This window comes from Melozone crissalis, unplaced genomic scaffold (genome assembly GCF_028551555.1).
Source record: "Melozone crissalis strain CALT ecotype California unplaced genomic scaffold, PUWL_Pcris_2 ptg000019l_1, whole genome shotgun sequence".
Lineage (NCBI taxonomy): Eukaryota > Metazoa > Chordata > Aves > Passeriformes > Passerellidae > Melozone > Melozone crissalis.
In genome coordinates this window covers 14,757,034-15,313,634 of record NW_026535797.1, presented here as the reverse complement: position 1 = coordinate 15,313,634, position 556,601 = coordinate 14,757,034, and the positions used below count along the sequence as shown (strand labels likewise).

The 556,601-nt window shown below is 37.6% G+C and overlaps 7 protein-coding genes across 9 annotated transcripts; 1 reads left to right on the top strand and 6 right to left on the bottom strand.

Moving 5' to 3' along the window:
- Window positions 1-8,299: 8,299 nt before the first annotated feature.
- Window positions 8,300-10,015, bottom strand: LOC128937554 (endogenous retrovirus group K member 8 Gag polyprotein-like). The gene has a single exon (XM_054277302.1). The coding sequence runs from the start codon at window positions 10,013-10,015 to the stop codon at window positions 8,300-8,302; it is 1,716 nt and encodes a 571-aa protein (XP_054133277.1).
- A 42,732-nt stretch (window positions 10,016-52,747) lies between these two features.
- LOC128937553 (homeobox protein vex1-like) lies at window positions 52,748-54,166 on the top strand. Its single transcript, XM_054277301.1, has 2 exons — window positions 52,748-53,407; window positions 53,795-54,166. Exons 1-2 carry the CDS (start codon window positions 52,748-52,750, stop codon window positions 54,164-54,166), a joined length of 1,032 nt encoding a protein of 343 aa, XP_054133276.1.
- A 2,475-nt stretch (window positions 54,167-56,641) lies between these two features.
- LOC128937590 (homeobox protein vent1-like) lies at window positions 56,642-58,244 on the bottom strand. Its single transcript, XM_054277350.1, is given in 5 exon segments — window positions 56,642-57,001; window positions 57,507-57,745; window positions 57,907-58,165; window positions 58,168-58,217; window positions 58,220-58,244. Coding segments are annotated over 5 exon segments (933 nt in total).
- Window positions 58,245-66,416: 8,172 nt separating this feature from the next.
- LOC128937551 (homeobox protein vent1-like) lies at window positions 66,417-67,488 on the bottom strand. The gene is made up of 2 exons (XM_054277300.1): window positions 67,015-67,488; window positions 66,417-66,906 (listed from the first exon to the last, which is right to left on the bottom strand). The coding sequence occupies exons 1-2, from the start codon at window positions 67,486-67,488 to the stop codon at window positions 66,595-66,597; spliced, it is 786 nt and encodes a 261-aa protein (XP_054133275.1). The 3' UTR covers window positions 66,417-66,594.
- A 10,780-nt stretch (window positions 67,489-78,268) lies between these two features.
- On the bottom strand, window positions 78,269-135,145 carry KNDC1 (kinase non-catalytic C-lobe domain containing 1). 2 transcript variants are annotated; one of them, XM_054276686.1, is made up of 30 exons: window positions 134,941-135,145; window positions 130,501-130,699; window positions 127,162-127,220; window positions 112,679-112,825; window positions 110,498-110,615; window positions 109,124-110,145; window positions 101,669-101,783; window positions 98,818-98,889; window positions 98,654-98,715; window positions 96,304-96,462; window positions 95,898-95,975; window positions 95,182-95,272; window positions 94,849-95,011; window positions 93,907-94,751; window positions 93,657-93,801; window positions 92,052-92,143; window positions 90,233-90,630; window positions 88,300-88,393; window positions 88,091-88,188; window positions 87,603-87,814; window positions 86,196-86,309; window positions 85,645-85,792; window positions 85,221-85,400; window positions 83,961-84,176; window positions 83,566-83,648; window positions 82,146-82,296; window positions 81,633-81,755; window positions 81,469-81,528; window positions 80,704-80,861; window positions 78,269-80,446 (listed from the first exon to the last, which is right to left on the bottom strand). In XM_054276686.1, exons 1-30 carry the CDS (start codon window positions 135,043-135,045, stop codon window positions 80,215-80,217), a joined length of 5,739 nt encoding a protein of 1,912 aa, XP_054132661.1. In that variant the 5' UTR covers window positions 135,046-135,145; the 3' UTR covers window positions 78,269-80,214. The 2 variants fall into 2 exon arrangements, with proteins under 2 accessions (XP_054132661.1, XP_054132662.1); XM_054276687.1 differs by having other exon boundaries at window positions 78,269-79,611.
- A 49,106-nt stretch (window positions 135,146-184,251) lies between these two features.
- ADGRA1 (adhesion G protein-coupled receptor A1) lies at window positions 184,252-437,648 on the bottom strand. Of its 2 annotated transcripts, XM_054277071.1 has the most exons (19): window positions 437,428-437,648; window positions 396,258-396,329; window positions 343,002-343,073; window positions 339,158-339,229; window positions 332,717-332,788; window positions 331,796-331,959; window positions 315,861-316,074; window positions 305,114-305,278; window positions 301,461-301,659; window positions 300,059-300,208; window positions 297,342-297,503; window positions 294,837-295,052; window positions 233,737-233,944; window positions 232,604-232,812; window positions 224,081-224,208; window positions 223,086-223,209; window positions 216,623-216,768; window positions 191,922-192,017; window positions 184,252-188,781 (listed from the first exon to the last, which is right to left on the bottom strand). In XM_054277071.1, the coding sequence occupies exons 1-19, from the start codon at window positions 437,646-437,648 to the stop codon at window positions 187,560-187,562; spliced, it is 3,912 nt and encodes a 1,303-aa protein (XP_054133046.1). In that variant the 3' UTR covers window positions 184,252-187,559. The 2 variants fall into 2 exon arrangements, with proteins under 2 accessions (XP_054133046.1, XP_054133047.1); XM_054277072.1 differs by lacking the exons at window positions 294,837-295,052; window positions 297,342-297,503; window positions 300,059-300,208; ... (7 more) ...; window positions 396,258-396,329; window positions 437,428-437,648 and adding an exon at window positions 234,199-234,211.
- Window positions 437,649-491,186: 53,538 nt separating this feature from the next.
- On the bottom strand, window positions 491,187-528,394 carry LOC128937334 (gamma-aminobutyric acid receptor subunit pi-like). The gene is made up of 9 exons (XM_054276965.1): window positions 528,321-528,394; window positions 522,957-523,060; window positions 514,570-514,637; window positions 513,124-513,341; window positions 512,428-512,510; window positions 507,912-508,049; window positions 498,310-498,462; window positions 497,252-497,445; window positions 491,187-491,757 (listed from the first exon to the last, which is right to left on the bottom strand). Exons 1-9 carry the CDS (start codon window positions 528,374-528,376, stop codon window positions 491,443-491,445), a joined length of 1,329 nt encoding a protein of 442 aa, XP_054132940.1. The 5' UTR covers window positions 528,377-528,394; the 3' UTR covers window positions 491,187-491,442.
- Between the last annotated feature and the right edge of the window lie 28,207 nt (window positions 528,395-556,601).

The following is a 556,601-nucleotide window of genomic DNA, read 5'->3' as shown; positions in this document are numbered from 1 at the left end:
AATAACTTATGGAAAATCAGCAGCACTAAATGCAGCGGGTTTGTGGCTGATTTGACAACGACTGCCAGCCTAGAAAAATGCTGTGCAGCTGTCATGAGAAGATTGAGGATACCTTTTCTATACTTTGCCATGATACAAATCTACAATTCAAGACAAGTGATGCAGATGGAACTCTGCAAACTGTGGGAGGGCAGTGCTGCCTCAAGTAAAGATTAAGGGCTCATAAACAGCATATGCTGCAGTTACACACATGCATCACACACAGCTTACAAAATACAGAGTCTAAAACAAAAACAGGCACAAACTAGGCACTAAAATGATGCTGTTGAAGGCATACCAAGCCAGAGGTAACAGTTATATATGAGCTATCTGTAACTTTTTGTCATATTAACTATGTGTTTGCCAGACAACCAGTGTTTATGTGATTGTAGTTATTTGTCACGTGTAAATATGACATAATGAATGAAACATGTATAGATTAGCTGGGGAAAAACCAGAAAGTGGATCATATATGTAGGGCCCACTTATGCACAGGAAGCACATCAGACCACAGTTCAAGCAAACTGCCTTTCATACCTTTAAAAAACAAATTTCCTCTATGCTTTATTCCTCTATGCTTTAGTTTTTTTTAATTGTGTGTGTGTGTGTGTGTGTGTGTGTGTGTGTGTATAAAATCCTCCTCTACACTTTTTAATAACAAATGTGGAATTTTAAAATTCAAATGCATCCAAGAATTCGAAAATACTTTGGTTTCAGTGTCCTAAATAAGGTATTACCTTTCAAAAGTTACTACATCTTTAGCAGCATTACAGCACCATTAACTTCTCATTTAGTTCTGTTATGCCTCACACTGGCCCTCTCATCTCTCCCTTGAAAATATGATTTCATAGGAAATACCTTTTTTTGCCAGCTGATTTCAATTTTATATGGGTGTAGTTCAAAATATGCGTCACTTGCATTAAATATACAAAGATTAGGCATGGCAACAGCCAAGCTTTACACTTCCAGATGAGTGAGAAAAATGGCCAATGAAATATAACTATGGTCACATAAAATGGGCACCTGCTGAATCATTCTGAGCTGTGTGCCCCAGGCTGGAGAAAGCAGGGCTGCTTCAGCAGTCAAAGGTCTGCTTGCAACAGTTTTTGAGAGTTTGGGAAGAGTGGTTTCCCCCTCCCATCAAACAGAGGTTCAGGCTTCAATCTGAGAAAAATCTTTTTCTGGTTGGTAGAGTGCCTGTGTGGAAATGGGTGATCAGGTGCCTTTCTACCCCTCAAATCACCCACAAGACAGATTTTTGCCAAATTGCAGTATGTATTTCATTGGTAACAGCAAACTAAATTTGGAAGCCACTTTTTTTTTTCTTTTTTTAACTAGGTTCTCTATTATTTTTGTGCAAAGCACTGGTTTTCACAGATGGTAACTATGCTACATAAACAAAGCTACTCAAGTAAATATGAATAAAATATACTAATCTGGCTTCCTGTATCTACTGGATACAATGAGCCAGAAAATGCAGAATCTTGTTATCTGTCTTCTTTGAGTCCTTTGTCCATGATTCCTTTTTATCAAATAAGAATTGGGTACAGTTGTACATGCTTGTATGACTGCCTATCCTGATCATCTGTGTATTATGATCAAATTACCTCACTTTAATGCTAAAACCCTGAATATTTATTTCACATAAATGCAACTTTCCTTCCAGTCATCCACTATTTGAATTTCTCTAAATTCTGTGTTTGATTTTGTTGTTTTTGTTGGGGCATTTTTTCATTTATTAATGGATTCTGGCTTTTCTCTTTTATGGAATAAATAGTTTTGATATTAAATTGAGCTTTCCTGACCTGAAAACAGTAATTGCTGAGACATATACCCTATGGTTTGCAAAAATAAATATATGTTGTCTCTCTGCTGTTGTTACTATGTCAGGGAATCAGATTAAAAAATTGCAAGTGATTAAGACAAAATAACAAATCCTAACACATCTAGCATGCATAATTTTAGATATTTTGGGAGGATAGTTTTAAAAAATCACCTTCCATTTTAAAAAAGAAGTATTTATTTGGTATTTAACAGAAGCATTTGGATTCATGTGTTCCACTAATGTAAAGTGACACTGATGACAGTCTGCTACAGCGACTGCAGTAAAACTACTCTAATTTGTGTTAGGAATCCAGCCTGAAATTTATATACCTAGAGAATCCTACTTCAGTCTTACGCAGCTGATAAACCAAATTAAGTAGCTGTAATTTTGGAAATACAAATACTCTTATCACCTAATACACAAATTAAACACTTTATAGTCATACTAATACAGAAGCTGCTTCTCTACTAGTTTGATTTTTCTGTAGAAATTCTAGCCAGTGAGTTAGTCAATGACAAGCAATAAACTGCAAGGAGAGGAGGGGGGAGAATTCCTTTATTTGCATCGCTGGCCTCATTCTGTCAACATATCACCCAGATTGCTGGATACACACAGAGATACATTCTGGCAATGCTAGGAAGGGACCTGCATCTCCTGCTGTCTATTTCAACTTATTACTAATAGGATGATGCTTCTGGCACATCTAAAATAAATTAATATTGGATTAATTCACTTCAAAAAGGTGTTAAGAAAACATGTTGCAGATTCATTCATCACAAACTTGAGACTAATATGTTTTAAAAAAAACCATAGTAATTATATTTACATGTGTAATTGCCTAAAGCTGAGCCAAATGACAGAATATATTCTAACACTTCACAACATGCCCTCAATGCTGATTAAGCCACCAGTTCTTAAAATAAATACAGTAATTTCAATGCTAATGATAACAGAAATTATTTTAAACTGTTTTGTTTTACTTTAGAAAGTGTTTTATTTGAATTACTAAAATAATTTTTTATTGCAGTTGATTCAAAATTGTGTTCAGTTACTATTTCTTTACTCATCACTGATGGTATTTAGATATCTTCGAATATCAAGAAATACAGAGCAGCAGTGCTCTTGTAGTGATAATAAGACAGGCAAGGACAACTGTCAAACTTTACATTATTGCCTTAAATGAAGTATTGCTTGAAACATTTTACAAAACTATAGCCAACCAATTTATATATAGTATAATACAATGCCAAAAGTAAGAGCAATAGAAAAGTCAGAATAAATGTTTTAGCTTTTCCATTACCTCATTGATAGGAAGATTAAAATAAACAAAACAAATGGGAGCCTGATTCTGTGACTTTGGCTAGAAAAAAACCTGTTACAGACACAACACCTGAGCTGAAGTTACAGATCTGGACCTTTTATTTGGATGTGCCTGTATTCTGGTATTTTATTCACACTACCTGTGTCTTCAGTAGCAGTAGGTACAGTTATATTCTGCTCAAGTTAAGTAAACCTGTCAGAATTTCACTGGATGTGGGTGTGGCATATGATTGATGCATGGTCCCCACTTGTGGTATAACTAGAAAACATTTAGTAAAAGTGTACATAGCTTTTAATATTTTCACTATCAGATTAGAGTAACACGCTCCTGGATAGCCAATAGTATAACTGTTCATGCATCTGTTAACCAGTAACATAAGTTATTAAGCTCCTAATATCCACAACAACTTTTTTTCCTTAAAACAAGTGCTTGTATAAGACTTTTTTCTGCAAACTACCATGGTTCTGCTACCTGATATATTATAGAAACTTTGTTACATCTCTCCTGCCTTGACTGAATAGTACTTGTTCTTTTTATCCAAGCAGGCTTTGTTCTCTTATTGCTAAGCATTCTTTGTTTTCTTGTCCCACACCTCCCTCCCTTTTATTTACTAAGAATTGCAAAGTGAATACAGTGTATGTCTGCAGAAGCATTACCTGCTTTATGTTCTGATTGATAAGCTGTTAATACAAGAAAAGACACATGGCAAACATAACATAACAAAAAAAAAGTGCTGTTAAGTCCCATTATAGCTAAACCAGCCATGTCTTTAACCCAAGACCCAAAACTGAAACTTCCCAACCAGGAGAACAGGCTGAAAGGACCCCATCCCTGGTTTTGTTGCAGTTCTCCAGACAGTTTCTTCTGTTCCTGGATGCTTTTGTGAATGGATTCAGAGTGGTCACTCAGGGTTATGCAGGACATTCCATCGAAGTCTTCACATTGGTGTCCCTGGGCTCACAATAAAAGTCTATTGCTGCTCTATTTTGCAGCGTTGCATGATTTGCAGAGTTAACATCTGTTAATGATCCTGTTAAAAAAGCATTACTTTCGTTCACAAGCCAACAGCCTAGTTTATTAATTATGCTCAACGCACATGCAGTATCAACAGAGGCAATTAAAGAACTAAAAAATCTCTTTGCAGGATTCCAAGATTCAACCTCAGAGTTACAGTCAGGGCCAGATGACTTAGCATCATGTTTATTTCACCTATGTCATAGTGTCCAATTAGTTAGTGCTTCGAGACTGGAACGAAACTTGGTTAAACAACCAAAAGTACATGGACCTCCCACTGCTTTGCCTGGAATGCCTTGCCATGCTCTGTTGCCACATATTAAAAATATGTTATCAGGCAGGCTTATTGCATTGGTCCCTGATGTGACTTGTGAGGGAGTAGTAAGATTGCACCAGGCAAATGCATAATGGTAAATGCCAGTGCCACTTATATCAACTCCTGTGTTGTCTGTGCCTGGATTATTAGCATAATTAAGATAAAAACATACAGCAGTTTTATAGAGCCTAGTACATCCAGTTCTCGAAGCTGTAGTGAGAGAGCAGGGAAGTTACTTTTCTCATGCCTGTGTTAACATTGCCCAAACACCATCCCACAGACTGGCCAGCATTATTTTGCCAAGTTCCCAAACACCACCATGACAACCTGTGCTTACCTGGAGTTGTACAATCAGGTGTAACTCCCTGACTGCATAACTTGTTCCATTCATCCTTCATTAAAGGAATGCCAACCAGACATGTTTGTATATACATGACCACTTCTAGTAATCCATTTCAAAGTGTAGATTGATTAATTGCTTTGGCCAATGTGAGCCAAACATTGGTCTTTGGTTGTGGGACCCATGCTTCATTCGCAACCCTCGAGAATCCACTGAGGATGGCAAAAAAGGCTACATATGTTGTGGCTAAGGCCCATTGTAACTGATTGCCAAACTAAAATAGTGATGCCTTCAAGCCATCATTCCTTCTGCAGCAGGTTTGATGTTCTTTGCAGGTAACCAGTAAGGTCCTGTGGATAGATAAACACAGCCATATCCATGCCCCCATGTTAGCAAAGGCAGAGGGTCTGGCCATTGCCCACTCTGCTAATCTTTATAATAGACAGGTGGTTGAAAGTCAGTTAAAGTATTATAGGAAAACCTTCTTTCACTTGCTGTTTTTTTATCAAATCTGGAAATATTTTAAAAATTTAAAACAAATGTTATTTTGTCCAATTTTTCCTGAGGTGCTACACCAAGGGTATTCTCTGTTTTTTGATTAAGAAGCATATTCTTCTAAAGGGCATGTGTGCATTCCACAACAGTTTGACCTCTTGAGGAATGAGGTATGCCAGTTAAGTCACATGTACCCCAAGAGTGAAAGGTTTTCATTGATTGTGAGACATATGTTGAACCATTATCAGTTTTCACTACCTGAGGAACTCCTAAGGCAACAGTAGCTCACAGCATGTGCTTAATGACATCTCTTCCCTTTTCCCCTTTATGAGCAGAGGCAACAAAAAATTTGGAGTATGTGTCAACTGACACATGCACGTATTTTAAGGTACCAAAAGAAGAAATATGTGTAACATCCATCTGCCAGACTTTATCGACACATAATCCTCTTGGATTTGTACCTACTGTGGTAAGTAAAGGTGTTAAGCATGCACAATCAGAGAATGAACCATTTGTCTGTTTTTTGAGAAAAAGTAAGATTAAATTATTTACTCAAAGCTTTTGCATTCTGATTATAGAACTCATGTGACAACTTTGCCTCTGTAATTTGACTTGGAACTGTTGCAATTGTCATTAGAGTGTCTGTGACTGCATTACCTTCCAGCAGAGGTCCAGGCAAGATGAGTGAGACCTAAGATGCATAACATAAAAACAGTGAGATGGCATCAAACATAATCATACAGAGTAGACAACAGTGTAAAAAAATTCTTGTTGTCCACTTGCTTTGGAAAAGAATGTTCAACATGGTTTAAAATGCCAACTACATACAAGGAATCAGATATTAAGTTGAAAGTCTCATTTTGAAACAACTGAAAAGCCTCTACAGGCTGCTAATTCTCTTAGCTCTGTCAACCCTGGCTGAAAAGTCACAGAGTTTTCCCAATCCCCTGTGGAATTTTTCCAGGCAACAACTACTTTCTGAGTTTTCCCAGAGCCATCTATGAAGATTGTCTTTGCTCCGGGCAGGGGTTGTGACAATGTTAGAAAATGTGGCTGTAGAGAAAGATCTTTTAAACATTGCAAAACTATACTTTTTGGCAAAGAATTAACAATGTTTCCCAAAAAGTCTATCCTGGCAGCCTGTAAAGATAATGATGCCTGGAACATATCCTGAAAAGCATCTGCAGGCAAAGGAATGTGGATATAAGAAGGAAAAAAAAAAAACCAACTTGTAGTTTGGTATAATTTTTGTCCTCTGGAAGCAAGGTAAAAATACCCACTCTAGCATCCACAATTGTTATCATCACATCACTGTGCTATTAATGCTTATGGTTGGAATTCAGCTATGATAACAAAAAGTCTCAGTGGTAACTCTGCTTGTTGTTTGGATACAAAGGATGTCTGAATTTTATCTGTCACAATTTGCAATGCGTCACGGGCTTCTGGACTGAGTTCACAAGGAGATTGTAAATCTGTGTCTCCCTTAAGTAAATTAAATAAGGGTGACAAATCTTCAGTGTAGATACCAAGGGTAGGTCTGAGCCAATTAGTAGTTCCTAATAATTATTGCAAATCATGCACTGTTTTGATAGAGGTTGGCAGCACAATGGACCAAGGAACAATTTTCTGTTCAAATGATAGAAACCCTAGGTATTTCCAAGGCAGGACAGTTTGAACTTTGTCTGCTGCAATACAATGACCGAAAAAGACAAAACAGTTTTGCAATACAAAAGAGTCATCTGCTGCTAGCAGTATAACATCCATATAATGATACAATAGGACTGTTGAAAACTGCTGCTGCACTGCTTGTAAAGCACTTGTGGCCACAAGCTGGCATATTGTAGGACTTTTTCATCCTTTGCGGTAACACAGCCCAGTGATACCTTTGCATGGGTTCACTGTTGTTCAAGGATGGTAATGGAAAAGCAAAATGAGGTGCATCATCAGGGTGTAATGCAATTGTGAAAAAACAATCTTCTAAGTCAATAATTAACAATTTCCAAGTTTCAGGGATCATTGCTGGATTAGTATTCTGGGTTGCTGTGCACCCATTGGAGTTACTACTGCATTGATAGCTCTCAGATCTTGTAAGAGTCTCCATTTGCCAGTCTTTTTTGGAGTCACAAATACTAGGGTGTTCCATGGGCTAGTGGAAGTGACTGTATTTCCCATAGCCAATTGTTCTTTGACCAGCTTTTGTTCTTGTTGCAGCCATTCCCCTCTGAGGGGCCACTGATCAATCCACCCAGGAGTATGTGTTCCATGGGAGTTGAAGTCTCGCCTGCACATCAGTGACCACTTTTAAAGACTTGTTGTCAGTGTCAATTCCCACTGTGATCACAGATCTCACATATTTCTTCCCCACACTCTACATGGAATAGAAAGTACATACGGTTTGAGAGGCGCTTGTTCCCTTCTGGACCTGCACCACGAGTTCTTTAGCTGGCTGCCGTGGCATGTGCTGACCTCTGATGCCTGCAATGATCACTGCTGGAGTTGTTAAGGGCCATTCACATGGCCATTCACGTTTGCTGATGATGGTTATGTCTGCTCCAGTGTCTGATAATCCTGTAAAATACTTGCCATCTATTACACAGATTAGAAAAAGTTGTTGCACTGAAATGAGCTTGGACCAACAAATGTTGGGAGTACTGGTACTCCCAAAACCTCCAGTGCCCCCGTCAGCATTGACAGATGGTATCAATTGCATATCCGGCAAAAGAGGGTGTAGTATCAGCTGAACAATGCATGATCCTGCTGGGATAGTACAAAGTGGGTTAGGAGTCCAAACTATGATTTTTATTTCACCCCCAGAATCAGAGTTGATAATTCCTAGCAAAATAAAAAGTCAGCTTTTAGATGATGATGATTTCCAGAGCAGCAATGCATTACATTTAAAAGGAAGGGGTCCATTTAAGCCGATAGGTGTAAGGTGAACTGATGTGTCATTTATTGTGGTTGTGGTGGAAACTGCCAAGTCCAAGCTGGCACTGCCTGGGGTTCTCCTGACGTAACTTGAGCTGTGTGGGTTTGCTGTACCTGGATCCTGTTTTGTTGTGTGGCACCGTATTTCACTCCGCCCTTCAATTTTTGCCGTTGTGGCAGAGGTTTGCCATCTTTGTCATACTTAGAACGGCATTCATTACTCCAGTGGTAACCTTTCTTGCATCTGAAGCACAGTTTACTAGGTTTTTTCTTCCCTTGCTTATTCTTTGGGCACTGCTTTTTCACATGACCTTCCTCTCCACAGCCAAAGCATTTAATTGCTGCCTGAGCCACTTGTAACTGTTGAGCTAAGGCAGTTGCTAGTAAATCTGCTCTGTATTGTTCTGTACCAACATGTGCACAAGTTTTGACAAAGTCAGTTAAGGAAGTACCAGGTTTGGTTTTTATTTGATCAAGTGCCTTACGACAGTCAGTATTAGCATTTTCATAGGCTAAGGATTTCAATAAAACTTCCGCTGCAGCTGGTAAATCAATTTGCCTGTTCACAGCTGTTTGCAAGCGATCGATAAAATTAACGTAGGGTTCTTGGGGTCCTTGCCTTATGGTGGAGAAGCCACGTTCAGTTCTGTTAATGTCTGGCACTCTTTTCAGAGCTCTTATAGCCAGCCCCCTCACTTGGTTATATGTCTCTGGGGGCATTCTTAACTGATCTCTTATGGTTGTCTGAGCTCCAGTCCCTGCCAAATGATCCTTTGTTATTCCAGCATTACCAGTGTCCATGTTAGCCCCGGCTTGATTTTCACATAACTCTTCATACTCTGCACACCATATCGAATATTGTCTTGTTGTCATAATCAATTTAAATAAAGCTTTCCAGTCAGCAGGTAACATAACATAGTTTTTTGCTATAGCTTCTACAAGTCTCATCGTATAGGAAGACTGAAGACCATTTTCTTTCACAGATTTTCTTAATTCCTTAACCATTTCATAAGAAATTTGCTCATGATGAGGCTGATTACCTTGATAGACCGTGGGCATAGCATGGAGCAATTCAACATCCCCTTGATCTAATGCTTGTCTTCGGCAGGTGTCTAAAAAGCTTTTTGGCTCAGGGGACAGCGAAAGTTCATTATCAGTCACATGTCTTAAGGGAGACATGTCATAGGGTGGGAGACAAGACTGCTGTTTTAGCACCTTTGTGTCAGCAGATGGTGATGCAGCCATAGCTTTCAGTGGCTGTGGCTTTATAGAAGGATATAAATCACATTCCTGTCTTAGATCAATAGGTCTTGGATTCACGAGATCACCCTCCTGTTCCTCCCCATTAATTCCCTCCTCCACTTGCAAACCAACTGAATCAGGATGTGAAAGTGGAGCTGTGAGTGCACGGGAAGTGTCTGCAGACAAATTTACGGCTGGGTGTAATATTTCTTCCGAATCGCGAAAAGCTTGTAGTGCAGAATAAACAATCAGCCATGTAATGAATTCATCAGGATTAACCTCATGACTGTCTACCTGATGAGACTTTAGAGACTCCCCCACTCGCTTCCAGTGATCGAGGTCATAGGAGCCATCGGGGGGATACCAAGGACAGTAAGTTTTCACCCATATAAGGAGCTGTATAAGCTTTCTTTCTTGTATTTTATACCCTTGTTCCTTTGTAATATGCAGTAAACAGTCTTTATGGAGAGTTTCCAGTTTACTGATATTATTGCCCATTTTTATGGGGAACTTTTCCCGGCTGCTTGCAAGGCTAACCTGTTCCTTAGGCAGCGATGAAAGGCCGTCCTTGGCAATCCCTGCAGGTCACCATTGGTACAGCCAGGATATGCTGCAGGTCCAGGGTGGCCTGGGAGCTTGTGTTTCCCTGTTCAGGGAGCCATTTGTGGGGTAGGAATGATGCACAGTCCCCAGGCACAGTACAGCTAGAAAACATTTAACAAAAGTGTACACAGCTTTTATAATGTTTTCACTATCAGATTAGAGTAACACACACCTGGATAGCCAACAAATATAACTGTTCATGCGTCTGCTAACCAATAGATCTCATTCCTAGTGTTCACATCAGCTTTTTTTCCTTAAAACAAGTGCTTACATAAGATTTTTTTCCTGCAAACTATCATGGTTCTGCTACCTGTCACATTTTAGAAACTTTTTTTACATCTCTCCTGTCTTGACTGAACAGTCCTTGTTCTTAGCCGAGTCTCCTTTGCTCTCTGATTACTAAACGTTGTTTTCTTGCCCCACACCTGGGGATGAATTTGGATTTACTCCTCTAGTAGTTATGACAGGCATATGAAATACAGACAGAGTAATAAAGATACCTCTAGCAAAAGAGTCTCAGCATGCTTAGTAGGTGACCTTTGTGCATTTTACAAATGAAGAGCATAAAAATCTTATTTGTCTGAAGTACTTAATGTCTTATGATTTAAAATAAGCAATCATAAAAGCCTTTCATAGATTCTTTAAAGTACTGGAAAGTAAGCTGAAAATGTCAAATTAATAATATTTTATAACCAATGTCCAAGGCAAAGAGTGATGACTCTAATAAGACTAGGATATTCCCAGTCTTTCTTCCTTAGTCTGCTACTTTAAATCATAACTACTAACAGTTAAATAATTACAACTTATAGTATTGTCATGCAAAGCTTAGGTGGAAAGCATATTTTTAAATATACCAAATTTATCACACATTTGAGCTCTGGAGAGAAAATTCCACACAGCCAGTACTCCAGAGGAGAAGATACTGTATACTCTCAGCTGGCTCATTTCAGAAAGCCCTCAGGCCCCAAATCTCTCCCTCCTAACTATCAAGATTGAAATGGAATACAGGCATCAGAAGCTCAAAAATGCACTTGGGATGCAATCCTCTTGGGATTTTAAATATTAACACGAAAAATCTGAAACCTTGGGCTAGCAGGTGGCCAGCCAGCCAGCAAAACATTGTGAGGAGTCACAGTCCCTTCTGCTGATCTCTCCTTGCAACAATAACACAAAATCACACAGTGAACCAGCTGCAGGCAACAGATCATTTATGCAAGGTGCCCAATGTACCACATGTATTTCATTAATCTGTGTGCCATTTCACAAAGATATGCATGGTGATGCCAACAAGGGAATTCAAACACAGCATGGTCTCATTTCCATTGCGATGGGGTTACCAAGGGCACAGCCTCTGGTCAGTACCTGCACAGAGCCCACACAACCTGCAGCCTCAGGGACAGCACCTCCCCAGCATCCAGGGGAACAACGCCTTCTTCAGAGCTCCTGCCCAAACCCACCATGAAAAATTAAATCTGTGGGGGTTTGCCTTAGCTAGTCTCGCCTTTTGATCACAAGCTTCAGTCATATAGAGGGAAAGCAATTGCAAGTCTTGTTTAGTTACAGCTGGGTATAAATTATGCTAATGGGAACTCAGGCCATCTTCCTCTCAAACTCTTAATAAGTCAGATTGTGCTTTCAAATAAGTGCAGGAACCAAACCACACCTCTGTGAGACACAATGCAAAAATAGGCAAGAAAATAACTAGGTTCAGAAGTATTCTGGCTCCACTTGCCATCCCAGGTAGCTTAGGAAAATAAACCAGTCCCAAAGAAATGCAATGCTGAAAGAAAAATCATAGGTTTCTTTATGTTAGTCAGTTTGACACAACCCTCTATTGTTGAAGCCTTCAGGGTGTTCTAGTGTTGTATTTCCATGCTTTTCTCTCTACAACCAGATAACATAAACACATGCTGTAATTAAAAAAGAGTAAGGCAAGATACTTACACTAATATAGTCCCAATTTTCCAATACCTGGAAAAAAGAGCACTTGACACTCAAACTTCAAACATAGGAGCTGGCAAAGTAGGAGAGAGACTGATCACACTCTTCCTATTTCTAGTTTATCAGCTGGAGAATTTTCTGGATCTGCAGTATCAGAGAGAGATAATGCAAAAGGTGGTCAGGCAAACAGCTGTAAACCACAGGGGCCATCATCTACTCATGAGATCCTATTTTTTTTTATGTTATATGGCATAATTCAAAGTCAGATTCTTCTGCTACTTTAATCTGAATTTGGGTCATGGTAGGAATTTACAACATTTAGATCAAACTCTGTAAAGAGAAAATTTTTATTACCTGGGAAATATACTCTTTTGTTTATAATAATCAGTGATACATGCTCCTTAATTTATTTTCTTCTAATGAACCATATTATTCTTTAAGAAGATACCTTCAACACATTTAAACAAAAACTGCAGATTTTCAAACTCTGCCCTATAGAGCTCTTTAGATTATGCACATTTCATGTGGGTTTTGCTATTACTCAGTCATGAAGCTTTGTTATACATTTATGCAATAAAGGAGATAAACCAGATTAGGGTCGTATTAATGCTCCAATACTTTCAGGTTTTCTGCATACAGGAACAAAATATAAATTGCATAATTTAATACATGTTTTACTTGATAGCTGTCATGGGTGTGTTTTCTTGATGAATAATACCTAGAAGTTAGCAGTTCTATTATGGATGAGAATGACATTGAGTTTGCACTTATAAGCCCATCAACAAATGAGAGATCAATTATTTTAAAGAGCTAAGAAGCAAAAATTTCATTATAATTGTTTACTTTATCCTCAACCAAATATCTGTACTCTGACACTCAGTAAAACATGATAGTGTGAGATTTCCTTCTATTCTTTGGAAGTCAGCAGTGTTTGCTCATAGATACTAATCTCTCCTCCATCCAATTCTCCTATATTTCAGTTTGCCCTGACCTCAATCAATGCAACCAAATAACTGAAGAGAAACTGCTTTTTCTCCACCCAAACTTTTTGTAAGGAGGAAGGAGGGTTTTTCTCTCTAAAGCTCCATGCTTACCAGCCAGCTGTTAATTTACTGTGACTTCTTTCCATAATACTTAATTTGGATGCCTGTTTAACCAGGGAAAACATTGCAAAAAGCAAACCCAAGTATTGCTGGAACAATTTCTTTACACGATGCTACAGAATTTTAAATAAAAATAAAAAGCCACGCTTGTTTTGCAGGCAATGCCTCTATTGATGCGTGACCATTAGCACCCTTCACGTATGGAATTCTGCACCCACTGCTGCAGACAGCAGGACCCTAATTCCCCAAGCAGATCTCTGGACTGTGCAGGGAGAACAGCCACACTGTGCCAACCCCTCTGCTGTGGGCAAAGCCTCCCAGGGACAGGAAAGCTGTTCTCTGCACTGGTGCACCAGTGGTGGTTTATCAATCTGACCTCCTGCTGTCACACAACAAAGCAAAGCAGAACAGAAAATAAAGCCTCCTCCAAATTTCTCAAATGGGATGGATCCATATCTTTCGATACTGGGGAGGGAGGGGTAGAATGCCACACTACTGGGAACGTGTGAGAAAGGAGAGAGAAAATGTCTTGCATTTATTTATTCCAAAAGCAGACACTCAACAAAATTTCTGTACTGAGAGAAATTTCAAACCCCCACAGTGAAAGTCAGCATTTGAAGCATTCCTGTCATACACGGGGAATATAAAATGGTGCCTAAATTTCATGTAGAAAAGGCTAAAATTATGGAGATTTACTTTGATGCTAAATGTTAAATAGATCCTAATTTTAAAAGAGAAAAGAAATAATTACTTAAACAGTAAAGAAAAAAAATTACATCTTGTATAATGAGAACAATTGCTAGATTAAATTTAGTGGGGGACTGTTTCTCATGTATTTTATGTAAATATATTATTTGAATATTTTCAATCTCATCTATTATATTGTTGTTTGTAGATACAGCAGATGATTTTTACCTCTCAAGATTAATCAGTGTTTAAACACTCACTTTAACGTAATTACAATACTGATGGTTTTGGAAATATTCTGCATTATAGGAATTATCTCTCAAATAAATTTATTTTATAAAATATGTTTTAATGATAGAAAATGATAATATGAACATTAGCAACCAAATGTGCTGAATCAGATGCTGGGACATTAAGAACATTTTCCAGAAAAAATAAAGGCATGGTGGCTGTTCTTGGATTTTAAAGATACATCTTGGCTGTATAAGTTTCACCCAGTTAATTAGAATGACTAGCAGGCTGAACTGACAGCTACAATTACTTTTTCCTGACACAGCACAGTTTCTTTTTTTTCCTACATTGTTTCTTGTGTTTCTTTTGTGAAAGCAAAACAGAAAAAAGCACTACAGAATTGGTTTTCCTTGGAGAAATCCTACCTACAGGTTTCATTTTTACTAAAATGAAGTCTTAGTCATAAATACATATGTGTTTAAGTTTTTTGCGTTTTTTTCTCATCTTTCTGTGTATTATCTTTACTCATCGTTGTAAAACAGAACTGCAGGATTTTCTGTGTGGTCAAAAAGAATCTGGCACTAAATATGGATTTTTTTAGTGCATGCAAGTATGCAGAGCATATTTCTAAATAAGTACCATAGAATTTGTTATTCCCATGTAAGTGTAAGGAGAAGTGTAGAATTAGTAGATTTTTCAGATGTATCTATTTAAAATGCAAATATGTGCGTATGTGAGCATAAAGGTCCATGTCTATAAAAAGCCTTTTAAAAGCTCAAATTCCTTATTATTTTTTCAAAGATTCCTGGAGCTTCTTTCATTCAGATCACCTTTCAATTTTTAATTTACTTTATTAAAATCTCAGTAAGTCATCATATTTTGAACTTCTCTATCTGGAATTCATTAACATATCAGAAGATAATTTATCAACCACATCTCATATATTGCTTCTCATGCATCAATTTGTCATTCTCTGCTTTCATTCTCTTTTATGACTAAGAAATCTTATCTAATTTCAAATTTCTATTCATCCCAGACATATAAATTTTGACCATTTGAAGTCATCTAAATGCTAAAGTTAACTAAGTTTACACATGCCAACTTTTTGAACTTTTGTGCTTGACAGATGAACATCATGAGATATCAAATACTGTTTGAGGAAGCAGAGGTAAATTTTATAGAATTCAGTTAGGGTATGCAGAATATCATTAGATAAGAACCACATTAGATAATCCATGTGGATTAGCAGAAATTGGAAAGTCACAGAGACTTTACATCATTTAAACATACTATTGCCTTATTCTGAAAAACACAAAAAAGCCAAGTCTTGTGTATAACAGTCTTAGCAGGCCAAAAATGGTCCAATTTTAAAACTTCGTAATATAAACAGAGGAATGATTCCATACATATCTGATAAAAGGATAATAAAAAGTAAATTTTGTAATAGCACCTTCTCAGGAGGGAATATAAAATAATTTATGGAATGGAGACATCAAGTAGAAGAGACTGTAGATAATCTCTCTTAACATTTTGCAAAACTTCAACTATGAAATACAGTTGTGATAAACTGTGAGCCATGACTGATCTAACATTCATTCCACCTAAATTTTCATGTTTATATTGTAGCTACCTGCATGTAAGTATTGTCTGATATTTTTTTTCAATTAGAAGTAATATGCAGCAGGGGAGGAAATGATCGCTTATAGAACATAGTTCATCTGACCTATTTTAGACATATATGCAAAAGAAAAATTATGCCCTAAGGGGGTCTGTTGCCATTCACTGAAATATACATAATAGTTGACATTTGCAAATATATGCACTGAAAGTGTTTAAGTTCAAGCAGATGAATCTTACCCAAATTGTTATCAATGAGAAGAGCAAATGAAGGGTGTTTATATATAAACTTGGATGAAAAGAACCATATTGTCTCACTCTGGCAACGAAAAACATTGTTGTAGCCATAAATAATTGTGGAAATTCAAGTAGAATGCATTCTCTTTAATTCAAATACTGCCCAATTTTTTTATTTACCATTGTGCTCAGGGTCCTTGCTTTTAAACCTGTATCTGTTTTATTCATTTTGAAAACTACTCAAAGGAAAAAAAAATATTAATTGTTGTTAATGAACCCTTAAAAGCTGCTATGATCAGCTCCTGACTTGCCTCAATGATCTCCTGAAATAGTAAGTGCCAATGAATGATTAGTCTAAGAAAAAAAAATTCCTTTGGCCTTTAATTTCACTTTATCTCCTTGCTTCACACATTGAGATAGAGCTGAAAGGAAGACAGTAGTCACTTCTTGCTAATCTTCTCACTTCAATCAAATCCCTATTATTCACCTTATTCAGACTGAATTATCCTTGCTCTTTTCAATGACTCTTTGTTCCTATAGAAGTCTACTGTACCCTTAATCAACTTCTTTACACCTACCTGGATGCTTTCAGTCTCAGCTTTATCTTCCTGAGGCAGCTGCCAGTGCAGGCTCTGGGATCACAAACATGTACAGAATCTGGATAACATTTTCTCACACAGGGTTTCCCAGATTGCCAGCGAGCTCCTGCACTTGTTCATTTCTCCAGCCTGAAATACAAGTTGTTCTTCTGTCAGTCCATAGACTGTAAATAATCTTCTAGATTACACAATAGGCTGTAGAATGTGTGGAAGTTTCAAATGACAACACAAACTTGTAAACTCTTGTAAATAAAGTACAGTCACAATGAACAAAGGGGCAGTCTGTCAGCGCTCATGTTTTACAACTCCGGGGGAGTAGTGTGGGAAAATACAGTGAATTGTGTGATAGAAAATGCTGGCCAAGCAGGCACAGAGCTGAGCCAAAGCATAAAGATCACAAAGAGTTAAGAGGAAAGAACAAGTCAGAGGAAATTTTAAAAATAGCAAAAAATTAGCTGATCTATGGTACCTGCCTGGGTGGAAGGAGAAAGATACTGAGAGATCAGGGACATTTTATTCTGGTAAAAGTGTCCAAAAAAATTAATTCTGACAAAGCCCATATAAAATCTTGTTCTGAATCCTATGAAGTTATCTAAAGTTTATCTCTTCTGTCCTGTCCCTTTCTCACCAAAAACATGCACAATGATCAAATGGGATTTTTTGCCCCTTTAAATCAAGCTGGATGCTAAGAACAAAACATTAAAGAACAACTTTTCCTGGACAAAAAGATAACTCCCTTTATAAAATTATTGATGTTTTAAAAGAAAAGGACAGAAGTGCCATAACACAGCTGAATGATCTTGGAGGTAAAACCATCACTCAGAGCCTTGAAAGATTTTCTGTATATTTTTCAGATAACATCAATAGAGTATTTGGGCCAAATCAATCTACCTGTTCATAGCAACCTAAATACATGAGGGACAAGTGAGTCACATTTTCTGGAAAAATTAACAGATATCTAAAGTCTAAGAAAAAAGAAGATACTAAGCATTTTGTCATAAGGCTTCTTAAAAAGATTCTGCATGACTACAGGAAAAATAACACTAAATAAATTTTTAAGAAAAGAAAAGCTTAGCAGAAAACTGTTCACTAAAACAGTAATTCTCTGTGAATCAAAGGTTTTTAAACAAATTTTGTTGCACTAGGATGACATCAAGTGGCTACTCAAGCTAATTACTCTACACTTGCTGGAAACAGTCATTATGACATCTCTTTAATAAGGTATTCCTACTGTGTAAACATAATTGTATTACCAACTACTGCCTCTATTTTAAATTCAGACTTTGCATGTCTTCATTTCAAATCCTCTGTGCTTTCCTCAACTCATGGAATAAATTCCTTTTCTTGTAATACTTTTGAGTTCAGGGAATCATAAATTCAGACTTCTGTGGATTTTACAGATTAAACTTTATAGTAACTGGAATAATTAGACTTAGCTAATAATTCTTTAACTAGAGGGAAGAAATTAATCCTTGAAAGATCTTCGTGGTATGTAAAACACATAATTAATAACTGAAAGTAATCTCACATTTTAAGCCAGTGAGAACAATCAGCCACTAACTCACCTCACCAAAGACTTGGGAGAGCCTCCATCACTGGAGGTTTTCTAGATGTGGTGGGACAGGTTGGAAATTATCTCATCTCTGATCCCTTTCCTATGAAAGGCTGGACCAAATGACCTTTCAAAGTCATTTCTTGCATAGACTGTTCTGTCATTCTGCATTTCAGACAACAAACATCTGTGGATTCTATGAACTTGTATTAAGGTTAAAAAATATGATAATCAATATTGAACTAGTTAATGGATTAAAATTTCAAGCACCTTTTGACTTTATTAGTAATATGATTCACTACAGCTTCTATTTCTCAAAGTCCTATTTCAAGAAATTTCAATCTTCAAACATGGCAGTAAGGATTATAATCCAAATATTATATTTCCAAGTATTTAAAAGACAATCTCTTTGCAACATAAAGGATGTGATCTTACAAGTTTACGTTTCCTTCCTAGATGCTGCACAGAATGTAAGAAAACCTTCAAAGAAAAATAAATTGATCTATAAACAGCAGAAGTAATGAAACCCTCCTAAGAATTTTTATCCTTCACTCCCCTACAAAGCTTTACTCACCTCAAGAACTTCACTCTTATTCCAAAGAACAAAGTATCTTGTACCTGCTTTTCATTCAGTGTGACATTATTTTGAATAAATCTCCAGCATGTGAGTGACACAGATCTCATAGGAATTGAAGTATATTTCAAATTCGCTTGAAAATAGCTATAATTTCAGAAGTTTTTATGGGTGCAATGACCAGATGAAGAGAAGCAGGGACAGCATTGCCACATAAGTCCTGTCTCCTCAAGAAGGCAGCAAAAGCAAAACACACACCAAAAAAACCACCACAGCCACCACAAAACAAAACAAACCAAAACAGATCTCAAACCCTCCTCTATTGCCCTGAACAGATCTCAATTTGTAAGGGGTCTCCATTGTTTCTCTTGCTCTCCCAATGTCCTATATTAATTTATTGTAGGCTAAAAGCCTTCCTCATTGCTTTTTTCTTTCCTTTTCACCAGGTCTAAATGCACTGGAAAAGATTGGGGTACAGGTGTTGGTGCAAGGAAAGAGTTAAACAGAGAGCAGCAGCAGCAGCAGGGTGTCTCAGGACAGCTGTACCTGAGACAGAACTGGAGTTTCTGCTTCTACATCAGCACAGAACTGTTCACTCTGCACGCTCCTTTACCATGGCCTTGGAGAGAACAATGGAAAATGTCAAGAGGACAGATTTATGGTGGGACTGTGATTATGTCTGTAAGCTGCAACAAAATAAAGCTCTTAGGGGTAAAGATAACACACTGAGCACTTCTGAATAAACCTTAGATTCACTCTCTGCTGGTGGGTTTTGTCCCTTCATGTATGACAATTACCCGCTCTGAAGATGTCCTGCGGAATTTACCTACAGGAGATTTCTCCAAACCTTGTCTGGGCAGCACTTTCTGCTCTACTTGCACGTCAGGTGACATCTTCATTCAAATACTCAAATTACATCAAGCTGCCAGGTTCTGCCAAGAGTTCCTCTAAGTTATGTTGTCATGTTTTTATTTAAAATTTCTCATCGACTCTTGGAAGGATGTTTTTATCTGCTGTGAAGCCCACAGTAAGGAGATCCATGCTAACCCCCAGAATAACAGGCCTGAAAGAAACGACTTGTCCGGAAGAGCTAAGCTGCCCTTCAGAGTCTGATATTCACCCAAACACCCTCAGGGGCTTTTCTAACAAGACAGCCACCTTGTCTTTTCTGAGCTTTGGGGCTTCAGAGATAGACTTGATGAGGAATGACAGCTCTTAGTCATGGCAGATTCTGGAACTAACAAACTTCTTTTAGGTGACAGACAGAAAACTTGCTGCACTGAGTCCATGATTTTGTTGTACTGGGTATAAGACAGTTTTTCAAATGTATTTGCTTTCTAAATACCTGTGCAATTTTTTCCTTCAATCATTTATTCATATTGAAAGCAGTTTTAGAACAATAGAAGCATGAGGGTAGCATTGTCAGGATTAATTTAACCAGTATTAACCAGAAGAAACAAAAATGCTTAAATCTGTTTTCACTGAAATTCACAGCAAAATGCGTGAACTTTGACAAGAACACACCTGTGGTCCTAAAATTTTTAATACTTCAGGTTTGAATTTTTAATATATTTCCTTTAGTAGCACCCTGCAAGTTCAAGCATTTATTAAGTTTGGGCCATTATCCATTTGAAGACTTTATTACTAGCAGCTTAGTCTTACAGGTATTGGGCCACATATTTAAATGTTCAGATGGCTTTTTCTAGTGGTATTCCCATGTAATATCCACCCTTGGTAGCTCTACCATTTAATTTTCTTTCCTCTCTGCCAGATCAAAAGGACATTTGTTCATTACATCTTTGATTTTCTTTGTTCCAAATAATTTTGACCTTCAATTTTTAGGACAAATTAGAAGCGAGCTGTGATTTCCATGACACACAGATAAGAAACTATGCTCATATTTCAGTCACGAACTGAAATGAAGAATACAGAATTAAGTGCTAACCAACTAAGATCATTCAGTCATTGTCTTTACAACACTGTCAGAGAATGGAAGCATGGGGACTTGTCTAGAGCATTTTATGCACATTATCCCAAACAGCATTTGATAAATAGTATAAACATTGAATAGTCACATCACAAAACCTAAAAGATAGTCATGACATCTCATCTATCAATAAAGAACAGATATAATCACAGACCAGTTTGGGTTAGAAATGACCCAAAGATTGTCTAGTTCCAACCCCCCTGCCATGGGCAGGGACCCCTTCCCCTGAACCAGTCTGGCCCTGAGCACTCCCAGGGATGGAACAGCCACAGCTTCTCTGGGAAACCTGCAACAGCATCTCACCAAGCTCACAGTAAAGAACTTCTTCCTAATATCTAATCTAAACCTACTCTCTTTGAAGCTACTCCCCCTTCTCTCATCACTACACACCCTTGCCAAAGGTCCCTCTCCAGCTCTCTTTAGGCTGCCTGCAGGCAGTGCAAAACCTGGTGCTGGTGCTCTCCAGGGTGAGCAGCCCCAGTTCCCTCAGCCATCACAGGAAAGCTCCAGCCCCCAGATCACCAGTTAAGAAGCCTGTTATTGTTGTTGTCCAATGCACCTTTCAGTTTCCTTAATTTATTTTTCAAAGCTTTCAGGTTTTTTCTCTAATTAAGGCTAACAGTGAGTGTATCAGAGTGAGAGAGAGAGCATGAGCAAGCACAAAGACAGGGAGAGGGAGCAAACGTGTGCACAAAAACTGCTGAAAGTCATTTCCCACAGGCTTGAGCCCTAATGATGGAAACAATAAAAAACTGTAGCTGTTTTAAAAATATCTACTGGGGTTCTGTTTTAACAATAATTCAACATATTTGCCAATATGTTTCCATTACTGGAAAATTCAAGTATTTTCAAGTACAGGAGCAAAGGAACAAAGGAATGATAATACAGTTTTCATAAAGACAAAGAGGAATGCTTTCTTTCCAAATTCCAAGACAATTTTGCTTCTTCACCTTCTTTTAGGACAAAAAACTCTGAGAAAGTGGTCTGAGTACTAAAGAGGGTGTTTGCATAGCTTCTTTTTTAAGGAAGAGGAAGGACCTATAATAGTAGATAAGAGATTCAGATTGAATGCTGAGTACTTTGAAAAACTACTTTGTTTTGATTTAATTGTTTTAATGATAAAATATCTGAAAGTCAAAATAAAAATCTGTTAATGTATTATCCCTTAGCAACTTGAGGCTTGTTGTAGGTTTGTTTTCGTGAGGTTGACATCCTTACCTGATGAAAATGCACATAGTCCCACTGAGCTGGCTGTAACCTGATGAAGTTTTGTGAGCTATTGCCTAGAACCAACAGAAAACATGCAGCATTTATAACTGACAGCAATTGTTTTTTTCTCTGATGTAGAGCGTTATTATAACCTGAGGTATAATTAGTTGCAAAAAAGGACTAGGGAAAAGGAAAACTTTATAAATCCATTTCTGGTCCTACTGTCATAGGCAAACATGATATTGCAAATTAAAAGCAGATTAAAACCATTAGATAAAATAACTTGGTTCTCTTTGATTCATTAATGCAATCCTGCATTGTGAATCTAGCATGAATGCTTATGCTGTTGCTTTGACAACTGCAGGCAAATGAGAAATAACATAATGCAGGGCTGGACCCTTTCATCAGCAGACTTACAGTTTCCTTTTGTTACTGCTGTAGTGGTAGGATCAATTAAGGCTTCTCATTTTGTCCTTATCCAGTGTTAGCTCTATCTAAGCCTGGCTTTAGGGATCTCATCCCTAAGCCGTGCTTTTGTAGCATCTTTGGCACCTATTCTGGCTTCCTATCCGCCCTCTTGTTGCATTAAGAAGCCATTGCTGACTATTTAGAGTTGGCAATAGTCTGGTAGCAGGAAGCTTGTTGGGATACAGGTGTTGGTGTGAGGAAAGAGTTAAACACAGAGCACCAGCAGCACAGGAAACAGAACTGGAGTTTCTGCTTCTACATCAGCACAGAACTGTTCACTCTTCATGCTCCTTTAGCATGGCTTGGAGAGAACAATGGAAAATGTCAAGAAGACAGATTTATGGTGGGACTGTGATTATGTCTGTAAGCTGTAACCAAAAAAAAGCTCTTAGGAGTAGAGATAACACACTGAGCACTTCTGACTAAATCTCAGATTCACTCTCTGCTGGTGAATCTCGTCCCTTCATGTATCACAGGGGCTGGACTAGCTGACCCTCAAAGATTTTTTCCAGCCAGTATTTCCATGATTCTGTGAATGCTTTTTTCAATAGCTGTTGATTTCTAAAACAATATTGAAAGTTATATTAATAACAGTACATATACAATTTAGCATTTAGTGTGATTTACTCATCAGAACACAGTCAATATTAATTTTGGAAGACATAGAATACTGCTCCCTTTCAGTAATCAATGGTCATTATCTCAGAAAAAAAGCTATTTTCACAAAACCTTTGGTACTTTTATTGAACTGCCATTATTTAAATATAAATATTTTCTTTGAAGAACTAATACTTTCTTAATATCTTAAGAAAGACAACAATTACAGGTCCTAAATTATCGGTTGCTCTCTTCTGATGATACACATAGATGCATTATTAAAGACAGGTGAAAAAAACATTTCATCATGTCCACATCATGTGAAAGTAATCAGACAAAATCACTTTTAATTGCCACAAAGGGTTCAATTCCCAATTCCTTTAAATTTCATCACAATAATTTACAACTATTCAGAAGGTATGCAATCTGTTACCAAACTGGTTTGGCTTCATTTAACACCTGATTTCACTCTGCATATGTGCAAATTAATAGCTGAGGTGCAAAGCAGTGGAGAATTAGGATTCAAGGCAGAAAACTTTGTTTGGTGATTAGAATTTCATAATGCACTTATAGAATGGAAGGTCATCTGAGACAACTCCTAGAGTAAGACTAAGTATGCATAAAGTTATTTGAAACTCTCAGTTCTGTACCCTGGCAAGAGAGCAGAGGTTTGGGTTAGCCTGAGGATGGAAACAGACAGGAATTATTCACAGATGAGCATCCAGGAATAGCTGCTCCCAGCTGTCTCCAGCTCTGTACTGCTGGGGTGTCCCAGGCAAACCAGGCAGCAAAAGCAAAGTATAACAGAATTTTTAAACCCACATTTCCTTGTGGAATTTGACTCAAGATCTAAAGAAATTAAATAGTCACAGGCAAAACAGTCTTAACAATCAGGGAATTTACTTTAGCTTAATTTAAGTTATTACCAGTTAACACAAACTTACAATGACTGATTCAAATATTGGGTGTAAGAGCCTGAGACGAGAGAGGTGGGACTCCAGGCAGCTCTTCCAAATGCTGTTCATGGTATAGGAGATGTTACAGCAGTCTCGGGTCCTGGGTGACAGAGCCACTCCTACAGCAGTCAGCTGCAGCTTTTAGGCAAGCCTGGAGCCACTTTAGTTCTGGTCACAATACATTATAGATTTTTCTTTGCTGAGCATCTTAATACATAACAACCAATCAGCATCATATACAATACCTTGACTATTACCTATAGCTTATCGTAACTACAATCATCACCATATTATGGTCATTACTATCCAATCACATGAGTTAGTATGTCACAGTTGAAGCTTAAAGATGTTTTTCAGTTTTCTTGCAGTGGAAAATTCTTAGACCTCTTTTCTACTTGCCACATCAGCATGTTTGTTTGCCTGTGGTATCTTTCTGCTTTCTTAAGACTTATTTCTGCTTGGTAAAAACATGTTTTTATTTCTGGTCAATATATCCTTTGCTCTAGTCATAAAACCCCTTTCAACTCGATTTAACCTTTTCTTTCTTAGTTGTCCAGTAACAACTGGCTCAGCAATTGTCAATTTAGACATCTTTTGTTCTTCTATATCAAAACTTGCTTCCAATTCTGTCCTGTTCTCAGGTTGTACATTCAGAGAGCTTTCTGCCAAGCATACATATCTGTGAAACTTTCTTGTTAAACTTTCACCTTTTCCAACAATTGGGAAAAAAGAAATATAAGTAATTAAACAAACACTTACGGAAATAATCTTTCTTCCCCCTTGCTCAGGCCAAACCTTCCCCCACCTGAATGTTTCAGTTTCCTTTATTTCCCCCATGACTTCTGTTCTGCTCATCCTAATTTCCTAGTGAGGTGACAGACAATGCAAAAGTTTGGCATAGAGAATGTAAAGGTTTCTTTCTGCAGTCTGGGCCAGGAAAATGAGTTACACCAAAAACAAATGAAGATAACAGCAAAAAGAGATTTGAGAAGCAGGAACAGCCAGTCACCAATATTTGTGGGGAGTAAGGAAGCTTTCTCCTGGAAGACTAAATTGGCACAAGGCTTCTCAATATTTTTTGCCTTACTTAAAGTACTGAAAAAAATTACAAAGTCCCTGGGAAAAAGAGTTGTCATGCAAATTTGCTGCAAGAACAGTACAGCCCCAGCAGGCAGATTCCAAGGTAACAGGGTGATAAAGGACTTGACAGCAACTTTAAAGCTGGAAGGAAGAGCCTGCAAGAATGCTGAAGCAGAGCTGAGAGGCTGACCTTCAGTTAGATAGATTTAAAGGCATTTCAGCCTCAGAAAAAAGTGAAGGTCTTTCTATAAAGGGAAAGAACATTTTACATAGTCCAGAAGGCAGCTGTTTCTGTTTCTTCTGTAAAGAAACAGAACAGATGACAAATAGCTTGTGTGTGTAATCATCAGGCCAGGAAAAAGCTAAACAGATGCAAAATTAATTTCCAGGAATTATTATATGAACTAACAGGAGTTATTATATGAAGCACCTAATTTGGGTGCCTAAACTCAGAAGTTTCAATGCAGAAACAGAGAAGTTTCCAGGACTGTAACAACTAAGCATTCGTTTCCTCTGTGCTCCCCTGCCTTTGACCCTATCTCTAGTTCAAAAGGCATCCACACAACATCAATTTGTTCTTTCCCACTAACAAAATGAAACTGACACCTAGTGGCAACACCCTGACATAAAGGACCTCCAAGATTTTTGGTGTAGATTTCTTTGTTGCCAGGATTTCACTCATTCACGGCACAATAACCTGTAAACTGTCAGTTATTTAGACATCAGGGAGTCGTCTGACATGGAAGAATGCAAGATTATCCTGATATATCCATGCTAAATCAGGTGCCAAATGCAATAGTGATTAATTACTGCGTTGTTCTGCCTCCAGCAACTTACCTTGCTTTGTCAGCAAAGCAACCAAACTAAGAACACTCATCTTCTAAAACTCTTCTGCTTCTGAGATCTGAGCCACTCATGCACAGTTGATGGCAAAAATATTAATGAAAATATGCCATTACCTAATCTCTTCAACAGCTTCTTTGGAAATAATACACATCCAGACTAATAATTTCCACATAAGAGGCAATGCAAACTGGCTTCATCTTACTAATTATTGTGTGCAGGATAAGTTCTATGCCAGTGGAGAATTCTACAATTTAATTAATAGTACTAAACTCTTTATATCTTTGCTGCGGGAAAGCAACAGGCAGTGAAATGTGTAACTCAAATTCGAGCATTAAAATTAGAAACAGTCCATACGTCCTTAAGTAAAACTTTCAAAATTTATAACAAAGGTCATGGTGACAAGCAAAATAATATAAGACTCTATGGTGACAGATGTATGGCAAGTTTATATTATTTTAAGTTTGTAATATTTAAATGTGAACAAAATTTTCCTTTCCTCAAAGTAAGCTGCAATGTCAAAACAAAACATAATTGCAGTTCATGTTCTGGGGCTCAGACATCCAGTTTCTTGTGTAAACAGAGTTTTATTTATGCATTTTAAATCTCAAAAGCAAATTATCCTCTCTGTCTTGTCTGTTTTTTATTCTCATCTATCTCTTGCTGCTTTAATTTATAGGGACCTCAAGATAATTAAAACAATGAAAAAATAGAACAGATTTCAGTTAAATTCAGCATAATAATGGTAAAAGGAGTAGCAAAAAACCCATTCCAAGCAAACAAACCATGAGTTAGCTGAGCTGGCAGATCTTCCTGGGGTCTCACAGCTTTAATTTTAACACTGAAAGTCTAATCAAGTTGCAGTTTGAAACTGAAATGTTACTTTCTGCTGCTAGATTCAGTGCTGGTAATTACACACTGGGTTTTGTAGGGGGAAGGGAGAAATATCTGTGTAGATCCTCCTTATCTAGACTTGGCAGAATGCCTTCCTGCTTTTAAAAGTCCGCCTAACAACAGCTCATTGTGCTGCACTCTCAGTTTTGTTAACTTTTCTGAGAGCAGCTCCTTGGCTGAGTTCAGCTCTTCTCAAGAAGCTCAGCTGGGATCTGTGAATGTACATAAAGCAGAGATCTAACAACACAAGCATTTCTTAAAGATTAGCCTAATGTTCCAAAGATCCTACAATAAGCAGAAAACCTTTGCACACTAAAACATTAATGTAAAACATGTTTTGGAGCAAAATCTAAATAACTGTCTTCTGAGTAATAAATATTACAGTATTTGAATAGGACAGCTATTCATATGGACCAAATAAACTGATTTTTCTGTGTGTCAGGAAGCATGCATTCTTTGACTTTAATGTCCATAACGATTTTTAAATATGGACACTAAATACAAAAGACCTATCTGGTTTGATTACAAAATTCTCAGAATGAGAACAACTAAACTGATGAATGTAATTATAAACAGTAAATTTATTGAAAAGGAGAGAAACAGTAAAACAATCTGAAAATTAGTTTAATATCAGCATAACACCTTCCAGCAGAACTAGCTGGTGTGTATATATCTGACTTCTTCTAAGGGGGTGGGGGGAGAAGGGAAAAAAAATCTTTCTCAGCTCTGTATGTTGTTAATAGAAAACCCAGGGGAAAGCCCAGAATTTCTGCTGACTCCAGGTTTGCTTGGGACTGAATCTCAGGAGCTGTGTCCTGCTTGGCTCCCCTACAGCTCTCCCTTATCTGCCCGTGGTGCAGCCACCAGAGGCAGCAGAACAGCTGCTCTGAAATTCCAGGGCTGATCCCACTCCCTGTGCTCGGGCTGGCTGGTTCCTCTCCAGCTGCTCTGGTGGAAGAAAGCACAATTCAGATACAAGCAAGAGAGGCCAAAGCTAACTCTTTATCTTCAAATCTATTCAAGTACATATGGAAAGGATAGCAGCAATATTTCATCTCTCTCACACACAGATACTGCGCATAGAACCTGGGAAGAAAGGGTGCTCTGTCAGTGTTGAATCATTGTGAATAATACAAAAATTGAGATGCTGTGTGTGACTGAGCACTCAGAGGGTCTGCTCTATGGGAGACTAGAAATGAAGCATTTTTTAAATCAATTCTCCAGCCTGTAGTCTACACAATTAAAAATTCACTACAAATCAGGTTGTTGGTTTAGAGTCAGTGTCTTCTTGGCTGCCTGAGAACAGCCAAAATAATTTCAAAATCCTACAAATTGACACAATTTTAGATGTTTTTTATTTGCATATCTCCCAGTAAGGTTCTGGAACTCCATCTGCCTCCTGCTTACAATTCATACTCACTTGTTCATTTCCTGCCTTTTAGGCTCTCCGTGTTAATACCTCAGAAGCAGCCACTTTGAGGATTGGGTCCTGGGTACTTTTGTTGTTGTGTTTTTTTAAACACCAACAAAATGGAACAGTTTGGAGACTCTATTAGGACCCCCAAAGTTCTAGAAAGCATTGAAAATGGCTTTTTGTAGTATCTTATATCCTATTATTATAATGATCATAAATTATAATAATTTATGTCTGGCCTGGGTTTGGACACAGAACTATACCAAGGACTTATATTTAGAGTTGATACTAAGAAACTGAATTCAAAATAAAACCTTGAGATTCTTTGCATGGTTTCATTCCACTTGGCTATTACTGCCATCTAGCGATACAATTTACAATAGCGAAATCTTCCCATTTAGAATTTGTATTTCATCAAAAGTATTTGGAAATGTGCAGGGTATATTCTAAAAATCTATGCTTCATTTATTTGCTTATGTAATGCCCCATGCTGGCATGCAATTTTATACATATTCAGTATTGAAGGTTGATGGTTTTTCTGTCTTCCCTATAAGAATGCACTTGAAGACTTGCCCAAGAGGACTTTTTTGAACCATGGGAGTTTATAACGTATTCAACTTCTCTTTGAGCAAATTTCCCTTGAAATGGCCATGATCTTTATTACTGCATTGTTTGTTAATAAATTATTCATAACTATTTATATGTATATGAGTTACGAAAATCATTTGGGTCAAGTAAAGAGAGCTAACCTCTTCCCCTTTTCAAACACCAGAACGTGTCCCATCTCGTTTGAACAGTAATCACTTCCCAAACCTCCTACCTATCTAACTTGATTCCTTGGACATTACCAGAAGCTGAAGATCAAATGTAAATAGGACACACAGTCTTAATCATGAAGGTAAATTGCCTATTTTAAACACTTATTATTTGTCTGTGATTTGAGGTCTTTAAATCAGGGTTGATCTTTCTAAAGAATTCACTGGAGCTCAAATTGGCAGATGGGGTTTATGAGCATCAGGTTTTACTTCCTAAGTAGCAAATTACCTAGTGATTTTCTACAGCTATGTGCGCTTAATTTTTTTTTTTTTTTAGTTAGATTATATCACCTGAGTGGTCAGACAATTCATAGTGCTGCTGAGTTACACATAAAACAAAAAGATACTAACGTGTGACAATAGGATTGCCTTTGTGCTAAATTTTATTTTGTTCAGAGTGTTAAGTCTAAAATCAGAATTAAACATACATGTTTGTTTCAACACAGAGAATTGAAAATGCAGGAAGACATGTTTGGTGCTTGGAAATACTAAAAGAGTACAAAATCTGACACTTGGCACTATCACATCAATCATGCTCAAACTTGGTTTTGGTTGTTAATTGAACTGCAGGTGAAAAGTAGTCTCACACAATTCTACCCTAGGATAGCTCAGACTTTCTCCAAGCTCATTAGAGGTGTCTGGACCACAGACCAAGCACTGGGGGTTTAGGCACCGTGACCTCTATTTGGTTTTTCTTCACAGGTTGATGTTTCTCCAAGTACTTGAACAGGCCTCTAGGGAATGTTTTTATAATAATTTAAATATCTTTCCTTGGTATCTTCCCTGGCTTTGATATTCTAAAGAATGTTGACATTCTTTAAATTAAGTAATCCTTGAATCCTTTATTCTAGCAGAAAATTGTATTTAAAACACTTTGACTATATTCTCAGAGTCAGCTGGTGAATATTCTCTTTTAATATTTCCAAACACCAAATGTCTTCCTGCATTTTTCAATTGTCTGTGTTGAAACAAATACGTATGTCTAATTCTGATTTTGGACTTAACTCTCTGTACAAAATAAAACTGATAATTTAGCACAAAGGTAATCCTATTGTCACATGTAGCAGCAACCTCAGTTCTAGATTACTTAATTAAAATCATCTCCAAAATCCCAGAAAGCTTAATTCTTAGATTTTCAGCTTTTTGATACCTGGATAAATCTCATTGTAATACAAACAAGCAAATGCACCTCTGATAATTAACTGTGCAAATTGGAATGAAAATAGAACACGGTGTATTTTGTGCAGTGCATTTTCATTCTTCCTGGAATCTCTTCAGATTTAGATACTATTAATAAATATACACTCTGCCATATTACAGTGAGGTATTCAAAATACATATTTCTAATGACTTGAGTAAACTGAAAGAAAATGCTTCTTCTGAAATGAGAAGTGTCATAGCATTGTTAGTTAAATACACAGATTATTCTCTTTAGAAAATCTATGACTTCATGCATTCATGGATCATTGTTAAATTGGCTAAACTGATGGACTAATAACAATTCTAATTTCTACTATTTTATGAGTTACAACATGTCTAGTGCAAGACACAACTTCAAGTGATGGAAAAGCGTGCACTGCAAATTATCTTTTAAAGAAGCAATCTGCCAGGGTCAGAAATGCAAGTTGGGATAGAAAGCAGAAACCAAAGCAGCTCATACAGAGAATTCTGTCACTTGTCAGAGACAGTGAAATGGATCAGACCAGGGCCTTTAAATCAGTGTTATCCAGAACTAGTCCAGGGAATATGGACACTCAGCATTTAACTTTGAAACAAAATAAAGATAATAAATAACAATTCTTTTTTTTCTGAAAACAACTGTTGGGCTGTTGCGCAAAATAACAGCATGGGATGGTTTGATGTTAGGCCTTGAATTGAACCTATGAATTCACCATGACCAAAAGGGGGAGATCTTCCTCCTTCCTCCTCCTTCGGACTCTAAACTGCTCTTTCTCCATTCCCACTCTGCCTCTCCCACACATCGTGCCCTGAATTGAGCCAATTCAAGTCGTTGAAAGAAAAGAAAAGAAAACGAGCCTAACAAAGAAAGTTTGTCTGTGATTTAAACATGTGAAACAATTTGTCCAGTAGAGTTCTGGAGCTGGTGAGAAGGGGAAGGTGGGATCACGCAGGTGAGGAGTAATTTACCCATTCTCACAAGGATGAGCCATTACATTTCATCAGTCCTCAGTGCAGCTTCTTCCTCAAACTGTGCTTCCAAATCCTCCATCTCCATGTCACCTACACAGTGTTCCACCCTGCTGTATCTCGGTTCTGGTGCTTGTCCAAACAGAGTGCTGTCATGAACAAAAAACATTAATATTTTCATTGTCACTAATGTAATTTACAGGGTTACATTGCTTAAAATAGAAAAAAAGAAAAATAAGCAAGCCATGCTGAACCTGACCTAGTAAAGTGGAAGAGCTGTTTGATCAAGGCACTTCAAGCAGCCAGGCTAGTCAATCATTCTGGTTTAGCTGGCCACTAAATTGCAGTCTCCCTCAGACTTAGAAAAACCTGTTTTCCTCTCAGTATTCTCACTTTTCATTCCATTTCTTTCTTAATTTATGGACAGAATAATAGAACAGGGCAGCTGGAAGATAGAACTGGGTCATCATTTGGTTGAAGGACAACTAGAAGGTAAATGGGGAATATTAGTCCACCCTACTCCTAACCTTTCCTGCAACTGGGAAATTATCTGAGCCTCACAGCTTGAATTTTCCAATAGTAGACATCATCAGCATGTAGAACTATTTCATTCTAATGGTAATTGAAGAACCTAGGTGGAAAAGATTACCATATTGTGATTAATTGAAAAACCAAGGCTGAGTTAAATGTCAAGTTTAAAAATAATATAATCTCATTAAACTGAGTCATTATTTGCTGTAATAAAGGCAAATCTATTATAACTATGTCCCTATAAAAACAATAGGCAAGAAATTATAAAGTAACAGCATATGAAATTATAAACTTCAGCAATAACATACCAAATACAATCACTGTTTTTATAACATCTCATAAAAATGAATTAAACACAATAAATATTTTGCCTTATGACAGCTGGCTATGTATCTTCATACATTGAAAAAAAATCACATAAGATATATGGAAAATTTTTTGTTGTTATAAATATTATTTTTTTTAAAGCAAATATCTACATAGTGATTGCAGAAGGAAAAGGGATTAAATGTTTTGAGCTTGCAACAGCAGAGCTGCAGTTTGACTGTTCAGCCGCAGGGCTGAGGACATGCAGCAATCAGAGACTGAACCGGGCCAAACACTTCAGCTCTGCAGTGACCACCAGTTCATAACTCACTCTCCTCCAAACCCTCACCAGTTCTCATTGTGCACTGGAAAATGATTTAGCAAACTCAGCTGGGATCATTGTGATGGAACAATCTCGAGATAGGCCCTTTTATTCCTCCAGATGCAGTCCAGTGTTAATGCCATATCCATGAAATGCACCAAGCCCACTCCAACAAGGATCAGCTTCCAGGTGGAACAGAGGTAACCTGGTCTTTCTGCCCAAAGCAAGGTCAGATTTGGGGTCAGATGAAATTACCTGGAGTTTTGTCCTTTACTTATTGAAAAACGTCCAAGGACAGAGCCTGTCCAAGTTCTATGTGCAGCCTGCTCCAATGTTAATGCACACCTGTCCTGGAATAGGATGGCTAAACATTTCCTTTGTACAGCCAGACACTACTGGGCAGCACAAACCACTAAAGTGAGGAATTTTGGTGTAAAGAAGATTTTAAAGTCTGATTTCCAGCAAAAGCAAAAGTGAAAAAAATTAAACAGTTAATGTATGTTCAGCAGAGCTGCCTCCTCCTCCCTTGCTGTGGCCATAAGGGCTCCAACAAGACAAGCACTCCCCTATAAATACACCTTGAAAATCACCCAAAAAGCAGGAGCTTTTCCTTGTTTACTTTTTTTTTTCCTCTGACCTACTATTTCTTTGTGAGAGGTGAACTAAGACATTAAGAATTTCTGGACAGCTGCTAATTCAGCTAACATCCATAAAGGCACTTTTCTCTTAAAATTCAGATGGCTCTACACCAAAATGAAACAGGGCTGAAAACAGCAGGTAATAATTATTTCACTGAGCAAGGTCACCTGGCAAACTGCACCTGAAAAAAATAGAAAATGAACTGGCTGGATCAAAATCTCAGAAGATTACTCACCTGAATAATGAAATCACTACCTTTGTAATTAACCACACACAAACTGTCCTTCTCAACACTGGAAACCAGGTTAAGGACCAAATTAAAATCAAGACCAAAGCACTCAGAGAATATTCTATCTATATTTAAATAAGTTCCTATCTAAACTGTTTAAAAAGAGCTATACATTATCACCTTCCTTGAGTCCATTTTCCCCTCCTTGTCAGTAGTTAAAATAAATGAATATTCAGAATTAATACCTTAATAATTTCTGAATTCATAATTTCATTTCTATTCATTTCTAGAAAAATACATTACATAAGACAATGTCAGAAATAGACATTTAAACTTCTGACTACTGAAGTAAATATAAGTAATAAAAAACTGAAAATATAAGTAATAAAAAGTAAATATAAGTAATAAAAAACTGCAATCTTCATGTTTTCAATGAAAAGCAATCTACTGTGGAAAGAAAAAAAAACAAGTTTTATGCTTAAAAGTTTGAAAGTAAATACTGATAGTGGCTTGTATTTCAGCTTTGCAGCTACCAGAGACAAACAGAGTTTCTCCTGTTTTTGCTGTAACTCAGCTGTGGAGGAGCTGTTTGGGCTTCGGTCTCACAGAGAAATACAAAGTATCTGTCTGGGGAGAAAACACCAGATAGTAGAGAATTATCTCATTCCCATAACAAGAACCAACAGTGAGAAGTGGGAAAAGAAATGCAAGGAGATTTATCATGCTGGGGGAGAGGGACGAGGGATTACCAAGGAGAATAAGGGTCCCAGCTTTTGACATTTCAGTCAAAATGAGGTGATCTTTTGAAAGGCAGACTACAGTAAAACAAAATTAGCAGGCTCAACAGCAGAGGTAACGAGGTAAAATATAAGAGCCTGTTAAGTGATCACCTCCTATTAAACCTTCCAAAGCTGCTTGTTGCCTCCAGTTCCATGAATTCCTTGTCATTTACAGTGTTTTGTTTCAAAACAAATATCATACTTTATATGTTTCAGAACACTTTAAAATGTAGTCATAAATAGAGGAGAGGAAACTGTATTAAGCCAGATCTTAACTGAGGGAAAAAAAGCAAAATAATCCCAAGGGGTTTTTCCCTAAGGCTTCACATCTGCACAGAAAATTAATTCTAACAAGATACAAGTGTATTCCTTATATTTTCTGGTAATATGAATTTTCTGGCAAGATGAATTTTTCAGCTATAGATTGGAAAATGAAAATGTTAATAATCCAATTTAAATGAACAATTCTTAGTCAGTAATTCTGGTAATTTTTGTGTGGTCCTGAATTTCACCTGGTTTCAGAGCCTGATTTGATAAGTGTTTTGCAATTGCCAGGAGGGAAGGGCATAAAATAAATAGCTTTTGATATTCTTTATGTGAATATTTTCCATGTAAGAAGTCCTTTCTGAAAAAAAAAAAGAAAACTTTTCACCATAAAGAAAAAGTCAGTTATCAAAGTTCTGGTTTATATACAAGCTTCAAATTCTTGTTTCTATTAGTGTAATTTTTTAAGACACACACACTAAAAAATGAATGTCGTTTTCTGTGAATAAACCATTTTCAAAGTAAATTTGGTGAAAATATACACAAAAACTGTCTAAAAGGAAGATATAAAATATTGAAAGGCCTTTAAACCCTGCATAGACTGAAAAAATCCTATATTCAGGAAACCATTTTAATATTTTTTAATAGTTTCTCTGTCTTACTTTCACTAGCCAAAATAATGTTCAATGTTTTTCTGATATGTTTATGACACACTTGCATCACCTGACACACTTCAGAACTTGGCATTAATAGCTAAGATTTGAAAACACTTTTAAAGGGGGAATGCTTACTGCACAAAAGGAAAATATTTTTCATTTTGCTATTTATCAGTCTCTCTCAAAACAAAGTTGTTGCAGATGGTACAGAGGCTGCCTGGACACAATCTCAGCTAGAGATACTGCTAGACAGGGATTACATTTGCTCACAATCTGAAACAATTTTCTTATTTTCTTTCTTTGCTTTAGGAGCTCACAATTCTGCTACAAAGGCACAGAAGTCTGTTACAATTCATTTATTGATAGAAGAATAGATCATTGTGCAATCCTGCACTGGATGAATCTTTTGGGACAAATGGGCCATTATCCAGCAGTCCTTAGAGGAGTCACTCAAAGCAAAATTGAAAATTGTCTGTGTGTATAGCTACAGAAGTATCAGGAGGTGCTTAGGTTCCAGAGCAGGAAAGACAGTAAAATCAGAGCTGAACAAATCTCTTTGGATGCCTGTGGCAAAGTCTTGGCCTCATTAGATCCACTAGAAATGTTTTTGTTCTCCTTCAAGAGAGCCACAACCTTTTCCTGATGTCCATCCATTTCCATCTGTCCTTAGTACATAACTTTCTTTCACATGCCCTGTGTAAAGTGATCAAATTTACACATGTACAAAGCCAGCTTCCTGTCTTGTGAAAAGGGAAAGTTGTCATATTACTCTCTCATTAAGTGAGGAAAATCTTTAAATGGGAATATAGCTATCTATAAATTTTCAGCAAACCAAGACCAAATCTTGAAAGCCTAAATAAAGTAAATTTTTAACCTCATGCCACTCAAGGGGTTGTGCTGATACAAAAGGACAGAATATATGTCTCAAAGCATCAGGAAAATTAAAATCCTTATAAAATGCGTTTACTCACATGCAGTTATTAATAAAAATTTCCCTTTAACTTCACATCTTCAGTCCCCTTCATGACAATATAAAGTACCTTCTATTTAATCGAATACTCCCCTGGTTAAATATAAAATCCAGACATTTTCACTTTGCTTTATGTTTCCTTTTTTCTCTTTCTACTTGCCCACTCTTTACTATGATTCTTTGCTAGTAAAGGCTGTTTAAGTCATAGAACCACAGAGCAGTTTGAGCTGGAAGGGACCTTGTAAAGCCATCCTGTCCTCATCCCCTGCCATGAGCAGTGACACCTTCAGTCAGGGCAGGCTGCTCAGAGCCCCATCCTCCCTGACTGTGAATGCCACCAGGGATGGGCCACCTGCCACCTCCCTGAGCAACCTGGGACAGTGCTTTAACACCTTCATTGTTAAATGCTCATTTCTTGTGTCTGGTCTAAAATGACACCCCTTCAGTTTAAAACCATCACAACAGGTCCTGCTGAGAAGTTTGTCCTTATCTTTCTTGTAGGTGCCGCTTCAAGTACTGAAAGACTGCAAGATTTCCCCAGAACCTTCTCTTCTCCAGGCTGAACAATTCCAACTTTCTCACTCTTTCCTCTTAAGAGAGGTGTTCCAGAGAGGTGTTGCTCTCACCACCTTTGTGGCCTCCTCTGGGCTCCATCCAACAGATCCCTGCCCTCCCTGTGCTGGGATCAGAGCTGATGCAGCAGGTGAGGTTTCACCAGGGCAGAGCAGAATTCCCCCAGAGGGGCAGAATCCCCTCCCTGGCCCTGCTGCCCACACTCCTCTGGATGCAGCACAACCATTATTCCATGATACTGCATGTAAAAATTACTGCATAACCACATTTAAACCAAGATCTGAAAGCATATCATGATTGCACCAAAATTATGCCCTAGAGCATGCTTTTTCTGAAAGAACAGACATTAAAAAAATTAATGTTCTTAAAAAGCAGGCTAGAAAACTGTTTGTCACAACCACCAAGAAGTCTACAGCAAACATGTCCAAGTTCGTATTCCCTAATGACCTAAACATAATATTAACAAAATCTCACATCCTGAAATATAAATTCTAATCACCATAAACAGAATGTGTTTGATAGGTTTGCAGCAGGTTTCAGCTACATACAGGAGAAAAGGTCCTCAAATATATGGAACAGTTATGAATTTTATTATACTCCACTTAATTATTTTATTTTGCTGATTATCCAAAACTGAGCCTGAAGCAAGAATTGCCTAAGATTGGGATGCTGTATTTTTGAAATGTTCAAATTAAATGCTTTTAAAGGTGAACAATACAATAGTTGAACAAATCTATCAGACTACAGTAAATATGAATAAACTGTGTTTGTACTCAGACATTTTAGAACAAGCAGGTCTGCTGTAAACCACAGTAAATAAAATGTAGCTGCCCACAGTCAGTTAAGAACTGTTGACCTCTTCATATCCATAAATCCAACATTGTGTCATACTGTTTTCACAAGAATGCTCTCCAAACAGTTTTCAAGGTTAATTTTGCTGTTACTCCCTCTGGCAGGGTAAGCAGATAATTCTGTCTCCTCACTAATTTCTTTCCCAGCTTCTTTGATATCAGTAACTTGTACCCACGCTAAATGAAGTTTTCATATTTTGCCAAGGCCACTGTTTGAATTTGCCTGTTATATTTCTAACAGTAATATTGATACTTCAAAAGATGTAGAAAAAGCATTGTCTGTTTCTTGTTAGAGAGATTGCTGAGAATGTTGTATACTTTCAGTGGCAACATTGTAGGGAATTCTGCGCTATTGTCTCCATTTCTATTTCAGAGTAATTAAAATTGAAGAGGATTTGCTTAAACCTGATCAAAATTATTTCTTCCTGTGGCTGTATAACAGATTGGGGAAAAGTATAAATGTCTTGATCACAATGTAAAGCATTAAGATATAAATTAATTGTATAAATGTTAAAGTTTTATTTTTCAGATCATATCCTTCAAAAAGTGTTCTATTCTTTGTATTGCTCACATTAGTACTTCTACTGAAAGAAGACTATTCTTCTAAGTGTAAACATGTAAAATTGTTGAATTTAGGGCCTGTGAAACTTTTGGCTACAGTCACTTTAGTTGTTTACAAAACCAGTAGATTCAGATTTAAATTAAAGAACAAATTCCTAAATACTAAAATATGAACTTCTGTTCAATGAATAGCACAAAAACTTTAAGGCCTGCTGCTGTGAATCAACAAAATTTCACCCCACAAATCTTTACTCGCTCACATCAGCTGGGGATCAGTCTACAGGAGATGCAGGAGGTACTTTGCACTTGAGGCTAACAGATTGTTCAGAAGTGCTGCTGCCATTTGCTAATCAGCCAGGAAAATACTTGAAGTACTTGAAGTCTTATGAGCCAATACATGTATTTACAGGTGGAAAAAAAATCCTCACTTTTTATTAACATGTAAGTATTTTTCTGCATCTGAAATGCATTCTTTTTACAAAACTTTATCAACTTTAAATTAGAGACAAAAGCTGGTGTGTGGAAATGGCACACAGCAGTAACACCATTCTGAGATAAGGCACAGAAAAATTCCTGCAATTCTGGATTTTTATATTTTGAATGTGTGGTGCTGCAGACAGGCCAGCAAATCTTGCTTTCTTGCTTTTATGAAAATGGTGACTCTATTTCCACTTTTCTTTTTTTTTTTTTAAATTAATCCTCTACTGAAAACTAACTAGAGACTTGAACTGGGTTATGAAGAGGAACACCAAAAGCCAGAATCAGCACAGAATAAGGAACAGAGGCCTGTGGCTGGGACTCAGTGGAAAAGCAAAGAGGTAGCAAAGCTCTATTAAGATTTTCTCTGCTAATGTCAAGAAACAGAACCTTTAGAAAGATTCAGAACTCAATTAAGGATTTACATTCATTACCCTACCTTCTATCTATATCTTCCTCTGTGTTTCCACAAAGATGAGCAAGAGGTTTATCTTTGAACATGCTGGATTCCCAGAATTACACTGAATGCATCAGTGCTTCAATTAGTGTACTAATGAAGCACAATGAATGAAGACGGCGAGGTCACCTGCAAGCACTGACAAACCGAGAAAAATTTTAAAAGCTGCTCTCTACATGCTCCTTTCTAGTGAAAACCAAAGTGACAGCGGTTCAAATACTTCTATCAATGCTCAACTTTAAACATAACTTTTTTCCTTAAAGTCACTCTGTCTGCAGGGTGACTTTAAATACAAATTATTTTAGAGTATGCTACACTGCTGAATTAAGAATTAATTAGAGTGATCCACTCAGGCCATACAGGAATATGCAGTTTGGATATCAGAAGCCAGACATGCAAACCCATTTTCTGCAGCATTCATTAAACTCTACCTATCTGGCAGAGATTAAAAGGCTTGGGGCTGCTTAGTCCCCCCAGCCATAACATTGGTAAAAGCTCAAGAATCCTTTCCAAGGAGATGTGAAAGAGTTGTTTGTCCTGCTGAGGACAGGGAATTGTCAGCTACTCAGCTGTTCAGCTGTTTCCTCACAGGTACCCTGGGGAAGGAACCTCTGTGCAAAAGCATCTGGCAGCCTCTACCCCACACCCGAGACGGATCACAATAGATGCATCATGGAGCATCACATTTCAGTTCAGAAAGACTGCTTGGAAGGGAGAGAGTGGACAGCATCTGCACACCAGAAATTGTTCAAGTTTAGCCTGCCCTAGTGTGCAAAACAGAAACCAATTATTTTTGGTAGCCCAGAGTGATTTGTAGTTTAAGACAATTCGGTGCCACATCAGTGAAAAGTGTAACTCTGCATGTTTGAGTTCTACCAGGAGATCACCCTACAAGCACATAGCTAAACAGTACTTTGAAGGAAAAGAAAAAAAGAGTAAAAGGCACACTCACAGGGAAGAAAAAAATTGATCCCAAATCAAATATTGGAAAGAATAGGAGCTTTTCCTCCTTTAAAAGAACAGCAAGAGGCAATTGAAGGATAGGAAAATCTTTTTAGGGTAGTTTCAAGACACATTTGTGTTGGTTAACATATATCAAATGGAACTTAAATATTATCAACCAAACATTTTCAATCAAATATCTTCATTTAAAAAACAAATAATTCTACTAGTTGTGTTGGAATTCTGCTGCATCTGTACAGTTAAGAAGGGTTTCAGCTTTGATGTGTTAAAATAGTGGCACTTTGTATATCCTTCAGAACAAAAGGAGGAAAAACACCCCAAAGATTTTGAGGTTCCAGTGTTTTTGCTGGGAATCTATTGCTGACTTCAGCAGACACTGAATCAGGTCTCTGAATACGAATTTTTTTCCAGTTGATTTTCATAAGCTGCTTCGTGCAGTTTGCAAAAAACAACTGTGTTCACACGACTTAGCCCAGAAAAAACAATTTTGAAGGCCAACTACTGTATCTTGTGTTCCTTTAGCAGTTAAGATATTTGCCAGCTTCATTCTTTCAGACAAAATATGCAAGCTTTCTTTCCAACTGCTTTGAACATCACCATTCCTGACAGTTGCATTGTTTTTGTAATTTATGCCTCAGCTATCTGCTCACACTTAATGCATCTTCATTTTAAGGCAATTTAATTAAAAAATAAAGAAAATATAATAATGCATCTTGTTACAAAATCATATCTTGGCATTTGCAAACCAAAATGCTCATTCTCTTCTGCTTACATAATGTTCTATAAATGGATTTTGTGCAAATGGTCATTTTTTGCAAGGATGGCTCTCTGATGGTTTTATGCATTCACTACATTTTCCTGAAATTAATTTGCAGTGGTCATACTTTTAAGCTAAACATCAAAGACTTTGTGCACCAAACAGTGAAGTACTTTATATACACAAACTGAACTTGGGCAGAACATTATTATGTCAAACTTCCAAAGCATTATATATAAATATATATAGCTGCCACACAGTTCAGATGAACTGCATTCCAGCCTCTTCTCTTTCAAAGCTACAATTCAATTACAAATCATGCAGTGGATGGAAGATTAATCTAGAACTTTCATTCACATCTCTGTGTTACAGCCCAGTTTTCCCATCTGGCTGCATCTGCTCTGCAGCAATCCTTCATGAAAGGACAGCTTACAAATGTTTTAGAGGAGCAGTCTAAAATAGCTTTTAACATTCAAAAGGGGCTGTTCAAACAGAGCGCTCAAAATTTGCCAGCTACATGCAATTAAGAATGCTCTTTACTTAGACCACAAGATTGTAAATATCAGTTTTAAATTGCCAAACTCTCTCTCCCCACCAGGGCAGGAATCAGTAAATTAATAACAAGTGCACTGGGATGGTGAGAGTTGTGAGGGTGGCCTGAGTTGTTGGGTTTGTTTTTCTTTTCAAGAAAGCTTTGTTTTATCCTCTCTGGTCATGGTTCAAAATCAGTTTCATGAAGCTTTCATGAGTCTTTTTAGAGGAAGTGGTTGTTAAATATTTATGATATCAAATTACACATACAAGACATAAAATATTGGAAACATCCATTCTTGAATGCTTCAGGCTATTTATTTTACACTAGCTACCAACTTTATGTGGCTTTCAGAGGAGTGTCTGAATGGAGTAAATTTCAGAAAACATGCCTTGAGGTTAAAAGGATTAAGGAACTACTTTGTATTCAACAGCAAAGGCAAAAGACTGACTGGTGTGCTATTTTAAATTTTTTTCTAAAATTTCAAAGTTGCCTGCTCTATTTCTGAATATAACACAGTTTAATAAAGGTTTAATTCTGCAATCCAAATCCAAACCATCTTTAACTGTCTTCTAAAGAAAGACTGACACATTACAAATCAGCTGTAGCAGGTACTTTCCAAATCCACAAATAAATAATAGCAAATATAAGGCACAAAAAGCAAGAGGCTGCTCCTTCACACACAAGTGAACCATCTTATTACTCTCAGTGAGGATCCTGATCAGAGCCTTCAGACCCCACACCAGATTTCATTGTGGTTTTCTGTGCATAGAGCCCCTCACCTGAGCTTCACCCACCATCTAAAGGCATTAGATGGCCCACTTAGAACCCAGGACCAGAGATTACAGACCATCTATATTCCAGCTGCCAATCCAGAAATTTAGTGTTCAACCCCCCAGGAAAACAAACAAAAACCAAACAACCTTTTCTCTCTCCCTTAGAACACCACACAGCAAAACCAAAACTGACAATTCCCCTAGCACAGCGATTATGTCAAAAGCAGTTGAAACGTGTTCACAGAAAGTGTTCACAGCTCTGAACACTTTCTGGTTTTGTGCAATACAATTTTTCTCTTTCCAGGTGATGTGGCTGGCTGACTGAAGGCAGAAAGCCCAGCAGAACTGAAAATCACAAAACTAAAATCACAGTTGCTTCAGATCACAACTGGCATGGTTTCACAAGAACAGAACCTGAGGAAAAGCTTAAAGAATCAAGCTAGGGAAACATTCATCCTAAACTGAAAACCAGATTTCTTTAAATTTGAAGGTACTGTGCACAAATCAGAATGCAATACTGTTTCTTATGACAGAAAAGAACGAACTGAACCTGAGATCAGAAAAGGAAAACTAGGGAATTGAAGAAACTTTGAAACTTTCTGACAGTGAAAGAACACACAGTGCATTTCAGGAGTGTCCAAACTTATGAATAAACAACAGCATGTAACAATTACTATTGTGCCTGCTTGTGACACTGCTGGTCTCTGAATTAATTTGAGCCACTTTGAACAATTTTAGCTTGTAACTTCAGACTTATATTATATAAACCAGATTATAGGAGATGAAATGCAGTTTTATAGTGTAATAAATGACCTAAAAGAAAGACAGCAACTTGAAAGCAAATGGTTAATGAATTTTTTAGGAAATAGGATAAATATGGTGAAAGATGTTTCCCAGCCTTGGCATCCAGCACAGAGCCTCGCTGGTGCCTGGATAAGCAGAGGAAAGCCTTGTACACAGACCTTGCTATCTCCCCAGTAAAGTTGCATTTGCAGCTGAAGGACATTGATAGAGATTCTCAAAATAGTGTGCTGGGGAAAAGGGGGGTGAGTTAGACTGAAAACACAGCACAGGCTTTGAGAACAAAAGGTCCTCTCGCAGATTTACACTTTCCAAACACCATTGATGTATGTGAAAGAAAAACACAGACGATAAATTCTCATCCTCAGCGCACAATTCAAGACATCACTTTAATTATTCCTATCACTTCTGTTGTCTACTGCACTCCCCCAACTTAGGAGCAACACTTCCCATGTTTTCAGGAGCACTTTTTGTGTACCCAATGTGCAGGTGCAGCAAATACCTTGGCAAGGGGCAAAGCGATTATCACTTAAGAAAACAGTAACACTGTATAGTTCATTCTTCTTCAAGGTCTTGAGCAAAGCATAAATTCTCATGAAAACCAAGTCATTGCACTTCGGGCATCAGACAGCGAACCAGGTAAGTCTCATTGCTGCTTGTAGGGCTGATCTTACCATATTTTGTAATTTATAGACTTTTCTTTCTTTCTCTCCTGCATTTGTTCAATAATTCAAATAAGTATTTTTCAGGTCTTAAATATAAAAGCATCAAATTTTGTGCAATATACTGAAAAGGGGATATTGTTACTAACTTGTAATTAATTTTCAGGTCAAGTCTGCAGAGCTACACTTCATTATTTCTGAGAACTCTGCACTTCCTTGTACGTATTTCAGAAATATGCACCGATGAATTTTTAACATTCTAAATACTGTTGAATCCTATGCATTAATGTTGGTTATCTCATATTTCAACCTCTCTTTTAGTCTGCAGTACTTTTTAACAGCCTTATAGATCAAAAGAAATGGTAGTGTGTAACGAATAGAAACTATTTTTATTCTCCCTACCATATACTTTTATATTCCAGGTTTACTCTCGCCGCAAGCGGAGTGGATCACGATCTGGCTCGTTGTTCCTTTTTCCTATGCATATACTTCTTTGAGAATTGCTTCTAAAGAGGTATAGGGCATGGGAAAATGGGGCAATGAGGTACTTCACCCCTCATCTCAGGCAGCATCGCGAAGGCAGCCGCAGAAATGTTTAAAGAAAACAGACGGGCCAAGAAATAAAAGGTAAATTTATGAAACTCCCAATTTATCCTCAAAACGTGTGTAAAAAGATACTGCCACTATTTACTCCAATCTAACGTCTAAATCTTGGTTTCCTCTTAAAACCCGATTTATTACAAGAGTAATACTTTAAGCATTTCTCCAACTACATTATTTAATATGTCACTTGGTCTAATGTAAAAAACATGCATTGCTAAGGAGCTACTCCTATAGTCCTTATTGCCATAAGTCCAATTGAAAATAATGAAAATGTGCCAAAAATGCCTCCCTCTGTCCCTGTCTCACAGGTGCCGGGATCACTGTCACTGAATCCAGGTAATGCTGACTCACAGGCGTAAAGCCCAATCATGCAAATGCTGCCTAAGTGGGTTCTCTGTAATATACAATTATTCTTAGGATTTTATCCTTTAAGATCCTAAGTGCCTTTTACATGATTCATGCGTGTGCGGAATTGTGAAGTCTTCTCTTGTAAAACTCAGTTTATAGTAAAACAGATTAAAAACATACTGATATTTTTTTCTTTCTTTTACCCACAGGTGTCTGGGAAGTGGAAGTAGAAGCTCTCTTTGCTCATTTTATTTTGTAGAAAAACAAAATTTTAATGTTTCTGTTCAATTACTTTCATTTACTCTAAACAGCAATGTGTCACATCAACCCTGGGGGGGAAATTCTGCTGTTATGAAACAATGTAACTGTACATAATGCATGTCAAATAAATATCTAATGGTTCAGTCACAGATCAAAAGTTTGTGTTATGCTGCATCACAGTTTCTAACAAGTGTTTTAAAGCTGTGAGCTCAGAAAGAGCTAAAAACATTACATTACAAGTCATTTTACCCGGTGGTTATTGTTATGCTACACTATTCAATATTAAATGAATGTTTTAGAAGCTACTTTTCATCTAATATAATAGTGTCAAAGGACTATTCTATTTACGTATCACTGTTTTACTAAATTCAAAAGCAATTATAAAACTTACATCCACAACCACATCTTTATTCACCAGTTTAATATGAAAGCTTGTGGTAAAGAGAGCATGTAAGGGTTTTTTGAATATAAAAAAAACCCCAAAAAACCTATTAATAGTCATTAAAGTCAAAAGGAACTGCCAGAATCACTGCACAAGCTGCGGATAAAGACATACAAAACAAAAAAAAGTGTTACTAAACAAGAGACAAACCTCCCCATATAACTTAGTTTCTCATATTTCACAGAAATTCCACAGTAATATAAAATTTTAAAAGCAATTGCACTAGAAAAGTGTATATTTTACCTTTAATAAATCTCTTTTAAAACTTATAGCAAATCCAAGATTCCTATGTAACAGGACTGCAACTGATTCCTTTTTTTTTTCTCGTGGCACAGAATGCAGAGCTTCAATTAAAAGCTAATAGGAATAATAATGTCAGCTCAGCCATTACCAAAACCAGGAAATAAAGTGTTTGAATTAGGAGTGAAACCTATAACAATGGCAGGCCAAATATCAACCATAAAAATCACAGTAGCAGTGGAGCAAGCAGCAAGATCAAAGTGAACAGCATGAACTGATAAACAAACACCTCTTTTACATGATTTTGGGGTTTTGTATGATTTGGGGTTATTGGACTTTTTGGAATTTTCATAATGCTTGTAAAATCATTTAAGGAGAGCAAATCTAGGTCTCTCTCCTAACACCACTGGTTACTGATCCCACCTTCTGGGGCTAAAGTGAAAATTTGGCAGGCCATAACATAACCTCTAATGGTTCTTAAACGCCAAACATCTGTAATTGTCCATAAAGTGATGAAACAACAGGACATATAAATGATAAAACTCTCAATAGGTACCGGGACCTGAGCTACCAAATCTGGAGGAGAGGTGGGACAGCAATGGGACAGTGAAGCACAGATAATTTACAGGGGTTTTTACCTCTATCCAGCTCCTGCCTAATCTTTCAAACACAAACCACAATCCTGAACAAGGCTGAAAGGAGAGTAAAAAATGGTTAAAGGGGTTAAAGTGTGGTTAAAGTGTGAGTGGAGAGAGCTTCCCCCTTTTTCTTTGGCATAGTGCAAGATACACTCTAATCATCATAAAAAAATAATTATGTGGGAATTTATATTTAAGTGGGAACAATAAACCTAGGATGTAAGGACAGGATGATCCCATTCTGTAGTGTTTATAGAAAGAGAGAATTTTAGCTATAAATATCTTTTTCACCTCCTGAAAACATCCGGATAAGATGAACCTACAAATCAATGTGATGAGAATAACATAATGAGGTACGTGTCACAATATTGAATAGGAAATATTCAGTGGTGTAAAATGAAGGGCTGGAAAAATGCAAAAAACATTAAAATACAAAGGAAATCAGTATTAATGGTTGCACTGCAAATGCATCACAGTTTGTACACCGAGTTAAACGGGCAGTGAAAGCTTTAACGAAGCTCCTTTGCACAAACATACTCCTGCTGTTCCTTCTGTTTGTCACTGCTCATGTAACTGCTGGGAAACAGGAAAAATTGAACACAAGATTTTTTTTTGGAAATCATGCCCTCATATTTGGAAACATTGTGCATGCATGACTCATCCAGCAGTTCCCATGACTCCCTGTTCCTGCTTTTGCTTCACTGTATCTGGTCTTTAAACTAGATCAGAGAACTAACCCTGATCTAATTCCTTTTGCACCTGCACTAACAGGCACAGATATATCAGTATAACAAAAGAAATTAAATAAGAGAATCAGAAGTTGCTTCTGCTGGCAGGACAGTTAGGAACCTCTTTGGAACTGCAGTGTGAGGAAAAAATTTACCCTTCCCCTGCACCCAGTTTGCCTAATACAAAATACCCATGAGAGATTTGTCCTAGAGAAAAATTTTCATCTCTGCCTATTTCAAAGACTCACAAGACACTTGTAAATGTGATTAATCTCTAAATCCAACCTGTCAGCACTGCCATAAGTGACAATGAAAAAGCAATAAGCAATCATGGTCTGTATATCCAAACAGAGGGGTTTTGCTACAAAATCAACACAAATGGAAGCAACATAGTATACCATGAACACTTACATTCATTGGTTACTAAAACTGAAGCTAAATCTTCAAATACTATTCCCACATACACATGAAATTTTCTTCTTTTTTTCTATTTTATTTTGGATGCCAATAGGTCAGCTTCATTACTCTGTGTGAACGAGAGAGGTGCAGCTCTATATGAAAAACTGAGCAGATTAAACAGCTCACTGATGCTGAAAAGGAGCAGTCTGTCATACCATTCTCCTCCTGCTGATTACCTTGGACCAATTCAGGCTAATTTTCTGAGCCTCAATTAATTCTTACCAAAGACAGAAGGAGGAAAAAGAAAAATTTCTTGGCTTTGGGGTTAAACAAAAAGCAAACCAGAACCAGTGAAAAAAATCCATCAAAACAACTTTGTATATTAGTCCTTGCTAACTTCATGGGTTTTTTCACTAAAGAACTGCAATTTAACGATAATTTACGCACCATGCATGCCAGCATAAAGAGAGAAAGGAAAACATAAAGAGCCTGACTCAATATCTGGCTTCAAATACCTCAATGTGGGACTAACCCAGGGGTTCCTTGCTCTAGTAAATAAATGCTACATCAACTTAATTAATGAGATCTTATTCTTCCATCGGACAGACAGACGGATTTCCCCCAGCCCCCGAGAGGACGCGCCGGGGCTCCGAGAGCATCGCCCCGATCCTTTCCCGTTCCCCCTGCCGACCCCGCCGGGCACGGAGCGGCCAGCCCGGCACGCAGGGGCTGGGTGTTTGCGGAGTGTATTGGAATACAAGATCTATTGCTAGGATGGAAAAATCTGGGACCTTTAGGGTTTTTTTTTTTTTCCTGAGCTCTTCCCTTTCTGCAAGCCATTCATTTTAATACTATAACCCTCTTCAGAACTTGGGGTTACAATGGTTATTCCTGTCAGTAAAATGTAGCTTTTACCATTATTGATAGTCAGCTTTGATATGCATCCACGCTGTGGATTTATTTATTTATTTTTAAAAGCAATCTTTGTAACTATTATGCAAACTACCACGAGCTTAAAAGTAAAAACATACTAACATTACTCAAACTTAAATCTAGTACGTAGAAAATGCCTTACAATGTGGACTGGATTTTCAGTCCAGTAAACTATTACTTTTCCCCCCATACTTCTTCCCCATTCTGCAGGACCAAAGCCTCATAGCTATAGGTAAGAGAACCTGGAGATCAAGTGAAGCAAGGAAAAAAAGAAATAAATTTACAGTGAATAAAGCCTAGTGACACAGCAAACAGAGGCAGATTTTCCATTAGATGGGTCAAGGTTTTAAACAAAATCTCCTTGCCTTTTTTTTTCTCCATGCTGTATAATATGTAAGAGTAATAAGAGTAAGCAGTATTTGAATGTTAATTCTACAAAATAAGCATTGTTTTGCATTAAAGGGAGCGGGGGGGAGAAGATGATGTCCATTATGTGTGGCTAATTCAGGAAGAACGGCCCTTCCCGGCGCAGGGACCGCGGCTCTCCCGGCGGGCGGCGCTGCCCGAGCGGAGACCGAGCCCGGCCCGGCCCCTCGGGGCTGCAGCGGGACCGGGGCGGCCACCGAGCGACCCCGGCTGGAGCCGCGCTGGGATAGCACCGGAGCCACGCTGGGGCACGCGGCAAACTGCCAGAAAAGGCGGCAAAAAGGAAGCCCTGGAAGTAGAACTTGCATTCAAGAATCAGTATTTATTTACTAGTGAGTTACATCTCTATCTGCACATCATTCCAGTTCTGACCTTGTTCTACCTTAGTCTCTCCATCTGGAGAAAGTGAGGAATTATACTGATCCGCAGACTGTAGACACCTGCATTTGCTCATATAAAGCAACAAATCTACTCACTACTGAGTGAATCATCCTGGTTCTTCGTCTTCCCCCTTCTGCTTCAAGCATTGCCCTGTGCAAGTTAAAGAGCTCATCCAGCTTTTCAGTAAGTGGGTATATCTCCAAACTGTTAAAAAAAACAATTTTCTTTTCTTTTTCTCTTTCCCCCTTTTCCTGCTGGCTTAGAAACCCAAATGGACTCCCTGATAGATCAGAGGGCCACCTAAACTCAGAGCACATGAGGAAAAGCAGGGCCAGCAGACAGAAGCAGGAGTGAATTCCTCCCAACAACAGAGCTGGCAGTTCTATTCAACGTGTTTCATTTAGATAGGCATGTCCTTTGCATGAGATAGAAATTAATGTCTTTTGTAACTTTTTATCTGATTAATGTCTTTAATATTTATCAAAATAACTGAGTAACCTGTTTCCAGAGTTTTTCATTGCTAGCATACTGACAAATCCTACTACATCTATGCAGCAATATTTTCTGTGCTCAAACCAACACCAGAAGATTAATTGTTGCTTAGCCGGAAATTATCTTGACAATTGATGCAATGATTAAAACATTAGCAACTATGAACCACATCATAAAGTAATTTCAAACAGACACTTAAATAGGCAACAGAAAGCACAGCTGTAGGTGTCACCAGATGTTCACACTGAGGGCTCTGTCAAGAAAAACTGTCATTAAATCGCAGCAGTAAAATGTGGATCAGTGGCACCGCCACTACACTTACTTACAGCTTACCATTTAGATTCAAACTTTGAGTCATCATGGATTTTGTAGCCCACGTGTTCATAAATAGCGCTGATGATCAATGGAAAATGGGATAAATGTTTCATCACAGGTTCTGACGAATGTTAATTGCTAACCAGAAACACACGACAATTACCTTTTGACTTGTAATTGCTCTCAGGTGATGGTCGCTTATGACATCCAATCACTCCACCAAAGTCCTTTTAACGGGAGCTTGGCCTCAAGCCACGATCTGTATCTTATGTAAATCATCACAATAACACTCCGCGGCATCAACAGTAGCATACTGTAAAATAATATGTTTCAAGCATATTTTTGCTGGTGTTTATCACCTTCACAGCCACTGATACTTCTAGTTTTGTTGAGCTTCCTGTTTAGTTCTAACATCGCAGGTCAAATGACAATGGGCAAAAATAAAACTTGTTGTTATTTAGGATACTGCCTCCTCAAAATCAATCAATCACACACCACAACACCCCAAGGATCTAAATTTTAAATATCAACCAAAGGAAACATAATAGAAAGATCTTAGAGGGGAAAATAATCACACTAACAAGATCAAAACCCATTAAAAACACAATAAAATGCATATTGGTTTTCTAACATAATAGAACACTGTACATCTTCTTTAGTGCAGTCACATGTCAGCACAGGACAGTTTAGTCATTAGATCATCTATTTCTGTTTCTAATAAAAGAGACAATGTCTAAAACAGCCACCAGAGTCACTTTCATTGTATGTCTGTACAAGGTTTTCTGCATGAAACAAGAAGGAAGCCTCACAATCTAAAGCATAGTCTGAAAGACTGCTCTCCTTAGAGGTAAATAAAATATTGTATTAACTTCCTGAGTCTTTTGAAATTCGGGCTTTTCTCCTGAAATTGTACAATCGATTATTACAATATAGTCAGATAATAACATGATCGATTCATTGCAGGATTAAAACCAAAATACCCACAAATAAACAGGTTTCATTAACACTAAAATACAAATTTAAAAACTGCCATCATAGTGGCAAAAACTTTACTGTTTCAAGACATCTGTTCATCTATTAAAATACGCACAATAATAATCAACAACTAGAAACATTAATACGGCAAAGGAACCATATCTTGCTAATCCTTCTGGTTAGATGTTGTTACCTGTAACACTAAAATTACAATTATTCATTTCAGAGACTGTCTAGTACTTACTCATTTTTCCAGACCAAACTTTACTTTCTCCAGGATTAATTTGCAGGGTTATAGGACTAGGAAACAGGCTAATTAAAAAATAATGGTCCATTATTTGGAATGGTCCTTTTCAGAAAAATCGTCCTGAACATTGAATCATTTCCCAGTAATTTTTACTATAACCTTATGGAAACGAAGAGGGCGGTGGGGCAGTGGTGTTGGTGAGTTTGGATTGGTTTTTAGTAAAAAGAAAAGCTGTAACTTTCAACTTGCATCTTAATTGCTTTTTAGAGCAGCAAATTACCGTGGGCAGAATCAAAAGCACATGAAGACAATGCAACCACCGTCCCTGTTAGCTAAGTCAGAAGAGCTTTTCTCTAAAACATAAGTGTCAGGTCTGCCAAGTCATTGCTTTACCTGGAAGCCTATGTAGTCACCTACTGAAAGTGTCATGTTCATTAAAAAAAAAAAAACAAACAAGCATAAAAACAACAAAACCAAGCAAGACTGCTCAAGGTAGATATTCAAGAGATGGTGGGTTTTTTTTTTTCTTTTTACTACATGAAGAGTAAAAGACTTTATAAAAGCAGATGAATGTGTATATGAAGACTATTCAAAATCAGAGTCTAAAAATTTCTTACGTGTGTCATGCTTCAGCATAGTTAACAAAATTGCATTGTGTTTTAAGGGAGGAAATGATATTCCTGCCTGAGAAATATGGAAAACCTAAGAAGAGACAGAGCTGCGAGTGTAGCATTATCTCACTTATGCCATCTCACTATAAACGCATCACCCTTCGTAAAAGGTGACATGAATTTCTTTGAAGTTTAAGGATTAGCACGTTGTCTCAAACATGTTCCGCTCCGTGGAAGCCGCTTCATTATCTCTGACTGTATAAACTCCAGCAGCGGTGACTGTTTACTGAAACAACCTGTAAATGTGTTAGCCCTGTTTGCTGGGGATAAGGACTGTGCCATCGCAGGCCCACTTCAGACCGTAAAAGTGATTCTTTTCTCACCCTTATCTGAATCATCCTTGAACAGACTGCCTCTGAACAGAGTTTACACTCCTCTTCTTTGATCTACTTCATAAGAACATCAGAACTGTTTACTTTGAAATGCACACATTTCTTTCTTGGGATGCAGGGAAAGGAGATGGTGTTTTAAGACATGAACAGATAAATTCGAGTGAACTAGTAATTTTCTCAGTGTTTCCCATCCTGTCCAATGTCCTGACATATAACTGCTCATTCTTTAATCTTATTCTTAAATAAATTCATAAGCATGAACTGAAATTATTCAAAATTTCCCACTCTGTTTTCTGAAAATGACCTAACAAATTGCTATGCAAATATCTGTCTCCAGCTTCAACCATTCTCTCCCGGAAGACTGTTTAAAATCTCTGATTCTACATAAACTGAAGTCAACAAGTCTAAGACTTCAGAGGAAGGTGAGAGTCCTGACTGCAGCACTCTGCCTCGTGGACAGCACCAAAAATAGTTAACCCTGCACTTTCCAAGTAACTCCAACCTCTACCACTCAGACTTAGCATAGAGCACTGAGCTGCTCACAGGCATATTGATAAGATACTGTATCAGTGTTTCTTCTAGATTTCTTCAAGATTTCTATCTGAAGATGACTACTTACTTGTTCCTACCTCACGTCCCTACTTCTTTTGCTGATGATACGCAAGGGGGTTCTTTCAAGCCTTGCATCAAACAGGCCAGAGGGTGGCAAAATTTGGGTATAAGACTCATAAAAGGGGCTTCTCTCTGTCCTTCTTTGTTATCAGTCCCTTCTGAATCCTCGTCCTTCATAGCAGAAGATAGAGACTGGAAACCACGGGGGCCGAGGGCAGCAGTGGCAGCGTGAAGAAGCCCAGGCCGTGATGCAATTCCCAGCACCTACGTGGTGAGACGACTCCGCGCTGAACTTGGCGCCAGGTCAGGCAGCCTTGAGTTCTGCAAGCTGCTGCGCTCGGAGATTAGGCGGATGTAACAATCACCTGAAAGGGGAGATTAAAGCGCGTCTCAATGAGGTCCTTTGTCCCCGGCCTCATTTGATGCTTTGGGCCTTTTCAAACCACGCCGGGGACGGCGCTTTAAATGTTTGCTCCGGCGTCCGGGGCGGCTCCACCGGGCACCGAGGGCCGGCAGGGCTGGGGGCATGGACAAGGGGCCCTTCTCGGTGGAGTGGCTGGCGCAGAGCAGCCGCGGCGGAGCCCGGGAGCTGCCCGGTGAGTGCCGGCCGTGCCCCCCGGGTCCCCCCGCGGAGCCGCGGCGCTTTCGGTCCCTCCAAGGGTCCCCCGAAGGGTCCCCCCTTCTGACGCCCCCACCCGTCCCCGCAGAGTCGCCCCGGGAGCGGGAGGCCGCGGAGCGCCCCGGGCTCGCAGCGGGGCCGGCGGGAGCCGCGCCCGGGCGGCCCCGCACCAAGTTCTCGGCCGCGCAGCTGCGGGAGCTGGAGCGCAGCTTCTGCGAGCAGCGCTACATCGGCGCCGGCGAGAAGCGGCGCTTGGCCACCGTGCTGAACCTCTCCCAGAGCCAGGTGAGCGCCGCCTCGCCCTCCGCCCGAGCGGGACACGGGGCTGGGAGGCACCTCACGGTCACCGGGGGACGCGGCGCTGACAGTGACAGTGATGGGGACAGTGACAGTGACAGCTCCCGCAGGGGCGGCGGCCCGGGCCGCCCGCCAGCCTCGCCCCGCTGGCAGCAAACGGGGCTGGGGCAAACTGAGAGCCCAGGCTCAGCTCCGAGTGCCCCAGGGACAAGGGGCAAATGGAAAACTGTGAATGCAAGTTCTAAAGCTGAAATTTTACTGGGGGTAAAGGTACTTTTGTGACCTCCAGAACCTCAGTTTTCAGGTCAACTTTGTTATGGTTGTGTATCTACTTGGCAGGGGCATTGCAGGGTTTTTGAACAGAACCACCCCTACCCAGCCCTTTATCCCCACTGCACGAGTCTTGCATTACAGCCATGGTCCATATCTGAGTATTGGCTTGCCGTGCATCATGGAGTGTTCACTGCTCAATTCTTCATCATGCCAGCACAATTACTCTGCATTAAATATAGGCCAACGTTATTAGCCCTACACCTTTACTGTTAATGCATTCTGTTTTTTGACAGAATGACAATAAGTCAGTCTTTCCAATTTGACAATTACTATATGGAAAAGGGATAAGGGGTTTGGTTCTTGAATCTTTTTTCCTATCCTCAGATAAAAACCTGGTTTCAGAATCGCCGTATGAAGTTCAAACGCCAGACTCAAGATGCCAGGATCGAAGCTCTTTTCTCGGGCTTGTTTTTGCCCTGTCATTGTTACCCAGACACAGCTGCATCCAGCTATCCTCATGGGGCGGATGTCAATGTCCCTGCTACCTCTGCTGCTTCCCTTCACCCGGCGGTGCCAAACCCTGCCTTGCTGTTACCTTCTGTTCCAGCTCAGTCTCTTCAGCCAGTTTTGCCAAGTCCAGCTTTACTGTTGCCTCCCGGGCCAGGATTGTCTTGTTGCTCTTCTGTGTTTCCAGCAGTGACTCTAACTACTGAACATAAAAGACTGATGTTCCAACCAGATCTTCCCTCCTGTTAAAAATGTAAACGATTATCTGTAATCTCAAAAACGTGCCAAATATCTCTAAGAGTAACTATTTATTTTGTTATATTAGATAAAGATTCTTTGAATTATTTTCTTTACATAAAAAAGTTCAATTAGAGGACAAAATAATTTATTCATATTAGAGAAGTTATACTGAGAGTGGAAGCAGAGAACATGAAATCTTATTTCTACAGTAGTCGTCATGCTGTATAGAAATTTCTATATAAATTTTCTTATCTAAAAGTTTTCAGAAAATAACCTACAATCATGTGGGGATATCCACTCAAAAAGTGGAGTGCTGTATACACTGAAATTTATGTAGTAACTATGTTTTTTAATAGGCAATGGTGGTAAAAACATTGTCCATTCTACCTGAGTGGGGGTTTTTAAGAAAACATTTGTGAGCTACAGCCAAGTGCATTTAAATAAAAATGTTACCAAAGGTAAAAATGCTATGAACAAAACCGAACAAGTTGCCTAGTATTCTCTTTTATGTGTATATTCTGGACCATTCTTCAAGTGGTCTCACCTGTTTTTTGATGGACATGTTGCATTTATGCATTAAAAGAGAGATAACACTAAGGAATTATGAGGCAAGCATGCATGTTGATGCCAATGTCAAGCATACATGCAATTTAAATCTGATTATGAAAACGAATTGTTCACCAATTCAGGTCTCTTGGGACACTGAAAAAGAAAATATTTCACTTCTTACTTCCAAAAGTTGCAGCTGTAACTTGATAGCCTCCCTAATTTTTAAACTGCAGAATAAGTTAAGGCTTGATTTTAGGAACACTTAGGGATTTCCTAAAAGTCACAGAGCAAGTTTTATGGAAAGTACCAAAGCCAAGCCTTTATACAATGAGAAACCAGAGACCTTACATCAGCATGAAGCAGCTGCAGCAGGTCTGACTACATCTTCTTCCCCAATCCAGACCAATCTTAACTTGCTGTCTAGGTGATAGTTAGACTACTCTGCAGCTGTAAAGAGAGAAAAAACACAAAAAAACCCAAAAAAAAACCAAAAAAAACCCAAAAACACCACCACCAAGAAAGAAACCCAAACCCTCCCTCCCTCTGCTCACAAGGCAGAAAAAAAGGGGCCTGCCACAGTTTTGTGCGGTGCGTTCATGTCAGGCTTTGTGCCATGCATTCCCTCTCCCTTCTCCCGCCACCCTCCATGTCCGTGTACCCTCCCCCAGCGCCTCCCTCCATCGCGTTTGGCAGCCAAAAGGGAGGGGGGGAAGCTGGGAGGCACCCGAAGGAATTTCCCCCACCACACTCCTCCTCTGTGCCCCCCCAGGGCAGCGCCGGTCCTGACACAGCCAGGCAGCTGAAGGGACGGCCTGGCACTTCCAGGTCACTTGGAACACATTTCACAGAAAACTCCTTTTACCCCTTTCAAGCATTTTTTCACAGGTGAGAAGCCCCATGGCTGTTACATCGAAACTCATGATGACTCACTGAATTTGAGGGCGGAGGGTGGAAATTTTGACTACAGTGCAACAATCAAGTAATGTATTTAAAAGGCCTTACAGGTGAATTAACAAAACTTCTTTAAATCTAGATTAAGAAATAAGTGTTAAGAAAGCACTTTTAGGAGTGAACACCACTCCCAGGAAGAAGTAAAAAAACCCAACAACTTCCAGGACTACTAAAGCAAAATTTTCTAGGTTTAGAGGAAACAGGTCAAATTGCCTAAAGTGCAAATTGCCGAGTACGCAATTATAATTGTTTTCTAGCGGTGAGACAAAGGCCAAATTTTCAGGTTACAATCCCAGATGATATGGCTTTGAACCAGACACAATTATGCCCAAAATTTTTTGGCCTAGCATTTGTTTTGGCAGTTGTAAAACTTTAAAAATCCACAATGAAGGCCTGATCTGTTAATTCCTGTTTAAAGACATGCTGACCTAATAAATATCATTACCACTGCTGCCTTCACATGGAAGATGGGGCTGCACTTGCAACATTTGATTTATATCCAGAGGAGAAACTCACTGACAATTTACCCTTCCTCTGGAGGATGTACTTAGCTCACAGCACAGCGCAGAGCAACTGGGTGCAGTTGCCTCTGTCCAGGCTACCAAACACTCACCAACAGACAGACAATCTCGGTGGGACAGTAGGAAAGTCAGACAAAATGTGTTTAACCATTAAATCCATTTTCTTTACACAGGAGGACAAGTGACCACTGCAGTTTGCATTGCACAAGTGTAATCTATTTTATAGAGTTGACACATATAAACCTGTTCAAGTTTTATTAATATATATAAACACATTTATGAAAAAACTAGGGGGAACAATGAAAACCATTTACATAACATATTAGACTAGATTAATTAATATTTAATATTATCAAATATAAAAGTATTAATTCTCATATTTAACTTAATAAAGACATTCTTTCAAATCAGGCAAGAAATTCTGAGCATGAAATACATTACAGTATAAAACACTTCTCTATCACTATAATGCATATACTGGGTGGCATTGCCTGTCCATTTTGTTCTGAAGAACCGGATGGACAGAAGGATGAGGAAGCAGGTGCTGATGGTAGTAGGGCAGTTCATTTGCCATTAAGTGGTAGGTGCTTTGCGATGCGTCATATCTGGGAAAGGAGAAGCTGAACTGCACAGCAGGCATCGGGGTGAAAGGCAGGAGTCTCTGGTGCTGGGCAGCAAAGGGGTAGTGGAGACCATCCTGAAACAGAGCTGGGGAGGGCCCCGGGGCGTAGCTGTGGAACGGAACGGGGGACACGAGGCTGTGCTGGTGATCCTGGATCTGTCGCTTCAGTTTCATCCTCCGGTTCTGAAACCAGGTCTTAATCTAGGCAACAAAAAGAAGGGGGAGATGCAGGAGACAAATCAGGGACTTTGCCTAAGGATGATGTGCAAACTATAAACAACTGTATCTCAGCTGCTTTTGCCTTGTTGCTTCAGATGGAATTGACACAGAGGGACTGATGCTTTTGCCCTACTTAGCAAAAGGCAGAAGATCTGCGGGAAGTAGAGGAGAGAGTGGCTGAGTCCAGGGATTTTACAAACATCAATTAGAGTCTTTAAGACCAGTTTTGAGCTCTGCATGGTCTACACGCAGATCGCCGTATATCCAGGACAGTTTATCCCACTAAGAAATAAAAATACCTTGATGGCTTCCCTATAGAAAGTGCCGCAAATTTCCCGGAGTGATAACTCGTTAATCCCCGAGAGATCCCACAGCTCCTATTAAACTCAAAGGTCTGTACATCGCAGTAAAGACAGATGTGGAACCGCCGACCCTGGCTGCTCCTGCCAAGCGGGGCCGGGAAGGATCCGCTTCCTGCGGGACTCACCTGGATCTCCGAGAGCTGCAAGGCAGCCGCCAGCTTCCTGCGCTCCGAGGCTCCGAGGTACTTGTGTCTCTGGAAGGTTTTCTCCAGGCGGCAGACCTGCTCCGAGGTGAAGGCGGTGCGCGCCCGCCGCTGCCGCCCGCGGCCCCCGCCCGCCGCCGCGGCCCCGCCGCGCTCCGCGCCCGCGCTCTCGCTCTCGTAGCCCGAGGACTCGTCGGCGCTGAGCCAGCCGCCATCGGGGGCTGCAGGAGGAGGAGGAGCGGCGGTGAGGCCCCTGCCCGTCTGGACAGCGCCTCCGCCGCCCCTCAGCCCTGCCAGGCCGTGCCGCCGGCGAGATCCCGGCGTGTTCCCAGCCCGCTGCCCTTATCTCTCGGCCTCCCACCCACTCTCCCTCCTCACGCACCAGTGTCCGAAGGGCAGGGCTCGCTGCCATCCCGGGGGTGGTCCCGGCTCGGCTCGGCCTCGCAGGGCTCGCTGTCGGCGGGCTGGCCCGGCTCGGGGCCGCTCCGGCGGGGCTTGGCCCGGACCAGCAGCGTGGGGCTGCCCAGCGAGCTGGGGGCGCGGGGAGGGGGCGCACAGCAGATGTGGGGCCTGCCCCCATTGGGCTTGGTCTCTGCCGAAGGGACCTGGGCCTGATTCACCTGATCCATGGCTGAGTCGGGCTGGGTGACCCTCGGCCGGGTCCGCTCTTATATGGGCGCTCCGTGCCGGGAGGGGTCGTTTGTAAGTGCGAACACACATCAAAGTGGGAATCGGGCAGAGATAACAGCTACCAGCGAGGAGGAAAGTTCACACGTCTGGCAAATGTCTACAGCCCTTGGCTCCAGCGTGTCTGCGGGGCCGGGGAGACCCCCTTGAAGTGCAAAGTTGCCCCTCTCCCCCGGAGGGCAGGGCACGGGCAGCCCCAGCCCCGCAAACGCTCCTCCAAAAACACCGTGACTGCCGGTGCCAGCGCGGGTTCACCGCCCCCTTCTCAGCAGCGGGGTCCCACTCTGCGCAATGCCCGAAACAGCCCCGAGACCCCCACCCACGGGGCCGGGGCAGGGATGAGGGATAAGGAACCTCGGGTACAGCCTGCCAGTCCCGCCGTCCTTCTCCCTCCCTGGGAAAAGCCACGGGGTGCCAATGTCGAGAAGTCCCTATCCACGGGGCTCAGAGCCAGGCTGGGGGGGAGCAGAGCCTCAGGCCCTCTCAGCTCGAACTTGGCGCCGCCTGTCTAGCCAGAAAACGCAGCCCATCGCCCCAATCGTTTAGCGATCAAAGCGCTGGGTGAGCAGCGCAGCTCGCACCTCATCAGCTTCATGCTACCGCAATCCATGCCCCGCTTCCCGAGAAGGACGGTGCCCTTGTAATGCAGGGAGGACACCAAGACACCTCCCAGCACCGCTTGGTTGGGGGAAAAGGGCATCTCGGCAGCTCAGCCCGTCTCCAGGTTCTTCTTTTGTTCAGCTCCACCGGGTTTTTGGTCACGCCAGTAAAAAATACCACACCGAGCACGAGCACGCCGGCAGTAGCGATACTTCAATAACTCACATCCTAACCCTCACTTAAAGGAGAATGGAAGCGAGCGCTAGTCCCTCTAACTGGGTAAATGCGCTGACAGGACCTCAATTTCAATGACGATTCCAAAATCCTCAGAGTTCCTGCTCGGATGCATCACCGGAGGAAGTGGAGCCCATAAACCTGGGTCTAACAGGGAAGTAGTTTGTTTCTTTCTGAAACACAGCAATAATCTCGGTTCCCACACACACGGGCAATGTGAAAGGAAAAAAGAAGTCAACCAAACCCCAACTAAACCATCTCCCCCGTTTATTATGAAAATCATTTGGGAAAAAACCCTCATGTTCGTGCTATTAATTTTCACTGTCTCAGGCGTTCCCGTAACTCCGTGGCCGCGGGAATGTGTCCAGGGTCATCAACCCCTCCCCATCCCACAAAGTCGGCTTGTCCCTCCCCCACGCTGGCCCCGGGGGAGGGATAAAGCCCAGGCACCCGAGCAATGCGAACACCTCACCAAGCGCCGGATGCCTCCCGAAGCTTTGCTTGCAACACCATCCCCTCCGGGCAGGGATGGGGAAGGCTGTTGGTGCCTCAGCACAGCCCCGACCGAGAGATCCCCCTGCTCTTTGCGGGGTGCTGGGCACAGCCACTAAAGAGGTTTCACTTAGTGCTGGCACAAGACTGTCATTTTGACTGATATGCACAACCCAATGCAAATGTCCAAGCAGTTGAACACAGCTGGATCCCACCGTGGATCAGAACCGCACACCTGTGAGTGCCACTGACCCAAAACCACTCTAACATGAACCTTTAAATCCTAGACACATTGCAGTCAAGCAGGGATAGATTTTGTTCCCCAAATGAACTAAGAGCCTGCACATTAATAACTTCAGGATTTAATAACTATTCCTTAACTACTCCACTCGTGTTTGGTCCCTCTTTTTCTGAAGCAAACACATCACTATCTTATCTCCAATCTTTTTTCAGAGCAGCAATTTCTGAATAACCTCATATGTGGACAAATCCAAGCAGAAAAACTCATGTTCTGCCACATAGAAACTCATGCACAGCAAGTTGTCCTTGGTAAAGCAGTGAGTGCTATCTGCAGAGCCTGACTACCTCACCAGAAAGAAGTTTAGACACAATACATGAAAACCACTGGTATTCAGGTGCTCCCAAACAGAGCACACACTACCAGCAAGCAGCATGCACTCTGCCTCCAGCAGGGCAGCCTCTCCCACCGTTTCTCCAGCAGAAGAAACCTGTGCCAAGCCAGGCAGCCTCGGGTCCCCCACGCCCTGCAGGCCCCTCACCCACCCGAGCACACAGAAACACCCAGGGACCGCCCTGGAGGAGAGACACTTCATCCCCAGCTGCCAAAATTGAACCAGGCACGGGAGGGCCAAGCAGCGCTGTGCCCAAAAAGACCAACATTTGCAATGGTGCATTACGTGTGTCTTAGGCAACTGTTATTATTCCTGAAGAGCTGCTGCCATTTCCTCCCTCTCCTTTGGATGGGAATACAGGGAAGCAGCTGACCTGTCACACAGTCAAGAAAACTATTTTTGAATTGCCTATTTAGCGGGATATTTAAACCAAACACCAGGATCCCCCCAACACCAGATGAAAGTAGCTGCATCTGTGGACCACAAAACCCTGGAACAGATGGGGAAAGTGTGGAAGGTGTTATGTGGCTATTGTAGTTCCCATTAGAAAGAGGTGGCAGCTTGAGAAACTTGAAAACTTTAGCGACCCTGGGTGGACAGAGGTGCTACAGCTGCAGTTAAATCTTCCCCTCGCCTTGCAGTAGTATGGGACTCCTGTGAGACACAAATTTACTTCCATTCAATTCTTTCCCATAAAACGAAATTTTTACAACATTCAACTGATCTTATATATGAGCATGGTGAAAAAAAAAATCTAAATTCTCAGAGAAAATTATGTATTTTCCTAGAGAATTCTGTATATCAGAACTTCATCTATTGTATAATATTGAAAAATGGGTGGATTTTTCTTATGTGTGTTATATTAAGAACATGGTAGACCCGTTTCTCCAAATCACATTTCAAAATATTTATTCCTCTGCCTTTGTTTGCAAGCCTTACAACCATAAGAAACACACTTGCTGCTTCAAGAAATATACTGGAAGCTTATGCACTCTTGTAACTCGGTATGAAATCCTGAATGTCAGTGCAGAGATTCGTGCCAGGATGTGACAATTACAGATACGGCTGTCAGGACAGAGTGCTCTTCCCATGTGAGCTCCACAAGGCTTCTAAGGACAAATGGCAGATTTCTCTCACTGGCATGCCTGGGAATATTTCATCTGGGGCTTTATGCACATGTGGCATGTAAATCCATGGGAACAGGCAGGACTGCAGCAGCTCTACAACATGAAGATATTGCCTGAGGAAGATCCAGCCCATTGTTCAGGCTGCAAGACACTAGATACTCATCCTTTGCCAGATGCTGAAGCACTTTTGTTGCCCAGGAATGCTGTTGGTGTGCCAACAGCAGACCATCACATTGATTTTGTATGAAAACATAAAGAAAAAGGGGACATATTTTGCCAACAGAAAAATAGTCTTTCTCAAGGAGAAAAATTACTAGGATAGTTGGGCAAATCTTCAAGTTGCAAACTTTCTACCTGCTAGCCATGTCTGTAAGTAGACCATGGGGAAAATAAAAACCAAAAAACAGACCCAAACTAAATCCCCAAAACGATATACAGACCAAACTATCATAACATTTGTCATAGATTGAGAGTTGATATACTAGGCCACCAGATCTGGGACAGTGGCTCCATCATAGCCAGATCCTAATTATATTTATGTAAAGCACCGATTTTCCAAAGTATTATTGACAACACTGGAGGAGTGGAGACTATAGGGGGTGCAATGCCAACCACTCCACTATGAGAAAGCGAAAAACCCAACAAACCCAAACCAAAAAGACTCCAACACTGGAACATCACAAAACCCTCCATAGTTAGCTGCACAAATGGGCAGGAGGAGAGAGCCTGGGGAAGCGTAGTAGCCCTTCAGAGGCAAGTAAACTCTTTTTAAGGAACGGGGTTTTAACACGGCTAGAAGTGCAGGCAAGGCAGGACAGTCTGCTCTGCTCCAGAGGGGGCCCAGGGGCCGCAGGCAGCCGCAGGGCCCGGGCTGGGCTCCGGCCGGTGGGACAGCTGATGGCTGTTTGTACCCTCCGCTGCTCCCCTTTGGAAATGCTAACTCGGTTATTCAGCGTCTCCTTTGATGTCCTGATAGGTGCTATTAGATAGTCAATTAGGCATCAACGAGATCGATTGTTTGGGAATAGATGCTTTTCTGTTTGAAGTACCCGTGAACACTAACAGGGCCATCACCCCGCCGCTCCTTTGCCCACGGGAACAATGCGGGCTAACACACAATAAATGACAAATGCTACTGACTCAGCCCGCAGCGCTTCACCCTCTTCCCTCCCGGCTCACGCTGCAAGCCCAGATACCCCCATTCAGCCGCTGTGGGAGCAAACGCGCTTTGCATTAAAAACGATTTATCAGGGAAATATTTCTGCGTGCTTTGCAGAACTAATGGACAAAGCACCTAGATAAGTTAACAAGTTAGCTCGAAACAAACTAGCACTTGAATTTCTATGCGCCCCATCGCTCCAGTGCCTGTGACACCTCCTCAGTTGTTCAGAATTACCCAGACAGAATAACTAGGAGCTGAAATAAGAATTAAAGCACTTAGTCTACCTGAATACCGAAGAGACACTGGGATTAGCTCCTTACTAGGTACTATTAGAGGATAACACTAGGTCGAAGCCTAGGAGTTTAAGACACAAGTATAAAGGAAAAGTAGTAAAATCTACACAAGGAACATGTCGAGACCAAGTCCCTCTTTCTTCTCCCCCCCCACTACGGTGGGATTTATCCAGTTAATTGTCGTCTAATTGAGTATCAAAGAAAGAGATAATGGGCAGCAATTAGATGTAATGGCCTAACAGTGCGAGATCTCTCTCGATTAGCACACAACGCCGAATAACTTCACCCAGTTTGTACAGAGGTCCCTGGAGTGGCTCCACCATGTCTGGGAGCTGCAGGGGGGTGACACACCCCGGTCCCATTCCCAGTTCCCTGATGGCCGCTTTGGCCAAATTGGGACGGGCGTTCCGCGCGCGGCTGCCGGCGGCTCCCCCGCCCCGCGGTGTGAATTCAATCAGGTGTCGCCCCCTCCGCGCACGCACTGCAGGGGACAAGGCCTTTGAAGTCAGCGCTCTGGCAATTTTCCCCTCCCACCCCCTTTTCCTCCCCGGGGAGCCCAGTTTCCAGATTATACAGCCTCTTCCTCGAGAGCCGCCGGGCCGGGGGGTTCCGACAATTTCACCCCGCGAGCATTAAACTACTCCTCCCCAGCTAATCGACTCGCTTTTTCTTTCTTTCTTTTTTTTTTTTTTTTTTTTTTTTTTTTTTTTCTCTTCCCATTTGTAGCTCACTTGCCCACACCGCTTTGTGCTGCCGGAGAGCGTTCCGGGGCTGGGTTGTTGCGGTTATTGAGGACACAAAGGCGGCTGCTCCCCGCCGCGCTGCCCGGGGCTCGGCTGCGGGGCCGGAGCGCTCCCGTCTCCTGCGAGGGGCCGGTACCGTGCAGGTGTCACTGACGCTAGTGCCCCTTCACTGCTGACAGGGCTAAAACACAGTGAAGGGGAAATTCAAACAAGCAGGAAGAAAGCCTGAAGCCCGCGTTTCTTCTTCTCAGATCAAAGGAAAAAAAGTGCATTCATATTTTAATGCTAGAGTTGGACGGCTTTAGCAAAAATGAAATTACTTCACATAAAGCTTTCTAGACAAGTGGAAAGTAGTAGTTGCCTTCTAGAGAAAGCCGATTTTTGCAGGTGGGAGATAAATTATCATGTAGACATTTGGAGGAATCTCATACCATTAGGGACTCATCACCTCTCGCGTTCATTTCAGCAATTACCGGGAAACATAACAGTATTTGGAAGCTAGCCCTGCCATAACACTGGCAAGGTATTTCATGCGCTTGCTGAACATACCTGTGCCCAAGGAGTCATTATGTTAAGTGACCATTAGCACCTTTTCTAACAGAGATCGGCTTCTGTCTCGCCAGCCGCTCTGCAGCTCGTACGCCCGGAGCTGGGATGCCCCGTTAGTGCCGCTAATCAGCGCTTGGCCCTGGCACGAAACCCGCCAGCCCCGCCAGAGCTGGGGGAGCCGCACACCCGCCCGGGCCCGCTCGGCTCCATCCCCGAGACCGACCGGGGCTGGTGTCCCTCGGCCTCGCAGCCCCGCTTGTCCCCGCGCGGGCTTGAGTCACGGCAAGGACGGCAGCACTGTGTGCTGTGCCCGGCAGCACCGGCTGCCTCTGCCTGGCCCTAAACCTCTGCACGGAGGGGAGGGGAAGCTGCTGCCCCGCTCCGGACACCGCCGGAGCCGAGCTCGGGGGCGGGCAGGGCAGGGCAGGCTGGGACCGCGTTCGAGCCCGAGAGCAGGGAGGGCAGACCCAGGGGATGAGGGCTTATTCAGAGCCACCCCAGATCACTTCTTCCCGGAGACATAAGGGAGTGCTCCGCCTCTCCCTCTTTAGCATTGGTGTGACACCCTCATCCAACCCCGAGCACGAACTCCATCCCCGCAGCTCCCCTCCCAGGAAGCAGCTCCCCAGCGCAGGTGGGAGCGCTTTGTTCTCGCTCTCTCCACCCGAGCCTTTCCATCTGTCTCTCACTTTCCCCGGGCCCAGCTGCGGCGCTGCCCGTGCCCGCTTCCCTTCCACCTCCCCCGTTTGGCCCGGGGTGCGTGCGGCGCTCCCGGATCGCTGCGGGCAGTCCCGGGGCCCCCAGGGAGCGCTCCCTCCCTCCACCCCCAGCTTCCCGTACCGCCGCTCTGCCCTCTGAGAGCAGGAGGGGTTATTTCCATTATTCCTTTCCTACGAGCTGAGCAGAGCATTTGGAGAAGTGGTGGGACTCTCTTCTGTGGCCATACGAGATTATAAAGGGAACTCCTAACCCTTCAACCATTACTCCCTTGAAAACAGAATAGCCACATGGAGTCTAATGCTTTTTACGATAAGCTGTACATTTATTGGCCTTGTCTGCTTTGTTATTTTAAACACGACTGCTTTAGAGCAGAGGAAAATATTCACGATTGCAGCTCTTTGTGGAGACACCCCAGTTCCCCGATGATGTTTGAAAGTGTCAGAGAGATTTCTTCAAATCGATATTACCGTTTAATGATACCTGACTTCGAGAAATAAACCTCCATCAAATGGGAAATTCACTTATGTGTCAACAAACTTCCTTGAGACCTCATCAAGATTGATAGCACCTCAGCCCTTTTTAATTTAGCTGAAATTCTTGCATTTGAGACACACAACTTGTGCAATTGCAAACAGATACTATTCTCTCAAAAGACTAGAAAAATACAACATAGATTACAAAAAAATCAAGACTTGCAGAGGTGACTGCAAAGCCCAGTGCCCACAGCAGCTCATAATGTTGTTTTCACCAGGGAAGGGTACTCGAGTGGGAGATTGGCCTCTATATACAAAAGATATTCAAGGAGGGTGACAGAGAACCCTCAGACCATTCATTACAGGAGTTTAAATTACCAGTGTACCGGAAATATCCTGGTAACCCCCCAGATCACATCTAAAGTCATGGAAATTTTTATTGCTCTTTTCATGTTAGTTGACAATTGGCTTTGAAAGATTTATGTCAACTTACAGTCAAAGATAATTTCTCAGAGCCCTTTTTCGGGCCTGAAATCAAGCCATTTTGATCATCAGTTTACTAGCTCATTATCCAAATTTTAAAAGTGCATAGCACAGTAAGGAATTTTACTGCCTCTTACGGAAAACCAGCTTTGGAATGCTAAAATTCTTTTGATCATCACCCTGATAACTGCATGTAAGATGACCAGATACTGTTTTGTAGATAAGAAATTTCAAGATCCTTTCCAGGATCTGTTTAGGTAAGAAGGTCTTACTAATCTACTGAGGCAGCCCATAAAATTGTGAAAATATAACATCATGCTTATTTAGAAAGTAATTTTTTAAATATTTAGACTATCTGTTCTGCTACTATAGCAAGCCCAGTATTGAGTAACAGATGTATCCACATATTTGGCTAAAAGCACAGTTTCATGACAGGGTTGGATACCTGCTTTAGAAGACAGAGGGAAATTCACACTTTTTTACATTCAGTGGCAGAATAAATTGCAGATGGGGCAGAACAAATCTAGATAAGAAGGCGTCTATGCTTCTTTAAGTGAAGAGGAGCTTTCTTTCGGGGCAGGATGAATACCTCTACAATCCTTAACAAAGGAATTCACGTGAAAGCTGGAAAAAAAATCAAGTTTATTAAAAGATTCCATTTATATTATTGTTTGTCCTACCCCGTTTGTATTTTTCATTTTACAGTTGCCTATAAATGCAAGGGCCAGAAGTCCATGATTCAGATTGTCCGGCATCCCTTTGTAAATATTTACGTCGGTGCTGCATCATAACTCCACCAAGCAGTTATGGACGAGGGCAGCCCAGAGATCCGTGAGTAGTGCAAATCCTCTTTAGTCCTGGTTGGTGTCAGAGGGTCAGACACCGAGCAGGAAGGCCCTGGGGTCCCGGTACCCCACGAAGCAGGGCGCTGCCCACAAGCCGACCGGCTGCGCTCTGCAGGCGCTGCTGAGGTCCAGGGCGGGTGCGGGCAGGGCCGCCAAAGGGAAGCCCTCAGGTGCGGCCCCTTGCCGGGGCAGAGGCGGTGGCCGGGCCACGTACGTGAGCGGCAGGGGCAGCACGGCGCCCTGAGGTCCGTAAGGGAGAGCGGGGCTGCAGAAGGGCTCCGTCCTCAGCTCCTGCAGCTGCCGCTTGAGCTTCATCCGGCGGTTCTGAAACCACGTCTTGATCTGGTGGGGAAGGGCACAGGGGAAGGAGAAAAGACGAGGTTAGTTACAACGCCACCGAGGCTTGGTTATCTGGTTGTTTGGAGCCGTGCCGCGGCCATCCCCGCTCACCTGCACCTCGGAGAGGCGCATCCTGCCCGCCAGCTGCCGGCGCTCGGCCGCGCCCAGGTACTGCTGCCGCTGGAAGGAGCTCTCCAGGGTGCTGATCTGCTCCGCGCTGAACGCCGTGCGCAGCCGCCGCCCGCCGCGCCCGCACGGCTCCTCGGGGCCCGCGCTCTCGGGACCGTCCTCCGGCACCGCTCCCGACGGCCTCCCGCCTGCTGTTGTCCCGCCGGCTCCTGGGCACAGGGACAAAGAGGAGCAAAGGGTCAGCCCGGCCCGATCCATCCCAAACAAACTAGGAGGCGTATTAGTCCTAGCCGCCTCAATTCTCGTCCTATTTCTCACCCCACTACTACACACATCAAAACTACGATCAATAACCTTCCGTCCCCTGTCACAAATCCTATTCTGAACCCTAGTCGCCAACGTCCTCATCCTCACCTGAGTAGGCAGCCAGCCAGTAGAACGCCCTATCATCATCATCATCGGCCAACTAGCCTCATTCACGTACTTCACCGCCCCCTCCGCCCCCGAGCACCGGTGCCTTTCCGGGCAGGCCCGGGGGTGTCCCAGCCCCGCCGCCCCCGCCCGGGAGCCCCGGCGGCCCCGCGGTACCTGCGGCGGGAGTGGCCGCCCCGCTGTCCCGGCTCCGGCCGCCCGTCCCGTCCCCGTCCCGCGGGCCCGCCGGCTGCTCCGGGCTCCGCTCGCTCTGGCCGAGGCTGGAGCCGCAGCCGGGCCCGTGGTCCGCGGACGATGCTCGGTGTGGAGAGCCCTCGGTGGGGCTCTTGAGAGTTTGGCTGCTCTGGGACAACCATTCCACGGAGAAAGGGGCCTTAGTCATCGTGCCTCGCTTCAGAGATGCGGGGAAGGAGGCTCGGAGTACAGGCCTCTCCTTTATAGCGCAACTCCAGGAGGAAAACGTTGTTTGTGTAAATACACATCAAAGGGCCAGATAAGTATCATCTAATTGCTATCAGACCTCCCCCCCAACAAAAGATATCGTTCACACGTTGCCCCAGCTCGCGGAGGCTCGGCTCCGCCGTGTCTGCCCCTGAGGAGTTCACTCCGCCGTCAGTGATTTACAGCTCTTGTTACATCCTATCCCCATGCAAATGGCATTTATGGAGCTGAGCAGCCTCAAACGGCGCTGGGGAATGTACCCCCGGGGGAGCGCAGCATCCCCGGCCGCTGCAGGGAGAAGGGACGCTGCCACTTCCGATCTCCCTTCCCCTGGAGTTGCTCTTCCATTCCTTTTCAAGCACCAGACCCACTGTTCTTCTCCGGCCTGCTCCTCTCGGGGCTCAGCACCGCGTTCCCGAGACAGCCTAGGCCAGGCAAGCGGAGAAACTCACTCACTGGGTTCTCCGGGATTGCAGCACCAGGCACAGGCTGAGGAGTTTGGAGAAGGCTGTGAAACAGAAAAGGGTAAATGCCAAGGTCATTGGATTCTACAAATCGACAGGTTTCTGGTCGTTTATATAAAAGTATGGTTTCTGGACTACCGAGTCAGAAAATGACAATTATTGCCTTAGAATTCACATTCTGCTGAGAGCTCTGAAATTACAGAATTCATGTTGTATCTTCCTTCCCAGAACTCTTGCAGCTATGCAGGTCACCCAGATTTTTCTACTACCTTACCTTTTTTCTTTCTTTTTACTACCTTATGTGTGTCTTTCAGAAACGTTCCCGTTCATCTTTGGGTTTTGTGTGCCACAGGAACTCTTGGCTGCTGCAGCAAAGCCTCTGTAGTACATTGATAAAAGGCTCTTGGTCCTTTATGAGCAGTTTTTCACCACAGGGTAGCCATGAATTCCCTCCCCTTTTCACCCTCCTGTCCTGTGCAAGAACAGAGTGGGACTTGCACTGCATTGATAATTCCTATCACAGCCCTGCTTGGTATCAGTCTGCCTCCAGAGATCATGATCGCACATCTCATTTATCTGTCCTTGTTCTTGCCTGCTGCTCTACACTCACCCGCCACCTGCACACAAACCCAGCGCTCTGCTGTCTGTCTGCCCTGAGACTTGGCCAGCACACCTGGCTGCATTTCTCAGCCTTCACTTTCTCTGTGATAACAGTTGCTGTAACCACAGTTCCAGCTCTTTCTTGGACTGTTGGTGAGGCAGAGGTTTGAAGACTGAAAATCCTCCTACTTAGTTTACGTCTAAATCTTCAAGTGTAGTCAATTTTAATATTATACAGATACATATTTTTCTTCTATATTTTTCTTTCAGTAGAAATTTCATTAAAATTCTCTTTGTCAATCTTTTCCTAAACCAAATATTTCATCCCCTCCACTCCAAATACAGTTGCTATATCCATTCATCAAGAAATCCTACAGTTTTTTGTTCACCAGACAATTGTTTCATTGAACCATATTCAAGTTTGACTTGTGAACCCCTTTTAGGCGCTGACTATCATTGATTGTTCATTTTCATGGCATAGTGTGAGTCCTACTTTGCTCTACCAGTGATGACACTGTTCATGAGTTTTTCTCTAACCAAATAAAACCAGAAACAAAATTGTCACCTTTATGTAAATGTGTCTAATAACTGATTTAGAACCACAACCACACATGATCAGAGCCCTCCTGGAGCCCTTTGTTTCTGGCCTGTGTATGTAGGGACTGACATTGCAGCCTGAGCCCACCAAACAAGCTTCCCAGAGGAAAAATGGTAAAAATCTGTAAATAAACATTCAAGCATTAATGCCTCCCATACATCTACCTGAAGAAGTCCACAAACATTTCTAGCATGGACAAAGCCTGTTGGACCCACACTCACACAGACAAAGACACACACAGACACAGACACACACACATATATATATATTTGTGGGGTTTTTTCACCAAACAAATGTAATTGTTTGATATCTAAGTATTTGAATCCTTATCCATTTATCATTCCCAAGCATTTTCCAATTAACAGTGGAAAGTTTAGAAAGTTTGTTTGAGCAGACAGTACAAAAATGTTTTTAAATTTCCTGTTTTATAACACACACCCCCACCAATTCCCCTACCCCACCTTGAATATTTCAGGTTCTTAATTATTCTTTTCTTTGGGTAAATGTGAAGACTTCCCCCACCACAGACCTGAGGATAAATTTTAAAATCCCAGAACTTCTGAGCATTGGACAGTCCTGTTGTCAGCCTATCTCACAGAGCAGACCAAGCAGGCAGAAGATGGAGAGCAGACAGACAGGAATGTGCTCTGTTCCCTGAATTGCTGTAGGACAAGGCTCTTGACTCAGCTGCATTTAACACGTGGCCTGGCAGCAAGCTCTCCAGTCAGAACTGGGAATATCAGTGCCACTGGCAGCTTGCAGAGTCCTGCCAAGCCTCCCCTGCAGCCAGGCAAAATGCCATTCTCAAGGGCTAATTCTCATGAACGTCAGAAAAAGAAACTGTAACTTTTCTGCAGGCTTCCTTCTCAATCTAAGTATTTCTGATCACTGTAACAGCATTCTGCACCACAGATGGGGCACAATCCCATCCCAATGAGATAAATATGTGCTCAGAATTATTTCCAGTCTTAGTTCTTACAGAATATTATGTATTAGTATAATATATGCTACTTATTTTCTTCTATATAACATATATATCTCTACACAAATACTTCAAAAATATGAAATAGTCTATTTCTATGGCATTGCTTTTTCCAGCTTCATGTCAACAAATAAAGACACTTGGCAAGCTGTCATTAGGACAAAAAGAATACATGACCTATGATGGAGCTCTAAAAATAGAAAATATTGAGTTTTATCATCCACTGATACATCTGCCTTTACTGATTTGAATACTTTTTACCATTCTGAGCTGCAAATGACATCTTTATACACTGCTGGTTTATTAATTGCATTGCATTGAAGCAAATGGCACTGCAGAAAGATGGTGTCAAATGCTGAGCTCCCAGAGACACAAATTGATCATGGTGTGACAGGATTAAACCAAATCTCATTTCCATTACACATAAAATGTGTAAGTCTCCTGGACAGGTAGCAGATGACTTCTGAATGTAATGACTGCTACAATATTTAACAGCTGCTAGTTTAATTTTATCTAAAAATTCTTAAGCTGCCTTCTTTCTGTTTCTATCTATTATTCATTAAATGCTTGGTTGAAAATCTCCTGCTAAACTGATTCAGAAATACCACGTTTGAAATCAAGTGATATTACCAATGGGATGCAAACTTGCTCATGCTAATGAAATTTGTCAGAGTAGGGCAGGGACAGGGACAGACAGCAGCTTTTACTGGCAAAGAGCTCAGACATACCAACACGATTGCCACTAGCAGGAGTCTGGAGATCCATTACCATAGATAATGGCAATACTCTATGCAGATGTTTGCAGAATACACAGCTGCCTTCTCTGGGGAGGCAGCACCTTCCCCTTCAGCTTTGCAGAAATCTTCACACACAACACTGGTCTCATGTTGAGGAGGTTCTGCAGAACTTCCTACTTGGCTGCCTACAAGAGAGTTGATAATATTTAGAAATATTGGATAATGGATAATAAATAGAAATACTTTGGGATTACATCTCAGCCTTTGAGAATTAATTGCAGCCCAAAGCTCAGCTGTGCCCCAGTAAGCCAGCTCAGAGCCCTGCAGGGGGGCAGGATTGTGCTGAGATGTCCCCTCTCTATTGGAGCTGTGGAGGGGCAGGATTGTGCTGAGATGTCCCCTCGCTGTTGGAGCTGTGGAGGGGCAGGATTGTGCTGAGATGTCCCCTCGCTGTTGGAGCTGTGGAGGGGCAGGATTGTGCTGTGATGTCCCCTCTCTTGGAGCTTGGAGGACCTGAAGGGAGCAGCTGAGGGTGTGACTGCCTCGGTTCCCCTCGGGGATCAGGGAGAGCCATCAACACTTGGCCTTGCTGCTGTGGGTACACAAGGGCTCAGGAAGGGACTGTCATCTTGTACCAGCACAGGACCCTTCCCATGGGAGGGTCCTGTGAGACCCAAGCAGAGGGAATTTGTGGTTCTTAGGAGTAGCTAGGAGGTGATGCAACTCAAAGAGTAAAAGCCAGGCTGTTCATGCCACACAGGGGCCATGTGCTCACCTGTGCACATGCAGATTTCCTATGAAGGTCTGCCCAGGCAAACAGGGCTGCCGGCATCTGCATTGCAATTTACACAGTCTTTGCCCCGTGTGCTTATCCAAACATTCCATTTCTGAGTAATCACTATTTAGGACTTAAAAGCATTACAAATGGCCTCCAACCAATCGCTTAATTATCAATTATTATCATTCTCTTTCCTCTTTGACAAAATAAGAGCTACTTTTCCATGAGGCATTTAAAGACCATATGTGCATAAATACCACGAGGGCCTGGTATAAACATAGCGACAATGCACAGGTGAAAATTTAATGTCTCATCATGTTTTGAATTGATCTAAATCAACATAGCACTCAAAATGCCAAGAGCTCCCATTGCTCTTTAACACAAGGCTGCCACCAGCAGCTAAAAAGAATCAGTGAAATATTTTAAAATTATATATATTCTGCAGAGAGATGCTGCAAATATTAATAGAGAAAACACTTGTTTTAGTGGCTCCTTACCCAAATTTAAGCTTATTAAAAACAAGTCAAATTCAGTATGAAGTAGGACCACATTTAGAACACGTACTGCTCTTGTTACAGAAGCAGAGTATTTTGTTTATTTATTATTAGACAAACTATTCTAGCTGGAAAACCATCCAAGTTTCAGGAATGTAAATCCTACTTCAGCATTCATTGCCATCATATTGCCAGAGGGAGATCTCTATGGACACTGCACAAATGAAACTGCTCAGAAATCTGTAGTTGGTTTAATTATCTTTAGACTAGAAATTAGACTTTAAAAACAATTAGACACACTTAGACATCTTGCAATCTTTTCAAAACTAACAGAGAGGCTAACTCTCTAAATAAGAAATTTGGAAAGAAATGAAAGAAATTATACTGACCAAAGCATTTATTATTCTTGAAAGTAACTTTTCAATTTCAGCTATTAAAGAATGAATCATTTCCCCCTTTGATTCCAGAGTTAGCATTTGAGCATGATGAGTCAGCCGGCAGGAGAATGAGCTGGCAGCCCTGGGACATCTATCAGCTCTGTGCCCATCGTGGTCTGTGCCATACAATGCTGCTTTGAAATGCATTGGTCTCAGCAGTGTAAATGTTTTACTGTCTCTTCCTTCCCCTCTAACTTACACTTAAAATAAATCAAGTCCTTGTATTGCTCTAAAACCAGTCTGTTCAAATTAAATGGAAATAACCTTTACCTTTTTTTTTTTTTTTTACTGACTTCAAGGCTCTTCTCCGTTTCACATTTTTAGTTATTTCTCCCCTTCATCTGTATTCCCCACTATACACCATTTCTTCCAATTTCCCTTATTCCAGTCACTTCCATCAAGTATCCTGCAAACATTACTATTTCCTGAAGAAGAGAAGAATTTTGGCAGGATATGTAACTGTAGCAACAGAGCATAAATGACACTGTACGTCTGCCTTCACTTATCCCAAACAGGGAGCACACATATCCTGACATTCCCTTGCTTTACTGATAAGGGGAAAGCTGGGCTCAGTGGCTGAGGACAGGAATGTAGTTAGGTTAAGATACTTTACACTGCCCTGTAACCTGCAATTCGATGTCTACGTTTCCTCCAGACAGTGCAGTGTAATTCTTGTGCCAGGTTTTACAGAAATGAGTGTATTACACATGGATAGAAGGTAAACAGCATTTAAGACTACGACGATGTGTGTGCAGGTTCTCTAAAATATTAAAGGGAACAGCTGAACGCTGACTATGAATACATGTTCATTTTACAAATGGAATATTAAAAAAACCCGGCAATTTCGCGTTTGCATGTTTCTAATGGGCAAGGTTTGGGCAGACATCTGGACAGCCGATCGTTTTTCAGTCTCCCTTTGCTCCCGGTGCAGCAGCAACACCTAAAACGCTGCCGAGGGCCTCGTGTGCCATCTCCTGGTTATGGAGAGACCTCGCAGCCGGAAAGCTGCTACAGAAAGGAAAGGGAAGCGCTGCAAGTTCAGCTGAGGCAGTGATAGAATCAGAGAATCTTCCAGGTTGGAGAAAACCTCTAAGACCAGCGAGTCCAGCCCTTAATCCAAGTTCAGCACTGAAGCATGTCCCTGAGTGCCACATGTACCCAGGAGCTCTCCCGGGGTGGTCACTCAGGTCCTCACCCTGCACACGGACAGTGCACGGCAGGCTCGGCCTCTGCTGCCCTTGCTGCTGCTTTTAGCATCAAGTCCCTTTCCCACTGCATTAGCATAGGTATAGAAAGGAAATTCCGCATCCCTCTAGAACATCTCTGACATCAGTTCTAGCAACTCATCCCACAGCAACACCTACTTTTGGTATGTATCAGTGGAAGAATGCAAATAAGCCCCTGAAAATTGAACTGACTGGAATACAATTATATTAATAATAAAATTAATATAATTCCCTGATTGCAGGTAAGTATTTGAATTAGTGCCCAATTTACTTTACTGAAGATCCCTACTGAGTCCCTTCCTTCACAGGAACAAGAAGGTCTGGGCACTTATGACAGAGTTTTATCTCACTTGTTCTTAAAAATTCACAGGAAAGCAGATCTCACAGGTGTGTTACAGATGAGTAACCAATTCCAGTGCTTCATAGGAAGCTTTCCTATGTAAAAACTGAAACAAAATCAGCCGTGTTTCAAAATCAAGTGCTAAGCTTCACAGAACACAAAAAAAGCACCTCAAAAATCCCTGCAGCTACTAAAATTTTTTACAGCAACATTTCACATTCATAGGTCTGCTCAATCCAATATTGTCTATCTAAGTCAAATTCTTTCGGCCTTTCTCAGTCTATGACTCTAAATACACACTTATCATGGTCCTCTAGTCTCTCTCATTTTGGCTGTATGTATCCTAGCTGCAGTGCCCAAATTCCTGCTGATGCTTCTCTATTGCCAAACAGAGCAAAATAATTACCTTCTGTCATGTGCAGCTCTTGTGCAGTACACCTCTGGTCTTCTCCCCCCACCTTCTCCTTTTCTTTTCACAAACTGTACACATGGATTCATGTTCAGCTTGTGATGTGTTACGGTCCCCAGAGATTTTTACTGAAGCTCTGTAGTTATTTTTCATTTAATATTTATCCTTCAAAACCATAAGACTTGAAGCTGAAATTTAAGCTGTTATCACATGATAACAGTTCTTGTGAGTTCTAAGCTTGCATGTTGTATAAGTGTGCTTTCCATCCCACCTTATATTTGAGCAGTAAAATTCACAGACATTCCTACACGTTCCATACAGTGTAGGCTGGGAGAAGACTGCCTTATGGTAATCCTGGACAGTTTGCCTCCCTCATCAGAGTATGCAGAGCCCCAAGCAGGGCTTCTCTTGTTACTGTGACAGTTCCCTTCTCACCACCTGGGTGTGCTGTGCACCGAGCTTGTTTTACCTCATTACTGTAAGGCAGAATAGTTTGCTTCCCCCCATCTGCAGGGGTGCCAGGGTGAAGGCCAGCTGCAGATCTTGGAATTCAAACAGCAGCACCTGCATTACATGGGGCAGCTAATGAGCAAAACAGGACATTGCACATGTATGAAATGTTTATTAGCACAGATTTCTTTACTCACCCCACAGCACTTTCCCTGGAGCTTCACTCCTGAGCAGGGCTCCAGTGCCTTGGGTCCTGGTTTGATTGCTGCTCCAGGATTCCCACTGTGGGAATGCTACACTTTTGATAGAGCCAATGCTCTCACTTATTTTGTGTCTTGTCCCCGAGGGATCTGCACCTGCTTTTCACTCATAACATCTGCATAGTCCTAATCCCAGTCAATTCACTTTCACAATTCAACAAGCATGTTAATTACCCTTTAAAATGATGTATTAATCATTTGTGTATTCACCTTAGAGGCCCATCATCTGAATCTGAGCAACGAAATATATAATCAGGCCAGGAGGAGCTGCTGTCAAAGCATTCATTGACTTCAATGTACAACATGCTGTTTTTATCTCTTGGGACAGTTACCTTGACCATTAAGTCATTTAAAAGTTACTTCATAGACAAAAACATGTCAGCCTTTTCAATTAGTCTCTATATTTGCAGATTTTCAGACAGCTTTTTCAGTAACTCTTCTAGTGTCAAAGTTTTCCTGGCTGATTTTCTGTCATTTTCTTTACCTTGCCTTTCCACTCATGCCTGTGGTCTTGCCCATTTTTAAAAAGTAGTATTATTTTCTGGTTCTCTGGGAACTCACTTATTCTTCCTCAACCAAAAATACCATAATTCCAAGATTATTTCAATTTTCCTTATTATTATTATTATTATAGAATAGCTTTTATCAGAAATTAATGTCATGATACATCTAATTAGCTTGATAGCCTCTGACCTGCATTCCTGGTTAACTTTGATTATGACAGGCATTGTTTAGAGTGGAGGCAGTGGAACAGCAAGCACTCCAGGCTTTTGTACCATCTGATACTTATCTCTTCTGGTAAGCAGAGAGCTCTTATTGTATAATAGAAAGATATTTAAAAATCCATTTTTACTGTTTTGCTTTTCACTTGCTGATAAAATTTTTTTTCTGTCTAGCTTTGTTCCTAACCTGCTGTGCTGGTCTTTCATATTTGTTCTTGATAATGTAGCTGTCTTGTTTCTATTTTTTTCCCCAGTATTCTTTTTCTATTTTTTTTTCATGTAATTGATGAGCCCCTAATGCAGCCACAGTGCTCTCTGAGTTTTCTTTCCTTTGCATTTGGATAGACTGTTGTCATACTTAAATACAGCCTTAGAAATGCTTCTTAGAAACTCTTCTTAGAAACTCTCAGCTCTCTTGAACTTTTCTTTGTGCTTTAACTCCTTCCCCAGGATCTCAATTCAATTCCTTGAATTTGTTGAAGTTTGCTTTTTTGAAGTCTAGTGTTATTATTCTGCTTCTTTCATCTCTTTGTGTCCTTTGAATCATGAACTCTGTTGTTCCATGGTCACTTTCATCTTGATTGTTTTCCACATGCAGATTTTTAACAGTTTATCTAGAAAACACTGTAAAATCTTAAACAGTAAGAATACTCCCTATGGTTTCAGCACTAGCTTGTATACACAAAGCTGTATCTGAAGTGTGCTCATGCTGGGTCAGAGCAGCTCATATCCAGGCTGTCATCAGAGAGATAAGAAGGTGGTGTGGGCAGGGATGTGAGCACAGTGTACTTCAACACATCCCCTGGTCTGGAGAAACAATAAATGAGAGACCATAGGTGACATTTCCAAAGACATCATCCTCACAATTTTCAGATGCAGCCTAGGATATTCAGTATTTCATCAGCTTAGTTGATTAACATCAAAACACATTTGTTTGGCACTCTAGTGTGTTCTTCACATCTTTCTCTAGGTTTCAGTCCATTATTTTTTATTTAAATGAACTAATTTTGGGGGATTTTTTAATCCCAACAATGGTCTTTAACAGAATTATCCAACCTTTGACCTGTAGTTTACCCTCATGGAGAAAAGTTACTCTGCTCATGTCTGTGGATCTGTACATCTGTACTCTCATCTCAGGAACCATCTGCTTTTTTCCACCTTGTATTTTCAAGTCCTTTGCCCTTTCACTTCTTTGCATCAAGAAAATGAGAACTAGGAGATATCTTGAAGACAACTTCTTCCCCAGAAAAACTTCTTCCCCAGAAAACCCAAACTTCTTCCCTTTCCCCCAGAAAACCCAACAATCCTACTCTCTGACTGTGCAGTTGATTATCCTGTAATTTTGCTACTTAGGTGAATAATTGACTACTGTTACTGTTTATGAACTTTATCACATATGATAGCATATGAGCACCCATTTTGCAGAGTTGTTGTCATTCATTGATGGATTAAAACCAGCCACATTAAAAGTTTCTTCAAACTTGCTTGCTACAGGAATTTTTAAGTAGGAATTCAAAATGTGAAGTTTTTTCATTAGCTATTAATATTTGTTGCTGCTGTTGTTGTTGTGGGGTGGTACCTAAACACAAAATCTGAAATGCCTGATTGGTGGAAACACCCCAAAGTAGTACCATAACTCAATACTATGCATTAATACCAATATAAAGTTTGATATGCTGAAGTACTTACAGAAGACATGAGCTGATTTTTAAAAACTTGTGTAGCACCAGTTATTGTCATAGAATAAACAATATTTTCTAGATGTAGTAACACAGAGCTAAAAAATACATGAGCTAATTCTCATGAGTGCAAAATATAAATGATAAGAAAATTCACAAAAGCAATTTCAAAAGTCTGACTGGTAACTGTATAAAATGAATTTATTAAGATCATGTGATTAGCAAGTCTTGTGGAGTATTTTACATTAGTAAAACTTATGCTACTCAAAATTTTACTGTTGTTCAAAGGCAAGGTGTGGGTTTAAGTGAATGGTAATTTTTAATTGACAAAACCTCAAATAACTACTGACAAAACCAGTTATTTAAAATAAATGCATACAGATAAAATATGTGAAATATATGTCTGAAGATAATGCTAGTATTAACATTCTTAAATCATAAAGGTAGGAGGTAAATATGAAATGTTTTCACATTTGACAATCTTTAGAGGAATAGCAACTTGATTTACTTCCCTAAGGACAAGTCAGAATACTATAATTAATGACATGTTAAACCTACATATAGTAAATAAAATAAATCATATTAAAAGTAGGACAAAGGCAAGAAAACCTTGTTAAGGACTGAGTTCTTCAGTGTTTAAACCAGTAAGAGCCCAAAGTTAGTAGTACTGTATCAGTAAGAAAAAGTAACTGAGTATTTAAAGGAAAGTATTGGCACACCATATTTTTACTGAGGAAGATGAGAGAGGGTTGAGATGTAATATTGCTGTTACTGACAAAGAAAAGGAGAAGCCTTCCTCTTATACATTGAGAAAGCTACAGTTTAGCATGTGCACATGCATTTCTGTCAAACACAACAGTACAACTGCAAAACACCAGACATGTACATGCTCCCATTTCTTACATCATTATCCTTCTCCATCACTAACACTTGATGAGATACTGACTTCATATCTGCCCTTCACTTCTCTCAAAACATTTTCTTTATAATTTTTTTAACACAGTTCTAAGCAAATCAGTTTCAGAACAGTACTTAAGTGTTTCTTACCCTTCCCTACTTCTCATTCAATACTACCACTGCTCCCTCTGGTAGAAATACTTGTATTTTTAACTAATTTTTAGCCTTAACATTCTGGCCCTGCATAAACCTGGGTAGCTCAACAAATTTTCTAGCAATAGCAATGCATTTCATGGCCATTTAGAAGGTCTTGTAAGTATAAACTCTATGAATAGGTTAGCACCACAGTTTTACAAGTTGCAGATCCAAATTTCACATGGTTATCTTCTATTGGACGCTGCTGGAGCACTGTGATCTACAAAAACAACCTCAGGAGCAAAAGCCATACTCAAATGTGCAGACAGACATAAATTGGCAAAGTGACTCATGCCAAATACAGATGAAAAAAGCAATTTCACATTTACTGTCTTCACAATGCCAGGAGTGCAGAAGCAGAGCAACAAATTGGTAATACTTACATTCAGATCTTATTTTCATTTGGAAACATTTTAGTCTGATGACTTTAAAATCAAACTAAAAAAAAAGTTGAATGATAGCATTCCTCTCCTTCCTTGGTAGGAGAAATAGACAGCCAATTATTTATGTCAGTTACAGTTTTTATAATACACAACATAAAAGCAAGACACACCAACAGTTAATGAATAGCAGAGGATCTGTCTTTCTGAATTATATGCACAATGTGACAGGATATAAGTGTACTGTGTTTATATAAAAATAGATTCAACATTTAATGAACTATATTTTGAACTCTCCTAGGCCAACTTGGCAACAGAAGCTGGAATTTTAACTTTTTTCCACAGTATTTTTTAGATATTGGTTTTCAGGCTAATTAATTATTTATGCTAAAGAAGAGTAACAAAATTAATAAGCCTTTTCATCTATACTCTCTTTATCTCTCTTTTTATTCTTTTGATCTGCCATTCAGTTGCCAGTGATTCAAACTTCATTAGTCAGCATTTTATAATTCCATGTTATGAAATACAATAATTTCAACTTGAGAAAGTATCTTATGTCGCTTCACTTAAGTATTTTCTTGGAAGTAGGTCCAGTAGATGAAGCCAAATTAATCCAGTTTTACAGTCTAGACCCAGAATAGAACAGGTGAAACATAAATAATTACTGAAATGTTGCTTTCATCCTGCGCAGGGTGTCCTGAATTTTTCGAGAATGTTTTTCTGCTGGTATCTGATGGAAGTTGGCACAGTTGTCAGCTGCCAAGGCAGAAATGTCTGCATCTTTAAAACGAGTTATTCTTTGTCTGAGGTAAGACTGCAGCTTGAAATCTGGTGCGTATGTATAAGGATTCTCTTGAAAGGCATGAACTTGGCTCACAACTTTTGCAATATTTCTTGTAAAAGAATATGGTAAAAAAGATTAGTTTGTTTTGCTGATGATAAAAACAAAAGCATAAACCAAAAAACAAACCTTAAAGGAAATTCAAAGGCATCCAGCACTTTATTCTATTGTATATATACCTCTAGTTACATGTCTAAACAAATGAAACTATTTGAACTGTTAATTGTGAAATGCTGCATTAGCTCTCATTATCTCATTAGACAATAATAAAAAACATGGGTGATATATGCACATAATTAAAATAATTACCTAAGTTTAGTCCACTTGTGAGCTCCATTTGTCATTGTGAATCCTCCAGTTTCAAGTTGCTGGACATGCATAGCCAAAACATGGGCTGATGGAATTGTTGGAAGAGTTTTGAACCTGTCTCCTTCCATCAGACATAAGCTGTCACTTTTTAAAAACACCTAGTTAAAAAATGCACACAGATTAATCTCACATTAAGTCTTGGGGAAGGTTTTACAAATTCTCCATGTACTTAACACTATCTATTTATTTGCCATGAATATTAATTTCTGGTACTGAAGTTGAAGACAACACTATGAATTCATCTGGTGGCAAACTTTTTAAAGTACACAAATAAAGTAACTTTTATCAAAAGTATTTCATACATAATTTCCATTGTTCTAAATCACAGGCAAAACTGCATTTTAAAATCTCACTATGTTTCAAAATTGTACAGAGCAATAAAAGAATGCCTATAATAAAATAGGCACTTCAGATTTTCCAAAACACATTACAGCTGCAAAGTTTCTGCAGAAATCTTCTAATGCAGTGTAGCCTATCTAATGTTTTAAAATTTGAAATTTTGATTTGTCACACAGGACAAATGTTAAAGAAATACAAAGATTAAAATTTATGTAAACTCTTGGATTAAGAGTAAAAAATCTTCAATCAAATTAAACTCACAATTAAAAGTAATAATTATGGTTTCCACCCTGCAGAGACACTCATTTAAGCAGATCTTGCACCTTCCCCAACCCCAAAGATGTAATTAAGAACTTTATACTATACCTCAACAGCCTTGAGCTCCTCCATTATCTCAGCTACTTTTGCAGGTAGAATTTTCCAGGCCTTACAATAAAACAGAATATATGTATATATTTTTTCACATTAATGTCTATATTGGAACAAGATTATATTAAACAAAATGGTGAGAGAACAGAGTCCCAACTTACTGGCAACTGTCGTACAATAAGATTTTCCAAGCCTGCTAGGATTTGCATTGCAGTAGCAAAATTTCTTTGTTCATAGCAGCATTTTGCTATAAGAAGAAATTTTGATAACAAGCTCACCTGCCGCTGGAAAAAAATTAAGATATAGATAATATACATAGTAAATCTACATAATGAAATTAAATGAAAAGGAAGAAGAGGTATTTCCTTTTCAATTTGTTATCAGAATTGCTGACTGTAATAACATTTCCCTTCACACAGTTTATCCCTTCCTGTCACTCAGGTGTCCTTGAAGAAAGTTTGACCTGTACTCCCTTCAGACAACCCATTTCTTACATTCTGTTAGATTTTGACACCTGCTACTAAAAAGCATCCAAGAGCCTCCTTGTGACAACAAACCAAATTGTTAACTGCCCACTCACAGGTGCATTTCTGGCTATTTCATGCAGGTTTGCTACATAACAAGTCAAATACGTAACTGTTTTGTAGTTAATAGTACGATAAACAATGACAAACCTTAGTTGTGTGACATGTTACAATCTCAGCAGCAACCCAGGTGCTGATACTGTCTGCATTTTTCAACAACTGCAGAAGGTACTGGTCTTGTATGCACTTCGACAGAAAGAGATTACAGACTTTAAGGGAAACTGTCTCAGCAGAAACTGCCCTAAGGAAAATACAGAAAAAAAGGGGCAAAAATAATTCTGACTGATACTGGATTTTTAAAGAAAACCTTGATTGTGAAGATGTCAACTTCTAACCATTTAATATAATTTTGCATTGCTTGGCATCTTGATTTTATACTTCATGACATATGTAGCGAGCCTTGCTACTTTTTCTTCCTTATAATTACAAGGTAAGTACATCTGATACAAAAAAGCATATACAGAATACATTTCTGTACATAAAAACACTTTCGCCACTTTCATTAGTGCATAATAAAACCTCAGCCAATCTGACACAAAATAACAGCCAGAAACCCAAACTCAAGAACTGCAGCCACATAAGAAATTCAACCTGGTATCAAGTGGCACCACACATGTTGATTTCCATGACTGAACCCCAAAATCTGTATAAACCAGGTGATCTAATCTTGGCCATTGAACAACCTGAGTTGCTTTAGATGTTCATTCCCTATCCTTAGAAGCAAAAATCTACCACAGGTAGTGCAATTAACAACTACTAATTAGAAGCAAACTGAATCCACTGAGTATGTAAGAAGCAGACCATCATAAAAATAATTAGGTCTGTGTAGTTGGATGAAAACAATTACTGATGAGCAAATAATTTAAGTAGGTTGGTAATCACTCCAGTAACTATAGGAAAATTCCTGTGTATCTATCTCTGAATACCAATAATTCATCTCCCTAACATACAGAAGGAGCATTGTACAGAGAAGCTGTGGAGTCTCCATCCACCTTCAAAACCCAACTGCACACAACCCTGGGCAACCTGGTCCAGCTGACCTTGCCCTCAGCAGGGTGGTTGGATTACATATCTTGAGAGGTCCCTTCCAACCTCAGCTATTCTGTAAGACTGTAAATGTCTTTGAGATGTTATATACATACACACATTCATGACCACAGATCTATGTCAGAACCCGCAACACTTTTTCCTTGCCAAAAATGAAACTTTCAAGCAACCTCCAATGCAAATTCTTAGCAATAAGAACTTTTAGCCTCAACTCACTTCAGATTTCAAAGAAATCACCTGGGAAATGCGGCCTTCCACATAAATGCCTGTGCATAGGTACATACCTGTATCCACATATGAAATCTCCTGCAATTAAATAACCCATATAAAAAGGCTACCTAGTCTGGAAAAAAAATTATTAAGTATTTAAATTGTTTCTCTGTTTCTGGCTGTATTAAAAGTGCAACACTCTTAGTTATTGTGCATCAACATAATAGAAGTGTAGTTAAAACAAGGAACTTACTTTGGCACAGCAACACATTTGTCTTTAACACCAAGTGCTCTAGAATTAAGGAAGTGTACTGGATGACATTTATTAAATACTTCCTAAACAAAAAAAACCAAGATATATCTGCTGTTAGTTCTAACAGTTCTTTAAAAATGCTTGGGAATAAAAATGACAGAGTATGGTCCTCCTCCCCCACCACCTGCATGAATTATGAGAGGGATCAGAGCCTAAGAATAGCATTAGATATTCTAAATTTCACTGTAGAGGTTTAAGAGAAAAGTTTTAATTCAAAGTCTTATAAAATAGTATGAAATAAGCTTGAAACAAGGTTGGGAAATGATAAAGAAAGAAGAGAAGGAGTAAGAAGATAGATATTATTTGTACCTCCAAATAAGCCTAGACCTTTGTACCTGCTGCAGTAGTGTCAGCTGCCAACAAAGCTGCTGGGCACTGCACTCAATCAAGAGAACTGGTCCCACTTCATCAGCTCTGGCTAAGGAGACTGAGGATTCTTCTGTGAAACCGCTGCAGCAGGGCTTTGGCAAAACTGCTGAACCTGTGTGCAGTTGCTCTCTCTGATACTGTGAAATTGGTCCCATCCCTTTGGATAGCTTCCAGTAGAAGTTCTGTAGAAAAAATAAACTTCTCTAAAACAAACACTAAGTCTCCCCTTGATGTAACTTTCAAGAAAGTGTTAAGAGAAACACCTTTGTGCATGCAAAACTCTTCAACTAACCTTCAAGGTTAGCCCAGAACAAATTGGTTTACTCAACACTGCTATTTTAAGCTAATATAATATGCACAATGGATGAGTCTAAGCAGGAGGCTGCCAGATCTCAATCAACAATCAGTATTTAAAACAAACCTCTGTGTATTCAAGCTTGCTGCCATAAAATATTTTCCTTCTTTTTGCTTAGAATCAAACATCACTTTCCAAGAAACACTTGTTTTTTTCATTCTTTTCCCTTCTTCCATTGTCCATTATCATTATTGTGCAGTGACAGTCAAAAAAGTCCATGCTCCTCTACTCTGTTTGCCCTTTCTTGGCTGAATTACCAGTATACCCATGGAATTGTGCACCTTTATCATGAGGCTGATGTTTAATTCAGCTTGCAAATCATTGATACATTTGACTTCCACATGTTATTTCGGTCACTCTGTAAAGAGATCTGTTTTTGGGAAAAGCCTGCAGTATGTTCTGGTTTCTGGGGCTGTAGAACACAATAAAATAGCAAATACAGACAAAAGTTCAGACAAGTTCTTGCTACAAGCTTTGAAGTTCTAGCAGGGAACCTTGTAGCTCCTGCTGTTTTCTTGTATTTATAGTCTTAAAAAGATGCCTAATAAAAAGCATTAATAGTTGACAAGGGGGCAAAGGTTTCCTAATAACTATGAGTCACATGCTAGTGTCAAGAATGAAGATTTCTATTCTCAAAATTTTGATTATCTGATCTGTGATTACTGAAACAGCTGTCAAGAGTTAAAACTTAAGATTATTGTCATGGTTACAGAACCGTCTGAATCTTACATACTTTCAAAAGAAAATTTAAAATGCAGGTACATAATTCTTACTAAGTAGTTCTGGACTCTAAGTTGCACACTTCTGTTTTTGTCAAAACATAATATATGGAAATGTGTTCCATACACTGCAGTCTGAAGAAAAGACACACCTTTCTGGAAACATCTTCTGAGAGCTTTTTACATAGGGAATGTAATGTTTTTCTTCCTTCCTCACTTTCCTCTTTACATTTGTCCACACCAGAGCACAGATGAGCACTGCCACTTTTCCTGGCAGAGGCGTCCTCGAGCAGTGACAACAAGCGCTCCCCATAGCCATTCAATGAAGCAACCTGGGAATGGAAAATAGGCTAACAGAACACAGAATTCAATTGCCCAGAAATTATAAGCAAGTTGCAATACAGTTGTAAGATTCTTACCTGTCCAAAACCAGACATACTGATCATAGCTGTTAAATACAGCACTATTTTCTTTTATTTAACTGTACTTAGGGCAGCTTTTTGTAATAACTATGTTACATATCCCATAACTGACTTCATTTTTTTTCTTAAAGGATCTACTGAAATTCTGAATTACCTTGGAAGAAATAAATTCTTTTAGGGTATCCAGAAGATCAGTATTTGTTGCAAAGTCTACACTGTAACAGTCTTCAATCCATGCCTGCAGGATGTAGAAACTGCGGTTACATATTTTGGTAAGGGACGTGGAAGGATCCAGGCTTGAACTGGTGAGAAGAAAAAGAAACTTATTGCACTAAAATTGATATCCAATTCCAATTGAAAAATAAGCACTGACAAAACCCACAAGTTTTATTTGGTATTTAATGCAGTATCTTAAATTCTTAATTTTCATGTCTCTAGAATCCATGGCTCTATGGAAACAAAGCTGAGGTTGTAATTACAAGCCATTAGTGGATCACTGGTAAAAATGAGAAGCAGAACTGAGAAGTAAGCACATTGTCAGATGCAGCTCTTGCTCCCATTTTGCTCTCACTTTTTAAGAGAATCTTACAAAAACAAATTTAAAAATTAATTTTAATTAAGTAGGACTGTGGAGGAACAGCTATTTGTTATTGGGAGGAAACTCAATTGGGCTTTGATAATGTTGTTTGTGAGAATTTACTGTACCTGGATAAAGTGCTGCTGATTCTATCAAGAAGAAACTGCAAAAATTCTTCTTGTGTGCAGAAATAGCGAAATGTGTAAAGAAACTGCTGTACATAACCTTCTAAAAAAGCATTTCTGTAAAGCACAAGAAAAACTTCAGACAAGCCAGAACACATCTTCAACTTGCATTCAAGTACAGCAACAGCAAAAAAATCCTCAAAATATCAAGAATAGGCATTTTAAATTCTCAAGCTCTTCATAAAAACTTGGTTCTTTTAAAAATTATTTTTACACATCAACTACTGTGATTGCCAACCCTGAAAGCATAATTTGTTTTATAAAGAGTTTCTCTACTTTCAATCTTGTGAATAACCACTTTGACATTTCTATTATTAAGGCAAGTTGCAATCTAAATAGTATGGAAGAACATATTACTTTTTTTTTTTCTATCATCTAACTTGATGTTGCTTTAAAGCATTTTTATTATAATAAGTGCATAAGTAGATACATTAAGCAAGAAAATATTCCCTGTAGCTCTAATTAGAGGAGTAGTTACTTTAACAGCAGAATACACTTATTATACACATTAAAAACAAGGGCATTTTATTTTTTTATACACACACACTCTCAAGGTCTTTAACACAGGTTAATTCTCTTTTCTCCCTATTGGCTTACAGCTGACCATGGAAATTTGGTTTGATGAATGTGGAGAGTCCAATTCTAAAACATTTCCTTCACTTTGTGCAAAATACTCACTACCAGGAAAAGTAGCACTCAATGTAACTGGGTCTCGAGAGTCAGGATGAACTGGGAGAAGTAGCTGGGAGGACGTTGCTCCCTCTAGAGTGGCACAAGTCTGATGGAGCCTCTGGCAATTTCCATCTTTCACACTATTACAGCTTAGGTACCTTAAAACAACACTGCCCTCACCAGAGCTGAAGGACATCTCTGTCCCCATTTAAACCCTGAGATAAGCCTGCATCTTGATCAGTGCCAAGGACTGGTTATTGGGGCAATAATCTGTAGAAATGAACCTAAACATTTTCATATCCAGACCTTATTAATAAGAATTACCAAATTATATGATTATATGATTATCTGAAGAATTGCTGTACTGCTGGCAGTAACTTAAAGTCTTGATTCCATAGCAACTATCAGAGCAAGTCTCAAGTAAGTCAAAGATTACAAAGTTTAAAATTGCTAGTTTTTTATTTATTATCAAATACTTTTAATGAAAGCCAGCTGATCTTTTGACATTTTCATCTCCATTTCTGTAAATGACTGTTCACAGAAACAACACAAACTTGATAGAAGAGAGGAGAATTTATTAAATGTTGAGTAACTAGGATTCAGCACAGAAACAAGTTTTTCCTGATTTAGCAACTATGCTTCAACCCACTCCCAATTTATGTGTAAAATATATTATACCTAGAATATAAATAAGCCATTAAACCAAGTGGTGTACCGGCCTGCAGAACTCTCACTCCATTTTGATTGTTACACTGGTGTTTCTCTGTGTTATAGTAAAGCAGCAATGATGATTCATCCATGGGTGCCATGTCCACGGTGTCAGCTTTCCCATTGTGAATGACTGTAGGCAGCACATAGGATTCCACACCCCACTGCTCTGCATACATCATCTGCTCAAAGAAGCAAGGCCATGATAAAACAAGAAGTTAGCGAGGTAAAGTCACACAAAATCCAATCAATTTAAAGACAAATTGCATTTCATACAAATAATTTTTTTTCTTTTTAAGCAACACTAGTAGAAATTACCTTTAATAATTCTTTTGGGTCTTAATTTGGCAGTTTGACACAAACCATTTCAAATTTCATACAGTGATCTGAGCAGCCAGTTACATGGACGCAGTAATGAAATGACAAATGAAGCACAAGTGAAATAAAGTCTGACTTGCCTGCACATATTTCTTTACCAGTTCAAGAAACTGCACTTTTGATTTCATCTCCTGTAGCTGTCCTCTCAGTTTGGGTAACATAGATTTAGTTTCAGGACCTTTAGATTTAAAATACATGGCATAAGAACATCAATGATTCAGATTTACAGAGCAGGTCCTTAAAAGCATCATGCAGCCATTTTATTACTGGCAAGTTGCTGTAATCTTACTTTTGCTTCTTCTTTCTTTCTGCAATAGTTTCTGGTAAAACTTTATGGTCTTCCTGTAATTTTTTGTCTCCATCATTAGTAATTGTTCTAGTTCCTATTTAAAAAGAAATAGGATTCTATTCAGAATTTAAAGCAGAAGGCAGTTCCGGTAAGAAAGTAAAGTTTTAGAAGAGAATTATTTTGTATGAGGAAAAAGAATATCCAAAGAGACAAGAATATTTTATTAACAAGGAATAACTACCTTTCACATCTGTGTTTACAGGCAAGATACAGGAGTTACCTGTTCCCAGAAAAGAATTAGTGATGTCACAGTTTTACAAGTTAAGAACTGGAGCACGTTTGTGTATGATCAGACTGTGTGGAAGTTTGTTTGAATTTGTTCACATAAATATGCCTTTAGTTATAATTGCACTTATCTTGTTGTTTTCAAGAGTATTTTTAAAACCTAAAATCAGAAGTAATCCAGAATTAAAATTTGTTTGTTCTGAATTTAGTGCAGACCCTAGAAACACTTTAAACAGCTGACCTATATTTGTAGCAAGAACTGAAAGTCTGACTGAAATCAATGGCTTTTAAAGAAGTATAATTACATTATATTATACAACCAGGTCAGAAGGCAGACAAGAGAGATGCTCTAGAAATAAAGGACATATAAATTTCAAAGTACAACTTTCATATTTTCTATTTATGTATTTCACAAAATTGAAAAAAATGAAACTAAATATCTATAGAATTATGTAACTTAAGCAATGAGTAGAAATTAAAGTATGTCAGGCCCCTCAAAATATACACATTTAAAAGCAAACATTTGCATTTATAATTGTTTGCATATCAAAGGTTTCATTAAATTACCAGCCAGTAAAAATGGGCCATCCACTTTGAGTTCAGCTTCTCATTTATTATGAAAAAACAAACATGATGTATGTTGTGCTTTATAAAAGAGGTGACTTTTGCACTTGGGTCCTAAGTTAACTACCAGTGACCCAGTTACATGAAATAGCATTTTAAATGCAGTAAGTTCACGGAATGCAGGAGACAACTCCCACAAGCAGAGTGATCAGAAAACACACAGCTCAGAGCTAACATATCAAACAACAGATTGGTAAATAGGTTAGCTTTAATGGGATGGACTTGCTAGAAATTAATTTGAGCTTAAGAAAAATCTGTCACTGTTTTTCAGAAAAGCTCAAAAGGTTTAACAACACAGTTCATTAGCACAGAGTCATAAAAGCCCCTTGGATTTTTAAAGAGGTACTCCTACAGAGGCATTGCTTAGAGAACAGGGGAAGCACAGGAAAGCTGTTACCCAGATTCTAATTGGAAGCTGCTTGCTTTTACTTCAAGGTCTGCTTTTGCTTCAACAATTAAAACAAAATCAAGGTGATTAAGAGACTATGTAAACAGAAAGGAAATCAGAAGGAATGACCATTTGGAATCTGGGGACAAAGTAGTTCGTCCCCTAAAAAATCTGGGGATTTGCAAGAGTAGCAATGGTGAGTAGCAATGAAATCAGAGGCAAATTCCCTGTCTATTTCACAACATTTTCCAATTAACATAGATCTAGAGTATAAAAACTTTTTATAAAGCTCTATGCCTGTGATGTGCTGCAGTCACAGTCATTCTTGGCTCTTTCCTACAGTATCACCATCATGGGGTTGGTGCAAAGGGCAGACAGTGCTTTTCCAGTCAACTTTAAGAGCAGAAAATGGGTTGTAGATTGGTGATTGCACATTTGTGTCAGCGTGCTTTATTTTGGAATACTACACCTCTCCTGTGGTTTATCACCAAGATATGAGAAATCCTGAGAATTTTAAACTGCTGAAGAGTCAATATTAGAAATGAAATGGTGTTTTGATTCACTATAACAGAACACATTTTATCACACTTTTAACCAGCAAGATGTAACTTAAGGATTTAAAATCAATGTACTCACCACTTTTTTAGCATCTATATTTTGTGACTCACTTGATTTCTGCTTTCCAAGGTTTTTCAAGTAACTATGAACTTCTGAATCAAAACATTCAGCTCCATAAAATGCACTGCTCCAACCAGGACTACAGCCACAAAAGTCAGGTAGATTGGGAGATGCCAGGTAGGTGTTTCCAGCTGTCTTTATCATGGCCTGCTCCTCTGAACTTATATTTTCTTCCGCAAAGCCTGGACCACAGCCATTGCTTTGCAAATATTGTTGCTCTTTTGCTATGGGGATTGTACTCTGCAGAATCAATTCTTTTTTGATATCATCCAAAGGTGACTCATCAAAATCCTTTTCAACTAATGATGTTTTTACCACAGGCTCAGCCTTCACATCGAAGTCTGCTTCCCCTTTTCCTAAAGAAGGTGTATAGGGGAAAATAAATAATGGTCATGTGCTGTAATGCGTGCTTTATTGAGCTTAAACATGACACATACAAAACACTATTATGAGACTACGTAGTGGGTTTAGATGCTTATTGTGACTTTTCATTTTTCTCTCAACTACAGATTGTGAAATGATAAAGGTTAAAAACATTTCAGAACTATCAAGCAATAGTTTAACAATAAATTTCTGAAAAGCACAAAATATTTTCCATGCATGTGCAAGAAGCATTTAAACAACACCGAGAAACTTTAAACCAGAAGTTAAATATGTCAGACCTAAGCACACATTAGTAAAATGTTTAGCTTTTGAGGTTTTTTGCATCTGTAAGCCTTGAAGCTTTTATTCCATACAGAAAGGGCAAGAATACTTGATATAGCCAATACATGTTAAACTTTCTACTCCTACAGGACTCAATCCATTGAGTTATCATGGGACATTTTTTCAGTTGTAGCATCTACTACCAGCCTTCAGGGACTGAGGTGACAGTCAAAGGTCGGTATAATGTTGACAGGAGCATTTACACCTGCCAGAAGTCTCCCTTTTCACTTGAGTAACCCTCCAGGGCTTAGATTTGCCACCTTGGAGTCAAACAAAGCTTATTTCCTGGTGCAAGGAAATCACACACTCCATGGTAAAGTCTGGCTCTACATTTGCAATCATTCTGAGATAAAATGCAAAACTGTAATATTGAACAATAGCAGCCAAGTGAAAAATTGCAAATTTATGTTTTGCAATAAAAATGAACAATACAAGTGTATAAGCCCTTCTGTAAAGTACAGCTATTTTCACTTTGCTCAAAACAGAGAAGTAACCAAGTTCAAATGCTGAAATTTGGATGAACTATCTTGAAAAAAACCTCACACTGGTAAAACAGCAACCAAATAGAAGCTGTCCATCAATGCACTATGCCTAGAAAGGGTAATAGTTTTGTTATATTAGGATTCACCAGTCCCAGCTCAGTTTGAGTTCAGTTACTGAAAGATAGATATTTTGTAAACTTTCAATCACAAAGTGCGTCAGGAGAAATGTAAAACCCAAACTTAAGAAGTATAAATAAACAATCCACTTATACAGTAGACACTAAAATATCTACTCAAACACAAGAAAACCACACACAGCAGTTACCATCCTTAGGGTTTTCAACAGAGACATCTGTTTAAATGAAAGTAAGTTAATGACATCCCACAAAATAACATTGGGTCATATGTAAGCTTTATATAAAAGATACTTATGTTCTTAAGGCATTGATAATGTTCAGATTCAGTGAAAATGTCAGTAACTGTCATAGCAGAGTGCTTTCCTGAGGACACAAGCAAAGTGTCTCAAAGCTTCTGACACTGATAGATTCCCAGCACTGACAAAGATCTACAAACATGAAGTCCCTTCTCACCCTCTGTCTGATCACTGCTTGCCAAACAGCTTTCAGATTTCTTCACATCTTGGAACATATTGTTGCATTTTGCTTCATCTGCCTCAGTTATGCTGAAAATACAAGGAGACTAGGAAAAATTAATATTTCCTATACTTTTATATTTACATCAGTAAAATGAGATCTTACAAGTGACTCTATCATGCACATAAAAAGTTTCATAGCATTTATCTAATTCCTAAAGTTTTCATGTTCAGCTGCAGTTGTTATGAGAAAAAAATGTTCAAATGGCTATTCAAGCACAGTAAGATAGAGGTTTTCCTGTACAGCATTTGGCAAAACTTCAACAGAAGGATCAGAGCACACACAGACAGAAGGCATAACTACAGGCTGCAGGTAGTGGGTTTTTCACTCAGGATTCAACCTCTGGATAAAACTGACTCTAAGTCATCCCTAGTTAGAATCATAATCTTAAATCAAAGAAGCTAACACTGAAAAACTGCTGTAGTATTTGTCAAACTAATGTTCAGTAAGCAGTGTCGAGAGATATTTTAAGACAGGCCCTGCATGTGATGTGAAAGCTAGACCTGCATTTTTCTCTGGATAATAAATTATGATCTCTCACTGTCAAAAGCTACTTTGTAACAGAAGTTCATATACAGGATAACCCTTCATACATCTCAGTAATTCAGCTGCAACAGCTCAGGTGTCTCCTACCATATCTGACCTTTGGGGAACTAAGGGCCTAACTTCCAACCAATTTTCAATATCTCCTTAAAAATCCCAACTCAAATGGGAAGTAGGCCAGTATACCAAGGTTGGGTATTTGGAGGTCATAATCTATTATCCCTGAAATTCGCTATAAGGATTACACATCTTTCAACAGTGAAGTTTTTCTAAACTGTATCTACGAAGCTTCTTTGTCAAAACTTGAAATTTCTAGTTTCAAAAACCCCCAAATTAACTTTGACATAAATTGGTTACATTTTTCAACAGTCTTCAGCAAGACACTTTTACAAAAGTGTGCAACATTCGGAGGCTGCAGTAAAACAAGAATTTAAAAATTCTTTTTCAGGTAGATACATATGTCATTGAAAATTAATAAGACGAATAAGAAATAAATTTAGCTGGGTTTTGTCACTAATCAGGGTACTTATAAAACACTGAGTCAAATTAAACCAGTTAAACAAAATATTTCTAGAAAAGCTAAATTAATTTCCTCTTTCTTGGGTGTGATTAGAACACATGATGTATAAAGAACTAATACCAAACAGAATAAACAAACTGGACAGTAAGAACAATATATTTCTGATTAAACAGTCTCCTTCTAACAGGACTATGAAGCTCTCCATCAATGGCTATAATTGATCAAAATTGGGTTTCCGTGACTCAGATATCCTAAGATGGAGTTACAGAAAAGGGTGGTAGAAACTATTTTTAACTGAACCATTAAGCATTATTTGCCATGGAGAAAGCTTTGAAAACCCTCAAACTGTGAAATGAACAGTGTACAGGAGACCAGCACACACACCTGAAGAAAAAACGTATATTCTTTCCTGCTTCTATGAAGTAGGGATAAAAGCATTAAATTCAAATGTAAGCAGGTCAAAGTTGAAAAACACCTACCATAAATGTGAAGATCTTCTTCCATTTACTACCTGATAGAGATTCTCCAGTAACTTTTCATCCCAGTAGAGGTCACAAAACTTCTCACAAATTCTATCAGAGAACATACCAAACTTAATTCCCTTTAAGTTTAAAATGAAGTTACCTTGTTTAAAATAAAAAGAACAGAAACAAACAAAAGAGGAAAAAAAATTAATAGCAATGTTCTTACAAATCAATGATAATAACATACAGAAGAAAACGCACATACCCATATCAAAAACTTCAGCTCCATTCTCTAAATAACCATCAAATGCAAACTCCTCTTGTATAAGATGAATCACTTCCTGGAGTAAAGTGTCATTTGTTGTGTTCTGATGGGGCAGGACTTCATCATCAAAGAAATTACAGCTGTCTTTGCTCACTGAAGTACATGATGTGTCTTCTTGTTCAGTGAAAAAACTGTCTATGCTGGTAGCACACTCAGTTTCTTGGCAGTTGGTTTGAATAACTGGGCTACTTTTATCAAAGTGGTTCTCTGTATTAGCAGTCTCATGACTTTGCACATTGCAAAGGGAGGCATCATTTTCTGCTTGCATGCTCATTTTATAACTTGCAATAGTACTTGAAAGTAGCACTGGCAAACTGTGATAGCAATCATAAGCAATTCTTGAGCGAAGAGGCTTATTTGGTATTTGCTCTGATACAGCCAAATGTACTGGGACAAATGTCAGAACTCTTTTCTCTGAGTCCTGTTTGAGAATGATGTTATTTATGTGAAGAAAATTAGGAGATGTAGGAAAAGCCGAAGAGCTGGAGGGATCTTCGGATAAAAAGCTCTTCTCTTGTAGAGCATGTGAGCAATCAGATGGTGATGGTAATGTAACTGTAGAAGCAAACGTATTGTCTGAGTTTTGCTCTTCTGAAGACATCTGGAATGAGTGGCTTGGAACTTGTAAGTCACACTCAGGTGTTTCAGGAACAGTTTCAACTACACCTGTATCCTCAATATCACAGCTTTTGGAGTCGTCTATGTACCCTGATTTGTTGTTGTTCATATGTTTTTCTTTCCTTGTCTCTTTCTTGAATTGGTCAAAAACTGGTGTTGGAACATCTCTGAAAAAAAAAACCCAAAGAATTTTTAAAGGAAAATTCAAATAGATTTAGCAATGACATTTAATCTTTAACTTATTCTGCTTTAGGATATACTAACTTTGTTATATTTGCATCTTGTTGCAAAATAATAGGCTTAAAGTGAGTTGCAGGAGAGGTGAATGCAACAGGTAATGTTGCTTTCTCACAATTTAGTGAAATCTGGCATGGTACTGGTCCTTTAACTGCCACAAGTTTACTTTCACTGGTAAAAGGCACAAATCCTAAAAGCAAAAACACAGAAAGATGATCAATATGTAAAATATAAATGTAAAGTAAGTAACAATTAATTTACATAGAAAAACAATTGCATATTGGACTGAGAAAATCTTACAAGAAGAACTGAACTAGAGAGTATTCACCAGAGTAAACATGTCAGAGCCTGACTGCTTACCTGGACTTGACTCTGAAGGGTCCATTTCATGTTTCTCATTTTTAAATTCAAAAGTGCTGTGATCTTGAGACAAGACTTCTTCCTCAACAGCCTAACAATAAACATTGAAGCCCAAATTGATGTTATTAGCATTTTCTTTTTACAAATTCTGCTCAGCACATTATTTAAAAAAACCCAATCCTCATACACACCTTGAATATTGCAACAACCTAGTCATGCCAGGGTGAGGAATTAAAAAAAAATTACATACAGAAGTCTAAGGACTAGTAGAACTGTTTAGAAATCTTGATAACTTGGTACTCAAAGTTTATTCAAAACTCAGTTCCATGGATTGACTGAATCTTGTGTGCATTATAGAAACACATTTGAAACACAAACAGAACCCAACAATTATATATTAATTTTTTCTGTGGGGTGGTAAATAAAAAGAGAGATTATGAAATTAGTTACTTGTTCTTCACCCATACAGACTGTGGAGTCAGAGCATCACAATCTGCAAAGGAATCACTCTAACAGCAAGAACTAGGAAAAGGCAATACTTACAGACTACTTGAAAATACATTAAAAAAAACCCAAACCAAAACAACCAAAAAAATCACACCAACAAAACCAAACCCAAAATCTAGCTGCACTTGCAGGCAACAAAATCTTACTGGAATACGTTTACAGAATTAATTGAGAAAACATACAAAATTAAAGAAAGGTGGCACTCTTACCTTAAAGATGGGTTTACCCAATAATGTCAAAATACTTTTACTGTTTACACCTTGTTCAAGTAAATAATGATTGCATGTCTAAAAAAAAAAAATTGCAATTTTCAGTCAGTAAATAAGTTTTCAATCAAGTGAGGTATTCTTGGACAAGGACAAAGTCAAGATAGTCAATTAGAAGTAATCTAAGTTCAGGAAGTCTTATGAAGCTTCTCCAAGTTCAAGTACCTTGATAATTTCAATATAAATTAAAAACACGCCCCTCTGTGTCCCTAAGGAGGTAACTTTAAAAACAAAACCCAAAGTGACTGGTTATGATTTAATTAGATATCAGTATATTACAAGTATTAAGCTATTATTTTGCTTTTAAAAATACTAAAATGAGACTTTAGACACAACTAAATCTAGTAACCTTAATTGCAGCAGTTAGAGAAGGCCTTTCTTCAGGGTTTTTTCTTGCCATATCCAGAAGCAGTTTTTTAAATTTTCTTGGCAATACTACTTTGTGACTCAGTGGAACACTGTATTTTGCCGCCATCCACAGAACTGCAGCAACACCATAAACACAGACCTATTGGTATAACATAAGAGACAAGAAAGATTTGAACAGACTAAAAAAAGCCTCCACTTCAAAAACAATTCCAGCAAATTATCCAAACATTTCCCCTATTTCCTGCCAAAAAGAAAAAAACTTACTAGAGTTTTTAAGTACAGATTACATTTGGCTTTTGAGGGTGCTGATGAAAATCCCAGCCCACTTTAAATTCTAGTTGTTTTGCATGCAGGGCCAAAAAACAGCAGCTATTTTTCTACTGTTGGAGTAACAGACATTAATTGTCTTATTCTTTACCTAAGAAAAATGTATTTTAGAACCATTTTGAAGAATTCCTTTCTCATGTAAAAAGATTGCTGCAAGCTTCAGAGTTCTACCATAAAATGTGGCCAGCTGCAATTTACTTAAAAAAGGTCATGATAATTCAGCAAGTAAGTGGCACACAGTAATTACACACTAGCTAGCACAAGTCATATTTTATAGAGAAGATTACACCTGTCAGAAGAATGAGGCACTGCATATTTATTTTAGCAATTATTGTGCTACCTGCAGCTAGACCAATTGAAGTTGCTCCAACGAGGGACCTTGAAAAGGACTTGGTCTTTACCAGCTTTCTTGTTTCGTTTGAAGAATTACAATTTTCAGAGTCAGATTTAGTCCACTTAATGCTTAGTTTCCATATGTTAGCATGTACTACAAATGCAATTTTAAGAAATTTAAAGTACCACACTATACATTGCCTCTGAAAGATATTACAAAAGCTGAATGGACAGAACCATAAGCACAGTAGAAAACAATGTGTTCTCATTAAACAATGTTTTCTGGCACTCTTTTGAGCAAAGTGAACAGCAATGAACAAAACATAACAAGTAAGCTCACTACAGACAAAATAGTTCAATTTTTTTAATAGTTCCATTTGAACCATTGAACAAAAGCTACTAATAGGTACAAAATCACCTGGAATGGAGAAAGCAACTCAATCAAAACAAAAATAATTTTCTTCCCCTTAGGTTTAGAACTCCAAGATTACCCTAAATTTATTTAGGAAAGACATGCCATCCAAGCCATCAGAACCTTCAAAGAAAGTTCTTTTTACTGTTTTTGTGACTGACACTACACAGATTCACTCCCATACCATAAATTGAACTGAATGTTTATAACTAGAAAGTTATACAGCCATCAGGAAAAAGGCAAAAAACCCCATCAGCTTATTCTATATGTAATAGAATAATTGTTGTAGAAAAACAAGGAAACAGATTACTTTTGATATTCTAAAGAAAACAAGTCACAAAGACTTTAGGATTATTAATTTCTACTGTCTGGTGAAACTGCTGTATTATATTTCAGGGTTAGTTTAAGCTTCTGAAGCCTTTGAAAAACCTGCACATTGGATCAAAGCAGTTTAAGAAATCAAGCAAAGATATAAAAATATTTTCTAGTTACAGATAGTTTTACAGAAAATTGAATGTTTTTAGTAGATTTTTATGAGCTTTTATTTTCTGATTCATGATTACTATGCCTAATTCCACAGAACTCATGTGATACAAGGCACATATCAATTAACCTTTTTTCTTGCTACAAAACAGAAAGGTACTGTAAATTCTCTTCCCCTGATTTTTAAGATCACCGTGGTACAGTTTGCAATTCAAAAGTAGTTGCAGTGGAGACACATTCACCTGCTATTTGACATTTTTATTATCTTTGTTCTAAAAGCTCCTTATCTATGGTTTTTATCTATAGGGAAAAGCTCTAAAAAAACTATATTGGAAAAAGACATCATTCATAATATTTCCAAAGTAAAAACATACTGATAATGATATTTTTATCCAGTCTTCTAAGTGTGAATAATGCTTGGGCTTTTGCCCAGATAGTCTAAGTTAATGATCTTACTGTGACCTTCAGAATGTGAAAAAATGACTTAAAAGACTTTAGCAGTCTGTCTTACTGCTAAAAAACTGAAAATAATTAAGTCTCATGGAAAACCATCAAATAGAAGATTTTTGGCAGTTATTCCAAGAATCCTGGAAGGAAAAATTATAGAAGCAACTGATTTCATGAGAGATCAATATATCGAAAAAAGCCTCACAGAAAACATTGGGAGAAATATTAACACAATCTTAGAAGAGTTTAGCTTTCTTCTCCAACTAGCAGAGGGATAAAATTGTCCTTTGATAAAGTACAAAGCAATCTACATAACCTACCACATTACCTTCTCAGTATCCACATCCTCTTCTTCAATTTCAGGAGCTAAATAAAATACATCACAAGATTCTAAACGAGAAAAGAAATCAGAAACAAAAGGTAAGATGCTTGCTTTCTTCTCCACTTCCCCTGAAAAGAAATAAAAGCTGAACTTGCAATCTCTTATTTTACCTCCAGCTTTTGGAGCAGCAAAGAGGATCCTTCCATGGCAGTCAATCAGCACAGAGTCCAAACATAAGACCACTGCAAAAAAACCCCAAAAACCACAAAAGGGCAAGGCATAATAAGTATCTGTTCTTGTAGCTATTTAGCACTAAAAAAAGTAAATAATTGTATCAAAGAATTTACAGTGTCAGAAATTACCCTAAAATAAATGATGCTTTAAATAACATTTATGCTAGAACAGACATAAGCCAATAAAAAGACAAAAGAGACAATAGCTGGGTAATTACCCAAGGCAATTTCTGCAGAACAAAGACAAGAAGTGGAAAAAAACCCTGGAAATTTATTCTCTTTATATCCAGCATTGAAAAGGAAGGACAAGAAAGAAACAAAACCAAACAAAAATATAAATACAATAGGAAGATATACTCTAGACTTCTCACAAGGTACCAATAAAAGATAGTCAATTTATCTAAGAATTTAAGTCTCCTCTTCTCCTCCTTCAATCCCACAAAAATAGAGGGTCACCATCTGGAGAAAGCTGACACACAAGTGGCCAGATCCAAAACTCCTCTAGGTGCAACAGGATATAACACCCAGTTTTTCACAAATAGTTATAATCACACTTTCTCAGTGAAGAAATGTTACATAGGCCAGTATTTTCAAGGCCATAAAATTTTCCATTGTTAAAAACGAAATAATGGACTACTAAAACTATTTTAAATCTGAGGTCTTCAGGAACTTAACATTAGGAGAAGGAGATAATTTCCTATAAATTTGGTGTTGAAAATCTTGTGACAAAACTGTGACTATCTGTTTGTTAACTTCAAAGGACATTTTAATTAAACATGTTTTAATATATTAAGCCAACTAGCCAGTAAGTAGTTCTCTTGCAGACCAACTGTAGTCCTCTATTTCTAGACTAACATTTAATGAACTGTTTTCTTATTAAAAACAAAATACTGGAAGAATAGATTCTTAAATTGAATAAGAGATTAAAACATTAAATGTATTAATTATGAAATAAAATATTAAAGATGTCTAAGAGACACACAAATATTAATTTATTAATAATTAATTGAAGTGGTCTAAGAGGAAAAAAAAGAAAGTAAGAAAAAAGGCAGTAATACTTTTCCTTTTTTTAATTATCTGTACAAACCACATCTAAAATGAAATTATTCACTATGCTTAACATAAAGGCTTGTCTACTACTTTCAATAATATTTAAGTTGGACCTGAAGTATATGTCTTGAAAAGCAAAGCTTTCCCAAATGAGAACCTTTATTGGTTCTCTCTGCAGAGGCAGCTTCATGCTCACTTGTCTTTGTTTGTCAGCAGTAAATGCCCGTGGCCCTGCTCACACAAACCAGATATCAGCTTGTTCAGTACAACACAAGAATCCTCACCTGGGCTCCCCGAATCACCCACGAGCAACATGTAAGCAACATCCTCTGATAAGAGGAGAGGAATTAAGTCCCAATGGAGGTTACAAACAACTTCTGTAGCAGAGTTGAATTAACAAATACGTGATTAAGAGCCTAGCTTTGGGATATGTTTTCTTAGCCAGGTAATTCCTGGTTAGGATAATGAAAAAAGTGTAATCAAGGAAGGATTTGGAGAAAAAGGCTGTCTATGTGAATAAATAAAAAATAATCCAGATTCATATATTTAACCATGGCTCATCAGCCACCAGTCACACTACTATTGTCAAGACAAAGGATTTTTTTACAAGATGTATTCAAAATATGTATCAGCTTCACCTTTAGTAAGTATTATTCAAAAGGAACTTTGAGAGAACTTCATGCATTTTTAAGAGAGCAGTAACAAAGGCTGGCTAAGCATATTACATTAGAATCTCAGCCATTATGTGCAGTTATCTGAAACCTTCAGAAACATAAGGAACATGCTATGAGGCTGAAATAATCCTTCTGTACAAGGTATATTAAATACTTAGTTTTATGGGTTACACTTCTTAAAGTGTTCAGAATCTTCATTTATGGCTTATTTCCTTTTAAGCAGTTTTATATAATAGAAATAAAATAACTGAAGTTGAAATCCAAAGAGATGCAGTAAGTTTTCTGTACATTACTATCCTGTTGTTTATATTCACTTAAAGGCTTCAAACTCATTCCTGCCCATACTCTTAAAAGCAAGTTTTTTTAAATTAAGGAAAAGAAAGGGTGGTGGTGGTGGAAACCTCTGCTCTGTTTATCAGAACTGCTATAGGTTTATCATTAGTATAAGCTAAACCACCATTCAGAATGTCCATGGAAATCTAAGATGGTCTTCTGAGTTGTACACAACATATTCTAATTTTGTCAAAGGACAGTTCCCTCTTCCTCTCTCAGAAGTTTATTTCTGATAATTTGTCCATAAATTGAAGCATAGAGGATGTGAAAGGACTAATTCCATGACAAGATCCTGGGTACTTTAAAATGACAAAGCCCTGTACTGTAGAAAATAGGTCAGGAATTATTTGTCACGAAGAAATCCAGGTAAAAGAGGAAGTTTTTCGTTTACACACACACACATATATATATATGTAAAACTTATTTCCTCCCACTTGATACGTCACAAGTGTTTATCTTAAAAGTTTCACTGCTTGACGCCAAAGATTAATTTCTGCTGCAAAAGCCATCAAGATTCAGAATAAAAAAAAAAACACCTATATATGAGACATTCACCTATATATGGAAAACAACTCCAAATTGAGTTTTTTTTTTAATTTAAGGGAATCAAAATAGAAATATCTGCACACAAAATGAAAGTCATCATCCTTTCAATCAACAGAATAAAGGAAATATTAATACAGTGAACATAAACAACTAGGCAAAATACTTCATGATAATTAAGACTATACCTGGATAATCTATGCAAGTCTGCAGAGTACATAAACACTCATGACATAATGCCCAGAGTTCATAGTCTTTCAGAGGCCTACCATACCAGGACAACAGGAGTTTTAGAGAGATCCACTGAAAAAAAACAGTGAGGATGCAGAAAGTTATAAAAATTATTACAAATTAAAAATATTTACTAATGCAATAGAAAAGTAAATCCTAATATAAAAATCTCAACTTAAAAAGTAACAAGAAAATGTATTTATTGCACTTACCAGTAATGAATTAATACTATTCATTAAAAAAGCATGGCACTAACTGTATAAATTAATGAATTGTTTCTTAATTCCTTCAGGAAATGTGAGCTGTCTGGAAGGTCTTTCTTACCATACTAAGAAAAGACTCTTAGAATGCCCTTTGTATAATAGACATATTTTATGATGAAACATAATTGCATAATTATAGGGACAACACCTAGACTGAAAAACATAAAAACTCAAATGATTGCCATCAACAAAACAGTCCCACATTCAAAACCTGATTTACCCTGACAGTTGCATTACATGTCTTACCTTAAAGATTTCATCAACATCTCTTGTTCTTCTGTGAAAGACGTTAACAATATTGACAGAATTAATGACAGGTTTATTCAAAATCCCAGCACGTTGTTTTGCTTTTAATCACTGGCTGCTCAATTTGTAGTAACAGCATTTGTTTTTCTGACTACCAGTTTAGGTTTTGATATCTGGCATAATATCTCAATGTGACAAAGATACTGCTCCATGGAAACTTACTGTTCTTCAGAGACACACTTTACATTTTGTGATTTTTTTCTTTTTGGGGGGTGGTGTGTGTTTGTGTCAATCTAAGAATTGGAGATTTATAGTAGGGCACACACACCTTCCTGATCAAATTGGGCTAATGGAAAAGCTCATCTCTAGTAGAGGCTCTTGACATCGGCTGCACTTCATGATCTCCGTTCATCTACCAAAGGAACACTAAAAAGTTCATTGTAGGCAGAAGCTCCTGAGTGAGAGCAGAACCAAAGAACTCTTTTAAAAAAGAGTACAGCACATTTTCTCTTACATATGCAGTCCTGAATGAGTCAATTTCAGGCCATGTTAGGGAAAAGAATTACCACAAGTAATTCAGGATTAACTCTGGGAAAAAACCCATTTCAACCTCAAAAAACCCCCCAAAGAAACAAAAATCAATCAAATAAAAACGGAACCAAACCAATCCAAAAAAACCCTAAACAACAAAATTGAAGCACAGGAGACAAACAAAAAAATCTTCTGAACTGTTTTGCTGCTTTTACCGACAACTTTCTATCCCAATCAGTATTTGTAAAAACTGCATTGCCTAAAGGTCTTTCCCACATACAATTGCACTACATCATTAACTTTGACAAATCATCCTCTGCACTGTCATTTACTAAAGTAAATTTTTCATCCTTTTACTGAGATGCTCTTTGGATTTTATCATGAGATATGTAATGAGCTGACAATTGCACTGAATTTCATAAAGCTCAACAAACAGCAATAGCTTCAGTGCAATCTATGGAGAAAAGAAGGACATTAATTTCTGTAGCTGAAACTTTGCTAATAATTTGAATCAGAAGACCTTCTCAAAGAACACAATACTTTAGGCTCATATTGTTTAAATATTCTTTGAAGGTGAACCAGATAAACTACATTTTTTTAAACAAAATATGTCAGGAAACACACCTTTTGATTTACTGAAAATGTTTCATATTCTGCCTACCTCCAACAGATAAAAATGAACTGGGTGCTATTCTTCTATCCTATATTGGCAAAAATTACTAACTTCAGCATAGACAGATTTGAAGCCAGGTGATAAGATTCAGTTTCATTCTCCAATTTTGCTATCACCAGCACCCTGGAGTGCAAAATTCTTTCATCCATGTGCTCTTTTCCTGTATCTAGAAAAGTAAGCTCTTGAACAGTCTGATAAAAAGCCATCAATCACACAGCAGGAAGGAAAAGGACAGATAATCAAAAGAATGAATCAGTCTAGAAAGCATATAGGATAGAGCTTCATACTGTTGATAGATTCCTATCCCTGAGCAGCAGTGCTTCCCCCTCCAGAGCACTGTGGTTCTCATGTGCCTCAAGTGTCTTTGCTCACAGGCACTTTACAAAGAAAGGAGCACCCAAATCTTCAAATTAACCCTGCACAGCTGACATGAGTGAAGAGAAACCATAAGAGAAATTTCAGACTGACTAAAACATTAACAAGGCTTTGGAAAATAGGAATTTTCTTCTAGTAAGTACACACAAGTGCCACATGTTTCTCTGTAAGAGAATCCCTCCTCTTGAAGTTTATGTCTTTAGAGGCTCTAAAAGCTGCAGCAAAGAAAGATGGACTTCCTTTATTGCATATACAAATCACCTTTCACTTCAGGAGAAGGTGATGAATGGCTAGCCAGGGGAAGAAGAATCTCTCAGTGAACTGGAGACTGAAGTTTGTTGTACTGCAGAAAGCTGCAAAGTATTTCTCATCACCTCTGGGATATCCAAACTCTTTAGTGTGAGAAAGAAATGACAGAAAGAAATTCAGGCGTGGCAGGAGAGTAGGAATAAATCCTAAGAGCAGCAGCAAAAGTTTATGATAAGACAGAAGTGTCAATGATAGATTAGAAAACAGAGAATGAAGAGACACCGGAAAAACTCTATTTTGGAAGAAAAAGGTATGTAGGGGAAGCAAAGCTTAGCATAAATGGGAATTACTGCCATCTGTGGCATAGCCAAAACAAACTGAGTCAGGAAAAAGAAGGATGGAGTCTGGTTACAGTTTGGTGAACTTTATTTAAATGTATATAGTCATTGTTTCTCTGGCAATCATTCTAAAGAAATAAGAAACCTCAAATATAATATTGTTAGCTGGTATTTGTGTGCTAGTTGGTTTTCTGCCATGCTAATAAATATCTGCACTGCTATTGTCTCTTACTGTAATTCATGTCTCTCCTCACCTTGACCATATCAATTTTACTCCTGAAAGAAACACCTGAGAAGGTCATTCTTCTAGTGTCCTAGAATTATTCCAAATTCCCACTTTCCTCCAACAGAAAGAGAAATGTGGGAGACTTCAGATGAAAACTGAGGGTTCAGACCTGCCGGGGACTTCTAACACCTTGCAGAAGTTACCCCATGTACTGAAGGTACATGACAAGACATGTTTCATCACATATTTGCATTTGAGGTGAAAAATGCATGCAGTCTGGTTCAAACAGTTTTCAAAGGAAAAAGAATATACTTCTCAGCCTATGGTTATGAGGCAACTTTTATTTAAGCCTCAATCCTTAAACAAAGGTAAAACAAAGGTATTTAATGCAATGCTCCTGGTACCTCACCTCGGAGGTATTGTAACACGATGCACGTTCTAACTCTCCTGAACCTTGTTTTAGTAAACGTGTAAGTGTACAGCTCCTTAATTAGGCATGTCTCAGGTGTGGCTGTTTTGGTTTTTAACATGCAAGTCTCTGATTCATGGCTATTACTATTTCCTAAAACTTAAAAATAAAATCCCCACACAAACACCAAGAAAAAAAAATCTGAAGTACTGGAAAATGTATGATTAAATGCTTTTAGTCAAACCATCTGTAGCAGGCATTGTTACTTATCTACCAAGAAATTTTAGCAAAGCAAGCTCAAGACAACTCTTCAGCATTTTTAAGTCCACTTCACTTAAACCATTAACATTATTTTAATAATGCTATTAAACATTCATGAATATATTATCATCAGTGTACCAAAGAGGAAACAAAATTATAATCTAATGTATCTTTCTAAATTTTTTAAATGTTCTAAACCAGACCTTTTGATAATAGAAATTATATTACCAATTTTTTAAAGTAAGAAAATGCTTTCACAGCATTGAAATTTTGTCAGAAAATATAAAAAAGCCAAATGAGTCATTATTGTCTATATCGACATCCTGGTGCCATTTTGGTTTATGCTCAAAGATTGTATTTTAAACCTTACTTGTTGGAAAATCGATTGGTTTTTTGCAGTGCTGCGAAGACTATTTAACAGATCTGCTTAATTGTTGGTACCAGAATTGTAACCCCAAAATTTAGAAAAGCATTCCAACTATGCAAACATAATCTATTTTATGAACATAATGCTAGCATGTTTTAAATAGCCAAAGCATGATTTTCATCATTCTTTTCTTAGCAAGTATTATTCTAGGAATTGACAACTTTTCTTTCCTTCATGTTATTTCCCCAGTGTTAAAGTGTCAGCCTCTAGCTACATGGCTTTTCACTTCCCTCATGCTTGACAGGGTATGAATGACCAACAGAAAACAAACTTGCATTTGCCAGGTTTTCATTAACCCTTCCCAAGTAAAGGCCATAGCATTTAAATCACAGAAAAACATTTAAAAGGATTAGAGATGAGACACACCTGATTGGAATGAAACTGGTTAGAGAAATAAAAGATCCCCACTCAAACTTGAAGTGAAAAATATTTATTTATGGCATGCAAAACTATAAAAATTACTAGGAAAACCCTCACAAGATACATTGCAGTAGCCAGACAAAAGCAAGCAAGTATTTTTAGTAATGCTTACTAGCAGTAAAGCACACAACAATAAGAAGCAGTGTTTGAGTATTAGAAAAATATTGTCCACTGGAGAAGTACTGACAGGCAAGAAAAACTGTCTGTTCTCCAGAGTAGACAAGGTTGATCTTCAACCGGATGGGGCTGGTATTGCACCTTCTCTAAACAACATGAAATATTGAAAGGAATGCTGGAGATACCATTCTAAAAGCTCTACTTGCTGCAATCATGCCAATCTGTAATAGAGAACTCGGGAAGGAGCAGCACTGCAAATCCTCTGAGGTGTTTTCTATTTACCCCACAAGGCAGAAATCACATTAGCTGGGTCCTCACACTTCTTGTGCTTTTACAGTAAGTGAACAAACTCAGACTCCGGCTTTCTTTAAAAAAAAGTATTTGGTAAAATTTTGGCTAATGGGAACTTGAGAAAGAGACAGCAATTGTGTTTCTGTCACGTAAGGAATAGCACAGTGTGACTTTTTTTCAGTTGTCAGGAGGTAACACAGAGTCAAAAACTGCTATATTTTGGAAGCCTGAGGAATAAAATCACTTTTCCCAAAGAAAAAAACAAGCTGAAAACATTAACCCACTGCATTTCTCTAAGAAGATTCACAAAAAAGTCTGCTATACAGTTCAACAACTACTAACGATGAATGACCCTCCTTCAGAAAACAAAGGACTATGAGGCTAGAAATTCAGCATTTCAGGAAGCCATTTCAGAAGCCTAGGTGTTAATATGCTTAACCCTAGAGCAGTTAAATAATCAAATAACATTTTATTATATTTGCATTTTTGTTTAAGACCAAAAAGATTTTTCTAAATAGCACATTTTTCTGTGGCAGTACCTGAACATTTGCTGGAATAATTTACTCAAAAAGAGAATGTAGAGCATGAGTCTATCAAGCATTTCTTCTATTGAAAAGACAGCTATAAACCTCTGATATAATAAAGAACCACTACCCTGCTGTTTTCATTTCAGATGCTATGTAATACAACACTGCTTATTAGGGTACCTGGAATAAGAGTTACTGTTTCCAATTCACAGTGACTGTCCTGTGAGTTCAGTGGGAGCAGGATAACATCACTGTTAATAAGAGCCTACTTGTTTGCAAGAATGAAATTCTGTTTAGGCTGAAAGGACACTTTATTTAAATTGATGATGAAATATTTGAAGAAAAAGAAGACTTTAGAAGAATGGCAGAATAAGATGAAAATATGTTTCGGTTTACTTTTCTGTGTGTCAGTCTCAAGTGCTGCTGCAAAAAAGCAAATAAGATTTGTTACAACTTTTAATTTCATGGAAGAATTTTGGAAAACTATAATTCAGGGGAAGATTATTTTCTTAAAACTGCCTTCATGCATATAGACTTAAACTTTTGCCCTGGTAATCTGGTAAGGACAGAATATTTTTCCTCCTTAAAAAAGAACCCCTATCACTACATTCAACTTATGTCCACAAGTGATGGCCGAAGTAGAAAAAAAAAAAGGATGCATGCACAATAAATGGACTATTTCTCAGATTCTGAAGAGTGCACTTGCAGAGTTTAAAACCTAAATAAAGGATTCAATATGCATACAGTGAATAACCCCCTCAGAAGGCAAAACCATGCTATGTGGTACTTATCCACATTTATCATCCTCCTGAACTATGAATTTAATAAGCACACCTGTTGAGGGAGAAGAGACAGGAAAGGGAAAAAGGGACAGATTCTTGTATTTGCTCTAGTTTTTGAGCTATGATGAACCAAAGGCTTGTTTCACACCTGGCAATTCGAGGTTAGTGCTCCAAAGGAGGTGTTTGGGCAAGGTGAAAAGAGGGAGGGACAGAGACTGAACACAGCCCTAAGTGCCACTGTATGGGAGGGCTGGAAGATGGGCTGCTAGGCAAGGAGAACAAGGCTGACTTGCCAGTAGACAAGCAAGGAAAAAGCCCAACATCTTCACCTAAGAATAATTTCTGAAAACAAAATGCGTGAAGTTTGTGCTGCTCATTTTTATCCTGCTGTAACAAAGCTGGAGAAGGACAAACAACCCTGCAGTTTTAGCCAGCAGCTCTCCTACCACATGGATTATTTACACCTCTGAGTATGGCACAAAAGAAAACCATCTAGTCAGAGACCAAACTTGTCTACCCAGAGATATGTAATTTGAGCAGAGAAGAGACCATATTACAATTATCTATCAACAAACTCTGGTAGATTCTCCCTCTGTTATTTGTCTATTTATAAAGACTTGATGCATGAGACAACATACCCATCATATTGTGCACATATTTAAATTCTATAGTGAAACATACATAACAAACAGAGACAGCAATTTAAGAACACAGAACAAATATAGCATATGTACAATTTCCAAAAACTTAAATGTACATGGAAGATTAAAAAAAAATGCAGACTCTATCCTCCTGAAGCTGATGGGATATTGCCATTGATTTCAGTGAGGTCAGGTTTACAGTCAGGAATTCTGCAATTTTCTTAAGCACCTGGGAGGCTCACTGCAAGGTAGTGAAATTTATGCATTGACAGGAACACAAAGAGTTAAAAATACATGTATGCTTTGGTTGTTCTCTTACAAATGCAATCAGCTATTAAGGAATGCTGCTCTAACACACGAGCAAGTAGACTCCATTTGTTAAAAAAACATAATTTAAAGTGGAAGTTGATTCTGCAACAGCATAAATTTCACTGTAGCACTTTACTTTTTAATTTAGGAAGAAAAAGGGATCACCATGTTTCCAATATTAACTCTTAAAGTGTGCAGACTAGCAAAATGCCATTTTCTGGGATGCTGAAGTGGACAAGGGCGAAAGAAATCACACAGTATTTAAGCCATCTCATCTCCACATAAGTGACTACAGCAACTATATAACGAAGACTTTATTTTTACTACCTGCTCATTACTTTTGATTTCTGAACCTCTGCCTCCACAAAGATTATCTTCATTATTGTTTGCACTCATCACACCGTTGCTTAATTCTGGTGGCCTAATTAGGTTTGATCCATGTCTGTTCCCACTGGGTTTTGTTGTTAATACTGAATCCATCTTGTTAAAATGCGGTACATAATTCTCATTTGACCCTTGAAAAGTTTCAGAACAGTCTTCCAACACCATGTAGTTGTCTAGCATTTTTGCTCCAGCAATTGACTGATTTGGGCCTTTTAGCATATCAGCTGGTTTTAGCACTTCAGAGGTAGCACCAGAAGAGTCTTCTTTGTGACCAGAAGAAGAAAAACCTATCTTTTTACCATTGATAAGTGACATATGTTCTTCTAGATTCAAGCCAGACACTTGTGTGCATACACATGGTGCTTCTAAATGATGATCATCAACTTGGCGATTGTTTGATTCTGTTTCTGGTGGACTACTGACAGCAAATGAATTGAGATTTCCCTTTGAAAAAGCAACCTCATTATTATTGTCTAGAGGTAGTGACTCTTGTGTTACAAAGTGATTTTTCCTATCTAGTGGTCCACTGTTGGTTACAGAAGTAAAAAAGTTATTTGTATCTGCAAGTTCGAGTGGTAGCTTTGGAAAGGTTTTCATTTTTCTCAAAGAACCTTTCTTAAAAAGGCAATCTCTCTCCAGGTCAATAACACATGATTTTATATCCAAAGCAACACTAGCGAAACTGTCAGTATACACTGCGTGTTTGTCCTCTTCTTTGCTCTTTTCAGTTTGAGTTGCAAGTTGTGAATGTTGAGTTTTCTCATTATCCTGATCAATTTGCATTTCCTTTAAACCACTCTCTCTGCCAGTCACCATGGTAACTACCGAAGAGTTGTTATGACAGGCAGTAGTCACATCTTCCACTGCAGACGAATCACCTGCAATGTTGTTTTTCTCATTTGCATATAATTTAGATCCCAAACTCCTCTGACACATTCTTCCCTTCCACATGTTATCACAGACATCTAGATACAAAAACAGATGCTTATATTAAATGTGTATTAAACCTCATGATCTCTCTTTGTAAATCTTTACATTACTTTTTCTGCCATTGCTGTTACATATCTTTAGTATGTTACACAAATTCTCAATTTCTGAACAAATCACTTTGAATCATAAGGGACACTTCAAACATTTTATGTTAATTAAGAGTTGTGTGTCCCTGTTTCCCCATCACCAATCTACAAATATTAAACAATGATTTGTTGTAATCTAGAAAGGAACGTATAACAGGAGATCACACAAACACAGTCTTTGAAAAATCATTAGATATGTCAGGCAATCTGAAGTTTTGGACTAAATACATTTTACTGTTACCTTGAGAAGCACCAAAAGATTCAATTGAAAGAACTCTTCTTCCAACAGCAGACAAGCTTCGACAAATATTACTTGATGAAGCAATCTTCATTTTTTCTTCACATAATGACAAAATGCTCTGGAGAAAAAGAATGTTAAATACTTATTTAATAATGAATAGATTTGTGAATTTCAACTAATATGAATGATGTTAACTCCCACAGTACATCTGAATTTATATGATGCTACATTGGAGGTCTTTCTTCTCCAATTTCTTATACCGTTTCTATTCTTTATAATGTTTCTATTATGTGGTTGAATTAATTTCTTGTTTTTACCATGGGCTATTATGAAGTCATTTAATACAATTCAAGTTTTAGCCTACAGTTAGAACATCAAGAACAACTGATAAAAATTATCTTAAATGTTATCCTTTATGAATAACATAGGCAAAATGCAAAAAGCTAGAGTGCTGATTACTTTTTTAAACAGCCAATTCTTCACTTGAATTCAGTGACACAGGCAGGATGATGAATGTTTTTATTACTGAAATTACATGAAAATTAAATGCTGAATCTTTTAAAAACTGTGAAATACAATTATCTAAAAAGCAATATTCCCAGTTAAAAAAAGCAATCATTATCAGATCACAAAAAGTAACCGTAGTTCATATCTCTAAATTGCAGCTTGGGCACCATTGATGGCATTAGCACTGGTCTCACACATAATTAACTACAGATTCACACATTTAAAAACCTGCCCCTTTGGGCAGGATGTAGGAGAGAGCTGCCTTACCAAATACATCCCACCATTTCCTCAGCAACTATTCCTAGATAAACACTGGTGAGACCTCATACAGCCCTCAGGAGATGCTCTCACTTCCCCATTCAGCAGCTCCCACCCAACTGCTCCTCGGCTGTTGTGCATGGAAGGAAGAAATTTGCCCTGTTGGTTCGCATATGGGGTTGAGGAAGGGCAGAAAAAAGGGAGACAGGTGTGTGAAGTCTAGCAAAATACCTAGAAAAGTTTAGGGGCTTTCCCTCCAAATAGCTCCCACAACTCTGTTCACCCAAGAAAGTGTCCAGTGGAAAAGGAACAGAAAGAACCCACAAAGTGACCCTTATATATATTACCTAAGACCAATTATTTTTGGGATGATTTCAATAGTCAGCAACAGCTTTCAGGGTCTACAGACCACTCAGAAATGAGAGAGTGCTATACAATCCCTCCTCTGACAACTTAACAGTAAATGAACAGAAATACAGCAGCTGACCAAGCAGGCTCCATATTGGGTATGGTCTCCTGCCCGGGCAGTCCTCAGTCAGGTAGCCAATATTTTTTACTTTCTAAAAATGAATCTGTTAATTCTTCTGTTGCAGCAATCTTTCTGCAAAGTATTGATCATAGGCGCTATACCATTTAGAATATACACTATCAGTTCAGGAAAATGAAACACCCATGACCTCCCCCCCCCGCTTCCCCCAAAATGACATCCTCATAGTCTGCAAAAACATTAAACTTCTGCACATTATTGTCAAATAACTCTATCAGGTAACCAACATTTAGAATGTAAATTCTTTGAAAACATCAGCATGAAAAATCCTATACAGCTTCAAATTCTTTCTAATGGCTAAAGGTAAAATAAGAGGCTAAATGGAATAAAATACAAAATTCAATAAAGATTTCTGAGCCTTTATGTATTTACAGAAAAGCTAGTTAGTAGTAATGCTTTGAACAACACTGCTTTGAACATGCCAAGGAACAGAGGCTTTCTAGGGCAGGGTCCCTACTTCCCCTTCTTAAATGCAATCCCATTATCACACAGATTTCACAATATAATGCCTGTGCTTTTATTTCTAATGACAATCTGTCTCTCTGCAAACCAAATACTAAATGGGAAGAAAACAGTTACTGAGAAAATTTAGATACATCAGTGTATTCACACAATCTTCTTAAAAATCCAAGCACTGTCAAACATCTACATCTACTTTCAGGTTGTATATCCAGCAGAGTGGGAAAAAGGAAGAATTTCTGTAGAGTCAGAGAAGACCTCAGCTTTCTTGCAAAACCCGAGCATACTGCTTATCAAGACAATCTTGATAATTACAGAGATTAATGAGATAAATAGGGATTAATGAGCACACATACAGAAGTATTAGTATCAACTTTTTTAAAACAAAAAATTATGTAGGGCTGTTTTACCTCAATATCTGGTCTATTTTCAGGATTCTCTTCTTGCATTTGTTCCAGTAGAGTGTGGAGATCTTGTCCAAATTCTGATTCTGTCTCAGGTTCTACAATATACTCTATTGCTGCTTTCAGTGTTGCACCCAAAGAATAGATGTGTGCCTGCAAAAATTTTTAAAAAAGACATTAAATATGTTACCAATTCTTTCTGTCCTGCCACAAAAGCTTCAAGATCACACAAGCATACACTATTTTCAAATTTAATGTAACAGTTTACTGGAAAGGTGGTTTAACTTAAACATGATGAACAAAACCAGCTTCAGACCTGCTTTGGGGGATATACTTGCTGCAAACAAAAGGAAATCTTGTGGGGTCCAACTAGAACTCTTTTTTCCCCTCATCAATAACCAGTATTACAAGTATTATACCAGGCTACAAATAAATATAAAACGGAGAACCCTGTGTTTGTGTAAGTATTGTTTAAGTTAAAAGCATGCTAAAAAGTTTGATTGAAGGGAGATTGAAGTGGCATCCCTCTTAGTAGGGAAACAAAATATTTATTTGAAAAAAAACCCTTTTCTATATAGCAATATTTTATGAGTGCTATCAAGCATAAAAAAGCAAAGAAAATACAGCATAATACCACTTGTCACTGAAGACACTTATGAAAGAGTTATTAAAAATACTCCATGTTTTCCACCTCTGCTTCTCTCAAAGCCCACATCCTCGTGATGGGTTAGGATTAGGTGAACCAGCAACTTTTTAAAATCTAGTGCTAATGCAGTAGATTTCCCACACAAAACAGCTACATCTTAATTTTAGAAGTATCTTGCTTCTTGGGGAAAAAAACAAAAAAGAAAAAATATTTTAAAATAGTTTTTCAGATCTACTTAAGCAATGGTATTTTATCTGTGATGGCCTGTATTTTATATTCCATTAATAGAACAGATGTATAAAATGTGTAAAATTTATAAGCAAATATAAGTGCAAGTTTGGATAAACATTTCAATGGTGATGCAGCATAGCCAGGAATTCAAATGTACTGAACACTGCCCTCTGAGGTTTACAGATACATACATAAGTAAAATAACGACTGCACTTGTACATTAAATTGGTTTTAATGCCTTTGCTACACACTTGACCATTTCTTATCTTAGAAAGAAGACTGACTTGAAGGTCAAAAGTAATTTATTTCCTCCACCCACCCCTAACTTTATCATTAAGGTGTGTTTTTGTCTCTAAATTGTATGAATTGTACTTTTTCCACAGGTATGCTTTTAGATTTACTTTTTAGTGAGGCAGGACACCTCCATGAAGGGACGTGTAACACCACCTATTCAGGAAGAGCTGTGTATGTGAGACTGAACAATTCCCCTCTTCCCCTCTCCCCTCCATGCCATCCCCAAATCAAGAACACATAAACCAGTGCTGGCTGCTGGCTCAGAAGCTTTGATTCATGTTTGGGACACATCAAGATTAGGACAAGTGTCAGAAAAGCAGACTACATGCCATCTGATCTAGACAGAAAATATTTTTTTTTTTTCCAACGCAATAATTTCAGTCTCAAGTTTTCCACTGTTATACAACTTCATCATTAAGCAGAAGACATAGCTGAAGAGTTTTGAGAATATCAGAGGAACTAAAACAGGAACTGTTATGATTTTTATTTTGATTTAGCAGAAGAATGAAGGCCATTCATATATTCCAAAAGTAAGGGTTACTTTTCCCCGGCCCCGCTCCCTGTGCCACTCAGTGGCAGCAGCCCTACTGAACCACACCCTTGACAGACCAGAATGATTTTATTTTTTTGGTAAGATGAAAGAGACCACGTTGGTAAAAGGACACAAAACTATGAAGCCTGAGCAAATAGTCCACTAACAAGGTGATGGGAAAAAAACTGAAGATTTTTTTTTTCCCCAACACACTGAAAGTTGCTCTGTTAAGGTACTTCATTTCCTCTGACAGGCAGGAAAACTAGTTTTGCAGATGGCCATTTTAAGCATCATAGCTTGTAACTAATTTCTATGTTAAAACATTTATGGGGAATATGGACAACTTTTTCAACTTGAAACTTTCTTTCATGTAAATCCCTCTTCTCCCTGCCCCTCTTCTACCTCCCCAAACACCACCACCATCAGCCCACAAGTAAAAGGGGAAAGAAAACGCAGCTATTTAATCAATTTCCTGAGCTGGCAGTAAACATGGGTAATATTTAAGGTAATTCAACGTAACCTTGTGTCCTAGTGGAGCAATGAGAAAATTACAATCATCCACTAGGTGGGGCATCCCCCAAGTTAATGCATCAAACAGCTTCTACCTAACTGCACAGCTGGGCTTAGGAAGAAAATTTCACTTCCTGGGAAAGAAGAGCAAGATGGGTATATGCAATAAATAAAGCAAATTCCTGAGTATAAAATACCTAATGCTTACTAGAAGTGACTGCTCTCAATGAAAACAGTCTCACAAACAAGCTAAAAACTTTTCAGCCTGTTCTATAGAGAGTAACAAATAAGAAAGGGTGGCAAAAAACTTTTCTTCTGAGACTGAATTGGCTGTTAGGAATTTTATTAAATAATTAAGAGGTCTTTTTTCCTTAATTTCTGAAAAAAACCCAAACAAAACCACTACCACAAAAAGAAACAAAACCAAAATCCAACAAAACACTCCCCCTCAAGAAAACCCCTCACACCCACTTGTTTTAAATGTAGATAAGGAGGAAAGCTGTTTGAATTATGGGCATTTTTCATTACAGGGTAATAGTTTAATAGCTGATAAATAGCATGACTGTCAGAGGAGAGGTCCAAAAGAAAAACCAAACAAACCCAAAGCAATCTCTTCAAAATTGCTAAGGAGGTTCAGGAGTTAAAGACTAAATGTCACTTGTTACAAAAATATACAGACCATGCCAGCAAGACTGCACCACAGTGTCAGCTTCAGAAAGGATGGGAGAAAAGGGGGGAAGTCACATTAAGAAACCAGCTCTCCAGATTTGGTCCTAGAGAATGCATATCCTCTTAGCCCAAAGCCAGCAAACACAACAAGAATTGTAGGTAAACCATTATGGTATGCTTTACACACACACACACACACACAAGAAGAAAAAAAAAAAAGTTTGAAGATAGTAATTATTTGAGGTAATAGAAGTCCTTTCAGCAACATGCTGAAACAAGGGAACTCAGATGTTCCAGAGAAAATTTTGAAGGTCATGATCATACAAGTAGCTTCAAATCAAAATAACATTAAATACTAGAGTGGTTTCCAAGACACAAAGGCTTAAGAAGACAAAAAATTCCAAAAAGGTAATTCAAAAGGTGAAGATACTACCTTTTTTTTAAATGATCAGGCTAAGTACTGGAAGCACTTACCAAGGGCAAGGAAAGATTCTGCCATCATGTTATAATTCTATATAATGATTGGAATACATTCCAAAAGGCTTCTGCAAGTTCTACTTAAAAGTTACTTGCCTTGCTGCATGTCATTTAATAATCATTTAACACTAGAGGAAGTGAAATCAGAGAACAATAATGATCTGCTCTAGTTTTAAAATCTGCCAATCAAAAGATCAGGAGAGGAAGTAAAAGCTCCAAGTCTACACAGAGAGTGTGACAGAGGCGTTGTTGTATTACTGCTTGACAGAGCTAAAGAACTGAAGTTCTCCAGAAACTCCCATTTGCAGACAAACACTACAGGAAAAAGCTGACAAAAGAGCTTTTGAATAGTGACTGCACAAGCATGTAGCAATTATGAATAATGGCCATTTATATTCTGTATTGAGATTGCACTAAGTTCAGAATTGTAGGTCTTCCAAAGAACTGAAAAAGACAGACCATAATACAACTAATTCTTCCTGAAAAATATTTCTGACTAAATGATAAGTTATAGAAATTGTGTAATTGGTTTTGACATTCTTACTTGACCCTTATTTTACTTTGTGTATTTTTCTCTTTTTTTACTAAGATTGCACAGATATAACTACTTCCACCCTTTCACAATTGAAAGTATTTAAGGGTTCCATAAAAAAAAGCTTCAGTGTGATATTAAGCCTCAAAGTTTTATAAAGAAATTCAAGGTAATGCTTGAGAAAATTACTACTGAGAGAAAACATTTAATATTTACCTATGTAATTTTTCTATGCAGTCACTCTAAAATGCACTATTTTTATGCAGAAGAAAGTCAGTAATATTCCTTAGTGAGAAAATTAAAGGGAAATAGGTCCATTATTTTCAATACTCTCCTTCACTACAAATGGACTAAATGCCTTTCTGCATAATTGTAATTACTGGAAGGTGTTGTATTAAAAATTAGCTTTATGTTCATTTGGCACTCTGGATACCTTCATAATTAGTCTGCAGAGTGTGCTAGAAGTGCTCAGCAACTGTAGACTATTCACAAAACATACAGTCCAGCTTGAAGTGGTTAACAAATACTGGAATGTGCACTTTGTCCCTTCTAACTACAGTTAACCTTGCCTGAAAAAAACTTGGTCCCCAAAAGACTTTTAAAAAAATGGGGCCCAAAAAGTATCTACAGGTCAGATTTTCTCACAACCAAAGTCTGCAGGTATTTTAACTCTCAAATTTTCTTTTAACTAACCTAACAAAAGTAAGTGAAAGCTTTCAAGTTTGTATATGTTGTTAGGCAAACGTCAGGTCATCAATTTATATTACAAGGCACAAGCAAGGCTTTGTTACCTAGTCCCTGCATTTTACTGGTTCTGGCTTCTGGGGACCTCTATCTGTATCATCCAGTTTGAACTGAGAAACACTACTTGGGAAATTAACCTAATCTTAGTTTACAGTTGCAGCCTTCTTGCTTGTAACAGTTCATGTCAACAGTTTATTTCCATTAATTTGTCTAAGTGTTAGCCACATGCAACCTTTTTGCATCTATGTTTTGCAGCAAGAATTTCCACATTTTACAGCATAAAAAGGGAGTATTTTGTTTGAATCCACCCATGTACATCTCATTGTTGCCACCCACTTCTTCACTTCTGAGAGCTGACGCTCACTCCATGGCTGCTGCTACAGCACACCTCATAGATTTCTAGCAGAGCTTCTCCCTCAGGGCGTTGTCTTCCAGCTAAAGAATATTAAATGAAGTAACTGTTTCTTTTACGAATGCTGTTTCACCATCTGCTCCTGGAAATTTATGTTATTGCTAATTTTGTCAGGTTGGTCACTAGTCTATTTTGACACTCTTAATTGAGTCAAATTTTTGATAATTCTCCATAAAGAAGACTTGCAATTATGAAGCTATTGAAGGTCCTACAAGATTAAAACATGTTCAAAAAAATAACATAGCTTTTTGGCTGTAGCTTTCTTTGAAAAACTCTTTTGTATCTTATTCATTTGCAAACATCGCAGACTTCGGGTAGCATTTCTGTGTTTTGAGAGATTTGAAAAACATCAGGTTTTCATTTGTTTTCATTTGTTTTCATTTGTTTTCATTTGTAAGTTTTTTTTCATACTTTTTGACTAACCTCAGGGGTTTCTTTTCAGGTCTTCTTTGACAAAAGATTTTTTTTTTTTTTTAATAAATCATAAGATACATTTACAACAGTCTCTGTGCACCTGCGAACATTATTTTAACAGCCACAGATTTGGCTTTCCATATGGCTCTGTTGATTGTTGTCCATAGAGAAATTTGCCAGCATCTATAGTAGTAATCACTTTGTAAAGGAATACTGTCAATTCAAAGCTATACCCACAAATGAAGAAAAAAAATACAAATTTTTAAAATGGACCTCAATACAGTTTCAAAAAGCTGCTAAAGACAGATCTATCTTAAGCCATTGACTGTTCTCTCAGTAAAGATTCATTTTCTTCTTGGAAGTCACATGAAGATGAACATGCCCAGAATCTTGAGCAAATTTAAACCATGCTATTTGCAGGAAATTACTCATGTATTTGCAGAGTGAAGAAACAAATTAAGAACAGGTTTCTTACACTTCCATCCCACTTTTAGGTTCCCTTAATCACAAAGATCAGGCACCCCAACACGGATGAGTAGCACACCAATTGACTCTTCTCCTGCATGACTGAATAAGTATAATTATGACAGGTAAGGAAGAATACTGAAAAAAAACAAAACCTGCTGAAGACCTCAGAGGTTTAGATAGCAGAAATTACTCACATTTATCTTTAAAGCTTCTTGAACAATGGTTTTTTTAAAAAACTCCCTTTGAAACGGAGTTTCATGTGTCACAGCTCTCCTTATGATTTATCAGCCATTAACCTCCTTACTTTTAAGTTACTTGCCGTAGGTAATTAATTTATCACTTAATTAAGGTAACACAACTTATTCCCTGTAGGCATAGAAACAAGGAAGCCTGAAAACAGTTATCTGCATGCTGAGCAGACTGGCTCTGTCTTCCCTCAACTGTGTAGGATTTTTTTTTTTTTTATTTTATAGCAAATACAATATTAGTCATAGTACTGAAGTATGTTATTAAAAAAAACCCTACTCTTAAACCTTAGAGACGGTGCCTACTGGTAAAGTCTGTCACTCTGAGTAATGCATTCACATCATTCTGTATTGAGGGATACTTATTACAGATTTTGGAACTAAAAACCTGAATTGCAGCACTTTCATATAAGAACACTACGGGCGAATACACTAGAATAGCATTCCAGTTCTTTTACCATGACATGAATCAATGACATCCAGACTCTGACACATAAAATTTTCATTACTGTACAATAACCAGTTAACTCTTCCTTAAAAAAATAATCTATGTAGATTTCTATTTTTTCCCTATCAGGATCATATATAAGATGAACTGCAAAATGTAAAAAGCTGGTCAGACACTTCTATATTTACCTCTCTGCATAATCTCTTATTATGACAACATTCAAACCACCAATTTTCACAGAACAGCTGGAGGTGACAGAAGCAGCCAAGGTAGGTAGCTCTCATTGTATATTACAGGAACATAAACATTTGGTGAGGGAGGGTTGGGGGCTGATTTCAGACTGGTTATGTTTTTAGTTTGATTGTTTCACAGGGGAATGTTTTCTGCAGAAGTAAACCTTGCTCCTTCTCTACTTAAGCATAGAAGCAGTATTACAGTCAAGAGAAAGAAGAAATTTGGTTGGGGTTTTTGGTTGTTTTGTAGGGCTTTTTTTGTTTTAGGGTGTTTGTTTGTTGGCTTGTGGGTTTCATGGTTTTTTTCTTTGTTTGGGTGGGTTCTTTCCCTGTTTTTGTTTGTTTTATTTTTAAACTTGGTGAAAGGGCTGAAAAGTTCAAGAATCCTGGAGCATGCATATATAAAGAGATTAATTCACAACATGTTGCAAGGTTATCTAAGAAAACTTAAGTCACACTAAATACATTTCCCAAGAGACACTATCCTCAGCTTCAAAAGCATGTTCACAATTATTCTGCTAAGGTTTCCTGAAATGCTGTAACTAAGGACAGTGACATGTGAGTGACAACCATTTTGTCACAATCCTGAAGGCTCTGTTGACTAAATCTCAACAACCTAATCCTCTACAACCATCTAATTCACAAGGGAAACTGAACTAGTCTTGAAACTTTATCTGGAGATTAAGAAGGCCTCTTCCATCTACTTCTAAGTCAACCATTTCCTGAACCTTTCAGAAATAGTGGTATTTTATAAATGTTCTCATACGCTGGTGAAATGGCTTTATTTTCAGTTTGTGCAAATGATAAAAATTAATTGCCATTGTTTCAGGGAGTATAAATTATCCCAATCCAGAGTAGCAATGATCTTTCAGTGACCTGAATATCCACATAAAACAAACATAAAATTAATGAAAGAGGAGTCTTCTGATAAAAATTAATGATAAGGCATAATTCCATGGTGCTGTTAAGGGTTTGGGATTACATTTCAACAGCATTGTTAACCATTCTAAGGAGTAAATGATGGAAATAAGTGGAAAGGACCAGCTCTGCAACTAAGACCAGTATGATGATGGATCCATCAAAGAAATGAGTTTGGGCAGCACCAGAAACTGACAGATGACACGAGGACTAAAGAAGACAATTTAATCCATAGCTGAGAAAGTATCAGCACCAATGAGTTTACATGGAAGAGGTTGGAGACAAACAACTAATCCAAAACATCTGTGCATCTTTAGCATTAAGAAGCCCAGAGATTTAGGGCACTGGGCATGTGTAACAGGAGAAAACAACCTCTTCTCTTTGCCATAGTTTTTTGCCCATGATGGAAGCTATCCACAAATTTATCCAACAAAACCCTTCAGGCTTCAAAAAAAGTAAATTCCAACAACAAAACCCATCTGTTTTAAGAGAGAACACAAAGGTCTGTCTTCACTCTCAATCTTTTCCACACAAAAATTCTTAAATTAGATAATTATAAATTCTTTTATACATCAGGGCAGAATCTTCAGAAATCTTAGGGGAAAAATTATATATCTTAACTTTAATAGTGCCAAGACCAATATGACAACTTTGCAACTCCAACTTCAGGACTAAGCAACAAGCTGTAGGTTTTTGAGGTAATCAAATTATAAACTTTAAGATAGACTATGCATTAAAACGAAAAAAAAAAAAACCCAAAACGACTGACGTAAAAAAATTCCATTGGCCTCATTCTTCCTTTTGTTAACTTTGTGCAATGCATCTAAAGGGTGTTTGCTCAGTCCTAAGTTCCTGAAAGGGACCTCAACTGGGATGGTGATGTAAAAGCAAGAACAGGAAGATTCCATTTTCTCTTCTATAGCACAGTAGAGGCAGACGTCACGAATGAAAGTAATTATTTTTGTCACTGAAGGAAAAGACAGGTTTAAATAATGCTCAGGAGATCGAATGGTTTAGACCACAGGAAGAGATAAGTTACCATTTGCTGATGACAAGCCTTACTGCTGTTAGATAGAATTAGTCTCAAGGGGAGGCTACATGAAACTAAGGGAAACAGAATTGAAGAAAAAAGGCACTAGGTGGTTCAAAAGATTTGCTTCCCCCATCAGATAAACACAAAACCAAAAACCCATCTAGGAGAACATATAAAAGTTTTCTTTTTTCATCCTGCATTGAGAGCAAAAGACAAATAGAACAATAGAGATAATATCACAGTATTCAAAGCTACTGCTTTAAAAGACTAGCAAAGTCACAAAGACAAGACTTCCTTTATACTGTCTGCTGTTTGGATTTGGGAGAAAGATGAAGGCTTTCACATTTAGAGAAGGACCAACAGCTGAGACATGAGCACTCAGTCAGTAATGATCAGGTACTGAAAAATACTGCAGCATGAAACTGTCTGCTGAGTTCTCTTCAGTAGGCCTGACATATATATATACACACATACAAACACACACACACCCCCTGAACCTTTCTTTATCTATTCTGCAGGACACAATGTTTCATTTGAAACTTCAACCCATGCATTTATATGTACATAAAATATTCACATGTATACTGCATTTATCACTCCAACTGCCTTGTCACATTTCTTAGGAAAAAGCTATATGAATCTTAATAATTTAGTATTCAAAAACAATGTAATAACATTTTATTTTGTATCTTTTCTACTTGCAGCATTTCTACCACTTCATGTACATTTGTTTCTTTTCAAGGTTGGTGAAATGCTTGGACTTATTTTAAAATATAATATAAATCAACTACAGCCCACTGCAAGTTGACAGTCATGACATTCTAACAAAGATAGTGACAGCATTCAGCCTCTTTCAGCTGTGATTCTCTCACAGGTGAGGTATCAGCACACCCTACTCCTGTCTTGATAGACAAAAGCAAGAACAAGCTCTAGATGAGAAAAAGACGCAATGTGAACTTCACTTTCTTCCCCATCACTAACCCATCCTTCTCTTCAAGGTAGTACTTAACTCTGTATCACTTTTTCAGTTCTTTTAATTTCTGAAGGTTTTCATCCTGCTGCACACTGAGGCTTCTAAATTACTGCATCTTATCACCTCCAAATACTGAAATAAGTTATTAACAGAAGTACTATCCAATCTTCCTTAGATTAAAAAAAAATAGACATGAGTGAAAATTCACTGATTTCTATTACAAAGATTCACTAGAACAAGCAAAACTGAATAGCCACATTATTAAACTATTACAAATGCAAGCTCATACATGGTGGACATCAGTCCTTCATCTCACTGAAAGCTCATATCTTAGAAATGTGGTGTTCCACATCAATGAACCTCTGTGTGAGACTCAATGGCAGTTTTGTGATGCAGACAAATAGCTATTTGAAACTGGTTTGAGACAGCCAATGTTTTTAACCTGAGGCAATCTTGTATTGTAGTGATAGAAGTAAGGCTATTAATGAACTCAACAATATTTAACTATTCATGTTGAGCCTCCCATTGGTCAAATTTCACAAGTCTAACACTGTACTGCTCAGGGCAAGAAAATGAAATAGGAACCATTTTCATCAGGAAAAAGGCTGAAGTTCTTCCTATTTAGAAGGCAAAATCAGGGCAAATTTTAGAAGAAGTCTCAATTATGTATTTCTGCATCTCAGCCTCTTCCTGTCTTTGAAGAACAGAAAAATTCACATTCTTTGTTGTTCTCTACAGTATGATGAGTAGAAAATGATAAAATTAGACACTAGTATTTATAATCCAGATGTCTCTAATGGACTTCTAGCTCAAGATTCATTGAGAACAAAGACATGGTCAATACTTGCAATAGCAAATTAAGGCACAACTTCCAGCTTAGAGGAAAAGGAGAAACTGAGATATTTCCATCAATGCAGGCAAGTGACAGCTTCAGTCATCTGAAAACTTACAGAGCACAGTTATATCACATGCCTGCATCTGCATTAAGAAAAGAAGTGCAAATTATACTAAGTGTACTGTACAGAAATTCACCTTTTTTGGCAGTTAAAGTATGGATCATAACTCTAAAGTGTAACTCCTATTCTCTCTCTCCTTTCAGCATCAGTTCTTAACAGTACATTTACTAGAGCACAATGGTACTGGAAGTCTGTAAGGAGATAGCACAGTTAGAGGAAAAAAATACCATGAACAGATAGACAGGAGATTCTCTGTTTTAATTCAGTACTGTCCTAGAGCCCAGCAGTACCTGCTTGGCTGCCTTTCTGTCCTTGTACAGCAACTACGCAAACACCTGGAAGCGGAGAACATTCCAGAACTACCCTACTCAATGCCACTCCAACTACTTAGCAACACAGTGATTTCAAGGTCTCTTCAGTTGCTCAGAAACTGCAATCCTTCCTCCAAGCCCAGAGGATGGAACTGTGGCAGCACTAAAGTCACCATGGAAAGTTCAGCTGCACTTCACTGTCACTACCACAAGCCCCTTTCACAGCTAATTCCTTCTTACCCATGTTTCTCTCTAAAAAGTCTATTTTACACCTGATACTGAAACTGAAGTGCTAATTTTCACCTTCCAACTTTCAGCAGTAACTGAAGCTGGTGCTATTATTCCTACTTAACAAATGGAGAGCAGGTCAAGAAAGAAGGCACAAGTCTAAAACCAACCACATGAAATCAATTAATTTTCAGTCTTGTGCATTGTCATTTGGACAAAGCTTTAGATCTCTAGTTATTTGAAATTCCAACTAGAAACTGACATCTTTAATAGTGTTGTTTCAGACACCAGGACAGTAATGCATTTCAATTTGTTTCCTGTGTCTATTACCCTTGTGTGCTTGTGAGTGCCAGTTAAGTTTAGCAACTAATTAGGCTGGAGTCACAATACCATTAGAGGTCTGGATCAGTAATTCACCAAGCAGGAAACAAAACATCTCTTGTTGAAATAACTGTAGCTTTAATTGAAGGATTTTTAAAAGAAGAGTTCAAGGGGAAGAAGTCATCCAGTAGCCATACAGATCTCATTGTGTGCATCCATTTTAGAAGCCACAAAATAGGTTGCACTCAAATCAAGCAAAACCTCTGGCTGACATAACTATTTTAAAGGAGCCAAGCTTTGACACTAGAGCAACAGCTATCAAAGATCATCCTGAACATAATTAGTAGTTCCAAAACCAATTTTTTTCTCTTTATATTGAAATCAGACCGTTTCAATACAAACATTAATTGCCATTGTTCTAAACAAAGCAGACCAAGCAGCTGAAAAACTCCAACAAAGAAGAACCAAGTCAGGTCATCACCAAGGAAGGAGCAAGCACTTAATTCAAGACACTTGACACCCCTGTATAAAGGGCAGCTTATTGTAATCAAAGAAATTCATAACACTGAGAAAACACAACAGGCCAGGAGATGTATACAAAGCACTACTATTCTGCTACTGCAATAGCAAAAGGTTATAATAGGGGTGAGGGGATAGAAAAAAGTCTCAATACTTTTGGAAAAGAGAAGAACTTGAAGTATCAACACCAAGAAGGAAATGGTCAACTTGGAAAGATTACAGTATTATAAAACCCTTGAAACAAGTACATAAGCATTAACCTATTGGAGGTCTTGGAATCTGCAAAAGTAAAAACAAGCAGAGATCACCATGGAATCCTTGGCAGAAGTTGGTCTGGTACTAAAGCAGTAAAATTGAATTAAAAATTCAACCAAACTCTACACATGGTAAGAAGTAAAGCTTTGAAAGTTTCACAAATAGTCTGAATCCCATAAATGGCTGACCAAATGCACATAAATCCCAGAGTAAAACAATACATTTCTGCCTTAATGCAGGGGAAAGCCCTTGCTTTTCTGCCTTGTGTATTGCTCTAGGATGGTCAGGGAAAAACAGCTGTGGCAACAGGACACTGTCATAGCCCTGCTGTCCCTGCTTTGGAAGGCCTCCCAACTTGCTAAATGAAGAGACAGCAGCAACTTACAGAAATCAGTGCACTCAGCCCATGTCACAAGAGACAAGGCAGAGCATGTCAACACATTCTTCACACAAATGTGTACCTTCATGTATCTTCACTGACCTTTGCAAAAGGAATAAAAGGGTCAATGTTCAGAGCCACTCCTGACTCAAACAGCTTTCACTGAATGTTTAATTGATTGTGCTGTGCTTGGGTTTGGGATTCACTGGGGTTTAACAGGCCTGTACATGCTGAAAGAGAAGAGTTAAACAACAGATCTATACACAGATGTTTTATCCAAATGGAATACAATGGCTTTGTCTATCAGATGGAATTAAAATTTCAGGTCACTTAGTATTACCACAGTCTTCCCAAATTCCTATTTCACCTTGTTCCATCTCCTTAGTCTTTGAAACTCTTTCAGTGTATCTATTTACTTTATGCAGACAAGTTCAGCAACTACTAGGCAAGGAAAAAGGGTTGGGGGAAATCAGTTGGCCAAAGGAGCAAATAATTCTGCAAACCTTGTAAGCATTTTTGTGTCAAGTCTTGGAAATTTGTTAAGGGATGAAGAACATATTTATGTAAAATCCTTAGCACAGCTTCAGAAGCACAACAAAAAGAAAGAAACAAAAACCAGTCACCTTTGGGTCTTGTTTTCCTCAACCACATCTAAATATAAAGGCTTCTACAGTCGCCAAGTTTGCAGGGAATGCAGGCCACCTCTTAACAATCCTTGTCCTCAAAGAAAGACATCCCAAAAACCATCATGGGGATGAGGAGGAGAATGAGCACAAAAAGCACTAGATCTCTGCTGGCATATGTACATACATTAATAAAGCATAGCAACAACTGAATTTCTGAATTTTTGCCTCTTTAACCTTCAGAGACTGCACTATTTCAGATTCTATTCTGCCACCCTTCCTGCCTTATCATTCTCATTTAACATGTGGTACTTCACACTTCCAAGGTTCACTTTTCCTCCTCCTCCTTCCCACCTCCCCCCATCAAGAAACAGAGAACTATAAACATGACTATGAAGGCTATGACTCTGAAAAGCAAAAGATATTTGTTTCAAAATATAAAGAACCAGATTTTTTAAATATACCTTGAATTAAATGCATTGCTGGTTAAAGCATTTGAATTATCTAAGAATACATGCCATAAAAAATATTGTTTTAAGAAAACAGATATTAAGCAAGCAAGTGCTCCTTTAGCAGGCAATGAGATGGTTGACTTGGGAGGCTAATGAATTAGTATAAACAATTTAAATCTAATTTAATTTAACAATGTAGAGCATTTGGGCATTGCAAAGCAACAGACAGTAATCTGTTTCTTCATTAAATCAAAGATAAAATTGCTGATTACCCTTCCCTGAATTATTTTATTGAAGAGGATAGCAAACAAATTTTATATTTAGACATAAAAGTTCATGGCTAGTCCCCAAACAAGTCAATGTAACCAGTGAAGGGTACCAGTGAACATAATATAGGCCAGCTGTGGTTTAGTGTAGCACATTATTCAGCCAAAATAGATTCTCACATTTTAACAGTTAGTGAACAAATGTTTATGCCAAAAATTAATATGGCATTTAAAGTTTACTTTTTATTTTCACAAAACATATCTAAATAGCACCATTTACTACTCACAATCTTTATAAATTCTAAAATTATATACTGAGAATGCTGAGCATTTGGTATTGCCAGAGGCACTAAAAGTATTAACCTCTCCCTCTATTTTACAGATAAATTTATGAACTTGCCTCAAAAGTGTTACCGGTGATATCAAATTCTGGTGGAACAAAGGCACCTTCTGGATCATCTTTGAAAACAAAAAGAAACATGCCAGATTAGAAATTAGTCTTGTTTACAAAAACCACAAACCAACTTGATGATACAAGTGTAATGACACGCTCCTATCTAATACAAAAGGAACATTGTATAGCAGTATTTTGGTTCACTCCAATCCACTGTACAAAGAACTTGTTATCCATGTTTATAGTGCTGGAAGTAAAATAAAGTATGGTTTTCAAGCTCTCTCTAAAGAGGTATCATAACTTCCCTACTAAGAAACAAACCAGATTAAACACTCACAAAGAAATACATTTAACATGTCTACCACTTCTTACCTTCAGGCATTTATGTTTGGACCCAGTTATCACCAAAGCTGGTGCAGCTCAGCTGTGGCTTAGAGGTTTGATTTGATTAACTGGACAGTTCTACTCACTATTTTCCATTACAGACCTGGGAGATAAGGGTTCAAGCAGCAAAGCCAGCCTGAACAGCTAATGGCTTGTTCATCTATAGGCCAGCTTAGAAGTCTGACCTTTTTGCTTAGTTTGTTTTACTTATGATAAAAGAGTAGAGGAAGTAAAGAGCCCATGCGTGTGCTGCTGAGCAGAGAACTGAGCTACTGCAGCAGCCAATTCTGAGTGAGGAGGTGGAAAGAAGAAAAGAACACTTTATGAGAGTCTGATGCTGTTTCTGTATCCAAGCAGGTATACAGTATCACACTGCACTTACGTCACATGAACCCAGTAAAAAACATCAAGGAATGCAACAGGAGCACAACAAAAAAGCCTACTCTCCACATACATATCCAACTCACCTAGTCTATCCTTCTGGGAAGTCAAGATGATTGACATGCAAAAAGCGTGTTTCCTTTCTCAACAAGAAGAAAAAAATAGTATGTTCAGAGGCACAGCATAACCATCATAACTTTAGCTTTAATTCTAAATCATCATAACTTTAGCTTTTGTGCCTGTACTTTAGCGTGAAATGCAAAGTTTTTATTAAAACCAGTTTTGTAGCAGAGACTACTAGAGAGGACTTCTTAAACATATTCATACGTTGTAGCTAGGTGGCATGGATGACTAGAAACAGTAACTGATTTACAGCTCTTCGGGACATTCTCAAACGTACTTTCCTACTGAAAAAGAGGGCTATGCAACCAATTTTGCATTTCTTACCCACCACCAAATTTTTTCCTGATTTTGGGGGTGGGCAGAGGATGCTGAAGGGGAGGGGAACTAACAGAGAGATGTTTTGTTCTCCCCTTCCCCAACCTGCAGGCTACTTCTCCTTTTTATCTCCCCACTACCTTTTCCTTTTCTTTCCACAGAACACTTTAAAGGCTGTAAAAGTATTTAACTTATCACTGGTACAGCTCACTATATTCTTTTAATATAATGTTTACAATGGGAATGTGTGTGATCTGAAGAGACAAGAAGGTATCAGAGCCCTTGGCAGAATATCCTATTGAATGGTTGTCACTTTAGCACCACGGAACTTGCAGGAAGCAGAACTTGCTGCTAAAGCAGAGATGACAGCCTGTTCACTTTCTCTCACTGGAAAGCAAATCCAGAGGTTATAATTTTCTTCTGGAAGAATAAATCCATAGGCAACAACTGCAGGGAAGCAAAAAGGACAACCTCCTCAAGTGCCTCCAACACACTATCTTTTAACCAAACAGTAACAGAATCTGAGAGAAAGAGCCAAAGACACAGTGAAGCCTGAGAGAAATAGAACACAGGTGTCACTTTTTCGCATTCCTACGGAAAACATATCTTTCTTTAAAGAGAACTAATGAAAAGTTTTTTCCTTAGAGACTAACATGACTTCAGGGAACTAAATCTTCGTACATTTGCTTTGCACAGGAATTTGTTCTCCCACATTTTAAGTACATGAATACAGCATTCCTGGATCAATTGTTTGCCAGCTATTCAATTGGACTAGAACATTTAAGAAGGAATTGATTTTTCTCTTCCCCAGCTACAAGCAAAGATCTTAGTTGAGGGGCATTTTTCATCCACTAGATTTATGCTCTTCAACAAGTCTTTCATACACCCTTGGCTTATACAAAGCCAGCTTCTTTTTATTTTTTAATTTCAAGGTATGACAAGCTCCTTAAAATAAAAGAAATTGATTCCACATTACCCTATTAATATGTAACTAAAAGTTGTCTCATGTCTATTCAAGGAATTTAATTTAAAAAACATCACAACAATTATGAAGGTATATTTTAATCTTTATTAATTATATTTTATGATGTTTCATTTATATGAAAGACTAATTGTAAAAAGGCAAAAAATCTTCATTTGTTGCAATGGTATCTTATCTCATTTTGTTCTAGTATTTTTTCTAAGTACTGTGATCTAGATTTTGTGTGAAAGCATAAACATCCTGACAGAGGTTTAAAAATAAATTAGGCTAAAGAAATCACAACAAAAACTCAACTGGTGTGCATCTGGACTAGTATGGTTCTCCTAGTTATGAGCCAACATAATTTTAGAAGTACCATAGAGGAAGAGCTGTCTGGTTTTCTTACTCTTCTTCTGTAAAATCATTAAGAGACTGAAGACCTATCATCTTGAGATGCATCACATGAGAAAGGAACAGCAACCATAACATGCTTTTTTTGTCCAAGCTGAAACAAGAAGTTTTTTAAAGTCAAGCATCTCCCTGTTCATCTGCTATGATACCTGAACATCTTCCATGCTACTACATACTGGTTTTTTAACATATTAAAATTCATTTCTCAATCAGTCCCAATACTTGGCAAGTCTGAAAATCATTACTTAATAAGTAATAATTTTTTATTCAAGAGAGAGCATAAAAAACACAAGGCCTTTATTTGAGAGAACTTTCCTTTTTAATAGCAAATATGCAATAGAATTGCTCCATTTTTATGGCCACAGTCGCCAAGATACACTGACTATCAGACTTCTCTAGAAACAGAATATATCCGTGACATCAGAAGATCTATAAGAGGTGAAGGACATGCTTTAGAAAGGTAGAGACTTGCACACACAAGTACATAATCTGTGTGTTTAAAATGGAAATAAAGAAGACCTATCACCTGGATAAGTCTTAAAATAACTAGGAGGAATTTTCTAAGCAAATTCAGAACAGCCTTTGTTCATCAAATATAAAACTGAACATGTAGTTTCACATGAAAATATACACAACCCTTCCCAAATAAGTTTTATTTTATCTTTATTTTAATTGGAAGTCTTAAAAATAGAATGTAATATTTTACTGCAGTTTCTCGCCATGAGTTTGCACAGTTCTAAAACAAACAGCCTGGGAACATAAATACTCACCACTGAGCTGTTCCATGAAGCATACATTGCCATTGGTGTTAAAAGCCAAAGTGTCAGGAGTGATGCAGAGTGTCTGGAAGATTGCAGAATGGGCAATGCTCTTCAAAGAATGGCAACACTCCAGGCAAATTGCCCAAATATCTTGCTCAGTAAGACAGCTATCCCGCAGTGACAAAATATCAGCAAGGGACACATTCTCCTGCCAAGATATGAATTAATAAATTACCCTGGATTTCATGACACTACTTTCTGTATCATAGATTATATTTGACACAATTGGCTACAAGTAATGTTTCCAGCAAGTTCTCAGACTTTCTAGGACACTGATTAACACCCCAAGAAACACCAAGTGCATGACTTTGCTCGTAACACAGAGATGTTTTAAGAAACACGGTTAACCTGAACAAAGATATCGCAGTATGCCAACATAAAAAAAAACACTATGGGAGATATGTAAGTTACATAAACACTACATCAAAGGAAACAGACCACTTGGAGGTAAAAGCAGAGAGACTAAATGAAAACATTTTGTTTCATCCGTGCCTTTCAAGCTTTCCCAGGTGTCTTTATATAAACTACTTTAAAATTCTCTTCACAGCAATTCTCCCTACCATTTGTGAACTGGGAAAAAGTACCTCTTACATTGGCCTGTCTTAAAAATGATGCTGTTGGGAAGTTTAGTGGTATAGACCATTTAATAAACTTTGAAAAGCCAAACATGCCATAGAAGAAGTGTTTTTATATTTTGACTTAAAACCAAACACTTGGGTTGTCCTAGGCCTTCCCATTATATCCAAAGCTTTTAGTGATCAAAACAGCTCATGGGCTTAAGTTTCTAAGTTGCTGCCCTAAACTGCAGTCAACTTGTATTGACCCTATTATCACAGTAAGGCTATGAGTCCATTCCCAAACAAATGTGTTTCTAATGTGGCTTTCCTGGTCAAGATGTCAAGATGTTCCGAAACATTGCTTGGCCCAAAGCACCAGACTCTCTATGGATATTTTTGGAAAACAAACCCAATACATTACCCATAGCTACAGAAGTCTTCATGAACTTAAAGGAACAAGGAGAAAAAAAAAACAAACCTAAACAAACAAAACATCAACTCCATCTATAAGGAAAAGTAAGGTAACAAAAATGGAAGGTTATCTACAGAAGTTACTTTGTATCAGAGCTATAACTACTATTAACTACGCAGTAGTATTAAATATATCCTTAATGGAAGATGCAGATATACATTGCTTAGCAGAGAGAAAAAATAAATTATGTCATAATCAGCAAAAGAGGATGTGAACTATCTTACAGCTCAGAAAATTGCAGTAGTTTAAACTTTTAATCCCTTGGAGAACAGTTAAAAATTTCTTTACCTACTCCAGCACTGGACAACATCAATGATATTTGGATTAATACATACAGAAGGGGTTAACAGTTCATTAATCTGTCTTTCAGAGAATTCAGCAGTGCTTTCATAATATCCTTCAAATAAGAAACAAACCTCAGTCCACAAGTGTATTGTGCTTTTTAGTCTAAAGTATAATGCTTAATAAATAAGTATGAGGTAAGAAATAAAGCACACTCATTGCTGTTTGGCAAACTTAACTTCTCAATGATCCTATTTTTTATAGACATGGCCTAGACGTTGTTTGATTTACTAATGGCAGCATTATTTCAGTGCCTTCTAGCACTAATCATGGATCCTGGTCTCATCAAATTCAGTCCTACATAATAATGAGCAGCAAAAGATCTCAGCACAAAATCTTATTTTCTGTGTGCTATGCTCAGTACAATTGTGTAATGCTGCCATTACACAATTGTACTGAGCATATCCACCCTCAATGCTGTGAGGGTGGATAAGGAGGCTTTGCAAATTTCCACAGGGAAGCTGTTCCAAGCATGAAGAGCAGCAGAGAGGTTCCTCTATCTGCACACAAAAACACACAGCAAGAAGCTCTCCTACAAACATTAGACTTTGAAACTGACCAAACTGAGCAGTGGGATAAGGATAGGCTTGGAAAGAGGCAATCCACTTCTTATTTTATGGCCAGCAAAAAAGTAAAAAATAGAAACTCTATGATCAAAGCAATGAATGAGCAATTATTTTTAACTCTCCTAGAATCCTCCAGGTAGGTGACACGATGGCATTTGCCACAACAGAGAAATAAAAGAATGATTCATTAATCAAGATGCAAAACTAAGTTTGATCTATGCATATGGACATAAGAGGCTCAATTTAGAGTGCATATGAAAAAAATTAAACCTGCAATCTTTAAGACAGCCTCAGCGTCACATTCCAGTCACAATAAGGACTTGAGAGAACTTCTAAGTTAAGCTTTGAGGCTGAACTCCACTGCAGATAATAATTACCAGCAATGATATCTACAGCACAAACCTACAAAACATCTTTGTCTTGTGGTTATTTGGGAAGTAAACAAAAGGTAATGCTCAAATGTCAGATAAGCTTAGTTTATCTTCCTTCCCAGGGATGAGAAAAAGTTACGTCATACAGAAAAAGAAAAAAAAAAAAAAAGAAAAAAGGAAAAAAAGTCCTATGAATGTTCCATGGTTTCCATCAGCAGTTGATGGCTAGGTGAAAACAAAACTAACATAAAAAAAAGCTAAAGTAAAACACCACCACCATATTGCAGGCCTTTCTATTTCCAGTGCTCCAGGGCAGCAAGTTACCTACTTCAGAGAAACCACAAATTTCCCAAATGATCACTCTTCCTTGACCTTAGTTATTAAAGCTGCTGCTGCAGCTGAGCAAGGCCTTTGTAGAGAAGGAAGCATTGAAAACACTGAGACTTGCATTTGGCTGCATTTTGCTTGTATCTCCAAAGCAACACAGACCAAGAGGTACCACTGTGGAAAAAACCATCCTTTTAACACTCAAACACAGGAGGTTCTGGCAAGCTGAAACTTCTGGTGAGCAGCTGCTTCAGCACTTCGGACCACTGGAAGCTGCTTCATTCAAATGGTAAATATCAGAGACGCTGAAGCCTCTTTTGTCTCTTTCAGCAAAAGACACTTGTGTCTGGCTTTAATATGAAAGTGTCTGGTTTTAACACTAAGAACTACAAAAAGTAAACCTGTTGGGCAACCACACTTAACTGCTCACCTTAGTTTTCAGCTTTCTCTCAGATTTTCTTCAACAAGTACAAAACTGTTCAGTAGCATACAATTAAGCAGAGATAATTAAGACAGTAGGAATAAAAAAACTAATTGGCCACATACCATTTCTAAAACTTTTGAAATCAAATATTAAGGAGTATGAAATGAATAAAGTTCTAGTAAAGAGAGGAAATGGAAACACACCCTCATCCTTAGCATTTTCTACTCTTCAGCTCAGGCAGATTTCTGCTTCACATATTGGCAAAAAACCACCTGCATCAGACAACAACATCATTCTTTATCCTTGGTACAATGACAAGAAGAGCAGACTCCACTAAATGACTAAGCAGCTCAGAGTTCAGTACAACAGCACTCACAGCCTTCTGACACCTTTTTGCCACGATAATTCACACAAACTTCAAAACATTCTATTCCAGAATAGAATCCACCTTCCCCCAAGATTTTGCATGGGCCAGTCTCAGAGGGCCTACAGCACTGAGCACTACAGACAGTGGAAGAGCCAAACTGCCAAGCCAATGGGTGACGCAGGAAAGCTGAAAGGGGCTTTGCATTTCCAAACTCACATTAAACTCCTGATTCAGCATGGATTCTTGACATGGCAAGTTAGAAAGTTTGCAAGATTTGGTTCGGGGAATGGGCAGCTCACATACAGTTCACCAAGCCTTTACTTATAAAAGCAAAGCATCTCCAAACATTTTGCCCCAACATTCATGAGGGAGTAAGAAACACACTTCATGTGAAAAGATATAAAGATGAGCAAGAGCAACAAAAAGCAAGGGCAAAACCAATAACAGAACCAGACAAATGCAATGACAAGAACTGGTTTTAGCTACAGGTTTTCAGCATAACAACTGAAGAAACAGATTTAACAGTTTGATATTTTTGATTTTTATTTCCCAGTGTCAAAGGCCTTTTAGCACAGGGCAGCAATATACGGCAGTACAAAAGAAGTGGCTGGCAGCTTCGGGAAATTATTCTGCCCATGTAAATTTCCCTTGATCGGGTGCGACAAGGACACGTACTTGCCGACTGCAGCATTAACCCACGGCTACGACAGCAGTGACGAGACATCCCGCACTCGAGGACCGTGACTTTGCTGTTGTGTGGAGAAGGTGCACGGCAATGGGCTAAGCCCAGGCTGGCGGCAGGGACCGCGGGGCAGGAGCACACACGGAAAGCGAGCGGCGCTGAGCCGCGGCCTGGCCGCTCCCGGGGGCCGCTGCGCCCCCGGCCCGGCCGCCTCCCCGAGGCCGCCACACTTCAGGTGAGCGCAAGGGCGGCGGCTCCATCCCCGCACCTGCCGCACTCACCTCATCCTCCAGCAGCGTCGGCAGAGGCTCAAAGTCGTAGCAGTTCACTACTTCCTCCTCCTCCTCCTCATAAAACACGTCCTCTGCAGCGCCAAGAGTCTCCATCCCGCTCGGCGAGGGAGCAGAGGCTTCACCTCCGCAGCCTCCCTGTGCGCTCGGAGCACGGCCCTCGGCCCCCGCCGCGGCTCATCCTCACCCCGCCTGCGGGCTGCCCCCGGCAGCGACCCCCGCGGCGCCGCCCGCCCGCTTTAACCCCCTCCCCTCCCCTGCCGGGCCCGGCCCGGGGCGCCCCCGCCCCTCCGCTCAGGCCCCGGCCCGGGGCAGCGCTGCCATGGCAACGGCCGCCGCCGCCTCGCCCGCGCGGCCTCACTGCGGCGGCTCCCGCCCTCCTGCGGCGCCGCCCGCCCCCGCCGCGCCCCGGGCAGGCCTGGCAGTCGCCGGGGTACGGCCGCGCACCGCGCTGGGTGCCCGCGGCCCCCGCCCCCCCCGCCGCCCTGGGATGGCGGTGCCGTGGCCCTCCGCCCTGAGGGGCGCGCCCGCCGCAGTGCGAGCTGCGGCCGCCGGGGCCCCGCGGGAGCCGGGGCCGGTCCCTCCCGGCTGCGCTCTGCGGGCGAACGGCAGCGGCGGGGAGGGAGGGCTGGTGTCGGGCGAGGGTGCCTGGTGCCCGCGGTGGCACCGGCGCTGCTGCCGCCTCCGATGATCCGCGCTCTGCCTGCCTCAGCCCTCGGGCTCGCGTTACCGCCACCGGCTCTCCGAACCGCTGTGTTTGCTGCATTAAGCAGTGTTTACAATTAAGACAGGTGGCCAAGTATTTGCACGCCCGTGGCATAAGCCTTGACGCAGATCGAGCCATAACAACCACAAGCAAAACCAAGGCTCTGTCACCTGCTTGATGTTCATTAGTCCCGGCCCATTTTTGCTATCCACAGGGCTTAGAGTGCCTCAAGGAACTTCACTGAGACTCCCCTTTGAAATCGACGGTTCACAATCAAGGATTCCTTCAAAACCACCACCCGCATAAGCCAGTTTTTAATTCCAGTAAACCCCATCGGAAAGCTCAGGTTGTTTTGAGTAAACAGGCTGTAGCCTGGGAATGGGAATCGGCATTTGGTAATGGACAAGTAACCCCATACCAGGTGTCTCCTGATATAACTTTAAGCCACATAACAATCTTTTATCTTTATTGTAAAAACATGGTGGATGGAGAGAACGCTTTTCTCCTGTAATTAAATTTTAGAGCTACTGGAAAATAATGGTGCCAATTTCATTATTCTGTTTTCCTTTATATCTATAATTCTTTGTCAAAATGAAGTATGTTAATTAATTAATCTGCGCATTGTACAATCAAGCAAAGCAAGAGTTTTTTTTTTTTTTTAGTATGTGGTGTTCTATGGAAAAGATTAATACTCTATTAAAATAAACATTAACAAACACTGTGAAGCAAACAAAGGTACGTTGATTAACTGCCCCATAAAAGTCATCCTGCAGTTGTAAGATTTCTCCCAATTGAATGTTATTTGGATATATTCCACAGTCATGGCATGCTACTGAGAAAAAAAGCCAAACTCGGACAGATTGCAGCCTTTCATATATATGCTGTCTTCTTACTAACATTTTTGAACTGAATTGATATGAACAATAGATATACTTACAATCTGTAACTCAGGCTTTTGTGAACAAGTGTTGAAGCATGGAAAACAATGCCTGGTACTTCTGAAAAAAAAAAAAAGAAGGCCAACATGACAGCAACAGTAATTATAAAATATAAAAGTTTTCTAAACTGTATTTTACCACCATTTTGGCAAAATATTTTCCTCAGGCAGCACAATCTACCCAGAAGAACCCATGAATTCTGGAATTTTGTGGGCATTATTAAAAAAGAAAAGAGACAGAGAGAAAACAGGAAAAGTTTCTCTGGTGCCTAAATCAGGCCTAATATCTACACTCACCCATCAATACATCTTAGATGGCACTCCATTGCAATCACTGCTTGAGCATTCACAAATTCTTCTGAAAAGAGATTGTTTAAGGTAAACCTGTGGAAGCTGCACAGAAATTCACATGCTACTTTTGAAAGCATCAATGTTTTTTGTTGACTGAGGAATTCCCTTTCTAGTAATTGGGTGATAGGGCATTTCCTTGTGAGGTTAGCAGGCTCAGGTTCACACATCTACCCTACATTATTTGGACCTGCATTATTTATTTATTGAATCTAGGCTCAGGTAGATTTTATCAGAGTAAGTGCCTGACTTACTGTCTCCAAGTGATCCAGGATGCTTCAGACCTATCTCATAGTTGCTCTGGTTAACTTATTTGCTCTACTGAAGAGCTATTTCTATGAAGAAAACAAAATGAAACAATCACAACATTATTCTGTAAACAAAAACTTGTAGTGGACTTAGACTTATTACAAGTGTCTGGGCAGGACAGAACGGTCCCTGGAACTGACATGGTTTGGTATATTTTTTTCCAGAAAAATTGCTATGCTAAGCCTTTGCTCTCATCAACAATAGTGTTGTTTTGTTTTCCTCACAGCTGAGGCAGCTGTCAGAAAAAGCATTGCAACTTGTTTGATACATTCACGTGGCAATTCTCAGGCTAGAATATTCATTCTTATTAACTTCTGCAATTAGTCATGGCTCACGGGGATTGTTGGAGGACGTGCAACACTACACAGTTCAGCATTATGAAAAACCCACATGTAAATGAAGCTGTCAGTTTGTCTGCAGTCATATTTTCCATTCTTTTTTTCCACAATATTGCTTAGGGAAGTGTAAGTTCCTAGGAGGTCTTTATTGGTAGGCATTTTTTGAAAAGCATTTCGATGGATGTATGTCTGTGGAAATTTATTTCTGAGTCTGAGGTTGACTGAATATGCAGGTGAGTATCGTATTAAACACAAATATATAGAAGACAAATCAGATTCTCATACGTGAGAGTTCTCAAAAGGTAGAAATAAAAACATTACTTTGTACTAATAATAGTCTACAGGTGGAAAAAAAGGAAGAAATTTTAGCATTGATTAAATGAATATACTGTGATTAAAATTGTTTTATTAAAGGATAATTGGGACAGGCTTTACTATGAAAGTACCAGAGAAAGGTTTCACTTACCTGTGATCAGGTTTTGAATATGAACTGAGATCTCTTTAGCAATAATTACACCAAGAATCACAATTACTAGAGATTTTTACTTTTTAATACTTGATTAGAGATGGAAAGCTAAGCAAAGACAAACTCCAAATATAGCGTAGATATTATACATGAGAAAATTCTTGACCAAAAAGTCACTAAATCACATGGAGCTTTGTGGTTTAGACTGTATGATCACAGACAATGCAGAGGGAATGGATCAAATACACCTGATTTTAGTCCTCCCAGTTTTCACATGTTCCCCTTGATGCCTTAAGTTTTAGCTTTCATATTTTCCAGATTCTGTATATATTCTGCTATAGTATATAGCTCTGTTCAAGTTCCCTTCACAGTTTAGTTAGACAAAGCTATCCTTTTTCAGCCAGAAAACCAAGGTCACCATTGCAGCTTCAGGCCCAAAAAGTGTAAACAACAGCAAATTGAGGAGAGCAAGCTGGGAGGATGGGACTTCATAACCTGGAGCTGTAATTGGACAATTAACCCCAATATGTAAATGGACCAAAGCTTATGAAAGTGTGGAAACTTGTGACCACTCACCCATCTTGGGTCCATCTTGGGTAGAGCCATGGCTGAGCTCTTGTACTGCCCAAGGTGTATCCTTTGAAGGCTTTTTTAATAAATACCTATTTTATTCATTCAACACTGTCTAGCCTCTGTTCCAGGTAGCCTCTCTAGGCATCACCCTTAAGCTGTATCAAATTTAGAGGAAATGAATTTGAGTTAGGGAAGTTTGTAATTTTCACACAAGGAGCATTTGCAGTGAAGCAGCTGACTTGATTTCTGTGTCTGACAGCAGCTGATAGCACATGTCTAGGGAAGAGTGCAGGAACAAGGTAATAATGTACAATGTTCCCAGAGTGTCACAGTTCAGATAGTCCCTAAGGCAGTTGTGGTGTCTACTGGTTCAAGAGACGCTTGAATGTTTTTTCTTTAATGAATTTGTTCATTCACTTTTTAAGTCTGAATGGGTTTACTATCTACCATATCCTATTACAAAATTCCTCCACTGACCCACACATATAGTAAATTCTTTGTTTCATTTGTGCCCCCTAATTTCTTGTATTTGAAAAGGTGGTGGATAAATTCTTTATGTGTCATATTTCTGTCATTCATGATACTGTAAAGTTTTCCTGTCTCCCCTAGTTTCATCTTTTCAAGTTGAAAGGCCATGCTCTAGATGCTAATTTGTAGAATTGAAACTGTTCCATAACTTTGAGCATGCTTTAAAATGTCACAGTATTTTTTCCAATTGTGTCATTATTTAATTAAAAAATGGGGAGGGAGGGAGGGAGGGAGGGAGGGAGGGAGGAAGGAAGGAAGGAAGGAAGGAAGGAAGGAAGGAAGGAAGGAAGGAAGGAAGGATGTTTTGCGATTATATGAATGACCTGCAAAATAAAAGGAAGTATTTCTTTTAACTGTGATTTATTGATATTGCAGTTATGAGCTGCATGACTTTTACTTCCAGGTAGCTACATTCATGGGGCATCATAGAAAATAATTCAGTGGGCACTGGGCATAAAGAATGCATTCCTGAGAATTCAGGAAGTGACTGCCAGCACCCCTTCTCTGCAACATAGTCTAAATATAGGCTACATGAGAAAGGAAATTGTATAGGGTATTACTGTTATGCCACTTTGAGCCACTGGAAATGTCTTTCATGTTCTTTTGTAGGTTTTTACTTTTCATTATAGCACTTTGGTTATTCTTTTTAATAGATTATATAATCATAATTGACTATTATAATTTGGAGTACCAGCCTTGTAGATGAAAGGTACACATTTGTTACACTATAATTAGATTGTACTTTCTCCTTTTAAGAGTTTTCATTTAATGGCAATTTGCCTGAAGGTTCTCATTTTAATTTAGTTTGGGTGAAACTGAGGGAACTGAGGGATTGCTTTATAAAGAATTGGGGGTTTTGTGTGTGTGACTTGTATCCTTTTCAATTGTTTGGGTTTTGTTAATCAGAGATCTCTTTATTGCCATGGGTTTTAATACTTTCACAGTCTGTGAAACTACCATTCTTCCTTTAGCAGTTATTTGGATTTCAAGACAGAGACAAGCTTTCTGCCAGTTGCCAACTGCTGCTGCCTTTGTGGCAGCAGTGAGAAAGCATTACAATAAAAAGCAAATTGTGTTACTGCTACTGAAAAGCCTGAAAGAATTCAAAGGTAAGGAACTACAATTTTTAAACTGGTCCCATTACTGCTATGACTCATAGAGGAGCCTAACTCTGCTTGCCTGAAGTGGTAGGTTAGTTTGTATTCCAGATACAGAATCTTACAAAGGCAATAGGGGTGAGTTAGCCATGCATTCATGAAGAATATCAGCAAATTACATGCACAGACTGCTTACTGTATGGGGAAACTCATATAGAGGCCTACTCTTTGCATGGGGTTGAATGGTAGAAGAATTAACTTCAGAGTTATGAAGCACAGTCTGCAGTCATTATAGACACCTGTCACATCATTCTTTTCAAAGAAATAATCAAACTCCACCTGCTCCTAAAAGTTAGGAACTTTTTGATTTCCAGACTTTACTTACATTCGTTCACTTTTGCCCCAACATTGTCTTTTATTTTGGAATCTCAGTTCTAATTATTTACCAATCACCACTTTATGTATACATCTGTTCTGTTGCCTTTTACTTTGTTTTTATACTTTCCTAACAGTGCATTTTCTTAAATCCCCATTCTAGTAATGATTGCTTTTCTACTACACTACACTTTTGTTGTATTTATAATACTGATAAAACTTGATTCCATCATTTCCTTAGCTGCTTAGGAGATCTGATCTTTTCCTCTTGTATCTCTCCTCTTGATGTATTTCTTTACGCATGTGCTTTTCTTCATCTTCATAATTTCTCACATGTCCACTGTCTAAAGACTTTGATTTCACTACATCTTTGAATAGTACTTTCATTTGTTTTCATATGAAAGATGATAAAAGGATTCTTGACCCTTCTCCTCCTCAGGACATCTTTCAGCCATCTAATACATTTTCAAATGAATTGCAGCAGCCTCTCCAATTCCTGTATTCTTTTCACATGAACTCTACTAGGTGGCACTCCAGGCATGGATAGCTCCCATCAGGAGCTACTTTGGAATAATGTGCTTTGCATTAAGGCATCTCCACTTTGTCATTCTTTAAATATCTTATGCTGTTGCAGTTTCTCTACCAGCTGAAATAGAGATAGACAACAGAAGTAAAGAACATAATTTGGCCCAAATTGAAGTAAAAGCAAAACTGTCATGGCATAATTTCCTTTGAAGAGAACTCACTGATATGCAAGATCAAAGACTGGAATTGTTTTTGTTTGTATGCAAACGGGCAAAAAACCTAGTAATCATCTGATATGCAAACAGACCTGTTGTTTTCACCACTGGAAAATTAGGACTAGAGGAGGTATGTGTCCAAAGTGAATCTGGTGCTAAATCTGGTATTTGGGAATTTCCTAGATGTTGTCTCATTAATTCAATAAGATTATTAGGTTTTTCATAGGCAGTATCTATCCAGAAACATACATGTATGTAAACACACATTCTTCCAATTGATATCACTCTGGAGTGTTATATGACTTCCTTTATCTCAATTGCTTGTATTGCAATGGAGTCCACTTTGCTTGTTTCACATGGTAAAGTGAGGCATCATGAAAATAACTTCCAGCATTACTCAGGAGTCTCATACCAAATGGAAATTTAAGCCATAAACCTAGAAAGCCAAATTTATACAATAATTGCAAAAATATTCTGCAATTGATTCTGAACTGTTTCAGTTTTTACGTTATAATATTGTCTTCATAACACAATATTGTCTTTGAACCACCTATTGGTCCCTTTGCTCTTTTAATTCATTTTAGTAGTGTTCATTTGAAAACACAAGAAGAAGTTGCACAGAAGATAAATTTAAAAGAAATTGTTCATAATAAAATCTAATATGGTGCCTGTGGCAATTTCACATGGGAAAATAAGATGTAGCATAGTACCAACCATCCTTCAGAGAAACATCTCATAATGATTAACTAAGACTTAAATTCATATGAAAAAACCATAAAAATTAGCTAAGTGCATGCCACATTCTAACCCTGAGACGGCTTTTATTTTTGACATTTGGCTATTTCCTTAAGCTTCCCTCTAGAGATTTATGAGATCATTATCAACTGCTCATAAGGAAAAGGAGAACATTAACAGGACAAAGTAGTCTTCCATCTATGGGTCAGTGAATCAAACTGAATTGCTTAAATTCTTCTTGAAGTCAATAAGCCAGCAGGAAAAGCCCATCCTGAAGATCTAAGGTCTCCAAAACAATCCCTTGGTGTCCCAAACAGCTGATACAAAATCCACGAGTGTCTGTGTTCTGCTCCTTTCTCCAAAGACATGACCATGGCTGTTCTGGGAATCTTTCTCAATAAAACAGAAAGACAAACTAGAACATAGATAACACTTTCTACTAGAGACAGAGGTAATAGACAATATTTACAATTTAATCTTTTTGATTTGCTGTGACTACTTGTCTCCCATGAGGATTTAGCTACTGTGTTTCACACTTGGGTCAATGCAGTTCGTTCTTTCTGACACTGAACTGGAAAAGCATTAAGAAATTCCACCTGTGCAAGTCACACCACCACAAATCTCCTGGGAGCATACCAGGTGCTGTCCTCCATGTTCCTTACAGACCCTCCAAAAGAAAAGCATTGCTAATCCAGCAACCTGCTCTCCATTCTTACCCTAGGAAAAGAACTGCTCTCCATGGAAGCCCAGACACTGCAGTGCTTCACTGTGAAGCACTCAGGAGCTGAGATCAGACTGTTCTTGGCAGAGAGCCCTATGCTATGTTACTTTGTGCCAGAGCTGATTAGAATGAGTCTGATCCCAATCAATTTCAGATCACAATGCTGAACGTGATCCTTTTGCTGAGCCCTTCAATAGGTAACAAAGATAGTCAGAGAAACTTTCAAAGGTACAGATCATCCAATAAAGTCACTTGACCTCAGAAGAGCAGAGGTTTTTTACATACAAACTGAGGCAAATCTCATACAGGGTACCAGAAAATGTTTGGTGAAGAACACAACAGGAGGCATACTGATGCTATTAAAAATGTAAATTTAATTTCCAAAATAGTTCCAGGGAGACTTTTATTTTTCACATAGCCACAACTGAAGAGGAAAAGGGCATTTGCTAAGGGTGACCTCTGCTATGATAGCTTTCAAATGCTGTGAGTAGGGTGTGCTCCTGGCAGATGGAAGAAGTTGTCCTTTATGCAGGCCTGCTTTGGGTTTGAACCCTGATGCCACACACAGCTGAATGCCTTTTTTGCATTCTGAGAAAAAAACCCCAACACTTCTATTTCCAGTCACCCTAAATTAAGATTCTTTTCTAACTTCTCAACTTAGCTCCTATTGTGAAAAAAAATCAATTACTTTTACTACCAAATCTCAATTTTGTGACTACTGCCTAGATAATTTGCTGATGGATACATTAGGAATGCGTTGTCCCACTGGGGACTTCTTTATAATGGCAAATGCTCCTCTGAGGAGAAGTTGATACCCAGAATCTAGCCATAACATTTATAAATACAACCCGAAAATGTAGTTGAGACTGAATTTTGTACATTGCACATGCAGATTAGCAGGAGGAGAGAAGATTTTACCAGAAGAGCTTCTCTTACCAAGAGATCTTATCAAGAGAAAGGAGAAAATATCCCCCAACCTTCAAATTATACAGGCCCTGAAGGATTGATGTGCACTCTGTTTTAAATTATTGTAGATTTTTAGGCTTTTTAAGAACTAATTCCAGGGCAGAGGTGACTGATTTGCAAATACTCTTGAAGACACGATCATTAGCTGTATATTATTGGAGCTCAAAATAGAGTTTAATGAGCCAGGAAGAAAGATAAATTGCTGATTTCAGCTAAAAGACTATAGCAGCTACAGCAAGCATGTGTTTGAAACATTCGTCATTAATTAGGTATTGTCAGTTACCTTCTGGATGAAGGCAAAGCCATCTTGGGCATCATAAAATCCATGAACTGCAGTCTGTGTCTCCAGAATTTGATAATCCAAATTAATCAACTGGGCAAAACTCTCTTCCAAACCATTAGAGCTATTGATTCATCTGAATCTATAACGTGTTATTAAATTTTCATTTTTAGTAAAGATTGTTGATTTATATTAAGGAGAAAAAAAAGGGAAAGATAGTGTATAGCAAGCAGTTAGGTTAGAAGAATATCCAATAAAGAAAGTCTCTCAGCACACAGGGAGAAGCAGAAAGCATACAAGGTAGTGATTCCATCCAGTATTGCATAGGATTTCATTGATTTCATGAAGCATTTGGTCTCTGCATTGGTGTCTGCATGAACACACCTTTCAAGAGGGAGAAAAGAGACAATACACCATTTCTATCTGCCTCACAAGGACAGGTAAATTATTTAAATTCAACTTCCTGAAATAAATCCCTATTACTTGTAGGAGCATAGCCTGGAAAAATGGTTAAAACAAAAAAAAAAAAGGTCAGCTGCATGCAACCTTCCCTAGTTAGACTTCCCTAATTCTGTTCACTCTTCACTACTGCATGGAATAAAGGGAAAACTTGTCTCACCGTGACTTCTCTCTGAATATCTCTTAAGACTTCTTCCATTTGGGACCTAAAAATGCAAAACTAGAATCACATATTCAATATAACACATTCCAGTTGTCCTGATACACCGAATGTCTTCTAGGTCCCCCAGACATCAGTAGTTGTTAGAGTGGCACATGACCAGTGGAATGGCTGATTTTTTTACCTTGTGCAAAAGGCTGACTGCTCCTGACCAGAGCATGGGGCCTCCAGGAATGTTCTGTTGAAGTCAGAATTTCTGTGGGGCTGCTCTGACCAGTGTGAAGCCAAAGGACTGGACGTTTTGTTTGGTGTGAAGGAGAGCCTTCAGGTGGTACAGAACCAACACAGGAACATCCAAGCCATCAAGTGTTCCTGAGGCTCATTCTGTCCTAGGCTTGGGGTGGAACAGGGCAAAACCTAGCAGCAGGCTGGTGTGCCAGTTCTTGGCTGTGCCAGACATACCTCAGCTGCAGCTGACAACCTGGCACAGGGGCTCAATTAATCAAGAGAGGTTATGTAACAAGCACAGAATTCCAGGCAGAAAAATTCAAACCTATCTGCACATGAAACCCTCATTGTCCAGTCCAGTCACCTCTGCTCTGCACCAGCTGCTCCTGTGAACAGTTTTTCAGCTTATCCTCAAATGTATCTGTCCTTGATCATTTAATCAGTCTTTAAAGCTCTGTGATGTTATTGATCCCACTCATGCCTCCAACATGTGTTTCCAATGGAAAATCCAGCAGAGAGGAAAAGTGCAGAGTATCTTTTCATCATCTGCAAGAAGAAAAAGATGCATTTTTCTCCTTTCTGATTTTATAGTTTGTTGTATAATAGCAATAATCTCTTTTGCTTTCATATACTTGCAATAAATGGCTTTTGAGATCGATGAAATGTCTGAGCTTCACTTTGGCTATTAATCATTCTTAGGAGCATTTTATTGCTTCATATATTACAAATAATTGAAATTATTCCTTAAACCTACCCAGATAGCTGAGGACTGCAAATTTCAAACCTAACTCTGAGAGACAGATTCACTGTTGGCAATCCCTGTGCTGTCTTTTATAAGAGTAAGTAATAACAACAGCACTATGCTTTCCACCTGCAGGTTTCAACCCCCACTATACAATGCATTAAGGAAAAATGAACCTTGCTTCTCTGTTTGAAAGAGGGGACAAAGTGAGTTTGTGGGTAAGAAATACCCGTGAAGACCTCTCGCCATTTTTTTTCTCATTATCTGAGAAAGCAGCATTTGTAACCTGGCAGAATTTGTAATACCTGCTCTTGGTGCCATCCTGCTAACAAAGCTCCTTGGGAGCCAACCCTCTGGCTGCAGGTATGGGAACACTGCCCTGCAAGAGCAGCAGTGTGGCTGTTCCCCATCAACATCAGCAAACCTGGAGTGGAACAAATACTCACTCAACAAACTTGCTCCACATATTGCTTAATTTGACCAGTTTTCAGTTTCTCCTTCTGCCTAGGGTCTAATCATGGCTTTTTGGGTATTCATGAATTAAAATGGGCAGTGACATCAAAGGAATGAAATTCCCTAAGAGTTCAGTTTGAGAAAATATGTTCCAGCCCTGAGAACAATAGTACTTGCCTTTCACAAAGAAAGAATTACCATGAACTGGAGCACAGTGTGCTATTCTCTGCTATTAGAATCTTCTGCATTGACATATATCTGCATCTTGGATGCCTCTGCTTTGATCATCTATCATCCTTTATTGCAATAAAAATACAGAACCTATTTCTCAGTTCAGTGAAATTCCATATTTGTTTACTCAGGTGATTACATCAGTGTAATTTCTTTGTGTCCACATGAGATTTACCAAATCTAGTAAGAACCCATCATTGTGACTCCCGTGGCAATGCCCTCTCTTGGGGCATCGTGAGCAGTCGGTTGCTGAAAAGCAACCAGAGCATTCTCACAGCATGGCACAGAACACCTCACTATTGCCACAGGCTGTGTGTGAATCCTGGCTGTCTGGAAGGATTCTGTGTGTGAATCCTGCTGTTGGGAGCTCAGAGAAAGAACTCAAGGCACCTTGTTTTCCCCCATGCACTGCATTAGGGTAAGGGCAGATGGCCAATAGACCCGAATGCCAGGTCCACCAGCAGCACTGACAGTGAGAACACACTGGGTGTGCCCTCTGCTCTCAATTTGACAGCGCTGCAGATACAGACCTCCAAGTTCTAAAGACTTGCAGTGAAATAATAAGAAAATGGGATGTTCACTCACCTACTTTTATGCAAGTTACAGAAAGTCAAAAAGAAAGTGGGCTGGGATATCACAAGTCCTTTGTTTGGGCCTCTGCCAGCATGGGAAAAAAACAGGGGAAAAGCAGCTTTAATTGATATGACAGCATTTTCATGACAGTCTCGGTGACTGGCCAGGGATTTTGTTTGTTTGTTTGATAACTAAAGGACAGACTTCAGTTTCTTCTGCCATGTCTACTCTGGACACTCTACTTTTCAGTGTTACATCGTCTTCAACATTGCATCATGCTTCTAAAACTTTATCCAAGTTAGCTACCTCAATACCCAGAGTTTATTTTAATGTTTTCTGCAATTTAACAATGATCCATCCTGCTGAGCCTAATTCTGCAGGCAAAATAGGTCCATACTATTAATGACAGCAATTTTATGTTATTGTATTACACAGTTGCAACAGGCAGTGTGTGAAAAGAACACTTGAAAAAGTCTACTTCAAAACTTCCCTGCTTTTCAACAAATCCCTTGTTGTATTGCATTTCCACTAGCCTTACATGACACATTCTGCCACCCTCTAAACTACCTGTGTCTTAACATTGCCTTTGTATTCTATGGATTACTTCCCTTTGAGTATTAGGAACCATATTTTAATAAGGGAAGCAGAGATGATTTGCTTTTTATTCTCTGTCTTGACAGAAGAGAATCAGAAAGGAAGAACTGGTTTCTGTTCCTTATGCATCACTAGCCAAATTGTTTCCACATTTCCAGTCTAATCTAAATTACACTTGTGTGATTCCAGACCATGAGAGAAGAGATGCAAGACTCAAATTGAGAGACCTTTTGTAGCTTGCTCTTGAAAGTTTCAAAAAGTAATATTGAACTCCTCCAGGCTCCCTTCTCTCCTACCCTCTTTTCCCAAAGACATTTGTTAGGGATGTAGGAGGTGGTTGTTCATGCAGCTCAACAAGGTCTTGCCAGACCTCCTCAGAACTGGGTTAAGTGCAGATCCTCCCTATAACCAATGAATGCATATTAATCATATTAATGAAATAATATTTTACCTTCACCTGTTTGAGGAAGAATATGAGGTCTCTTGCCTAATTATAAAAACTGATGACCATCTCAAATCAGAGATCCAGTTAGTTCAGTTATTCTGTCTCTGCCACTGGTCAATGGTATAGGCTTAAACAAGAATATACAGCATGTACAGCAAGAACACAGCATGTACAGAGTGATCCCTCCTCACTTTTAGAAATCAGCATTTTACTGTGATTACAAAAAGACCCTTGTTAACTAGTGAAGAGAGAACAGGAGTCTGCAAAGATGAGTTCTCTAAATGACTCTTCCCTTGAATTGCTTTGTGCCCTCAGGCAATTCTCAAAGGCTGTGACTCATTTACCAAGCCAGTATGAAAATATTCGTCAGACTTTGCAAGTTGCTAGGGTCTCAGTGCCCTTCTGAAGCTGTGTCACTGCAGCAAAGCTTGTGAGACAACAGCTGCAAAGTCTGCTATGGCCAGTAAGGGGAAATGTGCCTTAGAAATGCCCTCACATCTTGAAAACCAAATAGACAAATGAGGTTGTAAGCTTAGATCCAGGGGAACTTTGCACGGAGTAGAAATGACAAATTAGAGCTATGTAGTAATATTAAAGTAACTTCTTTTGTTTATATTTAAAAAAATATAACAGAAGAGATAGTGGGCAGAGAACAATAGAATAAGTACCTCTCAAACAAATGTTTAACAAAAATTAGCAGTCCCATGACATAGACAAAGAAACTAGTTTCACTTTATTTGAAACACTAAGGTTTTGGACTTGTTATGTCCAAAAGTCTTTACAGCATTTTTAAGGAGTATGCTATAAATTCTTTCTTAGTAAATTTACAAGATTTATGAGTTTTTCTTTATTTAAAAATTGATTTCAGAAACCTCTAAGGTATACTACAGTTAGGCTTTGGGAACATTATTTATCATTTTTCTATTTTGAAGATGCTGTTGTGAATCCATCAGTATGCCCTCTTGTTTCACAGTAGTTTCCTGAGATATTTTTTAAAGAGTTTTACAAAATTAGAAAAGAGTAATATAGTCCTACAGAAAAGAACTGTACCTTATGGTATCTCTCTTAATTTCTATTTATTCTTCCATCTACAGGAAAAATAATAAAAACAAAGAAAGCTAATTTACACAGAGAATTGCACATATAAGTGGAAAAAATATGTATGTTTTCTTACTATATTCCAACAAATTGCCTATTATCCATCAATAATATTATCCAGTCATGTGGAATATTAAATAATAGGTTGGTTGCCTTCCATAAATTTCATCGAATTTTCCTTTTGTACTTAAAAAAGTTTTACAGCTTCAGTGAGAAAAAGGTCAATCAGAAAAGTCAAATAATTTTCTTCACTATGTTAGAGATTTTACATATGTATATCTTACATAATGGAGTTCTGTCTTGCTTGATTTGATAGGCTCTCCTCTTCTGCTTTGTCTGCTACTTAATATGGTGATATATTTTCCTCTAAAACCTTCCAAGCATCTTTCAAATTATGAAAAATACATATTGTTCATTATAAAAATGTAATTTATCCAGTAATAAATTGTCACACAACTCTTAATACATGTGTAGACCAGTATGTTTCCCTTGTTGTTTAGAGTATCATGATCAAAGCTTATAGCCACTGCATTCGGTTTTGCTCAGAAAGGTTCCCCTTCAATATCGCCTGACATATAAAGTAAATGCAAGGTTTTTTTGCAAACCATTGCTTGATCAGCAAATTGCTTCCTATCAAAACCAGTGTTACTATATGGCAACAATCTCATCAGATGGGTTTGCTTGTACAGAAAAGTTGACCAGAAATGTTATTTTCCAAAATATATTTTTTCTAAAAAAGCTATTTTCCAAAGTAATAGTTTGCTTTTTGAGTGCAGTGTAAGAGGGAATGCATTCCAAACAATTTTGTTGTATACATTTCTCTGTGAAAAACAGGACATGAAATCTGGTCTTTCCCTCAATCTTTTGAGAGCAGCATGAAAGTCCCTAAATGAAATGGCTGGGATCACAAGCAGCTGTGGCACATGAGCTGCCTCCAGCCACAGTAAATGATCAAGTCACCATATTGCAGAGTCATAACGTATACTTCCCAGAATATTATTTCTTGGCTCAATAGACTCATATACTTTGGTTATCTATTAGAAACTAGGGAATTCCACCTGCAAATCCATCCTCTAAGTGTAATTTCATTAGTAGTTTCATTTTAGTCTGCTATAGTTTCACTATAGTTTGTGCAAGGGGCACAGTAACAGCCAAGTTAAAGAGAATGTTCTTATGGTTGTCAGGAAAGTGGTGCAGACCACGAGTCACCAAACCCAGAAAGTAAATTCTGCTATGTCAGGCAATCTGCTTTATTACTAGGTCTCTAAAAGCACAAAAACAATACAGTAGAAGAATGCTCTAACACAACATCAGTATAATTGGTAAAAATCTAGAAGGGTACAACAAGAATGCCTGACATACTATAGCTGCACAAACTCAGTTCAGTTGCCAGCTCTTTCATGCCAACATCTGTACTAATAGTGGACTATCAATACCATTCTTTCTTTTTAATTAAAAAAAACAAACTCCAAAAAACCCAAACTAACAAAAAACCAACAAAGCCAATTCTAGATTAATTTCTTATATTTGCTTCACATACTCAAGCCTGTCTTCCCAAAGTATGAATTTACTTAGAGTAAGAACACACCTAGGCAAACCAGAGAGTTTGACAGAGACACTTTTCTAACGTATGCTTATGCCAAAAACTATCCCTCTTTCTTCCAGTCTGTGGTAAGGGATTAAGGATGCCTACTCATGGTTTCTACAGCACTCTGAGAAGTAGAAAAGCCAGATAAATCTTACATTTAATTTTGAATAATGTTCCAAAAGTAATTCTTGTTTTATTGTGCACATGCCTGCTCACCTGCAGAGGTCTGTGTATCTGGGAATGAAACTGAAAGTTTGGTTGGACTTGATGATCTCAAAGCTCTTTTCCAGCCTAGTCAACTCTGTGATTCAGTGATTACAGGAGACAAGTGTTCTTTGGTTGAATTATATCATTACATTATATATTACATTTCTTCATACTATGGCAAATGGCAAGCAGCATTGAAACACAGCTTTCATTAATGTCCAACTAAATTAATTGCAATGGGTGCTGTGCTCTGCTGTCATGAGTTATGTAACCATAATGGAGTCAGCGACACTAACTTGAGTGATTCATCAGAAAATGACGGCTACCAGCCTCCTTAGGTACCCAGTGGGTAACTTAGTGTCAGAGTTGAGTGTCCTGGTACTGTTCAGGTGATAGGTGTGACTTGAACACTGTAGTGTTTCCATCAAAGAGCAGGTTAGGGTTCAGAAAACCACAAAGCCCAGAGCTCTAGGCACACTGCAGCTGCAAAAGGCATGCCAAGGGGAACAGAGCAGAGCATCAGCAACTCACCTGAGCAGAAATGCTCCAGCTTAATTCCTTCACTTCAGGGGAAGGAGCTTTCCCACTCCAGGCTCTCTCCCTCCCAGGGCAGCCCAGCGCCAGAGCATTATCTCCTGCAATAAAGGACACCATTTCACACATCATCACCTCCCTGGCCAAGGTGGTAAGGCAGCCCCACTTCCATCAAGCCTCGGTTGTTCCCCAAATACAGAAGAGGGGGTGCATTATAAAGTGGATGAAGTGCCATGCATGCCAAGGATGACAAATTACCGTGACACAATGAAGTAATATCAACCACCACAATAATAAAAGGATCAAATAGAATTTGTTTGTTAAAGGGGTGTGAGTGTATTGTTTCACCTGAGTTTTGTTGTGCACAAGCACCCTGAAACTCCGATCCTGCTCTTCCTGCTGGCATTTATCTGCTCACCACAGCCGCAACCTGTGATAATAAGCAAATTGCCACCCAATCCTCATCAAATCTCTAAGTTCAGCCATCTGTATGTTCTGAACCCAGAATGCATGGCTGGGCTCTGAATTTCCTAGAACTTAATCAGAGGATTCTGAGTAAAAGTGAGACACAGACACATGGAAATGTAAGGGGAAAATGCATTTATAAAGGTTGTTAAATGATTTATGTCACGTTAGTTGTTTTAATGCTTAACTTAGTGCATCTAGGGAACTATTTAATTAAGTTTTCTCTGAAAGAGCCCAACTATTAGCATGTTATAAGAGGACTGGGAAATGTAACTATATTCTCAGTTGAGGCTTTAATATAAATATGTAATATTGACCTGCCTGCCTCCAAGTAAGACACTAAGGAATGAATTTATAATTGTCTTTTAAAAAATCAGCATAAAAATTCTGGAGAAACAGAAATTAAAATTTGTTGAACTAATATTCCTCATGGTCCACTTTTGAACCCGTCAGTCATTTTTTGGAACCTTCATATAAATTTAATTGGGAAACATCAATCAAATTATTCCTTAGTACTATCATGCTTATTTATTAATAACAGTGAAAAAGCCATGTTTCCTAGAACGGGACAGTAATTAAGTTACACCAAAATTTGGTATTCTCATCCAATTCTGAGATGCTTTCTGGCAGCACCAAAGGTTCTGTGTCCTCAATTTTCTTTAAAGTCTTGTTATGTGAACATTTTCTACTTTATCATGGATTATTTTATGCTTTATCTTTGCTTCCCTTCCTGTTCAGAAAGATGTTGCTCAAACAAAATAACAGGCAGACCTCATGTTCTTAGGCCAAACTTGCCATGAAATACCATGGTATTGCTTACTTCTACTGTTTTATGTAAAAACCACAACACACATTTAGGTGCAAGGAATGGTGCAAATGAACTGACATAAAATGATGTACAGCTGCATACATTTCACTCAAACTACATCACCATTAGATTATTCGCATTTATTAAACTCAAATCAGATTTGTGAATAAGAGCTGGTAGATATTTTTGTGCTATTTTTGCAATGATAAATTTTAAAGAGACCACAGACCTTATGAAATCCTTGCAGTTCTGAGCTGGGCAGCATTTAGGCTTTGGCCAGCAAGACAGCAAACTCTCTTCATTGCCTTAACATCCAGGCTTGTCTTGCAGAAATCTTTACTATTCATGGTAAATATGACAATCTTCTCAGTCTGTCTGGAGAAGCTAAAGGAAGAGGCTTTTTCCATCCTGAAAGCTGAAAAAAGATATCCAAGAGGTTGAAAAGAACAAAATTATTCCATTAGTATATATCCCTTATCACCCTTGACCTTGACTTCAGCCAACTTATATTACCCATGTAGCAGTTGTCCATCTATATTTATATAAAACCACAATTGCTGGGAGTAAAAAGATAGAAATAATCTATTCATACACTCACACAAAGTTATAAATACTCTTATTGGTAATTTAAATGGACTAGGTTTTACATGTTATCCCCTAGGTCAGTTCTGAAGTCTGAATTTGATTTTTTCCATTGACAGAGAATGTGTGTCTCATGCCTGTGGCTATTTCAGCCCTTGGAAATGATTCCAGTCAGGTAATCACTTGGGAAAGGTGTGATTTACCAGAGGACTGTTTTTGTGTTAGTTCAAAAGTCTATTAGCAAATACACAGGAAAATTGCAGCTTTGGAGGGACAATAATATAGAGGATTATAAAATGCTGCAATTTAAGGCACACAACTCCTTGAAGACCTGAAGTGTTCCTTTTCTAAGTACCATTAGCAGAATTAGAGTAATAAAATGGCCTTATTTTAGAATCTGGTCCATCTGGCCCACCTTTGATAATTAGTAAGAATGTTACTAAATAAATAAAACTCCCATTTTCCTTCAAGAAAGAGCTTGCTAAGATCTGAAAATCATGATTTAACAGGTTTCATTATGGTTATGACATATCAGAGAGATACAAGCGATAAAACACATCTGATACATCAATTGCATCCCATCTCTGTAGGCCAGACATGGGATACAAATTTCTAGAGGTGTGAGTGGGATGTTGAAGGATCTCTCATTAGTGGCATTTGTGTGAAAAATATAAAGTGGTTTTCTGGGGAAAAGAAAAAGATAAAACCCACAGCTTTGCATGAAAAACAATCTAATTGAAACCTTTTATTCAGAAAATCTCACAGAAGCTGCAGGTAGAATTTCTTGAATTGCTAGAATTCCTGCTTCTGAAGGGCTCGTGTCTCAGAAATATGGAAGGTTGCCTCCCTGCTTTTACAAAAGACACAGCTGTGTGTTTCACTGCAAAGTGCATTAAGGCACAAGAGAAATATCTTTCCTTTAGTCTTGCAATGTGTTAAGCATACCCCAGGTATGTAACAAATAATAAATAAAATAACAGTGTAAGTGTGGCTGGGATTAGAATACTGTTACCATTCTCTGGAGTCTCTGTCATGCTCTTTCATCTCATTCTCGACAGCTCACTTGCCAGTTCACATCATAGTTCGAGAAAGATCTGCCAGAACATCAGCTACACATGAGAACAAGAAACCCAGGATCTATTTTTTATTACCTTGCTCTTTGCATTGGTGAATCTCAACAAGACCTTTGAATACAGCTTGTGAGTACTGACCAGTGCAGAAATGGAGTTCAGTGTCTAACATTCCTTTCCCATGAATTCTTAATCTGTCTTCTGAAGGAACTGGCAAAATACATATTCTCAAATTTTTCCTGCCCTTTATCTGCTTTAATCCTTGCTTGTGTATGACTATACTGCATATTTTAGAGAAGCCTGGAGAGGAGGTCTGCTTCTAACCACACTTATCTAGGATGCAGCAATTTGGCACATACAGGAAGATGAATGCAAACTGTATAATAAATCCTGGGACTCACCTGGCGTGGCACTGATGGAGTTAAACACAGTCCCAAGCACTGTGATTGCTCCACCTTTATATTTTATCTGACAGTTCTCTTTCTCTCCCTGGATTGTCATGTAGCCCTTTTGCTCTGTCTGTTCACATTACACAGTAACTCCTCTGGTGTCTCTTTCAATTTCTTCCATGCAAATGCATTCCCTGTCACACATTGAAATTTGTGCACAGAAGATTTCCTTAGGCTCACTGATGCTTTGGAACACCTACCTTTATTAAGAAATACATAATAATAAAAAATGCCGATTAAAAAATATCTAGCCAAAATATGGGGAGCATCTACAAAAGTAGATTTTCATCATATAGGTCTTAAGACACTGCTAGCATAACATTTCCCTATGGAGAGCCCCTGAATTCTTCCATGGCTGAACTGGTTTCAGAGTTTGTATCAGCAAGCAGAGGAACCTCCAGCAACATAAAGTGATGGTGACAAAGGCTTTGCTGAGGAAATAGATTCAGATTTGTGAGAAAAGACCATACCTGTCCTGAGGCAGGGCCAGACGAAGAAAACATTACCTCGAGTACTACAGCTTATATTGCTACATCCAGAGAGACTTGGTGGCTCTCTTAATCTCCAAGGAGAATTGGCAAGTAAGGTTTGATATGAGGACATTCAAGTGTTGAGACTGAGAAGTTAAGATATCCCTGAATAAGTCTTTAGTGCTCCTCCTCTTTCCCCAGATGACTTTGGATGTGATTGGAGCTGACACCCACAGTTGTGTGTTTGAACAGCTCTATTCAGTGCTAGGTTACAGTTTACACATCAGCTTCCCAGGCCTAAAAATCATGAAACTCATGATTATGTTTGTCAGCCCATCCTGAGTTTTTACTTCATTCTGAAATTTATTGAAAAAGAAATATTGAGCACTTCTTTCCCCCTTTCAGATCTCTTACATGTACAGAAAAACTTACTGAATAATATACATTCCTCCCAGAGGGTTTGTATCTCTGTATCAGCAATAGCTCATTAAACAGAAAAGCTTATTTTAAGAACTTTGCACAACTAAGTTCTTGCTTGTTAATATATGGTTTTGTCCTCTTTGATTTTAAAACACATAAAGGCAACATAAATAAAAACACATATAAAAGAACTCCATGATCCAAATACTTTCCACAGAAAATTTAAACATTTAAAATGAATGAATTCTGAAAGAAACAGCTTTGAGTGTTATTGACTGAAAAAGCAGATGGTGCAAGGATACATTAGTGTCACAGAGCATTACCTTCATCCTTAGGAGCAGAGATGGCATCGCAATGATGAACTGGGCTTTTTTCAATGCTTTCTAGGTGGTTCAAGTCATAAAACATAAACTCCCCTGTTTCTTACTGAAGTTGTGTACCAAAGAAATTAATGTATGATTTAATATATGATGTTTGCATATAGATTACTTCTCTAAGGGGAAAATTCAGCTTAAAGCTGATAAGTCATTTAAATCTCACCTAAAACCTTAAAATAGGGTGTAAGTATGACTTAAAGAATGCATGAACCTTAAGCTAGCCTTTGCAGAAGGGTAAATTCAGTTTCTTTAATCCTAACACACTAGAAATGTTTTTAATTATAGGGATGATAAAGGTTTGGCATATGAAGATACCTATTTGTTTCTTTCAATTTACTGTCTTTCTAGAAGCCTGAGTATTTTTCTATTGCATAGCCATGTGAAATATGCTAATAAAAATAATTATTGAGTATTTTAAAACAATGTTTATAATTATCCAAATGTAATGTGCAAATCTGTGCCAGCTCCAGATTGCATTCTGTGAAAATGTGGTGCAATTAGAGAATCTGGTGCTTTTGAGATCTTATCTACAGCTCCCTGAAGGGGAGGTTGTAGCAAGAGCACTTCTGGCAGGTTACAAGTGGCAGGAGAAGAGGAAATGGCCTCCAGTTGCACCAGAGGAGGTTGAGATTAGAGATTGGGAAATATTTCTTCACTGAAAGGGTGGCCAGGCATTGGAGCAGGGAAGGGGTGGAATCAGCATTGCTGGAAGTGTTGATAAAATGTGTGCACTTGAGGAATGGTTTGGTGGTAATATAGTGGTGCTGGGTTAAGAGCTGGGCTTGATGATCTTGGAGGTCTTTTCCGGGCTTAAGACTCTGTTTCTCTAAGGTTTACAGTGTCTTACCCTAGGCTCTACCATTCCCCAATCCAGAAGGCAGCAGCAGCCAGGATGAGGCAGGGAGGAAGCTCCCCCTTCTCTCCCATCCAGGCAAAATTTTCACAAGAAAAACAAACTAGGAAAAAAACCCCACGTGAACAAACCAATTAAAGGAATCCTATTCATCACAGAAATACATTTCATGAAAATAAAATTATTTTTATTCAGCACATTATTCTGAGTTTACTTTACAGCAGTCTTAAGATATTTTGCTAGACAGACTGCAGGAATATTAAATACCTTTTTCTGGCTTCAGTCTCAGGTCACCCTTGCCTCTTACACCATTTCCCATCTTCTCAACCTCACAGGAATGGACAAGCCTGTGTCACTGTGTGACTGTGATGGAACCAGGAAGTGTTCCCACTCCAGTATGACACTTGAATCTTCATTAACTTTCACCTACTTTAAAATAAACTCCTCAGGACAAAATTCAGCACTCCAAGTGTGTGTGAGCATTCCCCAGGGCTTGCAGTGCAGCCAGACACTGAACGTGTGTCTGGATGGCTCCGCACGGAGAGCAGCTGTGTGCCAGCAGGATGGAGGAGCTGGGTGACCATGAGAGTCTGTCTGCTGCCTCCTGATCAAGGTTAAAATCATTTATACTAAACTGCCATCTGAGACTGGGCCCTGATCCAAGCATGTACACCAGCCTGCAGTGTCCTTCTGCTAAAGAAGATGCTGAGAGCGCAGGGCCTTGCCCTCAGCACAGGGAAATGTCCATGTGCCTGTGTCTAAATTTCTCGTGTGTTTCAGAAGAGAAGGTGGCATGAAGACAAGCCCATGGCAGCACAGTTGCCTTTGGAACTGGGGTGTCCCTGCTGCCTCCAGGAACCCACTAATCACACCTCAAAGACAAACAGCGCAGCTATTCCTTAGAAATAAACAAGGGAGATTCTGGGGATCTCTCCAGACTGTCCAGCCTTCCTCTGCCTTGCACCATTTACCTTGTGGTAATTTTGAACTATTCATATAAGGACTTCCATGAAACCATGGAGAAAAATCACTTGTTCCTGTATGTCTGTCACCCTCTCTTTTATATCACAACTGGAGGAACATACAGGAGCAATAGGGAACTTTATTGTGGGATGCTATAAAAAAAAAAGAAAGAATTAATTTGCTTTAGTTCCTGAAGTGTTTTCTATTACTAATCTATTATTAAAAAAACCCCAACAGATTAACATTATTTTTAAATGACAATCAAAGTTCAATAAAACTGGTGAGAAACAGTAAACTGAAATTAGCCACAAGAGAACTCATTTTGTTCAAAATGGACACTGGAATAATTTACTTTGACAAAAATACTAAATAAGTATGAAAGTTTACAGACTTCAACTATGCTGTTGTTTATGTACTACTATGCATTTACAGGAAGATGGCAAAAGATGATTTGCCTTTAAATGTTTAAGTTGATAACAGAGCAAAAAGTTAGCAAATGAGAAAATGTTCCTACAATACCTTAACTAGTGGGTGCAAGATGATTCTCACTTGACATGAAGGGTCCATGTGACCCAATGTGACTGCAGCAATGCATATGGATAAAGGCATTACAGGCCCCCACAGTGAGCACATTTGGATTCTCATCTCAATACTGTTCTGATGAACAGAACCAAAACAATCCCCTTCCAAAACATGCCTGCTTTGAATAATCCATTCAGCCCAGTCAAACTGCAGATGAGCTTTTGGAGTCTGTGAAGACAAGCTGAAAAAAGGAGCTTCTTGCTTATTTATTTAATATTGAAATGAGAAGAGACAAGCTCAAATGAGGTCACAAACACCCATTTTTAATGGGTCTGGTTATGACTCAAACTGTGATTTGCCAGTAAAAGAGGGACGAGCCAGAGAAATGCCTTTTGAATAAACTCTTGGAGTATCTGATAAGCAGGGGTGGCACCAGGCAGGTACTACCTGGGTAAAGGTGGCATTTGTCTCACCTACTTCAGCCACCTGGAAGTCAGGCATCTGGTAGAGCCATTTGCTAGGGTGTGTTTAGATAGTGGAGACAACAAGGTTTTCAAAGAAGGTGATAAGTCTTGCCTGTCTCAGGAATGGACAAATTTTAGATTAAAATCTTTTGCCTGTAAGGTCAGTTGTTGTCTCTCTGTGATAAGCTAGATTTAGATACCTAACATTTAAATAGCTGTAATTAGTAAAGATTAGTACTTTAAATGCTCCAACTGCTTAATGAAATACAGACTCCTTCTCTTCTAAAAGCCTGGCCTGTCAGTGAAAGTAGGTCGTACAGATTTCAGCTGATGGTGAAAAAAGGTCAACATCCAACCTGCCTGTTCAATGTGAGACTCAGTTTAGGCACAAGGGGATGTTGGGCTCCAAAATATTGGTAAATGGTGGCATCCTGACTCCTCCTCTCAATAGTTCTGGAGATAACATGGGACTTCCTTGTGACACATCCTTATGTATCAAAAGAAAAAAAAAGAAGCATGTCACATTGAATATTTATAAACCTAATGTTTCAGGCTCAATTTTTTTTTCTTGTGACAGCTTAGACAAGTGGAAATAGGCTGGTTACTTGAGCAGAAATTAAATGAAACACAGTGAGAAGTGGCAGGTTTCCTTTTCTGTGTAGGTTAATGAGACCCTCTAGGACAGCAAGAAGGTGGTTTTAGCTGTTCTGATTAGCTTGACCTAAAAGCCACTTCATGATTCACACACAGAAAATGTAATTTAAAATGATCAAATTGATGTTCAAATAAAGACTATTTAACAATAGAATTTTTGAAATACCCTCTTCCCAGCATCTTCTTCTTCTTCCAACCCCATGCCAGGTTTTATTGAATATAATGCTCTGGGCTGTGAACAGCTCCCACCAGAAATCGTGGATGTTTTAACACACAGGAGAATTGTTCAGCACTCTTGCAAGTCACATCTTCAAATGCACTGCCTCTAAATTCAGGATGACCACACCTCACCCTTTCTTATGTCTCCCTGCTGAGCTCCTCAGCAGTTTGTTTGAGGGGCCCCTGTGCTTGGCTTGCTGGTGCAATCTGTCTGGGAAGGAGCTTGCCAGAAGCCTGCACTGCATGGGAATGATCTGCTGAATGCCTGCTTTGGGGAAGCTGGCCTGGAAACCCACTGGGAATTCTCTTGTTAGAGCTGAACACTGTCCCTGCCAGGTTTTCTCCTACTGCTAGCTATTTTCATTGGTGGTGCAACTTCTGTTCTCTAACTACTGGCATTTTTATCAGGGTCATTTCATTCTAATCTGACTGCTGGTGAAAAGGCAAAAAAGGATGCATTTGATCCATCCTTCTAGCAAGGCAGAATTTTTCTTGTTGAATACTACAGAGCCAGAGAGGTAAGACTCTTCAGATGATTAGAAACTCATTCTACAAACAGTGGTATGAAATGAAACATAAGCTGCAGGTTCTGCTATAATGAGAGCAACAGTTTGGACAAGTGAAAGAAAGTTGAGACATATATGTGTAATGCAAATCTGCAGGTTAAGTGCTCTTTTTAGTTGTAAAGAATTCTTTTTCTGTGTGTTAGAAACATATTTGGACAAGGGATATCAAAAGAGCATAGGAGCCAGTTCCTTTTTTTCCTCCCCCATTAGAACATAGCCTGAAGTCTTTTCTAGGCCAGAAAAAATGCATCTCCTTAATGTGGTCATTGTCCTATAGCAAATTAGTAGACATCATCAAATCATTCATTCTACTGAAGGCCATTTCCAATCTATCTCATTAGCACAATGTTCAATCTAGTTAAAGCTGAGTCAAACTAAAATGAGCAACTAATGGACTGAAACACTGCTTTTTTTTTTTTTTTTTTTTTGTATAAAAGGTCCTGAACTCAAAATACAATATCTCAGATACAAGATCAAATTATAGATTGCAGAATTTTCTTGAGGAGGACTTTAAAAATAATTATAATGTATCTATGCCAGATTTTTTCTGCGAAAAAAAATACTATAAAGGGATTATATTGACAAAATGCAACAAAGACCAAGTTAAATTCCAAGTTAGATCTTGGAAAAGATTAATTTTTTCTCGTATGAAATATTCTCATCTGAATATTATAAAAGTGGAGATTAAAGACAGCCCCACCAAATACCATCCAGGCCATATTTAAATTTGAAAGCAACAGTAAACAGCATGCAATCTTTGCAGATTTTAAAACAATACAGGCTCTGGCACACATTGCAATTTGTACCCACATGGCCAAACTTTCCAGTGTATGACTGGTGGGATTTGCATCTCTTGATGTGTAAGGTTCACTTGTGCAAGGTATGTTCTAATACTCTCATGTGTAAAACAGCCAGAGAGCCTCACATTTCACTCTGGATATCATCCCTACAGTGCTCTTCTGAAATTCTGGCTGCTAGTGCCTCTCCTGGTGTGGCAGACAAGTGATTGCAGCCTGCAGGGGCCCGGGCCGTGCTCAGCACACATCCACACGCTCAGTTACAGGCAGACATTACGTGGCTTTGCCAAGCCAGTGGGAAGCAAATGAAATCTCCCCAGACAAGCTGTCAATTTGCTTTGCCTGGGGTAATGGACTGTGCTGTTCATTCTGTGGGCTTATGCAGGGTGGACATATGCATGGCCATGTAATTTCTCATTTCAGAACTGTTGTTTAACTTAAATCACTTTCACAAGGGGAGGGGGAAAAGCATGTCTGTGCAGTTCTCTTTAAAATTATCTTGAAGATTGGCTGGAACTGACCCTATAAATACAAGTTAATTAGTGTATAGAAACATGTGGGTTTTTTTAACCAGTAACTGCAATATGAAAGCAATACAAAATACTTCACAGCCCTGGTGCCCAGCATAAAAAAGAAAAAAATGCCAAGAAACTGCAAAACCAGCATCACAACAATGATGGTAGAACCCTGAGAAACACCAAACAACAACTCAGCAAAACAAATTTGCTTAGCTAATCCAAAAGTTTGGATTTTAATATGTTTATCTCTAAAGAGGAGAACACATGCTCACCAAAAACAGTCTTGGAAGGGATCAAAAATACTCACTGGAAGTGGAAAACAAGGTTTACATTGTACAGATGCACGGGTTCTAAGATAAACTACTGAAATGAGTAATAATGAAAAGAGTCAATTTGCTTTCTGGAGAATATTTATTAATCAAAAATGATCACTGGGCTCTGACATATCAGTCAGAGTAGGTGGTCACTTCTGGCCTCCAAACCTCATGAAAATGAGTTATAAGGGGCTGGTCTCAGGAATGCATAATGTAGCAAGACCAATATTTCACTCCTCACTAAAATGGTCAGAGATTTGAAGTGCCACAGCAAAGAGGAGAAATGGCTACACTATCTCCTTGGCAAGTTTGTGCAGATAAATTCTAACCCTATTTTATATTGATTTTGTTATATAAAATAATTTATATTGCACTTTATTATATCAAGCCTTTTCTGGTTTATCAAAACAATTTTACTCATGGCTACAATAAGAAAAAAATTGCACTTACTTTGTGCATGAAACAAAATGAGAGCTTCACATAACAATAGGCAAACAGAGACCTGGAATTTCAGAGACATTTGGTACAATGTTTCTTGCCAGAATTATTTTTTATATACAACTGTAAAATTTTTATATAGCCATGATATGCCAAATATGGGGCCTTCCTAAGACTTTTGAAAGTATGAAACCATCAGTGCAGCTGCAGCTTGGTACAAGAGAACCTTCATCCTCCCAAGAGCTAATTTTACTTTCATAGTTTACAACCTATAGCTGTAAGAAAGTGTTTTTGTCCTTGAAAGACTGACAGTGAAAATTTCCTTCTCAATATAAAGTGATTTTTCTAACACATTTATAAAAACAGAAATTGAATGTTTTCCAGATTTCATTTTCCATTTGCTAGGCAAATGTCTATCTTGCTCAAAATTTTTTATTGTGAAAAAGAAATCCTGTGAGAGAAGGAATCCTTTGGGAAGCTCTAGCTATAATAGCAATGTCTGTAACTCATGTTCTTTTGGGTGTGTGTTTGTGGTGGCTTAGTTTTCTTTTATTTTGAAGGAGAGATCTCCTCTCTTTGCGACCAAGTTGTTTCTCTCCCTGTTCAGTTTACATTATTTGATGTTTCAGGGGGAATGACTTACAGTTCAGAGGCATTAGAGTTATGATCATCACTAGCTTTTATTTTGGTGAAATAAACACATTTCTCTGTACATCCTCTTGCCTGTCAGCACTGATGACAAAGGGGATGCTGACAACTGTCAGTGCTATTAATGTGCACTGGGGAAAGAGAAGGGAAAGGATAGAGCAAGGAGCTTTTACTATTATTGTTGGAAAATTTCTTAATCCAGTAACAAAATCCAACAGGTGAAAGCCCCAAATTTCACAGTTACAGTAATTCTATTATTCAAATCAAATTTTTGCAGTCTGCCCTCATGCTGACATCTATGAAGAATCAGTGTAAAAACCCCAAAACAGACTAATAGCATTTAGGAATGAAAATTTCCCTGTGTAGAATGGAATCTCTTGCAGTCCAGTGAAGTTCATGAAATTCAAGTAAGTTTTGAATGACTCAGCCTCCGGGTTACTATATCTGTCCCTTTCAGGAATCTCCAAAAGCCTGTGTGCTGGAACCTCATGTTCAAATTTCATGCTTTCTCTGTATTACCATCAATGTGACCTCACAAGAGAGTAACTGGCTTTACACTACTGGGCAGCTACATCACTCTATACACACAAGAAAAAGGCAAACACTGCACCAATTATTAGAGAGTAGAAAGGAGGACCCCAGAAACTGCCCTGTCAGCCTTCTCTCTGTGCCTGGGAAGATCATGGAACAGATCCTGCTAAGGCACGTGGAGGACGGGAAGGAGATTTGAGACAGCCAGCATGACTTCACCAGGGGCAAATCCTGCCTGCTCAACCCAGGGCCTTCCATGATGGAGGGTGGGCAAGGGAAAGGCTTCAGATGGCATTTGTCTGTAGTTCTGTAAAGCCTTTGATACAGTCCCCCACAACATCCTTCTCTCTAAACTGGAGAGAGATGGGATTGATAATTGGATTGTTCAGTGGACGAGGAATTGGCAGGACAGTCCCATCCAGAGTGTTGTGGTCAACGGCTCAGAGACCTGATGGAAACCTGTGACAAGTGGTACCCCTCAGGGGTCCATACAGGGATGAAAATTGTTCAAAATCTTCATCCATGGCAAAGACAGTGGGTTTTAGTGCACCCTCAGCAAATTGGCAGGTGGCACCAAGCTGAGTGGTGATTTGACACATCTGAAGGATGGGATGCCATCCAGAGGGACCTGAGCCTCATGAGGTTCAACAAAGCCAAGTGCAAGATGCTGCACTCGGATCAGGACAATCCCAGACATGAGTGCAGACTGGGAGAAGAAATCATTAAGAGCAGCCCCACAGAGAAGGGCCTGTGGGAGTCCTGGAGTGCTGCATCCAGCTCTGGGGTTTTTGGCGCAAGAAAGATGGGGATCCATTGGAGCAAGTCCAGAGGAGGGCCAGATAAATGATCAGAGGGCTGGGACACCTCAGCTATGAGAAAAGACTGAGAGAGTTGTGTTTGTTTAACCTGGAGAAGACAAAGTTCCAGGGAAATCTTATTGCAGCATTTAAGTGCTTTAGGGGCGTGTACAAGGGCTTATTGCTGTTGCAATGAGACAATGGCTAATGGTTTTAAATTAAAAAAGGTAGATTCAGGCTACATATGAGGAAGAAATTATTTTACAATGAGGGTGGCAAAGCATTGCAACAGGTTTCCTAGAAGATGGTGCCCTATCCTGGACACACTCAAGGTCAGGTTGGATGGGGCTCTGAGCAGCCTGATCTTGAAGTTGCCCCTGCTCTGTGCAGGGTCTTTGGACTCGACAGCCTTGAAAGGTCCCTTCCAGCCCAAACCATCCTATGACTCTCAGATGCCTGCTTTTGTCCTTGTTGAGTTTTGCAGCAATGTTCTCTTCAACATTAACAACTTTTTTTTATGCCCCCACTGTATTGCCAGGAAAAAAGGGTTGAAAGCAAAAATGACATTTCTGCGCCTGCAAGACAGACAGCGCAGCTGACAAGATGCTGTGTTGGTGACAGACTGAAGAAATCTTGTCTGGATAATGCAAGGCACAAAACAAGCCAATATTCACCCTTCAGTATCACAAAATAGAAATATATTTTTCCATACTCTACTCCTCATATTTCTTACCTTAGTGCTTTGTTCTCTATAGAAGTTAATGCTCATCTTGGTAAATTCTGACCTCTGCCATGTAAGAGGACCATGAGATTTTGTAATCCTAGAACAGGTCAGGTATCTGAGGGCAGAAAATAAAGGTCAATTGTCTCTTTACATCATTCCTGGAAACCACAGCAGTATTACAGTGGTCTAGGTAGTTTAAACCAACCATAAGGAGAGACTCTGCCAGAAGTGCTTCTGCAATTCTGAATTTAGCTTCAGGAGACAAATAAATACAAACAAATTGGCATGTCAGGGGCAACACACAAAAAAGAATCTCTCTCATAATAGCAATCCATTAAAATACACATAAAACAAGAAAGGAAGGGGAACCAAAAGAGAAAAAGAAGCTAATTTTTTGTTTAACTTCTTCTTTATAACTTCAATTTTGCATTATCAAAATACAATTGAACTCATCATAACTAAAGAACCTTTAAAATACTCACATAATTTTCCTCTCCCCTGTTGTTTCCAAGAAACAGATGCATGTGCCTATTAAGTTATATTTTATGATTCATTTGGGGCAACTTAGCTCAGACATCTTTTTGTTTGATACAAGAACAGCCTAGATTGATCTTTTTGGCAAATGAATTCTTAGTGAATGACAGAGTAAGGACTTCAGTTCCCAAAGTCATAGAATTACTTATTCTACCGCATAGCAAGCCAAAGCAATGCATAGCTGGGTTTTTGTAAGCTATCAGGGTACAAAATTAAGGACACATGTCCTGACTGCACTTAATGCATTAAGAGAAAGCAGTCCCATAGTATGGGGCCAAAATAGGTTCAGCAGTGGGATGGCAGCTTTAATTGACAGTCTGCAGGTGGCTCTCTATGGGTTATTGCTTCTCTCTAGTCACCAGCTCATTTTTGTAGCCCTCCTAATGTGCCTGAATGCTCCACTTCTGCAAGGTGATGCTGAGAGGTCTGACAGCTATAGCTGATGCATTTAGCCCTGAGTTTCAGCAGAAAGGTGGTGCCTTCAATAAAAGTATGGAGGAGCTTCTGGGGTGATGAGCCAGAGCATGCTGTAAGGTCATCAATCCTGATCACTCCCTGGGAACACCTGGCACTAAGAGTGAGAGATGGCTTTTAGTGAAGAGAGAGTGTACAGCGTTGCATTATATAACAGGGGATTGTAGTTAGAGAAAACAAAGCCAGCTGAGAAAGGCCAGGCTGGTTATCTTGATGCTTAAGTTCCATCTCTAACATTAGCTTAAGAGTCATCACTAGCAGAGAGACCACTCCATTTCATTATATATCTTTAACATAAACAGTTCTGTGTTCTAAGCACGTCTCCATCACACAGGTCATTAGGATTTACTATGATCTAAAAAAGCAATAGCTTTAGACACTTTATTATATACTATGGTGGGAGTTATTTTTTGTATCATATTATTTATGTAGCAAGTCCCAGGGTGCTTTATAAAACTTCAAGGCTCTTGCACGTGATGTTTGAAATGCTAACCATACCATATATTTGGTAATTTTATTTCTGGCTTTTGTAGTTTCCCAAATAATTGTGCCATAGTGGCTTAGTTCTCATGAAAAAATACTGAGTTCTAGAGGAAAAGCTACCTGTAGTTACCATTGCTAACAAAGTAAACAATTCAGAGATGTCCACTTGAATCTGCAGCCAGCAAGCATCACATTTCTTGAACTTGAAAGGGAAATCATAAATTTGCAGGATCACAGCATATGCTGAGTTGGAAGGGATCTCAAAGATAATCAGGCCCAACTCCTGGCCCTGCACAGGAACATCCCCAAGAGTCGCACCCTGTGCCTGAGAGCACACACCCTGTGCTTTGTCCAAAGGCTTCCCCAGCTCTGTCAGGTTGGTGCTGTGACCACTTCCCTGGGGAGCTGTTCCAGTGCCCAAACACCCCCTGGGGGAAGCACCTTGTCCTGACACCCATCCTAAGCCTCCCCTGACACAGCTTCAGGCCATTTCCCCAGGGCCTGTCACTGTCACCACAGAGAGGAGATCAGTGCCTGCCCTCCTCCTCAAGTGGAAGTTGTGAGTGCACTGAGGTCTCTCCTCAGCCTCCTCTTCTCCAGACTGAACAGACCAAGCAACCTCAGCCCCACCCCATATGAATTCACCTCAAGAGGAGTGTGTACTCATTTTAATTCCCTTTCATTATGTTACTATGAGTGTGTGCAGCTATCTAACCAAATGCCTTTTCTTCTCTCAATATAACATACTGTATCTCCATAGTAACACAATATAAATAAAACCATTTGATTTGTGAAATTTTTTTTTTAGAATAGAATTATAGTATATAATATAACAAAACAGTTTTTTCTCATTTTGCGTTTTTCTTCTAAATGCACTCAAATAAATCTATATAAAGCCCTGTGACTTAGTTACTGTAAGAACATTTATTGTGGCACTATCCAAATAAGTGACAAGGTATCTAAGTTCAGGGAGTCATGAAAAGCAGTCATCTCACAACCAAATTGGAAATCACTCTATTCTGTAAAGTATGCTAAATCTCAGGATAAAATATCCCAGTTGTTCATTGATGCCAATAATCAAAATCACCTAATCTCTCCTTGATGCAGGGATCACCTGAAGTGACCACTTCAATTATTAAATCACAGCTTTATAACTTCACTGTGTTCTTTGTCTTGGTGTGTCTGAGAATTTAAATCTTCTAGTGATTAATGATCTTTATTCTATATTTGAATTAACAAAGGTCCAGTTGTTTTAAGCCAATGGTATCATTTATGCTTCAGTAATTCTTTTCCTTTCCTTGTGTTACCCATCCCCTGAAGCACTGATTTATTTTCTCTAAACAAGCCAAGATCATCTTTTATCAAACTTTATTCTGCCTTCAAATGTTGTTATATATTGCCCTTTCATAAGTACTTTTCAGGTCAAATAATAGAAGAGCTCTAACATCAATTTTCTATCAGAATGCCTTTTTTTATTTAATACAGCTAACCAGAACTGTTTATTCTGTTGCAGGTAAACTTTAAATAGTGTTTAGCATTCTGGTATTTTTTTTTCTTTTTAGTTTGCCTCATGTATCTGAGAACAGCTTTTACTTTTTTTCTTCCCTATTACATAAGTGACTCACAAATTTGTTGTGACTGTTCAAATGTTGAACTCCAAATGCATCATTATTACTTTCCTTCCTAAATGCATGGCTTTCTTATACCTCCTTTGTTCCGCGAAAATATCTTTTCCTTACTATGGCTAGATTTTCCTCCACTGTGCCATTATTTGTTATATTTAGTAATATTTGTTCTAAAGCCTATTTCTGGAAGGTCAAAATCTTCCATAAAGACAGTAAATCTTCCCTAATGCTAATATTTCTCTTTCTAATAACATTATGGAGATCTTTATTCAGCACAAATTAAACTCTAGGGGGCTAAAGCAGACATCATCATCCAAACCTTTTTCTTCCCTAAATTGTTTTTTATTCAAATTTATCCAATTTATCGATTTTATCATTTTATCACATTATCTTTTTTTTTAAGACTAGCACATTATACATTATAATGCTGTTTCACTACCCTGCCTTTAATTTCTAGGTTGCCTGAACAATGTGTACTCTTCCTATTTAGGTTGCACCCTATTAGTATTAGTCTACCTCAGCTGGGCTACCCTAATTATATCTGCCTTGACACCTTGCATCATAATTCAGTTTCATCTCTTATGTTGTTCGGATGATTTTAATTCCTATACTAATATTTCTAGTACTTCTCAGTAGACTCAGGTGGTCACTTAGCTAGATTAGGAATATTTCATTTAAGGCTCTGCTCATCTGACTACTGCTGTCACCAGCTTTTTCTGCTTCAAATTACTCAAATGACCCTGTCCCTGCAGCATCTTCACAGATTTGTGCCACTGCCTGTGGCAGTCTGAGGAGCCAGGGGTGGAGCAAAGCAGATTAGAAAGCAAATTCCCACTCCCTTCTAATAGGGGAAATCCACAGGTGTGAAAGGACCCTAAGAAAGGAGGGCAAGAAGAAAATATGTTGAAATTCAAAGTCAGTCATTTTGAAAGGGGGTTCACTTGCTCATGAGAGCACTCATGTGAGGAGAGAGCTGGTAGCTCCCTTCACCCCCTGGAAATTCACCTGCTGAGAGTTTCCATGGTCTCTGGAATTAGTTTCCCTTCATCCTCCTGTGCAGAGGAGCTGTGTTTTAGGATGATGGGGGTTTGACAGAGCACTGCCTTTGATGTGAGGAAGAACAGAGCCTCAGAGGTTTGCACAACTTTCTTTAACACAATGATCAAATATTGATCAGCTAATAAAGATATCTCTGAGAATACCAAGCTCTCAGAAATGAAGCTGCTGCCTATGATGCTGCATAATTCCATAATAACGTGCTATTTTAAATTGTTGTCGGCAGGCAAAACCTTGTTCTGGCAGGAAAGTGGTGACATGTGCAATAGCTTTTTGCCTACTTAGCATCCATATTTCTACATTTGAAAATGTGAGAAAATTGTTTTATTGCTTACAGATAATGCATCAGTTATAGAGGTTTGGGGTTTTTTATTATTGTTGCTGCTGATTATGTTTGGTTTTTTAAAGAAATTCTATAGAACTGTGCGACAAAAATACCTTGTTGTTCAAATGAAGAAATAATATCTAAAAATTACAAATATCTGATGCTGGAATGGAATATAATTACTTGGAGAAGAGAGATTTCTTAAAGGGCTTGCATCCCAGGCAGAAAAACTCCTATGAAGTCAGATGAAGACAAATAGTGAAATCAGAGCTGCCAGTGAGGATAAAAATGGTAGGATGTATGATTTGTGCAAACACTCAAGCAAGAAACATTGTTTTGGTAGGAAATGAATGAGAGAAATCTGACCTTCATTATGCCAACTCCTCTGAAATATTAAATAGAGCAAGTAGTGAAATAAGGATTAAGGCTATTTTTGCTGTCTCTGGAGCAGTTCAAAACAGTCTTAGTGGGGACTGAGATCCAGCCGTAGGACTCTGTTAATTAAAATAGCCACTATTAAGATATTTACTGTCCCTAATAATCATAGCTATGCAATTTGTACTAGAGTAAACAAATCATGCTTTAGAAGTTCCCAGTTGACTATTACAGCCTAGTCTGTCAGCTGTCATTTAGTTACAAAACCAATTTTCCATGTAGTTTATTTGCATAAACAACAGTTTTTTCAAAGAGCTTCACAGAAAAAGAAATCACATTAAACAAAATTAAAATTAGGGTAAAGTAATGTTAATAAACTGACAAGATCCCCAAAGCCCAACTAGTCAAAGATTTTTTAAAAATTTCATGCTGAGTTTTTTTGATGTGTTCACCTCTCTAGGCAGACTTACACTGTGTTAAAAGAATGATCATTACTGCTTCTTGAATCCTGTTAATTATGCATGTGTGTGCAGGGTTATTTGTAATTGGTCCCTCTCCAGATATTCTCTCATCTCTCTCTGTTTTCATGAAAATTTAAAAAATATCTACACTGACTATCATTTACTCACTAATATCTCTCTCTGTTTGTATATTTCAGGCACCCTGTGCTGATATGGGCCAGATTGGACAGATATTACCACATTAATTTTATTTGGATGGACGAGCTGCATCTGCCAGCTTGGTGGTATGGGGCCATGGACTGTTTTACCTCATTATAATCATAGACAAGGTGCAATGAATTTTTAGCTCAAATACAGAACAGTTTTCATACCTGGCACACACAGATCAATGTATTAAATCTACTTGAATGAAAAAGAGACCTCATACTTACGTACATACACTTCAGGACTTTTCACAGGGTAGGAAGCCAGTGGGGTCATTCTGCAAATCAGACGGTTCAACTTGCTCTGCACAGCCCACTGTAGCAGTTACAGTCTTCCCCTGGTCTTCATCAACATTGCCTGTGCCTTCACACCTTGTAACACATAGCTATATTTTCTAGGCAGAAGCAACATTTTAGTCTCTTGCACAAACGTACTTTATTTTTAAATGATACAAGCTTTTTCTCCACATGTTATCTCAGTATCTTACATTTACCCATGTCAGAAAATTTTGCCCCTGAGATAATAATCTCACCAAAGACTGTAGGTTAGGCAACATTGCAGGGAACCCCATTAGAGGTGCGGTGCTAAAACATGGTTTTCCCCTGGAAAGTACTCAAGGATGGGCTTGCAAATCACCAGATTTCTTTGGAAACCTTTTTTAATGTCCACCAACTGCCCTATGGGACTTTAAAGAATTGTTAACAAGTAAGTTTTAGATAATATCTGATCTCTTCTATAAAATTTGCATTGCTCTACAATCCCTAGTGAGCCTTTAGCTCTTGCATTTATGGCAGATGAGTTTTACTGAGAAAGGAAAATACTGAAGCTGCTGACTAAATAAATATAGCTAGATGCCCATGCACCTTTCTCTCGATGACACTGAGGCAATGAAAATTCACCAGTGCAGATGGCATTTGCAGGTATGGCAGAGTCACAAGAACAAAAAAAATCTTAAACTGCCTTACCTTTGGGAAAAGAGAGACTTCTCTGTCTTATAGGATATTATTTTTTTCACATGTCATTCAGCATATGCTTTTGCAACCAAAACTGGTCTTGTTGTTTATATTTCACAATATTTTGGGCCAGGATTTTCTTTTTTTCCCCTGAGTTTCAGCTGAACTGTTCTTGCTTGGCTGCTTCTGAGCCTGCATCTGATTGCAGAGTGGCTGTGCTTTCACACTGCTCAGATAAAGGGCTTGCACTGCAGTCGTGACTTGCATGGGCTTGGGTTTTAGACCCTTCTTACGTCCAGACCTATGGAGATGACGGCACGCTGATTCATCCATGAATAACCAAAGTGAACTCCTAGACAGTCTCAAAAATAGACTTCTTAGCTCACTTCTGTTAACCCCAATCTTCCTGAAAAATACTGAGATGTGAGAAAAAAATAATGTCATAATACTTGTTATGTGCTGAGACAATGAGATGAGACATTAAAATAGGGAAGGGAATAAAGTTTAGTTAAACACTGCAGTCAGAAACAGGAGCTTACCTATTTTTTAAGCCACTAATTGCTTTCAGCTTGCAGTTGAACAGATCTTGGTGCTGCTATTTTGATGCCCAGCTCACTGCTCATAGAATCATATGAATTCAACTTTGTAGTATTAATTTCTCATTTAGACTACTTCACATGCATTAAAAAATGCAGAATGTTTCCTTTTATTTTAAACCTCTTTAAAAATTTTTATCCTTTTCCCTGATTTTTTTTTTTTTTACTGAAATGAGGTTCTTGAGCATTGGCCAGTGAAGAGAGGGACACTGGACACTTGCTGGCTTTTGCAGGGCATTAAGTTATGGACAGACACAGCAGCTGGGGAAATCTCAAACATCCATTTTCCTCTCATGCTGCTGTCCCAATGGAATATGGGGAGTTTGAATTGAATGATATTTATTTCCGTAATGATTTCATTTCAGCACCAACAAATGTGGATAAACTGGCACAGCTTGTCTAGGAGACCAACTCATGCCTTTCCTTTAAAAATCAGTCTTAAGATATTTTATTTTCCCTGTAACTCATAAGCAATGTGTCTACAGATTGATGTGTGTCCTTAGTTTTACAGAAAAAAAGTCATATCAGGCAGCATCTGGAATTTATTGTTTATGAATTGGAAGATTCTATCAGTATTTGAGACCAAAAAAATTTAACTGTCACATTAATTTTGTTATTACTTCTCAGATGACTTATCTCATATTCTTCTAATATTCAGCCAAAATGATTGTTGTGTTTTTATTTATGGAAAAACATATTATGTCCAGTACTCTTTTATACTAAATTAAAAATTACAATAGAATTATTATAAAGACCTTTGAAATAAAGAACTGGCCTCTGATTAAAACAGAGGTTTCTGTGAGGCCTTTTGCACCGCTGATATTTTTGTTTGTTTTACAATTTACAAACACTAAAGTGAGGTGACCTTCCATCACATAAACTGCAATGAAGGTTAGGGGTGGCCTTGGGCTCTCATATCAGCTGCACCTCAGTTCAGTAATCTTATTGTCTCTCTCAAAATTAGGTCATCTGAGAGCCAAGTCCTCGCTCTTGCCGTGGGGATATTACATCCCTATCTGTCTATACAAAGAGATTTAAACAGAACTGGTCACCCAATATCTGAAGAAAAGACTCAGGTTAACAGAAATCAATTTTTCTACAAATGCCAGGAAAGTGCATTATTACTTCTGATGAAATAATATAGTATCTGGCTTATGATGAAAAGCCACGCAGTGCATGTGTATTGTCTTGTATACAAGGGAAAAATATGAAATTATTTTCTGCCCCCCAGCTTTGTACTGAAGAGCCATGTGACACATTCTATAAAAACTAGCATGTGTAAAGGATTGTGTCATTATATACAGCTGTTAAAGACCTAGAAAGCGAACAATGTGCTACTGACATATAAATAATACCTTCTGTGCACAGTTAAACATTGGTGCTATTTTTGCCAGATTTTAAGCTCTTTTGAGGCCAACTGGAACAGCTGAAATAGAACATTAAAAAAATGTTTTGATGCTGGGGCACAGATGGCTGTAGCCCAATGTGTCAAAATAAATGTTTCATTTTTGGTCTAATGTGCGAAAAATAGACCTTCTCAATTACACCAATAATCACAGGTGCAATCAATAAGTGACTCTGTAGATAAGAGCTATTTCAGATGGGCATTCAGAGAAATTCTATGTATTCTATGTCCAACAGTGTGAAAAGGTAAATTACCTTAGACCAATGACTTACTGAGTTTGAAAGGCTGCTAACAGCCACAATCAAGCCTGAAGCTTTAATCTTATTTGGCAACTGAATTTCACAAACACATGATTGCTCCTTATGATAGAGGTAGTTTGAGAAGATGCTGCAGACAACAGATCTGTTAACTTTAAATCAATGACATATGTCTGCTTGGGAAATTCAGAATGCCTTGAACAGATTTCAGCACTTAAAAGCTTGTGCAGAACTTTTCTAGAAGGCTTTGGTGAATAAAGAGAAGAGTCAATCAAATACAGGTAAGTTGTTTTCACAGCCAACATCTGCCCAGACCTTGCACATCACTGGAATTGGATGGCCACAACAAACCAGGTGCATCCATCAGTCTCTGCAGCAGCTAAGGAACAACCATCAGTCAGACTGCTGAGTTTATAGCTCAGAGGATGACATCTCCCTGCTGAAAAGGGCAACCCATCATGGCCAGAGCCACCTCACAGAAATGGTAAAGAGCTCGAGGAGAAACTTCAAATAACCCAGAGAAAGCAGTGTGGGAGAAGATAGCAGCCAGGTAGGAGACAAATGGCTTCAGCTTCCAAAACTCAGGCTTGGTTACAACAACAATGCTGGGCTTTGTTTGTGAGCTGGAGCCACGTGAGAGAGGGAATGGTGATTGTTTCGCTGCAGCACAATGGGAAAATCGTTCACGTTGTCATAACCAACATTTTACTTCCCATGTGAAATTTAAATCTGCTCCAGCTGGTGCAGTGACAGTTCTCACAGCCTGCACAGACAGTGAGGGAGTGGGAGGGAGAGAGCAAAGCAAAGCCAAGCCAAGCAGGCTCGCAGCTGAATCTGGAAGGCACCTCTCCTTTTCCTGAAACAGTGCCCTTCCAGGCCACTCTGCGAGCTGCTGTGGCAGAACTGTGGCTTTGCATTATTTCATCTGCAGGGAGATTTCTGCTGAAATTTTCTGATTTTTCTGCTTCTGCATTTCTGCTGAAGATGCAGGATTGCCAGTTTTCCCTGGGCACTGCAGGACAGAAGGCAAAGTGAAGTTCTTTTTGCTCTAAGGGACCTGCAAGCATTGAAAAGCCTTTGAATATGTTGCACTATTCATTTTCTTTATCTAAACAACCCGATTTCTTTCATGCATCATTAAAATGTTCCATGTACCTCAAAACATTACTTTTTCTAGGAAAAAATATTTGAACCATAATCATGTATTTTTCAACAAGCACTAGGGCTGATCCTCTGCTTGAGGATGAAGTGCTTAGTGTGGGCTTTATATGGGTGACCCAAGAGAGGGTAGGAAGGGGAATGTGGTGCACACAAGAGGCAAAGAACAAAATCATGAACCTGCAGATTGAGTTTTAGGCTGTTAAAATGTTTTTCACAAGGATAGCTAAAACTCTGACCAATAAAGATATTCCAAGGAGAGGCAAGATGTATAAGAAGGTCTGTGAAGATTCTTTACAACCTTCAGAGGGCCAGCAGCATAAGGAAAAGAAAGCAGTGAGAACAGTCCACACCCACATCCCTTATGCCTGTGAGAAGGGGATTCTCCAGAGTAGCCACAAATGTCAAAGTGCTTCAACTTCAGATGGTTATGATAGCTGGCATGCAATGGCAGCCACAGAATCAATTCTGTCTGCATTCTGCTTCAATTCCAGATGGATAAATTGGGCCAATAAGAAATGAAGCAGCAGACTGGTAAATGACCCAAAAAAACTAGGCCAACAAGATTTCTAAAGAGAGAGAATGTTAGAGCCACAAAACTTGCTAGAGGCGTAGAGAAGTTTTTGAGTGAGTTAATTGTCAGCATCCCTCAAGTTATTATAGAAAATTCTAAAGTTAAGGTTGAGCAATTCAGCCTCTCATGTATGAGAAACACAGCTCTTAGTTACTCAAGAAAATTACAGCACTTAATTCTGAGTACAGAATTCAATTTCCAAGGATTAATAAGTAAACACCTTAATTAATGTATGACTTTAAAATAATTAAAGTGAGTCCTTTAAGAGATTTAACATCTTTTTCAGACTTTTATTTGTCCTGAATGATCTTCAGAATAATAATTATGTGAGCATTTCCTATTTGCAATCTTCTACACCAGCCACAGTCAGAAGAGTAATTATAATTAAATTAAATTATTAATGATTTCTGCCTCTAATTGTTATGACTAGATAGACCGCGGTCTGACTCATTTAACTCTTAACTGGAGAAACTCATCAATATCTAATGGTTTATGGGGGAATTTCCATTTGCAAACTACATGCATCTGAAATAATTTGAATTAGACCCACATGGCTTCAATTCTCTAAAAATAACACATGGTAGTATTCTTTGCTTGTAAATCAAGACATTTCCAAGGAAGAGAAATTTTGTAAAAGGAAGTTAAAGTTGCTAATCTATATCCAAAATATATAAAAGGTCTAACTTTGTCTAGCCTGTGCAAAATTGTGTTAAAAATATCACTAATATTATAACTGTACCTCTGGGGAGATACTTGCAAGTGAAAGAGCAATTACTGCTACTGAAAAACCTTCTGAGGTTTTAAATTGTTAAATCCTTTTATGCAGAGTTGGATTACCTTTAACACTTAGAAAATTGTAGGATCCATTTAAAGCCAGTAGGAAATACTAAAAATACTCAGAATATTCCAGATTAGAAGACATAGTCTGAAAACATGATCTGCTTGTTCAAAACAGAAGGAGGCAGTAACAAGCACTCAACTAATACCTTTGTAATGTTAATTTATAGGTGTGTGAGTTTGTGTGTGAATCTCCGCAAACTGTACACGTGCACACAACACACATTTGCAGTGTAGAGCTGGGTAACTCCTAAGTGCCAGTGAAAGAAAAATGACCTTTTGTGCTGTGCACAGTCTTTTCAGGTCAGCCTCATCCTCTGGTGAGTGACAGCAGTGAGGCTTTTTCCAGAACAGGCTCACTTCAGGAAGAGACCATCTGGATGCTGTCTGAGCACACAGAGCAAAGAGTGAGAGGGAGGATGAAATCTAAGGTATAGCAAGGAGCTTTAGGGGCAACACAGGAGTGAAAAATGAAGAATTCAGATGGCTTAGCACAAAAATGAGAAATGATACTTCCTGGTAGATAAACCCATGTTTTGGGGAATGTCAGCAGAAGACATTTCCAAACTGGCTGTGGTGCTTATGCTGCAGTACTCATAAACAAGTGGTGACCAGGCAAATAAATTAATTATTAAAAGAAGGAGCAGAATAATTTCAATCCACTTTGCCACAGGTCTTTAATCAGAACAACCTTTCCAATATATGGACATTTCAAAACAAATAACATAGAAAATCAGGCAGAGCTATGTGCTGCACAGCAAAAGCACTTTCAGAAAGGAAGAATAAAGAAGAGGACACTGTGGATGCCTGGCACTGAAGTTACACAACATGCCTGAGAAAGGACACAACTGATCCTGTCATGGGACCCAGCATGCTGCAGCAGGCAGGAGAAACAGAGAGAGTGTGGGGACTGCAGCTTAATTATCTCCCTGGATAAATTTATATCTAGGAGGAGAGAGAAAAAGACAGCAAAGAGCATTTCAGATCACTGCTATGACCTACCCTGTCAGCACAAGACCTGGGGCTGTCAGGTAAGCTGAGGTCAGCACTGAACTGGAGCTGCCTTTCTAAAAAGACAAGAAAAAGTGAGTGGAATAACAGCAATGTGAGCAGTCAGTGCACAACCCAAAGTCAGGTAATGAAAACCAGGAGGATATGAGAAAAAACATTGTGCATGAGGCTGGAAAGAGGGACAAAAAAGGAACATCTCCTAGTGCAGTCCAGGAACAGAAATCCTGTTCATCACAGTTTGAGGAGTACAGATATCCACAGGTACAAACTCTGGGGCTTTGTACAAAGAGGAAAGGCACAACCAGGGCTGTGTCCAGCGAGAAGGTGCCACTCTCCCTGCAGCACTTTGGGATCCTGGCACAGGTTGCTTTACCATGTCCCAACAGACTGAAGACTCAATCATTTACATCAAGACCAAGTAAATATAAAGAATAAGGAAGATGAAGCTTTGGACTTAGAAACTAGAACAATATTTTGGGAAACTTTTGAGATCTTCAATTTCTCTACTATTGTAAATGCGAAATCTGGAATTATTTTACCAATAACTGGAAAAGATAGAAAAAATAGAAGACTCTAAAGAATGTATTCGACTGTCAGCAATACTGAGAAGTTTGTAAGAAAGGAATTAATTTAGAAACATCAAATTCTTAATATAGTTCAAAATTAGGTCATTATGTGCTAGAGAGGAGATAAGGAAGAGTTTGGTTGAATGCAGACTGTTACAGGATATTGTGATAACATCTAGTTAAGCAAGGACCATTGTGATTTTTGTCAGAAGTTAAGGGAGTTTTTAATTATAAACAGTAACTAGGAATTTTATTATGTTGCAGAATATAAAGATTTTCCATTCAAATGTACAGCTTACAAAGAACCTGGAATAATAAACATAAAAAAAACCCACTTAAACTGAACAGTTCCATGAAGGCCAAAGTCCAGGTTGTTGGAATACAACCCATTTTCAATGTCCAAACCTCCATAGGCAGGTAGAGACATTGTCCTCCCTTTTCTACCTCACCTCGACAATACCTGTCTGAAAGGAGGATTATTTTTCTGAGGCTAAATCTAGTGAACACCAAATATAATGTAAACTGCCTGGAAAATTTTACCCTGTAGCTCTCATAGCACCAAGGTCAAAAATGTGTGTTTGAAGGAAAAAATACATTGCTAAAAGATATGCTCTCTTGAGGTAAAAATTTCAACATACCATATCACTAAAGAAATTTTTATGAAGTTAATTACTTTTGCAGATTAAAGGGGAAGTGCTACTTTCAGCTCCTAATCATGGGATCTTTTCATACCTTTGCTGCTAGATTAAAACCCTCCTGTAAAGTACTTTCTATGCATTTAGTTACCTGTGGACAAATACAGTGATTAAACCTCTGAATTATTTTTTTCCTCTCTTCCCTCTCTATATAACATAAACACATTACATGATGCCTTGAGCATATTTTTAGCCCATCTTTGAGGCTCCTGTCAAAAACACCATCTAATATTTTGTCATCCTTACTGAGTGACCATCACAACAGAAGCAGGCTCACTGGTCCTGCTCAATACCCTCCTTTACTCATCCAGGGCTTGTGGTTACTTTTATGATGACACCATTTCAGCAGGTGCTTGTGCTCCTTCAATAACCCATCACAACACCCTCCTCCCCTTTGTACTCCATTTCTCCACTTGTCCTCTGGATCCTTCTCTTTGTGAATGCATGCCAGGACATGTGACCCCATGCTATGACAGAAAGTCTCCATTTAATGGGGTCTGTAGTTTGGCAGTCTCCTCTGGTTTAGGTTCTAAACCTTATGCTGAGCCTTTGCTGTTCACTGTGCATTTAGGTCTAAGACCTGTGGCAACCAAAGGAAAGGTTCTTGCCTATAATTTCAACTCTACATCCAAAAGGAAAAAAAGTTTTACTAAGGACTGCATAAATTAAACGTTTCCTTACATCCAGCAGTGGTTGCACAAGGAAGGAAAGCCTGTGCTGAGCTGTTCAAAATGCTCTTTGTCAGTTTCTTTCATTGTTTCACTGATTTAAATTGAAAATTCCTATTTCCTACATAGATATTTTCTTCTTACTTTGTCTAAGGAAAAAGACTTTTGCTAAAGATTTTTTCATCCTACAGCTTCAGGGCCTTTGAAATTATAACCTGTATGTTTTGTCTGTATCAGCAGTTTCCCCACATCAACCTACAATGAAATATGTAAACCACTTATACCACAGACTCTTTAAGTCATTCCAGATTTGATTGGCATATTCTGATCTTCCTGGTTTTGTTAAGCAAGTTGAACCTTAATAACACACTGAGAAGATGAGCAGGCTAATGAAGCAGATTGCATGATCTGAAATCATTCCCTTACAGACAAAGTTGAGAAATGCTGATAGTAAGAGGATTTTTTTCCCCTCTTCCTGTGGTTGTTTTTCAGTTCTGGTGTAGTGCTCTGTTATGCAGCTCTGTGACTCTGTGTGATCTACATACTGAAGAAAAATAACATCTCAGTGTAACACCGATGATTGACTTTTTGTGTAATTAAAAAGAAAAAAAAAAAGTAATTTTCCCTCTTTTCGCTCCAATAGTACAAAACCATTTTAAGTGCATGTCCACACTAAGTGGGTCTTTAATGTAAGACAGCCCACCAGTGTATCAAAAGATGCAGAAAATTTTTCCACGGTACAACTGTGTACAACTTATTTTTATCCAGGGGAAAAGCATTGTGGTGAAGTGTAGTTACTTTGAATGTACTGTAGCCCTTGACTGGGTGTCACAATCCTTGTGCTGTGCTGTCAGGTGGAATATAACATTGTTATAATGCTGGAATTAAGGCTTCCATACTGACTCAGAATGGCTGGGGGTTTGTTTTGTTTGTTGTAGCACTTAAATTATTCCCCTTATTATCCTAGCAGAGATTAGCTGGTCATTTAACTCCCCTCCCTGCTTTTTAGTTCTCATATATAGGAATACAAGGAAGGTTTCAGTATGTTTTATTCCAGATGGAGAGAAACCACCCCTCCATGCTGATGTTGCATTCTCATGCCATCTTGTCAAGGGAACTGGGACTTCCCAGCTTCTGTCTTGGGCAGTGGGCTCAGGGTTAGCAAGGAGGTGTGAGTTTGAAGGAGAGGGACCTTCCTGGAGCTCAGAGCAGAATGACCTTTGTCTAATGACCTAAACCTGCAGTGAACCTCTCCCTGGGTGCCAGGGCAGCTGTTGGCTGGAGGAGGCCCCTGCACAGTGCCAGAGACCAAGGCGTGTCCATCCCTCAGTGGCCTGAGCTGGCAGCTCCTGCAGGCTGGAGGGGCAGGGCAGGGGATGCTTTCCCCAGCAGCCCCAGGGATCTAATCCATAGGAGGCATTCCAGTAGAGGCTCTGTTGCAGGGAAGATGGGATTTGCGGGCAGCCCATTTGTCAACACAAATTATCATCATTAAGGTGCAGGCTTCCAACAGTCTGCACAGTCAGGCAGGCACCTCCTGACTTCAGCCTGCTCCTTCTCCTGATAGCAGTGACAACACTTGGGACAATTATACAACTACTTTTGAAAAAAACCCAAGCAAACGAGCAGAAGCTCAATGGAAAGTCTTTCATTCCACTTCATCCATTTTAGTATTTAGCACAGGGAAGATTTGAAAAGCAGAATTTGTGTTACCAGAAAGTTTCAACATCAATATTCTTCTAAGAACCAGTTCTCTAAAATTTCCAGGAAAAAAAAAAAAAAGAAAAAGACAAGAAAGCTAACAGTGAAATGGCTGGCTTAGCTCTAGATGTACACAAAAACACATTTAAAGAACACTAAATGTGCAGCATCAAAGCCAAAGTGTTAGAAAGCAGCATGATCTCAAATACTGAAAAACAACATCAAAAGGCAGACTGAAGCTGTGAATGAAGGTTCCAAAGACAGCCTTAATTCTAACAGCTCCTCAATTTGGTGTGCTTGACTTTCAGCTTCATTCACACTGTTTGAAATCAGTTTTCTTTTTTGCGATAGCGTCTAGATTTCAAAAGACATTAAAAATACAGAGATTCTGTCATGTGGAACATGAAATATGTGGCTAATCAACAGCTTTGAGCATCTGTGATTCAATACCCAGATTTCTGACACATTACTGGAATAGCTGGCAGCACTAATACAGTCATTTTGTACGAGGACAATATTACAAGTGAATAGCCATTTTGCTAGCAGGTTTTCAGATATTTACTGATGGCAGTGGAGTCACAAAGCTTGGTTTTCACATCCAGCTTGGAAAGACTCATTATTTCACCTTCCTCCTCCTCTACCTCAACGACCAATTTGGTCCCAGTTTTTTTCCAACCTCCAAGTCTCTCTTTTAAAGTTTGCTCCTTTCCTTTCCAGTCCCCAAGTCATGTTGCAGCTCCCTACTCACACCCACCTCTCTCCTGCTGATCAGCTTGCTCCATTCAACTTGATCCAGTGCTAGAAGATCAGTCTCTTGGTTTCTTCAAGCCCAGCATTTGTCTCCCTCATACAAACCAGTCTCTTCTATTCCCTCATGCTGCCTCTGAAGGGGAGGCAAACTGAAGCATTTAGCAGAGAAGATAACAACCAAGGCCCCCTGTTTTCAATCCCAATCCTAGTTGAGGGCAGCTGAAGTGGATCATTTATAGGGCTGGTCCTTTAGAGCTCCTAGGGCTTGCAGCAGTAGTGCAAGATCAGTGAGTGTGGTCCCAGTTGGGGCATACACAGACTAAGGGAGATATTTCACAGTAATATATTGTGATATTTTTAGTGGCTAAATTATCTGTACCAAACCACTTACTTTATAAAAGCAGCAAGAGATGCTCTCTTCTTATAATAGCCATACTGCTCAAAGTTTTCAAATAATGGGCCTTGAAGACAGAACTATTACAAAATCACTGAAAGGTGTTATTGTGGACAGACATGCTTTCATCAAGCCTCTTTGTTGAAAACATTGCAGCTGCTTTGGCTGAACTCTGTAAAATCATCCATCTGAGGGCAGTAATTGCTGAGGGCATAAATCAAGCTAAAAGCTTAACTTTCAGCTATGTTCTAATTAGTGGAGAACAAGGTCTTGCAATGGAAAGAATCAGGGAATAAGTGACTGTAACTGCTTCCAGCTCACTAACAAATGGGCTAACAAAAGTGGTGTGAGAAGAATATGAATAATGTGTTTTATTGCTTTCTCTTCTCCCAGAAATTCCCTCTAGTCCCAAAATAAACTCTTCCTGCTGCTTTCCTCAGGTGTTATTGAGTACCTGGGAAACAAATCTAGGAATGAATGAAAACACTGGCTGTGCTGGAGAATCTTGCCTGGCAGTGTGCTGCAGGTTAAGGCAAACAGCTGGAGCAGAGTGATGGGCTGATGGGAACAGTCACTCATTCTGTTGTTCAGACTGCAAGGCACTACACAATTCTAACAGATCAAAATGTAAAGAGACAGCAGTACCTATAGGGTATGCAGACACCATGTTTACAAAGAACCCCTTACCTCAGAGGCATGCCCAGCTGCACAACTTCCAGGCAGGATATTTGTTGAGGTTGAATTGCTCTAGAATTTGCAAATTTCAACCCTCCCTGCAGAGAAGTGAGCCCTCTTATATTGACCTGAATTCACTGATACTTTCTTGTTTGGCTCCCTTAAAAACTCAGGGAATAGATTGGTCTGGTAAGGGAATAGGGATTCACTTGCACCTTCACAGACACCCTAAAAGGAACCAAAAACTCATGGCTTATAGTTAAGGTAATTTGTAGAGTAAGTTTTCTTCTTAGCTATTCAGTTGCTAATTAGAAAATAGTTAACTGGGCACAGCAAAAAAAAAACCCCAACCAGCCAACCCAAAAGCTCATTTCCTTGTGGAGTTAGCTAGGCAAGTAAAAGCTGCCTAGAGCACCAAGTTACTACTGAAATTGCTCAACTGAAGTCAGCCAGGCAGCCTTTAAACTCAGCCAATGAATTCTGATTGATCCAGCTGCATTCTACAGCTTCCTTCTGAATTGGAGGATGCTGCTACAGGAACTTGAATTTATGTTCTGGCAAGGAAGCTGCTGAGCTGCCAATGTCTTCATCAGCCTGACAGTTCTTTTCATAGGCAGCAAAAACCCATTGGGAGTACAGGTGGTCTCCTTTTTCTTGTTTCCATGCAAAGAAAATCCTAGGATAAAAAGGTAACTAGCCTGATTGGGATGACAACTTTCTTTTCCCAAACAGTGAAATGTCAGATAATCTCTTCATTGTGAAAAGGCATATAATTTACAGTGGAAGCTACCTCTGAATTTGAGGAGTTGAAACCAGCTTTGTTAGCCTTAACAGTGTCTACACAAGAGCAATTTCAAATCTTCAGACATGATTTAGTTCCATGTCTTCACACATAACCAACCTGAAACATCTTTGTGACAGCGCATCCAAAGAGGTTTTCTCCAGCTTGGGCTTCTCTGATTGCTAACTAGGTTGTGCTATTCACTCATTTCAGCTAACCAAGAATTTTAGGTCAGCTGCCGATTTTTGCCTAGGTTTGTCTGGATTTGGTAGCTATCTGTAGGCAGTAGACTTACTAGGCAGGTGCTTTAGAGAGATGGAGGGAGGAGGACCTAAAACTGCTTAAATCCACTTGCATTACATTTTTCTGCCTTCATTGCTTAGTGTTCAAGTGGAGGCTGCCCAATTGCCTGTGTGGTCCATCAAAGGCGGCCTTGACTTTGCTTTAAGCACAGACTTTGCTCTGGTTCAGACAGGATGAGTGCTCTGCAGCCCCAGTGAGGCACCCATGGTGGGCTAACACCCGGGTAGGCTGCTGACAGGGTAGCAGGCAGGCAGCTGTGTGTGGAGGAGAGCAGCTGCTCGTGGCCACTGACGGTGACTGCCCAGCCACAATCGGCAGGTTCCTGGGAACAACACATGTGACCAGACATAATGTGCAAAAATGTATGCTTTATTTTGACACCCAAATTCATTATATGAGGCTGGGTAGGAGGTTTTCTCATAAACGACCTATGTGACTTCAAATTTGGTCATGAAAACTGGAATTTCTATATGCAGAGAACAACACCACAGCAAGAGCATCTTTTTATTCTGGTAGCAGCTATTCAGATTTCTGTTGATTGCATCATTCTCTGAAAATTATCTTTTTTTGGAAAAAATTCCTCTTGATTAATCTCGGACAGAAAGTGAACAGTAAAATCTGTTCAACCATTTTATTATCATCAATGAATCACCAAAACTAAAACTGATTTTTAAATGTGTTACATGTGTCTGTGAGGAATTTACTAGGACAATATATATCATACTCTGGTTATTTCATTGACTTTATTTTTATAGGGAAGAAAATCAGGTAAAGTAGTAATGGTTCACTGACTATAATTGACCAAAACCCCACAATGAATCAAAACCAGACTTCCAAAGCATTGAAATGATCTCATTTATCTTAAGGAGAAAAAAAAAATCAAAAGCACAAAAAGTATTTTGGTCAAATTTGATGTTACAAAACATTTTTATATTTATTTAATATCATGTCTCCTACTCTGTAGATATACTGTATATTTTCTGAAAAAATAATATGCAAACAGATTATTGCATAACACATCTCTTCCAAATTAACCCAGAAATATTCACTAAATTAATTTTTAACACAATAAGAAAAGTGTTTTAATATTTTACTTTTGAATTCCAGAGATATTCTGTGGAAAGCAGCACCTATTTACTTTTTTGTAAGCCACTATGAAGATGGAATTGGCCTCTCAGACAAAATAACAGAGGTGATTAAAACACAAGCTGAATAAAGGAGCTTACTGAGTGGATTCTTGCAGAGTGAGTATTTCATCTTGGCTTTGTGTGTGTGTGAGATATTTTGCATAATGGTCTACAGACTTCCTACAACTTTACTGTTACAGAATATACATATACAGAGTGCTGAGACACAGAGAAGTGGATTTCACATTATGTCTATGCTTATTTAGGGTCACTGTCTATGTGGAATGAGTAAAAGTAATATTAAAAGAAAACAATTATGAAACAGAAAATATTTCAGTATGCAAACAAAGAAAAATACTGTATTTTAGTTTAGAGACAGTTCAAGCATATACAGCATATACATAATAAAGCTCAGTGTTTTGTCTTTTTTTTTTTGTATTAGCTAAAGAAGCAGTCATGAAATTGTTGAATATTGGCTTAAAACTTGACAACCACCTAGTGCATTCTTCTTGCTCACCTTTTAAAAATACACAATCTGAGATGGATACATTGCACTGCTGGAGTTTACAATATATATTTCAAATTTACAAAAATACAGAAAAACAAGATTTCTTGCACTCAGATACTGAGCATTAACCCTTTGAGTACTAATTCCCACCTGCAACACTGCAGAACACATTCATCTGACTTACATGTTTTTATAACATTCTAACAATTATAATTGTCATCTTTATGTACACTATTAGGAAATTTATTCCTACATATTAAAAAAAAAAGAAGGTAGAGTCTAATAAACTGCTAATAACAGAAAAATATGGAGTTTAAATATAGTGAAGATTTTTGCCACATATACACAGAGAATTGCAGACTGATGGTCTCTCAATGGAATTTTCTATTTCCTCTCTGAAGCAATTACATAAGTCTGTGTGAAGACATCACAGCAAACTTTCTTGTGTGGCTGTACAGAATTGTGCTTTTTCTCTCATTTCTGGATCCAGTGTTCACTTTCCACTGCAGACATTTTTCTCACAGCTCTATGCTCCCATTCACTTTCTGAAATCTATTATTATTCTGCACCCTTCCTATTTGTAAAAAGCAGTTTTATTTCATATAGGGATCATTCTGATGCAGTTCTTACTGTGAGTTGATGCTTTGTGTCCAGATGTTCATGGAAATATGAAAAAAATCTTGCCAAGAGCCTTGTTAATAGAGAATGCTACTGACCCTGGAATGCCCTACAATTCAGCAGAAATCATGAACATAAAGAACTTCTCTGAAGGTCAAATTTGCATTAAAGGATTAAGACAATCTGAAATTTGCTAGGGGAGGAAATGGATTTTCAGAAAGCAAGTGGTGAAATTAATAGATGGATTCCAAGAAGGTGTTTTTAGAAAATTACTGAACTTCCTTTTTCTTGACGACTCTGGACTACATGGATCATGTAACTAAATAGACAATATCATATATACAGTATCTCTGAACTAGAATAAGCTACTTTAAGAAAATAACTGTAGTCCTCAAAGAGTTAATGATAAAACTGCTCTACCTTAACAGATGTGGAAAGGTTAACGTGGAACAGCTTACAGGTTTGTTTAAAAGGCATACTTTACAAAGAGGTGTAAAATCTGTTGAGACAATTGCTATTACACTGCACAGTGCCACATACAATGAGTAGTGCATGCTCTGTAAAGACATTAGAGTGGACCCTTATCAAAGCTATCATATAACCTTATACAAAGGATTGTGCCACTTAAACTAGTGCAGAGTGATTTTTTTTCCTGTAGATTTATAATGCTCTAGATTAATATCAATAGGGTTTGTCACAGCCTTGTACCACACTTTTTTTGTTCTTTTTTTAAAACACATGTAACACTATAAAACAGCAAATGGTATATCCTGACATATGTCATGCAAAATACAACCAATACAGCACCAAAGATGTAACAGAGACATTACCTAGCATTTCTCTCCAACAAGAAAAAGGACAGAACAGAGACTGTACATTACATGACTTTACAGGCCATATGCTACAGAAGGTTTTTAGAGGCAGTATCACTTTTGTATATCTAAAAAGCTGCAATTTTATAAAATCCTGTTTATCATTTCTACCATAGCCACTTCTGATTAAAATTCATGGCACAGTAATAATATTTTTCTACAAAAATAAATAAGTAAAAGTTTAGGATGCTGATATGTTTATAAAAGTGTCTGAAGTTACTACAGAAAAAAAGTGAAAACAATTAATGAAAATTATGTTTCTAAAGAAATGCCATTCTGTAAAACAAAAGGATATTGCCTCTCTTATTCAATTTTCTAGACTTCATTTTCTCATTACCTTTCAGAATACTTTTATAACTTTCTTTTTAAAATAATTTCACTTTAGAACTGTCACTATCTCTCTTTCTTTGACACTTACAAAGAAAATGAAAAGCTGTACAATTTACTGATGAGCTACGCAAACATATCACCATATTTATTTTGGAATAAAACCAAAGATAACGATGGTTTACGGCAAAAAAACCACATTATGGTGACCCGTGAACTACACAGTAGTTTCATTTTTCCAAGGGCCAGTTTTGATATTTCCCGTACTATCTGAGCTGTATATCATGGCTTCGTGCATGTTTCCCTTGAGAATCCCGTTGTGATTTGTGGTGTTAAATGGCAATGACTGTGTCCGTGGGTGCATTTCAAAGTGAGCTGGGTGGTGCACGGAGTCACTGTCTGGCATTTTACCACAGCTGTATATGACAGTACTTGCGTCGCTGCTCTCGGGCTGGTTGACGGTGGGGTAGGGGTCACTCTTGGAGCAGCAGGCCCGTCTGTGACCCGCCTGGCTCTCATGCGTGCTGTGGGGACTGTCTGTGTGGGAGCTGTGGATGCTGCCGTCGATGCTCGAGGGGATGTGGTAGGCGTACTCCCTTTCCCCCGCAGACCTGTGCCGGCTGAAGTAACGTGGCTTAGTTCTGCTTTTCAGGCATCTGTGAATGTGCATGTTGGGTCTGAAGGTTCCCTCGTTGTGGACGTGAATGTGAGCCTCATCGTCAAGCAGCTGATCACAGTGCATTTTTGCACAGCACGGCGTCACGGGCGACAGGCAGTTAACGTGGTTCTGCACTGCCTGCAGGTTGGTGAGTTTGCAGTGGCTGGCTGCTGGGTGGTTGAACACAGCTGACTTGTTGGGACACGGAGATTCCTGCAGACAAGGTGCGTGAACTTGGGTGTCGCCATTGACGTTGACCTTTGGGCGCACGTTGACTTGCACAGAGTAGGTGTTTCTTTTGGATGGGCAACAGGACCACCAGCAATGCCACACATCATCTCGTTTTGCACAGTGATGGATCAGGATGAAAAGCCCCAAGGTCACACAGAAAGCTCCATAAAGACAGCTAAATATCATATCCAAGAAATGGCCTTGAGACACTGCAAGTGCTCCAAAGGTCCAAGTGGCAGTAAACAGGAACAAAGTGAATGCTGCGGCTCGAAGCTGAGCCTTAAATGAATGCTCATTTTCCAATAAGGAAGAAGAAATCATGGGGCAGGTTGCCTGGGGAACGGACACAGAGTCTGTAATGTGACCATGGCCCATGTCAGTGCTTGGCATTCTCTGCGGATCCTCTGCCTTTTCCTTCAGCTCGTACTTGCGTTCGGGATGGCGCTTCAGCTGCACGTACGTGCAGAGAAAGTAAACACAGGTCACCAGCACAATGAACGCCACTGGCCCGTAAAAAGCACCGAGGCTGGGCTCCCAGGCCATCCAGCAGCTGAAAACAACAATAAGAGAGAGTCAAGAACATTTCAGAGCCCATATTAAATGTGATGGACAACTGACTGTTGTCTGACTAGTATGACACAATGATATATCAGAAGTTCAGCTTGTGGAGAGAGGGAGTCTGTCTTTAATATTAATTAAGCTGAGGGCATCACTTTCTAATTTTTAAATAGAATAGAATATGTGGTATAATTTACAGACTATTAAAACTGAAAAATTTCCAAGAAATGTAGGTCAGTTTAGACTCCGGAATTGCAGTGAAGTGTAAGACCATTTATGTCAACCCTTTTTTCTACTATTAAAAATGTCAGTGATAATACTTTGATTAAAAAGCAAATGAGGCATAGTTTATACACTCTATGTGAGCAATAGAAATGTACAGATTTCAGTGGTTTGTTTCAATGAACATTGCTACAAATTCTTAAGCCTGAAGATTGCTCTTACAGAATTTTCTTCTTGCGAGAGAATGGCCTGAGTACCAAGAAAGGATAAAAGACTTCCAGTTGAACTGTAACCACTTTCTGCAGTGAGCAGACCTCAAAGATATATGCGATTTCTGAATTCTATACTGTTTCTAGAGTTCCTGGGAGTTCATCCATGTGAATTTAAATGTTCTCGGAAAAATTAGGGAAACTGATGATCTCTTTGTGATATGTTAGTAGTATAGTATCATTGTAGCATGATCATGGTTTGCTAGCCTTTAAAATAACCCTAACCCTTTTAGAGCAGCTTAATGTAGCTCCCAGGCCAGCATGAGTCTGACAGGATTGTCTTAAGTATGAATGATCTGATCAAACAAACATGGGAGAAGAAACCACTAATGAAATCCTAGATGGAAACTGGCAGAACATGGGTTAGAGGGAGAAGGAATATTTCCCTCATTTTGACTCTTCTCAATGATCTGCTTTTAGCCATGGTTACAGACAGAGATCTGAGCTGGCAGTGTAGCCTAGTACAGCTGCTACTAGGTTCTTATGTCCTAAATATTGCATGGATTTCTGGAAAGAGGAATTACTTTATCTCTTGGACTTGGACACAAAGTAATGGGCTTAAACTGCAGCAAGAAAGATCTAAATTAGATTTTTTAAAAAGTTTCTTAGCTGTTAGAACAATTAGGATAATACGCTGTTGGAATGAAATGTGGTCTATCCATTACGGGAGCATTTAAAGTACCTCAGATAAATAACTGTCAGGAATGGTTTGGATATAGCTAATTTCCCACTGGGTCAGAAAGACAGACCAGGTGATCTGTCATGATGATTCCAGCTCTAAAAGTGACACTGTGTGACACTTCATATTCATTTAGGCATGTGTGATTAGTTGCAGTTCCTCCAGTTCCAGTGAGGAAACTTCTGATATCAGATTCTTGTCAAGCCAGGAATTATCTACAAGTTACTATAAAAAGGGCAGAATGACTTCTTTTCTCCCAGGCTGAGAACTTCTCAGCTAAATAGAGACAGTCCCACTGGACTTTACAGCAAGAAACTGCAGAATGATGACTTTGAATTTTTTATATCTGAATCTTAAACAGAAACATACATACACGTATTAATGAACTTAGAAACACTCCAAAGATACACAATTTACTGTTAGGCACAAGAAAAGATCCCCTGAAAAATATTTTGAAAACAGAGGTAAATAACCACCTACATTTAATTGGATAAGTAGAGAACACAAAGCTAGGTGAATACTTGAAATACATTTGAACCCTGCGTATTTGATGCAAAGTGGAGAGCAGAATGCTCCCAAGTGGAACACTCTCATGGGATGCTGTTATTTCAAGTAGAATTTCATTGTGGATCACTTACAAAATCTATTTGGTAAAAAGAAGTTCAAGTTTGTGCATCTACATTTACTTTACTAATACTATAAAAAATAAATAAGTCATATAACTCACTATGCTGCCACTGAATTAGAAACTTTTTATTCAGTCTTATAACCATTCCTCATCTGTCCCTTGTTTTCTGTGCACACTGTGGCACCAGGTATTGATTTGCTACATTAACATGATTAAAGAAGTATAACCCCAGTAACTGCACCAAAATTAAAAATGTGTCATATTTATGAACACAAATAATAGAGCTTTACAATACACTGTTGATTATAAACTGGCTGTTTAATTGGATAAATTTGAATAAATATATAAATATGTGTTGGGCCCTAGGCAGAGCATACAGTTAGCCATGGTATGCACTGATTTCTTATTGGAATTTAAATTTCAATTACCTATAAAAATGTCTTTAAGGAGCCAGATGCTCACTTATGAACCATTCTCCTTGGCTGCCACTTCTCATGCCCAGAACATAACCAGTTTCAAATGTGTTACAATAGATGCTCAAAGCAGTAACTAAGAGTGATGTCCTCTGGAGTATTAGTGCTGCCAGAGTACTAAAATATCCATTAGTGTGCCAGTCACTGCCATGCTGATCTGTTACACACACTGTATTTAACTTTGCAGTCTAATTCACTTTCTGCTATGCTTTTATGGAAAGACTGAATGTACTTATGGATACCTCATACTTCATGCCAAGAATTAGGAATTAATAACAATGTGATGCCTGGTGAGCTTGTGGAGGTCTGCTGAACACCTCCCTGCACACAAGGACATGAAGGGATTACGACAGGATTGCCAGACATTGTGACTGGAACATTTCCAGGTGGTGAAAATCCAAAATATTTGGGTTTTAGTGGAGGGATGGGAGTGGAGGAAGTGGGGAAGGGATTTTTACTTGTCCTTTTCTTACATAATTATTTTTAATTTGCTTTAAGTTGCCAGAAGGTAAATCAAGGTAGATAATGAAATGAATATATTTAAATAAATAATAGCTGCATTAGATATGATATTCATTAGGTATTTTTAATATCTTTCACTTATTGAGATGCAAATGCAGAGTAATTCTGTAAATGAAAGGTGATTGTTTGCCAGTAATGGAGTCGAATTGCTGGAGGTGAAGCAGCAAGCTCCAGATTAAGACATTGCCCTTTCACAGCTAATATTTAATATAGTTTTGTAACAGATACCATCCCAAATTGCATGCCTGTACCCTTTATGAAGTCAGGTACATTTATTTGGATCAGAAACAGAAACAATCTGTTTTCCTTAAAAGTGTTATGATACTGGTTTGTACTTACTATGGTGCATTGCCTTCAATCCCATAATTATTGATATTGGTTGCTGCTGTAATCCCACATATAATGAATGGAACTCCACCACTAATCAGGTAAAATCTGTGGAGAGATAATAACTGATATTTTAATTTGCCTGACTTGAAGTTGAAAATACTTTTTAAATAATTGTACCTTCTTGAAGTATTTTGGGAATAAAATATTGCAGAAATATTAAAAAAAGTCCCTAAAACCAGAAAAGCAAAGAATGAAGTACTGTCACAATAAGAACTGTACTCTATGTAGCAAAGAGCAGAAAGTTTAATATTTATATGGAGCCACTTTTCTCACTGAATTTGCCATCCTTCATGCCTACGTCCAAATTCAGCAAAATGAACCATCATCACATTTTCCATTTACAGAACCAAAACACAGAATTGTGCCTGGAGCACAGCACTTCCAGGGCTGTGGTCCCTGAGGTGGAGAGCCCCAGCCCCCATTCCAGCAGCTGGAGGTGACCATGCTCAGCAGCAAAGGGAAAATGTTCCGCTGCACCCAGGAGCTCAGCTGAAATCCTAACTCATCTCCTGCCTCAACCAACGCTCCTCCTCTGTCAGCAGGCAAAATGAGTTTCTGTTCAAGCCACTTCTTTGGTGAGGAAACAGTGTGCAGGGATACAAACACGTCCCACTCCCTGCTGCTGTGTCCCTCAGGTCTAAGAGGAACCTGGTGACCTGTGGGGCACATTCTGATCGCAATCTGGCCACCAGTGTTCTATAAGGTATTATAAATATTAGGAGATGTCACACTCATTGCAAGGTAGGATTTTTACAGAAACAGAGCAATAGTAAGATTAAATAAATCAGCATTTAATGCAAGCCCAGAATTAGTGTTAGAATTTCTTAACCTCTTTTCCCACCTTCTTCCAAAACAGAATTATGGGTCGGGCCTCAGAAAATTTTATGTTGGTATTTACAGTCAATCTTTGTCCTAATGGTCTAAACTGTAAACAGACCAGAGAAAATCATATTTTGCTCTCATCAGAAAGCCCTTCAGATTTTATAACTTCAATGTCACCAAGTATATATTTTTTCTTCAACTTGGTTTATTCTGAAGAGCTCAACAAATTCCAATGAACAAGCTGTCTTCCTACAAAATCCATTCACCCACTACAGTTTAATGATTGTAAATATCTTTTGACTTGAGCATGTTGAATAAGCTAGCTTAATAGCTTTTTATTATTTTTAACAAAGACATTTTCAATGGCATTTCTGAAATCCAGGAAATTACTAGGGTACAGCAATGAGGCATGGAAAAGCTAATCCTAATTAATCTAAGAAATAGTAAGGAGCAGAAAAGATAGGAATAGAGAATGAAGTACAGGAAACTGCACTTTGAACTCACTTGAAGTGATTACACCATAGAATTTACCTAAAATGCAACCTATAATTTCATTTTTTTGCAGTGCCACCACTTTTTACAGATTGGATACATACATATAAATCAATTCTTATCTAAAGTTTCAGACAAGTATTTGGGTGTTGGATAATCTGCTTCACAGCTCACACTTTCAGCAGGCTCCTGAACACAACAGTAGCAGCAGATGTTGTGGAAGCACTTCAGCTACACAGTGCTACAGAAATGTGGCAAAATTCAGCCAAATTCCTGTTGTGGCTCAGAGCTAAGAGCAAGAAAATACAGTCTAGAAACAACATAAAGTGAAGTAAAATGTTTCAGTGTACCTGAGGTGCACTGTACTGATATCCAGCACATCACATTGCACACACATCCCCCCTGTCTCATTGGGAGGGGAAAAAAAAGAAAATAGCAAATAGAAATGACAGTGTATACAAATGATTCTTCATTGGTGGGTTCAGGATTCTTGAAGGGTGAAGTGAAATAAAAGCTGTCGAATAGAAGAAAAGTCAGCAAGAGAGGAATAGGATTAAAATAGACAGAATAGAAAATATAATCAAAGATACAGAAGTGAAATTAACTGTAAGAGCAGAAGTGCATGCTCCTGTCCATTTGAGTGAGCTTGTGGATACCTTAAAAAGTGGATAAAAAAGAAAAAACCATATTGCTAAGTCACCAAAAAAAAAGACATTGACCAAGAAGTTTCATATACATGTTACTTGTGAGGAAGTACACTTGAAATTAATAAATATAGACCAGACTTTACAAACGTTACTTTTTATGCCATCATGAGTTGTTATCAATTTCTTCTTCATGCAGATGAGATAAAGCAAATAATTCTAAAGAAAAAGTGCAGTAGAATTGATAGGGCATAAATAAAAAGTGACAAAAATGTAGAAAATAAATAGCTATTTTTCCATACTTCTAGAAAACCTTTTGTCTAAGAAAATCAAAAGGTTTTTAACATTAATTAATTTAGCCTTACAGCCCCCTGTGTGGTCAATATATTGCATTGTTCCTGTTGTGCAGAGAGGAAACAAGGAGAGATGAGGTGTTCAAGGCCATGCAGGAAATGAGAGTCCTTTACTCCCATCCTATGTTTACACTCAAGGCACCTCTCTGTTACTGTACTGAAGGGACTGGGCAATCCAAGGCATCCAGGGTTTTGTCTCCAAGCCCAAAAACCCAAGTGCCCCTGTCTCAGTAGGAGCAAGATGGATATAATGTCATGTGAATGATCCCTGCCCAGGGCGGTGCCTTCCCAGCACTCACTGAGCCGATGCCTGACCTGTGCAGGAGCCTGGGTGTGCTCTTCCCTGTGCAGCCCTAACGCCAATACTCACTGATGTTTGGAACAGCACCACCTGGGCTTGTTCACAGAACAGGTTTTCCAGCCCAGTTAGAGCAGTCCAAGTGTAAGGGTTGTAGCTGGAGAGATGACCCTTCTTAGGCTGCTGCAGCCAACTTTTGGTGTCTTTCAGCCATACAAGAGGAAAAGTGAAGGGCTATGCTCCTGTCCAGTGATGCTTGTTCACTGAATAAAGGAGTCATAAAGCTGTACCAGAAGTGTGAACCTTGTAAACTGATCAAATACATGCTTTTCAACCATCTTTCCCCCCACCCGAAGAATATTTTCCTATTAAAAAAAAAATATAAATCTATCTTTTCCCTATAATGTTTGCCTACTTTTCATTTCCTATTTCCTCTTATAACTATCTTAGAATTTTAAAGCTTTAAAGGTCAATGTCCTTTGGTTCAGTCAACAATTGCCTTTTCTACCAATTGCCTTTTCTACTTCTGAATTGATTTTCTAATTTTTTTCATTATGCCAGTGGGGTGTCTCCTCTTCAAAAGAGAACATGCAGTAACCCAGAGCCAATTTCATCTGCTTGTGTTACTCTTCTACCATTCAAGAACACAAACAAGTGAGACTCAGGCTGCCACTACCTGAACCCTGTATGCAGCAGTAAGAAGAGCAATGTGACTGTTACGTGGAAGGCAGACAACACAGACAGACTGGCTGTAGTCTGTATGATAACCATGCATACAAATCTTTAAAGACTAGGAAACCCCAGGGAGAAAATGAAAATTCTTTTTCCAGCTATAATTTTATCTTGACAAGCAGTTAACTTATGTAATATTTTCAAATTGTTTTACAGGGAAAGCTATAAACTATCAGTGGGATGATTTGGGCCTTTGAAGCAAGTGCCAAGCCGTTGCTTCAGCAGCCCTTGGGAAGAGGTTTTCAAATTTGTACATTGTTGTTGCTGGCCACCCAGGGATGTCCTGATGATTCCTAGCAGGCTTCTACATCACCATATATTTATTTACCGAAGCTCATTCCATCACATCTTCACTAACATTGTTATCCAAGCTAATTAGATTAAATCCAGCCTGGAATGCCTCAGCAGGATGCACTCTCACCTCTCAGCTGCAGTGCAGCAACACCTAGGGCCTGAGCATGGGGCTGTGCAGACACAGATGAGCAATGGTGGGCAGTGATCTGCAGGAATCACTTTCCTTGAACATTACAGGGAACCCCCAAGTTTCTGCTGCAGAGACTGCCTGAGACCAGCAAGCACAATAATTTTTATTACATGCACTAACACAAACACAACCCCCCCCAACAGAGCAGCAGACACTGCTGGAGGAGATGCCCCTCTGTTGACATCCTGCCTTAATGTTCTGCAGCTTCCCTTCGGCAAGAACTCCTCTTGTAAGGAGAACTCTACCACAAAACACTGGGAGCTACACAGCCAGTCTGATAGAAACAGGATAATGTCAGCAGGAGTGACTGCAATGGCCTGCAGGCAGCATCCATTCTGATAACTTAACATACACTATATTCTGCTAAGTTTATTTTCATAAATGTTACTCAGTAAGTCAGCAAGTAAAAGGAGATTTCTACCCAGTGGTAAATTTCTTGCTTGAGTATCTGGCTATTCTGTAGCCCCAATTTTTTCCAGACTCAGAACCTTGACTCTGAAATTTTCAAAAAAGAAAATTTCAGTGTCAAGGTTCTGAGTCTGGAAAAAATTGCCTTTATGGGTGTAATGCAAGACTGACTATAAGGGGTTTTTTTCTGCAGAGGTTGGCAAAATGGCAATGTATCAGGAAGTCATTCAAAAGACTTCAAATAGACGTTATTGCAGATACTACTTGATTAAGATGTATATATATATATTTACCTTTATTCCTCTCTGCATGCACAAATCTAGAAAGGTACATGTTAGATATATATAAATAAACCACTGAAGCATTAATTTCTTTTCTGCCCATTGTACCAATTAAAAAAAATTATCAGTTTAGCTCTACTTATGTTTAGGGCACAAGTCATACAGGAAGACTAGCCACTTGCAAAATAAACATCAAAATAAAAGAACAGTCACAGTAAGATGACTTTCCCTTTTCTTTTTCCTTGAGCTTGGATATGGTTTTAACATCTTTGTGAAAATAATTCATATAGAAAATGGTCATTAACTTCAGAGCTAACCAGATGCCACTGTTCAAGTACCCAGGAGGCAGGCAGACAGATAAGTAGCTGCTCTGCAGAAAGCTGAATTTATGAGCCTGATTTTCAAATTATTCTTCCTGAATCTTTCATGCATCACATCATTTTGTGGCCCTTTTTCCTGGGAATTTGATAAAATAAAAATAAAACTTTTAAACATTATGCGATTCTGAGAATATACTTTTCCTATTCCCAGACAGTCTTGACTTACAAACATATTTATAAATACTATGTTTGTTTTTCTCAATGACCTTTTTGAAGAGAAATAACCTATGTTTCCTTCAGTGCTTTTCTCCTGTCTGCAAAGGAGATCTAAAGACGGAGAATACAGATTAAAAACAAAAAAAGAATCTACTAATAATGCTAAAATAAACTCTACTTTTGTAAGTCAAGCTTTAAATGGTAAATAGCAGAAGAAAGGATTGTGTGAAAACTCTATTTATCACCTTTTATGTGCCACTATTGTTATTCTCCTTAACTGCCCATTCACAGTCCACTTTTTTTCCCCCATAAGACATTTCACTCAGCACAGAAGCAGCAAAGGTCACTGGACACGTAGTTATTAATTCATTTTATATATACCCCTTCTTTCTACATCTTATTGCAACTTAAGAGCTTTGCAAACATTAATTAATTAATTGTAAAAATGTCCTTCTGAGAATATTTATAATCTTTTCCATTTAGAGGCAGACACCAACACACAGAAAGATGGATTTTAAAAAATTGATTAAGAAACGTCTCTGCAGATTTGTTTGCTCAGCTTAAGATGTCCAGGTCTCCATTAGACAAAACTAGCCTCTGTTTTTTTATTAAAATTGGCCATGAGAATGGAGTTTAAATACCTTTCTTCATCTGTCCTTAAAGAGTCACAGGAACATGGGCAATAAAGTGGGACAATGTTAGTCAGTGTCAGAAGATCTGAAACCTCATCTAACAAACAGCTTCAAACCTATTTGCTTCTTGTCACCATTGAGTCAGGAACAAGAAGGGTAGTGACACACTCCATCCACAACCAGAAGGCAAAACAGGTATCCTTATTACAGTCTCACAATAATTATAACCTACCTCATTCACCCAGAACCTGACTGGTTCTCACTAACACCAGTAACCCAACTGGTTAATTAAGGAACCACTCTTCGGTAAAGACCTTATGAGAAAAGCAACTTGCTCAAAACACCAGCCACAGATTGTTTACCATTCTTTCTCTCTGCCTCCCTAAAACTTCCCAGACCAATTAATAGCAAAGCTTATCTGTCATATCCACAGGCTCTCTGCAGCGAGCCACTGCCCTGGGTATTCACTCACTCCTGTCTCTCTGCCCTTCCACCCAGGGCAGTCCCTGCTCAAGCCCTGCCAGGCAGGGTGAGAGTCTGGGTCCTGCTGGTGGGGGCAGCCAGGAGGCTTCACTGAAGTGATTAATATTCAGCTTCCTTGGTTATCACCCTCCATGGAGAGTGTGGCCATTATGACTTGTCCAGGATTTTGCAGACGAAAAGGAATTTACAGGCCGACAGTACAGTTGCAGTTTGCTTTACCAGGACTACATGAAACAGCCTAAGCCAGCAGAGAGGACAGAAAAACAAAAATGCATGTAACAAAAAGATAAAAGATTAATTCAGGAACTCAAAAAAACGTTCAGAGAAAATTTAGAGGAGGAAGGAGATTCATTTACATAGAGATAACTGTATTGTCTCTAGTGAACTGCACTAATTGAAGACCTATTGTATCTAAGAAGCAAGAGACACCTTGACTTTTTTCCCTGTTTTATTGGAGAATGCCTTGAGGGCTGCTGGAAATCAGACAGAGATGATTCTTACAGTGTATTCCATGCTGTAGTTTAGCTCTATTGACTTCTATTCCTGCTTATTTTAATGAATAAAAAACTTAAGTCAGGGTAAGTAGGAATCCATCCTGACTGCACTTGTGAAGGGAAGAAGTAAGTAAAATATTAAGCATCATGCTGACGAGAAAGAAAATACATTTATTAGTGTTTCTTAAAGATTCAGTATTTGAGTTCAAAGGTACGATGCTTCTAGAGAGAACAGTTTATGGTAATGCTCAGAGAGAAATCATGGGAGGAGAAATAATACTTATGCTTTGAGTATTTTTTATTTACACAATAATTTTATCCCTAGAGAACAAAGCAGCCCTTTCAATTCTGCTTCCACAGTTAATTTCCAGCAGTAAAATGGCTGATACCCTTGTTTGGAGGTAGTATTCATTGCCACCTCATTTTTCCAGGCGTTTGACTGCTCTGGCGTGGAGCTGTTAGCTGAAATCACTTTGCAGTTCCAGTCTACTGAATCAAACACAACTGCTCCAGCAAGCATTGCAGTACACCTCTGGAAAGTCAATTACCACCAGGATGTCCTTCTGCCTTTCAAAGGGGAGGAAAGAACCATTAACTATCAACCCTCATCAAGACAAGAAATTTTGATGGCAGTCTATATGTGACAATGGCATTTTATATAATATGAAAGTGAATTGAAAAGTAAAGCGCGTAAAGATAATAAGTGCTGTACTCCTATATTGTCACATATTTAATACTCAGATCACTTTATATTAGTATCAATGTCCTATGACTGTCAGTAGAGCCACTTTGCATTTTAAACAGAAAATATGGATTTCTTTGGTTTTACTTGAGCTAGTATTTCATTAAGGCTGCCAAAGGAACCAAATAAAATTACTATCATGAGGACATATATTTTAATTTGGTTTGACTGTGAAAGTCACTGACAAGGGGCTCTGGTCTATGTTCTCCCATGACTAAATTCTTAAATAATAATTTTAAAAAGGAATTTATGTCAATCCTGTATTTTATTATGGCAGTGACTAACATAACTTCCTGAATTCCCCTGTGCTTCATGCACTTTAAGTTTCTGACACTCAGGTGCTTTTTAGGGAATGTTTTTTTCTCAAGAAAAATGTTATTTCTTCAGCAGTAATTTTTAAAAATTTTAAGCAGATCGTTCAAGTCCTTGTTTTGAAAGTCTGTAATTCTCAAATGACCTGAAAATACAGCATTTTTAACTTTCATAGAATAAGAATCTTTGAGAGTTGATTCAGAGGTTATTTATTCACTACTTGATATATTTTTGGATTGAGCTATGAAGTATATTTGTTGTATTAAAAAAAGATATTTTGGAGCATTAATTTTTATTAGGAGCTATAATGACAAGTTAGAGCTAAATAATTTCAATTGCATAAGATTCACTGGTAACATAGGAGCAATACTCTCAGTTTTATCTTCTGTTAAACTCATTCACTGTACACACAGAGAATCATTCAGAAAATATTAATGACCAAGCAATCAATGTCACAAAGATGGGGACTTCAATGGTAGACCCAGCAGCTTTGTTCTTAGATTTGCTCAGCTGAGCATTTAAGACAGATATGTGCAAACAGACAATGAAAAGAGAATATAGGAACTCATGAGAAATAGCTCTAGAGAGACCACGCTAATTCTATTGTTCTAAATTCATATATTCTTTCCTTTTTCTCTGATATAAGTCAATGATCTTACAGGAAGGGCAAGATCTTTGCCCAAAGTGCCAGGGGGAGTTAAAACTGTTTAGAAGAAAGTGAAAAATATGAAAAACACTTCAAATATGTGCATTTCCAAAGAAACTACATTGTTAATTTGCACAATTTTGGCAAGCCTTATATCTTTTGATGCAAAATTAAGCCCCTGTTCCAGAGGGCAGGTGATAAAGAATCTTAGCTTTCTAAGCTGAACTTTTATGTGGGAAAAACTCAAATCTGATTTTCTACAAATTTTACATTTGTCTTTGGTGTTTAAAACATTGCAAGGTCCCTTTGAGATCGTTCCCACAGTTCTGCCATCTCTCTGTAACTTCAGCTCTCCCTTATGTCAAGGTATTTATCTTTGTTATTGCCCTGCCCAGCCAGTCATGTGGAACCCAGAGAAGTTTAATGATCTCCATCAATCTCAGACCAACTGCAGCTGAGTTATTAGACATGAAAAGTCTCAACGACAGACACATCCCTAAACAAACTGTTCCTTTAACGAAATCAAAATAAATATAAGAATAAATTTCCATCTTTCCATTAAAGATTATTATAGGTGAAATGTGAAAATGTGAGCTTCAATGGTTCAAAGCTTAGAAAACAGGAATCTTAAATTCAGTCTTCAAAAATATCCTACTTTTCTATATTAATATCACAGTTTTTACTTTAGTTTATTAATTCCTGAATGATGAATGTTAGTGTAAGTACTTACAGAGAGAATACAGTAGTAAGAAAGCTAAAAAGCATATTTATCGCTTCAGCTGGCTCTGAAACATTTCAAGCATCTTTTACAGCCTGTTTGATTGATACAAGCCATTAAAGTAATCAGTTTAGGAAATTTAATGTTGCCCTGGGAAATCTGCCATTTCTGCAAAAAACCCCAAACTGTCCTTCTTCAATGAAAATGAAAATTACAGCTTCAGACATAATTGTATGTAAAACTGCTGAATGCATCAGCTGGTTTCTCTCACATAGACTGGGTTGTTACTGTTTGAGTCCTCTCAGAAAGACTTTAAAAACACACATGTTATGGCCACAGTGCAGCATACATATTTTTAATATTTGATAAAGTCATATTTGATAGGTTGATATGTCCTCATAAAGTGTTTTCCTATGAAGTGCACAGAACAGTGGTAAATTTCATCCCTCTAGATTTGTTCAGCATCTCCTACGCATATTCTTAAATGAAACACATACACCATACTCAAGACATATTTAGACTGTGTATAGAAAATATATGGAAGTATCTCTATTGGCTTTTAAATATTAATACTTCAAAGTATTAAAGCATTCTTACTGTTTCTGATAATTTTACTAATAAGGTAATAAATGCCTCATCTTCAAAGTATTGTTAATGATTAGGTGCTACATCCTCAAATTTAAACATTTAGTGTTTCAAACTTCTGCATCTCTTTACAATTTACAATTGTGAAGTTTACAATTATGTGCTAATCACAATTTACTGCTACCTTCCATTTAGTTAGGTAATTTGGTTTATTTTCGACTGCATGTATCTAAAATCTAATCACACAGCTATAGCAAGATGTATCCTCAGGCAAAGTGAGAGGACAAACAGTCTTGTTTAAGACATGAAGAAACCACATACTAAATAAAAATAATATGATTTGGATTATTAAATTTTCCTGGTCTACAAGAAGTATTCAGTCACAAACCCAGAGGGCCATTTAAAATTGAAAAGCATTTACACAGAAGATCCATGGAAACCACAAAACCCTTTCTGTTGAATCTTTTCAGCTACCAAGCTTTCAGCTATCAAACCCACATCTTTTGAGAAGAGATCAAACAGTTTCCCAAAAGGAATTTTTTCAGACATGAAAAGCATACATGCAGGTTTTGAATTCCTCTAAAGACCTCTGTGGTAATGGAAGGGACTCTGCATTTTAATTTGGTTCCAATTTTAAAATATTTTGATTTTTTAAAATAGTTCTAGTATTTTTAGGGTTTGCCACAGGTCATGAGTTGAGGAGGGAGCATCTCTTAAGAAAAAGTAGTAGACATGATGTTCATCCACACTGATGCTGCTTTCAATCGTACAGAAAACCATCTGGAAACAGTCAGATAAAGCCAGGGCAAGGCACAGATGTTTAAATCCTAAAATATAACCTCAGTGCTTTGACATAGAGATCCTGAAGGCACACATTTTTGCTTTATTTACCAAGACTGCACAAAGAAACATTGCAAATAAACTATTATGTACATGGTGCCTGTATAAGTTAGACAGTACCCTTGTATTGTCTTTGTTCACAATTACTTCCTGTGGAAAAAAAATCTCAGTCCTTATACAGAGCAGCAGGACAGAATAGAATGCTTCCCTCAACAATTAAATTGCAGTCCCCAAAGACTAGAGTCTGAAAATTTATTCACCAGAAATCTAAAATGTGAGGCTGCAAACTATAGGTCATTTTGAAAAAATTCAAAATACAAAGATAAAACATTTCAATTTTTTTTCAATCATAATTTTTTCTGCATCTCTCTTGCATAATCATTTCTCAATCTTAAGTTTATTTTCCTTTTCAGAAAAAGAAGACATAGCAAAAAAGTTGTCATCTTCCCTGAAGGAAAATCCAGTTTTACAGCTGGCAACATTTGGAACAGGCAACTATTCTACATGTAACCATGACTTACACCTTAATAAACTAATACAAAAAGAAAATAGTGGGAATCCAAAATCTATTAATTTGATTAATTGTGAATAACTTCTGTCCTTGACTTTTTATAGTGGTATTCCAACATTTTAAAGCACATTTCATTACCTCCTATCTTTTTTCCCCTCAGGAATCCTTAGTAATGACAACTTTGTTTCCATGTATTTTAATTTGTAACCTATTCCTGAATTTTGATGGGATTGGGTGATTTTTTCTTTTTGTGACTTATTTCAGGCCTTACATTTTATTTTTGTGGTTCATCCAATTTGAATGCTAAAAGGATTCTGAGCCAGAACAAGAGGAAGAAGTCCTTGCAGATTTTCAAAACTGACCTAGGTGAGAACCTGAGCTCACTTTTAAGTTGGATCTGCTTTGAAAGGAGAGTCAAACTTGATGACTTACAGATGTTTCTGCCAATCTTATTTTTTTATGACCCTATAATTAACTTATTATTCATTGTTATCTTTTCAGGCTTGTGAGAGTCCATCCATACCAGCTGTCAGTGCTAAGAAAAGGCTTCTTTCAACCATTACTCTTCTGGTATATATTAATATATAATTTGAAACATATGTACTACTCAGAGTGGACTAATTCACAGGTGAGTGAGCATAGCTTGAAAATTCCTAAATTTTCAAATTTGTTCTGAATATTTTTCAATATAAATGTATTTCATATATTTTCAAACTTCAAATATACTTGCAATATAAATTTTCAAATAAATTCTGAGTTCTTAAGAAATGAGAATAAAGTCTGAGTTCTTTAGAACAGTGCAATGCAGTCAAAATATAACCAAGATGGGACACAATGAAACTCAGAGGGAGACCCTGCTCCACATCCCACCAACAATGCTTACACCTGTGGCTGTAGCCAGCCAAGAACAGCTGAAACCAAGGAGAAATTTATGCTACGTATAAACCCCATTATTGTGTTTAACAGGTTGGTCATCCATTACTTATCCAAGTGCCTTATCTTCACTAGCTTCCATCAAACTCCATGTGCCATGCAGACTTGCTCGATTTTGTATTACACAACTGCATTATTCTTTTTCAGAAACTAATCTACCCTGTGAATAACCTTAATGAAGTTTCATCCCTAAAGTTTTCAAAAAGAAAAAAGCCAACTTTTTTGGTTTTTTGTGGAGAAAATATTACATTAGGATTTATGCAATTCTACATTTCTACATTTCTACAACTCCAAATTTTTCATCTTGACAGATATGCAGGTAGCCAAGAACTTAAAATTTAGCAAGAAGCTTTTATTAAATGTAACAAGCAGCAGGGAAGCATTAGAACATGCTGAAAATAACTTATTTTTTAGATGGTTTTAAGACTTCTAGCTTCTTTCTGGAACACTTTCTCTTTCACAGTCTGTAGGATGTAATTCAATCTGCTGCTAATCTAGAGGCAGCAAGGAGTATTCTTTTTTAATTTTATATTAGAAAAAAAATATTATGGATTAGCCTGCTGTTAACCCATAGAAAGTACTGTTCAATTAATGACTTGACTCCACAAAACCATGGAGATTTAGATTTATTGACAAAAATTCAAGTTGACATTTTGTCCTTAATTCACCCTATTGAAAAGTAAGAAACAAGGGTACAATTGCATGAGTTCATGAATGTCAACCCTGATTTTTAACTTTAATGTTGAGGGGTTTTGCTGTTGTCGGTCTTTGTATTACTAAGGTGAGCTATGTGCTATCTTTTATGTATGATGATGGCATGAGCATTTGCTTTTCCCTATTTTCTTTAAAAGCTGACATACACAGAAATCTATTTCTGGTGATTCCCATTCCAGATTTTAACCTGAAGCAAAAAGAAAGGTTTTCCATCATTTATAAAGAGGTCAAAGTTAAGTTTTAAAAAAAATCATGGGGTTTTTTTGAGCACTCAACTGGAAGTGATCATGAAACTTTGAAAGAAAAGGAAAAGCAGGGATAGAGTTATTTTTATAAATATTAATCAATAAATATTACACAACAAAAGATAGAAATGATGTGTCATTTCTGGAAAGTTATGAACATGGAAAAAATAGATTTGAAAAGGAATAAACAGCTATCTTCACAAAACTGTAAGAGCATCTCCTTGCTCAGCTTTCTGGGTCAAAAGGCTGCCTAGCTTTTCTAGGTACAATAATTATTTGATTTAGCAATGCCAGAACCTCAGAAGGAAATGCTCTCTCTAGCTGGAAAACACTCTCTTAGAAGCATGAAGAGGGAATATGGGTAAGTGGTTGCTTCTGCAACACCTCTAATGGATGACTGAGATATACAAGTAGACAAGTTCAACACCATTCTTATATGACAATAACATGACTATGATAATCCATGTTAAACAGCCAAAAATGCCTTACCTAAAACTAATAGCCAGCATGGGTTAGCTAATTTGCAAATAACAGAGGTTGTGATTTGCCCACAATTCCTGCTCCTTATCTTTTGGTTTCATGAGAAAGAGTTTTAGAGACAACAATAATTCCAGATATAGAATTCCAGAGTGGAAATGAACTCTCCCTGTAGAGGTACCTTTATTTTTTCTGGCGATGTCTGCAAGTTTATCCCATATGAAAAGGCAGCAAGATCGTGTGACTGACCACTCATGACTTTTTTTTGACATTCCTCAAAAATATTTAAAAGTTAACACAAATGGTCTTCTGTAATCACAGTTCTCTTACCTCATAATTAATAGCTAAAACAATACTAGGTATCTCTTATAGATAAACAAGTCTGGTATCTCGTGTGCTCAAGTTTTCTTTCACAGAAAACCTCACCAATGTTCACTTTCTGATAAACTTAAAATCCTGAATGATTCTCTGATTACTAAGTGTAATCCAATAATAATGGCATTACTCCTTTCTCTGAATGAGTACTCAATCAATACAGGCATAAAGTTTAACCTGGACATTCTATTTTACTAAGGTAATTTCAACATATAATATCTAATATATTTTAATCTGCAGCATTAAAATTACAGAATATTTACCAAAATTTATTTTTAGGTAGCAATGAGCAGTATTTTTAACCTGTGAACCAAAATATTCTTGTGACTAAATACGTGCAACTCCCACTGAAAATGCAGTGTGAGTGCATGTGTTTCAGAGCAGAAGGTGGCCTAATTTTTTGTTACGTTTTATATAGTAAGGTGGTACCTGAATAAAAATACCTGCAGGATCAGCAGCCAGTTTCTACAGGACTCATAACATTTCCAAACACTGAAGGCATATTTGGAACACATTAGTTTCAAAGTCCCTTCTGTCAGAATTTGCTTGCATAATGAAACACAGGAGTTTCTTATGAGACCAACGAGACTGTAGAAATTCAGCAGCAAATAAGGGTTGAAAAATGGAACTATTGTTAGGAAAAATCCTTGGTTTACTAGTAACAGAATTGTAGGGCAGGAATGAACATCAGGAGATCATCTTGTCCACTCAAAAGCTCTGAGTCAGGGTCACATTAAACATCTGTCACGACTGGCTTGGCCTTATCTAATCCATGTTAACAAATAGCTTGGGACAGAGTTCCCACAGCCTTCCAGGTAACCTGTTTTAATTGTCAACTCTTTTCGTAAGTTGAAATATTTTCCTAACATTAACCTCTTTACCCCTTGCTGCAATTTAAGCTTATTATTTGTTGCATGATTTTCTCTTTAATGCCTTTTCATTTGGAATTTTCAATGAACACTAACTTGAGTCATCCACATTTCCAGTGATGGGTTTCAACTACTTAGGATGTACAATGTCAGGGAGATCAGTGGAACTTTATGTATAATTTTCCATGGTGTCTCAACTCAAAACCAAGTGAATTAATCTAATGCAGCTTTTCCTCCCAAGACTTTTAAGCCCTCCTTCCAAACAGGATAAACCAGAGATTATCACACATATTTGACAGGAAGTATGCATAGAATAAGCCAGGTCTGAAACTGAATTTGCAACAGTTATACATAAGTGTGCTCCAACATATTAAATGTAATATGCATAATCTGTGGGCTTCACTAATTTTGTTTGTCCAAGGAATATAATTTAATTTCCTTGAATTTTTACATTCATTAATAAAGAAAAATATTATGAAACATTAAAATTATGTATTTAAAACTACCACTGCTGATATATATACATATGTGAATAAAATATATATATTTGTGTTTTATTGCTAGTTTATTTTAAGATAAGCCATATTTTAAGATAAATATTTTTTTTGTTCAGCATTTTCTCTTGCAATTTGATAATATCTTTTAGCCAAAATTACTTTATGGAATAGCAGCAATGTATTGGTAAATGCAACACCTACTATGTCCAATACCACACTATAATTTAAGTGCACAGTGATTGTACTGTACTGCAGTTATTATCAGACTATTTATTGCACAAACCTATATTACACTAGTTGGCTGCCTGCAGCATTCTCATTTCTGTGACACTGCAGTTTATCAGTCTGCACAACATGCTTCATAAATCTCCATGACTTATGTTTTCTGGCAACATCAGGGTTTTCATTACACTTAAGCTGGATGTATACAGATGCCTACTTAAGACAAGTGCCCTGTAACAAACTTTAAGTTCTATCTTTCTCACAGAAAAATTCTTGTAAGAAGGAATTTGTATCTAATGTGACTAATTTTTCTCACTAATTAATGAGTACAATAATCTACTATTAAAAGTCAGATATTCTTTTCTGTAATTGTGGTGAATATAATTTCATGCAGATGGGAATGCTTAGTTCTTTGTCCATACAATTACAATAAGCACACTTGAAAAGATATTATGCATTTATCTTTACAGCATTTTTGCATAATCAAGTTTAATCTATATGACACCAGAGAATCATCTGAGAAAATATTTAGTTCTTTCAAATCTGATAAAGTTTCCTACAAAGCCCTCATTGGAGTCTGAATATATTATCTTCTAAAAATCCTTGAACTTGTAAAATTTCCAATCAGCATTTTACATTTTGCCTGGAGCAGCATATCAAAGCACGGAGCATTTTATCAAGCTTACCCACCCTCCAACTTACCCTCTACAATTATGTATATGAGTAGCTCAAGTGCTAAAAGCTACTGAGGCAAGGGACAGTGTGACAAGAATTCTGAATTTCCAGGAAATACCTAGATGTGAACTCAGGATAAAAGCAGCTGAAAATTCAATCTAGTACACAGTCCTGCAGATCAGCACGTTTAAGTTCAAGCCTTTCAAAGCTCAAAATATCATAGAATTAATTTTAAGTCTTCAGGAAGATCACAATTTTGAAAGCTTGCAATCTCCATAACTACATAACTCATGCAGTTAAAATTTCTGTCCCAAGCCCATCAATTCCTCATTAAATGCCCAGGTATCACTGAGGTGTGGTCATTTTCTTCTTTTGGCTATGTTTGTCAATAGCCATAGCATAGAAGAGAGTTTCAGCTGAATGGATCTAAGTGACTTGCTATGCTGTTTAATATCTTGCTTATAAGTAGTAAGCTGACATATGTTTCTGTTGCAATAATCATAACCTGCTTCTTTTCATCCATAATAAGTAGCTCAGACACTGTTCTTTAAAAAAAAGACAAAGAAGATAAAACTTCACCTTCTACCTCAATATCTCTCAAAGATTTGGTATTACTGTATTTCTACTCTGAACAGTGCTAACATTGTGTGCACCTTGCCTGTACCTCAGCTCATGAAGTTATGACAGCAACAAAATCCTTTTTCTACCCTGATTTTGACATGCTCTTGAAATCAGTTCACATCGAGGAGGATCCTATCCTCTGGGGATCATTCACTTTAAGTATTTGGTAGTGCATTCAAATTGACTTAAAAGTGTTTGCTAGTACTTTCAGGTCAGTTTTGAAGAATAGTATTGCCAACTTCTCCATGAGAAGGAACTTTTGGAATTTTGAATCACAAGTGAGATGAAGTGGAACTACAGGCAATTCCTACAGACTCCACAATTCCATCACTCACATTGAAGGTGGAGCAGAAAAGCTCAGATCACTTCTCCTGTTTGATTAAGAGGTGGCAGGAAAATACCTCCATGCTATAGCACCATACCCTGGCAATCCAATGCTGTCAGCAATGAATATTTACATGGCCTATGCAAAGTGCAACAATGTTCTCAGGATACCAATGACAATATATTGCTCCTCCATACTATTCCATATGCCAGTGGACCTCCATACTATTTTAATATTTTCATTTTACTGGATTTTTTCTTGTGTAGAACAATTAATTCAAACCTGAATTAAAAGTTGTCTTTCACCAAAATTAATTTTACCCCCATCTGATGGAAACAAAATTGGCTTCAAGTTGAAATTCAGTAAAAAGAATTAATGAAAATATTTCCCTCATCACAATTTTATACCCTTTTCCACTGCAGACCTTTCAGTTACATCCTTGACTCCATCTGAACATATATCAGCATTTAAGAGTGATCTTGCTAAATAGCACATAATATCAGTATGTCCTTGAAGTATCAAACCAAATTCCAAGTACCCTTAGGTTCTGCAATCCTGTCTCTTCCTTTAATTTGGGATATACAGACTTAAACTTGTTTTGTTTTTCAGCTTCTCTTTTGCACTATCTCTAGCTTTTATACCTCAAGGGGCAGAATTGTTCTGTTTGTTCTGGCTAAGGTTCCTTCCAGCATTTTAATTCTTTCTGTTTGAGTGGGGTTTTTGGTTGATTTTGTTTGGTTGGTTGGTTTGGGATGGTTTTTTTTGGTTTTTTTTCAGAACATGCCTAAATTGCTGTGCTGATAAGACAGTGCACAATCTGTCTACCATGATCAGCTTTTCTGTATTACTTGTGTTGTGTCATCTTTGAATGACAGTTACTAAAACTGTCTTCAGAAGCAATGTAGCAATGTTCAAAATACTAGCTCTATAATTAAATCAAACTAAAATTTCAAAAAGGCTGCTACCTTTAGATAATTTTAATATCCAATATAAGGATATAATAACTTATTTTGATGTTGTGATATAAGTCTTACTTTGGTGAATAAAATGAACACAATAGCTAGAAGGGAAACATGGCTTTTCTTATATTCAATTGTAATTTATTAAATGCAAAAAATTTAGAAAAGCTATTTCAGCAATATGGCCTTTCTCCTTCCTGGGAATATGACAAATATTGAAACAAGAAACATGGGAATAGTGGTTTGCAGATAGTATCTAAGAAATATCACTATATTATCTTTAAGGTCCCTCCCAACCCAAGCCATTTGATAAAAACATCTGTTACACACTTTTTTGTTTCCAGGAACTCACAGTATGGAGGTGATAAGCAGCCTTGAGAATACAAGATGACTGCAAAAAATTACTGCAAATTTTTAAAATTATCTAATAACATACATTTGTAGTATTAACTTCCCATATCTAAAATAAGTAATGTTGATTATAATATCAGAAATTTGAGACAGACTTCCTGATGACCCCACCTAGATCAAAATATTCTGTCCTGTAAGCAAAGGATACAATCATGTACTCAAATTATAGCCAAATTCCTGGAGCAGATTCTCAGAGAGACTGTTGGCTCACCATGGTTCATCCAGCTGGTGAAAACCTTTCTTGCAGGGAGACATCATTTTCACTTACTCTGCAATGACACAACTGGGTCTGTGCTAATAGTAAAGAGTGAACTAGAGAGACCTCCTCAAGGCTCCTGAGAATTCTGCCCTGTGGCAGTTCCCATTTAATTCAACATACTCAAACCATAGAGAATTTTTAAGAAAAATACAGATGATCCCTTGGGATAATCAGGTCTAAATTTATACTTTGTAGAGGAAGTTTGATATGTTCTCTGTGGGAAGGAAGGATGGGCTTTCATAGATCAAAATTTTATGAGTTAATTTTTAAGAGCATATCATGAAGAAAAAAACAATGGATTGCAATGATACTTTTCATCTGACCTCTTTCTCTCTCCCTCTCTCTCTCAATCACTGCTTCGTACTAGAAGATATGAATTCATGAGAGCCAGCACTAATGAAAAATGCACTAGAACTTAACTGCATTTCAGAGCTGCTGGTGTCAAGGGAACAAGTAATGTCTCTGTCTGTCACAATGTAAATTATGCTGCTTCATATGATTCAGTTTGAAGATTCAGAAAATGGCATGACCAAAAAAATAGCATATTTGCCAAACTTGATCTTTAATAAAGTATTTCTGATCATAGTCAAATGCTGATCCCCAATTACACCCCTATCATGCTGCAGTAAATTGCAGGCAACCTGTTATAAATGATAGGGGACATTAACAAAGATCATATTCTGAAGACCTTTTCAGCCTCAGGAATATTAGAAAGCACTAGTTTTTTGGGTTTTTTTTTCCCTAGGGTTTTTCAGTGGACATAATAATTCTTTAAAATCTAAATATAATAAGTCTTTGGTCTTTATAACTGGAATGTTTTTAGTATCTCCATTATGGTGCACAAATATCATGTGACAATTTCTAATAACATAATGAAGATTGGTGTGTGCAACTCATATTCAAGACACAGCCTGCTTTATTGGTAACTTAGTAAAAATTTCCCTATAATCAATTTGTGATGGAAGACACAACATTTCCTGCCAGGCTCTCTCAGGACTCTCTCAGCAGCCAGGCAAACACAGCAATAGATCCATTCACACTCATGTGTTGGTTTTCAGCTTGTCAGAATTCAGATCAAGCAGCTAAATGCTCATCCTGAGAAAAGCAGGGTTAACACTGTGAACAAAGCACTAAGTGGGTGCCATGACCCCTGTGGTATCATGCAAGTCTTTAAAATCCCCTCACTCTAAGGCAAGAGCCTCATCACAGGAGCAGTCGACAATAACAGAAGGAGAGGATTTTCTTGTATTTGAAAGTTTTGTGTGGTTTCTCCTTTTTGCAGTGAAAGGATTTAGCATAATCCTGTGTCCCAAAGATACTTAGCTACTGTTTAGCTGGGTGCTGCTGATTAATGTTTAGGTAGCTGAGAGAAATAACGAGCTTGGGAATGAACATGAAGAGCTGCTGCCACACTCCCAAGGAGAGGGGGAGGATGCAAGGGCAGCGCTAGCACACCTCGTAGGAGCACAGGGAGAGGCTGTTAGTCACCAAAACACCACAAACACCGCTCACCGGGAAGATCCCTTTCACTGATGCTTGCAAGACATTGCTCTGTACTCTGAAAGTGTTTGTGTGATGTACAGAAACTTGTCCATATACAACCTCATATAGAAGAGCAGACCTAGACACATACCTGCATGCAAATCTCCAGAAGCAATTTAGAAGACTTTGACCTCAATGACTGTACTTCTGGGTCTGCTCTGTGTGCAGGTTTAAAGGACAGTTCAGACATTCCAAAATATGTGAAATAGGAAATCAGCTTTCTCATTCTAAAAATTATTCAAAGTTGAAAACAGTAAGAGAAGGGAATTGAAGCCAGTGGTATTGATTGTAGGTACTCTGTGTGTGCTGCTGAAAACTGTTTCAATTTGCCTCAGTTATGAGTTTTTAGCTATAGTATTAAGGCTACAGCTTTGAATACAAAGCAAAGGGCACAATCCATTCTGAAATTGCTACTACAGCTAGATATATAATTTTTCTAAAGAACTACATGAGGTACATTTCCTAACAGCCCCACAATTTCAGAAAGAACATTTTAAAAAGCTTATCAAAATATGTTACATAAAAAAAAAAATAAGATGAAGTTTAACAGAGACAGTGACATCAACTGTTATCTGTTTTGCTGTTGCTTCTGCAACCTTATTTATGCACATCGATATTTTTTCATGACAGATATGGGATATTGGACTCTGTAATCTGAAGACTGCCATATTAGTTATCTTGCAAGACATTCATTGAATAAAAGAGGTGGGAGAACATTAGGAGATATATTTGTACCTAACCTTGAGATAAAACTTAATTATCTGTCTCCTTATCACCAATCTCTGGCCCAGCTAGCAGCTTATTTATTTTTTATTTTAAATGTTTAGAATGCAATTGTGCTCACTAGTTATCTTATTAAAAATGAAAGCAGATGATTTTTTCCCTGTCACTCTAGAAAGAAATGATTTTACAGAATATCTTTCAGAAGTATTTTCTGCTGGTCTGTGCTTCTGTCTAATCTGTATGGGCACAGAGCATCACATGAAAAATGCATGCACATAGCAGGCACAAAACCTAATACTACCTGTGCCTCAGCTTGGGCTGATAAGAAGTTCTGTACATTGCAGTAATAGCTGAATCTTGCATGCCCCTTTGCCTTTGCTGGCAAAATCTGCCTTCAGATGAGTCAGAAGCTAAAGTCTGCCAAGTTTAACAAATGTCCACAGAGGATGAACAGATAGAATTATTTATTTCTATTAAGAATACCACAGAGTATATTTTACAGGAAGTAATTTCATTATCTGTTGAAGTGCTAAGGTTCAGAATTTCAATACACAAAACTCAATGATGCATTAATTTGATCCACCTCATTAGCATCCAGGCACATTTAGAGAAAAATGCCAGAATTGTTACAGTTGGTTCCAGTCATCAAAGTGATGGGCCCTCAGGGCTTTAACTCTGTAATTAACAGATAATATATATTTCATGAATAATATATATAATAAAATATATATACTGTATGATGTACAGTGTACATAATGTATCTCATAATACATGATTAACATATAAAAAGAGGCAATATTTAAAATCATATTGCCATGAAGTCAAATTAGACTGCAAAAACATTCCAAATTTGATCACTCTATCTAGAAGAGAGAAAACTTATAAAGAACCACAGCTTTCCATAATAGGGTACTTATTGCTACAGCTCTAAGAAAAGTAGGAGAAAAAGATCAAGGGTACCTCATTTGTCTTGCTTCTGCAAATGAATATGCAAACAGCAGGCAGAGAAACTGCAGCAACTCTTACAAGCCTGCATCCTTTTCTACTAACAGGTAAGGTCCCCTTTCAGATATTCTCTTCTATTTATTTTTACTATTTCAGCTACTTTTTACAATGGACCAAGCTTGGTGAAACAAATGTGGTGAGGCAATTTTTATGATTTCTTGGTAAATTCCACATGATAGATTTATGTACTGATTTTTGGCATTAGATCCCACTTACTGACTCACAAAAGGTACCTCTGTGTCTCCTACAGCAAGTGCATATATAAGGAATACAAAACCACGCCCATGAGAACTGGAAACACCTTCTATCAAACACAACCCTTACCAAAGAAGGCTGAAGGACAACAGCTGAGCACACAGTTCTGGCCAAACACATTCACATATTTGTATTGTATACTTCTCTAAGTCTATAGAGAAGGATCACTGAAAAACCACCTCTTGTTTAAAAGTGTCTCATAGACTGTATCATTGGCTTCCTATCACTGACAGTCCTGATATATAAAAAAGCCTAACTCCATCTCCATTCAAATAAACTTTATACTATTTAGCTATCGACTGATGTCAAATGGAGACAAATTAACACCTCCTCACCCAAACTCAGGTGTTTTCCCTTAAGTACCTGAGGGACAATATGTATAAAGGCTGGCATTGGCTTATAGACACAAGAACACTGACTAGTTAAAACATTTCTTATAAATTACTGCCTTGAAATGTAAGCATCTTTAATGGATTTTCTGGAAATATTATGACAAAGAATAATTCAGACTTTAATTTCATTAAAATCAGGAAAGGTAAAATGCCCCCAGAAATGATCATTATTATTCTGAAAGAACAAACAATTACTAATTATGAGTTTAGCATGTTCTTGCTTAAAGTGATTCTTAATTTCACATATGCTATGCCTGTTTTCTACATGAAGTGAAACTGATCCTTACTATTTTGAATCTAGTGCTCACCATTGTGAAATTGTATTAGACATTTCAGTGCCTGTGTCTCTAAGATACATGGTGCCCTGTGGGAGAAAAATAGCTTGGAATAATTTTACTTAGCTATTAAACAATTATACCCATGTTCTCTTACAGCTAGAAGGTGGTTTATCATTTCTATTGCTAAACTTAAAATAGCTACTATTTATTTTCACTCTCTGGGAACCTCAACATGACTGGTACAACAAAGATTCTAATTAGAGTCATCTTTCCTGTAACCTGACTGTCTATTGTTTTCCAACTCAAACAAGATTTGAATTTGAAGAACATACGCTATGCTGGGTCTATGTAACTTGTAACAATTTTCTACCTTAATAGTCACACTGGAGCATTTGAAAATTGGCAATTATTCATTTTGCCATGAGCTGGTAAGTGAAGGAGTGAAATTCTCATCTCTGAAGAATGGTGTAGTAAATCATGGATTAGCAAAGTCAGGCACTCTCAAGGAAAGACTATCCTCTTGCTTACACCTAACAAAGCTAAGGATCATACGGCACTCCTTCTCATCACAATACACATTTTTATGTTAACTTTAATCACTTTCATCTCTAGAAATAAATTTTTTTAAAAAGAAGAAAACTAGCTAAGTTTTCTAACTACAATCATGTTAGTAAAAATCTGACTGCAGAATCAGACAGAAAAACTCAATTCATCTTCCTACAAACTTTTAACAAGTTGTGACACCATCACACAGTCATCTATAAATGCTACCTGCTAAAAAAATTGTGTTTAAAATAAAATAATCTACATCTGTTTAAAAGAATACACTGTGGATTTTTCCCAGAAAATATATGAAAAGTAGAATTTGTATTTTCTGACTTTCACTATAAAACTGAGGTCTTTAGGCTGAATTAACCATTCAGACTTGTTCATGATGTGTGGGAAATGAGAGGCACTTCCATAAGACAATTCATCCTGTCCTCACACAAACATTCAAGATGGACAGGAGGAATTGTTCTCTAGAAGTTCTTTTTCAGCCTCCCTCCAAAATCTGTACAGGGACAATATATAACTTTGGCTACTAAGTAATTTTTGATAGCTAAGCTTAAAATAGATGAATCAATCTTCTCATGCCTTTGGCTTGAAATCCTGGTTTTGTGGTAAGGTTTTGCTAGGGTTTAATATTTTTTTTTTCTTGTGCAGAGTGACTGTTTTGGCTTGCAGTTTCAGCATCTCAAAGGCATCTGGCAGGAACTCCCACTGCCTTACACCTGCAATGCCATCAGAGACAGACACGTGTGAGCTGATGGGGAGTGCAGACTCCCAGTGGCTCCTGAGACAGAATCACAGCTCTGATGGGCACTGAGGGGAGTGCAGACTCCCAGTCACTCCTGTGACAGAATCACATCTCTGATGGGCAGGGAGGAAGGTTGCTATCAGGCTATGAGGCTCTCCATACAAGTGTGGGCAAGAAGTAGAGCAGAAGAGATAAAGGTAAAGGGTCGTTCCAACACAGTTTCTGGTGATTAAATAAGCCTCAGATTCAAGCCAGTTTTTGTTTTGGGGGAATTTTTTTCCTCCATAATAAATCAACGGACACATTTCAATTCTTCCTGTTCAGATAAAGGTATCTGAACTTAGCCAATACATGTTCTACATATTTCCATCTTCTGAGTAGAGCTAACTATCATCACACAATAAATACTCAGATTTTTGTACACACCCAGGTGGCTCAATTCTTTATGGATGCTATTTATAGTCTATAAAAAGTAAAAAATACAGAAATAAGAATGAGAGTTCGCTTATAATTGACATTTTCTAGGAAGAAATTAAAAAAATAATGTAACTAATATTCCATACCTGAGTAGAGGTTGCTTTGGATAAGAAGGTTGGTCACTGTTTTGGCAAGGCTGAGGTTTTTTTGTGACTTGCTTATAAATATTCCTGGCAGTTACTCCAATCCATAGCATAGTGGAGAGCGTAGAATAATGCAGTACAATGCCAACCTAAAAAAAGAGTGGACAATTCAACAACTCAGTAAATGGATCAGTAAAACAAGAGTTTTGCAAGAATCTTATTTCATAAGGGCAAAAACAAAAAAAAAATTAATTGAATTTATAAATGCAACTAACATCTGCACTTAAAACCAGTTATTTAATCCACCATAGATAGTCTTATCTGCAATACCAGAAGCAATGTTAGGAATTAGAGACATAAAAACATTTGTTTTCTAAGAATCTGTTAAATGAAAACATTTTACACCTGGATTTAAAGTGATGTGACTCTTATTTTGTATTGCACTCTTTAGCCTATCATGAGAAAGCAATTTAAAATCTAATGAGAGGCCAGCATTTTTGCTTGCTATTATGCTATTTCCTTTAACTTTTTGTGAATAGCCTGCTGTAGTTCCCTCTCTGCTATACAGAGGCAAGGTTGACTTCTGGAAATGGCATCAGTACTATTGCACTGATAACTCCAGATTATTTTCAGACATATTTTAAGAAAATTATAAATTTGTCTACAGAATTTAAAAAGAAAATGACAACTCTTGGCATTCCCCCTTAAAAAGAATTATAAACTCTAATAATGTTATTATTAGTTTGTCCCCAAGAAACTGGTGTGTTTATCATTGAAAGGAAAACAAAGTACAAGCACCTCTAAAATGCTAACATCTTTGTTATGTTAGTAATTGTTATTCATTACTCTGGAAGCAGTAATTGGAATTTTATCCAATCTCCAGTGCTTTATTACATCAGCTAAGTCTGCATCTGATTATATAAAATGAGGTTACCTTTGAAGCAATAACCTGACATTTTGCAGTGACAAGTAAAATATTGCTATAATTGGAAAGAACATAAAAGTTTAAGGAATACAGAGAATTGCTGAATAAAGCTAACACAAATCTATTATAATGATTTATTTGAACCAGCGTTCATTTTTGCTCCACTTAAAACAAAATAACTGATGGGTAAAGAAAAAACAATTTCTATGCATTTTGTTTCTGTTTAGTATTATAGCTCAAAACTTGAAGTTAGCAGCAAATATCACCAACAGAAAACCCTTTGTAATTTTCTCTGGGACTTGTTTGTCACTTTAGACAAGGGAGGACAAAGCCTTCATCACTGCTACTGCTTGAGGTAAAAGAAGCAGAAATAAGAGAATGAGACAATTGTGTATTATGGGCTGGCAGACACTGCCAGTTCAGGGACTGGTGCTGTCTGGACTCGGTTCACAGGCAGCTTGCAGAGTTTCTGTAGGGATGCCCTGAACAGGACCATGAGCAGGGAGTGGAGGCAGGAGGACAAGAAAGGGGGAAGAAGAAGGAAGCAGAAATAATGAGGAAAAAACTGGAAAAAATCTAGATATTTAGCTCCTAATATCTTTCTCATTTGAGCATAGCCCTGCTGCTATATATTCTGTTTTTCACACAGGTACATGCAATAATAGGAACAGTTGAAATGAATTCCAGGTCAAAAGGCACCTACATGTGAAATTCTGAAAACATATATGACCATATGGATAGAAAGCATCAGCCACTTAAATGAATGTAAGACCTAAAAATAGTACAAAAACCCCAATTTTATTGAACTTTCAAGCAGGCAACTGAAATGACTGAAAACATCATGGCCATGCCACACCTGCATCACATTGCTGTTTTTCACAGTGTGCTCATGTTTCAGCAACTGAGTTACCTCTGATATATGGAGAAATTGAACAAACACGGAGGAGGCAAAAATGTTATCATTCTCTGTACTAACTCTTTGATGATCTGCATCTCTCTGTCAAAAAAAGCCCCAAACAAAACAAAAAAAAACCCAAAAAAACAAACAAAAAAAAACCAACAAAAAAACCCAAACCCCCAACCATTTGCATTTCTTGCTCTAAGGAAACAAGGATTTATCCTGAAGATACAGGATCTCCTTATGACTAACAGATTTGACATGACACAGCAGAAGTGTGGGATTTGAAAGGGTGCACTGAGCTGTTAGAGTAAATTCTAGAATTTTTGCTAATATTCACTAATAAATAGTAAAGAAAGGGTTGTCACACTTCCCATTCAAAGTTCAGTGTTTCAAAGCGCAGGGTTTTGCTCTCTGCCTCTTCCCTCCCCTTGTCTCCCCACTGACATCAGTTATGTCACAGAGATGCATCGCCCTCACTGTTGTGCTTGGGGACTGTGGCTGCAAGTTCTTTTGTCCCCTCCAGTGGGGTCACCCCTTGCTAACTCTCAGGCTGGGAAGACACCTGGGCCCTCCAGTAGAAATGCACGAGATAGCAGCTCATGACACGGGAGGGAAGGATGAGGCTCAACAGAAAGACCAATGTGGCTTTGCTCAGTAAATTCTTTCTTGACTCTCTGAGCAAATGCAAACTTGAGGTTACGCATGATAACTCCAGGGTACAAATTTAGCTGTGTGTATCTGTTACTGGATTTCTACCTCTGTAAAGATTAAGAGGCCAAAAACTATATACAAATTAAATACCAAAGTAATAACTTAAAACTATTTTCACTATTACCAGAACTTTTGTATTTCACGTAAAATTGTATGGAAAGGGTTGAGTTTTCCACAGAGAATAAAGGATTGTGATTGGAAATATTGAAGTGATGACCCCTATTTTTAAGAAGGTTTTCCACTGACAAGCCAAATGGTACAAAAAAACCTGCCAGAATATAAGCATTGATAAGAGCACTGTATCTAAAGCTCCTTAATAACCACAGTTATATGGTAAAAATTTTCTTGTTTTCTTGGAGTCATTTTTAACTCGTCCTGTGTTTTCAGAACTCTTATCTTTGGGAATAAGCACTAGCCTTTTGAATAGAAGATTATACTTTTCTTCAGCAAGAAGATGCTGTCTGTTTGTGCTCCTTCAATATATTTCAGTACCCTAGAGATAAGTTAAGTTCCATATGATGCAGTTACCATGGTAATGACCAGAATACACATTTATGCAAAGCATTTTGGCACAAAAGGGTCTCTTGATTAGCTTTAAGTTGCACACAATTTTCTTTATTTTTCCCAAATTTTTAATTTAATTTCTTTTTTTCTAGTTGTAATCATATTTCAGATAAGATTGTACTTCTTAATTCAGTTTTATTTAAAGAAGGACACAGATATGCACGAACATTCTGATTAAACTTTTAATCCTGCAACGAAAATTATTCTTTTCTGTGAGATGAAGGGGCTCAGGAATTTCTCTGCAGTCTGTAACACCAATGGATCTGAATATTTCATGATCTTTAAACATTTAGCATTAGCAAAACCCCATGCTCCCTTCACAGGTCGAAAATTTAGAGCAAAAAGTTCAACTTTCTGAGTTGAACTTGTAGGCTGCTGGCTAATATGGAATGAGCTTTGCCTTTCTTGCTGAAGATCTACTGCCTTACAGAAACAAATTCACAAGCAGCTTCACATAGGACATTCATCAGGGAGAAGGAGATCTGAGCCTTGCAAAACTTACATGGAAGCTTTTATTTTATAAACCATATAGAGGTTCCAGGAGATGTGATTGGAGTGATCATGGAATAAAAAATAAGATTCTGTCTCTCTCTATAACTTTTCTGCCTCCTGAATCTTGTGCCCAGTCCATTCTTCATGCTTCAACATGTTTAACTGATTATTTCATCCCCTAGCATCCCTAAACTCATGGCTATCATCCTCTCCTCTAAAGCAGAAGCCACAAACAGAAATCTTTGAGAGTACAGAATTGATGCCTCCCACACACGGGGAGTGATCCAGCAACAGTTGTGTCTCCTTCTCTCTCATTCTTCACATGAAAGGAGTGAGCTTCCTCCTGCCTTCTGAAGCAAACCAACCTGAGGCTGGGAGATGGAGGGGCTCACTGGCTGGCTCAAGCACCTTTCTGGCAGTGATGCGCCTCTGATTTATCCCTGCTGCTCCTAAGACAACCTCTGCCTTGCTTTAAAGATTTTGCCAGTGAACTCAAGAGTCTGGATTCTACAAGAGTCAACATTCAGTGACACCCAGAATGAGATTCAAGGGAAATCTATAGAGTCTGTAGATCCATTCACTCGGGAAATGTGAGGAGATGCAATCAACTCTTCTAGACCAGCACTCTAACATCAGTATTTTGTAAATCATAATGACTGTAGAGCACATATGCAAGTGAAAGGTCTATACAAAATCCTCTCTGAAACAGATATGCAGGTTTAAAAGGGAATTTTAGATTTTTAGATTCCACATAAAAATAAATGTTTGACCATTTTTGAAAAGACTTTTTTTGTGTAACTGAATCACCTTGAAGGGGATTTGAAGGTTCTTCCAGCTATCACAGAAAATGGGGCCATTTCCATAGCATTAATTCCTGATGTTTGAAACTAACCTGTAACTGCACATTTATACAAAGAGGGTGATCCAAATAAAGCCAATTTAGAACCACCCTTTTAGGTTAAATTTGAAGGATAAAAGTTGAGTTAGCCTATTATTTCACATTGATAAGTATGCTGCAGTGATTTTTTTGGTGGAAGTTTTAGGGATAATTACAATAGGAAAGGGGGTGATTGACTGGCTTTCATGCAACATTTCAGTGATTAGGACAAAAAATACTTGCACTTGGAATATTTTCTATGCACTCACGAAATAAAAAGTGAAATCTGCATTGCTGCAGGTTTAAGTTGTGCTTTGAATTTTAGCAGAAAGAAAGATACCTCTGGAATGGCAACTGATGGTATTACACCTGTGGTATAACTAACATTTTAAGGCTGCTTGAAGCAGTAACATTTTCACAAATATATTTTGAGCCCCAGTAACAGAGCTTTGGCACGTTGGATATTAAATCACGGACTAATTGTCTCAGGGTTATCACAGGACAGAGGCATTGGGACTCAGAATTTTGTAAACCCTGCTGTCAGAAAGCAAGAAAAGATCTGTGGCTGGGTATGACGTTCTCAAAGTGAGCAGTTTTTCAGCCTCTGTTAGCAGCTATTGGACTTGTCTTAGATTGCTTGGACCATTTCCTCCATTAGCTCTGTCTAATTACATCAGACAATTTCCACCAGGAAATAGAGGACAGTCTTTGTCACTTGTATCTTTCCTATACTGTAACTACTGATGATACAATCAGGTAAATAAATAACTTAAGGAAACTGGTTAGCAGACATATAGTGATGGTTCAATTCAGTTTCTCTAAGTGTGCACATTTCTCAGCAGCTCAGGATCTGGCCCTATCCCACAGCAAAAGACAGATGCCACTAATAATGCACATTATTAAGATACCCCTGTAGTTAATGTACTACTTATAAAAGGCTATTAATAACACATTTATCTCAATCAATTTTTCATTATAGCTGTTAATACCACATTGCTACCATGCAAGCTGCAAAGTAAATAATCAGACAACGCCTGAAACAACAGATGGTCATTTGTGGCCATGTAATTACATGGCCATGGCTGCCCTACAAACTAATCTGCTACTATCACTTGCAAACTGCACACAAAGACAATAGTAAGTGATATTTCAATTTGCTAGAACTTACAAATTAATTATGACACAATACACTAGATATTGTGAGATAATTCTCTCCATCTAATGGACAATTTTGTTATTCAAATGAGTATCATGTAACACACTTAGGTAGACTTCTCAGGTAGAACATCCCAGTGCTTGCAGAGCCACATATGCTGTTTACTGATGGTCATGCACAAGGATACACAAAAGGCTTCCAAAGCACCTCACTGAACACTGTAAGTGTGATAACTCTTGCACTAACTATGCAAGCTTTACAGTGACTCTGCTGTTGGCTCCTGACTTGCTATTTACACCCATTCAAGGCATTCACAAGAACTGGATTTAGTAACAGGCAAAAAACCCAGGAGAACATTGGCTAAGCAAAGTGCTTTACTACAGGAAATTACCAACAACATTCATGAGCCCTGGTGCACTTCTACAAAATCGGAGAGGAAGAAATGCTCAAGGCAAACAAATTGCAACACGCTCTCATCAGACATTACAGAAGATGACTGAAATGACTCACTTTACACATTGGACAGACTCAGCCTTTACATTCAGAGCAGCTGAATCCAGCCCTGTCTGTGCATCTCATCACACTCTTGCCCCCAAATGCTGAGGCAAGAGATGTGAAACAGTCCAGCAGGGCAAACAAGGGTTCTTAAATCACAAGAATGCTGGTCTGCTGTGTCTCCTTAGGGATCATCCAGTGAAGCCAGGGCCACCCCCAGGCAAACAGTGCACGTGTTACAAAAGTGAAGCAGCAACTCCCACATATTCAATCCGAAATATTATGTTAAGAACTCATTTACAAGTTTCAATTCTATCAGTAAGAATTACTGAGACAGATACTTACAGCTTGACATATAATTGGATATTTAATGCGATTGATTCCACCAGCAAAAACAGCAAATGTGAGAGCAGTATGGAAACAAAAGTTGAGAAGCATGTGCCATCCTTTTCTGCTTATTCGGATTGTGCTGTTGAAAAAAAAAAAATAAATCACATTTTAAAATTAAAAACCCCAACATATTTATTTTAAAGATTACTATTTGGGAAAAACACTTAATTTAATAGAATAAAATTCTCGGATTCTTGGATACGTATATAACAATCTACCCACAGGACAGAGTCTGACCTATATAGCATTGAAATAAATGATTAAAAGGCAAAATAAATAGTAAAAATCATAAAATTCTACTGATTTAGTTTCCTCCACCAAATCAAGCATTTAAAGTGGAGTACTAAAAGCAAAAGGTTATTGCATAGCTTCACGTATGCAGAGCTTTAACAAGACATCTTTAAAGGACTAAATGGAAGCTGAATATCAGAAGACATTGCATTAACTTCACATAATTAATATTTAGCAGCTTCTACAGCACAATACATTCCTACTCGTTTAAATTGCAAATGGTCTTTAACCAGAAGTATGCAGTTAAAATGGCATTTATATAAATTTTTCATATAAAAGAAAACACAAGTTTTCTAAACCCAAAATTTGAAAGACAAAGAAAGTTCCTTTTATCCAGTGACAGCTACCAGTCTTTCAACCAAACTTGATCTCAAAAGTCCTTATGGCAAGTGTAGCTGACCAAAGGGCTGCTCGACTGGAATTTGCCAGAAAGCACCTTAATAGTGTTCATGTTGAGTTTGTTGACTTACAAATCTTAGGAAAAGTGTACAGAAAATGTAAACATATATGTGAGGAAAGCTCAGAAACAGCTTAAGAGAGGTTGACATAAACTTTGATTTCTCTGGTGTAAATCACACTGCTGATGTTATTATCCAACAGTAATTCAAATTCAAGTGTTGTGCTGACCAATTAATATGTGCTTAAAATGGAATTCTTACCTGTGATGGACAATGTAGGTGATAATGGAAGCAAACAGGCACAACAACATCACTGCAGTACATGCATAAACCACAGGGTGCAGAAACTCCCCTGGGTACTGGGGGAAAGACAGCACTGTCTTAAAATCCTGTGGAAAGAGCAAAATGATTTAACATTGTTAGGCATGTGTGAAACTGGGACTTCATTCCAATATGTCCTGTCATTTCTAGCTGTTACCTTTCAAGGGCAGGAATAAAAAAAAGAAGATGAACTTTTAATGTAGATGCAGTTCATGAATTTGCAATAACAGACTGCTCCTTCCTCATCTGCATACAGTTTGCTAGACAGAAATTAACCTTTTTGTACAAGCAGACATATCCTAATTAAAAAAAAGGTCTGAAAAAATACACAGAATATTACATTTTCCCAGCATTAGCAGTATCTGGTCCTCCTGATAACATGAACTTTATGAGCGTATTTTACTAAGATATTAAGAACAAAATTTCAAATCACCATAAAGGTCTCCAAATGGCATATATATGGCTGCAGAAGAACCACTCAAAGTAAAAAAGAACCATGAGAATACACTCAAATTATCAACTCACTCAAATATAATTACCAGTTGATACAACTCCTGTAACCCAGTGACCTTCACACTTAGTTGGAAGTACTCTACTCCCTATAGTAATTCAAAAGTAACATGGACAGCTATATTAACAGCAGAGTAAAGATCCATGTGTTCCTTTTGAAAGTTAGTACCTAGTGACAAAATTCTTCATGAAAAACAATGAAAATCTATCCATATCTTTGTAAAATTAACCTTATCAAATTCCCATTCTAAATTACACATTTGGGAGAGCTAAATCTGGAGGTGTGATGGGTGGAAAGCAAAAGGAGCCCATTACATAAAACAGAGTGTCTTCAGACTGTCTGAATTAAATTTGGACCATTTGAATTACAGCAAACATTACATTCCCTGTAATGCATTAAGCCACATTTGCTTGTGGCACTGCATTTCTGCACACAGATACTAAAATTTATACACAAAACCTATCACCTGAGTGCAAACACGTGTCATCTACATGCCACTTCCCATGTGCAGAGGCACCAACTCTGCACATAAAAATGAATATACATCCCAGCAGACAAAGCTAAAATCTGAAATAGTACCAAATATGACAATCCAGCAAACTCTAACTTTTAAAATATTGGCAAACATTTAAAATATTTTTTTCTTATTTGTCAGTTTTAGGTTCCCTTAGAAGAAGATTCAATACATTATTTTGCAGAAGAAGATTCAATACATTATTTTTGAAATCTCCCCTAAGGAAACTGGGACTGTAATGCTAATACCTCTGTTTAATTGCATTTGCATGCAGAGAGCTGATTTCTAGCACCATTATTTATGAATATGATTTTGTCCACGTACAAGCAGATAATGTTCATGAGTATATGCAATTACTAAATGGTGAGAATTTAGTTTACCTTCTAAAATGATCCTCTCAAGTAACTGATGCCCTGGTAGCTATTATTTTCCTTCATTATTAGCTTTGAAGTTTCTAAGATTGATTCTACCAGTTTCTCCAGATGCGTATGAATGTCAGTTCTAAACAGAGCAGCTCAAAACATATGTAAAAAGGACCATCAAAATGAAAAAATAACTTACGAACAAAATGCCAACTACATGTTATCACACCCCATTTCTCTTCAGGTTCTTCCTCAGCCTGCATGTTAAACCTCAGTTAAACCTGCTCGGTCACTCCTGTCCTTCGCACAAGTTTCCTCTCTGCCCTGCCCAGTTCACCAACACCCAGGGTGAGAGGTGGAGTCACTTCTCGTGGAGGAACTCAGCTTATGCTGTCTCATCTAGAGGCGTCAGTTCTTGCTGCTCTTCCCTCAATCACAAATGGAAAAGAAGAGGAAAAGAACTCTGTCTTTTGATGTGCTAGTTTTTTTAACATGACAGACCCAGGCTCTTAAGGCCTTCTCATTCTTGTTTTCTTCCAGTGTGCATGAATAAACACTCAGGATATCATGACTTCATAACTTTCAAATAATTCCTTAAAAGTCTGTTGGTTCAGAACTGTCTCTGAATGTCCACTCAAACATCCTTTTTCACCCTGATCATCTTTTCCTCCCATGTTTTTATTTGCATTGTCTCCCCATTAATTCTTTTATAAAGTCTCTTGAGTTAGATGAATGAGTATTTAACAGGAATGTTCAATACAATTGTAGCTCATACTTTGACTAGTAATGCAAACAACTGGACAATTTAAACAGAAATACTCTGCTAAAAATGATAGAACATTACTTCTAGCTCTTACTGATGTAATTACATTTTCATATACTATAGTACACTTTGCCATAAATTTAGGCACACAACTTCTCTGCATTCAGAAATGTGTTACTGTAACTATACAGTAGTAACAGCACAGTTATTTAAAGAAATAAGTAAGTTGGATATCACTGTGAAAAGTTAAAGTTGTGAAAAAGGAAGCAGAGTGAAGTTACACATTTGAAAGCTGTAGCTACACATTTGAAAAAAATGAAAGCAATTTTACTTGAGTACCATCACTGTGTACTCAAGAACTAGTTTTTAATAGTATAAATGCAAGGTTCAACATCTCCCTGTGTTTGATCATCAGTATAAAAGCAAATGCCATGTGTCCTACAGGAATACAGCCATTTTGCCTGCAGAAGAATGAAGAATAATCAGCATCTTAGAGCTAATTCCATTTTTAAGCACGAGTTTTATCTCTTATCTAATCTTCTGCAGTAAATAAATCGTAAAATTTTGAGTATGAAAATCATTAATGCCAAAGTAGAATATCCTTTTTAGAAGTTTTGTATATTGAAAACTGATTTCATTATAGATATATAAGAGATGTATCTTGTCTGTTCTCTGATGATAATTAAACCTTATTGATCCATCAACTTCCCTTGAGTAATCTTCTGGGGAAGACAACGTGCAGAAAAGAAGCATTTTTTTAAATGCTGTATGCAAAGCAGCAAAATTGTATGTGTTACATTTTTAAAAGTGTGTTACATTTTTAAAAGTTAGGTTTGATTTTATTTCCTAGAGGGGATTCAAATCATTATGACATTGAAAAGTCACAATAATTATCCCAGGAAAATGAATACTTATGAGATTTTGACCATTACAAACTGGTGTCTACAAGTACAAGGCCCATTAGCTGCTGTCCAATGAGAAACTGCAATTGATTCACCCTTTTAAGATGGTGTGAAACAAACCAAGACAGTGCTGAGAACTTGGGGCACATGAGATGAATCCCATACTGGGGCACATGAGATGAATCCCATACTGGGCCACATTACCAAGACTGCACACAGCAGAGGAGGGAAATAATTATTCCCTTCTATTCACCACTTGTGAGCCAAATCTCAACTACTGTGTCTAGTTTTGGGCACTTCAGTACAAGAATGATGTTGCTGAATTGAAAGGAGCCCAGTAGAAGCCACCAAGACAATAAAATGTCCCAAGGCCTGGATTCCAGCCCCTTAATTTCCATCTATCTTCCAAGAGTTGGCATATTTTACTGAGTTTTACAATCTGAATCCATTTACCTGCTGGCTGAAGTTGCACCATGATGAATGCAAGATACGTTAAGCCAACAGAAAGGAAAAACAGAAAGAGCTTGAGTCAGAGATCTAATTTGTGATAAAATCACTGCCTTTTGGAGGACACAAGCCTGGAATTTTGAGCCCAGTACCAAACCAGTTTATGCTTTTTACAGGAGCAAATAATACATATTATTAAATGCAATTTAATAAAAAGTACATGGAAGGAAAATGAAATAAAAAGCACATCTTGCTCTTAAGAGTACTCTAATTCCAAGGCTTTGTGCAAAAGAATGTCAGTCAGGAATATTCTTAAAAAAGCAGCCTTTTCTGGGGGCTGGACTCAATACTGTCCATATGGGCTCAGCATTCTCTGATGAGCATGAGCATTGCATGAGCAGAGAGCAGTGCATGCCAGCTGAGGACTGAAGTGAGGAGCATGTGCCTCTCCTTGCAGGCTCTTCACACTGGGAAACATCTATACATGTGCAGCTAATCTAATTCCAGGGAATTCTGCAGCTCCCACTACAACAAATGTTAATTTTACATATAGCAAGTAAACTTTCTGGATCACTTTCACAATCTTTGGTGCATAAACTCTGCTAAGGTCTATGCTATATGTGTTTAAATTTGTGTTTAAACATTAAAAGAGACTTGAAATGTTCATTCTTAAGCCTCTTGTTATAGGCAGTCTGATTTTTCAAAGTACAGAACAATGTTTCCACAGCCTGCTATGAGAAAACCCTGTGTTCTCTATGGGGAAAAGTCAAATACTGTAATTATGCCAACCTTCCAAATGACATCTCTGTAATACTTCCCCGACTCATGAATTAATTTCTCAAAAGGCTTAGACAGGCTGCTTAATTTGCAGAACACCTGAAAGATGGAAGTTTAGAATTCCGTGTTCAGAACTGAACTGAACAGGCTTAAAAAATTCTGCAATTGTCCCCAGTAACAATGAAAAGGTTGAAAAAGTAGCTTTTTTCATACCAGATTGGAAAGACTACTAAGATTGGGGGGATGCTTGCAAAACAACAAGAGAAAAGTGCCCTAACTCTTACAGTGATCCATTCCTAGTATCCTGCCTCTTCTCAGTTTCCCATTCACACCATTTTCCAAGGTTTGCTTCCAGAACAGTTTCAAATATGCTCTGGTTTTTTGAGCATATTTGAAAAAGTATGCTTTTTCAAGCATACTTGAAAGTTCAGCCTCCCCAGCCCTAATTATTTCATAGAAGCATCCACTGAATGTATGCTACTTCTACAAATAATTACTCCTTATGCACATAAAGCAAACCCAAACACCCAACAAAATCCACATCTATGCTGGTTGGAACAATATGACAAATTGTGACAGAATAGGAAAGGAGCTGCTTATAATTTTATGTTGATTTAACCTTATGTTGATTTAACTTTTAGGATTACAATTAGAAGTGCTAAGAATATTTATTAATCCGTTTTATGTTAATTGGGAAGTGTCATACTTAGATTTAATAATTTTATTTGTGTTTATTTGGCAGATTTGAGGAAATTACTATTGACAAAGCAGTCTAAGGGGGAAAGGAAATGCTGTATACAATTACAGTAATATCCATCACTATTGAATTTCTATTGCGTTCTAAGAAAAATGAAAGGAAGAACAAAGGACAATGTGTGCCAAAATGTATTTAGCAAATTTTGAAATTCATTGTTGCTATTGGATATTTTTGTCATCTCCTGAAGAGTTATTCCTCAGATACAGAGGTCTCTGGATTGGTCATAACATACACACACATTGTCCTGAAAAATTAAAATACTGATGTACAACTTTGTTCACACAACAACATAAATATTCAGTTTAAGAAGCAAATACATATCATTAGCTATGACAAAGCTTCAGAGTCTATAAATTTATGATTTTACTCTAAAATAGAAAATCATATTGCAGAGTTCAGGACCCTAGAGGCTTTGGACACCTCCAAAAGAAACTAGAGCATAACAAACTCTCTTCCTCCTATAGGTAACAGAAGAAAGGAAAAAATAGAGGACTAGTATGAGCATACAGAACATGAAGTAAAAAGCAGGAATATAATGTGGGAGTTAGATCACAGTATTTTACTCTCACCTCTAGGACATACGACTCAAAACCTGATCAGAAATAGATAATGCTCTGTTGTGTCTGACTCTATTATTTCACTTTTGCCAGCCCAACCCAGAGCAAAGTGAAAGTGTGAGGCCATGTGAGGGAAGGAGCATGTACCTCCTTCCCAACCCAATCTCCAAACTAAACTTTCTCTCTCACTGACATCACTTGAACAACTGTCACAGAGAGAAATCAAAGGGCTCTACATGACTCCTCTCACTTGAAGTATGCTCATGCTTATTAATTATCAATCGTTGTTGATAAATCCTTGATTGCTGCCTTTCTAAAAAAAGGACTCTAGAAAACCTTTATCTTAACCCTTTTATGTTACATAGGCATAAGCAACTTCTATGGAACCACCTTAGGAAACTTTTTCTTACTATTTAAAAAGGTGCCAAACCAGAATATGTGCTGTGCTAACCATAAAATGGACAGTTGGATTGACTGAGGCTTCTGTTTCAGCTTAATCTACAGCAGGATATACACAATTCTGATGGCAATGCAAAGCTTTAGTGCTGCTTTTTAGTTTACAGATATTACTTCAGTTTTCTGCAATTACCCCCAACCATAATAATCAATTATGAATTTTTGTTGTTTAACAGATTAGAGAATTACAGATTAATGACATGTATCATGATATTGTAGCTAATTTCATTAGTTACACACCATATGCCAGGTATCTTGAATTTGCTGATGGTTTGTTAGTATTTAAGAATACTTTAGGCATATAGATATAAATTAATAAGGTACACATAAACACATTAAACTATTCATTTTATAAATTAATAACAATGCAGAACAATTAAGTATTTTCATTTCTGGTATGAGAATTGAACTGCCCAGAAAAGCATAATTTCTATCAAATAAAATAATCCTTGACTTTATGCCACAAAACAGTAATTAAGAAATAATAGTTGAATGAAAATGTTTGGACATAATGAAGCTACAAAAATTTTCTATTATCTATTTAGAAAGACAATGACTGGAAAGTGGATTTGTGTGTGTGCATATTTATATATGGAGATTTTAAAATTACTTGTCATCTTTTTCCTTAAAAGTTACTGTGAAACATGAGCTAGGAAACATATCCCATTGTTTGCTACCATAGAAATTGCAAAGCAAGGGTGATTCTAAGATTCTACTTTCTTGTCTTGCACAGATAAAATTGGAAGATGCACACATGAAATAAAGCACAGTCAAATGCTCATAAACAAACAAACACAATGCCTAAAGCAGAATTACATACCAGATACAAAAGCTCCAGTAAAAAGTGCCTCAGTTGCCTTTACAGTTGTAGAAAAACCCATCTCCTACATCTTATAAGAGATAAATGGGCATTTCAACCCAAAAATTTCCTGCAGCCCTTGTATCAGTATTCAACTTTTCAAACAAAAAGAAATGATGGAATTGGTTGATTGCAAACTGTTAGTTAACATTTAGTAACTGCTCAAAGTTTAAGAGCAACGTGCTGAACTCAAGCAGTTGAAGAAGGAGGAAGCCATTTTGGGTGTGGCACCTGCAAAGTCAACAGGTGCTTTCTTTAATTAATTTAGAAAAACACCCTCAAAGCAAAATTATGATTCACATTCTGGGAAACAAGAGGCTGGGGGAAAAGGGAACTCACAGGAGCTGTAGAAAATTAGGTATATTTGCTGTCATCAAATCTGAGGAACAGCCCTTACATTCTGAGCAATTCTATAGTGGGTAAAAAAATGTTCAACGAAGTCTCAGGGAAATCAGTTCTTACAAAGTGGACGATAATATCTGCATTTAACTCGTGGGCAGCAGAGCTTTGTGCTATGATTGGCTGCCATCTGGGCTCCATCTGACAGCAGCAGATTGGTATTCTCTGCACACGTCCTCGCAATTCCTGTCGCCTGTGTTTGCTGTCCCTTACACATACACACAATACATTATTTACTCAACTATAAACATTTCTGTAATGTACACAAGCAGCATCTACAGTGCAATCACGCATCAGCATTCAAGAGCAATCTAGTATTAATAGTACACACATCTACTCTTTTTACAACTGTTTTATAATAAATATTTTTAAGGGTGCAAAGATTTTCTAAAGCTTAGAAACATTTCAGTTTCTTGTTCGCTTTCCTCTAGTCCCTGAATAATAAGAGTTCAGTATTGTATGCATTATATTTTTGCTTTCATGAAGGTAACTTTCTGTTAAGCAGGTTAGTTAAATAACTGCAATGGGAACTGTAAGTGTGACTGAGAACAGAGCAAAGCAGCTGATGTGTTAGCACTGCACAGGAATATTTTCCTTCAGAAGCAGCAATTTCATAAGTAGGCTATCAGCATCGGTGCACAAACCAAAACTCCCACAGAATCAACAAGGACAGCTCTGTCCACACTTAAAAGAGCAGAAGATGTTATTCCTCTCCATTTATTAAATGATTCAACATTGCGGTATGCCTGCAACTAATTAGTATGATCAACACAGTGCAGGGCAGGAACAAAAGCAGACCAGCCTCTGAGATGTGCTGATGTAAAAGCACACAGGAGTATACATTTTTAAACCCTGTCATATAATTTATAACCATTATGTACTAATCATTCCTTGATGGAACTTTCATTTATAAGACTGAAGTTAATGCCATTTCTGATTAGGCCTGTCTCAGGATATTAAAACTGACCACCAGGTTCATTCACTTGCTAGCAGTTAAGTAACTAACTTTCTTTTAGATTGTTTGATACTAAACATTATAAAAACCCAGGTCAGCTACTGACAAATCAGAATGAAACAGATGCATGTAAATAAAACATAAATGAATGGCAAGAGAGAGAGAGAGAGAAATATAGTTATATTTGCTAAGTCATATACTTACCATTAGCACTGCAAAGTTACTGAAGTGTGTACACTGAATGTTGGTAATATTGCCTGCAGAACTAATTATGTGGCACCCTTCTCCCCACCAGCCTCCATGTCCATCTAGAAGGTCAAAATCCCAGAAGGCTGCAATGGGGTCTATACCCCGTGCAAAGTGCCTCAATCCTATAGTAAGAGGGCTAGTGAGGTTTCCGAAACTGCACCCATCTGCAAAAGGAAAAAACTGAATCAGAGAGACGGCGTGGAAAACCCTTTAGTGATGAATGCTCTGTAAAGAGACCAGATGCACTAAACTAGGGGGGAAAAAGCCAGGGGACATAAAATCTTAATGGTCAAAATCAAAGGTAGTGCTCACATCGGAGAAGTTTGCAATGGTATAAATAAATCTGAGCATTTCAAACACATATTGTGTCACAATGATCTAATAACTCGTCACAAAGGAGACCTTTTTCATTGTTTCAGATTCTTCATTTATGACCAGTATTACACTATTGCCCATGTAACTGCAGAAACGGCTCAGTTTCATGGATGATTATTAGCTGAGACAATTCTGCACTTTGAAAGTAACATTCAAAGATTTTAAAACGTTAATAGAAATGAGAGCACTATTCAGTGTCGGGCAAAATTAGTAAAATTGCATGGGTGAGTAATTAACCAAAATACTGATTCACTAGCACATACAATGTATGCCGTTTAGATAAAAGTCTTTAACAACACCTTTTTTACATCCATCGCATCAGAAAGTATACTGCTGAGTATTGATACATGCAACAGGGCACTACTCCCACTCCAAAAGCCTTATTTTTACCAGTGCCTAGGACATTAACATTGCAACTGCAAAGAGTAAAACAAGGATCCTTCCGATAGCTTTAAGGAGCAAGCATCTGTAACAACACAGCCAACAAACAGCAGCCCAGAATTTGCATTCTAATCGTAGCGCAAGGGCATTTCTTTATTTGCAGGACAATCTGAACAAAACCGTGCAGACAGGAACAATTGCAAACATTGTACTAAAGGCAGAGACTGTATCCAGCCTCCCAGCACATTGCATACTCTACCCCTCTATTCTCTGCACAATCAAGTATACCGTAGCTTTTAGATGAAAGAAAATAATGCATAACAGCTTCTCACCTATTTTAGCAAAAACAGCTGGTGTGGCAACCGTCCTACGTTTCCCGTCATCTGCGAGATTTGATGAGTTTCCTGTGCTAGGAAAGAGTTTTCCATTCCGAAAGACAATAAACTGTAGCTTGCAAGTGGAGTTATCAACAGATTGCCAGGCTGAAGACTGAGAGAAGACAGACTGTGGCAAATGAACTGAAGCTACTGCTACAGCATTCTGTACAATGAGAAAAAAAGAGAAACATTTAAAATGCAAATCACAACAGGGTTGCTTTCATGATGTTTTAAACTCCTGTACAAGAAATGTATGCTGCCTTCCTTTTCCAACAGTCTGGAAGCAACCAAAGAAGCACGGGCTGTAACCATGGGAATAGGATTGGTACAGTGCATATTAAAAGGGAAAACGTTTTGATTGAATGTGAGAGTCTATATGGTCAAGCTCCCTGCTGCAGAGGTGAGAATGGTTCTTACCGTGCCTGCTAGAGGGTCCATCAACACTGCAGATCTGATTTAAAGAGACAACCTCTACCAGGTTTTCTCCTTCACTTAAAATAGAATCAGACAACTTACATTAAAACATTTCTCCGAAAGGGTACTTAAAGGGTATAAAAATAATTTTATTATTAAAACAAATTACATCTGCAGAGAACTGCAAGTGCAGTAAACAACACAGTTTAGGAATATGTTTTTCTTGCTTCATATAAGGAAAATCAGTTAACTATGTTTTAGTCATGCAGGATTAAAAACATTACAAACATTAATGTAAAAGAAGAAAACAAAACAACACGGGGAGAAAATGCATGAAGACTGTCAGATCACTATAATGGCTTTGAGTTGTGTGTTACATACCCTTTTACAAGCAGATAAATCCCTTACAGCAGAGCTATAAAATATACCAAACATTGTATTTTGAGGACTTCACTCATCAAGTATTTTTTTCCTGCCAAAGTAGCAAACTAATCATTAAAGACTGAGATATTTACAAGGAATAACAAATGATGAGCAATGGGAAAATAAACAGGGAGTCTGTCCTGAGCCTTGATGTGAAAAGTGTATGTATTTAAAAACAAACAAACTACAAAATGTTCTAATTTGCATTTCCCCCAAGGGTAGAGTAGGGCTCTGTGCACATAATTTACATAGATTACCACTGTTTGCTCATAGCACATGTGCACTACCTATTTCAGAAGTAAAACAATGATCTTCACAACACTATAAAGAAACATGACATTTAATATACGTCCTTGTGCTGGGAAAAATACACATGTGAGAGATAAAAGGTGTAACAGAGATCAGCAAACTAAAATGAGTATGAGAAGCATCTAGTGACCACAGAATAAATATGGAAGGAAGGCATGAGTAGTCTGTGATGTCATTTGAATGCTTAAATAAAGAGATAAAGGCTTCTGTACACCATTTTCCTTTTGCCATATATATTTTAGGAAGGTTTTGAGATTTTAACAGTACAACTGCAAAAATGTCCTTTTAAAAATAGTAAAAATAAAAATTCAATCTAGGCAATGCTGCTCATTAAAAGTACTGAGAAAAAAAGAGCAAATAGCAACAGAACATTTCTACATTAGAATTTTAAATTATTATGAAGGCTTTAATTGGTATTAACTGAGCTAAACATCAAGCACTCATCCTGAGATTGTTTCCACTGTCTAATTCACTAAAGCTGTTATAATTGGCTTTATTTCATGCTTCTGAAATAGACACGTTTTACTCTGTGATATCCCAAGTATCTGCATATGCTGAACCTCTGATGATTCAATTTTGTCCTTAAAATTGCTATGAAAAAGTATGTACTGAGTCTTAAAAAAGTGTCATTTATCAAACCAGATCACTGTTGAGGGCTTATGTGGGGACGTACAGATGTGCAAAGAGGTTATGGTGCAATTAAGTTTATATTTATGCTGGATTTTTATTATTATTCTGTGCTGGAAAAAGCAACAATGACGACATATTAAATTGCACTAATTACTCATTATACACAAAAAGAGAAAGATAGAAGCATATGAATAAGCTTATGATAATGAAACCGACAGCTAAAGGCACTGGGTTAAGCAACAGTGTGCTATGACTTGACAAAAGCAGCCCTACACAAACCAGAGAAAACAACAGGTTTATAGCACTTTTGCTAAGAGGGCAAATCATCTAATTTATTGTGGTTCTTTAATTGCTTCTCCATTGGGACTTACTGATACTAATAGGAAAAAGTAATGGTGTAGACAGAGCTTGCCTGTGGGACCAGGGAGGTGCGGAGTGGGAGCTGCTCCCACCTGAAGCACAGGGAGCTGGGGCAGGTGGCTGGGCTGCCTGGGCTGGGCAGGGCCAGCTGCCCCAGCCCTTCCCTTCCCTTCAGTGCCCAAGCAGGGCTGGACAGGACCAGCTGCCCCAGCCCTTCCCTTCCCTTCCCTTCCCTCCAGTGCCCAAGCAGGGCTGGGCAGGACCAGCTGCCCCTTCCCTTCCCTTCCCTCCAGTGCCCAAGCAGGGCTGGGCAGGACCAGCTGCCCCTTCCCTTCCCTTCCCTTCCCTCCAGTGCCCAAGCAGGGCTGGGCAGGACCAGCTGCCCCTTCCCTTCCCTTCCCTTCAGTGCCCAAGCAGGGCTGGACAGGACCAGCTGCCCCAGCCCGTCCCTTCTTTCCCCACCAGTGCCCAAGCAGGGCTGGGCAGGGCCAGCTGCCCCTTCCCTTCCCTTCCCTCCAGTGCCCAAGCAGGGCTGGGCAGGGCCAGCTGCCCCAGCCCTTCCCTTCCCTTCAGTGCCCAAGCAGGGCTGGACAGGACCAGCTGCCCCAGCCCTTCCCTTCCCTTCAGTGCCCAAGCAGGGCTGGGCAGGACCAGCTGCCCCAGCCCGTCCCTTCTTTCCCCACCAGTGCCCAAGCAGGGCTGGGCAGGGCCAGCTGCCCCAGCCCTTCCCTGCCCACAGAGACCCTGCAGCACCCAGCAGGGAGGGAGGAACGTGCCCACGGTGCCCCAGCCTTACCCACGGATGCAGCTCCACATCACAGGGCCAAGGCTGAAGGCAGGGAGGAAAGGCTGCACTCAGCCCTCAGTGGAATTAGTGTGGACTGGTTGCACTGCTCGGGCTGACCGAGCAAATCTCAAACATGCAGCAACATCAAATTATTTACTTGACAAAAAGACACATTTACAGAAAATGTTTTCCTGATCAGACTTCAGGACAGCATTTTTCCCTTGTTGTCTGCTCAAAATGAATATGAATACCCATAGCACAAACTATTTAATAAACTTCACTAAATTGCCTACAGTCACTACCTGGAGTCCAGTTTTATTGTGAACACTGCCCACTTATACTACCTGTTACTTCAGGGTTTTTTTGCATGCAGGCAGTCTGGTGGAGTAAAAGGCAAAGGACAAATGTACACATAAAGTCAAACTACATGCTGCACATCAAATATTTGCTTAGCAATTCCTCAAAATTAAACACCCAACTGTCTGCTACAGCAAGACAGCAAGCCTCCCAACAAGATCCTGTAGTAGGATATTAATGAAAGATGCACATAGTGAAAAGGTCCACACATTCATGGTGCTGTTTAAAAATATGAACAAATACATTCTTTTCATCTAAGATGTGTGAGAATTTTCAACAGTATTACTTATTATTCACATGAGAGGGAGGATGTGAGCACTGAGGTAGTTCCTATTATTGTAGTAGAGGATGGAGGGAACCCAGCTAAAGGTTCAGTTTTATATTCTGCTAATCTTATGTGAAGTAAAGCATAAGTCAGTTCCCCACTCCTGCCTCAGTTTTCCTCTCACTTAGGTGAGATTAAAGTGATGGCATTTGTTTTGTACTGTAAGATACTCCAGAGTTCAGAGATTAAATACAATACAGGAACACGTATTACTAAAACCAATGACAGCAACATCAAGTTTTGAGGGAATTATTGTACTTCAGATGCTTCAAAATTCACATAAATAATTTCAACTAATTTTTTTTATTTGGACACCATATCACCACATCACATGGGAACTGAAGTATCTGAGCATGCTAGTGGCAAGAAGCTACCTGCACCTCTGAGAAGAGAGAAAGAGCAATGCAGACCCACCATAGGAGCCACAGCCTTGCAGTGACAGCACTGGCGCCTCAAATTTTCCTGGAAAAGCTTACAGTTTGTGTCAGCATTTCACCAGTCAGGATTTAGACATTCTGTGAGTGTTTTCAAAACAGAATGTCAATAATCCCATCATGACTCCATTTCAGTTTCAGTCCTATTAACTGGATTGTACTGGCATTGATTAGAAAAAGGGAATCCTGAACATACAGTGTAGATTCTTCTAAGGAGCATTTTTCTTGCAGAAAATGCTTGTCTTTAAAATGAAAACTATTCATAGACATCCACCCATTTGCACACAAATATCATAGAAATGATGCAATTTTCAAACCCTCTGAAGTGTCTTCCATGTCATCTGCCCAGATATCTGAAAATCTGCTGTGTGACCTGCAGCCAGGGAAAGAGGGCTTATCAGCTCTAAACCAGCTCTAAGGATTTTCTGGGAGGCTTCCTAGGACTCGTGGGTCCTAGGACTTCTTGGAACCTGGTCAACTTTCCAAAAAGCAAAATGAAAGGCTGCTTTAAACACTCTGAAGCTAATTTGGACAGTACAGTTTTATAAGTACTTTTGAAGTTTTGGGGTTTGTTTCCATTTTAGACCGATTTTTGTGTGTGTGTGTGTAATTTTTCAAAATATCTGAGGCACCAAAACAGAACCAATAAATCCAACTGTATTCTTAAAAATCTCATTCTAAAGCAGAAATGGTCCTCAGGATATTGGGAGCTACGGACTCTTGCAACTCATGTATGTGTGGCCCTTATTAAAAATGTTTTAAGGGAAAAATTAGAGATTTAAAGTGAAGTTTTTCCCTAGGCAGTTTTATTCTGGTGGCACTCCATTTCCTATAATGAATGCTAGCATTTACAAGGAGTTTTTAAGTGTTTACGAAAGACAGCCTGTTGCCTTAGGTGACGTTGTGATATGTTGGCCCTTCTACTTTCTTAATTCCTTTAAGAGACCTGCTCCCATTTACTCTTGAAACTTTGCTTTCCCATTACAGTGCTCAACTTGCCTAAAATTTAGCATAATGCTGAGAGACCATACTCATTATCAATCATTATCAAGAAACCTACTTGGTAACCACTGTGGAATGACAAAAATCAAACTATTTTCACAACTCTTCCTTGTGCATGCCTTGGTACTAGATTGACTTTTGAGTTCAGGCACAGCATTTATGTTTAAGATAAAATATATTTCACAGGAAACCATCCAATTCTTAGTCCTCAGAGCAGTCATAGGGTACATTTTTCTAGTCAGCAATTTCCTTAACTTAAAAACCAGCACCTTAACAACAGGTCAGAGGAAGTCTGAAGAAAAAAAACCAAAAAAACGAATGAAGTCACCTAAAACCTGGAGGAGAACTGGAAAAGCAGCTTCACTGTTTCCAGATTTCAAAGACTCAGATAAAGTAGTGTAGAGATTCAGATGCAAGACACCATATATTAAATTATTAAACATATAAGGGTGCTGCCAAAATAGGCACAAGCTATATAAAGTTACAGTAAAAAAAGTAGAAGCTAAGCTCTATAGGTAATAGCTGTATTATTAAATATGTACTGAGTTAACACTGTGGTCATCATAATAAAATCAAGCAAATAAATTATTTATACATATATAATAGATTGTATTTAGTCCCTCAAATAAGACAGCAGATCCTTAGAAGCAATGGAAGATTTCAGTTTGTGGTTTATGTTAAAGATTTAGTTGTTAACAAATAGAAAGAGGCACAATTGTGTTTTCCACCTGTCTCTCCTGGTAGGTGTTTAACCAACACTCCTTTGGAATTATTTCAGCACAAAATATATGAGATAAGCACAGGCATTTGGCCCAGTTCTGTGAGGCTTTAGGTAGTCTGTGCATGAGTTCTGATCTCTTTTTCTGGCATGAAAAGAATCAACAAAAAGCCCCCAAAATTTAGACCCGGTGGGAAAATACCAAATAAGGGGTTTGTAAAAATAATGAAAACAATGCCAGTTTGAAAATGCTTATACAAGATAATCAACTTGCCAGGTGCTAAAACAAACAGGATTTCGGGTTTTTTTATTTTTTAATGGGTTGATACCAAACAAGGAAAGTAGAAGTTCTCCAGCCATGCTAATTTACCTACATAATCTTGCTACTAATTTGTCATGGTTTAACTGTGCTTTCTGCAGCGCTGTTTGAACACAAGTCTGGAAAGGCTCCGGGATGACTAGCAGGTAAAAAGCAAAGTTTATATAGATTCCCAGGATGAAATGAAGCAGTACTTACAAAAATGCAACATGAAATTACCTGGCTACTGAGACGAAATTGTTAAGCATGTTGGGCTTATTATGTGGTAAAGTCATTATGCAGTAATTCTGCAGTGTGCATCCATCTCAATTTCTGGAAAACTAAGTACCGAGTCCAAGATATCTTTGTTCTAGCCAGGCATAAAAGATGGTTTGATGCACAATGAAAATGTGGCATAAATTGTAAATACATGCAAATTGCATCAAAATATATTAAAAAAATCTTAATTTGAAAGTTCTCCCTAATTAATAATAAAAAGTTTTCTGGAAAATCGAAAATCTGTTTCAATAAAAATGGATACAGCAAACAGCACTAAAATTTTAGCAAAGCTGATAATGTAAAATAATCTGGAAATCTGATTGCCAGTAGCCCTTTTTCAATAAAGGTAAAAATCAAAAGTCTCCAAATGAGGATTTTATATTTCATATTTGAACATCTTGCAAACTTTCTAAGAAAACGAAAATATGTGCAAACCTACAAGCAACAGCTAACCTGTTAATGAGCTATTGTGAAGGAAAAAGTGAAAAAAAAAAAAAAAGGAATTAAAGAAAAAGACCACGAAGGGAGACAGAGTAGGTTTACCAAAGGTCAATAATGCCAGACCCAAATGATAATTCTCCTCACTAAGTATTTTTCCAGACAAGGCAATACAATTCACCTGATTTTTTTTTTGAGACATTAACAACTAGCAGCAATTAGTTTCAGGTGAATAAGGAACAGGCTACAATTGATAATACAATTATTTACTTTGAAAGGAGAAGACAGGCTGGAGTGAATATATCCAAAGTTAGTGTGAAAATCAGCTTAAACACTTCCAATTTTTGTTTGATGACCTTGAAACAAAGAGGAATGTCATCTAAGACAATGTTCTAAATCATGTTCTACATATTTATAATGAGATTGTCTATTATAAGCTGGTGAAACAAGCACTTTGGAAAGCAAAAGATAAGGACAAGGATGTGAAAGCACTGGTTGATCACAGGATGACTCAGAGCCTCTATGATTTAACAATTAAAAGAAAGACTACAAATACAATCCAGAACATACAAGATGACTCATTTCCATGTAAACATTCTGATTTTAAAGGCCTAATCAGAAATATACACAATTTTGATCAACTAGGCTGAGGAAAAGTCAGTCCAGAACAGAATGGATGTAGAGGATGGTTATTAGGGTCACACTTAGAATGAATAATTTTTTTCACAAGTGGAAAATAAAGGAGCTTAGCTTTGCTAGCCTGGCAAAATGAAAGCCATGTAAGCAAATGGCCAGCATGAGCACAAGGACAAATAGGACACTAGCCAAGAGAAAAAATGCAGACTCAAAATATGCAAATATTTCCTAGCCTTTATAACAGAGAGGTGGGGTACTTTTCAGGCATTATGGACACAAAAAATTACCTACTCTTGAGAGAGTATTTGAAAGCTTTATGACAGAATTACAAAATGAACTTAGAAAGGTTTGATTTATTTCTCTGTTTTACAAGAAGTGTTTAAAATTCCTTCTAAGAACTCATGAATTTCCTGATTAAAGGAATTTTTGAACATTCTACTTACGTCCCCAATATACAGCTAAGAGAGCTCATAAAAATCTCACTAAGAAGAAAAAAAGACTACACAGACATGGTAGGAAAAAAATGTGATAAAAAAAATGTGAAAATTATATTATTATTTTTTTGAGAAACAAGTTTTTTAAAAACATGCTGGACACATGTAAGAGCTGCAGGCAACAAACTTTTTCAGGCAGCACTAAATGACTGCTTCAATTCAGGGTCCACAATTGAACTTGCCATATTGCAAAAAGTTGTACCACAGAATGCATAAAATGCACCTTCCTGGGAATTTAAGAGTTCTTTTGAGTGACCTCTGAGTTTTCAACCAGAATTTATTAGGGTTTTGGGGAAGATCACTGAAGTCTTAAAGGATTTTAGACTCACTCCAACATTCACACTATGAGCTGTGGACCTACAGAGACTCACTGCAGCTTCATTTTTGAAAAGGATGGCTTCTGGCAGTGCATTCTATAGGAAAACTCATCCTCTCAGGAGTTTGGTTCACTGGGCCTTTCAGGGGTGAATTAGCTCCTAGAAATGCTGCACTTTCCTCTAAACAGCCTGTGATGAAGGAGTATTTTTCCTTTTTATTTAGAAGAGCAATTAATCTTCAGGCATTAAATGTATGATTTTTTTTCTGGAAAGATCATAAGAATATTCAAGTTTGTTACATTGATACCATGGTTTTAGTTGTTGCAGATGCACTCAGAGGATGCAAACTTCTGCTAGAATTTTAAAACATAAGGACAATAAAAAACATTCATAAGCTGTCTATGTGGAACTTTCAGCTACATAATTGCAAAGCTATCTCCATGGATCTTAGGAGGGACATCATAATTATACAGATGACCTAACTAACCAAAATATCTTCTACAGCTCATTGACCACCAAATTCAATTTCACATAAATATTCCCAGTTTAGAAAAAGAAATCATGTGAATTCTGAATTAACTGGCATACATAAGTTTTTTTGCCACTTTTAATTTCTTTTTTTAACTAGGTGAATTGTGCTAATGTAGGCCTCATAACAGTATTTCTGCATAGCTTAGTAATTATCATTTATAACAAAATATTATGAATGAGAACAAAGAGAATATTTCCCAACAGTCAGACAAAAAGTGTTACCAAAGTTATTTCTAAAGTTGGAGAAGCACAATTTCATTAAAAGAACATGGGCTACTCGATGGCTTCTATGCATGAGAAAACTTACTTAGTACTAAACAAAATTCAGATGCATTTTAGTGGAGTGCAATACATACCATTACAGATATGATAATTTTTCTAAAAACTTAGATAATTTGTATGGATACATTTATGAGTAGAGAATGATGCAATAATTAGGTAATATAGTAATTCAAAACTGAATTCAATGACTGAATATTGCAATTATTTAATTATACTATAGGACATGATGATAGGACTTCTGATTTCACTGATGTGATATTCACACTTAACTAAGCTAGATAAATAGTAGTTCATCCAGTAATATAAGTGGGAATATAGTGAAAAGGCTTAGTTCAGAAATTTTTAATAAACTATTTTGATATAATTTTTCTGAAGCAAAGGGAGCTTCTGCATTGCCTATGATATACAGAAGTCCAAGTGTTTTTCTGATGCTGCCTTTTCATAAAGATGCCTGCAATGAAATGCTGACATTGCTGCTTGATGACTGCTGAAATATTGTCCCTCTCTGACACTGGAGGAAAGCTGAAACTGCTGAAAATAATTTTAGCATTTTGGATCTTTTAGGAAGTGAATTTAAAGTTTCCACACCATGAAATGATTCAATATTCTGATTTTGAATCATCTGGATATTATCATCAAGAATGTTGCCTATAGTCATTAAGCAATTCAGACCCAACATTATTCTTGCACACGTTTCTAGAAGCAGATGCAAGACCACTACATTCCTTTGCTTTATAGAGACAGTTAAGTATGAGAAAAAGAAAAGCAGAAGATGTGTTTTCCTTTAGTTCCTTTTTATGCAGAGTCACACCTCCCCTTCCCTCAGTTGCAGGATACAAGTTCACTATCCTCACAATAATCAAGAACTTACGCCTCCTCAAGAGGAGCAAATAGAATTTCTTCCCTCCCGTTCCAAAATTAATTTTTCAATTTTGAAAAACTGATACATTTTTATTTCCAATTTGCCAAAATAATAATTTGCTTTCTGAGTTTCAGCCATGTAGCCAATTGATGAGTGCAGTCAGAAAGCACATGTCATAAAAAGAAATGTAAAAAAAAGGAAGTGAAGTGAGTACGGTTACATCAGCAGGAGAGAGGTTCTGTGTCACAGAGGTGTTTGCATTTGGATGAAAGCACTCAAGGGCCTTGAGCTGCATGGAGCTAAGGCACATTTGTATCAGTGATGGCAAGTGAAATTTTCAGAGAATTCTTGTAACTGAGATGTTGAGTGTGAAGGAGAAGACACACTCCACTACTGCCTGCGCCTGAAGCCATCAGCTGAAGTTGCTGCTCCCCAAAGCCCCCATGCAGAATCCCATACTCTGCTCTTCAGCATTCTGATGCACCCAGTGTGGACACAAAATACAAGATATTGAGCTCAGTGTGACAGTGAAATGTTAGCCAAAACTTCACCTCTGAAATTCAGTTCTGGCCAAATACCATGCATGCTGATACATCCACAGGCACATTGTGTCTGTAGCTCATGTGAAAATCTGGTGTCAGTCCTTTAGCTCAGCCAGAAAACATTCAGAGCCAAAGAGAATTCAGCCAGAAAACATTCAGAGCCAAAGAGAGCACTTTTACCTCCAGCTGAATCACTCATCACAGACCACTAGTTTATCTGGGCACACTTCTGTTCTAATAAGAGTTTAGGGATTCTCTATCTTGATTGGTTCTGCTATGTTTTTCTAAGAGTTTTGTCACAGAATGATGAGAAAATCATAAATATTTGCTAGCATTAGTCACTGTAAAATCCAAATCCAACCACAATGGAAGTGAAGTCTGAGCAAACCTTCCATCAGAGCAGATCTCCACCAGCCTACTGATCACCTTATACAGTCCTGTTAGTTTAGAAAGGTTACCTTCTTAAACTTACCTCTTATTTATTAATAAGAAGAAACTTACCTCTTATTTATTAATCTTTTACAGATGCTAATAAAACACCTAGGCATCTGTGAATTTTTTTTTGTTTGTTACCACATAAATAATCACTTGACATAGTCTATGTCATATTAGTTCTAAAAGCTGACTGAATTAAAATCTTAATCTTTTAGTCAAATCAAGTTTTGTAGCTCAGCTGCTTGTGAAATAGTGATAATGCTCCCCTGATTAAGACTTCAAAATATTGCACACATTATCAGTACTTGTCATCTCTCATCACTTGAAAACTCCTGGTTTAAATTGGGTGAGGATGGTGTAATATTTCTGGGGCAGAATGCACTCCATCACTCTCAGCCAAGTGAGTCCCTTGGATTTCAGACACCAAAGGTCACTTGATCCTTCTTATACAGAGGCTGAATCCAGGTGAGGTCTGAGCTAAGCCCAGGAGGAGAATCTCCTCATTCCCATTCAATGACTGTTGAGAATGAGGATTCCTAATATAATGCAAGAGATTTGTGATGTAAGAGATTCCTTTAAATACTCAGGCAGGTGCCAACCCAGCTAAAGTTACATGGGATGAGACTTATATAGTAATAACTAAGGACTCAGCTCAGTCTTCTTTCCCCATTTCTTAGATCCAAAAGAGGGAAAAATAATGATCTTAATTCTTCCAAATATAAAGCTGCTTCCAGTTTTTAGTGTACCACAGGACTGAACAGGAAAACACAGTCTTTTTGTCTTGCTCATGGCTTTTGAATTAATAGTTTCAACTATTAGTGCTGCAGGGCCTGTATACTGAAAAAGCCACAGCAACATGTTCATTAAAAATAGTGGTGTATATTCCATGAAGTGTTCGCTTTTAAAGTCTTGTAAATTAATTATATAAGCACCAAGTTTTCAATTTAATCAGTAGAAAAATTAATTGGTTCACATGGTTATATTGTAAGTATTCACAATGGTCTGAATATTCTTGGTCTTTTCCTCTTGCTCTACTGATTTTCTAATCTTTTTCCATAAAGGTCAATTCTTCTGGCATCAGTATATTTAATGTGTTCGAAAATTTTTACCAGAGGCCTTTATTTTAAAGGACTTCATTTTACCAGTCAGGCACATCAACAGTGTGTATAGTTCAGAGATTCTCAAGGACTTCCCCCGCCACATTTGATGGATTTTTTTTTTAAATGTGTTCTCATTCTTGCTGAATCACTTCCAGTCTCCTATTAAACTGATATGCCTTTATTTTGGACAGTAGCAATGTTCATTTTCTAACATAAAAACTTAATATGTTCACCATTTCACAACCTTTTCCTTCTGGACTTCGCAGCTTTACTTTCTGCATTAAATCAGATGGGAGTACTTTGGTGAATCCTACACATGCACTTCTGGACTTTTACTACTGCTGTACCAGATGCTGACATGAGTACCTGAGAGTATGAATTAATTATTTAGAGCAAGGATCTGAAAGAAATGTGCTCAAGTAGGAAAAGGGGGGTAAAAAAAATCGATACAGAAAAAAGCTGAGTCTCTCATGCCAAGCGAAGGACTAACATCGTGTACAAAATTAATAACTAACATTATTAGCTGAAAGACAGTGTATTTTTTAAAAACTGGCAGAGTCCCAAATTGTCTATCTCAGCAATGAGAAAGACAATTATCATCAGGAGTTCTGAGTCCTGGAAGCTCTATATATCCACAGTGAAATGGAAACACTGATGCCAAAGGAACAGACTCTACTTAAATTTGTGCTCTCATTCTTCACTATTATGTTACATAAAGAAAAAGTGTTTTTCTAGTAATTATGAGGGTCTAGAAAAAAGTAATTCACAAACTAACAAATGGATTTTGATCCTCTTTCCCCAACTACACCTAGAGTTATTGTCTTCTGTTTCTTTCACATAGGACACATTACCTGAAAAGCAAAGGTCTTCACTTAAGCACAGCATTAAGTGAGTATCTCAGCTTTAACAAAATAACTTCAGTTAAGGTCCTATTTTCTTCCACAAATAAATACAAAAATAAAAACTGATAGGCTATTTTGTGCTCTTATGCCGCCCCAAATTTTTATAATATAGCATTTCTCAAATAGACACACATTAAAAATGCACTGACAAGCAGTCACAAGGAAACGAAATCATATTCACTGGTCATAGATATCTTATTGTCTATCTTTTAATTTTATCACCTTGTTGGGCTCTTTGAGGGCCACACCAAAAGCATATTCTCCATACAGTTTTGCTATCCTCCAGCTTTTTAGATACACTTTTTAAATGTCTTTGTTGAAAAGCAATAAGCCAGAAATGATGCAGTATACATATATCTGAACAAAGCATTTTGTTAGTCTGTAACGCAGGCATGGAGAATTCAAGATCCTTGTACTTGCTAAGCCATGGTCTATTCAGCAACATTGTGTTAGCATTACTCACCAAGTGGAATTAAAAACTGCACTACAGTTACCATGACAACCAGCTGTCTCCCACATACAGCATCAGTTTGAATTTGTGCAGACCATTTCTAACAATGATTTAAGTCAACAAATTCGGCATTACCCTAAGGTAAAAATCTGGTTTAAGAACAAATAAATATTTTCGGTTTCATAATATTACTTATCTTACTACATTAATTCCAAGTAGGACTTGGGAGATTTTCAGAGAGCTGCAGTGACTTTTCTTCAAAATTAAAGGTGAATAGTAATCTTCTGCTCAATACAAAGTTGAGGACCATTAAAATTCCTAAACCCCTGAACATGCAGGGAGCTTATGGAGAAGAGACACTGTAACATTCACAGAAGAGCTTGTGAAGAAAATGCATTTGAATATTTATTTAATCATTTTCTAAAATTTACATTTGAATGATGCTGTTGATTACCTTGGATAGTATCACTATCATCAGCGTACGCTCGCTATACAGACTCTTACTAGAAAAGAAAGCTCAACCCATGCTCATCAAAAGTATCAACCAGCAATTCTCCACTGGGAAAATAACCTGAAACTTGGAATATCATTTCTGGGGAATTCCAAAATAACTGCCTTTTCTAGTAAACTACTGGATTTGCTGGGTTTTGCTTGGGTGGTAGATTGGTTTTGCTTTTATTTTCAATAATCAATTGCTCAGTTGCTTTTGAAACAGCCAAGCAACATGAAAAGTAACAGGAATGCATCATATTTACAATGTCTGGTACAACATCACACAGTTGCATGTCTGGTCATCAGCATGAAGGAGCCACCTGGCTACTTCAGATCCTTTTGATTGCCAGGCATTCTTGCAGCAAATGGCCAGATTTGACTGTGGTTATTCAGCCTGGAGAAAAGGAGGCTCTGGGGAGACCTTACTGCTTTCTATAGGTACCTGAAAGGTGCTTGGGTGAAGAAGGTTGGTCTCTTCTGCCAAGCAATAAGTTACAGGCAAAATGGCATCAGCCAGGGGAGGCTTAAATTGGATATCAGAATAAAAGCCTTCACAGAAAGGGTTGTCAAGCACTGGAAGAGGCTGCCCAAGGAAGTGGTTGTGTCACCATCCCTGGAGGAATTTAGGAGACGCATTAGGTGCGGCAATTAAAGATATGGTTCAGTAATGGAATTGGCAGTGCCTGCTTAATGGCTCAGCTCGATGGTTTTTGAGCCCTTATCCAACCTAAATTATTCTATATTTCCATGAGTATCACTGGATAAACAATAGCAATGATGAACAGGTCTGCTTCGGAAGAGTAGGATGTAGAGCTCTGAGGGAAAACAGGAACCTCCACAACAACATAAAACACATTTCTCAACTATGCATTTGTACACTGACGGTGGGGACAGAGCAACCTAAATGCCTAAAAAAAGGTGGCTAAGCTATTTAAAATGTAATGTATCGTCAAACTAAAGGTTACAAATTAATAACCCTACTTTTTATGCAAGCAACTAAAAAATATCAAAGGCAGAAAAAATATAGTCTGTGTTTACAAAGATACTGTAAATATTGCATACTGAACTACACACATATTAATGATATATTCTTCACTCATTTTTGTGGGAGGAAGTGTCACAACAAAACATTACTGCAGATTTCCCACTTGGTGTACAGTATAGCACTTGTTGCATTACAGACCATAAAAACACTTCAGGAAAGAAAAATGATCAAATAAGTTGAAAAAGCAAAACATTCAGAGGCTGTAAGGAATCTAATGCTATGAAAAACATTTTTAATCTGTGGTTGAAGATTTTTGAATTCTAAACCTCAGGAAAAGACATGCAATAAAAAGTTTTAATTTTAATATAATGCTTTCAGTTTTAAATTTCATTTATGGGAGAATGCTGGTCAGAGGACAAAGTCAGAAAAATAACTATAATCATAATACAATATCTGAGAAACTGAGGAAGGAAATAGCACAGACATTCATTCAGCTCTGGATCACTGTGGCCACATTTGTTATCAGTGACAGGCAATGTGAAATCAAGCACAGCCTGAAATCAAACCCTTCTTTAAGGTTACACTAAACTGAACTGACAGGAACACTATAAGCAACAAAGAAAAAGAAATGGATTTTCTATATAGCACTTCGATCTTCAACAATGGGAGTGCATAATGTTTAAATGTTAAAACAGAAGACTTCGAAGGAGAAAAGAGGTAGAAAGCAAGAGAAGGAATAAAATATAACCTGGGGCTCCAAATCCACAAACTCAGACAGGAGCAATTATTTTTTTACCAGCAAAAAGGCTGCACAGGCAAAGGTAAATGACAATGGGAAAACAATTTACTGAATTGTTACTGAATTTCAACAGATTTGCAATAACCCATTAACTCCTAGATTAAGCTGTAGTGTAATATCATAAAGTAAAATACAAATTAAAAGTAAATCAAGATGATAATATAGGCAGATGTGAATAATTTTGCCTTGAAGCTGCATCTATACCCTTGTGTCAAAGATGCCTTAATAGGGTTCAAGTAGCATTGCTAACATTAATGGATATTTTCTTGTTACATTTCAAAAAAGTATTTACAGCACAGTTTAAAAAAACATGGTTCCATGATTATAAATTCAGGCAAAAGGTCTTTCAGATAGCAATTTAAAAATAAGAAAAAATATTCCGTTTCACAGGTGCATTCCTCTAAAATAGGTCTCATCCAAATTTTTGAATAAACTTGTCACATATATGCTTCTTCAATACAGTTGACTTATGGGTGTGTCTGTATTAAAATTTTAGATTAGATTGGGAAAACTGGTCTGATATTCTGGAATTATTTTCATCCTATCACATTCATATCTGAATTCCAATTTTCCAATGAGATCTCTACTGCCATGATTCCACAAAGCCCTCTCACAGTGCACAATGTGGATTCCATTCCAATGAAACAGCCCCAAAATGTAACTGATGAGTTACATGGGAGAGGACAAGACCTAATCTGAAATAACTTCAAATACATGATATTGCTGTTGGATTCTCAGTTACACTCCACAGATTTGGACCCGTTGCATTGCATTGCCTATTAAAGTGGGATTCAACAGTTCTCTCTTTTTACAAATTCCTTCCTCCCTTTCTGTGATTCAGGCCTCTCCTCATTCTCTTCCTCCTAAGAGTCTATTCCTAAGCCTCAAAAACAACTAAAATGGAGCTCTTTCTCTTCCCTACAGTCTAACCCTCTTTTTCTCCTTCTTTATAAAAATGTGGATAACTCTGCAATAGCCACAATCACTTCAGCCTGCACATACCATTGGACTATAATCTAATAATTGCGGTTTACAACAGGTAACCTCACCTATCGTCTCTCTGAAGGACAGCCAGCTGAACCAGAATTAAATGGCTTTTTCAAATTAAAGGCAGTCCACAAACCTAAATCAAGATGAGAATCTTCATCTCTAGACATGAATTGCTACCAGTAAATCCCCTTGAAACAGATGTCAATCAGGCAATTAAAACCTAATGAAAAAGATAGGAGAAAGAAAGAGGGAGAAGCAGGAAACAAGGAACCTGTGGTTCCCCGGATGATTATAGGGACAGTTGATTTGAACTTGCAAATGATTTTCTTAGAATAGTGGCATACTGGCACAAAGTCCTGCACCTTACATATTCAGGTGACCATTGCAACACTAGCTCATTTAAGGAAACTGCCCCCAGTTGTGAAATGGGGGGAATCCTGAAATGTGCTGTGACTGCTACATTTACAGCAGGTCCACATCTCCCACAGGTGTGGAAGAACTCACATGGGGGAAGAGAACCCAGGCTTGCCACTCTCCAGAAGTGACCTCGTGCTCTGGCTCTAAGCAATCTGCAGGACAGAGTTTGAAAAGGCCAGGTTAAAAGCTGGAGCAAATCAGAGAGAGCAGCTTCACTCTCTAACTCCTCAATCAGGTCTGCAAAAAGCCAGAAAACACAGCTCAACAAGAAGGAAATACCATTAATTTATTTGGTTGATAAGGACAGGAAAGCTAATGTTTGGCATGCCAGTATTTTTTCACCTTGTAGTAAAGTCCTAGGATTTGTTTCTGAGACCTAAGTGCACTTCAGACACCCTTTTTAAACCAAACAACTGAAGAGACTTCGGATAACTTGAGTTTTTGTCATCACTCTCTTTCCATCACTATTTTTATAGTGGTTTTGGCAAGCAGAGATTTGGATTACACTCTTTTTAGGCTGGCATTTCCTCTTTGAATATAAATTTTCTAACAATAATATGATGCTATTCTCATTGCTGATTAGCTGCTGAAGGAAGACAGAGTAACTCAATTTTACAATCAGTCCCATATTCCTTAGAAACACCGACCTTTTTAATGTTTTAAAGTATGTGTTTATTTGATCACATTTTAATCTAATCCTGAAATATATTTTCCTCTGAAGCAAGGGAAAGGCAGTAATTTAAAATGAACATTTTGAAAGACATTTTGATGTCTGACTAGTTAGTGGATTGAATCAATGAGCTGAAAAAATAAAAATTATTATTTTCTTCTGAGCAGTTAACCTCTTTTCAGATATACATAAAGGAAGTGATACCATTTCAATTGGCATTTCCAGTCATACAGTGAAAATAAGATTTTCTGTTATGGAGATAATCAAATAGGATATTTCTAGAAAAGGCTGACTGTAGCAATTAAGCCAATTCAAAGGTAGTGTTTGAGATAGGTGAGTACATAATGAACTGAGAGATCCTGAAAGAAGTCCTTAATTCTATAAGGTGGGGAGAAGTGGACTGAGAGATTGAGTCTGCAGGCAAGAGTTGTTGTACGTACCAATTTGAATATCTAAAGCAAAACTTTGGAATTTATTATATTGGAGAATTTCAGAGATGATTTAGAAAATAATGTTGTAAGGGTACAAAGGGTTTAAAAATGTGTGTGATTTTTTCCCCCTGCTTAGGCTTCTATATCTATTTTTCATTAATGATTTTAAGAAAATATACCAGAATTTGAAAGATTCTGTATATATAAGGCATGTGCAATATGCGTTTTGCAGTAATTTGATATCCTGCTGAAAATGTATCATAAACCTTAGTCCAGCAATGTAGCTGGATTTGCTCTGGCAGGGTCCACTTCAAAAAAACCTTTAATTTTATAGTTTGATGTATAGCACACATCATTTTCCTCGGGTGTGTAGGAGAGTTTGCAATTTCACACCGTGAACATTAATTATCACTTGCTGTACATACCTTGTAGAAACAAACCCATCTAACAAAACAAACAAAGAGTGCAAGTCAGTATCTGCCCATTTTTCTAAAGAAAGAGAGAGCATGTACTCTTCATGCAGGAAATATTGATCAATATTGGCACCTAAATAATACCAACAGCTCCAGAAAGAATGCAGCAGATCATCAGCCACTCCACTCCACACTGCTATGCTAATTTACAGCAGTTCAGGGTGTGCTGCAGTCTCTTCTCTGCATCTCAGTGAACATATGAGAGTTGGCAAAAATATTGCATGATTTCAAATCAAGACTCTGTGTTTTCATTTGTTGTAATTTTCAGCAACCAGCAAGATTGCTGATACTAAACATTGAGGGTCTTTCCTGGCTAATCAATGAAAAACTTAACATTGGTATTGAAACAGGCAGAAGCACCGAGTGTAGGCCAAAGTTTGTCTAAAATAGAATCATTTATTGCTGAAAACCAAATTTCTTCACTTTGACAAAGCAGTGATAGAGAGGATGTCTACATAAAGCATGACAGGCTAGAGAATAGATTTATTATGTTTGTTTCAAGCCAGAAAAACCTGAAGTACGTGTCCTTTTGCTCACATGGTAAATGACCAATTGATTTTCTTGTCTCTGTTCAGCAGTAAATAACCTCATAAACATGGCAAGGTAAGGGCAGACATCCAAAAAGTCCCAGTTTTGTGCAGCTATTTGTGTCTACCAGGTATCAGAGGCACACCATGAAAAGCTGAAACAAATCAGGAGTGCAGGCTTCCTTTCACCAGGGTACAAAATGTCTCTAATATGATAGAACTTGCCTTTGACATTGTTTTTCCACACATCTGAAAGGGTCATTTTCACGTAATTACATTTTTGTCGTATTTGATACACACATTAACTCTGCAAACCTCTGAACTGGCATTACATCCATTCACTGCAGATCACACCAGGGTTTGCCCAGTGTTACAGAGGTTCGGGTCCTTTGGTAAATTCCTAATCCCACCATCCTTTAGCTCCACAAGTCCAACAGCTGAAATTCATCAAGAAATCCTCACACACTCTGAATTTAAGTTGAAAGTTTAAACCCACAATTTTAAAGTCCTTTCTTAAAACCTATGATCCTGACAAGCTAAAGTTCACCAGCTCTTTAACAATGGACCAGTTAAAAGGGGAAACTGTTTCTATGCTTATTTGTTGTCTCACAATTCTCTGATTTTCTGAAAACATGAATCAAAAGGATCATCACTGTCATGGGAATAAACAATATTGAAGTTCCAGCCAATGGAGTAGATGTCAGAGAAAAATTTGCCCCTCTGCTCTGTGAAGAGTATTTAATGTGTTGCATGGAGAATTATATGACAAGAGATAAAAGAGAGAGATCATCTCTATGGAAACAGTGTGGTCTCCATCATCAGTAATGGATAGCACAGAAATGAGCTATCCAAATGTTACAAGGCAGTCCAGTAATATAATTATTTGAACTAGTGCCTACATAACCAAAATGGAACTATAAAATGGTTCACACATATTGCCTGAGAGATTTTACCAGCTTTAACCACCAGAGATGCGATTAAACCTTTAATTGTTTTGGCCTTGCAGTGTGGAAAGTCCTTGAAGTTCCTTCACTATACTCTCTGTTTCAACAATTAGAATTAAACTGCTATAGCATAATTTTTCACAGATTAATTCTACAAATTTAGTACAGTCATAGCAACTGAGCAGCTAAGTTCAGCCTTAAATCATGAGTCTTTCAAATTAAATTACACTCAAAAAACTCCAAACCAAAATGGACTATGCTGAAATGCCATTTAAAAAAATTTTGTCATGTTTATTCATGATGCAATTTTTTGTTTGGTACCATTATTTCTGATTTTTTTTCAGCCCAGATGTAGTACAGCAAGAGACAGAGAAAACTGGCTTCTGCTTTTACTTGTGCATCACTGCACTTGTGCAGGAGGGTCCAATCAGTCCAAACTAAACCAAATCCATTGAAGACAGCAGTGTAAGAAATGGCCTAATCTGTGCTGTTAAATAAAATTAGGATTTGATTTAAATATGCAAACTCATACTTTAAAGTACATCATAACTGGTAAGTGCTAAATTCAGAATACAACCCTTTTTCATTGGTACAGATTCAAAATGCTGCACAAGACTGGTCCTTATTTTTATAAGGAATAGGTAACATACCTGAAAATCAGGATGTGTTAAAACAACAGAACTAGAAAAATTTCACCCAGCAGACAGAAGGAGTACTAGGCAAATTCATAGAGAAAATAAGAGCTGAGAATAGACAAAGTATATTCAATTTCATTCTTTTGCTGCATTAATTTTGTCCCCATATCTCTTCTGTCTGTCTGCTGCATTCAGGGCTGGGTTCTATAACTGATATAATGCGTAATGGTTTTATAGCCCCCAGCAAAGATGCTGATTATAGTGTGCACAATTATCTTAAATCCATTCCGAAGTTTAACATGACTAAATTTTACTTTGAATGTTAACGACATTATTCCCTTTTTGTTTAGCTACATCAAACATTTTTACAGGTCTGCAGCTTTGGGATAATGCTACTTTGGCATGCCAAACATTACAGCTTTTACCCTTCCTTGTATTTGTGCGGTGCATGAAGGTCTAATGAATTTATAAATTGACAGATTTTATGAAAACAAACACAGCAGAAGAAATCTTGACTACACTGAAGCGACCATGAATTTTACTTTGACTTCACTAAGACTAGTATTTAATCCACTCTTCTCGTGTTTCTCAAGGTTTAAGAATGCTGTTACATAGTTATCTTTCTTCTAATGTGAGTTCAAAACACATTTTTCATGTTTGAAAACATCTCTTTTGTGTACAATGATGAGTTGATATGAAGTTATTGAAACATTATTTCTTTGTACATAAAATAATTACTGTATTTTTTCTGAAAAAATCTGAATGCCTCTGTTTATATTTTCAGTCTGATAGTAAACTTCAGCAATATGAACCTCAACAATGTTTCAATCTCTTGCACTATTCACTCCAAACTACATAGAGGTATTAGGTCTGATACACACATGACAAAACAAACTTTTTTGGAAACTCCAAATAAGTATACTGTGCATTGGGGAAAATTATACTCTTAGTACAACTGAAAATTTTCTTGTCAAATTAACAGCTAAAGTGCTTCCATTCTAGAATTTATGAGGAATTAAAAAGCATTTTATGAAACACACAGCATTCAAGACAAGGAAAATAACAGTGTGAAAAATCATGTTCAAACCTTCCATCAAATCTAGTAATTAGGCCCATAAATATGGCATTTTTAAAAGAAAAATTGTAAAGTTGACTAAAACCATCCCTGAGAAAAATATTTTCTATTACACTACTGATAACTACTTGGTATCCAGGAGTTCTTAGTTGTACTGAAGCACAGAATGGGTATTTGGAAAAGTTCAATTGCTTGAATTGAACTTTTCCAAATACCCATTCTATGCATTCAATTGAATTGAATTCAATTGCTTGAATTTCAACTGCAAAATTTTGGAAAATACCAAAACTTGGAGCTGCAGCTGTATACCTTGTCTTGAGAGAACCTAAATTGACACCCACACAGATATCTGGTGCTTAAAACCACAAATCTTTATTAAACCAAATTCTATTTAAGGCCCACATGAGATGCAGTTTGACTTTGTGTAAGTTTGCCCATCACATTTACATCATGCCAAATTAATGGGCACAGACTGGATTCAAAGCTTTGCAGATGCAGATTTAGACCTATTGGGAACTGGTGCTTTCTAAGGGTACAAAATTTATAACATCTGGATCAGAAAGAATCCTCTGTGTGTCTTAGGTCTTTCTGTATGTGGGGTTTTTTTCAATAATTGCTTTTTTTTAAATTTTAGTATGAAAACTGGATGCCATGAAACATTTCTGCTTCTATTATTTTGCTTTTACTTATATGTTTTTTAAGTAATAAAATTTTTTTCTAGCTTATGTCTGCCAAAAACGTGTCACTGACTTCAGTCAGCATTTGTTAAGCCAAGACCTACTCCAACATCCACTGTGTGCAAGCTTTGGATCAGGAAGAATTTAAAATGAACAGGATTTTGTAGATGGTTAAATCATCAGTACCCAAACCTGCCTTGAAGCATATAAAATCTAATTCTTTTCATTCCTGAGCTGTCAAAATGGAAGTATTTAAAATGGACTTCAGTGCACAGAATTGATAATAATGGTGGTTTTTGTTGAATAAATATGTGTTGCATTACAAGTGCCTCAAAACAGCACTAGCACACTTCCATCAAGTAAGAGAGTATCTTATTTGCTTATGGTATATTTAAAATATTAATATAATGGCTACTTCCCTGTTTGTACTTCAGATGTCATTTTGAGGAATAAACACTAAGTTTATATAAAACATTTATAATCAAATTAAATAATGTTTCATTACAAACATAATTACCAATATTCAGCTATCATTTAGCAAGTGTTAGCTGTGATAAACAAACTCATCAAACATAGATGTTTTAAAAAGTAATTTTCCACTCTGCACAGTACCAAAAATTGAAATTTCTGATCTTGGTTTCTTAGCTACTAGTAACAGCCAGCTGCATCCAGAGGCATTAGTGTTAAAACAACTTTTTTACTTGATATGTGACTGGCAGATAAAATCCTAATTGAACACACTGACATGTCTTTCTCTTCATGCAGTATGATTTTGTGAAAAAGCATAGTATATAAACTACTGTGGCTTTTAACATACTCCAGTACCATTTCTCACACTATTTTAGTCAAGTGATGAAGTGTAATTTATGCAAACTGACTGCAGATATTTTTCATCTGCTATTTGGATCATTTTGATATTCACTAATGAATACAAATACTGAATAAAAGGAAAATAAGCCTGACTTGGTTGGAGCTTTTTTCACGTTTTATGAAAGATGAGAAGTATTCTATTAATTTCTTTGGTCAAATCATTATTTTGTTGGGCATGATGGCGAATAACAGCATTTATGACTGGGATCATATGGTATTAGATCTATAAAAATACTCAAAAACCTTAATAATAGGTGTATGATTGAAGGAAAGAACCATGTTATTAATAACAAGATACAAATCAATCATCTAGGTAATTTGAACCACCATGCACTAACCCAGGGAATGAAGGCATAGCAGGAGCATTGTCTTCCATGTATATTTATACATATACATACACTTAAACAGTGCTTTGACCTAGATTTCAACTCAGAACTGGAAAGTAGTTTAGACTTGTAAATAATATAGTTTTGGAAAATGCATTATCTGTATGGAAGAATAATCAGTTGAATGCTGATTTACCAGACCTTTCTCAACAATTCAGCCAAACTCAGTAACCTCCTGAAACTCAGTAAAAGGTGAAAAGACATAGCTGAGGGTGCAGATACATGGATATGGATTATGGATACAGGAATTCCTTGCTGCTTCACAAAACCACAAATTGTTTTCCGCAAATTAGTCCTCAAGATGGGAGGGCAACATCTCACTATGACTATACCAAGTCTGATATTTTGTAAGCTCATGTGCTTTATGGCAAAGAATATGATTTTGCCAATTTGTTTGCATATTATGCTCAGTTTCTGTGTGTTGATGTACCTAATTATTCCCACAGAAACAACAAAAACATCTCTAGCAATTAATCTTATTAGAAACAGCTGCATTCATATCCTACAGATAATGTCACAATTGTAGAATTATGCTCTTTTAAAATGTTAATAGAGAAAAGAAATGACAGGTGAAACTAAGTGATGTGCTTGGCCAGCAATGCTGGCCTTTGCTTATTGACAAAAGCAAAGTCGGAGATCAAAGCTTCAATTTCAAGCTGTGAATTTGCCATGCTCTTTTTACCAGCAGGAAACAAAGCCAGTTGAATTTTGGAAGTTCTGCTTACTGGATATTTTGGCATTTCAAAAATTCTCTGTCACAGGAGTTATGTTTTCTTCCTTTTTTAGGCATCACCCAAACTAAACAGTGTTCAGAGCAGCTACAAGTCGTATGAAGATGAAAAAGATTCAGGACAAGATGCAGAAAAAGCAATGATGAAATGGCTGCTCAAGTGAGAACAAATGCACAGCTCACACGTGGAATCAACAGAAATTATATCATTTTGAAATGCCAGGAAACCAATCTACAAATGGATCTTTATGGTAGCAGTTTTAATCCTGCTCCTTATCTTTAGTGCTCACATGGAGTAGCTGTTAAAGAAATACATGAAGCACCTCATGATGAAATCTCCCAAACAATCCCAAAAGCACAGAGGGAGAAGACAGAAGCCAAACTTCAGAATTTACATCACTGTGTTACATCACCTCTCAGCTACAAGGGAACAAAGTGTCCAACGTTTCCTGGGGGCAGGAAATGATAATTTTTCTTCAATCCCCTAACAACACTTAAAACCCTCTCAAATTTCAATTGCTCAAAGATAAAACAACTATTATGAAATTTGAATTTTGAGAAAAAATTGAATTCACGTAGAAGACTCAGAGTAACCAAACTAATTAGTTAATTAGAAATCCCCCAACTTCTATATATAAATAAGGAAAATTAACAGCACCATTTTTTTCCCAAGGACATGGTACAGTGCTTTCATGGGGACTAGCAGTGTATACATTTTAATATGACAGGAAAAGTTTATACATTTGATTTCCAGGGGACTTTAATGCAATTTAAGACCCATTTAGAAGATATCACTCTTACACAAGGTAAGTGTAGCTTAAATGTGATTTCAAGATGCCAGATAAAAAAAAGTAGTTATGAGGCTGGATTTCAGAATGAATTCACAGTTTGTCTACACCATTTTACTCATTAGAGCATTTCTGAAGCAAGCACTATAGGGAGACTCAGACAAGCTCCTGGGCATTTGGCCAGGCAATGTGCCTACCTGCCTCACAATAGTCCAACTGTCTTTTTTTTGGCTTCCATTCCTAGAGTAACATCCCAGACAGCAATTCTGGCACTGGCAGTCAGAGCAGAACAGTTAGAAGAACGCTGCTTTTACAAAACACAGGATAAGGAAATCTGTACCAAGTACCAGAATTCTATTGATACTTCAAGCAGAAATATGTCCTGATATTCAAGACAGAAAACCATAGGTTGAGAAAAGCAAAAAATAATACTAAAATTTAAAGAAGACCACAAGCTCTTTGGGTGGGATTCAGTCTGAGAAGGATGTATAGACTCTAATGCAGGAATGTGCAAAGAAAATTCTAGAGGGACTATATAATAATAATAATAACAATTGTGCTTTGATAAGCAATTGTTTATACTCTTTCACACTTTTGACTGGAAAGAATTTGCAACTTGCAATCTCATATTTAACTAAAGTCAGGCAAAGTAATGCATATCCCTATATAGTGATATCTAAAGAAAACCACTAGCAACATTATTTGAGAAAAAAAAAAAATCATACAAATTTGGCTCACAACAAACTAAATTTAATGTAGCTTTATACTCTGGAAACAAGCACAAATAGAGACAGAAAACATTTCCTCACCTGACAAAAAAAGTGATCAAGTAGGAATGCAAAATTTCTGTTACAGAACTTCTATATGCCTAATACAATGGTTTCTCTTGAAATCTTGCACTTGTCAGAGAGCATAACTTTATGTAATTATTTTAATTACTGTATTACTGTAGTTGTTCTTACAGCAACAATCAAAAAGTTTGTATTTTATATTCTGAAGTTAAATAATTTACATAGTTTTACAAAGTTTTGGCAGATTAGCAAGCATGACCATGTAAATTACTTTATAGAAATATTTATCTGTCATGAATTCATGGATTTGTTCCGCTTTCCAGGGAATCCATTTACAATCAAATGCAACAAGAACTGAATATTGTAGCAAACTCCAGTAAAAGAAAAATGTATTGTTAATAAAAGAACACTTTTAACCCCTATAGCATTTTCTATTCAAATATTTGAAAGCAGTTCATTAGCATTTTACATAAACATACAAGATAGCAATTATCTCCTAATTGCTCAGGTTGTAGAACTGAGTCTCAAAGAAATCAGGTTATTTAAGTAAGAATCATCATGCAGAAAGTGGCGTGCAGGCAAAAATAAAATCCAGCCCACCTGTGTCCTAGTCTGAGGCCTTATGCAAAAGATCCCATTTGTTTTATCCTGTGCCTTAACTAAACAGCTGAGGTACCCAAACCCACCTACCCACAGAGGTCTCTCCAGGAGCCGCGGGAACTGCTGCTCCATCACTCTGTATTTTCTCTACATCCACTCTCTGATCCACTTTCCTGGCCCCTTGCTGACTTGCATTCCCATGTTGTTCCTGTTCTGGAGAGCTACACCTGGGAACAGCATTCCAGCTGTGTTCCTACCACTTCTGGGTAGCTATGGGAGCTGCAGCACCAGGCTGGGGCATTCATGGTCTCTCACAGAGCCCATGATCCTGGTCCTGATGGAGTGCTGAGCACACAAAGTCCTTCCAGAAGCCTCTTCAAGGAGCTGACCAGACAATGGAAAATTTAAAAGGCAAACGCAACTAATGCTGTGAAATAGCATCAGTATTCAAGCACATCATTCCTTCTTCAGAGAATAGCACAGAATGGGCCTCAAGGCTGGTTCTATTATTTGAAAGACTGCAAACTCCTACTCTCTTAATTAAGTTGTCATAGAAGGATTCAGTGATATTTCACTCATTGATTTTTAAAATGAACATAGATCAAAGACCACCTTCAGTCCCCATACTCTAGAAGCCTGGAATCAATCTGCACGAACTATCAAGTATAAATGCAGATCTGCAGTAAAAAGGATGATTACATACATACTTTATACAAGTTTCAAGTTTGGGAACACATCCCCTCTTATCCCTTTGCTGTCCACCAACGTCTACCCACAGTTCAGTGCTGTTTGTTAGCATTGCTTAAATCAGAGTGTTAAAATGTTATTAAATGAGAGCTGCACAATTAAAAGAAGTCATAACATATGAGATGGAAAAATATCTAAATAATTACTAGCTATTTTTAATACTCAGATATTTTGTTAATTCTAACATACATTTTAAAAATTATTTGTATCATGTGACATTTTCCCTCAAAAGGTTCTAAAATGTCGAAAGAAAGGCAAAATTTATCTGAAACTCCAGTGTGGAAGTCTACATTTTAATTCAACAACTACCTTTTTGAATGTAGAAGTAAGTATGAAGACTCCTACAGAAGGTGGTATGGATGAATAGCCTCTAATGGCAGAATAGCCTCTAATGCAAATAAAACAACATAAAATTCCCCAGGACTGAAAATTATTTTTAGTAAGTCCCTGCAGATGAAAAACCAAGGAAGTGGAGAACAGTAGCACTCAGGACATTCAAGTCCTCCATAAAATTGAAGTGTGTGCTTTGTATTTACCATCTAAAGAAAGAACAGTAACAAAAACAAATCTAAATAGCCTCTTATCTGATGAGATGCACTAGATATTGATTATGTGATGCTGCTGGTACCATTCCTGAACAGTAAGTTTTGTGTTGAGAGATTTTCACAGACTAAGTAACAATATAAAATATCATACCTGTTATTATGTAACAAGCCCCCAAGCCCTCGTTGCTACAGAGACCTGTAATTCTTAGGGAGCACTTCAGAAAAAAAAAGTAATGAAGGCAGTAAAAAGTTAGTCTCTACACCACAGTAAAATCTTACATATTGGTTTCAGAGAGATTAAATAAAACCATATATAAACTATAAAAAAAAGTCCCTTTATGAGCTTATAAAACAGATGTTTACACTCCACAGACTATTTTTGGAAAGATACTACCACTGATATAACAAAATTAATAATTTTGAATGCCTAAAACAAATGTATGATATGCACATAGAAGTTTTTGAGTTAATTTTCTGTTGAGAATTCCATTTTGAAGTAAGTATTTAGAAGCAAACTCTACACAGCCTTGCAATGCAAAGTAAATTAGCTCTACATAGTGCAGAGTAAAAGGAGAGAGCAAATTCCTGCCCTCGGCTTCCCAGCAGCAGAGCAGCCATTCTGCAATCATTGCTGCGGTCCATGGGCAGAGCAGCCACAGCTGTTTTCCATTACCCTGAACAGGAACCTCGGGCAGGAGATTCCTGTGATCAAAGGTTTAATGGGCATCCTCCCTCCCCCTTGAACCCATTAACTCCCTCTCCTCGCTGTTATGGGGCAGGGAACACCTAGAACAAGAAATTTCTTGTGGACAAGAGATGCAGATTTCCTTGCATGCTAAGCAATGGCAAAAATTCTGTATGTACTGTCATGTGCATACAGAGGAAATCTGCATTTTAAGCAGCATCTTTACTTCATTTTCCCTTTATTTTTCTTATAAGTAAAAATCGTTTTTGATGTCTACATGCTTCTTTTTCCTATATTCTGGCCATGTATTTGAAATGTGCTCTCAAGAAATGGAATATTTAGCTAATCTTATTGCTAATCTGCACAAGCATTTCATACCCAATTCTATTCAAAATTTCTGTCAACAAAGCAGTTCTCTTTCAGATTTCAATCCTATTTTACAATTATTCATTCTAAGAGTTTCCAATAATTTCATACCCTATATTCAGACTTGTTAGACTTTTTCCAGCTGATCTTGTAATTTCAAGTATCTTAGAAAATTTTGAGTTGCCACCCTTTTATCAGTATTGGGCATGCCCTTAGAAGAATAATGTTCATTTTTCTAATTCAGGTTTCTATACTTTTCTTCATCCTGTCATAAATGCTGCTCTCAATACATCGATCATGACATACTTCCCAGTCATTTAGCACAGTTCACTCAAGTCACTAGGTTTAGTTGATGAGCTCAGATTTTATTCTTTTAAATAAAAGGTAGTATCAATCTACCATTATGTATTGTACTGTGATAGAGTGCCCTCTCCTCAAGCTATGAAACACTGCTTAAGAAAGGACATACAAGTAAAAAATGGAGGCAGAGACACAGCTGTGACGAATCTATTCTCCTGCTCTTCTAGAACAGGTGAGAGTCAGGACCCAACAGAGACCATTACCCTTGGGTAAGGATAAAACCAAAGGAAAAAGGAGCCATTGCCACAGTAGGGATCAGTGATACATCCAATGCAGGCAGCAGGTGAATGACTCTTTTCCAGAGCAACTAACAAAAACAGCCAAAAGCTAGGAAGTGGGGATGATGGTAAACCAACTGCCCTAATGCTGTTATGGAGGATGTGGATTGTCTAACAAGTTCTTCTGGAAATAGCCTCAGACAGAAAAACAAGTGGGTAAGTTCTGGTCGGGACTGCTGCTGCAGTTCCTACTTGTACAGAGAAGAGTCAAGAGATTGAGTGAAAAGTTGCCTTAAAAGAGAGTTCTCAAATACTACAAAAGGAAGGAATTGTCACAGTGCATTGAGAACAATGACATTCCAAAGCCAGACTTCAACAAATTGAGGAAACAAAAGACAGGATCTCCTGGGCAAACAGTCAAGGTTTTGTTCCTGAAAAAAACCTCAAAACTGAAGCCTAGTTCTGGAGGCAGAAAAATAACTCATTCCAAACAGGAAGATAAAAATGAAGTGTATGAAGACACTTAAGAGTCTAAGTTGAGATCTCTTGACTGATTGACATTTTAAAAAGGAATAGCACGAAGAATGTAAACAATATCACCTGGAAAGGAATTTTATCAATTCCTTATGGAGATGATAAGTAATGACAAGTAAGGTGCAGTAAACAAATCAGAAAAATATTAAAAGTCGCAAGCAAAAGAGGCATGAAAGGGTCTTTCATTGCAACAAAAAAGTGGAATGACTAATAACAGAGAAGTCTGAAACAATTTGGAAATTTTTTCTTTTGTTTTCAGAAAGAAACTACGTGACCAAGCACTGGGATAATTTTAATAAAATGAATATCAGAGTAGATAAAAAAGAGTGGAAGGGAAAGAATAAAATCATATTTAGATTTGCATTTCAGCAGGACTTACCAATCTGCTAGAGCTGTCATCAGCTAAAACCAGATTTTTATCTGTTAGGCCTGACAACATGTGGAAAAGAGGGAGGGTTGGAATTAAGGCAGCAAAACCAGTACTTGCACTTCATTTCCCTCCTTCTTATATGCATCTTGGGATTCATAGAATGGCTGACTAAACTGGGATATCTGAAAATTTACTAAAAAAAATTATTCAAAAATCAATTTCCAAGCACCTGGGGATAACATGATAATAAACAGACAACACAGATTTGCCAAGAAGAAATCATATTAAACCATCCTAATTTAATTTTTTTTGGTCAGAGTAATTAGACTAGTGGATAAGAATGAAGAAATATTTGCAATGTATCTTAACCTAAGCACATAAGAGAAATACAATTTTGCTGAAAGTGCTAAAAGATGAGCTCACATGGGCTCAAAATTAGGAATGCAAAAAGCAGATTGACAGGAGATTACAGCAGAGAAGATTTCTGCTTGGATTCCAGAAGGCTTGACTGGGTCAGTCATCACTACATATTGTCATGAATGATTAAGACATAAAAGACATTGATATTCTAAATTATTTAAAAGTAGCTCATTCTAAAAACATATAAAACTATTTTGATAAGTTCTGGAACAACAAGTGAAAAATTTCAGGAAAGGAAACACTATCAGGGTTTAAAAGAAAACATTCAAACATGAGTGAGATGTGTGAAAGTGGTTGATTCAACAGAAACAGAAAATTGTAAAATTTTGAATAAAGCATATGTCTGAAATTTAAAGTGGAGCTGTTGTCAAAATATTTGAAGGTGTTTGTTTATGAAATTTACAGGGCCTGTATTACACAAACATTAAAAAGCCTTTAGTTGTACTTAGGTTTATTAGATAATCTGATGACTTCAAGTCATCTCAGCATCTTCACTTAAAGCTCTTGCAGGTCTTCATTAAGAGGGCCTAGCATTAGTCTGTTAACCTTTGCAAATTATCTCTGATTTTGAACATAAACAGACCTACCACTTTATAGCCATCCTTCTATTGCAGGAATAAACTATCTGTAGTCTCACCATAAAATATTTCTTCCACTCAAAAAATAAATTCAATTTATCCCAGTTGTAGTGTAGGCGTTTACAAATTTGTGGCAGCTTGTGCACAAGTCTGCTCTAGAACAAAAAACCCAACAAAATCAGAAGCAAAGATTATATATATTACAGATTTTGTTTCAATATTCTGAAAAATTAGTTACAGCTCCAAAGAATATCAACATTTTAAGAGGCACGTTCCACCCAACGTTGAATAGCCTGCACATGGGAAAATGGTTTATACAACATCATTACTTTGCCAAAAAATGGACTGGTTTCAATACAGACAATTCTAATGAAGACCTTTTATTCACATCAAATTTATGTATTTCCTGGCTACATTTTATAAAATTACAGGCCTATCTTTCAAAAAGTGACTTAGCCGAAATCAGTCTATGCCTAACTTTGACACTGCTCAGGAAAGAGGTGACAGGGAGAAGAACATTATTCCTACAAGGTAACACCCCAATCAAACATTTCTGAATAGCTAGTAAATACACTTTCTTTCAGAAGCTTTATAATGCCTTTATTGCAAACCCCATATTTATCAAAAATGAAAATATTTGCCTTAAAGAGGATAATAGATATATTTATATTGTTTTAACTCAAGGAAGCAGCATTATTTAACAAGTGGTATTTTTAAAAGAGGATCTTTGTCAATTCTTGAAAATATCTTCATAGGATTGGCTTTGCACTAGCTAAATTTTAAGTTTTTAACCACTATAAAGTGCTGCTTGGGTCTTTGATTGCATTTCTGATAGGAATCAACCTATAGGCCTTCTGAGTTGTTCAAAGGCATGTCCTTGCCTCACTGGACTGAGATTAGAAAATAATTTTTTTTAGCCAAAAAACCCCATATTTTTTCTCTGGCTCCTCGTGACATGATACTTAGTTCTGGTGCTAACTTAATTCAATTTTTATTTATATATTTAAATGAAAACTGTGTTTGAATATCTAATAATTATAAGAGATAAGCAGCAAAAAATTCTTCTGAAGGTATATATTCCTGTGAAAAATGCAGCACAAGACCTAGACCTTCCTAAAACACAGCATCTCTGTTCCAGCTACCAAACAAGTCTGGGAATTAAGGAGAGATCCACTGGACAGACTGAAATTCTCCTATTACCAAAAAAGACAACAGAATACAGAAATAAAGTTAAGTTCCTTAACTTGAGATAACAAGTAAGCAAAAGATAAGTGAGAAGAAACTCTGCAACATCCACCCAATTTGGCAGCTAGGGTACATTTTAACAAATCTTGAACCCAACCGATGTTCCCATCATACCATATGGGTCTCATAGCTGGAAATTCACCAGCAGTGCCAACAGATGTCAAAAAGCTTTCAAAGTAACAGAGTTAGAAAAGATTTTATGTATTAACTTAAATCAATGTATAAACATGCCAAAATTTCCGAGTTCATGAGGTTTCTCTCTTCTCCTTGCACTTGCCCTAAAAACTGTGAAAGTATTCTGAAGCCCACATAAAAAATGAAGCCTGGGTATTTTCCACTGCAGGGCAGGAAAATGAAGATGCAAGATGCTAAATTAAATCCTCTCTAAATGAATGTTCTTGGAATAGAAAAAAAAAGAAGGGGATTTAGCAGCACCATTAAAAAAACAACACAAAATCAACAGTGCAGTGGTGGCATAACCTTGGTTCCCTAAGCCGCATTTGATTCTGTGGGAAAGATTAAATGGAACAAAAATGTTGCATAAACACTAACATTACATTAGGGGAATCTGAACTTTTCAACCTTTCCAACAAATCTTTCTGAAGAGGGATGTATTCAGGCTGAGAAAAAAAAGCTTTGATTTCTCTCTGTTTTGGCAAACATCCAGGAATGTTCCTCTTCATTCTTTATAAATGTTCCCTCCCATCCGTGCCATGCAGAGAAAACACATTCTGACCACTCTAGTGGCCTCAGATGGAAGGGAATGGATTTGACACCAAATGAAAGAAGATAGAAACAGTCCATTTCTCCAATCTGTTCATTAAAATGTGGCTTGTTGGCTCATACCATGAGAAAATATGGGAAGTTTGCCTGAAATAATATTATTTCTAAAGAGAGTATTTTTGTTTACTGCATAAATTATGTGAAAGTAAAACGTAACAGTGAGATACTGTGATTAATCTAAAGTCAATAATTCTTTGACATTTCTCTTTAGAATGGAAAAAAATTACCTGTCATAATAAATTAATAAAAATATATAAGAAATATAGAAATAGAACATATGTAATAAAATTAAAAATCCCATAATAAAATACAATGAAGGAAATAACTGCCTACATGGAAAATCAACACCAAAGTCATTGCAGTGATTTTATTTTTTCCCTTCTTTGGTGAAATGATTATGCTATATTCTCAAGCAAATGAGATAAACACCAATATTATAAGGGGAAATTTTATTTACAAAAAATGGATGCCTTTTGTTAAGAGTCTTCTGTATATGGGACACTTGAGGTTTAGAATTTGTCAGTATTACAGAGTGGAAGACAATATTGTCAATAAGTAAAATCTTCCAGTATCAAAATCTACATTTTACTCAAACAACTAAAGTACCTTTTATTAAATATTCAGTTATATAGAATGAAGCAATTGTGATTTTTTTTTTCCTTTTAGATACAATTTAGAAGATTCAGCAGATGACCATTGGAGAGAACGTTATGGCTCTACTGCCACATGAAGCACAATTTCCAGTAACAATTTCTAGATAAGAGTTTTAGATATTGTTTACTGGGACGCCTTCTGGATACAAAAGACCACTGTCAGAGTATTCTAACCACATACACAACATAACTTATGGCCTACCAGAGTGGAATGAAGTACTTTGCAGTTGCTTCTAAAATGAATTTGTCACAGGGTATAAAGGAAAACTCAATCCACTTTTATAGAATAGCGATTGTGTTTTACAAAATGATGAAGCAGCCATGTATCTGATACAAAATACATCACTTTCATGAAAGGCAAGCTGGGGAACTAAAAGAACTCCACTTTATAAAAGCAATATTAGTGCTGTGAGTCAAGAGAAATAAAGTATGAAGAGAGCTCATTTTGTCTCTTCTTCTGGGAGTGCTACACAGGTTAAAAGCCAATAACCTAAGTTTCATCACCTGGCTAACTTATTAATTATATCAACACTAGTTAGTCAACAGATTTCAACACATGGACTATAGAACCCTGAGAATCTGTTGACTAATTTCACAAGGTCTATAAAAATGTTAAGAGAAGCCTTATCATAGATACTGTATGTGATCAGTGGAAGTTTCTAATTTGGTCAATATCACCATTGAAAAATTCTACTGATGTCCCACGAACAACAACAGCTGAACAACCACTGGTACTTGAACCTGGAGGATCACACAGGATTGTACATTGATGCTTTTACATTAAATGACATTAAAATTAACTTCCGAATTAACAACTAGTAATTTAAATAAGTTAGCCTATGCTTTTCATTTTCTGATCTACTGAAGGAGAGCTGCAGTGCACTCTAAAAGTATCTCTAACACGCTACCCAAATACAATCACATAGTCAGATTAGACAAAAGAGTAGGACCTCAGTTGCAAACAAATCATAATGAAATATCAGTGGAGTAAGCAATAATTCTTACCTACAATAGACCATGACAACAATGTTCCTTAACCATCAAGCTGTTCAGGAAGATATTCAGCAGTAGTCAAGACTAAGCATAAATTTTTTATACTTTTCCTGTCATCATACTTACATATATAGGTATTTAAGTGTGTATATACCTGGGTTTTCTGTATCTATACATACACACACACACACACACATATATATATAAACACATTTTGAAAGATATTCAGTAAAACTTCTCAGGGAGAGCTACACAAAAGCAAGATAATTTCTACAGAACTCAGGCAACAGCATATCACTGAGTCTTTACCATATATTGTAGTAGAGAGTAAGCGTAGCAACTTCAAATCCAGTGCAGCTATTTTGCAGTATTTGAAAGGTTATTTTTAGCTACTTGTGTTAAGTAGTCATTTCCAGGAGCCTACAGGAATTACACAATTATTTATGATTTAACATCTTACTGATATTCTTGAATTAATTTCTCAGACATCACTATAAGCTTTAATTTCTAAAATAAGGGAAAAAATATGTATGAGAGGCAGCTCCTTTGACATGCTTGTAAATAGTCATGACAGAACTAAGGCAGTGCATATCATGCCTTTCAGTCAAGTATCACAAAAGATGCTGAATATCAGACCTTAAGCATACTATTTTGGCAGAATATGCACTACACAATACTGAAAGTGCTGTAATTTTCATTAGCAACAAAAAGACTTTCAGAACTCTCCTAATTGTCTATTCAGGTAAAGTTTCTCAGCTGTCATGTACTAAAACTCATTTAACATCTGAATTTCACAGAAGTCCAGTGTTCCACTATATTTTCTAGTTGAGCTGTTAGTGGTACAAAAAAAGTACAGTAGCACGCCTGGCAGTCACAGATCAAGTTCATGGTTTAAAGTTTTGTTTAAGTTACAATTCTCCCTTTTTTCTGTAAGAAGAAAGCCCCTAATAACAATTCCTTATAAGGTGCTCCCCTAGTTAAGACTACACAAAAAACCCAGAGCTGCAGAAATGTTCTGGGACACTTTGTCTTCAGGCCTGCCCTGTTCAAACACCCTTTCCTAAGCCTTTGTTTTTAGCCACTGCCAAAGACTACATATAACAAATTGATTAGTCTTCAGTTTCTACGTTCTTCATCCTTCACTGATGTGTCCTAGGTTCAGCATCATTTAGTTAAGGATGAGATTTAAACACTTCAACAAGTATCTTTACAGAGGCCTTGGAAATTCATGGGCTAAAACCTACGTGGAGAAATGAGAACACAACACTTAAAAGCTCCCTCTCCTCCCACAGTGTAGGTACAGGGTATGGTTCTCAAGGCATTCAGGAGGATCTTCTGTTGTGAAGGAGCTGAGGCTGTTTTCACTTCAGGCTGTTCTGGATTCACTGTCAGCCCTGTCCAGTGAGGATAAACATGCCCAGACCATGGCTGTGACACTCGGGCACATTCCCAGTTGACAGACATCATTATAGTGCTCTGGACTGCATTTGAGGAAGGATGTAGATATAAATACAGTATCTGTTAAATAGTTTCTGAGTGAAACGCGGATATGGAAACCATGTGCAAAAATTGCAAAGAAGATAGCAGGTAGATTTAATTTTTTGGAAGAAAACAAATGTTGGTATATTTAGTCTATGGCATTAAACATGAAACCCTTACTTCTTTTGCTCTTTCTGACAACCTGTTACTGCTTTGATTGCAATTTCATTCCCTACACATAGAACCACATGCTCCAGTCGGCAGTACTTTTACAAAAGTGCTTGGAGTCCTGGAAAAAGTTCAGCTTCTAGCTACATTTAAAATGTGTGTATGCCTGCACTTGACTTTCTCAGCATTGACTTCTGCAGCTCTTTCTTTTGAAGACTTGATCAGTCTGAACCTCCAGGTAAATATAGCATGCATTTAACTTCCAAACCATTCAAATATGTGACTGAAGGTCAAGCCTATTAGACTTGCTTCAACTCATACCAATTATCCTCCCTATTGAAGGTGATGTAACTATGATTCCAGCTAATTAAGTCCGTAATATTGAGATTGAGTGCTTAATAAGCCTCAACAGAGGCAAATCAAGTTAACTCTGTCAATCTTCTTTGCTTTAATGCATTTTGATATACAAACATTCCAGCAGCCTAAGATTTGCAGATTTGCATTTGGGTGCTTTTTTTTTCTGATAGAGATAGGCAAATTTGCTCCTCTTGTGTAAAATATCCTTCAGTGGCGTTCAATGGCATTGAACTAAATATATCCTAATATTGAAAAAGGCAAAGCCTATTTCACATTCTAGAGAAAAATTTATCACCTGTAAATGAAAAAACCAGAGAAATGTCCTCCAAGCAGCATCTGGTTAATAACTGCAAACAGAAAAATATCTATTCAGTCATTCTTAGCAATCAGTATTAATTTTTTACTGTCTCTGCATAGCTGTAGATAATCACATTCCTGTTAATTTACAGCTATGTTCTAATCCTTAATTTAAAACTCTACTGAGATTTTTCTTTTAGTACCTGAACAACCATTTGACAATGTGTGAAGTGGCAGAAGAACATTGGTAAACCTGAGACCTAGGTTTTGCCCAAGGGTGCATATTCAAAGTAGAAGAGCAAGGAAAATTCCCAACTAAAGGGGCATCCAAACAATGCCTCCATTGGAGCGTGGCTGGTCACACCTTAGCCTGTTGTCACGCAATCCTCCTCCATCCTCCTGGTCTCTGGTCATATCCTCTGAAAGGATATAGATGCTGGAATTTGGAAAAGCTGGGAATGATTTTTGTTCCTTTCAGGGGACAATTAAGAAAACTCCTGTACTTTTTCTTTGTTTCAAAGCACAGGAATGAGCAAAACCAACTTACTGAGGCAATTGCAAACAGCCTCAGCTGTACTTGAAATACACATCAGAGGTGAGCTGGACCACAGCACAAATCTGTGTCTTACACACCTGCCAGAGTTTTAAAGCTGGGCTGCACTACATTGTAAGTTACAGTTAAAGCTTTTTGAGACTGAAATGGAAACTTTGAATTAGAAAATTCAGAATAAACCTTGATTTAATATTCAGTCTAAACAAAGAGGTGGTAGTTCTAATTTTGCCAATGGAACCTCCACCAGTATAAACTGATTAATTACCAGTATATGCAAGTTAGAGTTGTGATTCTAAAAATCTACAACAAACCTATATCTTACACTGGAAATTCTCTTAACATAAAAAGTTTTAAATTAAAACATCACTAGGAAAGTATTTGCATATATTTTCATGATGTATGCACAATAGCATTAATGTTAAATATTACAGTTCTGGTAATTTCTAACTGACAAGGCAGGTCTCCATGCTGTCTTACCCATTAGGGAGGTTATCTAGCTGATGTTAAAGATGAGATACTAATAATTGTATCTTCCAAACATAAAGTACTGCTACAGTGGCATTCAGTACAAGGAGTGCAAAACCCTGCTATCAAGATTTCTAGGCTAAATTAGCATTCCAGCCTTGCCACCAGGACAGTGCCATTAATTGCTCTTGAACAGCACAACAAAGACAACAGGTGCTTGTAAGGAAGGTCATAGAAAAGGCTTCACATGGAACTAAGAAGCAATTGTTACAATAGTGCAAAGCAATGTACAGCCTGAAGAATGTATTTCTTGAAAATTACTGATGCTTCTAAAGAAGGGAAAATTAGCCAGTGTTCACAAGAATATCTTAGGCTTTTAGATGAAATGTACTGTAAAAAACATATAAGCAAAGATGTGACAAGCTGATCCAACTCCAGGAAATGGAACTATTTTTTAAAGATATCTCAACTTTGACTTCTTTAACTGGCTTTAAGGAATATTTCATGTACAGAAGACAAACTAAAGAAGAACACCTCCATGATTTCCTAAGCAGTGAGACTAGCTAAGGCCAACATCAACTACTACATAGTATGGGCTGCTAAAATTCTAACATTACCTCAATCTTCTTTTTTACCTCAAGTGTAAAAAAGAAAAAAAAAACAGCAAAGAGATTATCTTAAAACAAATAAATAAACCGCTTTTCCTTTATATACAAAATAACATCCTTACAATTGGGGCTGCTGCCCTCTTCCAGGTAAACCACTTCTAAAAACATTAATATTAAAGTGTGAAGTTCACTTGAACTGATTTCAGCAGATGAGTATTTTTAAAAGTAAAATACTCTTGTCCTAGTTTAGATGAGTTTCTAAGTTTGAACCAAAGGCCCCTGGGACTCCTGAGGTGGGAGAGCCACCAAAAAACTTCAAGTCTATCATGTGGAAAAGTACAGATGTCCTTACAGAAGGAGCCCTTATTAAGATCTGGTAAACCCTTCTTCATTTGAAATCTTGATCATTCTGTGAATTAATGTGATTCAGGTCACAGCAAAGGAAATCAAAGGAGCTATGATGGTAGCAATGGAAAAATACAGACTTCAAGAGTAAGTGATGTGACCCAAGATTCACATCCTCTGGTAGCATTTGTCTTAATTACTGTCTCTTGTGGTACAATCCCACTTTTTAAGAGGATAATATTTAAGGTTCCTGTACTTTAAAACAAGAGTGCAAGCACAGCAGTGATCCCTAGACATTTCTGTGATTTATCTACTATACTATTTAAGTTCTTGCTCTGGGCATTTAAAATAACCATGATAAAGTCATGATCGATATAATATGTGTTTTTATCTTTCATGTCTATATCAATATTAAAATTCTGGTTTTATGCAGTGATAATGATCCCCAAAGTATTATTTTCAGTGAAATATTAAGATTTTTTAAAAAATCGGTAAGAAGACTGACATAATATATATATCACAAAAGATCCATAAAAACATATTTGGAATTCAACTCTCTTTCACTGGGATAGTAAATGGTAACTAATTCTCTCAGTAGAGTATAGGATGTGTAAGTTTAACTGAATGTATACTAAATATTCAATTCCTGTAGAAAAGATGTGAAAGGTACCATCAGAATTTCTAAATCAGTGTCTGTACATCTTGTCAATTAAAAAACCCCCAAGGATAAATAATACTTATTAGCCTCCCAGAGGTATTTTGAGAGTAGGTGGTTAACCCTTACAGAAGGTGTTAATAATTTATGTACTATTATGTGTTCACTTAGCATTTATAATCACCACACACATCTGAGGAGGTTTGTCCACTGGAAAAATAGATTTATTGCTATATTTAATGGAAGGTTACGTGAAACCAAGCAAATGCAAAAGCATCTATTTAATGAAAATTCGAAGTAACTCCAATAAAGACTTGAATTGCAAGTCAGTGATTCCCCCTACTTATTTCATTTTAATCCCCTTTTAAAGCGCATTCTACAAGAAAGGAAGCTCTTACTCCTGTGGGAGATAAGTGTAACAGCAAAAATGGAACAGATCCTGGAAACATTAAAATTAATGATGTCTGAAAAATCGTTATGGTTAAAAACCTTGAGCCTGACAGTTTTAATTCAAAGCTCACAGAAACTGAGAAACAGTTAAATAAACTGAAGGACCAGATGGTCTCAGCCTTTAGGGAATTCACTACAGACAGATAAATTGGGAAACAAGAGTCAACAGTCAGAAACTAAAGATATTCTGAAGTGTTTTGAAGGGTCTGATTTCTGAAGAAAAACTTGAGAAGATAATTTTTCTAAAGAATAGCTAAAAATAAACAGTATTCCTGAAGACTGTTTTTCTAAGAGATTTTTCAACACTTATATTCCGGAAGGTTGAGATTGGGTTTGTCTATGCTCAATTTCAGATCACTGAAATTAAGTTCAGATCACTGAAATTAATTATTTCCTAAGAACAAACATCAATATTTACATTTAGAATAACAGAATGGTTAGGGTTAGAAGGAATCTCACATTCCTGTTGTATACCGCTTGTATTTCTATGGCCTATGATCATTCCTAAAATTCATTCAAATTTATGAAGCAGGAATTAAAAAAAACCCAAATCCATTGATCCTTAGTGCCATAGACTGAGGAGGGAAGGGAAAAGGGGAAGAGTAATGCCCTCTCTGCTTGAGTATCTCTCATTTAGTCTTCACTGGAAGCATCTTGCATCTTAAAGATCATCAAGCTCCAACCCCTTTGCCATGGGCAGGGATGCAATTTTTCAAAGGAGAAAGAAAATTGCCTCCCCCTTTGGTTGGACTTGTAACTTTAAATTGCTTGATAAATAACTTTAAGTGATAAGTGATCAGAGAACCAAGTAAAAGGATTGAAAGACTGAAGATCTAAATTAATTGCAGTGCATTTTCCATCAAGTTCTGTAAATACAGTGAAGGGCAAGCACAGGAATTAATTACCCCAAACTCTTTAGTCTTTGTGGCGTTCACAAGAGAAAAGAATTTCTTTCCATATTTGTCGGCTAGAAATGTAATTATTCAGGAATTTTCATGTTTACAGTACCAGACTAAATCTAGATTTAAAAGTAGTAGCCAAACATCTTAATTGCCCAGCCTTTCAATCAATGCTTCACACAGATTTATTTACATGCTTTTGTTTAGTTCTTGCTGTTCATTTGTACACACAAACATAACACAATATCACAAAGATCTGGAAACCATACTGCCCCTCTTGACAGAAAAAAAAAAAGAACAAAGATGAAAAGGATATGAAAACTGAATTGCCACATCAGTCTTTAGGGGTCTCTCTTCAGGTTAAAACTCAATATATTCAGACAAATAGTAATTGCTGGTTCCTTCTTCCCTTATCCCAGTATCTTTCTCAAAAGTTCTTTGTGCATTATGGCAAATGCTGAAGCACTAAAATTTCAAGGTTTTGAAAAAGCCATGGAATTGATCTACATATGTGGAAGAAAGAGTAGCAGTAAAATTTCCAGCTCTGACTTTCTAGCTGCTCACCATGTGAAAGAAGGTAAGGCATATTTTATAAAGATTTCACATCAAACCTATGCTAACTACAACAGAAAAGAAATTATTTACATAAAATTTAAGATAAATAGTAATGCTTTTTTTCTGGGAACAGACTTCAATTTTATTTGCATCACAATTACTCACACCTTTCAAAACTTAGACTTTTGATGCATCACTTACAGGCTAACAATTGCAAGCATATTTTAAAGTCTCAATTCCTATTTTCTGTTATTGTAGACTAATTTTCTGTAAGTAGGCTTGAAAACCTAAAGCCATCTGCCTTCAGACTGGTCTAGGCCATGAACAGAAACACACAATTTCACAGCAACAGATCTGCTCACCCCCGAGTCCATAGATTCTTAATATGGAAAGGTGGCTATTTCTAGACAGAAAGAGCAGTGATAAATATCTCACTTCTCTTATAACAAAAGCACTGATTTATTTCTCTGATAAGAATTGGTAACATTGAGGCTTTAAGAGAGGTTGTATTTTCCTTTATGATTTTGTCCATCACTTGGCCTTATTCATAGTAAATGTCTTTGATCCTCCTAAGGTCAATATGGAATACATCAGTCACACCAAATAAATAATTATTTATTTCAGCCTCCCCATCTAAATTCAGTCTAGTGAACATTTCAGAAAAAAACCTAAAAACTCAGATTACATCTAACAAGAATAATGAGACTGCAGACCTCCATTTTCTACAATCTGCAGAAGCAAGAAAAGCAGAGAGCACTTGCACTGAGTTACTGCTCACTCTTCATGCCAAAATTAACAGTGCAAAGGTGGGCACACCTTCCTTAATCACACTCCTTTCCAGAAAAGGACCTGTGGTCTCCAATCCTGGAAACATGAGTCATTTCCCCCCACATAATACCGCACTGTCAGTAATGAGGAAAATAAAAGTTACTCTTTGGCTGACTCACATGATGGTCTAACAATTGGAAGTTATTAGTCTGATATGACCTAACTTTTGTTAAAGAAAAGTGAAAATTAGGCAAGTGCTGATTAATACAGTTTACCACAATTAGAATTAATACAATTTACCACAATTAGATTGAATCATTGCAAATAATCAGAGATCAAAGACCCTACAAAAGGACTACTAAATTAAAAACTCATAATAATAAAGAACTTCATAATAATGAAGAACTATTCCATTGTTTATATATAAAACTCTAGAAGACATGACTGTCAGAATGAGTGAACAGGTACTTTTCAATAGGTGTGCAGTATGTGAATCTTTGTGCTCAGATGATCAGTTCTTGTCAGTGACTCTGCAGTGCTTTTATGATTGTTTTCTGTTAAGCTATGCACAGTGACTGCACTGTGAATGTGCACATCTATTATCCTATTTAATTAAAATTATTAAATTTAAAATTTAGTTTGATCAATTTGTGTATTTAGGACTGAAACATGAAAAACTGAAATATAATGAGTAAGGTTTTATCCAGCTCCTCTAAACTTATGTCAGCAGTAGTCATTATTTTAATTTAGGTATTTATAAAAAAGTTCATGGAGCAGTTGCTGAGCTATTTTTACATGGTTTGTATTACACATATTTAAATAACAGAACTTTGCCAAGGAAAAAGATTCTATGGCAAATCAACAATATAAAGAATGTCTAGCTCCATGTGTACTATTTATCACTTTTTCCCAATTATCTAATTTAGTTGTTTTCTAATTATCTGTCTAACTGTCACAGGGATGGTCTCCAAGGAGTTTGTCTAATGATCAGTCATTGAATTTCTTTAATTTGAAGGAAAATAATTAGTGCTTTCACAACAAAAACATCAGTGATGTAAAGGCAAACAGGTGAATACTAAATACATTAATTGAAGGCTGCTGGGTTAATCTTGTACATAACACAGGAGTAATATTTTTATTGGTTTTCCAAGATTGGTGCAAAAAATTTCAGTAGAAGCTGAAGAATTTTCTATAGCTGCAAAGCCTGATGGTTTTACCTCCACATTGTTATCTTGGCTGAAATGTTAGACGACCATGGAAAAAAGTAAATTAATAAAGCTTTCCCAAAAGCAAACCAATTTAATTTAATTTTTTTATTATTACCAAAATATACTTTTCATATGGCTCTTAACTCTCAAATTCTATCAGAGCATGTGAGAATAATACTTTCCATCTCTTGAAATCCTTCCCATGAATTCCTGATAAGGTGTATTACTGGTAAACACCCACAATCATTCTTTCCCATTATTCTACACATGCATATTGTGAATATAATTACTCATAATACTGAGGCTCCAAGTCAATATATCTATAAAATTTCTAGAGCAGCATTAGTAGGTTTCACTCTTAACTATTTTGCTAGGACATTGTACTATTCCTCTCCCAAACATCTAAAATCAGAAATAGTGAGAACTCTTGCTTTTCAGTAGAAGCCAGCTTTTAACCTACCTTTTAACAGACCCTGTTAAACAATGATTAATTTTTTGACAAAGCATTATCCAATAACTTAACCAATAAAATTCTCCTCCCTTCTCCACAATGTTGTGTGTTACTTGTAAAAAAACCTCTAAGCTGCATCTAGATTACTCCAAGCTTACATGAGATTTACCAGGGCAAAAATGGACCCATTCCCTTGAGGCAGAATCCTTTCCTTGTGTCCTTCAAGCAATTTTTATCTCAGCATCAATCTGTTTTCAATTCACTTGACAAAACCACTTTTCTCTATTTTACATGTATTATGCAGTGCATGTACAATTTTAAAAGCACACATACATTTCTGAGTGGAATGCTAATAAACTTATTGCTGTGTTCAGAGCTAATTTCATTATTTTTCAAAGCTACTGGTCATTTATTGTAATATCTGACCCTGTACACCTTCAACATTTTAGTAACATTTTCAATGTGGTGCTGACCTTTGTCAATGTCTTCTATTGGGCTGCCTTTGTACTGGAACTCGTGACAAGAATTTGTCTCTAGCAATGTGAAATATGTTTTCACTGTATTTAAACAAACAAACAAACAAAAAGAATAATAGTATCAATACTGATACTATAATTCCTGTCCTTTGAAAACTGAGATCAGAGACAGTGCAACATACTCTGCCACCTGAAAAACCTTTGTTGGTTTCTTTGAAGCAAAAGAAAAACACAGAAATGCTTAGCCAATAAATATGTCTAAAAATCTTTCTCCAACTTGTTTGCTTATAGCTTCATCAAGCAGGTGCATAGATTGCCACTATTATTGCTGTGACAAATGTAATTTGGAATATTTGTAAAAAAATCTTATCTAAAGCGAGTAAGGTAAGCATCACCATCAATATTCATAAAGGTTTAAAATTATAGGTGTATTTTGATGAAAGTCTGAGAGAATAAGTCACATCTGTCAGTTATCACCATTAATGAGTGATAAGTTTTTCTGAGCCACTGCTTTGGAGAGTAGCTGCAAGAGCAGAGACCACATGAAACCACTGGGTCTAAGGAACAAAACTTCCCCGGCAATGATATATTTTTTATTTTGATTGTGTGCTAAGTAAATATAGAAAGAAAAAAAATCAAATTGCCTTCTTTTTCTCCAGCAAACAGACATCTTTTTGAATTTATCAAATATAATCATGATATAGAGTCTGCCTACTATTTTGTACAGTATTATATTTGTATTGTATTTAGCTTGGAGAATCATGGGAAGACTATTCAAAGAATTAAAGCTAACTGGAACAATTCAGTATTATTTATCATATTATTTATTATGTCCAAAATTCCCACTGGATTTGGTTTTTAGATTTTAATTGAAGATTCTAACATTAAAAATAATTTTAACTTTAGGCAATCATAACAATCATTTTTGTAATTACTGAAAATAAAATTCCTCTACCAAATACTCAGTTAGGATTACCAAAAATATCCAAAAAAAAGCCTCAATAACAGACTTTTCAAACCCTTCTCTGGTGTGAGCAGCACATCACTTAAGAGATGACATTCTGCCTTTATATGATAATAAACCACCAATTTCTTGAAAATCTGCACAGTAAAAGTGGAGCTGTGTTTTCAGTCCCTACCCAGACCTCCTCTATAGTCAGTTTTCCTGCCTGTTACAGGATGGCAGTCACCTTTTCTGCAGAGCCTAAGCAGAAGCATCACCAGCAGCCAAAGGGCAAGATGTGCCTGACAGCTTCTTTTGCCAAGAGAAGAGAAAGGAAAAAAAATAGCCCAAACGAGCTAAATACCAGCTGAAGTGATAAGCAGTGCATTAGGCTATTACTGGAAAACAAATTACCTGATCAGTTTATCATGTACTGCCTTCCTCTAGAGGAATCAAAATCAATGGAAAAACTAAATCCTAAAAAAAGGACATAACACCACAGTAAAAGAAAAGGAAATAAAAATTTCATAGAAGAAACTCAAAAATTAGTGGAAGAGAAATAGGTGAAAACAGATCTGATTGCCCTAATTTGTAGTGATTATTTAAGGCTTGCTTCATTAATAAGCAAATTCCTCATGGCCAAGGCTTCAGGTGGCCTGACTTAAGTTCTAAGGAATTCTTAAGCAAGGATTTAAAGGAAAAAGAAATCCATAGGTTATTTTCTTAAAAAAACTAATTTTTCAAAGATGCTGTAGCATGTAGAAAAGAAAGAGGATGGCACTGTGACAGTGTCAGAGCACATGAAATTCTCAGAGTAGCTGATATTAAAATAAATTCTAACTCCTTCATAGAGGGCTCTTTTAGTAGGGATTTGTGTGTATTAATGCTCTAGAAAGTCAATCAGAAAGAAAATGGCCTGTCATGCCAATAATCACTGAAGCAGGATTTGCCACTCTAACATTCCTGTACTTGGGCTGGTAACAGGTACAGCTATGATGGATTCACTGCTCTGACTCATCCTACCCTGCAAACCTCACAACCTGTTGGAACACAAGAAATTCCAAGTTTGTCTGAACACAGCTAGGTATTATGAACCTGAAAATGCAGACACTTCTTTCAAAGAGAATGAGATTTGTGAGTCCTTACAAAACAGCCACAGAGCCTGCAAAGCTTCCTGTGATTAGGCAGTAAGGAGCAGGATTTATTCCAACAAACAGTCTAACTGAATCAGCCCTAAGCAATTATCTTGCTGCTTAAGGGTTATAATGTGCTTGTACTACAAAATATGTACTCAGGAGCCAATTCTGTAGGAAAATATAAACAGATATAAGATGACAAAAGCAGCTGGCTGTCTTGACATGGCTCTGTCAGCAGATTTATGAAAATATTAGGTACCTGAGGCTCCTCACAGAGTTTTCCTTCATTCAGCTTAACTCAAGATTTGCATGCTTGTTTACTTTATAGAGATAAAATCTGAGGAATTAATTTGTATATTTACTAAATTTTAGATTGTGCTTTGCCTGGGTTGCCTGCATGACCCTGTTATGTAACATAACTGCAGTAAATTTATCTTTTACTGCATTTTCATTTTGTTGCCATTCATAGCTCATAAAAATCAATCCTGGAATATTCTCTTCTATCCTTTCATGGTATTTCTTAAAATTAATGTTAATACAAGGGAGCAAGGGACTGCAAAAGGGCCTGCTAAGACAGCTACTATTACATAACAGTATGAAACTGTTGATAATGACATCTCAAAGATGTTACTGCCAAGCAAATCACCCGGAGCACATGTTTAGGCTCTGAAGCCTCACCAGTAACTTCTGCACATTGCATTTTGAAAATGTCCACTTCAGGTTATTAAGTAGCTTTTTGAGCTATAGTAAGGCCATGGGAGAAAAAGCATACAGCACTTTTCAGTATGCAGTTCCACAGTGAAAACTGACTACATACTAATTTCTTACTGGGACAATGACAGGTCAGTCAGTCCTTCCTGCATGGATTAACAGATGAAAATATGACTAGCATGAATAACAAGGTGAGATGGAGAAAGAGGAAAAGGAAAAGTAAGTTTGCAATACTGATTAAGCAAAGAAAGACAAAGTTGCTCTACATGGCAGAAGTATTATAGAATGAGCCTCTGACACTCCACAGAAAAATCTTTGGGAAAATCTGGAGAGTATACCTGTGTTAAGAATGATCAAGATCACTTACCTGCGTAAGTGATGATCAAGAAAAGTTAGAACAAGTTATTAAAAGTCTTAAAGTTAATAAACTGTACTTAGACATTCTTGTTGATACCTTCCTTCATAACTAAGTGGCCTTAATTCAATTCAGCTGAATTCATTTCTAAATTAATTCAATTCAGCTGAACTGAGTCAAAACTACTTTGATTCTGGATAAGGGTGCCTACTTAGAGTTTTACTTAAACACTTTCAAAATTCATTCAGATTAATTTTTCTCGAGGTCTGCATGTAGGAAAAACCTTTAAATTGATACAAGAAATCATGCATAGAGTGTCACTAGAAACTTATTTCCAAGATAATAACTTGAGCAGCTCAGAGCTTATTACTTTTTACCACATTTTTTTTGGCATTATTTCAATTTTGATGCATAATTTTAATTTCTACATGTTGACACCTACAGAGGAGAGAGTGCTCTTTCAAATCCTTTCAACTCCTAAGTAAAATGGAGTTCATATCACTAGTTCTTCTTTGTAAATGAGCATGGCATGCTTCCACAGCAGCACAGAACCTGTTAGCAAAGCTAATGACAACAGGAGAAAAAGAGTTTTAGTCCTAGAAGAATTTTCCTACACTTTTTTCTTCTTCATAGTTGCATGAAGACATCACCATAGCTGTATGTGAAAGCTGTAGCCTGCTCCTTTCTGGCACTGATGATGTTTAATTTAGAGTCCTAAAGTTTTGAACCTGACTCCAGTACTTGTTCACTGAGCTGAATAAACATCTCCTCCCTGACTCTTCAGGTTATATAACAGCTTCACATGACACATCTGCACATTTTGCCTACAGAAGGTATATTTCACTTTTGAGTCTCCTACCCATTTCCCAGTTGCAGAAGACCCATTTCATTTTAAAGGATGCTTATTCTCAGGTATTTTTTATTATAATTATTAAAAAATTCCATTACCAATTGGACTGAAATATAAGGCAAAACAGATTTACTGTTGTACCACTTTCAAGGACACTGAGAAATCAGCAAATGCATGGTAGTTTTTCCTGACTGTACAAATGTCCTGTAAACAGAAAGCATATTGAAAGAAAATCAGCATCATCTATGTATCTTGTTCTTCCTAGTGGCAATAGTGGTGTAGAAGAAACAGAATTACCAGAGCAATTGCAGGTAGAGAAACTGGTATGAGCATAAACCTGAACAAATATGTTACCATAAATCAAGGATTAGGAGATGGTTACAAAAAGCACCTGGTTACCAGTCCATGCTTATAGAGTCTGAGTTATCATACTTTTGCTGATGGTTTAAGTTTAATTTATATTAGAGTATGACTGAGTTTAATGCTAAATGAAAAACATAACTTATTAGTGTTTTTTTAAATGGAAATTAATAATTGCACCCTAGTCACTTTATGTTTGCTTTTTTGGGTTTTTTTAAGTGTTAACCGAAAAGGGACAAGATGTTTTCAGGAATACACATACTGTTACCCAAAATAAATATAGACTTCAGTGCAGTGATTTCATCGGGATTTTACAAGGGTAAATCAGGCCCAAATAGTACAGCAGTAGGCTTTCTGAGCCTTTATTGCAGAAAATCAATTATCAATAGATTGTAACATTCACTGCTAGTTTGCAGCTATGTCTAGAGTGATTTCCCACACATTAATGAATTCCCAAGAACCAACACACTGAGAAGAACTGTAGAAAAGGTACCCAGTGGGTCTGATTCTCTTTGAAAGCTCCCTCCTTACAGAAATTCTTGTAGTTGCACTGGAGGAAAACTTACTGCTGAAGGTTGATGCTCCCTCGGATTGGATTTGTTATTTGACAGAATTAAATCGAACTCCACTCTAAGGGTTAAATGAACTTTAAATATACTACATACATTCTGACATATACTCAAGTTAGACATTTATTTACTACAGACTTCACTAAAATCAGACATGAAATTTCTGAAAAGTAAGGATTAAAATACAGATGCCAAATCAGTTATTTGGCATCTGTACTCTGAAAGTGCACACGACTGAAAACCATAGTTCTGGTGAATAGCAGCTACTACAATAGTTTGGAATACATATTTAATTTTAGTCTATGTGGAAATTAGGAATTTACACATTTAAATGATCAGTGCTACTTAAATAGTATATTTGATATTCAGTGGCATTTCTGCAGGTGACTGCTATCATCCAAAGTGCAGTGATAAAGGCTGAAGAAACACAACATAGCTGTAAATAACCCTCCAGTTCAATGACTCTGATAATTACATGCAACTTTGCTAGACTATATTTAGTAAGAGTTTTGAATCTGTTAAGACACTTTACACAGTACTGATCAAACAGAGCTTATGAAACACAGGAGACTTTCTGCAATAAAATGTCACAGAAATGCAATTTTTTTTCTTCAAGTGCCAAGTCCTAAGATTACTCTTTTCCTTTAAAATAGCAGCATATGCTGGTCAGTGAAGCATGCACTACACAGCTGTTACATCCACTGTATGACCTGTACATATCGAATTAGCCATTGTGGGTTTTAGTTCTGGTTCATCAGAGTTCTGGTCTGAAGGGCTTTAACCTACATTTAGGAGAAGAATTGTTATCTTGTCTATCCAAATTCATAGCCTACAGCCTGTTTTGAGCTGAAACAATTGGCCAATTTATTTTTCCCTTTTTTTTCTTCTTAGCAGTAATGCAAGGCGTACAAAAAAAAAATTCAGTACAAGATTAATGGCAGAAAAACTCCAGGACTGTATTTTGATATTGTATAAATATGTATTCCCATGCACACAGAGAGGATGTGGACTTTTTAACAATTATCATCACTCCTGTTCGCAGGCTTGTACATATGCATTCTTGGCACATTAAGAAAAAGAACTATTTCTACATAGAATAACAAACATAATATAGCTTAGTGAACACATAAAGCCAAGTGGGGTTGGATAAGACCTAAACCATTCAGATGGTTTAGACCATTAAGACTATAAGACCTAAGCCATTAAGAGGTATCAAAAGTTGAGATAATTTTTTTCCCAAAAAAGGAACCATTTTCCTGTATTTACCATCTTCTGGCCACAGTCTGTTGTTGAGGAAATCCATGGGGCTTACAAGGTGCATATAAATGAGATGTACTGCTACATTTCCATTTCTATACATACTTCTCTCCCAAAACTTCCAACCTACTAGACTCCTACCAGAGGTAAGGAACAAACCAAAATAGAATTTTAGACTGACCCTTTGTAACTCTTCTTATATGCCTAAATTCAACACTTTTCACTAGCATTTGAAAAAACATCAGATTCAAGAATCCTACTGAAGTACTGAATATTTCTAGCTATTTTAAGTACAATTGTAACTTTTGGTTTATATTGTTTTAAATTATGTTACTCATAACATAACTTTTAGTTACTCATTACTCAAGAGAAGAAAGCAGTAAAAAGTCTGGATGAAGAGTCCAGACACATTTGTTTTTCTCAAATTCATTAAGCAAATCCCTCCTAATTTCACCATGAAGTTTTCCCAGAAACTAAAAAAAGCCATATACGAGTTTCATTCACTAAAACAAGATTATGAAGCCAATTAACTTCACAAAGAATGACTGTCCATTTATGAAGTCAAACAATGAATATCTGTGAAGAATTCCTTTCTCTGTAAAGCAGAGCTTAAGTGTTTCATTACAAACTAACCTGGTATTAGAAACACTAAGTTCCTCCACTGGTGATTTGGAAACTCAACATCTGTAAGTTCCTTCACTTTCTGGAACATTATGGGAGCACAATAACAATAATTTAGAATAATGAACTAACTCTTATGTAGAGCTAGGAAAGTTTAAAAATGGGATTCTTATAAGTCACAGTCAGGAAATAATGGTATGATCCCATCTGTACTATATTCAATTATAGTTCAACAAATTTATAAGCATTCCTTGATATATTTGAAATATAGTATGCCAACCATACATAAATCAATAATGCAGAAAGTGCTCAGAGCATAAACATGAATCAGCATATCAATATTAATTTAGCTAAAAAATAAATTTTTCATTGAGATGGGCTCAAAAAATACTATGCAGATCTTTGTGAGATGCCTGCTGGGACAGTAGTCATGTGCTTTTGCATCCTATTTTCAATGTGTAGCACATGACAGTCTAAAATGACAGACAAGAATGAATCATTATAGTCACAGTCAACTCCCCTAGAATCACAAGCCTCATCAAAGTTTTGTTTGTTAAAAAAAAGCCCAAGTAAACAACTTACTCCTCCTCCCTCATCACGAAAATCTCTCCCTCTTCCCACACACTCCAACACTCGATGTTAGAGCAGGGAATGATCTCATGAGAACTGTAAACTCAGGAAATTGATTCTAGTAAGTTTACTACTTCTGAAACACCCTCCTGCCCCTTGCCTCACTCTCTTCGCTTCATTTTCCCACTGTGTTATTTTTAGGAGATATTTTCAAAGTTCAGAAAATAGATTAAACTCAAATACCTACTAGGCACCGTAAACATGTATTATTACCTGTCCATGTGCACTATCCTTCCAGAACCACTGTTGCTAACCCCACATACACAGAAAGCAGGATTCCAGTCCTCAAAACCATGAAATAGAAACATGGAATTGTTAAGTTTGGAAAAGGCCTCTAAAAATCACCAAGTCTGACAGGTAAGGCAGCATTGCCAGGTTTATTGCTAAACCATTTCCCCAAATGACGTGCACATGTTTTTTGAGCTCTTTTCCAAAGTCTTGAACACATTTTTTGAGTCACTTGGGTGACTTCACCACTTCCCTGGGCAGCCTGTTCCAATGCCTAACAACCCTTTCCATAGGGAATTTTTTCCTAATATCCAATCTAAACCTCCCCTGACACAACTTCAGGCCATTCCTTCAGGTCATTTGTACAAACATCTGTGTATGTGCATGTATGCTCATAGATCACTACAAGTTTATCACTCTTTTCATACAGTAAAAAATGCCAGAATTTTACATTGGGTTTTAAAATAATAAAAAAATTAATTCTTATAGATGAATTAATCTATATACATTTTAGTGAACACCACTTTTATACATCAACAACAACCACTGCAAGAAGATTTTTTACTTGACAGAATTTCATATCTATTTTTAGGGACAAGACAGACTATGCAAAGTACTTCTGAATTCACCGTGACACAGAACACATCTCACAATTTCTACAAATCAGTAACAGTCAATTAAATAAGGAAATATTAAATCCTTCAACCCAAAAATGAAATGTTAGAGATTTCTACTAGTATGTACTTTTTTGGAACTAAAAAAGAAATCAAAGGTGAACTCCTTCTCCCAGCTAAGCCTACCAAAACCACAGAAACACCACCACCCAATTAATTTCTTCAGCAAGCAACAAGGCAATATTGGCAGAAATATTTTAACTGAAATTTCAGTTCCTGTGTCACAAAGACAGTTCTGAACTGTTCTAGTCCTTCCATTAATCAACGTGCTGGTATAGTTTTCTCTTCATAAGTCACTTTAGAAGAAGTATTCTACCTAATTACACCCCTAGGTCTACACTGTGCATAAAATATAGAGAACATACCCACTTCCTGGAAAACTTGCACTCCATTGCTGACTTCCACTACATACTCAATAATGACTGTCTGGACATAAACATGTGTACACATATCCTTTAGAAAGTTTCTACAGCACAGCAATTACAATGCCCTAACTACCACACAGAAAATCCTACAGATTAATTCCTCTACGTACATAAAACCAAAACCCACTAAAAAATCTTTGATACATGACCTCATACACTGCTGCCTTTTCCTGAAGAGAAGTTCCAGCCAACATGGTCACTTTGACAATGAGAGAGGCTCTACCCTTGCGTGAGCACCTTTACACCACGTACAGGGTTTGCCTCCTCACCTGTGTGCTATTGACCATTCCCTCAGGTAATCACATACAGCTGGGGACTAAAAAGTCAGGAAACAATCAAGAATTTCTAGGAACATAACCCAAATTTGGGAAGAAAAACCCATCCATACCACCTCCTAATAATCAATCTATTTTACTGAACTCTTTGTTACCACTGGTCTATTTGAGGACCAATATAAGCCAGCAAATCAACACTGAAAAAAAAAAAGAAGAAAGAAAAAAGAAAAAGCTTCTAAATGCACTTCCACATGTACTAAAATTATCAGTCTAGAAATTGAAAATGCCTTCTCTAAAATAAGCAACAATCAATTACCTAAGCATCCATGTAGTGAAAAAGATTTTGAGAAACAAAATGTAATTACTTATTGGATACTGATGCATGTTCTATTATGTAGCATCAATCATTCTCTGAGAAAATAAAACAAACATTAAAAAGAAGAGTTTAGCAAAGAACAGTTGCAAATACTTAATTTACACAGAGAGTTCTATAAAAATTTTAAAAGTTTATTGTTTATACCATGAGAAAATTATGGGCATCTTATTTTATATAATGAGAAAATTGGGGGTTAAGTCCTCAAAAATCAATGCAGAACTGGGACGTGCATTTGTACTCAGTATTGTACGTGGTCATTATTACCTTTGTACCATCAAGTTAACATAAAATACATTCCAACAACTGATGCTCTGTGTTATTAATTGTGATGGTGTCAGTGGGGTTTTGTTATATGGTTTATCTTAATTAGTGTACAAACTATTATTTAACAGCAGAATGCACATGAAGGAGTCTGATAGTTTATAACAAGGAAACTAATCTTATAATGCCCTTTGGGAAATCCCAAAGATAACTTTTCTGTAACAAGAGCAATGGTGCTGAAAATCAGAAGTCTGTTTTTTACTCAGCCATTGTGGATTAGAGAGTGGCAGCATATCTCCTAGATATATATTGACAGCATATATAAAATCAGTAGTATTCATGTGTTCAGGAACAGAAATTTGTTTCACAAGAAAGCAAATGTGAATTCAAATAACATATTTTTACATCAAATACAAGTTGCTAATTCTCCCAGTCTCTTTGTCCTTGTATTTATTAACTTCAAGCTATTTGTGTTTCTTTTCACTTCTTCAGACATACAAGTTTGGGCTCCAAATTTTACATAGCATTAAGGGAGAATGGCTAAATGGCTAGATGTTAAAATACATGACAAACCAATACAAGAATTAGAGAAACACTTCTGTATACCCAAGATAATTGACATTTTTCACACATGCATTAATAATATTTGGGCACTGTTCCATTTTCTCAGTCTTCAGAAAGATCTGTAAGTGCTGGATGAACATCCACATTATAAAAGGCCACAGAAGCATGTACAGAGAAAAGAAAAGAGGGATATTGAACACAAAACACCAAACTACAAATCTTGCAGGTATCATACTAGGCATAAATATATGAAGCCATTATTTGAGAAGGAATAGTAGTAAGTGGTATCAATATAAAAATGTGCTTTGAGCATACTGGAAAGAGAAAGAGTTGCAGTTTTTCTTGTCTGGTTTTGATTTTGAAATTAAACCCTCTAATTACCTGATTGACAGATATTTCAACTTTTTCCATAGCTAGTACTCAATGTATCATCTGAACTCATCTGCAAGCAAATTAATACTTCCACAGAAAATACTAGTTTATATATCATAGTGCTAAATGTTTTTACTTATTTTAAATTTTATTTTAAAACAAGCATTCCATGGCTGTAATAAGAGAGATACCAACTGCTATTTTTTGATAACTCTTTTACATTATGTCTAAGAATAAGGACAAATATTAAAAAATTCTTTTTTGAATGCAAAAATCTAGAATAAAGGTGATTATTTAGAATCTTGAATAAATAGATATTGTATGTCTGGATAAAGTCTAAATCACTATTAAAACCACTACAGGATTAAATTAGAACTATATATAAAAGATCTTTAAAAAGTAGAATAAATGTAAAAGGATGAAGCAGGTAAAATATAATAGACTTAAAAATGCCTACATCACATTAAGCTATACCTTTGTGATAGTACCCACGTAATCACAGAGAAAAGAGAAACATAGTCCTAGATTAGTTATTGTAAAATCAATTTATAAATTTACAACCAAACAAACTCACTTGTAAGTTACCAGGACAAATTTTCATACAATATCATTATCCAAGAGAGGAAGAGCAAAATGCTTTGGGCTCTAAGACATAGAAAGGAAATTGAGATAAGAGAAAAATGGGCAAAATTTTTTTCCCAAAGGGAAGGGGACAAATTCAGATATATAACATGATATGCTTTGATCTGGATGTTTAATCTCTGTAAAATATTTTGAAATAAAATAGGCTTTGACATCAGGTATTCCAGCATTCTGCCCAGTGTTACTCTGTAATATGCCATACTTATAAAACTGAGAAACTAAGTTTTGTTTGCTGGTGTGCTGCTTACTTGGCAATTTTTTCTTTGTTGTATGTTTTCTGCAGTTGTGAAAATTAAAGCATGAGAAAAAAAAGAAAAATTATAATTTTGTACTAAGGTGTATGATACAACATACTCAAAGTTCATCATATTTGATGAGGAAAGTGCTGCAATAATCTCTAAAAAGCAATGAGAAATTAGAGGCCATCACAATGGAAATGATAATGTCAACATAATTAATGCTATATTTATGATATCTATCAACCTACTGAATATTACATGCCAGAAAAAACATACAGAATTCACCTAACAATATACTGCGACATACTGTAGGATAAAAGTATTTTTTTGACTATGTTGGATGGTATTTTCTTAATATGATGTATGTGGTTATTGAATATTTCAATGTGAATGTTCTCAACAGAAGACTGAAAAGTATTTGTTTTTAATGTAGAATGGAATGAAAAAAGATCTGGAGTGGGGAACATTTAGTCTCATAGGCAACCAGAAAAATCAATAATAGCTATTTTCTGTGCAAATTACAGGAAGTATATTCATTTTGAATTATATTTTTCACAAATTCTATACACTATATGAATTCTGAATTTCCTGAGTTGATCTTCATGCACTGAAAAACTTCTGTACACATGAATTCTGAAACTGAAAATGGATGAGCAACCTCATTATATCAGTAACAATGATTTTCCCATTCACAATTCCGCTTTGGATTTTTAATTCTGTGTTCTATCCTACTCTCATCACTTGGTGGAAATCTTTAAGTTCTTTTCTCCATTCCTGGTAACTTTTATCTGTGAATTTACCATTATGTATGCATTACATCTATGGTTGGACAATCAAAATTTATTTTATGCAAGGCAAAACCTTTTCTTACATAGATTGTATATTTTCCAGTACATATCTGAGACAAGAATATTTCTAAAATTGTGTAATATCTCAACATGGTACATGCAAGCAATCATAGGATTTTGTCTGTGCATTTTAGAATTTGTTTTTGTAGTTTTGTAGAATTTGTTTTGTAGTTTAACTTTTACCATTTCTTCATATGGACACTACCTGTAATGCAACCTGACAAATCCAAAGGTCAGTCTAGCTCAGAGCATAGAAGAAATAAACAGAATTGAAAAGTTGAATAAAATGCATGGAGGCTATCATGAAGAACCCAGAAGTCAGGCATTACATGTGAAATTCACATTACTGAAATTATAAAACCTCACTTCCAATTCATTTATGTGTCAGGAGAATAATTAAGATGGGAATAGACTTCTCATTTGACAAGAATTTTCAATGAAGCTGGAAGTATAAATGATGTTAAGAAAATACTTTCTCCAAAGTCAAAGCACAAATACCAAACTTACAGTCCACCATAAACTGCACATTTCGTTGCCATGGTACAGGAAATGTAAAGGTTCATTCTGTACTAAAGGAATTTTACTGAGTCAGAGGGTGGGTTAACTGCACAAGTCATTATCTTTGCACACTATTTTGCAGAATCAGGTTGGAGCAGAGATCAGGTTCCAAGTATGCTCCAGGTCTGGTATCAAACAAGAACCAGACTCTGGATTTGTACTGAATGGCACTAAAATTTCATCAACTGTTCTCACATTGTCTGAGTTCAAATGTGCAGCAGCCTGGCTGGCGTGTGATCATCACTCCATTATTGTGATATCCTCAGACCACAGCTCATGGACAGAACCGAGCCTCAGGAGGATTCCTGTGATAGGATCTCAGCCTGGAGACCCAGGGTGGGAGAATCCCATTAAAGCTTCTTAAACAGAGAGGAAAACAACCAGTGTGTCAAAATACTGTAACAAAAATTCAGAATATATATTTGAGCGCTTTTTTCCCCACCCAGTAGAGTCCAGACAGACAGCAAAAGCCTCCTACAAACAGCAAAAATGGGATCTAAGAGAAGGCCTTTGGGTCTAAGTCCTACCACACAAATAATGATTAATGATAAATGATAAATGATTATTTTCAAACTTGCAGGTAGCTACAGAGTCAAAATTAGATTTAAAGATAAAAATTTGTGTATCAAACTGAAATAATATTTGAATTTAGGATAACTGAAAACACTGCAAGTTGGTCTATAAAGAGATTGGAACCATAAGTGGATACAGATATATTTTAACAGCTATGTCCTGATCGTCTCTGAATGGTGAACCTCTTTCAGCGTCTTTTAAATTATTTCATTTTCAAAGTCTACCTTTTAAAACTGTTTTTTACTTTTTTATTTAAATTTTGTTGTTACTTTACCTTTTTGGGGCATTCTATACCATAACAACCAGATCAGGTTAATTTACGTACAGAAAACCACTGTCTAAATATGTATCAATTTCCTACCACTGCCAGGGAAGATCACTATGAATAGCTACAAAAGCCTTGATGGTATTCACAAGAAAGCTTGAGCTCACCCCTACTGGCCTTCTCCCCTCTACTGCCCACGCTTTGCTTCCTGAGGGTTCACGTTTTAATTGATTAGTGAAATTTCTTAGCAACAGAAGACATAAACAATTGTTTTGCTTAGTGAGCAGATGATTGTACTATAAATTTGAAGAGGGCTACACTTTCTAGCACAAAAACATATGAATATTCTCTTTTAGTAAGCTTCTTAAAAAAATTTTCACATTTTTATTAGAAGTTAATTAAATTTGTGATTGCTACATCTACTTAGTGATTTTAATTGATTTTTTTCTTCTTCGTTATTAATCCTATGTTAAACAGAAGACTGTAAGAGTAATCTCAGCATCTAAGATGAAGTTCTAAAGGTCAGATATAATAAAAGAAACAATTCTGACCTTAGAACAAATTCTCTTTTTTCCTAAACTTTGCACAGCACAATCAAGTAGGTTTACCTCCAATAAGCAAATATAGAAATAATTTCGCTAGTGGATGATGATAAAGAATCCCATTTTCTGTTATGAGTTACAATTCTACATATCATTTGCTTCAACAGTGAAGAAATGTAACCAATTTCAGAATGAATTAAGGGAATGGTTAGCCTAAAACATTCAGGGAGCACTGAATTAAAACTTCTCGTTTTTCAGGATAAAGTTAAAGGAATATATCCAGCCTCTTTATTCCCCTACCACATTTAATGCCAGAGTACACCTCCATGTCAAAACCTAAAGCCATGTAACAAACATTTAGCTGAGTCTATAATCTCCTGTATCGTGCTCTTACAGACTTTCCAAATTTGTGTGCAGGTGATAACTGGAGCTCCACCCAATAAAGTCACTTCCATCAGAATATATATCACATACATCAAAATGGCTTTGCATGGGAATAAGCTCACTTTTTCCTGCCTTCTTTGTACCAGCAGTAGAATTTCCCTTCTCTATATTGCATAAAGTCAGGTAGGTTCACAGTATACAAGGAAAGATTTTACTGAAATCATTATGGTGACGTTCTAACAGCATTTTAGGAAGGGGTTTCAAGTAACTGGTCTAACTTACTCTAAATATTTGACAAATGCATGCTGATAGAAGAGATGAGAAATTTGCAATTATGGTACGATTTTTATAAAAGGAGAGATACACCAGTGCTTGACCATTCAACTATAAAGAGACTAATTTACTAAAAATGTTGGTATTCAGTTTCTAAAGAAGTACAAAATATATTGGTGGAGCTAATAAAGAAAACTTTCCAATTCCATAATCCCATATATATTTCTGTATCAATAACGCTATCCCATACAATTCTGAATGTTCCAGGATTTCTTCTTGAAGAAATCTTGTGTCTTTCAGACCTCTGACATTTGGTTTTCACCTCATGAATGGCAAAGTCATTACTTTTCAGAGACACCTTTCTTTTTCCTATAGACAGTTGCGTTCAAAATGTTCAGAGGAAAAAAATGAACTCCATTAAAGGAAACAAATTTAACCTATTCTTCCATTATTAAGATGACTCCTTTTAGCAGAAGATCATGGGAGAACAAAGTACCATATAACTGACTGCATAGTCCATACAGATTAAAATGCACCAAACTTCAATCAAAATATTTTCAAGTTCAATAAACCAGTAATATTATTCAGAGAAGCATAGTTTTGTCATAGTAAATAATTCAAGAAATAAGCCTATTAAACTGAGATTCAGTTGGAGGATAGATGAAATTCAACACTAATACTTAAATTTAATAACATGCTCAGCCAAATACAAAATTCCATTTCCTGCTAGATCAAAATTTAATTGTTACACTTCATTATTTGATAACAACAGTGTATTCTATTAAAAGGCTTATTTACTATTTTCTTCAGCTACTACTCAGAAATCATGCAAAACACTCTCCCTCAGTATGAAGTCCAGAAGATAGTGCAGTATTATTCATGAAAGTAAAGGTAATTTCCCTAAAAAAAATACATCTCTGCAATGTAAAACCCTGTGACAGTGCCTCACTAAAACAAGTATTTCCAAATTAATTTGAAGAGATTGTTTAAACATAGAAAAGTTTGCACAACTGGACTCAGAGATAGAAAGAACAAGACATTCACTCATCTCTATTCACATCCTGCATTCTGCCTGATTATATTAATGGAATATTCATTAGCACAACAAAATATGCTACACTCAATACACCAGTTGAAGCCCACTTACATGCTGAAATTATTAACAAGTTTACAGTGCTAACAACACATAAAATATTCATTTTACAAATCAGTATTCTGCCTAAAGGTGCTACTGAAAACACTAAATAAATAAAATAGATAGCTATAGTCATAATCATACTGACTTACTCTGGTAGAAGAATTCACCAAAGAACCATCCAGATTACCAGTGTTGCACTTGAAATTCAAATATAGATCAGGATTGTGATTTGCTTCCCATCTTCCCAAATCAGGAGTCACTGACTTGTCTGAGTTTGCAGATGTTTTCTGGTAGGCAGTGCAAGTCATTCCTGTGAAACTGGAGGGCTTGATCATGAAGGCTTCCAGAGCAATATTGCGAGACACCTGTGAAAACATTGAGAATAGTTGTCACAAACCATATTTGCAATTGCATGTGCACTGTGTGCTTACTGCATAAACTCTATAAAGGCTTGTGCATGTATACACACAGATATATGTGTGTGTATAAATATATATATATTCTCTTGGAATGAGAAAGAAAATAGAACTTATTTAAAAATATGATACAGGATTCTACAACAGCATAGTGAGTTTGCTCCCATCTTTCCTTCTGAGATACATATATACACACAGATATAGATCTCTTTCTGTCAGTTACAATAGTTATTATTATATCAGTTGTGCAATTCCATCATTATCAGCTTCAATGGAATCTGGAATTAAAGCAATAGAGGTACAAAGTGAACTAGCAACACTGGGCTTAAGAACTACTCAAAAAATGAATTTTGTACCTAAGAAATTAAATAGGAATCTTCTGAGCTATTTAGTGGCTGAGCCTTTTCACACATCTTGTTCCATGAGAGCATTGAACATCACTAAACGTTTCAAAGCAATACCATGTTGCAGGTATATTTGTGACCTATCCTTCAGCAAAGTGAAGTGTATGGAGCTGGAGACTGCAGCAGAGTGCAGAGGTGCATCTCTACCCTTAAACTAGCATTTCAATTTCATCACAGTGCATGGGACAAACAGCTCGTGTTATAACAGGTGCACTACCTTAGACTGGTGCCACACTGACAGGACTATATGGTTTCTGCTTCCAGGCACAGATTGTTTCCTGATCTGTGGACCTGGCAGTGCCAGATTAATGGTTGGACTCAATGATCTTAAAGATCTTTGACCACCTAAATGATTCTATGATTCAATGTTATATGGCTAACACAGTTTATAGAGTTTCTCTTTTTTTTTCCCCCCTTTGGAACGGTACAAGAAACTATTGGCTACCTAAGCTGTAGGTGTTTTATTTGCTGTTTTCTAAAATAAAGAAAGCTGATGCAATTTCTGTGAGACAGTTTCCTGGCTGGCCTCCCAAAGGAACAGATATGTTTGGTATTGCCTAAGATGAGACCAGAAATACTCCACAGCTTTTGTTTATTTACAAATTGTACTCAACAGCAAACTACTTCTCCTACAGAAAACCTTAAGAAGCTAAAAGATAAAGCAAGGCAAAACAGTTAGTGACACATATTGAAGTCTGAGTACATAGAATTACTCTTTTCAGTAATGTCAACATCTTCCTGAAGCAGTGAAAGGGAAAAAACTCAACCTTTGTCACTTGACATTTAAAAGAAAGGCAAGTATAAAACAACAGAGCCCTCCTAGTTGTCACATTGCCAAATACTTCTAAAAGTTACATTATTGTCACTATGCTTCAATACAAATACTTTTAGCAAATTTGATTCTTTTATGTAAATGAGAATTAAATAAAAAACTTCTTTTAAGAAACAGTCCAATACATTTTTGTGTCTGTTTGAAAGACCATTTTCTTAAAAACACAAACTAAGGCTATTATGCTATTTGCCTTGCTCTATAATTCACTTCAGTCTATAATTTCCTTTTTTTTTGGTTGCTTTTAATTTTCTGTATTTTTCCTGTGATTTACTCTGTACCTGAACTCACGTTTAAATAGTGGTTTTGTGTAAATGCAGTGGACAATTGAGACAAGAATAAAGGTTGTTTAAAAGCAAGCAAGCAAACTAACTCAAGGAATGATAAGGCTTTAAAGTGTTTATCTAAACTTCTAAAAGGATAACTTTCAAGCTTCTGATTTAGATGTATTTCTGCTATTTAGATGTTGAAGCTGACAAGAAGACAATGTCTTAGTCTCCAAATGAGAACCTCTCAGCATCCAAGTGACACATTTGTGTAGATGGAGGACAAGGAGTAAAAAAAAAAATATTTCTAACAGGTACAATTTGCTTCTAAAAAAACTAAAACGATCCCCAAATTGGTAATGTTTAGGACATGATAGACCTTGTTGATAATCTTCTAAATACTTTAATCTGTAGTTGTCCAAAAGCCTGTGAGTAAGGCATATTAAATTCTTCCAGCTACAAAGGATATTGCTGTCTTTTATGATCTGACATGCTGCTGTCTGTCACTCACTCAATTTGGACCTCTCAAAATAAAACCATATACTATAGTGGCTTTAAAAAGAGAAACTGAGTGAATAGTAAGAACATTAAAAAGATATTGTTGTGAACACTATAAATAAAATTGAGCAAAGGAAACCACTTTTTAATACCATTAGCTATATTAAAAAAATACTTTGGTCTTGCAAATAGAATTCAAGAGAAAAAATCTTACAAAACATTTTTTAATTTTTTGAAATACCTTTGATATCACTTGAGTCTTGCTGGTCAGTATTTGACTTGCAATCTGCTCCACACATCGTACAATCCTGGTGCAGGCTTTGTCTTCTTTTTGAGCCATCCACAACACGTGGTCATCCACCAACATTATATTGCTGGCAATCTCAATAAGAGCATCCCCAATCTGGAAGAGGGAAAAAAAAAGGTATTGTCTGTAAAACTCAATAACTAAGAAAAAAACAGATAAGGGTACAAATGAAGGCAGACATATTATTTCTCTTGGTAACCATCATTGAAAGACAGTCTTGATTTTATAAAAAATTTAAATAGATTGAAAAAGAAAAACCAAGAAAGGAAAAATGCAACTCACATCAAGGAAGAGCTTTTTAATTCACAACTTTAAAGCTTATCTTCTAGATAAACCAGACAAATTGAGTCATCTCATCTCAATAAACAGAATTCTAGAATTATCATCCTCTTTCATAAACTAATTAAAATTGGCCATGCCCTCTAAAGAACTGCTTCGTGTTTAATCAAAGGACCTTGAGGGGGAGGCTTGGGGGAAGGAAAAACATATTCAAGAGACATCTTTGTTACAGACATAGTGGAGTAAATTTGAGATGTAGCTCAGGTGCTGATAGAAACTTAGATCATCTCATGAGCCATAGCTTTGGTAGGTTTAATTCACACTTGTGCCTAATCCAAAACAACAGATCTTTGTTTTGCTAGGTGACATTTTACAGATTTTGGTAAATGTGTGTTTGAAATTTTATTAGCAGTTACATTTAGAAAGAATAAATATCACTGCGAATATTTTCTGTAATTATTTCAAGATGGAATAAAAATGTTTGCTTCTTAAAATTCAAAAACTTAATTTGAGTAAAATTTCAAAATTAACATGACCACGGTACCAATATATTTGAAGGCAAAGATATGGAAAAGATACACCCAGCTGTCACAAGTAAACCTGAATAAAAAGGTAAATAGAAGAGAAAAACAACTGAGAAATATTGTTAAAGAAAAGTTCGAGAAGCCAAAAAGTCACGCTAATAGAAGCAAAAAATAAGACAAATACACAGATGATTCAGTGGAAAGGAAAACAGAAATTCAGGAATGGTGAAAAAGATTTAAAAGATTGCTGAGGTAATGAAGTTAGTTCTGCATTTTCAATAAAAACAAGATAAATTTCCCATGCATTGCAAAGGAAACAAATAATGAGACTACATGTGAAATTTTATGTGACTGTTCCTGAAATATTTAATCTATTTTTGAGAACATAATTACTAGATAATTCTAGATGGCTTTTGACAATGTGACAGAGTTACTGATAAAATGAATAATAATGAATCACATTAAGAGTCTGGAGTGATTTATGAGAAACTATAAAAGCAAACACCAATCAGCTAGGCAGTAACTTACTGAGGGCAGAACAATAGTCTATAAATATACAAAAGGAGAGAAATAAGAAAAGGAAGTAATTTATACTATAATTAAGTGCATTAATGAAGAGTGAAGTCATGTCATTGAAAATACAAAAATTTGCGCTATTATGCATGTTCAAATTTCATAGGTGCTTTTGTACCTTGTAAGTGAGAGCTAAGAAATGGATGCTAGTTGAGAACTCAGTGGATGAGGACCCTATCTAGAAAACTTGAGAGAGGTAAAGGAAAAGAGAAAAAAATTAGGAAAAATGTTATAAATTAAGAAAATAAGGTATTACTATATCAGAGATGTAGACGTAAGTGATGGAGATAGAGATATTTTGATAAAAAAACAGCAGAAATGAAAACCTATTTGAAAGCTGGAAGAAGTCATTTAAAAGATTAGAGATGGTGCTCAGCTTTAATGGGAAATACATCAGTGCTAGAAAAACAAAGAGGCTTTATGGCAAATCCAGCTGTTTCTTTTGAATGTCAAATTTTTGTTTTGTCAGAAAGCAGAAAGATCTTATCAGGATTCTGAGCTGAAATAAAGTTGCAACTTTGAAACATGATTCTTGGAGAGGACTTAATAATATACTTTAGATCTAGTGTATTATGGTGAAATTGAAGTTGGAGACTTTCTCAAATTGGCACTGAAATGTTAACTGTTACAATTCCCAGAGCCAGAATGGAATGAACATTGCCAAACCAAAAGAAAACATCATGTGGTCAAAAATTACAGTTTATCAAATGTTTATGCAAATAGTTACTCTGAAAATTAACAGTAAAAAAAAAAAAGATGAACATTTATGTTTTCTCTAAAAACCTACTTTTCCCATAGGGTTTGCATAATTCTGATTAGATTTTGCTGCAAAAATGGCATACATAATGCTAAAAGTTTCTGTAAGAAGTTGCACATAAAGACATATTATCTTTTCTTTACAAGTGATACCACCTTTCAAAATTCAGTGAAAACCTTCTGATAAAAATGGAGAAAACAAAAGAAGCTCCAGAGGCCAGCCAGAGTCCATTCTAACACGTTAGCAATGATAGAAAATAAACTTAAAAAGAAATTTAATAAAGTGGCTCATTAAAAAAAGGTTTTATTCCTAAGCAGCAATGCCCTTGTCATCAGCAAAGACTTAGTTTCCTTTTTGGCACAAAGAGACACATCACAGTTTATGCAGAACATTTGCAATCAGCAATCAGTTTTAGAAGCTACTCTTCACTGTGTGCCCGCATACATTAAGAGCAGGGCCACATGAGAAGACTTCACTTCTGACTGATACTTTTTTTAAGCACAGAGGAGATATCTTACATCTTCAACTTCATCCACGAAGACAATTAACTTTTCCATTATATAAGCCAAATATATGACATCCATTTTATCCGCAAAGAGGGAAGCACCTCTTGTGTAGGCTGTCAGCTGGCGGGAAAACTCCAGCACAGTTGTCAAATTGATGTGCATCTGAAAATAGATTAGAACTGTTAGCCCTAATAAACCAGCTACCTTAATTCTCTTCAAAAACTGGAGATCACATCCATTGGTACAATGCCTGCCATAATTTCACATGGATTTATGTGCATCAATATGCCATGGATATACATTTCAGGGGAATATTCAGGCATATGAATGTATTTTCAGCCTTAGGTCTTAGATTACATTGCTGTTATCTGAAGACACCCCCACAAAAGACCAACAAATTTTGAAGATTTTTGTCTACTTTTTCTAGACTGTAACTATCTGGCTTCATAAAATATACCTAGCTATTTACCTTGCCTTGCCTCTATCTCTAGACATTTATGAAAACAACAGTGTCAGCAAGGGTTCCTATACACAGTGACACATGGTGGGAGAACAAGATCAGACTGGCTGTGAAGAAAATCTTTCCTGTTGTAAGATCCTGTCAGGCATTTGAACAGGTTAGCCCCAAGAAATTGTGCAGCCTCCATCCTCAGAGGTTATAAAGTCCTGAGTGTCCAAGGCCATGAGAAACCCAACCTCACCTCATTGCTTACAGAAGAACAGACTGGATTCTAGACATCTCTCTAATTATTTTATTACCCTGTAATTGCAATGGCTCTCTTAATATATTAATTACTCTTATTTCTGAATCCATTTGAAAACAAACTTTCTGTGGCCTTATCCAGCACTACTGATACTACCAGGGAAGAAATGGTCTAGGAAACTGAAAGTTGTAAAATCAGTATGGCAGTTACAAATCTGGGCCATCCTCCACAGTGTTCCCTGTTGCATTCTTTTTTTCTCTTTAATTTCTATCCATCTACTTTTTCATCTCATTCTTTTACTTATCCATAAGAAACAATTAAGGTACTGCTTTTTTGAAGACATCAAAAAGGCATTCTAAAGAGGAAAGGCACTTCAGCTGATGAAACTCTGATATGGGACTCAACGAGAAATGAACATCTTTCTGGAAAACTACATGAGGGGAAGGAAAGTCAAGTGCTGATCACCCTGCCAGCATTACTAATAATCATCTAGATTCTAAGCACCTAATGGAAAAAATATTAAGATAAAGTTAATGCTGTGCACTTGTTCCTACTAAACTTCCAATTGCCAACGAAACAAATGGTTGTCTCTCAAGTAAAGCATTTTGTTAAAAGTCCATCTATCCCAAACTTATGGCTGAACTGACATTTCTATGCTATCCAACAAGCTCAGTGCTAGAGAAGGGGAGCCTTGGATTTCAAAATGTTACCTGACTAAAAGCATGAAGAACTTGAGTTATTTCTTGTGAATAAGGACATTCAGAGTAGTTTTCTTCATCCCAGCGTCCAGTCCGGTTACATTTGCGCCACGCCTTTGCCTCTTCTGCACCATTGTGAAATGCACCAGAGTTAAAAGAATACTGCAGACAGGGCTGGTAAGCAGTTATCCCAGCCAAAGTTTTGGGCCACCTAGAAACACCATGGTAGTAAAAATTAAAATGCAAAAGGCAACTTACAATATATATTAATTAAGTAGTACATATATATATATCTATATTTCTATATCTATATATCTATCTACATATATATATGACCATATACAACAAAGTAAAGTGGTATAAGAGGAAAAAAAGGCTATTTTAACTTTTACTTCAAAATGTTTTATAATTAATTACTTTGTTTCCTTGGAAAATGTCAGAATTATACAGGTTCAAGTCTAGCTGGTCATACATTCATCCTGCGTTAATTCCAGGAAGGTGTTTAATGTTAAGGAAAAATATGTGGTTGGTGTTTTTACTACATTAATGTCTGCAGACTGCAAAAAGCAGAGCAGTAAGTAGGTGAAGAAAAAGAAAACCAAAAACCCCAAAAACCCAAACTGTTACTAATGCTCTTAAAACTCAGGGCCCAAAATGTACCTGACAATCTCTGCTTTGCATTTTGAACCACCCCTAAAAAGCCTTGAAAAAACAAAAAGTCCCGAATGTCTCAGAGTACAGTGTACAAGATTTCAGCAGAGATCACACATCATGAAGGAGGAAGAAACTAGCCCTCAAAAATTAGCTGTTTAGGTATACATGATTTATGTAGTGTGATTCCAAAACAGTCTTTGAAAACAAACTAAATCAAGAGCAGCCAGAATTCTTCTATTGATCTGATTGGTCTGTTATGAAACACACTTTCTGTGTATAGAAAGTGTTTTTCTGCTGCATTCTCTAGAATGGCACAATGGATCTATTTCTATAGATACTGAATCTATTGTCATTTACAGCCTAGTGTGGACATAGCAGGATCAGGTAATTGGTAGAAATCAAAGAAAGCCATAAGCATATCATCAGCGAGTCAGCAGGTATGGGAAGGATATGGTTCTTTAATTGCACTGATCTGATGAGTGAACCAAATAAATCACAAAAATATTCTGCCTTTCAATGAAATTACAGCTTGGCAATCAACTTTTCCTCAAACAAATGTATTAGCTCCTCTAGTTACACAATGCATATTCAATTGTACATTGTTACATAATATACTGAAAGGTTTGGGACTATAAAAGTTTTCTTCATCTCAAAGAAAAGCAAAGAAGAAAAATACTTTCATTTTTCACAACTGTCACTGAAAAAATTCAACGTGTAATGTAAAAACAGTTGATAAAAAAATGAATAATGAAAGAAGCTTTCCCAAAAAATCAAAATATGTAAAGTAGTATATAGAGCATATAGTATCATAGAGGACTTTTGCCTCTGGGATGAATTACTTTTAGTAAAAAATTTGCATTAATGCAATTGGGCCACACTTATTGGCAACTTAATTCAAAAGTGAAACAAAAGAGATAATTCTGAGCCTAGCATTGTCACAGTGAGCAGAATCCAGCTTTATGACTAGGAATAATAGCATATAGCAACATTTTCATTTGCCTTTCAGAATAAGCTTACAGCATTCTATAAAATAGCAACCAAAATAAAAAGGTAGAATATAGCCATGATAGAGAAAACCTCTTAGCAGAAAAGGCCAGTTTATTCTGACTCTCAGTGCCTAATTCTTGCTGCAGTTACACAATTATAAATACCACCTAGGCTGGACCTCTGAAATAGCCACACTCCCCTGACAGTTGATGCTTTTTTTCCCCTTTCTTTGGCCCAATAAAAGAACAGTTCTTTCTAGCTTTGCCTTTGTGATTCAATTCTTTTTACTTCCATACTTGTTATGTTACCAAAACTTCAAAGACCTTTGTAAGAAAACTTGCTGGTGTGAAAGCTCCATCTCTGAGGATAAACCTTTGAACAATTTCAAGCGTTAATGCTGAGTTGGAGCCTCATAAATTCTCTACGATTTTAAATTCATTCTCTCAAATGCCAAAAGAACCTATGGACTCAGCATCCTTTTGATGTACATTTTAAAAATAAATTTATATGGATTTCTAGCAAGATGATCAATAGGTTGAGAAATGTCCACTCTTGTTCTTTTGATTTATATAAAATGACAAAAATGCCCCTGGTGTTAGTTTGTGCAGCATGAAGATTTATATATATTTATTTATGGAGAAAAGGATGTCATTTTAAGGCAAGAACATGAACTTCATAGAGTTGCCATCTAAAAGATTCACTATGTGTTTTCTGATACAAAGTATATATATTTTTTAAAGATCTAATGAAAACCTATTTCAGCATATCCACTATGAAAAAACACAATTCCAGTTATTGTGATGACAAAAAAATCTATAGCTAAGATTGTCAAAGGTCTCTAATGAAATTTAATCCATATATATGCATTGCCTCAGCAATTTTGCCTCAATGAAAAAGGCAAACTCGCTGGTACTGAGGTTAACACATAATAAAATAGCTTTGTAGTAAAGAGAAAACAGATTATTTGAGTAGGTTTTTATTTCCACTTCTTTCTAATTCAATCCTTTACTTTTATTCAAATACAAGAAATAGTAGAAAAAGCCTTTGGGCTTTTAAGTTTTAAAGGTAACCTGAAAATAAATAGAGGCTTTTGGGTCAGAAATATTCACAGAAAATTCTGCTATTTAAGAAAGGCGTCCTTCCTCATCCACTTTCCTTTCATTATCTATTCAAGCTGAATTATCATTATAATTCATTTGGTAACAAATTACTGTCTTGATTTCTCAATGGGATTGCCATCGTACATCAGTCTTATTGTCAAGCAGGTTTTTTTTAAGAGCTTTGTGCACACCATTGGTGTATTTTAGAGCTGACTGAAAACAATGCTAAATTCCCCAGGAACCTTTGCTTCTGATTAAAATTATTACAATTTTAAAAAGCACCACCAGCACATGTAGATAAAAGTAATGGTGGAGCAAAAGCTACATTTACTCTACAAAATCTTGCAGCTCCTAGGATTCACATAGCAGGACAGATGTATTTTGTAAGCATGGGCTACAATGGTAGAACTTTGTGTCCCTAAGCTCACCTCATACAATCTATTTATTTTACTAAATAGTTTTACTTTCTATTTTGATCCTCCTCAGTGAAATATTTTACTAACAGTCTCATGTCATTTCTCACCTCTAACCTCAGCTGAACAAAGCCATCCAAACCAGAACAGATTTTAAAAAGTAAAGCACTGAAGCTTTAATCTTCTAATGCTTTAATGCAGTGTTATCATCTTCTACAAAGGACAAGAAAAATTCTGAATCTTCTCTAATTTATCTAATTTCTTTAAAAAATTCTATAATGTATACTGAGGAATTAGAAGATTTCCTGACTTTCACAAACCACTGCTTCTCTTGAAGCACTAGGTCCCATTTCCCATCAAAATCATACAGTGCTCTCCTTCCTACCATATTATACAAAAATGACAACTAAAATAAGTGATTTATAACTGAGACTGAAGTGTCATGTAAGCATGAATATGGTCTGTACCTCCATTAATACATGAAACACACTCCAAACCCAGAAAGTCATACCTGAAATCTCCCTTGTTGTTAATAATTCTCTCTGCAGGGCAGTAGGGAGCAGCTGTTTCAAGTACCACAATTTCTACTTGTTTGGTGCTATTTCCATAGGAATTCTTGACTAGACACTCCCAATCTCCAGTTGCATCAATGTCAATACTGGATAGGATAAGTTCACTAAAAAAGCAAAAGAATCATCATTGTATACACTTAATTATACAGATATCAAGTCACTGGTTTTCTGACATTAACTTATTTTTTAATGAAAACATCAGAATGGGGTTTGGTCTATGATATCAGAGGGTCAGACAGTATGGAAGTGGTAGTAAGCTCTTAGCAGCACCAATTTGTATTGACTACTCAGGTAGTAACAGGCTATAACACAAATCACAAATCATCACAAAAAATATAAACCATTTATCAAAGCCCATTCTGTTTTCCCCAGGTATTACAGAATATTCGGTTTGTTGCCTAACCAAGCATTTGGAAGTCAGAAAGGCATTTCAAGTGGACCACACAACCAACCCACAGAGAATGGGTTTGCCTTCAGCTGTGATTACAGATCCTGAGGCATTTTAGCACCAGAATCTGGCACTCTGCTATCAGGGGTAGAACATTATTCAATTACTCCAACTCTACGGATGTCATAGACCAAAAATAATGCTAAATACTGCATTTTAAGAAGGTAACACATTATATCTTAAATCTGCCATGGGGCTAGAAATAAATTTTGCTACAGTTTTAAACAAATTACAGCTTTTGAAAGTAGTTGGGAGGAGAAAAGAAGTAGCATTTATCTGAAATATTTACTTTGCTTTACAGAAATGGCTTGTCTTTGAATATGCCTGGTGGTTTAGACAATTAAAAATTATGTGGGAAGAAACACAGTGGGGTGAGAGAGAATGTACACTATAAAAATTGAAGGACTGAATTAACAGTTAATAAATTTATTTCAAATCTGTGTTAAAAAAAAACCTAAAAAATTTACTTGTTGCCTTCAGCACTTCTTTTGTAGAGCCTGAAATTTTGAAAGATTTTCTCAAGAACCTACTATGGGGCTGTTATCAAGGGCCTCAGAAAACAAGCAAACCACAATAAATCGCCTTTGATTTAAGCTAGTTGTTTCAGAATTTTGGATATTTCTCCAGATATTCATTGAAATTTATTATTAAATAGTAACACTAAAAATATCACATTATTCCTATTAATTATGGCTTTGAACTCCAAGTGCCTTGTAACCCCCTATTTCATTTTTACAATGAATTCTAACATAGTTTTATAGCAAAAAATATAGAAAAAGCATTACTAGCTATTCTCAGACAGTAGCTCAGTATTTCAATGTCAAAAGAAGCAATTGTTCTCTTAAGAAGTCTCAGGTGAATAACCCAGTAACAGCAGCCTCTCAGCTAATTTTTAATATATCTTTTTGCTTTCAGGGAGAAGTACTTCAGTGAAATTAGCCAGTTTAACAATGTTTTAATTAAATATTATATTTCATACATCAAAACAATCTCACATCATTATAGACAGTTAAGAAAGATCATATTCCTAGACCTTATAAAAACAATTATACATAAAGCTTTTTCGCTGAAAGAAAAGGCAGAAGGTACATTCACTTGTGGCATCAACAGATGGAGACTTCAAAAATGAATAAAATGTATGATAGTTGTGCTGATCTTCTGATATATTTTCTAGAAAATATCTACAACCATTGTTAATAATAAAAATGTGATAAAATTGGAAACAATGATAATAGTGATGGTAGGTAAATACCATATTTCAGCTTATTATAAATTTTACAAGTAATCAGTATGCAGATAAAAAAAACCTGCTGAAATGTGTTCTGATGTAAATGTATCTGCTGCTTAACAGGTCTCCCCTCAGTAGATGAAGTTTCCTAGACTCAGAGACAAATATTTACTGATACTCCAGCCTTGTTTCTGATAGAAACGCAATACTTGAACACTGGTTCAAATTATCTCAAAAGACAAGAAACTCCTCACATTCACACTTTTAATCTTCTATTGCCCCTTTTTCAGATGGTGATAGAAAACAAGCCAGAATAGGTTTATGCAATATAGTGACTAGATCATGAAATTGTCTTCTGAATTGCCATCTGGCCACTGCAAATGATGCATTCATTTATATTCCTCTTGGAATATCTTGATAGCAAGCCCAATGGTGAAACTGTTCATTTACTTACCATCTGGATATGACAAATGATAAATTGATCTTATATCTCTGGAGAATTTGGGGGACTGAATTAAAAAAAAAAAAAAAAAGTCTTTTAATACTCAAAAAAAGCAGTCAGCTTGTCCTTTAGCATTCTCTCTGCTTATAATCCTTGAAGACTTTGACTTCACAGTCCTGGCAGACCAGAAGGAAGGAGTGGGCCTTTCCTGGGTGTAGAATTTTAAAACTCTACTTCACAAAGTTTTCTAGTCGGTCAGTTACATAGTTTAAGTCTTGGCATGGTTGCATAAGCACACCCAGAGACTCTCACCCATAGTCAAAAGGCATTCTCGATCTCTCTTGGCAATGGCAACAAGTCTTGGGTAAAGGCAAGAACTCTCCCATAACCTGAGAACATGGCAGGACTCTGATTTAGGAGCCTGACAAAACCTCAAAAGAATTAAGAGAGGAGAGGAGAGGATGGCTCCTTTGGCTGTATTCTTTTCTTGACTATCCTATCTCACAAGAGCTAATAAACATTGGGCGACAAGTGCCAACAATCTTGCCCCAGCTATGCAGCTTTCCTAAGGATGGAATATGAGTCAACAAGCATTCCTACGCCCTCTGCATTAGCAATCACATCCCACTCGTCAGCAGTGTGACAGTTGCCACTTTGCAAGGAAATTTTGACTTTCAGGATGAGAAGAAATGGCCTCAAGTTGCAGCAGGGGGAAGGTAAAGATTAGTATTATGAAAAAGGGTGGTCCTGCACTGGAACAGGCTGCCTAGCAGAACTGTGGAATCATCTCCCAGGAAGTATTCAAAATACCATGTGGATGCACCTGGGGATATGGTTTAGTGCTAAACACTTGGCCTTGATGATCTTAGAGGATTTTTGAAACCGTAACAATTCTGTGATATTCTATGATGGTAAAATGAAGTCAGATATTCATGAGATGGTATCAAGGCTAACTGAATAGGAAGACTGCTGCCTGATGAGAAAAGGATGACTAGCAGGCTTTTCTCAACTTTCCCTTTGAAATGGCAGTGACCTTCTCATTAAAACATTGAAAAGAGGAAAGAGAATATACATGATTCTTTTTTTGTACTGGGAAATTTCATGCATGGTAGAATTCCTTTTTACAAATGTGATGATTGACATACTGAAAAATTAATTAAAATGTCCAGCTGATGCAATTGCATGAAGTTGTTCTAATATTCAACTGAAGCCCGTGGCATTTGTCATTATAAAAAGAGGAGCCATAATACACACGGAAGCCATAGTCATGTAATCAAGTAACCTATGACAATGGAGTTCTATTTGAGGCGTAGTTTTGCATTGCTACAGCTATGCATAACTAATTAGACAATCAGAAGTAGGTCTCATTATGCAAAATTACTCAGCCATGTCCTGAAGAAGTACTACAGCAACATTTACTGTACGCCCCAGCAGTCATCGCCATGCCAGGAAATAAAGTAACAAATAAAGGAGAGACTTGAACACCATGTTTTGATTGGCTTTCCACAAGAAATACTTCAAAATCTGACTTGAGTTTCTGTAAGATTTAGGAAGAACCAACTGGTCTTCCTGCAGGAAAATAAAAATTATTCACTCTAACTCAGGAGACATTTAGGTTTTCTCATATTCTTCTTCAGACAGATAAATAGCTAATGTGTTCCCACAGTTCAGGCAGAAGGTCTGCACAACATGCCTCCAACCCATACCACCTTAAATTATTAATACTAACATGCAATTTAAAAAATGAGTGTTGGTCTCCAGAGTACACTGATGCTCGGAATACAGCCTTTCACAGGGGACATAAGGTTAAAACATGGAAAATGAAGAGAGAATCTGTAAATCAAGGCACTTGTCTGAACTCAAATTGCTGGTCTGATCTCTCTGACAAAATTAGTTATTTACCCTTGAAAGAAACAGCTTTAGAAGGCTGATGGCCTTTGAAGTAAACTTGTGTCCAGGCAACAGCAAGAAAAAAAGGAAGATGAAAGTTGGTATTCATTTTATGTGAGATGTCTAGCAAGTATTTTCAGGTGTAATCAATTTCTCAAACACAGAGGTAATGCAATACACATCTTTTTTTTTTTCTTTTGATTGCATATAAAGACAAAGCTTAACTTACCATGTAATACCATCTGTGGGTAGCCAAGAAATGTAATGTGCTATAACATACCTTTTTCTATAATTGAACTATCAGCTAATTTGTTCACATTCTAGAACCATGACAAGAGTTGGAAAGGACCTAGATTTAATAACAATATACTAACAGAAAAAAAACAAACAAAAAAAAACCAACAGAGGGATAAAACCACAACAAACCAAATAAAAATCTACTTCCAAAGTAAATTAATTTTACATTTTCAAAATATTTGTCAAATGCATATTACTTTGACATGATACAAATGCAGAAATAAATTATATAATGTACATTTTATGGGCTGGTTGATATATGAGGGTTAGAATACTGACTTGTTTTACTTGCCCACTTGGAAGAAATTTGGAAAGATCTAAAAAGAAGGTAGGACAGCAGTTTCCTACATAAGAACTTCAGGAACGATCTCTATTCTTTCTCAGTATTCGGTGTCTCTCTTACAGTGTAAACTTTTTTTTGTAATGGCCAGGAGCCACTCAATCACAATACCATAAACAATTAAATACAGGGGGGTTTATCCTGCAGGGAGATAAGGGAGGGAGAGGAGCTATTTTCATGGAATTCCAGCATATTAATGGGAATATGCCCTACAGTACATTCTCAATGTTGAGCAGATTGAAATATATGAAAATTAAAAAGTAATTCAGTTGTTGTTTTAATATTTCTAACAAGAATTTCTTTGTAGAAACCGTTTGTTTCACCAATATTTGGGGTGGTTTACCTGGCACTGGATTCTGGATGTATGTCATAAATGCTCTGATATGCTCCCATTTGGTTCACAGATTTACAAACTACTGCCTGGACTCAGAGAAAATGTACAATTATATCTAACACTGCTGTTGACAGGAAAAGTATTTTAGAAAAAGCCAGCCCTGAGATGTTGACTCCCAACTCTGCTGCAGTGCAGCATGTCCTCAGCTGTGTAGCTGCAGCTGTTTGAAGGGCCACATTAAAATCATTCTGGCCTTAAAAAGTCAAAGCAAAGCCCTCTGATTCTCCCTTGTGGGGGATAAAGCGTCAATTTTTGTTCTTACTACTGAACATTTCAGAGTTGTGGCCAGATAGACCCATATATAGCTGCTGGATATAAGCAGAGAGGGAAGTGAGAGGTCAAAATTTAGTGCAAGGCATCTTAATCTGGTGTCAATACCAAAGAAAGTATATTTTTTTGTATCATTCTTCAAGGACCCCATCAAAATGTTTTTATTGTTCTGACTTACTATATTTCTAGGGTATTTTAATTCTAGCAGCCAAAATACTTATAGATATTTTTTGTGAAAATACCTATTTTTCAATCATGTTTCAATAAGCACTTACCCAAATTAAGCCTACAAGTTTTATGATACAGCACAACTCTTAGGTAATGGTCTATTACTTTAATGACAGAGGGTATCATGGTTGCTGCTTTTGCTTTTCATTATATCAGTCTCTCCACAGGTTATGTTAAAATATTCCCCATACCAATTAGTAATAAAACTGTCATTGATTTTATTCAGGTAATTGAAATATTTTTAGATAAAAGACCTAAGTTTAATTAATCTTCCAAATTAATTCACATGAAGGTACTCTTAAGCTCCCATTATGAAATCCTTACCCTGGGCATTTAATAATATTCTGCAATAATTTAAAATATTATCTTCCTATCTGATATATGAGAAGACTGCTGGTGAAGTCACATCTGTCAGTAGTTCTTTTCTGCCTCCAGTGCCTGAAATGAGTTGTGTACCATTGCCTACAAAGTTTAAAGTCACCTCAAAATAATACAGAAATATTGATTTACAATTTAAACTGTTATTTTGCTTCATTTGTTTCCTAACTCCTTGACAGCTAAAGGTCAAACTGGGTCAATTAGGTAAAGCAAAAAATATCAGCACTGAACAATTTCTGCTTATCACCCTGGATTTCTCAGTGTGACCCATAGCTGCTCATCTCCAAAATACTTATGCAGCAGAACACAAATGATTATAAAATATCTGCATTTCTGAATCAACTTAATTGGATTTGTTCTAATCTTGTTAATCTTGTGCAATCTCCAATATTCTGCCATGATTTGGTACATATCTGAACTTTCAGTCAAGTGTCCAACCTACCAACATCCTTATCAGGGATTTTCAGGTTGTTTTTTTTACCTAGGACCAGTTCAAACCACTGCTGCTTGCTTCGTGTCTTTTCCAGATGCCTTCCTGCCCAAACTGTTAACAAAGTTCAGGGATCATCTGGGTCATTACATGCCTTGAATTTCTGCCTTTCACACAGAGGTCCTGGAAGCATTTTGTTCTTTCTTATAGGAAGCGTCTGCCTGGATCTCAAACTTACCATGATAGCCCCTGCCTACTCATGGAATCAATTTCCTTTCTCTAATCATATCTTAAATAATCTTTATACTTCTAGTGAAACTGCCTCAATCAGGCTCTGAATTCTTTACTAATACCTGCAGTGAAAATTTCAAACAGTAAAAAAGTATTAATTGGAATCAACCTCCTGTTTGGATAATGCAAATTATGATCAAAAGTTTCAACCCACAACATTTAATATGTTTGAAAATTTTTTGTACCTTCGCTATTAAAAGTGGACCCTGATTTGAAATTCTTTGTTTCTTCTCCACATTTTTGAGATTTTCACATAATCATATACCTCTCATCTCAAACACTACTATTTATTTCATTATTTACTTGGCAGTGGCTAGTGTCACAATGTAAAGAAACACTTGGAGGATTTTAAACAGATTCTTAAGCTTAATTTTTTTTTTTAATTAAAAACCCCCACAAAATAAAGTGGCTTTGTCAACCATTTTTAGAAGACTGAGATACTTAACACAGAGTATAACAGAAAAACACAATTTTCAGGGGATCAAAATTCAGTCCTAAGAGACTGTACTTCCAGTGGCAAATCCATCTACACAACAAAAATTACATCTGAAAATAACTTTTGATCCTGACACCTGTCAGCCTAGGTTTAGTTGAGAGCATGTTGGTTTCTCCAGCTGTAGCTCTCCTTTTTATGGGTTCTTAACTTTCTTCACAGTTTAATGTTCTCAGAAGGAGCACTTGTGGACTGTAATGGTCCCAGAGCAACTATTACAGCTGTCGGGGCATAAGCACTGTTAAACACTCTGCGCAAGGATTTGCAGACTAGAAATGAAAAGACTTCCAAATTGTCATTATATTCTTTGTGGTAAATTATGAAACTTCTTGAAAATTTAAGCATCTCTGCCACTGTGGAGTTTCTTGGTTAATAGAACTACATTAGTTTCCTTTTCTAGTTTAATCTTCTAATAACTGTCCTGCTTGCTTCTCCAAACACTGAGAGGGAAGAGTGGGGAAGCTGGGAAAGACGCTGTGCTGCAGAGAATCCTGCATGACCTTCCTTCTATGTGGCTTCAGGGATATCAGAGAACCAGAATGTGTTGGGTTAGAATTGCTGCTTATTATTGAACTGATATAATATTCCAGGCTAAAGAAATGAGGCTGCCTTCATGGAAGCATTATTAACAAATTCAGCTAAATCCATTCACAAATGATAGGAAATTAGTCCCACATCATGTGTATATTTTCATATATGACTATGATATTTATACACAGGCGTAATGACAGAAGATTAAACACCAGCAAAATCAAATATTATTATCATTGGCAAGAAATGATAAATGCAAGCTAGCAGCAGAATTGAAAACGCCTTTTCAAGATCTCCTGTAAGGGAATACTCCTTGCCAAGAAAAATGTCACAAACCGGAATACAGCTCAAAACTTTAGTTTAATTATTGTAACAAAAATATTTATTTTAGTTTATTCTGCTTTATCATAGGAGACAAAAAATACACATTTGGATATTTTATCCTTCTACTGTGCCAGTTAATAAAATAGAAGGGTTTAACATGATATTTGTGTTGTAAATCCACGTCCAGAAATATCTGGAATTACCCAATAAAATAACCACCTAAAAATGTTTGAATAAGCAGATTTTGGAACATGACTACACCTCTTTGTTCAAAACCAGCTATAGAAATCTTTAAATTGCTAAGTAGCACAGGCCAAAGTCTGTCCTTTAGTGCAAATACAGAAAGCTACAGAGAGTGGACATTTGGTGTAAAGACTAGGTATGCAAAGGCAAAATATGATACTGTAAGAACTGATTTCAAGTTACCTTCATTTTTAGTCCAAATCATATACTTAACATTTGATAGCCTCAGGGAAGCAAAGTCTTTCTGATGTTTCAGTGCCTTGTACAGCCATGATTTAGCCTTAAGAACTATCACAAATTAGTGAGTAATAGCATGTAACAAGCATACTAATACATGCTATTGTAACATGTAACAAGCATGCTATTATATATTATTTCAATTTTTTTATTATAATAATTAGGATATAATATACATGGTCGTAAAGATGGGGTTAACATTAAGAAATGCTGAAGATAATTTTAACAGTCATAACATGGCAAATCTTTTCTTATTTTCAACAATACATGTCTTTAATTTTAAAAATTTGACTTTAAAATAGTACAGTTTTTAAAAGTAGGTTTGAAAGTATATCTTTAATAAGTTAATTCTGATCAGCACCTAGATCAAAGCAGAGGCACAGCTGCTTGAGTATTAGCATTTTTGGCTGGATAAGGATTACGCTCTATGGTCAATGCCCTTCTATCTTACAAAGTGTCATGTATAATGCAAATAAATGAGGAATTAAAATGTTGAATGATTTTCAACAGCTGTTTAAGGACTTAGAGTTTTATTAAAAAATATTTTGTCTTATTTTAACAGTCTTTATCACATAACTTAGCAAGTCAGAGTATTTTTCCAGTCTATAACAGCAAATGTGATGATGTACTTAAAGATGTACTATTTTTTCTGAATAGATGTGCATATTGCACATTCCAGTGCATACTGCACCATCAGCATCAAGGTCACCTATTAAATGGCACAGTAAACGAGGTAGGCAGGAGATCAACCATCCTTATTAAAATATGCTGTGGTAGACAATGGTTTTTATTTTACAGTCTGGCAAAGAGAAGTAATGTAAGGTAAAAATCAGTCAAGCTACTTACAGCTTTTTAAAAAAAGATAGCTAATTTGGAAACAATTTTAGACTATTTATTTTAGCTTATTACTATGCTTTAAAAATTACTTATACGGTGCAAAATATAATTCAGTTGAAAAACATAATGAGGTGATTAACAGTATGTATTTTAATTTTGATATAATGGAAATAGGAAGAACATGCTTTAATTTAAGTGACTTGGCAGTTATATAATAGCTCATGCACGTGGCATTACTGTACTAATTGGTCTAATAGTCCTTTTCATTGATATTAGAAGAAAGACAGGAGCTCTGAGAATGGGTCAGATCTATGCCTCTAGATCTATGGGACTCCAAAAGGGGTCAAATAATCAGTGGGTAGACAAAATTAATAAAGCCAAAAGTCCCCAGTGGACAGGATTTAATTTGACTCCCTTCATAACTTCTATTTGATAGTTCATGAAGCATTTCAGGTCAATTATATTAATAGAAACTGTTTGAGTGAAAAGATGTTAATGATTATCCAGAGCTAATTAGCATACTTATTTTCACTCCATCTTCTACAAAGAGAAAGGCAGAACATGCACACAGAATCAGACTCTCTTTTTGATCAGTGATGGAAACTGGCAGAGGACAAAAGGATGTGTGCAACAACTTAGCAGCTTTTAGTGACAAGCCAATACTCTGTGATGAAACCCAAAAATAAACACTGAAATTTATAATTTATTAAATAATGTTTAACAGGAAAACTGAAGCAAAACTGGAACATTACAGTCACTGCCAAATTTTAGGTTTTGCTTCTTTTATATAAGCCTACTCTGCTTCATTTCTCTTGCACTTTTCACATCAGCAAATGCATCTGTAGATCTCTGTATCTCAAGCACACAGGCACAGAGACAGTAAAAGTCACAGAAAATCAAGAAATATTTAATAAGAAACAAAAATGAGATTACTTAACTAAAGAATACGGGATCTAGTATATTGGAACCTGCAAAAACTAACCAAATTATTCATTTTCAATTGATAGTTCTTCATAGGTCCATCATTTATGGTGGATGGTGTCATGAAGAAGCAGTTTGGCTATAAGTCACTCATATGCTCTGAAGCTTTTCTTCTTTTCTTGCTTTTTTATATTTCTTTGCATGGTTAACTGTCTAAGAAACTGGTTTTATCTGGTTCAAACCCATACCCGATCAAATCTGGATAGTCAGACTCAAAAAGTACAATTTGGAATCACAGCCAATCACAGCCATGAAAAATCTCTACCTCTGTACTCAGATTCAAGTGCACAATTGAGTTGCTTCAAATTAAACAACTCCTGGCATTTTAATGAGGCTTGTTGCGAGTGTGAGGTGTGTTCCCCTCGCCTGCAAGGCTGGCTATGCCCAGAGGGGGTGTGTGTTACCGTGTGATCAGGCAGCAGTCGTGGATGATGCTGTCCTCCACGAAGATGCCGCTCTCCTCGTCGGTCTCGATCAGGCGCCCTCCGTGGTACCACTGCACCTGGGTGCTGCTGTCCACGTAGGTCGCAGTGCACTGGAAGGGCAGGCGGTCCCCGTGGAAAACCACTTGTCTTTGTGATGGGATCAGCTCGAAGAGAGGAAGCTCCAGAGGCCCAGCTGCAGGGAAAACGAAACAAAAATAGGAAAACAAAGTCACAATTAATTCCTCTCTTATGAATATTGTAACATGAGCTAGTTGTGTACCATTCTAGCTTCTTATATCTTCACATGAAAATTTAGACATACTAGATATGACCCACTGCAGTCTGATCATGTTGTGAGTTCTAGAGATCACTTTTTTTTTCACTGGTGTGAGCCCAGATAAACACAGAATTACCAGAAAATCTACAGAAAATGAGTTTCATGAAACAGGTTCAACAGTATGGTTGAAGTTGGAAGGGATCTTCTGAGATGCTCCAACCCAGCCTCCTTCTCAAGGCAGGCTGCTTTATTATACAAGCGTACAGAATGAAAAAGTGAGTTTTCCAATTAGAGAAAAAATACAGCTATTAATATAGGTTCAATTAACATTTACAAGACCACTTCACTGTCAGTAGAGGAAATGCCCACCTTGCTCCAGAACAAAACTTACTGTCTAGAGAGCATAAGCTACTTCATTTGCCTGGGATTGGGATAATAATAAGACTAATAACAGTTAAACTTTCCTCTTAAGTTCAACTGTCCCCATGACTTTTCATTTCCCATTCCTTCTGCCAATTCCACAAGCCATCTCTACTCTCTAGATAATTACTTAACATTAAATATTTATCTAAGTAGTTCTTTTCATCTATTTAAAGATGAATACTTTTTACCATATTTTTTAAATTAACTTTATCTCTCAAAGCTCTCTCGCAGAAACACCCCAATAATGAGAATACTACACATTCTAAGCAGGCTACTACAAAAACCAGCTTTTGTAATCACAAATCCAAATGCCTAAACTCAGTTTAAAAAATTAGGAAGATATGTACATTTTTGGCCCTGATGAAAGTCTGCTATTTCATAGATTTGAGAGTGATTGAAGGTTATTTTCCTCAGTCCTAAATTCTCATGAACATTGTGCACAACAGCTCCTACAATAGAGCCTTTTCACCTCAGGCTCCAACACCAAATCAATTCTCTGAGCCTGGATTGCTTTCTAACCTCAATCTGCAATCTCACCTTAGACAAAAGACCTATAGAGTCTTGCACCTTGGTTACCATTCTACCTTGACGAGGAAAGAGAATTTTAAAGCTAGATCTTATCCCTTCTTCTTCTTCTTCTTCTGTTTTCATTTAAAGGTTTCTTATCATTCATATCAATCCATCCTACGGAGTTGTCAGCTGAAAGGTCACCCTTCCACCATTTGCACCACTATTAACTACCTCAAACATCTATTTTTCTGACAAGTATCTTTTTTTTTTTTTTCCATTTCACTGCTTGCCATTTTATCTTCCTTAAACTTGCTCCTCAAAACCCTCCATTGCCCATAACAAATACAGATGAACTTAGCCATGCCTGTCCAGGTTGCAAGCCATAATCACTGGTTCTACAGCTGCTAAAATTTGTGGACAGCCAATAGTGTTCTTCCTCTTACTCAGCATTCCACCCTAACACACTTCTTTATGTCATTCAGGTGCTGTCTTTGGAACCCTTAAATTGTGAGAAGTTGTAGTTACAAACCCCGCTTGGGCCTTTGTTACTATTTTGTTAAACAGTACATTCATCACCTGTTTTGAGTAAACAGTGAGAGGGACCAGTTCTATTTTTATGCAAAGAAGAATGCCGGCCAGCGCAGCATGCAAAATTGGTACAAGTGAATACGTGCTACTTCTGTTTGGGAGAAGCACACAGAGGATTAAGTGCCTAGCTGCTCTCTACTGAAATGTTTTAAGTCTGCTTTGACTATAAAGTGCAGCCTTCAGAAAGCACTCCTTACCTGTGCACACATCCTGAAATTTACCTTTTGATTGCACCCGTTACATGAAGACAATGATGTGATACTAAAAATTCCTTGAAATACACACAGTATTTTTATATGGCTTTTGGCTTCTAATTAAGAGAAGAGAAGGTAAACTAGATTAATGCCTCATTCATAATAGCTGCAGCCTTGGTCCCAGTCATTTATATTAAATGTCTTTAACTAGCAGATAGAAAGAATCTCTCTTTCCAAAAAGTTGTGATTTTTTTGTTGCATTATGAAGTCAATTATGGAATATAAGGAAATATATGGAATACAAATTTATCCATAAATTAATTAAATGACTACCAAAATGCAGAAAAATTAAGCGCACTGTGACAGTACAACAGCAATAGATACTACTCACAGAAACAAAGTATTTCTCATTGATACAGTAGTTTTTAACTGAGGATGTTGTGTCTGGTTGAATGGTTTTGGTCTTGCAGTGAGTGACACATTGTGCTGTGAGGCTATGAAGTAGGAAGAGTGCGAACTAGAATATCAATATCTTTAAGTCAAGTTAATTAACCTGCTGAGCATATGGATGAAGTGTAGCACTATCACTCTGAATTTATCTCTGTCTTGAGCGTTGGTGTCCAAGGCTCCCCCATAACCCCTTCTGCTGTTCAGCCTTGGGGATCACCAAACCCAGAAATGCAGTGGGAATGAGGTGCTCTCTACAGGGTCTGTCAATTAGTGATCAGAAGTGAATGAAAACTTTACTTCAGCATGTCAAAAAATAATCAGTCCTATCAACAGTGTACTCATTTTCTTTTTCTTTGCAAATCCTTTTAAGTGCCAACAAAGATGCAAAATGAATTAAATATAACCTTGGAATTAAACATACCATTATGCTAGGATATCCTCCTGACCAACTTTGAGAATGTACCTATTTGGGTTGGCCAAATTGACAAATAATGCTGAAAACTCATTTCAAATTAAAAATAATAAAATTTCTATGGATTATGACATTTGCAGACCATGGAAGGTAAACATAAGTACTCCTGGAAAACATCTGCTTTTAATCTCTGTGACGTCCACACAAAAACATTAATACCAGAGCTAATCTTCAGTTGTTTTCCAGGGATAGTAATGATTTAAATGTCTGAGGCTGGTTCTGCAACCATTACTCATGCAGAAGTTCCAGTTGACTTTTGTGACACAGCTCACAGTTATGAGGATTAATCACACCAATAAGAGTTTCAGAATTATGACCAATACCCTTTATCCCAAATGGCTATAAAATTATTATAGTTACATCAGCATCAGCTGGAAATACTTACTTTAAATACATAATCCAACAATCCTTCAAATTCAGAATAAAAATTAAAGTATCTATTAATGCTGTATGCACATTTTCATGTTTGACTTTGAGAATAAATGAAGAAGTAAGAAATTCTGAAAGTATTTGGAACTATTTTGGTATTGATTTGACAGCACTTTAAATATAACAGCTCTGGCAAGCATAGCCCTATACAATTGATTTTTTTCTTTGATTATGTGGGTAATAAAGACTAAATCAGGATTACTAAATATATATAATCTCTGATGCTCATATTTATGCATGTGTGTGCGTGCATGGCAGACACAACAGCCTCATAAAATCAAAATGTTTACTATTGTGTGTTGAGAAGGGAGGGAGCAATTCACAGGGATCTCATTTACTCTTTACACACTTGAAAAATATTCCAGGATGCTCCTTCCAAGACAATTCACTGTGCTGCCCTCGATCTCGGAGCCAGCACCCCTGTCTGCAAATGAGAGGTGTGACTCCCCTCAGGCATCCAGATCAAGAGCTGATGGAGTGTTTTACAGTCTTTACCTGTCTTGTCTCTCCAGTCAGCACTAAACCATGATTGCAGCAGAGCACCACAGGAATCACTGATTGCAGCATGAATCTAAAGGTCTAACCCATCATTACAGTAATTACATCTTTTTCGTTATCTTTCACTTCTCAGCAGAAAAGGGTTTTGTTGACTGAAGGCCAGACTCTCTGTGCCATCTAGTCTTGTATTTCAGATTAGATCTAGACTAGAATACTGAGGACATACAGAGAAGGAATCAGGTTAAACCAAAACCACTGAATTTATATGATCACTTGTGTCTTTTTCAAATAGAGTATACCCCTGCATATTTTAATGCATGCAATGTCCCAAGATGTTGAAAAAGAAAATAGAAATTATTTATAAAAAATTAGCAGAAACTGAAAAATAGCAAGGTGCACTGAAGCTCTATGGGAATGCTCCAATGCATATGCCCTTAATATATTTATAGAAGAATTTGCTTCACACACATATACACACATATTGTATTTCCTGGTTTTCCCTACAATTCAGTTCTTGAGATTTTAAAAGTATTCCAATTTTCTATCTAATTCTGGCCTTCTATTTTGTTTTACAATTTGGAAAAGAGAAGAATACGAAGGAAATACTGCTGTTTCTTCACATACATGGAACAAAAATGTAGTAAAAAAGATGACAAAATGCATCTTTACCCATATTTTAGTTACATTTTCAAGTACCATATTACTATCTTCAGGTAATATTCACTTCCAATGAGTGACACTACTGTCTTCTGGGGGAATGACTAAAAGCAAACCTGTAAGTACAAAACCTGGCCCATGCAACAGATCTGTCCAAACACTCCAGAAAGTTGGCTAGTCATTAACTAACACGACCAGCACAAGATGGTGGAGAAACTGTCCTACTTCCAGCCAGCTCTGTTGCATTTCCTGCTGCATCACCTTTAATCTGGGCAGCTCAGCTCAACAGCTACTAAGTGCATAAACCTGTACTACACCAGAACCTTCTGCTCTTCAATCTACCAGAAACAGTTTTCTGCTATACTTTTTCTGGTCCTCATCAACTGGCTTTATTTGCTATGAACAGTTTTCACACAACCAGAAATAGGAAAATCCACAGGTTTCTCCAGGCTGCCCACACACCATTTCAGCACTACAGTGCTCACGTCTGAGGATATACCTTTGACTTCAGTTGATTGGTAGAAAATTCAGTTTTCTACAGTCTACCACAAGCTTCTGGGACAGAAAAAAAGCCAGAGGTTGGCATTTTGCTTCTTGTTAATCACTTGATTTATTGTATTGCCAATGGGCTTTTTATTTGAACTGAGTGTGCCTACAGAGTGCGGCACATCCTGCTGACAAAAGTGTGAGTTAGAGCTCTAATATTTGTATACAGTCTCAGTGGGAAAGAAATGTGCATGGAAAGCACAGTGGGGGAAAGCTGGAAGTGAGGACAAAGCAAAGGAACCAATCCAAGAAAAAGGACAGATGAAAATGAGGAAAAAAAAATTGAAATACATTAGTTAAAAATCTGAATTGCTGACAGTGCAAATTATATCTGATATTTACCAAATGGAACTGGAGAAAAGAGCATGATCTGAATTGCTCCAAGAGCCAGCTCTGCCAAAAAGGGAGGTGCCAGCCCACCAACGCCAGTTTCTGTGTTGCAAAATTTGCTGGCAGTAAGGAAATGTTTGGTGTAGAAGGTCACAGACCACACCACGTGCCAAGGATGTAAAAAATGAATACAGAACTGAGGCCAAGCTTCAGTTTTAATAAAAGCTGTGCCTGGCTCCAATTTCAACATAATATCAAGAAAATACAGATGCCAACATGTATTAAACAGCAGAATAAGGTAAGTAAGTGTCCTGGGCTTGGGACAAGAAAGCTTTGTATCACATTCATTTACCACTCCCTGCAGGAAAAGCAGAGCTTTTGTTCATGTAATAGCTTCTTATTTCCACCAGCTTCATAATGCTGGCATGGCAAGAGATATTCCACACCATTTTATCAGTCCCTTTCCCTCTCATACATGCTTTTCAAACAGGAATATCAAGCAGTGCTTCTCCTTTGGTTGGTTTGTTGTTGGGTTTTTTTTTCTTCCCAGCATCTTGTAATTAAATTATGGTGTTATGTTTCTTTTGTAATGCTAAGTGCTGCACAGAAATGGTAGCCACTAACCACAGAGCAAGATTTCTGACATGCATGCTGTTTTACCTAAATCTACAACATCTTTATTGTGATTTTACTCCTGCAAACTCTGTAAAGCCATCAAAGGAGATCAGCAGAAGTAGTAAATGGGATTTATCATAACTTACAAAGACAATGAACCCAGGCTGTCACAGTCCATTGCTTCTGGTGCTGCAGTTACCTGTGTCAGCTGACCTCATAGAGGTATCCCACAGACACAAAACAGAAGCTAAAATTCAGCGCAAATATGCCAAGGTGAGCTAAAATCATAGCTTTGAATGAGTCTTCAAAAGTCACTTGGATTATATAACCAATCTGATTTATTTACTTAAAATAATTTACAGCTAGATAGAAAATAATAAAGATCGAGCTGGGGGATGTACAATTCAAATCTAGTCACTTTTGGCAAATCCAGGTAATACAGGTTTCATCCATCACTCAGCAGATGGATGACATTTCCAGCCATGACAAAGTTATTTAACTGTCCTTGTCTACTGGAGTTTCCTCTGGATTCCTAAGTCCCAGTAAAATTAATTATTCTTTTTGCACCATTTCTAGGGACTGATGTGTCTCGAGAGGGAGTGCAAGAAAAAACCCTGTCTTATTTACTGATGATAGCAGTGATGTACTTAAAAGGAAATCAAGTGCCAGTGAAAAACAGAGGAAACAGGTTTCACTTATTTAATAACAGATTTCATTTATTTAATATAAATGGTAAATACCCTAACATTTTAATTAGTAAAATGTTAAAGTTACTTGAAAGTTTTCCACAATATGAAATTCAAGGTTTTGTTCCAGTTAAACAATTAAAAAATTGCATTGTCTTGCACTGGCACAGGAATCTAAAAGAATAGGCAAATAGTTTTTGCATCACTGATTTCTTTCCTATCAAATAAAACTGCTGCAACTTTTCAATTTTTTATTTTCAAATTGTCCCAGAACTCTATTTCAGAAGCTGGGGAGCATTTGATTATTTGCCACATGCTGAAATTGACATATTGACAGCTATGGTACTGGAAGATTCATCAACACAAATTTCCTCCTGGCACCAGCCAGAAACCCACTGTTAAAAAGCTGATTTTGATTACTCCAATTACTCTTATGGCAACTGAACTGGCTGGCTCATGGCTTTGCATACTCATTACAGCTTGCGGTTAATAAAAATGGCTGAGCAGTGGAAAGGTAAAGCACCCAGCTCTACAAAATCACAGAATCATAGAATGGTTTGGGCTGGAATGGACCTTGAAGGGTCACCTTTAAACTGGCCCCAGAATGAGCAGGGACATTTGCTCAGAGTCCCACCCAACCTGACCTTGAATGCTCCCAGGAGTGGTGCACCCACGTCATCCCTGGGTAGCCCACTGCCAGTGTCTCACCACCCTCACTGTAAAAAAAATTCTTCCTTATACTTAATGTAAATAGATCCTCTTTTAGTTTAAAACCATTATTCCTAATTCTGTTGCTACAGCCTCTACTAAAATGTCTGTCCCCATTTTTCTTATAAACCCTCTCTAGGTACTGAAAGGATGCACTGAGGTCGTGGAGCCTTCACCTCTGCAGCTGAGCAACCACAACTCCCTCAGCCTCTCCTCACAGGAAAGATGTTCCATGTCCCCAGTCACCCTTGTGGCTCTCCTCTGGACCCACTCCAACACGTCCAAGAGGTATAATCAAATACACTGATTAGCTTTATCTAGCTGGGAAGTGCAGTGGTAGCACTCATCTTTCCAAACCTTAAACCTTTTTTATTTGCAAATCATAACTGCACACTCAGATCACAGAAAGATGGTGGCAGGAAGGTCCCAAGAGTGTCAGTGATTGTCCCCAGTTGCCCAGAGTCCAGAAGGTTGCATGAATTCTAATCTATGCCAGAACATAAAAAAAGAAAAGAAAAAAATTCTTCAAAGAAATGCTGAACAAACCACATTTCTGTTGAAGTATTACATTTTTCCATTCCAAGCTCCTTTCAGCCCAGCTGACAGTGTCAGAAGCTCTCAACAGCCATTTTTATACAAACATTAAAGAAAGTGCAGTATGTTGACATGTGCTATAAAAATGTGAAATGCCACTGTGGTACAGTCCACTTAAATGAAAGAGAGATTGTTAGGATGAAAGCTTTATAGGGAATTTTCCTATGATAACAATTAAGATTAATTACAGCAAACCCTAATAAGCACTGATATTGGACAATATTAACATAGGTTTGTTTAAAAGCTTATATAATTTTACCTAGAAATCACCAGTATAAAATTTAACCCTAGTCTTTTAATGTTCATGTTAGTATAATAAATAAAGAATATATCTTCAGAGAGACTCAATGGACTGTAGCCAAGGCTGTTTGTTTTAACATTGTTTTGCTCATAAGCAACTGGCTTTTAAATATGGCCAGCTAAGTGTTCAAGGGCAGGAGTTCGAAGATTAAAATGCTTCATTTCACTGCCATTCTCACTCCACCTTGGTCAAATTTTCCTTCAGTCATTTTGCATTGTCAAAGACAATGTAGAAAATAAGACATAAGTGTACATTAAAAACCTCTAATGCAGTATATAAGAGTAAGCTATGGAAAAAAACCAAACACAGACAACTGGGTACTTTTCCTATATCTAAATCAGCAAGGTTTCAGGGATGAAAATTTCTGTTGAACTGAATTTTCATGTGTGAGCACAAATGCAAGAAAATATGTTGTAGTAAAATTTCATCCTCAAATGAACGTTTTAATATTTCTGCTATTTCACATTTATAAGGTTTAACCATCACTAATTTTATGCCCCCAATCTTGCAGCAGTGTTCTACACTGCCACTAAAGAAATTAGATAATAATGTTTAGGATTAAATTTAGGGCAAAATAGTCCTTTTCCTCTCATTTTGAGACTGATCATATTAGATGAGAGATCTAGAATTTGGAGACAAAAGTTTAAAACATTGTTCATTTCATACTACCAAATGACAGTATGGAAACCAGCTTTGATATACAAATGGCCTCTTAGCTCTGACATAAAATGAACTTACCCCATTTATCTTTGAAAGATCAAAATATTCAGTTATTTTATCTGATTTATATGCATTCTGTCATTATGAGTACTTTCTTATTAAAGAAAATCTTGAATTGCTAGCATTGTAAAACCAAAGTAATTGGAAGAGGATTTAAATACTGCTAATTGTATCACTATCCATATCTTGCAAAACCTAATCCTGTGAAAGGTTATTAGTGTGAATATTCCTATTTTAACATAATTAAACCTACTCATGTGATTAGGCACTCCCTGCAGAATTAGAGCTGAAGTCTTGATCCTGCACATTCTGGAAGACAATGATGCTCTGCATGAATGCAGCAAGCTACCTGTGGACTGCCAAGAAACTGCAGGACTGAAATCTAAATCTGGATAATTAATCCATCATTCTTCCTGCTTGAGGTTTTGAGTTTAGTCAGTTAGTACATCCTGAAACCCCCCACAGTTCAATATTTACACTGTGTTAATGCAGCAAGAATGACTTGTAAATTAATAAAGAAATAATTGAAACAACAATCTCAAACCTGTCCCTAAGTTTAAGTAACAAATGTTAGCAAAAATATGTTTTGTGTACACTGAAAAAAACAAAGGAAGAAAAAATACTCCTTGGTAATTTTAAGATTGTGTTTTTTCTTGCAATATATTTTACACAGAAAAGGAAACTTTTAACAATAATCTATGGGCAAATATAGATATTTATAATTTTAAGACTTGAATGGAAATGTAGATATTTAATTTTTGCACCACATGAAAAAAGGAATTTCAAATCTCACTTCTTTACCATATACCTAACACAAGATAGTTGGCAGTATTCTTAAAAACTGACACAAATCAAGGCTGATTGTATTTCGTTGACTTCAGCTTAAATTTAAATGTTGAAAAAGTTCTTTCAAAGAAAAAATTCCCCAGTACATAGTTTTTTTCCTCTTCAGCATTTTAAAAGTATGTATTTCTTTCAAAATTCTTACTATCAGACAGTGGATACCAACTTTCTCTGCTAGGAATGATGGGGAAACAATGTGCAATTACATCAGGTAAAATTATAAAGACAACTCAAAAAATACAGCATCTAAAGCTGTTCCATCATTGCTGAGAAATCATTTAAAGCCACACTCTCTTAAGAATCTATGTCAAGGAAAAAGAAAGCTGCTTCAAAAAATAAAAGTACTTTATAAAAGCAGTGTAGAAAAGAAAATGTTCTATTTTTTCCCAATGGTATTACTATAATTGATTTAAAATATCTTGAATATTTCAAATTTTTTTTGTATTCTAGGTAAGATTGCAAAAAAAAACATCAACAAACTTATAAAAACAGACAAGGGAGTGCCCCATAGCCTGGGAGAAATATATCCTAATGTTCTCCTGATATTTAAGCATGAGAAATGCAGATTAGAAATTGTGACAGAAGACAGCTGATGAGGAAAGTACTTCCTTTGTAAGAAATTGAATCTTAAAATGGACAAGAAATCTCTAACAACACAAGTAGAATGAATGCATAAAGCATATAATTGTGGTTTTTTCTTTTTTTTCCCTTGCACAAGTTTTAATGTGAACAGGTATGGAGCATCAGAGCAAAAAGCACCTACATTTTCACCTGACTCTGCTCCTTTGGGGGAACAGATACTCTGATTCTCACTGAAGTGAAGCAAACTACAAAGGACAAGGTGCTGGTTAAGTACAAACAATTCCCTAACAACTTTATCTCCTCCCTTCCAATAAATTATTCACATTTTCTATGAAACATTTAAAGAATTTTATTGCAGAATACAGAAGTCAGAAAAGGATTTACTTCTTTGACTTTTATTCCTCCCTTTGAAGTGTCCATCCTAAGTAGGGAGTCTATCATTCCCCAAACCCCACATTTCAATAATATTTTAGGAGTCAGAACTTGCTCATTTAATTAATGACTTAACAGTAGAAACTAAGGTAGTTTACAGAATTCAGAGACTGAGTAATAATTCAAACACTGTTGGACACTCACAAGCCACAACTATTATCTTCTTTTCTCACCTCTATATTCAATAGGATGGATTTTTATTCTACTAACATTTTTCTCACAGACAGCCCCCTAAGGCATGGCAGCAGCCTCACCATACAGATCCTATACAGACAAAACTCCAGCTCTATTCTGAGTGCTCGCTCCTTGCCGCCCCGGTGAAAGTCCAAATAGACTATGAAAGCTTTTAGTAAATTATGAACCAACCCAAAGAACTTCTCAGTGTAAGTTTGATGTAAATACTTAGAGTTCTATGGATCACAGCCAACAGGTGCACCACCTGTGGATAGAACACATATTCTGGCATAATACATTCTTTCAAAATAATTTACTGGAATAATCCCTCTGTGAAACACCCTACAGCTTATTTTCATGAATGTGAAGCACACAGAGCAACAATTCAAATCAAGCCTCTGGGTACTGAAGCTCTGGGTACTCCACCTCTGAAAAACAGGCTCCTGTGACTCAGGAAGCATTTATGGTAGATGGGTTGGTACCTAAAACCAGATGCTATCTCACCTATGTCAATACAAGAAAGGAAAATTACTCAGCTGAGATATTTGTCTTGTAATTTGCTGTTACCCAGTGCTTTCCAAGTTCTACTTCTACCATATTTTCCCCGAAACTGTCTCCTCAATGAATTTATCTAACATTTGTGCTTATACATGTTTCCTTTACCTTTGAAGTTTCTTTGCTGAGGATGGTATAAGGAGAAGATGTATTAATACTGGCTTTGTTAATTGTCTCTATTTCCTAGTTGTAATTATTGTAACAGCATAGGTTTTTCAGAGATGTGCCGACTATAGGTGAATAAATAACTCTGTATCTTAGAACTTCTTGTAACTCTTGTCCTACAGTCCTGTGTTGAATCAGCTCAACATGGAAAGAGATTTTCTCCCACTCAATTCAACACAGATAATAAGGAAGTGGGAAACAGAAACATTCAATGCAAAAGCATAACAAAGAGAGAAGCAATAGATTTGTTTCTTCCAAGGAAAAGAACTGTGCATAGCTTTATATCAACACAGAGAAAAAGGGCAAACAGTTTTTGGGGATTACCTTTAGCCAGCATCTCATATGGGGTCAGATGAAAAGCCAGAGCAAGCTCTGCTAAAGTGGCCAGAGAGTCACCCAGGACTGTTTAAGGTTGCTTTATGGGGCAAGGTTGCTTTGCTTTATGGGGCAAGGTTGCTTTATGGGGCTTTCTGGCAGACTGCCTCACAGCACGGCTCAGAAAAGTAAGGACAGCTACAGGACAGGTAAGGACAGCTACAGGAAAGGTGCCATGCAGCAGAATGAGCTTGCCTGAAAATGCTGTGATGCACTGATATGAATGTATGCACAGCAAACCATCTGGCTGAGTAGAGCAGAACCACTTTAAAGCAACGTGGACTCTCTTGTGCATTTAGATTTCCTGAGAACCAAGATACTGCCTCTAGTTCTTTGAACCCGTCTGCTTTATAGGTCCATGCAACCATATCAGGACCAAGATTAGAACAGCAGACCACAGAAACCAGAAAAGCTACTGACACCAAAATAAGAACAAAACTCTTTTAATAACTGCATGAAAAAATCCATAATGATAAAGAATAAAAATGCAATTTATTATGTATTAATGCAATAAACTCTAAGCAAAAAAACCAGATTTCTCAATATCCTTTTGTATTTTCTTTTCAAGCAGTTTCTTTTTTAATTAACAGAAGGGAATAATATGTTCTCAATTACTTATTTATAAACATCAGTAGAGCATATATATATTCAAAACCCAAGATTTTAATTTGTAGGAGATCTGTATAAGAAACAGCACTCTGTCCCAGGAGAATTAGATAAATTTCTTTGTGGTATAAACAAGCAAACAAACAAACAAATAAATAAATAAATGTCTTAAGGCACCATAAAATTATTTCTGTAATTTGACCGTTGCAATATTTTTTGTAACATTTAGTAAACATTTTCAGCATTTTAGTCAAAACACTTATTTAAATGTTATTGATATTATGTCAACTACTTTCTAACTTTTAAATAAAATCAAATTGGAGGAAAAAAGAAAGTCAGCACTTTTGCAAACATTGTTTTGATGAGTCAATGCTTTTTAACAGAAAAGTACTCCATCACAGTTATATGTCAATTGTAATTTGCAGAACAACTGAATTTTTACCCATTCATGCTGTTCAGTAACATCAATACAGTTTTGAGACTGAGAAACTAAATTCTCATATCACACTCACCAGCATTAATAATCAAAACCCAGCTTTAAGAGCCACCTTTCATAATCCCCTTAAGACAAACATACACACAAGTCTTTCCTGAGTGAAGAATTTGGCTTAGAGAATCCATTTCTGCTGGTGATGTCAGCCAGAGAAAATCTCAGACTCCTATCAGACCTCAGCACTCGTATTTAAGAAAATTAGAAATTTACAGTACAGCATTCAGGAAAATATAATTTTCCTCCTGGAAATTGAGTAACTCATATTTGGAGTCATGGAGAAAGAGTAACAAGGCACTGCATGAAGCCATTTCACAACCATTTTTCAGAAAGATTCTCTGTCCATGCCATTATGAATTCACCACAGTCCCTCATCATTACCGCAGAAGACAAGGGCAAAACCATATTTTGTCATCCAATTAGCTTTTCAGCCTTATTTCCAACATTGTGAAGAACTGTTTTATAACCAAACATTTCTGACAGCTGGAGAATTTTGTTAAAGAAGATTTAAGTAGCTCTTAAAAGCTGTTAGTGAAATATGCAAGCAGAATCCTGGGAATTCTAAAACTGTGCAGTTACATAGCTCCTAAAACCCCCAAAGCAGGTTTTTAACTGTTTCCAACAGGCAACTTACTATTCTGGCTATCATGAGTAAGTAGATGTGTGAGAAAGATTTACCAGGAAGAAATCCAAAAGATTATTTTTTTCTCACCTTAACATATAAAATAATCTAAAAAGCTGATGGCAAACTGCTCCCTGTAGCTATTCAGAGTCCACATACTTTGACTTTTTGGTTCATTCCCTAACTCCCCTGCAAAACTCTTTGCCCATTTCTCTCCTATTTTAATTTTTTCCCTTTCATTCTTCTTTTTTTGCTCATCTTATCACTGTGATAACTGATAACACCTTTTAGCATGTAGAAGGAAGATCAGTGTCTATAAATGTCTGACAATATGGATAAAGGAGTTTTTAATTTTTAAGTCACTCAATATTTTCTTTAAGATATGTTTAATTTGATCAACTCTGTGCATATTTTAACACATTATTTATAAATCATCCTCAATAACTATTATTATTTTGGTGCCAGACAGCCTTCTATTATGCCTAAGCTCAAATTAACTTACTGAAAATGAAATTGCTAAATGTTCTGGGCACTGTGAGCTACCCAGCAGATACTCTGAGCCCCATGAAATACCTGGCAGATATTGCAGAGCTGGTGGAAGGCTCAACAATTACAACCACTGTAAAACTCTCTGCAGATATTGGAAGCAAAGTCAAGCTACTGGCAGTCATTACAGCCCTTGATTGTAAATAGAAGTGAGAACTAGATGGGCATTATAAATTCTGCATCAAAGGTCTGATAAGGAGTTCTATTAGGAATTAAATTAAGAAATTATGAGAAATTGCTTTCATTTCCTCTGTAGAATTCAGAGATTTATATTCACTTGTTACCTGGAAATACCAATTAACAGTCCTTAATCACTCTTCTGATCATTCCAGCACTTTTAGAATAACTACTTTTCCTGCTGGGAAATGGATCTCTAGGAAGATGCCCATGCTGGCTCTCTATAAAATGGGAGCTTAATATTTGAAGAGCATTGCAGAATTTCAAATGTTTGGTAACACGGGCTACTGGAATTGTCTCTGCCTTGCACTCACAAGGTCTCTCATTCCATATTTGCCTCCAGACACCTATCTGTGTTTCCTTAACAATTCACCTGATGGACCACCTGCTGGTAGTATTCACATCCTTTCACGTTTCTAACCTATAAACATCTGTATTTGTTATTAAAACCAATTCTCTAAATCATTCCAGGCAACTTCTGATCTTCCTCCTGCTATTAATATGTTTGTTACAACACACATCGCTCTTCTTGTGGTTATTAGGAGAAATGTCTGACTCTCCTTTTGTTTGCAAAAGACATTAGCAAAGCCACAGTCTCAGCAATTTTCTGTCATTCAAGCATGTGAGAGATTCAAAGATTCTGAAATTCATCAACCATGTGTGAAATTAGACTTTTGATTCTGGAACCCACTGGCACCATCTCAGGCAGTGATCTTTTCTAGGCAGTGTGATACTTTTTAAAATCTCTGGTTTAATCTGCTCATTGATAGACAGAGCCCAATGTGAAATGAGTTTTCTTTTTACCTTTTTGCTTTCTCCTTCATACCACATCTATCATGTTTGTTATGGTGGAAAATATCCAAAAAACATTTCACTTTTACATCTCCATACAGAATTCACCCAGCTGAAGTTCACTGTAAGAATTCTGTTCATCCCCAGGAAGCAGTGATAAAATGTATAGTTGCAGGTTGATAAAAATAAAAAATCAAGAATTAAATTTGGCATCAATATCAGTCTTTCAGATAAATAACTTGAAAGAAACATTATGTAAACTCACGTAGGAATCCTCAGTTTCATGAAGAATATAATGTAGAACTAGCATCATAGTTAAATGTTCTATGTCATAATTGCATATTATTGAATACATTACAGAACAGTGATGTTCTTGAGATATGAAATAAGAAATTTCTCTTTTTTTCTTGTCTCATTCATTCTCAGGTGTAACTTCTGTGTCAAACACCTGTCAGATTTATTAATTTTTATTTTGGCTTTTTGCATAATTTCTGGGTTTTCGATATTTCCTCTGGGTTCCACTTCAATTTGTAATGCTAAATGAGAGTAGAACTCACCACAGATCAGCTGGTTTTCCTTCAGGTTATAAAGGGAGAGTCCATGTAAAGCACTGGGGTAAGCACAAACTGTTTCCTCTGCTATTCGCACTGAAGCATTTCTGGCCCATTGCAAGACCCATTTCAGGTTACAGTCACAAATCAGTGAATCAGTGTTGAAATGTCTACAAAGGCAAAGAATGACCACAGTTGGTAAACATGCAGTTTCCATCAACATATTTTCTTCTGCTAGACTCAGATTATCTAATTTGAAAGAGAATTCTAGATTAATGCATAACCATGGAAGCATGAATTCAAAGATACTCTGAGATACTATAACCAATACACGTTGTCCCACTGTTTATTACTTTCATAATATTATGCAAAAATTCTGGGTTTGGTTCCAGGACAACATCATTGACTACTGAAATAATTTTGGGTCTGTGTTACGGCAGAAATCATACTATAACGTACCTAAACTTACTAAAAACCCCTCTAAGTAGAAAGATTCAGTATACACTTTGAAATCTTAGGCAAGCACAATTAATATCAATAACTGGGAAATGTTAGCATAATTCCAGGAAAAATATTTAACATTACTGGTTTTGTGCAATTAGAGGCCTAATAAAATTTAATGCATGAAATCATGGAAAAGTATAAGATTTTAAAGTAAAAAGAAAAAAAAGGGATTCTAGTCAGGAGGACCAGACTGGGCTAGTCAGGAATGGAGTTGAATTATCAGTGCTATCCATTTTCCTGCAACAGGTAAAGATGGCAGCTCATCAACATTGAGCCAGACATGGGTAACAAAACACTGCAGAGGTTATTTTTAGAATGCGTCTCTAAAGCCAATCCTGCTTGAATTCATATTCAACTCTGCTATGTTTATTCTAATGTGTTTCTGAAGTACTTCAGATTACACACAAAAGGAAAGATACTCACAGGGCTTTCAGAGCTAGCAGCTCAGAAAAAAGTCCATTCATGAGACTTGAAAAAATATTCCCTGACAAATTCCTGGGGAAAAAAGAAAGTAATTTACTGTTGGTTATAACAAATGCAAGAAGAAAAGAAAATTGTTATAGAATATAATTTTCCCAAAGATAATTAAAAAGTTGCTTTCTTGACAATAGTAAAAGCATATTTAAATTTGGTGCATTGCTTTTTGGTTTTGGTAGGTGACAGTAATATTTAAATCAATTCACACACTCTTCTTTTATTTTTGCAGCAGAAATACATACAATTCACTCGGTCTCATAAAGAGGAACACTCTACATATTTAAAAGAAGAGAATTTGAGAAGAGAATATTCTAGAATTTGAGTGAAAATATTAATAAAATAATTAGTCAGTGAGACTTGTATTTTTATTGCATAGTCAGAATGTCTTCAAGCTAAAGAAACAAAAACAGTGTCTTAATTTAGTAATGTTCCAAAGAATTCAAGCATTTCCTTAAAACAGTAATGAGTTTTCAAAGTGACTACACAAACAGTTTTATTACAAAGGACTTTAAACACACCAATTTTTCCCATCCTTAAATTAGGTCATTTCCATTTTAATTACTGCTCCTACTCTTTCTTGTCTTGATGGCTGAATGGCTCAGGCTGAATACTTGCAAACAGAGGCAATTCACTTTTACATAGTTAAACACTATTGCTCTGCCAGTGCCTTAGTAATACAAAAATTAAATGCTTAATTGTCAAGCAATAATGTCTTTTTCTCTACCCAAAAACTTAAAAATTAGTGCATATCCAAGATCAAGATTTCAGAGCATATGAATTACCTACTTATGAAATAATGAGATATGTTCTGTACAGTGCCTGAACACCATATGTTTGAATTCAAAGTTGGTTACAAAAATTCAGTTACCAGAAAAATGTCAGAATTCTTTTTTACCAAGTGCTCGAGTAATTGAGCCCCTGACAGTGACATCAGCAGAAATCCAGCAATTCAACTTTTCATATTCTTCTGGCAATGACCTGGCTTGAAGTTTCCATATCACTACTAACAAGTAGCAGACTAGGATCACGTTCACAGGGCTGTGTAAATCAAAATGCAACACATTCCTATGTCCAAGAAACATAACTACAATATTTGGATATCCACCAGTGGAAACAGATTGTTCTTTAACAAAAATTTCAGAAACCTTCTCAAATCACCGAAATAACTCATGCATTTCTGAGCTGATGCAGTACTCTGTAAATACCTATTTTTTAGTGCACATAACTTACATTATATACTAAAATATTGTCAAATATATACTGTTGTAAAATTTCTCCATTTCAGATATCCTAGAACCCCACTCTAGCTTCATTTAAAAGGTTATTTATTCTAAAATGTCAGTAACATCTCTTTTGCAAATATTTCAAATGCAACAAATTAATGCACTCCAAAGCTTATAGCACTTACTATGCCATTAACTCACTCCATTAATAGAAAAATGTGTTTTCAGTTTTATCAGACATAAAACATTTCAGTGTTACTTAGAAAGTCCTAAACTTGTTTTTTCATATATCAATACTTGTGCTTTTACAGAAATTAATAAAGCACTTCTGCCAAAAGTTTCAATATAAATGACAAATGCCACAAAACAGTCAAAAAGAGTTACATGTGTCAAAGTACCATTTGAGGCAGAATATAGACAGAAGCAGAAATATATGAAGAATGCTTCCCTCTGAAGAGCAGAATAAAAAAGCAAAAGTCAAATGCAATGGTAACAGATTGATCTGTGCAAAAAAATTAAAAAAGGCAAAATGGGATAGGAGGTGTAAAAAATGACAAGAGAAATAAAGAGAGGGCAGGTTACATTCTGTATTTCCTTATTTGCCGAAATGGGGTCTGCTTGACTAACTGTTAGTGTTTTTATTTGATTTCTGGCACCATGCAAAGTGCTTAGTTGGTTCAATGACATCAAGTCGCACAAGATTTTGCAGTATAATATTATCACAGAGCTAACTGCTGCTGATGATTCAGAGACAGGATAAAGAGTAAATCAGATATAGTTTAATCAAACAATTGGAAGCAGTGATAAAGTTTGGGTTTGAACCTCCAAAGGGAAGAACCAGCAGTAGCTACTTGTTGAAATAGATTTCAGGCTGCAACATCTTGAAACCTGAGAAGACAATTTATGAGGGACTAAATAAATGAAGTCTGGTGTATCAGCACAGTGGCATCATCACAGCATTCCACAGCTCTTAATACTTAGATTAAATATAAACAGAATTAATGTAGATAGCAGCTCCATTACCTAGCCAAAATATATTTGCATACTTAATTCTGGAACAAAGCACTGAAACATTGGGTCCAAAAGAGATTTGGAAGATTTGTCGCATTCAATTATGTCACTCCTAGTTAGAATACGTGCACCTCATTACAGCATAAACACAGCCAAAGGGCAATATATTAGCCAAAAGAGGTAAACTAGTATCTTACAAAATGTAATAAATCTACTCTCATACTGAGGCACTGCCAGCTGCATTTGTCCTATGACGTCAAAGCATTTTGAAATCATTTTACGGAGTAAAAATCATCAAATCCAAGAGGGTGTAAAAATGAGATCAATCTCAAGGAACATAATCAGAAGTCACTGGCTGCAGTAATTTCAGGGCCAGTATGAGATTTAAGGTTTCATTAGTAACTTGGATTACTTGAATTCAATTTCTGTTCCCTGACATACACCTCCTGATTACATTGGAATAAAAGTCTTCTCTACATCATCAAGAAGCTGACCATTTCTTGTGGTTTCTGTGTCTTGGCCTGTTTAAAAACAATACCAGATGATACTACTAATTCATTTTTTCTTTAATCAAGAATTCTGTAGGTTGTCCTGTTCTAAACTAGACTGCACAAAACCACCAAGCCCACTGAAGGGTGTCTGCATTATCCCTGAAAGCCCAAGCAATCCTCATCATCCTTTTTATGAAGTATTTTAACATGTCTTTACTGTACTCAGTTTAGATTTATGCATCACATCACTGGGCTAAACCACACTGTGTTAGTTTGGGCCTAGAGCTGATTTTACAGCTCTAACTCCATTTTTTTTCCAAACTGAATTAGATTTACAAGATTGAGTGAAACACACTGTGTTATTTTGTTGCACCTGGCATTTGTGCTTGTAAACAGTACAAGAAAATCCCATATTTGTACTTCACAGAAGGCACATGAAAAGATTTATGTCCTTTGCTCCCTCCAGTGGACTCACGGCTCTCCCTACTGGTTTTGATAACAGCCTGCAAAGATGCTTCTGTACTTCATCTCTGCTAACATAACACAGGAGAGCTCTAATTACCAAATCAACAACTACATAAATCAACACGCATCTATACATCATTATATTTCTCCTTCAGTAAATGGCTATGAAACCAGTTCCATGTTTAATAACTTGTCATCTTTTCCTTGTTACAAACACTGATGCTGCACTGAGTAAATGCTTCTCCATAACCTTTCCAGAGAACAGCCTTCTCATACCCCTCAAATGGCAAGTAAACACAATTCAGAGGTATCAGTAGGAACAGAAAGGTGACCTATTGTCTTTAAAACATGTTTAACAAGTATGGTTCTTCACAAACTTTCAAGGCAAACAAAGCTACAATGTTAGAAAATACCAGGCAGCATCAGCTTGCAGTCCACTAACAATGACCACTTCTTACACCACAGCCAAATTGAGATCTCAGTCCAAAATAATTACTACCAGCTTTAGGACATTATATGAGATTTCTGAGATCAAGGAACATGTGATACTCTGAATGGCAGGGGACAATTCCTCTTGATTGGGACTTGGCTGTATTTCTTCCCAAAATACCCAGTGACCCAACAAGAGTGGTGATACTCTGGGCTTTGGTTTGGTAAGGGGGACAATCCCTGCAAGGCAGCTGTAGCTTTTGAAAAAGCAATTGTGAAATGACACTTCAGATGAAAAGATAAGGTAGACTAAACTATTACTAAGCCTCTGATTTCCTAAGGACAGACTTTTGGAATATTACTACTAATAAAACAAAGTAATTAATGAAGCACTAGGGCACACAGACTACAATGTAGGATGGACCTATTTATTAGGTCAGTGGTAGAAAGGCAATTTAAAACCCAAATAAGAAAAATGGAAGGTAGACTAAATGGATTAACAGCCAAATCTTAATTCCTGAAAAAAATATTTCAAATTTTTAAAAGATCAAAGAACTGGAGAGAAGATAACAGGAAAAGCTTAGCAAAGTGGAAGGAAGAATTTAAAATTTGGAAAGTATGCTAAGACATGGTGCAAAAGATACTTCAACAATACTACTCTATTGTAACTAAGAGATTATTAAAGAGTAAATATTATAGACAGCCTAAATATATATTACTATGATTTTTAAGATTAAAGATCTCTTTATATGATTAAATTATAAACCATCTATAGCCACATATTGATTTTTTAACAATATCTGATTTGCCAACTTTTTTTTTTCCATTTTTCTTTCTTTCAAAACTCACTTATAAAATAGAAAGAGGCCAGACTAAGAGGTCTCCAGTTACCAGAATCATAATTTTTTCACTGAAGCATGGACATCATATCCACAAAAGTGTGAAGGATCTGGTGTTAAATGCATTTACTGTAAAGCAAAGTAAGATAATGGACAAGATGGAAAGGAGGGGAGTAAGACATTGCTGATGCTCTGCCAAAATGGTTTTCTGAGTGGTTGCATTTAGAGCTTTCCACAATGACTCTGCCTCACTGCATTAAGAGAATGTGAGTATGAAGTCTGGCAATAACAAAACCAACGTTTGGTCAAAATAAGGAGAATAAGAAGAAATGAACCCTCTTAAACATGAAGAGACTTGTAATTAATTTAATAACATAATTCAAAGTGGAAAATGCTACTAGACTGCCACTTGGGAGCGACACTTAAGAAACGTCTCATTCAAATTTCTGTTATAAACTGGTGCCTCAGAAGGAAAATGATAAAGCAAGAGATGGAAACACAGCCATTTCAAAAGGAAATGTGGGTCAATGTCAGACCCACAAAAAGAGTGGGTGCAAGAAAATACAAAGTTAATGACTGTGTAGAGGGAATTGGTGAGTCTCTCTGGTCCTTACAGCTCAGAAAAAAATTGCCAACGCCAGAACACATACTTGGGCTACCAGAAAGAGCAGGTATATAGCAAATCTCTAAAGAAACTGTAATGGTGTGGTTTGATCAGCCCAGTAACTATCGGCAGTCAGCCTGCACATGGTGCCTTTTCCCAGCATCTCTGGCATCAGTGAAGGGTGTGGAGATAACACTGCCACATTCTTTCCTGGGCTTCAGAGAAAAGGGACAGTACAGCCAAACACTGTCACAGACCAACTGCTGTGCACTCTCGAAATGAATTTCTGTTCTTTGCCACCAAGAGACCAATGTTCTGTACTGAACTTGTATTTAACTTTTAAGATGGGGTCTTGCAGATTTGTGAATGGAAATTTCAGATCTTTTTGAGAGAACATGGATTTGAAGAGCTTCTATTGAGTCTGTTCCTAGCAACTAGAAACACATGCCATTTAATAATGTGACTTCACCATCTAGAATTAAACTTACCTTCCAAGGTAATCTGGCTTTATAGCCACAGTCATGTTCACTGTGCACGACAAAAGCAGAGATAGAAACCCTCAATAGCTGAGTTGGGCTTGCCTAATTTGGCACATCATCTGAGATGAGAAAAAAGAGGGGCAGGCTGCACCTGTTCATTATGTGCTACCAAGGCTCTTCCCATCATCTGTTCTCATTTGTTTCCATCACAGAAGACCTGGCATAGTTACTCTCATAATTGGGATCTGTAAGTGTGCCAGACTTCAGCCTTTTACCTGGTGTTATCTTGACCTCATGGCAGATCTTTCTAGAAAGATTTCCCTGTTTGTCCAAGGAAATGCCATAACTGGCTGGAGAAGATGAAAAGAAAGTATGAGATTTGTCAAATATTATAGGAATGACTTTACTACAGGATGCAGTATAGGAATTTATTTCTCATTCAGGAATGAAGACAGATCGGAACGAAGATACAGGGCTCTCCTGGGCTCAGCCAAATGTCCATTTAAACCAGGATTCTTCCTATGAATTTTCTCTTTCCCAGTCAGGAAATTTACAGCCAACTTACTTTAATTGTTTCTTAGACATGCAAACAGAAATTTCATGTTTAGCCTTTTTTTTATGTGGAAATGAAATTTAATTCTTTGCATTTATGATAGATTTTACAATTTAAGTAGAGAAAAAATATTTAAAATCTCAACTCATCACAATCAAAGGCTCAGTACAGGGGCCTTTTACTACAAAGCCTACAACTTTCTTATAATGTAATTTTCTTGCCAATTATACTCAGGTCAGTAATGTGACCGTTGAGATTTCTTCTGTTTAAAACAAAACTGGTGTTATACTCACAGTTTGTGAAGATTATTAAGTCCTACAAACATTTCTGGTGTTAGGCAACCAATTCTGTTATTTGAAAGATCCCTGAAACAAACAAAAATCCCATAAAACATTAAGTCTGTCTTATTTATATACACACCTACGTAATCACACAGAGCATCTATATTTTTAATACTTAAGAAGTTAGAGACAAATGAGAAATAAACCCTTTTCCCATAATTTAACATAACTGAATTAGATAGATTAAATAACTTTAATATTAACATTATTGAACAATATTCCACAAATCATACTGTGACATCTAATTGTATTAAAATGGGGTTTTATATATATGTAGTAAATAAAAGCAAAATAATATTGCAAACATACAGAATTTTCCTGATCAGAGTTATTAGCACCTGCAGTTTTTAACTTAGGAAGAATACTATGTATTTTTTCCATGCAATATTCAGCCAAAACTGACATTTATTTTTACTGTTTACTCATGTTTCATCTCATTAACAGCAGCCTTTCTTGCTGAAATCACAGACACCAGAAGGCAATTAATTTTTGAGCTAGTGAGGTCAGTTTTGATAAGCACTTGGCAAGCTCTTAAAAGAGCAATACTGTGGCTTTCTGAGAGCACAAACAGTAAAAGGCATTACATTCCATAACTTTTGCCTGCAGAAAGTGAAGAAATGTTTTCTGTATAATCCATACACACAACATAGTGTACAGGATGCTTGCAGGAAGGAGACAAAAACAGATACAAGCAATCATATTGGGGTAAAGCCATGAATAATGCCCCTTGGTAGATTAGAGTTTGATTTTTATCTATTTGGTTTTCAACCTTGACCCAAATGTTCCTTCTCACCAAGTACATTTTTTAAAAAATAATTGCAATTATGCAAGGATTTTAAGTGATCATGCAGCCAGGAAAAATGTTAAAATTGATTTGAATGTATTTTTAGAGGTAGTTTTCTGATTCCTTTACTACATTGTGCAGACTCCATATTTTTCTACTGATACATGAGAATACTAAAGTAATCAAATGGAAGACTAAAGGTTGCAGTTTGACAAATCCAGTTACTGCTTTCATGGGAACACATTCAATTAGCTGGAAAATGAAGGCAATCTCTTTAGAGTTCACTATGAAGTTGTCTTGTATCAGTCAAAGAATATATTATTGTGCAAGTATATGATGAAACCTCACATTAGAATGAAAATATTTCTTAAATGCTTGTCAAGGATATTAAGTAGAGAACAGCTGAGATAATACTGAGGATACAATATACTGCATTAATTTCAGGTTAGCATTATTCTTTAAGTTCTCCTAATAAAAGCTACATAGGAACTCTAAAAATGCAAATTTAAGACATATATATATATATATATATATATATATGCACCTACATATCTTTCCATTAGAAGATATAAAAAAACCTACCCAGAATTCTTGGTTGGGTAATGCTTTGCCTTTGTCTAGGCAAAGTCTGAACACATATGGAAGAATTGCATCACAATGTGGGGCATAATCTGGGTAGCAAAAGCAGATTTTGTCTATACTAATCAATATGGGTGCATATTTCCTAAAGACAGGCACACACTAAAAACGCATTTTTACCAAAACCAAAGAATAATGCTATTTTCTCAAAGTTTACTTCAGTAAGTGCTATTTTCATAAGAAGTTACATAGCAGTGACTGAAATTTCTGTATTGTAAAACATATTTAAAAAAAAAAATTAGCAAAAAGAAAAGGCAACTTGCTATACTTTTCCCCAGACTAATACCTGTTACATTAAACACAATTCAGTCCATAATGTACAAAGCTGGTGCTCCTTTTCAGGAGCTAAACATTAACTTACTAATGCTGACTCACAAAGTTGATGTTAGAGAAAATAACTCTTGTGTGTTGAATAACCAAATGCCATAATTTTAGCGATTCGTAATTTTTCAATTTCCAAAAATTTTGTGTGTACCTTTTTGAGTAAACCCTGGAAATAATTCAGTTTGTCATTCAAATACAAATAATAACAGATCTCCAAATCATTCACAGAAAACATTCTGACAGCCTGTGGCTTGTCTGTCTGATTTGCTATAGCCATTTCTCTTGCAGTTGCCCACATTAAATCAGCTTCTATTTTTCTCAGCATCATTTATATTTTACATGGGAAATAAAGAGATATGAATGCATAGTCTTAAAGTAATTACTGTATTCAATATTCAACAGGAGTTTACACTATTTATTCCTTTTGCTTTTCTGTCTCTTCCCCAACAGTTGCACACTGAAGGAGGGAAGATATTTTCTTGTTTACCATGGAACTACACAGATTTGTATCAAATGTGGTAGCCCAGCAATTAAACAATTCTGTCTCTAAATTGCTCCCAGTGTTTCTTGTGCATATTAGTAAGGGGGCTTTTTGAGATTTGGCATGACAAAACTCAACATTGCCAATTGTACTGCGCTGAAGACTCTTTTCTTCTCTCTTGTCCAATGCCTGATGAGTTCCTCTCCCTTTATTCCCTTCTCCTGGCTGACCTAAAGGCTCCACCTGTGCATTCTGTGGATGAGCAGCCCAGACGTGCACAGGTTTCCTGGTTTTCCCACAAGAGGTCAGGGTTGTGTTATTACAGTGCGCGGCCAAAGCAACAATTAGCGCTCATCCTTATTGTTGCATCCTACTGTTACCCCTGCACACACAGCCAGCAAGAAAGCTTCAAACCTAATGATCTTATTTGTGTTAAAAATGTATATGCTACTCTGGCTTCATCATTATTAGGCAACATACTCGAACTGAGTGTCTGGTACTAGAAAACACAGCTACAGCAAGATCAGAGAGAGAAACCTTCTGCAGCGCACACAGCGGCTCAAGACTACCACACAGCAGAAAAGCAGAGGATTTGTAAAATTATTTTTCTGTGGATTTGCAATCCTTCTCCTTCTTGTCTAAACCTTCCCATCCCATTAAAATAATCCCTGTTTTCTTACAGGTTTTCTCATAAGACAGCATACATTATGGCTTGGAAAATGCCTGGCATGTGCTGATGGCCTAGTTAGCCAGTGCACGGATATTTGGAAGCTGTCACTTGGAAAATTATAATTAAAAAAGGGTTCATCTCACTTTTCCTTAGGCTGAGTACAACTAAGGAGGGTCTGTAGTCCTTGTTAATTAAAAGAAAAATGCCCAGCTGTAGAATTCTACTAACTTAGATATTTTTACCCTCTATAATGTAGTTTAAAAATCAGCCAGTGCTTCTGAAAGTACTATGAGAACCTTTTCCAAGACAGAATTGCAAGAATGATGGACAGGGAATATACTGTATAAGATCATGTTTCCTTAGAAAACCATTATAAAAGTAAAAAATATCAAGCAAAGTCAAAGTTGATGGTATGGAAAATGGTAGACAAACTCTACAGTATGACAAAGTTTCCTTTCTAATAATGTATTTGATAGGGCAGATTTACAATAAAAGTAAAAAAAAGTGTAGCGCAAGCCATTGTTCACACACATCTGAAATGTTTAGTGTTATTTCTGATGAATGTCTACAGTGATATATCATCTGCTTAGTCATTAATTAGGCATGTTTTTACCTTTGCAGGTGTATTTGTTAGCACACTTATCAGAGATTAAAGTGATGATTTTAAATGGCAAAAGATAAAAAAGAAAAAGAAAAGGAAGAAAGGGGATCAAATCAAATCAAGGGGAAGAAGGGGAAAAAAGGCATGGTAAATGTAAAAAGCAGAGTGTGCGATTTTCTATTTTACAGCCAGTGCCTTTATTTGATTATTGCTTGGTGGCATATTTGAGCTGCCCAAGGATAGAAATGTCGATACAAACACAATTTTCAGAATAATTCAAATGGAATTAATACTTACAGGCGCTTCAGTTCTGAAAGCCCATAGAAGGCCCCTGGCTCAATTGTGCTGATCAAATTATTCTTCAGATCTCTAGAGAGACATAATAGGAGGAGCAGTTAATTATCATTTTACCTACTTTACCACTGTTATACATGTGGAGTGTGAAATCCAATGCAATTCTAACCTTTATCTGTCTTAGCTAAAACTAAGAATTTAGCTAGTAGCATCAAAAACAGTACATCATCCACAGTTTATAAAAACATATTTTTCCAAGTAACATGTTTAAGATTAGATGTTTGAAAAAAATCTGTTTGCTTTAATTCTTCTTTTCCTATTTATTCTTTTCTAAACAAGCCTACCAGCCATTCTCACCCAGGAAAAAATGTTTTAATCAATGAGTGAATGAAGTAATTAGTCAGCAAAGCAAGAGCCTTTTAGCTTGCTTATTCATTGTACTGTGCACTCTACACTTAATAAATTTCTCGTTTCCACCTAGTGTAGGCAAAGCAGTTGGCATGTGAGACAAACAGACAGGTCAGGTTTCTGTTCTGAAATACAGGCATTTTCTCCTATTTGGCAGACTGGTGGTTCATTTTGCCCTTGCTGACAATCCAGAGCATTGGCTGTTTTACAGATAAAGAATATTTCACTGGCATTAGTAATCTTGTCTGCTCTTGACACAGAGCTTGGGGCCATGACTCTGCTCTCAGCTCAGTCCCCACAGAGATTCACTGCTGAACTGTCTCAAAGACTTTTGTGATGTGAACCCTGAGGAAGTGCCTTCAGTGCAACCAGATAAGCAGGCCTAGGAGACAAATGTTGTAAATTCTTGTAGGCAGTGCTCATCTTCTGACAATTTGCAATTCATAGAGAGTAACTGGTGCTCACTAATTTCAGTGCTGATTCTCAGGCTGGCCACCTTCAGAAATTACAGCACATACACTGCTTGACTCTGCCAAAGCATGGATGGATCAACAGACATAGGAATAATCTTATTATAACTTTTTTTACTGCAAATAAAAAGCTTGAGTTCACTACCTGGGATTGGCCTGAATACAGCAAGATTTCATCCCAAATATTTATTTCCCAGAAGGATATATTTTATTTTCTAAGTCAAAATCATAAATATTTCTGCACTTTTCTAGTAATTTTTGTACATCTCTTTAATACAGTTTCAAAAACTTGTATCTCGTGCCCATCCTATTATAGAAACAACGTTGATGAGTGATTTGTCCCTAAGATCTGAGCTGGACTCTTTAAGAGTCAAGTTCAGCATTCAGCCTGAGACACTAACAGTCTTGAAGAAGTCTTTAAGAACTGGAAGAAGATTTAGGGTTTTTTTTAAATATTTTGTGGTCAAACATTTTCATCTTAGTTCCCTGGTATCAGAGGCAGCTACTAGATTTATCTTTCTTTGTCTTCATTCACTCAAGAAGTTCTGACCATTTCTTTAACTGTGAGTTTTCCACACCTTCCCATAAATAAAACTGTTTAAACAAAAGTTCTGCACACCATTCTCCAGAGTCAGCTTGCAAGGATGAGTCTTTTGTTTGGCAAAAATTAATCTACACAAGTGTTTATTCATTTGATGATTTAGGGTTTTTGTTCTGTGGGTGAGTCAAAGCCCCATTTTTTTTAACATTCAAATATTCAATACTGAATATTTGTGTCTACTCCTCTTGCTTGTACAGTATGTTAAATATGTAACTACTCAGGTCAAAGAAGTTATTTAGCTTGCAGAAGTAAATCCATATAAAAAAGACTGGAAGAATACTGTTTTCATCATGGAACAACCATATTCTTATAACTCATAAGACAAAGCAAAAATCTATCGCAAGCTTTACACTGAAATGTTTACACACTTGTAAACAACTTAAGAGGCATAGTACATATGCAAATATGTGCATTTTAGGTAGGGGAAACTGCCAGTTTTAATAATTACTCTTTATATCAACTACATACATTCCATGTTAACTGCCAACTCATCTAAATCTTCTGAAAGTTGCAATCAGGCAAAGTGATCAGCTCTCGTAGCCAGTGGTAACAGCTCAGAACAAATATAAAATAGTCAGGGTAAGTGGCAAACTGTTGACAGGTGAGTTTTAATGACCGTCAAAATAACCTAGTAGACAAAATGCCTTCCATTTACTGAAATCTTCTATATTCTTGTTTATGGAAACTGCCCTGTTTCCCCATAACTTGTAACCACATTGGAAAAACCAGCATAACCCTCAACTATCACCTACAGGGGGAAAAAAAAGGTCATTTAATGTTAGTAGAAGGTAGACCATTACATGGAAAAGTGTCCATCACTTACACTGTCACAAACAAGACATCTGGCTTCCTCATTTTGGAAATTACACTTAAAATAGGTAGGTCATTTTTGTAAGGATGTTCTCACAAAATTGTAGATAATTACACTGCCCACAATTCTGGCACTTTCTTAGCAATTAGTATTATTGCATAATGTTTCCATATAATTCTGGCCTAACAAAATAAGTGCTTTATTCCTTGTGATTCTTGAACATTTCTTTTAATGTGATTAAAATTAAAAAATAAAATTATTACAACTGCTAAAAACCAAAAATTCATACTTCTGCATTAGGAGATCCCATTTTCTTCCCAGCCACTTATATTTGTTACTAAATTACTATAATTAAATTATTAAATTAGCTTCTCCCATTTTCTGATTTAGGAAAAAGTTTGTCATATTGAAGCCTTATAGCAATTAGAATTAACTTGCACTGAGCTAAATAAAGAAACCAGAGTAAATTTGGTTGTATGTTTACATTTTTTCCCCAAGAGCTACTGCTGAGGTTTGGCAAAAGGTCATGATCCCAGAGAAGCCAAAGAGCAGCCCAGGCTGGACCACACACATGCACATATACCAGACAAGTGATTTTATCATCAACCAAAAGCAAGGCAGAAGTGAAAGAACCCCAGTATCATAATATTGAATGACCACAGCATGACCCATTTGAAGTCCAAAAAGAAAGCACTTTCTAACTAACAGTTATGATTTTCCATCATTTCTGATGCTCTATTCTAACTTTAAAGTATCTACTCTGAATCTGAATGACGTGTCATTAGTGGTGTGGGAGTATAGACCTGAAATTAAATCAAAACCAAGTGCCATGTACAAGTACAGATAGAGGGAAGCTACATGAAGTCAGCCATAGTCATAAAAACTGCAGCACTTACATCCTGGCTGCAGAGCTGCACAAAATCAAAATGGGAAAATATTTATTGAGCTATGTTTCCCCTAATATCATTAGAGTTGCTAGATAAACTTCCTGCAGGGCACTCTGATCTTAACTTGACCTAAATAGGTAGAAGAACAATATAGAATGGACTGTGTAGTCATTAAAAAACAATCTCAAATGCTTACAGAGGAGACTTTCCTTTTCACCTGCAAGTCTGAACTGACATAAATTACATCCAACAACCATTAAGCAATGTCTTCTTATTTGTAGGTATTTGCAAATAATAGGCCCACAGGTAAATGCAATCAAGGATTCCTTTGCTAAGAACCACAAGCTGCTGGAAGTTTACCTATTTATACATTAAGATTTCAACTGACTTTTACTTTCTTAAGAGAAACCTTAAGAAAAATAGCTGACTTGAGGAGAGGGAATTTGTGTTTGAAGTATTCACTTCCTGATGGCTTAGCTGAGAGGTAAATGAAACAAGAGGAACAGGCTACTAACAGGACATCACAACAACATTTAGTAACTACTCCTGGCCTCTCAGCTGTTAGACATCTTCCATGGCCAAATCCCTGATTATCTGAATGTATCCCTGAGATTCTTGATGCTTCAAGATCACTGTGTGCACTTGCACAGTACAGAACATAGTGGGGAAAAGTTCACTGAAGTATAGACAGCCCATTAACAAAGGAATCACTTTATCTTAAACTATATTCTGATGTTTTGTACCTACATCTTTGCCTTCAGACATTGCATATTCTTTCTTCAACTTACAATATAAGTACTGTAGATATTTTGAATACATATTCATAACAAGAATATTCAACTAATTCCAGTACTTTGTTCAAATTCCTGACATCGATACCTCTTTCATAAAAAATTATAGGTTGTACCAAGAGGACATCTGTGTTTAGAAAGCTGTCATTATGGTGCTGCAAACTTTCCAAAAAAGCTCTGAGAAGAGCAATCAGTTGTTGAGCAGATGCCAAATACCAATGAAATATGACTGACTTTCCACATTTTGCATACTACTATGAAACAACAACAGACAAAACAAAAAAAATAAGGTCACATCTTCCACTTCTTTCTCATGTGAAATATTACTGCTAAACTAAATGTCACCTTTGCCCAAGAAATGAATGCAGACTTGAGATCTCTGAAGAAAAGATTATGGTCACTGCAGTAGCAAAGAGGCACAGCCAGTGATAGAAGACAATAGTTAGCACCTATTCTACAACCATGACAGTGACAGTCAGGGCTGGCACTCCTGAGTACAAGAAACAAGAATTAGGTTGATATTGGCAAAATGAGTTTTGAAAACATTTCAAAGGTACCCATCTGTACAGGAACCAGTACCTTTCTTGTACTCTGGTGGCATAGATATAATCAAAACTCATTTTCATCTCCATCATTGGTAAATGCATCGTTGAACAAACATTTCTCGTTAAATAGGCAGATTAAGTAACATCAGTTACCTGGTGCCATCATCAGTAACTAAATTAACTAAGGTGCTTCCATGGAAGTTCTGTTGTCTTTATTTTATTTTTTTTAATTATGACAGCAGATATTTAACCTACTTTCCAGAATCAGATAAGCTATGGTTACATCTCAGTTATCCAAGAGATAAAGACAAAAATCTTTTCAGTTAGAAACATCAGATAATAAATATAAACATGCACAGTAATATGGACAATAATTGTCCAGTAATGGTCTGCCTTTCCAGACACAGAGGCTATAGGTCTTTTGTTTGCTTAGCATGCTGATGATGAATTTTCCTTTAATTTCCCCTTTTTAATCCAAGCCATTACTGGTTGGATTCCCTAAAACAATAGGCCCTAAGGACTAGACAAAAATATGACTGCTGTCTGCTCAAGGTGCTAATGACTGATCAGAGGTTTCAGACCCACCACTTGATGGCAATTATGACATGCAGAACAACAGAAAGGTCATCACACTTTGGTTTTTAATTTAAGGCTGATGACTCATTCACATCAAGTGTGTTGTGGTAATTTGGCAGTTATTCATTATTTAGGAACATGCCTAAAAGTGTAAAATAAAGTACTAATAATGGCAGCTGAAACAAAACAGAGAGAGGCTTCATGGTAGTTTGCTTGCTCAAAGAATCCATAGAATCTTATAAGTTATTTCATCTTCACAGTAATAGTCATAGAGCAAGAATGTAAGACTCAGGGTATTTGAACTGAAGGAGCAGCATGCCAAGTAAGAAAAAAAATGACTAAAAACCTTGGTAAAACAAGATAAAAAAGATAGACTATCAGTACAAATTCGTTGACACATTTTTATAAATGTATATGATAGAAAATAACATTTTAAAAGATTAATGCAGTTTCATTCTAAATATAGCATTGACCAACCAGAATATAGATGCAAAGATGTTTGGCACTTGCCTCTACTTTCAATATTTTGTTATTGATCACTCAGATTTAAATGCATTTTCAAATGAACAAAAACCATCTACGCTTTCTGCATTCTTCTATTTTGGCATGTTTTTAAGAAACAAAAATTCAGCATTCCAAGCATATGCAACTGTTCCTATATGTTTTCTTTTTTATGCCACAAACCCAGACACATGTGGTGAGATCACATTAGGCAAAGAAGCAGGTGCTTGGCACTTGTAACCTGGGGACTGAAGACAGAGTGGCTGTGCCCCCCAGCCCCCAAGGAGGGGTCACTTGGAGCAGCTGTATGGGGCTAAAGCAAGACAGAAAGGTCAGAAGAAATAAATGCTGAGAGCAGATAAAGTGGGTTTCGGCGTCCATAACTCTGCAGTGCCAGCAGAAAATGCCGCCCTGCTGGCACCAAGGCCTTGGTGCACAGTGACAGACCTGGCATTAATGGCAGAATGGCAGAACTTGTGTCTGTCCATAACTGTGGAGAGACATGAGGAACACAGAAACCTCTGGTAGCTGCAAAGAGCCAGAGGCCTCCTTAAATTCTGCACCTACTGGGACTCCTCTCTGTGTTCATGCCTAGAAGGCAGTTCAGCACGGCTTACGTTTCTTGACATGTGCCCCATGCCTCTTGCAAAAAATCTAATCATTGGGGAAAGAAAGAAAAAAGAAGAAAAATAAATGAGTTCAGAGATTAATTCCAGTCTGTGAGAAAACTGTAAAGAAAATTAAAAAGTCAGGGGAAAAGTATCCTCAACCTTTTTTTTTTTTTTTTAAACAAAACACACAGACCAAATAAAATGTAAAACTGACAGATAGAAAGTGGGTAAAATATGCTTTCTGCTGAGAAAGGAGTAGTTATTCCACATTTTGAGACTGCATTGCTTTGGCTTTACAGATTTTCAGCACAGTGTATTCAACATTCCTAGGTCAAATTTCAAATTCAGAAATTATAGTACAAAAATAGAATGAATTACTGGAAATTTATCCAAAATTTTCAAAAGTGCATCTGAATTAATCTTTCATAATAAAATATGGAGATTTTCCTTTTTATACCAAGTATCAGAAGTATCAGTGTAATGAAAATGTGGTTTCATGTTAGATAAGAGAACCTTAAAATATACATCCATCGTATCATGGACCTTTGGGTGGGGCCTTTTTTAAGGAAATATTTGATTCTTTTTCTGTTACTGTATCAAGATTGAGCTGGAAAACGACAAGTGATTCGTTATTGAATTTCAATTTGAGATTACAGGACTTAAAACATCCAAACAAAAAAGGAATGAATTTTAGCCTGAGGTGTAAAGGAAAAATAAGTACCTGCAGATGGCACACAGATTAATCTAGGAGTACTTTTGAGCCAAAATTAAGACAGTTTATTAGTCAGTGTAGATCAAGAAAACAGGCATCACCTTTCCTACAGCATTTATTTCATTCTACTGTTTTCATAACAGAGAAGTAGAACACTTCAAAACCCAAGCTGAATCAATTAAAAAATGTCAAGGAGCAACTCCATCTTTCTTCCTACTTACTTTTGCTTCAGAGTTTCATCAAAAGAGAAAGAATCTTAATTAACAATATCACAAAGAACAGGGACACTGACATAGGCACTGAGTCCAGGGACCTGCAGTAATTATTCAGGTCATGATGGGAGACATGAGCAGCGCTGGGGACAAGCAAACACTGCAGAGATCTCCACCCATCTCCAGGTGCTCCCATTTACCTGGGAACACAGCAGTGCCCAGATACATTCCAGCATCATATAGAGAAGGAAGCCCTTTCCAGAATAGGAGGGGGGAAACAAATATAGAAACCATCTGAACACTTCAGTCAGTGTGAGAGGCAACATTAATTGCACAGAAATCCTGTCAATTTAAACTGCCAGTAAGGAGTTTTAGGATAACAGGCAAGTATTGCCTATAAGCAGTTTAACTCAGAGGAATTAAATCTTGCTGGAAGACTGGTCTGAGAATCCTTCCCCAGAAGGTCCTGTTTTATATAAACTGGGTCTTTGGTAATAACACAGACAAATTTTAGTTTCTCAAAAACTAACCACATGTACTAATGAGAAGGCACGCAGAATTGTCTTCTGCAGAAATGAGGGTTAATGTGAGCCCTCTGCAGAACCTCCTTGAGTATTTTCAGTGCACATTTTATAAAATTGCACTTTCCTGCAGGTAAATGTCAGAAATTTTAAAATACTTTTTGCTAAGATTTCATGTAAAATACAGATGAGCAAACTACATATGAGATGAAAAATATGACCAGAGGTTCTATGTGAATGTATAATTTCTCCCCATTATTTAAATTCATTGCCACATACTTAATATTCTATACCATGTGTATGTTGAGATTTTCAAGTAAAAATTATTTTAAAGAAACTAAAAAATCTTATTTCTTCTATCTCAGAACTGCAAATAATTATTTCAAGTCAAAATATATTCTATTATAAATAACAAGTTGGCACATACTTAACCTGTCTCTGTTGGTCCCACTTGAAATGTTCTTTTTCAGTGATTTTCATGCCTTGTTTCATCCACTAGTGTTTTAGGCAAAATCATAGGGTTTTAAAAAAAATTTTCTTTTGCTTATGTAAAAGTTTCAGTTATTGAGCCTTAGGATATGCAAAGATTATTGAAAAGCCAAACAAAAATCAACACAGACATAATAAAACACAATAGAAGCTGGGGCCACAGGAACACTCACAGGTCTTCATAGCCTGAAAGAACACCAAAAAAATGGAGGAAACAGGAAAGAAAGCACAAAAAAAGGATGCAGGGAAAGAAGGAGTATGTTATTGTTGGAGATCATTATTGCTGAAAGCTGTTGGCATGTTTTGTTCAGTGAGGCATCCCTTCCTTATCAATCCTTCTCACCACACGGAGTAACAGAACTCTTCCCAGCTTATTTACTCATACCCTATATCGTGGCATCTCTTCTACTTTCATCACATTGCCTCTCCCTCAGGCCCTCAGAAACAGTGCTTTATTTCCACAGGTTTCCTAGGTCAGGCCTGGGATCCAGCTATTCTCTCCCACAAATAATTCAGTTTGCTCAGCAAACCCTCCTGCAGGCATGGGGGCGCACAAAAGCTGGTGGTTAGGTGTGAGCAGCCCTCTTAACAAACCCCAGGGCTGCTGGAGCTCTGGGAGAGCCACAATACTGAGCAAGAACCTGGTGGAAGAAAAGGGACTTTGTGGTGGCCACTTTAACACATGTATTTATAAATCTGCTCTTGCTACATCTTCTTAAAGGATGACAGCATCTGTCACAAATCAAGTGTTATCTTAATGACATCACTACCTAACATTTCAGATGGACAGATCATCGGGGTGGGCTGACCTTGGCTGACTGCACATCAGACTAAGAGAACTATTTGTGGTCCTAACAGGAAACAGAAGCTGAGATATCCATAAATTTAATTAAGTGATGTGCTGAAATACAGCTAAACTATGTTACGTACATTTCAAAAAAATCCCAGGGAAAAGAAATTGTTCATGATTTAGACAGCCCTATAAAGTAACTTTACAAGTAAGTTTATTTTATATTCCTGTCACTTATCACAATATTTAATTTTTATATAATATTTAATTTTTATTTTTTATTTAGAATAGCTTTTATATTTTTCCTAATATACAATGCCCTGATAAAAGTCTTAAAGTTTGTGCTAAGGCAAGAACAATTTTGGTGTCTAATGAATTGTTTCATAAAGTAAAAATTTATACTGCAGGAAAACTATGACTCAACAGCAAGAGTTCAACCAAAACTCCTAAGAAACACTGCCAAGCAGTCTTACATACCTGCATTTTAAGAGGCATTTAAAAGTAATTCCTTGGAATAACAACTCTTACATCAAATAAATGTATCTAAACCCATCCACCATTAGACTGCTCTGGGTCAGGAATGCAGCTACAGCTGACCCTGAGGAACTGGCATTTTATTTAATTGTACAAGTGCTTTGCACTAACAACAGGAAAGATGCTTTTAATTCTAAATTGACACCAAAAGTGATCTGCAAATTATAACCTTTTATTCCAGCCTGGAGTTGTCTAACACAACTTTCTTTCATTCTGTTTCTAATCAATTCTCTCACTTTTAACCAGTAGTAATTTACCCTGCATTTCATTCCCTTTGCTTACATTCCTATCCTCTCAATTTCAAGAAGAAATTCCTGGCTTTTGTCATGTTCTTACTGTTTCCTGTTCATGGAGCAACTGTAATAATTTTGAAGATGTATTTCCACTAAACAATTTCCCTGGGATTACATTTAACAAAATTATGTGTCTTATATTCATTCCTCCCATTTTGAAACATTTTATCTTTTACACATGAAAAGAAACACACCATGTTTTGGCCTTTTAAAAGGTGGTGGATCCAGTGCCTACTCATAAAACACTTCACAGCACTAGACTGGGATCTAAATGTTTTGAGACAAAAATTAAAAACAGCTTCTTGACATTATTGTCCAGCAAAATGAATTATTGAATTATGATTTATGATTATCATTTGCAAACTTAATTTTTACTAAAAAATGTAATTGTATTAATTCTTCTGTAGTCTTCCTATGAAACTTTTAGATACTAGGATAATTAATGTGATATATAAAGATATATATTATTATTATTAAAGTCATAATATATTAAATAATGTATATAAAAGCAAAACCATCTTGATTATATGAGACATATGGAGCATAAAGATAATGAATATTGTATCAGCAAAATACAATAGCATAGAGAACACTTCAAAGTATTTAAATTACATAATACATACAATTTTAATAATTTTATATAACAACAGTAGTAGTAGTAAATATGCAAGTAATAATTAATGATCAAGTTAAATTACATCATGTATTTCAAATATCTCCTGCATCTCTTAATGAAGGAAACTTGCACAGATGAGGCTTCACTAGTCCTTCATAAACTAAGCTTTATATTACTAAACATCAGTAGGGCTACACTTTGTTATTCTTCCAAAGACTCTGATAGGAGAACAGAACAACATCCACCAATGGAAAAATTACAAAGCATAATATATTTTATTACTCTCTATTGTTTTAATAATGAAACTATGTTCTTTTATTTGAAACAATATTAACTGCTCAGTATGCAGTTTGGGTTGTGGTACATCAGCCTCTCAACTCATCTTCTGCAAAAGCAACTCACCTCATGGCTATTTTACTTCAAGAAAATTAAACTTGACCCTGGACCCTGCAATGTCTCCTTCTTATTCAAAATCACTAAAATATTTCTCTCTTTAGGAGACATTTATTAATGGGGAAACAACGCTGTTTCAAAGTGACATTTCTTTTCCATGTTGTCATTTCTTTCAAGTGGTCTCAAACCTTCTCAGCTGAACTCTAACTCTGTGATGCTGATTTCAATTCTAGGTAATTGTGTGTCGAAGGAAGGAGACCAGGACACCAGATGGTTCATCACAGGTCCAGTTTATTGAAGAAAGCATCAAACACTTATACAGCAAATAATAAGCTTATGAATATTCTGTAAGCCAAGCAATCTATTGGTTAAACTATACCATTAACTCATCCTCATTCCTTTGGGCCTACGTTCTCTACTTCTCACGTCTCGCTGTCCATTTCTTTATCATACTCCGCTAGGCCCAAGGACACATTATCTTTGCAGGTGCAAGATTTGGACTTAACCACGGTCTTGTACTTTTCTATTCTCTAGTCAGCTACATTCTCAACAGACACCCTGCCTGCAAAAAGGCCTCTGCCCTAGTTAGGACATCTTTACCAAATTAATTCGGCTGTGTCCTCTCTCCTCAAGTCACTCTTTGACAAAACTCTCCACAATTGTGAATTAAAGTTCTTTATAGCTATTTGTACACTAGCAGAATCCAACTGTTTTATTGAAAGATGACCAGAAATCTCCCTAAGAGATAGCCTGATGTAAAACCAGCTTGCTGGAGAGCAGGTCACTCTAACTTTCCTACTTTGAATTTAATTTCTATTTTGAAATTTTGAGAGAGAATTCCTGAGAATTGTTACTATAACCCACCTCAGCAGATTAGCAACAGCTGGCATAGAGCTCCATAAATAATGCACACATTATTTACAGAGTCTTCCTTTTCTAAGTTATTTTAACTTAGCCAATATTGAGACATAAAATACTTGTTAAATTCATACAAGCAGTATCAGTAAAGAATGCTGGGGCACAGCCAGTCAAGTCATGTAAAGCACTCACAAACTGGCACAAAAACATTGCTGAAACTAAAAGCAGGACTGGATAATCTCTTCCTCAAATCAATTGCCCTGAATGGCAGAAATAATTTTCAACACTTTCAGGTACTCAAAGCATATCAGAGTCAGAAAGGACTTAATGCCTAGCAGGGCCATGACAAAATACACTGGTCACCCGGAGAATGGCAGGGAAAGCGCTGGCCTGGGTCCAAAAAAGCACTTAGACAACTAAAGTAAAACTTGAGTGGAGCATTGGTTCTGAGTCCCAGAGTGCAAATCACAGCCCCCACTTCACCTCCTACGTGTCCCAATGGCTGCAGCTACTTCAGCCTCCTCTTCTCAACTCCCCAAATTTCAGAAAGGGTGCTGGGCATGCCCAACACCTCAGAGCTTGGTGACACACAAGAGCCCTTCTGGGATTTGCAGGCAAGACCTGCAGACACCATGGCTCTCTGCAGGGCCAGACAGGCTGAGAGGATGCCATCAGCAAAGCCATGAAAGCAAAGCACAGCCCAGCATCCAAAGGAACGGCAAAATATTGCCATGCAGCATTCCTACAAGAACCAAAGACAGCTGGAGAAATGGAAGACAATGTTTTGGTACCATCCTCCACCAGAAGGGATGGATAACTACATTTGAAATACACAGGAGCTAAAGAAACTAGCTGGGATCTCTGTTCCCTAAAACAGTATTTTTATATGTTATCAAACAATTGTTTACAGCAAAATCAATTATCTCCTTGTTGAAGAAATACCCTTGGCACTTGTCTGCTTCTGTTCTTTTCTTTCTGGCCCCATAAATCTCGAACACTTGAATACATACTGCACAGCTCCATTTCAACAAGATCTACATCCTGGTTAAGGCCTTTTCCACAGAGGCCAGTGAATGTGTGATGTGCTCAGGCTGAAGAGGCTGAACCTGAGTCCTTCTCTTCCAGAGCAGATACTCCAGCCATCAGACCAGTACAGAAAGCAGAGTTACCTTCTTTTATGACCACATTTCAAATAAAATATGGAGTCAGTTATGCCTTTAAAGAAGAATGGTTTCAGTAAAAGTATTAGGTTGCAAATCCCAGTCCCAGGAAAAAAACTTGACAGGCTTCAGCACTTCTGAAAGACTCAATGCCTGTTCAGTCCCTCAGCCATGATGGCTGGTTTGGATTGTCTTCTTACAGACCTAATTCTCCCAACTCACTGTATAAAGAGCTTAGGCCTCCAAAGAATAGCTGAGAACTACATTTTTAAAGCCAAGTATCTGTTCTACACATGACGGTGCTGAGAAGCACTAAGTCTACTATATTTGGTTGCTGATGGGAGCTTTAGCAACTTCCTCAGCTAGCAAGCTGCTAAATTTTCTGTTTAAGGGCTGTATTTATTATTTACTACCCATTTGGCTGGGTTTAGTTTGTTTTTAGCTGTTTTCAGATGGCTTTGAAATAGGCCAAGACAAGAATCAACTTTCTCTTCAATCCAGCAAGAAAACCCAAGACAGGGGTGAGAAAGCAGAGCAGAGAGCATAATTAATGTGACACTTGCTCCTTTCCAACACAGAGTGCTAAGGTACATGCTTGGGATTGCTACTCCAATTTCTAATAGCACAGTGCAATACCCATAAGAAACACTGCAGGCAATACCTCTAAAACCAATTTATAATTTCACAAAGACATGGATCATGAGGCTAAATATGATTTTGTGTTTCTTTTTCCATATAGAGCATTTTTTAAAGGGCTAATTCTGAAGAATTGCATTTTCCTCTGGAACAATATACACTATGCACATATTCCACTCTTATCCTTTCCCCTCCGCTGATAAGTGGTGGGAAAGGGCAACTCAGAAAAAATGTCATCCCCTATCTGTCTCTCACTCAGCACACACTAACCCAATTCTCAAAAACCTCATCAGTGCTCAGCTCATTAAATTCAGGATGGGAAGGATGAGAACGAAGCTGCAGCACTAACTGTGCACAGTTTGTGTTTACCAGCAAGAACACTGTATGCAGTGTTGCTCACAACGTACCCTGTAGTTAGGAAGCATTCTTGTTGGCAGCTTTGACAATTTATCTATTCATATCAAAGTGAAAGAGAGGCTGCTTTAAAACTGGTGCTCCTTGCCCTAATGGGAAAAGAAGAATATTAAAAACTATTACAGTGAAATCTCTGTTGCCATCAAAAGGTCGTTGATTCGACAGACAAACAACCTAGTGTTAATGATTTAACAAAACATTTTTCACACAGATTACATGCTCATCCATCAATATATAGTATTTTTCACATCAAGAAACTAAAGATAATTTGTTTTTACAATGTCAATTATGAAAAATTGTGTGAAAATCAAATACAATGCCGAAACAATTATGCTCTTACCTAGGCAATGTAATTAAAAACACAAAGAAAAGAAATGTTGCCATTGTTTGGACACAGACTCATTAACAAGAGGACTGTCCTAAAAGGAAAACACTCTTGCTGTGAAACTTTTACAGCAGTCTTTTGATTTGAAAAGATTTATATTAAGGCAAGCACATAGGCCCAAATTTCATCACTCACTTGTCTCTGTTTTGAGCACATTCAAGCATGAGGGAGAGAAGGTAAGAGGATGATTTTGACTTTGTGAAGGTAACTATACCAACACATTCCTGCCAAATAGTGTATGAAATAAGATAAACATTACATAGCATTTCAATCATCCTCAAGAAAAATAGAACTCGTACAATAATCAAAAGAGTAGAGAGCAGTTAAGACTCTTTCACTTACTTTGAAAATAAGTTTTTCAGCTCAAGAAAAGTATTTTAAAAATATCTTGGTTTTGAAATTGCCAGCATACCAAAAAAAACACCAACCATATGCAGACATTTATTGCACAGAGGACCAAAAAATGAGAAGCTTATCTCCCTCTCTAACCACAAACTCTCCTGATAACTTAAAATAGTCTATATGGCTTTCAAGAAATTTAAATGTAAATTATTTATCAAAATATTAATAGTCAACAATGAAAGTGATAATGGAATTTTTATGCAGGTTTCAAAAATATTCTGTAGATAAAGTTTAGTAGTAGTAGTTTTCAAAATCTGCAAGTTTAAAATCCAACTAAATCCATCATCATTAGACAGATTCAGCAGTTTTACTTGCAATCATGTATGTATGTCTCCATAACTGATGATGAAAACACTCTTGTTTTTTATGTATGAAATAGAAAACGTATTGTATTTGTACAATAGAAAATGTATTTAACTATTCATTTTATTGCTTTTAAATGTTGGCTTGGTGAATGCTGCTATTAAAAAAATATGTGTTGGAAATGTTGACAGATGACAGGTAGGTTTTTTGGCTTTGTTTTGAATGAAGGCTTCTCTTGTTGAGCTAAATATAGTCACTCTAACTTTGATTCTATGCAATGTGTGGGTGACTGATCCAAAGTCACGTTATATAGGTGGCATGAATTAAATTTTTTCCGTGACACCGTACCTACAAGTGCAGAGAATAAAAGAGAATTAGGTAATTCAAAAAAGTAATTTTCATATACCATAGATTCTGAGACACTATGTACTGAACTGTGCACCCATTTCAGTAGGGATTTGAACTGTTTCATGGCAAGATATTGTAATTTAAACATTTGTACGGGTGATTAATTTGCCACTTTTGTAATCTTACTGTACCTTCAATATTGGAGTTTGTCTGAAGTTATAGTACTGCAATTCATCTAGAAATCAGGTAAACATTTAGATTAAGTTGTTACTCTTGATTTACTGAGAGGCTGGGGTACTACAGTACGTGTTAACTATTTAGAACCACAGGGCTGTAGAACAACTACACATGACCAAGGTACAGCTACATTCCACTAAGCTAATAAATCTGGCCATTTACATGTCAAATAAAATACAGAAGCTGATATCCACGGTTGCATCAACTAGAATTAAAAGTATTCTTGTACTTTTTGGCTGAATCGCTTGTTTCCAGGAACAACAACAGCAACAAAAGAAAATACAGAAAACTCCAGAAGGCCCCAGCCAAGGCTGAAGCTCTTTTGTGCTGTGCAAACACATTTTTTTCCTATTCTGGATACATACAGAATGACAGGTCATGAGCTCACCCATATACAATCATCTGCAGGATCAGCCAAAAATCTTATGTTCCCTGCCCTAAAGAGATCAGTATAAAATTCATCCAAGTATTGTCACTGACCTCTGAGAGACTAAAATGAAGTCAAAGAAATTCTTGTCTTTCAATTATTTCAAACACAACAGAAATACAAGGTAGAAGCTGAAACAAAACTTAAATTACATGATTTACATAAAGGAAAGTGTCCCAGATTGCTCTGATATTGGAGTTCATTTGAAGCTAATGCTATAAACTGTGAGCATTTCTTTGGGCACAGTCTCTTCATGATACTGGTTACACCAAAATCCTCCTTCCCAACTAATCTGTTCATTCTGACTCATCTAATGTATATGTGACACCAGTGTTAAGGATCTGCACAAGATATATAGGCTACCATAGTATGAACTCATGCCAGTAGAGTCTTAATTACTTTCAGAAAAATGGGGAATGTGATGACCATGTTTATTGTTATAACCTTTTTTTCTTTTGAACTAATCAAACACAGCTTAAATAATTTACTAGGAAGACAAAATATTCATAAAAGCTCTACAGGACAGTAATTCCTGATAGAAATATCAGAGGTCTGCAGCTTTCTGAGTAGCAGAAAAAGGCTGTCCCATTGCTGAAAAAAACCCCACCAAAACAAAAACTCATGAACCCAAACCTGGCACAGGCCAACATTTCTGGTATTTATAAATGTCTGCTGTGTCACCCAGAAAACAGATAACTACTGTGCAGTGTATTAAGATCCTTAGTCCAGCTGGTCCATTTTTCTCTAAGCTTTAAAAACCATTTCAAAAAATACAAAGTATTTTTAATGGATTTCAATGGTCTCTTTCTTCTTTTACACAAAATCACTCAGAAGAAGGATGTTTTCTTAAAAACAATCTGCTATCCAGGTCCACCCTCCCAGGCATGTCCCTTGGAGCTGTTCCCAAACTATCCCCAACTACCATTTCAGCAACTGGAATGACAACTTCTTTTTAATTGTTTGAGATCCTGCAGGCTTCTATTTGAGAACAAAGCGTGCACATAAAGCACATTCTATGGCCACGATTCAAGTTCCTTTGAAAATAAATGATATACTGAAACAATGCTATGTTACATAAAGTGGTCTGACACTGGATGCTCAGCATTACAGCAAATCCCAGCCAAGTTCAATTCCCACCCTTGCAAATGGACATACACGAAGCACAATAAAACTTACATAAAGCAGCTTTGCATGGTGTGGAACTTGAAGCATTTGGTTGAAGTCTGAAGGGACTTTACCATGAAGAAAAGATAAAGTTAATTTAGTGACAAACACATAATGAAACCACCACAAAAGTCTACTTGATGGTTTGGCAGTGATACATTTTCATCTTACAAGAAGATGGGAATATCTAGTGAAGTACAAAAGCAATACTTTTAAAGCTGACAGAAAGAAGTCCTCTAACACAATATGCAATTAACCTACAGTCTCATTACTGAATGCATCACTGAGGTCAAGAGCTTAGTAAGATTCACTAAAAGAATTAGGAATTATATGCTTCATGAGGACATTCACATACACATCAGGCCGGGTTTCTGAAGATATATTGTAAGAAAAGAAAGGTTTTTGATGAGTGATTATTCTTTTCTGAAGATTTGAAAATTTTACTATCTATCTGAGCTAAAATATGACTCAACAACATGGGTAACAAAGCCACTAACTTTAGTAGAGTAGGATGCTCACCTCAGGTACTGGCAATGGGCAAAATACTGGAGGAATTGCACAAATAGTTTGATTTACAGCACGATGACATAAATCCTTCTAATTAAACCAGTAAAAGTCACAATGCAAAAACTTTCAGAGCACTTTAAAGCAGCCTAACTACATGTAACTTTGTTCCTAATTTACAGAATTAAGCTAAGCAAATTTAAACAATCTGTAAATTAAATTTGCGTATTTAGAAATAGACAGCATTTTTCCACTCAGCCCTTCAATAACAGCACTGAACCACAACTCTTCCCTCTTTTGCTCGTTCTTAGTTCTTATCAACCTATCAATTGTTAATACTTTTTACACGTCAAATGGCTCAGCTCTAATGTAAACTTGATGACAATTGATTTTGTAATTTAAAGCAAGGGTTTGGGCTGTCCTTTTTTTCCTTCCTTTTTTTTTCCTCAGAGTCAGCACTCATTTCCCAACCAATACAGAGAATATCACATTTATTAAATTAAGCCTTGGACTTTCAGAAGACTTCACGAAAGGATGTGTTTGTAATCTCCAGTGTTTATTTTACTATGAAACCAACACATTCAGCAATAAGTCAGATTTATTGTGAAAATAAACACATTAGGATCTTATAAATAGCTGTTAGAAAAGTTCCGTATGGTCTGCCAAAAGCCCCAAATGATTGGTTCATGAACTTTTCCTCTGTATGTTCTAATGGCTTGAAAAAATTGTTTATTTTTGACTGGTTATGAATAGATGAGGATTATATTTCATCTACAGTCTCCATTAAAGTATCAGGATTTAGAAAACTTCCAAACTTTTTAGAAACTCCCATTAAAAAAAATAAACTGTTGACAGCAGATGTACATAATGGAATGGCAAAGCAGAGTGTTATTTTAAAGCTGCATTTACACAATGAGTTTCTCAATTTACCTAATTATATCCCCCAAAAAGAAAAGAATAAATCATGGCTTAAAGATACTGCAAGACTTTACTGGTCTATGTAAATGCCTATAGCAATTGCTACAGCATGAGTTAATGCAAAGAACTGTCTACTCCAGCAAGAAGGCTCTTACACTGCCCTGGAGCTGCAGCAAAAAATCTTTAACAAGCACGGGAGCCCTGTGCTGAGAGACTGGACATACACTTATTTGTGCGTGATCCCTGCATCCTTTGGTATCCAGTGCCCTCCCAAATTAAGTCCCAGGGAATTTTAAGACTTTCCCCAGTATCAAGGAGCCAGCATCAATTTCCAAATCACTCAGATTTTTTCAGATCTCTCCAGCACACAGAGACCAAGATGCTGCCTCGTAAAACCAGGATGGAGAAGTATTCCTCTAAAATGTAGCCCTCTTTCTAGGTATGCAGAAAGATCAAGTCCTCATTCTCAAACCTTAAAAGAGTATCTGCAAAATTATGCACCAGTGTGTCTGTGAGTATGAAACCAGATGTCACTGCTTTAATGAAAAGCATATCTGGGTGGACACTGTGTCAGGGAATCTCTTCTCAGTAGTGATAACCAATATTGTAATAACAGGAAGGGCCAGAAAACATTTCAATTTCATGAAAACTGGAGGCTTGGTATTATTTTCTTAGTCAACACTAATAAAAGAAATCACTTTCTTAGTGGTTTTGAAGGAAATAGGAGAGTGGCTGAGAGCCCAGCAAGCAGATGTCTTGTGACAGGGAACGGCCATCGTTGTACAATATGGAGAAACATTTGAATCTTGGTGAATGCCTTGGTCAGTTTTAATTCTCAAAACTGTTATTTTTTGCATGTATAAAAGAAACATTACCTGGTTCAACAGAAAACACTGTCAAGTGCCTTAGTAAGGGTACAGCCCTGAGCTCCAGAAAGCCCCTGAGTTCCAGCCACCCCTTCCACTGAAAGCATCACCAATGCATTAACACAAAAATTTTCAGCTTTGAATCAGAGAAAATACCCCTCCCCCTGCTTTTAAAACAAATGTAGGATTCTAATGCCACCTGATATCCATCAGAAATTAGATGACATTCCAGCTGTGGAAAAAAACATGCAGGAGAATTCCTCTTAAGTGAGCAGAATTACCTCCTCCTAAGTAAAAATCTTTTTTCTTTTCTATCGTTACTTTTACGTGCTACAGCAGATGGGCCACATTTTGTATTAGTTTCTGCCTGAATGAATAATGGAGACATGAGCACTTGTATAAACAGGGAAAAGTATTTAATGAACATATTGTACATACTAAAGAGGCTGCTTTCTGTTGGAAGCACACAGAATGCATTTTCCAAATGCATGAAAATCCCACATTATTGATGCATGAGTTTTCTATGAACTGGGCCAGGCATAAACTTTCAACTGCATTTAAAACACTAAAAATAAATAAATAAACAAATAACATTAAAAATAAATAAATAAATAAATATATATATAAATCCAACTGCTCATGGAAAACAGAAAATTCTAAAGTGACAGTATTATTTTCACATAATTTTCTCATTAGAGATCATTTGTCTGTATTTCTATTTTGAAAATTCTGCCTCCTGGTCCCAGATGAGTGTGTTCCTCTAAAACTGCAATTTGTTTCATTGTGCTCTCATTCATTTTCACTCTCTTCATGAGCAACAGTGACATTTGAAAACCCAAAAGAAAAAGGCAGAGGAGTTGGAACCTCATATTTACAGCATATTTATAGCATTTGGCATGCTGGACACAGTTTTCTGAAAGATAATATTAGATTTGCCAGCAAGCGTCCTCCTGCCTTTTTTGGGTCCTTGTGGGTTTGCTCTACGAAGGCAAATGCTGGGGCTGTAAAAGCCTGGTTGCAGCCAGAGTCTCCAGTGAGCTCCTTGGCTTCCTACACATCAGGAGCACAGCAACTACCAGACCAGACTGAGAGTCCATCCAGCCAAGAGTGCTGTGGCCAGCAGTGGAAACTCACAATAAATGCTTCTGAGGAACAGAGTGACACCTCCCTCCTGTTCTCTCCCACGAGCTGGACACACCAGGGGTATTTCATCATCATGTAATCCCTGGGAGGAGACGGCAGCAGGGCCTGACACGGGCATCCCACAGGCAGAATGCTGACACCGTGGAACAGAGCAGGCTGGTGCAACGCCAGGCTGCTTTGGCTTCTGTCAGGGGCGCTGGGAGCTCAGAGGTGGGGCAGCAGCCACAGCAGGTAGAAGATTCATTGCCCCACCAGAACGGTCATTTCAGAACCCCCATAAACAGGAAGCTGCAAAAGGAGCTTCTCCGGCTCTCAGGTACCAGGTTCATTGATAAGACAGGCTTTAGGAGGCATTTTTTGCAACCTACTGGCAAGGACTACCAAAACCAGTGACCTAAATTTGACCCAGCAGTTTGACTCTATCAAATCAGACACCAGGTGGTGACATATTTGGGTGACAATTGCTTCTGGATTTCAATCATAGTGGAAAGTGAGGAAAACTTCAAATTGGTTGGTACTCACAATCTGTACGAGGTTCCTCAAAAGTCTGTTTGTACAGAGGACAAATACTTTTGATTATTTAGAAATAATGCCATTTACTACTACAACAATCTTCCCTCATACAGGAAAGGTACTTCCTCCATTTGTGGCCTTTAACGCACAGCTTTTTCCAAAGGAAAGATGGAGACAGTGATGAACTCTCATTTAGGAAACTGACACCTATTTCCGATATGTAATACCTGAATTGTCACCAACCTTCCAAATATCCTCCTGAGCCAGGTATTTGTTATCCTCCTCATTGACTTCCTAGATCCCTGACATTGAAGTTATTCACTCCAGAATTAAGAGACCCTTCATCAAATTAAAAATAAATGTCACACCTATATTTTGATATATTCAACATTTCCTGACTTGCATAAACTGAAGTCTTAAGGTTATAAATTGCCTCTATTTTGCAAGAGAGTATCTCTAAAACCAGAAAAAAAGCTCAGAAATAACTGTTAATATTTAACTGCCCTTTTATATTGAAAAGTACATGACAAGCACATTTACCTTATAGCAGATTCTCCATCAACTGGCTCAACAGCTCTGTATATCATCAATATAAATCTATATTTCAAAGAACAGTTTGGGTTGGAAGGGACCCTAAAGATCACCTCATTCCAGCCACCCTGCCATGAGCTGAGACATCCATCACTAGACCACGCTGCTCAAAGCCCCATCCCACCTGGCCTTGAATGATTTCAGGGATGGGGCACCCACAACTTCTCTGGGAGGCCCATAATGAAAAATTTCCTCCTTTTACATAACCTATCCTCTTCAAGTTTAAAGTCATTTTCCTATGTTCTATCACTACATATCCTTGTAAGGATTCCCTCTCCAGCTTTCTTGCATGCCCCTTTAGGTACTGGAATTTCCTCTAAGGACTCTACAGAGCCTTCTCTTTTACAGCAATTCATTTTAAGTCTTTAAAAGAAGTTATTAGAATTTTTAATTTGGTTGGGTATTTTTTGGTTTTTGGGGGCTTTTTTGTAAGCTTTCATTGCAGAAAAAAAAATATTTCATTGCAGAAAGCTGAAACTAGCACTAAAACTAGCTCTACTTGCTGGTTATTATAAAATTGAAAATATAAGCAAAAAGTTGCTGAACCATATCCCCATATCCAACACAAATAAGGATGCAGCATCAGTGTGTACATATATATATGTATATAAAAATTATGAATTAAATCTAAAAATATATAAATCTAAATGTAATTATAAAAATGGATACTTTCTCAAGACAAGAAACAGCTAACTAGCCTAACTCAGCAAGGAGGTAATTTTTGTTTCCACATCAGTTAAGACACTATTGCAAACATTTAATGGATACTCTCAACTAAGTTGCATATTTAGGGAAAATAAAATATTGTCAAAAATACAAGATTTTAGGCACATAGGCACAGGAACAATAAACACATGGTGTATAACAAGAGTTTAAATTTCTCTTTTTTTCCTTTTTCCCCCAAGAACCTCTTTAAACTCATCTGTTCAAACAAATCTCACAAAACCAAAAAGTTTTTGTGTCTCACTTGCCACAGACACATTGGTAGGATAGGAAATTCTTTGAATTATCATCTCGGTGTTGATGGTTGTACATATCAAACTTGCACATGGCTTGGGAAAACATAACCCTTACCTAATACAACCCATGAAGAGGAAACAAAAGCAACCAGAGAGCCCAGCACAGCAACTCTGCCTTCATCATTTCCCTTGAATTGTACTTTTCTCTTTAATGTTTCTACAACCACTGTTCATTATTTTTGTACAGAAACTTGCTCTCTATTTTAAAAATCTGTAATATGAAGTATTTACACAACAGGCCTGTAACATTTATCACTGTGACACAGAAAAAGAGATAAATAGGTTCATCACAGTAACTGAAGGACAGCAAATGAGCTTTGTTTAATTCAGATGTTTCATTGGAAGGAGTAGGCTTCAGTGCCTCAGTCATGCAGCAGCAGCGTCTAGGGAATAAACTGCTAGAGGCCAATTAATTAAATAGCCATGAAGGGATAACATGACCTTTTATTTTCCAAGTATTTATAATTACTTTTTAAAAGACTGAATAATAATACATTTATATACAAATATATAGAAGATGATCAATTATAAATACTTTATAAATACAAATATAAATCATAATAGAAGAGCAGCAAAAATTATCTAAATTTTATATCGCTGTCTTTGATAGCCATTTATGGGCTTTCAGCTGAGAGTAAAAGACTGTCATCATCAACTGAATTCAATTTCACATTGGCAAAATTGATCCTATTAAAATAAACCTACTGGCACAAAAAGGCAACATTCATTGTTTATTTCCAGCCAGCCATGAGAGAAAGGGAAAGGGGGCTCAAACTATTTCTGCTTTAATCAATAATGTCTTTAGATGGCATCCTTTGTGCTCCTTACCAGCACTGCCCTCTGAAGAGCCCAAAAGAAAGCCAGCACATTTTGTTTTATCACACAGAGCTGTGTGATTGCCTCTTCTGTGCCCCTTCCACTCAGACCTCACCACCATGAGCAAAAACCAGAAATACATTTACACACCTCTGAGTTTTTTGTAAATATTCAAAGTAGTAGAATTGTTCTGCTCAAACATATCAGTAACATCAAAACAGATTCAGAATTTAGGCTAGTTAGGAGAGACTAAAGGTTAAATACTGATTGACAAGAGACTATTAAATTGAAATGTTTTCATTGACAACATCTCATCTCTATGAGCTAAGCAATCTGAAGTCACACACCTACAAACAGTAATTCTGCTGTGTCCAAAACCTTAGCAAGCTGCAGATTGGAACCATATCAGGACCAGAAAGTGATTTACACAGCTGGTCCCTGCAGTGGCTCTGCCTAGGGAGGCACACTCTAAGGCTTGGATCTCTTTTCTAGAATGATACACAATAGTGCAGCACATCTAAGTGCTGCACATCATTTTCAAGAACCAGCTGTCTAAAATGAAAGTCTACACTTATCAAATAGAATGGCACACTATGCAAATCTTCTCATTTTACCTAATTTGAAAGAGCCAACCAGGCTATTCTACAATGGAAAACTGAAAATTTACATAGAAAACTTGACATTTATCTATTGACTGGTTAGTGGGTGCTTTCACAGTAATACCACTAAAAAGTACCAAAAGCATTCAAAGTATTGTGGTTTCAGGCATTTTTGTAAGCTCACATAATAGAGAGGGTTACACCCCGCAGACCTCTGAAATTTTTACAGATGTTCTCACTTCTTTTTTTTTAATCAGGGCATGCTTATTACTTAGCAGAACAGATAATTTGAAAGTATTTTCATGCCTTAATCACATTAGCTGGGTTTCAAATAAATTGCTACCTTTAGGCATTACTATTAGTCACAGGCAACACAGTTTGTTTGGCTTCTCTTTCTTTCTCAATATGATCCAAGAAAAAAAAAACCAAAATATTACTTTATTAATAAAATAAATAAATAATAATTATTAATTTATACAGCATTTATGCGAAATAATTTTTATCAATACATTTAGATCAGTACAAATTTAAATGCAAAACCTAATAGGCAATAGAGTGGATATATGGCACATCTAATGCAATGTGTCTGCTGTTGTCACAGATATTGTGACACAGATCTATCACCTTATTCACAGATGTTACTGCTATATCCTAACTCCATGGTGTTTCTTAGCTTGTTTGTGTACTTAAGAGTTTTCTACATTAGTGTACATTTACATAGTAGACTGATTTTTGTATGCCATGTTCTCACTGACAATTATCATTTTACATAGTAGAAAATTAATATTTCACTGGTATTCTTAACAACCACCATGCACAGTATTGAAACATCCAGGATTGTACTACAACTATTATTAATCAAAATAAAACACTGGTAAAGGTTTTTCCATTAACTCCCATTCAGATGTGGCTGAACATTACAACCCATGACACCTGTGGCACTCAGTGCAAAAAACAACACTGCCCTTGGTCTTGGCCTTTTATATCTCTGCTGTAATCACAGGAGGAAAACATTGCAAATATGTTTAATTTTTTATTTTAGAAAAATCAAAGGCAAATTTTAAATCTAAAATACAGAGTACAGATGAAAATCACAGTGGTAGGGAAACTACTGTTTAGTCAAGTTTTTAAAAAGGAAGAAACACAAAACGTGTTGGATGAACCACGCATATTGTCTGCAAACCCCATATTATCTGAAAATCAATGTGTTGAAGGTTATTAAAGCCAAGATACAGAAAACATAACTTCAATTGAAAGGCTCAATCCATATAGGGAAACTAGCAGCTGCCCTTCAGTTTGTCTGAAAACGTGCAGGCATCAAATGATTATCTAAAGTGAAAGGAGTTGAATCCAAATTTCCCAAAAGAGGAGTGGACTGGAAGTGAAGGAGGAGTTTTCTAAATAGAGGTTTAAGAGGAGAAAGTAAATAAATAGTACCCAGCTAGGCTGTCAACTTTAAATGAGTTAAATCAGTGAGATGCAATAAGTCTGAACCGCAGTCAAAAGATTAAAATTCAAAAGCCTGAAATATTCTGTATTGCCATAGAGCATAATGAATTCATATCTGTCACTACCAGGAAATGGGATACAAAGTTGTATAAAGGTCAGGAAGCACAAATCAGTTAATAGCACTTTTGTAATACTTTCCATATTGCATACTATCGAGAATTATTTCCCACACAGTTTTTCTTCTTTACTTTAACAACCCATATATACACAGTTTCCTGACACAATGGAAAACCTGGCATCTACAACACCTCAAAAAGATTAGAGCTAGTGAATGGCAAAAAAATAAAATGTTTCAATCTTTTAGAAGAGTTTAGCTCCAGAATAAATTTACAGCTCTGTTTTAGGCTCAGTGATGGCTGTCCTCAATGCACAGAGATGAGATGTATTGCCACGCTGAGCACTGTATTTAAGGTTGGCTTCTATAATTTTTTCCGGGCCAGTCAGGGAATACAAATAGTTGTTGAAAATGTCATAAAGATGAGTGAAACAGAAGACAGAGAAGAAACACATCAATTATTTTAGCCTGACCATGTCATTGTCTGGAATATAATTTTGTCACAAGTGTTCTGACACCTGCGGGTGCACCTGAGGGAGCTGACACTGCAGGGAGATGCTGAGCCTGGGTGTGTTTGGCTTGCACAGAAATCAGTCTGTGTGCAGAAACCTGCCCATTGGATCTACTGCACAGACACAGACCAAACACAAAGCACTTGCCCATCCAGTGCATGGATACTTATTTTTCCCTACGAGAAAAAATCAGAGAGCCATGCAATGCTGCCCTAGTAGTGCATCTTTTCCAAAGTCCTTGGTCACTTCTGAAATTTTCCATGCAGCTGCCCAACCCCCACTTATGGCATCTCTGGCAATGGTACTTGACACAAAAATGGATAAAGCTACACTAAATACAATAAAACTGTACTATATATCAACTTGCATGAAACAAAATATCAGCTGAATTTTACATACTGGGGAGAGAAAAGCCACAAATCACATTTTTATTTTTTATGTTGACACAGTTTTAACTTCTAAAAGAAATAATGACCATAAAACAGACCATATAATCTGACCATTGCATTGCCTTCCTCTACTTTTAGAGTTTTAAAATACTAATTTTATAATTAATTACTTTTTTTAAAGTAATTTTGTTAACTGTTCTCAGGAGCATGTTTCAACATACCTTTTTAAGGGACTACTTAAATATGCATCTCCACTGCTTTACTACTGTGCATGCACACCACAGAGCAAACAACCCCATACCTTAACTAGTAACCTACTTACTTTTCTTCCATTTGGGTCAATTGAGAAAAAAAAAAGCATTGTAACCATCATGAGTATTCTAGACTAACTATGACATTACCTTCATCAGCTGAAACATTTCAAGAAAAGCAGGGTACTCCTGTATTTTTTTTATACTTACAATCCTAAACTGTCAATCAATTCATGGGCTGTAAAATATACGAAAGTTTTCATATCTTTTTGGAAAACATCAGGAATTCCTGTCCATATGAAAAACAGAATATGTGATATATTTTAAAAGTAAACTGCAGCTTGGTCTCACAGGAAGATTTCCTGGGCAAACATTCACTAGAATGGAAAGACTTGTTATCAAGCAAAATCATCTCTAAGAAAGGAAGAGTTTGAATAGGCTGTCACATCCCATCCCTCGCCTGTAAATATCCATCTGACCTTCATGGCTCATCAAATCCAGTTCAGTCTATAATCCAGGGCGAAGGGGAAGCAGAGCCTACGTGATAGGAAATTTTGGTTAATAAGTGAGATAATGTGTAGCTCATATACAAAGAAATCCAGTTCCCTCGAGTTGGATTGGATTGTCCTTGTAACAGCCTTCCCCAGACACTGGTTTTCAGAGGAGCCTATGTGCAGTATTGCACTCGTCGCTGTGCACATTTACTTTGCTGTCACTCACCTAAAAATTTATTATCTCACATTTCTGAGCTCTCTCACATCAAGCACGGGTCCAGCACACATTTTGAACTCCAGCCTTGTGCCACACAAAACTCTTCTTGTGCTGCTTCTGAATTCACAGCTGTCAGAGCCATACACAGGTACACTGCTCTGACCAAACTACTGTGTATTGCACAAAGAATCTGCAACTCAGATTATCTACACACAGAAAAACAAAAGTTGTCCATATTTGCAGGAAGGAGCATTTTCAGGGATTAATAAATTCTACAGGAGTCCCAAAGAAGGAAAAAGGAGTTCAACTGACAAAAGTCTCATATTTAAAATATTTAAAACGGAAAAGGTTGAAAGAACAACTATTTTCTCATTTACTTAAACATTCATAGTATGCATTTCAAGTAGTATTTTCTGGAAATGCAGGAAGCACAATATACCTTTTATGTTAAAAGCAGGAATTTCCATTATAGATAAGACACCAGCCCAGTGAACAGGGTGATTGTTACGCTGTTTCCTTACAGAAGTGGGGAACCTACCTTAAAGCAATACTTGGTGCCTTTTTTACCTATGTAGGCTTTTGAAAAAGTCAAATCCTTTTCCCTAAAATTATTTTGTTTTTTTAAGATATAACTTTCTCAAGGGATGGAAGTACACTGGCACTGAAGAGTTATTTCTCTAAGGAATAGGAGGTGGGAGGTTCCCCCTCCAGTTGCAAGGTAACATGACATATTTCATAAATTGAGGAAATGAGCATAAAATTCAATTTGTTTTCCCATATAAAATACTATTAATGATATATTAACTTACATAACCAGGACTATCTCAATAAACTTTCCAATTATATGTGGGAAGTATTCTTTAAGATTGACATCATTAATACCAATGAAAATTAACGTGAATACCACAATGTTCCTTAGTGCATCAACAGAGGAACATTCCCCAAGGGAATTAACAAGGAATACCTATATTTAGCAGCAATGCAAAATAAAATAGAGTAAAGCTGGCATTACAGCAGCCCTTATTAATGCCAGAAGTTTAATTTTCTTTAAAGACTGAGCAGAAGAAAAGTAAAGGGTAAAGGACAAGCTTTTAATTGTTAACATGGCAACTATAAATCTGATTTGGAATACATGAGGCCAGGAGAGTTGGCTTCAACAAAACAGAATCAGCAAAAGAACAGATGATACACACTGCTTCAGTAAATAATGCTTTCCTGTGGTTTGAGTATGGCTGGAGCAGAAGAATCTTTCAGCGACTTTAACTAAAACTGAATCTGCATTGCATTCATCACCCCACTGGCGACTACAGAAAAACAGGCACACACTTGTTCAGGTCTGAGGTTCTGTGAAGAGGCTTTCCCTTCTTTCCCTCTCCTAATTTAGGACAGATCTTTTCCATTACCTTCCAAATTAAATTTGACCAGTAAAACAACATAAGATTGTGCAGTGAAAAATCCCTCCAAAGTGGTAATTTTACAATCGTGTGAAGTAATACCAGCAGGTTTTCCTCATTTTCAAGCTGCAAAACCTTTGACTTTTTCTCCCCTGGGACTACAATTAGAAGGTGCATGCAGTGAGGGATGAAAGAGGGTGGCTGGGAGCACAGAGGTGGTACAAACTTTGCCACACCCTCTCTTCCCATAGGCTTCTCCAATTACATTCTTTTGTGGGTCTGTACATATAGCTGGCTAGGGCTAATTTAAAATTCCTCACTTGAACAATGCATTCCTGCCTGAGCAGTAGACAGCTGCTTCTGTCATTCAGAATATTTTGCTGGAGGTTGGTTTTGCTTGTAAGTGAACATCTCTCCTAATGCCTGCTATAAATTAACCCCGAGTGCAAATAAAGGGATTTTTTATTGCATTATGATTGGTGAATTTCCTTGTGAGAAAATGCTAAACAGAAAAAAAAACCAGCCCAATGATAACATTTTAAGCATATGTATTTCTGGGAATTGTATTTGCAAGTTTAATAATGAACAGCAGTCTTTGTCAGTGGAAATCTTGCTTCGGTCGGGAAACCAGGGAAAGGGAAATGGTAGGCGAAAGGGAAATGGTGGGCTGGTGTATTTTATCTGTAAAACCATGGCCTCACAGGCATTTACAGGCATTGTTAGACAATATTAACATATTGCATTTCATACATTACATTCTCCATCATGCATACAAGGAATGCTATTAATAACTTCACATTACTTTACTAGATGTGTACCTGAAAGCTGTAGCCAGGCAGTTTAGTGCTCATGTAATCAAAACTTATACAATTAACTTTTAAAGACGTGTTTGACTGCAATGTTTTGAACAGTCAAACAGCTGCTTGAATGGGAAATCATGTAACTTCCTGTTACAGTGGTTCACAAATTCCTGATTTTGTTGCCTTGAATTCAGAGCACCACCACAACACTTTAAAAGAAAAAAAAAAATCCAAAGCAAATTATTTCTTAAGACAGGGTCTTTTTACAAATTTTCACCTTATAAAAATGCACTGTAATGGAGCACATATAGAGATGAGAAACTATCTTGGCAAGTTAACTGTTCAAATGCCTTTTTGCCAAGGCAATGTAAAAGTGTTCAATATCATGCCAGTGGATACCAACATAGCTGTGTGGCTTCACAAGTAACAGAAAACCCAAACTGGATATAAAGCCACCTACTAAGCTGAAAATATGTAGAAATACAACCTTAGCATGCTCTAATGAAGAATTTCACAAGCTTCCTATTCACAATTCCTAGTGCAAACAGCTCCGTACATTAAACATTTGATGATATGAGAAAAACAGGACACTGAGGAAAAATCTTCTGTCTAGCATAGCAACAAAAATAAATATTTCCCTCAAAAACCCTTAAAACTGTAAGTGAAGCTACTTTTATTACTTATACAGGATGGACTTTATCTTCTGGGTGGCCAAGTATGCACTAGCAAAAGAAAATGAAGTTTCATAAAAAAAAGCTCTCAGACCTTTGTGGAGGACTACGTGGAATATTAAGTCTTTCCTGAATTCTGAGTTATATTTCAACAGATTGTAAAACACTGCATACAAACTGGCACAACACACAGTTGAGAGGGTTTGTGATATGCCAAACTCTGGTGTTTCAAAATAGTTAAAAGGCAACCCACTGACATACGACAAATTTCCACAGACAGCAGCAGCTGCACGGCCTGGTGGTTTTTCCACGATTAGCCTCAGTTACAATTTGATGACTGAATTAAGTTATCTGCTAGCACTTCCAGCTGGCACATTACATTACTTTGTGGTGTCATGCTGTTTGTCCATGGCCAGTATTGTGACATGACAAGCTCCAGGTTTACCCTTTTTTAAATCCTGGAACTTCATACAAAGTACTGATTGTACTGATTTAAGTCATAGTCAATCCAGGCCTTATGAATTCTAGTTTTACATAAATTTCATCAAAATCAACTTATAAGGAAATTAAATTCTCTCATCCCCCCACACTGTGGTATTGTACATGACAAGACTTAGGGAGAAGATGGTCCAAAGATGCAGCTAAATGGCACCCTGAGGGAAAATGAAGTTTCATGTCTTTATATTTTCTGGCCTTCAGATTGCTGCAAGAATGGAAATAATCCCTGGAAGACCAGTAGAAACTCAGAGTAGCCTCCTGAGAGCATTTTTTGGGTTCCACCTAATCATAATTCCGCAAAGACGTGCAATCCTGTCCCACATCCTGCCTCTCTGTGGCCTGGATTCTAAGCTTCACCCAATGATGCATTTGAAGGATACCTAAGAAAATATAATATGATCAGAGGCAAGAATATACATGAATGAACAAAGGTTGTTACTCTGCCAATGCCCACCCTTTTAAAGCCAAGGTGCCCCATTACCTCCGACAGGCGCGCACAGCCACCCCTGATGCTGGGGTGGGTCCCTGCAGGCAGGGTCAGGCTGCAGATCTCCCCATCCCATAGTCACAATGACAAAACTGGCCTGCTTCCCCCCATTACCATTCAATCTGCTGTACCAGAAATGGGAGACCTCTAAACCCAGTGTGCTCATAAGCTGTATTGCTCCTAGTATTGCATTTCCTCCTAAAACACTGGAGTTTGAAACTGCATACATACAGCTGGCCTCAAATTCCTGAATCGGATTTTAAAAATAGCAATAGAGGAGCAATTCCATTGTCAAGGTTCATTTTGAGACACTGGGAATAATTCACAGTGGTACTTTGACGAACAAGTACTTGTGAAACAACCATTTATTGTCCTCTCTGGTGTTAAAAGAAAGCTTAAGTGTTTTTTTCTTTACATTCCATTGAACTTTATCTCCATCTTCACAAATGCTACTAGATTTATTGCTGTGAAACCTTACTTAGGACAAAAAAACCCCACAAACTAAAACATGTTTCTTGTTCCATTTCAAAACATTAATTCCTCTATTCAGCTTCCTTTTCTTAAAAGCAGAAACATAATTTAAGGTGAATAACTTCTCAAATTGTAGACAAGGAAGCAAGGACAACCTTCCTGAGAAAGCAAATTAATAGAAAGGATGGGACTTTATACAGTCCTATGGTCGTTGACTGATGTTACCCCATACTTCTGAAAGCAAGGATAAACCATTTATCAATATTTTACTAAGCTCACAACTAAGCCATGTTTAGTAGGTTTTGAGATCCTCCTGCAAGATAAGCATTTCACTCATACACCATTTTAACGACATTGACCTTTATTATTTCCAATAGTGCATCAAAACTAGGTGGCTGCTACATGAGGTCTCACACAAAGATCCTCGTGTGCCATGCCACTGAGTGCCAAGGATGAGACCCAACTTCTTGCCAAGGATCCAAGCTCCTCTTGCCTGCTCTGAGACTGTCCTCACTTCCCCTGCCCCAATTACAGCAGGAACTCTAATGGAACACAATAACATTGCTGCCCAGATCCATCACAGCACACGAGCACTTCCAAAAGGTTTCCCTCTTTGCAGTTATAACAATTCTGTTCCCCAGCCCATAATAAAAACTTCTGAAAATAATCAAGGAAAAAAAATCATCCTCTTTTCTGAGATCAAAATGATTTTGCAATGGAATTTTGGTTTTGTTATGTGGGTTTTGGGGGGAGGAAGGAGGTGATGGTCTTTCAATTAATGTGAATGTGAGTCTTTCCGGAGCAAGCAAAATGTGTAAGGAATGCAGAACAGAGCCCTTGAGGTATTTGGGGGATGGTGATGGAACAAAATTAAAAGTGGCTGAGGTGCCTCTGTTAGAACCATCTACTTTGTACGCACACGAACATTTACTCATTAAAGATTCATAAGAACTTTATAGTTTTAATGCACATGTGGCCGGTGTTACAGTTCAGTACCCAGAACTCTTAAAAAGGAAACAAAAGAAAAAAAAAAGAAAAAGAAAAGACCAAAGAAACAGAACAAAAAAAAGGAAAAAAGATACTTTATTTTTTTTTAACTGACTTTCTTTTCAAGGGAGATAGAAACCTTCTTTTTAAACACCAAAGCACAGTTGCTGCAAAAGTCCATCATTTTAAGAAAGGCCTGAACAAATGAAAACCAAATCAATATTTCTGTTGTAATTCATATTCACAACCACTGCCCTTTTCCTGCTTCTGCATTCCTGCATTTTCTGGCCCCAAAAAGGGATGAAATCACGTCCCTTTTTAACAATTAGCAAGATGTCTATGAGGAGCACCTTGAATGGCTCCTTAGCTACAAAGGATAATAAGGCAGAAAAATTGAGAAAAGAATTAGGGAAGGGAAAGAATAGCCCTCTCTGTATTAAGTTGAAGACTTGAACATGGAAAACTCAGCTTTGGACTTCTGTAGGTCAGTCCAGGATCTCACAACTTCAGCAGGATCTACTCACTTTTTAAGAATTAATTGATTTTTTTCCGTTATGATCAGTTTTTCTGGTGCAGGTTATACTCCAGATTTGCTAGAGGCTGCTATATTTTGAAGGTGGAGACATCTCTTTCAGAGCAGGCATAACAAGGATGTCTCAGAAACTGGGTGATGTTGGCATCTCCCATTCTATTACTTTATTTTCACTGGAAAGGTGAAGGGCTTTTTGCTGCTCTTTTCTTTTTCATTTCCTTCTGTGGTGAGAAAGACCCACTTGACTTTCCAGGTGTTCTTACATTTGTCCCTTTGCCTAGCAAAAATCACAGATTTTTATACAGAAGACAGGCAGCCATCAGAAACCCCTCAGCAAACGACCTACCCAAGCTGGTATCAGACTGAGGGAGGAATGAGCTACATGTATTAGTACGTAAGACACCTCTGGCATAGTTGCGCAAAAGAAATGTTTTGCAATGAAGCAGCAAATTGTGTAAGCTTTATCCTGCAGAGGAATTACAGGTTTTAGTTTGATTTTTTGCCCCCAAGACACTCCTAAATAATTGTTTCCAATACAGCCCAGATCATTAACTCATTGCCAATTTCCCCTTAAGGTGCCCTGCAACGTGTAGCTGAAGAATGTTATTTTTAAACAACGTGAATTATTCCTTTTTCCTCCTCACTGTGAGGAGCACGTGACTCCGTCTGCAGGATGCACCAGCCATTCCAGGGATAAGGAACATAAAACATACACATAAACATAGGTGTCCACCAGTGTCCTCAGCCAGGCCTAGTCAGCCCTGCAAGTAACACCACATGCCTGATGGTTTGACCAGGTCAGAACAATGAATTTTCCTCCTTTTTCAGCACCTCTTTGGTACTCTCTACCTTCCCTGTGGAAGTACCACCATCCCAACACTTGGTCACAGGTATCCTGTATTTGCATCTTCCCAACTCATATCCACTGTGGTACCAACAGACATTTTCCAACCCTGCTTTCTCCACCTGGATTTTTATTTAATTTCATACTCCATTTATCCTTCTCCTACATTCATCTTCTTTTTTACCATTTCCAAAAATCTTTTTTAGAAGCAGGGAGCATAGCCAGAGAGCTGTAAGTGTTATTATTACATCTACAAAGATCACCTTCCTCTCCAGCTCAGCTGAGCACGCCCGCTTCCCTCAGACTGGGTAATGTGCTGCTTGGCTCAGTGCTGTGACACTCCAGTGCAGCTGAGAAGCTCAGAAGGTATTGCTCTGCAAACCCTGATAAAATAGACGGTCTTCCTAGACATTCATTTCTAACTCTGTCAAGCTTATTATAATAAATCCAAAGCTAGTGTCCCTTTATTAGTAAAATATTTCGTGTTCTCTGTTTGACTTTCATTCCTCAGAACTGTTTGTCAAGAAAGTTCTCTATATTATCCTTAGATAATTACCTCACTATTGGCCTCAGGAAGATAGAAAATTTTTTTACCAAATGACCACATCTGTGCCATGTCAGACTTAGAGATTAATAATGGGTACTATGAATCTGCCTACAAATTTTCACACTCACAGTATCTAACAGCTCCATTGAGATTGACCATACACAATGAATATCAGTCTCAAAAGTATGCAACTTAGCAGCAACAGGGAAGACAGGCAAAATGCAAATTTAAGTTTGTTCAATAATGCACTCCAAATTCTGACTCAATATAAGCTTACTTTGCTTCATATTCTATTCTATTATAAAGTGTTCCACAGGATTATACAAAATTTATTGACATGCTCATGCCCACATCTAACATGTGCAAAGACCATCAAGTTGACAGCTATACAGAAGCATTCTGGAAACAGTAAGAGCAGTGCCGTTATGACACCTGGATTTCTGAGAAAAAAAAGGGAGCATATTTGATATTTGTCAGTATCAGGTATTTGATACACCACCATAAGGAAAATGTCTGGATTCTTAATGATGACATTCTATAGCCTACAGCCATGGTAACCCTTAAAACATTATTTCTTAACAATCTTTTAACAAGTAAAATAAATATGAAAAGGCAGATAATTCTACAGTCCAATTATTTTTTTTCTCTCAGCTAATGCATACTATTTTTCAATTCATTCTGCTAAGATCACCTAATCCGACTTCCTTGTAGTAAAATAATTATTTTAGCAATTAATGCTTGTATTGCTAAGCTCTAATAGGTCATTCAGAACTGAAACAGAAACTTTTTTCTTTCCATAAGACCAAAATCTGACATACAACATTATTTTATGTTTCTGTTTTTTACCTTTCTGTCCTCATTTTTATAAATCTTAAGAACAATTATTTTTTGGCCTGATTGGCTTCATTCAAAGTTTTTATACTTTTGCAAAATTACCCTTTTTTAAGTGACACTAAGATATTAGCATTTCAGGTGAAACTTTTTTACTGTTTTATATTTAGTTCACTGTACAGCTTTTAGATACTCACTTTTAGGCATACTAAGCCACTGATTATTAACTCCATCATCATGAACACAGAACTGGTAATCAGAATTCTCATACTCAGTCCCCAATGAATGCAGTTAGAATTCTTCCATCCATTATTTCATTCACTTGGACTATGTTAATTATGGTCCTGAGCCCTGTAAATGTCTTTGAACTCCTTTATTTTACTTTCTTTATCCACATGAATCTAGCAAGGTACTGCAATAGAGACTTTTACTGGGAATTTTCACAGTTTATATATCATACACACACAAATAATGTACCAAGTCCACTTTGTTTAAAAACTTGCATCTCAGCCAAATGGAAACAGATTACTGAACTGTGCAAGATCCCATCTGAAATAGGGACAAATTTCTGCCAGATTTCAAGTCTGAATATTTCAAATCTTAACGTAAGTGTTCAGGGAGGAGAGGGGAATGGATGTAAATCCCAATTTTGCATGATTTCTTTAAAATCTTGGCCAAAGCACATTTGTCCTCAGAAAGAACCCATCTGCTTTTTAACTAACCTCTATAAGTAGTTAACCCCTGGCTTAACCTAAAATGAATCACGCAATAACCAAAAGATCTGATGAAACTATTCACACCAGAGATTAAAACCACAGAATTAGAACAAATCTGTACTAAGCTCTAAGAAGAGATTTCTGCTTATGGCAAGAAAAAAAAACAAAACACAAAATTAAACTTTCAACCTTTTAAGTGTTTCATTGGAGAAATAAGTCCACATTTTAGAAGATTTTAAAGAAAATTTTTGTACAAATAGTCTTTGTGATGCTACATTTGCCTGAAGTGGCAACGCTACTATTTTAATGACAATATCTATTCCATCCAAGGAAAATAAAATATACAATTCTATCAAACAGCCATAAAAATAGGGCATAAAACATATTTAGAAAGAGTTCTGTGGTGCGGCAAATTAGATCATTTTTCCTCAAAAAAAATTTACAACCTGTACTCATCTTTCAACCAAGAAAACCAAGAATGGGTACTCAGATTTATAATGGTACAAATTATCTAAAAAAAAAAGAAAAAAAGAAAAGTAATCCAAAAGTATAGGAGATGTGTAGAAACTGAACTGCTGAGCATTATTCCAAGCAAAAATCATGCAGATCAAATGATTCCTGATGTACATTTTGCTGATGAAAATCATGTTATACCAAGAATAGACTGGACTCCAGAGAATCTTCTTCAGGATTAAAAAAATGATAGTTCTTTGGCTCTGGCAACAGTTAATCAATTTCACTATGACAATCACTAATTAAACATTACCTGCAAACAATCTGGAAACAGGCAGCCCAAATCATCAGGGGGTAGTGAACATAGAGGGATATTTTCCTTGGCAGAACTGTAACCTTCCTGTGCAAGGCATGCAAAGCTCAAATCGCTTCCTTTGCCTCTGTCTCTGAGAGTAGAGAAGAGAGCAAAGAGGGGACAGAGGATAAAGACCTGCAGCAGTGCCTCATATTTGTTTCTATCACTCTTCTCTTAGACTATTCCCTGAATTCCTTTCTGTGATGTGGTTAGGATGAAAAACCAAGAAGCAAGGCAGTCACATTCAATTTAATTGCATAAAGTCTTCTTTAAAGTACTTTAAAGTACTTATGGGTACACTTCAGTATAACAGTAGTAACACCTAGAAATTGTTTTCAGCAATATAATAAAATGAAATAAGTATATGTTTAGGAAGATACAAGCAAATAAGCCCAAAAAATAAAGCTTACACAATCCCAAATTTAACATACAAAAAATGCACAAAATAGCTGACATGCAAAAGAGAAAGGTCAGTAAAGAACAAAACCAAATTGCTTTGCCTTTTAGCACTGGAGGATGTAGATAGCTTGCTGGGTAATTGGCTGATTGAAAGTTCTGCTAACTTTCTGGGTGAGTGGTGGAGCAGTGAGGCTGCTTTCCTTCAGGCTCACTGCTGGCATATTGGCACTGATATTATACATACTTGCACATGCACTCTCTCTTTTAATTTCTTTGAACCCATACTCTGTCACACACAGGAGCCTGAAAATTCAATGGGAAATGAAAGGTAATTGCATGCAGAACCAACACTGCCAAACTGCCAGTATTGTTCTGATCTATCAGTTAATTTTTATGTTAATTTATCCTAGCAACCGATATAAACAGTGCACTTGTGTAGCTCTAAGTTAGAAATCTACTACTATCTCAATATTGAAACAAGAGAAATACCATTTCTAGTTTGCCTCCAGCCTGATTGAAGCAGGAAAGTGAACAGCAGCTGCTCTCACAGTTTACTTTTCTAACATTAGCCCAGTACTAAAGTTTGACAGTAAAATCTGTAACTAGTATAAAAGGCTCATTCAGTCATTCTGCAAGACCACTAATACTGTGCATGATCCCATCTGCTTTTTGCTGGCTCACCACACTTCATTAGGGTTTGTTTTTCAAATATCATCTTTTAAATGTTGAACTACACAATTATTTAATAGGTCATTAGAAAAGCTTTGGATTCCAAAAATGTGCATTTCATGGAAATCTGACTGAGGATCACAAAATAGTGTAAATGTTGTTTATCCTTCCCAGCAATTTTGTAAATAGTAAGTTTTCTTTAAACCTACTTAATGAAAACAGTATCCACATCTGCTTTTAGATACAACTAACATACCAAGAAAATGGGGCAATCAATGGGTCTTCATAGTGTACCACCAGTGGCTTAAACAGCACACTACAGCAACATATGCAAAAACTCTAAAACATGCAAGCATTTAAATAAATAAATAGAAATCACACAGCTAATGCTCTACAGTTCATTAAAAATGCTAGGGTTTTAGCCAACTGAACCTCAACCTCACTATGACACACCAAGTATTTAAAGAAATGAATTCCCCAGGTTCATTTAGCAAAAGAAAGCCTGGCACAGCCCAAGCTCCATGAGCTGCAGCAGAGCAGCAACAATGCCATACCTGTACCAGCTTTTGTGTAGGTTGGCCTGAGCCCAGAGCCCCGAGGGTTCACGCTCGCATGTGTCCAGCACACAGCCTTCATAAATTATGCCTCTACATTCTTTGTAGGCATCAGGCTGAGTTTCATTTCCCAGCCTGCACCTACTTTTTTTTCCCTAAAATGCCTGCTAATGAAATAGCTGCTCAGTGGCATACTGTATTTTCTCCAGAGACATTGGCTGCTCCTGTGAAAAAGAGATGAACATTGGGGAACAGCACCTCTGTAACAACGTGGAGACACAGCAGAGCCACGAGTGCTGCTGAGAGACATTAGGTGGGCTGAAGAAATGAAACTTGGCTTAGCTCACCTTTGTGAGCAATAAATCCTCGTTCTTTTATTAAAGAATTTTCAAATGAAAAAGCTTTTACAGATTTGTGGGAGAAGTGGACCAAAAGTCATTAGATTACACAGGCAAGTATAGAGTTGTTTAAAAGAATCATGCACAACTGCTTTTTAATCAGCAAAGACCCTTCAAAGTAGTTATCAGCACTGTACTATAAGGAACTGCTATTTAGATGCTCCTACTAAAAGCACAAAGATTATTCAATTTTCTTTAACCTAAAATAAACTCGGGTTACACGACACAAAAACATGATGTATACTAAACATATTGTTTAGTCCATACACTAGAATATTATCATTTCTTTTCTATTAATATTGTAGAAATTAAATCATACAGCTTGTCCCTTTTAGACAGGGAAATCATAGAGATAGTCTTGGATCCAATACTGCTGTATGTTAAAGGACTTATTAGAATTTAAATTAATATTGTGTATTGTTTTAATGTCGTCACAGCATGCACCACAACAGCTCCTTTGCAGCTATTACACTGTACATTGGCCACATCAATTAACAGAAATGCACATTATATATTATTGACCTATTTAATGCCTAGTACATTTTTCCACAGTCTATTTTTTCTTCCTAATGTGCACTCAGAACACAAACCATGAGTTAGTTGAGCCAAGAAAGCCACAGATCTGTGCACTTACTGCAAGAACACTGTGCATATAGACATAGATCTGAATCTAGGGACCCCCTGTTAAAATTGAACTCAGGCACACCTGGGAATGAGCAGGAACACTTGGCACACTCTTGCACACTACTCACACTCACTCCCTTGCACACTACTCACACTCGCTCACACTCTTTTGTTCTATGTTTTTCCTTTCATTGTCACTGCTTATCAAAGATTTGAACAAGGCAAGGTAGAAAGGTAGGAAATTAATGAATGAAGGAGAAGTTATGTCAGAACTATTAGCTAAGATGAATTTTCTCATCTTACAATAATGCAGAGTCTGAATACATGAGTGGATAGCTCTATGAAACCAGGGAGCAGCTGCTGTGCAATAACATAGTCAATGGGGAAAAATGAGTGAAATCTCTCATTTCTGTTCCAAGTGAAAGACATTTAATTTGTTTACACAAATAAAATACAAAGTAATCATCACAGACTGCTACGCAAACACCTGAAGGCAAGAAAATCAAGAGAGAAAACCTGTAACAAAATGTCTGTATTTTACCCTCTGTGCAGATGACTGAGCTTAGGGGAAAAAAGGGGAGAAAAAAGTTCAATTTACTGAATTCTCAGTTCTCAAGAGGGCAAGAAAAAAAGGAACACCCCCACCCATCCAGCACTCAACCTGAAAACAGGGACAACAAAAATAAAAATAGGACGGAAAGTAGGAATCGATTCAATGTCCTCAGGAGGAAGCTTTAAATTTTCACTGAGATTCTTTAAGTAACCATTTGGTCAGTGCTGGCTTGTTATGCAAGAGCAGAGAAAGCAGCTTTGTACAGACTTCCTAAGCCCTAAAATCACAGTGAATTTCCCAAGGATATTTATTTACTGCATGTAAAGGGGTGCAGAGGGGCCTTTTCTATACTCAACTGTATCAGTTTTACAACATGAACATCATTTCTGAATGCTAAACTAAGCTGAAATTGTACTTCTCTGAATATTCAATTAACTGGATTAAAATCAATTTTTTAGACTATAAAGAGATTACATTGCCGTTGTGTATAAAATAAATCTTTGCAGATAATAATCTTACTTTTAGATACTTCAGGCATTGTGCTCATAATTTTTTTAAAGATATGTACAATTCATGGTTACTTTCATGATGTCACTAAGAGATTATCATATTTTTGGCTTGCTAGATGATGAAAGTGAGTATTACATCACTGTTTATAAATGGTGAACCCTACAAAGAGAAAAGGATTAGTATAAATTAAAGGATAGCAATATTATAAAATCATATGGCTAAAAATAGGCTATGAGTACATTTAGATCATAGATAAGAAAAAGTAGAAATAAATATTTGGAGCAGCCTTAAAATATTTGTCCAGTTTGATATTGTTTATGCATGAATATAACTTACTAGAGATAGAAACTGCAGATTGTGACACAAATTTTTGCATACCCCAGAGCTGAATCCTCCCCAGCTATCTTCCAAGACCAGCAACATTTATTTATTTATTTATTGTTTGATGCAGAACATGGTTTCAGGAGTTTCCTCTGCTCCCGCTGTTTTGCTAAAAAAGGCTAAACGAGGGTGTATTGGATAGTTTACACTGGTGACCTGCTCTAGTCCAGTACTGAAGAGTCAGTGCCTGTGTTGGTGCACCTTGCTGGCACAGTCATGGCTAAGGGAACTGTCAGAATGGCTGATGAGGATTTATTGGTTACAGTGGCAAAGACACATAAAAATACAGCAAAAAACCCAACCTGTGTTCCAGTACAATTTCTTCTTTTGTGCCTGTAAGACCAGGCTGGCTGCAACCCATTCTGGTCTTACATTCCTAAATATTTTTGTAAGTTCACATAACTCTGTACAGTAGGAAAGCTTAATACAGTATTTAAAGTTCACTCAAATGGGAGAATTGTCCCTGGTGAGGCACTCGCACTTCTCGGAAATACCTAAAAGCAATTAATGGCACAAAAAGGAAAAAAGCATCAAATTCTCAATTTAGCTGCTGACATAGTACATAAAACACCGTTTTGTTCTGAACACAATGTACTTTACACTGCCCTTTCAGCTGAAAAGCATGTCTTTAAGGTCTTTAAAAAAGTATTAACTTACTTTGCATGAACAAACAAATGGGAATACTGAATGCAAAAAAAAAAAAAGGTAAAACACAATTGGTGAAAGTAATAAATGTACCGTGTGTCTGAGTACATACATTAGCGGTAAAACTTTCTTTCATTGGCCATTAATTGCAGCATTATGGCAGAAGTGTTACAGTTATGGCTGAGGGTATGCTTTTTAATAAATTTGGCTTTCACAGGCACCTACAGCTAACATTTTTCCTGATTTAATACCTTTCATATTTTTCATAGATAGAGATTAATTGACTTTAAGAGATTCAAGTTGCCCCTTTGGCAGTTTCCTGGGTTATAAGGGCATGATAAATACATTTTTCTTCTGCTTCAACAAGTTTCTTGCATTATGCTAACTCAAGTGGCTTATTTTTAACTTAAACCACTTATTTTTATCAGATAAATCTCATTACCATTGCACATAGCAATTTTATTTCATTTTTTCAAGTTAACAAGCAAACAAAAATATCCATTTTATTTCAGCACAATGTTTCTCTCTGTATTCTCCTCAGCAAAACACTTTCAAAAGCAGCACATAGTGGAATTTTGTAATTCTTTTTTTTTTTTTCACAGAATATGTGCATAGCTCAGACTATACAAACATCCTCTATAGCTCTCCCAGTCACTTTCCATTTCAAGAACGAGGCAATTTGTGTTAACACAAGACAGCTTATCATGTGCTAAGTCTGCATGCAATTTTCTCGTGAGAACAACCATTTTGTACCTACTTGACACACGCAGCACTACACTACACCCAACTAATCAATTCTGTCTATATTAACAAGTGGGGAGAAAAACTGCCCACAGCTGTTATATTACATCAGCTTTACTAACTACTTCAGACAACTCATTTTGGGGATTTTTTTTTCTTTAAACTAAACTGGCATAAACCATAGCCCTTCTTTCCATTCCTTTTCAATTCCACTTGGTTTTTTTTTTGCCTTCTCAGAGATTATTGGCGAAGCACAAGCGCCCAGAGAACAAGCCGTGCTTTCTGCAGAAATCCCCACAAGTTTGGAGGGCAGCAAGCTCCCAGGGTCATTGGTACCCTTGGAGCATTTACAGACCAGCATGATATGAATGAGAAATAGCATGTTTTCATCTGAGATCTCCCAGCCTCATCTACAGACATGCACTTTTGGCAGACAATAACTTATATACACAGGGGGTTTTGTCCTTATAAGTAAGCAATTGAGAACTGTCTGTCAATTGGTATCAAGTCAGAAGTGGAGAGACAAAAAGAAAAGTTATCAGTAGGGCCCAGAAAACTCTCTGGGAGGGAAGGATTGAGTTTGGAGTTTCTCTTTGGATCCTCAGTTACCCAACATCACCATGATGTTGAGATGTCCCTAGTCAGAACTTGAGGCGTCTCACATTTTATGTATGGACACTACCAGGGTGAGGCAACTTTCTGGTCTTCTTGAACATAAACATGTTAAAGACCACATTGCATCTGAATACAACTAATATACAGTGTTTTCTGGAGTTTGAGAGGGTTATTCCACCAATAGCCTACAGCTGAGGAATCAAAACCACATACTGAATAAAAGGATTCAGCTACCAATTCACCTCACAGTTGCCTTCACAAGACATGCTCAGTTGTTGATGAACTAACACTAATTTTTATCAGCTTGGCTTCCCAGAACACTTTTCTGACTTCATACAAACTGGCCTAAGACCACATTTCTGTTTTTCCTACTGTTTCAACCAGTCTGTGCTTGTTTATAGAAACACAGCTTGCACCATTCCTAAGTGGTATTCTTTAGCTTTGTCAATCAAAAAAGATTCTATATTTTGTGACTGTAAATCAGTTCCAATGAAACACTGGTGCCTATGATAAAAATGGTCCTGTGAAACTGCTGTGTCCCCTGCTGAATATTTTTATTTTGCCATGCTCACCTTTCCAACAGAACCCTGTTTTGCAAACAGTTACACTCAAAAGTCCATCGATGCAGCCTGGCAAACCACTGACATCTGAAACACTGCTGCTATGCCATGTCTGCGCCAGCAGCTGGAAATTTTGTGCCCAAGCTGAAAGCACAGCTCCATGCCAGAAGCAGAGGAAGGCCATCTCAGCAGTGCATTCAGAATGACACAAGTCCTGTCACCCCACGAGCAGCACCTGCGAGGGAAGGCAGCACTGAGCAGCTCTCAGACCTCACTACATTAAATACTACCATGGAATTAAGAGCAAAGATGTGGCCTGGCAGCCCCTGCTGTTTCCAGGGGGAAACAAATATACCACAGAAACAGACAAATTAATGTGGCAGTTTAGCAGGCAAAAAAAAAAACAGGCTTAAGGTATAAAGAAAAGATGAAAATCACACTTGGTTCTGGACCCTTGTACCAGGAACAATGGGATTGATTTACTAACCTGTTTTTCAGAGCTAATTATTGCTATTTTTAAACAGCACTGTAATATCCCCAAGAAAACATCCTCTTTTTCTAAAATTACTGCTGTTTTTTGCACATTACAGCATAGCAACTCTACAGCAATAGACATACAGGTTATTTTCTTGTTGTCTCATCCTGTGAAATATAATGTATGTGACATCTAATAGTCTGTATTGTGACTTTGTACTGGCAAATAACAAATGAATAGAGGAAAAAGATGCATTACCTTCCTGTCACACTGTATTACAAGTGCTTTGATAGATACTTCAGGCTTGTAAGACTTACAGTACATACAACCTGTTAGAAAGAGGGTAATGTAATTTTACTTTTAATTTCTAAGTCCTCTGTTTCTGACAGTCATATTAAAAACAGCAAAAGTTTTACAATTCCTGATAGAACGCTACATCATTCTTTGATACTGCACACTAGAACGTAATGGATTCTGGCACTTAGAGTTTGGGTAGGTTGCTTTTTTGGTTGGTGGTTTTCCTTTAATTTGCTTTTAGGGAGGCCATTGTCAAAAAAATACTCTGTTTTTGCACTACTAAATGAGTAACTTACTGTTATTCATAGAACAGAATAAAGATATCCATTAAGGACCACAGAATTAAAAGGAAAAAGCAATTTTTAATTAAGTTTGCCCAGTTTGACTTGTGACATTGATGTTTCTCCTTCTCTGGTTTCTCAAAATTTATATGCAATGATAGCAAATTAGATACTCTCCTCCTGTACAATTCATTAAAACACTGCCTGCAGCAAAATTATACTTACTTTGAAAAGTAATTTACCCTATACTCCTTCAACTACAGCGAGGAACAACAAGTCCAGGTCCATGATATTTTCCAAGGTTCCTTAGGTCTGCTGTTGCCTCTTGCTGTCTTTACCTGCTTATGGGCAGGTATTTTCAACAAGCATCAGTAATCTCTATCTGCACTTTTGTACTTGTGCCCATTAAGGTTTCTTCCCACTCAGGGCAGGAATGTACAAAAATGACTTCACATAAGGTAGAAATGTAAAATAAATGGCATTACACAAACCCCAATGTACTTTTTCTTGCTTTCTCTTTCCTGATAACCTGAGACATCTCAGTATCACTGGATTTGGAGATATTAAATAAGCAATACAGATAAAAAACAGAGAGGTAGAGAAAGATCAAGTGATGAGACAAAAACTGAATGAAAATTTTTCAAAACTCTAAAATGAGACAATCCTTGATTTCCAATCACTTGTCTCAAATAAAAGCCTTTTTGTTCACAGATTTTCTTCTTTCTAAAGATTGTCTTGTTTAATATCAACATATAAATATTGTATTACCTAACCATTTGCTACAGTATGCATAAAATTCTCTATTTATACAAAGTCCTTTATGATGAATAAGAATTGTTTTCAAGTAAAAGACATAGAAGCTAAAAAGCTGTACTTTTAATTGAATGCCTGAAACATAACACCTTATCTTTGACATCAGATAATGACAAATGAAATCCGTCAATAAATAAATATGGTTGGGTAAAAACTTTGTTTGACTTAAACAGTCAGTTAGAAATAATTAGATAATTCTAGCTAATTAAGTGATAAGGGAAACTTCACATCGTAACATTAAATTTTATTTGCAATTACTAAATTTGTGGTTTTGAATGATTTACAAGATATAATTCAAATATTGTAAATGTTAATGAGGAACTCTTGTTTGATGCTAAAAAAAAAAAACCCTGGCAGTGAGGAACTGAAGGTACTCTGGTTGTATGAGGATCATTTTCCTATCTCCTCTCAGTTTCCTGTCAGGCTCATACCAATGTCACCAATCCATGCCATTAATATTTTAAAATATTAAAATTATTTTATAGAAAATGTATTTTGTAGAAATAAATTGATTTTATGTAAAAATACTCTTTTTTTGACATGCATTTAATTATTTTTCAGTAATTCAGTAATACATTACAGTCTTCATTGACAGGTATATGAAGTCAGATATTTAAAGAGCACATTCAAATAAGTGAACATCTCTATCTTCTGTCTGTACCAGAATATATCTGACATTGGCATTATGGAGTAACGTGACCAAAATTATCACAATGATAAAGAACCAAGCACCAAAGAGAGGCAAAATTCCTGGGCTGCAGCCACCACAAAGATAAACTGGTGTAAGGAAATGCAGGAGTCCTAGGATGGATAAGAAATTGGGTTCTCATCCAGAGATATGATAAAACAAAACAGAGAAAAAGCTTACAGCAGCTGACCATGACATTTACTACCAATGAAAAACTGAGATAGCTAAGGAGGTGTGTGTATTACACTCTGAAGAATACAGCCCAATTCACTAGCTTAACACTAACTTTCTTGTTAGAAATTCCTTTTCTCCATGCTCTAGGATGAACCTTAAAAACCATTCATTTCACTAGAATAGAAGCTAGTCTAATTTTAGGTGATAAATTATTATTATATGCATAACTATTTTCTTTCCTCTTTCTGATCTGTCCACTGCCAAATTCACTGGGCTTGTTTTCCCTTCAGTACTTGTAAAGCTCTTTATCTTCTGAGTATCTCCAACCCTCCAAACCAATTATCTGCAATAGACACATCTCTGAATGAAAAGGTACCTTCACTTCAGTAATTCAGGAATTTTCAGAACCTTGTTTTTTAAGCTCAGTATTTACAAGTGCCTTTGTACAGACCATATTGCAAACATATCTATCAATTACTATCGACCTGCCAGCTACATTAGCCGTGTTAAGCACTGACAAAGGGAAATCTCCTGCCTCATGCAAACACTGGCATCATCATAATTAAAAAGAAAAACCCTTCCTCTGGCACTGAAACCAAAAGGGTAACTCAAAGTTCAATGACTGCCAAGAGGAACATGAATTATCTTCAGTATATTTTAGAGTACAGGCACAAAGCAGAGTCTTGCTCCTGGAGAAAAATCACTCCCCATAACTATTCCCATCCTTCTGCATCTAGCAGAATATGATCAATCACTTCAAACAGTAATGCAGCATAATGAGCTTTTGTAAATAATTACAAGCTAACACAGTAAAAAAATTTACATGTAAAACTACTTGGAATTCCTCAGGTGTCCTAGACATATTACTAAACAAGAAAAAATAATCATTGCAGGATCTGTACTTTTGTTCTTTGAGAATAAAGAAATAACTTGTTTGCTATCATTATTAATTGGACCTAGAAAAGTTACTAAAGCCATGCAGAATTTCAAATGCAAGAAAAAGCTGCAAGACAACTTCAGATGCTTGAGAGTTTTCTTTCTCAATATTTCTCCAAATACAACAACCTGATAAAACGGAATAGTTTTATTCTTACTATGACTATTTACACAACAAACAGCCCTAAGAAACAGATTTTTAGATTGCCCTTTACTTGAATACCATCACAGCATTTCTCTAAACACTCAGCTCAGTGGCATTTGAGGTCTCCAAGCTTATAAATTTATTTTTTGCTAAAAGTGCTTGCACAAAGTTAGGGGCACACTCCTCAGCTGCAGGATCTTCAAGGGAAAAAATAAGCCAAAAACGTCGCACAGCTGGATCCTGGCTGTCAGTCAGAAATATTGTGAGTTCATAATAACCAGTATTTTTCTATTTTTACAACAATCCAAAAAAGAACACATATTCTAAATTTAATCTATGAAGTTTCTAACTTTAAAGATGTCATGCACAATGTGTTGAAAGTATAATTGTTAACAGTTTCTTTGAGCATATTTCCAATTCTTCACAGTACCTACAAAGAACATCTGTTTCTTCATGTGTGTGCGTGCACATGCACATTTCAAATGTATGGGCAGGAAAAAAATGAAGAGGACAGTAATTTAGAAAATGTAAATTGCATGTTAAAAATGTCAAACCTTCATGTTTTACACTTCCATCACTTGAATTTTGTTAAAGAAAATCTAAATATCAAATTTTTTTAACAACTGCTTAAAAGCATGTTTTTCCTATGGTCTAATTTTTTATGCTTGTCTTTTTATTCCTTTTCATCCCTCAACTTAGTGTGTTATTACTTCTGTTACACCACAATACATAGCTGGAGAATGTCCCACTGAAATCCATTGGAAGCAGCTTTTAGGCCTGCCTGATAATAACTGAGGACAACATGTGGCTGTGCAGCACTGACATGTGAGTGGAACTTGATTGTACAGCAGCACTTAATAAAACTACACACAATCTAAGTGAGGCCTGGTAGAGTAAGACACATGTATAGCGCTAAAAAAATAAAATCAAAAAATAAACTCATTCCTAAATTCTTACAGATACTTGAACACTATTTTTCTTTGTCTAGAAAATGTAACAAAGCAAGTTTCTGTAAAACAGTCACTGCTGCTTATTAGTGCCTGGCATGCTTTTCTTCTGGCTCAACTGGGAAAAATATGTGTAATCTTGCTTAGTGATCTTTCATCCTGATTTCCCAAGGAAACTGCTTATGCAACCACGGTCTGTTTGTGTATGTTTCTTTATTTGTATTTGCTGGTTCCCTCCCAATAGCTTCTGAACCCATCAGAGGTTCAGTCATTGGGACAAAGGAGCAACAGTCTCAGAGGTATAATGCTTCTATAAACCTAATGAAAAAGTCCATTTGGTTATGAAAGAGAGAGAGAGCAACCTCATAGACCCACTTCTGAAAATCCCAAGTGCACATTCAATCCCAGAGCACCAGGAGCCCACGGCAGGGAAGCCACGAAAGGAGGGATAACGTGGGGAGAGAGCTCAGGGCAGGGCTGTCCAGGCAACTGTGGTGCAGTGGCTGCTGTGCAAAGTAAGAAAATTAGCACTGTGGATAATAGCTGCAGGACATACTGTTTTGCACCAGCTGGCACCAGGATGAGGGCAAAATATTTCTTTTCCTAGTCTGGATCTTGGCTTTAGGTCCAGCACAGCTGGAGCACCTGGCCCAGTCACCTCAGTCTTTGTCCCCAGAAGCATCCCATGGACTATGGCTGGCCAAATATCCTCAGGCATAAAATGCCTTGCCACAGCTGGCACTAATACTGTCAGTGCTGCACACTGAGGGGGATGGCAATGCTTCACAGCAGCATCCATACCCCACACTGCCATGACAAGGCATCTGCAAGCAGCTTGGTAACCTGCACTAGCCTATGATTCTTTGGGTAATAGCAAGCTCAACCCCATGTTGAGAAAATAAAAATAAATAAATAAAAATAATTCTTAAAGGAGGAAACTGTCAGAGATTTTCCCATGTAATATATTGTTCCGGTTTATGCAATAATTCCACCACCAAATCACACAGACAATTCAGTTGTTCAGATCCCTCCAAATATTTCACTAAACGAGAGTTTTCAGATTGCTGAGACTTACTTGAAAGGGCTACTTCACTCTTTCATTTTCCTTTGTTTTATGGTACCTAGAGCATAAGTAAAACTTATTTAAATCTCTGTTATAACTCCTGCTGTTCTGGGAAGGCAGAACACTGACTGCAGACAGGGAAGGCACTGAAACTGAAATCATTACAAGCTGTCAAGTCTTTGCCCTCAGCTTCAGACCCAAACTGAATTCTCAGCCTCCTGAATGTGAAGCTAGCCATCTCCACAGGGTGTATCACAGAAATGGGTTCAAGGTGTGCATTCTCATTTAAAAAATTTATGGCCTGTAGATCTCCTCTGGTTAAATTCCACATGGCTCTTCATATTTTAACAAACAATTCCTTTACCACACTTGCTTCAAAAAAAGCTTATTTATAGCCTTACCTACACTTCTGATTTATTCCAACTAAAGGACCATATAACTGGCCAGCATATAATATCTGTATAAAATAAAAGTTTACAGAAAACTTTTGTTCTTTCACAGTATTTAAGTTATGATCTTCACATCTGAATGCCTCTGGTCTCTACAGTGTAAACTCAGTGGCACAGGGGCACGTCATGACCCAGGTGCCATGTCACATTTGTGAGCCAACCTTTCCAAACCAGCACATGGCAATTTCTTAATTTCAGAAAATTGTAACTATGGAAAGGTATTGCCACGTCTACGGATCACTCATGAGTCACTGTTCATACACATACATAAAACTGAAAGCGCACCCTTGTGAGTCAGTGTTTTTCAAAGCATTTTTACAAAATGCCCAGTAAAAATATCAGTATTTCATACATGCCTTTTGATCATTATTTTAATAGACATTATTACATTTCATTTTTAATATTAATGGATTATTATTAAATATAATACTATCCTTAAATTATTAAACAGGAAGTAACTGTTTCCCTAAACATATTTTCCCTGGTTTATTGGCTCTATCCTCTGAAAATGTAGTATCATGTTTCCTACAGCAGAAACACAGTTTGAGAAAATCTGCAATGCTAACCTTGTTATTCTTGTTATGGTTGAAAAAAAAATCTCAATTTTCTGAAAAAAAAATTGAAAAAAATAATCCAGGTAAAATATTAGAATTCTACAATAGCCTAAGTTTTAGGGAAATCAATTTTGTCTTACTCAGAACGGACAGTTAAGGGGTAAATAACTTTTTTTTATTTGCTTGATAGAATGAGAGCCCCCCTTTGAGACAACTGCTCAGTGAGGGACCTCACTAGTGTAACATGCTCTTGAGAAATCACCAGAACTTGAGAAGACTGACACTTCTGTAATCCAATTCCTGTTGTGACATGCACTGAAAAACAAAATAATAGGGGGAAAGTTGTCACTCACTTATTGGAGTAGTGCTTCAAACCATTCTTTACCCAAAAAGAGGGTTTAAGCACTCCAGAACAGGGAAGAGCCAGAATATACAAGTCATTCAATTCCACCTTTCAATTCCAGAAATTTTACTTCTCTATTCTTTTCCAGTTTGACATGGAATGATTTCATTTTCCATGTAATCTTGCACTCTTCTAGCTCATGATCTCATGGTAATCATAAAAAAAAAACCAAAAAACCTGACTTACATGTTTCTTTCCTCTATGGTACTCACATTACTTTTTCTTCTGAACAGGACCACAAGGAGTGTAAAGCCAAATTAAGTGAGTAATTCTTAACTCCAGCACACCCATGTTCCTAAGCACCTAATCTTGTAAACTTAACATTATTTTAAGGGAAGCTGGATTTCCCTGCCACAGTCCTTCCTTTCAGGCAAGGAATGGAAGCTCTTGGTCCGTTTGATAAGTCATGAACATCAACAGCTGTCGCTGCCACAGTTCTCCATGTTGAGCACCTGAAGTACTGCTCTGAATCAGGTTCTGTCCAAAAGGCAAAGCTGGGGAAACCTTTGTCCAAGAGCTAGGAGCACTCATCCAGCTGTAATTCATTCACACTCACCTCCTAATAGGCTATTCCAGCTGTTCTCGCCCCAGCAGCTGAAACTGGGATTTCACAGATATTGATAAGAAGCATATGGGCCTTGAGTGGCCCCAAATGAAACAGAAACAGAGCAGCTGAATCACGAGAATGTCATCACTTGAATTCCAGTCTTCAATTCACAGGCCACTCATGGATTTTGTATTAACACCATAGACAAACAGAATTATAAACAGAGAAGATGATATTCATTTTATTGTTGTGAAAAATCAGTACAGGAAAATAGAATGGTTTGGATTGTGATGGTACTCGAGGCTACACACTTAAGGCAGTTTTTCTGTTTTCTCACTGCTCTTAGTTTTGTTTGTAATGTCTTCTCAGGCTCAAGTATTTCTCCCACTATTTAACTAATAAAATTCTTAAAACTACACACTCAGTATAATTCTCCAATGTAAATTAAACATTAAGAAAACCTCAGAGGAAATGTTTTCCTTTAATTCTAAACACTACATTAATTGCATTTACTTCCATTACATGAGAATTTAACTTACTAATCTCCCTTGCAATAAATTTATAATTCTGTTCTGTGTTCTAAATTGTTTTTGTTTCATCTAAAATATTTGTAGACTTTTTTACAAACCTCATATCACTGTTAATCCTAATATTAAATAACAATAGTTAGTTAATAATACCTCACTCTTCATTCCAGACTACTTAATATTCCATATCATTTAATAGATTGTTGAAAGTATTTGACACAACTATAACTGCATGCAGAGACAATGTTATGTTACTCAGCAGAAATGTTCTGACAGTCACTTTACCCAAATCCTTCAAAGGGATTGCTGTAGAACTTGAAATAAGTTGTTTATTTTGAAACCACATTTAGGACACTCAACTTAGTATGGTATACTTACCCACTTTGTTCCACAACCACAAACAGCATGCATATCACACACATTTATAGTAAAAAATATTAGCTAAGGTTGATTTTAATACATAATTTCTTTGCATATGGAAATATTCACACCCCATACAATACATTCATGCATTCATGAATGTAACAACAATTTTATATCAATACTTCTACATAACAAAGCTACTCTTACAAAGCAGTATAAGGGTAATTTAGCTTAAGCTGCAGGAGATACTGTAAGATAGGCATGACATAATTTCTCATTTTAGATGTACTGGTACCAGAAGTTGCCTATAGATATAAATAGTCCTTTAGGCTTGTTCACAATCATTCTCAAATGACTGAGAATAACTCATTAGCTGCTCCTGAGCTCCTCTTCCCCCTTCAAATACTGGCTTGAAATACATGGCCATGGAACTTTATCAGTCATTGTTTGCTCCTGTGATAAATGCTAAGTTGTTGATATTATAATTAAAATATAGAAAAAAATTAAAATTATATAGATGTAAAATAAAAATATTGGAGACCAACGAGTTAAATAACCCAAACTACATGTCAGGTATATTAGTGTTACCATTACATGTAGCAGTCTTTGCTGTGATAGTGCACATAGTGCAGTACAAAGCTTTGACTGGGTGTTTATTTTAGTTCCAAATTGATGGCAGCGCTTTCCTGCATGTTCCACGTCCATCCCCATGCACTCATTTTTAGGCTGTTTCTTAACCTGATGACTGCCTAGAAACTCTACTGTGCAATACAGCTCAGAACATCTCAGCTTCCTTATCTGACGTTTGTTTCTATATTTAAAGTACAAAGACTCTTAATTGAAGGTGGAGCAAGGCTGATCAGTTACTCACAGTCTCTCCAGGGACCTCAGCCCGAAGAAAGAGCCATTCTTCAATCCCAAGATCTTGTTGTTACTCAGAATCCTACAAGAAGTCAGGAAACAATCCAGTTAATAGAACATGATAATTCCACTGATCTAAAACATGTAATTATAGTAAGTGACTGCTCTGTAAAATTCTAATCACAAAATTCACCACTTCATTTGCATTTTCCCATCTTAGCCATAAATAAAGATTACCATTTCCCAAAGTGTGTGGTTTCTTCTTTATTCAATAAAAGCACTGTCAATAAATATGTTAAGAAACAAGTTTTAATTCCAGCTTGAAAATTCTAACACTGCTAAATGCTCACACTTCACTAGCAGATTCTAAATTAACACTGAGGTACTTGTTGGTCTGCAAAAAGCTGGTAAAGCAAAAGACACGTTAAAAACTATTCCAGTAGATCGGAGGACAATAAAATCACTTTGCAGTGGCTGCTGTAGCAGGGAGGTACGAGCCATCATACCATGGATAGCTCACACATACAGACAAAGTATTTCATTTTCTATGGGAGAGACAAACAAAAACAGACAAGTCCAAAAATGTTTTCCTGTTGCAACCTCTGCAAAGCAGAAATTCAGTAATTAAGTTATGCCTGACCCATCAAGCACCACCACCATCACACAGCTGCAAACTGGCCCTGCATGCAGGCCATTGAAAAAGTTGTTTATTCTTCATCTTTGTGTTAAGGTACTGTGTATTTCACAAATGATCCTTTCTAGCTTAGTGATTTTCCATCACTGTTCCCAGCTATTTCAGAAGCAATACAATATGAACACGCACTTATTCTGAAGATGTTACCCCTTAAAAACTTTTCAATATGCAAAAGAAATGGTTTGTTTTAGAAGCTGGAGAAACTGGGTTTTTAATCTAATGATTATGCAATGTGCATAGAAAACATTGGTCTCTGAAAAAAACTAATTCCAATTGCCTGAGAAATGAGTCTTTTAATGTAACATTTACAATAAATTATACTTCTCTAGTGCACAAAAGTACATTTCAAAATAAGATAAGCAGTTTGCAATAAGATAGAAAAAGACCAAAAAAAAAATTCAAAAGAAATTTTATATTCTTAACTAGAAAACTTGAGGTTTTTTGATCAATTTTATTTTTAGTAAAGTTTTAAAACAATCTGTTACGCAAGACAAGATAGTCTTGCTCTTAGCACTTGCCACTGTATACGAACAGTAAGTTCTTTGTCCCAACAAACCAACCACATAAAATCCCACTTCTAGGGAAAGAAGGCCACAGGGGGAAAAAACCCACAGGGACCCACAGGGAAAAAAAATACTAATGTAGCAAAGTTAAAATACTGCAATGTTAGTAAATTGATAAATAAATGCATATTTTGATGTGAGTTGATGGCCCACTGTGAGCCGTCTACATGGAGGAGAGAGATGATCAGATCTGACCTGCCCTACACTATGCTGCTTGTCAATGCACGTGTGCAGCAGCATCACTCGTCACCCAGAACCAGACAGTGGCACCCACAAATGGCAATTTGGCGTCGACCATGATCCATATACCCATGCATCTGAAAGCACACAGAGCCCTCAGCTTGCAACAAAAATTAAATGTGCTCCAATATACACACAGTTTATTTCCATCAACTAAGAAACTCTGCATGTCACAAGTTCCTCCTCCTACTTCTCAGATTAAAAATTGTATGTATGATAATATTATTTATCTAATTTACCAAGTCTTCTTTACCATTTTAGGAATACATTTCAGCAGTGACATGATGAAAAACTTGTTTAAAATTCAAACTATCTAAACCAGAAAATGTAAATATATGAAATGCTCTAGTGTTTTACTTTCAGTCTTCTATTACTTTATTATTTTATTCAACCTGTCATCTGAGACTGCACAGAACTGGAGTTAGTCAAGAAAAAATGAAGACTCAAAATTAAAACTGGCTAGGCTTGTAAAGACTAACATAAACTAGTCCACCTTATATTGGGTCATTTTTTTAATATGCCTTGTTACAGAGAGACCATCTTTGAGGTCTGTAACAATGACATTAGATACAAAGACTATATTTGGACCACTCTGCATAGCGTGATTTGCAAAGATACGTTATTTCAAAACTCATAGCTGGCTTAGATACAAGTTTTTCTGTCTTGAAAAAAATTTTATTGTGACAGTTGTTTTTGCAGCCTTCTATTCATTCTGCCCAGGAAAAGAGGCCAGTCTGAACCTTGCTGGCACTCCATGAAAATGCAGCACAAATCAGGCAGTCACCTACCCTACCTCCATGTCCCGTTCTGCACAGCCCTACACACAGAATGAAACCAGCATCATTATCCCACATAAGCCAAACTCCTATTAATTAAAGAGAACTATCAAACTAGCAATAAATCATGAGATTAAGCAGATCATTTAGTTCATAAATGGAATACTCAGTAAACGCAGCTCATGATTCTTCAATATTGCTATCTCATTCATTTTTGTGAAAGATAAACTGTCTCGAAAAATGTGACACCACAAAATTAAAAAAAAACACCAACAAACCTTAGCTATGTAGATTTGAGTTCCTAAATGAAGCCTTTCAAATCTTTATTCCAGAGTTTCACAGAGACTTTCACACAGAGATCAGGTTTCAAAAATTAAGTTTCCTTTAGGGTTTCCTCTTCTCTACAGCACCAACTTAAATTCAAGTTTTATAAACAAAGTAATATGGGTATCATAGTTAAAATATGATTCTTTTTCTGTTCAGAAAGGCAGCTTTAGAGAATCCTAACATTCCAGTACGGTCCCTAAGGAAAACAACATCCTCTCTGACAATTCATACAAGTTATCTTCATTTCATTGAGCTGGGTGGTACTGCTCCATGAGAAGAATCCACCTGTTTTTGATTAGTTTTAGTGATGTACAAGAACTCGCAACAGGCTGCTATCAAGAAGGATTTGGTTTGCACCAAAGATCAGTTCTGTGAATAAAATGAACAACTTCACCGGCAAACACAAATCCCATTTATTTTCATACAACAATAAATCACTTACTAAACTTTCAATGCAACTTGTAACATCCTTCCATTCTGAGAATATTTGCTATGGGGATGAGGATGGAAGGGAGGAAAGTTTTGGTTACAATGTTCAAAATCCTAACAGAAAAATGAGGCTAAACTACAGAAAATGAAAATTGTTTGAAAATAATTAATGCCAGGAAAAATTGTGGCTCTTACTCTTGATGCTCAAATTACACTGAATGATTTTTGTACATTATTTCTTTAGACAAGAAACAGACTGGATATGAAATGTGTCAAGTATGGCCAAAACAGGGAAGTTTCTCTTCTCCTGCGAATACAGTCATCTCCTTACAGGGAAATGCTTCTAATTAAAGACCTGCAGAAATTTTGCAGTGATAAGCATCCTTTTCCTGTACTTACAGATGCAATGGCTTGGTGAATAAGCACATTTTTAAAAAGTGTTAGTCATGTATTTTATTTTGGAAAGCTAATAACAAATTTATAACTGTCAGATCTAACAGAAACTGACTCATTCTAATCAAACTTCAAATAGAGGTTGCATTTTTTAAAAATAAACCAACACTATGCACCCACTTCTCACATTTTATCTATCCATAGCATTTTCACTTGGTTGCCTTTTGGGATTTTTTTTCTGATGTGTTAGTGAATTACAGTGATGAATCTCACTATACACTGCAACTAGGCAGCTGGTTTAAATAATTATCAGTTTCTAGCCATGTGCTAAGAATTTCACATTTTAAATATTTTATTCCAGCAGAAAAAAACTACGAAAAATGAGCACACTCTTTTTCAGTGATCATATTTTCCAAAACCAAAATCTACTTAAAGTAGGCTTTTTGTTTGGTTTGGGTTTTGGAGGGGGGGGGTGTTTTGGGCTGGTTGATTGTTTGGTTTGGGGGTTGGTTTTTTTGTGATGGCAGTGGGTTTTTTCTTTTTGTTTTTTTTTTTTTTTTTGGTTTTCTTAAGGAAGAAGTTTCCCAGAGAAGCCTTCTAATAAGCATTTATTTTAAAGGAGTTTGCAAACTTTCTTCACACAATGTATTAATGACTTAAGCCCAAGTAACTGAAAATCCAAATCAAGGTAATTTCAGTCCCAGCTCTGACAGGATACAACTAAACTAGTGCTGGGGAGCAATTTACCTGTCAGTACCACTCTGCTGATCAGACATGTTATGAACCACTTTGTTACTGCAGTTGACCCTCTGAAATGTTATGTCCCTGCTACTCCCTCTCCCAAGACACTCTGGGGGACAGTCTACCCCAGGGAGGCTGTTCAGAAGACATTAACACCCGGTCTGTCCTTTCCTGGCCCTGTGGAGCCCTCCAGCACTGCTCCTGTCCTGAATGATACCATTCAAACACCCTCTCTCGACTTGCACTGACGTCCTAGAGCATTTAATCCATGCCCAGAGTTTCTGGCACAAATGCACTTCCCTGGGGTGCTGCAGCACAGGCTGAACACAATTTCATCCACCCTGCACTGCAAACAAACCAAGCAACCAACTCACCACACACCAGGACCAAAATCATGCCAAGGAGATGCTAACAATGGAAAAGCATGGACAGTCCATGAGCCATTGCTTCCACTCTCTCCTGGACACCCCTGCTTTACAGGACAGACATATCTAAAAGAATAAATGGTTCAAATGGATAAAAGTAATTCTTCTGATTTTCTTTCCAATTCCTCCGTTTGAATTAAACAAGCCACAAATCACAGTTTGCTTAAAATGATGCTGTGATTTTTGGTTTTGTGAAACCATAGAAAGTACAGGATGATGTGACATTGTGCAACAGAGTCTCACTCAAGTATAAAAAATGCCCAGCATAAGAGAACTTACTATAGTATTTAAAAAGCATCAAATAAAGAGCTCTCAATCATAATGCAAACAAACTTCAACTTCCTATAACCTCTTAGAGAAAAGGAATCTTTTTAGTAAGTCACCAAAGTCAATGACATTACAGAGTAAACAAATTCCACAGCTGAGGCTTCTTCAGTGGGATGGGGCTGCATCCCACCCAGTAAAGCCCAAAGCCTGTGAGCTCACACAGCAGTGCACCCACAGAGAAAGCACAGCTCACATAACCAAATCCATGGAGGACAAGGCATAGAGATGAAGACTGCTATTCCCAAATGCATAGTGAACACAGAAGGAAGTGTGACCCACTAATGAAAATATGTATTTCCTCTGATAATACCCACAGGGGAAAATACACAAAAAACACAAGCAAAAAACTCCCACCCAAACTTCATGAAAAATCAGTAAAACGTCAACTTTCACCTGATTTTCTGCTGAGCAGCCCAAGAGCTGGTACAGATCAAGCTTGACCCAGGCCTGTGTCTAGGCTGATAGACCATGTCTAGGAAATTGAAATCTCCAAATCTTTCCTTTAAGCCCCACTCACTGAGCACAGCTGAAGGGACACAGCTGAAGTGCTACAGAAAACACACCCCAGACCCCCAGCCACACCTGCCCCTGCTGGGCACTTCCTCTTAATCCCTCTTCAGCTTTCCACTTCTCAAGTAGAAAGGTGTGCTAGGCAGACATCCAGGAGAATTTGAAATCCTGGTCCACTAAGGCTGTACATCTGGAACGACTGTGTAGGAGATCTGTTCAGAAATTGTGGTTTGAGTTGTGAAGTTTCTCTTACATACTAACTTATCATCAAGCAACTTGAAGTATCCATTATTTCAAAATAACAATTTAAGTACAGATAGCAGTTAATTACTTTTCATGGAAGTTGGAGAAGAGCTAACAAATTGAAGTTTAAGATGTTAATTCTCTTTACATGTGGTATGTGGTTAGATACAAAAGGAGTGTGAGCAGACATCCTGTGAAATTCCCTGTAACACTGGTAAGGAAAAATTAATTTCTATAAGAAGAAGACTGGAATAATTTGTATTGAAATCCTACAGTTTAAAATGAATAGCTAAGTTTTTCTAAATTTTTTAACGTTTTAAAATCCTTCTTGGTAAACCAGACTATTGTTTATTCCCCACAACATCCATAATTCATTGAGAGCTGCACCACAGAAACAAATTAAGGAGTTTGCCCACAAACATGGCAGAATTAGAAAAATAGATTTTAAAAAGGATACCTGCTTTTTGTGCCACATAGAGATACATAGAGCTGTCATAAAATATAGGTACTAACTGCACTTTTTTCTTCCCCTCTCCCAACTGCAAATCACAGCCCAACTACTGAGCTACTACCTAAGACTTCAACGGATAATATTAGAACTATACAGACAGACTGGGAGGGAAGTCACAGAACAATAACAAAACTGATTGAACAAGTGAAAAGAGAAAAAGGACTGAAAACATTACTGACAGCTCACGAGATGGATGGGGTGTGGTGGACATCTACATAGTCTGATACCCAAACACAGGGAAGGAAAAGTTGTAAAGATATGGGGAGTATTCATTAATTTATTATATATCAGTCAGTATCTGTGTACAGTAATTCAGTGTCTGCCTCTCTTTCTGACTTTGAGAACATCAAAACTTAAAAGAGCATAAAGCTAAATTATCAGAAGAGTAAAGCTGCATATAATGGCCTAAAGTGACACTGCTCTTCCTGAAGGGGAATGTGGCCCATTGTATCATCTTTTCAAACTAAACAAAGCCTGTGGTCAGCATTCTTAAAAAGAATCATACAAAAATCCTGTAGAAAGCAATAAAACCCAGTCTCTCAGCACCTCCAACTCCAGCTGGTTTCATCATTATCTTCATTATCTTTCACATATACCAGCTTGTGTCAAACCCATTCACTTGCAGCAATACCAAGCAGTAGTGAAAGCAGAAAAATACTTCAAAAAGTGCCTACTATTGTACATAGTATGTTTATATGGCAGAAACAACCCCCAAACAGCTACAGTCAACGAGGCAGTAACAGTGTGCTAATTATCCTTCTAATTTGTACAGTACCAGCAGTACAGCAGTTTCCACATCCTGACACTATTTGATGACAGCAAACGAGCATCAAAAAATTCCTTATAGGTAATTAGTTATTAAAATGGAAGTCCTTCCAAAAGTGCAAATTAACACTAATAGTCTGTCATAAATTTGATGGAATGTGGGAGAAACTGTAGTATAAAAAGAGAACATTGCCTTTGTGGAAAACCACTGTTCAATAGCCCCACTTTCAGCAATTTAAAGTATAAGGCAAAACTCTTATCCTTTTTTCTTTGGTGTTGATACTGGTGCCTTTTCATCAAGAGTCCTCTTGGATGATATAAGGGACTGCTAGGTCACATTCAAAATATCAAACCCAGAGAATTCTTGTATTAATTACCACATCAACTGATTTAATTAGGTAAAGTCTTATTCAAGAGCCTTTTTTTTGTAAGCAACATCACAATTCAAGCAGTAAAACAAAATATTATCATCACTAGCAGGACACACAACTCATCTCTCCCCAATACTGGTTTAGTGGTATTAATGTATCAACAAAAGGAAGCAGCAAGGTCACTCTCAAATAGAAATTTTAATATTATTTCCTAACAGTGGGGGAGTTAAAAGAGTTTTCAGCTTTTGAACAAGCCCACTCCACTACAAAATGATATTAATTAACTGAACAGGACAAGTAGCAGTAGGAATCAAAGCATTATTAATAGGACTGCAAGCACTTGTGAAAAGAAATGTGCTTGTCTATTTTATGACTTTTGTCAAGCATTAGAGAATTTCTGAACTAGATGATCCTATTAAGTAACACTTTTTTTTTCCCAAAAGACCTTGAGGTCTAAATGTTATTTCTAAAGATCACTGAACACCCAAGGTGTCAAAGGATTCTATTCCACAGAATACAAGTTTAATCAATTGTATTCAAGAAAGTCAGCACCTGGAAAACTTACATCATGAGTGTATGATTGTAGAAAAAGGTTTGACAATAGCAATATAACACAGGAATAGTAAACTGGAATTACACAGTAATATTTCCTAAAATCACATAATACTGAACTGAAGCTAAAATATGAGGATATAAAATGATGTGATAAATCATTACTATTTTACTACAACATGAACACTTATAACACCATTCAGCTGTCTAGATAAATCTTGCTTTTACAAGATTTGAACTTGAGTGCCTGTCAGTTTTTGCAAAAGGTAGTTAAAAAAACCCACATGATCTTTTGATAAGACAGCAATTCCATTACATCTTTTGAAGAGAGAACTTTATCCAAGTGAACTTTTGGACTATATCACTATACCTACCACGTGCATGGTCTTTACTTGAGACATAGTCATGAGTGTTTAACTTCCTGTGATGGGTCTTATTGAGTCTAGCAGAATTATTTACATTAATTAAATTTGTCACGTGCATTAGCTTCTGAAGATCAAAGATCGTATTGTCAACATTTTCTTTGGAAAAAGAGAGGAATCATTCAAAGCTCTCTCTACAATGAAAAGGAAATCCTTATGTCTGACCTTGCAATAAAACATTTTCTAAAAGCATCTGTAGCCAACTGGTGACAGCATGGTCTGCATGCCCTGGTGTTCTTGGTTTTGCCTTTGAATCACTGCACATCCTTCTACCAATATGTATTTAAAATCCATTTTTAGTGGGGAAAAAATGAGATTCATACAGAATATTTAAAATTTAAAAGTTCTCCATTGAGTAAGCCTGTGCAACATGCAAATGGATTTACTCAAGCGATTGTCTCCAGGAGGATTAGCTTTTGACATGGCTTTCATTCAACTCAGTTGACATTGTGGGAAGATTGCATTCTTATGTTTGTTTCTCATTCACACTTTTTTAAAATTCACCACCAGCAATGGTGCAAACACCACCAAGAGTTGCAGAGAAGCTGAGAGAACAATGCATTGGAGCAATGTGCAGATTGAGCATTTCAGCACACTCGGCACCAACCAGACAGACAAGAGCTGAGAAACATCTTTATCCTACAGGACATGAATTTTTACACGCATTGCAGTGGGAATAAGAAGTTCATTTAGGTTCCCCACTTCAAAATGGTTTCTGCAAGTGATTCATGGCAAGGTCAGCATTACCATTCCTCTCTCCTGGGCTGACACTCCACTGCTCAGCCAATTGATCACAAGCACCCCAAAATGTCTTACACCTCCACAGGTGGGCCAAACCTGTTTTTAACACTACATAAAACTCAGTCAGGAGGCTTTGTACTGTAAGTAAATTTTGAATTTTTAATTTCAAGGACTTTAACAAGACTACTAAATAAATAATTAACATTTAATTTAAAATTGTATAAGAAAGAATTCACCTTTCCTATTCAGATTTTACTATAACTTGCTTCTAGGTCACTTTGTACAAAGAGTAAAATTTCCTGAGTCACCATTCCTATTTTATCACACTTCTTATATTACCTTTTGTTTCCTTTGTAAGATCTTTTCAGCATTTCTCATATTCAGCTTGCTGCTGTTCTCTTAAATCCTGAAACTCATTTAGCTTTCCCCAGTTTTGCTAATCTTTTATGTATTTCTAAAAGAGCATTATAAAGTTTCCATATTATTTCTGAAAACTATGCTCAGAATTGTCTTCAAAATGCTCATGTCTCTCAGTTACTAAAACAGTTAAGCAGTAACAATTGCTGATGATAAATCCAGGAAAATACTGAAAAGTTTCTATTGTAGCAATTTATTTTGATTTTGCCACAAATTGGTTTGTTGTTTTTATAATGTTTATAGCTTAACTTACAAGTTCTGCTGGGACTGTAATTGTATTCTGCCAAAGAGCTATCTGCAGTAATATTTTTTTAAATGACAATGTACACCTTCTGATAATTCAATGAAATACAGAACTCATTGTACATCCTTTGGGTAATATATTTGAATCTGAAAGCCTGAAAAAAAAGCACTTGGTCTGGCATCATTAAATAATTCCTTGCTGAATTTGAAAATAAAATCTTTTCTCATAAGGATATATTTAAAGAGCTAGGTTAGGAAATCTAAATTGTTTTTTCTCTCTTGCCTCAACCACTAAGATTGCATGTCAGAATGGTCCCCAGCCTTCCATGTGGTGTCAAAGACCAAGAGGAACAGAGTTTTAGCTGTTAATAAAGAGTGACAAAGAAGTTTTTCTAAGGCACTTCAGACAGTTACTGATACACACTCTAGCTGAGTGACAGCCCAAAGTTTTAAACAGTGATTATTCTTATTTAATTCAGAGGGCAAGTGAACCCAACACAATGCATCATATCAGTTTATAGTTCTTTTTGGAGATTCTTCAAGTCTGCCAAATGATTTAAAAACCAGATTTGGGATAGTGTCCATTTGAGGGAGAAAATGCAGCATGACAGATAATTTGATTCTCCCAGGCATCTGGATTGGAAGGGACCTCTTGAGGTCATCCAGGCCCATCTCCTGCCTAAAGCAGACCCAGGTAGATCAGAGCACTGCTCAGAGCGGTAAAATAGGGGCACTTTTGTGTAATTGTGTAATCCACAAAACAATTCTGTAGATTGTGTAATCCAGAATAGCTGTTGTGGATTATTTTGGCCTTGAGCACCACTTATATAAAATATACTACAACAGTTTGAACAATGCCTAAAAATTTGACATTTAGACAGCACAGAGATCCTCTGCTCTGAACTTATTGGACAGATCAGACATTTATGCAAGAGAATTGTCACAGTAAGTGTCAGACTGATAAACTCCAAACATGAGGATGCAGACCTTGAGCGTCTCCAGAAACTCATTTTGCTTTACCCAACATGGGTCCCTAACTAGACAATTATTTATTGTAAGCAGAAGACTCCAACTTGTTGAGTACTCCAGTACTTGGTTGAAAGTACTGATTTTAAGCCTAAGCAATATCCTCGTGTTTTATCATGCAGAGATTTTGCACTGGTGAGGGGAAATGTGGTCACCTTAAGAAAATGGGCTTTAAGGAAATTCTCCCAGGACATTTGAGAAGGCAGTTTTCACCCCATGTGATGAGTGTAACACAGCAATTATCTCCAAGTCCATCTACTTCCCAGCTTCCAAGCTAAAGTGGCCAATGACAGCCTCAGTTGTGATTTGTCTTTTTTTAATCTCAGTCTCAAATGCTGCATCTATCAGCTCAGGTACTTAAAATTATCTTCCTAAGGCTGTGTCGTTCAATATTTGATGTTCTTTCCATTTTAACTATAGCTGCAATCTCTGAAATAAAGCTTTCAGCACAACTGTTCAAAACACTGGTATAAATAATACAAAGACACCTATCATTTGATTTAACTTCCATTACACAACTCACTTCTCCCTACCTTGCTTTGTATCTGTTTCTTTCACATCAGTCAATGTTCAGCTCACTCAGCCACCTTCTGTTTGATACTCAATTGCAAATATTCAGCTCTACCTCAGTGTGCATTTCTGCCAAATGGCTCCTAAAACATTTAGTTATACCATAACTGTAGCTGAATGCATTGCTTTTAAAATAATAAACTCTGGCAGCAATATCCACAAGGAATTCCAGAGCCTTTGCAGGGAATCACGTCCTGAAATGATCACAGCTATGTTAAATGAAGCTCGGTTATTCATAATAGTTTCCCAATTCATTTCTTTCAGAGGTTTAAAAAGTTTTCCTAAACTAATGATGACAGAATAATTTATTCTTTTTTTCAGAAGTGTCTTCAAATCCTTGAATAAATAATGAGAGTGATAGCACCTTTCAGGGATGCCTGAAATGGCATGAAAGGATAAGTAAGACCAGTCACACTTATTTATTTTTTAAAAACAGAGACTGTCTTCAGAAAGAATTGAAGAAATAAAAGGCACAAAGGAAATAAAAGCAGGGTTAGGGAAGAGAGTATAGCTATGAATACTAATGAAGTAAAGCAAGTAAAGAAAAGTAAGATAAAGATTGTCTTTTCTGGTACACATATAATTACAAGCTATTTACTAAAATTATCTACAAGCGATACATAATCTTTGTTCTTTAGAAAAATCAGTACAACCTTCTTGAAGAAGAATGACAAAAAATACTCTGTCCTTAAATAATTCCTAAAAGAAATACCTTAGACATTCATTCTTTGGGTAAGCCCCTGTTAGAGTAATGGGCAGTTGGGTATACCAATGTGGAAGATCCATCATCTATCAAAGACAAGAAAGCAAAAGAAAGTACAGGGCACAACAGACAATTCTTGTAACAGCCAAAATCAGCATGGGCACCCATCTGTCTCTTTTCCATTGAAATGCCATTTCATCATTTATAACTGCACTTCATGCAACACACGTAGTTGTTATTTCTGTGCTGCTCATTCATTCATTACTTTGTGCTCACAGAGTTGACATAGGAGATGGTTAATGTACAGAATTTAGGGCAGCAAGTTGCTGGTACAAGTATGCCACACTATTACTGAATTTTGACTGAAACCATGTAACAGATCTTAAAGACTACCAAGTGCCAGCCTGATGATAACAAAAAAACCCCTTAACCAGTATTAGGAAAAAAGCATCCACTCGATTATCAGATAAGATTTCCAACATTCAACCTGAATATTTCAATGATGTTTTGATCAGTTTCACCCTCATACTACAAAAGACTAAACTAAGAGCAAACATAGTTTTCCTTCAAACTTCATTTAAATACCTATTTCTACTGTGTTTCTGGTATTGAATGAACCTAACTTTGGTATTCCTTGCTTGTTAAGTCCCTTTCTCTAAAATTTGTTTAATTCCCTCCACTAGACTCCAAGTTCTTATAGAATATTAGCAAGGCACTCAGAGAAATATAGAAACTGTGTCAGAAATTAGCCCCAGTAAATGCCACAAAATATTTAGAAGGCATCAGAAGTCCTTCTTTACCAAGTTTTCTGAAAGCTTTGTGTATTAAAGATTAGGTAAAAGCAGGAATTTTATGTCCAAAAATAAACAATTTCAAGATGGTAACACAAATCCCAATACATATTTTAAATATCTCTCTTCACTGTAATCTTTGTATTAGGAACTTTTAGACTAAACAGAGACATTTTAATTCAAAGTCCTTCACATAAGCCAAGCAATCTGACCTGATTGCTTCAGTACAAAATCAATTATATTCAGTATAGACTAGGGAAAATATTAATGAGAATGGTTCAATGTCTTAATTATGTATGATTCTGGTCTCACCAATTTGAATATTTATGTATAATAATAGATTACCTTAAAGCATTTCATGGCATGATAAGCACACACTCCCATAAGTACAATATACCTGAAGAGAAGCTTAACACATCCACATCAGTTGTCTACCTACAGCTATATTATCTAATGTGTCATGCTCTGATTTGCTTTTTCTTTCCTTTCAAAAATGTTTCTGTACCTATAAAATATTACAAGATGACAGCTCTGGAATTAGTTTTTGAGGGATTTGGCACTCTTAAAAAGTCCCCATCTCTGAGAAGCCTGGCTGCCAACTTTCTTTAAAGCAAAAAGTTCCTAGATACTGTGGACACAAAAGCGGCAACAAAGGAAGAAAAAAACCTGACCCAAGGGTACCATCCAGGCACACTACAGGAATCCTTTAAAAATCAGGCCTTTTTTCCCCAAAAACCCCAGCCCTCAGTCACAACTTCTGCAACGCTTCCTTCCTACTCTTCAAAGTGTGACACGCAAAGTCCTCTGCTGTAGCAGACCCTGGACTCCCAAAATGCAGAGACTGGCCTGGCAGAGCAGGGAGCCCCACAGCCCCTGCCACAGCCCTTACTGCTGCAGGACACTCCCTTTTGCCCCTCTGGAGCCCACAGTGAACCTTCGGGATTGCCATCTGTTTTGAGGAGGGGAAGAGGCCAGGGTTCCCCAGCAGCACCGCAGCGCTCGGCGCAGGCACCGCGCACACAGCGTGGGGATAAAGGCTGCTGGCGGCTGAGCCCACGGGCACAGCGCACTCCAACTCACCCTGAGCTCCTGCCAGCTACCAGCAAGCCAGAAGGAGAGTAAGAATTTGGGAATCTCACCAAGCAGCTTCATTTTGAGTGTCCATGGCTCCCTGAGGGCTCTTTTCACAGCAAAATATTCAGACTGTCAGCCCTGAAGCAGCTCTTAACTAAAAGCTATATAGTTGCTGCTGAATAATCTGATACTCAACTCAAGCATGCCTTAAGAATACTATACTAAATAAAGAGGAAAATCTAGATACTATTTTCACATTTCTATCTAAAAAGTCTCCATCCATAAGTTTACTTCATTTCAGAGTTATAGATGCTGGAGATAGACCACTCAGACAAGTTTCCCTCATCAGACTAACCAGTCCTAGAGAGGGGATGTGTTACCTTTCAGACACTGCCATGCAGACACTCAGACATTATCTTATGATTCAGCAGAGGCAAGATAAGTGGAATTTTAAATTGCTTTTGATGTTTCTAACATCTACAGTAATGAATGACACAACAACTATCTTTTGTGATACATGTGCATCTGAAGATCATTATCATCCTGTATGTACTGAAAAAAATTTATTAAATGTTGAAGTACTACCTAAAGAAGTTTCATATAGCCAAGACCAAAAGGGAACTGCAGAAAATCAAGAGACAGTATCTTCTGTGTCCTTTTTTATTGCTACAACACACATACTAGAGGATATATAAATATATTGTTTCTTACTCTGAAAGGTATCTTCCTTGACTAATAGAATTTTTATAACCCTTTCTAAGGGAATAGATTTTCAGATATTTGAAATAGCAAACTGTTTTATGAATTATGCTAAGTTTTAAAGGTTATTTTTCATTGCAAAGCCTTCTCTCACTGGTTGTAGCAGAACAGAACCAAGACTGTACTTATTTTGCAATAATCTTTCTTGATAATAGCACAGGACATGAATAAACACAGAATTTCAAGCTCCCTTTGCTTCCAGTGCAAAATAAAATAGGTATTGAGAACAGTTAGATCTCAACTAAGAAGCAATGGGATAATGGAAAAAATATTTAAACTTTCACACAGGCTTTATGATCAAATACAAAATCCAGAGTGATCTAGTAGAAGCAAAAATGAGATGAACTTCATTAGGTCCATACCACTGAAAGACCTAAGGTTCTTTGTTTCATAAAGCACATCTGGGTATTCTCTACCCTTAAAATTATACCCATTTCTCTAAGTACTATTATTTCACAGAAAGTGAATCAAAGTACCAGAAAGAGAATTATTCATGTGGCTTTGGACTTCTGGGTGAGTTGGCAACAAAATCAAATTTCTGGCGTCTCAGGCTGCAACTCTGAGCAAGCAAATCTCCCTCCCACTTCACTGATTTCAACCTGAGCTTTGGGATGAATAAGAATTGCATTGCTGAGAAATACCAGGAGAACAAAAACTGTGAGCAAGAATTAGCTGAGATACATGAGTCAACTTCAGACAGCTTAAGGAAACTCCAGCTGCATTGTTTAGGCAAAGCTCATTACACCCCTTAGACTGAGCTTCTTATTAAATCACTGACTATGAAAACCAACATACAAGCATAAATTCATTTTACAGATTCCATTAAATCAATTGGGTCTCAGCAAAGCACAACTACCTCACCTCTCTGGGTGCTTTTCCTGTTAATGTGAAACAGGTAAAACATTAAGTTCAGCTATGAAACCCATGTGGGCAGAAGGGCAGTGCAAGCAGTGGTTCCTCCTCCCAGGGATACCCAGAGCCCAAGGAATGGACAGGAAGGGGATCTTCTGAGGAGACACAGAAAACCTCCAAACAAAGTCTGAGTTCACTGCCTGCCACCAGTGAACATGAAAAACAATCACTCATCTTTGTGAGACATATACTTAGGAATTTTCTCAGACGCTACACTTCAGAGAATAACACTGTCAATGCCAGACAATCAAGGTTTTGCAGGTCTCTTTGGAAAACCAGGAGCTTCTTTATGTTGCCAAATCCTAAGGAATATTACTTTAAGCCTTTAAGGGGCATTCCTAGTTGTAATCAGTATGATTTGATAGAAATTCAGGGACAAAATGGCACAGTTTGATGAAACAAGACTAAAAGAATTAGAATGTGGCACACAGAGTGTTGACTTTGCAAAGTCAAGCTGTAAAGCCTGAAATCACTTCCACTTAGCAGATGCAGTGTACCAAGACTTAAAATCCAGTACAAGAAAGTCTGGCTGCTGATCCACAGAGTTCACCATAAACTTAAAGGCATCAGCAAACAACTCCTGCCTCAGAACACATATCCAGAACTCCATCAAGATGTCAGATGTCTCCTGTACTCTCAGCTCCCTCTACAGTGTAGAGAATAAATCAAAAAGATTGCTGGACTCCTTGGCACTTTTACAGACTGCTCTAAGTACCTGGGTTAGAAAGAAAAATATTGACTGTCAAAATTTCTTTATGTGTAATCTCCATACATATTTGAAGGGCAGAAGTTTTGAAAATTTACAGCCTTCTTGTAGATTAAGATGACAACTGAGCCCAGCCATTCCATTTCACAAGTGTCACAGCTCACAGCAGTGACAGAGCTGCATTCAGAACTGGTGAAGGAAGGGTTAAATCAGTTGTCACTTGGTGAAATTCTGGCATTGACTTTCATGTAGATACTTGGCTGCCTAGGGCAATAAAAAACTGTGGGGGCATTCATTGACCTTTCCTCCACACCTAATGCTGCCTAACAGAAAGACTTAACTTAGTCTGTCAATTATAAATTGCCACTCTGCTCTCACTCTGATCAACTAAATCATCTGAGATATTAAAAACAAAACCTCCCCTATACCTGCCTTGGCAATAAGTCTCATGAAAACATTCATTGTTGGGTAAGTTTTGAGCTTGCACCAATCTTTTACGGCTGTGATAAATCATTGTTACTGCAGCTTGTGCGACTGCAAATTTATCTTAAAGTAGAAGAAATCACATTTCCAGTTATGGCTTGTACTACAAAATAAAATGGTTACTCTTGTAAACCTTTTAAAGGCTATTTCTAAAGCCAATTTCAGAACTTTAAGGACCTACTGCTGGCTCTAGAGCCTGAAATCAGATACTTGCACAGCTATAGCATCTGTTTAAGTTCAGCTGAGAAGAAAGAGGGGAGGAGGAGAATAATATTAATAAAATAGCAAAGTTAATGCATAACAACTTCCTGAAATGACTTGGAGTTGAACTCGGTAAGAGAGTGAACTGCCAACCTCATTTGGAGAATGTCAACAGAATATAAAAACCACTGAGGATGCAGTTAACACCATCTGACCCAGCAACACACGTGTCTTCAACATTTTATAGATTTTACCACAAACACTGATTCTGTCTATAAAAAATAGTTCTTTTCAGAATGCCAAACCTGGAGTTACAGTTTCTTCAATTTATCTCTATTTTATAGGTTTACAAAGCATGTGACATTATTAAAGCAAGTCACAACATTCTCTTGCATGTGAGTATAGAACAGCTATCATAGGGCTGCTCCGTACATTGTACGTTGCTTTTTTTTGAGATACCACTTTCATCTTAATATTTATGCTTTTATACATTTACAGATTGAAAAGAGTATTTTTAAAAGAGGTTTTAAAAATGCAATACTGTCTTCATACCTGAGCCTGACACTTTCAATCATGTTAAACTACACTGATCTAATACTAGAGTCTCACTGAAATCTAGATCAGTTTAGAAATCCTTTACACATTTCTAGGCAATTGCTCACCACAATAAACTCTTTGCTCAGAGATAAAATATTCTCAGAGTACCTATTTTACCAATGCAGAATATCTACATATAAGCCTTGGAAACCATCATCAGGATAAGCTCAGCTCAGCACCTGAGGGAAGTCTCTCATCATCTACATGAAATGTGGAAGTGAGGTCCTGGACTACAGGCAACAGGAAGAAGAGGGCAAGGGAAGAAGGTCCAGGACAGAGGCAAATAACAGGATTAGACTGAAATTATAAAAGTGAATTCACTTTTTATCACATTCTCACACTTTTTAGATTTAAGTATTCTCTGCAGAGATGCCCAAGAGACAGATGTTTTAATGAACGTCCCACTAAGTTTCACCATACTCACCAGAGTCAAATAAAGAACAGATGTAGTAACCTTACAAGAGGTACCTCACTTTAACTACTTGATCACCCTTCTTCTAAAGCATCCATGGTTGCAATTTTATCCTAATGATACACCAGAACTATAAAAACCTCCTTGGCTTGCAATCTGGACCATCTCGCTCCCATCTGTAAATCATCAGCTAACCACTGACTAATCAGCAGTTACATGCTTTAGGTAGCAATTTATTTCATAATTTTGAAAAAATATATACAAAATTACTGTGGCCTTTAAGAGGGATGCAGGAATAAGATTAACAGTTTTCTTATTTAGCTTGAATATGACTTAAATGATATCTGTATCAACAAGGCTATACAGAACTCATGACACTAGTTTATTTATATTTCTTTAAGTTTGCCACAAGATTTTATAAGCTGCATTAGCCCAAGGCATGTAAAATTCATAAGACAAGTAAAATTTCTGGCCACATAGTTTATATTCCATAATTTTGCAGCTGCATAGTTCAGAAAGAATGAGTAGCAAAAATAACTACAAACCACAACTTGCCTCATTCATTCCCAAATGCATTATCACTTAAAGAAGTGAAAATTCCAATATTTTACATTCTAACACACACCCTACCTTAAAAAAAAAATACAGCCCACTAAGTTTGCATTCCAAGTGAACTTGGTTCTTCTGAACATTCTCTCTGTTCCCAGAGAGAGCTATCAAACTCCTAATAGTTCGATAAGCTCAAAATAAAGGTAGAGCTCTTTGCCATACTGCTTTGGAATGTTAAGTCTGTAAACCAGGCAAAGTATTTTATATACTTACAGGTGGTTTTGATTCTATAATAAAAGGAATTTAAATTCCTAAATCCTACAGTGTTATTATGAAACTTTAAGACAGCTTGCTAAACTTCAACAATGTGCCTTTATCTTTAAATTCTTTCAGATTTCCTACTATGTTTAAATAGAAAGAACTTTCATAAGGCTGATTAAAATTTTCCAAAGCTATATAGTTTCATAAATATGTATTCATGAAGAAAGAAGAGCTCTTGAACTTGAGATGGGCAGCTTTTGAATCCAGAAATTCAATTTCCTCAGAGAATATCCGAAAGCCACATTACAGGAAGCTACGGTTCCTGACTTAGGGGAAGTGGAGGGAAGGAAAAAGTAAAATAACAAAATGTGCAGCTGACCTGAACCTGCCAAAAAAATCAAAATAAATATTACCCTGCATACATTGTCCTGAGCACATGTTGCATAATAAACAGCAGCTGGCAGGCACCAATAAATAAAAAGGGTATGAACTTTGTTTAATATATCTTACACTTCGTAAATTATCCAAACAAAACCAGCAGCATAAGCTATTTTACCAGCATTCATAAGGGTTCTCTTGCATTTTCCTTACATTTCAAATTCATTTCTGATTTCTTCTACTAGTAAACAATACACAAATATAGGAACTATCTTAATGATAATATTGTACATTGACAAGTCTGTCTCTACCATGAGAACTACCGCAGACTTTAAAGACATTGCTTAAAGGCTGTCCTCAGCAAACTTGTTACTCCAAAGCATCAATTAATGTACCTGCCACCCTTTTAATCTACTCCAGTGAAAACACACGTTCTTATTGTACATTTCTGTTGGCATTATATTACAAATATTTCATACTGTTGTCTCCTTAGTGCAGAAGTTTCATACCTCCTTGATGTTTCTCGTAGGCAGCTCCTCCAAGCACTGACTCCTCCTTCTTGCCAACTGACTCCAGTTCTCCTCAACCAACCAATCCACTCTTTTATAACACCCTTCTTATTGGCTACAGCTGTGGCCTGGTAAAGCCAGGCCTGCTCCTAATCTTTAATAATTGGCCCAGCTGCAACTCTTTAGGGGTAAGATTACTTTCTATACTACATTTATTTTCTTATATCATATCCCCCTACACATTTCTTGTTCCAGATTTCCTTTTAAAGCATTATAGTATCTGCTCTGACAGTGTCACTCTCTGCATTCAGGTATAGTTAATACAAGTATACCAATTTGGCTTTCATATCAACTAAACTTACTGCTTTGTCGAGGTGTTTCTATTTTAATCAAAAAACTTTGTCTCAGTGGATTAAACTTGGTTTTATTAATTTTACTGCAGTGGTAAATCCTTTTGAAAAGAGTACTTTTCATAAGTTGTACAAGTGCCATACTTAAAGTTCACTTCCTTTACTTCAACTCCATTCCAATTTCACTAAAAGCCCCCTCTTAAGTTTACTGCTCATTATATCCTGTCAATGCATTTGTTTGCCCTTTATGTTGATGTATCCATGTTACTCCCTCTTTGCTTACTGGGGATGATGTCTATATTCAGTCACCAAAGTTCAGAGTATTGAATTTTCCCAGGCTCATTCAAATACTATTTGAGCAGCACGGAAAAGGAAAAAGAGAAGCTTGGTCTTTCATAATTAACTGATTAGGAAAAATTATTTAAATGGTTGTTGTTGGTTTTTGCAATGAGAAACATTGCTACATAACAAAATACATGTATTAAAGGAAATTAAAGGAAAAATTGTGGTGTTTATTCCAGGAGTGCCCAACAGGCAAATTGTGATTTTTCATCAAAACTCAGTAGATACAAGTGCAAAATGCAAAGATTGGACAAAATTCTGATGATCTTTATGCCTTCTAAAGTTAACATTTGGCCCTACCTCTTCTCTCCTGAGAAATAAAATAAAAATGTTACTTTTTCTGGGTTCAATGCATAAGTATGTAATAAAAAATATCAAAAATAATGATTTATGATAATTACTTGTGTGTAAAAAAACTACCCTACCACTAAAGTATTTTAAAATATGTTCTTCATTTAATTCTCTTCTCTCCTAACATACACAGTTAAAATCCATGTTCTACAACTACACGAAAATAAAATTCAAGATAATTTCGATAAATCAGCATAGAAGAGGTTTCTTATTTCTTTATACTTGGAATCTCTCTGTGAAGGTTAATTCATTGTAACTATTGGTTTTCTTCTGGGAATCATTTTTTCTGGTCTCCAGACTTTCAAAATATTATTACTGTAATTAACATGTATTTGAAGACTTCATGTTACTGCAATGCTTTCCAAGTCTTCTGAATATCTTGTACCAATCAATTTATTCATGGAATAAAACAGAGGCAAACCTAGGACCATCCAGCAGTTATCACATATAAATCCATCTTAAAAAGTTATAATTTTAGTTTTTCTGTAAGAACTGCAGAAATGAAGCAGTACTTAAAAATCCTTGATAATTTTAGCATCTTTGGCCTCCCCATCTACTTCTCAGATCATTTATGAAACCCAGCACATCTTCACAGTGCTTCATAAATAAACAATAATGACAACTTTTCATGCAGAAACACTTGAATCACCAGAGCATATTTGTTCACATCCATCACATTCTTATCCTTAACTGACACTGAGGACTGTACCTGTAATTTTTAATTCATAACTCACCATCTGAAGACATCACTGTCACTCCCCTTATGCTTATTTTCCTCATCAGAACCTCTGTCTCCAGATCAACATCTTGATGCAGAGAAGGAAGCTACTTTTTCCAGCTTGGATTCAGACAGGCAGGAATGGACATCAAGGCTGACCACGAAGGTCCCAAAACCTCACTAAAATGAGATGTGATCCCAGCCTCCTCTGAAGTTGAGAACAACAAGCCGGCAGGCACATGAACTGGAGAGAACTTCACAAAAGCCAAGCACTGCACAAGTATTTTCCTTAAGTGTGTTACACATATTCTAAGGTACAATAACTAAGCACTCCTGGGGCTGCCTGGTTTACTTTCAGGCTCACCTTGTTGCAGGTAGCAGGCCAGACTTACTGAGGCTGGTGGCAGCTACAGCTTGAAATCCATCTAGAAGTGTTAGGTTACAACTAAAACCACTTCGACAGAAAAAGAAAAAAAAAAAAAGGGAAAAAATTCCTTTCCTACTATCTTCTATGAAATATATTTCTTCTAGAAACAAATACATCAGCTCTTCTTCCAAGCTAAGGAAAGCTTGCAAGAAAAGCAGTTTTGACAACATAAAAAATTAACGTATTTATTTGAAGTTCATCCATTCAGAATGTTTAACCCTAAAGATAAAGGGCCTACTCCAATGGGGCCCCATAGGGCTGGCTGAAAGGCAATAGTTCACTCTTGAAACTCAAGTCTGGGAGTCTTAAACCATGTCCCCCTGGTTTAAGAAAACATGGACAAATCTAATCCCCTGAATTCTGACCTGGAGCAGTACAAGACTTGGATCATCTGATGACATAATATTGCTCACAACCATTTTTTTTTAATAGAAAGATTTTTAAACTGTATTTTTCAGTTCAAATGCTCCACATATCTTGTATCTGACATAAGATGATGTTAAAAGTAACTGTAGTAAATCAAGGTAATGTGAATGAAACTGTCCTAAGAATCAGAAAAAGTCGGAAATTCAGAAGTTTTCAAAGGTCTTAAATAACAGCTGTAATGAAGCTGCTTCTTTTTTTGCTGTTCTTTGTTACCCACACAGCTTTTTAGTTTATGTCCTGGTCATCAGCTGAAGTAATACCAAATAAAAATACTGCAAATATACAAAGTAAAGCAATTTGAAAATAGAACTTGTTCCTCCCTTTTCAAATACCTTAATGACTTCAAAATGCACTACCCATAATACTGGCAAATAAAAATTACTTAGCTGAACTTTTTTAACACTTCCATACTCGGCGGGAATGCCTTGGAAATATTGAAAACCCATGACAAGTGACCTCCCCCAAACCCCATCCTTTCACACCTCTGCCACAAGCCCCACAGACCCACCATTCAGTCAGGCCTGGAAAAACAAGGCAGGGATGCTTTTGTTTATCATCAGGAGCTACTGCCATTTTATCACATTATCTGTGACTTCTTACACATAAAAAGAAGAAATTCTTTGCTATTTCCATTACAGTATATGCAAGAAACCAGCACAACCATCCTTCTTTTGTACCACTGTAATGGGAGAAAACGGCAATGACATGACAGGTAGATGTGAAAATGCAGTAAGACTGAAAGGAAGTACAGATTATCATTAAGCCCTAGCTCTGGCAACTAAAGAAATATCCAGTATTTACCTGAAGGATGGTGTTCCATTGTATTGACAATGGTCATCTGAATCTGTACAATATTTAGCAGTTTACTGCTTTTCTACAAGCCATGCATCACCACTGCTTCCTCAATTTTTTTTCCCTATCATCTCAAAAATAATAATCCTGCAACCTAAATTCTTACTTTTCAAATGACTGAAATCAGAGATGTATTTGTCTAGAGGACCAACAGTCTGACTCCCTAAGGTGCTTTGTTTTGTGAGGATTTTTAACTGTTCCTAAAGTTGAATGTCATTTATGAACACCATCAACATGTGTCTTAACAGAACCAAAAATTATAGTACAACATCTATCTAAATTAAAGTACAACATCTATCATTTGTATCATAAATAAAATAAAATTTCAACTTCCTTTCAACTACACTTTCTGAACAACAAATACTAGAGATAGAAGTATAAATGAGGCTTTTGACAAGACTACAGATTTTGGTAAATGCTAAAATTAAGCCAATGTGAACACTGTGTAGAATACTCAAACCAGAAAGCAAATACTGTAATATTGCATTTCTGTCACTGACTATACATTTCTTACAGTAAACTTAAAAATTGTATTTTGATTATCTTTAAAAATAGCAAAGCAAGGAACATTCTTTTATAAAATGGATCTTGACTTGGATGCTGAACCAATTACAAAGAGCTGATTTCTCACTATAGAAAATGGGAATTTATCTCTCTCCTAAACATGATTAAAATGAATCAAGTACCGTGCTATCATCTTGCACAAAAGGAACTATTGATGTATTTCTGTCAGACTGGTATGAGCAAGTTTCCCCATTCTATATTCATTAAAGTAAAGTAAGATCTTAGTCACCTTGAAAGAGCACAGAACATGTTCTGCACTCTCTGTTCTTGACAAAAATCCCAGAAACTGCAACTATCACTCTCACCAGGCTCATAATGTAAGTGCTTAAATATACAAGTGATGTGTCCTGGGAAGAATTAAATTCAGAAAAAGCTTGGTTTAAGTCATTCAATATCCTTTTATTTTATTAGAAATCCCCAAAGTATAACGTTTGCTACTCATGTGCCAGCTCCTATTGTCAGTTTGTATTTTCTCAGCTTGGCTATTGTCAAGATTTATTGACAATAACATTTGGACACATACTCCATCAAAATGCTGTATAAATACATACTGTATTAAGTAACTTTTGCAATCTTTGATCACGCATGCAGTACCATAAGCCCTTTCCATACAGACCTCATTAATGGTGCTATAAACTGATGTGACTTTAAAAAGTTCTTCCTGTGAAAATGGTACCTGCTTGCAGAAATGGGTGACAGCAATAATTTTTACCAATGCCAGAGAATCAGGAGAGCATCTGGAGAGACTGCCCATGAAGTGAAGAGCTCTGAACAGTGGAAGGGAGCAGCAGCCTCCTTTAATGCCTGCAGCATGGACGCCATAAAAACATTTCAAGATCCTGCTACCGAATTCTGGCAAAAGACTTTGTTCTTGAATACTTTTTTAATGGTTTGCACATTGTCTTAGAAAGCCAGTTTTAAGTTACAGAGTAGAAAAAAGCTTGCTGGCTTCAAGAGTTATGAATGTTTTGTGGGGGTTTTATTTTTTTTCATTTTTAAACATAACCTTTCCCCCCAGCATATGCATCATATCTCAATTTCATTCCAAATTATTAGTAGCTGTTCTACACAGCAGAAAGCTGAAATCTAGCTGCATCATGAAACCCCCTCCCTCCCTATATTTTTACTTTACAAATTGAAACAGCAGTAGTTTAATTGTCTAGAAAGCATTTGCGATTAAAGAACTGCCAGCATTAAGATTTCCCCTTTAATACCTTGGATTACTCCTGTGGCATTAGAAGTCTGGTATAATATAATGTATATATTCATACCTGTTACACAAGAGATCATCCATCAATAATACAGAAATAATTCTAGATTACATAAGAATTAACTAGAATTTGCCAGTGAATCTTCAGGGTGATTTAGATGTTCTTTTAGACAGCTGTCATTTCAGTAAGTGAAATACACTAATTTTGCACACATGTGATGTAACTGTAGGTTCTCCAACTAGGTGTAAGCTTGATTGAAAGTGATATGGAAAAAACAGACATCTAACTTGTTCAGCCTGTGTTTATAAATTATAACATACTACTTTCATTGTTGCATAAATTATTTTTAAGAATACTAAGAAAGTCTAAGAGGAAATCTTTTTAATACGGCTCAAAGGTCACATTTCCTAGTACAGGAAAGAAACAGTGCCAAATTACAGAAATAACTTTTTTTTTTTAATTTAAAATACGAGGTACAGAAGAAGACCTTCAAAACAGTAGCTACTGAAACATTAAACTTAATGAGTAACTTAAAGATCAAAGGATGGTAACATTCAAATCACAAAGCTCTTCATGACTTTCATCTCTGCAATAAAGCTGCTATATACTGACTTAGAGCTATACTGGGTTTTAGTAGAATCCCCTTTACCAACAACCACCACTCAATAAAAAAAACTAATGGCAGAAACAGACAGGGAAAGCAGAAATACAATTCATTACAAAAGAGTGTAGACACAGTGATTATCTTTAAACTGCAACTTCTTACACTAATATCTTTTTTCTGGTCAGTCTGTTTTAGGTAAAGTGGCAAGGATTAAATTCGATGGAGAAACTGCATTAATTGTGCACCATCAAATAATAAACACCATTAAAATCACCGGGCTTGACATCTCAAGAGTTAAATTAGAGCCAGAGTATTTGGCAGAACTCAAAGCAGAACTATTCACAGATGAAGTACACCTGGTGAATACGTTTGCCAGTGTCAAGCCAAAAGACACTTGGAAACTATCCAGTGTTGAGAACTTCCAAATACACAGTGTACTACTGTACAGTCAACAACTCTGTTTTGATACTAGCAGGATTCTACTCCTGCGCTAGAAACAATGAGTCACATGTTTACAAGTACCACACTGGACTGGCAGCCTCTACCACACAGAAAGAAACACTGCAGAGATTGCCTTGGTACTTCTATACCCAAAACCACTGAAATCATGGGTTTGGTAGTACTCACATAAGTACATGTGAAGGCATACTAGAAGTAGATTTCACCAGGTCATTTATTTTAATACCCAGAAGAGACAATGTGATCACAAAGCTAAGAACCTCTCCCAGTAATAAACATGTCAAACCACTAACTTGTTGAAGTTTTGCAATATTCAGTCTCAACTTAAGAAGGGAAAAAGTTTCTATTACAGTTCCTAAGTCTTCCAAAGGTTAATTACTCTCATGTAGATTTTCATTTGCATTCTTATTCTGAATTCATTTGGTTTGAGTTCTCAATAACTGTATCTTACTATTTCCCAAATTAAAACATCTTCAAGATCAGGCATCTTTTTTTTTTCTGATGATCAGAAAAATTATCAAAAAACCCCTAATCTCAAACAAGTAAAACAGATTTATGAGAACACTTTCAAGGATACAGCACAGATTTTGTAGTTCTTAAATCATGCTTGAAACTAAAATGTAACACCTTTTTCTGATCATCTTTTTCTTGGCAGCAGCAAACAAAAGTAACACTCCTTAATTCTGCTTTTTATTCCTAATTTTGGATCCAGGATGATGTTATCACTGCACTTTTAGTAATATCACACCAGGAACAGATGTTTAACTGATTATGCACCATTATAATTAACTGCTTTTCAGTGACACAATTTTGGAACTGTTTTCTGGAACATGCAAGTGCAAACTATTTTCTTTATTCTGGACCTATGACAACATTCTTGGCCATGTAAAAATGAATGCTGATCTATGGAGTCCAGCTCGCCAAGTGATCCGTGTAACTGCACAGAGCTACCCCAGGCTGGAATCATTTCACCTGACCCGAGAACTCGGCGTGTTCCATCTGCATCGTGCATAAATACAGCAACAAGCCATCAGCAGCAGCTCAGACAGGAACCCAGTAACTCTGCCCTGTCTCCAAAAGTGGTCTAGAGAAGAGATGTGAATACAAAAACCACAGCAAGAAGCTCTGCAGCTAACCTACTTTTAATTTCTTATGAAACTTCACTAATTTGTGGCCTCTTCAGCCCCATAATATGGAAAACAGTAAATAATGTTCCTTATTTACTTTTAACACACTTTAGAGGTTTTCAGGATAATAGCCCCTCAGCTATTCATCATTCCTCACACACAAGCTTTCTCACAACTCTGCATATTTCTATACCTTTACTTGTCCTGTTATGCCATTTTGAGATGGAAGAATCAGAGCTGTGTCAGAATCAGTGTCCAAGATGCAAGTGCATCATTGTGGGCTTACACAGCAGGAACAAGATGTTTTATTCTCTCATGCATGTTGACTGCTCTGAGTTTTGCTCTTTCCAGCCTCCAGAGCATCACTCCTGCAGCTACCAAGTGCCTCGTTCACAGCCAGTCAAAGTGTAAGCAAAGTTTAAATGTTCCAAATACTCCTTTTCACTTAACATTTATCAATGTTAAATTAAATCTGGATTTTATAGGACTCTTCTTTCTGATCACTTAAATTTACAGAAGATCACAGAAAAGCAGAGGAGGAAAAGACTTGGACAGTTAATGGAATATTCATAAGTTCAAGTCATCAACTAGTACTTTCACCTCCATTCATTTAAACACTGGAAAGCTAACTTAATAAAATACTTCTTTTTCAGTGATCTATATGTCTTTTTCTGCAGAGTAACTGCAATTAAATACAACACAAAAACAAACCAAAAAAATTACTTTAACACAACACTTGCAAGCTCAAAGTGAGCACACAATCCTCTATAACCACTCAGGGCTGGGGAACCCATCAGGACCCCAGAGCATCGTCCACTCCTGCAGGACAGCCTTCAGCTCCCACTCACTGCCCACAACAGGCACATTTCTCTTTTCTCTGCACAAAGACCTTGGCAAATGAGATCTGCCTCTGATGACTGGGCAGGATGTCCTCTGTGCACTCTGTAAATCTCCAAACCATGCAGGCACACTGAAACACAGAGGAAGTTATCTATATTTTAAGCATTTTGCCCTGTTGTAAAAAGCACTCAGTTGATGGGGTGTAAGCATGTGATAAATCTGTCCCTAAACATCTTATTTTTCAGGGTTAATCTGGCAGACAATGGGCACCCTGAATAGTCAAAACTGGCAAAGGTTTTCCTGCTGAAGGCTCAAGGAGAGGACTCTCCATTCTGATGGAATGTGGCTCCCATCACTTACAAGTTAAAAAACAAACCCAAAACACCTCTCCCCAAAAAAGCACAGCCAAGACAGTCAGCAGTACAGCACAAAATCAGGGAAATGGTGCAGAACAAACTGAAAAATCAAGAGTAAAAGCCCAGAGACAGGGATGAATCACAGGCTCTGTGGCCAGATGTTCAGAGAGGACCAGTCTCATGCATATCCCACAGAAAAAATGGGGAGAGACTATACCAAGGACTTCTAGACTGGCTAAGAAGTACAACTCTGAATTTGTTTCCCCCCAGTCAAAAAATTCAGGCTCAAAATAAGATTTTTTCCACTTCCAGTTTCATTCATTTTCTTCCAGTCTCAAATAAATAGTGTTGCGGCCCATATCCAGTAAATTACAAAATCAACTCAATTTCTTTCAGTATATAATAACTATACATACAATGAAAGACAAAAGTGAAGCATAATTCAGTGTTATCAATCAGCAGAGTCACGCTGCAGTCTTTCTGAAAAAATACAGTGCCAGCCTCAATAACCAAAGAAATTTATTTTTAACAGCTGAAAAATGAAATTAAAAAGGACCAATGACCAGCACTCTACACCTTCTGAAGGCATTCACCTCCTCCAAAACCTTTTTTCCCTGGCAATGTGTTATTGCAATTTAGAAGGCTTTTTCTTGGTCAGAGGATCTCCCTCCCTGCTTTCTGCAGTGCCAACAACTAAACAAAGCACAAAATACTGGCCTCAAAACACAAGGAAAATTGAAGATGCTCTTATTGTTCAGGAATACAGAGGGAAACAGGAAAATCTACCAATCTGACACAAGAAAACTAGGCCAACCCATGAGAAATCTGACTTTGAACTTTTATTCATTTTTCCTTATTCCAAAATTTAAGAGCAGGAATAGAGCTTCTTTTATTTTTCCTGGAAGACCAATGAATTCTCCCATGGACTGAGTTAAATATAATGATTTTTTTATAGAAAGAAGTTTTATCACTGTTCTCTCTTCACAGTGTTGAAAACAGAAGAAAGCATATTATTAGTAGAATAAACCACATTTAATTACATTGTGATATTTCATCACCCCCTTACCTTTCAGCTTACTGAGAGTGACTAAGAGATAACAAGAGAAAAGCAGAGAGATATAAAGTCCCCTACTAAAGACCAAACATGGTCCATTCTCCCAGGTTTGAGAACCACATCAGCTGTGACTGAAACAAATTGGAATTTGAAAATAATCAAAAGCAGGATGATTCCTTGCTAGCAGGCAGTTGAGCTGTGGTACTTCTTGCCATGGGATGCTCCAAGTGCAGGGAACTGTCATGGGATCGCAGTGGGGCTGGATCAGTCTGTGGAAAACCAATCCATTTGGGTAAATCAAATGCACAGAACTACAACTCTGAGCTGTGATGCAGACAACAAGATTCTTTTGGAAAATATCACAATGTTATCCTACCCTATAGGCACCTGCTTTAAAAATTTTTAGTCTGGAGACAGCATGCTGGGATAATCCATGGCTCTTCAGTCTGGTCCAGGACAGCAATATGTATTTTTATGAATTGTCCAGACTGGAGAAAATTAAAAGCTGTGTAACCATAAACACTTTAAAATGAACCATAAACATTTTAAAGGTCCATTTATCATATCTCCCCTTATTCAAGAACAGTATTATTAATGGCCAATTCACACAAAACAGCAAAGCATCAGGTAAAAACAGCCAGGAAACCCAACTGCCACAGTTCTTCCCACTAAAGCTTCTTCCAAAGCTTTATTACCTACTCCCATTTCAGAAAGGAAGCACCAACCAACCAAAAAGGCTAACAGATTAGTTAATCATACGGAAAGACTGGCTCAACATGTAATTCAGTGCCACCATTTTGACAGAAACTTTCAGAGAAAAAAACCAAACCAACTTGACTTAAGTGCTATTGAATAAATGATTACTTGAGGGATTTTATTTGTTTAAAACAATCACTCTGCTTCAGCTAAAGAAGTACTTTGGAAAGCTAGCATTAAAAAATTATTTGCTCTAATCTTTTCCAAACTAAAGCTTGGCATCTAATCCCTCTTCATTACCAAATAGCTTAGTAACCAAGTATTCCATTTGTAAAGTAGTCACAATAACAACACCAAAAGAGTTGACCTGAGTTCTTCAAAGGTAACTACAGGAAACAAAAACTCAAACAGCATTTAATTACACAGAGAGTCAGGCAACAAATTCCCTCAGTCTTATTAAAAATATATGAAAATATATGGAGGGTGTTTTCATATGAAGCAATTTCATCCAATTAGCAATACTGCTGTATTACTTATTTAAAAAAGAGATGTTGTCCTAGTCAGCAAGTTACTGTTCAACTGTGTAAAGCTGTTATGAAGGTCGTTTCATACATCAATTCACTAATGGACTTGTTATTAAATACAGGCACAAATGAATTAGTTAGAATTGTTTTTTAAATAACAGCTTATTAGAAACAAATTTATAATGATAATCAATAATCATGAAGTACTTTACAGCAGTAACTTCATTTGCTCTAAATACAGAAGATTATAATTTATTATATTTATTTCGCTCCCGGTTATTTTTTTGCTTCATCAATCTATATTGCTGACTCTTTATATTGTTATTTATAACTTTTAATTGTGCAGAAAGGGAAGAGAATTATGAATAGTACAACAATAAATGATAAAATATGGTTTTTTCCCCCACATTTTGTCTTAGGAATTTCTTTTTTCATCCTTTTATAATAGAAGGGAAAGACAAAGGAAAGTGTTAGAAAATTTACTTTCTCTTATTCTAAAAATTTCTTTATTTTAAACAGAAAAAGAAGCAAAGACATCAGAACCAGAATATCTGCTAGAGCTCTATAAGGACTAGCAAGTATACAAATATGCTAGGTAACTTTAACAAGAATAACAATTGGCATTAATTTTGTGCACATTAAGACATAAAAATAAATACCAAACATCTAAAATTGACATTGAGTCACTTTCTGATGTTCATATCTCAAATGTTGTCCTCTTGTGTTCTTCCTCAGGTATACTTGGGGTCTACAAAAAACAGGTCCTCAAACCCTAAAACCTTTGTGTGACCCTATCAACACTGGTGGTAAAGAAAGGAAAGGAAAGCAAAGGAAAGCAAAGCAAAGCATGATTCACAGAAAAAGAACCTGTAAAGCCACAACTGATGCCTTACTGCTCCCACTGGACAGACTCAATATTCTTACCAGTCTCCCAACGTTGGAGGAAAGAAGTATTGAACTTCCCTCCACAAGACCCTTACATTGTACAGCCCAGGCAAAGAGCAAATTAACTTTCCAAGAGCCTACTGTTCACCAAACACGGAGGGATAAAGAAACAAATCTCAGATGTTATTCTCACATCAGCAGTTTAACAGCTACCTGAATATCTGGTGTCATAACTCCCACAGCTTGACTGTGTTTTCTAAGCACTATGAGATCGGAATTCTTTTAAAAGTTGCAATACAACTTTGAAGAGTTACTTGAAGCATAATGTGACTAAATTTTGGTATTCTCCCTTTACCACAGGTGAGATGCTGTGTGACTGCATCAGGGACTCCAGTAAAACAAAACTCTAATGATGAAAATGTTCGTACAACAGAATTCATGAATGCCTTCCCAATAAAAAAGCCTTATAATGATGACATCAATTACTGAGAGATTAACACCTTGTTTTATTCCAGTGGAGAGCAGGAATCCATTTATGCATTTCGATTGCTTCCTTTCCTGCATCCCCTGTGCAATATGGATAGAAAAATGTGTCTTTTCCAAAATTAGCACATATTTGTCAACTGTTACCTCAGATGACAAATAGACATATTTCTCAGTCATAGCAGAGAACAGTTCATTAACCTGATCTAATTTAAGATAAAGATTTATGATAATGATGTGAATAATACTAGCTGTACTAGCTGTGTTATAGAATAAACGGATACAGCCCCTTAAGCTTAGATTTGCTAATGTAAACTTTAGTTTAATGGCTCAAGAACTGCATGGAGAGTAGCAGCAAACATTAAGATTTCATCTTTACATACATTTCACAGTTTTTCAGAGGGCAGTTGCAGTACTGTTTGAATGTTGCCACAAAGGAGTAGAGAATACTGGAAATTAGACTTTTCCTTTCTAAACCATATGCAATGCTGAGGATGGAAAACAACTTTGATCATTGTGGCTGTTCCCTCTGATCAGCAGTGGCATGTCTGGTGGGTCAATATAAAATCACTGCTTGACACTACCACATTCAGACCTCTCTACTCCACTAGCTGCAGTTTTAATGATAAGATCTAAGGAGGGAGAGCTAGAGATAAAACGATTTTTCTTGTTTCTAAGTTGTCTAATAGGATCAACTCCATCTGCCTGGCCCCGATTCCAGGCACGGCTGAACTCCAGGACTTAATTCAGATCTCTCTAAGGACCCATGTCCTCGCTTATTTCAGTTCCACTCAGCGAGTTCAGAAGAGAGGGGTAAAATGAGTCAAGGATCAAAGGTGATGAGGGAAGATGTAATAGAGGGTTTTAGAAAAGCAAAAGAAACTGGGAAGTCATGCAAGGCTAAAGAAGTGGTGGGGACGGTGAGCTGAAAGCAGAGGCTGCAGCACAGGGCAGTGAAATCGCAGAGGCTGGCACAGAAGTGCAGCACAGCAGAGGACCAAGAGCAGAGACCATGAGGAGGGAGATGGGTTTTTTACTTTTTCAGAAATGCACTGGCAGTCTGCAATTCATACAATCTGTGAGCAAAACCAAGATGCAGATGAGAAGAAAAAACAGGCAGAAGTATCAGCAATAACAGGAGTTTAAAAGGAAAGTGTAGAATTGAAAGATTCTGGGAATGCGACAGATGGGACAAAGTAAAGAGGATGGACCATGGAAAAAAAAGAACTAAGCATTTGTCTTAGCAGGGCAAAGTCCCCCAGATAGGACACACGTTAATATATAAAAAATCATAAGTTAGGAGTTCACAGGAGTTAGGAGTGCTGGCAAATTTTATTGCTTAGTATTGATAATATTTTTGTTTTGCTTCTCCCTCTCTCTTAAATGCTTGTAGGTCTCCTGTTGTGTCAGATTGTGCCAGCACATTCCATTAGAAAAATCTTACCTGACATTTCAGTATATTTCCTGTGAGAATTCCATGAAAACTAATCTGGTAATAAAGTTGCTCACCAACAGATTATGATCTCCTTCCACTCCTCCTCTCTCAAAGAAATTGGTACCATGCACATTAATTTCTAATGCAAATATAAACACAAATGTTGCCAGGGAACTATGAATATAAAATAATGTTATGTTCAATTCTTCCATTATGTTTTTCTTCACATTTTCCAGGCTTGGTTTTGTTATTACTAGCTTTAACCTTATTTTCCATTTTATGATGCAGTTTTTCTTTTCTCAAGTCATAGTACACATAAAACATTTACCCTTGCAATTAATACTTTTGATTACAAAACATGAGTTCTCTGGGACAGGCAATCTCATAACATAAAGAAAAAGGTTTTATGAAGAGACATCAGCTTGACTGCTATGAATTCTTCAATAAACAAGGAGAATCATAAATGTTCATAATTTAGAGACCTTGACTTACCAGGTTAGTTGAAAGCCATAATGATACCTTAATAACATAGAAAATCCATTAAACTTCATTGTGTGTTGTACCAAGCCTACAGTAGAAATGCTGAAAACACAGACCAGTGTCCTTCCATCCTTGTAAGTTTTGATAAATAGCCACTCAAAGGCAAGCATAAAATACAAGTTTAAAATAATTTGCTTATTTTTGCACAGCTATCAACAAATCCAGATTCTATATGATCTAGGAATCAATCTCAGGTTTTTGCACACTTACAGGTCTGTGAGCATAACACCCATAAACCTCTGTGTGCTTGTGTTATTGGCAGAACTGTTTATGCATTTGACAAACTGCTGTTCAGATAAGATGATATCCAACTAAGTACAGAAAAGAAACTGTCAACAACTCTGCAAGACTGTAACAGAAATTGCAAAACCAGAGCTTTCATGACTAACCATAACTTCAGAACAGTCTCAAATCAGTCCCAGGCATGAAAACACAGTTGGAACTGATTTTAAGAGAAGGGTGAAGAATGGCATGTTGCCACAAGACTAAGAACAAAGCCTAAACTGTGTTGCCTGTATTGCATAATTGCTAAAGTAGAGGAAAAAATGCTAATATCATAGATAATACAGAGGTTTTAGCCAAATCATATTTGACAAGTTGAGAACTAGACAGTAAACTTGTAACTGATAGAAAATAATCACAGTTGACTGGCTAAGTACATACTCAAACTTTTCATGGTTTGTATGCTTTTATTGCTGTGAGAGTTTGGATATTCCATTAGAAACATGGAAAGGGAGGAAGCTTAGAATCAATAGGCTATTTTTCCACAAAAAACTAAATCAAATGGCATAAATAGCAATTATTGAAAACATGCATCAATATTATTGAGTAGTGAAAACCAAGCTGGGTGAAAGCTCTGGCTCTCAGATGTGCATGAACAAAGGGTGTAAGGAGCAGATATACAAATGTGTGTTTCCTATTGGCTGCTAGGGCAGAAGTTCTGCCTTGGTAAAGGTACACTCTCCTTTGACTTTCAGATTTATGGCAGCTCTGTATTATAAAACCAAGGCAAAAGACATCAGTGAGGAAAGTAGGGACGCATAAGCTGGAACATCGCTGAATCCAATAGTGGCAAAATTTGTGATGACAGAGGGACTCAAATAGGGAGAAACTTTTCACCAAAAAATAGTTTTTCTTTGGCTATTTCTGCCCGTAAAGTTTCTGGGCCTGTTTTATTTAAGTAATAAATAGCCTTCTAGCATCACAGGGGGTTAATGTGATTCTGTCGTTATAAAGCATCTGTCATTTAAATATTTGTGATTTTACAACACTGAGGATGCAAAAAAGGACAACATATATAAAATTCTAAACCTTTGGAATTTCCTTTTAATAATACTGTTTAGACCCTTTCTTTCTGGACCTTCCCACTTTCACCTCTCTCCTAACCACTTCACCACTCCCCACTCTTCACCTCACCTTGTATTTTATTATACTGTCAGGATATTTAGAAGGGGACAAGGAAAGAAAAAAATACTTTGAGAAATGTTCCAGAACGCCTTAAAACAAAACTAAAAAAAAACCAACCAAAACAAAAAAAGGCATCACATTTTCAAATCTTTTAAGAACAATCCATTTTAAGGGATGACAGCACTTTGGTCTCAAGGGCCAGCAACTCATGCAGCTTCATATAAAGGCAGATTCCATATACACAAATCACCTCCCTGGCACCAACTCACTGCAAGAGATGCAAATACATACACTTCAGAAACTAATTTCTGTTGCACATATCTTTAGATCATAAAATTAAATAGATTTTATGAATATTAGGTGAACATACAAAAAAAAAAGATAAGAGAGCCAATAAGATATATTAAATCTCTTTCTGTTTAAGGCAAACAAGGTCAGTAGGCAGACAACTGACAAATTACACTGTATCATAAAACCTCAGCTTAATTTAGAACTTCTCCATAGGTATCAGATCATTTACTTACATGATAAAACTCCCTTCCCACATGCATTGCTCTCCCCCTGGCTATCCTCACCAGTTTATTTTTACCTCTGGAATGAAACTAAGTGAAAGACCACAATACTGCAAATTTCCTAGTATGCAACAAAAATAGGACTTGATTTCTACATAAAATTACCAAATTAATGAACTGTTCGATACTGTAAAATAATTTTATCTGTTTCCAGATATTCTTATCCCATCCTCTTACACAAACAGCTTTCTTCAGACAACGTTACACTTGAGGATGCAAAAGCACCAGGATGATATATGGCACTGTTTTAACTTGTGGCCTTTACAGTTTAATAATAATAGAGAAAGAAACTTCAGGATGACTCATATACCTTTAAAAAGTTATGGTATTTAGTTACTATTAAAGTAGCATTTATAGTATTTTGAACACTATTTGCTATGAGAGTTCTATTTTCCACAGCAGAATTGTTTTCACACTCCTCTTGGGCTACCATTTCCAGTGATGCCAAATGCACTACTTTCATCCAAGTCATAAAAGAGTCATCATTTGGAAGTGGTCACACTACTAGTACTTTTCAGGTGCAGGTATATCCGTGTCAGAAAAAAACAAAACAAAAAAAATATCATATGGCCACTCTAGATTAATATATAAAATGTATTATCAAGGAGAATTAGACTAACATTTGAGTAATATCTGAAGACTTTTCATCACTACAACCTTTATCTTCTCCACAATTTGCTCTCCCTATCCATCTGTCCCAGACCTTCCAAGTTTTGGTGTATTTTATGTAGACTTCCTTATTAGGAGTTTCTTCCACAAACTGCTTTTTTCTTTTTCTTTATTTAAGAGTTTCAGAGAAAGCATTTATAAATATGTATATACATATAAATAATGAAGCAGGAAACCTGTTCCTTTTTCTTTTTTCCTGCCACTTTGAGTGAACACAATAAACTAACCAAGGTGAAAACGTTCACAAAAACCTTTATAACAAGAATCACCCTACCTTCTTTAACAATGCTCTTATTTACAAATCAGCAATGCTATGTTAGGTCTCAAATCAATAAAGAAGAATATGTGAGTTTCAAGACATGGAAATAAAACTACTGAATAATATTTTTTGTTCAGTCTTTCTTCAACTCTTTGTTTGCTTTGGCTAGCTTAAGCGCTGAACTCTTTGGGACATAACATTTTTGTGATCTATTTTTAAAACAAGATGCTCATATGAAATAAACAATATTGATATATCCTAAACTGAATATAGGCGTGTAAAAGACCAGACTAGACATGAAAAAAACACAGTAATATAATAACTCTGAAAAAATTCCAGTGGACATGATATAAATGAATGCGACATAAAAGTAATTTTGGGACAGAGAAAAGTGGGGCAATGCTGCTTTCAGAAGAGTATTTAATGTTTGTGAAGTGCTTTGAAGATGAACACCCTTCATACATATTATGGCTATGGATTATCATTGGAGTCATGTAGCCTTACTCTGAAATTGAGAATCTGAGACAATTTAAAGTCAGAAGAAAGGCTTAGATATAAAAAGTATGAAGAATCCTATATGATCAAGAATTTATATAAGCCATACACTACCATAAATTTTCTTCATTTCTATTATGACAGTTTAAAACTACACATTTCAATAGGTATATCTGTGGGTAGAATTTGTAAAACTATCAACCATTGGTATACATCTTAGACTTTCTTTTGAATTGAGGGAGGAAAAAAAAGTGATGCTACTATCAGAAACTGATGGCATTTATAACTTCAAAGTCCATTCTGCCCAGTGATACCTATTGAACTGAGAACTTCCAAGATTAAAAGCATGAAGTTTTTAACACCACTTGACATGAAAGAAACAAGTATGTAAGTAACCTATCAATATACTGTCCAGTAGAGAATCCAATCTCCTAATTCCCAAAATTTCAAACTGCAGAAGTTTCACATTGTAAAAAGCAGCATAGCAACTTCTCCACATAGCCCAGATTACAGCAACTCAGTCAAAAAGTTTACAACTAATTTTTCCATCAACACAGAAGAGATGGAATATTGCAAATAGACTCATTTCCTAGAGTTGCATTTTAACAACCCAACCACACTGATTTTAAAAAATGTAAAATATTGGTTTCATACAATAATTCCCTAGTATTCAACCACAGAGTCTAAAATGAGAAAACTACATTATGCTGAAGTGATATGACTCCTTCTGTTGGGTCTACACTTCAATGCCTACTGAGAGTGAAATGGTGAGAGTAGATCCCATAAATTAGTGATTCAACAGCTGTATTCTTCATGGGGGGAAAAAAAAAAAAGTAATTCCCTTTCTCCATCCTGTCCCAAAATACAAAGCAAGAGATGCATGTTGCAAATCCATAAGGACTAGAATCTCTTTTAACAAGATACATGCAAATACAAATACTTTGTGAAGCTACAGATAAGTTTTTACTTTTGATCCACATCAAGCTCACGAATCCTGTTTCCAAAGCAGTAAAATACTAAATAAAGACAGTGAAACAGAGTGCAGGACAAGGGGGTTTTTTGTTTGGTTTGGGTTTTAATATAAAATAAAGAGGAGAGAATAGGTGCTTTATCAGCTTATATTTTGATTTTATTTCTAGTGTGATTATCATCGGGAGCATTTAGACAGTACTGAATAGCTCTAGTGTTCAAATGATTTCAAAGAAACTCTGCAGACTTCCTCACCTCATAATCTGAAAGTAATTGGTCCAAACATGTCAAGAAGAAGCATTTCTTCAGTGACTTCATGCTAGTTTGCAGGCACCACGTGTGATTGTGTCAGAAGCATTCCTAGCAGCAATAGTTCAGTACATATATACCATGGAACCTAAACTAACAAACTCAGACAAGGCCCACAGTCACTCAGGTGAAAGAACCTTAGCCACCAAACTCAGGCTTCAATTAAGCTACCAAATCATAACTTCTAAATTTGCTGATAAGTACCATTACTGAGCATGTAAATGAGATGTTAAATTTCTGAATGGCTGAAGAGATAAAGCAGAGGTAATTCTCTTCCATCTCCGCAGAGCAGAGTTTGGCTTTGATCTTCCCTTCCAAAAGATGATAGCTCTAGGGAAATAGCCCCCCTATATAATGAATAATCTGCTCCAAACCCCACAAAATGTTTATTACATTGTTTCATTACAGTATTATTGCATCTGAACATATATTCTTTTACTCACCTCTATATTTCTTAATTGTTAAAGCAATCCAAAAGGTTATGTTCCATATGTTAAAGCTCTCTTTCTCTCTGTGGGCCCATAAAACTGAATGGAAGCAGGCAGCATCTACCAGAATATTCTCTTCTGCCTGCATCTCTTATTCAGCTACAAAAACAAATGTAACAGCACTAATACTTGAGCTCATTATCATTATTTTCTAGAGCTGGCCAAATCCCACAAGTGTAACTTAATTCATAAAAACCAGTTTCACCTGGAAAATCTTTGACATATTCAATCAAATTTTCACCTGTATGTTCTAGCTACTGAAAACTTCTAATACAGATTTTGATTTTTTTTTCTTTTTTACCTTCAATATTTAACCTTAAATTTACTTCTGGGAAAGAAAAAAAAAATTCTCAAAAATGAGATGAGAGACTGTATGAGGAAAAGGGATATGTTTATGTGATACATAGTACTATAATTGTCCATATGGAATACAAAAAAAAAAAAAGTATCTTTTGTATCAACTAAGGCCAACTAATCAGCTCTCAGGTCAAGAGGTATTTGCTAATAAGTTTAAAAAAACTAGCACAGTACCTTTCTCATTAATTTTAAACAAGTGTTACCTGAAATGAATGTGTTTCAGTTGATAAGATCAAGCTTGCTACTGGTGCCTTAAATCATATGTATAAGTGGGCAAATCCTCCCACCTGCCACTTCAAACACACCACCTCCCCTGTTCATCTTTTCTCACTTCTGTTTCCAATTCAATTTCTTTTCACTGCAGTGAATACATACTTCTGTTGATCTCATGATCAGCTGGATTCCTTGACTGGTACTTACCTCAGCAAAAGTTTCTTAAACACCTAAATAAGACTCTGCAAGTCAATGCTTAAGAGGAAAAACCTTTGCAGACATGCTGATTGTGAGAGTTTCTATAGCTCTTTAACCAAGAGGAAAAAGTAGTTCCTGCCTCCCCAAGATGTTGACATTTTATAAATCTGGTGGGTACCACCTCTAACTCCATAGCCAGTTATACAAACTATAGAAATAGCAGTGAATTTATCACTGAGGTTAAAGCTTATGTTGGTAAGTAATGTAATATTCTAAACCAGCCTATTAAAATCGAGGAGGAAGTGCAATTATTGTCTCTTGTATAGAAGCAGAAGTTTCCTAAATAAATAATCAGCATACAGATAATCAACATCAAGTCACTCAACAGTTATAGCTAAAACTGAACTGGAGCATACACAGCACATCTGTACATTTACAAGCACAAGCTCCCCAGATGTTATGAATTACTATCTTTACCAGTTGCCTCCTGAAAGTGTTGACTTAAAGAAAATGCACTGAACAGTGGAGATGTTCATAGCAGGAATTGTCAACAGAACTAAATTCAACAGTAAAAGATCTGTTGATATGTGTATGATCCAGAGGGTAAATGTCACAGAGCTATTACTGCTCGGGTGCATTACAAGGACATTACTTTCAGCTGTACTTGAGAATACAATCACAGAGAGTTCTACTACCTTACTTACAACATGCTATTTATTCAAGTTTAGCTATGTGCAACAGGCAACAAAGTATCATAACCTAATTCATAGTTAAAAAAAAAAAATAAAAGCCACCGAACACCATACCCTGAATCATTTTAAATTACCAGACAACTCTGAACGATATGGGAGATTTGAGAGTTTCATACCGTTGTATAGAAACTCATCTTAAAAAAGGAGACATCAAATTCCAAACTTTATTTAGAGGAGACGAGAGAGAAAGGGAAAACCAGTTAATGACACAGCACTCCAGGAGGCAGTTCAGCATTACCGATACCATTCATTTATTGCCCGGACGGGGCGAGCCCGTCCCGTTGGTGCCGGAGAGGTACAGCAGAGAGCTCCATCAGTTCTGCCGCCACTGACATTTCCCACACCGCCGCCCGCAGCAGCGTGCAATTCACACCAGGGAGAGCCCAGCTCCCCCACTTGGACCCCAACGCCAGCAGGAGTTTCCCAACTGAACATGAAAAAAAATAATTAATTAAATAAACAAACACCCCCAAACTCCGAGAGACTTTTTAACAGCAGGGCCGTGGCTGCAGCGGGCACGGAGCGGTTCCGCGGCTCCGGAGCGGCGGGCGCGGGGTCCCCTCGATCCCCTCTGTCCCCCGCCCGCCCTCCCGCGCCAGGTGCGCGCCGCCCGCGGGCCGTACTCACAGGGACACGGTGCGGTTGGGCAGCACGGCGGGCTGCAAAGTTTCCACCAAGTCTCCGCCGGTGCAGACCACTTTGATGCGGAGGGCCGGGCGGCCGGGCCCCTTGGCGCGCTCGGCGGCGCAGAGGCAGCGGTCCACGATGAGGTCGGGGCAGTTCCTGCTGCCCCCGCAGAGCCCCAGCGCGGCGGCCAGCAGGCAGAGGCGGGGGCACAGCCCGCGCATGCTGAGCCAGCGAGCGGGAGCCGCCGGCTGCCGCGCCGCGCATGGCACGCGTCCGTCCGCGCCGCTCCGCGGGCCCTGCACGCCTCCCGCGCCCACCCCGCCCCGCCTCTCTCTGCGGCCGGCTCCGCTCGCAGGGACCCCCCTTCCTCCTCCTCCTCCTCCTCCTCCTTTCTCGAGGAGCCGCCGCTCCTTTCCTGCCGCAGCCCGGGCGGCCGCGGCGCTGGGCGGACCCCGCGGCGCTCAGCGGCCCCCCCGCCACTCCCTCCCTCCCTCCCTCCCGCCGCCGCTCACCGGGCGCGCCCCCCGGGCCGGCAGCCGCGGCCCCGCAGCGCCCGGAGCGGCGCTACCTGCGCCCGGTGCCCCGGCGGGGTCCGCGCCCCGGGGAAACCGGACAGATGCGCCAGGGACGCGCCGCAGACCCGAGAGGCGCGGCCAGCCCGGGCACGGGGCAGGAAACCGGGAGCTGGGAAAATCGTGCGGGTCGGGAATGTAGTTTTGAAAAGAGCCACCTTTGGTACCGCTCTTGAGGAGCACGTGTGCTCAGTGCTGTTCGCACCTATGGCTGTGGGAAACACGCTTCGGGACTTGGGCAAGGGGCAGTGCGGACCAAGAGACAGGACAGTCCAGCCAGTGCCACCGGGAAGGGTCCATGGGGTTAGCTGGCTTCAGACACCTCAGATAATGCTGTGAACATGACCTGAGCAAAGGTTTGATCAGTAGTCAAAGACACTTCATCATCCTGGTCAACGAGCACGTTTCTTTTCTACTTGTACATCTCTGTCCTCTATGGCACTTGGTGGCTTTGGAGCATCCTCATAGTATTTTGTGATCCGACTAGTAACTTCTAGGGTAGATTTTCAGCATTAACTACAAGCTACCCTGTTGGGGTCTTTTAGTTGGTTGTTTTTTTTTTTCCTAGAAGTGAACAAAAAAATTCCACATTGTACCAGCAACTTCCATTTTTAATGGCCCTTTACTAAAAGCAGGTTCCTTGCCTTCACTTGCTGGATGGAGACTCACAATGCACGTCTTCACTGCAGGATCTAGGCCAAAGTTAGTAATAGTCTGCCATAGCTATAAAGCTATTTTAAGAAATTACTTGGGTTTTATAAAATAATATTTTATTATAGCCCCTTAGGGAAGATTTGTCTTGCACATTTACAGTGCCTGTTATCACTGTTCTAATACCTAATTGGAGCCTTTAGGCACTATAGTATTAATAAGTGATAGAAGGGGTAGTGGCCTCGTGAAATTCAAGGGCAATAGGAAATTTTTCTGCAACAATCTTTTTCTGAACAGTTGTTGATTTAAAAAATCATAAATATTACAACCTCTGCTCTTTTATTTTTAAAAGCAAAGTTGTGTAAGGCTTACTGGCAGGCAGCAAAATGGATTGTATTTCATGACACCACTCAACATTGCTATGGTTGCATGATGTTATTTATCATAAAGAAAACCAATGTATTTAATTTTGAAAATGCTCTTTTAGCTTTGAAAAATTCTGTCATATCCACACTGTTTTAGAAAGTGCAAGTGAAAAATATGCGTTTATTAAGATGGTAGCATAGATTTTGTTCAGACTTAACCTTGCTGAGAAGAAATGGAATTTTTCAGTCAAACTCACCCCTTACATATGCTACCAGAATTTTAACGTTTTTTACTACTTCACTGATGCTGAAAGTTTTTTTTTAAATGCTGTTTCATTAGGGAATAAGAAGGTTTGCATTGACATTGAAGTCATCTATCAAATTCTAGAGTAAAGGCAGAAAAGAAATTATTCAAAACATTAGAGGCAAAAAATAAGAGGAAACTCCCCTCCAGTTCCTAATGCATCTTTTTTCTTGCTTTATTACACATAAACACAAAAAGTTCAGCCATCTTCAATTCTTCTCACTCACATCTACAAATATCAAGATTATCAAATTTTAGACAATTTAAAAGCACAGATGATGGTTCCTGCCCTGAGATCTCACAGTCCAAACAATTCCCCAGTCAACTACAAAAGGACTGGAGCACCAAGAGAGCTCAATGCTGCTTCAGCTGTCACCAGCCAGCGCAGCAGAACATTTAATGCCTGCAGGAGCTGGTCACTTTCACAGACTCCGAAAGACACAACTTCCACCCACTCATGACATGCAAACAACCAAATTTCCCATGGCTTAGGACAGCACTACAATCCTGGATTCCCTTGTAGGAAGGGAAGAAAGAAACTTGTGGTGCTTTGATTTGAAAAGCAGCCAACATTGCGCTTTGTTTGGGGTGCAAAGTGCCAGTTATAGACAAACTGTGTGCCTGCAGCTGGGGTACCACCTTTGGGCACTGACACAGCAGATAGCATGGAGAGGTCATGAGCTCCTCAGCCCGGGGTTGGTGTGTGCAAAGAGAGAATTATGAGGTTTTTTGAAGTCAAAGATACTTGGAGAATTTAGGTGTCTGTGATGTTAAAGAGAATGGAGAAATTTTTCTAATTAATATTTGAACTTATACCCTTTAATTTCTCCTAAATCTTTCTAAATCTAGCTCAAAGTTATTGCCCACCTACATTGAAAGAACACACTTTAGGATATCTCTCCTTAGAGTTTTCTGTCTTGGTTTAGTCAGGAATCAAAATGGGATATGTGCTGGTCTACTTTTTCACACAAAACCAAACAAGATCTTAAGAAACACTTGAGAAGTCCTAAAATGCCAGTTGTGATTACATGAAGCTTCTGGCTGACAGAAACAATACCAGAGGTTCACTTGAAACATGAAAAAAATTTCTAATTTTAAGATTTATTTACAGTTAAATTCTTGCTTTAGTTATTTGATTAAATAATAGAACTGAGGGATTCATTTTCTTAGATCAAGGAAGTAAGAAAATTACTAAATGTGCCGATTTTCTGTATATTTTTATTTCCAAGCATCAAAAGCTTGAAGTTTTTTTAGTAGATCTATCTGTATATCCACACACCAGGGCCTTATTACAGTACTTGAGACAAATTTTATCCTGTGGCTAAATGTGTAAGTGTTAAAAGGGAATGTAAATTAATTTAGGAATATAATGCTAAAATAATATTAGTCTGAATGAATATGAACAACATAAAAAGGAATCAAAGGTTAGAGAGACAGGTGATTCACTGAACTACAGGTTTACATTTCATTTAGATCACATTCCCAAGCCCAAAAAAGCAGCAGCACCTGCTAAGCATCACAGGACATTACACAGCAATTAAGTAACAAGAATGTGTTATACAATAATAGGAAATATGGGGAGGCAGAATGTAAATAAGTGAATTTGAATTTTGTCAGGATTTCAAAATTGCATGTTAGTATTGGAAGAGAGCCATGGAAACTTGAATAACCACAAACAGGTTTTGGTCATGGCTTTTGTTTCATTTCTTATCCAGAAGTTGGCATTCTATCAGCCCTCTAATTCCTTGAACATTGACTCTTTATTAATAGCAGCAAAACAATGCATATTTACTCCGTTTCCTCCATCACCTCAGTTCCCATCACTTTTATTCCATCCTGACTGTATCTCATGCTGCTCATCACATCAGCACAACACAAGTGTCTGTAAGCCTTTGCAATAGAATGATTAGAAAAACAAACCAAGAAATTATTTGTTGCAGAAAAAAGATAGGTAAAGTAAGTGAGAGAAAAAAAATCCGGAGTGTGTTTCCACTGGGATGCTTGGAATCCTATAAAAAGATTTATTTGGAAGGTGATAGAGGAAAGACATAAGAATGGATAAAAATATGCAGTACAACTTTCATGTAGAAAGGACCCAAAAAATTTTACCTTCACACACAATGAACTAATAATACATCAGTATTAGAGGTGAGATAGTCCTGGTCCATAAATAGGATCATGTAAGGCACTGGTGATATCAAAACACAGAGAATAAAACAACAGAAGCAAAATTGTAGAGGTTTGCTACCAACCACTGGATAAAACGGAGTGCAGAAACAGACTCTGAGCAAAACCATCCTGGTGTTATTTAACAGACTGAGTTATCTCTTAAGGAAACGTGGAAACTGAGTCATTCTGGACTGGAGTAATTAGAGCAGGGAATCATATACTGGAGGAACAATACTGTGTTAGAAAGGACTGACAAAACAGGATTTCCATATCTGCTATTCTGCATCAGCACAATCAGAAATACCTCTGCACTGCTTTTATATTAAGAAATTGTACTGTAAGAAACCTTCAAATATCGTTGCATTGCTTCCCTACTGCTTACATTTCTTCAGCATATTCATATTTATATATATTATCTGAAATCAAAAGGGGTCTGAGCACTTCAGTCCTCCCAGGGCACCAGGTTTCCAAGAAGTTGCATTGAACTATTCATTGAAGTAAGAAGTCCTTGAAGTTAGAGACCTCTTATACAAAATGTGGCTTTATTTGCTTTAGCAGAGACCAATGTTAAATTCTGATCAAAACTAAAACTATTGCTCTGAAATCACAAGCAAATAATAATAAGCTATCAGTGGGGAGGGGAATAATTATCACAAAAATATCAACAGAGAAATAAATTATATTTGAAGAGAAAAACTCAAGTGTTTGATTTTTCTCAATACTGAGGCAAGTTTTCCTCCAATGAATACTGCAGGGTTATTGCCAAATAACACAAAGTCCCCTTTCCCCAGGAAAATCAAGGGAGTACATGTCAGTGTAAATTTCTGATGACCACCAAATACAGCTCCAGCTGTTACCAGGCCCCTCTGCTGCTTCAGAGAACATATTGAAATTGTTCAGAAATCCTGCTGATGGCACATATATTTTAATGTTCTAGCCTTCATGTCTTCATGCTGTTCTATTTACTTGTGCAGTAGCAGAGTAACAACACTTGTGAATGGTCAGCCAAAGGAGAAGCAGCTTTTTTTAACTTTGTACCTCCTGAGGTCTCACAAGGGCAAGGTTCAGGCTGCAAAACTGCACTGAAAATTGAAACGCTGTCCTGCAGAAGTCAGAGCAGAAAGTGCAGAAGGGATGGCAGCTGCCTTCTGTCCCACAGACCCAGCCATGGAATGCAGGGCTTTCAGGAGCCACCCTCCTTCTCACACACGTGGTTCCAAGATACACTGGGAGGACATATTTTTGGATGTTGATGTACACATGCCAGTGCTTCTCAGTGTTTTTCATTCCTAAGACTCATGAGAATTCTGACTGATTTACCAGCATGCCTTGCATGAGGGAAAAAGGGAGAGAAAAAAGAAAAATGTAGCACACTGAAAACAGACTTTTTTCCAGGTAGAGAGATAGTTCAAGTTTTACTTTCCTATCAAAGAAAAATATTTTTTCTCTCTGTCATCTCCCTGCATTAACAAGGTCAAATGAGTGTTTTCCACACCTTCCTGAATTATAAAGATCTCTTAATACCCTCCTCTGTGCTTTTAGAGGTGTCATATTAGTCACTCTCTTCATCGCAGATGAGACAAAATGATAAGTGGATATTCTAAAGTCAGAAGATGGCAAGGGTCAGATATGAGCAGCAAACCCAACATGTGCTTGTGCCCATGACAGAGGGGTTGGAATGAATGATCTGTGAAGTCCCTTCCAACCATAACCCTTCTATGATTGTATGATTCTGTAACTTCATTAATGGACTTTAAATACACCTTACAGTATTCATTAATGGAGTTTAGGGTTGTAATGTGGTCAGATAATGCCAGGATGATTTCTGTCAGGATGATGCTCTGGACAACACCTGATCCAAGTTCCAAATTAAAACAGCTTCAAAAGTACATTTGGTTGCCCAGGGCTTGTCCAGTGGTATTTTGAATCACTGCACTGAAGAGGATTTCCCTTTAGTTTGGCCATCCTTGCTGCAAAGGTCTGTTTTTTCCTTTGCTCTTAGAATAATTTCCCTTGGTGCAGATTTTATCTATTCCCTCTTCTTCTTTTGCTGTGAACCTCTGAAAAAAAAGTTTATCTTTCCCATCTGCTCTCCACCTATCAATGAGATAATTGAAGACAGCATTAAGATCCTCCCTTTGCCTCCTCTTCCCCAGGCAGAGCAAACCCTGCTCTTTCCTTTATAACTCAGGTGTGACAGCCCCCCAGCAATCTCAGTGATGCTCCAACAAGGTAAAACCAGTTTATCAATGCATTTTTCTGCATGACTCTCCCATCTTGTGACAATATATGGATGGTGCAAAATCAAAGTAGTTATTGCTTTATTATTTCCCTTATTAATCAACTTAATGGCAAGGATTTCCAGCAAGCTGACGGGTTATGTGCTGTCATTCAGGCAGTGAATTAAAAAGACATAATAACCTAATCCATATTTCATTGCTTGGGAGTTTATTCCCTTGTAGCAAAAGAGGAAAATAGTGATTTATAATCTGAAAGACAATGATTAAAATAAGAATCGCATTATATAATAAATGCTTAAAATAGACAAAATGTTGCTTTGCCTGTTACATTTCATCCCTATCACTCACTTACATGGAATCCAATCAGAATGCCAACAGTAGACCGATAGAGGAGGTTCCATGAACAGCTAGTGATTCCAATTACTTACTAACTTGGATTTTAAATGGCCAATTCCCTGTCTTTACAGAGGAAAAAAATCCAAATACTAAATGAGAACTTTTTTCTTACATGAACATACATGATTTAAAATAAACTATACAGTGGCTTGAACTAATTTTGTAGAGAATTTAAGTGAAGTCATATTTTGTGGCCAAGATGGGAAGTCCATTGGTAGAATTACTAACATGAAGAGCCAACAAATTCAATTATCTCTAACAGCTGTGCAACATTCTGCTAATATCTATAATCCTGCAGTTCAGATAAACTCTAACACACTTCCATCTTATTCCTGAATTCCTTCTGTAAAAACAAATTTCTGTCCCTGTTGCCTTACAAGCAGAAAGTTGCATCTATTGTTTTTGTTCCCTTATTCCCACTTTAATTTTATTTCCCACTTCAAACCACTTGAAATTGTAGTGTCATTTACTATTATGTATTGTTTTCTAAAAATTCTTTGGAGAGCTCATATCTTCCTCTAACTTAAAAGTGCTTTAGAAACTGATCTCCTCTTCTGCCAGGTAGATGCCTTCTTCCCTCTATTTCTAATGTCTTTGGTTTTTCCAGTAATTCTGGACTTTGCTTTAATACTTCCTCTGCATTCTTAGTGGCCATCATGTTTTCTAAGACATCATACCCATTTATGTCATCTGTCTTGGTCCTTTTGGAAAGAAAAACCTTCAGTGTTAAATTGAAGTGCTGTGTAACTAAAGTAACACATACAGCAACAGCAGCAAATGTCAATAAAGAAAACATTTTAAAGCAGTGGAATTACAGGAATGAATACAAAATTATATGTATTTGCAAATCTTACTTGCAGTTAAGCATAGCAGAAATGATTCAAGAAAATATTATTGCTTTTAAAGGGCCCCACCTGCTTCTGAATCTTATGGTATCAGGCCTGAAAGCAGAAAATGTAGCTGTTTCCTTTACACTTAGAAATTCCAATGTCCAAAAAGCCTATTGTGAAAAGAATTATTTTTAAAATCCTTTTTAAACTATTATTCTTTATGCTTTTCTTGTAATTTGTACTGTTTTCCCAGTGTTTCCTAACCTCCTTTCTTAATATGGAAGCACAATTGGAATACTGAATCACACTCCAGAATGGCAGCGATTGGTGTGGATGTGGCGTTAATTGAGTTGGGAGACATTCCTTACCAGATGGATATGGATGTTTGTGAATGCATAATGGTCCTTTAAGAAGCTTAAGAGAAAAGTATGAAACCTTTTACAAGCAGCATTCCAAAGCAGGACTGCCAAAAGCAAGTGCACATAAATAGCTCTGATAATTGGAGCCGTATTCCTGCCCTCAATCCTGCAGCAGAGCAAGGCTGCTGACCACACACCATGGCTGGATTAGCCACCTGGGCTGGCACTCAAGTTGCCCTCATCTTCTAGCAAATACCAGAAATTCAGGGTTGCCCTCTCAGCCAGAGCTTTGGTATTTGTTTGTCACTGAACAGAATTTCCCACTTTCTGCACACAAGTGGATTTTCAGATCCCGCATTTGTTTTAAAAGCAGCTGCAGGTTGGTACCTGGCCCCACCAGGTACACATCTTCTCCAGGCACAAGAAGTGCTGTCCCCAAATCAAAAAAGGGGGAAGATGACATTAAATCCATCAGAACAGAGGTGACTCAAGGAACTGACACCTGAATTTTACATTCCTCTGATTCTGTGTTGCAACAGCAGTTTTGATGAGACTCTGGTGAAGAGCCACCTACGTACTACTCATTATCTATTTTCTTTATCTAAATTTTAAAAAACATGTGTATGGCATATGTTTCTCATCGTTAACTATGACCTTTGTTTATTTATAGTTTTAGAACCTCTGACTACTGCCAGACACTATTAAAAATAAACATTTTAATTGTTTTCATGTTTTATCCTCCCCTCCCCTTTCCACCCAAATCTGACAGGATGAAACATTGTTTTTGCTTGGGATATAGCTGCTTCTGCTGCAACAAGAAAAAGGACTAGAAGGAAGTTGTATACATATTGTCAGAATAGTTTCATATTCAACAGTCTGGAAACAAAGCAAGTGCAATCTCCCAGCCCTCTTTAAGATAAATCTCCCCATTCCCAGGCTCTTCCTTCAGCCGAGGGTGCAGAAATGAGAAATGGAATGCTCTTCTGCCTTCAGCTCAGCCAAACTTAGCTCATTCTTCCCAGCAACACGGCCCCAATGTGAGAGGCCATCTTCATTTCCACATAAACAAATAGCTGGACTGTTCAGTCAAAGGTGGGTTTTGTTTCCACAGGCCTATGAAAAGCCTTTTGCATTAAAAATTAATTGCTTTAACAACTTTAAGCTTTTTGAGTTTGTTTGCTTTTTGCCATTTGTGTTTTTGTCTGTTTTGGTTTGGGGTTTTCTTGCACAGGTTTAAGCATTTAATTACAGACCAAGTGAAAGGGGTACAAAGTACCAAAGAAAAGTTAAACCACCACTTTTTCCAGTCTTTCTGATCAGCTGGCTTTTGTGCTCCATTACACAGATCAGTCTTTTTTGTTTTGTGGGTAAGAAGCCCCATGTTCAGGGAATCTTCTTGGCACCATGCATTTTACTGCATGAAATCCATCACTTTAACAGCATTGCAGAGCCTAAATCTCTTAGGCAAGATGCTGGGAAAAAAGATGATTAAAGGTGCTAATTAAAGGTGCTTCTAACCCTCTTGCAATATCATCTGCAATTCTAGGTGTCCATACCAGAAGAAGTTCTTTTTTTGATACCTGATATACCTTCTTTTCTGGAGTGTTGTACTTTCCCAGCCAACAGCAATGACCAGTGTTGGAGAGAAACTGACTCAAGAACTGATTTGGCTGAATCAGTTTCCTAGTTTGAAAAGGGACTATGTGTCACAGTTTTCCTTTATTCCATTTGCCTTTGTTTGAAGTTAAATCTCCTTAGGCAAAGCCATTCTTAGTAGGTGTGCCTGGCACAAGGGACCCCAGAGAGTTGGGTGCAGTTTTTGCCAAGCAGGATAGGAGCAGCATCACATAACATAACATGGTCAGAAACTAAAAGCAAAGGACACCAAAGAACTCTCTCATCTTTGGGGGAAAGGAAAAAACCTTAAAAAAGGACAAAGAATGTAGCTAACCCTCATCCTCCATTCCTGTGAGGGTTCCCAGATCTTCCTTGTTCTGCCTTTCATTCTCATGATGAGGTAAAATATCTCCACAGTTACAAGTACCAGGTGAAGGAAAAGCAGACATACAACTAGGATATTTAGGGGCAGCCTGTCAGATGGTGAATCAGTACTGTTTTGATAAAAAGAGTCCACTAAAATGCATCTTCTCTTTAAAGATTAATCTTATTCTTCCCAGACAAAGAGGGAACGAAAATATTCTCAGCCCTTGGTAAAAACTAATGATTAGTGAGTGTATGTGTCTGTCTGGGGCAGTGGAGATGTCCAGAGAAGTCGAGAATGGAAGTTTTTTCATGGTTCCTGATGTGCCTGGGAAACAGGTAGAAAACAGGGAGGGAACAGTTAAAACAGAGAGATCACATGTTCTTTCTTTGCCCACCTTTTCTTTAGTTAGGATGACTTCTGGTCTTTGAACATAAATTCCTTGTGAATATATTAATTTATTTCTTTGACCTTTTCCTGCTCTCTGTGTTAGATCCCTTCATTCAACAGGCTGCAAGTGGAATTTCTGATTCCTCCTCTAACTGTCTCCATCTGTATCTTGATGGCAGAAGTGAATCCAACCTTCCCTTCAGGTAGGGAATTCCACGGCCTGAATGAGAGGTGTGTGTTTCAGAGGTGTGTTCCTCCATCCTACCCCAGCAGGTGCCACTGCACCTGGTGCCTCATTCCCTCCAGGCAGAGCAGTCACACTGCGCTGATGGAGCAGGGACCTGCCCATGCTGACTGAAAAGTGACAGTCTCACCTCAAGGGGAAGAGTGATGGAAAATCTGACTGCAGAACTTTCCAACCTCAGTTCCACTGTGCTTGGGAGCTGCTGCTATGTTGAGGTAACAGAGAAGCTTTCAATTTCCAGAGAAACTGTGAAAATCAGGTGTCTTTATGTGCTGATGCTACTGTTCACAGCCCCTGTCCCACATGCACTGAGTGGATGTACTGAAGCATGGACAGCTGGAAAACCAGTGAGGCTCAATGCAGCCTCCTGATTCCCTGTTCACAGATGAGCAAAGCTCTGCTTTTGTCTCCTGACTATACCACCATAATTTACAATCCCAATTCATAACCCAGAATTACTACTGAGTATTTAAATCACCCAGGCAAATAAAATATTTCTAAGTTATGGTGTAATTTAAATTAGTGACAGTATTTCCACTGAACTTGCATAGCCAGACTTTCACCTACTAAATCTTGACGAAATTAATAATAAGCCATAAGAAGTAATCACTTATTAGTAATCAGGGAATTCAATGATGTCCTGACAGCTTGATATTCTGCATAAGAGAACTCTAAGAGTTTCCTGAATTTTGTCCAAAATAGAAATAAAATACCACAGCCATTCAGAAAAAAAAAAAAAAAAAAAAAAAAACAACAAAAAAAAACACCCACAATTAGATGCCCAAACTCTAGTTTTGTGTGTTTGGGGAGAGACCTAATATTTGTCAGAAGCCTAAGAAAATAACATTGGATGTTTAATACTTCAATTCTCATTAGTTGCAAATAAATCAATTAGTTATGAACAGCTCTGACTCTCCTTGTAAACAGTCTAAAAGCTACACATACTGATTTTTAGAGCCAGGGTAAAAGTTCTCCTGCTTTATTTATAGAGGTGGAGAGAGACAAGGATATCCTTTGGACTACTGCAGCTCAAAACTCAAAAAGAGTTTCCTGCTTCCAACTGTGTCACTAGGAAACAGGAAAATCAAAAAAGAGTATTTACCAAAAAAAATTCCTCTAGTTTGTATATATTATATCAAACTGCTATTACTGCTGGCCATGAGAAAAAAAGCTTAACAGCTAGTCTTTCTTGACTTTAGGCTATTTATTATCATAGATTTACACTTCTGAAATCATAGTTAACAGCAGAATTCCTCTGTGTTCGAAGCACATTTATAGTCTAGGAATAGCTATTGCCAGAGGAAACAAGCAAGAGGGTCAGGGGACAAGCAAATTAAAAACAAACCCAAAATAACCCAAGGATGTACTGCTTTGGTAAATATAAACTTATTTTCAATGTTATTTTTGCAAAAAGGATGTCTATATTGGATCAATAATAATGTATTTATTAAACTTACAGGAACCCATGAGATATTTATTTTCACGTGAAACAAAGCCCTGAAATCCGTAAAGATGACAAGGAGACTTAATAATGCATTCTCCACCCCCCAATGTGTGTTAATCCTGATTAATCCCAATTTTAATGATATTTTACAGCCTGAATTTTTTAATTTGTTACCACAACACACAGAAAATACTTAGCATGGCTGCCAAATTTGTCTAATCCTTCACCCTGAGTAAAACAAAATAGTAGTAGTCAGTGTTTTCTTCTACTAGAGGAAAAATCCTCCTAGCTACCTTTTTCTGAAGATGCACATCTGTATTAAAGCTCTGTAGGAGGGTCACCTCTTGCTTGTTGTTTCAGCATAAGCCATGCTGAAACGTGGTTCAGATGGTTTTCAGGAATCCCTTCATTCTGTCATTCCAAAGGGTACCACAGTATAAACACTCGTGGATGTTGGTGAACACCAAACACATGGAAAGATAAGTCTTATGAAGAGCTGTAGAAATGTGAAGTATTCTTAAACAAAACAAAACAAACGAACAAATAAATAAATACAACTTCCCCCCACAAAACCGACAGCAAACCACAAACCAACCCTTCCCGTGAAATACCACAACACAAACAGTAAAAAACTCAGTATTGTCATTTGCAGGAGGTCAGATGCCAGAAAAAAATAAATTAAGAAAACATTGCTTAGCTGAGGCCTGATCTGCAAGGTTCATAGAACATTTGAAAAAGTCATTATACAGGAAGATGTTAGTCAAGAGAGCATCTCTCTGGTAGTCTCAGTTTCAGAAACAAGGAGAGCAGCTCTCCTGTAGTCTCAGTTTCAGAAACAAGTACATGGCCACTGCAAGGGTGTCAGATAAGCTCAGCTGGAAGTGCTGGGCTGAGTCACAGCCTTACAGCTTTTCTGCATTTCTCAGTTTGTCCTCTGTAAAGGTTTAACCTTTCACATTTCAAACAGATCTTCAAAGGCATCTTACTGCCATCAATACTGGGACCAAGTTTCACCCCATGGCTTGATTCTCCAGTCCAGGCTTTCAGTCTGGTACAGAAAAGTGTGATCTAAAATAAGTCAAGTGATCCAACCTTCTTTGAATGGAGTAAGTAAACAGTACTTCCTTATCAGGCCATGCTAGGTAGAAAACAGTTTTGTTTGACATTTATAGCTATTGGATACCTAAGTAAACTAATGGTTGGCTGTGATTACTGATCATGAATAAGTTCAAATATTGCCATAGCTGATAAAACTTTTGGATGGTTGTATGGCTAAGTTCTGCTGCAATAACAGCTGACCTTAAATAATCATACATTTTTTAATAATCTCTTCATCTAATGTCCGTTTCCTCCTCAGCCCAAGTACTTGTATATTTCAGAGAATGGTTTAAGCATTAGGAATGTGTTTTGAAGCCAATTGTCTTGGGTTTATTTTCATTCTAAGAAAAAACCCACACAAAACCAAAAGAAACTACCACTTTTAAAGGGGACAACTTCAATGTGTTATTTCTCCTCTTGTATAATAGACATTTTTGCTGAAGTGCTCAAAATCAAGTCAGTGGTGACTTTGCTGATATCCCAATAACCTGAGAAATATCTTCAAAGACTCTGAGGTTGAAAAGCAGAGACTGGGCTGGCAAAGGTCAGTGTTGAGCACCCTCTGCTTCAGCGCAGTTGTACTGAAATGCAGAGCATAAAACACAAGCTTGTCCTCCTGGATTGTTTCAGCCTATTCCCCAACATGAAACACAACATCCAGCATATCCAAGAATTTCCCTTATGCCTACCAAGAGACTTTTAAAATTTAATAAGCTTCCAGAGATGTTCATGGGTGTATTTCCCCACACTCCTTAAGAATTGACTAAAGAGTAAAATTTAAAATTGATCCGACATTCAATTTAAAAGTAAATGAAATAAAATGGGAGGAATAAGTTTTAAAACTTGCATTTTTTTCCTCAGTGTTCTTGAAGTAGTTACAAAAGCGAGACTAAACCCATCAAGAATAGTAATTAAGCCTTTCTTCTCCCCTTTATGTTTTCTGTGATGATTTGAAATATGGGGTCCATAGAAAAATAAAGGCTTTTTCCCTTTAATCTACGTAACCAGACCAGTCAGGCTTTGCCTTAACTCACATATTTTAGTAAATTTGTGTTTATGTTATTTTAAAATAGTGGGCTTGTGTACGAGCACATGCTTACAAAGTCTCCACATGCATAGTGGAGGCTTTGCTGTCAATTATCAAAATTCTGCAGGCTTATTATGCAAGCTGGAGACATCTGATGCTCCTGTTCATAGGGATTTCTTCACAGGATTACCCAGGAACAGCTCAGAGAGGCCCAAACAGCCCTAGCACATTTAATATTCAGGCAGCAACTTTGTGAAGTTCCTATCTGTGTAATGTCCCAAGGCAGCCTGGAGTTCTGCTGGTTACCAGAAATTTCTTTTAGAAAGGGGAAGGAAAAAAACCACACTGTGGAAGCCAGAGAAGCAAATGGAAGTTAGTGCTCACAGGGCCCTCAATGGGAATTAAAATAAATGCTCCTTGTCATTCCACTTACAACAAGGACTTAAAGTCTGGAAGTAAATCAGCAAGAAAAGCTTGTCCTTTGCCTATCTTTTTACTTTTTGCTTCTTCTTACTAAAATGAATGATTTCTGAGTACCTAAATTGGTCTGAAGAAAGAAAATATTTATAATACATGGGGTGTTTATAATAAAATAGGATTAGTGAATATTTAAACATATAAATCACAAGTGCACTGTAACTATGACACACATGATCTCCCTTACTAATATCCAGAGACTTCCTCAGTGCTGTGACAGGTAGGATAAGACAGATTCCTGCTGTCCCAAACCCATTTATTTACTAATGCAAACAGCATTAGACAACTTGCCCTTGTTTTGCTCCGATGGTAAGTATCCTCATAAGCCCACTGGCTACACAGAGATCATCTTTTTAGATTAGATTACATTTTAAAAAGTTTTTTTGGAGGATCCAATTTTCCACCTTTTCTTTTTCTTTTAACAGAGTAACCTTTCAAAGACACTCAAATCAAGATTATTTGAACACCAGCAAAATCAAAATCTGTCATTGTAATTTCAGTTAACATTGCCCTTCACTATTATATCTGCTTGCACTAGGCTTCTTTGAATTTGTGCAGGATATGAAAAGAGAAAGCTTTGTGATACCAGCTGAAAGTAGTTAACTGTTAGCATAAGAAAATAAATTTTATTTCATAAGAAATTTAGGACTGGAGTTCATGCAGTTGTAGAATCACTGGGAAATCCAAAATGGTCAGACTCAGCTGTCTTCTCCATCTTCTCCCCTTACTTTCCATATAGCTCAGAGGATATGTATGCAATTGTATCACACCTCTGTCCATTCTCCAGACCAGACTCTTAAACTAACACATAAAACATCATAAATCCAGGAGTTATAACACTGTAAATTCACTAGCTTCAGAGAGGTGATACTATATTATTATTATTATATATTATATTATTGATGGTATCATACATTTAGGATATTACGATGAAAATAATTTGCCAAGAAACAACTGGTCAATTTTGGTGTGTAAACTTCTACACTAAACCCTTCTCAAAATAGGTTAACGGAGTTGTTAAATAAATGAAGGATGAAAAACAAAATTGCTTTGCTTTGTGAATTCTTTGCAGAAATTACTTTGGGGGATATACATTCAGATGTTTTACAGATAAATGTATTAAAGCACCTCAACAGGACTTGAAAGAGCTGCAATCTATCCCTGGCTAGGAAACCTTGCCACTGAGCCTTCTGCATCTATTACTCAGTTCTCTTAAAGATCAAATTGCCATTAATTGCTTTGAAATTTACTAGGAAAAATATGTAAAATAGTTAATTCTATTGCATACTTCATGATTTTAATGCTAATCCTTCTTTCATTTTGCATATAAAGTTCTCATTGATCTCAGCAGCAGCAGGATCAAGGCTTCTGGTAACAATTTTGGAGAGCTAAGGATTTTTTCTGACACCAAGTAGAAAAGTTTCCGAAGAGCTGACGTAGGAAAGGCCAGATGGAAATTTGTCAATGGCTCTTTCTACACGAGTTGTAAGATTGAGGTTAGGACATGGAGCAGGGCAGTGGATTTATTTTGTTTGCTGGTTTATTTTCTTTTTAAACACATTGCTCTATTGGTGTAGAAGATTCACAGTTTTACTTCTTCCTATCCAGTGTCAACCAGCTGCATAGATAGCAAATGCTTAATCTACTCTCCTTTAGCATCCTGAAAACTAATATTTTACATGTTGTCTGCCAGCTGAGACAAACTTATTTTGAAGTGTATCGAGTGATTTCAGAAGCAGGCAGTGATACTTCATTCTATCTTTGGTAATTGGTTGCAGGACTTGTACAAACTACTTCTTGTCCTATACTGCAAAAAATGGCAACACATTTATTTCTTAATTTTGATCTGGTGTTTGCATAACAGTCCAATGAAAATCCTACTCCCTTATCAACAAAGTCTGCCTGGAGCACCGCTTTCCATCTGTGGTATAGCACAGTTGGTCTGTCCTGCTTCTCAGTGACAAACCCCACAACTTTCCAAGAAATAAAGCCTGCTTACAAATAAGTTTGGTTTTGCTTTGGTTAAGCAATAGAAAGACAAAACTTGAAGAAGCAAACATAAAATATCTGAAAAAATAATATAGACTAGAATTAAATTATTGGAGCTGTTTGACTCCTGGGATGTGCAGGTATCTCCTGGCAGTCATTGGTGGCACTACAGAAATTGTTAAAACCCTTGGATGTGTCAATAACAGTCAGTTTTATAACAAAGACACAGGTGGGAAAAGCAGGATGGGAAAGAGAAATCATTCCAACATTTAAACTACTTTCTGCTCATTGCAGCAGCTCTCCCTGCTCATGACCCATAGATCTTTAAAATGTCTTGTCTAAATATCCTCTAATGAATTTTTTTTAAAAAGAGTTGTCAGCTGGCCACAGACCACACATTCCAGAACTGAAGTAGAAAGGAATGTGAATGGGTGGGTGGGGGAGAGGAAGGAAATCAGATTTAGTATTGAAAACAAGACTAAACTGAGAAGCAATGATGTGCACTCAAGCAGTTGCAGTGTGCAAGACTATTTTTGTTTAGCGTACCTCACGTTCAGAAAAAGAAGTGGTGAACAGCTTTTACACAGTATTTACACCCACACTCTTACACACTCACTGCATTGTAGGTTCAGCTGTTATCTTAGCCTCCATCATTTCTTCTGCCCAAGGAATGTAAGCAGATGTCAGCATTTTCTCTCCAAAGTGAAGGTAACTGCTGTGGAGATTGCTGCTCAGAGCACTGCATGTGCCTTCTGCAATCGGTACATGAAAGCAAAATCTAGAAAGTGTTACATAAAAATTTTCCAGTGGAGGCTGAATGCATATTAGATGCTGTTAAATGTCAGTTAGCAATATAGTGTGCATTCTACTGCATGAGCTATCACTGGAGGCAATGCCTTTCACCATCAATCTAAAAATGGTTGTGGTGATAAGATAAAGCTAATACTTACACGTGCCGCTCTGGATACAGGGCTCCCTTTTATTTACATGGGGAAACAAATGGCCTCAGCACGTGTGTATATTCCAGACAAGCAAAGAGAAATCTCTTTTCCAGTCCTTGCAGTGGGGCTGGGTTTATTCTCATGAAGAAATGACCCCACAGCACATGCCTGTGAAATCACATTGATTTTTAATTCAGTCAAAAAGGCAGCGCTTGTCTTTCAGAATGCAGATATTTTTGCAGACATAGACAGAACTAGATTAGTTATCTAGGGACTTATGGAAAATGAAATGTCCTTTAAAATGTGTATTAAGTACCACAGAGAGCATGTAATTGTAATGACTCACAGCTATTGCTGGTGATAACTCCACAGTGCCATTAGATGAAGAAAAAGAGTTGATAGTGTTCTGGCATATCTTGAGAGAATGTTCAGATTGTTGTTATTATTACCATAACTATCACTCTAGGGCAGAGAAGCCATGGCCATTTTGTGCTAATCATTGTACAAAACACACACACAAATCTTTAACAAAAAAAAGCAACTATCTTAGGTGGAAAAAAAAGCATCAAGAAAAAATTTGAGGGCAGGGAAGCAGAAAGACATAAAGTACAAAGATGACAAGACAATTCAGCACTGCAAGGTGTTTGTTTCAGGACATCACCAGCATAATTATTTTCAAGTACCTATTTTTTTTAAGACAAGAGACAAGCAGCAAATGACTTGTCACCTACTGTACTTTATGGAACAAATGGAGATGCATTTTCCTCTTGTGAGACCTCCTCTGGAACTTGCAAAAGTTTCTTGTCACCAATGTTTAAGATTATCCTGAGGATAATCAAGGGAAAAGATCCAATTTCATGAGAACAGATTAAAAGATTTAGATTTTTTTTTTTTTAGTTTGCCTAATATAATGTGGGGGGTTATAATTGCTGTTATAAATGAATTGTGGATAAGAGCTCAAGGAGAGGGCAGGGTTTTACAATGCTAGACAACGTTGGTGTAGAAATAAATAGTTGCAGCATTGATGTGCAGTCTCTAGCCATGAGTGAAGAAAAAATCTGAAATACTTCCCAAAACTTCCCCAAAGAAGTTTTGTTGGAGCCTGAACTAATTCTTTTTAAGATTGCATTCAATCCATTTTATATGGCATGACTTCTATAGCAATTTTGTTGCTTATATATAACAATCCAAAGTACCTTCCTTTCACTTCTTGTGGTTTGTTTGTTGGTCCAGTTTTACTTGGCTGAGGCTGGGTGAAATGAAGTCCCTAATCTCTTTTTCTTAGGTATATAGAATTTTATCATCATAGGAACAGTAGGAAAACTATATTGTCATTAGACACAAGCAGGCATCAGCCACTAAAATCATTGTGGCTCCATGGGAAATAAATATCTGCTTACACGGATTAAAGTGTCATTCAGGATTACAGATTACAGTCTCCAACATGTTTATAGGGGGGAAAAAAGCTTACAATATATCCTGCACTTCCATGGAATTAGTGAGGCTAATGTTAGGCTTCCACAGACAGTAATTCTTCATTTTTCCTCGTGAATGAATGGGTTATATATGATTAATGAAGCTTACAGATGACCCACAATCCATGTTACATAACACAAGGTCCCAGTGATTGACAAAATCAATCATTTCACTTGTCTTCATTACTGCTAATAGGTTTAGAACAACCTTCAAAAGATAGGAAGTCATAAGGGATAAATTTTCAGCTTGATATAATGGTTTAATAATTTAAGAACAAATATTTACCCTTGCCCTCCAATTAGGCAAGTTTATAATTTAGCACATTTGTTAGTGTTTTTTCTCTGCTATGTAATTTTTATATGTCAGTTTTTACACTTTGTCCTAATTTTTAGGAGCCTATAATGAATGGCATTCCAAGAATCATACTGCATACTTTTACCATGAAAATTTTATTTTAAACAAATTCTTAAAAAAATCATAAATTAAAAAACTTTGTTACTCAAGTTGGTTTTTTTTCTTCTGATTTGACGAATAACTGTAGGTACCTAACAAACAAAGCTGCAGATAACAGTAAAGTAAATCTTACTTCATATTTCCAGTAGTGCAGAAGTAACCCTGCACATTTTAATCACTTGAAATAAGGTTTTCATTATTGTTCCATGGGAACATAAATGACTGAGATAAAAAAAAATCTTATCGTTTTTTAGATATAAGATATTATTCAGATCAAAATTAATTACTTGTGTTCAGAAGGTGGTTGTGTTTTGTTCTTTGGTTTTGGTTTGAGTATCTGTTCTATTAATGATCAGATAGAGAAGTGAATTTCTTGCCCTAGATAATTCACTTACCAAGAACCCTGACTTATTTGTGCTGAGGCAGCTAGGAGTTCTTCTTACAGCTGTAGGAGAAAAAGAAAGTGGCTACAGGGAAAAATAAACCCTAATAAAGAAAGAATGCATGGAAGAGGATATTTTGAAGAAAACACCAGATGATTCATTGATGGTGTTTACTGGTTAATGTTCCTTTCTGCAGCGGAGGCTGGCTCCCTGCTTCCCTCACTGACTTAAATGGTTTCATTAGTTGGACATTTGTGGCACTGTGGTGCTCCAAAGGCAGGTTCTGAGGCTGAACTCCCAACTCCACATGGTGACAACGACCCAGATGGCCTCAGAGCTGACGGCTCAGCCCTTGTCCCATGTGTTACAAGGCCTCTGTGAGTGCATTTTTGAGTTGATAAACCAAGCTGTCTTTTACAATTACTAATTCTTCCTTATTTTACTGTTGATTCATGTCTGAAATTTATCCATGTACTCCTCTACCAGACTGAATCCAACTTCTAAAGAAAAGTGATTTCAGTTTCTGGGATGCGCACAAAAACATTAGCATCTTTAGTTTAATACTGTTTTCCTGTTCATAAATTCTGCTTATTAGATATTTTTCACATGTTTTGGGTCAATTCTGTTACAGATTATGACCAAGATAATTCACTAAGTCCAGAGGATGACTTTTAAATTAAACATTGGATAGTACATTTTAGGGAAGCCTCTCTGAGGTTCCCCTCTGTTAACAGAGATGTTTTATTTCTGGGTGGATTGTTAGTCACTTTTTCATTTGGATGTTTACGTTTCAGATTGAAACTCAGAAGAGGAACTTTGAGAGCATGGCTCAGCCTGAGTAATAAACTGAACACAAAATGGATGTTTCCTTCCTCTGAGTTTTGTATTTAAAAGACATAGCATATGATTGATGGAATTATTGACCAAGCACAGTGGCCCAAAAAATTTAAAAACCCCAAAACTTGTCTTTTAAGTTTCTGTTACTTTAATGTTTTTCTAGGGAATGGCAACTTTTCACCCAGAGTTTTATTATTAATCTATTTGTCCAAAACCTATTACTTGATTGATGTGCCTGTGACATCTGTTGTTGTTCTACATCAGAACCCTGTGCCAGCTCTCCAGCTGCTTGTAATGCTATTAAACATAGTTGAATGTAATGCAGAGAAAGAAAAAGAATAAAAAAGTAAGACCTAAGTCGCATATGAAGAAATATTCCTGCAAGATTTCTGAATTATGCAAAATTCTCAAGGAACTGGTGTCTTAATGTCCAGGAATGGGTTTTTTACCCCTCTCTGACATACACAGTTTATTACCTTAATGCTGTGCTTTTCTGACTTTTTTTTTTTTTTAACTCAGTGAGAAATTTCTATTAAGATTCTCACCATTTGCAAGTGAGAGGTTGGAGGGGTGTTGATAGCAAACAGGCTTGCAGAGGCCACGTGTGTCTCCTGATCTCTGATAAACAGCCTCCAACCAGCTCCAGAAGCCTTTTCCAGTAATGTCCACACGAAATATGTAATGACACAGATAAGGAATTTTGAGCACTAGCATCAGTGTGTTGAGGAAAGAAAAAAAAAGAAAAAAGAAAAAGAAAAAAAAAGTGGGTTCTCAAGAGAGAAATAGCAAAAGCACTAGACAGAGTAAAGAATTTACTGATTAGTCTTATAATTTATCCACAATCCTTTTCATGTTACTAGGGAAGTGACAGCTATAAAGGAACTTAGGTGTTACTTTCTGTCAGAGCATGAAAGAAATGCTTGCCTTGAACTCAGCACAGCCCTGATACCTGCAGGATCCCATTAGATCCAGCCAAGCTTTCCCTGTATACACATGCTCTGGATACCCTTTATGTTTGGAAACTGCCAGTTTTTAAGAGAAAAATCAATCTCCATAAATCAACAAAGCAATTAGATACAGCAAGGGGTAAAATTAATTTTAATGAATTTAAATCATCTCTGATTTGCAAAACATCAGGGCTCTTACAATCCTGCATAAAATGCTGTCAGACAAGGCCATGCATCACAAAGGGCAAAAGCCATTTTGCATTTGCTGAGGAAATGCTTCCAAATGGCAGAGACTGTGGATGCACTTCTGTGCATGAAAATAAGTCTGAAGACTGGATCTCATATAGGAGAATGCCAAAATAGCCATACAGCAAAACATGTTTTGCAAGAGTTCCAAGTTGTGGTTTAACTGTTGTGTAATTGTATGGAATTTTGTTTGAGACCTTGGTCTCTGGTGTCCTGTGAATACATGAGAGTGCCTGGTCCTGATCTGACCAATGATGTTTGAAATTGTGCACTCTGACAGTGCTGGGATAAGACTGAGTTGGATCCTGGGATCATAAAATTAAATTGTGAAAAACAAGTTAAAATATCATAATCTTAGGTTACACTTATTATTGACTCATAATCATGAGTTTGATCAGTTCTGATTACTCTAGGACTTAAAAGATGGAATGAATAAAGAGCATAATAACTAATTCAGACCAAGAAATGGTCTTTTGCCTATTATAGTCTTCAATACTCTTGAAAAAAATAAATAAAATATATGGTTTTACCCCTGATCAACACAGATTAGATTTCTGTTATTGAGATAAAATGTAATAAATCTCAGCACATATCTATTCTGCATGTTCTGGAGGTCCTGTATGCTTCTTTATGTTAAACATCCACCCTTTCATTTTTATGGGAACTATGCCACAGCCCTAGTAATGAAAAAATGGAAAAAATGCCACTTCCTTGGGGATAGGAAGAACTGAGGAAAAGTAAACTGTCAGGTAAGATGCTGTCACTAGCACCTATCCCTCAGTGGGGAACTTTGCAGTTCCTTTTTTCACTTAACAATAAGTTACAAGGCTCATTTGGCTGTTAGGACACAAATGCAGCTTTCTGCCTGGATGTCCAAGAGCCTTCATTTCCCTAATGAGACTTTTTTTGAGGTCTCCTTTTCTCAGTTCTTTCTCTTCTGAAATAAATTTTTTAGCAGCAAAAGGTAGCATAATGCACTCATAGGAAATTACAGTATTTTATGAATCATTAAATGAGAAGGGCAGAGATTGAGGTTTATTAACAGGGACAGCAATTGCCTCTGATAGTAAATATTTACAACTATACTGAGTGGCAACAAGCTGAAGGAAAAAGAATCCCAATTCCCAAAGAATCCCTCTGTCCATTTCTTGCAAGCAGAGACAGCCTGGCCTGTCCGTGTGTCCTTCCTGAGTACAGGCATGGAGGCGATAATCCTTCAGCACAAGTACATTGGGGTGGCAGTGGCCAAAGGAGTGACAAAGGAGTGACAAAGTCAAAGTCATGGCTTTGTCTCACATCCACAGTGATCTGCAGAGCCAGAGCAGAGCTGAGGAGAAAAGCTTTTGTCCTCCTACAGCTTATTCCTGACACTCTTGAAGGCACTATTAGGGCTTATTGCATGAACATTTCCTTCCTAAATGGTCATCTGACTGGTCATTGTAAATTAAGACCACAGAATCCTTTCCAAAGAGTAGTATATCTGAGTTTCCACTAACAGGTTTTTAAATACCCATTTGGAAATAGTCTTCATTATTTATGTTAACCTTTCCTGCTGAGAGGAAAAACACACATTATGGATGCAATATACTTAAAATGCTATGGTTAGATCTATTTTAAAACATCCTTTAAAGGATATGAAACTATACATTTTATATGAAGCTACGAATAGAAACTTTCAAAAATCAAATGCAGTCAAAATTGCTATAGCATTTATCTATCTATATAACAAAACTATTTTTAATCATAAAACAAATTATTTTTTTATTCTTGCAATCTTCTCCATGAAGGAAAATCCAAACAAAAAAAAGAAAAATCTGAAATGTATGTGCATCATTTTCCATTGGAAATCTGTTGTATGTCTTACTTAGTTTTAGTTATTTTAGTTAAGTTTTAAGCAATCTTTTAATTCTCCTCTTGTGATAACTACCCAAGGATCATCTCTGTGAGTAAGCCAAGTGGGTAACTTAAATCAGAACAATGGCAAAGAGGGCAAGGTGAACAGTGAAACTGCTACTGAAGCAAAAGGGAGATTTTTGCATGCCAAGTGGGAATATGTAAGATTTCTGTAGCAGATCCAATGCGTTCAAAAATGGGCCACAGAAAAGGGGTCACATTAACATCTTTTATGAGTGTTAAAAACAGGTCATGCATAAGTCATTGTATAGGAAGTCTTGTTGCCAGATGTTAGAGGGGAGGAAGGTGGCAAAGCATGGTGTTCATGTGGGATTCAGCAATAAAGACAGATCCTTCCAAAACACCTGCAAAGTCTGATACTCCCAAACAGCTCCTTAAGGGATATTTTTCTCTATTGCCTTTTAGAGTTGATTGATGACATAGGAATCTGACATACCTACTCAATAAGCATCAGAGCAGACTATACACCAGGTAATTTGTGTGACTTTTTTAATAATATAAACCCACCCAGAGTGCAAATGGAGAAGAGAAGAAGGTAAGAATATAGGATTCAAAAATTTCTGACTCCTATAAAATTTGAAAGCCAAACTTTAGGTATGCAGAATTTTAATAAATTGTTTTTCTGCCAGCCAGTGAAAAAAAAGTTTGCTCTTTTTTAATGCCCTGTAAGTTGAACTTCCTAAACTACCCTTAGTTATGTGAATTATACTGCCTAAGTGATTTAAGCACTTTTGGGTCTTAGCCAACAGGCCTCAAGGTGTTTAGTCTCTCTAACCTGCAAACACCAGAATGCAGCCCAGAAGATGCAACAATGAACAAGGATGAGGTTCAGGACCTTGTATATTCACACAAGTGTCCTGATTTTACCATGAGTTTTGTAAGCAGTAGAGCCAGTGCACCCCGTCTTCCTTAGGCCTTTCCGCCCTTTAGTCTTACACTTCCTGACCTTTCCAATAATCCTAGCTTGCCTTCTCATTTCTGCTTCTGCATCACCCTCTCCAATATCCACCATCTCTCTGGGAGTACCCAGCTCTCTGTGCCTTCTTGACTCCTCAAGAAACAATTTATGCTGCAGCTCTTTCTGAGACATCAGCCAGAGTTTTGCTTCACTGCTGTGTGCCAGAAAGAACAGAATGGTGCTGAGCCTTGCACTGTATGATTTTCCAGTGTGGAGGTACTAACTCAAATGTCCTTTTAATGCAGGGACTATCCAGTTTTCACAAAACTCACTGAAACTTTTTTAAGTCTGAACATTTTCTTTTTACCTTAAAAATGTCTGAAATCAGACAACACATTGCAAAGCTTTTTAGAAAAACAGAAGGAATATATAAAACATCATCCCATTCAGAAACAAAACAAAAAAAATGAAAGAAAAGATATCTAGATTTCAATTCCTCCTCCCTGTAAAGCTCTGCTGCAAGTAGCCAAAACCAGGCGTATTCTTTGGAAACTCATTGTCCCATCCATCATTAGTGAATGAAGTTTCTGAACTTCATTTTAGACCTGAAGGAGATGGGGAATGCTAAGGCAGGACTGTTTTCACCACTCACAAATATCTTCAGATTGAGAGAGCTCAGCTCATGGCACCAGGGTGATAAATAAGCATATATGGTTTGAAAGTGTTGTCAGTGAGATGGATGAGCAGCTCAATGAGAATAATAAACATTTCATATTGTCATTTAGAGTTAAGTGTGACAGATGTAGATGGGACTAATGCTAGTTTTCACTCTATGCTATGATTAGATAGACAACCTATTGGTGGAATAGCACTAATACATTCACAATAAATAAACAAGATTCTGATTCAGGGCTGTTGCTTAAGCTTTTGACTTGGAAAAACTACCAATAACTTCAGTAACAATGTGAAGGAAGAACTGAATAAAGTACAAAGAAGATGTAGGTTTCCCTCCTCCTACTCACTGAGAGTCTAAACCTGTAGGAAAGGAGTACCCAAGAAATGAAGTATTTTTTGCTTCTCCTGAATCTGTGAAAACCCTTCTCTGTCATGTCTGCATATTTTAAAGAAGAGCAAGAGCCAGAAAGAAGCAGATAGGTTTTCTGTAAATCCTGGGGAGGAAAAAAGATGTTTAATAATGTATAAAGATCTGTTAGTTCCCAGTGGTTTGGATCTCTGAATACAGGATTCTCTGGAAGCTCCTTTTACAGTAGGTACCTCAGTTGGCTTTAACAATACAGTCCCATCCACCTCAATGCCAAACAAGGGGGGTGTGAGGAATTGAGAGAAGGGCTTTCTTAAGTGAATTGGGAACCTTCATGTATCCCTGCTTTGTTTCTCATGTCTGGAGATAAAATACTCCTTTGTCTCTCCATTTGTAGATTATTCCAGTGTAGGAGAGATCAAAACTACTATTCTGTCAGTCACTATATTAACTAATTTCAGGACTTTTTGTTAAGTTATAACTCAATTTAATAAAAGTTTTGCAAGTGCTTATTTCAGCAAAAGTATTGGATCTCTCCTCTGATAGAAGGGCAGCATTTAATGCCTCTACACGCTGAGCACTAGTCAATGTTTAATCATGTACTAAGCCAGTAAATACTGTTAAATTCCCTTACATTTACTATTTTATATATGCTTGATTGAAATGTCCCATGTTCTAAAATAGAAATCATTAGTGAATCTGTTAGCTCCTCTGACCTTAATAATGTGTAACCAGAATTAATTATCACATTGAAGTATTTGCTTTAACTTGCCATTAAGTGATTATTGCAGAGCAAGAATGCAGAATCTCAGTGAATTAATCAGTGACCTATATTTTCTGGTGCTTCTGCTTGAATTTAGCCTTGGTCAGAATGACGGAAGATGTGTCCAATTGCATTCTTGTTAAATGTTCTCAACTGAACAAGTCTGGTTACTGTCACCCAGTGAATAAAGGAGTGCATTCTTCACAATGCTGACACACATGGATTGTTATATTGATGGGAACTTTTAATTCATTCAGCTGTGTCCACACCAGAGTCTCCCCCAAGTCTGTGTAGGAAGCAGGACACTGCTGTCTGCAAGCAAGGAGAGGTTTGCCCTGACTATGCTGGAAGCAAGTTTGAAACATAAATTATTAATCTACTTTTACTTTAGAGCCCTCAGCAATGGGAGAGATGTTTTTCTTCAAACCCTTTTGAATACTGAGATAGGCACCAGTAATTCAGCAGTTTAGAATCAATGTGCTGCAGCAATTTACTTGTACCATGATGTATGCCCAGGAGGATGGAAAAAGTGATATAACCTCATGGCAAATGGCAGATTCTGACAATGAACAAAAGTGTAATGGTTATTTTGAGAGAGAACTTTTTCCTCACCCATATTTAAATATGCAACCTAAGTAATTTTTAAATAAAAAACACTGAACTAGTATGGAATTAATACTATATAAATATATTTCCTTCCAGCAGAAAATTAAAAAAATACCTTCAATAGTGAGATACATTTTGAATAGTGAAGTATAACATTCAAGATGAAATAACCATTTATTTGGATCCATGTTGTTTTTGAAAAGAAAAAAGAATGTGGGAAGAATTAAACAGATTGTCAAAGTGTAGACTACATATCAAGATGAGCAATTCTAAAACAAATAAGTACTGCTGGCTGTTTGACCAATATACTGCAGAGTTACTGATAGAGAGAGGACAAAACCATAGGTTTTTTTAAATATAGATCATAGATGCAAGGTTGAGAATAAAATGGACAGGCTGAGGTTGAAATGGAAAAATTGAAGGTCAGGTTTAGAGGAGCAAGAAAAGTGATTTTTCTTCTGTTACTTATTGATCTGGAAACAAGAAAATATATTATTTGAGACCATCTGGCAAAGTGGGGCTAGACCATTTTTTCTAATAGGATTACTAACCTAATGAACCAGGCTTTGATCTTTAGGGTTTGATTTCATTTTGAAATGCCAGCACACACATGCCCACAGAGTGGGAGACAAACAGGAGTTAGAAATCTGTGTATGGCCACATAGCTCAGCGTTGCTGGAAGCAGAGGGATAAGGTACTGTGATGGAAGGGCACAGGCCTTATATCTAAAACCGTGATGAAATTAAGATTCAGTCAGGGAACTGGCAGGCAAGATCTCTCAGGAGGATACCCTGAAGGGCCAAGGAGATCTGACTGATCTTCAAGGACAACTCTTTAGAGCAGAACAGAGGATCCTGGGGGAAGGAAGGCAAAGGTGTCTGGTAAAGGAGATGAGGAGCTCCTGAGTGGGCTCCAGCACAACAGGAACATACAGGGAGCAAACATGGGGACAGGCTACCCATAAAAAGCACAGAAATATATACTGACCATGCAGGGCCAGAACCAGGCATGCCAAATATCCACCAGGATAAAAACTGTTAAGGAATGTGGAGGGCAGCAAGGAAGACCCAGAGGCACTGGAACAGAGGAAGGCTAAGGAAAACGACATAAGGACAACTGCTTTGTCCTAATGACAAAGGATACAGAAAAACATGAACTGCTCAGCACCTTCTGTGTGTCATTCTTCACTGCCAAGGTTTTTCCTGGACCTTGCAGCCCTAACTGGCTTGCAGCAGAGTTCCTACAGAAAATGAAACTTGAGCTGTGGATTGCTTGAGCCAGCTGAACAGAACACGAGGCTGTGAGGCTGGTAGGACTCATCCAGGGTGCTGAGGGAGATGGCTGCCAAGGCCACAGAGTGACTTTCTGTCATCTTTGGCAGCTTGTGGCAGTCAGGGAGATCCCTGGTGATGGGATAAAAGAAGATGTCGCTCACATCCAAGAAGAGCAAGAAGGAGAATCCTGGAAACTACAGGTCTGCTGTCCTGTACTTGTTCATTGCTGCTGAGCAAAAAGTCAATTTAAAGTTTAATCAAACTATCTTTGCTTTTTAGGAGTTAAAATAAAATCAGTGTTTCCTTTCATAGACCACATGTGAGAAAACTCTGTCAGCAACTGAATTCTGCCTTCAAAGTCTCAGTAGAAACATTTCAATATTCTGCACATTAACACAGAATTAATTCTCATCTCCTATATTCACATACAACAGCCAAATATTTGTACATCTTGCACACTGGAACACATACTAATTGCACAAAACAGTCATCCTTTTCCTGCAGATACTGAAAAAAGCCATTGAGCAAAACAGAGTGCAGAAAGAAGAAAGAAGCTTGTCTCCTCAGAGCATACTGATATTTTTACCTTTTTCCCCAGCAAGTCTGTTTTCTATTTCACTTCATGCTTATCTGGTTTGTTGAAACAGCTGCATCTTCCCAACACAGTATGAGTGAAGATCACAAATAGTATTTGTACAGCAATTTTTAACTACTGTACAAAGAGAAATAATCTCCTTCTTAATTGTCTTTTTCTTTCTATACGTAGAGTACATTCTTTATTTTTAAAAGTGGAAATGACACTCTGAAAGCCCACCAGAGTGAAAATGTACATCTTCTATTATTAATTGTGTGAAGAGTCTTACTTGCAATGATTTTTCTTGCACTTCAAAGTATAAAAAGCTCTTTTTGCCTTATAACAAAAGCACTTGGTACCATCATTTTCTGCAAATCTGGGCATATCTCCCACTAGCTGGAGTGCCTGGAGCACAAGAGCAGCTGAGATGGGTCAAAACTCCTAAAAAGCAGCTAGGACTCAGTCTTGTCTTTAGTCGTGGTCACTACAGATACTTTGGAAATGGCGCCACTTGAGAGTTATTATTCTTGCAATACATACTCCCAGCTTTCATGTACCCATGGTTTAGAGACATCCTGAGTTTGAGGTTGCATCACTATAATTGTGCTTTATAGCTTTGGTGTGTTTTCTTTCATCACTGTTATTTACTTTATGAACCCATTAAAAAATTTACAATTAGTAAGTGCAGTAATGATGAGTTCCAAAGTTAAATTACATGTTGTGAGAAACAGAGTCTCTTTTGTCCATTTTGGGTCTTCTGAAGACAATTTTATCAGGCCTCCCTGAAGGTCCCTGAAGTATTTATCACTACTCCTCTTGTCATTTTCTTCTCGAATCAGTCCTATGGACACTGCAATCTGTTAGCTTCTCACACATAACAGTCCTGCATTCAGAACTTCCTCAAGCTCCTTTTTTTTATAAGCACCAATGCAAAAAGATTAATTTACCTATTTTTCTCTCATACTTATTTATTTTTTGTACACATGAGATGCCTGCATTCATTAATCCTTGCCATCCTTCCCACATCTCCAGCAGATGTGCTGCCTTGTCACCATTCCCAGCTGGGTCATATAGTACTGTTATTATACTTTTTGTCTGTTGGTATGGAATTTCAGTCCACAGGGATGGTGCATAACTAATGGACAAATTTTAAAGACATGCCACTTTTGTTACTTCATATATTATGTACATATCACTGACATGATCCATTGCTATTATGGCAATACTTCCATGCATACAGTATTTCACACAGATGACAGAGGCCTACTAATCAAAATAAAATCCATTTTAAGGATGAAAACCCACTGTAAATCCATTTGCACATATCCTGTTAACATCAGTAAATTATGCAAAGAAGTAATTATTTTATGGCCTTTGATATAGAAACAGACATAATTGCTTTCTTGGAGTAATTTAAAGCTTCTCTCTACTACCAAAGTAATGCAGGGTCCCACTTGGTAGCGTGGGACAGTAGTTTGCTTTTTGCAGCCTCTGATGTAGACGGAAACATTTTACATGGGTTGAAAGGGACTGCACAAGTTAATGAAAGGGAAAATGGAAAAAAAAAACTGTGAAGTCCATCGAGGATTACTAAACAGAGAGATCTGATGTCTGCTTCAGAAAGGCCCTGAGCTGCAAGCAGCCAGAGACGCTGAGAGGGAAATCTCCTGTATGCTTGCCCTGCCTGACACTGTTCTGGGCATCTGCTTTCCCTGGGCAGGGTGGGACAGCTGGGAAACCCTGATCTGACCTAATGCAACTGCCCCCATGCCCATGGATTTAGTGACAACCTCAAAATAAGGCCAACCAGTTTCTAAAACATACACAGCTGTATAAAACATGACTTCAAATCCTACTAGCAGGTATAATCTAAAGTGTGTTTTTGTGGGACTCTAAGTGGTGGTTATATAGTTACTTTGAGTTTGCAAATACATATGATTTACTTGCATATTTTTGCATCTTTCCATCCTAGGCTTGCTTCCACAGACTTCCATTGTCCTCTGACTTTTTCCAGGAACATGATGCTTTCACAGTTGTAGAAAAAGAATTCACTGTTGGGTTAATGCCAGATGGAGCTTGGAAAGTCCAGAGTCTTAAACATCTGCTCTTTTAAAGTAAAATTGGATATATTTTCAGCTTAATGAGCTGAAAGATAGATTTGTGATAGATTTGTAGTATCTATCACAATATGAAAATCCAGAGTGTGTCCAATGAGCAGGTGCTGGAATTCAATATTTTGATTCCAAATCCCCATCAGAATAGAGGGAAAATACCTTAATAAGATGGAAAGATACCTATAAGAGAGGATGAAGAAAATCAAACCTGTTACCTTACTCTAAATTTATAACTGAGAATATCAAAGGGTTACATAAATATAAATTTAATCTTACAAAAGCTAATGAACATGATTATAGCTGTTCTGCAGATGGGTGGAAGGCTTGTGCTGTGAGTGGGATGCATGTTAAAAATCCCAGCTGTTGCTTCTGTATTTCACATGAGACGCTGAAAGCTTGTAAAAAACTAAGTCTGTTTTAGCTTCAGTGTGTATGTGTATTTACTTTTCCTAACCTAAGGGTTATGTGACAGTTCAGTGCTCATTTTGTGGAAACCTGTGGCTGTAGCAGAAGGAAGAATTCAAAAATAATTTTCAGAGAGGAAAGTAACTTCTTAGAGTTTAATTAATTTAGGTTTCCAGCTTATGGGTAAAGAAAAGGATTGGATTCAAGAAGGGATATGTAATGTCTCTTAATGATATGTGATATGTCGCTTGTGTATACGTCTATTTATTTGTGTAAACATTCATTCATTTGGTTCAGAACTTCTTTAGACAAACATATGGCTCATCATATCTACTTACAGTTCTGTACTTGACTTAATGAATGCACGCAGATTTGATTCTCTCTTTGAGCAAATAACTTATGATGTTTCTAAGAAATGGCACATCTGCACTGGAGATCTGAAAATCACATAACAGGATACAAATTTACACCAGGAGTGCAGCTGAAGGACTTGGTCCAAAACCTGACTTAAGTGTTAGCCACAGAAATACATCCTTATAAGCTTTCTTTCATGGCTTTTTTTTCCAAATTTATTTGACATTTCTGTTACCTGATGGAGAAATGTACAGTCTTTCCCAAATAGTTAAGCAATTGCTGTGCAAACATAATATTCTTTGTAGCTGCTTGTCTGCAGTACACAAGTGCCAGCTACAAAATAAGTTTAATTTGGCTGACAAGAATCCACTCCAGATCACTATAACATATTTAAACAAAGCAGTTTTAAAACACACAGAACAAAACATATCTCTGTTTAGTGCCCCATACACACATTTTGAATTATTTTTATACACACGAAGAAATTTCTCAGTTGCGCTGGAAAACGTTACTTCAAACAAACACCAAAAAACCCCCAAGAGTGCTGCCCCAGAAATACTTCACTTGATATTTCAGACAAGTATAAGAAAATTCAGGATTTCACGTATTGCTGTACAATACATTACTGTTGTGTTTGTGTCGTGCTGCCTGGTTTGTGGCTGAGCCTCAGAGGACAGAACCATTCATGGCTCTCCAGCATCCATGGATGGCAGGGCATTGGGTGCCCCCCAACAACAGAATGGGAAAGTGTCTGCACCTTACAGCCTCCAGAAGGTGACATCAACTTTCTGCTAGATTGATGTTACACAATGTGTTAGAAAGGAGACAACTATAGATTCACTTAATAAATTATCTCTTCATAGAACTCTGCAGAGTTCTATCAATCGTTTTAAAATGTATAATCCTGGTGACTGGCAGAAACTGAAGTGAAGCGCCATAAAAACTCATTGTAAGAATCTGCAGCAAAAAATGGTGCTGATTCACCTTAGCAATTAAGAGAACTAACTTGAGCTACAGATGACATTATTTGCTGATCTAAACAAATAAGGAGAAATTTCCCCTGAACATCTATACCATAGGCCCACTCCCATTATGCCCAGGAGCCAGGACATCTATTTGAGTTTAGTTTGAGGAAGCTGATGGAAAATTTGCCTCTCCTTTTTCTTGTGAAGGTAAAATAAACAAGGATCCCTATAGGTGTGTGCAACCCGGGTGATCCCAGGGCACTTTCTCCCCCTGCACGTTGCTTTGTCTCTGCTGTAGTGCTGTGCTGCTCCCACTGTGTGCTTTGCTCTCTGCATGTTCTGCTTGCACTCCTTTGCTACCCAGGCAAGGACGGGAGTCCAGTTCAGAGCACCATCCTCTCCAGGCTTGAATTTTCCCAAGGATGGAGCACGCACCACCTCTCCGGGCAACCTGTGCCAGTGTTTCACCACCCTTCTCATAAAAAATTTCTTCCTTTTATCTAATCTGGATCTACCCTCTTTTAGATTAAAACCATTATCCTTGGTCCTATTTCAGGTCCTGCTAAAAATTCCGTCCCTGTCTTTTTTACAAAACTCTTTTAGTTATTGGAAGGAAATATCTAGATATTATCTAGGAAGAAAGATTTAAGGTAAAGCTTTGCTCCTCTGTCTTCATGTAACTCAGTACATTGAAGCTCAGATTTTATCATCTCCAAGGAAGACAGGCCAGAAAAGGAGCTCCTCTGTGCTGCAGGATAATTGCTCCCAGGAAGGAAGGACAGAGCAGAGACAGGTTGGAACATTTCCTTTGCGTCTGCTGCTGTAGTTCAAATAAACATAAACAGAAAAAATAACAACAAGAGGAAGTAAAACCAAAATGAAAAACTCCTACAAACTTTTCTCCCCCTGGGGAGGCACTGATTGTACAAACAACATAAAGACAGAGGTGGGCATGCTGGATTTTTCACACCCCCCTCATTGTGGCTCAGAAAGGATCTTCTTAAGTTATGATCCCAAGCATGGTATAGGAACCCAGACAGAAAATAACAGAGGATAAACAGCTTCCTGCCTGTATAACTGCATTTCACTGCCAATTTTGTACTGGATAGTTATACACAGATGCTGCAAGAATTTGGCCCCAAAACCAGTTTTTTGTAACAACTGAAGAATTAGATCAACTTCTGCACTGCGCCATAAAATGAACAATGACAGTTGTAATACTGTATCTTACAGATTCTTCCATGTGTTCATTATTTTTTGAGCGATGAATGTAAATATTAAAATGCTGTGATATTTTTAAACTTGGCTTTAGAATACTGGAGTGGCTCTGTGGGAAAATAATTTGTCCCTGGCTGTGTAACAATCACTTTCCACCAGTCAAAGCTCTGGCTACAATCTGCTTCTAATTAATCAGGAAGACAAGACAGGGCGAGTCTTGTACTGAGACAATATCAGACATAGTGGACTGACTAAAGCATGCCAGATGAGGATGTGTTTAGTGCTCTAAAAGGAACAATCTAATTATCAGTTGAGTGCTTGAGTCCTAAATTCTTCTGAAATAAGAATGCACATTAAAACATCTCAAATTATCTGGATACAGTGAAACTATGTAATATAAAACAGTGATGTCTAGGCCAAACCTGAATATTTAGAACTTCAACATAAAATTTCTAACTCTTCCAGAAGCCCTGCAGAGTACAGGAAATTCAAAAATGTTGACACTCTAACACCTTTTTCAAAGCTAGATGTTTGACAATTCACCTTCAATAATTCTTACAGCTGACAAGAGTGAAAAATCATTTTTACAATGTATGGAATAAAAAATATAAGGCTCCAAAGTATAATGAAAATAAAGAATTTTTTTAAAAAATAGCTTGTGAAAGCCACTTCTATTTTTTAGCCAGCAGTAGTTCTTAGTTGCTGAATAGAGCTCTCTCTTGCAAGGCTTACTGACACAGATGGTTCATCTAAAGTAAGGGGAAGCATTCATCTACCAGCTATGTGCAGGGGCAGATCATAAGAGAGAAAAATGGTTTACTTTATAAAATGGGAGTAATGGAAAGTCTGTCCATGTTCACTTTCATTTTGCTCTTGTTCCTTTTATTTCTGATGTAAGGAGCATTGTAGTGAGTGCTGTGTGTCATTGCTCTTTGGGATGCTGGAAATAGAATAGGAATTGTTCCAGCAACAGAGCTTAGAAATTGTAGTGAGTGTGTTTGTGAAAGAGGAGTTATGTCTGTTTATTATTCTGTCTTCTTTTGAAGAAGAACAGAGCTGTCCTATAATCTCTTAAAGTTAAACTATTTTCAAGCTCTTTCCAGAAAAGTATTTCTGATTTTATTGTAAATATGAAGTCCAGGGTACTGTTTCTGTACTTAAAACAAAATAATGGTCTGTTATTTCTAGATGGAGAAAGCAGTGGAATAACCTGTAGGCTTATTTAATTTCTGTCTCTGCTATAACTCAGCAGTGTCAGACAAAGCAATATTCTGAGTGCATGGGTTTAGCTGAGCGGCTGATATTACATTGCAGATTAAAATCACAGATGACAGGAAGACTTTCAGGTTGCTCTGTGTACCAGCAACAGTCAGAGACTTCAGCTGACTTTTACATATTAAGCAGTTCTTGTGAGTGGGTGGGCTTTGTGGGCAGAAACTCTCCCAGGGCTGAGATCTCACTTGATAATCTGGCTCCGGATATAACAATGTTAGCCATTGGAAACTTAATCCAGCAAGGGACTTTTAATTTTCTTCCTAGCCTTCCATCTGTGAAGCACATACCCTTTTCCTCCCATCCCTCATGGTCTCACTTCTTATCAGCACAATTCACATAACAGATTTGTTGCATACTTGTTTTGCAAGATTCCCATAATTAACGTGAGCACATGAACAATAAATATCTTAATTAGGCCACTCTGATCTGTTTAAAGTTTTGGTCTGCATTAATTTCCCATTTTGCTGCACTCTGACCAGAATTAGTCTCTATTTTCTTTTGGGAAAGGAATTTTTGTGGAAATCCTCATTGGATTGCAAGACAGTTTTATGCTGTGATATTTTATTACTTGTCCCTCAACCTCTGGTGCAAGGTACCTAGTCCTCACTGGACCTATAAAAGTGTGAAGAACTGTAATAGTAATTCAGAGGGGAAAAGTACTTGTGTCTGAACAAGGCAAGTAAAACCATAATAAAGTCTGCTGAGGCTGGACTAAATAACATGAGTCATTTCTCAGCAGGGACTCTGTGATGTGCACTGAGCATGGGGATGCTCAGGCCAAGAGATCTTGTTGAAAATACCTGGGCTCAGAACTGTTGCAAGGCAAACCTTTAGTGAATATTTTAAAAATAGCAAGACAAAGCAGCAGCATCAAGCAATGCACACCAAGGGAGCAGAATGATGACTGATAAGTGTCCTCAGCAGGCATTCTCAGCTGTGGTACTGGAGGTCCATGGAAATACTTTGGTCACCTGGGGCTGGATTTTTGGTTTTCAGCTTCTAAAGTCAATTAAATAGAATAAAAATGGGAGGAAGTGTGGCCCTGTTGCTCTGATTCTCCGGCTGCCAGCACAGCCCGCAGGGACAGGAGGGAGCAGACAGGTCACACCAGGCTGCGTCAGACAGCCCTGTGCCACGGGGGATGCAGGAGCTCTGGCTTTGGTCTGCAACATTCTGGGGCAGGGACAGAGCTGGATGTGTTTGCTACCTCTGAAAAGCTTGCCTGTTTCAAAAACTAATGGTATCAAGTGACAAGATCCCATAGCAAAACAAAATATTTATACCACTTACATTTTATACACAATTCCTACAAATAGTTTTTATGGCTGTTGTAATTAAATACAAATATAATAAATATTTTCCTTGAAATTAGAATTTTTTTTAATTCAGAACTACATGTCCTTCTGATGTATGTGCAATGAAATTAATTAATATTGACTGTAAACTTTGTATTGAAGATAAAGTAAAAAAAAAAAACAAATAATGCAGGACAATTTATGTTTTTGTATTTGATGGAGAGATGGTGCAGTAAAACAGGTGCCTATCTGAATAATTAATGACACCAATAACAAGGAAACAACAGCTCCACAGAATCCTGCCAAATAAAAATAACATAGAACTCTAATGCTGTACAAGAAGTTCACTGTGAAAAAATATTTGCTGTGCTTTCTACAGGAATTGAACTGAGCACCTACAGCTTGAACTTCAGTTATGTGGATACCCAGTCCTGAAATAGCACCAACAGACAGTGCACAAGTGTGGGTGCTTTATATTTATGGATTATCACATAAGCGACTTTGTCTTGTTTGTTAAGAGAATAGAATTGAGGAAGAAAAACATATGAGGATAGACTGCACATGAAGAAATTTTGGGTTATTCTTATCTTTATCATGCATTTTCTGTGGGCCTCAAGGCACAGATAAACTTCAGCAACTCTGCTGTGACTGCCCAGTAACAAATACAAGGTTATTTGAGAAAGTGGAAATATTTTAAGGAGAGAAACTCTGTGACATCTTCTTTCCACCCACATTAACTATACTCCTGTGTAAGCTAATTTCTGGAAAATTATAGTTACCAAGTGCTGGGTAAATTTTTCCCAGATTTATGAATTTAAAGTCACATCTCAGCATTAAAACAAATATATACAAGTACTTGAAACTAACCTTATCTTTAAAATTTTTCAGTGGCATACTTAAAAACAAAGTGGTTCTGTAAATTCATTAGGCTGTACTGGTATGAGTACACTATGTATGATAATCTGTTGTTTGTGTAAATTCAAAATAGATTTCATAGCTTATTTTTATTCTGTCCTTTAAAGTAGAGATAAAAATTATCATTTTAGGGATTCTGAATCCACTCACTGAGGCCCAAGAACATCTTGTGTGTGCTACCATTGCCTTTCTTGAAAATGGGAAAACCTATAGTAGATTCTGGTGTCTTCTCAATGAAGTTTCTGACCAAACATGGTGGGGATTCAGTAATGCAAAAAGAAAAGAACATGTCTGCAATTATTCTGTAATGAATCCATCATGAGCATTATAAGCTAAAATCTCACTTTTCAGTGTGAACCAATTGTACCTGCTCCCAAAGGCCACACACACCCTGCAAGCTGGTGTTTAAGCACACTGCAAATAGTATTTTTGGTCTGCATGTGAAAAAGTCCAGCTAAAGGACAAGTAACATGATACCTCAAGCCTTTTTTATGTGCACACAGCAGGGAATCACTAGGAGACTGAACATGGGGTAGTGTCCCATTGAACTAAATGGAATCACAAACATGATTAATACCTACACCACTTAAAGCCATCAAGACACTGCTCATTTAGGAAAACCAGGAAAGCCAATTCCACTGAACTCTCAAGTTCTTATTTGTGATTATGGCAAGATACTAAAATATTTTGGGAGTATCTGAATTATTTCACGAGGATCATATTTCTATGAAACATACTACAATTAGATGTTCATGTCTAATGCAGAAGAGAAAATGTGTTAAGCCTATGGATGTGCAGACTCTAAAAGAAGTGCCTTAACTCACATCCCTTCACCTTTTGATGCAAGGCTACCTGGATTTTCCAATCCATCAGCAAACATCACTGCATTGTTGCTCATCCTTTTCAAGTTCCAAAGGTTAAATCCAAGGAATTAATGTGAAACTTTGCCTTAATGATATTTCTGCCAGCCTGAGCACGTCCAAGAAATTGAAAGATTTCATATGTTTCAAGCTCAAGCAGGCAAGAATATACACTTCCTCTAAATGCTCAGTTATAAAGCTTTTGCTTTATATTCAGTTATACGTGCAGAGTTGCATATATAACTTGCTAGACCCTTGCTACTTCCAAGGGTCTATCAAAATTGAAAAAAATGCCTCACAGGTTTGATTTCCTCAGTGAGTTAATTAGTATTTGGAGACTAACAGACATTTAGCAGTGGAACACAGTATTGGGATAAAAACCAGCTATTTTTTTTGGTACAGAGGCAAAGAATGACAGAACCTGAGTACACAAGAATGGTAAGTAGTATTTCAACCACTACTCATAAAATTGGGTAAAAGACAGACAACAGAAGAGTTTCAGAACCAGTGGGATGGGTAGCACTCACTCTCAATGTCAACAGATTCATGTGCCATAATGAAAAAGTGATAAACCCAGGTCTATGAAGGTTTCTGTTGAGAACATTTCACATTCAGTGGCGCATTTGGGGAATAAATTCAGAGCAAGCCATGCATGGAAGTCTGCAGGGCATGCAGAATAATTTACAGTAGGGTTGTCCTCAGTCTCTGCACATGGGCAAAAATGGTGCTCAGCCCATCTTCCTCAGTTGTGTTTAGATGCAATGAGTAATTAATCCTCATGCCTAGTCTTGTTTTACAAACCTAGTTACTATGAAAATAGATTTCAGCTCAGGAAAATGTTTGCTACTCTCACTCACTGCTGCCATCATTTCTAACTCAATATGCAAATTACAAGTATTGGAAAAACATATCTCCCTATATATTGAAGGATGTTCAATTTTATGTTCTGAAGTCACTGTTATCCATCTGGAAAACAATTAAAATCTGATCCGCCCATCAGACATATTTAGTAACATCTGTTTGTTGCAGACATTTCAGATCTTAAGATGTTTAGGCAAGAGTTTGCTCACACACATTAAAACACTCCTTTCCCATTGGTTAATTTGCCTGGAAGCTTGAGGATGACAAAACTTCAATTGAAGTCAAACAAAAATTTTTCATTACCTCCATTGGAAAATTAATCAAGTACTTGGTCTGCAAATAACATGGATCTAGACATAATCAGTCATATTTTTCTTCAAATTGCTATTTACCACGTCCTGTGACTAACTTGCAAATTACTTGAGAAACAATATTTGAAAAGGTTGTGATATAATAAGGCAGACTATTGACATTTTTCTGCAATGTTATTGAGCTCAGTGGTTTTCAATTAAGAGCATGATCTACACCAGCTCAGTAAATACACTGAATCACATACATTAGGAGATTATTTAAGTAAAATGCAGTGAACACCCCATAGAAAGGGTCCTCTTAACATGAAAATGGAGAAATATTTGCATGTGAGCAGAAAGTACATTTTAAACTCACATTACTGTTCATCTTCAAATAAAGAATCTAAGCACAGAAAGGTGTGAAGCAGGACCAAAAACCTCCTAGCTAACATCTGAGAAGAGGCCTATGGAAAGATATTGCAGGGATACTTGTGGTCTGGGACTGAATTGCATAGGCTCCTTCTTTCCTTGAAATTTTGTCTAACTGGATAAAGCAAAGAAGCTGGGGGATAACACAAAATGGTGATTAAGAAGTATAGAGCCAAAATATATATATAGAAAAATATGGACACATGAGTATATGTGTGTGTATATATATATATATACACACCCATATGAGCAGTACTTTAGAAAGAAGAAAAACAGATCTGAACTTTTAGGTGGAGAAACTGTATGTTCTTTATTTGTGTTGGAGCTTTCTGTGTTACTTGTCTGGCAGACATCTCACAACTGTAAGTCTTGGGGAAAGGCTGAAAGAAAGATGGATGCTGTGGGGATTTCAGTCTTACTGATTTATCATTTTTGTTATGCTGCTTGGTCAGAGGCTCATGTGTTATTTTTTCCAAATGACAAGCTGCAAAAGCAGGTGATATTTTTCTCTGAGTTTCAATATTGGCGGTTTAATGCTTTTTGTTGTTAATGATTCAATTGACAGTATTTAAACATAAATAAACCCTTATCAACAACAAACAACTATGGATTGCATGCAATTGATCCCATTTGGTAAGCTCCATTTTGGAGATGGATGCACGTTACACTGCAGCTAACTAACTGGTCAGGGAGAGGGCTGCACTCAACAACAATCTCATCTTCCCCACGGCCTTTTCTCAGATGTTAGCTTCAAGGCTTCAGGTCCTGCTTCACACCTGATTACAGAAATTATTTCCCTTGATAAAAATAAAATTGTAAAAAAATCATCCTTTATTCTAATGGTTCATTTTCCAAAGCATCCAACTCACATGCAACTCGCATATCAGGGTTGAGGAAAGGGACAGAAAGGAAATGTAGATTGGGAGCCAATACATAAATGTAATGAAAAGTCTTTTTGCCATTTGTGCAAAGATTAAATATAGCTTAATAATCTTAATTCTGTAGGGTCTCAAACAGTGATATCAGCTGCATGGCTTCTTTTCAAACTCTAAATTTTAACTCTGTACTTCCAGAGGCATTGTCAGAATTAAATACTGGTTTTATTAGCAAACTAAACCAGCAAGGTAGCACTTTACTTCTTTAACCTGGCAATAGACTCAGGCTCAGTTCTCTCAGTGGCAGTATTTCAGGAACATTTTCATGTGGGCAGAAAGTACATTTAAACTCACATTACTGTTCATCTTCAAATCTAAGCACAGGAATCAGCCTTCAATCCTCTACTCAGACAAAATTCCCCAAAGTGCATCACATAGAGCTTTTTAAGCCTTTGAAAAGTCAGTGTTAAAAACATACACCTTAAAAAGATCTCAAATGTGAAAAAATGACATATGTATTGTTAAATACAGGACTGTTGGAAAGTTTTATAGACAAAATAACTTACTGATGAAGAAATCCCCAAAACAATCCCATGAATAGCTAAAATCTCTGGGTCAGTGTAGAGCAGGATTTTGCAAACCTTCATTCAGTCATTTATTCCCTATCCTCCAGCTGTGATAATTCTGAAAAGGATTGAATTCACATGGTACTGAATAGTTCTCTGTCCTATAGAAATGTCTGTGGGTTATCTGAAGCAATACAATTACAGTCATTGCAGTGAGGAAATAACTTTGTGGCTCTTTATACACAAATGAACTTTAACTGTAAAACATGCATTGCATTTTTTGTTGTCATTGGAGAAAAGAAAATCAGCTTTTACAAATGCTTGTTATGAATCCAGACCCAGCTGCTGCTGTTTTTAGTTTCATTTTCCTTAATTTAAAAAATCTGAGATGAATCCCCACAGACTTTACCATCAAGGGGTAAAAGGTGCATAATCAGTCATATACCCTTTGCTTTAGTTTTATTGCAGAAATCCATCCTGATTTTTTTTTTTTAACATATATGGTAGTCTGAAATCTATTCAGGATTTCTGTATTTTTCTTGCTTATGTTTTCCCCAGAGGTCCAAAATTGCCCTGGTGAGCCCTGGTGCTGTCTATTCAAGGAAGCAGGAGACACTCTAGCTGTTGTGTTGATGTTCCACCTGCAGTAAAGTGATTGTCACTCAGAAGCAGGTTATTAAGAATTGGTTGAAAAGTAGAATCCAGGAAATACACATACTAGTGGTCCTTTTTTTTAAATGTCAGATCATTGCAAATCATTGGAGGCAAGTTGGCTTAGGAACAGCTTTCAGAGCCTGGCTCTTTATGAATAGCAAAAATATTTAGCAGTAAACAATAAAAGCTATTCAAGAATTTCAGGAGATTAAATCATTAGCTGAATAGCAATTGCCAACAAATAGAGATCTGCATTGTACCTGTAATCAGCTCAGGTTTTCAGGGACAGCCAAAATAAGAATACAAGCCAAAACAAAAAAAGAGAAGATTCAAAAATATGCACATCCATAGCAATTTACAGCTTGTTGCTCCCTCAGATAGAGGAGCTAGAGGAGCAACTATTTACAGTTCGTTTGCTAGCTCTGATTGTGCAGGTGAAGTTAAAGACAAACCAAGACAGAAACATTGAATATAAATTCTTTGTTGTGACCCACAGAAGACAACCCATTGCTCTTTGATATTTTCAGTAGTGAAATGATTCAGATCACCCTTTGTAGGCTGAGGCATCAAACAGAGAGAATGCTATGATGACTTCTTGTGAAAAGCAATCATCTCTTTCCACTGAAGTAGAAAAACTAGAGATTTTTGGAACATTTTACTTAAATTTGCCTTAAAACAAGGTAGCTTTTTATTGCAAAATAGTTTGCATATAATTGTTTTATGGATACACTCATGTTTGTTAGCCCTAATATCCAAAAAACTGTGATTCAGAGCTCATAAGGATAAACTGTCTGCTTTTGATTAACACTGTTTTTTTATTAAGAAATATTTCAAATCCAGGCAGTTATCTTCACTATATGACTTTTCACATGTCTTTGTGCCTGCCCTTGCCCTGACAATAAAGGCCATCATAGAGACAAAGAACTGAGGACTAGAAGATATCCCAAAATCCAGCACTCCTCCCTTTTCTGTAATCCAGGGGAGTAGGATGCCCAAAGTCCTACTCAAAATCTGTTCTCTTAATTAAAGAGTAATATGTAAGTGTTGACAAAAGTTTGGTTTATTAGACAGAGCACTTTTATGTGAAATGTTATTAAGAGAGGGGTTTCCAGCTGTAAAGGACACCAACAGAGCTGGGACTGTCACTAAAGTCTCAGAAAATCTCAAGCCAGTGCTCTGTGACACTACAGTGCTCCTTTTGCTGGTTTGTCAGTGGGAAGTAAAATCTATAGAAAATCAAACCTTCAGACTCCTCTTTTGTTCAGCTTACACCTCAACAAATGCAGAGGCAATCAGACAAGGAAATTGTGGTGTTCTGGGATGGGATTGTCTATCCCCTTTCTTACTGCAGTAGCCCCATTTTGGGTAGAAAGTTCTCTTGGAAATAGGTGAAATAGATTGATACTTTTCAAAGTGTCATTTTACAGGGCTCTCGTTACACTTCTGCCAGTTTTCTTCCAGGCATTTAGAAACTGAGAGATTGTTGCTAACATCATTTTTTCCCTCAGCCAAATCTGACTGCATTTGCCAGGCAGCAAAGGAAGCAGCATGTTACCAGCTCTCAGGTCATGCTTTACACACATTTGTATCTGTAATACTTGCTAGATCTTAAGGGCAAAACTGTTCTCCTGTCTGCAATGCAGTGTTTTAGCTGCAGTGCAGATCATTTATATCTATGCTCCCCGTCCAAGTCTCAGAGAGGTCAGCTGTGATTTTGTGAACATCCCTCTGCAATTTCTTTCCACATTTTAGTGTCTCTCTCACAATCAGTGTGATTAGAGGGTGTGTGTGGCCTTTCTGTCTGTGCTGGCTTGTGGCTGACCTGATGGCTCTGTCCCTGCTTTTTCCTAGGGCTCCTTAATGCACACTCAGTGCTGACCCCCCAGACACTCTCCCAACCTAAGTAGCTGCAAGCGTGACCTGTGGTCTCTGACTTCACTCCTTCAGAATGTTTCGGATATCAAATAATTCATCTTTTATTCTCTAATACGCCTTTGGTTCCCACTTTATGACTAAACCATATGAGGCCAGAAATGAGCTCCTCTCCTGACAGCTGGGACAGGGCTGCCCAGGGATCCTTCGTTTTTTACCTGTCATGTTGAGGAGTGCAGGGACAGCAGGAACCTGGATGGAAATCCTTGGAATAGCAGTGCCACCTTACCTCCTTGTAGCATGGTGCTTTCAGATAAACATTACATGAGAAAACTGATCTTTTTTGTGTGTTTTCTAACTTCAATTTCACCTCTTTCTTCTATAAGAAAATGAAAGTGTCAGCCTATGTCTGAAATGGTGGAAGACGGGTTTTCCTTAATCAGAGTCCTAGCAAACATCAGCCCTTTTCCCCACATGAAAACAGACACACTGAGGCAGGGATGCTGTTTTTCCCTCCGCTCACTTTCTTAACTTTTGTCCAAAAGGCCACTCTGATGGGGAGCCCCTCTCTGCACGTGGACCAGCAGGAGCCCTGTTTATTACTTGGTTTGATGTTTGACCTGACCATTGATGCACATAATTGAAAAGCAGTGTCTAAAGTGCAGAAGGAATCCATTAATAAAATTGTGCCTTTTCTGGACAAATTTGTACAACTCATGTATAGACATATATAGATATATGTACACAGGCACACTAGACACAGATAAATGTATGTACACAGGCACAAAGAGTGAGAATCGTTTTTCAATCCATTCCAATCACTGCTGTTCAATACAAGAAGCATGACTCTCCCCCTCCAGGCAGTTTTGGTATGTGTGATAAAAGGTGGCTACACAGAACCTTATTTAAGAACTAGAAAAAGTGCAATAGTTGGGAATCAGAGTCAGAGAGATTTCCTCCATGAACAGGCTGGACCAGAGCTAAATGCTGCATTGCACCAACTAAACGACAGTGCCTTCCTTCTGCCTGAATTTGCCCTGTGCTTCACCACTTCAGACAAGAAAGAGTCTGCAAACATCCAGGATTGTAGCCATCACTTATTCTTGTGTTCTAGTGCTGCATGCACAGCACAGTTTCATCACCTTTAAAGACTGGTGATCCAAAAAATGGAAAAACTGTACCCATATATCAACTAACTTTTAAAACGCTTATTTTTGTCCATGACATCAGCACTGCTTTAATAAAACTTAACAAATGTCAGGAATTTTCTGATATATCATGCTCCCTGAAGTGAACTCTGCATTCAAATGCTTTGCTAAAAATCTCATTGGCAGCACCAAGTTTTTATTAAATTCTTCTCTAAAGATCCACTAATAATTTTTTTTTGTTAATACTTGGACATGGGTGATATTTCAATCATTAGAAATTGATCACTGAAGTTATATATTATTGTTTCTTTTTTATGCCTGGTTAAAAATGCAACTGATATTGAAATGAATTGCTGTTCTTGCAACTTTTAAAGTTCTCCACAGTGCTAGGAAATCAGTTCCTGTAAATGCTAATTTGAACAGAGTATGACTGTGTGAGAACATAAACAGAACATACAAAATAGTGGGAGCCCAGACACAAAGCTCACTGTGAAGTGACTTCAGCTAATATTACAGAAAGCTTTCTAAAACATATAGAAATATCTGTAATCAAAAAGTTGAGCCCGTATTTTGCACATGGTGCAGCAAGAAGAGAAATCTATTTAGTGAAAAATGCCAGAATATATACTACAAAGAGACCTTTTATTAATGCAAACAAAGAGAGAAGAAAATTCTGCTGAATTCCACCAAAATGTTCAAAACAAACCAAAAGAACATGAGCTGAGAGCACCCTCTTCTGATCATTATTTTGTTCTTCAAGTTTTAGGTTAAATACCTTCTGCATATGTTGTAAAATTCCACTGACCTGGTCTTTATCAGAATCACAAATACATCATCTGCTTGGGAGAAGAATACAAGAAATTTATTTCAGCTACCAACTGATATTTTTACTTTAGTTGTTCTTTTCTTAATTTTTTTATTGAGCAAACTTGAAGCCAGTTCTTCTACTAACTCTTCTTCCTTGTATGTTCTAGTTTGATTTCCATAAGGCCACCCAGGGTCAGAGGTGCAAGGGACGGGCTGATTTTTGTCTAATTCATGCCACTAAGAGAGATTTAAATTCAGGCAAAAAAAAAAATCTGATTCTAAAAGAGCGTGTTTACAAAGATTTATAAAGGTGAAAGAAGGAGCAGAAGTTGGGGGAAAAGTAAGAGCAAGAGGAATATTAGGAATATAAATATTTTCCTATAGCTGTACCAGCATAGTTTTCATGGTATTCTCACAGGACCAAGCTGAAGAAGTAAATTCTAAACTCCACTGTAATTTGGAGGGAAAAAAAGGAAAGAGAGCAGTGCCTCTGACCTTGTACCTCACTTTCAGTCTCTGGGGACTGGAGGAGAGAAGTAACTCATGAATATTAGAGCTAATGAAGCTTGATTTTCTCCACATTTTTGGTTCAGTGTTGATTGACTCTCACGTCTGGAAGATGTAAATTGTGACTGAAGCTTGTTCTGCATTTGAGACATATTGATGTGCCCTCTTCAGTGTGTATTCTCGGGGATTTAAAAAGACTCCAGCTCTTGCTGCAGTGTTTTTCTCAGTGGGTACCTCTCAGATGTCTCTCTGACCTGGACATCTATTTACATAAATCTTGTAGGAATGTCCTGTCTCTGAGATTTCTGTTCCTTTATCATATTTCATAAAAATAAAACAGTGGGTTCAAAACAATTAGCTAGCATGGACTAGTGGGCAGATATATATTGAAACATTTAACTTCTAGCTAATTCTCTGAAGATTTTTAGAGAGCCCTTGATAGGCAGAGCTGTGGAGAGTGGTTCCCCTTGGTGTGGGGAGTGATTAAATTCAGAAGCGAAGCCCAAAGAGGCAAAGGGAGTGATCAGCCATGCCAGGAGCTCCCTGCAGTGCAGATGAGGCATTTTGGGGTGAGTGATCCCATCTCAGCAAGAGAGGCTGATGGACCAGCACACGCTCCCAGCACCCCACAGATTGGAAACCAATAGAAATGAAATTGGAAGATACAGGCACAATCCTATTATGTGATAAGGGAAGCGGGGTGGATAGAGACAGCACAGAGATAAGAGGGTCATGAAAACTAACAGACCAATTTGGATCTGAGAAAGTGGATGCACTATTAACCAGATGCACTCAGCCTCACTGGATTGCCAGATGAGGCTTGTCCTTGTCAGAATACAATAAATTGGCCGCTTCAGCTTTCTCCACATTTAAAGTTCTGGCATGAACCACTTTAGACAAACACAGATTGATGGCTGAAGTGTACACAGGAATGACACTGGACCAGGATGATGCTGAAATATCATTAAAATTGATGATTTGGGCTTGTTCGTCTGTCATCTTTAGTACAGCATGGCAGTGCATCTGGAGACTTGACATTATCACAGAATAATGTAGAGCCTTCTGGGAAGGGAAAAGCTAGAGCTGGAAAAAAGGCATGTGCAGACATGCAAAACATCCAGGAACAGCTTTTGATCCTGCTGGGAAAGAGCTGTGTTGTAATTCCAGGTGTCTGACAGGAATGAAATCCAGCTCAGGCCATTGTGTGCACTTGCTTACAGAAACAGAAACCTACAGCTGGGCTGTGGAAACAAAGGGTCAGGCACTGTCCAAGTCTCCTTAAATAGTAATGTGCGGCAACCCAAGGCAAATGCAACCTCGAGTTTTTGGCCCAATTTAGAAATTGGGAATTTCTAAATTTAGGTTATTAGAGTATAATTAAAGGAACTGGCTCTTCTTCCTTTTGGCTTTTTACAGGCGTTAAAGATGACAGAATATTCAGGTGAGGCTGCATGGTAAGAATGATCAACCAAAGAAAATATTTACCATTACCCAGCAGCTGGAATGTGTGGGTAAGCACAGCAACAGAAAAAGAAATTTGCATTTTTTAGTTTGGCCATTTGTAACACCTGAAATAAGAACACTAACATATACAAGAATATGTGGGTTTTAAATGGTGCAGGGTCAGCCATGTAGCTGGCATCCCTAAGGAGTCCTGTATGGAAATCATGGAAGTCTCCAGAGCTATCAGTTCCTATTATCAGGCTTCACAAAATGTGGACTGGCACTACATGAAAAGGTTGTTCAGTAGAATTAAAATTATCCTGGGGCATAGGAAGCCTCAGACTTCAAAGTTTATAGTTATTTGCACATCATACTTTAGTTTTTTCTTTTAATGAAAAAAAATTACAAGGCTCTCAGAATCTTTCATTATGAAAGAACCTCAAAAAGTAATGATACTTGAGCCCAATACTTATACAAAGATAATAAAGGGGAAAGATAAAATAATGCTCAATATCTTATCTTTCTGCAAAGAAGCAGAGAGCAAGGTTTGATTTATATTTGCCTAGTTAAAAAACTTCTTCAGACCTTATCTGCTATGTTATTATTTTGAGGTCAACACTGTCAGTTCTGCTCTCCAAAATGCAGTTAAGGGTTATCAAGGTAAGCAAGGGTTGGATTGGATCCCTGCAGCCAACTCATATATTGAGCATAGGGTGGAAGCTTTTCCTATAGATCTTTTCTTCCCAAGCATGGATAAAACCACCAAAAAAACCCCACAAAAATGACAGTTGTATTCATTAGATATCCAAAATATACTGCTGTGAATGGAAAGCACTTTGATTAGGACTGACTTATAAACATGCACAGCGTGGTCCAGCACACAAGTCTAATGGATCAGCATTCAAACGCCCATAATGAACAGATGGTTCCTGTAGAAGAGATTAATGCAGCATTTTTGGTCACCTTGTACTGGCACTCTTTCAAAGCAGGTGCTTGATAAATAACAAAACTGGGACATAGAAAAGGAGGAGACAATCCCTTCTTCTCTCTTTTCCAAGAATATGTGAGTGCATGCAATGCCAGCTTTGCCCTTGGTGACCAATCTCACATTTATTACTGTTTCTGAGATGCAACATCCATAACTTTAACGTGAGGACCAGGGGTACTGACAAGCTGAGCATGTCAACATGTAATTCAGGTTTGAACTCCATTTTATACTCTCATGTTAATTTTTTTTCTAATTTTGTCAGCTTGTTCTGCATCCAAAATGGCCAAGCCCCAACTAGAACCAGAGCTGCTATTCTGAATCCCTTCCTGATCTGATTTTAAAGCAGAAAGATTAAATTCCTTGCCTTTAGGAGAAATCAAATAAACCTGCATCAAACCCTTTCAGTGCCTAGGTTCCAAAACTACCTGCTACAGCAAGGCAAACAACAGTAGTGGAAATATTTGAGTGTTTTGACAAATGAAGTTATCCAGTGGTTAAATCTGGATTAAACTTCAGAGCTGAATCTCAAAATGAATCAGGGTCATGGTTTGTGCACACACGTGATGGTGCTAAAATCTTCCGGGGTTTCTCGTCTTCTGCAGTTTTGTCTGTGTTTGATCTGGAATAGGAAAATAGGGTCCATTCCAATTTGGAAAGAAACCCAGAACCCAAACTATATGAGTAAACTCACATCATGAGACTGAAATGCCCCTGAATACCCCCTTATCCTTTCTGAGGATGGAAAGTTTGACAGTCAGATGGGACCAGGGAAGAAAGATCTCTCCAGATGGAAAATGATGAAAGCTGAATTTGGCAATGTTATTAAAGTGGACCCCTGGTTTTAATTATAAAGTTACAGAACAAGTGATGGCAAATCCATTACAGAGTTTGAAATTATGTCCAGCTTAGCTCCTTTAAGCACTGTCAAGCACCCACTAGTCTACAAGAAAAATTCACTCTAGTTTTCAGCTCTCAGGTCGAGATGGCTTATTCTTGCAGTGACTTATTAATGCACCCAGAAGACTCGCACAGCTCATCTTCCCACCTTTGCAACCAGCCCTCTTTCAAGGGAAATTTTCTTGCCTGAAACTGGCTTTTTAAATTATCTTGATCTTTGTGAAACTGTTAGTAGTATGCCAGTGAATTACCTGAGAACATCTATTTAGGATTCATAAATCTTAATAGGGAAACTGCTAATAGAGCCACTATTCTGCCTGCCTTGAAATATTGAGGTGCTTTGGTTTGAAACATTATAACCTGCAGGAGAAAACCTTGACAGAAGGATAGAAAATTCATGCTTTAAACACAAGGTTTTGCAGTCATGAAGTTACTTTGTGGACTGGCAGGATATGTTCGATTTCAGCGGCTCAGTGGTGGAAACAGCAATCAGGACTTGAGAAGGCTGAACTTGAGTGTGAGAAATGGTTCCACCCGACACTGCTGTCCTGCCTGACTTTAATTAATCTGTCACTACAAACACGACCTAGTTACTTACCGCAGTACAAATGTCAGCTTGTAAGAGCTTTTCCCTGGAGCCCTCCTTGACCAGCCTTCGCCGTGTACATTCGCTCGTTGGGCGATGAAGAGCAGTTGATGAGCTCCATCTACTGCTGCACGAGTGAATTGAATTGTTCCAGCAGCTCCAGCTCCAGCACCTGCCCAGGCTGTCCTGGCAGAGGTGTTCCAGGCACTCTGCTGCACCAGCCACTGCCAAGGGCTCCTAGCAGCACATTCACCTCCCGGTATTTCTGGTTTTCCGCCATCAGCTTTACTGTACGTGGGTTTTCTTTATAATCTTTTAGGTAATTTCATTTTGAATAACAGGGCGACAATATGGGGCACCTTTTTTTTTTTTTTAATGTGTTTTCCCATGCCAGAAGGCATAACAGTTCTCTTAAAATAATTAGCACAAAAACACAATGAGGCTTACAAAGCAGGAAAATTTAAGTTACTGTTGCAGTCTTACCAAGCAAGGCCACTGTGCTGAAAATGGATACTCAGATCAACAGATGGATGCCCTTCTCATATGCTTGCCATATGTGTTGATTGATGGCAAATATTCAGATGGGATATTTAGTTGTTCATGTCTTAAAACAAATTATCTGATAGTGACCTAAAATGTCTTCTTATCTTATGAGAGGTTTAATGAATACCTGATCTAAAATATCACCTTCCTTATATTTCCCTCTTGATTTAGGTTTCATTTATTGATTTGATTTATTGATTTTCATTGATTTGATTTGATTTGATTTTATTTCAAATATTCTCAAAGTATCACAAATGGCACCACAGTAAGCAGGCTGCAGGAGATACTTACCTAAAGCACAGCTGAGTCAGAAGAATACCAGATAATTGATGAAGAGGAAAGGTAGCAATGTTAATACCTTCAAATGTCTTAAATCTAAAAAATAATAAAATACTATATCTGATTAAATATCTCAGCATAGGATTTTGTTTTCATAATGCTTTTTGATTTGGTAAGAAAACAGTATCAAAGATCTTGCTAAGGTAAGAGGTATTTTTCTAGTCTGCACAATGCTTAAACAGCTATGAGACGGCTGCTGAATCAATTAAAAGATGAAGCTTGGAGACATTGCACAGAGGAAGGAAAGTTATTCCTCAGGCTGGCTGGTGCTTTCAGATCCATGGAAAGCAGGGCACGTCCTGCTAGGAGCAAAGCAAACTGCAGGAGGATGCACCATCAGCTCCTGTTGGACCCCCCTTCACCTGCCTTGGGTCCCTCACTGCACATCTGCCTCAAGTCTCAAACTCCAACATTTCTGAATTACTGAATTCTGAATTTCTGAATCTGATTGCTAAACATTAAAATCAAACTAAGAAACTCAGCTATCAACAAGAAAATGGTTGCCAAAAGTCCAAGGTATTTTCATCAGATATGAAACCAATGTAATTTTCATTCCCTCAGCCTCAACTTTGGCCCCTGATCCTAGCACTGAAAGAGATTTCCCCCCTTCTAACTTTCCTCTGAATTGTAGCATTCAGTGAATTGTTCAAGAATGCTCCTTACTCAGGGGAGCCTTTATGTCTAACTCCAAGGGATTTGGGAGTTTCTAGGGACAGAAGCTATGTTTGAACAGGATAATTCAAATGACCTTCTTCATTCTTCATATGTCATACTGGAAATCCGTAGGGAACATCTTTTACAATAAATTCACATTTTTTATTTTTGAAAGTAGCAATTAATTCAGAATTATGCAAAGCAAAATAATGAATAATCTGGCTGTGCAGTCAATTCTTTCATGAAAACATGGGGAACTTCATTGTATAACACTACTTAGAATTAGCACATCAGTGGGAAAACAGACCCTATTTTCAGCTAGTGCATTGTCAATAAAAATTCTCAGACTTTCAACAGCTTTTAAAAATAATATTTAAGGTGAATTGTCTCCAAATTAATTGGAAGCTACAAAACTGTAAATGCTTACTTCATGCTTGCAGTTAATCCCAAATTTCATGTTACATGACAGGTAACTGTTTGAAAAGATTCAGGAACAATGTAAACTTCAAATTCAAGAAAAGTACAAAGATTTAATATTTGTCTTCTGTGAATTTTATGGGAGTAAGAATTGGAAAGAGTCCAGTTTTGGAACTGGAAATTAGAGTCCAGTTTTACACCTCCAAGAAAAAATGTCAAGCAGCTTGTTCCTGAATAAAGGGTTTCAAGTTAAATATTCAGTAGCAGAATGTTAAATGAAAGAATAGTTTGGGGGGTTTTTTTTTGGTTGCTCATTAACACAAGCAGCCCTAATTTAATTTCTTGAATGTATTTGCTTTCATATGAAAGCCAGAATAGCCACAAGGTACCAAGAGCCACTAGACTGTTCTTTAAGCTGCATTGCCCCAATAAGCTTTGCAAAAGGCATTACCAATAACAGCAGAGAAACAAATTTTCAGTAGTCAACCCTTAGAAAATAAAAATACTGAGGGGATTCTAGTGACCTAAAAATTGTCTACCAATGTGCAATGATTTTTATGGATTTAGATGGGAGCAAGGGCAAATCTGTCTCACACTGGTATTTTGCACTTCCTTCCTTCATGTAATGATGTTCTTCACCTGGTAATCAGGTGTGTCCAAGTCTGCCCACGTTAGGGGAGCTTTTCAATGCACTTGCATGCGTGCAGTATGATCAGCAGAAATACACAGTGCATAAAAGCACATGCACACATTTACACCTATATATACAACAGGTACATACATTATGGTCAGGAAAAAGGTAAAATAATAGGCACCTTTCAACTTCCCTGCTTGCAATGTAACAGACAGGCTTGTAGTATCTGTCAGTGAAGTAACCACTTGGAAAGACTGTTATGGTTTTTCATCACCTGTAACCATTTTCTCATGTGGGTCATCATTTTATCTGTGTAAAACTTCTCCTATCTTATCAGGAGCTATCACACATAGAGGGTTTTCTTTTCTATTCAAGAAGTTTTCCACCTTTATGTGAAATTTTTTTAACTGCATGTAGTTCAAGAGGATTTACTAAGCTGAAAATTAAGCATATCAACTTTTTCCTCCACATAGTAGCTACCCAGGCAGTTGTGACTGAGCAGAGTACAGAGTATAAATGTCAGGATAAATTACCATTTTCCATTAAGGATTGGTGAACATCTAAATCCTCACTCAGAGAAATACATCTCTCTGGATTTAAACCTTTTGGCTCCAGTCCATTTCTGTAGTCTGCCCTGCACTTACTGAGAAAAGCCATTGATGACTATGGAAGTGGTGTCTAAACATGGAGAGGGATCTTAATACATATTTGTGACCTTACAAAGATGAACAGATTATTTGTTTGGTAGGTCATGTCTTCAGAACTGTTTCTTGCTACATAGCAAAACCACTTTGATCTGCAATTAAATATTTTCTTATATAATCTGGAAAATGTATGCATAATTGACAAAACTAGCAGGAACTACGTACAGAAAGCAGAAAACAACATTTCATCCCATTTTTACATTTATTCAATGGAGTTCAGAAACAAGTATAGTGTAACTCTTATTTTACAAAGTTGAGCATTAAATGTTTAAAAAGAGGACTTCTTGGCCTTTGATAAGTAGTTTGGGACATGCATGCTAATACAAAGCCAATTTTGGAAGACAGACATTTAAATGCAGAAAAGTGAGTTAACAAAATTTTCAGACACACTTGAAAAGGTGGCGTGTCCTTTTATATCCCTTTATCCAAATGTAATTTCTCCATTTTTCCGCAACTTCCCCTCCCATGTCCACTTTCTAAACTTTAAACTAATATTAAAAAATAAAATATTTAGAAATACAAATAATACACCCAATAAAGTACATTAATTATGATGAATGATAACGGGAAAGAGAATCTGGCGTAGTTGTCTATGTGGTAAGGGTTTTTAACATGGAAGCAGTCAAAGATACAGAAAAGTCTTTTCATTACCGACATTGCTGAACTACACACTCTGTGTTGATTCCTCTCCCTTTTTCTGTCACTGCTGCTTTGTTTGCTTTCCTTTGAATCAGTCTTGTTTGTATTGTCAGGGGCACTGCAACTGTTTGCCACTGCTGCCAGGACTGCATTCTTCTCTTCTTCATCATCATCATCATCAATAATCTGATGGGGAACACAACAGCAGGTACTTAAGTGCATGTTTCATCACCTGTTTATTTAGAGCTGCAGCAAATGGGATTTTTCTTCTGACTCCTCTTATGTTTCACTCCTCAGCTTCAAGGACAAGCACTTGCATGCACCAGGCAGCTCCTTCCAGCTCTCAAAGCCTCCATTTATGGGGAAAACATTGACTTAAGCAACGCTATACAGCAAAAACTTTTGAAGCACTGTCAAGAAAATCTGGATTTGTTCAAATATGAACAAGGAACTTTACTTAAGATAGGAGCAAATCCCTGAAAGGCACAACAGTAAACTGTCTCTGGCTCAGGGCAAATACTGGCAAAGGTTATTGCCCAGAAAGTGTGAAGGCAAAGCCCCAGCCTGGAGATGGAGAGGGTGGGGGAGCTGCCAGACCGGCCAGATGAGGATTGCACCCCAAATCAAGCACCCCAGGATGAAAGGTGCTCTCCTTGTGTGCAGCTGGCTACCTCTTTCTGGTGCTTTGTGATAAAAATCAAGTGACTTTAAAAATAAAGAGGGACAAGCCCCACCCACAGCTGGCAATACTAACTGGCTTGTGATACTTTCTGTCAAGTCCTGAAACCCGTGCTTTAAGTTGTAAATGATGCTAGGGTTAAGAATATTTTTATGTGCTTCACTGCATCAAGACAGGTCTTTGGAGAATGCTGTATAAGCCTTCTGGTGGGTTTTGTTTCTCTGACTAGAAATGGCTCAGAGCCATAAAGTTCATGTATGAAATCTTCACCCTTTGAAGTCAGTGTGTTTTCTGTTACTGACTCAGAGGACACAGGATTAGACATCAGCTGCAGCTTCAGCTCTAAAACTTCCTTGGAATTTCTGGTGTATTCAGTCTGGCTTGGGATATTGTAGAGACACCAGCAGAAACAAGATACAAAGACTGGCTCCAATTTTGTATCTCAACTAAACCTTATTATGTATACTTTCAGGTAGGCACATACATAATTTTTATTTTCTTCTGATAGTTTTATTACCCCCCAAATCAGTAGGTGGCATAAATGTAAGACAAGTCTAAAAAAACTATTTGTGAAGTGTAGAATGCAGAATCTCTTTCTTCTGACCAACTTGCTTTTTTCCATTTGCATCATGAGAAGAAACAGTTTACACAAGGACAAACTTTTGAAAGGTTAAGATGTACATCCCCATGTGCAGCCAGACAAAAAGCTCATTTAGGTACATCCCAGCTATTAAAGTCAAAGAAAGCCAATTAAGCCACCTAAGTGGTCTCCATGCTGGTACAGAATTGCTCTTCTGCCCAGGGTGCATGTGTAAAGCACGAGCCCTGTCTTCTTCATCTAAAATTACTGACACCCTTGAAAATTAAAGCGGAGTCTGGACAATGTCCTCAAACTGCTGTGAATCAGTGAAGCAGAGCAAATGGCAGTAGAAAAGGGATTAATGCAGCTTTCCACTATCAATTAAAAAAAAAAAGGGATATTTTATTTGAGAGATAAACGTAGCTCAACACACATATCATCCTAAAAATACAATGACCAAAAAAACCTTGGTCATCTTCCACGTGGCCTCCCACACCTCAGTGAAATACTGGGACAAAAATCTGCCTATAAAGCATCAAGAGGATCAATCCATAAAACTCCAGTCTGAACCTTACATAATCCCCAGGGTAGTACTAAAATTCAAACCTCAAGTTTTCACTTGAGGCCTGACTCTGTTATAAATATCTCTCTCTTCTGCTTCAAAAAGTCCAGGCAGCAGAGGGGAGTGCTGGGGATGGCAGAGGAGCCTTTGTCAGCAGTGCCGGGCACTTGAAATGGCACCAGAGCAACAGCCTAATGAATGCACTCAGCACTTCAAAGGTTAATGAAAAAATAAAGGAACCTGACAGAAGAGTCCTGACTTTTTCCCCCTGCTTTCATTTTTCATTATGACATCTGTACTTCAAAACCATCAGGATTTGGGGCATTGCTCAATTTAAGAGTCTATTTTTCTCTCAGGTAGGATGGCTATAGGTTGTTCAGAATTAGTTTTATTTCAGAGCATGAAAGGACATTGTGTACGTGCCACTTCTCCTTCCTCACAACGCATGTGAGCGATTCCCAGGAGGCTGATGTGTTATGAGGCTGCTCCTGACTCCTTTCAGCTCCCCAAGGGGCAGTTCTCACTTAAGCAGAAAATACTGTAAGCAGTGCATATGTACAGGATTCTATCTGCAGTGCAACGAGGCAGGGCTCTTGCAAACAGAGGGGAGGTTACAGCAAAAGTGCTGGATCACATAGCTTGGAAAGGACAGAGCTAGTCTAGAGAACCATAGCTGCTAATTTGTAAAATACTGCAGTCTTACAGAGAAGGTTTATCAAGGGACTTTTATAGACTGCTATGAAGAACTGAGCATGATGAAAGACTGAGCCGGTTTACACTGTATCAAAAAAAAGAAATTGCGCTGTGAGTGTTCAGCTGTGGCTCCAGTTTTAAATGTCACACTAGGTTTTTTTCTGGATGCCAGCTGTCAATGAGGAAATGGCAGCTGGCACTAAGGAGGGCTCTATTTAGACACCAAATTGGTACCATTCAGGAAAGATGCTGTACATCACCCAGAAAGCACTGCCTATGACACCTGATACTGGGGCGGCTGTTCACACTAAGTGAAGTGTTTGCTGACATCCAAGAGCCAACAGAATTGGAGAAAATTTGTCACTTTCACTAGATAATAAAGCTGCTCAAGGTTAAAAATATTTCAACCCAGAATGTTGCACACCTGGAGCTTATGTGGTGTTCATAAAGGCTGCGTGAGGCTTGCACAGAAATACCACAGAGGCTGAATATCACACTTATAAAATTATTTGCAGTTTTCAAACTGTTCTCCCTTCTGCCTTAACAGTGGAGGTTTAGGTAAAAGACAGAGGAAATCCAAGGAACATTTCTGTGCTTTGTAAGAGGACACAATTAATGCCTTTATACAAAAGAGAAGAAACTGAGGAGAGGCAACCTCTCCTCTGAAGCAGCCTGCTGCTCTGGAGCTGATGTGAATGGCACATTCTGCCTGACCTCCCTTGCAGCACGTGGTTCCTCTGCTTTTGCCATTAGCTTTGAAGGTGTCTCGGTGGGTCCTGGTTCACATGGTGTGAAACATTGCTAGAGCATGGATATGATGAACTCTTTCACCAGTTTATGTTCTAAACTGGAGATCTCAGGGGCTTCAGAGGGGTTTGATATGCCTGTGCCCAACTTCTTCAAAGAGCAAAGCGGGAAGCAAGTGAGTACAGCTAATTTTTATACAAGAGAGAGGGTGACATTTCCATTTCACCTCCTACATTTATTTACATAATTCTGAGTGCAAATTTTCTATCAGCTCACATATGGGAATAACAAACTGGGACGTGAGATTTCCAATTAACCTGTGTCCACAAGAGAATACGATAATGAGGACAACACATTCACAGTGACGATACTCACACATAAATTGCTAAGTACCTGCTAGACAGTGACATGAGATTTTAGCTCGCATTTTTGCCCTTGTGATGTTTTTGTTTTTATAACAAGAAATGAGAAATACAAGTCAGGTGGGCTCTCCATGACACCTAGATCAGTAAGCAGTGCTTGCCCTTGGCTACAGTAGGAAAAGGACATGACAAGCATTTTCCTTACTCTAGAGAGTCACAAGCTGATCTAGGACCAAAAAACTGTTCCTTCTCTTATACCCCTATGTTTGTGTGGGCAAGAAGTGCATTTGGCTTGTTTGCTCACTCCTGATGCCCAGCAGAAGGCAGGAAACAAGCCTGACATGAAAGACAATTTCTTTTGGTCATTAGGTTCATCGCAAAACTTTCCTTTCTCATTTTACAGCTGTACCTCCACGTACTTCCTGCACATTTTTGAAGTCTACAAGTTCCCACGTCCACCCCATCTGCAAGCATGAGTACCTGCTCCAGATGAAAGGGAATCTGACAGAGGCAGGTGAAGGCAAGGACAGCATAAGTGCCCTTCACAGATCCAAAGATGCTTAATCACCCAAGCACTGAAACACTTTACTTTCACATCCAAACCTCCAAGCAGCTTTTTTTTCTGTACACTATGAGCAAAATGACAACCACTTACTTCACAAGATGGATATGCTCACAGGGAATTGTCACTGATGTTACCTTGCCAATAAAAATTACTTATAGGCTTTCCACCCAAATCCTCACTTGAAAGTAGTGTTTGCCCATTTGCAGACAATCCCCGATAGACATTATCTCATAAAACCCACTGGGGTGGCTCAGCTTTGTGTCCATTTTGCCGTCTTTCTCCACACACCTGGACAGCTTTTAACATATTCTTGTGCATTTGCAGGACCCTATCTTTCATCCAAACAGCCAAAATCTCATTAATTGATTAACTATCTAGACATAACCCCCCCAACCACATATTGCCCAATCTTCAAAAGGTTTTGAAGCTCCTCCACTTGAGCTCAATATCCTCTTTCTTAAGTATATTGAGGAGCTTTGCTTAGGCATTTGTGATGCTCTGTTCTAATTTGGCTTAAACAGTTAACAATATTTCTGCTTCTGGACATTTATCCCTACAGCACTCAACCAAACTTCTTTCTGCCTTTTTTTTTTTCCTTCCTGTTTTCTCGTTTTCCATGTTTTACTTTTTTCTATTAATCCAGAAATTTCATAAGCTGCTTAAATTTTTCTTTATCATGCATATTAGGTTCAGTTCCATAATTAAAAGCTGCAAGACAATCATCTTTCAGCTTCCTTGTGATTTATTTTTCCTTGCTTATGAAAGCACTGCTATACACTGGAGATGGAAGATGTGACAAAACCTCTTCATGAACCTGTCCTCATTATTTCAGCAACCATCAGACTCAAAAAATACCTATGTTGATTTCATCCATTTTCATTTTAAGTATATTTCACAGCATTTCAGAGTTGTGAGAAGCTCTTTAGAGCCACAAAAGCACTGTTATAATAATGATGACAAAGGGAAAATGGATCCCAGTCTGACTTCAGGTGCAGCTGTTGAAAGAGAAGCTGAGAGCAGAAAGCTACAGGGACCTGATGCACCCAGCACATGAAAACATCTGCCAGGAGACTGACTATGTTCCATGCATGTGCAGGTTTCATAAATGGAATGCTATAAATTCTTTTTTTTTTTCCATATTGCAGTAGGATCAAGGCACCAAGCTCAGCCCAGTTTTTGAACTGAGTTAATGCTATTGCCTGGGAGACAAGTGCCTGTGATTTTGGTGAGACATCCAGAACATTTTATAAGGGCCATAAAGTCCATACCAAAAGAGAGAAAGAAGAGTGCTTCAGTGTGTTTGGTCTGTTCCAGAAAAGTTCCAGGTATACAAATATTTTTTCTTTTTCTCAAGATTATTATGTTTCCCTGCCCTAATTCTAAAAAAGAAACTACCTTAAATACATTTACCATTAGTGTTAAGATAATTCATTCTTTTTAGCAAATGTAATTTAAATCCAGTTTGTAGGACAACACCAAATAATTAATTTACCTTTGGAAGCTCCTTTGAGCTGAGTTGGTGCAGAGTGCAGAAATGAGTCACAGCATACTCTAACAATGCTCCAAAGATGAAGCTGAAGCAGATACCCAGGTACACATCAATTGCCTTAATAAAGCAATTAGCATTTGGGAGTGAAGTCCTGGCTCCCATCATCAGTGTTGTCATTGTAAGGACTGTGGTTACACCTGTGGAATGGAAAAATACATGTTCTGGTATAACAGAGATGGCACTGAGGGCCTCTGCTGCAAGACCCCCACACTAGGAGAGGTTTCCCTGGACCTGAAACTCCTAGGATGCCACAGCATTTAATGGATCATGTTTTAGGAAGAAGACTTTAAAATTAACTTGTGACTCTTAAGTAAAATGCTTTAAAAGAGTAACAGAAAATGTTAGCAAAGCTGAGAACACCAGAAAATAAAATGAGAGAGATTTTGGTGTCATGGAATGTATAATTATGATTAACACTTTATTATTGCAAATCTATGCAAAAGGTCCCTTTAAAATATTCAGGTATCATTTTTCTCAGTGTAGTTGCCCACTGGCCTCATTCAATGTGAAGTCCTTCTTTATTCCCTGTTCTGTAGGAGTATTTTTTCCATCCCACCTGCAGCTTGATCAAACCTGATTTGCATTCTCTCCCTTTCAGAATATCCTTTATTTGAAATTAATTATATTTAATCTCTTATAATTCTCTTGTTATTCATGTGTTAATTAGTATGTATGGTGAGACCTCACAAAAGCCTCACAATTGTCTGTGCAGGCCATGTATTTGAATATGTTTAAATTATTTCCAAAATGACAGTTTTTTGCTTTGCTTTCAGTGGCCTCCTCTGCCTATAAGTCTCCTTCCTGTAGCTGCCAAAGGCACTTTTCGTAATTAAAGAACAGCAGGGCTTTAAGGGGAATCCACATGATGCACTGAGTATGGCCAAGGCAAAGAGTAATTCCATGAAACTCAGAAGTGTTTGCAACTTCAGGACACGGATGCCAATAGAGGAGGAGTCTCAGTGACCCAGCCCCTGGTTTGGGTTGGTTTATCAGCTTCTCACCTATGCAGATTCTGGCTGGAACCGATGACTGGCTTATCCAAAATGACACCCAGGAGAGCACGACCAGAAGGATTGATGGCACATATGTCTCTAATATGAAATACAAGATGTTTCTCTTGAGTTCAAAGTGAAACACAAGTTTGGGGTAACGTCCTGTGGAAGGAGCAGGGAAAAAACTTTGTGAAGGTGCAATTATTGAAAAGATCCTTGAAATAACAACCTGTATTACTTTGGTGTGCTACAATGTGGAAAAAGCTTAACAAACAAGCTTGTAAAAATTAAACACAGCACTGAAAAATTCAGATTGAAGACTCTGAACTGAAGGAAACAATCAAATATGCAACATCCAGCCACCATATCCACTAAAGACACCTTGAATTGGAAATTAAATGAGGATTAGTGAAGGAAAAAATAATCCATCAATGCATGAAGATGATGTTTCATCATGTAACACAAGGCAAGGAAATTTGAAATCACGTATGGATTTAGCTGCTGCTATTCATAACACCAAGTGAGCTACTGTACAAACTAGAGCAGCAAGGATTGTCATTTCATGGGTTCTTACTGTTAACTATCTCACATATCCAGTTTGTTTTGCTTTTCATTTACTATTGCTCAAGATGTGGATTGAGGATACCTGCTCTGACATTGCTGACCTACCTCACATTCCACTTAGACCCAAGCAGTATCTTTGCATCCTCATTATCTAGTTTTCCTTTGTATTAGTGCATTAGAGTGTTTGTGCTGCTCTGAGCAGTGTCACTGTTGTGGCTCAAATTATTTCCTTCTAAGTCAGTGATTTCCAGAAGATGAACTTTTGATCATGGAGTCAAATACAGAACTGTGTTTCATGCAGGGACAGCACACTCATAAGCAAAGCCTGAATTTCTCATCCAGCTCCCTAAGTGAGCAAAAATTGGCTGTGTTGAAGCACACAACCTGAAATTGTTACCAGTTCAATGCATTACAGGAAAACAAAATCTTGCTTTATAACCGGGCAGAAAAGACTTCTTGTTCTGAAGTTCCAGGTTACAAATTAACTGTTATTAAGCTTTTACAAAATCATTTTAACATTTGCATGCCAGTGAGGTATCAGTGAGAGACTAATGCTCTGTAGTCCAACAGCTTTGGCTTCTGCTATTTAATACAAAATCTATTTTCTGGCACCAATATCTGCTTCCAGTGCTGCCTGCTGTGAGTCAGGCCAGAACTACAAAACAGTGAATTCACTTCAGCAACAGCAATACAGGCACAGACAGGCTATTTGTGCATCCCTCAGGTGTGCTGTGAGACACAAAGAAGAGCACTTTTAAAAGCCTGAAATGCAAGCAGTGGATGCCAAGAAATGTCTTATTGCTCTCAGATGAGAAAATGGATGGCTAAATTTCAATTTTTAAAAGCATTGTATATCTTGCATCAAGAGAACAATAACAGGATTTTTAAAATAGAAAGAATTGCATTATGTAGTCTGGCCCTAATCACAAGCCACTAAATTTCCTTAATCATCCCTTGCTTTGAACTAAATAATTTTGGTTGGAATAGAGCCCACTTTTCACACAGACATGAAGACTTAGTCTGAGGATACCTAGACACACACCATTTCTTTTGGTAAATAATTCTGTTTGCTAAGAATCAATGCCTAATTTCTAATATTAACTCATTTTCAGTTTTCTGCCACATTGAGCATCTCCTCCCTACTAAATAGGGAAGAGATTACTAAATAAACTAAATAGTCCTCTGGTAGTGAGTTCTTTCTCCTTCCAAAGAAAAAAAACACACTGTATTTAGGGTTTTTCTTTGTAGATTCAGTATATTGAAATCCTCAAGTGTCCAACTGAAAGAAAGGGTACAAACATTACAGTTCAATTATCTCCATGAGGCAAGAGGTACAAACATGTTTTACACCATTATCACATTTTACGTGAAAAGAGGGACATTCCACCAGTGTACCTCTACCAAGGCTGTGACTTTTACCAATAGAGTTGTTTCAATAAATGTCATTTTGCTCACCAAAACTGGTTTTGAGTGCATGGAGACCAAAGTAAAGAACTCAGAAGTCAGGGAGTGAAAAACTTACAATGACTGTGCGACCTTACTGTCTCTGTCTGCACCCTCCGTGCTCTGAAATGAGCACGGGGCAAAAGGAAAGCTCTGGGTCAGCACAACAAAAGGCTGCAGCACAAAGCACCTGTAGGGAAAGGGAACCAGGTACTCCACAAAAGCTGCTTGTGCTGTGCTTCTGAGCTGACCACAGGGAAGGATGTGCCCAGCAAAGGGGAGTGAAGAGACCAGACCATCCTTCCTGCAGCACCTGGGGATTTCCTGTGGCTCAGCCTCAGAAGAACTCGTTGTTAAAAAGGAAAACTCTGAAACAGCCAATACAGCCATACAATCACAGCCTCTCCTTGTTGCTGCCCTACAACTGTATCTCCATTTACCTCAGTATAAAAGTTAAGTGCATACATGTGAAGTTACTTCAAAATATCAGATTTAAAAGCCACAGTTCACAATTTCCAAGTTTAGACAAGTCCTTTGAATATTCTGGTGTTATTACTTTTTCTGATGCCAGAATTTCTGAAGTAATGTGAAAAAAGAGAAATAAAGATTTAACAGCTTATAGCTGAGTGGCTTTTTGGGGAACAAAAAAGAGACATTTCTCTAACCTTAAGGCTTTCTTCTTGCCAGAATCCAAAGACATATCATGGACATGATAATAATAGTGTCAGCATTTCTCTTAGGAGTTCAGAAGAGCTTTTATAATGGAAATTTTGAAGCAACCTATATATAGAAATTATCAGAGCTCCTCCTGTAATAAACTGAAGGAATCAGTAGTCAAGAAAAAGTATTCAGTGCACACTTATCATGCTAAAGAAATGAGCAATGGGATAAAATTAAGATAGGGAAATATTGCAGTCCCTTTTCCACCTACACCACACATGTACCAAAAGTTATCATCTTTAAAAAGAACAGATTTGCTGCTCCTGTTGCGTGAGCTGCATATGGGAGAGTAATGCTGTTTCTCATTGCCTTTGACTGGCACATCTGAGACCATGGTGCCATCAGCCAGAACAAAATTGAAACGGGTTCATGAAATCCTAGTCCTGACTTTATTAGTGTTAACTCAAGCACAGCTCAAATTAACTCCACAAAACTGTCAAGTTTGCCACTTGCTTGACAACAAAATACTTGCATTAAAATGAAAATATGTTTTTTCTTTCAAGTTTCCAGCCTATGATGAATGTCACCTCAGTGTGAGACTGCTTTGATTTGAATTTGTTAACATGATAGAAATAACTTCTGTTCAGATATCTAACTGCAGCAAAGGCACAGCATTAGCACTTATCAAAGTATTGAATTGCTCTGTGTAACAGTTTCTCAGATGAACCTGAACTTAAATGACTGTCAATATTTACATTCTAAACACACCTCAAGGTAAGGTATTCTACTTAGGTGACCCCATAGCAAAAGAAAATTCAGCTGAGTAATGCAGGCTTTATAGAATTTATGAGAGAGCAGAAGTACAGAAGTAGACAGTAGCTCTAACTTGTAGATGAAGAACAAATCCAAAGAGCAGATGACAATCTCCATACCTACTCTAACCTCCTCTACTGCTAAGTACCCTAAAAAGGAGAAGTTACAGCTGACCACTGTTGTTAATCACCATAAGATTATATCTGTACATATATACAGATTTAGTCAGTAGCTGAGCAGGCCTGGCCTAGGTCAGATCTTTCTGAAGGCAATAAAAACTGGTTCATGTCATTTTATAACTTGGCATTGAAGTTCGGCTTTTGGCTTTTAAAATTATATTCTAATTTACAGTTCTGATTATCAGACACTTTGCACAGACTTGCCACTGATGATTCTATCAACAATGACTATTGCTGCACTGCTTGAGAAATACATAAACCTGAACAAGCTTCCTATTCACCCTAGGTCATTCATTTTCTGATTTTCCCATTTTTCTGTGGCATCTGTTCCCAGCTGATGGCAGAATGCTACACCTTTGATCTTTTCTGCAGCATTTCTGACCAGTAAATGGTCCCAGCAGAGGTAACTAAGGAAGGACTGATTCTCTATAAATGCTGGCAGCAGCTCCTAATTTCCACTCTAAGTGCTATGGGATGGGACCATCTTCCCCACAACCACTTCCTGAGGACTTTCTGCTGAACTCTCCTCCAGTAAAAGACTGCTCCACATCACTCTTTATGCAAGAAGCACTTTGGTGCCCTGCACAGAGGTGTGCAGCCAGGCACAAAGAGCATCCTTTTCTCTCTCATGAATTATTTATGCTAACCCCTTGGGTGTCTGCTGAAATGTGTGATGTACAACTCACACAAGCACGTCAGTGTAGTTCTACCAAAGCATCATCTCCTTCTCATCTTGCCTCTTCTAAGGGCAGAGGACAGGAGAGCTTAAAATAGATTTTACTGGTTGAACTATACACTGAAAATGTAGTTTTCAGTATGCAATTTTGGTATTGCTTGCTTACAATGAACATGGGCAGTGAATAATCAGAATGTCCCCACTTTTACACGATAAATAAGTTGTGCAACTGAAATGCAATTCTCTGACTGCTGCAGGATGCTAAGAGGATGCCAATATAAATTGCTAATATGTTATTACAGCTTCTTTGCCCCTCCCTCAGAGAAAAAACAATCTTCTGTCCTTCACAGTCTAGATCTTACAAACTGCCCCTTTTCTTACTTGATTTTCAGAGGTGAACTAAAGGAAATGAAATTTCAGGCTGGGCTTCTCAACAAGCGCTTCATCTTCATGAAAATTCTTTACAAAAAATAAGTTTGAAATTTAGATTTCCTAAGAATGAAACAAACCCTTTCATGTAGTGTATATGTGTATATATATTTATCCACTTAGCTTACCTAACAAATCAAAACAAACAAATAAAAAAAACACCAAAAAAAAACCAAAAAAAATCAACAGAAAAAAAAATTATGCCACCGAAAGTTTTCCAAGTATTGAGGTTTATTTATGTCTATGCTATAAAGAACTTCAGGGGAGTTAATAACAGAATGCTTCCTAATATCTTTGCTATTCTTTCCATTCATCGCATTTCCATATGAGTTTATGTTACCGTAACTTTTTCAAAATTTCCAAAACTGTTTTCTTTCTAAACTGTTCTACATTGCAGAGGCATTTCAGAAACAACTCATGATGGAAAACATCAGCTCAAGTGGAAAAGCTTGTTTACAAAGAGGGATGCTATGACCTCAGAGAAGTAAATTAAACATGACATGATAATAGATAGACATGCATAGGTAATTGTTTGAATCTTAGGTGAGACTGATGGAAGACTCACCAAGTAAGATTATTACTGAAAACCTCTGGGATTCTTTGTGAGCCCCTTATGGCAGAGAATATGTTCTCAGAAGTAACAACTGGAGAGCAATTAGAGACAATAGAAGAACAGATAAAGGAAATGAGGGAAGTTATTCAGCACACCATACCTCAAAAGGAAAAGTACTGAAAAACCTAGAAAAACTTGATTATTGACTAAATAATCTCCTGAACCTTGGGAAATTGCAGATGAGCTTGCAGGAGATAGCAAGCAGTGCTTCTGTTTAGAAAGAGACCATGACTGATGAACATACACTCTTATACAAACTTCATATAATCCATATGTATTTTGTATATAACTATAAATGAGAGCAACTCCTCATTGGCTTAGCTGTGACATCCCCCTGAGAAGCTGATAGCAGGCAGTGGCCTGGGGACCACAGAGCTTCAGCCCTGCACAGCCACACAAGGGCTGAGGGCCTCCGGCCCAAGGAGGCTGGAGCAGGATTTGAGGCAGACATCAAACCCCTGGCAGCGACTGCAGACAAGAACAGCAGCCAGCTCCTTCTGCAGCCTTTTCAACAGAGCAAATATCTTGTCTTTGTGCATCAAGGAGCAGAGATTGAATTTATGCTTCTGTCTCTTCTTTCCTTCGGTTCTGCCAAAATAATGCCATTTGAATATGGCAGTTTGTTGACTTGACATTTTCCGAGCGGGGACGTGCACCGAGAGCCCTGCCTGCCTGCCATGCCTCTCCTGCCTTCTGAGATGAAAACTCAGCATTAGAATGGACCTGAGCAAGCTGAGCCTCCTCATTCCTGCTGCTGCCAAGGACTTGACAGGACAGCAGTGGGTGCAAGACTTAAGGAAAGATGCTGGGAAAAAAAGCCATCAACAGCCAATTAGCATGAAGTTTTAAATTATGTTTTTGCTTCTTTCTCTGACTAAAAATGGAAATTGAGATTAATTAGCTATTGCTTGCTGTGAAAATAGAACTATTTATGAAGTGGCAACACATAGGGTCTGTCCTGTGCCCAAAACTGCTCCCTAACATGATGACATTGCATGAGTATGTTGGAGTGGAGTTATCACGTTGGAGAACAGGACTGGAGTTCAAAAATATCTCACCAACTATTATAACACAAGTAAAGCAAGGGAATTCAACAAGTATGAAGTCCTGCACTCAGATGGGAATCACCAGCTCCCAAAGCTCAGGGAACATGTGGATACAGGGCAAAAAGGAGTCAGAGAATTTGGAGGAACCACCAGCTGAACAAGGTCAAAAATGCATGACAATTTTCTGCAAGAAAGGCAAATATCAGCCTAGAATGCATAAAGAGGAAGAGATTTCATGGAACACATTAAGTAAACCCTTCCATCCTCAGAGGATATCTAATGGGAACCCATTTTTGGGTGCTGCATACTAGCAAAGAGATGAAAATTCAATGGGTGAACAATAGCAAAGACAGTATATCTAGAAAATTGTTTGTATGAATTAAAAAAGAGGAAAATTGTTGGTCTGAGAAAAGATATATCAGTCTTGGTGCAGTGAAAAGGCTGTTGAAAAAAAAGCAGGACATTTGTCTTCAAAATCCACATAATGGGTTTGAAATGCAGCAAGGGAGATCAAGATTAGACATGAGGAAAATATGCGTGTAATAAACACCAGGAAAAAATCATCTAGGGAGGCTGTGAAGCAGACACTTTGGAGGTTTGTCTGACTTACTCCTAGAAACATCTGTCAGGAAGTAGCTGCAGATATAGATGACCTTGCCTTGTGACACAAGAATAGATTAAATGAATTTTTTAAATGTATTTCAGCCTTATTTCTATGGTTATTTATACAAAAAGCTACACTGTAACAGTTCTTCGTTGCTTTTATGTTTTTCCAGTAAGAAAAGCAAGCTTTTTATATTGGTATTTATTACTCTGAGAATGCAGCTGGTGTTGGCTGGACAGCTAAAATGCAGATAATATGGTTTGGGAGTCCAAGAGTTTATCAGTGTACAAAGGATGAGGACTATAATTAAAGACATGTAGGAAATGGTTCTAACAATTAAATTACTCATGTCCAAAATGAAATTGTTCCGTACCAAAACAAAATCAACACCAAACCCAAGCCAGAAATCTAGCTAACATTATTCAAAGTGACTTACTATTATGTGATTACAGTATTGTGATTACTATTATGTGATACATGCTGTTCTACAAACAAGATTAATCCTCAGTGTCCTTTTCTTAAATTTACTGAAGTTACTTATGCAGGAATTTTGCTGACTGCGTTTTAAATTTGGCTCTCTCAGTGGTTGTACGTGAACTTGGGTTTTGCACTGCTGTACAATATTTCACTTGCACAGCAGCTGTACTGCCTGGTCATGTTCACAGAGTATCAAACCCTGATTGCTTTTTTTGCTGTGCTAGGAAATACTGCACACAGCTCTTCTCTCATAACTTTAGCTTTAGCCCCTTGAATTGTAGTGGTAATAAACAGCTGTTATTTATAATGCTATTGTTATTTATAAGGTACTCTCATATCTATTAATGGTAATGAGGAAATGCAAAACATCATTTTTCATTTCAAAATTGATTACACAGCTCCATAATCTGGTTGCTTTTTTCTTTTAATATGGCCTACAGTAGGCACTGCTTTCCAAAAAACTGTAGAAAATAGCACGAGGTTCAGAATGACTTGGTAGAAAATTAAGAGGACTCGGAGATTAAATTTTAAAAGCACTGCACAGCACTTGATAACATGGCTGTCTTGAATAGGATAACTGGAACAAGTAGGTGTGAGAAATTTTAATTGAATTAATTTGTGTGTCTTAAAACATATAATTAAAACAAAAAGTGGCTTTTGACTTCATACATATGATTCCTGCCAAGACAAAGAGAGGAAAACAGCATGATTTACTGGAAGAAGAGCACAGTTCATCTGATCATACCTCTTCAACTCTAAGTGGAAATAGGTTTTAGTCAATTTAGTTAAACAACAAACAAAACCAAAAACCAACCAACCAAAACAAACAAACAAAACAACCAAATTTTTTTGTCTTTAAACTCCTGATTCTGTGATAGAATGTGATAGGAATTAAGCAGGTTTCCTCTTCTCCTTTCCTGTATGGTGAACACGTCCTAATACCCTTCTGGGCAGAGCAGCAGTAAAAGATTATTCTTTCATTGAACCTGATGCTGCTTACTCAGAAGCTGTAAAGAGGAAGGCAAGCAGATGCCACTTACATAAGTAGCAAGAAATTCTGTGATCCTCGAGCCTGCTGGTATTTAATTTATACTTTTACATCCATTTAGAGAACTTCAATTTTTTACCCTGAATTAATACCTGAAATTAGATCACAAGTCTCTCTGTGTTGTGTTATTAAAGCAGAAATACCCAATAATGGAATAGAGAAAGTATATCTCTGTGATTCAGAATTAGAAACATGTCCTCTGGTGAAACTGCAGTTTTGAAGGGTGTGTGTGTGTCTTGGTTTAAAGATCACACCCCTGTGTGGGTGTGCTGACTTGAGCAGAAGAGAAACTGGGTACACAGTGAAGAGCAGCAATGAAGGACCTGAGAGTAACTCAAAGAACAAAAAGGTTTGGCAGGTCTTGAACTCCCTGAAATCCCTTTCAAAATCTCTGGAAAATAATCGAGAGCACACTGCTCCCTGAGGTTAGGCCCTGCAGTTAGAGGAAACTTTCTACAGCAGATTCCTAAGCTCGGCAGAGGAGCAGGTCTGGGAAAGGCTCCTGACCCTTCCCTGGGCACAGGAACCTCAGGTCAGGCCATCTCCTTCCTGCTGCCCACCAGGCCGGGCAGAGGCTGCCACACAAACACAGAAATTCCTGCAAGCAGTAGCCATGAAACTCAAATTCCTGCAGCTGTGAAAGCACACAGCATATTCTTGGAATTTCCACAGAGGAATAGAGGCTTTTGACTGGCCTTGTGAAGCCAGAATGGCTGATCTGAGCTGGGAACCCCAAGGTCCCTGGTCTGTCTCCAATTTAAATGCCCAATTGCATGCTCCTCTTTCTCCACAAGAGCTCTTCCTGATATATGCAAGGAGCAGTAGGTTCTTGTTTATAATTCTTTAGATAATGTGTGGCCTCCAAGAAAATGCTCAGTCTTTATATTAGCTTGGTCTCTGCTTGTAACTTGGAAAGTATTTACAGCTTCAAGAATGTAATTATTAGAAAAGGAAAACTGTCATCCTAACAGAAAGCAGCATGCTCAGGTCCTGAAGCTGCTCTGTTTCCAAAGCGATAGTTCAAACTGCACCCAAAAATTGGTTTAGGGCTGTTTTTACCTGTCTCATACACAGCTTCAGATACAGAAGTAAAGTGGTCTTCTACTGTGTACTGTGCCAGCTGGAGCGTGTCCAAACCTCGAACTGAATCATTTCCTCTGGTCCAGTAAAACATGACATCATTGATGTTATAACCCCCTGTAGTGAGACACAAGCCAACAATTGTGTTTATTTTGCACAATAATTAATTTGTGTTGAGCACACTTATGGTTCAGCTGTTTCTTATTTCTGGAAGTGCAATTAGACATAAACAATGATGGGTTTTGGCAGATTGTAATGCCTGTTCATGACGAAATTTGCAACACCATGCAAAGTCTTGTAAGTTAAAAGCTGATGTTTTTGGAGGTGGTCCTTTTGTATCTTGTATTTCAGTATAAATGGCAAAGTAATAAAATAGATTAGTACCACCTGGTATTCTAAAGGCAAAAGCTATTAGGCTCTAAGAAAATAGAGCTTTTATGAATTATTGCACTTGCCAGCACTTTGACTGGACATGAAACGTGCTGTGTGTTGCATCCCAAATGCTGTTTCTCGGTGCAGTGCATTGGTCCTCATTCCCATAGAGATGAAGGGATGGGGAGAGCAGCACAGCTGCTGCTCGCTGGTGCTGTGCTCCAACCTGAGCTTGAGTCACCACTTGGGATGAGGTTTTGGCTGAGGAGCTCGGATGCTTGCCAAGACACCGGCTTAGAGCTGATGCTTCTGCAGGCTCAACAGCATGGCACGCTTCAGGGGCCCCAGGAGGTTCCCTCTCAACCTTCAGGCAGTAATTAGGAGCTGGATGAATCATTTATCAGAAGGCAACCGTGTTTTGCACACACTTGTCAATGTGCAGCACAATCATAGCCAAAATACCTCTGTAGCTTTTCCCCCTTATATAAAAGGCAGCCACTTTACAGACTAGTGTATTTGATTAATTCAAGATTATGTTAATGTAATTTACATGTTAACAGGGAGCATTTGACCATCTTTTTTCTTTAGCTTACTTAGATCAATCATTCTTGTATTTGACAGATTTATATTGTGCAAGTTAATAGCTCAGCTCAGGGAACAGAAACATGAGCTGATGATTATTTTTAGACTTTAGTCAACTGTAAGTAAATTACAGTGAGACAATAATGCAATACATTGCACGAGGATATATGCTGCAAAAAGAACAAAGCTCTAGAATCACAGAAAAAAGAGATGTATTAAAGCAAAAACAAAAGTGCCTTTTAATATTTTTAAGTTATTGGGGTTTTTTCTTGCAATGACAAAACAGAACTGATTTATCCAGCCATCTCATGCAGGAAAAAAAAGGAGTTCATAAATTTTTTGTAAGGAAACACTGGGCTGGTTATCTATTAAATGACAATTTCACCTGAAAATTTTTTCTCTGCTCATTCTTTAAATGTACATTTTGTTTTCACTATCACTGGCAGTTATATGAAAAGGTATCATGGCAAGAAATCTCTGCTCACATTTATAACTATTAAAGCCAAAACAATTTTGTGTCAAAAGGCTAACCCACAAAAGCATGTGCATCCAAGCTAAGTTTTCAATTCCCTAAAACCACATACTGGGAAATTTCCCAGATTTGTGAGATGCAAAATAGAAGTAACATTTTCTATACACAAATGATTGCATTGTCCTTATTCAAAACAAGGACGCTCATATAACCAGGTTTTATGCATGATTCCGGCCATGGATTCATTTTACTTCCTTTCAGTATAAATGAACTACAGACATTTAAATAAAGTCCAAAGAACTAGAGAAATTAAATTCCTTTTTGTTTCCATAAGATATTCAGCCTTCCAAGTTGTGTGAGACAGGAGAAGTTCTTGGTGCCCACATGAATGATAACGAGCATATTTTGAAACAGAGGTTATTTTGCTTTTGTTCCAAAATATTCTCATTAGTGGAACAATTAGTAGGTTTGGGTGATCCTTACTATGAAAATTCTTTGATTATAATAATTCCAAAACTCTTAAGACGAATTTTTACTGAGAGAGCCTTCTCAATAGTCAGTAAAGTTAAATATTACAGTGCTCCCTCTGTGCAAAGTTGTTCTTTATTCAAGGGATTAATATTTTAGTAATTATAAAACATTTCAAAAGTTTATAGAGACAAAATCCTTAAGCCCATGTTATTTGGCTTTTACAAGTAATCTCTATTCTCTTTATGTGACCCTGAGTTTTTATCCTAGCTAATTCCTCAAGCCCAGAATGTCTCACTCCTGTACATTGTTGATAGAGTATGAGCTGCTAATGTCAATAGGGTTAACTACAGGAATAGTAAATTTGGGATTAAACATTCATAATGCCTAATACAAATTAGTTTCTTTACCTTTCTGTTGCTAATTTTAATTTTCACTGATTGTCAAGCACAAGTTAAGTGCCTTCACATGGCTCTTCACTGAATGAATGGTAAAGGACAAGTTCAAAAATAAATAAAATTTCAGAGATGGGCCCAAGACTTGAATACGCATTTGGACCGGGGGTGTGTGTGAGGGAAATGTGAGGACAAACCCTCCAGCCCAGCCAGGATGAATGGTGGTGTTCCCTGCCACAGGGCAGAGAGCAGGAACCCCGCTGGCAGCACCGACCAAGGCAGGATCCCTCCCCTCTCCAAATGTCTCAGCACTCATATCAAGAGACTCAGAGTGCCAAGTTTCCTAACAAATGCCAGCATTACCTTCCAAAGTGTTGCAATAAGAGGGGGGGAAATGCAATAACATGTTGGCCAAAATGTGTTTTGCTTTGTAGAAAGTAAAAATCAATCAAAGTTACTAACAAGCAGTAGCAGAAAAGAAGCTTGGAAAGGTCTCTGGGGATGCTTTATGGTGTAAAGCCATTACTCCATAATATCATGACATATTTGTCCTTATATTAATAATCACTTAATAAAAGCCTTACTCTTTGTCTCAGTTCAAATATTTGCTGTAGATTTTACATTTTATTTACAAGCATCAATGTTTGTGCAGATGTGTGTGCATGTCTGCATTCACAATTCTTAAACCCAGGCAATGGTCTTGGCAAGCAGTATGCCAGGAGGATGATCACATTATTCATCTATAAATTAACATAGCTTATCACATGGGGAAGCAAACCCCATTTCCAGCCTACCCAAAAGAAAGGACTGCAGTGCACTGATGAGAAAAGCCCAAGGCACACTCTTTCCTTTTTGTATTTGTTGCTTCTATCTGTTTTCCTCAAACTAAACACCAACATAATGGGAGCATTTGTTGTGGCACTGGGTTTTCCCCTTGGACAGGAGACACTTGTGTGCTGGTCAAAAAGCAGATGGAATCAATCTGAAAAAAGCTTGGTTTTAATTATATGGGGAATTCTCCTTTTTATTTTTTTAATCCTGTCAAACAAATTGTAAATTCCTGTGGGACATGTATTTCATTCTGGAGCTAGAGAAAATACTAAATGGCTCGTTAGGCAGTGCTGTTGATTTAAATCTATATGCATTGATTTACCAATATGCTCTTCCAAAGGAAAATAAAGACAAATCCCAATTACAATTCAAACCACTGTTTGTTAAACAGATCTCATAAAGCTGCTTGTTCTAGAGGGGTTTGGGTTCATTTCCTTTTTGTCTCTGTCTAAAATGAAACTTTGTGGCAATCTGATTGGTCATTAACAATAAGAGATGAACAACACACACTTCTGAAAAGAAACAGAATAAAACTTGACAAGTACTGGAAAGCCTTCCAAAAGATTTTGAGCATGTATTGAGACATATTTTAAATATATATTTTCATCTTACAGAGCTGGTTATTCTTCTATGTTATCCCCTGCAAAAATTATTTTCTAGAGTCTTATCATATGAATAACAGCAAACATTTAACTAAAAAAGTACATGTTTATGTGTTTGCAAAGTAACCATGCCTACAAAGTATTAGAGAACCTATTTCAAGGAAAGTAGGAGGATATTGATTGATTGATTGATTGATAAAATGAAAATATATATTTACTCTTATTCATCAATTGATCACATTTTTTACCAGGGCACTAACATAAGAGACAATGAAATAAGTCAGAGCAAGATCTGAAAATGGCAAATTATTAAATATGAACTACATGCCTTACAAAGAAGCCTTATTCTGATTGCTTTCTTTCCTAAAGGAATTTTATCTCAGCGAGAAAAAATTACATACTCTCTGAAAGGGAAAAAAACCAAAACCATCTCATCCGTGCTAGAAAATGCCTGCTCACAGAACTCCCTCTGAAGACCAAGACAGTAACTGCAGGATGCACTGCAACACCAAGCCTGTGAGAATCCCCCAGGATTTTGCTCACTCATTGATTAGCACTGCAGCAGTTCAGCACTGCCACGCTATTTTCAGTGATGTCGTGTGCACATATGTGCACACACCTTTGCACACAGACACCACTGAAATTCAGCAGGGACTGGCCACATAATGTCCCTTGCCTTTTAGGAAAATTCCAGCCACTCCGGTAATATCTAGCAGAAATAGATCACAGGTATTTTTCTAATTGTATAAAACAATAAGGATGAAGTGACTTACAGCTCTCCAGTTGCAAAGTACATGTCTGCTTATCCATTGGATATTTAGTCAGATCCATGCTGCATGAAACAGTTGTGGTGATCCTTGGGGGAAAAAAAAAGTTTTGTAAGTATTAATAGGAAAAAAATGTTCATCAGTAAAAATAAAAAATGCCATGTATGGTTCTTGAAATAATATTTTCAGCCTAATATCTATTGTGAGAAAAAAAAAAATCTATTATTTACTGGTATCTAATGTAACAAGAGTAATACAATCCCAAACAGAAACCACAGCAGAACAGCTGAGTTCAGAGGCAGCCTAAAAAGGCCACCCTTTGCTCCCTTCTTGCTTAGAGTGCACATTTTCCTTTGTTATTTGCAATATATTTTAAGATTGTGTTCTATTTATCAAAACCTTTTACAAAGGGTAATTCACAATAAATCATGCAGGTCCATCATCACAGCTTGTTATCTCCTGTGATGGCTTCACTGCAAACTGGAATGGCAACATGCAATTCCTGTGCTCAGCCTGTATGAAAGCAAAAGAGTCTATTTAGGGAAGATAAATTTAAGAATTTATTCATATTGATCAAGAATATTACGTATTCTTAAAACTACAAGACACTACTTTTACAGACAGACCCATTTTCTCGAGCAGAACCTGAGAAGTTTAAAACATAAGTAGACACAATCATAAAGGCTGATGGTATTTACATACCTTATGGCATACAAGACTGTTCCATTAGGGTATATCCTTATAAGACGATTCTCAACAGTGACATCATGAAGAAAAGACTTTTTTGAATCAACTATAAAGGTATCTGGTACCCAAAGCATTTCCACAAGTCGACCATCTAAGCTCAAGCTCTTATTGCCATCGAAACAAAGCCTCTCATCAGTCCATCTCTGCCTGAGGAATATGGTGGCTGTGTAGTCCTGAAAGAGAAAATCAAAATTGTCATAGAAAGGGAGCCTGTGTTGTATTCCCTTTTACAGAGGTATATGGAAGCAGCTGCTGGGCACAAACAGTGATTCTCCATGTCCCTGGCACTCCAAGAGCAGCTGCACTGAATTCTGCCAAATTTTCCATGTGAGGTTGGTAGGTTTTGTTCTAATGGTCATTTACAGTAAGAGCTGCTGGCCTTGGTCAGGGCTATGAATCAGCTGAAGTCATCAGAGCTTTGTAAGCAGATAATCTGGCTCTGTAAACCTCCAAGTTTTAGAATGATTTATGTAAGTGGTTCCAAATCTCATTTTGTTCACATAAGCTAATAAATAAAGAATTTTTTAGGAGCACATGGCAAAAAGTTGAATAAATTCATACAGACAAAAAAAGTTAGTGAAACAGGAAAGGAATCTTTTAACACAATTTGTCTTTTTAGCATCACAAAGGAAACAGTGGTACCAAATTTATCAAGACCTTGAACACAGCATTCAGTCCAATTCCCCTTCAATTTAGTTATGTCTTGCAGTCCTACATTAAGATCACATTATTTCTTAACACTTTTAAAACAACTTTTGATTTTATGGTATGTTTTTATCAATATTATAAATTCATCTGAAGCTCTCACCTTATTTCCCCTTCCTAAATAGTAACTAATAATTACTAATTACTAATGCACTCATATTTAATATCTGATTAATTATTTTTTCTTTTTATTTCTGTGTACCAATGGACAATCTTGAAGTAGAAGAGTACATTCCATTTCATAGTTTGTTCAAGAACAAATGATACAAATAAATGAAACACAGCTGGAATAACTTAATGTGTGACAGCAACAATAGAAGAGAAAAACAGCCTGAGTTCAGCTGTATCTAATCATAGGGAGAGTGGCTTCAAAGGCACATAAATACATCTTCATTTTTATGAAATGCATAACGATTTAGACATTTCAGCTGGAAAATAAGAACTGATCCACATGCTTCTCATTAAGATTAATACTCAGTAGCAGCTTTCTGTTTGTATCTGTGAGAGGTGGGATTCACAGCTGCATTTCTATGCTTATTATAGTGTTATAAACACTATGTGTCATGAAAAAGAGAATTCCACCTCCTAACCCACACTGTCTTCACAAGGAGACAAACCCAAAGTTGTATTGCCAGCAGCTGTAAGCACATCAGCTTATCAACAAGCAAAAAAAAAAGACTGCAAAAACTACTTTACCATATTTATTTCTGATATTGTATCAATGCTTGCAATATCCATACTCATTCCCACTGACACAGGACCATCTGCAAAAAAAAAGAGGAAGTCAGAATGTAGCTCATAATTCTTTAATATTCAGAGTTCATGAGAACTGCCTGCAACATCTTTCCAATTTTTTTTCCTAAAATCTTAGAAGCTGTCTTAAATATTCCTCAAACACAGATTATGCAAGAATTTTCACATTCTTAACCAAAATGTCATACTTCTCAGCTAAAACTATTTTAGTTTTCAGAAATAGGCTTTATTTCTTAAACACTTCCTGGTTTATATGATTTTTTTCCCCTAGAAAAAAAGTGCTGGAAAAATGTTACTCAATAAGGTGTGGAAGGCACAATCCCCATGGTACCTCACACTCTTTGAGGTGCAGAGCAGAAGAAAGAATTCTTCCAGTGCAAGAATTCTTCTTGCAACATCTGTTCCATCAGATGTGGGTGAAGTAAGAAGTTTCACCTGGCAATGTCACGTGGTTAATATCCAGATGGCACAGCTGAGTAACTTCCATTTAAGAATTTATGGTATATACTGTATCATTGCAATTTCATATTTTGCCTTTGACCACTAGCAGGAAACTTGTGATTTAAACATTACATTTATAAAGGAAAACTTTTCATAAGCTGAAATCCCATTCAGTGTAGTTAAACACCTTAGCTAAGTAGTTGTTATTGTAATGTCAGTATGCTCTGATTCCCATTTCGTCCTGAATGTGCATTTCACACTGTTGGAGGGAAGATCACCAACTGTGCATTTTAAAATAATGCAGAATTTTTGCAGAGCTTTGATCAAAACACAACATTATTCCTGGTGGAATATGTGCAGAATAATTAACAGAGTGCTTGTACAAATAAATTAATATTAAATCAGTGAATCTTTCCAAGCAATTGAGAAGAAAAGAACACAGCACCGAGAAATGCAGAAATACTTTAGGTAAGATCTCTGCAGCTGCTAGAGCCCTTATCTCACAGGCAAAACACTGAAAGCCCTCCCTGGCTCCTTGCAATACATTTTGTAGAAATTTCCCAAATTGCATCCAGAGGAACATGGAGTCCAACTCCACCCTCCTGAACAACACTAAAGAAAAAAATTTGTCATTCTAAGACATGTCATTTTATTAGTATTTTTATTTTTTCCAAAATATTTTCTGGTTTTAATGTATGTGTTAAAATCATTACACATCTGTCACTCCTGAAAAAAATCCGTAAGTCCTTTTGTTCTGGACTTGGTTGAAAGTTTAAATATAAAGCTCCAGCTTAAAACAGGACTGCAGGTTTGCAGGATGCCCTGCTGCTAATATGCATGTTTATTACTTTTTAATATGCATGTATACTATTAAATTATACATAGGGTTTAGAAACTATTGTTCATATATTGAAAGAAGATTTTGGAGGTTAACTTTAAAGCAAAATTGACTGGAAAACTCTCAGATCATTGACAGCTTGTTCTTCTGTTTCTTTCCAGTCTTTTCATGTTTTGATACTCTATGAATAAATTCATTTTTTCTCCCTCCATGATTAAAAGCTCAACCCCTAAGAAACTCATCCCAGCTACCTGGGGTACAACAATTAATACTTATACTTACCATTGTACTATATCATAATGGCAGGTACAATATTGCCAGCCTCAAAAGATATGTCAGACCCTCAAAAACCATTGAATTTTAAAATAACATGATTTATAATCCCTATTTTGGGGTTTTTCATGTCTTCATAGAGATTCCCATGCGTGACTGGGAATATTATGACAACTATTATGTGTGACAGAGCATATTATTGCCAACTTTCGCATGATCATTTGGGGAGAACCCCACCCAGCAAGGCACATATTCAAGGATGGACCATCCCAAGGAGAGGACAGTGCAGTGTTCAGATGATTTTGCAGGAATGATGGCTGGGAATAATCAGACTCTTCCTATTATATCATGAATTATTATCACCTGATCCTTGCCCAGTAAGGTGATACAGATTAGGGAAAATGTCCATTAGCAACACTTCAGTATCATCAGTGCCGGGTTGTTACACATGTGAGGGGAAAAGCCGACTTTCCAAAAAGATTACTGAAATTGAGCAGGTGGCAATTTCTCTGGAATCAGACATACAGGACTTTGTAGATTTTTTTTTTTTTACTTTCCTGCTGAAGAATTTTTCAAAATATTACTGAGTACCACAACAGCACTGCAGCATTGGGTGACTCCCAAGCACCACAAGACATCTAGCTCAGGTTGAGATGCACTTCAAGCTCAAAGTGGCAGAACACAGACCTGCCCTGGGGGTCAAGTGCCAAGGAGTGGCAGCACAGTCAGGACAAACCATCCTGCTCCACTCAACCCAGCCAACAGCTCTCACTGCCCAGGTACACCCAGCCTGCCCAGCCCAGCACCCACAAAAACCCAGCAGAAAATTCCATCATCCCAGATACAGCACTGTGCTCTATGGGAGGAGTTGGAAAACAAATTATGGAAAGGATCATTATTAACACAATACAAGATGCTGAGAACACCTTTGCTCCAGCAGTTAATTAAATCAGAACAACACTAATAGTTAAATGCTGATTTCTTTTTTTCATGTGAGGATAAATGTTTGTTTAGTAAGGCATCATAAATTGTAAAGTACTAATAACAAAATGAGTCTGCTCATAATTATTCACCAGGGTTTCCTCTGAACTTCCTCTGAAGGTCTCCTGTTGACAGTGTCAAAAACTGGGCAGCAAACCAGATGAGGCAGTGAGTTCCTACATTTCCATATGTTTGGCAGAAGTTCTATGTATAATGACAACATCAGAAGAAATCTCCCAATCTTCAGAAGAAAACTGAAGTCACTGTGTCCTGCATTATTGAAGGGAATCTTCAAAGCATGGCAGAGCATGGCCAAAGGGAGTGCCTTGTTACAGCGCTGCCTATGCAGCCCAAGCAGCACACGTTTCCATTTTCCTGCAATTTATGTAAACTGTTCCTCTGTGCCCTCTATAGATATTCATAGTGATCCCAAATGGGAAAGCAGCCAGAAGAGTGGCAGACAGCATACCTAAAAATTAAGTTTGGATCACTCACTGCAATGATCCCGGTCTGTAGCAGCAAAATAAACCAGCACTGTGTCATGTGTGTACCCATTACTGCAATGGATCAGCACTATCAAAAACTTCCAGCGCTGAGCCATTAGCATGAGCCCTTTCTCATTTAGTTTAAGAAAACTCAAAACAATTCTGACATTCACTAAGGCCTCAAAAGGCTTCTTGGAAGAATGTCTCTTCTTTGCAGCAATACTGCATAAAATACTGCAAGTAAACAGAAAATTAGAAGGAAAATTTTCACTAGAATAACTCATAATAGCTTCCTAGAAAACTCATTTTGTCCCTCTGATTGCCAGCTTTGCTTTGGAGTATAACAGAATTCTTATATAATTCTTAGATTTTTTTTCAGTGCATTTAACTTCCCGCCACAAGACATTTTTCTTGACAAATAGTTACATGAAGAAAGTGGACAGACCTGACAGATCTCAACTGCAATTCTTGATTTGAAGGCATGAGAAGACAGACCCATTTCTAGCACAAATCAATTTCAATCCTATTTGTTTACATCAATAACTTTTAGACATTGATGTTGCTTTGCTGGTACAGTTTGTGGACAAGACAAAAATTGGTGGGGACCATGTTAACAACAGCTTGTTAAATCATTTGTCCAAACCCCCATGTTTCCATACAGCCAAATGCAAGCAATTAATGTGGGGACAAATAAGACAGGCAGCACACACAGGACAGGAAACCATCTTGGCAAGCAGTGCCTTTGAGAAGGATTTAGAGGCTGTCACAGATAATCATTTTAACATGCTCTTTCCATCTTATGCTTTGGCAGCAGCATTATTACAAAGGGGAGTAATGCACAGAATTAAGTTATCTTGCAATCTATTCTGTATTGGCAAGACTGTTATGACTGTGACAAGATTCATTTTCCACATTTGAATAAAATGCACAAACAGCAGACACAGTGAGAAATATTCCAAAATACAAAAAAAATATGGAAGTTTAATATCAAATCTTGTAACATTAAAATCAAGGAGCATTGTTTACTCAGCTCCTCAAAGAGAAGTCAGAAAGGTGACTTGTCCAATGTCACAAAATGCATGCAGTAGTTAGTTGTGCACATTGTTTAGCAAAGCAAAGTAAAATCCCAGTTTATGGAAGCTGTAGACAACAGGAAACTTCAAATAAATGGATCTTTTACTATCTGAACATAAGCACCATTTATAATTTAGAGTCTCTGGAGCTAACCTTTGGAGGGGCTGGAGAGGCAGGGGAGAACCCTGCCAAAAACCAAAACCCAAACTGTCCTGCATGCAGGAACCTGGGTTGGGTGGCAATCAGATGGTCTTTGTGTGTCTTCTGGGAAAAGAAAGAAAATCTCCATTACTATGTGTATGCTGAAGTTTATTTACATATTCTGGGCTTTTTGCTTTTTCTCTAAAGGATTAGATATTGGCTAGCTAGGACTTAAAATAGTCTTTAGATGATATTTATTTGGTATTTCTTTCTCATGTACCCTGAGAGTTTGCCTCATTAAACTGAAGGGTGTTAGACACAGCTAACATTCTGATGTCTCATTTGTACACTTCTGAAGACTAAAATGCCTTCATCTAATTACATTTATAGAATTTAATATAAACAACATTTGAGGGAAAAACCCCATGATGACAGGTCTTAGACAGAAGGATGGACCCAAAAACTTTATTTGCTTTAATTTAAAACTTGTCTATGAGATGTATTACTCATTATGAAGTGAAGGAAAATAATCTTTTAAATGTGATTTAGAATAACTGATTTAAGCATGACACTTTTCTGTACCACTTGAAAGCAGCTTCCATATTCAAATATACTTAGCTGTGACCTTTTCCTAGTATCTCTCTTTTTAATTAGAACACTTAAATTATCACGTTCAATCACAGAACAAAATCTATTTGTATAAAATTATTTACAAGATTTTATGCATCCCTTAACAACCCTATGAACCTAATCCAAGGCTCACTGAAGTCTGCAGGAATTGCTCATTAATTCGGAGAGTTTGGCACAGCACAAAAAGTTATAAAATTGATCTACATGGTTCCAGCAGAAAACCTGAGGTGGAAATCAACTTATATTGCTGAGATAAAGTATCAGGTTTATGTAGCACATTTAAGGGAAATAACTGTTGATTTTTAAATCCCTTATGCCAGCTTTTCTATGGAAGTATTCCATATATATCTGTAAGGGTAGGCTAGATATTATTATACTGAGGAATAATATCTACTAACATTAATATAGGAGCATTTCATATTCCAGTCCAAAGAATGGCTAAAATAATTCCAGATCAGGGGTTTGGGGGTTTTTAAATTAGTAATTGCACCTATCTGCCTAATTCATAAAGACTTGCTTGATGAAACAACTCAAAGAGGAACATTGAAGTGCTATAGATAAGGAAACAGAACATTCTTAATAGCAACATTCAGATGAGGGCTGAGCTAAATAACCAGTGCAGCTGAGATTCCTCTGTGCCAGCAGCGTCTGAAGCACCCTCACAATGTGGCAGCTGGTACATGTCACCCACCATGGACAAACACAGAACACTCAGCCAGTTTTACCTGTCTGCAGACCTCTGACACACTAAGGCTGCCTTCAGCTAACCCAACTTTGGGCACCCAATTTCAGTGCTTGGAGATGGGAAGGGCAGTCTGTGTTACACAAAAATGGCAACGTTTGTGCAGCCAGTCTGGAGGGGTGACTGTGCAGGAGGAGATGGCCAAAGTAAGGTGAGATAAACCCAGAATTAAAGTCTAGGAAAGCAGGAGATTCACTCCATGCAAGGAAAGGAGAAGACAGTTTTTATGTTGCTATGCAGTCATTAGACTCAAATGAAAAAGATCTTCATGTTCCCCTTGTTAATGACACTACCCAAGCTGGGGTATGTGGTTGGGACATTTCCAGTCATCTGCCAGCCCTAGCACAAAGACCAAACACAAATTAATAAGCAAATGGAGGCTCATTAAACTAAAAAAATTATGAGCTGCCATAAATTTTACTTAACTAGTAAATATTTCTGGTTTTTCTGGGTTTAGGATAATGTAACTGTCATTTTATGAACATTTGCTTTTACCTAACTTTCTCTTCAGGACTAAAACCCCATTTTGTTAAATATTAAGGAGCTCAGTGCCACTTGATTAAAGCCAGTTACCAAGAACAGACACAAGGTGCACCATCTGCAGGCAAAAAAACACCAAATAAACCAGGAAAATATTACATAGAACAAGGCTAGTATAGCTGAGGTCACAGAGATAAATGAATTCCACAGGTTTGTTAAGCTGAGAATTTAGATGGTTTGCTAGCTCTGCTTCTGAGAAGAGCAATAGCTTCTCCTGGGCCTGACCCTCAGGCAAAGTGCAGCCCACCCTGCCAGAAACAGAGGGGGGTCAGGACCAGGCTGATCCCACTCCCCAGCCCAAGCACACCTTCCTCTGTGACAGGGAAAGTGATCCCCAGTGATCTCACCAAAAGCTATAGGTTCAAAAATAAAGAGAAGCATTGCCTGAGTCATCCTAGCTCAAATTATTCCTACAAAGAAAGTAATTTCTCACAAAACCACCAACCCTGCATTTAGAAGCGGCATCAATAAAATGTATTTTTTCCAGAGTGTCATCTCATTCCTTCAGCACTGGAGCTAATAAGGATCCATCAGAGGTTTCTGAGGCAGAGTTTGCATGCCTGAGCTGCAGTGAGCATTGGCAGAGATGCTGGAGCTGTCTGGAGGTGTGAGACTGGCTCTGTGTGACAGACTCAGTCTGTGCCCAAGCTCCTCTGGGATTTCTGGGCACACCCAGAGAGCCCTTGGCATCCCTCTGAACAAAACATCCCGACAAAAAAAGAACTACAGCCTTGCTGCAATACAACAGCTGAGGCAAAGATGGAGAAAAGGGAGATTTGTAACTCAAATATGCTTTACGGTAGGTCTTAATTGCTATTACAGGATTTTGAATTGAGACTCTGCTGTCTACCCAAGCACACTCATCATGGCAGTGCCAACATATCTCTAGTACTATCATGAGGTAATGAATAAAATATATTAATGGCCACTGAACACAGTTATTTTACATTATGCATCATCTCCAATGAGGAAGAGTTAGTTTATTTATTAAAGTTACTTTTATTTTGCTGTCAGTCTCCTTAGAGCATTAAATATTTTATAGCAGTTTTATCATCAGCTAAGATAATCACAATTAAAAAAAAACTGATGAAATAGTTTTCCTCTTTTTCTTCAACCTAAAATACAGGTATATCTTAAAATTATTATAAATGGATCCAGAAACAGCACATGATGTGGAGCATCCATACTAAACCAGGTATTTGGATGGCAAGAGATAACAGTAGGGTCTTAGAAACTCATTAGTCAATCAATTTTTTAAGTAGGATACAAAGGGATATAAAATATTTCATTTGCACTCACACCTCTAGCATTTCCAGACATCCAGCTTAAGGTCTATAATTCACACTATAAGTTTATTTCCTGACAGACACATGGTGCTGAGCCTCTTTTCAACATTCAGAATATTTTCTTCTTCAGTGTTCTGCACTTTCTCCAGGACAAGTTCTTCACACCACTTCATAACTCCTCAGTACTTCTGATACACCCAATAGCCTGACTCAAATAAGAAGATTTTTCACTGAGATTTCAGGTGTCTGACTGCACTGCAGGGCAGAAAAATCAGCCTTGATGCAGTAGATTTTGTGGCTCTTCCAATCTGGTGACCATTGGTTTCTGATGCAGGGAACTGACATTTTTTATTCATTTTCCCTTTTCAATTCATTTTCCCCCCACAATTTTCAGTAAATCTGTTCAGTGACCTTTAAGACCTGAGGCAAGAATCATTTATTAAATAATTCTCTTGCAATCTGTACCATATGCTGAGGCATATAGTACTTTGCATAGTAACAAGATATGCCTGTGCTGTTATGAACAGCTTGATATATAAAGCTTTCAAATCTTTAATCAAAGCTTTTTATAGCTATTATTTAGGAAATTAGAGGAAATTATGCTTTTAAATAGGTAAGATGTTACAGCATATTTCATGAAGACACACATACAATGATAGTCAAGTTTTCTAACAGTCTGAAAGTTTAGCTTGCAAATACTTGGAAAATACAAGTTTCACCTTGGGCCACAAAAGCTATTAAACTCCATCTTATTATATCACAGAACATATATAATCAGATCAGTGGCTAGCAGATATCGGAGGAAAAAAGTACAGAAAAATCCATTCACTCTCACTGCTGAATTTTAGATGTCACATTATGTTATGACTCAGTCTTATTGAAAGAGCTTTTCTACTTACTATCAAAAAATGGACGTAGATACTTGTTGTACCCTTTTATGATTTTTTGTATTGTTGGAGGTAGAATTTCACTTTTTCCTTCAGCTTCAGGAATTTGCATGGACCTAAAAGGAATTGAAAATGAGGATATTTTAAAAGGACATAATAAAAAAAAATCCAAAAAATATCAGGTTTCATAATCTGTATTTGGCTCTTATTGGAAAAAAATATCTTTTGTACCTTAGAGTTCATTCTTTCTTTTTATACCTTAAAGTCTATTTCTTTTTATGCCTTAAAGTCTATTATTTCTTAACATTCCATCTGAGAAACAATCTTCTTTAATACTTTATCTGTAAACAAAGCATTATGGTTATAATCTGGGAATGTGGAAGGGATGCTGGTTGTTTATTTCATCATTTAAAATAAAGCTTCTTTTTACATAATGAAATACATTATATTTAGGTCTCAGAGACAGAAACCAGCCTCAGAGACCAGTGCATAAAAACACTTAAAATCCTGCTTTCACAACACAATTTTTAAACAGGCTACAGAAATAATCCTGTTGAGCAAAATCAGTAAAGCACAATGAGAATTCAAGTACTTCCTCTGCTCAGAAACAGCTACAAATACAATCCATAAAATCCATATAAACAATTACAAACCCTTTCTGCCTAACCCCAAAGGTGAGCACCCCCAGACCCTGAGCAGGATGTGCCCTTCAGAAATTACAGCACAGATGGTAACAACTACTTGCTCCCAATGATTTGAGAAAGGTGGGGTATGAATTATGAAGGTGAGAATCAAACAATTCATTGCTTAGTGAGCCCAGCTGGCAGAGGCACTGTCTCTGCTGATGGAGACCAGACACCTATATAAACACCAGGAGAAGGCTCTGGGGATTTTAATCCTTGCTCTGGGAATTACTGGCCCCTAAAAATGACCAGCTCTCCAACAGGAGGTGCAAGAGCTGCAGTGATTTGCTCCTAGAGAGAAGAATCTAAGCATAGACCATTAGGTAAGGGGCTACCAGTGTTTTGTGGTCTTCCCTTATAGTGCTAAATCCTCACTGAATTTCTTAGTGTTGGTTCTTTCTGGAGCTGCTCCTGAGAACTCTGCTTTCTCTTCTGCATTGTATTTCTGGGTCTCTTGGAGCTTTCCAAAGCTTGATATTTTCATTTTAATTTTGCTGTTTCCGAGAAAGCTTGAGCTGTTTTGTCAGGACACTGAGACACCAGGAATAATCCAGTATCTTAAACTGGAAAAGCTTACATGCTAAGATGATCTCACTGAGTGCATGTGGCCAAATCACACTGTGGTTTTAAATGTGGTGTCCACTGGCTTGAAAAGCTGCTATTGCTGTATAATTTTTTATTCACCAGATCCTATTGCCACAGAAATAGCTGTTTTTCATTAGCTGCCTTATAGCACAAATATCTTAGCTATTTAAATGTTCTCATTTTTTTCCTTTATTTTTTCCCTTTTTTATTTCTATATTGCCAAAGAATGATGTTGTTATTTAAGTATACCCTTGAGTAATGCCAGCATTGAAATAAGGGAAGTTTCTCCTGTAAGTTTTTTTCCTAAAGAAACAAACAGTCATGTTAAATTGAGCTGTGACTATAAATAAGAAGGCCAGTTTTATGTTGCATAGAGGTGTTGAAATTGGAAATGCATTTGACTGTAATTAATTTCTTAAATACTGTACTTGGAATAGATATCTCTCCTTTTGTAATTTACATATAAATTTTAGCTAAGTGTTCAGTGAGCTGCATGAGCTTAATTTCACAGCTTTACTGGATTGTTCTTGAATAAGTTTTACTTGTTGTGAAATGTTAAAGGAAAACTTGTTTCTTTTCTACTGTTAGGGTATATCATTATTCTGCCAATCAATCTGCAATTGCAGAGGGGTCTGGTTCATAATCATTAACTCTAATTTCCAAAATATATCTTTAAAATTTTTATGGAAGTCCTTCCTTTAAATGACCTGTGATAATTCATAATTTTCCTCATTAACACATGATGTGTAGCCTCGTATCACCGGCCTTTTGAGATTTATGGCTAAGTAAGCCTGGGAAAGCTGTTGTGCTGTAATTGAGGCTGTGAATTGAAGAGGCATGGTCCCCTGTGTGCAGTTTGGCCATAAAACCTTAGAGAAGTCCTAGCACAGCAAGCCAGCAAGTGAAAGGAACCTGAGGCCTCCTAAATGTGAGTGTGAGCTGTTACCAATTTGCTGACTTTGGGACACTCAGAGGCAGGCTGTCAGCGGTGAGAGATGAGGAACCTGCAGAGGTTCTGTGCCCTAAGCAGTCTGGGGTTTCTGTGTTTTAAGGGATGGTGCCCTGTGCCTTTACAGCGCTCTTTGATCCACGAGCTCCATTCCCAGCTCAGGCACGGTGAGCTCACAGCTGCACACACTCACAAAGGAAAAATCTGAGACTCATTCCACTCCTGCATCCTCTCCTCAATGCATCTAAGCTTCTCTTTTAAGCAATATTTGTCTCATTATATTTATGTTTCATAGTTAAAGGAAGCTGTTTAAGTTCCTCCATTTTCTTAATGTATGTGAAATGCCTTGGCATGCATTTAAGTCTGGAATTGCCTTGCAACAGGTGTTCCAGTAACTGAGGCGTGAACAGGCTTTTACAGAAAAAAACCCTGAGCATATAATTATTTTTCAGCTGAGAATATCTGCCTGTTCTGGGCTGTCAATGCATAATAAATGCTTTAACTCATCAGGTTCAATGACCTCTGGTTGCTTTTATAAAAGCAGATTTTTATCTATTTATTTTTCTAAGTCATTCTTGAGCTCAAAAACTGACAATTTTCATGAGTTTGGCTAAACTTGAAAGGTACAACAACTGTTTGTTATTTAAGGTACTTTCAAGTTAGTGTCTTAACCAAACGGGGTAACAGGAAGGGAAAAAAGGAACATTTGCCCTAAACAGTAATATATATCATTTATTTAGGAATAAGTACAGTCTAGACACATGTATGAGAATATTTTCTCTGGCTATTTTTTGTCAGAAGATATGTATAATGAAAGCATGAAAGAGACAGAAACACCTTAGAACTGCAAGAAGACAAACAAAATGCCAGATACAGTTTGAACAAGCTTTTGAAACACTCCCTCCAGGAAAACATGAATAAAAAAAGCCTTTTTGCAGGCAATTCACTGACAGGCAAAGGGCTTACAGATGCAAATAAAGTTGTTATTTCTGGTTTCATGCTCAATGATATGGAGGTTTATGGTCTTTGCAGATAAACTGTAGCAAGATCCACATCACTGATTAATTCTCTGCTTTGAAATGGACAGTACTGTCACCATTCTTTTTTTGGTTAAATGGTGAGGTTGAAATTAGCATCATGTTATCAGGCACAAGAACAAACAGTGAAATACCATAAATGTTCTTGAGCTCAGGCAAAAAAAAAAAAATAAGAACATTTCAAAGAATTCTGACTCCATAAACCTAGGCTAGCATTCTTTATGTTAAAAACACCCTATCTGAAACAAATGGGAACCCTTCTTCAGACCAAATAGCATTCATTCATTTAAGCTGATTCCTGAAAATGATCAGTTTGCCTCAATTTTTTCATTACTACTTTAAAAAAAAATGGGAAAGAAGTCATCCAGGCAACAGATTTTAATAGCAAAAAGGGGGCCATGTTGTGATTGTAATATAAGTTAATGTTAAGTGAAGAAGTGTCATTCAGGCAGTGAGAGATAGAAAGGGGAAAAACAACCCCATACCATTACTCACTGTAAATTATTCAGTAAAAGAAACTCTCTTCACATGTTAGGCAGAGCTTTTCCAAGTGGAATATCTAAGGGATCACTTGGCAAAAAACCATGGCCCTTGCTTTGGGTGCACCTCAGCCCTTGGGTTTTGTTTAGAAATATTTCTCTGTTTCAGTGCCAAGCAGGATAGTTTTTGTCCTAAACAGCACTCACACAAACCCCTCCTAATCTGTGCACTGGAAAAATGCATTTTTGAACCCAAGCATCATCTTGTGTGTGAGATAACCCCGGGCCAGAGCTGTGTCTGGATTTGGGAACAACAGACACAGCAGCTCCATGCTGTGCCCTTGTACCCAGGCACTCACACAGGTGCTGTGTGTGCCCTCACCCCCATGGATGAACTCAGGAATGAACCCCCCGTGCTTCTGGACACTCACAGCCACATGAAGCTGCAGGAGGATTCACAAACTCTGTCTGATACTAATGAAATGTGTGCCACAGGCTGAGCTCCTGGGGGAATTTTGCCTCCTTTTAATTTAGGTGCCTCTGAAATTGTTGGTCTTTTAGCAGTGTTTTACTATGGCTAAGCCGCGAGTCACCCACTCATTATAGCATGGCAAGTCACAGCTGATGAGGGAAGAAGGTGGAATTAGAGCAAGTGCATGTTTTGCACAAAGACCCCTCTATAGGAATGGAGAAGATGGGGGAAGTTGATGCTTTAAACTTATTTTCTGGGGATTGTTCCACCTTTTCCCACTACTAAGAGAAAGCTTTATCTAAATGAGTGGTTGCACACCCACCCGAGTTAAAGCTCAGATAGAGTCTTACCCTGAGGAATCTACTGTGAGATGAAGTAGGTTAGGCAATTCTAGATAAAGAATTGGCTCACAGACTTTAAATACTTCTGATGAAAGTAGTGATGAGAATGTTTAACCTGTCCATGCTTACATTTTCTTATTGGAATTACTTAAAGAATATTTTTGCCCCTTTTTATAGAAGGAATATATTTTAAGTGCTCCATTTCTATATTTTTCTGTCATGGCAGCTGTACTGTTAGAAGTGCTATGTGTAGCCAGAGGGGATAATTTTCACTTTCCAGCATAAGGCAACTCAGATTTCCGAAAGACTTTACAATTTCATAACAGAGAATAAAAAAACAATTTTTAAAATAGATATTTCTTTTTAAGATACTCTCCTTTTAGTGCACAGTGATGATTTTACTATCTCAAGCTTGCAGTAAATCTAGGTGGACTGTGAGCTTCTGTCCTAGGGCAAGGCACTATGCTCCAGGCAAGGACTGTGTGCCCATCTGTATTAAGCAAATCTGATACAATACTCACTTTGTACCCAGTAATCCTTTACTTGAGGGTTCATATGCCTCATAAATTCCATTCTTTTGCTCCCTCATCAATCTTTCCAATTAAAAAAAAAATCTGTTAATCAAGGCAGCTGAGATTCATGAAACTCAGTCCTGTGCTTCTGTTAATACCCAGGTTCTTTAATTTTTGTAAGAGGCAAGATTCAAATGCCAAGAAGATTTTACTTTGTTACTTTGTCAGCTACGTCTCTAATGGTAAAGTAAGTTGATTATAAACCAACTGATATAATAATATGTTGAAGAAATAATATTTTTAGCAAATATTTCTTACCTATAGAGCAGCAATAGAAAAAGGGCTCTGAGGCTGCAGCAGTTAAGGCTGCACATTGTCACAAATTCTTTCAGAAGTTCTTGTAGCTCCTAAAAAAACAAAAAGTGCAGAGTTAATGTTTTACAGCACATATGTATTCCTAATACATGAATTTTTCCAAAGGTTTTAAACACTAAAGATATTGTATCTTGAATATCTTATTCTAATGTATTACTAAATATCTACATCACTTTTAAAAAAAAATCTCAAAAGTTAAAAAAAAAAACAAACAGGTGGCATCAGGATTAATTTAACTAACCAAAAGAAGCTCCATTCCATTATACTACAGCTCTTTCATTTTAGCCTCTGTCCTTTAAATATTAGGAAAAGTAATTGCTGTGAAAAATAATGTAATCCTGTGCACCCTCATGCTTGTGAGTGCATCTCTGGCATATCAGTGTCCCTTCTAAAGGGACAAGACCCCATCTTAGAACACAGAGCTATTTAAGAGCAACCTCTCTGGTACATGCATAGCATCAATACCACTGGTATGTAACTTTGGTCATCTTTTTGTTAATGAGAAAAAATGAAATTTTAGGCTTCTATGCCTAGCAATTTAAAAAATCCTTTGTATATAAGTCATATATAGCCATCCACATTCATGAGAATGTTTGGCTGAGGCAAGATGTCTTTTCTGAATGGGATTTCTTTGCTTTTGTCAGTATGATTCACATCCATAATAGCTATTTTAAGAAATCTGTCAGCTCTGTAATCCATTTCTGGATGAAAAGATTATCAATCCATAGTGTAATGCAGTCATGCAACAGATCTGAAATGCACAGACTGTGCACACTTTTGCTGTATTTCCGCAGAGTACACAAACCTTATTTGTAAGACTTGCTTCAAAACTCTAAAAAATCCCTACATGTCAGGAATGCTACTTATCCAGAATCTGCAAGACAATTGTTAAATGTTAATAAATGCAAACGAAATATCTTTTTCAGGTTTCACGAAGGAGCAATCAAACAGACCATTTTCAGTGTCCAGCGTGAGTTTTGCAGGAGTATCTTGCACTTCAATTTCCCACTAAACTGCTAATATAAAGAACTCAAGTTTCACAGCCTCAAATTTTGTTTCACTGTTCTTTAGTGACCAATGTAAAATGTCAGAAAGCTTTTTAAAAACCAAAGTAATTTTTCTTTCAGTCTACAGCTCCAGTAAGAGCAAAACTTGTGGTATTTACCTAAATTAATGTCATGCGAATGGGATATGACTTTTATGTAACAGTGAAGTGACAAAATAACTTGTTAATGTCTCAAAAGAAAAAGGAAAACCATTTCAATGGCTTTTAAAACGAGCAACCATTCTCAGCATCTTGGCTACTTTAAGCATACACCAGCCTGGTAAATATTAATGTCAAAATAAATCATACACTCCTCCTGACTTCCCCAGAAAATCATGCATGAGACATTAAGAGAGCTGGTAATAGGAAAAAACAGCACAAATGAGCAGATGGTGTTGTCAGAACATTGCTCTCTCCGTGCTGATTCTGTAGCACTCCTGGTGCAGATCGTGGGATCTCTTTTGCGTATCTCATTTTGGGTTTGGATGCTTTCTACATTCATTATCTTTATCTCACAGGAAAATATGCTAAAAATAAAAAGCCTCTTACTGACTTTATAAGTACTTCAAAAAGCTGCTTTTATATTTAGCTTTTGAATTGCTACTATGAGGTCCTAATACGACTGAAGATCCTTTATAAAGAGATTAAGGAAACCTATGGATATTTCTGTGCTTGTTTGGGTTTCATTTTTACAGTACTGAAGATGAAAAGGAGTGAGCTTATTACTGATTTCTTTCTAAAGCAACTGATTTACCTTCAGTTCTTAACCAATGTCCAAGGTAGCAATTTTATGGGAGGGTGGGGTGGAGAATTTTGGTCTTTCACAAATCAAAGGTCAAATCCATCCTACGGTACATGGATTACTTTTGTATGCTCAGGAAAAGATAGCATGGAGGTAATAGAAGGGAGAAGATCCCTTATTTCTGTGCAAGAAAGACGAGTCAAGAGATCCAATTGCCACGTCAGCTGGCTTGCCCTCACTGCAGAGGGACACTGCATGCCAGCCAAGGAACAGAACTGGGTAACTGCTGGAGCCCCAAGCTGTTTCACAGATAATACTTTAGTTGGATATAAATCTCTGCTGCATGTGTGTACACGCTTGCAGGCACGCACACGTTCTCCCTGCTGCCCCTTTCTTAGGGGGCTTGGTTTGTTCTGCTGAAGAGCCTCCCTCTTGGCATGTCTGCACATCTGGACCTTTCCTGTCACACATTTCTTTATCAAAGGCTACACATTCACAGCAAGGTTCCTTCCTGCATGCATGTATGGATGGAACTACTGGCATTTAACTCTAGTTCAGCCAAACCCATAAGATTTTTCTCTCACACTAGAAAAATAAGCATTACCTGTTTTCTGCATAGAATATTGAGCCATTTGGTTTAACTAGACAGACTGCATGCTATCCAGATTATTGTGCATATATTGATGAATCTTGTTCTGAACATTTAATTGAGGTGAAGGTAACAAATCTGCCCCAGATTCTCATATGATGAGACAACCTTTTTCTACTTTTATTCAGATCAGATTAAGACTGTAAAATATCATCCAATGTTTTGACATTTCTCATGGGAATTCAGTTATTCATTATCTTCAGCATGACAGGAAAAGTGAATTATGCAAGTTTCACTAACCTTTGAGGCTGAAATGGGGTGAGGCAGACAGCTGGCAGAGGTAGTAGAAATATCCAAAGACTTCACTGGAAGTGAATTTTGTGTGAATGAATTAAAGGATAAGATGCCTATTATTTTAGTACCTTATGCACAAGTGGATGCATGAGAAAGACTAGAAATTATTAGACAATACACTTTGTCATATGGTCGTGGCCATATGCCTGAATTCCCATGGCTGCTACTGCAGGCATCTAAAACTGCATGTAGAATTATCTTAAAATAAAAAGCAGATGGTGGGGTTTAGAGTGTAAACTGAATTAGCATTACAGTTGCATTTTACTTCCACATCCAAACTGTTGAATGACAGTGTCTTTAAGTGCTTGAGTGAAAGGCAGAGAGAAACTCAGGAGGGATTCACCCAGAGTGCCAGAGAAGTAAAACTGCCTCCCCTGCTCTGGATTCTCTGCTTGCGTTGTCTACTGGAACTGCAAACTAACCTGTGAGCTTATCTGCTCTTGACTTCACCCTGTTTGTTAGATCAAAATGAACCAGTTGGAGGGGAAATGATGGGAAGCTGGAAACACTGAGGACTCCATGGGAGAAAGGGAGAGGGTATATGGAAGGCAGTCATAAGGTAAGATTTGGAAGTAGAGGGCCCAGCTGTGCCCCCTCCCAGTTTCTTTTGCAGCACCAGTCTCCTCACTGGTGGGATGGTAGAAGAAGCACAAAAGGCCTTGACCCTGTGCAAGCTCAGCTCAGCAGTAACTAAAACATCCCTGAAATACCAACACTTGTGTTTGCAGCACAAACCCAAAACACAGCCCCATTCCAGCCACTCTGAACAAAATTTACTCTCCTTCAGCCAAAACCACCACAGCCTGGAAAAGTCAACTGCATACAACAGACTGACAGTAGTCACTGACAAAGCACTTTGTGAAATAAAGTGATGTCTGATACCCATGATATCTCTCTTTGGATGTCTGCCTATAATGGCTGTAGTTCCATGGTACTTCCTAACACTCCCTGAAAGAGAAAGAAATGCAAAATTTTCACAGATTAATTTTTTTTTTTTATATTAGGATTAATACTGCAGAAACTGCAGCATGAGTGAAAAGTATCAAGGAGGGTTTTTCTTTTAATGCAGCAAATTAAAAAGAAGGAATAAAACCCAGTGACAGCAAAACTCCAGGTCTAACTGGGGAATTGACTGATGAAAGTGGACAAATGCATATGTCTGCATCCTATTATAAGGGGCACCCTGTTATGTGGCTGACAACTGGCTTTTGGCACACCAGCTAGCTTGTTTTTAAACCCTGGGCACATCTGAGCTTGCCCACCACGGGCGAAACCATACAAGTCTCCCTGGGCAAGTAATCAGAGTTGGATGTACTTGGCCCATAGAAAGAAGCTGTCCTGTCGTGTTTTCTCTGCAGACAGGCAGCACAGGGGCCATCTGTTATGACAGGGTTATGTCAGCAATTGAAGGGCTCTTAGGCCTCTGCTGCTGCTGTGTCTGCCAATAGTTCAAAGTGAAACACTGGAGTGCAGTTACGCTATGATCTTCTGATCAATAGTTGTTATGTGTGCCAGGCAGGAGAAGTGTCATTTTCTCAATGAAAAACTTGGGAAGTTACTCCAGTCTGAAAGCATCTTCTCAAGTTCTGTACCCTGAGATGTTTTTGTCAAAGACATTTTTCAGCAACGGAAGCTCATACTGTTAAATAAGTAGAATGAATTTAAGATTCACCAGAAATTAAAACTGCTTCTCTGGTATAGCAAAATGAGCTGTAATTGAAACTTCATAATTAGAAATTGTTTACATAGGTATAAGCATTACATGAGAGTCTTTAAAATTATCCCAAACAAATCAGCATGACAAATACATTTTTTAAAAAATGATCATAGCATGATTTTAGACTACATAAACAACAACTCAGTGAGTTTATATGTAAAATCACTGTTCTCAAAATGCACTGGGAGGTGAGACTCAAAGTCAAACAAATCTACTGTTACAGCCTTAAAATTCTTAGTATCAGCACTTCTAGCCACCAAAGGAGTAGGGACTAGCAGTATGCTGCTAATACTTACATATTTAAGTGTATGAGAGACATTTGGTGCCCTGGATTGAGGTCTTTATTTCTCACCAAGTTCCCTGTATTATCAATTTCATGAACATCAAAGCCTTAGAGTAAGTTACATAACCCATGATAGGATTATTTCATATGTTTATCTGTTGTTGTTTTCACTCTGTGCATTTTAAATACACTACATATTGTGGATTAGCTGCAAAATAACTGGCAAGGATGCTGTTAGCATTATACTGTTTTTCTGGAAAATTAATTTCAGATTTATAAAAACTGGGTGCTTTGGATGACAGTACAATTCTAGGAGTTGCCTTCATTGAGCAGGTGCCAGATGTCCTGCTCCCAACCAGCCTAACACTGAACTGAAAGGTTTCAGCAGTGTACAGAAATGGATGCAGTAATAAACATTCACAGAATAGATTATAAGAAACGAACATATTCATGTGACTGCTTAAATGTAGTGCTCATTACAAGCTCTGCTTATATCTACTGAGAAATCTACAGAAAATGTGCCCTACAGGATATTTTCTAGTTTTAAAAGGCAGAGAACTAAGTAACTTATCTCCACCTTGTTCCTAAATATGAATTTAGATAGCTGACACTCAAAAGTCTGGCATATTAGCAGTGTTTGAGTCATGGCTGATGATTACTGCCATTTGTAATTACCCAAAGAAATCAGCGGTTTATGGTGTTATTAATGGTTGGGTTTATGTGCACACAGACTTTATAAAACTTTTTGCTCTGTGCATTTTGGTTCTGCTATCTGGGCAGCTGGACTTCTACCTAAGTCTGCAAATGTTTGAGTCCTCTTGTACCAAAATCCAAATCTCAAATCTGAGACCTTTATTGCTTTTTTAAGGTGCTTGTCAACATTCCAAGGTCCTCCCACAGACAAGTGGGGATTACCTTCTGCCACAGCAGGTTTACAGTCAGCATTCACAGCCCACCCATGTGGCTTCAAGAGGCCCTCAGTTTGTGTGCAATTTAAAGAATGAGTGTGTTTGAGCTGGGTCAGAGAGGCAGGTAACCTTCAGAGGCTGCAACTGATGGGTGAAACCTCAAAGGCACCTTTGGGAAGGTTCTGACTGTGCAGGAAGGTGCAAACAGCTGTAGGGTGGCAAACACTGATGGCTTGGGTGGTCTCCCATTGACCCTCTGAGCTCTGACAGCTACCTGGGTGAGCACTTCAGGTCACCAGCATTTTATAGGGCACCCACAAGTGGACAGACACAGCCCTCCTGCAGCTCTGAAACCTTCACTGTTTACACAGACCAGGATAAATAATGTGGTTTTATCACCTATAGCAAAATGGAGACGGTTTTTTCAGGCACTATCAGCCTAGATAGGATTAAGATAAATAGTTGAAAACCCAAAAAGTTGGACAGGATATGTTGGTTCAGATTAAGAAAATAACAACTTGATTTGGAAAGACAAATGAGATCCTGTCTTTGTTGTGCCAGTTTGAATCACTATTCCTATGAGAGTTAGCAGATCTAGAATCTTCCAGCCATTAACCTGGGGCCAAGTCTCCCCACATAGACCATGATGATTGTGAGATTTGATGAGCACTCTCACATAGCAGAAACTATCCAGGACCCAGCTAATGCTCCTGCAGCTCCCCTCCATGCAGCCTTGTGCCTGGGAGAATGAGGGACATCTCACTCTGTCCCTTTTCCCCTCTGAGGGAAAAACCAGGGCCCTGCAGGAGCAGATCAGGGTCAGTCATATCCATCTTCTCTCCTCAGTGAATGTTGTGCAACGTGCCTTTGAAATTTATGACAGAGAACAGGCCCCTTGGTCTGCAATTCATTTTGTTTTCTGTTGCAAATTCTTGTTAGTTTGGGAGCAAAGTGGAAGAAGGAAGGGAATACACCTGAGCTGAGCCCCTTTATTTTCCATCCAAGTTATGACTTTGAATCATAGACTTTTCTGAGTTTGATTATTGTTATGCATATCTGAAACCCTCCTGAGAAAACCTTCTTTTTCTTAGTCACCAAATATCTACTTCTCAGTTTGGATCCAAGGTCTTAGACTCAAATTCCTTAGTGAATTGTTAAGTGTCTGTAACCAGGTGATTTACAAACTAACCATTATGAGCAGTGCAACAGGATGAAAGACTGGGAAGGAGAAAATGAGTTTTTAGAGCAGTTTTGGGGTTTTTTTTAATCTATTAAGCTTTTGTATTCAGAATTGACAGGTACAAATGAATAAAATTAAAATTACTCAGTAGAATAATGTATTTTTGCGAATAATAATCACAAGGTATAATGCTTTTAATTGTACAGCCATGCAAAAAATGTGAATGTTGTCCAAGCTGAGTATCCTGGGCTCAGCTGAAAGCTTTTGTACCTGCTAAGGTTGAGGTCAGAGGAGTTATTCCAACTGAGAGGTGCAGCTGAGCTCAAACTAATCAGCAATTTGGTCTGAGAGGAACTCGCACTAGGGGCTTTGAAAGCAAGAGGCATTTTTCCGATAAAATATATATTTCAGATCTTTTCTACAGCTACCACATGGGAAGATTAGTTAAATCTGTAAGTGTGTGCCTGTTGCAAGATCTTCCTTTTCCTTCAGCACAAACTGCTTTAGCTTTATTCTATGACAGGTTATTAGAATTACATGGTGTTCAGGATGGAGCACAACCTTTAAGAATCCTGTTTATAAAGTTTGAATAGCCATTGAAATTGTGTGTATAGGATTTTTTTTTAATTTTTAGGGAAAAAAGAGCCTCCTAGAGAAATAAAATGCTTTCATTAAATTCAAATATTCCCTTTCTTCATTACTCAGTGCTCAATAACAGGTTCAATCAATGTGATCCACTTTAAATTTTGTACACCTTTTTAAGTACTAGCGCATTGTTCATCTATATATTCATTTGAGGTGAGATGCAGATTTGATGAGGAATAGGGGTGGAAAATGGGAGCTAGCTCTTACATTGTCTTTCTTGGAGAAGTTTCTCCACATGCCACTTCTCCACATTCTCCACATGCTGTTTTTAAAAGCAAGGTTTTGCAGCCTTTTAGGGGAGAGACGCACATCTTCGATTTGACTTACTGAAATTTGAGTTATTCTAATTGATTGAGTCATTTTAATCCAGTAGCACAATGATACCTCAGAGAGGAAACACTAATATTTTTTTTAAGCAATATAAAAGCTGAGGGAGCGGAGGGGGTGGGATGGGGAGGGAGGGAGGTTGGGAGGGAGCCGCGGAGCCGGGGCGGGCGCGCCTTACCTGGAGCGCGAGGAGCCGCTGGTGCAGCCTCAGCCTGGCAGCCGGCCCGGCTCTGCCCCGCCGCGCCGCGGGTTCGAGCCCGCCCTCGGCCAGGGGGGCGGCACTCCCGATGGATGCTGCGCTCCCGATGGATGCGGCACTCCCGATGGATGCTGCACTCCCGATGGATGCTGCCCTGCTGCTGCTGCTCGCTCCAGCCCCCACAGGAGCCTCTGAGCGCTGCCCCTTCCCTGCCACTCCTTTGCTTCACCTCGCTCGCACCCCTGTTCAGTTTCAAGCGCGTCCGGGGAAAGGATGCTGGACAGAGAAGTGGGGAAGGGTCCCTGACAGACAAAAGTCGGGGCAGCGCTTCCCATGGCTTCTACTTCTGCCATACCTCTGTAACAGAGCTTGCATGACTCTTCTCGCTGATTGTCTCAGTTTTTTCTTCTTGCAATTGTTACATCCCAGCAGCCCCAGGTAGAAACTTGCAGCCTTGTTCTCTGTTTGCTGTGGAAATGCTCTGGAGCCTTTGAGCAGCTTTGTTCAAGTCTTTCCAGAAGGGAAAGGTGGTCGTTTTGCAGATGTTTTCCTGAGTGCCCTCTCACTTCAGGACCTGTAGGCAGTTTTCAGAGCACTTTCTCTGGGGAAATACCGTTCTACCAAAATTCAGGACAAGGGAAACCACTTAGGGAATGTGATTACCAGCAAAGGCTGCATTAAGAAAAGCCACTTCAGACAGAATTTAACATCTGCTGTCAGAAATCATTTCCTGTGACAACAAGATTGTGGATGAAAGGGATAAACAGGAACACACAAAACCCTTCCTGATACTGTCACCAGTAGTAAAATATGGTGGTGCTGGAGCAAGCTGTGGAGCAGGGGAAAGATGATTTTGACTATTTCAGTTTCAAATCCTGGTGCTGTTTTTTGGGATTAAAGAGTTGATGACTTTTGAGGAAGGCAAAGGCTGATAGGTTTCAATCCAGTATCTTCTAGCAGTACAGGCCCTGTTTTTTCTTCCTAGAACATGCTAGCCTCAGCTCATATCAGAAGTAAGCATATGTTGCTTGCTTTTTCACAGAATTATAAACTATAATTGGAAAAGACCTTAAAAGACCTTAAAAGATCATCAGGTTGGAAAAGACCTTAAAATGTCATCAAGTCCAACGTGCTGCCCTGGGCAGGGACATCATCACCCAAAGCTTCTCTGGGCAACCTGTGCCAATGTTTCACCAGTACCATAAAAATGTCATCTTTATCTAGTCTGAATCTACCTCATTTCAGTTTAAAACCTTTATCCCTTGTCCTTTTTCTTAACTTTATCTTAAAGCCAGTTACAGACATGTTACCCTAAGAGGCTATTTGATATTACTTCTCTGCTGTGACTGCACTGGAACAGGTTAGAGAACATGGGAAGATCTCAGGCTCAGACTAAGAGAGGAAAACACATCTCTACATGGCAAAAAATGGAGCAGATTCCTCTACTGTTGTTTGCCTTTCTATTGTTATTGCTAAAGCTCTTATTTGTTATTGCATCTGTGGGAGGGAGAAATTAAAGAAATGTAAAAACCATTCTTTACTGCACATGTTGAGTGTTGATCCAATTAAAAGTCAAGAATATGTGCTGAGTGTGCCTGCTCTGGGACCGTTCCCCCACATCTCATTTGAACACTCTGTCTAGCTGCATAAAGTGTGTAGTGTTTATCTCCATTCATCGGTCAAGCAGAAAGAAGCTGGAAACCCAGTGGGAAAAAAAATCCCTGGCTGCTTCTATTACAGAGCAGCTGTAAGTGGGAGAATAAGCAAGTTTGGTCTCATGTGGCCTATTGTAGCATTATAACTGAGAAAACAGCTTTAAAGCAAATTCTGTAAGCAACTGGCACAGAAACAGTGCTGATTGTTATTCCCAACAGAACTCCAAGCATAAATTTAGCTAATGCACAATATCAGAAATCCTCAAATTTCTGGGGATCTCTTCCTATTTACATCTTTACAACCTTTTTCATGTTCCCACTAATTGCAGGTCATAATTTAATCAGAATGAAAATATTCTGTTTGAAAATACAAAGCATCAATGTGATGTTGCCTGTTTCACTTCACAGTGCCCAGCTGGAGAACATTAAATTCCCACTTTAAGACCTTCTTTTTCAGCACCTGTCTGCATTTCAAGGCTCTAAGGCAGCTGTGATGCATTTGGAAGTCTGGGACAGGGCATATTCTCCTCTTCTTACCAGAGCCCTTGAGCAGCAGTGGTCACTGGGATTTCAGATCCCCTGAAGCAACACCTGGGCTGGGACTGCTGGAGACAAGCAAGTAAATGACAACACTCCAAATTAATTGCTGTGGCCTGTAACGTTAAGGCCGTCAGCACAACCTGGTAACATAAAACTAAAACTTGTGCTGGTTTATTGTAAAGCTTATACCGGTCCTTCAGAGTGCCTATGGTTCTCTGTTTATTAATTTTCTCCTGGGGCTGTTGCAGCCTCAGCAAGGGGCGTGCTAATTCAGGACACGAGTCTGTCCCCGTGCACAAACCTGCCCTGTCACCCCAGGAGTCAGCCCTTGTCCCCTGTGTGCCCCCTGCAGCAGTGGGACCTCTGGGGCACCAAACCACGTCCTGCCTTAAGGTACTCCCAGAAGGGAACAGCTCAGTTATTAACCCAGAGCTTGAGTCTGTCAATAGAGCCATTCATCAGCTGGGAAAATCAGCTGACTCCACCCTCAGGCTGGTAGAGAGCAATGAAATTGTTTTAGAGAACAGCTTGCAGAGAATACTCCTTGAACACAAAAATCTAGATGCCCACAGTGAGAAATTATTTAACTCCTCTGTGCACTTAGGCCTCTGCATCTGTATTGGAGCCCGTGTTGGGTAAGTTGGGTTTTTTAGTGGATTTTCCTTACATTTTGTAACCTCAGAGGGTGGTTGTAACATTTGCAGCACTGATTAAACAACACTGTAATCTGTAATGGCTTTCAGCAGCTGTAATGCCAAGAGTAAAAAAAACACATTGAGCTCTTGGTATTCCAGGGATTCCTGGAGGTATGTTAAATTCTGATCAGCAGTCTGGATGTGATATTTTTTTTGATGCTTGAATTGCTTGTCCAATAACACACAACCCTTACAAATAAGCCAACATTAGCATTACCACTTAAGTAATAATTGATACATGAAATGGGGTGCAGCATGAATCAAAGTGTCCCCATTTTTAACTTGATTACATTCACACTTATTAGATATTATTTTGGACATATTAAAGTAATTGGAAATGCTCGGAATGCTAATCAAATGAGTACGGAATAAATGCAGAATTGAGTGAGGACCTGAAAAATAGACCAAATAGTACAATATGTATCTAAGCAAAAGGCAAAGAAAGAGTGAGAAAACACCAACTAGTCTATTGTATTGATTTAATTTTTTCCCATTTTAATGAGGTAACAGGTGAGGCTAATGTTTAAGGCTTTTAAAATCCACTGGTAGTAGAGTATTGATTTGGAATTACTGTAACAATTCTATTCCATTAGTCTGTGTCCCAGAGGATGGAATTGAAAGAATGAAACTAACACCATAAAATGTGTTCCACCTTTAGAATTCATCAGGAAATAAAGTTTTCTGATTACCATAAATTTCGTGAAGCAGAGGATGAATCAGTTAGCATTCTAATACAAGGTCTACTTTCTAATAGAAATGTTTGTCCATGAAAATCTACTTTCTTATACTGAATGAATAGTTAAATTATTGTAATAATTTTAATTTATTGTAATAATTCTCAGTAACCTGGGGGCTACATACTCTGCAGCTCTTACCGATTATTTGAGTGGAAAATAATGAGCATATAAAATGGCTCAAATTTAAGGTTGCCTTTTATTTTTGCATGCTGTTACCCAGTCACACAACATTACCTGTATCAAGAGTCACACACAAAACACAATCAATTATTATTAAGTATTTCATGGGTTTATTTTGTTTTAGACCCATCCTGGACTAAAATTTTTTCACCTCTTGATAAGCCTTTACTTGTCAAGTGAACTTCCTTTCTTATTTCACTGCTCACTGCTTTTTCCACTGAAGTAACTGAAGCTTAATGAGTTATTTTAATGTTCATCTGGCATCTGGTAGGATTACTCACACCAAGACCAAAGCACATTCTTGTTGGAACTGGGGTGCCCTACCCTCTGTCAGGCTGAGCACTGTGGCTGTGTTACCTGGGGGATCGCTGCTGCTCCTTCCCCCTGAGCATCTCCAGCTCAGGCTGTGCTCAGGCGCTGCTCACCTGCACTCGTGCCAGGGGGCGGCAAAGCACTCCAGGATGAAACCTCCCTGGGAGCAAGGCACCTCCACCTGAAACCTCCATTCCTTCAGAGGTTGTTTTGAGAAGCACATATTTTTGCTTGAACCACTTGTCAGTTTATGTTTAACAGCCCCGCTGCATTTGTCAGAGCTTTGTTAGCTCTTGCTACACTATTGAACATGTCCAGGTGCTGCCTTTAATGAAGCACTTTTGTTCCCATTATGCCTGCAATAGTGTCAATACTCGAGAATTAGATTAAATGGATGAGAGAGCTGGGGGGAAGACAGTGGATTTGATTACCTGGGGTAATTGATTTTCTTTGCATGATGCTGTCAATGTCTGAAAGGTCAGGTGGATTAACTGTCAAGAGCAGGCAGGCTTGTGCTAGTCCTGCACCACGTACAATTTTCCACTTTATTTTCAGTAGGACTGTGAAAAGGTGAAAGCCTGTGGCTGGGATGTCTCCCAGTGTTTAAAAAAACCATTGGTTTGATAGGATTTGGATTTGGGTTTTTTTACTCACCTGGAGCATTTACTTTTCACCATGTTCAGCTATGAATAAAAAAGCCTTCTAGAAGTGAGCTGCTGAGACACCAAGAAGCAGTTTGGACAATGGCCTTGCCACAGGGAGCTGTACAGACATTAATGATGAGTTGTGAGAGTATCACATGTGGGTATTACATAGAGTAAGAAAAATACATTGGGTGTAGTGGGCAAACCCCATTTTAAGCAGGACCCAAAAAAGCTGTGAGGCACCAAGCTCCCTCTAACTGCCCAGCCAAACAAATTTGAGTTGCTGTTGTGTAGTCCTAGAGATAAACCTGAAATGCTGGGAGAAGACTGGCTTGTTTTCCTCAAAGAGAAGCTGGTGTGGTGATTGCACCTGTCCCATATTTCCTCAGGAAAGAAGCTGTTCTTGGAAAAATGCCACTTTCTCCTGTCCACGTTCAATTTGCCTGAAGATGCCACCAGAGTTCATGATTATCTTTCATTATCAACTCTGTGATATATTCATTGCTCTGTATATCACAGTTTCCTAAGCCCTACCTGCTCTGCAATCTGAGCAAGACTAAGATAATTGATGGTAGAATACTAAAACTCTGCTTTGATAGGAAAGATGATTATGATTTTTCCAGCCCAAATGGAGTCATGTTGTGCTGGGAATGTGTACCACACAGCTACATCTGTTTATGGCTTAGTTTGTTCTGCCATTCTCTATATTAATATATTACATGACATTAGAGAGCCAAAGTTTAGAGATGTTGTAAAGCAAATAAACCTATTTTGTTTGTAAAAGGAAATAATTTATTTTGCTTCTTCCTTGAATTTTAAACTCTTCATTCTTTACACAAGAGGGTTTCTGCTAGTAAGGTACTCTTAACTGCTTTCAAAACTTACTGAAGAAATTAAGAAAAAATCTGTGTCTGTAGCTGGCTGTGCACTACCCCACAATCTGACTCCTACTTGTACTAAATGTGGGCTTCAGTAGTAGCAATGATATTTGTTAAAGCTTACCAGCTACTTATAAATTTAAAAAAAAAAATTGGCTGGTATTTATTTTACATTTTAAATTTAGGTGCAACCATGGAGAAAGTATTTCTAATAGGCACTTGTCAGACTTTCACTTACTGTAAAATTATACAAGGAGAATAATAGCAAGGGATAACAGCCTCTTACATTCCACTTAAATTATGATGTCTTAAATTTAACCAATTAAAATGCAATATCCACTTCTGCTTTATAAATATGAACATCATATGTAGAAATATTAATACACATAAAATATGTGTATGAACATCATTATGTAGAAATATTAATGCATTAGTATTTACACCATAAGCTGGTGAAGTTAAAATTTCTACAACTCATTCTAAGTATGTGATGACAACGGTAATTTTTGATTGGAAATACCTCTTTGTAAGGCTCTCGTATTTGGAGGAAAAAAAGAAGATTTTTTGCACTCACTGCAAGCTAAGTGGATTTTTCTGGGAGTATTACAAGGGGGAAATTGGAAGTATCTGGGTGAAATTAGTGGTGTGCATTTTTTAGTGGCTGCCTCAGCAGTTCTTTGGAGGACACAAGCAATCCAGTCAGCATTAAAGGCCTCCTGTAGTTTGCAGTAAGCAGGGACACAGTCCAGGCAGGGCTGGGGAAAAGCAGCAGTGGCAAAAATCTCAGATTCCAACAAAGAAATGGGTGTCCTGATGTTCTGGCCCTCCTCAGCTGACTCTTGTGTAATAGGTGCAGGTCAGCAGTCTCAATGCCTGTGATTTTGACTTTGGAATTGCAGATTACAGAACTAATTGGCAAGAGAATGATATAAATACAGAATATTCAACTAGGTTTCCAGGCCTAAGCCTAAATAGCCATGTCCTAAAAAATTTGAAAGAAGCCAAAAAAGCTGTTGTGTACTAACACATCTGCAATGTGGGTCATAAAAAAGATTTTTTCATGTTCCTATTGAAGTCAGAAGTAAAATTCTAATCTGTGCAAGACCAGACCTTAATTTACAGAAAAACTGTTATGTACATTATCCTGGGGGCTAAAAATTTTTAAATTGCAAAAAGACCATGTGAGAAGTGTGTGGTAATGCTCAAATCATTTTTCATTTTCTTCAGGATTGCATGGGGAGTTTGAATTCAAAAGATATAATGTAATCTTTCTGATCTATTAACCTCGAAGAAAAAAACAAATCTGAGAAAGAGAATGCCAAAGGCAGTTAAAGAAGTTATAGATAAATACATAAAGTTATAGATATATATGACATGGAAATCTCCTAGCAAAAGTTAATACAATTCAACATCAACAGTGATCTTGAATGCCACATTGATTCAAAATCACACAGAAGTTGATGAAACAGGAATGGATTATCTTTAATGTCTCTTTTAATGAGCTCAGCAAAGAGTTTTTTTCAAATGGTCCTTGGGATGTGAAGTTCTGAGGCTCAGAGCCTCATAAACCTACTGGTTTTTAAAGTGTGTGTATATGTTTAGAGTAGTCCAAACGCTAGTTTTCCTTATTTTGTTTTTGCTCCTGTTCTTATAGTCCTGATGCTGCCCTGCATTCTTCCCTTCTGTTCTTTCAATGTATTAGACTGAAGTCTTGATGTTTAAGTTAGAAATCATCCTTTAATGTTTGAAGTTATGCAATTATTGATCTCCTGGTCTGATTTGTGTTACTTTATGATCAGAGTAGTGAAGTTGTACATAGTAGTTTTACAATTTATTTATCAGGCTAGAGGAATGCTCTGACCCTGCATTGAAGGAAAAGCCTGGAAATCCAATGTAGTTGGGCAAAGTCTTCTACCTTTGCCTCTGGGCTGACAGCAAACAGCTGGAACATAAGAATTGTGTCTAATATTTTACTTATGAGGAACAGGATTGTAAGAACACGGTTCCTTTATTTGGCCCATGGCTGTAATCTCTGGTGTCTAAAAATTGTCTGGGCTGATGCTTTTTCCTGTGCCTGAAGTATCATCAACTACCAACTATTTAAGGGCCAGAGAAGGTTTGAGATTGTGCCTTTCTTCTGGAGCAAAGGTAGCTCATCTCATCTGTACTAAAACATATGCTCTCTTTCTACTTCTGTTTGCATGAAAATTTGGTTAATTCAATATATTTGAGAAGAATTATCAAATCTGAGGCAAATTAAGGAGTGGTCCTTGGCCAGTTCCAATGCCTAAAAGAATTAGGTGGGAGCTAATAGATATCAGCAAATAGATAACTTTATTTCCTTAAGAAAGTAGATTGAAAACAAATTCAAAGCTGCAGAAATAGTAATTTCAATTTCAACAGTGAAATAGCAGTTAAGGTTTTGTCAGCTCTGTAATGGCAGTATGATTGGACAATGTCTAGAATTAAGTCTGCCAACTTTAATAGCAAATGTGCTGATGTTTTTGAAGAAGCATTAGGTTTATCTCTGAAGTAAAAAAACTTTCCAGGAATTTTAGTAAAAATGCAAACAAAGAGAAAGTTATCGCTTTTTGTACAGCTAGAATTTAAGAGAAGGGTAACTTTTTGAATTTTACGGAAATGGTTTTGCAATAGATGTTCTATAGTTTAGTTATTAAAATATATACCAACTTTAAAAAATTTGGTAGCTGTGAGCCTAGAAAATTTAAAATTTGAGGAGTTGAATATGGAGCACTGTCTACTTTCTGTAAATAAAAATGATTTAAAATAGTTCAACTACTGCCCTCACATAAAATAGCAAGCTTTAAGAAAAACACCACTAAGAGTATAATAATATATTTTAGGCTTGGAGTACAACACCAGCATGAAATTAGGGGGATTGGTCCAAGCTGTCACTCTAATTTACTCTGCTCTGCCCGTTTTCTTACTGGCTGGTTATTGCTCGCTGAAAGCAAATTAAAATTCCTTTGATCCTTCTCTATGGAAGAAGGGCGGTACTCGGTTCCTGCAGAGGGTGGCAGTGTGGTACCATCCTCGCACTCCGCATCCCCTCTGCTGCCGCAGCAACCTCCGGGCTTTGGGGGCAAAGGAGCATCATCGTCCTGCCCGCCCCAGCCCGGGGCTCTCTGTGCTGACACTCTCATGAGAGAAAGCCTGCTCAGGTGAGCTGCATGCAGCAGCACCTGCAAATCACAATAGTAATAATAGTAATAATAGTAATAATAGTAATAATAATAATTTATTTAATAATTTATATAATAATTTATATAATAATTTATATATTTATATTATTATTGTTGTTGTTGTTATTGTTATTATTATTATTAAGATTGGCCAAGGCAGGTTCTGTGGGTATTTTCGTTATCAAGGACGGTCATTCCAACCCCAGAAAAATATCAGAGCTGTGTTAGCTTCTAACTAAGTGCTGTGGAACTGGTGGAAAGAAGGTTTTGCTGGCTGGGTAGCCTTTGGGGAGCAGCTGGAGGTCGGAGTGCTGGCACACAGACCCTGCCCAGGGCTGTGAGGGCTCCCACAAACCACACAAACCACCCCCCTACGGTGTGGAATTAATGAATGGAATTCATTCACCTGCAGGAGTGGCACAGGTGACAAGTTACTGAAGCAAAGTTGTTTAATACCTATGGGCTGATGTTGGAAATATGCAGAGCAAGGTAAAACTGGATTCTTTCCCCACGGTATTGAATGCTGAGGTGACAGTGTGACAGATGTAATGGCTTGTTTCAGGCAGCAGCTTTATGTAACTACAATTATTTCCTTGTCTTTAGATACCTCTTATCTAATCAGATCTCTGTATTGCATAAACAATCCTGCTTGTCTGAGTGTTCAGGTAGTTCAGAGTGAGACTTCTATCTTTGTAAACACTATAACACTGGCTTGGTTATGCTGTACGAGCAGTTAACTTGTTGCTACAACTATAACTTAGATTATTTAAATCTTTTTTTCATTCTTTCTGCCTGTAATAATGAAAAGATTGCCTAAGCTATGTGGAAAATTAAGTCTATTATTTAGATTTCAGTGTCATGTGAAATAAAACTGCTCATTACAGAAACTCCACCACAAAATTAGCTTTATTTCAGAGTAATTTATTTCCATGATAAAATCTCTGTGATGTAATAAAATAAGGGTTTTTTCTAATATATTCTTGTGAGACTTCATATGGAATGAAATCGTGCATTTGCAATGGTTTATTTTGAAAATAATTTGAGACAATTATTACTATTGGGAATAGGGAAATGAGTATAATTAACATGAGTAGGGAAAATATGACACTGAATATTCAGGGCTTTGTACAGGTCACTATCTTCAGTGATTTAATGTAAGTGAAAATTCAAGTGTTTTTATAAACCTCACATTGTTTAAACTAATGTAGCGGTGAAATCATTTTTTTAAGACAAATATCACCTGGCTGGCTCAGTTTAACCTACATCAAGTGATTACTTCAGAGCAGGTTATTGGAGTGAGCTAGACTGAAGCAGCAGCAGACTCAGAGTGTTTCCAGAGCTCCTACAGTACCAGCTTTAACTCAGAAAATGCAATTCAGGGCAAGAGACTCATGTCCTCCCTGATGTTGCTGTGGTGACCAGCATGGAGGAAAGTCTGCTGCTCTGCCATGGGTCTTAACAGTGAGAGCTCATCAGTGTTTACAAATCAAAACTCCTGGGGAATATTTACATGGGGCAGCTGCTTTGGAAGCAGGCAATGGCACAAACTAAGACAGACAATGTCTGGATGGATCTCTCCAAGCATTCCTGACGCTTTGTTCTGCTTGCTTGGCCAGCAGTGTGCAGCCTGCAGGGCTGCCCTCAGCCCAGGAGGGCTTTGCAGCGTGGAGATCCCCAAGGACATGGGACAAACTGCTCCAAGGATGGTTAAGCTCTGCCAAGCCTGGGATAGAGCACAGTGCAGTAAAGCAGTAAACTGGCACTGCCTGTTAGCCCCAGACCTTCCTGACCAAGAGTGAAGCCTGTGTGGGGTGAGGGATGCAGGGCCCTGGCCAGCACACCTCACACCATGGCACCATGGGGATGCCTCAGGTTTTAGCTTTTATATTTTCCAGATTCTATTCTGCTTTAGTGTGTAAGTCTAGGCTTCATATTAGGGGATAGTAAGCTCTCCCCACAGAATAGGTAGACAAAAGAGTTCCTTCTCTAGTTGGGGACCTAAGGACAGCCAAGATCCAGATCTCCAGGCCCAAGACCATAAACAATTGGGAACTGAAGAGAGGAAACAAGCAGGATGGGACTTCATGGGCTAAACTGTAATTGGACAATCACCTCCAATATGCTAATGAGCCAAAACTTATAAAAGTGTAAGACTCTGGGACCTGTCATTCATTTTGCAGCCATTTTGGGTTGTGCTGCCCAAGGTGGAGCTATTTGAGGCCTCTTAATAAATCCCTGCTTTATTCTTTAGCTCTGTCTAGTCTCTGTTTTAGGTCAGCCTTCACAAGGCACAGCTCTTCATCCTTGCTCAGCCCCTGCAAGGCTCAGTCTCTCAGTTTCTCCTACAAGTCATTTTAATTCTAATGGGACATTGGTTTCTTTCCAAGTAATTGCAAAAATGCCTCTCTGCTCATGCATCACAGTATTCCACTGCACCAAATGGGCCAGGCCTTTTCTTGTATTTATTTATCTTTTCTACAGAGAAAATAAAAAAGGCCTATATGCACCCTGAATTAGAAGACTAAAGAAAAAGGCAATCAAAGAAACAGCTTAATCCCAGTGTGTTGAGGGATTCTTTTTGCTTCAGCTAAGAATCTTGATTACAGCAGGGATTTTTCATTTTGTTTTTATTTTATTTTAAACAAGTGATCTCTTAGTGAATCTCACAGCTTCTAAAGTCTCGTTTCAGCAGTGATCTGGGCACAGCTGCCCAGTCTCCCCAGTGGCCAAGGGGCAGCACAGTTGATGCATCAGTGACCCACCATGGTGGCACTCACAGAGGCAGCTGGGCTGCCATTTGTTTTGAGTTTCCAACTCCAGCCTGAATGACCAGCACTACTTTATTCTTGTGCTAAATTTTGGCTGAAGTCCTAATTTTCTCTTGAAGTCAGTTTTTTTGAATTGCAGTTGAAGACATGAAGATCAGGACTTGGGAAGCTGTGCCTGAGGGATGGCTTTGCCTAGTTGGCATCAGGATTTGGTGTTTGGACCTTTGCTCCTTATCTTATCCTTGCCCTTTTTTTGTGTAGTCACGTAACAGTTTCTTAGAGTGTAAGGTAGACCTATAGATGTCCTTATTAAAAGGGTAATTGAGGGAAAGAATCAAGGAAGATGGTTTATTCCAGAGTAGCTTGGCTGATGGATTCATGAAGATGCAGAAGATACAGAAGATTACCTGGAAAGGGGTAATGAAATGAGATCAAGAAGGCAAAGGAATAGAGAGCAGAACTGGGTGAGCCTGGAGAGGTGAAAATTACTAGTCAGGGCACTTGTCCTTCCTCCCTATAAATTAATGGTAAGGTTAAATTGCCTTTATTAAATCAAGATTAAGGGGTGAACCATAAATATCTGACTTCCACTAGAAAGATGAAAACTGCCTGGAAAAATCCTGGTGGAGATATCATTTATTAGGAGACTTATACAGATGTATATTTCAATAAATAATTTTAATGTAAGTACTGCATTCCTGCATTTTGCTATTCCTGTAATCCAGAGTGCAAGCGGGCTAGAGGAAAAAATCAACAGCTGAATTTGTCTTCAAATAAAGAATTCATTACTGGTGAGGATATGAACAATATTCTGTAGCTTAAATGAGTGCAGTTTTTCAAATGCTCCCAAAACCCAAAGATTTTAAGTGTCATCTTTCTGCAAGTGACAACTCAAGATAGCTATTATTTTTTATTGTAAATCTTACTATATAAGAAATGCAGGCAAACAACATTTTCATAAGTGGATGCATTGTGCAGTAGATCTTCAGTTTGTCATAGATATCCATTTCTGTTACTATTGTTATCTTCCAAAAATAATTGTATAAATATCTGCAGGACATTTGCTAGCTCTCTGTTATTGGCAGTCATTCAGAGCAGTGATGACAAGCTACTACATAAATTATGCAACCCTAGTACACAGTATATGCTGTCAAATTTAACTTACTCTTATAGACTACATCTGGAAATAATTTACAGGAATGTTATTACAGTTTTTTCTAAAGTAAAACAAGTCTTTGTGCTTTAAACCTAGTTTAGCAGCATTTCATTCAGAATTTCTTAGGCATAAAAACACACTAACAGTAAGAAAGGAAGACACCAAATCCTCTCCACAGAAAAGAAACAGATTGAAGCCTCAGATGAAAAATCCTGAGGTAAAAATATGAAAGGAGGAATTATTTTTAGGAGAAAAGGAGAAATGAGAGAAGAGAACACTTAAAAGAGATGGGGGAAGGGTGCAAAGGAAAGTGAAACATTACAGAATCAAAGGAAAAAATCTTGCTGAGGCAGGAGCTGGAAGATGGGAATGGGAACTATGCAAAAAATACTAACAGCCCGAGGTTGGCAGGGTTTGTGTTTGTACATGCTCATGTAGCCCACCCAGGCCCCCACTCCCTCCTGAAATTCCAGGAGCTTGAATTTTAAGTGAAAGGGTACTCTGGGAAAATGCATTTTCCTATTTCATACTGCTAGGCAGGCCTGTGTCACAGCAGTAGGTAATGCTTTTCCCTGAATTGCAGATTGTTCTTTGAAGCAAAATATAAAAAAATAGTAATAATGAAAAGCACACCAAGCAAAAGAGAAGCAGAATAGACCAGGGCTAATCTGCCAGCACTCAGAGAAAAAAAAAAAATTCCCTACCACAAAGAACCCTATTGTTCCCATGTTAAGTATTTGATTTTGCCTGCATTTAAACCAAGCTGTCTTAAATTCTGTTTTCTTATGATGGGAAAGCATGTGCCAGTTACTGCAGCAGTGTTCAGTGGCTCCAGGGAAGAGTTGACCTCTGTGATTTCCAGGGCTGTTCAATTTTTCTCAGCCTGCTTAAACTGATTTCTGGTACAGGAGAGGGTGACCTGCCCTTTATGACTGGGAAATCTCACCACCTGTTCAGCTTGTAAAAATTAGAGTTACATCAGGGAAAGAAGCCTATGAGGAATCTGAGCACTTTGGGAAATGTTGGGTGTAATGACTGTTACCCACATATGTCCTTCTGGTAAGTCTTATTAAGGAACCTCCGGCATTTACACTTTCATATAGGCTTTGCCACTGTGTTGAAACTCAAATTTTCATTTTTTCTGAGCTAGGAAATTTTTGTGTGCATTCTTCACTTAGCTAACAAAATCAGGCGAATATCACTATGCAGTGCATTTCCCTGGTAGGGTGTCAAGTGAGGGAGAATCTCTTTCAATATTAGAAGAAATTCTCCTTTATTTAGCAGAAATGAGGATGCTATTAATAAAAGCAAGCTGTTATTAACAGATAGTTACTCACACAGTACTTTCAATTATTTCCTCCTACAGGCACATTCACTCACACTTGTTACCCAGTGAGGATATGGAGAGGGTTGGCATGCTGCTGTGTTTGCTCAGGCAGTTTGGCATGTTCCTAAGAGAAGAAATGGAGAGAGGAGCATGGGTGGGACTGTCACTACACAAACATTTTTAACAGGACCAAATAATGTGATTGTTGTTGCCATAGCACTCCTGCACAGCACTTCTGCCCATGGCTGCAGCCTGAGCACTTCTAAGTTATGAGGAGCACAGAAAAAACCCACAGCACCCAGAGAAATTACTTCAGTTGTCTTCAAGTTTAGGTCACCACTTGAAACTTCTGCTCTTTATATTGCAAATTATTTAAAGTGGTGAATGTTGTCCTGAAAGAAGTGAAAAACCCTGGTTTTATTGAGCCAAGATCAGTTTGTGAGAATGATGTGCTTAAAATTCCTGTACATCTTCACATGTCTGTGTAATTGCTTTGGTCATATGGAGTAAAAATTTGTGGGGAGAAACTTGTTCCAGAGTAATACAGTTTAAATGCATTGTAGTTTAGACCATAAGAGGATAAAACATCTGAAATTTCCAAAGTGTACTGACCTGGTATATTTTTACACTGTGTTGCTTGGAGAAGTTCCTTGATGCTAAAAATAATAATTTCTCACACTGTTTTGCATCTCCAAGGTTACTAAATCTTTTTAACCTGAACGTAATTAAGATTATACCTACAAAATATATTTTTAGCCTGTTAGATTTTCTGTGATGTAATGTTCTAGTAGATGCAGCTGAGTTAGAGGAAGTCTGCTCAATAGGAGAGGGAACAGTAGAAGTGAAATCAGTAGTTTCTACAGACAGTTGTTCTTTCTGTGGCTTTTTGCATGGGTACAAAAATTTTACATAATGACTCACAGGTCTTCAAAGACCAGCAACCAATTTAGAGAAAGAAACTCCATGTACACCCCTAAGAAATTTGAAATCTGTAGAGGATGTTTGAAATACGACATTTTTTAATCTGTTTGAAACCACAACTATTCACTGGGTTCACTTTTTTGGTACTATTTTCTTGCTCCAGTGTATTTTAAGAAGTAGACTAACAATGAAAAAAGATAATTGACCATATGTGCCTGTTAGTTCAGATAATTTCAGAGGGCTAAAAACTTTTCCTTTTCTGCATGCAGTATTTTAATATCTAAGTAAATAATGGATTGGTGACCTGAGCACCTGCTGAAAGCCTGTGATCCACACAACAGAGCCACTCTCCTAAAAGCCTGACAGCCATCCTGCAGATATTTAAATGAATATCTGCTCACAAATGGCAGCCTTTGATTATCCATTCCTCATGGGGCCTTGCTGGGCACAGCACGGCTGGAGCTCCAAGGGCTGAGTCCAGAGCTCTGGTCAGAACCCTTTCCCAAGGATGCTGCAGCTCCACCATCCCTCCCCACCTAAATACACCTAAAGGTTTTATATAACTTTTTGCTTCTTTAATGCATGTGCTGCCATACAATGAAATCTTGGCTGGAAATATCACCAGGAGAATCTCAGTGGGTGGATAAATTCTTATTCCAAGTGTGGTGAGCACAACTGGGAAAGGGTAGCATCTGACAAGTAGAGTTTTGTCTGCAAATGAGAATGATTTCAGAGCCTGCTCATTTGTAACTGAGATAGTTAAGGTATCTCACTTGTGATGGAAAAAAGAAAAAAAAAAAAAAAAAAGGCAAACCACTGCGCCAGAAAGTGTGTTGTGCAAAATCTTTGGAAATGTGACAGTTTCCTTGGAAAAGAAACTTCTGTGCAGGAATTCCTTAAAAAGACAGTCGAGCATATTTGTCTAGTCTTTCCTGAATCTTTTCAGTTGGGAATATTTTTTCAGACCTAAATCTTTCCTTTATAGGAAAAGGTATCATAGGTATTCCAGTGAATACCTATTCATATCATTCGGATCCCTTTGTAATTTTCTTTTTGCCAAAGAATGCCTGGAAGAAATACTGACATAACTCTCACACATACTAAAATAATGCTCAAACATATTGAAACTTCCTACTGTAGGAAATAGCTTACTAAATGGAGAGTTAATAGAATTCATTTTATTGGCGCTGTTAGACAGGTCAGAGGTTTGAAGAGTTAATGATTTAATGACTGAATAGGAGAACAGGGATATTTAACTTAAGAAAAAGTGTTTTCAACTTGAAAAGGCTCAGCCATCTGATGTAGCTGAGAGATGTAGAAAGGCTATTTCTAGAATCAAGATTGTTGGACAAGAATATACTTACACATTTAAGTAGGTGAAGACACTGCCGAGTTTATATGGGGAAAATACTGACAATACAAATGACAGTTTAAACTGGATGCCAAGTTGGAGATGTGTTCATGGGAAAAGTGGATGAAGGATGCTTCCTGCATGCTGAATGATGAAGGCACACATTTTGGTACACAGAACAGCTCAAGGAGAAAATGTGCTTTGAAACAATCTGTGTATATTTAGTAAGGAGGCAGATCTGTGAGTACGACACAGTGTTGTAGTTAATAACTTGTACTCAGTGGTGGAAAAAGGGAAAACCACTAAGGGAAATAGAAGGATTGAAAAGCCACTTATATCATGCAGTCAATACGTATGAAATTATGGATCTCAAACCAATCCTCCTTTATAAATTCATACACAAAGACTGCCTTTCATAAATTAAGTCTCTCAATTTAGAATTGAGCATTAAGCTTGACACACTAGAACTGACATTTTTCCCAAATTTTTTAAATCAATGCAAAGACTAAAAAATAAATAATTGCTTGCTTTAAAGATATGGTTTCTTATTCTTTTCAGTTAATTCAAAGAGAATTGAAATGGGATGAAGAAGACTTTATATAAAGCAAAAGTACTAAAACCTGTGGAAGTAATAAATAATCAATCACCACTGAACTTGAGATATATTATTTCCTAAAATTTGGGACTTCTTTGAAGTCTCCTTTCTCAGTCTCTTGAAGCACAGAATTAAAGATCAGGAAACCTCTCAGAGGCTAAATAAAGATGACCACACTGAAATGCATATAAAATGAAGTCATGTAAAATGTACATAAACCCACAGGGAGAAAAATCTGGCAGTGAGAATCCAAAAGCAAGTGTGAAAATATCCAAGAGCTCTCATCTCTATAGATAGTTCTCCATGATGCTCATGGACTTGCAAAAGCTCAGCACGGGCACACGGTGAAGTGAAGTGGGATGTAAGGAGGGCAGCAGGTCTTTTCAGTTGTGAAGATTTTGATAAAGGATGGTAAATAACCAATTTCCTTATCTTCCTAAGCAAAGTTCACATCTGAGGCTTTCTTAGAAGGGAGAGCATTTTATGCTTCTAGAACACAAGAAAGCAGGTGGGTGATTTATCATGGGTTTATTTATGGCTGTGTTAACAAACAAATGCAAATCAGAGATGATTGGGGGTTTTAAGATCTCTCCCTTTTTGCCACTGTCTTCAGATGGTCCTTCTGGATGGACACAGTCAAATTCTCTTCTGCTGTTAATTGAGTGACATCTGATGGACAATGCATCACCATGCTGCTGCTGGTTTCCTCTGTGGATGCTCACTTAATAAAGACCAAATCACTTAACAGAGGGTGAGTGGGTAGTCAAGCTGAAATCCGACATTTAAAAAGCATTTATTTTAAAGTTATTCTTTTTCATTTTACGTATGTTTTCCACGTTATGTCTACTTTTATTCTTTTGAAGAAATACTGAGTGTCAATCTGGTCTAAATATGTGCAGTTCATTTTTTGGAAATATCTGCTTTGAGATGATTTGTATGTTTATTTTTGCCTTAACTACCAAGGTGCTGCATGATAAATTCAGATTGGTCAAAAAACCACTGAGATGAGCTGGTAATAAAATGGTTTCCTTTCTTCAGTCTTAAGGCAGCAGTTATTCAAGGCCCATATCTGTGCTGCTAATTCACATTTTCTTATTTTCTGTCTCTAATTTGCCAAGTTTGGGAGGTACCCTGTGTGTTAGATGGGGCAACTGGCACTCACTATCTTCCCTTATCTATGCATGATATAGTTATCACTTATTGTTCTGACACTCCCTATTGGATTTTTTTCTTGTTATATCCTCTTAGAGCTTTGAGGATATTTTTCTGTGTTTTCCTTCCCTTTTTTCTTTCTTCTACTGGAGTACCTTTTCATAAACTTCAACTATTTCTTTTTATAGAGCCCGTTTCTCTTCTAGATATTGGTAACCCCATAATATTAAACAACAGAAAAAAGCTGTTATTAGTTGCTCCCATGGGCTTCCTACCCTGGGAGCATTGGAATGTTGGAAATGTTTGCTTCAGTGAGCCATTATTTAAGATTTTCTGCTGTCCCTGCCAGATAAAATACTAGGAAGATACAAAGAGATGCAAACTGTGAGAATAGAAGATTAGAATACTCGAAAATACCACTAGTACTTGTGCATTTGCTAAACACCAATGACAGTAGCTATGGCTAGCTCTGTTTGCTCTTGCTTGGAAGGAAAAACAAGAGCTTTGTTGCCAGCAGGGGAGCACCCATGTCCTGGATAAACACAATGACCAACAATCTGAGCAGCAGACTTGTGGGGCAGGGTGTTGCTTATGACTGGGACAGTTTTGTTACAATTACCCAGCAAAATGAAGACTCTGTAAATTTGGTTTATTATATTTAGAGCGACGTGAGTAAAGTACCAAGTGCATGAAATAACATGAACAGAAAGAGCAAGTGGTGTTTTGTTAAGCAGTTAATGAGCAATAACAGGTTCCTTTTCAGGACGTACTTTTTTTTAACACTAATTTGTAGAGCATTAAAAGGCTAATTGTTTTTACTTTTAGTATGTTAACGTGTCTTTGTAAGGTTAAATGAAATAAGTAATATAATATTTAATGATATTATTAGACTTGTATTGAAAGTATATTGAACCTACAGAATAAGGCACTGCAAGGATGTTAAAGAGTTTCACCTGATAGATAATTTGCTAATGAATATGTAAACTAGGTGGGCAGTTTAAGGTGTTAGAGAGTGGGACTTTGGTACTGCTCCTTTCAAATCATGTGTCAGTGCCCATCATTCATGCCAAGGCTGAGCATGGGAGTTGTCTGCATGTTTCGATGAAGTTTTGTGAATTTTTAACTTATTTCATTTATTGTGTAAAAATACAATTTTTCTTCAAAAGAAAAACAAACCAAGCAGAATAACTAGAAAATTGATTCACCTCTACAAAGGCACAGCAACTTTTTTTTCCAGTTTCAATGATCATCATTAATTTTGTGTTATCAGTTTTGTAGAAATCATACAAACACAGTTGAACAGTTGCTCTGCAGATGTCATCTGAGCACTATTATCTCCATATCACAAAAACAATAAACAGAGACAAGCGAATCTCCATGCAGGGATCAAACCCACAACCTTAGTGTTTTCAGGACCATGCTCTAAGCAGCAGAGCCAGTCTCAAGGTGATAAAGGTGATACACAGGTTTTGGGTGACAATGCCCATAAATAGTGGTGCAAATACAGCATAGGGAACTTTTCTGAAAGGACAATTACAAATATTTAAACCAAGACAAGGAAGTAGGATGATGGAAAGGAACTTAAATGCTTTTAATAGATAGTGCATTTCATAAGTTTAAGGCTAAAGAGCAATATTGTTTGCAGCAAGATGAAGCTGAATGTCATCTCATCTTTTTGCCTAAATACCAAAAGCAGTTTATTTTTGTTTTCTGAGAATTGCATTCTTAAAAGGTAATGTTCAGTGCACACATAGTGTATAGCTCACTGCTTGCTTGTCTGTTTCCTCAAGAGTCAACCAAGAGGGTTGCTTTACACAAAGAAAGTGTTTGGGGAATCTAAGTTAAGCATTTGAACTTCAGCTATTCAGAGGAACCCGGAGATGTGGGGAGGACTTGGCCTACTGTGTTGTGAAAACTGTCAAGTCTGAGGTGATTGCAATGTGGGATGAGTGGGCCAAGGAGCTGGAAGCTGTTAAAAAAAAAAAGAATTTGGCACCAGGCATGGTTTTGTGTCCTTTTTTAATGCCTGGCCTCTCTTGTCTGCCTTTCTTTCCAGAAGGAAGCTGTCCTAATCTCTCGGATCACTGTCCCTTTGCAGAGCGTTCTGCTCCTTCTGCTCCC

What these genes read in the sequence shown, in the direction of transcription:
- LOC128937554 (XM_054277302.1), bottom strand. Translation starts at nt 10,015, where the DNA reads ATGGGCAATAATATCAGTAAACTGGAAACTCTCCATAAAGACTGTTTA.
- LOC128937553 (XM_054277301.1), top strand. Translation starts at nt 52,748, where the DNA reads ATGGACAAGGGGCCCTTCTCGGTGGAGTGGCTGGCGCAGAGCAGCCGC. An exon ending in AAATTTTACTGGGGGTAAAG is followed by an intron (nt 53,408 to 53,794) that starts GTACTTTTGTGA and finishes TCCTATCCTCAG; the next exon opens with ATAAAAACCTGGTTTCAGAA.
- LOC128937551 (XM_054277300.1), bottom strand. Translation starts at nt 67,488, where the DNA reads ATGATGATGATAGGGCGTTCTACTGGCTGGCTGCCTACTCAGGTGAGG. An exon ending in TGCGCCTCTCCGAGGTGCAG is followed by an intron (nt 66,907 to 67,014) that starts GTGAGCGGGGAT and finishes CTTCCCCACCAG; the next exon opens with ATCAAGACGTGGTTTCAGAA.
- KNDC1 (XM_054276686.1), bottom strand. Translation starts at nt 135,045, where the DNA reads ATGGAGACTCTTGGCGCTGCAGAGGACGTGTTTTATGAGGAGGAGGAG. An exon ending in ATATAGATGCTAAAAAAGTG is followed by an intron (nt 88,394 to 90,232) that starts GTGAGTACATTG and finishes CTTTTTAAATAG; the next exon opens with GAACTAGAACAATTACTAAT. An exon ending in CAGAAGATGTTTCCAGAAAG is followed by an intron (nt 84,177 to 85,220) that starts GTGTGTCTTTTC and finishes TTTTTTCTACAG; the next exon opens with AACTTCTACTGGAAGCTATC.
- ADGRA1 (XM_054277071.1), bottom strand. Translation starts at nt 437,648, where the DNA reads ATGCGCGGGCTGTGCCCCCGCCTCTGCCTGCTGGCCGCCGCGCTGGGG. An exon ending in CTGCTAGCTCTGAAAGCCCT is followed by an intron (nt 331,960 to 332,716) that starts GTGAGTATCTTT and finishes TTGCCTTTGTAG; the next exon opens with ACATTTCAACACTGATTCAC. An exon ending in GGAAAACCAGCTGATCTGTG is followed by an intron (nt 316,075 to 331,795) that starts GTGAGTTCTACT and finishes TTTTCCCTGCAG; the next exon opens with CTGGGCCTCTGGAGCTTCCT.
- LOC128937334 (XM_054276965.1), bottom strand. Translation starts at nt 528,376, where the DNA reads ATGTGCAGCCTTAACTGCTGCAGCCTCAGAGCCCTTTTTCTATTGCTG. An exon ending in TCTACGTCCATTTTTTGATA is followed by an intron (nt 514,638 to 522,956) that starts GTAAGTAGAAAA and finishes TTTTTTTTGCAG; the next exon opens with ATGGTCCTGTGTCAGTGGGA. An exon ending in TACTTTGCAACTGGAGAGCT is followed by an intron (nt 508,050 to 512,427) that starts GTAAGTCACTTC and finishes GTCTCACTACAG; the next exon opens with GGGGTTATAACATCAATGAT.